This window comes from Fringilla coelebs (genome assembly GCF_963513975.1).
Source record: "Fringilla coelebs genome assembly, chromosome: 7".
NCBI lineage: Eukaryota > Metazoa > Chordata > Aves > Passeriformes > Fringillidae > Fringilla > Fringilla coelebs.
The window spans coordinates 12,973,587-13,550,302 of record NC_140035.1 but is presented as its reverse complement, the minus strand read 5'-3'; the positions used below and the strand labels follow the sequence as shown (position 1 = coordinate 13,550,302).

General features: G+C 39.3%; 1 protein-coding gene across 1 annotated transcript; it reads right to left on the bottom strand.

Moving 5' to 3' along the window:
- Positions 1 to 174,772: 174,772 nt before the first annotated feature.
- CNTNAP5 (contactin associated protein family member 5) lies at positions 174,773 to 435,626 on the bottom strand (the record flags this gene model as incomplete). Its single annotated transcript, XM_084209565.1, has 24 exons — positions 174,773 to 175,059; positions 176,031 to 176,102; positions 180,243 to 180,461; positions 189,719 to 189,803; positions 191,251 to 191,377; positions 206,176 to 206,404; positions 207,701 to 207,940; positions 213,800 to 214,018; positions 216,058 to 216,228; positions 216,404 to 216,531; positions 225,193 to 225,349; positions 250,787 to 250,987; positions 261,941 to 262,060; positions 273,197 to 273,303; positions 287,451 to 287,622; positions 288,735 to 288,884; positions 291,217 to 291,481; positions 301,359 to 301,502; positions 305,036 to 305,220; positions 307,136 to 307,339; positions 314,162 to 314,309; positions 358,927 to 359,120; positions 366,493 to 366,603; positions 435,551 to 435,626. The coding sequence occupies 24 exons, from the start codon at positions 435,624 to 435,626 to the stop codon at positions 174,863 to 174,865; spliced, it is 3,921 nt and encodes a 1,306-aa protein (XP_084065691.1). The 3' UTR covers positions 174,773 to 174,862.
- Positions 435,627 to 576,716: the final 141,090 nt, after the last annotated feature.

Genomic DNA, 576,716 nt, shown 5'->3' with positions numbered 1-576,716 from the left:
ATGGGTTTTATCAGTGGTATTTTGCTGCTTTCCCCCCCTCCATCATTTCACATGTCACTCCTCCAGTTGACTGTGACTGTTTGAAGGATTGCTTTATATGTACAAAATGAGTTATCTGAGTTTGCCTACCCTTCTTTTGTGTCCAGAGATCTGGTAGAGCCTTTTTCCCTTATAGAAATTTCCCCTTGATTGGGACCCACAGTCCATGATGGAAGGGAGTGCCATGGGTCTAGTGAAGAATTTTCAGGCCAATAATTTTCATGGCAAATGTAGAGATTGCTTCCTATAAGAGGTGTATCTATGTATGAATGAACCTGTGATCTTTACCCTGAAGAAATCAAGCAAATAAGACAGACTGTTACTGATGACATAGGCCACCTACACTTTTTATTTTTTTTTACTAAATGGCTTCACATTCTGGGCAGAAATTTTTTTTTCCAGTTTTCTTTGTCTCAGATATACATAGTATCACCATTAATATGTATATATACTTTCACAAAAGGAAACTCCAATGTCAAAGTGACACATTTATTGATATAAATGCAACAGGCTGATATTTTTTCCTTACTGAAGTGCTAATGCAAAATGTATGCGTTTCTGTAAAAAGCAACATTTTGGAATTTGGAGTGGTGAGTCATGCTCCTCTCTCCCAGAAAGGGACTGCAGATAAAGGACATATCTTTAATTGCAGCTTGGGATAACACTTTTCAAGTGCTAGGTACAGGGCAGCCAGGCTAACACGGAGCTAATAGCAGGTGGCTGAACCAGCTGGAGTAGAACTGCCACCTGCTGCAACATCCACCATTAATTAACTAACTCATCATTAATTGCATGGCCTTCTAACTAAGATCATGTGGAATATCTGTATGCTATCTAATGAAATCTCTGCTTCTGAATGATAAATCTGAACTCTCAGGGGGACTGGTTATGACCTAATGCTGAAGACACTGGATATGTGTTTAGGGAGAAGCCAAAGTCCCAGAAATGCAGAGTTCACAGAGCCAGATCTCAAGCTGGTTTGTTTGGCACAGTCCCAAGTCAGCTGCCCTTTGGGGTCAGGGGGGCAAAATTAATTTTGGCTTGCTGAGGATCCCAGTCTGGAGGCCTGTGCTGAAGGCAGCTTCATCCTGCTATGGATGATCTACTTCTCCTGAGACAGAAGGTGATTATCAATCACAAAAGGACCTCAGTGCTCTGCAGTTCTTTACTGTAAATACTAATCAATAGCAACTCTATTGTTAGCAACCCAGAAACTTCTGGTCTCTTGGCTTCTGTCAGATGGTGAGGTTTCTGTACTTTTCCTGTACCAGCTACTTAGGTGACACCTCCTTTTGTAATGACTGTCGGTAATTTTGAAGAGCAACATGAGTCAAAGAAGCAGGGTTAAAGTTCCAGAAGCAGCATGGCTTTGAAGCTGCAAAATAACAATTTGAAATTAGCTCAGGAGATCTTGCTAATTTCTAATACAGCTCCTTACATTCTATCTAAAAATAGGTTGGTTTTTCCTTCAATATTTGTTGATAGAAGGACAGGGAAGATCTTCAGAAACCCAGCTACTGAAGCAGCACTAGTGGTGACTGAAGACAGAATGTCTAATACTTTTATCTTGCCAAAAAGGAGGATTTTTGGCACTTTGAGTAAATCCAGTGTTCACCTACTGTATGAGCAGCTGAGACTTCTTCTGTGCAGCGCTCAGGAAAGACAAATCCAGGGGAAGGGAATTTTCTCCTCTGTGTTTGTTTGGGCATTGAAATCTTGACCAATACAGTAGCAAATGGGAAACTCCTCAAGTAAACTATCAGCGTAACCCAGTATGTTTGGATGTTTTAAGACCACATTTCTTTTTTGCATTGGGTCTGCCTGATGTAAAGTCAGCATTTTTGGGTCCAGTTCTACTGCCTATGTAAATCAAGTTCAAGTGCAGGTGGGAAGTTATTGCTGGGGCACTTTATGCAAGTTTTCTGCTTGACAATTTCTATGATCTTTTTTGGCTCACAATCAAAAGCAGACATTGTGGTTTCACTGAAATAAATAATACAACAAGCCTGATCAGCTCGGGGAAATGGCAGGTTTCAGCATTTCAGGTTAATCTCAAGCCAGTAATTCATTCTGATTCTTAGCTGCTGTTCTTGCTATGAAGCCAAAATACCAGTTCCTTGGCTGATATATTCATATTCTAATTTTCCAGTAATTAGTGTCCTCCTGAAAATGGGTTCTTTTTTCTTCATTTTCAATCACAATGTTTAATTGAAATTCAGAAGAGAAATGCTGCATCATATTTATAGATTGAAGAGTGTGTGGTAGACAATTATTATGATTTTAAAATACAGCTTGCTTAGAAATAAAAAATAGGTGTTCTGAGTTTTATTCATTCTTTGAATTTGAAATGGAAATTATTATAAATATGTAAATAACTTGATAATAAAATGAAATTAGTTTTCTATTTTTGTCATTAAAAACCAGGAAAATGAAGCTCAGATGTTAAATGTAATTATTTTTAAACATTAAAAACAAAGTACTAAACAATTGCAAAAAGCAGAAATTGCAGAAGAAGTCGTTGATCAGGTAAACCTCACAAATCGAGGGCATAGAGAAATCCTACATGAAAAATAGGAATTTTATTGTTATGTTTCTTTAAAAGGTCTTTAAATCTACAGAGCCAAGGACAGTGCTGTTCACTGCAGAGCTGGTTTAAAGAGAGGAGAAAAGCAATTGTCTTGAAGCAGAGCATTTGAATGCGCATTTCTACCCCTTTTAGTTCTGATCTCAGTTAAGTTGAACAGCAAGGTACTGAGACTGCTCAAAGCCCTTAACATGGGGCACAGGAACAAGATAATTCTTGTGATTTGCAAATGGAATAGGTGTTCAGACAAAAGACTGGTGTTTGATATAAAATGATCCTTTCTCATTCTCACAAAAAATGGGTTTCTGTGTCTTTGTTTCAGGAATGTGCAGCTTTTTTTAGAGCAGCAGCAGTAGCAATACTGGTAACATATTTAGCAGGTTAAACATGAGCCTGACTACTGGTGTGGGTTTGGAGTGGGTTTTTTTTGTTTGTTTGGGTTTTTTTGGTTTTTTTTTTGTTGTTGTTGTTGTAAAATCAGTGCAGTTTTCATGAGAAAAAAATGATAAAGTGGAATGTGAGGAATGGCATTAAGCTGTTTGCTCAGGGTTGAATGACATGACATGGTCATCAATAGGATGTTAATGGAGATAACTTTCAAGAGAAGTAATTTTTGTTCTTACACTACAATGTCCTGGTATTTCTGTAGTTAAATCATAGAAGATCTAAATGATTTTAAAAATTGACAGAAAAAAATAATTCTAATCTCCACAAGGAATTTTTTCTGAATGTCAGAATAATCCAGAACAGGCAATCCCTTTTGGGAACCATTGCAAATCTGAACTCACCAAGATATATTTTTTAATCTCAAGGGAGCCCCCCAAATAAATAAAGACCCTGCCCCAAATGGAATAAAAGGGTCCTTTGATTATCTTGTTTTGTGATATTCAACTTCACAGGGTCCCTGATTAGGTCCAAGATTGCCTTTTATTCTCAACATGGCCAAACCTTGCTATTTTGTTTTCAGATTTCCATACATTATGGCATCTCTTGTAGCTGTTCATAATTCATAATCCAGCCTTGGATCCTGCCATGTTATGGCATCTCCCACCTTTCACAAGGAAAGGATTTATTTTCCTGAAAAATAAGTATTTTCAGCTTTCCTGGTGATATAACTGTCGCACGGATATTCTAAAATTGAGGAGTAAATATTCTGAGACATGATTTGAAGATCTTTATGGCAGAGATTGCTTCTATCTAAAAGAAATCTCCTTCTTTTCTTTTCCAAGATCCACATAGTACCTGTGAAGTGCTCTTGGAGTACATTGTGGTTTTTTTGTAAAAATGTGCTGCACTACATCTATGCAAAGGGCTTCCTTTCATCATCATTCAGGCTTGTCTGTTGCTCCTCTCCTTTAAAACACTTTCCATTCTACTTCTCAGCAATATGATTAGGCATATATTATTATGAGACAAAATGTTAATAGAAAAATAAAGGTTGTTTAGATGACATAGGAGTAATTTATTCCATTAATTAGAGTGAAATTTTATGCAGTTATTCAAAACAAGTAGACATGCAAGTTATTCAATCACTTAATAAATTACCATAAAGTCTACTCTAAATCTAATATCTTTCAATTCCTCTAAGATGAACATTCTGATATCAATGACTTTAATAAATTCTACAAAGGCAACTTCACTTTGGCATAAACACAAACAGTAATAGAGTTAATAGGAAGTATGTTGCTATACCAATTAAATTTGACCTTGAGGACCAGAAAGTCAACTGATATCATGTGGTGTATACTCTTTTTAGGATATTTCATAGTATTAAATCCTATGATGATATAAATGGAGTCCACAGAGAAATAACTTTTTTTTATCTTTCTGAAACCAGGCTGATAAATGATTAGTTCCACAAACCTTCCTAAAATTAGTTTAAACGTTTTTATTCAGGACTTTTATTTTGACAGAAAAAGACACTGCAGGGTACCTTGGTTAGATATATTTTCTCAAATAACTTTATGTTAAAAATGAGATCTTCATAATGTGTATTTCCTAAAATCTCCATTATCATGATTTAAAAAAAAATTGTTTCTGGATAAATTACTTATTTTGATCTCTGAATTAGAAAAAGATATTTCATTCTGTTCTACAGAACAGCTTCCTCTAAGAGTTTTATATGCAATAATAGAGGGGTTCCTCTATTGCACTCATTAAATGTCTGTTGTTGTATCGTGTCTCAAAATTGTATGTCAGTAGTATGTGTTGTGAAATAAATTGAAAAATAATTCTATGTAGGAGGTATTTTTAAATTAGTTCATTTTGGAAATGTCCCTTATTAGCAGCCAGCTTTTAACAAGCTAGGTTTTTCCACAATTTCTAGAGATGTTATTTTTGCTCTTGGCAATTTGACACAAAAATAAAAGTTTGAAACATTGAGATTTTCAGGAGAAGGTGGGGTTTGGTTGTGCTTTGGTTTTCTAATCCTCTGATCTTTCTGCAAAGCTTTGTAATCTCACAAATCCAGTTTGGTTGTCAGTGTGAAAAAAATCACATAAAAGTAAATTAAGTGTTTTACACTGTTTAAATCTTGTGTTCAGGGAGTGGGCAGCTGCTGTTTCTTGTGAGAAGGATCCCTATTCATTCTTCCCTCAGCTGGGTTCAAACCCCACAGGCATTCAGTCTGGAAAGCAAGGACTAAGGCAACAACTGGATTTAAACCTGAATGCTGCAGACTAGACATTATTTTCATTATTTTTTTGCTGTGTTCCTTCTTAGCAGTAGGAAGATAGTCAGCAACTGCGGTAGTTAATATACACTCTTCTCACAGTGTTGAAATATGTTTTAATAGTCAATATTATTTCAATATTTTCACATTGTATTTTTGTAATAATTATATCATATTTTTCCCTTGTCTAAATGAGTTGTTCTTATATGTTTTATGAATGTGGCATCCTATTTAAGATGAATAATTATTTAGAAATACTCTTATATAGTATCTTCTCTTGTGCTAATTTAATCAGAAAAACAGATTCTGACTAAATCTGAGCTCTTCAGAGAAAATACCATTTCCTGAAAAAATTGGATTCAGCAACTGGTGTCACTTGTGTCATTATTAATGTTTCACTGGACTAGTATTATCTGTAAAGTAATAAGGGCCTGTCTGTGAATCAATACTGAGGGATAGGTCTTTGAGAACAAGTAAGCCTGTTCATTTCAAAGTGTATTACTAACCTGAATTAAGATTGTGAAATAATACTATCCAAAAGAATTAAAGCCATTTTAAATTGCTTTAACATAATTCACTTTGGAAGACAACAGAATTAAATTTTGTTGAATTCAGACTTCTTCATTTATTTAACCTGGATGAGCCTGTCCAGAGCAGGGCTCCAGTGGCTGTTAGATACTCTGGGATTTAAATGGGCAAAGCACAAGGCAGAGCTGGGGCATCCTGAAGGCCAGGCTCCTCTTTGTCCTCCCTGCCTGATCTTCCCAGGAAGGAGCTCTCTGCCCACCCTGCTGTGCTGTTCCCTTCCCCTGCAGCTCCAGCCATGGAAAACACAGGGAGGGAGGTGACCTTCCCAGCAAGACTGGAAAGCTTTCCTTTAGCTGCCTGCTGGGGTGACAAACTCTTCCCATAAATTGTGAGATCAGTGGATTTAGGTACTCCCTCAAATTCACCCAATAAATCAGTGGAAGCAGCTTTCCAAGACATGTGCTCCCAGCTCTAAAGACAGGTTGAACGCTGGCAGAGGCGTTAAGTGCAGATGCTCTGTATGAAAGAGGAGATGGGAACAAAAGGTATGTGGTGGGAGAGGGTGGCAGGTGGGGTCCCAGCCTGCTCCAAGGGTGATGGATAACAGACAGAGGCTGATGAGGAGCAGCAGAGCTGGGAATGTCCTTCCTGGCCAGGATAAACAGCTGGGGAGTCCTGTATTGAGGGCAAGCAGAGCAGATATAGTGATAGGAGGGGTGAGTGAGAGATGCACCACCAACCCCTCTCAAATGGCAGGAGAAATTTCACAGGATTTCAGAGCTAAAACCAGAAGTTTTTGGTTTTTTTGGTTTTTTTTAAGAAAGAATAGGTTTTCAAGTGCATGCATATATATATATATATATATATATATATATATGTGTGTGTGTGTGTGTGTGTGTGTGTGTGTGTGTGTGTATGTATGTATAAGTAAAATCCCCTGTATTTTCTTCTGGAACTTTGAAGTTGGTTTCAAACAGTAATACCAGAGCTCTTTTTTTTCTTTCATTTCCCCTCAGCCTTCCTCTCCTCAGAGATAAAAAAAAAAATAGGGAGCAGGAAGATACTAAGATTATGAGTGGTGAAGGGACTCCTTTTCCCAAAGCAATTTTTTAAAAGCTACCAAAAAAAAAAATGCTAATAGTGTTGAAGCTAATAGTGTTGATATTTATTCTAGGAGAGAAAAGCCTCCAAATAATAAGAACAGCAGGGAGTTAATTCCATTCTAATTCAAATAGATATGAATAAATAAATAAGCCACAGTATCAGAGTTTTAGCTATTGGAGGAAACTACCAGAGGAAATTGCAAGTTTTGTAGGTTTTGAGTCTGCAGACAAAGTTTGTTAGAAGGGTTTTTGATGATCTGTCCTATAAGCCCTTATTGTTTTGAAATAATTGAATTTCACATTGTTCTGAAAGTAGAAAGTTTTGGAAAGGAACGGGTCAGGTGCAATCAAAGCCACCTTGGCAGGAGCAAGAAGTGATCAGGCAGCAAACAGGAATGCTCTTTGTGAATTCTTTACCAGCCAAGGCAATGCCCCTGCCTCTATCCACAAATTTCTTGGGCAGAAAATTACTTGGGTGGAGGTAGAGGAGGACAGAAATTGAGGGGGGAGGGAGGGGGGGAATGGCTGCAGAGCAAGAAATGTTCAGGGGGAGGAGGTGCTGCATGTGTGCCTCTAGAAACTGGGCAGGGAAGCAGCCTGGCAGGCATGCAGGAGGCTGCAGTACTGTATGGCACATGCTGAAATTTAATTTTTCACCGCCTGTGTTGGTTTTTTTGTTATTTAACAAAGATAGCAACTTACCTTCAATACTGGATGTCTGTTGGAAAAAAATGAATTTTTGTAAAACATCAGGGCCCTTCTTTTCAGCTCACTGAAGGTAACACAGTAAAAGGTAACGTTGTCTGGCATGTTAGATGGGAAGGAAAACTTGATGAACTAATGATCCCTTCTAGCCTCAAATCTATGAATCTATTACCAGCTTGACTTATCAAGATTAAATGTTTGTTTGCCCTCCTTTTCTCTTGCACAGCAAGAACAGCAAGGGGAATATTCATTGTGTTTGGACTGCTGAGGAAAAAGTGTTATATAGAATTACAATCTTACTTATCTTTTAATTTGCTTTATCCCAGCTTTTTCTGGAGCAGTGTCTTACTATAATTACAATTAATACTGTTCTGAGGTAAAAAAATGCATAGCTGCAACAAGAATTCAGGAAACTGTAACAGCAGAAGCTTGTCAAGTGATTAATGCATGTGTGGAATTTAGGATGGCACATTTTTATAACCTGTCTAGGAAGCACTGACACTGGTGGATAGCAAGCTCTCAAAGAGCAGCAGAAGATGATTATAGATAGGGTCGCCATTGGTTACAATGATGGAAGCACCTGATTAATGACTTGCAACAGTAAAGAAAGACCAGAGATTAAAGTTGGCAAGGCAGTCAGCCTGTGCTGATGGAAGACAGATAGTTTCAGGAGAGGAGATGATTTTTGTAACCCAAAAAATATGTGAGTGAATATGTGTGACAGCAAAATCGTATAGAATGAGATTTTTTGTGTTATTGAGTGATCTGTGTCACTACTATGACCTAACAAAAGATCATTGAAGGTAAGGCAAAGAAATGTCTCTTTTTTAAGAAATTGCACTTTTTGAAAATTAAGCTGGCACCCTGTAGGAATCAAGTGTTCACATGCTAGAAATCACTACAGTTCAGTGGGATAATGTTTATTTAGAGCATTGCCAAATCTGTTAGAGACTTAAGACATCCTCTTTTGTTACCCCCCACCTGAAATCAGCATCCACTAAGCAAGATAAGCTGGTCTCTGAGGGAGCTGTAGAGCATTATTAACATTAGCACCAGAACAACTTTTTCCTGCTTTGTTATTTTTTTTATCAATGATTGAAATATTCACCATATTTCAGTCATTGTTTAAAAAGTCACAAAGCACCTATTCTAGAATAGGTTTGGCACCTCTTCTAAGCAAGCAAACACCCTTCTGCTTGTTGCTCATTCAAGAAGGCTCAAGTTTTGTCTTCATTTCCATAAATGCTTTTTATGCTTTCTTAAAGAGTTTCAAGAACTTCCCTGTTCTGAGGAGTTTCTGATCTATCAGGAATAGCTACTCTCTTAGCCTAATTGTGTTCATTATTTTCATTATATCTAACTGGAAATATATGCCTATAGAAAAAAATTGTGCAGTTGCTGCTCTGACTCAAGGTTGCTTATGGAGTTCTTTATTTTTGCTATAAATTTAGGATTTAGGCGATTGGTAAGCTCCATTCATCCTTGAAAAAGTAGCTTGTGCATTTCAGTACAAGAGCTACAAGGGCATGATAGCTTTGCCAGGAAGGCAATGTGTCAGGGACAACCTTGTCAATTATCCTACGGTCTTTACTGTCTCAATATCAAAGGAAATTATTGAGGAAGGGGCGAAACTTGAACACCTCAGGAGTCCTTTGCCTTCTCTAGATCTGATTTTAGCAAAGATAAATTATCGACCGTGTGCCAGACATGACTTGTGGTGATGGCAGAAGATAAAAGCCAAGACAGTGATTTCTGCTTGTGCCTTCAACCCTTCACAGTGGTAACAAGGCTTCTATGTCAATGGGAGATTCACTTTTATAAAATTTGTAAAACAGTTCCATTTTGTGTATGAATCCTGAAATCACTGGAAACCCATTCAGTTGGAAAACAAAGATCAGCATTGCTAAAAGGTTTTCTGGAATTCAGACTGAGCATGGCTTTTGATATTCTTCTTTTTCTTTTTTTTTAACTATTAGCACTTGTTCTGTGGGGTTGTTATTACTTTGCTGTGCCTTAGTAGTTTGATATATTAGATCATAGTGTGATCTCTGGTTATCTCCTGCTGAATTGTGTGCATGCTTAATATCTGTTTGTAACCTCTGGTGTGTAAATAAGGGTTATTTGTTTTCCATATGACCAAAGAATTTATTGCATTTCCAAATGCCTTTCACTCATATACACAGAAATAGTTAATTAGTAAAACTTACACTGTTGTTTTAATAACATAGGTCCTTAGAGATTAAAAAAACCCCAAAAATAGGCCTAATTGCAAAAGGAGTACAGCCCTACGGTTAAATCCAGGAGATTACATCTGAAGGAAGGTGTTGGACCATTTTGGATAGAAAACCAGATGTACCAGTACGTGCACTTTTTCCATTTGCTAGAACCTGTGTAGAGTGAAGGCATGGTTAAATGGGCTGAAGGGTGGGAGAAGAGCTACAGGTATGAAAGAGTTTACTTGCTTTAAGTGATAGATCAAAAATTATAGTTGGTACACACCTACAGCTGCTTTCTTTTGAGGATCAAGAAAAGGAGGTATTGCAGGAGAGAATGATGAAAGCAGTATAATTTTCAGTATTAAACTATGTGCATTCAGCTGATGCAGAGAAGTTGAAGAAATCCGTTGGCCCACTTTAAAAGGAGTAGTTGCATTCTGCTATGGAAAATGTATTGATGTGCCTGTGCTTTGAAGCAAAACCAGGGATGTGCTTTTAGAGCTCTTTGTGATATTGGTTTACATATGTTTCATAATTCTTTAGATCTTTAGCAAATAAATCCCACAAAGAAAATGTGTTCCAGTCCAAGGAGTGCAAGAGCTGCAGCCCCCAGGGATGCTGAGACCATGGTGCACACGGGCTTGGGCACCCTGGATGAAGAACACAGTCTCTCCAGTGCTCTGTAGTGCACATTTCAGAGGGTGATGAAACAGGTCAGGAGGATTTTTGTGCAGAGGAAGAAAGTGGCAAGTTTACAGCATGGGTTTGAAGAAAGGATATCTGAGATTCATTAACGTAATTCTTTATTTTCTCCTTTGAAAATTGACCCAAACTTTAGATATTTGTCCAAAGCACCTGCACACCTATCAATACATCACTGCCTGCCCCCAGTACTTCTGTTGGATCTTGGCAGATCTCCAAGCATATGCAAAGCACTTGTGTGTGAGAGTGACAATTCCTGAAAGTGTGGAAGATTTGCCTTCTTGTGAATTCTTCTATTGATTAATGTGGGTGTAATCAGTCTGATCTTTCTGAGGATCACTGTGTTTATTTAAGTGTGTAGCTCATATTTCTATCCAGGAAATTCAGCGCAGGCACCACTTCCAGAGAACTATTTCATAGCTCATCTTATGTTTTTTTAAGAGCATTCAAACTCTCACAAACATCCTTCACAAAGAAACCCAGCAATTCATTACCATAGTCTGCCATAAATCACAAATGCAATGAGACCACTAGCTTCTAAAGGAAAGGGCCTTACATGATCAGCCATCAGAAAGGACTTTCTGTAGGTATCTACACTGAATTGTGAATCTGATAGGAAAGTTTTCTTTGATCTGACTCTGAGCTTCTCATAATGGATGATTTTATAGAGCTCCTCCAACTTATATATGAAAAAATTATTTAAATGAGACATTGGAGATTATTTCATAGAAAAATTTAAATCTTAAGGCACCAGTTATTTGAAGTACAGACCATAACGTATGTCAGAACCTGCAGCCTTTTGCTTTTAGAGGCTCTTTGCCTGTCCTAAAATCTGGGGTGAACTATATATACTCTCTTCCAGCTCAGGTCATTAGTAGCCATTTCATCAGGAGATTGTTTTGTACTGGTTCAGACTCCTTTCTTTCTTGTCTCTCTTGTGTCTCAGACTTGGGGATGATACCAAGGTTTATTTTGTTTGGTTTGGTCATTTTGTTTGTTTATTTTTAAAACAACCACCTCACTAATCTATCAAGTAATCTTTATCTAACCAAGAATAATGCCAAAAAATTAGCCAATAAAATGAGATCCAAAACACTCAGCAATATCCTTTGAAACCTACCTGCATATTTTTCTCCATTTAGCCTCCTCTTTCTCATTTGATCTGTTCACAAGATGGTATTGTATAATATATAACAAAGAGAGCAATATTATTCTGGTCAGAATGGCAGGCAGGGGAGAAAGGTACTATCTGTCCTACCAAGTTACCCAGCTGAAAGAATCTCTCTAGCTTGACCTGTATTTTTCTCTTTTCAAGTGATATCAGTTGATGTCTGCAAGATTGCTGTACTCCCTGGTGCTAGTGCCTACCTCTGAAAATTCCACCAAGTAGAATTTACAGCCTTCCAGAGAGAGATAAGACCAGCCATCACTGCAATCTTTAGATTATGGTTTTAGCTGTTCCAAATTCAGCATTGTTGGTGCTTTGCCAACCAACACATTAGCACAAACCTTGTGCATTAGGTGTTTGCAGGAAAACAATTCAGACTTGGAATGTATAGATCTTCCAAGAGGAAGTTTCCCTGATATTTATGTCACTAACCTTTGCAATTTTGTTTTGCTCTTTGAGAGAGTGTAGTCTCTATAAATAACAGAGGTAAAGTTCTAGGCTTGTAATCAGTCAGGTGTTATTTAAAGGAATTGAAAAATGCTTGTTTCAAATTCAGCCCAAAATAAGTGTCAGTGTCTGACAAAGCTGCAAGACTTCCTGCAAAGCAAGATTTCGTGTCTTTATCTAAGACAGTAATTTCTGGAAAACTCTAGACATAGCTGAGCTTAAAAGACAACAATTAATTTTTTGATGATTTGCAATATTCTCAGGGACCTGTTTCTCTTCTGACTGAGAGTCTATTAGGGCATATCTAGAGCACCTTTGATATAATGTCATTGACATGGAAAAAGTGCTAATTTGACCTTTTATTTTATTGAGGGGTATTTCTGACATACCAGTGAAAATTGAATAAGCTTTTTCAGTTTAATACAGGCAGTTTCATAAAGCTGGATGGTAGCTGGGGCAGGAGCAAAGCTTTTGCAGACAGCTTAGCACTGAAGATGCTGTCACTGGAATCACTTCATGAATGAAACAGAAGAATGCATTTTGTGCAGAGGTTTTCTCTTCCTCCTTCCTAAACTAAGTACTTAAATATGGCCTTAGAGAGGATTTTGTATATATATGGCTACAGCTGCATCATTTTTATCCGTGGTATTGTTTCCAATCAAACAAAACTCTTTTTTTATCAGAGAGAGAAACAGTGAAAATCAACCACTTGACTTTCTTTGATGCCCTGACACTCAGTTTTCCTTCCTTTAGTCAGGCTTGAGGTATTTTTCAGGCATGAGTTTAACCCACAGAAAAATGACTGAAATTATTTCTACTTTTCCACAACTTGTGGCTCTCCCCAGAAATGCTTTTTCTCTAACTGTTGGTTTTGCTCCAAGGCAAAACCTAGGAAACCTGGTTTTGTGAGGAAATAAGAACATGTGGTGTGCATCTAATGGGAAAAAAAATTAAGACTTACTGTATTTTATCTATTATACTCCTGATATCAGTCTTTTGGAAAAGCAGATTGCTGGAAGTGCAGACACTTTGACTCTGCATTAATAACATACCTGCTAAAATGCAGATGCTTAATTAAATTAACATGGTCATAGTAATTTAATGGCAATTAGATTACAATGGAGTAATTTAGGTAGGGATGTGGCAGCGGAGGTTGTGCTGTTCACTGAGCTCAAACAGACCAAACTAACTGGGCCAAGTCAGAGCTTTGTCCATGTAAGTTTTGAGTATCTTAAGGAATTGGGTCTTCTAGTTAATGCAGACATTGGGTTTGATTCTCCTTTGCCTTTTGCCTCCTGCAATTCTCAGAGCCTGAGCAGAAGTAGCTATGGAATGCTTCAGGACTGAAAGCCATTTTGTACATGCACTTTGCAGAGGCCTTAAAATCTGCAGTTAAATCTCAAATCTTCCCTCAATCTCAAAGTTTAGAGACATCTGTGGCATTTGACCACTGTAAGCTCCTCAGGGGAGGCATGGACTGTGGAGTTCCTGTTCATCTTGAAAAATACTTCTCTTTTTCTTTCTTCTTTCTAAAATTCTTCTTTGAGGAATTGGTAGTGGCCTCTTGACCTGAAAATATCTTCCACTTCCATTTTAAGACCGATAATCTTTCTTCTAAGAAGCCTAGCTGTAAGGCATCTGCTTTCTCTGATAAAGGATCTACCATTTATTTCATTTCACTGCTGCCCTGTCCTGAAGGTTTGTAATTGTCCTGGTGATGTCAATGCAAATTCCCTCTGAAAGTCTCGAATTGTAGAGATTTGTGGTAAGCAGAAACAAGATGAAATAGTGATCACACTAAAGCAGGGTACATTCCACTGTGGTTCAGGCTTATCAGAAAGCATTCTTGCTGGTTTTAGAGCAATGCTGTGAGACAGTTAATCCATTGGGAAAATGTTAGTTTTCTCTTTGATGCTTGTAAGAATTAAAGGTGCTAAGCACCTTCCAGGAGGAATTCTTTAGAAAATTAACTCTTAATTTACTCTTGTAATGAGTCACCCTTGTTAGCTTTTAAAGCAAACCCTTGGTTTTTTTTTGCTTTATGCATATAAAGTGTCATGATAATTGGTTTAAAGGATGTCTATATAATATACAGTATTTCCACTTACATTTAAATTAAGATATATTAAAGTAAAATTCATAATCTAAAAAAGACACATTGGGATAATCTAGTCTCAGATTTTGAATGAAAAATATTTTACTCATGTTTCCTTTTTCGAAATAAAATTAACATTTCACCTGTTATTTCTGGAAATAAGGTTCAGCAGCATCACAATTTCTCCTGTCAAATATTTGTATGACTCTTTTCCTTGACTCTTGGCACTGGTCCATATATAGTGTGTGGGCTAAAGGAGAGGATTGTGAGGACTGGGGAATCCTATAGCCTGCTCCTGGCAGTCACTTCCCTCCTACTGCTCCTGTCTGCCCCTCCATGCCCCTTCCCAAAACTGGTTTGTTTCTATTTGGGGATGACATAGGTTGTTGTAACTTTGATATAAATCAGTATTTCACCATTTCACCTGCAGTGCCAATCCTCAAAGAAATGCCAGAGAGGTGGAATGTACATTTTGGAGCAGCTGAAGATGGAATGGGACTCAAAACTTTGAGGCAGAGGGAGAAAAATATTTATTGGGTAGCTTACATTTGTTTCAGTCCATTACATGGATCCAAGCAAGAGGGAGAGTTGGCCACAGTATGGATACGTGCTGCTGAGGAAGCCTAAGAGGATTTAAGGTCCAGGCTTCTCTTGTGTCTGTACCTACAGGTCCAGCTCCTCCAATAGCACCATGCTGTAAGAGACTGGCTCAATGCAGTCCTGGAGGGATACTGTCAGCATAACCTGGTGTTCCCAGCTCATCTCTCCTCCATGTACTCAGACGTGCTTGACCTTCCTTTGTAAACATAATATGGGAAAAGTCATGGGGATAATGTTGCAGGCTGAAAATAAAATGAATATGTGCAGTACTTCATGCTGTCATTTTTTATTACCTCAAATGTCATGTCAGTCTTCATTACATACAGGACTAAATGCATCCTTTCTTGCCTTCCTTAGTGGCTTTTTCTCCCAGCTGTCTGTTCTATATTTCTCATCTCCTAGTTCTCAGTAGCTTCCAGCAGGTTTAGTGCAGTGATATTCCTTTCATTTTATGTCATTTAGCAGGCCAAATGTATGAGTCTCTATTCCTAGCTTTATTGTGCTTAAACCTGTGTGTCTGTATTGCAGCAATGAATTGATAAATTCTGTGATATTATTTCTAATGTGATGAATCAAGCCAAATTTTTTTTTTTTGCAGTTTCCCCAATTTGCCCAGTCTCTGATGATTCAGCTAAAAAAAGTACCAGGAATGCATCATTGCATCTTCTATTTCAACAGTTTCTCTACATTGATGTTTCAAGTTTCTGTATCCTATATTTCAGTAATTATTTCTCCTAGTTTGTTCTCTTATATTTTATTGGTATCTCCAGTCTTTTAATCACTTTGGGATGCAGAAAGTAGTTCATAAATGCAATTAGAGATAAAACCTGCACAATGAGATAAAGACATCATAAAGCATTAAAGTAAAGCTCAGTGGTCTCGTGGCTGGAGCCATGGGACAACATTAGAAGCTTATTTCTTCCTCAAAACTTAGCCTAGGCTACAAATCCATTTCATTGAATAGAATGCTTCTGTGCTGAAAGCTCAGGACAGGGGGTTCACCTTCCAGCTTTGCAAAGAACTTCCTCTTAGGCTCCCACCTGGAGGGGTCACCAAGTGAAATTCTCTATCTGATGGACTGTGACAAGGCCCAGAGAGGATGGCATTAACTCTTCTGCTGCCTCCTTGGTCACACCATAAATTTTGTGTCTTGAAGCTATACTATTTTGTAATAAATTGGAGAGTGAGACACACTTCTCCTGGCTTCATAAGGGTGTCATGTTTTGCCAGTTCTTCTTGAGTGATTTCTGTTTCTGGTATGTATGCAGAAAACCCCCAGGCTGAGAGAACAATTTATCCATCTGTCCTTCCTGGCACCTGCCTCCTGCAAGCCTCTCCATCCCTCTTCTGTCACTTAGGTGGAAACCTGTCCTATTAAATACAGGAGATGGCTAGATTCTTGTCACACACTGATTAAACTTCAGTTTCCAATACAAAGGAGTAATCTCCTAGGCTTCTGTGTAAAAGGATCCTGCCATAATAAACAGATGTACTGAAATTCTTTATTTGAACAATATTACCAATCTAATCTGAAAATCTAATTCTCTTTAATCGTTATTTCATATTTACCTGAATGGCTTGAGAATGCACAGCAATAATTCTCACTGTTGTAGCTTATTGCCAGCTAGTGTTTGGGTAGAGGAAATTGTTATGATTTCCGAGTTGGGAATGAGGACATGATTTCTTTCACAGAGTTGAATAGGTAGAAGCATCTTTCAGTTAATGTGTGCAATTCAGGTTTCCCATACTGCATTGTGCAAGAAAACAAAGCAGTGGGGGAAGAAAAAAACCAGCCAAATCAAAGACCTTTCTTGCTTAAACCTTTTTGAGGAGCAGGGAGGTTTCTTATTCTGTTATCCCTACCCATTCTTTTGCATTGCAGTCCAGCTAGATGGCATCTTAAAATGGATTATATCCACAATGATAAATGGAGGAGTTTGTATTGATTTACTAAAATCATACTATAATGATATAATTAGTTTACTTATGAATTGCCTCCACTGTGAAGTTAAAAAAAAGAACAGCAAAAAAGAAGTTCCTGCTTGCTCACTGAATACTGAAAAAACAAAACCCAGGCAACACTTCCACACAATGTTATGACAGAGACTTTGAAAATGCTCATTTTTACATTCTCCATGGTTACTCATACAGATTTTCATTGTAGAGTTCCACCCGTGGAGTTCTTTGACTCTCATTCAGGAAAGCACTTAAATATTTACTGCGCATTTCTGGTTGCTGCTTTTTTTGACACCCAATTCTCACTCTGTTTGGACGATTAGACCACCTCTTTATCACAGCTAATGCATCTACACGTGTGCTCCATTATGCTGGGACAAAGCATTCTTTCAGTTTGTTACAGTAAGATTAGCATCCTCCATGGGGTTTAGCATCCCAGAGAACAGAGAGACAAGCACAGGCGTTAACACCGAAATTCTAGAAACAATGCAACTGCTCACTTTCTTTCTTGTGCTACGCCAGCTTGAACTCATTTGCAAACTGCATGATAGGAACGTGAATCTTGACTTGTGAGCTAATAGTAGGTGACAGCAATGAAAAGAGGACTGCTTAAAAATAAAATATAAAAATAGCAAGAGAAAAGGGAACAAAAGGCTGTTTGATCAATTGAGGAAAAGCAGCAAATTGAAATAATGAGGCAAGCTTTTTTGTAGAGTCCTGAAAATGTGTCTTCAGAGTATCCCTTTTGCCTTTTTCCTTTATTGAAATAATACTTACCTGGAAGGTGATAAAGATAACCCTGAAGTTTTTAAATAAAAAAATTGAAGTTTAAGTAAGCCCTTAGGATTTATCTTACTGAAATTCTTGAACCTTATACTCAAGGTGGTGATATTTTAACCCTTGTAATTGTAGCCTGATTATACAATTTTCTAGCTAAAAAAACACAGTGGGAGGTATAGAAAAAAAGAATAATAAATCTCCATATATAAATACTATACATTTTATATTTGTTGGTTTTCGTAGGTTTTTTGGTTTTTTTAATTAGTTAACACATTTAACAGGTCTGAAAATAAACAGCTTCTGGTTATGGCACTGACTGTCATGAGCTGATTTGGGTAGTCAATCCGAGCACTGTACAGTATGCAAGAAAATTCATCCAGTGCAGAATTCAGGTATGCTGAGAAATGAAAAATACTCAGTGATAACTGAAATCAGGACACCAGTGTCTACTGAACCCCCAATTACTATCAGATTGTGGCACGAAATATAATTCCACTGTACTCCTCAATTCTCTTTGAAATTCTGTCTCCTTCACAGCTCTGAATTGAGGAGGGGCTGTATATCAAGTGCAGAAAGCTAAAAACGATCCATGCACAGACAGACCTGTGAGGAAAGGTACATTTCAGAGATAAGAACCTCTGGAGAATTCATTCTTCTCCTTTTTCATGAAAAGACCTCAGTCTTGTATTTGTTCATAAAGATAATAATGTTGCTTTCCACACACCCCAAGACAACCACTGGCTTTTGCAAACGTAATAATTATGGAAGGGGAGAAGTATTTGGGTATTTGTGGGTTGTCACTGACCTGTGTAAAAAGTTTACACAGCTAGAAGCACAAAGCAGTGAATATGGATCCCTTTTAGCCTTGCTCAGAGGTGTAAGCCTTAAACCATGACCTAGTTTGGAAGCAAGGAGCTCCTAAGGAGGAGATTCTGGTTCCTGATTTTTATAGGCACATGGCTGGCAACAGTGTGTCCAAAGTCTTAGGGAGGGGATGTTCCTCAGACACTATTTAGCCCAGTTTGTCATTTCTGGAATTTTCTTCTGGTATCACAATTTCTGAGATGTTGATGTCTCTCTACTATGAACCTCAAATCCTTGTGAGATTTGCCCATAACAAGGGTAATTTCTTTGCTGTTGTGCCTGATTTTTAGGCAGCATACTGAGAAGTGTTTTAATGAAGACATCACTTTAAAGTAAGCTGCTGCCATCTGTTCTGCCCTCTAATTACAAATAGGGAAAGGAGAGAGAGAGGGAGAATAATTTGCAGTTGCATCATAGAGACAGCAAGGATAAAGAAGTGACATAAAGGTGTGCAAGGCTCCAAATATGGCCTGCATCACTTATGCTGCTTTCATGATTCATATACAAATGGAAGATGAAACTGTCCCCTTGTGAGAGGAAAAGTTCCCTGTGATGGTAATTTGTTTTCAGGATATCTGAAATGACGTGTCTGTAACAATGTTTACCGGTGTGCTCTGTTTTGGTGTCAGTTACTCAGTCCTGGGCAAAGCTATAGAAGTGAGTTGTGTGTGTTTGAGGTAAAATAAATGTTAAAAAAAAGATGATCTGGTAGGCAGTGGATTTAGATACCGAAGAATTGAGTTGAATTCCAATTTCCATTTATTTCAACCTAAATAAACAACAATTGGTTGTCTAATTTCAAATACAACTCTAGATTTGATCTTCTGTGAGCCTTACATAGTACTTGCTCGTAATACAAGAATAACAGCCCCATATAGCATAGGAGTGTTGCAGGATTCAGTCAATTTAATGTTTGTGAGACAGGAAGCCTCTTGCCTGACAGGAAGCATGTAGGATGCACTGAGGTACAAGAGCTTTGATTTGATTCCCTGCAGCCTTTCCTGCCATGCTCATGGCAGCAGTATGTGCTACTTTTACTCATACTTTTGCAAAAAAGATGGGCTGGGCTGACATAAGGATTCTCCTCAATCCCTCAGTGGTGTCAAACCCACATATCCTTGTTCCCAGAGGTGCTGCCCAGCATGGTTCATGCTGCTGCAGTGGAAAATCTCCTGTGGTTGTAATGTTAGTCAGAATCTTCAGACATGAGAGGGGTGGCTAAGCCAGGAGACACCAGCTTGAAGACACTTTCTTCTCCCTGTTTATCTGAGAGGTGTGAGGGCTCAGACTCTCTCTGAAGGCATTATGCTGCAGCTCCTGGCTGGCAATTATGTGCTGCCTTAAGCTGGGGTAATGACGACCTCCTGGAACAAATTCCTGCAGGTCCTGCAATGTGTTTATGCATTTACTTAATCAAATTATTAAAGGATTTATCTGAAAGCGTCTGAGCACACTGCACAAACTGAGCAAGAGCAAATTCCCATTTGATGCAGGAAAACAAATTCAAAAACATGCAGCAAAAAGGACACTTGGATGATAGTTAATGAATCCTTCCTGTCAGGGAAGATCAGTTGGTGTTTGATCAGTGTGGACAATCAAATAATTGTGCATTCATTCACATTTTCTTAAATATCCACCGATGATTAAGTAGTAGGAAGCATGGTTTTCAAAAGGAGGAGAATCAGACCTTTTTATAGCTCTTCCTTTTTTTCCATTTCTCTAGCTCTAGCCTGAAAATCTGGGACTGTGTCTCATGTATCATGTGTATCATCAGTGGAAGTGTTCATTACATCCTTTACCAAAATATTGACAATGAAAAATGGAGCAGAATTCTCTCTTCTCCCCCGCCACCAACCCCAGTAGACAAAACAAGTTGTTCAAAGACATGGCCATTTACCAGTGTGCAAGTGCAATCAAGTATTTGCCACACTGAGGGTTCCCCAAATATCCCTAAATTGTGTTTGAGTAAAAGAAGGCATAAAATCCAAACCTGCACTAACCAGTAATAATTGTCTGCAGCCATATGGCACAAGAGGATTTCAGCCACAGTGGATGCTCTCACATGCTTGTTTCAGTTAATGTCTCAGGCTCAGAAGGGATTGCAAGCCTGCATTTAATCATGTTTCTAAAACTAGTTGAACTCTTAGGCACTATAGGAATGCAAATTACTGTTAAGTTTGAGTCCGGAACATAGAGGTCAGAGGGCAGTGTGCTCTTGATGCATTTCTCTCTACCTAACTGTGGCACATAAAAGATGGTGCATAAAAACTCTCAGCCAGCACATAAATATATATCATTCAGCTTTTCATTCAATTATGGGAAAAGCCAGCTCCAGGCTGATCTTGTAAAAATACACTTATCAGGGAGCACTGGAAATCTACCTGCATTTGTAATTATGATTTTGGTTCTTGATGACTAAAAGGCCATCCTAGGACAGGGGACAGGTGGGTGCTGTCCTTCACATTTCCAAAGACAAAGGATATTTGTATGGCTATGAACTCCTCACACACAGATCATTGCTGCTTGGAGGAAAACCAGTGGACACAGGACACTGTTCTGTGCTAAGGTACCACAGAATGCACGAGGTTGGAAGGGATGTCTGGAGGACATCTGGTCCAAGGTCCAAATGTACACCAAGCTCTCCAGCTTTACCTTCAGCAAAAGTGCCCAAAATTTGGGCATGTAATGGGATTGGGTAAAAGGAGAGGAATGGTTTCATAGCACTTCTGCCAAGAGATGTGCTCCAAGTCTGCCCCAGAGCTGCCCTGAGACAATGTGCTGTCTCTCAGAAGAGAATGCACAGGCTGAATATTAATGCCATTTGCTAACAAAGGTTCTTGACTGAGCTGGGTGAGCAATATCTTCCCAGTCATCTAATTCCCCAAAATGGAGATTGCAAGGGCGACCTGCTTCAAACAGAAAATTAAACTACTATTGAAAATAAATGTAAATGATAAATGATCATACAACTTCTGTGTTATATTTTTCTGCAGTCAGCAGACCATAGTGAAGAAATAACCTTGGATTTACTTTCTGGTTCTCTGCAAATACAGAAGTTAGTTTGTGAGACAAATACTTCCAGGAGGCTCTAGTGTACATACGCCATGTCTCCAATCTAAAATATTTTCATTTATCTGCAATGTTCCAATAAAAGAAGGAAAGACATTTTTATATCTTTCTGTGTAACAAAATATTTGATGGTCAGCAATGACACTAATAATGCTTCAACACTCCAGGTAGTGCTAGTAGCAGCTTGTTAGTTTTAGTCGAGAGATCAAATAGAAAGGGAAAAAATTTCCTAAAATGTACAATAATCACACTTTAATTAATTGTTTGGATCTATAAATTATGTTAAGGAATATAAGGTCTACTGCAGACAGGAAAGTGCTATTAATAATAATATTATTATTTCTATTAATTTTTGTTATTTCTGCTTTTTGCCAATACAATTGTAGAATTATAAGAAGTATTTCCAATAAATTATTTTGCTTCATTTGTTTCTGAGCTTGCTCAGAGCTCAGGAAAAAAAATGGAATTTTGAGGTGGTCCGTGGCAATAAAAATATTTCTATTCCTTTGTTAAGGTATGAAACTTCTATTTTGTTTTGTTTTTTTTTTTTTTTTTTTTTCAATTTTGATGTCTACTGGTTGCTAAACATATCTTAGCATTGGAGGAACATTATTTCAAGGTCAAAAGCTAAATATTTCTTTTGTTGAATAAGCATAAATGCTAATTAGGTTAACAAGTTTGTGGATTGGGTATTCAATCTGAAATAATTAGCTTGAAAATTATTGCAGGAAAGAATGGCATCTTATTATTTAACAGAGGAGGTCCATATGTTTGTTCAGTCATAGTATATTTTGGCTAGAAAGAGAAAAATAACCTTTCATTTGTTATTTATTTTTCTATTTATTTTTCTATTAGCTCTGCATACTAGCTCATTTTGCACAAACTAAGTTGTCTTCTACTCCTCTCTGCAACAGAAAAATCATCCCTCAAATACCACCTACATTATTCCTTTGCTTTCTGTGCTGCTTTCAGGCTCTAAGAAAGCACACAGACAGACTCCATCCGCAGTTTATATGAAATGTTTTTGTAGATACAAATTTCTGTGTTTCTTGCAGTCACTTTTGATTCTTATGTATGAGGGTTTGAGTCGTTCCCTGTCATGAATCCGTGCTCGCTTTCCTCATTATGCGGCAGTCAGAAATGTAAAACGAAGTTATAATGTCGAGAGAGGACAAATGAAAATGGAGAAGGGAAGATAGGAAAATTCAAATGTATGAAAGAGTATACTCTAGGGAAGAGCATAGTTGTAAGAATAGCAAAATGGGTTTCTCTTCAAATATTTCTGCAAATACTTAATGGAAAGTAATAGCAGTTGAAAGAATATTACAGTGAGAATAAAGTAAAATTGGAAGCATTTTAAGAAAAAAGCATCCTGACTTTTTGAAAATAAAACCTCTTTTCCTTCATCATTCTGGAGCTGCTTGACAAATAGAAGGTTGTTAATGTTTGTGTTTCAGCTTTTCTCAGTATTTTTCTAACCCTCAGATTTTGACACAAATACTTCCTTTCTAAATGTGGAAAGGCTAAACTAATGGGTTTAGTTTGGTTCCTTCAGCTGGAATTAAAAAAAAATAAATCAGGCTTTGGAAGCAAGGAGAGAGCCATAAGTGATGGATACTGCCCAGTCTGACCAGCTGCACAGCACAGCTTAACATTTCATCAGCGTCGGGGAGGGAATGAAGTGTGGCAATCCTCTCCACAGTGTTTTGACACTGCTAGTTCCAATGCTGTTCCCAATACTATTCCTCCTCCTCTGCTTGTCCAGGTTAGGAAGAAAGGAATAATTTAGTTCTCAGACCCCATTTGAGTTTTAATTAAGGGCTATGTGTTCTCAAGAAAGTTCCGTGATTATTAATCACAGAGGGAAGGAGTCACGCAGGCTTTGAGCAGTGGGTGAAGTTCAATATTTAGAGAACTTTCCCTGATTCCTGACTCCTCCCATGCATCTGTGAACATCACCTCAAATCAGGCCCTGGGGTACTTTTGTGGGCCAACCCCTCTGTTTAGACACTTGGAATTTTTTCATGAGGCCCAAGAGCCTTTTTCTCAGAGCTGACATCTCGACATGGTAATGAGAACCTTGTGTATTTCATCTGATAAAGTCCAACAAGGAACTGAGACATCAAACAAACAGGAAAAGTTTTCATGTTTGGAAAGCTGACTGTTCTTCTAACACACATCCTCACCATATTTTCTCTTTTTATATAGAAAAAAAGAGAAGCATTTGCCTCTGCAAGAGGGTTAGTTATATAAATGAAGCACTTTCCATTCTAAAATACAGGATTAATGAAATAAAATCTTGGGACCTCTTGAAGTCTGATCCAAGGGGAAATAAAATCAAACACAACATAGGCCAATTGGATGAATGTGTTAAATACAGGCAGAGAAGAGAGAAAAAAATTGACAATACACATAAGTGTGAATAAATTAAAAAAAGAAAATAGACATTGATGATGACTGAACATTCATATTTCCAGGGTGCTCCCAAAACAGAATGCAGCTATTATTTGGCATGGAAGCAGTTTGTGAAAAGTTGACAGGCTGTGTTAATTTAAAGGGCTCAGAATGATACAGTGAGCAAAAGAAAAGTATAAAGACAGGTAAAGGTTCTCCTAACTCTTGAAAGATAAACCCAAAACCCAACAAAATCTCTTTTTCCAGGTGTGGTAAATGCTTATTCTCAAACTAATTGTCAGTGTTGCTGGGAAGAGTTCAGTATCCTGTGTACAAGTGCTTCCATTATGTCCTTTGTACCCATTTGAAGGCTGCAGAGCAGAAATTGCTCTGGGTTTGTTTGGGTCTTTCCCCCTAGATGAGGCAGTGATGAGCAGGAAGCAGCCATTTTTCTGTCAGACATATCTATGACAATAGCATCCTTTCTGAGAGAAAAAAACCCAACCCTGCAGGTTCATGTCTGTTGGATCTGCCTTACAAACCCTTAAAGAAATCCTCATTCAAATTCATGGCTGCTTTCCACAGCTTTAGTTGTGAAATTATACAGGTGCCCTGAACCTCCACTGTCATTTAAGAAAACATTGCTAGTGAGCACTGCATTGTGCTAGCAAACACAAATCCTGAAGATGCCTAAATCATGCAGAGGATATAGAAAGAACACTAAGTGTATTTTATAGCTTTTGTGATCTAACTGATGCTTTTCAAGCCCTTGTGTTAAATTTCACAAGGGCCTGGTCCTGTTGCTGTGCATTAAACTCGCTGTGATGAGAGACCTGACCCACGCCTCTCCTACGTGGATGAAATCCAAGGCTGAGAAATTTCTGGATCCCTTCAGTGGTTTGAGACTACTCTGCTGTGATCAGCAAAAGCTGCCAGTGCCTTTGGCTGTACCAAGGGAGATTTACCCAAGGATGTAACTCTTGTGACCAAGAGAGGTCACAGAACTTCAGACACGAAAGGACTGAAGTCCTCTGGGATCAGGAGTGTTCTGGATTTTAATTTTCAGTAGGAGGATTTCATGTGCAGATTATGTCCCCTTTGGATCCAAGAACAGAATGATGAAACCAGGCAAGTTGTTTAGTTTGCTTAATTGCATGGTCAGTAAAGTTCTCAGACTGAGAACACTTTTTAATGTGTGATTTTCATTTGATTGTTTTGTTTTGGGCTAAGTTTGGCTGGTGACACTACACTCACTAATTTTATTTTTTTCTTTAAGATAAGAAGCCTTTTCTCATGTTCTGAAGACTGTATTTAAGCTTCTTGAAATCACAGGAGCAAAACCAGGACTCAACATCCTCTCTCTTCTGGCAGGGATGGATTCAGTGCCCGTGTCCTCTGAGAGCAGGTCAGGATAAGCATCTCCAGCTGGCTTAATGCTGCAGAGGATTTTTCCCCCTCTGCTATGATTGGCAGCACATTTCAGCCTGGTTTATGTGAACAAAGCCAGCGAGCAAGAAGCAATAGGGCACGGATCATCTCAGGCTTCAAAGCCAAGTTTTTCCCACTTAAATGTCAGTCAACTGCTGTTTGTCAGCAACATGGAAAGCCCTGACAGAAGGAAATTGAGTCTTTTCTGCTGGTTTAATACCCCTGTGGCAGCAGGCTGTGCACAGCAGTACACCAGGAAATGCAGCATTCCTGGGAAGAGCAGAGCAAGGAGAGGCTCCAGCACCCTGGGACAGACCCTGCAGCAGTGCAGGGCACCCATCCTCTCTTTTAAACACCCACCTCAGGGGCAGGGGGAGGCTTCCAATCTGCTTGGGTTTTGCCTGGAAGAGTGGGTCCTGAATGCTCTTTCCATACCTTACTGTGCATCTCTTTTGGTGCTTTCCAAAGGGGATAATTATCCATAGAGGTCCAGTGAGCTCTTCTAGGACAGCCTCTGGCCTTTTGTATGAATTTGTTCTCTGGCCCAACACTGGCAATGTGGGTTACACCAGCAAGGCTCTATCTGGTCTCTAGGGGATGAGAAGTGAGGTATTCCCATATGTGAAGGCATTAAGGACAGAGTTTTAAGAGTCTTCAGTCCTTTCTTCCATCACTGACTTTTGAGGGGTTTTGCTGGAAATCAAGGATCCTCTTTATGTAGGTGAAGGTGTTTGGGAGGAAAAGGATCCTGGATCTGCTTGTATATAGCTGCGCTGAAATCAGGAATAGCGTCTCTGTCGTAAAAATATAAATTACAGTTAAAAGGCTTACTCTGATAAAATTTTATATTTATACAAAATAAATCTGCAGCCAAGTGCTGCAGATGAGTCACTGTTGAGGGAAGTTCATACTGCAGGTATCACTGCCTGAATAAATAATGCCATTAATTGTTTGTGTTTAGTTCTGTTTGTAAACTCTCTTGGACATGTTATTTGCACTTGTCCTCAAGATAAATTTGCACCCCACCAACAGCAAACAAGGACTGCCTTTCCCACCAGTTTATTCATGCCAGTGGTTTCAATTATTTGAAATCTGAAATACGTCAGCCTTAGAAAGAGAAGTACCGTACCTAACAAGTCATATTTTCTCTGTGTCAAAATAGCAATATCACAACGAAGGTCTGATCTCAGTGACTGGAATAGAACTATGAATAACAGTATCTAATCAAGATATTAATTAAAACTTGTAATATCATCTTAATGGGAACACGTTGCAGAGTTAAATTGGATTTTTTTCCCCTTTTAAATTAGCACAGTCAATTAACAGGTGTTCTCCATATGTAATTATTTTCTGTGGAATGAAAAGCTGAGTTACACATTACAGCTGTATAGGGGTAGATTACAGTCAGGCACTTTAAGAGAATGAAGGCTGAGAGGAGTGAAAATGTGGACCAGGATGCTCTGGCTAAATTCCAGCTTGCTAATCACATCCTACTTTATCAAAACTGCCTGATACTTTCAATTAGTTGCTGCATTGTCCTCATATTTCCTTGGAGGGCTAGGTGCTTTGCAGTATAAAATTGAAAAGCTCCTTCTCCCCCTGTGTGCCTGCCCTTAACTCTCAAGTGACACAAATTTTAAAAGCAGAGCTTTTTCAACTTCTCTTTTTTTTTGCAGGGAAGGCTTCTCAATTTCTCTCTCTGTATACCTATGTATCTATGAACACATGTATGTTTTTCTTTAAAGGCTACCTACAAACCTAGCCTTTCTGTGAGTGAAATAGGCCTTTTGCTCTTCCCTTGGAACATTCCTGGGTGAAAACTTGGCACGTTGGTTTTGCTCAGAAATCTGGTTGTGTGTTTTCTGGTTGTACACCTGATAGCCCCACAGGCTGGTCCAGCTCATCACCCAGGCTGAGTCTGAGTGTTTTGCCAGTGATGGTCAAGTACTGAGCTTCTGCAGCAGGAAGACTTCAGATTCTGTGGCTTTTGATGGGCGTGTGGTGACAGGGGATAAACAGGGATACTGGGTCTGAGGACATGGATAGAGGAAAAAGTTTTGTTTCTCTAGGTAAACACAGATATTTTGTTATCTTGGTACTTGTAAAGTAGACTAATGATCATCTATTGCTATCCCCATGTAGCGTCATCAGTGTGACTTGTTCATGTGATTTATGTCCCACAAACCTGAAGGGATGGATCTACTGTTTAAGTAAGACAGGAGACCCTTCAGAAAAAACTCTATTTACCTTAAAAATTGAATATGCAAGTGAACAGAATCTATTCCATTCAAAATTTCAAGCCTGCCAAAATCAGTGGAAGACTTTCCACAATCTTCAGACAACTTTAGTTACAAGTGAAAAGAATTAATTTTGCAAGAATTAAAAACATCTGAGCAGCCTTTACAAGTGAAAAGAAAATGACAGAAACAGTTTGTATTTATACAGAACTCTTCCCCTAAGGATTTCATTCTTTGAAAATGGACTCCTTGAACAAATTTTGACTCCATTAAAATATGCATACATATAGAAAGAGATTATTTTATTTAAAAAGGTTTTTCTTTCCCCCTATCAAGCATAATATCTTAATAATGCGTTTTCTCCCCTCTTTCTGGATTCTCAGTATTTTCCATCACCTCTAGCCAGACATTAGATTTCCTAAGACAGCGAGCTCCATGTCTTGACAGGTTATTAATTATCACAGCTGGAGGTAGGGTGTTGTGGCTGTTCTTTGCTGTTTGTCATTTGACAGTAAAACCAGATGAAAACGAAGGCTTTGGAAGGAAGCAGAAATAACCCCAACATTTGTACACAGTGCACATTGGCTGAACAGCTGCTGAGTTATTTTTCAGACCATCAGTGATATCTCTTATCCTTCTTTCTTGAACTTCTTGTCTCTGAACTCAGAGATATTAAAACAAAGAATAATGTGATAGCAGACCAGTACAGAAGGCAGTAAAAGGTTTCTGAAAATATCTTGCCTCACCTAAAAATACATTCTAGAAATCTGGGGAGTGAGATTGAAGTGGGGTAATGATGAGAGGATACACTCAAAACAATGGAAGGTCCCTTCCAAGAAGAAGGCCATTTACCAGGAATCATTTGGGAATTCTAAATTCCCTGCCTCCCACTCTTCTCTGGAATGTCTCACTCAGGAGAGGTTGATTTGATTTGGCTTGATTTGAGGTGGTCTCCAATTTCCTGAGTGCCAGCAGTGGTGCTGGTGCCTGGCTGGGGTGGGTGTTTGTTTGCACATGATGTTGTTGGAGTTCCAGGCAGCTCACCTGTGCCCCTGTCACACTAAGGGGAAGCAAGGCTCTCTCAGGAGCACGCATGGGCCTCGAGGAAACTCATCCCAGAAAAAGGAAAGTTCCAGCATCGGTGCCAGGAGGTGCAAAGGCAGCCAAGCTATCCCACTTGGCGCTCAGAACCTACAGAAGTTGTCCCTTCCTGAGCTTTTGAGGCACCTCTGGGAATGCTGTCAAGCAGGGGTATAGAGAAGGTGTTGGAGGCGTTTGTACAGGCCATCTCCTGAGAAATCTGACTTTATATTTGTGTGAATTTTCCCTTTTTCCCTGACATTGGAGGTTTAGCTGCCGTAGGGAAGCTCTGAAGAGCAGCGAGCATCCAGGAGAGGGCAGTGCTGCTCGCAGACAGCGGCTGCGGGAAAGCCGGGACGGGGGTGGGAATAGGGATGGGGATTGTTCTTCTCAATTAATTAGGGACACATTCTTCTGCCAAATTTACATTAATTTTATTTTGTACCTAGTCAGCCCCTATCATAGAAGTCACGAGATATTGTCAAGGTAAATTGTGACAGCAGCATTGCCTTCTGGTCTTGGTTTTTTTTTTTTTTTCCAATTTGAACGAGATCTGGGAGTAAGAAAAGGGTGGATGGTCATCTAAAGCTTTTATTTAATAATAGTGCCAGCAAGTAAAGAGTTTATTATATGAAAAAAACTTTTCAATGTTTCCTGAAAGGGAACAGACTCTGTCTCCTTTCCCCTTTCTCCAGAAGTTTCTCTGTGCTCAGGTCCCTCAGCCTGGGTATCATCACTCGTAACTCACTCAAACAGTCTGTCAGGTTTCCTCCTTTATTTCATCCCAAAGGACCCCAGCAGCCTTGACTACACTCAGTTGTAACTAAATCGGTTGAGATCAGATCATTTTGTTGCTTTGCAGCCTGGTACCAAGGCCTTCAATTGTGGAAGGAGGTAGGGACTGAGCTGATAACAGAGCTCCTAAAATATGGAAGAGACAGAGCATGAGTTTGAACCAGCTGGAGGCAGACAGTGAACTGCAGTGATCCACTCTGGACATGACAAATGCTCAGCTCACCCTGGCCTCTGTCTGCAGTGAGGGGAGAATGACAGATGCACTTTGGCTCCCAAGGAAAGATGCATCTGTGCTCTGAAGTGTCCCAGGAGCCACAAGAAATGTCTCCCTCTCAGTGCTGGAAAAGAGGGTGTTTTATGCCCAGCAAGCTGAAAGACTGGGGCATCAGCCTGTGTTTGTAAAATGGATGCTCAAAGTACCTGCCATTCATCTCTTCTGTACTTGTTTTCCAAAACAGCTGCTTCTTTCCTGTCTGAGTTTCTCTTGCCAAGTGTCCAGCTCCTGCACTGAAATGGAGAACTGGACAAATTCTTTAAAAAGTATCCCTGTCAACTCTGGAAAGATGTAGTTTAGAAACTAAACACAGTTTGGAAAGTGGTGCTCTGAGCAGTCTCCATTTACCAGTTTGAAAGGCTTCTGTTATATAGGCAAAAAAACCCAAAAATGTTGCTAGCTAGTTGAGTTTTCATCTTTATATAACCCAAATCTCATAGTGCTTAGTCATTAGCTGCATATTAACTTCAACATTCAAATAAGAATTGTTTGCTAATTTCTCTTGAGGAGAACCTGGTGAAGATGTTCAATAAATGACCTCTTTTTCAGTTCACCTTCTCCCTGAGGGCTTTTTGGAGTCACAACAAGCCTGAAGACATGCTCCTTAAATGATCATCTCAGATCTGCAGACCAGGCAGGGTAAGGACTGGGACATATTTGACTGGAGAAACTTTTAAGACAAATCCAGCTACCCCCAGGAGGTGACATGAGAATTTTATGTCACTGGATGATCACTGCTACTGACCTGGCTGCTTTTAACAGCACCTCACCCTTAGGTAATGCACTTACCTACATATAAGGATATTCCATGATGTATTTGTAATTGGAACTCCCTCCACCTAGTGGGAAAGCTTTCAGATGTTGGTTATTAGTCAGAAAGCTCCCCTCAAACCCAGTGAGGGGATGAAATTTTTTAAATGTTAATGTGTGGAGAGGTGAACATAAAGGAAATTTTCACAGACAATACCTTCTATTTGCTTGACATCTGCTGCACTTTCTGAAGTGAAATTATACCCAAACTCTGGGTATATATATAAATAACTGTGATAGAAAATAGCAAAGTATTTCTTATGTCAGTGACAAACCCTTTCAAAGGGAAGGTCTTACTTAGGGCCTTATCATAATTCAGATTCATGCTTTCTGAGAGAGACAGTCATTTGGGGATTGCTGAATTGTTGCTGTTTTGAAATTTCAGAGGAGGAAAGGCTGAAATCTGAGCAGTCATCATCTGATTACACCAGTTCCTCCTGAAATGTTAAGTGTATATAATGCTTTTTCTTTATGGAGCTTAAACTGATAACAGTCTTGCTGCTAAAATTCTGTATTGTCTAATGGAAGAAGCTGATGCTTTCTGCTGGGTAGTGCACTTTTGTCAGTGAAATTTCTGTAGAGGTGATGGGTTCTTTAATATGTTCTGTCCAGGAAGCTCTGTTCCTAGCTTGAATATTTGCAAAGTACAGACAGGTGTGTCTGCAGTGGGAAATAAAATTCTCTCCCCCATCTCACTGCTTTATTGCAGTGAATCTCAGCAGCAAACACGTTGCTGGCAGCCTTCTATTTACCTATTTTATCTACACACTAAGGTCAGTCAGTCCCCACCAGTTTTCATTCTCCCTCTGTAATTGCTTCTCACATTGAAAGAAATATTTTTTATAACTCCCTGCCAGTGTGTGTTCGTGCATAGCTCATGTCATGGATTTATTTCCTCTTCCAGCTTGTTGGCATGGTCACTTTTAGTTCATTTAGTTCTAATTCTTTTTCAGGAAAGGTTTTCTAAAACCATATGTGTGTATGTACAGAAGGGATGCAGCCTTCAGTTTGACAGTCATCCCTTCCTGCTGGCCCCATAAATTCAGCTACAGTTGGGTCAATATTAAAGAAATAAAGCAAATTAACTAGGTTTGTATTCCAAATTTTAGAGACAGTTTATTGAGTGGTAGAATATTTCAGTCACTTGCGTTTACTTCTTCACATTATCTTGCATGAGTAAAGTATGCTTGTGAAATGTCCCTCAGAAAAGAATAATCTGGGAAAGGTTATTTAGTTTTTGTTACTCTGTGTTGCATAACTGAGAAAGAGGCTGCCTTCAGCCAGAAATCAAAGCTTTGTCATAAAATCTAGATTTTCTATAAGAAAACGAGAAGACATTTGGGGGGAATAACTTTTCCTGGTTTCCCTTCTCTAGCTAGTGTACCAGAATGCAAGTTATTTAAAGGGTCAGTAATTTATTCCCATTTATTTAGCCATTCCCAATGCTGAAATCCCTTGCTGGTATGTTGATGAAACTGCACTCAGATGAAGAGTCTAATTAAGAGCACAGCAGTTGACAAAGCTGGCTGAATTCTGTCACCATCCACTGCAAAGCAAGTCTGACCAATACAAAAAGGCAGGTTTTTTCTGTGGGTTTTTTTTTCTGTAAGACATTAACATTTTTTTTAAAAATTAAAAAAATGAAAAAAGATATATATTAGGTATATATTATATATAGGTGCATATACATACATGCATATGTAAGTACATATATAGCTATATGTGTAACAGAAAAAAATTGGGTTGGTGGGCTTGTCAAATTGAATGAAAACAAATCCCTTGGCTTTTGCTGAAGTGATAAAGATTAAATATCTCAGTGGCTTTCCAGAAATTTCTTCTTTTTTTGGCAGATTTCTAAACCACTAAATAATAATTTTGAGCCTTAGCCAAACCCTTTCCCCACCAAGTTCACTGAGATCCCTTTTGCTGAATCAGAGCATAACATTACCATGTGTGTTTATGGTAACAGCTCTACAACCCCTTTTGGCTGGAAAATGAGTGAAACTGCCCATGCTTTTGACTAATTGATGAGTAATCAAATATCATCTAATATCCAGTTTCTTCAGAGAGTCTGCTCATTAGGACTGAATTATAGAGCTGAGAGATATAATTTTCTTTTCTCAGCTATCACTGAACTGATATTTTACTGTTGGCCAGTTTTACTTTCCTGCAGCCTTTTTCTGTAGTAGTTTGTTTTCTTTATTTGGTGGACAATAACTGAGACTTGCATTGGATTTAAAACAGTTAAAATCCAAACCATTCTCAAGAAGGATGCTGCTCCTTCTCCTTCCATCCCAGGCTATCAGTTTCCTTGTTCACTTCTTTGCCACATCAAAGAGAGTGTAAGTCACTAAAGAGCCAGGCCAAGGAGCTGCTCTGGGTGAAAATGAACTTAAAATAAAAATCTGGAGGGTTTATGCCAGTCTTGAGTACATTGCATTAATGTAAATGGGAAATGTGAAATACATCCTGCTGCACAGAGCATAGATTTGAAGAATCCTCAGTTATCCAAAACACATATTAATCATAAATTACCCACTTTGGTAGTGTCTGTATAAAAATGTTCAGTGTTGATGGAGCATTAAGGAGAACCAGAGCTCAGAAATGCTTCATGAGCAGTTTAAGATGCCCAGGATGGAGATGGCTCTGGTCCTTTCCTGCAAGTCTTGGTTCAGTAGAATTATGTCTCACCTGCTAACTTTGCAAATCCTGCAGAGATGAGCAAAATTATTTGCTATTAAATCTTACAAGTTAATTAGGTTATTTTGATGGGCTACATTTGGTTAATTTCAGAAAGAGCACTCCAGTTTCTGCAAGCCACATCCCCATTCTGAGTGCATAATCTTTGACAACATATGTTCCTTTCATGCAGGTTTTTCTAGCCTAAATCCAGCACTGGGCAAAAAGCAGATTTTTGTTCAGAAGTGAAGTTTTTTAAGTTTTGTCTTTAGCATAAACCATTTCTAATTCTTGTATTTTGCTTTGTGTAAGGAAACTGGAATGAATGATTCACAACATAATCATTTGGTCATGGTTGTTATAGGACAATAACGATTTTGCTTTCTTTTTAATGTTCTATCTGCAAAGTGGGGATAGAGTTTCTGTCCTAGAGCAGTGTTAGAAAGATTTTTTGGTTAATGCTTGGACTGCATTTTTATCTGTGCTAAATACCATATAATTATTTAATGTCCCAGTTACAGATGGTTGACACTGTGTTGTATCCTTGGAGTATTGCTCACTTATTTTATTTTTCAAGACTGAAAGTCTGAATGATAAATTGTCAACATAAATGAGAGCAATGTTTCAAACATCAAAGAACAAATGTGGTGCTTTTTAATAATGCTAAGAATAATACTTCAATGCTTAAATTTTTTCTGTTTGCTCCTAAAACACAATATGTTTCTATCATTTTATCCAAAACTGACAAAAAATTCTTGCTGTACTTGTTTTTAATCTCAAGAAGGCTCTTAGATATTTTCTTCTTCTATGGCCTAGATTGTTTAGGTTTTATTGCAGCACTCACCTTTAGAAGACAGAGCTATTTATATGATCAAATTTCAGGTGTGCTCAAAAACACGAGTGCAGTGTTGGGGAGTCTAATAAAAACTCATCACTCATTAATTGGAAACTAGATTCACTATGTGCAGCTGAGCACAGAAAATAGCAAGGCTGAGTCCCTAAAATTGCTGGTAGAAGAAAGTCTCTGCTGTTTGAATTGGGTTGAGGGCTTCAGGCCTCAACACCAGGCACTCTCTGGTTGTGGCAGCCACTTGTCACAAGCACTGCTATTTTGAGAGGGTCACATTTATTTCATTTCACTTGCTGGGATCTCTAAGCCCAACAGCAGACAGCCCAGATGCAAGTGGATGGAGTGCAAAGCAAGCAAGAGCATGTCTCAGTGATCCAGAAATTGTGAATCTACTTCACATTCATATTTGCTGGGTTTATAAAAGAGATATAAATGAACAGAAACAATTTTAAAAAAGCCTGTATGACTCAGTTACCCTGCTATGTGTAGTGCTCTGACTATGGCACTAGAGAGTCGTGCTCTTCCTTTGGTACAATGAAGGATCTCATATTGCTGAATTTGTCCCTGGGTGTTTGATGACTTTCTCTCCCTCCCTCACAGTGGTGGGACACCCTCCAGGGGAAGGGGCCTGACTTCTTGCTGTGGCAGATGGCTTTGTGGTGAGTCTTACCTTGTACTTTAGGGATATCCCAGGCTTTCCTTGCCCACAGGCTGGAAAGCAAACAAACAGCCTCTATGGTCATGGCTTATTAAAATCCTGTCCTAGGAATTTCTGGATCAAAACCACAAATGCCTGATGACATCAGATGCTGCTAAACTGCATTGCTAACTAGTGTTATACTATACTGTAAGACTAAGAAATTAAGACATCCTTCAAGTCTAGTTTTAGATGTACAAGTTTTTTTCATTTGACCTGATCTGTGGGTTTTGGAGATTTGTCTCCTTCAACAGTTTGGGTTGTATCTGCATTTTCATGGATTTCTGTGGTTGGTCCTAGGACTTCTGTTGCCAAAGCTGAATCACAGATGGATTTCAGAAATTCAGCCTGCAGACAGTGATCCAATTTGTCACTAAAAACATCCTTAAAATAAGAGTCTTCAGGCGTGAGATATATTTGTCATGTGTTTGCCTACATTCTTTGAGATAGAGAGTCTTATGGAGGGACAGACTTCACAACCCTTCATTAAGGAAATCCCCACTTGGATAAGACCTACCTCACTTTACAGAACCTGCATCCCCAGAAAACAGCACCCCAAACTTTTAAATACACCACTGTATACCCACATCTTTCTCTATCTTTTTTTAACCTCTTGGAAGACATGATTGGTTCTGGATGTATTTCAGTCTGCTGTCTGTGATCTCATCCAGCTCCCAATTCTCTGCTGTCCATCTTTCTCGTTCAGTTGGTCACTAGCTCAACAGAGGTCCTCTGCAAGTTGCTCCCCATTATGCGGTAGAAAACTGCAAGGAACAGAAGATTTTACATCCCAAAGATCAGCTGCCATGCAGGGTCTTGTTCCTGCTTGAGGCAGTAGCTCCCAGCTCTTGAACTTTGCAGTTCATTTCCATACATATTGCTGTCCAAAATTAATGCCTTTCACATTTCAGCATGCTAAAATATGCAGTTAGGAAACCAGCACATTTGATAAGCGAGCAGATTGTGAGCTGTTTGTGAGCCTCTTTTTGGCCATCATTATTGTAGTTAGATAGATAGAGAGAAACTACAGAAAAAATGCCCATAGTATCTAAATATGGCAGCTTTGAGCAAGAAATGAACATTTTCTTTATCTTTTGACAACAGAAAAGTATGTCTTTGTCTCTCCTGAAATTCCACCAGAGGTACAGCAGGGATGAATCTGCTCCATAAAAACAAAATTACACAAAAGAAAATTAAACTAATAAAAAGAGAGAGAGATTACAATAACAATAAAAAACAATTGGCAAAAGGGAAAACAACTCCCCCTCCTTATTGTTATGCATTCAGAATCAGTGTCTTACTCATTTGTTAAACTTTTATGGCACTGGCAGTCTCAAATACTAATTTTGTTCAGCATGAAAGTGCCCTTTTTAATGGGATGAATATAATGCTTCCAGTGCAAGCAAGAGCAGGCATCTGGGGGATGCTAATGGTATATTCTACTCTGCTGAAAGTTTCTGGACAAAACACCTTTGCCTTTTTTTTTTCTTCCACTGTTGTTCTACCCTAACCTGCTGAAGCTGCAAGAACACCTGGTCGAAATCCACCTGTTAAAAACAATTTTGATATCAACATGTTATGATTTTCATTGTCAGGCTAAAAAAATCACTTTTCCAGCAAGCAAAATCTTTTGCCTCAAACATGAAATGGTGTCCTTGTGGAAATGACATATGCATTCCTCACAGGAAGTGCAGCCAAGTGATATCCTGGCATGGCTGTCCATGAGCCACCAGCCTTCCATGGGACATCATGGTGGGAATGTCCCCTGCAGTCTCTAAAATGATGAATCAGAGAAGGGGTTATCCTAGGGACAGGGAGAGAAAGAAGCACTGAGTGATATTTATGTGCAATAATGGGAATTCCTGTAAGAAAAGGAATGTCCTTCATCCTCCTGTGAAAAATGAAGAATTAAAGTTCTACAAGTGACAAATTGAAAAACCGGTGTACAGTGATGAAAGGCTTTGCTTCAACGTCTTCATATGGGTAAGCACACAGCTGAGCCCAGCCTGATTGGAATTTCAGCAATCATAATAGAAATAATTAGCTATACTGGCACATTTGCACAGGTTTTCATTATTTGCTGAGCTTTATTTAGTGCCACTGTGTGTATCCTAACAATGCACACAGCTCTCCAGGACTTTTGAAAAAGTAGGCCATTTAAACAGGCAAATATCACAGAGTAACCTTAACTATTGGTAAGAAGATAGGCCAGAAATTATGTTCATGGCCATACTTGCAAGACTCTGATGATAATAACAATAATAATAAAAGAAGATATCATGCCATTGACAAATAGAAACAATTTTATATCTAATAGGATTTAAGTAATAAAGGCTGAAGGGCTGCAACAGCTGCAAAGAGATTAGATACGTTATGTTTTCTCAGTGTAATAAAACTTGTCAAATAAAGCTGAATAAAATCTTCTTATCTGTGTCTCTGGCTTATTTTTCCTGCAGCCTCTTTCTTTTCAGCTGATTGCAGGAATCACCATTTCTCTAGAATGGTTACACACACGACAGTTCAATTAGAGTCAAGTTAGTGAAAGTTATTGCTGGATTTGCTTTTGGCCGCACCTTTTTTTTTAAATAAAAGACATCTGCAGCATTTGGAAAGAATGAAGCAGATCAAAAACCAACTCTGCCAATCTCTTCTGATATTTAGTGGACAACTGGACTAAACTGTGCATATCAGTGTAGTACCATTTCATTTTGTGTTGCTTTATAGAAGATCTGGTTCTGCTTTAAAAATCAACCCCATCAGAATAGCAAGACACCCTTCCCCAGTCACACTTGATGCTGCCTTGGCTGCCCTTGCAATATCTCCCTTTTCTCACCTGTCTGCTCCCTCCTCTGGGCACTCCCTGGAGTTCTTCTCCATTCTTGCTGCTCCTCCTGCCTCAGTTTCTCCCCATGCTTAAAGAAAGTGTCCTGGTTTGTCTTTCTAGGGCTGGGGTGTTAATCTTTGTGGAGACCTTTAGGATATGCAGATGGAATTTGCATTCTGAAGTGTGAGTTGTTATTATTAGGGTTAATCAGATGTGACAGGCTGGCATTCTGCTAACATTTTCATTAATTCTGAGGCCAAACTTTTGTCTGGGTTACAAACATGCTTGGATTTTCCATGTGATCCATCCTTTGATCCAGGTGAGTATTTCTGAACTTACCTGTGTGTCTGATTTAAATACATGAGCATCTAAAGCAGGGGTATTATTTTAAATACTGAAAGGGAAGAGCAAATGATGTGTATGTTTGAGCAGTGTTGCTGTTGCCTTTGGCATGCATTTGCACAAAGTATTTACTTCCCAAGGCAAAGCAGTGAACCTAGTAAGAAAAGCCAAGGAACCTGTCCCAGCTGATGTAATAAGTAAAGACACAAACATCATCCATAAATCAATAGGCATTGATTTAGGTAAATGAGAGCTTTGCCCTTAGGTAAGAAAAAAAATATACTTATTTATATGTATGTGTTTAAACTACTTCATGAAGAATTTCTGGGGACACCTACCCAACATTAATTAAAATTTAAGTGCATCGTGTCAGTGCCCATAAACCCATTATTTAGGATTTTTTATTTTTCCTTTTCTCAAATTAAAGCTTTTCTCCTTCGTTTTCCCCTCCAGATAGAAAGTTCAGGAAACCAATGCATGATGACAATATGATAGCCAATTAGGGAAAAAAAACCCTGAAACCAGTTGCTGGTGCTGAAACTGCTGTCAGAATCTGCTGTGTATCTGTGCTGAAACAATTTCTGGCCACCTTTTTAAACATATCTCTTCCTTGGGGTAGAGGGGGGAAAGAAAATTTGGTATAAATTTAATCTGATAATTTAAATGTGTCACTCCTAATTGCAGGGAACTGGGAAGATATTGGAAAATAAAGGTGAGTGTAAAGCCTGTGTCACCCTGCAGAGAAGTGCTGCAGTCAGTTCTGAGTGAGCCAGCCTGAGTCCTCAGGGAGGTAACTGCATTAAGCAGAGTTTTCCCAGCCTCCGAGCTGGCATCACAGAGCCTGGATGTGCAGGTTTATTGGAAGGATGGGGGAGATTCAGATGCTTCTCTTCTTTTAATAGCACAGGAAATCTGATGGCTGGAAGGATGCCTTGCTCTGAATTTGGAGGCTCTAAAGCAAGGCGACCAATCCATCTGTCAGCAGGATGTGGATGCACATCACTCCCATCTTGCTTGTCTGATCACACCTGCAGCCCTGGCCTCCAGCACGGAGCAGGCTGAAAGGTGAATGTGCACCATGTCACTCCAGTGCTCAGCATCTCAGAGGGTCCTGGGCTCTCCTCCCCATCTCCCCACTTCTCCACCTGTATGCTTCTATTAATGCTGCTACTGCAAGAAATTTTTTTCCTTCCTCACAAGGTAAGGGAGGAATTTTATCGGGAAATTCTCTTCACAGGTTTAAATCCAGAATGACTCCACTGATTTTAATGCTGTTCATAGAATCATAGAATACGCTGAATAAGAAGGGACCTACAAGGATCACCAATCCAGCCATTGTCCCTGCATAGGATAAGTTTGATTGTTTTGTTTCCAGCTGAAGTTGTCATCCATTTGTTTTGAAGACCTTAGGTACTGCTGATGAAAGGTAATATGACAGTAGTTAGGGGGAAGTAGTTAGTAGTTTGAACATGCAAAAAACCTTTTCCACTTTTTTCCCTATTCTGTGGTATCAAGTTGTTCACAGTGGCTCAGGTATAAGTAAACATAGGGAAGAAGCTACAAAAATTGTCCAAGGAGGCCAGTGGCATCCTGGCCTGTATCAGGACCAGGGCAGTGATTGTCCCCCTGCACTCAGCACTGGTGAGGCCACATCTTGAGTGCTGTGACCATTTCTGAGCCCCTCAGCTCAGGAAGGACATTGAGGGGCTGGAGTGAGTCCAGACAAGGGAACAGAGCTGGGAGGGGTCTGGAGCACAAGGACTATGAGAAGCAGCTTAGGGAGCTGGGGGTGTTTAGCCTGGAGAGAAGGAGGCTCAGGGGAGACCTTCTCACTCTCTGGAAGCACCTGAAAGGAGAGTGCAGCTAGGGGAGGCAGGGCTCTTCTCCCAGGCAGCCAGGGACAGGATGGGAGGACACAGCCTCAAGCTGCACCAGGGGAGGTTAAGGTGGGACATTAAGAAGAATTTCTTCACAGAACAGGTGACTGGACATTGGAATGGGCTGCCCAGGGAGGTGGTGGAGTCACCATCCCTGGAGGTGTTTAGGGAAAGACTGAACGCGGCACTCAGTGCCATGGTGGGGTTGACACGGTGGCGTTTGCTCATAGCGTGGACTCGATGATCTCAGAGGTGTTTTCCAACCTAACTAATTCTGTCATTCTGTGAAACCATTCCTTTCCCTCACCTGGTCAAAGGCTTTTTCTAAAAATCCCTTCCCACCAAGGTGCAGTTTTTCCAGTTTGGCAGGAGATTTTAAAAGGCACCTTTATGGCTCAACCCTCTGCACACAAAACTCTTCATGCTGACAAAGTTATCTTGTTTTTTGTAGGAATATGAAGAAGAGTCAGGAGAGCACAGATAGTGGAGAATTACATCCTCTGCTTAAATTTCTCCCCCTTCCTCTCTTCCTTTAAGGTTATATAAGAATCTTGTGTGCAAGCAGAAACTTGCTTTAGCTCTTGTCAGAAATTCACATTTTAATATCAGCTTCTTTCTGTTTTGTTTGGGTTCTCTCATTTTCTTTTGCTGGTAAAAACGTAATGAAAGGTAGCCTGACAGAAAAGGCTGTGATCCAAGCTGTGGATAGTTTACTGCCACCAAAGTCCTTTGAGCCTTAGAGCTCATCCTTATCACTGTTATTGGATATAGCAGCATTTTCAGATTACTTTCTGGCATCAGTTTTCACACATGATTGACAGATGTAATAAACAGGTAGGCAAGAAATTCAGCTTGTTGCAGGACAATGGATATGTGCATTAGAAGCTTTCTGAAATGCAGAATGTTACTAAAAGCCGTAATCTGATATCAGCAGTGAAGATGGCTGCAAACTACCCATGCACTTCAGTTCTTATTATTTCTTTTTTGTTTGTTGCTTACCTTTTGTAATAGATCAGCATTCATGTCCTCAAGGCATTTTTTGCATACCAGGGGCCTCCAGGACATGGAAACCAATTAAAGGCATTGATATTCTTGCTTCAACATTAAGCCAGGGAAAGAACTGACAGGAATTTCAAGTTCACTGTGCATGCAGGAGCTGGTTATCATTTCCATATGGCTTTTAGACTGTCTTACACTGTCTCCCACACCTTAGGGAGACCCAGAAGAGCCTGGGGCATGATTTGCTCAAAACTGCTTTTGATTCCCATCAGCATAATTTATTGGAAACATTCTGCTTCTTCCTGAAACATATTCCTACAATGTCGAAGAGATTTTGAAAGACAGAGCTTAAAGTAGCCATGGCTGGACAAAGTACCTTGTTACTGTCCTTGCAGCAGGCCCCAGATCATGCATGAATGCGTGTTTTCAGTCAATTCCATTTTGGTTTTGAGTTGTTGTTTGTTTTTGGTTTTGTTGTTTGGTTTTTTTTTTTTAATATTGGACATTTAGAAGTCTCACTGCCAGGCCAAGCTGGAGTCCCAGTATCCCAGCCTTGCACAAGCAGGATTGCACCAAACTGAACAGCTGCTGCTCACATTCCCCAGCTGATGCTCTATGGAATGCTGTGTCCAGGAAGGAGAAGGTGGAGGAAGGAGATCCTTAAGGACTAAAGAGGTGATTATCCATATGATCTCTTAGCTCAATAGACTTTGCAGCCTGGCCATGTCCTCGGGCTCTGCTCAGGAGCATGGTGTCAGCTCCAGTGTCATTGTGTGAACAGCTTTTCCTTCCTGAAAGAGGAGAGAGGCATAGTGCTACAGATTTCAAGGATTTCTGGGGAGTAGCTTGGTATTTCTAATTTTGTCTTGCCTCTTTTACCCTCACCAGCAGCTCCTCGGTTTTTAAACACACAAAGCTTGCGTAAATATAAGCTCTGTATTTCTCAGGAGGAACCCCATAAATTAATGGAACAAAAATATTTTATAAAAATGTCAACCTTCATTTGATATGTGTGCAAGGTCCAATAGCTGTATTATAGATGACAACCTTATGTAATTACATTGCTGCTTTACCTGTTCTCATCCTAGTGGCAAATCTCATTCCCAAGTTCTGACTAAATAAAAGGGGTTGCTCAGATGACTTTCAAGGTGAAATTATAGTATGAGCCACCCTCTTCTTGCACCTTTTCAGTCCCCCATCTATCCCCATTTCAGCCCTAGGGAAGAGAAGACTTGTGGCTTGCTCTTTCACCAGCAGTTTCTATCTATGATTACATGGCTGCAAAAGTCATTGTGTTTCAGGGAGAGGTGAAATGGTGCTGCTTGCACTGCCCTTGGTGTTTCGAGGTTGCCCAGACACAGGTCTGAGATAAGGGACTGGGATGTTTCTGATGAATACACCAATGTTTGCTGTCTGTGCAGCAGCAGAGATAGACCTGCCCTGCTCCAAGTGCAGCAGGTGCAGCTAACGAGAGCTGTGAAGAGTGGGCAGGCAAACATTTGTCTTGCTGACCTTGGCTATCTACAAGACACAGCTCTGATCTGACTGCCTTGTCCGAGCTCCCTCTGTACCTTGGGGACAGGTTAATAAGTCCCTCCAGTTTCAGACACCTCTCTCAGGCTGAGATTAATCATCTCAGGTGATAATCGTTCTCTGTTGGCTCTAGTGGAAGCTGATGTGGCTAACATGGGTTAGATAGTTATGTCTCAGATGACTGATTTCCTTATACCATTAGGTTTGGTAAACTGAAGACTTCTGTACAGGAAAGAAGCAGCCAAAGCCATCATTTCATGATGCATGGTGCCAGGTAGTGTGACTGTCAAGTACCCACACATCTTCATTTCTTGTACACCCAGCATGGGAACAGGAATAGGAAATTGGATTGTGATTCTTGCTCCTCTGTAATTTCTTCAAATAGCAGATTGATAAGTGAGCACAAAATGGATAATCACAAACCTGTAATAAATCCATTACATAGCAAACAATAATGAAGGGATTCTTTTGGTTGGGGTTTTCTTATATTACATAGAATATTAAGTCTGGTTTTAATTGTTGAAGCTAAAGAAACACATAGCATCTGATTTGTCTATTAATGACTGAAAATCTAACAGCACTGTAATATTGCCAATTCCTTCTGACCCTGTGGAAAAATAATCATATAAACAACAATTCTCAGGGCTCAAGGTGAGATTATCTGTCATTCTCAGCAGCAGGAGCTGCTCAGAATGTTAATCAATGCTGTTTCCAAGCTTGAAGCCATTTACTTCCAGGAGAAAGCACCTAAACTCTTCAGTCCTAAATTAAGTTGTCCCAGTGGAACATCTTTCCTTCATGCTCTGCTCCTTGTACCACTACAAGCCCACATGTAACTGTCAAGGGCTTAACAGCCCCTCTTCACTCTTATAATTTACATTTACTATCAGTGAAACAGTAGAAGAGAGGTGGGAGATGTCCCATCCCTGGTAAGATTCAAAGTCAGATGGAGCAGGACTCTGAGGCACCTGATCCAGTTGAAGATATCCCTGCACCTTGTAGGGGGTTGAACCAGATGGGCTCTAAGGGTCCTTTGGATCCTAACTGTTCTATGATCCTGTGAGCAGTGATCGTGGTCAAAACTGACAAAACTGAAATGAGGGATTAGGAAGGGTCATTTCTGTGCTCTGGCTGGGAAGATGTTTTGATATTGGGTTTGGTGCCTCCATGCTATAAGGTCCTGGTACTTGGCATTAAAGATTCTGCCACAGTATAGGTGATGTATTCATGCCCTACAAATAACCAGTAAATAAATTTTTTTAAAAATTGAAACTGAAGTCTGCAAACAGGAAAAGCTCATAAAATCTGGCATAATCTGTGGGCTGGGCCAGACTCTAAGTTGGTCCTTTCCTTCATGGTTTGTTCAGACACCAGCTGGTGTAAAAGCTCCCATACCTCTGCTGGGACATTTGAATATTCCTGTCACAGGCTCTGCCCCAAAGAGCACAGGGTGCTCCTCCCTCCCAAAAGGCTCCCTCCAAATGCACAAGAGCATGGCAGGAGAGCTGCAGCTGTCTGTGTGCTCCATCCAAGGAGTAAGGGTCTGAAACCAGGAACAGCCAACTGCTAACTGATTTGTTTTCATAGCACAGCATTTAAAGGAGGAATTTGACTTCACTTGGAGGAAAGGAGCAATATATAATTTTTTCCCCAACTTTTAGAATTAAATCCCTGTTTAAAGAACTTTAATGAGGATTAAGGATTAAATTAAAGATGCTGGTCTGAAGAAATGGTGCAGCATCTGCATTTTCATCACCTATGAATAAAACCAAGCAGCAGGACCATGGAAAACCAGCATGAAAAATTCCACAAAGAGAGTATTTTCTGATTTAATTATATATTTTATGAACGGGATCTGCTTATTTTTTGGGGAACTGCAATTAGAATTTACATATTCTGCTTGTAAACAGTTCTTGGGGCAACTTATCTCTGTTTACAAATGACAGTTTCCTTCTAAGTATTTGCTGTGTTTATTGAATGCCTGTGTGATAAACACAGGTTAGAGGGCATCAAGACTCTAACACTGTATTTGTTATTTTCCAGTTTTCTCCTCCCCTGTGTTTTCTTTGGTTTGGGTTTTTTGACCTCCTAATGCCTTTGCTCCCCTACCTGAAACATCAAGAAGCATAACAAATCTCCATGGGGAAAAGGTACTCCTTAAAACTTGTTTTGGTTTCCAATGCAGCAGCAGCAGCACAAAGTTAGAGCACTTTTTGACACAAATAACCTCCATCTTTAACCTGCAGCCCTGCTTTACCGAACATTCAGTAGTTTTGCCATCATGTCAAGGAAAAAAGTATTCCTGAATTTTTCTTCTTTGGGGCAAATAAGATAGCATGTGTCAAGGAAATGCATTCAGATATCAGAATTATGGCTTTTTTCTTTTTCTTTTTCTTTTTCTTTTTCTTTTTCTTTTTCTTTTTCTTTTTCTTTTTCTTTTTCTTTTTCTTTTTCTTTTTCTTTTTCTTTTTCTTTCTTTTTCTTTTTCTTTTTCTTTTTCTTTTTCTTTTTCTTTTTCTTTTTCTTTTTCTTTTTCTTTTTCTTTTTCTTTCCCTCTTTCTCTTTCTCTTTCTCTTTCTCTTTCTCTTTCTCTTTCCCTTTCCCTTTCCCTCTTTCTCTTTCTCTTTCTCTTTCTCTTTCTCTTTCTCTTTCTCTTTCTCTTTCTCTTTCCCTTTCCCTTTCCCTTTCCCTTTCCCTTTCCCTTTCCCTTTTCCTTTTCCTTTTCCTTTTCCTTTTCCTTTTCCTTTTCCTTTTCCTTTTCCTTTTCCTTTCTTTTTCATCTCTCCTACTTCAGTCACTTTAATAAGATGCTTGGTTCTAAGTGTTGTTGTTTAGAAACAGTATTTTTAATTTTTTTTTTTTTAATGGATGTTGTTGGCTGTAAGAGTTCCTGAGGGACATTTTCAATGTGTGTGAGTCCTACTGATCTCCCTGTTCGAGATGCATTCCTGAACATAAACTTTTGGCATCTGCCATAATGAGTCTTTCTGTCAAAACAACAGAGAGGAGCTGCTCTTGTAGCAGCCTGGGAGCAGGGCCTGGGAAGCACCAGCCCTGTGCTGTCTCTGGGGATGTTGGCTGCCTGTCACACATCCCCTGTGTGGCCTTGGGAAAGCCATTTGAGAATGCTCCAAAAGCAGAGAGTTTCACAGGTTTGTGAATCTGCAGAGAGACTGTGCTTGTCAGTGAGTGCTTCCTGCTCCTGCAGGAATTCCCTGATTGAATTTATCTTCAAACTTTGTTATCTCTTTGAGTAAAACTCATGTAAACCTGTCTTAACTTTAACATGCCCTGTAACACTACAGCTCTCAGTTCTCATTCCCCTGGTTAATTACTATTCATATCAAAGAAACCTTGGTGTTCTTGAGGAAGCACAAAACCTGGAGTTTACATATTTATTTTCCCTCTATAATATCATTACATAAAGAATACAATAGAGGAAACAGGATTTAATTTCTGGTTCACAAATGCCACTACTTCAGCAATACAGCAATACCTAAGCTAGCTGGATGTGCGAGTCCAGATCCCAGTGCAGTTTGGTTGAATATGCTGATTATTGGTTCCTGCAGCCTGAGTTGTCAGTCAGAGTGGAACTGTATTGAACAGGAGCACTGACCAGCTTGTGGCTTCTCACCCCAGATACTGTCACACCTCTTCACAATTCCTGTTGGTGCATGCCATGCTTACAAGGCAGGCCTATTTAGACAGGAGAAGCTTTCATGTAGAGCTCAAATTTTGCTTACAGACATCTGGAAGCCCTGGGGAATAATAACACAGTACTGACACTCAGGCCAGGCTTCCAGAGTCTAACCAGGTCCAGCATGTGGCCAGCTTTTAAGTGCTGAGCTCTCATTTAGCCTGGGCAAGAAAGAGCCTTGAAGAGGCACACTCACATCAGGGATGCTGCAGCTCAATCAGATGAACAGAATTGTGACAGACTAATTCTCCATGTAGTTTGAGCAGGATTAAGGTGCCTAAACATAAGCATTTAGGGGACCTCACCAGATCTCAGCTGCTGTTTTTAGTGAGTGTTTCTGTTTGTGCAGAACAAGCAGGAAATGCTGCTTGGAATTGTCCAAGGGAATTGGAGAGGGCTCTAGACTCCAATGTATGGATATTCAATGAGAGCAGCACTAGTGAAGAAAAACTCCTAAATCTACTTGAGCTTATCAAGAAGTGTGCTTTACAAACTTCAGTCACCTACTAAAACATTTTCACAAAGCTAGGCTGCTTAAACCCAAACCAATCCGTTGTAAATTTAGTCTTTTAACACCGGGTTAAGAACCTGTGTGCCAGTGTCCCTTCTGTGGTCAGACAAATGAGAGGTACATCTAGGAGTTTATCTAAAATCTAGCAGATCCTAATATAGGATTATTCCAGGGTTTCCCAGCTACAAGTTCTTGGCCTGGTACTTTCTTCATGGATTCTTATTTTGATCCACATGTGATGGATTTTTGCTCTGTGGCAGCACTTTCCCTGAAGCAGAAGTTCTGGATCAGTCCAAGCTTGTGAGTGACTGTCCTGCAGCCTGTGGAGCTACACCTGCTTTTGAAAATGTGTGAGAGTAGAAACAGGTGCCCCCATTGTTCAGAGAACCAACCTGGGTTCCAGGTAAGATCCAGCATTTGTCTACCTGAAAGCCCCTGGTGCACCTGATGAAATGAAACTCTAGTTAGGTCTTGTTGCCCTTCTGTCATACAGATCAGAGCTGGCCAGATCCAAAACAGCTCTGCTAGGGAAAGGGAGAGGGTGGGGGAGAGGAGAGAACTTAGTGATGTGTGAAATGACATTTCAATGAGAAATTTGCCATTGAACTGACAGCTGACATCTAAATTTTACGAAGATGAGGAGCATGGAATTAGATGGGCAGACCTTACCTGCTGTAAGGGCTTGGATTTTAGCGGTATGAACTGATTTGGAGATGACAGTTTTACGGGGCATCAGACCCAAGTGGTGGGAGGAATGGCCCAGCAATGTGGCCATTGTGGCCAAGTGGTGGGAGGAATGGCCCAGCAATATCCATAGATTGTTCCCCTGTTTTGTTTTATGATGTGAGCTTTTTTGAATGCATTTGTGTGATAAATAAATAAATGAATGAAGTACATCACTGTCACCAAGGGAATTTTCTGATATTTATCAGAGAAGGCATGCTGTTTTTTTCTTTTGAATAGCAATACTTTTTGCTGATGACAGATTCCTGTAGGAGATTCTCAAATTCTTGAAGGAGAACTGAAGAGATTTTTCAGCAGAATTAGAACATAGCAAGTGACATATTACAATGTTTTTGCTGACTTAGCAGCCCTAATAAACCAAGAAAGTTAGATACAAAAAAATTCCAATGTATGTCTGAAAGTCTTGAGGCAAGTCTAATTTCTGAGACATAAGAATCAAGATGTATTACAATGTCATCTCTCTTTTAATTGGAATGGTGTGTTTTATACCATTGCATAACTATTGAAGCTGCTCTGATATTTATAGCCCTTTTTATACCATTTTATTGGGTCTTACTGCTGATAACCTTAAATGGATTTCAGTGGTCACCACATTTTTTCTTGTGGAGCATGGTCTGATCTTTAGTTTCAGATGATATTTTTTTTAAGAATCAAATTCTGTACTATTCAGGTTTCCTCTGACACGTTGTGCTAAACTGACAGTTTTTCTATTTGCATATCTATAGGCCCTGCCCTGCCTATAGATATGCAAATAGAGAGGCAACACATGGGTGCTCCAGACTGTGCAGAACTGTTTAAGAACTCTGCAGGCACAGTGAGTTCCTGGTAGTTACTCCATAAAGTTCTTCAGCACAGCTTCCCACCAGCAATCAGCCTCTGTTCCTCAGCTTTGCCTGCAAACTTTCCTGCCCCTTGTTAGTGCCAAAAGCTTGGTGGTAGATTTAACAGTTGGATGCGATGATTTATAATTCTTTTCCAAGCTAAAAAAGTTCTATGATTACAAGATTCATCATGGAATTTTTGCAGGACTGGGAAAGTGGTTTATTATAATGAAGTCTCAGTTGAGCATTGTTAATCTGTGTGATGATGCTGTCCTGTGTTCCAGGAATGGAATGTGGCCTGAATCCATCACTGTGTATAGGCAGTTTAATAATATGGGTTGTGTGGTAATTCTTCAGAGAAGAATTTACTGGTCACTGCTTCAGATGAAAACTCAAAACATTGTTTTATATTGAAATAATTTTCAGAAATAAAAAAGTATGTAATCTACTTTTTTCTTCCTCAGGTTTTCCATAAAATCCTTATGCTTTTCAAAGGAAAAATTCTTCATTCAAAACATAATGTATGCATTAGCTAAAATAATTTCTCACTGATAAGTAAACTCCTCATTTCTTTGCAGTTTCTGAGATCCTGACTTCCCTCTTTCTTCCCTGTTCCATATGTGTAGTGATTTCTTTGGTTGTGTAAGATGCAGAGAACTCATTTAATCTTCCCAACTGTTTTAGAGCTTCACTTAGATCATTCTCTGCCATATCAACATTATTTTTTAAATCAAATTGATAAGTACTAACAGAAGGTGGGTTCCCTCCCACCCTCCCTTTGGGTATACAAAGAACTTAAACCTGTTGTTTATTCCTGCTTCCCAAAGCTAAATATTAGGTTCAATCAGATGGCATTTTTTTATATTTGGAGAGGCTCAACCTCTGCACACAATGAGAGGGGTTAAGGACAGAAAAGTGATGCAAAGGCTGACTTACATCCTTGGAACAGTATTGGTCTGCCCCTTATCCTCACTGTGTCTCAGTTTGCAGAGCTATAAAATTCAGTAAGAAGCTGTGAGCACCTCTTTATGTCCTTCACTCAAAATCTCTTCCTCCTTGCTCTGGCTTTTTAAATGATCTGGGTTAAAAGAGGTCAGGCAGAACATTTCTGCTTCATATTGCCTTAGGACAGGAGAAGGCTTCAAGCAGTGTCCAAGGGACCCATTTGTGGTGGATTGGTGTGCTCAAATTCGCCACTCTCCTGCTCTGATAAACACAGTGGTCATTTACATGCAAGGGCCAATCTGGTTCTCATTTGAAATTCTTTGAAGAAGTTTCCAAGTTTCATTTGCTGTAAAGCAGAAACTCTCTTCTCTCTCTGCCCCTTCTGCTTCTAGCTGGCTGGTAGATTGCTGATTCCTTTTCTTTCACTGTGTTGGAGCTATACCAGCAAGAATATAAATACTCATTGTTTAAATCTTGTTTGCATTAAAATAACATCAAAATGTTGTGACAACATTAAGGGAAGAGAGAAACAGCGATAGGAAACTTAAAAATGAAATCTCCCATCAGAATGCAATTAGCCTGCTGCTCACCTTCTCCTCTATGGACTGTCAGAAGGAAACTTTCCACTATTTATGTCATGGCAACATAAGCATTTTTTCTTTCTTCCTTATCATACATCAAGATCCAAACAGATTTCTGGTGATGCTCAGCTGTTGAGTTCACTCGAGTTTTAAAAAAGCCCTTCCCTGAAGGTCACTGTAAGCTGGGAGAGTATCCCACAGATATATCACAGTAGAATTGTGTTAACTCTGTATTTGGCCATTGCTGTTTGCTGTTGTATAACAAGAGCACAAGCACATCAAGGCTGGCCTTTATAATGAGGAATCATATGGATAAATGAATCTATTCCTTATTCCTCTGTTTCTGGTCCCTTCTGATTTTTTTTTAAGTCAAAAGAGTCAAAAGAGTCAGAAAAGGAAATACACCAAAAAAAGAAAGATTTAACATTTTAAATTAAAATTTTTAATTTATTATTATATTACTAGGGTTTTGTACAACAGTATTTCCCGGGTTCAGGTGAATTCAGACACAAAAATAGGAAAGTTGCCTTTTTTTCTGAAACACTCCCATGTAAATATAAGAGACTATATGGACAAATTCAGTAATAGGAAAATACAGAGGAAAAGCATGTCAAAAAAATTGAGTAGCAGGTTAAAGGACTTATCATTGCAACATATTCACCCACCCATATATTTTGGTTATTTATTATTTTGTAAAGAAATTTTCTTTAAAAATATATACACACAGAAGAAAAATAATTTTTCAAGATCCCTTTTTCTAACAATAAAATTGCCACTTGTCAGCTCAAAAAACCTCAGGGGGCTCTGCTAATTCCACTACTGATGAACCTACAAGCCTGAGCAAATCCCTTAGCTTCTTTTGCCCTCATTTCAGCTTGCAGAAGTGGTCTGTTGCTGATAATTCCAGTATTTGCCTCTTGGTCAAAGTGTATCTCATCTTCCTCCTGCTATGCTACATGTCTGTGCAGCCCATAGGGTGGCTGTGCCCCAGTCCTTTGCTGTCATTGTTGTGCTAAGAAAAATAATAAACCATATTAAGAACAACTGGTAGCAAAGCTAAGGTGAAATTTTTGTTAACCACAATTCTACTTTGTGGGCTACTCATACTAAACTGGATTTTGACAGACAAAAATCTGAATAATGCTATTAGGTCCAATCTGAATAATGCTATTAGGTCCAAAAAACTGTTCCACTTTACCTTACATAATACATAAACTTACTCACTGAAGAAATCTTAAGCACACAGTTTTTGCAGCTATGAGGTTTTTTCCTCATTTTTCCCCCCCAAAGAACTGGAAGAAAATTTACAGTCTACCAAGAGGACATCTAACATATTAAATTAGATCACAGACCAAATATATTAGATCAACATCTGTGCTCCCAGAAGAGGCTTGCATACTGTCAATAATACAACCTGACAGCTTTAGGATCAATCATCTTATTAAAACTTTCTTCTCTCTCTTTTTCCTCTCTCTCTCTATCACTCCTTGAAGGAGCTTGGCAAGGTTTATTTTTTTGGCTGGTAGCTTGCTTTTTTCTGCCTCAGAATTTCTCTCACTAATACTTCCATAAGAAATAATTTGCCTCAAATAGCTTGCATTAATCTGGGACACAATAATGAATAAATATTTGGAATAAATAATGCATAGTGTCTAAGTCTGATAATTATCATAATGATGACTGACATCCTCCCAGCACCTTCCAATCCCAAATCCCAAGGCACTTCATTGAATGACTAGAGTTTTGAAGGCTGGGGGAGAAGATGGGGAAAGATGCTGAGCTGCAGCAAGTTGTCAAAGCTCTGATGTTGCTTGGGCCTCTTTACCATGCACACAGTCTGATTTGCTGGCAGGACCCTCCCTGTTAGCTATAAAATAGGATGCTTTTTATTATGAAAATGGCTCCCTAAATTATTTTTTATTTTGTGTTGGCTTACTAGGCAAAGAGATGTAAAAGGACTCTACTTGGAAGAACTTGCAGGGTACTAGGAGGGTGCACCAGAATTCAGGGTACCAGAACTTCTGGGTTCCTCCTCTTGATGCCAGAGGTGTTCACTGTGGGTTGGGTTTTTTTTCCTCTCAGGTGGCAGCCCTCACAAGTAAACACGTTCTGTTTAAAGCTGGGAGGTGTCACAGTGACTCTTGGTAACACTAGTTACACCTTTCTCAGCAGCCTATTCAGCACTGCAAAGTCTGTGGATCTTCTACCAGTACCATGGAAATGCTTGAACCTCAGGTCTCAGGGATATGTCAACCATTTTTAAAGTCTGCTTTGTCCCCAGCTAAATTCTAATGGAAGGAGAAAATCTTCCAGATAATATAGGGTTGACTGTGAACCCATGTGTTCTGGAGCAGATCTATACCAGAGGAGCACAGCAGGGACTTGTTCAGGGAGGTGTGCAGATTTATCACCAGGGTCACAGCCTTTGGCAAGTCATACACATCCTCCATTTCACAAAGGCTTCAGTGGAACTGTCCACAGGAGGAAAGACAATACAATGATTTGCCTATATAAGCATGACAGACAGAAACACAATGTGCAGCTGGAGAGCGATAAGGGAAATTGATTTCTTTTCCCTATTCCTTTGCACTTTATTTCTCCTGCTTGGCAGCAGCAGTTCTGTTCATCAGTACATTTCCTCCTTCTCAAATATGGGAATTTTCCAACGAGCTTGAGCCTGCTGCAGGTGTATATATATTGAATAATCTGCCTCTTTAAAATAGAACTGAATTTTCATGAAGAGCTGCTCCGTGTTGTATAAGTTACTGGAAAAAAGGAACATTTTCCTTTTTCCTTTATATTCTTCACCAAGCTGCAGGACTCAGAGCACTGTTCTGACTGTCATACAGCTGTCCTAATCAGCTGCTGATTTGGAGAGACACGTGTCACCAAATCCATGGGGTTCCTTGCCAGCTCTTCTTGGTGTGCTAGACATGGTATTAAACACTTAACCACCCATAAGATTTCTGAGCAGCCTCTGCTTGTGTTTAGGCTGCAGATGAAGCAATGTCAACACAAGCATGATAAATTGGAGGTTTCTTCCCGGAGCACTTGCACTCACACAAACAAACACTTCATTAGCAAGACGATAAACAAAACAAAATCCACAGCAGTCCCCACCAATGTGTCAGGAAATTGCTTCAGGGTGAGAAAACACCCTCTGCATCAACTTCAGGGTACCATGGGACGTGCTGCCAGGCTGGAAGCATCCCTTGGCGTGCTGCCCCAGTCAGAGGAAGCTGCAGAGTGGAAATTTTCCCCTCGCCCAAAGGGCAGGTCCTGCTGGCACATTTCTGGCTCCTGCAGCTCTCCAGGATTTGGTTCTTGGCCAATCCTCTGGAATTACTGCAGATGGAGTAGCTGGAGTTGGTGAATTCTGCCACGTGTGGGCTCCCTCTAAGGACCAGCATCCCCTCCATTTTAACGTCAAGGTTCGAAATTCTGATACAGGGACTGATGCTCCTTAGGGAGAAGGGATAATTTGGGTTCTCTTAGGTGCAAGAAACACAAGAGATTTAGGAAATCTCTAATTAAAAGTTTCAGTGCTGTTTATATTTCTACAATCACTTTGGAAATATATTTAGAAATATATTTCTACAACCACACAGGAAATACACACAAACAAATCCCATTAGAAAGTATGTTTTTTCCCTATTATTTTTGCTCTTTTAATTTTTACCTGTAATTTAAAATGTTAACTAATTTAATAGTTTTTGATATTGAGCACAACAGGAAAAATTATAACTATAGGATTCAGCTCTTTTCCCCACTCATGTATCTGTTCAGCTGCCTTGACTTGTTAAAAGGTAAGACAAAGTAATTTCATTTTTTGTTACCAAAGTGGTCTAAGATGCATCTTGATTTTTTTGAATAGATATTTTTACATTATTTTTGTCTCAGACTGTGCAGCTATTGATTTCAAGGGTTGTAAATGTAAAGAAAATTAAGTGCAAGAGAAGAAAGAAGAAAAACAGGACTGAGACTCATTCATACAGGAGAATTTGGAACCAAAAGCGGTAGAAGGAAAAATATTGAGCTGCAAGTATTAAAAAATACAAAAGAAAAGAGGAAAAGCATTATATGTTAAATTTCATGAAATGAAATTAATACAGTAATGGTAGATTGTAAGTATATTTCCTTTAAGGGGATTTTGAAAGGATTGAGGCTGGATTTTTTGATGAATCATTTTCTCTGACTTATCAGATAACTGGTTCATATGCTAACTTTAGACAGTGTGATGCTTATACCCTCTAGAATCAAGGAAGCTTAGGCTATCTTCACTTATCCTTTTCACTTGCTGATTCAAAGTATTTCATTAGGACAATTCAGTGGAACTAAAAAAAGGCACACTTCTTTCAAAAAAAAATTTTTCTTCATAAGGACTTGAACAAATTTGCCACTGCTGACAACTTTAAATGTTTTATGTTACATATTATTTCTGAACCAATATAGCAAGGCAGGAACACTGCCTTTTTTGGAAACATAATCCATATACATTTGTGTTCTTCTGAAACATTTTTGGTTGTTTTTTTTTTTTTTTTTTCTTTCCCTTTACCCCCTGCTGCACATTTGAATGAAGCTGCCTTTAAATTGGTAAAGGAAAACAGGTGTGATTTTTGGTTTTGTAGCTGCATCATGGTGACCTGTCTTTGTTCACCTGCTTCTACCTAGTGAGTATTCTATTTCATTTGATGGGCTTTGTTTTCAGTTTAATTTTTGTTGGTGTTTTTTGGTGTTTGTTTGGCGTTTTTGTTTCTTGATATTTTAATTCGTGATACTTTGGTGGTTCTGAGCTTGTTGTTCCAACTGAGTTTGTTGTGGGGTCAAATAAGTAACTGCTTGAAGTGTACCAGTGTTCTTATTGCATAAGAAGCCTGAATCTTTCACTGTGACTGAGACAACCTCGTTGGCTTTAGCATTAAAGGAGCCTGGTACTTAAATATTTGTGTAGTATGGTTTCTTTAAACAAGGCATTGAAATAAAGGGCATGAATTCAGGAAAATTTGTGTTGGACCTGTGAAACAATCCCTTAGACATACAGTTGAACTGTCTTGACAGGCAGGCTTCAGACCTTTTACTATGTGGTTGCATATGCTTTTAAAGACTTCCTCTGAATGTTTAAGCTTCAGTTGCTTTGAAGATGTGTTTTATACTGTGCAGTCCTATTTTCATGGTTCTGTCCCTTCAGTCTGTACTCAACTAGATATTTCTCTTTCCTTTTCCATTTCTTGTCTCTTTCTTTAATTCAGATTCACAGAAGTTCATGCTTCTTATTGCTGAAATCTCTTTTTATCTCTGTATTGTTTTTAAGATTATGTATGTAATCCTGTGTCATGGGTGGGACTCAACTAATGAGGAGCCTGGAAATCTGAATCTGTAGTAACAAATGTTCTAAATTTCAGATAGATTTTCTTGCATTCATTTTTCTCTTCTAAAAAGATCAAGCATGACTGGGATATTACTTTTCTTTACTATAAAAAATATTTGAGAGTGTTATGTGGGGGTCTCACAGGTTAATAAATTAAATACCTGTAATGAACTGCAAAAAATATGGGAGTGATCACATCAGAAGTCTCTACAGTTGTAGCCCTGTACTAGAGAAGTTCAGTACTTTGTACCATTTAGCTTGTTGTTTGTTATATCACTTGTATTAAATCTAATTGTTTTCAGGCATTTAATTAGACACTGTGCATGAGAAAATAACAGTTCCTTTAATTTTATGTTTTAAATATCACCAAGACTCGTTGTTTCAGAACTAACTCTGTGAATAGAAGTTAGGTGCTATGACTGCTGCGTATTTACATCACAAATAAAGAATTATGAGACTTTAGACAGAACTATCTATGTCAGATGAATTCATTCCACAATGTTTTGTATTCCATGTGTGAATAATAGTTCAGAAACATTCTTTTTCAGTTTTTGCCAAGCTTTACCTTCTGTGTTTGCATTTGGTAAGATGGTGGAAGTTCACACCATCACAGTCTTTTTCCCACTCCCCTCCCAACAATATGGTAGGATTTTTACAGGGATTTATTTAGCACTTCACTGGGAATCTGACTCTTCTGTTTTATCACTTACTTTTCTTACAGTTTTTGTTACTTATTAGGTCTCTGGCATTTAACATACAGAAAACTGTACTTAAAATAACATTACTGTTGTAACACACCAATAAATCCTGAAGAATTCATTTGAAAGGCTGAAATTATATTCTTAATTTACATGCTTTTGCTTTCCATTGTTAAGAACAGTGGTAATGAAGTGTCATCCTTAAATTTGAATTGCCCAGCATCTGTTGGTTTGTGGCACAGCCCAACCCTAGCATTATTTAAATGGTTTTTTGTGCGTCTGAATATTAAATGGTGCCCTGAAGATTCAATCAAGCAGTCAGGACTATGGTAGTTACAAGATCACAATTTCTCTGTGCTCATTTTCTGTTCATACATCTATCTAACTAGTTCAGTAAACAAACAAACAGAAAAAAAACCAACAACAAAAAACTAATAAACAAACCAAAAAGGCAAACAAAAAAACCCCACAAAATCCAAAAGACACCCTCACCAATAAAATCCAGGGAGAAGGGAATCCAGGTTATATTTGTGGAAATACTATGGAAGTAGGATTATCAGTCTGTTTCCTTCTTTGAAACTTTCAATTTAAGTGCCCAGAGCAAGGATACTTTGAATTTCTCTCACTGCTCAGTGTTAGGTTTGCAAATCACGGAGTTCATCTGTTCTTAAATTTGCTTTTGGTTTGGTTTTCCTCACCAAATTAATAGCAAAAACATATGCATATATATATAATAAATGTATCAGCTGAGAGACCCTGAAAGCTGGAACCTGTTTCAATCAGAAAAAGAAAGTGGAACTAATTTGAGAAGAGACCCAAAACTTTCATCTCAGCCTGCAAATGGCAGCAACCTGCCTCTGTCAAGATTCTGTTCTCATGCACTGCCTTGACTTTGTATGTGCTACACAGGTTTAAGTGGTGAGAAGTTCAATAACTCTGTTTCAAATGCACAGATGGATTGCTAAAATTTGGATTAAAAGTAGCATTAAAAATAGGGCTTTTGAGAATGTGGGGTTTGGTTCATTTCTTAGGATTCACAGAGGTCATTTTTGAGACCAGACAGTTTATGTAGGTACCTTTTTTATTTCAGAAGGACTTTGTTTACAGCAAAATGAGCTGCTTTGTTAAAAATCTGTGTAACGCTGTGTAAAAACTTTGCATGTTTTTATGCTTAGATTTCATATTTGTTCCATTATCCAAGTTTGGGGGTATTCTTGTTTTAAAAAGAGATTTTGAATCGCCAGTTAGGAAAAAAAAAATAGATGATACAATGTTGAAACTAGTAAATACTTTTTTACTGAAAGTATTCCTTCTTTTGAATGCTTTCCCCATTTTGCATTCCTGTTAACTTCAACTGTCTTCTTCTCAGGGCAGCTGCTAGTTTTTTCAAGGGGAAGAAAATGCCTTGCTGAGGGAAAAAAACTAAAAGCAATCACATTCTTTCTTCACATTCTCTGCATTTATTCATGTCTCTTCCTCTTAATTTTTCATCTTTCTTACGTGGCCTGGAGCAGAATCTCATCTATTTACAATAATGGGAAAAAATATTGAAAAATAGTAGATCCTTTTCAGGGTCCATTAACTAAGCAGTATGATGCATGTTGATGAAAGGTGCTGACAGCCTCTCATAACTCAGGTCTGGGGAGTGATTCCATAGCCAGGGTTGGCTCTGTTGCTCAAAGCTCACCCTCAGTGCTACTGCTTCAGAAGGGCACGTGAGGGATGCCCTGCTCTGGCTGTGCTGATGTTGGCATGGAGCCTGCAAGGAGCTGGACTCCTCACCTGGTTCTCTTGTGCTGATTTCTTGTTGGTTTCAGGGCAGGGTCTTTGCAGACAGAGAGCCTCAGGACCCCCAAAGTGCAGCATTTTCTTTGAGTTCCTTTCAAGTTTCTAAGCATCAAGGACCCAGCAAATCATAATAAATGGTAGAACTGCTTCAGCACAGCAGTTCTGAATCAACACTGAGCCCTCTGGTTTCCAGCAGGTCCTGTTGGCTCACCCAGCATTGCCTGGCTGGACTCAATTTCTTTGCAGTTATTTCCTTGGCTGCTTTAGGAACCTCTTTGTGTGACCATCAGAGTCCTGCTGGCTGTCAGTGGCATCCACAACTGAATCACTGCATGTAAACATGAAGAATGTAGATGACTTCTGAAATGAAATGAAAGAACTGAAAGTGCCTAGAATTATATAAGGGCAAGCTAGTGAGGGCTGGTATGCCACACAAGTATCTACACTAAGCCAAATGGGAGAATTAGCTCTGGTTTCCAATATATTTTCATCCAGAAGAAAGAGAGAAACAGACTCAAACAAGTATGTTTTTCATCCTACCTAGGTTCTTGCTTCCCAAGGTGTTATTCTATTTTGTGAGAAAGATGTGCATAGAGTAGCTGTCAAAACAGCAAGCAGCCACATCCAGGCAGTTGCTGAGCACCTGTAAATCCCACTGAAGTTGTGGAAGGTGCAGCTGCCAAGCTGTAGCTTAGCTCTTTGAAGGGATTGACTAGTGAATAATAACAGAAGCAATTAAGAGTCACAACTACCTTGCAATGTCTATTTTAGGGAGACTGGTTATATATTATAGAAAGTCAAACTCCATTTCTCTACTGGAAATAAAGAGATTAATTAACTGTTGCACACCAGTGACTGTTCCAGTTGTTATCCAAAGCCTGTGTAGGATTTTTTCTGCTCTATATTTTTTTATTTCGTGGAACTTTTGGTGTTTTTGCCTCAATAGCAGTTATGCCAAGTTTGAAGAACCTGGCAGAAACTCGAATAAGTACCTTATTTAAATTGTTCAGAAGGATAGTGCATAACTTTTAAATAAAAAGCAGTATCACAAAGAGATTGCCATACCTCATACCTACAGAGGGCTTTAGCCAGTGTAGCACTCTCAAAATCTGAGTGCTAAATTAAGATCACAGCATCAGCAGGAGATTAGCAAGCAGTCATCAAACGGAGATAATGAATTTATGATTAAAGAAGTAAAAATCACCTTCCCTCAAGAAGGAGCGGCATGAAGGCCTTGAGGAGCCCAGTGGAAGTCAAGCTGTGTGTGGCTTCCAAAGGTGCCAGTAATGATCTCTACCTCCATTTGCCACAGTGCAGGGCAGATAGGGAGGGATTTGCAATATTTGCATTCTGTGTGCAGTGAGCTGCCCTTTCTCCAAGACCAAGTAGAGAAAATGGCTCGGCAGTCTTCAAGTTCCACTTTGTTAGAAATATTTTACTTAAAGAGGAAAAGGCTGCTTGATTCTTCAGAAATTGCTTTACATGGCTATGTTGACCAGTTGGTGGATTGCATTCACTTCAAATGTAATTCATTTACACTTTGTTAAGTAAATCCCGTGTCGTTATATCCATTTTTGTCTTTTGGAAAGATGCAAGGGATGTTTTTAAAGAAAATATAGATGGCTGTGCTTCTGGACGTTTTTCGAGCCTCTCCATGGGGCTTCTGCCTTTCATTCACAGAAAAAGTCATGGTTGTGAAATACCTGTTTGAGATGCCCTTTTAAACTTCCCCTGTGGGACAAAGGAGGACTGCATGAGTCATCTTCTAGCTTCATTCATGAAATTCTCCAAGTAATTTCAGTTTTACAATGGCTTTGCATGACTCTGTGTGTGATTACTTCTAATACTTCTACTTGTTTTAAGGCCACGCTGCACAGAACAAAAAATACTGCATTGGTTATTTTTATTGATGGATGCAGGGGAACTGCTGGGAACTTAGAGAATAGAATTGATTTTTTGACTAACTTTCCTTTTGTACCTGTCTTTAAGACCATCCTCATAAAGTAGACAGCTTCAGTAGCTGTGCATGAGCTTCAAGCAAATAGAAGCATCTTTGTGTTTGTTATATTTTCTTTGAACTGTCACCATGTCCTTTTCTCCTCTGGGTTTTCTCTTTTTTTTCCTTTTTTGTGTTGGATTTTTTGGTTTTGTTTTCTTTTCTCTTTTTCCTTCCCCTTGATTCTCCTTTGTGTCTCGGGCCTTTCATATTCTTCAACTCCGAGTTAAAATGGCCTGTGTGTAGTTTGCAGCGAGAACACAATTTCATTTGTATTTGACAATTAACCATCAGGGAGCAAAGCTGAATGTCAAATTAACACTACTTTGCTGTACAACTCCCCAGATTTGCCTGACTCTCTATGTGCATGGGTGTTTGAAGGGCAGGTTGCTTTTATTTTGTGACAAGTCAGTGTTTTGTGTCTGGTTTAACACACCCTTCCTTCCCATTATGGCTTGACTGTGTTCTGCACAGGATGCCTGGGCTGAGTGCTGCTTTGCACTGTGTGACACTGGGGGAGCTGCTGGTGTTGGTGGGCTGCAGCCTGGCTGCCTGCCTTCTCATGCCTTTACCTTGCTGCTATGGACCCCAGACTGAAGGCTGCACATGCCACATCTTTTTGTTGAAAGCATAGCAAATGTGCTTGCACACACACTAACACAGCATAAGTTTTTGTGACAGCCACGCTGTTCTGATCACGGCCATGGATGCAGCAGTTTCCCATGGCTTCTCTCTATGGATGCAACAGTCTCAGTAACTGTGTAAAAGTAAAAGGGTTTGTCATGTCAGGTGTTTTGTGGCATTTCTCTGGAGGAGGGCTGTGGGCATGTGAAGTTTGTTTAACTCTGTGTCGCTGTTGTGGTTCCCTGTGCCCCCGTGCTGACTCCCCTGGAGCAGTCGGGCACACACCTCGGGTTTGTTTGCTGCCAACCTGTGTGCTCACCACAGGAGGGCTGGGGATGCTTGCTTTGTATCCTACCAGCTCACACTGCAGGATAGCAAGGAGAAGACTAAGGGCACCAGGAATCAACAGAGTGCATTCAGTTCTTAAAATCCTATTGGCTTCACGGATGGGGATTTTGCTTTTTAAAAAGGAGTGGGGTTATGGAGGTAAATTTCACATCTGCTTTTGGAAAATATGAATGTTGATATTCATAAGAGATTGTTTATTTGGTGAGACAGATCTTGTTCCCAGTTCCTTTCCTAGAGCTCTGGTATATCACAAAGTGGAAGCACCAATTAAACAAGATATTAACCACTTAAGGAATAAAACATTTTCTTTTCCTGCAGACAAGCTATTCAGACTCAGTACAATATTTATGTCTTGTCTCGTTTTAATACATTCAAGAAAATAATGTTATTTTCAGTTGCTTTCAAGGTTGGGGGAGAAACTTCATTACTGCCTAATTTGATCTCTGGTTTAATGCATTCTGTGGGCTTTTTCCCTATAACTTCTATTTGCACTATGTGATATATTTCAGACAGCTTTTAGCCTTTATTCAGCTGTCATAGATAATGAAGACTTTACCACATCTATAAGTAGTTTCTCCTAATGGCTGTTAACACCTTGCTGTTAACAGATTGTTTTGTAACTTTACTGTGATGACTTTTTTTTTTTTTTTAATCTGCTTTATGTTTCCAGCCATTGTCTCTCACTATCTGAAAAACTCAACTTGTCAGTTGTGGGCAAGTTGCTTTATAACACTATATTGGTTAAATGGTATTGAGAGGCTTTCTTTGTTTCTGCTGTTTTACTGCAGTTTTACAGAAGTGATGGTTTATCCTCTGTCTCCCAGCTCTCCTGTGACTGTCCCAGCCTGGAGATGCTTCCCAAATAACTCTAAGCATGAAATTCTCCAAGTAATTTCAATTTTACAATGGCTTTGCATGACTCTGAGTGTGATTTCTTCTAATACTTTCTTCTGCTTGTTTTAAGGCCACACTGCAGGCTTTTTTCTACTCCTCAGTGTGTTTTCCTTATATCACACCAACCCATGTATCTATAGCATTATACTTGGGTTTGTTGTTTTCTTCTTCACCAAACCTTACTCAGGTGACTGGCTGCCTCTGGGATTTGGATAGGTGTTGTGCTACTTCGGGGTTCCCCCATTTGCATTAATAGGTTGTGTGAAAATATGTGTTTGAAGAAGCAAAAAAGATGTGATGAGACTCCTCTCTAAATGTGAAATGAGGATTAGTGGAGTTGTAAAACACTCAGACTTCTGCATAAGTGCTATGTTATCCCAAGGCTCTGCAGCTCTCTCTCCTTTGTGTTTCCCACCACAAGTAACTTTTTTCAGATACAATTCACTAAAAATATAATTATCTGAACACTGACCTTAGGGTAAGCTGACCCATTGGCTCCGTGCATTTAAAACTATTAAATCTCCGCTAACATACCCATTAGAAATGAACAAAATAATGATGTGGATGAAGCTAAACCAAAGCACACAATTAATTAGATTTCATTTTATATTGTGATGGATTCCTCATGCTCTGTGGGCACTGACCAAAGATACATTTGCTTTTCTCATGCAGGGTAATTGGATTACTGGGTAGTATGAGTCTTTAATCTTTGCTGATAGAGTGAGATAAATGTCTGCTAAATACACTGAGCAAACAAGAGTAGCTTAAGAAAAGAATGACAAAAAAGGTGTTGTGAATATAGAAACTTAAGCAATATTTCTTCTGGTGATGGAGAGGAAAAAGCAGTTCTGTTGTCACTTGGCTGGTTAAACACACTGTGACAACAGGGGAGCTGCTTCCCTGCACACCTTAACAGAGTCCCAGTGTGCATTGAATTTTGAAATGGGGAATCTCCTTCCTGTGCCTGCATAAATGCCTTCACTTTTCAGGGAATGGGTGTTTGAAAATACTTGGGAATTTGTCTCTGTGAGGAACTCTGAAATTGAGGTGTTGGTAGTCATTTCTAGGGCTGAAAATGAATACCAGTTTTTCATCCTGTGATCAGGAATGAAAATACAGAGTGTGCTTTGGTAATTTGGGGTTGGGGTATGTGTTTTATTTTTTCAAGGTATTGGAACAAAAAGGAATATGACAAAACTGAAATAGCTTCACAATTCTGGCAATTCATCCTACCAATCACTACCCTGAAAAAAACAGTGCCACTCATCTATGACTAGTCATAGGCCTGCATTCAAGCGAAAACAGAGCACAAAAATAAAGATTATGGGCTGTGCTGCTTGGTAGGGAAAAATAAATAAATTGGTGTTGGGCTGCTTTGAGACTGGAAACAATTTCTTGTGGAAGACCTTTCCTCCCTAGCTGTAATTTATGCCCTGCTTGAATACTTAGGAAGAACCTGTTTTCTTTTGGATATCTGAGAAGCAAAGGAGGAAGCAATTCCCAGCTGTGGGAAATAACTGAGATTATCTGAGTGTCTCTGCAGGGCTGTCCTGCACTGCCAGAAGGGACTTTCAGAGGGACAGTGTGTGGCCACCTTTCCTTAGAAGCCACCTGGACAGAGTGTTCAACGCACCCAGGGTGCCTGGAAAATGCATCCCTTCAAGGAGCAGGTCTGGATGACTGAACAAACAGCTTGAAATCCAGGGGGGAGATGTCCTCCAGAAGTGATATCCTGATATCCTGAAATCCTGGCTTGAAGGCAGCTCTGGGCTGTGAATGAGCTCAGTTGGCTGCTGTCATTCTGGAGGGGTCAGATCACTGCCAATTACAAATTCAACAGAAGCTGATTACCAAATTCACTTGTTAGACCTTGTTTGAATGGGTATCCTGAGTTTGCTCCATTTTAGGAATGCCACAAAGATCTGACACCCAGATCACACTCCACAGATGAACTTCCCTTCTTTCTGGGTCACTTTGGGGCTGTAGAAATCTGGGAGATGTGGAAATATATCCTAAACTGTTTCATAAATTCCAGAGAGGTCAATCATTTTTCCTTACTGTTTCACAAGAAAGTGATTGATGCCTGGCACTTCTATATAATAATAAAACATTTCCAAAGCTTATGGTCAATAAATTTGTGTAATAAATATTGCATTCCTATGCTATTATAGTTCATACCTCAATAACTTTTCAAGTTATTTTCTCAGGCTAAGATAATGGAAATTTTAGTCATGCTTTTTTTCCTTTTCAAAGAGCAAATTTGAAATTCCTTTTAAGCCTGGTGCATGTTAAGGTTAGTGTCTCCTTGAAGTAGTGATTTCTGCTGGAGTGTAAACTGTGATTTTGATTTGAATTTTCTATGAGTGTCTGCAAAATGGCATGGTCTGTGCTTAAGTGTGTTCCAGATATCTTCATGTTGCTTTTTGTTCTAGACACTTCTGAATGCACTTTTCTTTTTTAGTGAAGCATCCCACAAAACAGGCTTTCTGTTCAGGTATCTTTTATGAAGTGTTTTGACATCCATGATCTAACCCAAAGAGTGGTTCAATCACTGGTTAAATCTTCACTGTCTCTACCAATACATGAATAAAACCCCCAGGTAATGTGATAATATAAAAGCACTCATCTTTCTTCAAGGCATAAAGTTTATAAGCTCTTTAATTGAACAAGTTTTGGGTAGTCATTCTTGATTTAACCCCTCTTTTCCCACACAACTGAAGAAGTTGACTAATAAAATTTTTAGAACATGAACTAGCAGAGAACAGAAACTCCTTAATTTCCTCAAGTCCCTCCTGCAATAAGCTATTCTCTAAAAACTGCTTCTGAAAGGCAGTTTCAAGAGATTAGTTTCTTGTAGCAGATATTGAGGATGCATACTCTTCTGGGATATTTATTTGGGGTGATCTCTGCTGTGTCCTCATGCCTTCTGCCACAGTTTTGCTGTCCTCCTGCATGCTGAAGGCATGTGATAAAGCTTTTTCTATCCAAAAAATGCAAAATCACATTTCTAGAATTATCCAGTCCTGTGCAGTAGCTGATATTCCCGTCTTCTGTCTTTTTGTACTCATTCCATAAAAGCCAGGGCAGAATTCCGTGCATGAGTCCTTCAGCCTCACTGTAGCTCTGGCACCCCAATTTATAATCCAGCTGTTTTCCCCCTTCTGATTTGCCCCACAGCAGCCACCTGCAGGGAACATTGGCCCCAAATTCATACTTTAATTTAGGCACACAAAGCAAGTTCATAAGGAGTCCCCAGTGTCAGTGTATAAAAATACTACAGTAGAATTGCAGCTTTTGAGGCATGAGCTTAAAAGAAGAAAGAGCAACAACTGATGGACAGAAAGAGACTGCATGGGGGAGAAAATACATGGTCACTTGTAAGCTGCAATCTGCTGGAACCCAGAGGGTTCTTTTGAGTCTGTCTTTTCTCTGATCCGTGTTTGTTTATTTCAGCAGAACATGTTTTTGTCTGGAAGATATTTTGTGCTTTGAATAAAGCATGCAGCTTTGCACAAAGAACTCTCTGTTTTAAACTGGTATCAACCTTTTATGAAGTTCATTGTGGGAACTGCAGAAATAGAAATGTGAAGATTCCAGATTTAAAGGACAGCCTTTTCTCTCTGACTGGGTAGGTCATAGTATCTATCTCTTTTCCTTGTAAAATTTGTATATTGCAAATAAAAGAATTTGAGGCCTCTTTCTAGCAGATAGGACAGTTTTTACATGCTTGGACTTAAAGCTACTTGTTACTTGTGGACTGTTGTTTCTTTTAAGTAAAGAACTTGGGCCTAAATTAGAAATATTTTTCTTTGTATAGGTCCTTTCTTTTTTTGTTTAATCCATCACAGTCAAACTGAATATTGCTACAGAAACTGAATCACACTGTATGCAAAGCTATAAATAATAAGTTATGCTTTCTGGGCTGAAGGAACAAACAGGCCAAAATAAGGAGAGGACACCAAGGGGGAGTCAAGAAAAAATCACTCTGTAATTGTTGGGAACCTGACGTTCAGAGTTTCTTCAAGGTCACTCAGGAGCTGAACACAAATGATGAGATTTAACCAGGCTTTCCCAATCTTAGGCCAGCCTTACAATCATTAAAATATCTCTTCATCCAGAAGTTTGCAGTCACTTGACATTTGTGTTAATGCCTGACACTTGACTTCAGCATTTCAGCTTTGATAAGGCCACACCAGCTCCACTTAAGATGAAAAATGTTAAAAAAAAAAAAGAAAAAAAAGCAGGGAACAGTTTGTTGTGCAGGCTCCTCCACGGAGTGTGAGGGGTATGAGAAATAGTCAGAGTAAAACCTTACTGTAAGGATAGAGCCTCAAAAGCTGATTATGATCTGAAAAGTGGTTGCCTGTACTGCCACTTGAGACAAAGGCAGCATCTTCTCCTTTCAGCAGGAAAAGCGTGGGGCTAGATTGTCAAGAGAAAACAGGGCTGTTTCTATGCTTTTTCCAAACACGTTTTTTAATGTCCTTATGCCTTTTCATGTTCCTAAAGTCTTTTTTGCCCAGTCCTTTAGGGGAGGAAGAGGGGTTGGTGTGAAAAGCAGGAATAAATCTGAGCCTGCAGGACACGCAGCTTGTGCAGGGGTGTCCCTGCAGGGTAAAATGACTGGCAGAGGCCACCTTGTGGAAGCCAATAGCACAGCTTACCTTTCTGCAAACCAGGGGGAATTTTCTGGTTTTTTTACTGATTATTAGCTATTACTCACTAGGCAGGGAAAATAGGAGCCCTATTTTTGAGAATTCTGTCACTGCAGTTTCATAAGCTGACATACAGAGTGCTTAAATTGCAGCATTTAACCTAATGGAGGCAAAGAGCTTTGCCATTTCAATATTTTCAAGAATATCTCCTTCTCTTTTCCTTCCCTTTTTCTTGTACTCAACTGCCAATTCCCTAATTACTGCTGTGGATCTGTCTATTCCTAATAGGTTTTAAAGACACAGCTTGTCATAATATCAACAATGACTCTCCAGGTTTCTAATTTGTTACTTGTTTTTCTAACACTGCTTGCCTCTACGTCTGCTCTTTTCCCATGTTCTCATAGCTGTTAGTTTTCTGTTGGATTATATTCAGAAAATTGTTTTTTTTAAACTATACAGTTAAGGTCACTTCCCAGTTTTTATAGAAGGAAGAAGGGACAAGTAGCTATAAGCAAAGAATAGCTGTTATGTACCAAAAATGACATTAAAAGGGTGGTGAATGGCAGATTCTGTGAGCAAACAGCTCCTGCCAAGGTACCTCTCCTAGGGACAGAGCCACAGCATTGAGGCAGGATATTGAGTGCCCTGAAAATTTGGGTACAGTGCTCCCATGTTTTGGGGTGGGGGTATTTCTTGTACCTCTTATTTTCCTGTGGAATTTTCCTTGTGTTATCATTCTGACACATCAGGTGTGTGAGAGTGACTAGTGGCCAGGGTTTGCCTTGAGCAAAGGAAGGCCAGAGAAGGCAAATGGCACATTTTATCAGATGGGATAAAGAATGATTTGTATTTTTTTTTTCCTTGTTAAAGTAGAAGTGTAAAGCACCTGTGATCATACAATGGAATTAGTGCCAGCCTGGTTTCAGAACCTAAAGAAATAGGAACGTGCACAAAACATTAGAAAGACTAGCTTATATTTTTCTGCCTGAAAGGAAAGGCTAAAAAGAGAAGTCTTGTTAGAAATTGCAAAAACACCTCTATTCAAGACAGTTAAATTATTTTGTTTAAAAATGTGTGAAGTAATCACACAGAATAGAAGAGAGGGACCTGTTTTTAACTGAAGAGGAAACATGTCAAATGAATTGTAAATATGCTTGTTGAGTTTTCCATTTGGAAAGGCAGAGACAAGTTCTTTTCAAAGTACCTAAATGAGAGTTGACTTGTTATATGACATCTAATAAATTAAAGGTGTGACATCTTGTCTCCTGATTGATTCCTTGCAGTTACCCCTGCTGGGATCCTAAGGGGGAGAAATATTAGATCGAGTCTTTCTCCTGCCTGGCATAGCAGTAACGTGTTACAGCAGAGTGCAGAAAAACAGAGCAGTGAATTGGTGGAGCCTCCAAAAATAAAGAGAAACCAAACAAAAGATGCTCTCAGTCCAGGAATCTGATGGGTGATGGCAAATGATGCCTCATCACTGTGCAGAGAGAACCAGGAGCTGTTTGTCTGAACACAACCTGTGTTGACACAGCCTGTAAATCAGTGTGCTCTCCATGAGAGGAGTGGTGGTGTTAATGTCAGATTTATGTTAACATGTGCTGAGGAAATCAATACAAGGTAGCTCTGTTTGCATAGGGCAAGCAGATTTCTGGCATGCTTGCTGCTTTTGATTAGCCAAAACTGGTGTGCTCAGAGCTGAGTCTGCACTGTATTGTGCAAACCAGAGGGTACTTCTGTGTGAGAAAATAACACATTTCAATAAAGCATCAGAAAGGGCTTAGAGCCAATTTCCCTGTTGCTTGGCACAGGGGTAGGGGCTGCCCTTTACAGCAGCATTTCTTGGGTCTGAATTGTATTTGCTCACATGTTGACTTGTTTTTAGGGCAATCTCTTTAACTCTGCCAGGAAAGTGTAAACTGAATTGTTTGTATGATGAGGAGAGCATGTGGGAAATCTCAGCCATAACCAAAATAAAGGAGTTAGAAAAACCTACTCTAAAAGAAAATAAAGAGCATGCAAGGATGCTCAGAATGTTCCAGGCTTCACCCAGCAGTTACATCTGAAAGGCTGCGTGCAAATATAGTCAGAAATAGTATTTGATCCCAACTTTTTAAGTGCTTTTTGAAATCCTCTTCTGCTCTCTTATTAGTGGCTGAAATTTTTATGAGCTACAAGCTAGTTTTTTAATAAAAGTTGGGAGAATTTGCATCTCTGCAGTTCTCATTTTTTCCCCCCATGGAAGGTTATACCTGTTTTATACCTTTAATATCCAGTTGTTGGTTTATTGTAACTTCTTCCTAGGAGAGCTTTTAGTGAGCCTGGTCTCTCACCCCTTAATGAACCATGGATTGTTTACTGCTAATGAAGCTCACAGTAGCCCACTTTAATTTGAGACTAATTTTCCTGGGCCCAACCTATAAGCCATAAAGAGTGTAAAAGTGGGACCTGAATGAGGGCCTGAGGTTGTTCAGTCCTCAATTCCCTCTTCTGCTCTCATGCTGCTAGAAGTTATTTCTTTTTCTAATGCACCAAGGATGTGACATTCCCAGCAGGATGGGGCTGTGGGCAAGCAGGGAGCTTTTAATTGATGCTACTGCACCAGGGGGGATGGACTGGACTGGGGTTTTGGGCTCCAAACAGTGCCTTTGTACCCCAGAGGCAGGACATCTACTGATTCTCATTTTTCAAGAGCACCAGTTTTCTTTTTCACACCCCTAGGTCTGGAGATGCTTCTGCTTTGGGAGTTGATAGGTTCCATCTGATCTTTTTGACCTGTTTGGGACAAGTTTCTTTAAAGCAAAGGCTTTCTCAGTGAGAGAGATACAGCACCACTTCACTGAAGAGCATATTTATTCCCTTCTGTGCCTCTCATACCTTGACTGAGCAGGTTAGTTTTGTACAGAAAACTCTTAGGATGTGTTTCCTTTTAAAAGGATCCATCTTGCCAATCTCAAAAGCGCACAATATTTTTTTGTGATGGTGGACTTCTGCAGAGATTCCTATTTAGGTAAGAAAAGTGAAAAAAAAATTAAAAAATGTTGCTCTTTGCTACAACTTCAGTCCAGACACAACAGCAGCATCTGTATAATTTAATTCTAGACTTTGTGCTGCTTGCTTTCTGCACCACAGGATGGAAGACTGATTTTCTCCCTGCTTCTCCCCAGCTCATCAGTATTAATAATCCAAATAATAAATCTAAAAAGGGCTCCTCAACTCCCTCCCTTACAAGAATAGCCTCTGCATGTTGTGTTTTGGCTGTTATCATATTTCTGCTTTTTTAAATTCAGATGCATTTATTTTTCCTTCCATCATTCATTTTACTGCATTAAGTTAGTGGTTCTGTGGGGATTCAGTTGATCAATGACTAATTTCCATTCTATGTATGCTCAATAGGAACCTACTTTCACTGTGCTTCCCTCCAAAATAATACAATCTTGAGAGAGGGGGAGCAAAACCTTTGAGTGAAAACAAAAACCCAGCTGGTAGAAGTGCAATGGAAAAAGTGGGCTGAGATAAGAACATTTTCATTTCAGCATTTTCCTGAGAGTGAGAGAACATCTCCTGACCTGGATGCAGTCATGCATTGCTTTTTGGCTGCCCCAGCAGCTGAGGATGGTACTGTCACCTACCGATCGGTGTCGTGACCCACGGGGAGCTTCCACCTCTGCTGGCTTAACTGAGTGTCTGAATTCCTCCCAGCTTATTTCAGTTGCCCTCTTAGAGAGAGAGAAAAGCATGGGTAAACACAGAGTCATGATCTTTACTCCCCTGAGAGGGAACTGAAGCAGGGGCAGAAAGTGCATTGCTCCAGGTTGTGCTACAGGCTGGTGGCAGTCAAGAATTGGTCACAAATCCATTTTCTGCTGAGCTTTTCATATTTACACTTCTGGTACAAGCATTGCACTCCTGGTCTGAGCTTCTCAAAAACACCCCATAAATACTCCCTCAATTGCTAAATGTATCCTCTGAGACCCTGAAACCCAAGAAATGAGCAGTCAGCTCTCAGTGATGATGGAGGATCTCCAAAACCCCATCCAGTGCTTGGCAGTGTGTGACACTTCTGTGTCTGGGTCTGTGCAGAGAAGATGGGGTCTTTGTAAATGAAGTGAGCCTGGAAGTTTACAGAAAAATTCAGTCAGGTTCTGGTAAGCCTTCCTTTGCAGGAATATCAAATTATTTCTCTTGCAATGTTCTGAATTCCATTGTTTTGCACATCACAAGAGCCATGGTCATCTATCTGGCAAAGGACACCAACAAACTCATGTCTGGTTACTTCCTCATGTTTCCTCTGAGAATGCAATAATCTTTTAATAGGTACTGCAATGCAATCATAGATTATTCTTTCTTTTTTTGCCTTGTTGGAGTTGAACCAGATGCAAAGCTCCATGGAAAAAATTAATCAGAAAGAAAACTACAGGTGCTCTTGCAATGCTGCTTGCAGGAAGGCAGATTTCCTGATAAATCAGTTTGTCTGACACACTGTTAATGAGAAATTAGGAACCATGTTGTATTCTGTTCCTGAGTTTGACTGACTTAAATTTCTTTTCTTTCCTATTTGACCGTAAAGCATTCTGGGGAGGGAGAAGGTATAGTAATTCCTAATGCAAGGTAAATTTTTTTTCTCAATTTGTACATTTATATATGAGTCTAGACACACACTGTTAATATCCTGATAGGGCTTTCATTTTCCAGCTGCCACGGTGCACAGAAATTGTTCTCTGATTACTAGCAACTAAAGCATCTTGTCAAAGGGTTCTGAAGTAAACCTGTGAGGTAAGATATTAGAAATTATTATGTAGCATCTTACTGAAATCAGAAGACAGGAGAGCTGTAGTGTAAAATCCATCCCCAGAGAGAGCATTGCTGTTTTGAACTGTCATCTTCTCCTGTCTTAGACTTTGACCCCGTGCCTGTGAGCTGTTTTGTGAGTGAAGTTTTGGTCAACTGTGTTGGATAGACTGAGCTATGGACGTTTAGGTTCTGATCCTGCAAAGCATAAAGTGTCTTTTAAGAGCTGTGCAGTATCTAGTGTCAGTGTGATGAGAAGTGACAATCTTCAGATGCTGTATCTCTGGTTATGAATGGAAAATAGATGTTTTGGCAATAAAATGGTTCTGTTTTGCTCCTTTTGGACCACATCAAGTGAAAAACAGGCTCGGTCTCCAAAACAAAGAGTAATGCCCTCGGCTTGCCTGTTTTCCTGGGAAGCTACCATCCTTACTAGGATGGGAAAAAGAGAAACAGGATCCCTCAGCTGTCACAGTTCATAGTCACAGCACAAACATGACTTCCCCAGGCATTAGACATAAGATGCCAGACTGAAATGTAACAATGGAGCCGTCAGCACCGATTCCCTTGTGTTAACCTCCACGCACAAACTGAAGATTGCAGCTGCATCTGATAAGGTGCTAAACTACAGCAGTAAAGATATTTAGACCCTCTCTCCATCAGTGTCAGCAGGGACTTTGGCTATGATTTTTTTTTTGTGGCTTCAGTTTTTCTGAGTTGTTTTTGGTTTTTTGTTTTGTTTATTATTGGGGGGTGGATAATGTTGGGTTTTTTCCCACTACTGAGAGCAGTGAGCAGGTTGTGCTGGCCTCAGTTGTCTAGAATTTCTCTCAGTAGAAGATAAGCTCCATGCTGGGCTAACTTATGATGCTTATATGTTGCAATTTTATAATAGTGTCTGAAATTTGTTAGTTATGCATGGGCAGACTGGTCTCACAAGATCATTTTTCTTCTACAGATAATTACTTTTCCCCATGAGATCTCACAAAGGCAGTGCATATACAAACATACACACACACACATTCTATTTAAAAAACAATCTGTTTGCTGTTTCATTAGGATGTGGGTAGATAATCTGCAGGTCTCTAGTGATACATTCTTTGTGTTGAAAGTCTGTTGATCTCATTTTTTACTGGATTAATTGCTTCCTGTCTATCCTTCTTTTCTTGGTATGTCTATTTGAAAAGATACTGTTTGTGTGTGACACAGAGTAGAACCAGAATATTTGTTGATGCAATAGCTGTTGAAGGCATGGTCCCTCACATGGCAGGGTAGGTCAGTAGTCAAAGGTGTGTTCATGTTTTGCTAATGTAGATTTGAAGAGTTCTGCTGAGGCCAGCAGAAAGGAACCAGTTTTTACATAGAGATGTGGTCAGTGTATTTAAGGATGGAGTGAGTGCTTTTACAAAAGTGAGTTAAATGGATTTTTTATCTGGTGACTATTTCTGTTGGTCTCACCTCTTGTGCAGTTAATATTATTTTCATAGTAGACTAAACCATATTGTGCTACCACTCATATCTACATGGACCTGGGTCCGTGGGAATGCCAAAGTTATGAATATTAAGCACTTTGGCCTCTTTTTTTGAGGTTCAAGTTAGGAGCTGAATTGTTGGATGAATAGGCTGGTATTTAAATAACAGCCTGTCAACACGAAGTAACAGACCAGTCAACACCAGCTGGACCCAGCCAGAAATTGTGTTCTGTTCTTCATGATTAATTATATGAATTCAAGACAATCTGTCTGATCTTTACTAGTCAGTTATGAGGAAAAATCACACATAAGTGGGATTCTACTTCCACTTCAATTGCTGAAAGCTGCTGCTTTTTGTTTCTGGGTGCTGTTGGTGCAAAGGAGGCTTTCATTGTGCCCTTGGTGACTTCAGAGAGGCTTAGTCACTTTTTTGCCTTTTCACTCCAACACCTGACATGGTATCACACCATTCCTGCCTAGCTGGCAATGTCCATTTTATCTTCTACTTCTCTGCCTATACCCCTGAATAAGTAAAATTTGCAGTAATTAAAGGCCTGGCTATCATTTCATTGACCGGACCGGTGAAACCGTCACTGACATCAGTGGTATTAGATAAAACCCCAAATAATTCCAGGTGTTGTAATAAAACACCCAAGCCTTGTTTTCAAGGGCTGCTTAAAGAGGGATTCCCTAGGACCAGAAGAAGGTCCTGCCAGTCCTCATACCCCAGCTAAAAGCCCTTTGGCCCAGGAACCTACACAGTGACTGCTGACCACATTCACTTGCACCTAGTGATTGTGAACATTCAGTGTTTTACAGAAAAACACGCTTCCATTCCCACCACGGGGCAGATTAGATGCTGAACTCTTTTTTATCTTTTCTCATTTTTATCAGTTGGCATACATCCTCCCTCACCACAGAATAGCTGCATACAATAGCAAGGCACTGCTTACAATAATTTAGTTGTAAGCCTTTGAAAATGGTGTGTGGTCACAAAAAGCACAGTGTTATACAAAGCAAAGCACCAGAGAAAAACAAATTCTTATCAAAGAAAAGGAAAAGCAAAGAAAATCAGAATGTGTGTTAAAGATAAATCTTATGTCACGACCTTAAAAAGCTCCAGCTGGGATCCTGCTATTCTGAATAGCCTTTGGAAAATATTTTCAAAGGTTAGCTGCATGTGAAAAAGGAACAAAATAAAGTTTGACCACCCAGGGATTTGCAAACGTGTGTGGGAGCCACCAGAAGGCCCTGATGAAGATGAAGAAATAGTGCAGCTTTCCAACCAAGCAAGAGGGAGTGAATGTTCAGTAAAAATTTGAATATCAAAGGAGGCCATTAAAACCATAACCTGACTTCACAGAGAGCCAATTTAATGAACACATACCAGAAAAAACATGAATTGCAGGTCTGGAATACTTGGTAAGGTCATACCATTGTGATGTCTGTCATTTTCTGAAGAATTTTCTGTGCAGGTCAAGAAGCAAACTCTGATCTAAACCTTGTCATACGACTGGTAGGGCAAGACAAAAAAGCTTAGGTTCAGAAAGGACCTGGATTAATGTGTAACATTTGAGAATGCACCTGGAGCCAGCTGCTACTAGAAAAACAATAGACACTTGGCATATAGTAATCCTTTCAGCATGTTTAATGAAGTTTTGTCTCACAGATAGTCCCTTCTGGCTTATAATTCATTATTACTTATTGCTGATGAAAGAGAACTATCTAAAGCTGTGTTGAATTCTGGGCTTGGTTTTTGAAGCATCTTTTTAAGTGGGCAAAGGTACAGAGAAGCCTTAAAGAGCTGTCATATGGATGGGCACCTTGAGGAGAACAGTTCCAGCGTGGTGAAGGGGAAATGACATTCCCATCAGTTTTGTACTACATAGCCCTATGCACCAACAACTTTCATTTACTTCCTGTAAATTAAATGCAAAAGCATGAGGGAAAAAACCAATAAAACCCTCATTCATTTCAACTTCTTTCATTTCCCCTTTCTGGAACTCATTCCAAAGTATCCAGGCTATTTTGAATCTCCTGAAGCTTCACATTGTAAAAGACTGAAGCAAATAAACCCAGTGTCTGTGCCCACCCTGGGCAAGGTTTCTTACTGGCAGAACTTTTAATAGTGTCAAAAATACAAACAGGTTCACCAAAGGGTTAGATTAGTTCATGTCTTTTAATAGTAGCCTGGTTGTTACTTCCAACTCCAGATGTCTCTGTACCATTAATTACAATAAATCAGGAAACTGCACTGACAAAAAGTTGTTCTCAATATGTCCTCATTATTACATTTCTCAATTAGCTCCAGACCCCTGGTGGAGCCAGGAGGCTGAACTCGATGGGCTCAGCTCCCCCCCAGGGTAATGTTTGTGTTCACCTTATGTGGAAAACCTTTACAAAAAAACAGTCTGGTTTTGATATAGAAAGCTGACAACTGGCAGCAGCAACGTAACTAAACAGTAAATACAGGATCAGGAATGCAAGCATGATCAGAGATAAAAAGGAAGAAAGAGTTCTGTCGGTATAGATCCACTGACAGCAATGAAAATGCGCTGGTTTACACCTCCTGTAGCCTTTACTAAGGTAACAGCATAAAGGATCTCTGGGAGTATAACAAATGTTTCTCTCTGGGCCCAATGGATCACAGCCAGCCGTGGCTGCCAGCTGCGTGTGCTTACACCAGGGCTCAATTTGGCACAATGGCTGCGAGCGTGATGTGGCTTAGCAACTGATTTATGCTGGCTTTGTAGGCAGCTGACAGCAGGCACCTCCCAATAAAATCTTATCAGGGAGTTACAGGAAGAGAAGTGAATAGAATCTTGGATGGTGTGCCCACCCAAATCTGCGCAATATTTGTGCTGTCTCGGCACACCTCTGTGAACAAAAGATGCAGAGGGAATGAATGGCTGAGCCACAAAATCATTGGATCAGGGGTGGGCAGGTGATGTCATGTTCCCCTGTGAGGAGTGTCAGAAGGGGCAGTGCTCCAGGGGTCACTGGGGGGATGTTGTGCCCATCTGTGACGCTGGGTTTGGCAGAGAGGTCAGTGTGGTGTGTTCTTAGGCTAACAGCTTCAGAAGAGACGGTGGGAAAAATCCATTGCTCTAAGAAAAACTGGCATTGCTATGTTTTCCCCTGAGGTGTTTGGAAATGACCTACCAGAGCTGAGGTGTTTGGTCTCATTTGACATCCTGGGGAGAATAACAGCTTGGGCAAATTCAGAGGAACAGCTCTGTCCCAGCAGAAAGTAATGAAAGTGGAGCATGCCAAGGATATTGTGAAGGCATGAGCAAACTGTGCATCACTGAAAAATAATAAGAAAATCATCCCTGAGTATGCACAAAATAACAGAAGTTCATCTCAATCATTAATTTGAAAAAAAAAACCCAACAAACTAACAACCCTTTCTCTATGGTAAAGGATTCATGTGCCTGTTACATGTTCTGGCTCTTCTACACAGAATATGATGTTTGCAAGCAACAGCATTTATTTGGAAAACAGAATTTGGAAATATTGTTCTCATTTTTTTAAGTAATTAGTTATGAAAATATTTTTAAGACAAATATTAAGGAAAAAGTAATATTTTAAAGTTATTGACTCTTTTAATATTTTACAATAATTAGTGTCTGGCATGTGGCCACAGGCAGAAACAGAACTATGGTTTGGGGCTATGTGTTCCTGCATTAGTAAATCTGTGTCTTTGCCTTTGAGTGTATCAACCAGGGCAAGAATGATGACTGAACTGTTCTTCAAAGACAAAATTTTGTGATGTGGAAAACTGAAGCTGTAGTGTGTGCTTATACGAGCACAGGGAACTTAAAGCAGCTTCCTTTACCAACAAAGCAGATACATAAGGATAGATAAGTAAGTAATGAGAGTAATATGAGAATGTAGAGAGGAATATATGTTGAGATTATTTACCATCATTAAACCATGCCCTGGAATAAAAAGTAATGCTGTGATTAGCACACTATTTCAGAGTTTCCTCTGTTTTACCTCTGAAACTATGTGAGCTCACCCATCTGTTCTGTTCTGCAGCTGGCTGCTCCTTGCTGTGTATCCCATTAAAACATAGCTTAAAATATTAGCTTGCATTGTTGGCTTTCTCTCCAGCATGAACCATAAGCAGATGCCACCAAAGGATTCATGCATGGGCTAATGGTCATACATCCAGAATATGGACTAACAATGGAATACACCCAGAACACCCAGTTTCTGTGCTGTGACTCTAAGCAAACAGATTCGGCAAAAGGAGCTGGAGTTAGATTTTTGTTGTTGTTTTTTTTTTTTTTTCTTTCATTTTCTGATTTTCTACCTTTATTTTGTTGGCTGACAGAAAGGGAGTAAGAAGGAAAAACAGCCAATGAAGGACAGTGTTCAGTATAAATTATTTGCTTTTGACTTGTCCTGGTTGCATTTTTGTCTCTCTGGGATGGGTGAAGCTTGTCTAAATGTCTCAATGATGCTGTTTGCTGAAAACTTTCTCATGTTGGAGAAAGCTGTTTACTAAGAACTTTCTGTTCTCCCCACCTACTCTGTAAAACATGACCATTTTGAGGCCAAATCTGTGTTAGGCAGAATTATTAAAGTTTTTGGGGGGATAAGCAGGGGGAATATAACTCTTGTTATATGTAAAGAGGAAAAAGATGGTTGCTTTTCTTCCTAGCAGTGAGAAACCAGAAATCTGCTCCCCATGCTGAGGAAGGTAACAAGACTAGGATCTTCTGCATAAATTTACCCTCTAGGAATTCTACAGGATGACTGTGTTTTGTTCCAGTCTATTCTGGTTTTAGGGAGAAAAATACTAAAACCTCTGCCAAATCATAACGACCTTAACAGAACTGTTCGTATTTTTTTCTTAAGCATTAGCTGAAACCCTCAGATTTACACAGATGTAGATCAAAACTAAAATGCAAAAGGGAAGTCACTAATGCAAGGGCAGTTACCAAGCACCTGAGGAATTAGCAGGCCAGACATGCTTTGGTGAATACACTTTTAAAAAGTTATCTCATGCGAAGGATTATTTTGTCATTGTTTGTGTGAAGCAAACTATGTGAGTAAAAAATCTTGGGAAGAATCATGCAATAAGCAGAATTCCTGAAAAGAAGCTTCCAAATCTCTCTTTAATCTTAGCTTCTCCCCTGTGTCCTCTGCTACTGTAATACCTTCCCTCCTCTGCCTCCTTTCCATTCTCACTGCTCTGTGCTGAGAAGTTGGTTGAGAAGGAAAGCCAGGACCTGGCAGAAGAGGGTTTGTCTGTGTGAAATTTTGAGTTAGTGTGGCTGGACCACAAGCAGGATCTAATAAACAGCTTCACTGAACTTGAGATTTGTACCTTTGCCATAGCACCAGCCCTTCCATGTCCCTTGGGATCCTGGTATTGGATTTTGTCTGTGGTCAGCAGTACAGGTGAGAAAGCAAATTTAAACAAATCAGCAAGTCCATCTAAAATGCAGAAGATCAGAAGCCAGCAAAGAGTATGAAAACTGTATATAAACCTGTAGTCCTCCATATTTGTTTTCTTCTTTTAGAGAATAAAATACTTCCTTACTTTTTTCCCCCTCTCTTTTAAACACTACAAGCAAAATTGCTTGTGTTTTTTGGGGTTTTTTTGTGCAGGTAGTCGTTCATTCTAATTTGATTGATATTCCACTCTGTTTGCTTCAGCTACTTTAATTTAATTTTATTTTTATCTGATTTTTCAAGTCTATATTTTCTTAAAATCAGTGTTTGTTAGTAATCTGAGGTACATTTAAAGATTTGAACCCAGTTAATTTTTTCAGAGTGGCAGGAGAGTTAAAGATTTCATCAGAGAATAGAATGCAGGTCTTCCTAGTCTTAAAAGATACCCTAACTTCCCTACCCAACAAAGAAATTAATATAGCAACCAGGCTGGACAGCAAGACTCTCTTCATGATTCTTTGTCCAGCTTTTCTTCTTTCTTCCCTTTCCTTATCTTTTAGTAGCAGCAAGGATAGATTCTTTTTACTTCAGCAGTGTTGTACAAATATCTTCCCATCTGAGACCATCAGCAGTCTTATTAGAACTGAGGGTTTAATTTTGTTTGCTAGCAGGTATAAGCATTGTCTGATGCTTGCTTTTCTGATGTATTTTTCATCTCATCAACCTTGTTTATATTTTATTCTCTTTCCCACTTAATCAAGATCCCGCTCTGGTAATGGCATGTTTCTTAGTTGTAAAAACTTTAAAAATAAATTTAAAGAAAACCCCAACGCTTAAAAAAATATTGATAATATTCCCCAGTTGTCTCAGATTCAGTTTCAGCCCCAAATGTAATGCAGAGTGCAAATACCCTTCACTTTGATTTGTGGTGCAGCAGCTCCTGGAAGTACTCGGTGGGAGAGGTGCTGTGCATGGGTTTAATTAAGGCCCTAAATTGCAAACACTCTCGACAAACAAGACGGAGTCAGGAGGCAAATGAGGGTCTGAAGATTGCATAAAACCAGATGGCAGCATGCCCTAGGTCAGTAGGAACCAGGGTAAATGGCAATCAAGATTTGGCCTCGTCTTGCCTGGGTTAGGAGTGGCCATCCTCTGCCTCATTTGAGAAATCACCATGGAACAAGCTGGAATTAAATGAGCACCATAACTCTCATCCCATATCTGTTGCACTACAAGAGAAAAGTGTGTTTACATAAGAGCACTTTTTACTGTTCTTACACTTTCCCACTCTCAGCTAAAGATATTAATGTTATTCTCACAGTATTTATTTATAAAGAAAATTTATTCTGTTGGGGGGTGGGGGTGTGACATTTATGCTGATTTTATCACAGCCTTTTCACTGCCTGTGTCTTTTATTAGAGCTGTATTTCTTTCATAGCCTGATGTTCATCCCCTCTTAGAAGTAAAATATTTTACCAAGCTGACCATCTGATGAAACATTTTTTCTGCTAGCTTCAGAATATATTTACGAAGTAGCATTGCAGGAGTGAAGGCATATAACACTTTCAGACAGTGTGCCACAGCATAAGGGTGATAGAGGTTTATGGGAGATATAAGAGAAAGGAGGGAATCACTTTCTTAGGGTGATTAAGCAGATTTTATTTACAGCACAAACTGGAAACATGAAAATTGTGTCTCTATTAAACACAACGCTGCTTTAGAATTTAAGGCAGGTGGAGAATGCTTTGGTATTAATTTTCACCTAGCATATGAATGTTAGATCAGGTTAAGGTTTAGGGTGTATCAACTATTTTAAGTGAAAAAAAAAAAGGCATAAAAACTGGGATTTTGCAATTATCCCTAGAGAAACCATTGTAAGTACAATAAAAAGAAAATGGAAAGTCAAATTTTCAAGGCAAGTAAACCATGTAAGAGGAAGAAGTGCAAAGCTGAATCATAAAGGCTATTTAAGGTCTGCTAGCCTGTTTTTTATCAGAGTTCTTTCACACCATTGCAGGAACTGGTGAGAACTGGTAGAAGTCAGGTTTCTTTTCCTGTCTTGCCTCTCCCTTCATTCTCAGTCTGGATTCCCAGCAGAGGAATCTGTGCTTCCCACTGTGTGCAGGAGAAGGGGACAAGCTGGGGTTCCCTTCCTGGCGGAGGAGGCTTTTGGATGATGTGCAGAGCGCAGCCTAGGGAGGAGGCACAGGCTCCAGAGGGGCTGGTGGAGGCCCAGGAGATGCAGAGAGGTTGAGACCACCTGGCTCTGGCACAGAAACTGCTGATCAGAGTGAGTGGGAGAAATTAATAAAAGCCAGTCTGGACCAGCCCCAGATCAGTGAACAGTCACAGTGCCAGCTGTTCCCCCAGCCATACTGTGAAACTGCTTTTTCCCACCTCAGACTAAATTGAGAAAACACAGCATGTGATTGTGACTTTAGAGTGAATTTTCTTGCATTATGATAGAACAGGGCCTAAGGAACCTTTTCTCTGGTGGGCCTCAGAGCTGCCCCCAGCTCACAGCATTTCTTATACAGCACCCCGGTGTCATCACCCTGAACTTCTGCTCTCTGTGAGGTTCAAATCCTGTGGGCAATACCCAGGAGATCCTGCTCTTGCTTGCATACATGCATTGGGTGCATTTCTGCAGAGCTGGACTCATGCTTCTGACAGCATGTAGGCAAACATAAAGCAGGCAGTCTCATTTCTTTCACTCAATATCATGTGCTTTGCATATATTCCCCCTCACCTGCTTCCCATATTTTTTCACAGGAACAAAAAGGATGCTAAAATGTAGGAGATAAAAAGCTCACTGGCTTTACAGGTTTCAATTAAACACATATATTAATTTTATTCTCATGTGTTTATTTATAAACACAGTTTACATTTTTCTGCAAGTCATTCATGGAGCTGCTATGAAAGTGCTTCCCTTGACTGTATATTTTATTATCAGCATATTTCCTTAGCTACTTTCCTTTCTCTCTACTTTAGAAACAAAATATTTCATTGAAATGTCCATCTGATAAAATATTCCCCTTTAGACATATATTTACTCGAAGAGTATTTGAAAAGTAAATTTGTGTAGTATTTAGGGCAGGAAATGGTGCCAGCAGCAATAAATTAGCAGCAGGCTCACCTGCAGATTTGTAGGCATTCTCTTCCTGCCACCATATACACTCTGTCATTGTTAGCAGGATGCACACACTCCTAGAGATCCCAATTCATGAAAGACCTACCCACAAGATTTGAACAAAGTCAAATGCTCCAGTTATCCAAACTGGAATGGGGTTTAGGTACATATTTGGACTGCAAAGTAAAGCTTCCCTGGGAAGTTTGGGGGTTCATAAGACCATGTTCTTTATGAGTTCCCAAATTAAAAGAGCCTTCAGTTAAATACTGAAGCGAGTATTTATTGCATGTGAGCCCTGTGTTCATTGTAAGTTTAAGCATGGTTTTTAGTTTAGGACAGGTTGCATTTTTCTTTCAGAGTTCAAACATATCCCAAACCCCTCAAAAGAATTTTCCATCAACCCGTGGATTTTCCACCAGGGGCTGAATGCAATTGGCTGCCAGTGGCCACATTTCAGCTAACGGTGAGTTGTCCTTCCCTTTGGCTGTGCCTGAAGCCTGGCTTGTTCCACACTCACTGCCCAAGTGTCACAGAGCCAATGCACACATGTGGCTGAGGAAGGAGTCACTTGCAGTTCCCTTTACACAATTCCTGGTCTAGCCCATCCACTTCCCCTCAAACATCTTTCTGGAGTCTCAATTATGTGTCCTCTTGGTAAAAAATGGTGTAGCTGCTTGGCTTAAGTGTTCCAAGTTCTTCTCCCTGGAAGGCTATGAGGAGTCTTCAGTGCAGCTGAACTCAAAGCTCACAAACACTTTAATGTCCTGAATGGGATACATCATGAATTATACAGCCAGAAAACAATGCAAGGATTTACCTCACTCTACATGAGTCCATTTCCACAATCTCCTGCTTACTGTGTTACATTTGCTGCCCAAGGAAGCCTTCCAGCACAAGGGTTCTGAGCATGGGGAAGAGCCCAGACACCAAGGTAATGGAACAGGGAATTTAAAGGTGATATTTGTGTAATACTGCTCAGTGTGGACATGGTACCTTAGGTCCACGTTAGCTCAGAGATCCTGCTTTCCCAAATCACTTTTCATCATAGTAACCTCAATGTGTGTTTTTAAAGCCAAAAGATACTGGAATGCCTAACATGATCTCATGTTTTTTTCTTTACACTGGTTATCTCAACTCTCCTCTTGTATAATCCCAGTCCATGACCTGGTGAGTTAGATCTGCATGACAGTGGAGCTGCCTTCCCAGGGGTATGCCCTGTTCACCTGCCTGTGCCCCTGCTAAGTGTGTAATCCTCTCTTTCTGACAAATTAATCTCTTTTCTTTGCAAGCACTAACCGTGACATTACAAGCAGGGGATTATGCTTGCATGCAGTGAAGAAACAGCAGAAGAACGTGCACTTTAAACACTCCTCAAAGCTCCTGTTTCTTGTGTATCTTAGTAATAAAGATCTATGCAAGGGTGAAAAATGAGAATTTCTAAGATTAATATAAGCTAGTACATCCAACATGCATTTTAGGGGCCCCATAAAGTCTTTCTGCCATGCAAAACCCTTAAGTAAATGAATATTGCTTCTTTAGAAAATCTGGTTAGGAATATCTCATTGAAACAGGTTTTGAATTTTATAAGAACTTTTAGATAAAAAGCACAGGTTTGAGTCCAGAATGAGAAAATGGATGTACAGATGCAAAGGTTTTGGGGGTTGTCAGTGCTTGTTTGTCAGTGGTCAGTGACATGGACGCCCTGTCTGCTGGCAGGGTACCTCCCTTCCTGTCGCTGGACCCCGGTGGCATGTCACCTGGTGTGGCTGGGGACATTGGCCAGGTTCAGAGCACTTCCTCACATTTTCCTTCATTTTCGCCACTTTGCCTCCAAATTAGGCGTTAGCACTAAACTCAGCTCAGGAGTGGCTTCCCACAGGGTCAAATCCATGTTTGTGACCCAAGGGGCAGGTGAGTTGTCCACTCCAGCTAGTGCCATGGAAGGGAGCTAAAGCATGGCCCCAGTCTTTCTCCTCCCGCTCCTCTCCCCTCTCCTCTGCTTTCTGACATGAAAGATTAGCAGGGTTTGCTGTGAGATGCCTCCTGGTCCTCTTCCCACTTCTGCATTCTTAGGAACTTCACAAAATCCCTGTTTTGTTTTGCAGCCGCAGCAGCTGTTCATGGAGGGTGGAAGCAGGTGAAACTTACTGTCTCAGGCAGAAGTTTTATAGCAGTGGAGTGTTGAGGCCACAGATATCTTTAGCTGTTTTGTTTATGTGCATTGGTGCACTACTCCTGCCCTTGATGCTGAGGAACCCAGAGTTCAGGCTGTAATGTGGTGCAGGATGACGCAAGTATTAGTAATTTTTCATCCTTGGCCTTTTCTTTCTAGCTCTTCTGTTAAAACTCCACTGAATCATCCCAGACTAAAAAAAAATCATTTAAAAACCCATTGATTTAACACCTATCCAATAATTTAAATGGGGAAAAAAAAGGAGGATTATACTTCTTTTTATAGTAAAACCTCCCTATCTTATTTTTTCCTTACTGAAATGATAATCAGCATTTGTTTTTTGTGAGGTGGGATGAAAGAAAGATAAGATATTGAATAGGTATAGGCAGCAGCTAATTAGTAAAAAAATATTTGTCCTTGAGTATAGCTAGATACATTATAGGGTAAGTTTGGGATACTTAAAATGAAGGAGAGAATTCCTGCTGGTGATCCCAATGATGCAGAACACAGACCAGCATCTATAATGAATGATACAGAGAGTGAGTAAAGTGAAAAACCAATTTTCAGCTGCCTATTTGAACTAATTTCAAATATTTTCTAAAACATCTCATATTTGGGATGGCATATTTCTACAAAACTTTGGAAAAATTCCTGTGCTTTTTTTCTAAGAAGAATTTTAATTAATACCTGCTTTTGTAATAAAAACCTTTGTCTTCAAGCAGAGAAAGAGAGAAAAGAAACGACCACAGGTGATAAATATTTTCACAATGCTATGGTGCATTAATAAATACAGGTTTTTCTAATAGAGTTTATGATTATTAAAAATACAAATTGTTTGATTAATTATAAATTATAATTTGATTTATAAGATGGTGTTACATATTAAATAATGCCAGATGGTGCCATTAAGGCATTAGCTCCCTGTAATAGATTCTGGATGACAAGGGAATTAAAAGAGGACAGAGTCCGGGAACCAAATTAAGTAAGCACTGAAAACTCTGCCAGAATAAAAATAGTTTCCAAAGCTTTTTTTTCTCTCTCTCTCACTCCCCTCTGTTTTAAAAAATTAAAAAAAAAAACCAAAACCTACTTTGCCTTCAGCACTTATGATGGCAGCAGTACTCCAAAGGCAGTAAACCATGGGTTACATTTTCAATAACTTCACGTGTGTTATGATCTTTAATAGTTTTGCATGGGTTAGTAAAATATCTGTTGCTATGTGCCACAATTTGGAAAATGCTTCTGGATTTAGAGCAGCAAGGTTTGTTGTTTGTGCTGCTCCTGGGCAGTACAGATCCCTGTCCCCACCTCAGGAACATCATGGTCTGGAGGTGCAGCTCTTCTTCCTGTGCAGTTTTTAGCCATGCACTCACCACATTGGCTTCACTTGTAAGCAGGACTTTCAGGGAACAGAATGCATGCTTGTACACAGAAAGTGCCAAATACTACTGAAGTGAATTAAAAGAACTTCCTTTCCCAAAGGTGTGAGGGGGATAAAAGAACAGAGGATGCAAATATGTAGATTAGGATTACAGTTATAGAGAGGTGTTTAAAATAATTTTCAGTGTTGATTTTTCAGTAGGAGTTGCCTTTGTCCAAGCCATGTGTGGAAGGGGATTCTGTTTCAGCCCTTGCCTTAATGTCTCCTCCTGGCTCTCAGTTCTGACTTCTTTTCTGTTCAGTGTAGCTGAACACCTACCACTGCCTATGCTTTCTTTGCCATGGTTGGTTCCACAATGTCTTGCCTCTTGAAGGGGCATTCTGGAGTCAGCTAAAACGTGCACCCTAAAGTGGCAAGCTTTGTACTGAGAGGTTCTCATTAGGAGCTTGCTTGTCCTTAGTCCAGTGCCCTCTTACTGTGAGCAGTGACATCCCACAGAGGGTCATGTTTGCAGCTGCCCCATCAGGTGTATTCTCACGTGCTTCTAGTTTCAAGTTTGGTGTCCTTATTTTGGTATCATATTTTAATATCTACACGGATTTTTCTTTTCCATCCAAGAGTACCTTGATGCTTCCATACCTGGAGTGCAGGGTGGGTGTATGAGATGAAAGCTTTGTAAAGAGATCCTTGTTAGGAGCTCCAAGGAGCATCTACAGAGCCTGAGAACGTGTTTAGAGTTAGCAAGTGCCACTTTCCTCTGAGAGCTGTGCTTCTTTCTATTTGCATCCCTTTTTTTTTGTGAAAAAACAGTGAAATAGTAAGGCTATCTTTCTTGAACTCAACCTCATGTATTTTATTTTGAAGTGTCTGATTCAAGAGCAGCAATCTTTTTTCTTGTACTCTTGAAGTTCTTGTCTTGATATATAGTCTTTCTATTGAAAAATGACTGATGACTTCAGGCTCTGCCTTTCAGGCAGTGTTTATAAATGGGTCAGAAAAGCAATGTTGCATATATTTGCATAAGATAAAGTAATGGAATTTAACCAATTTTATCTCTGAAATTCCCTATTTAAAATGTACTGGTCTTCAATGTAAAATGGTGCATAAAGTGTTGAGTCTGGACTTCTTGCCTTAAAATTTGAATTTCCATGGTAGATGATTCCAGCGTTTCCAAATTTGTTTGGTATTGAATAAATAGAAAAGTTATATTGTAAGGTGAGTTATATTATAATGCAAGTTATGAAGGAAGGTAGAAATTTTGTTTTATTTTATTTTGTTTTGAAACAACCTGAATAAGTTGTCTCTTCCTCTTAAGGTTCAAAATTTTTTTTCAAAAATTTTGTTTCAGTGTTTTGTTTTCACATTTATTTTATTTATTAGTTTTAATTCAATAAACAGTCAATTGAAAGATGAAATGATGAATTCCAGTCACTGAAAAGTTCCATTAATTCTAGTACAAATATAGAAAAAAGTGACCTCTATTTCATTTGAAATATTACACTATTTCTAAAGTATTTACTGGTAAAAAGTACTTTTCCCCCCATACATTTTAAAGAAGTATGTATTTGCAAGTTGTTAAATGCTAGGTTTTATTTATTATCCAAAATGCATAGAAGTCATGTATTTCTACTTTGTACTGTGTACTACAAACAGTAGCAAGAACTTTCTGAGTCTCTTGAATTTCACACAACAGAGTTTTTAGCAACTTGGAAAAATAATTAGATTTTACAAATTACTTCTGGTTCTGCTAAGCTTCAAGTAAAGACAACAAATTTCAACTTTATCACATTTGGAAGGTGTTTTCTGGAACTCTTCAACCTCAGATTTTGTTCTGGTCATGTCTGTTAAGAATCTTGTGTTATTTGATTTAAAGTGGAAGAGAAGTTGCTCTGCAACAACCTCAGGAGTGTGTGTATGTAGTTTTAGATATGTTTTAATATATATAGTAAAAGTAATTGTACTTTGAAACAATCCTTTCACCAAAAAAAACCCACTTAGTTCCAACAGCAAAGATTGATGGTATCTATCATGTAATAGGAAGTTAAATCAAGAGTTTCATTCCTATTGGAGCCTCATCACTGTGATTCCCTTGTGAAATACTCTCTTTTCCTTCTTCACCTTTCTGCCTCTGCTTTCATGAGGTCAAGGCTCTCTCTGACTTATTTTTAAATATGTATGCATTTCAAGGATTATAAATCAGCTAAAAAGAAAAAAAGGAAAATAAACCCAATATTGGTGGCCCATCATTTGATCCTCTGCTCCTGACCTTCATTATTGCAGCTGGACTGCTCGAGCCACGGTGGGGAACAGGTTTAACATCCCTTGTGAAGGACTGGAGGCTTTGCTCTGCCTCCTCCTGGCTGGGTGGCTGTATCCCTAAAACACAGGGGCCCTGTAGCATTAGCAGAAAATGGCCTGGAAAAGCCCTCTGCCTGCTGTGATGCTTGAGCATTCCAGCTGCTCTTCGAGGGCTGCTGCAGCAGGATTGGGTAAGAATAGGGGCATAAGCAGGACATGGAATATGAGAAGGATTCAGTGCAAAAGGAAACTGCAAGCTTTGAAGGAGTAAATAAAAAAGAAAAACTAAGGGACAGTAATAGATTTCCAAAGGAAGGCTACCCAGTTGCTTGTGTTTCCATTTTCTTCTGTTACTTAATAAAGGAATAATTAAAGTCTCCAGAGGGATACTTAAACAGACTAAAGGAAATGTCTGTCTTTTGTTTATTTTTTTTTTTTAATGATCATATTAAGCATTATATGACAAATTTATGAAATGTTATCCTGAAGGGAAGGATGGGAGGAAGGAAGCTTCTATCTGAATCATATGAGCCAGCTACATTGTAGATAAATCTCTCTTAAAATATTCAACTTCTTAGTTTTCAGGACTACTCTTTTAGTCAGCTCAGGTTAGGAAGCTTGTTTTCCTTGCTCTGTGGAGGTACCTTTTATAAAAGTGGCTATGAAGTACTTCAGTCTGGCTTCCCATTGAGGAAGACTATTGATCCCATTTGCAGCTGCTATTCATATATCAAAAAGAATCATGTCATGTCCACAAGTAATTCTCTACCCCACCATTACTTTTAAGACCTGCTCCTGAAAGGGTTCTTGAGGAAAGCACAATTTAAAAGAATTTCTTACAGAAAAACCCTGAAACCAAACCAAAAGTGCCAAACAAAAAGAGAAACAAACAAACAAAATCCCCTCCCTGCCCCAAAACCCAACACTACCTAAATAAAAGGAAAAACTGTTGAAATTAATTTGGCTTCTTATATTTTGCAGTTTAAAATATTAAACAGTTACAGTGAAAACGGCCCAGCATTGTTACTCTTACTCTGGTATCTTTTGTTTTCAGGAGTATTTATATACTGTCAGTCATCACATGCACGAAATCAGGAGCATGCTTCATGCTTCATATTCCAGCTCTTTAACCAACAAGGAAATTTATTGGTGTGTATTTCCCTGGGTGTGCATTTGAGACCCAGGTAAGCTGCAAGCTAGTGAGAAGTTGGGACAACAGAGAATTTACTCTTCTATAAAGTATAGTTGTCTGGTTTTTCCTTATATGAATATCAGCTGTAGAGGTGAAGCATCTCTGAAAGGGTTTGCTCAGGTACATGACCCCAAGAAGATCGTTGTTCTTATAAAAAGATTCATCCTGGCTGGGACTTTAAAAAGAGAAACTTGACAAAGCATGAAAGATTGTTGAAATATATGTACAATTAATTTAACTTGTGTTTCTAACACACACAATACCAGGCATAATTTTTCTAACCACTCCTGCTCTCTCTCTGTTCATTGCACATTTAAATTCATTATGGAAAAAAAATTGGAAAAAAAAATACTGGTAGTTATTTTTATGATCAAATACCTTTTCCAATTAGTCTTGGCACCTCACTATAATCACGATGAATGTTATTAATTCAGCAGTCTACATCCTATTAAGGGTTTCATCATAGCAGTGTGTTCAGGAACTTAATGGCTTTTGCATATTAATGCTGCAGCCCGTGGTCTTGTGTCCATTAGTAGTGTGTAATATCAGGGGTTTGCACTCATACATGGATATACAAACACAGAAACATATGGTTACACACAATTCTCAATCAGGCAAATGCCAGGTTATGAAACAGTATTTGGAATTCATGAAAGCAACTCCTTTAAGATTATTGCACATTCAGAGCATTCTCCACGTAACAAAAGAGGTAATCAGATTACAAATCAGTGGGATTTCAGTACAAAAACATGCAAGACAACAGTAGCAGCTGTTGCCAGACATGGTGTGCATGGGGGTGGTGATCTTTGAGGTCGTGGTAAAAGCACACCTCACATTTGCAATATTACTGCCAAGGTTTTTTAATAAAAGAGTGGTTCAAAACAGGGACAAAGTGCTTTGTGAGAAATTGTGAAGGTTTGCAATGATTTATGGGGCAAAAATTTTGGTAACTAGGTAATAACAGTCTGCCTGTCTGCTTTGCTTTCTGTTGACAGCAAAATAATTAAGAAAATATTTGAACTATCCAGCCAGATCCAGATCCTGACATAACACTGCCTTTAGTGCTCTTTCTTATTTAAAAAAGAAGGCAATGTACCCTGATAATGCCACTGCTGCAAGTCCCCCAGTGCTGGGCAGGCCTTAGACTTGGGAGGGAATGGCCCTATGTGCTTCAAACCCGAGCTCTTCCCCTGTTTTCCAAAAGGAACACTACACAAGATCTATTTAGGTATTATGCCCTCATCAGAAAGTGCATTTAGAGCTAAGCAATGAAATAGTCCTTGTATCACTAATTAAAATTCAGTGATGAGGTTGCTTAATTACTCCCTCCACTGAAAATTCTTACTTTACTTTTCACATTTATTCTGGTAATAATGTGTTGAAAAGCTCATCAGCCTCTGAAGGAAGGCAACATTTTTTCTCATGCACATAATCATTAAACTGACAAATAGGCACAGCACCATACAGTTATCAGTATTAGCACTGCAGACCCTTCACTATTAAAACTCTTTGCAGCAGAGGATTAGGTGCATAAAGGGGGTGTGTGGGGAGGGGGGAAGTGGTAGGAAACAACCACGTTTGAAATCCTTCCCTTTTCTGTCAAAGCAGTCGCCTCCAATCAATTCATGCTGAAATTCTTCCTTCCTGTACAAAGGCAAGATAACTGAGTGCATTTGATTCTGTAAAAAATTAATGATCTTATTTGCTTTTTCTTTATGGTTTAGACTAAAATGACTTTCTCTTTTTCTTTACTTTTTTTCACTCATGTTCATAAGATCTTAAAGCTGATGGATAAGTATAACTGGCTGCTGCAGGCTGCTTTCAAAATCAGTCACCAGCTCTGCCAGCGAAATGAGTGGGATAGACAGGAAAAATTTTGGAATTAGCTTGTTGAAAATTAGCTTGGGTAAAATAACCACTTTGCAGCTCCTCAGCCATTTTCTCTCTTCTTCTTCTTCAATGCCACCAGGCCAGGAAATGGAAGGCCCAAAGGATCCCCCGTGTTGTCATTCCCGTTGTCATTCCCATTTCCCCAGGCACCCAGGGGTGTGTGCTGTGGTGCTACCTGCAACTCCTCCTTGCTTCTGCCAGTGCACTGCTCTGGATCTAGAGGTCTCTATGCACTACAAACAGGCATGGTAACACTGCCAAAATACATAGTTTAGAAGCACCAAAAATCTCTTTGAATAAAGAAGGAAATGGTAGCAAATTTAAGCTGCTCAGGAAAACAGCAGCACGATAAATAATGTATGGAAATAGGATGTTTCCTTAAGAGATGGAGGAAGGAACTCTGAAGCTTTTATTGAGCAGTTAATGCCCTCTCTGCTTATCTTTGGAGTTTTTAAACCTTATGGCAGTCAGGCACTTTAAAATTGAAGAATTTAATCTCTTCTACTGTGAAAAAGGGGGACCCAAAATGGGATTTGATCTTAAGTTCCAGGATGTTGGTTTAATTTTGTAGAATTTGATGTTTTCTTTTGGTTTGTTTTCTTGGTATCATTTTACTATGGGTTCACAAACAGGGAGATAAAGCTCAAGACATATATCTGGAGTGTGTTGCCTAACTTTTACAGGCATTTTTTTTGCCTTGAAAAGGCAAAGATTTCCTGTAGAATAAGAATTACTGTGTTTCCAAGTTTGCTGGCGATAAGGCAGGTGAAGCAAAGTCCAGCATTTCTAGGAATCACATCTCGGGCTAGTATTTGGAATTTAAGACCTTTGTTCATTGTATGACCTTGGACTTTTACATAATTATTAATATTGTGCTGGATATGTAATCTAGCAATTATACAGTCTTTTATGTTTTCAAATCAAGAGAGGACTCTGCTATTCTTAACATTTCTAAATTTTTTCTGGGGGAAAAAGCAAGTGAAAGCCATTTTCCCCAAATGATATGCTCACACAGCAAATTAAACAAGAAAAGGAATCGTTCAATGAATGTCACACTGTGGTTGGCTATGTCAGAAATGCTTCTAGTCAAAAATTATATATAGCAGCTCCCCTCCCCAAACCTATCTGGGGTTAAAGAGCTTCCAGAGATTCCAAACTCTAATTTATTGTGCTGTGTAACCAAGGATCTCAGGAATGATTACACTTTGTAGGATTTGCTACGGTGTAATCTTCTTGCTAAAAGATGTTTTGGTTTTCTTTTATGTCTCTCACTAAGCACTACTCAGAATGCAACAAGGATTTTTATTTTCTTGCTCGTTAACAAAAAAGAAAACAAAAAGAAAACCAGAAGAGCAAACACCACCTCACATCCCAAACATAGACAAAGCAAAGAGCCAAAATAACCCTGTGCTGAACCCTAGTCCCTTTGCAGTGACAAAGTACAGCTGATTAATAAGATATGATTATCTTTCATACTTTCCACCTACAGTGTCAACGATGGCATGCAAAGCTTTTTCTGACTGGAAAGAACCTTCCCTCTGAAAGTATATTGAGATATTTAATTTGGAAGGATGGTGGTGTAATCAGTTACCTATCAAAATGAAATAAATGGAAGTGACATTGTGCCTGAACTCTGATATCTTTCTAACGAAAAAAGTATTTATGGCTCTATTTTCAGAATTACACCATTCGTAAAATTTCCATTTGGGAAATCATTTGTTGGAAGGATACCGAAAATTCAAGCTGTAAAGGGACAAGAAAATCACAGCTCATATGTCAAAAAAATGTACCTGATATTTTTTTCTTTTCCTTTTTTTTTTTTTTTTGTAACAGTGGGAAATTATTACCTTTTCTGTGTCATTTTTGAACCAAGAAATATGTCTCTAAACATATTTAGATATTGAGTTAGTTTTGAGAAAATCCCTGTGGTTGATAAGTGCAGAGGAATTATCAGCTCAGCTGATGAAATTGTAAGTGTCCTAATCACTGGTCCCTGAAGCTGGAGATGTGATGAATCCTCTCCTGTGTCAACTTTTTTCCTTTGGTATTGAACATATCATCCTCGCTGGTGAAGAGAAGATGAGAGAAATTTCCTCAGCAGAGTACAGCTTGCCTCACAAGTCTGAGAAAGAAAGGTATAGCCCAGAGAACTCCACATGTTGATTAGGAAAATATTCTGCTTGATCAGTAAGGGATTACTGAAAAATTAATGCCTGAAGAAGATCTGAGGGCTTTAATAAACAGCTGTAGCAATAATATGTAAAGACCTCTTCTAAGCTAACGAAGTGCTCACACTCCTACCCTTGCTAGCAGAATCTATAGGATCTGATTTATAGACTTGTCCACATCTTAAAGCACAGCAGAAATATTCTTAAAACAACTGCTTGAGGGGTTGTTTTTTTGTGGGTTTTTTTTTCCCCTTGCAAACATGTGAGACAAAATGCTCTGTGTCTATTTGAGATGGGAAGTAATGAGCTTCTCATTACTGATGAAGCTTGAGCAGTGACTCTGCATTGCCCCACCAGAGCTGATGAGCACAAATGAGCTCTAACTCAGTGCAGATCTCAAAACTGCCAAGGATGCCAAGCAAGGGGCAGAAATAATAAAAGCAGATTTCCATGAGTTTTGTTCTGGTGTACAACTTTTGGAGGCTCAAGTAAGTCTTGAGCTCTAATTAAATATTATTCAGCTTATGGGCTATTTGCAACATCTGTTTTCTTTTCCAGCTATCAACTAATAACTTTTGAATTCACAGTGCAGTTTTGAGGGATTGGGATTTTTATGTGGTTTGTTTTTTTTTTTTTTGTGAAATAATTACAGAGTCTTGTTCCTTGAACTGGTTACTGCTTATCTTTATGTCAAACTCCTGCTGTCAAATCTGGTTGATAAAGGCCAAAGAGCTAAAACAATGTTTAGAAAAGCATATGCACAGCCAGTATTGGTAACATTTTCTGAGGAAACAAGTGCTTCTGGTTCCTGGATCCCTTGACCACCAGATGCCCAAGAATGCTTTAGTTCTTAATGCAGCCTGGCAGAACAGAGCCGAGGGATGGAGCTGGGGTCAAATTGCCAGCCTGTGAAATTAATTTTCTTCTTTTATTTCCTTTCAAAAAAAGAAAGTAGTGTGATTGGAATGCAGGACTGAGATGTTCAAAACTATTCACAATAGTAGCTTTGGAGTTCCAAATAGGGCAAACACACTGAAAATATTCTTGCAAATGTTTACTTTCCTCCTCCAAATGCTGTCATATCACACTTTTTTCCTGGAAAAAGAACATGAAAAACTAGAGTATTTTTGTGTGTGAGTGGATTTTGTAACCTGATTTCTCTTGTGATTGTAGTTTACTGACTAAAAGTTAATACAGATTCCCAGGCCCCAAATGTTTTATACGGGGTCACCAGCTGGGTCTGCAGTTTTATCAGCTGTTCTGTCACCAGGCTGTTCTCAGTAGACACAGCAGTGCTGGGCATGATGAGGTTATGAGGATGAAATAGAGAAAAGAAGTAACCAGCAGAGGACTGGAGAAAGGCAGAAGGCAGAGGGGAGTGGGACAGGTGGTTTAGTGGAAGACGCTGGTTCTTGTGGAAAGGATTTGTAGAGTGCTCTGCACCCTGAGGTTTCCCTGAACCCAAACAATGCAACAATGTAGGGCAGTGGATTCAGCTGGATGGTCACCCTCCTGTAGTGCTGAATATTCCTATTATTCCTTCCTTCTGTCTGTTTGCCTGGTAGATAAGTTTCTTCTGTGTAATACCAGCATGTGACATTATTTCCTGAGCTGAATCTCTTTGTACTTTCTTTTGCTCCTTCACAGGACTCTTTGTTATTTCTCTCTTGAGGGGTGTTCGCAGCTTCTCCTAAATTTAAATTATCTGTGAATTTAAATAACATGAAGTTTGTTACTTCTGGAATGTAAATTATTACATTAAACAATCCAGGCAGATCCTTTCAATTTTCTGCATTACATTATGCTAAAGCATGGTGGTAATTAGTTAATGAACCCTTCTAATGAACCTTTCATTCTTAGACCAGATCTGTAAATTAGCACCAGTACAGAGCTCTGCACATTAGCTTGCCTCAGTCTCTGCTGAGTCAGAGAGGGTAAAATGCAAACACTGGATCACTGAGTCTGCTGAATCCATGTGAAGGGATTACTTGAAGAAAATAACCTCCCTGATTCAGAGACCACACTCCATCTCACCACAGATGAAAGAAGAAGGTATCAATTTGTATTTTCTTTAGTGGGGATTTCACCAGATTTAGCCCCAAATTAGATTCCTACAAACAAGGGAGGATGATTGGCACAATTTTATTCTATTTGTTTTCTCGTTTTGCCTTTGAAACTCCTCTTCCTTTCATCCATACAAAGAACAGGCAGACACATCAAATTAACGCTCTGGAATGGGAGGATCAAACAAATCTTATCAGGCTGCAGGAGAGAAGAGAAATTATTTGAAATGTCCAGTTGTCCATGACATAGTCTCCCCTGCTCAATGGTAAAGGGTCAGCTAAAGGCTCTGGAAGAATATGGATGTCTGCTCTGGCAAACAAGCAGGAGTTCAGGTTTTTAGGAGCTTTGACCTCACAGCAGTCTTGTGTCACTGGGGAACTAAGACACAAAGAGATGAGTGATTAGTCTGTGGTTACAGCGGTAGAAGACCCCTCACCACTGGTTCTCTGCATCCCCTTCTTTATTAACTAATTCCATACCTAATTGTGGACATCAAATATATCCCATTTTCTTCATGAAAGGAGAAATACACTGATTTCCTTTCTGAAACATGTGGCTGTTTATAGGTGTGGGACACCTTTGTTTCTTATAGCTTGAGTTAAGATGAAGTAATTTGCAGGATTTCGTACTTAATTATTGAAAAGGTTTATATTGTTGATTCCTTTAGAAGCAGCTGGTACTATCCATTTTTAAAGAAAAATAATGAGGTTGCCCATTCACTTTCATCTATAAAAAGAATATATTTGCACTCAGTCTTTTATGTTTATATTTTAACGTAAACATTGCAAATATATAATGTGCGGAACTGAAAAATGCTATAGTTTTTCTATGGTACATTTTGATGTTCTGTCTACGACTTCAAAGCATTCATTTCTTGAATTATTTGTAAAGAAAGAAATTCTTTGTAAAGAAAGCAATGTATGGTAAGAGCCTATAATCTGTTAGCATGAGTCGCTCACGGTCTGTTGCAGGGATGCTCAGGATGTAATGTGTGTGTAATGTTACTTAGTCACACTGGCAGGGAGAGCTGAAATGCACTGGATCTGTCTGAGAAGGCCATCTCGTTCTGTGACCTCTGCAAGAACAGCCTCTCTTTGTCCAAAATTATTTTAAGAAATCCTGGGGGATTGTTGGCAGTCACTTTTTAAAACTGTGCTATGAAGCTTGGCTTTCTAGTTACATTTTATGAAATAAGAGAGACCAGTTTGGGGAAATTACACAGACACTTCTGTGCCCCTTTCCAGATGAAATGTGGTTGCCTTTGTTTTTATTGAAAATTCCAACTGATCTTGCAAAATTTATCTTTAAAAATCAGCAAGAGACAAGAAATTACATTACTGGTCATGGTGAATGAAACTGGAATGATTCATTTTTCTCTGTATTTAAGTCCCAGGCACGGCTTATCTCTGCTTTGTAGCTCGGTGTTTTTTCCCATGACTTCTGGGGAGCGCCCAATTGTTTGCACACCAAGATTCTCATTGCAATAAACAACTAAACCCTTATGAGCATGCTCTAAGTTTTCTTAGACCAGCTGAGATAACTCTGACAAAAAAAGACTGAATCTGTTTATTGTCAAAAGATGTCCAAGTAGAGTACTATAACTGAAATAAGATCAATTATGTTAAAAGGTCTATTGCTCACTAGGGGATCTCAGAGTCCCAAAGTACAACAAAATGTGTGGATTGAACTTCAGAAGTGTTTCCCTTCAACGTACCTTTTTCAATTATTTTCTTTTTTTTGCCTGCTTAATTGTTTCCTCTGTATTTCTGCTCTGTGGGAGAGTTAGAGAGTGATTCTGAAACAGGAGTATGTCATATTTATTCTGTAGGCATTAAGAGTTCTAATTACTCCCTGATGATTCTCATACACAAAGCATTATATTTATGATGCTTTTTCTTAAATGACTAAACATGTATTGGTTAAATGTTTGCTAAATATAAGGTCATCACATCCTTGATGCTGCTTCCCAGTAGGAAAATAAGAATAAGGTAATAGTAGGTAGCTGTTACAGGAAAGTCTTTCCCCATAGACAGTAGCTATTAATCAGAAAGATGCAAGCTGTCCTGTTTTAAAAAATATGTATCTAATTATAATGCGTATTTTTTAATATGTGGTTCCATCTAAATTGTTTTTTTCTGTTGTTGTTTGTGATTTTCTCTGTTTCACATCTGTTCTGTCTGCTCTTCATCACATGAATAAAACCTTTTGAGGTTTGACTTTGTAAAATATATCTCAGGTAACTCATTAGACTCACTTCTTTGTTTCCAAATTGACAACAACATTTCTTTTAAAAGTTCTTGCCTTCAGCATGCTGGAGATCAAATGGAGTGTGTGCAAAGCAAACCAAACTGAAGGACACAGAGGGGAACTTGAGCAGGGAAAAGCCCTGAGTGGCTGCCCTAGGGATGCAAGCCTTGTAGAAGTTGTCTCAGTACTTCCATTTTGTTTGGGACCTCTCCTTGCCTGCTCCTCTTTTTCTCTTCTTCCTCATTTCATATTGACTCTTGGGATTCCCTTTGTCTAATTTGTTCTTACCTTAACTGACACTATTTCCCTTATCCCTTTCTTGCCAGCTCCCCCTTCTCCTTTTCACACAGAACCCGCATGTTGAGCCTGCTGGTGCTGCCCTGCTCCACAGCATTTTCAGCTACTTCTTTCCTATTTGTAAGCTGCCATCAGTGGGAGGGGTGACTCTGGCATCTGATGCAAAATTCTGCATTTCAGCTCCCATCCTCTGTCCAGAGCATGGTTGCCAACAGCCTTGAATGATACTCTGAGAGTGTGTGTGTGTGCCAGCACAAGAGGTACACTGGGGAGAGCTGGTAGAAAATCCTGCAGGATGCTTGTTAGAAGCACTGTCAGTGGGGAGATGGGCACAAACTGCTCAGGCAAGCCCTTATTCCAGCTCTCAAAGAGTTTGTTGAATGTCTCTCTCCATCCTTGGCTGGTTTGTCACATTCTGAATTTTCGGTAACTTCTTCTGTGCTCTCAGTGTGAAATACATGCACATCCTAAAATAATGTTACTTTAATCTTGATGTAAATAAGAAAGAAATGATGTATGGCACTGCCATCATTATATCTATTTCATCAAACCAATACCTTTTAAGAAAAACAAAACACAGAGGCAGCAACATAAATAACTTGTGGTAGTGCATAAACTAGGTGAGCTAAAATAACCATGATCATCATGGATATTTGATTTTTCCAGTAGAACATATCAAAACAAAAGGGACAAAACACTAAAGTTGTAGATACATTACAACCTGTAATGAGGATGGAGTGAAGCTTTGAGCCCCACGTGGACTCAGGACTTGAAGGTTTTGTAGGCCAAGCAAAAAATTCTTTGAATAGTGCTGTCCTTCTTGGTGTAGTGTGGAGAGGCATTCCAAAGATGTATGTCAGTGGGGGAATAAAATGAAGTTTTGTGGGCAAGAAGTAGAGCTTCACTGTGGCTCTTAAGGCTGGAGAGAGCTGTGGCTGGCTGGGGAAGCACTTCACTCCTTGCAGCAGCAACTGGGTAAACACCACTGTTCTGAATGTCATATTTCACTCCTCCACTCATTGACCAGGTCTTGAGAGCTGAAAATCACCGAGAAAGGCATTTTTCAGCGCGGTGTGATTGGTAAATTTGGCAAGCCTTAAACGTGTAACTCTTTGTATGTCAGGAGCAGGCTGTGTGTGGCACTGCAGATAAAAAGGCAGGATGAAATGGATTTCTTCAAAGCATTTCTATTTCCTGGGCCTACTGCACCGGATAACATGTAAATTCAGAGCAGCTGCACCAAATCCAGGGCTGGATGGCATTTACTCTGCTGTGGCTGAGATCAAAGTGAGTCTGGAAGACGTATGCATTTTAGTGCCTGTAACTTTATGTATTATGCACACAAACCGACAGCTCCTGAGCTCAGTTCCTGCTGTTAAGTGCCTTCCTCACAACCTGCAAAGGCAGATTCTTTAATTAACCTTTAAATGATAATTATTTCACTGGCAGTGCACCAACCTAGAATCAAACTCAGTTCATCCTGTATTAGGCTTGTCTCTGGAAGACGTGTTAGATTGCCTGGAGTACCTTGGTGAACCTGAAGACTGCTTCACCTACCTGTTTTTTGTCCTGGTGGATCTGTGGGCAAATAGAATAAGAATGGGGAGATATATGGGGCAAGGCAGATGATTTGATTTTCTGAGAACATTTTTCTGATTTTCTGGAAAAGACAGTGCAGTAAAGAGTCCAACATGAAAACGTACTGGGATGTCCAAAGGAAAACTGTCCACCTTTGTGACTTTGGAAATTACTTAAATTTGTGAATTTGGAAATTACCTTACTGTGAGAAGCGTTGCTGTGCAGATAGGCAGAAACTTGCTATGATATTTGAGACATACATCCACTAAATAAGTGATAAAAACCTTCTGTCACTTGGGTGAGCTGAGCACAGAGCTGCTCTGTTGCATGGGTGGCTGGCTCTCCTGCCTGGCCTGTTGGGGCTACAGAGAGCAATAGGTTAATTCCTCTCGAAACCAGGGAGGTCAATGATTTCCCAGGCATTTATCATGTTTAATTTCTGACCATTCCCTCATTCCTTGCTCAGTTTTATGCAGTAAGTCCATATATATCTTGATACTTGTGTGAATCACCTGAACCAAACAAGTGAGGAAGTGCTGAGTAAGGAAAGAGATGAAGGCAGATGTTGCCTTCTTTAGGCCTCTCCTAGTGTAGTGTCCATAAAAGCTGTGGTAGAATTGTCTTCCCCAGCCTGGGATAGAGATGCCACTGAAGAGGAAACACATCTAAACACGTTGCTATTCACTGCAGAGCCATCATTTTAGGGAAGCTGATGATGTCAGGGCAAGCAGCCTGCTCTTTTCCCCACAAGTTGCATGTTTCCTCCAAGTTTTCAGGAAGAAACTATCATGAAACAAAAGAGCAGAAATGGTGGGTAAACCATCTTCTGCTTTCAGGGCGTTTTTTCAATCTGATTGGAAATCTCCCTGAGAGTGATGGTACTGCCTTTTGCTATTTAACTCCAAAATGTCCCAAGAAGCTTGATGCTCCCATCTTCACCTTTTTGATTCTGTCAGCAGCTCTGTCTCTGGAGGTGTGCTTTGCTCTTCACTAAAGCCACATTGTGGCAGTGCACATAATTCACTGGTTCCCATTTATTCCCATGTGCTCATCAGCAAGTCTCTCATCTGAATGACTGGAATATATTGCTGTCTCCAGGCTAGTAAAGTAAGAATAAATGGATGAGACCACATTCCTTATCTCCAGACTGCAGAAACTTTTGTCAATCCACAAGATAGACTGGGCAGAAGCAGAATGCATAACAAGATCATTTGGGGTCATGGTACAATGATTAGATTCCTGCAGCCTGTGTTACTGTAGATTAGTACTCTGACTCCCTGGAGGAAAAACAAATTTGAAATTCTGCACTGCAGCCAGATGCCAGGCAGGCCATCATAAACAGAGTGTGAATCAGGGAAAAACTCACATCTTTCTTAAGGTACTGAGATCTTTTCCCAGCAAACTCTAATCTTGGTCCTAAAAGGAAAGCTCAGTTCAGCTTGCAGGGCTGGGATATTTCTGGCTGCTTGCATGGGTCACAGCTGTGGTTTGGTAAGCTTTAGGGGTTGATGCTTTTTTCTTAAGAGAGGGAGAGAGGTCAGAAATGTACAAAAGCTCTGACTCTGACAGAATGTTTTCAAAAGCCTTGTGGTAAGACCTAGGCAAAGCTGACCAGGGATTACCCTTGTGTGATGGACTCAGTTATGATATCCACTGAGCACACGTGAGAGACCACAGTGTACTGCTCAGAAACAAGTGAGTACTGGGCATGGGACAGGCAAGGGTCTTTATTCAGCACTGGCAAAGGGAAGTTTCCCAATTTCTGGATGTCTGGCTGTTGTTTCATAACATACACAGCAAAGGGCATTCTCCAAGTCAAGGCTGAGGTGCATTTATAGTCCGTGCATTTGCTCCTGGGACTGGGATTTGTTAGTGTTCCTCTCTCACCTGACATTTGCAGAACAGTCTTTTGCTTTGGATATGGTTTGGCTCATAGAGAAAAAAGGGCTTAATCCTGGTTTAGGGGCAGTCCCTTAGAGTGCTTGAGAGCAAGTGCTTCTGTCCAAAATCTTGGCGTCATGTAATGAGAGAAGTTCGGATTTCTCTAGACACATCACGTACCTTCCATAGAGAAATGCTGTTGTGGGAAGCTGAATTTCTAATACAAGCATCAAACAGGGAAGTATAATTAAGCCTCATATCATAAGAAGAAAAAAAATAATTCTCTTAACAGGGCACAAACCCAAACAACTCCCTAATCCTTCCTTTTTATGTGGCAAAAGAAAGAGAAACATTTCATCCTGCCAAAAACCAGAAAACAACAACAAAAAAGGTGTTAGCAAATGTGATCTTATTCCAGCAATGTCCAACCTAAGAGAACAATTTGTGCTTCTGCCAGTAGATACTGCAATTGGATACTATTTTGTGGCAGCAGAATTGTTGTAACTGCTGTGAAGGCACAGCATGCTGCTAAAAACCTGGCAACTTTTATGAATGCCATTTATATTACTGTAGGCTTTCTATAAACACTGGCAATAAAAAGCTAAACTGTTTTAGGAATAAGATGCAGATATTAAAGATGAGCTTTTCTGCAACAGTAATGCCTTTTGGCAACTGCGCTGACATTTAAAGAAAAAATAAAAATAATAAAAGTATTTCTTAGAGATACAGACTTTGCAACTGCAGCCTCAACAGCAAGCAGAACCCCTTCCCCAAGACAGAGCAGCAGCTGCAGAAATTAACAGAATTAGTTTTATGGTTAATCTTGCGAGACCATGGGGACACAGCACTGCTCCCAGGTAGCAAAGGCATTTATTTTGTGGATGAATATTCACAGGGGAAGGAGCAAGTTGTTTTGGCTGCCCTCCATTGCATGGCTCCACTAGGTAGGGCACAGCTTTACAGATTTTTATATTGACCCATTTGAAATCACATAGTAAGAGTTTAGGACTAGTTTGTTTGTTTGGCTTTGGTTTTAGGTTTTGGTTTGGATTTTTGTTTTGGGGTATTTTTTTCAGCTGTCACATTCTAGGGTTTTCCTTTGGGTCAGTGGACTTTCCAATGAAGACCTTGGAACACTTATTTGTGGGCATCACTGCAACAGGCCATCCTGATGGCACAGATCTATATATTGAAAATTAAATATGCATGTACATATATAGTCACAGATGTATATTTGAAAGCTTTGAACTACATCAGCTTTGTTAGCTTTCATCCTAACCATAATTTCTGTTGGTTTTTAGAGTTAGAGAGGTTTCCTTTCAGTCAGGTTCAAAATTCATGGTCTCTAGAAGATCCCTGAGCCAAAAATGGCTGGAGGTTCAGGAACATGCATGGTCTAGTTTTATATCCTTCACTAGTCCTTTTAGCCACCACCAGGGACTGGCTACTAGGCTTTGGACTGAACTAGATGAAGATGTTCCCTATTTATATTTTCTTGTGTACTGGTGATGTTTTCCATCAAACAGCTGCTGGGCAAAAACAAAGGGGAACATAATGGGAAATATCTTGCTGGTTTTAAGCTCCAGGATCCTTTCATACAAGAACAGCTGTAAAAAATCAGTCATGTAGACACTGTTACACCTTGCAAGAATGATCCCTCTGCCCCAGGAGCTCTCAGTTTTAAAGAGGGTGTGCATAAGTCTGTTTTATGCTTTCCTGCGTGATTTAAAATATTAATAGAATCCCACTCATGCCTAACCACAGAGAATTTAGAAAATTTGATATATTGTAAACTTATGGGGTACTTAGAGCCATTTACACTTAATCATGGGCTAATGGAGTAGTGTGGGAACAGTGTGTGCAGCTTTCCCAACAGAAAGCTGCTGCAAATCCACTGGGCACCTGCTCCCAGCCCAGCAGTGGGGCTGGGGTTTGCAGGGGCCTGGCTGAGATTGGGTTGTAGCTCATTGTCTGCAGAACTAAAATTATGCCTACCCAAGCTGTGTCAGTGCCTGTTATTTATCTTACCTGGAGCAGGATAACAAGAGACCATGATATCAGTGCCTACTCTCCTGATCATAAGCAATTATTTCTCCCACGTTGTAGGAGGCTGTGAATATAAATATGGTTAAATATAGTTTTGCCCCTATTTCCCTATTGTTCCACAAAAGCTTGAATTCTCTCTGCTGCATTTGGTATTAACTGTCTTGCAGAGCCTGGTACAATATATAACCTTTTTTTTTTTGAAAATGAGACTTTATTCTCACTTCTATTTGTGGACTTCTGGTGAACAGATCAACATTTTCTCGAAGTTAGTCAGTATGAGAATAATTAGGGACATTGAAGCATGAAGTTTGAGGGAAAATGGGAAAGGAAGGCTGGTTCACTGGCTGTATAGCACTTCTTTAGGGATGGTATTTACTGAGCACTGCGATTCAACATCCAAGCTCTTTGCATTCAGTTCTCTAACTTCAAGGCTTTGTTTCTCTTGTTTGAATTGTAAGGAATCAGGAATCAGCACAGTGGAGCTTTTTTTTTTGGAAAATAATTGCTCTCTACATTAAATCTGAAATATTTGCTTACAATGACATTTTGAGTAAAAGTTTAAGCCCACATGAATTTGTGAGAATTGGGTGATGTGACTTAAAAGGTTTATGAATAAATCTTAAGAAACTTATTTAAATCTTTCCTGAAAATGTACAGAACTTTTTTTTTTTTTTTTGAGGCTAATCCCCAGTTTATTCATTAAATAAATGTTTCTGCAATTTTCAGTTGCTGAGGAAACAAATCCAAAAACTACCAAGAGTCAGTCTGCTATTAGTAGTAGTAGCAGTAATTAGATTTGCTAAATCTGTTTGCCAAGAGCTCCATAACCCTCAAATCCTTTCCCAAGTGTGCTCTTACACCCAGAGCTCCATCGAGCTCCCGTGGGATTCTCTAGAAATCTGCTTTCAAAGCTGACTGAGGGAGGCTGGGCAGAGTGTGCCCCTCCACACACAGAGGTGTCATTTGGGCTGCTTTAGGGTACCAGGGGTCCGTGGGCAGTGAGCTGAGGGGAAACAGGGCTGCAGGGTACCAGAATCCCTCTAGAGGAGCAGCTGGAGTCACTCAGCACATCCCACACCTCTGGAATGACCCTAAACATGTTTTTATAGAAACACAACATAGCTGAGGTTGGAGATCATCTAATTCAAACCCTGTGATCAAAGTAGGGACAGTAGGGCAGATTGTCTACAGCCATGTCCAGTTTTTTCTAACCATCACCAGGGATGGAGACTCCATAACCACCCTGTGCAACCAGTTCCAGTCCTTGTGTACCCACACACTAAAAAGTTTTTTCCCTGTATTTTGAGGTGTTCAGATGCCAGGGCAGCTTAGAATATTAATCCTGTTACATCTATCCTGAGTGCTGTGGTCACCATCCATCCCTCATGGGCATATGCAGGTCTTTTTTTGAATAAGGGCAGGAGGTGCAGGCAGCTGAGATCAACGTGCCAAAGATGTTTCAAAGGAGTGTCCCTTTAGTTGCTAAAACCAGAGTATATTACATTAAATGCACAGCATGTGATGGGTAACATGATGTGACTTAATTTATCTGATTCTCAGATTTCCTTCTGTCCCATCAGGACACCCTATATTTCCCAGTATATGCTGGGATATTTAGAAGTTGCTGTCCCATGGGGCAAAATGTCTGGGAGGGAAAGGAATCATACCTGCCACTTCCTTCCACCAGGAGGGCAGGAGCTGGGAAACCTCACCTAACTTCTATCTAAAGGAAAGCACATCAGCATCATATACATAATTTCTAAAATTTGCTGGTGGCATAAACATGCAGGGGTAATTCACCAGGCAGGGAGGAATCAGTTATGCTGTAGGAAGGCACCCTAGGCAAGACCACATTGACAGAGCCTTTTGCAAAGAAATAGAAAAAAACAAATAGCTTTGCTACTCAGTGCAGCAGCCCAAGGATGGGAGTGAGCTGCAGGAGTGATGAATGTGAGGCAAGCAGGGTGTGGGTGCAGGGTGTGATGCAGGGTGTGATGCAGGGTGAGGATGCAGGGTGTGATGCAGGGTGGAGATGCAGGGTGTGATGCAGGGTGAGGATGCAGGGTGTGATGCAGGGTGGGGATGCAGGGTGTGATGCAGGGTGTGGATGCAGGGTGTGGGTGCAGGGTGTGGGTGCAGGGTGAGGATGCAGGGTGTGGGTGCAGGGTGTGGGTGCAGGGTGAGGATGCAGGGTGTGGATGCAGGGTGTAGGTGCAGGGTGTGGGTGCAGGGTGTGATGCAGGGTGTGATGCAGGGTGAAGATGCAGGATGTGGATGCAGGGTGGGGATGCAGGGTGGGATGCAGGGTGTAGGTGCAGGGTGTGGGTGCAGGGTGTGATGCAGGGTGTGATGCAGGGTGTGATGCAGGGTGAAGATGCAGGATGTGGATGCAGGGTGTGATGCAGGGTGGGGATGCAGGGTGTGATGCAGGGCGTGGATGCAGGGCGTGGATGCAGGGCGTGGATGCAGGGCGTGGATGCAGGGCGTGGATGCAGAGTGTGATGCAGGCTGGGGATGCAGGCTGGGGATGCAGGGTGTGATGCAGGGTGAGCAGTCCCATGGTCAGTGCTGGGGCCCAGCTGCTCCCAGCAGAGCAGCTCCTTGTGTTTGTCCCCAAGGCAGCTGCTGTGCCACACAGCCACGGCCAGGGCTGCCCCTGCAGCTCACAGCCCCACCACCCACAAGGAAATCCCTGTGTCCACCTGGCAGGCTGCTTCCAGACCTGGAAACCTCTCAACTGAAATGCAAATCTGCCACTGAAGGTGGAAAGGGCCCAGCCTTTTCCTGGTGAGAGCACAGGAAGGGCTCCTGCTAAGTGGGACCAAGGGGCTGCCCTGCCTGGCACTGCCACCAAAGGAGCGGAGCCTGGGCACTCTGTGAGTGCTTCTCTTGTTGTGCTCGTGCTTCCTGCATGGGCAGGCACTGGATTAGCAATGAGAGGTTCCACATCCTTGCCTATTCCCTTCTGTGTCTCTGCAGACCTGTTTGCCACGATTTATTTTATTCATTTTGAAGATGTTGGTATTGCTTTTTGCCTCCAGCTTCCTGTGGCAGCATTTTTTTGTGGATTTTTATAATTTAATGGAATATTTGAGTTTTTCTCTTTGGTATTGCTAATATTATTATTATTATATAACAATGTAGCTTCAGGCCTGCTCAGAAGATCAACACTCTATCCAAAACCCACCAAATGTAATAGCCCTTGGTACCTTTCCAGTGAAGGAAGCCATTCCCTTCTTGTCATTCTATGCCTTTCTTTCATCTTTCTATGGCAGAAGCAGCAACAAAACCAGATTTCACCCCATGGCAGGATCAGGAGGGTTCAGGATCTCCTTCTCCAAGGTGGAGCTGCATGCCTGCCAAATGGAAGTAATTAATAACATCACTGTTGCTATGGTCTGAGAATTTTATCTTGTGTTGATTGGATGTTGGGGAACTTGCTGATCATGTCAGGTAGAACAAAGCTGGGTGAACAAAAATCCATACACATTAATAATTTGAGTCAAAGTCTGAATATTTCTCTACGAATCATTGCAGATGTGGTTGTATAAACCTAGGCCCTGGTTCTGCATGGCCTAAGCTCAGACAGGACAAAATGCATCCCATGATTCTAAATTCTTGAGGACAGGAACCATGCATCTCTTTCTTCTAGAGATAAATATGCCTCAAGTATTTAAGGACTTCACCCTATTGCTGTCTAGAGGAACTTGACCTTGTAGTGACGCCTCACCTGGTAACAGCACACCATTCAAGCTTTGCTAGCATGAACAATGGCAAAAAGAGAATTTCAGAGCCATGCAAGTGGTGGTGGATTTTAAGGTAATGGCCCAAGAAGCAGAGTGGAAACAGTACTGTGTGATTTCCCTGACCCTTGGAACAAAATGATAGGCTAGCTCAAATGGCTCATAATAAGATGTAGGCTTAATATCTGAAACAAAAAAATCAATGTAGAAATCTGAATAATTGATATGTTTGACAAACTCTATCCTCCCCAGTGATAAGCAAAAATAAAAGGTAAAATTTATCAGACACACTATTGGGAATTCATTGAAATCTGTTCTGTGGGAAGTGATGTGGGCAGACATCTTCTCCCTGCAGATCCATAAAGCATCTTTCATAGAAATAATTTAAACTTGTCAATTCCATTGCTGCCATAAGAACCTTGCCAGTTTTTACGAGCTAGAGTTGGTGAAATTCTGCTGCTTGCTACCTGATCAGTCCCTTTGAATGGAATTTTTTCTGCAGCCACAAGCAGCTTGGGTCCTTAACAACAGGAATAAAAGCATTACAACTTGCAGTTAAAACTAGATTTTTTTTCTTCCCTTCAGAGGAGCATAGGAAAATGAGAATTAGGTTTTTGTTGACATGTCCCTGATTATTTTATATCCTTTCTCTTTATGAAAATTTTAGGAAAGAAAAATTGTTCAGGGAAAGTGGGTGTGTCTATGAAGAAGAAAGGTGCTGTAGAAGCAAGAACATTCAAAAAACTATTTATCCTCAAACAACCTAATTCTCAGATGTAGTCCATCCCCCTGAGAAAACTTAATTTTGATTTATTTGGCTTGAGGAAAAGCAGCCTTTGGAACACCCTCGCTGGCTCTTTCCACTTGGGATTTTGCTAACATGGTTCCCATGAGATTTGCTGGCCATTGCTACAGATATCTGAAGTGTAGATCTGTTTTGAAAAGAGCAGATCTAGAGAATGAATTAGTCTGCTGAGGTGCACCTTATACTCTTTCTTTGCTTGAAGAAAATTGCCATTGAAGGAGGAAAATAATGTTTGGGGTTTTTTTTCTGTCAGCTGGCACCAAACACAGTGTGATCTGTCTTGAGGTTGTTAGCATGATTCTCTGCAATCTCTTGGCCTGGGTGCCAGCTTGGAACAGGGCTGCAAACACAGAATATCTGGTTGTGTTCTCCACATGGCTGATACTTCTTCTTCCTGCCCTAGAGAGATCTCACTGCCATTATATAAAACACATTGCTGATTTCTTTGAACTTCATTTATTTACATTCACACAAATCCTTTTTAATCAGGCTATTTACTAAATTTGTTTTCTCCAGAAATAGCATGGCATTAACTTGTGACAAATGACATTTCAGCTTGTGACATCTCTCACTTAGATTAGTTTCAAGTGATTTTGAGTAAATTTGTGATTACATTAAGCATGGTTTTTAAAAGAATATTTTGCCATCCAGTATTCCACATAGTAAGGATGTAGAAACTCTTTGCATCTCACCTTCCTCTGGCAGTATGCAATGAGCTCAGTGACTTCAAGGGCTAAACCAATGAGGTTTTGCACAGAAGAACTAGAAGAGTTGAATCACAGAGCTTTAAGAAGAAAAGATGATAGAAACATGTCACAATAAATCCAGGTTCTTAAGGGCCTGTTAAGGGGAGAGGGAGGGAAGATCCCTAGTAATCTCTGTGTATCTGACAGGTATCAGAGGGAAGTGGGTATCAGTGTATCACTCAAGTGCTCACTAATCCTGCTTTGGAATCTTAGTAACCTGTAGGATTTTATGCATTAAGGCATTTCTTCTCTACTGTAGAAAATAATGTTTAAAAAATATAAAAAATTTAACTGTTGAAAAGTAAACATAAAAAAATGAGATTGTGATTAAGTAGAGAGATAATGAATTAAAATATTCATTTTCAAAAGACCTAAGAGGACAAAACATCAACAGGTCTCCATTTCTCACCATGTAGGCAAAAAGGGGCCACCAAAAATGCATCCAGACCTAAGAACCTCTGGTGTGAGGTGTTTCTTACAACCTGTGTGTTGTCTCTGTGTGAGCCAGGAGTTCTCCCTGCTGAGAGGTGCTACTATTCAAGCTGCTGGCATTCTCCTTACAAGGTTTCAGCTGTGTGTTGCTACATATATCAAGGATTCTTAAAAAAATGTATCAAGAAGCAGCTGTAGTGTCTACCTGAAAATCTTGTAAAAGTTTCAGGTTCCAAGAGATTATGAAAAATCAGAGAAATGTGAGGGTTCTTTTAATAGCAATAAAAGTCTAGTTTGATTTTTATTGACTTTTTATCACTTCAGTCTTCAATTTGCATTTATGTCACATTTTCTGTCTTTTCTTCAAAATCACAAGGAATGAAATCTATTTGAAAAACAGTGAAAAAGCAAGAACAGGAAAGCCAAGGCAGAAGTGTTAACTGGTTTAATGTTATTGAGCTTAAAACATCAAATATTTTGAAAGTCACATAGAAATGTTATGCTGTTCCCTTTGTTTGGAAAAAGAAACAAATTCCCATTTAAGAACAAATAACTCAGTAATTTAAAAAATAGAAATGATTTCTCATTTAAAACAAACAAACAATCAGAAAAGAAAGTGTGAATAGCAACTAACCATTCTTATTCCGTTTGCCTGTGGTTATTTCTTCTTCTTCATCTTTATTTTTTTCATATATACTCTTTTTATGAAATGATTGTGTTTAACTTGAAAGAACCTTAAAAAATTAGTCACTTTGTCAAATAAGCACATATAAGCACCAGGGAACAATTAGGCTGTGGTAATGCTTTTTTGTACTGGGGCTTCTGACTTCAGTTGCTAGAAACCCTCGTTGCAGCTGTTTTTTGTTCTGATGAATCCATCTCTTTCTTCTAACATATAACAAAAAGGCACATAATTTTAGACTTCAAAACTCTTTCCAAACATTTAAGTTTGTTTTGGTTTGCTTTTGGGTTTGTTTCTATGTCCCTGCCTCTGACAAGCAGTCAATCTTCAGTACAAGCTTTATGATTTATAGCTTATACAACTGGATCAAAAATGCTCGTGAGGTTCAGGTTGTTATATCAGTCTCCTCCAGAACTACAGGATATAAATAAACATAGAAAATTTAGGCTGAATATGGTAATAAAAGGCCACATATCTTGACTTCTGCATTTAACTACCAAAAGGCAGGAAAAAACATTGACTATGCATGGAAATTTTAACTCCAAGCTGGAAACTTTATTTATCAATCCCCTGAAAGCCTTCTTAAGACTATTACCAGTGTGAATGAACAGAAATAACACCGAAATCAAATGCTATTTGCAAACTCATTTGACAGGTGAGGCACTGAAAAGATTCTGAGCAGAAGGAAGTCTTTGCAGGTTGGAAGAATCCATAGCCTGTGCCAGCTTTAAGGCTTGGTTTGCTCTTCTTTCTCTTTTCCATGCCACAGTGGTTCTGCTGCACTCTTGGGATCTGTTCTTACAGAAAGGCTGACTCTGCCCTGGACTGCTGCATGGTGCCCTGGCAGTAAATAGGGTGGTACTGGTGGGTGGCAAGGATAATTTTATGACTGGGATCACATCTATTTCCATGCCTTTTTTTAAGCAAAATGAATAATCTGATAAGAAAAAAAAAATCAATATAAAAGGAGACACATCTACAGTTATTTGTTTGGGAAATAGATGCCAAAATATGCTCACAAGAACCATTTTTCTGTCTCATTTTTCAAATGCAGTTAAATTAAGAGGGGTAACTATATTGCTGTTCCTCTCACATTATCAAAGTTCAAGTGAATTTTCATAGTTATATAAAAGCAAAGAAATAAAAATGCATCAAAAATGTTAGAATATATTGGCAGTGAGAACAGACAAAAAAAAAATCTGAAATTTGAGTAACAGCTTTAAAAAGATATATTTCTCATATAGAAGTGCCAAGGAAAATTTCACCCTGAAAGACAAAATAATGATTTGTTTCCAGCTTGCTCCCTGCCAGCATATATATTTGACCTCTTCAACTGCAGACCTTTTCAGCCTAAAAAAAGCTGGCTGGGTGCAGCAAACTGCTCTTTGGAGAGGCAATGAAGCTCACATGGTAGGAAGAAATTTATCATAGGCAGGTACCTGCACAAATGGTCAGAAACCAGCCAAGCTCTTTGTAATTCTTATCCAAACTTCTGGCAGACCTGATGGGACTTGGCTGGACTATTCCATGTTTGTCCAAGTTTTCTCTGGCCTGCAGGGATGTTCAGGTGACTCATGGTACAGCAGGAACCTTCAGGGGGGAGAGTGTTGGAAGGTGAAAAGTAAAGAGAAGAAAGGGGCAGAATCTTTTCATCTGGAGGTGTTTGGAGAGGGGGAATGAGGTGGGAAACTTGGCTTCATACACCAGGCAGAACTGAGCTTGTTGAGGATTCTGCTTGTCTTGAGGTAGGCAAAATGCAGATGAAAAGAGTTTTTTTCATTAAAATTATTTAATAATATGAGTCTCAAAATATGTCAAAAATATAAAGAGATGAAGAAACAAAGGAGTCTGGGAATGAAATCCTAGACATTGATCATAAAGCTGTGATTGATTTTGCTGTCAAAATGTCTCTGTGGACAGAATAGCTTTTTTTACAAAACATTTTTGTCCATTATATTTAGATTTCAGTGTTTTCCTATATCTTATTTCTTAATAAAAATAGAGATAAGAACAGAAAGAAGTGGTTTAAAAATATTTTTACTCAGAAGTTAATCTCCAATAAAATAATAAAATCTGTGAGTGCCAAAGAAATTTCAGTGTTTCTTAAATAATAGCAAAAAAATTGATCACATTCCTATAAATTGGGGATTTTAAAACAAATCTTATTTTCCATTACTAAAAGTGTTTTCAGCTTTGTGACTTTTAAAATTGAAGAGCTGTCAAGAAGAAACACCTTTAGGAAATGCATTGCATTTATATCTCTCTAAAAGAGGTTGAATTCAGAGTATTGATTTACGTAGAAAAAGAAAAAAAGCCCTTGCAGGGTCTCTAAACCTTTTACTTTTTCAGCTTTCTGACTTCAAGGCTTTATTGTATAGCAGATTTACATCTGACATTTGGAGTAAATTTCAAGAGGTCTCAGAAGAACCTGAGCTCTACAAGCATGCAGTACCCTTTAAAGTCTAACAGCAGAGTTGCTCTAGTCCAGACCTGCATTAAAGAAAGCACAGCTGGGTAATTTGATGTTCTCAGACTTCAGATTTGTGGGCTGCTTTATCCAATCAGTGTAATCATTATAGTGTTATGCTAAAAAAAAAAAATGCTGTTCTACAGCACCATCTCTGCCTCACTCCAGAATAACAAATATGGGGCTTCTTGATGTGGTGCAGTTTGAATTACTTTGTATGGTATGACTGTACATAAAAACATGTAGTAATCTTTTAATGTAATCTCTTTCAAGCAGGAAAAATAGCAATATGTCAATTTATGCAGGCTGTAGACCCACTAAGTAAGCCATCAGCATGTTTTATCAGTCCTGCCTCTTCCAATGAGCCACACAACATTTTGTGACCACTCCAAAACCCTTCAGAGCCTTGATCTATTTATCCACAGAGATCTCTGTGACTGTCCTGTGCCCTCTTACCCAGAGTCTGCTCCCACACTGGACTGGAGTCAGCATTTAACAGAGACAAACTGCACAGACACAAACCTAGCTTCTTATTGTTTTTATTTAAAGCTTTCCCTTATCCATTCCCACTTCTCATTCACTTCTTGCTGGACTAATCCCAGTGCATCTGAAGATTTTTCTTTGCTATGACAATAGTCTCAGTTCTCTGTAGTTCCCAAGCCAGTACTGCTGGACTGCAGATATATATGCTTCTAGGTACACAGTTGTTTTTTAATCCTTTTTCATTCATCAGATTTGTGACTCTGCAAAATGAAAAGACATATGTCTTATTTTGGCTTTGGAGAGGGAAAATGCTTTAAGAGAAGTAATTTTTTTTGTGACTTTTTTCCGGGCTCTCTCCCATTATTTTGACTGCATTACACTTTGGATAATTTTTATTTTAATATATCTGGGTAACCATCAATCTGGAAAAACAGCATTTAGTCTGAGGTAATAAACATAAGGTGTTTGCTTTTAAATTCTGGTTTTTAGTTTTGATGGTTTTAGTTCTCTATGGGCTGACAAACTCTCTAACTTTCTAAACAAACATTCTAGATTTCCATGTTTGCTTGTTTTTGAGCCAAGGTGACAGTTTTTTTCACACTGTTATATTTCAGCTGAAAAGAACATTTTTTTGTGTATTAAAACCAGCAATGTGCATGGAAATAGGGGCAACAGAATTAAATATGGCAGAGCAAAGTGGAAGGACATCCCAAAGACCTCATGTCAGCCACTGTGTTGCTGCACTCCTCAGTTTCCCTTCCTGAATAAAGGTAGTATGTTGCTTTTCCCTTTTTGCAAATACTGATAGTATCAAGGCTCCAACACTTAACAAATCTGTGGTTTGGGAAGCACTGTGACAGAGCCATGTATTTTCTTGAACCTGAACCTTTCAAAAGCTGAATAACCTGTCCTTCTTGGCTATAAAATACAGAAATGAGAGGAATATTAGTTTTTATTGCTTTTAAAGAACTTGTTTCAGATCAGGAAATATCTTTCCTGGTTGACTTGACTGTCAAATTGTCTACCCTTCATCTGTAGACTTTTCTTTTTGTTCTTGTGATAATTGCAATATTCAGTGTGCATCTTTGGTGGCTGTTCAGCTGATGTCTCAGTGTGCAGCAGAGAGGTAAGAGGCTTCCCTCTGCAGCAGATTAATGATTTGCAGATCTCTTGGTTATTATATTGGCATGCTTTACAGAAGGACTAGAAAGTTTTTAAAAATTACCAAAATCAATTACTCCTTTTATGATCAGTGTTGTGAGAATGACTAGTTGTGACTTGGGGGAAAAAAAAAATCAAAAGTGAGTATCAAAACCATGATGCTTGAGGTGACATAAGAAAGATTTGCTTTTATCCTGTTGTGATCATCTGTGGCTGGGAGCCTGTGTCTCTACTGGCAGAATATACAAGCAACAGGATGCTCGTTCCAGCTGCTATGTGAGGTTGCATTTCTTCCATCAGGACAAGTCAAACACAGATTACCAGCTGTCTGACACTTCCTTCATGAACAAAGAATTGGATCCCCAAGTAATTACTTTTACAGTGACTCCTATGAGCCCCTTGTCAGGCCCAAAATTTGGATTAGAGTCACATTTCTAAGAGCTAAAGGGCTTACCTGAGATATGTGGGATGTATGCTGGATGTGTTCATAGGGATTAACAGCAAAATGAATATCCAGGTCCCAGAAGCAAGCACAAAAACTGCCACTAATGTCAGGAGAAGCTGGATAGGACTGCTAAAAAATTTCCTAGGTGAAAATAGGACATTTCTAGTTATACCTACTAGGAAAAATGTCTCTGGAGAATTACTCCCTGTAAAATAGCGATACAATATTTGGAGCTTTTGTATTTCCTTATTTCACACCCTGTGACTGACCTGTAGCTATGCACAGCCAGATATGAACTAGTTTTGGAGCCTTGTGTAACATATTATTATGTTGTTTAGAAAGATACATTGCTCTGTATTTATATTTAGGTCAAAGAGTTTTCTCACAGTTTTGCAGTGAGTGTAGTACATAAAAGGATAATGTAGGTGTGAAAAATAGTGCAGTTTGAGGTGATTTCAAAGGGAAAAGGGCTTTATATAAATCACCAATATGTTTCAAATGGTCTTCATATTATGCAAGCACAAAAATATCTAATGCCTTCACTGGGAATGGAAGAACAATAGAAAGAGTTTCATTAGCACTTCCCTAATCACTCACAACAACCATCAGCCACTGGGTGAAGGGATGAAGGAAGAATTCTAAAGCTCCTCCAAATCAATTGAAAGATTTTAATAAATTCTTTGGATGTTGAATAATTTGGAGTGAGCAGTGAAAGGGGAGTGGCAATTTCAGAAAATTTCTCTGAAAAACTTAAACTTGCTTGGGTAAGTCCTAGAACAGGTGTTGCTTTGTGAAAGGGCTCAGAACTCTTTCATGTTCAAATTTGGCTTGTTCTCACCTCAACACTCTTTGAAGCAAAGCACTTAACATGTCATTAAACAGGAAAAGGGATAATACTTTTTTTCCTTGTTCAAACTATCCTTATATAGAGTAGGTACATAATGAGGACAGTCCAGAAGAGGACAATGATGTAAAAAGCTATAGAAATGAGTAAAGATGACAGAAATTGGAGTTTTTCACTTCAGAAAAAGAAAATTCATAGGAATTTGCTGTGGTGTTCCCTAAATGTGAAAAATATCACTGAAAAGACAAAAAGAATAAACTTATTTCTGAGGATAATGTACTGAATTCAGCCACATGCAGGTTTATATACTGAGGAAAGATTTCTAGTAGTGGGAGTTGGGGAATCAGTCAGGGCTGGGCCACATAGGGTGCAAAAAAGTTGGAAAATGGCTGTCAGGAGAGTTGGGTAGAGACAGTCTTTATCCTGTGTTAACTCTCTTATCTCCTGAATGAAACTAGTTAGACCTGTTGAGTTGCAACATAGTTCTCCTTGGAGCTTGAATTACCTACCACCTGCCAAGACCCCAAATTTTCAACAAGATTTCATTTGTTATTATCATGTTCATCTCCAGCACTCAATTCTCTGACTGCCTGCGTATTGGTGATCCAAATCCTCATTAAATCAGTGATTTCTAATTTTTTTTTAAATCCACGTACAAATCCCAAATCTTCTTTTTATTAAGTATTCTCCCTGCAAATTTGGAAAAGTAGTAATTTTGTAAAATGATCTTTGTCTTGCTGAGGTTACTGCTTGTTGGTTCTGGATTTGCTTGCGTTGCTATTCAGTGCAGACAGTTGACCTGATTTTTATCAATTTGTTCCCAAAACCACTTTTCATCTGAAATTCTAAAGTAATTCCCATTTAATTTTATACAAATTATTGTCTTTGTCTGCTAAGCACCAGACAAAGTAAGATTAATCCTCTTTAAGAAGAGGAGGGGGGAGGGGAAAAAGGAAAAAAATGTGCATTGAATCTATTATCAGCTAACATGTGTATTTATCCCAAACTCTTGCCTCTTGCATTATGCAAGCTCAAAAATTATAATAGTATCTAATGTTTCCTAACAAGAATGGGCTGTGCCAAATGCATCAAATTATCACAGTGGCAAGATAGCAAAATTAATTTTTTTTTTCATTATCTTCCATAGTGCTAAGTATTTTAAATCCATCATGTATATGAATTGATCTGAATTAATGTTGTAATGCTTTATGTGGACAATTGTCTCAGATCCTCCAAAACACAAATTCAAAAGCAGCAGCAAATTGTTATGATCTATATTGACTTGAAATTATAGCCTCATGACAAGTCCTTTCAAACATCTTTTAAAATAACTTCATCTTAACTTTTGACAAAATTTCAAAGTATAAATGTGGGCAATGAGTCTTCAAAAGTATTATTTAGAGCTTCTCTAAGTAGGTTTATTAAGCCCTGGCAATGAAAAAGACCATTTTGATATGTAAATATTGACTTGAAAATTAAGCATCCCTATGTTTTGGACAATTTCTTTTTTATTGTTGTTTTTGGAGTTTATTGTATGTGTAAACTTGATGGCAGTATTAAAACCTAGTTATGGAGGATAATTTATATCTTATACTTCCTCTTTTTGTTGGAAGTTATTTTTCTTGTAATTCCCACAGGTTTCCCAGGCTCTCAGATGAGATCATCACATGATGCTGCCTTGAAAATAGGAGCTCTGGTCTCAGAGTCAAGTCCCCAACACTGACTCACTGCTGAGTGAAGTTCCAGAAACTGTTATTGGAAATAGGATTATATATTTCAGATTTGCCACTAGGTCTTAATTCAGTACAGGTGTCAAAGAACTTACTATTTTTATTTGACATTAAAAAAAATGAAAAAGGAATACCAAAGATGAAGAAGCAGCCATTTTTCCATTTCAGTTTATTAATGTGCCAGGTCTTCAGAGGGCTGGAGCACTGGTTCAGAGAAGGAAACAAACTGCTGGGAAACAAATTCTCTGTGTAGGTGTCATCTGATCCATAACCAACATGGATGTTAGTTCAAAGCCTGATGGGGAATAACTGACTAAAAATGTCTTGGTGCACGCTCCATTTTTATTTAGGAGGGATGTGGCTTTTGTGAGGAGGAGTTCCACTGATAGTAGAAGGGGTTAAAATTTGTCTACAGAAGGGTTTCTGTGTACAGCAAACCTGACATGAGCACGAGAATCAAGACAGTTTTGGGGATTTAGATTTAGACTTGGAAGGGATTTGAGTAAGGCCAACAAATACTGGCAAGGTAAAAAGACTTCTGAAAGGAGAGTGATGATCTGCATCAGAAAGCTGCACCTAGGGGAAGGAGGTTGCAGACATTTGACTCTTCAATAATGAGGTTCCAATGCCTATTTGAGACAAAAGGTAGTTTAATAATTGGAGTAATTCATCTAGAGATATGTTGAATTCTTCACCCCTGGAAATCAAAGATTGGAAAGCTTTCCAAAAGTAGATCAAATTAGAATTACAGCCTTGATGCAGAAATGCAGACAATAGTTGATTTATATTGTCCAAAGTGCAAATTCACAATCAAGACTAAATAAATGAGTCAAAGTTATTTAGGCTGTAATATGGAGGACGCTGGAGGAAATTATCAGCTGACACTTCTGTCTTTAAAAGTGATGCCTGAACTGGTACTTTACATCATGATTTGGCTTTATTGACATATTAACTATAATATTGTCTAGAATTCTTTTATGTTGGCCTTTTTTTATGGTACAACTTTCTCTCATTTTTTTTACTTCCTATATCCTGGTGATGCTTTGTAATCATAAATAAATAAGAAATTAATTTAGTTGAAAAAACATGCTCATAGCTTATGGGAATTAGTTCTCTAAAAATAAGGAAAACCCAAATTGTTCTGATTCCTGATGGGATATTTCAGAGATTGGAATCTAATTTACCCCTACTAAGAACTCAGAGCAGCAGTGACATGCTTTCATATCAGATTACCTAAACATGGCAACTCAGCAGCTGAGAACCACCATAGACAAATGAGCCAGAATGTGGTCAGGCAGGTCATTTCCCTGGAGGAGCAGTATCATACTTCATCTGCAGCATCATACTTCCTTCACTCCCTGGATTTTTTCATGACAGACTATCTCTTGTACTCTTTTGACAGATACTGCCAAAATTGCTGTTTGTGTTAAGTATAATAAATTCTAGCCAGCTCATAGTGCTCTGGGACCTGTCACTAAGTCACTTAAAAATCCTTTGAAAAGCATTTTTTACATGAGAATATTTGGGATATATCACAGACTAAGCAACCAAATGAAAATAAAATGTGTGACTTAAGCAAAGTAATAACTTGAGGATTTCTAATTACCATAGTTATGTCCTTTATTGACCCCAGGCATGGGAAACAGAAATACTGAACTTGCTGGGTGATCCTTTCAACTCTACTGGAATCCAAATTCCGGTGTAAAATATAGCTTAATTTTAGAAGTGAATTTTAAAAGCTATTTTCTTAGGAACAACACTGCTGTGACTGACCTTGAAAAATTTGTCTCTTTATAAACTTGCTCTAAAACATCCTGCCACTTCTTTTTTTACCCAGTGCTTGAAGCTGAGAGGTATTGATGTTAGTTTTCAGCATTATTATTTGTTCTGCAGAGTGAACTTATTGCGTAATTATATCTACCAGTGCCAGTAGCTACCATCAACTGTCACCCAAACAGGATTACTGGGTAAAACAGCCCTCCACAGAAGACTCTTGCAGTTATTCTTGTGTTAAATCACACTGTGTCACTCCCAGAAATATCCCACAACCAGTTGTGTGCCGCATCCTAAAGGAAAGGGAACAGAAAATCGCAATGGTTTCCGGATAAAACAGAAACGATGGCAGCATCGTCTTTTCTTCAAATTCGTTCTGGGCTCCTATGATCCCTTCAAAGAAGTGACACATTTGTGTGGTCCCTAGCAAGTGCTGATAACACCTTGCTTGCAGTATAAAGGTGCCACTGGGAAATCTCAGAGACAAGCAGCAGTTAAACTCGGGCTGTTGTGGAAGGGTCGCACGTGTTGGGTGCATTATCCACTGGCACTTGGCCATAAGCCTTGCCTGTGATTACTGCATCAATCAGTTGTACATAAAAGGGAGGATTGCCAGGCTTTTCCCGTGCAGGACAAACAAAGAAACTCAAACAATCAGCAACAACAACAACAACAAAAAAACACAAACCAAAAAAGAAAAAAAGAAAGATGTAGAAGTTGATTTTGCACTCCATTAGAGCTCTCAAGTTTCATGTCTGCATGGCAGGTGTGCCAGCAGAGAGGCTCATGCAGATGCCAGCCCCAGCCCCCAGTCTCTGCCTGGCAGGTGATGGTGCACCCACTGAGTGGGACTTTCTCGATGGCAACTGGCCCATGGCTTTGGCCACAGGAGCTGCTTGAGCAAATGAGGCAAATTTACACCTAGAAAGTGCCACTTAGGCACATCAAAATGCTAACACAGGTATTCCAGCCTGCTCCATGTGCCAGCTGTACTCATTGACTGTCTCATACCAGCCCTGCATTTTGCCAGCATAAAGCATTCCACAAAATAAAATGCTCATGTAAGAACAGTTCCCTAAGAATTTTTCTAGAACTTGAGCACTGACAGCAGTGGAAGGCTCAGTGCACTCAGCATCTGAGTGCTATATAAGGCACTAATGAAATACTGAGCAAAACAATTCCTGTCCCCAGTCAGACAGCAGCACAAGTACTGGCAGCACACATTCCCTGTGGCAAGGAACCTCGTGTACCTTGAAGTTTCCTATCACACCAGATGCATGCACTGTTCTGCTTTGATTTTGTATGAGACATGCTTGTTCCATCAGATATTTTCAGGGATGGGAAACTTATAAGAATGCTTGTTGTTTTGTGTGATAGCAGCAGGGTTTTGTTTGCTTCCGTGTGCTTGAATAGCCTGAGGAGTTCACAAATGTGTTTGATCTGCACTGAGTGAAGAACCTTAGAAACTGCTGGGAGGAGCAATGAGAAGCACAAGTTAATACAGCAAGCGATTGGTTTGTGTGCTACTCTCTTTCATTTTTGGAAAACTAGATGGTTTTATTTAGTTTTCCTATGATGGCATAATCTTGAGCAAGATCAGAGACAGATAGTTCAAAATATCTTGGAGATTGCAACAAAGCAGTCTTTGTAGACAATAGACCTTACAGGTCCCTGGAGTTCATTCTTCATTCCAGAGAGGGTTTAACCATGGGGTTTTGCAGCCAGGCCCACCTGCAGGTTCTCTGAAGACATCTTCTGCATACAATCCAGTGCTTGATGTATGTACAAACATCTGGAAGCCTACACACTTCACTCCCTCATTGCTCAACAAGGCATGGACAAGCAGTTCTTCCAGTGGGAAATTAAATGTAACTCTAGCCCAGTCTCCAGAGTATTTATTGACAAGTATTTATTGACTGTCCTCTGGGGCCTTCCAGAGTCTCACAACAGATTAAACAGGGACCTCTACCACGTCCTTGGAAATGCTGATTGAAAATGGTGGATCAGCAATTATACTGAACATGGATAAAAAGTAGTCATCTATCACTGGTGGTTAATCTCTTTTTTAGAAAGGAGACCATATTGATCAGAATCAGACAACTTGAAGTTAGGTACACTTTAAATGACAGTATTGGCACCTAGACATGCATCAATAAAGCTATTTTAATGTGTCTTATATCATTCTGCTCAAATTATTTCATTGGCTCTTCTATCATCCTTCTAAAAACTTATTGATCTCTTATTTTCCTTTATAGTTGTTTTATGCCAGGGTGTTCTTTGTTGCACTTGCAATGATGTTGCAGGTTTCTAATGCTGTTTTAATTTCATCAAGACTAGTTTGTTAAGTTACAGTCTCAGAGTGTAAATAGGTAGTGAATCTAATGGACTTCCTTTCAGTCAGTGTCTCCCAGTTCCTTGTTAAAGTGGTATTACTAAAAAGCTTCAGGATTATTCTTAAACTGTTAAAAAATGCTGAAAAGAAGCCAAGGATAATTTTTTCTAGTTTTAGAGGAACAAGAGTAGGGGGAAAAGGAATATTTTATGCCACTTCTTACATTCTTCTTTCATTTTTTTGGTAATTAACTTCATTTAAAATGGTGAAATTTTCACCTTTTCAATCTTACTGTTCTTTCCCCTGATTAGCATCGAGAACATGATGAGGAAATGTGATTGTGTATGAGTTTCAAACAGCCCTGAGTGTTAGCTAAGGGTAAATGTAAAGGGACTACTTTGGTAGATCATCACCTCTGACAGAACCCAAGGCAACTATAAACTGTTGAAAAGGACATAACCCAATTTTCTACTTTGTTTGTTTCCTTTCTTCACAGTGAAAGGGCATATAAACACTATCAACATTTCAGTCTCTGGAAAATGTCTCCAAGACTTCACACAGGAGATGAAAAAGTGTTGAAACTTTCTCCTCTTGCTGTATTGGCAATATCTTCCTGCAACCAAAGGTCACTCATGGTAAAAAGAGGGGTTGGCTGAACGTGACATATTTAATAGGTCAAGCTAGCATGGAATACATGATTCATTTTGTAATGAAAGTTAGCCTTTTTTATTTTTTCCCCCATGCTGGTTGAGTGATGGAGCTGTTGTCTCATTTGGCATATTGCATTTGAAAGTCCATAAGGTAAACATGTCTAGATCATTAAACACACCTGCAAACACCATCGCTAATAAAAAAGCCGGCTTGATTCCACACACAAAAAAATGTTTTGCACATAGGCTACACTCCTTGTATGCAAATATGTGAAGGGAGTACACATTACTGACATTACAGGAAAAGCTTGACAAATTACTGCTCTGGACCTGAAGAAGAGAAAGACCTCAGAACTTACTATTTTTAGGGCAAAAAGATGAAAAGAATGGTTCATGGTTCACCTCAAGTACTTGAAGAGGTGGGATTGGTCTTTCTATCACTGGGAGATTCATAGCTAGCACAGCCAGTTGTAGCTAGAACCTGCAGATTATTAGGCTGATAGGACACAGGTTGCTAGTTCTGCATCAGTTCAGGCAGTAATCTGCCCTGTGGCAGAATGGCAAAGAGTCAATATGACACGTGCGATGGTGTATCTTGCAGCAAACTAGAAGTGTTTGGGTATGGAGTAGGTTCCAGTGTAATTTACAATCTGCTCCAGAGTTGCTTTCCTTGAAGAAAAAAAAAAAAAAAAAAAAAAAAGAAGGGTATTCACCCTTCTACTTTCTGTGCCATGTAACTGAATATAATATTTGACGTAATTTCAAACAAGCATTTTGGCAATCACGACCATATGCTCTGTAAATAGTCCATCAAAGTCAGAATGCTAATGTGAGTTGTTGTTTGCTGCTGCTGTTTTTCCCAGAAATCAACCTTTCATGCAGAGTCTTGACAATTTTGAAGAAATCAGAAGAAAGCACAGATTCTGTAACAAGTTCCATTTTAAGAGCTGTTTCTTTAATCTGTTAAACAAGTCATAACATACTCTGGAGTTATGTCTTTTAAATTAAACATTTGGCAAGATGCTGTGCTAAGGTACTCCATGATGCTAAATGAATAACAAATTCTCTGGGACTGCCTTTGTAATTGGATAAGCAGACTTGCATGCCACCACAAAGACCTTAATTTACTACATTTTGTATTGGATTCAGTCATGAGCTGTCAATTATTTGCACTGTGGGTTGTTTTTCTTCTTTTCTTCATACTTATCTGTGTCTTAACTGTTGTCTAGAATTTGTGATGCAGTTGTAAGCTTCTGTCCTTTTGGAAAAATCCCCATTGAAGCAGCAGTTTCTGCTATGTGCTCTCAGGCTAGATCCTTCTCAGCACCAAAGGTGTGTGTTGGTGTTTCTTTATGTCTGTTGCACATCCTAAAGTCTTCCCCAAGTGAAGGGAAGGAATCCTGTTGCATTAACCTTTGGATTAGATAACTACTGAAGGAGATCTTCAGCTGTACAAACAGATACCAAAGTTTTCCTGTTGGCAAAACATATTGCAAATCCCTTGTTGCTGTCATCTGTAGTTGCTGTTCAACAGAAACAAAATGTAGACTGTTGAACTTGCTTTAGAGGAGAAGTCCTGGGATAGACTTCAGACCTTTAGTCAGGAAGTGGATGAAAAGACCCATGTTATGGGGTTAGTTCAGAGTGTGTGACAGATTTTATCACATTAAGAGGCAGAAAAGAGTATCACAAATTTTAAGGCCCAAAGATGATGTTTCGATCCCATATTCAACTCTTATAATGTAGGTCACGTAGTCACACATTTGTTTATCATATATGTGTATCAGCTATTTCTTAAGCTGCACAGATGTGGGTTTGGGATAAGAGGAGTGTAACACAATCTCACATCTGTAACTCTTTTATCAAAACATCAGATGTAGGTGTCTTCCTCTGCTGCTCCAGAACTTCACTCACTAATGAAGGCTTTCTCTGCCTGTGGCTACCCAGTCCTCTGTGCTTCCCTTCATGCTCTTGTGTATCTTTTCCATTTCTACGAATGGGAAGAAATCAAAATGCACATTGACTGTATGCAATTTGCATACTATGCATACTGTAATTTCTCCAAAGGTGACATATTGACAGCACGTGCAATATTTATCTGCAATAGGTTCCAGAGGAGTCTGCATTGCTAGGAAATAACTCCCCCTTCAAACACCCACCAGCTGCTTCCCTTTTTCACTGAGGTGTTTGCATCATGTCACCAGCTGACATCATTTGCCCTGAAGGCTGCAGGAAGGAATAGAATGGTTGCCATGTTAATTAGAGGAGAGTGATAAAACCTGATGTTTTATTTATTTTCTTGAAGAGGGATTTGTGTTTCTTATCTTGTTTTATGGTAATATTTTATGATGAATTTTTTGAGGTTTAGCTCAGAGTCAGTTCTCCTGAGGAACGAGGGATACAGCAAATTACAGAGGCCTTCAGTGCTTGAGGTTTCTCAGTAAAATTAACCCACCCGTGACCGCAGCTAATTACCTGTCATGGCATGCTCAAGGACCCTAACTTAGCTCCTGATGTTATAGATAGAATTAGACAAGTGCACTGTTAAAGCATTTGTATTTGATGACTAAGATGGAATCTGTACTGAGATTAAAAGCACTAGTTTACAAACACAGCAAATACCTGACAGCTGCAGCCAAGTTATGCCAGGAAGGGAACAGAGTCATCTAGATCCATTTCAGAGAGGTTCAAGGTCTGAACACCTCTGTGGATATTGCTCACAGTGGTTCTTTTGCCTTTGGAGTAATTGGGTTTTGGCAGAACTCATGGAGTATGGTTATTGCATTGCTGTAACTACGAGGATAAGTCTGGATATAAGAGTGACCTATGGCAATTAAAAGAACTCTCCTCTTGGAACAGAGCTGGACCAGGAAGCCAAGCAGACAGAGAAAATAATTGTGGGTTTTTTTGGTCTCATATTAGTCATAGTTCAAGTTTAGTCTTCAGACTGTGCTGTCACACGTAATGAAACCTTTTGTTGAAAATCAAAGTTTTAATCCCTTCCTTGTGAATTTCCAGAGGAATTATTTAAAGACCAAAGGCAAAGACCTGACTTCTGTGGCTATCTTGCTTTACAGATCCATTTTACATGAAGAATTTGACTGGACTAATCCACATTGCAGTTTTGGTATTTATATTATCTTAGTTTTTAAGACCTCCAAGCATGCACATGGTATCATCTTTCTAAATACTGTGTATAGTTCAACTAGAAGACACAATTTCCAGAAACATCTATAACACAAAAGAAAGCTTAGGTGGTGTCCTGGTTTTGGCTGAGAAAATTTTCATCTTAGTGTCTGGTACAGTGCTCTGTTTGTGTTTAGTGAGAATAATGTTGGTACCACACTGATGTTTTAGTGGTTGCTAAATAGTGCATGCTCTAAGTCAAGGAGTGGGGTTAAACCACCACGGGTGGAGAAAAATAAAAGTCCAATAAGAGAAAGATCATTTAGTTCACACTAACTTCAAGCACAGATTAAAGTCAATCGTTGATTTGGGCTATTTGAAGCGATTGCCATATGAATGACAACAAAACCACTAATATTTTTCATTAATTAGTATCGCATATCCACAAAAAATACCTCTGAAAAACACCTTTCTTCTTCCAGATTTTTACTTTTTTTTTGTAGTTTCTACTGAGAAAAACTTTTGGGTTGGCTTTTAAGCTCTTTTCCCTGGCTGTGATTTTAACAAGAAGGGTTGTTTTTTATGCAAACAGTATATTATTCACAATTTTTCAGTGTATTGTGCTTGATTACATTATCAGCTTGCCTTCTGTACTTGCTGTCTTGCTGCTAATAATGTTACAGATCATATAATGAAGTTAATAATGAAAGCAACTGTGTCACTTTCATCATCTGTACCACCAGTGTACACAAATTAATAGAGACTGCTGCAATAATTTTGGAGACTTGATAACCCACCATGTGTGAGAGGCTTAACCCATCAGGTGTGAGTGCTTTTGGTCGTGTTGCACCATTCTTATCCAAGTTCATTTCTTGCTGAGAGAAAAAGAAGTATTTTCATACTGTTTTCTAAGTTCTATCTTTAGATTTTATTGAAATATTTACAAAAAACCCCCAAAACTAGACAGACTAAAAATAGTACAAAGACACAATTTTTTTCTCTAAGTGTCACAGATTTGAACAATATTTTCTTGCCTACAATTAAAATGCATCACTTTACAAAGCTGTTTATGCAGCACGTGAATTACTCGGAATAAGTTTCATTATGGTGATTAATATGCATGACACTGCATCACAATATGAAACCTATCAAGCCTGGCTTGTTTATTTTATTGTTGTTGTCGTTCTTTTGATAGAATTCCATTTAAAAGCAAAACTACCCCCACCAAGAAGATCTCTGTGTCTTTTCAGAGGCTCAGTCTCAGTTCATATTTCCAAGATATGATCATGGTTTTGAAAAACTAATTTATATGCATAATAATACCTTTGTTACATACACTTCAAAAAGAGCAGCTGAGTTTGCAATATCTATGGGAAATAATTTTCACACATTTGGGGTTTTGTGCTGTATGATAGGCAATGAAGAGTTTCCTTAGGAGACTTTCATTTAAGGCTGGCTGAGGATATGTACCTAAAGACCTGTGACTTGTGTTTGCATCTGAACAGCCCTGACTCCAAGTGAAAAGCAATTTGAGCTGGAACTGCCTAGATTTGTTTCTTTCTTCTCAAAGCCTTGTAGTGCTGCGTATGCTGCCCAAACCTTGACCTCAACGTATATTTATATCACTAGGAGGAATCCAAAGTATGGTATAAAGTATAAGATCTGGGGAGTTTCCATTTGGTTTGGGTTTCATTTAAAATGCTCCTCTGAGTTTTGCTGAAAAGCACCTCAGTAGCATTAAACCATAAAAACTCCTTGTCAGTCCAGTTTCCATAGGTGTAACCTAGTTAGGTTTCTGTGAAGCTTTTCATATTTTTCTATAAGAAAAAATTATTGACTAAGATTAAAAGAAACAGAACTACTAGAAGCCTGGAAAGATACGTGAGAAACTGAAATACAACTAAGGAAAATATGGGGTTGAAGGAAGCTTTTTAATTGAGATCCTCATCTTACTTCACATGCCCATCACGCTTTTCACTGTGAGCAGTGTGATATGCAATGTAAAAAGGATGCCAATAAAGAGTAAGGATCCAGGTGCTATACAGAATTTGCTGAGTGGTCTTGAGGTCCTGAAGTAATGGAAAGAGAAGGTCATGAGTGCCAAAACTAATAAAAAAATTGGGCAGTGTTTAGCACTAGGAGAGAAGGAAAATACGTTTGGTGTTTTGCTCAGTCATGGTATGACACTCCTATAGAAAAAAGAGAATCTCATTCTACTGTGTCTCAGTCAAAGTGTTTACAACAGAAATAGCAAAGTATTAGCAGTGATATGCAAAGCCTGTACAGTTCTTAATTCCTGTACTGGGGTTGTGTGACAAGTGGGGGCTACTGTTTCTGTGAGAAACTGCTTTAATCTTTGATGTCTGTTTGAGAGAATGCTGACTGCCAAGGTCTGTCCCTCTCTCAAGCCACAAGGTTTTAGTTTTATTTTCTCTCCCCTGTTCAGCTGAGGAGGGCAGTGGCTTTGGTGTTTCCAGCCACAGTCAACACACCACAATTCCTTATATACTTTTCTACTGACTTGTGTAAGAAAATGATTTGAAACTGAAACAAATGCAGAGAAAAATAAAGGAATTAAAGATATTATAAAGGAGAATTAGAGGGGTTTTTTGGTTGCTAAAACAAACAAGCTCAAGTTTGTTCCTCCTCTCTCTAATTTTCTCAAGAGAGGGAACCTGAAGGATGGATATCAGATAGAGGGCAAGGTGAAAAAAGAATAAAGTACATATAAGTTAATTATGTTGGAATTCTATAAACAAACCCCATATTTTCAGAGCTATGATTTGGTATCCTGTATCAAATGATGAGAAACCTGCCTATGTAAGCACAGATCAGCATGCTACATTAAGGGCAGGAATTAAATGAGGTGCCAAAAGCTGACAGGACTCTGATAGCCTGTGAAGGGCCTGGTGACTCAGCTGAATATTGCCTAGCCAAGTGACATGCTGTGAATGTGACTTTCTCTTGCAAGCTTTCATATTTAACAATCCATCCTACCATCAAAATGAGATGTGAAAAGGGATATTTCTGCAGATTGTTGCCTTGTAAAATTTTGTCCTTAATGAAACAGAAAAGATTGCTCGTGATAGACCAAGTTCCAAAGAAATCATAAGCATGTTTTGGTTTCTTTTGATTTTGATTTCTCCTCAGAAAAACAGTCAAGGGAGTAAAGTATTCTTAAGGATAAAGAAAAAATGAAGAAATTGAGGCATGGAAATGACACAGCTAGCATCGTGTTTGTCTATAAATGGTGCCCTGGGTTTCAAAATAGCTCCTTAAGTCCTGAGGTATCCAAAGGGGGAAGATCACTCTGCCCAGCAGAAGGTAGAATTGGTGATTTGTATTTCTTTGCCTCAATAGCATAGTTAAGCTCTGGTACACATCCACTGATACACAGGAAAGGTGAACTGTCAGGGTGTTGTGACTCACTAGAAATATCTGGTGTCAAATCTTGTAAGACTAAATAACACAGAATGTATTAGGGGCTAATAAACAGCCATTAACCACCCAGCATTCAGATTTACCAATTACCACACTGTTCTAGGCCATGGACCTGCTCACTCTGGCTGACAACATCACATTAATGAATCTCGAGTCTTAACCTCCTTGAATTCATGAATAACAATTTGACTCCATGTAACTTGATTACTACGAAATGGAAACTTTAGTTGAGTCTAAACAGTGGTTATGAGGTTGAGATGAGAGAAAGACAACCCTACTCCATCACTGGTAATTTAAACTCGTATGAAACCGAGCACCTGTCACAGTGATAAATGGGTTTTCTTGTTATCTTGCTGTCGGTATCATTTCCCAGTCAGATTACTATCAAACACCCAGACAACACTGTGGAAACCAAGGTACAATTGTCTTCATTTTATTTCTCTTCCAGAGAAACGGGTAAAGGTTACAAGATGCTTATAAATGTGATTGATTTCATTTTCTTTGAGTCATTCCCAGAACACAGTTTAATTTACTTGTATATGCAAATGTAAGGTTTTTATAGGCACCACAGAAGAGAGAGCTGCTCATTGTTTACTGATGCCAAGCTAAAGCTGCAACCACCCTGAATCAAGAGGTGCTCCTGTGGGTTACAACTTTCAAACTCCATTTCACTGGGTATGATTAAGAGAAATAAATTTTTAAATCTGTTTTGCTTTAGATCAGTGCCTCAAAAATTTAAGTGTCTTCAGCCTGAGGAATGAGACTGAAAGTATAATGTGGACAAGCTCCTTCCTTGCAACTCCAGTGTGTTTTTCTTCCAGGCATGTTATTTCTTTTTTCTTGAGTCAATCTTTTTGTAAGGTCTTTTCTTGTTTTAATTATTTGCAGAAAAGATGTAGAAAAATAAAGGAAGAAGGAAGGAGTAAACCTCCAATATTTAAAAATATTAGACTTGGAAGAATTGTCTATTAAAGGACATGTCTGAATAGACAATCACTGTGCTCATTTCTCAATGTAGAAACTGTGCACAAGCTGTCACCTGGTATCTGTATGAATAAAGATCTAGCTGATGGGTTTAGGATTAGCTCTATAATACTGCAAAGTATTTTTATTCTTTTACAACTTCAGTGCCATCCATCCAACAAGATGATAGTAAATTTCATTCTCTTATGCCGGGCTGTGGTTCTAAAACATATATTTGAATGTTTATGAATTTTCCTGGAAGCTGCAAAGAACAGCTTGTAAACATGGAATGAGCCACGAGCCATAACCTCCAGAGGTTAGAATAATATTATGTATTTCTTTTAAGATGTAGCTGATTCTCACTCTTTTATAGAAAGCTTGAAACAAGCAGAAGACTCAGATTCTTTTTGTCTCTACCTGTTGCTTTCCCATAATCTCTCCCTAGAATGATGCAAGCAGCAGACTGTAGGTTGGTTGTTCCCTGCTGAAATTCTCTCTGTGTAGAAAAAAATATTTATATTACTTGATTGTGAAATAGGAGGTGAGAGGAGTGACAAATTTTGCCTGACAATTAACAGTTTTCTCTTGTTTTGTGAGAAAGGAGCCTGCTTTTAGAAGATGCTATAACAAGTGCTGCTGTATTTTAGCTGCTAGTAAAGGAAGTAACAATCCTGGAGAAAGCAATAGAAGGATCCTTTTTGAGAGTGGTGACAGGGTTGTTTGTACGTTGGAGAACAAATAGCCCAGTGATGTGTCCTCAGGACTGTGAGGGGCACAGCCCCAGGCTGTGAGGTGCTGGCTCTGCTTTCCAGCAGCTGGCAGAGCTCTCCTGCTGCTCCCGGGGCAGGCAGGAGCAAAACGCAGCAGCCAAAGTCAGAAGTGGGGATGGGGAAGTGGGATGTAACATCATGGCAATTGTCACAGTGTTCCACTGTAGAATTTCTCTGAGATGTGAAATCGAGTTCTGTCAGATAGAGCAGAGAACAGAAACCACTCCTTGGGCGAGCCCTCAGCTGTAAAGTCTCTGCGTATCCAGGGCAAGTACGTGATACTTCCTCCTCCAGTTTAGTGTGGAAAGGACTGAAGTGTGATAAGCTCTTTGGAAAAAAGATCCTGCGAGCCAGCATTTCAGGAGCATATTTCAGGCTTCTTTCTTACAGGAAGGGGGATAAAAGCTGGGTTTGTCTTCTCTCCTATTGCGTGCTGGTTACGTGTAAGATGCTCCTCCTCAGCTGCTGCCTGCTTTGGATACAATCTGAGCATCTGAATTTTCCTTCAGTTCTGTGCATGTGTTCAAATCCAGGTTCCCACTCTTAAGCTCTTACTATACTTCTCCTTACATCATTAGCGAAGTATTTTACTTGATTAACAACTGTGTGCTTTATGATGCATAAGTCATCATAAAGAATAAAATCCTTAGGATTCTTACCTGTTTCCTCAAGTTCCCCTTTTATCAATGGCCAGGCAAAAGACTCTGTGACTCTTTGGGATGTAAAAACGGAACCTAGCTGGAAATGTGTCAAGTTCTGTATTTATTTAAGTTGAATGTCATCCTTTCTTCAAAGAAGGCTAAGAAGGCAAGAAAGAAAAGTACAATTTATCCCCCATATTGACATTTGGGTTTGGAAACTACAAAATTACGTGAGCTGCCTGCCCGTACTATTAATATTAATAAAGTTTAAAAAAATCCTCTCACAAGGGCTTTGTGTTAATCTTACATGATTCAGCTCCTGGCTGCATAATGAAGATCTTACATATTTAATAAGCAAATTGAAGTAGTCCCAAATGAGTGAACAACATGGCTCTGTAAGAAGAAATGGGGCGGAGGGGAGGGGGAATTCTTGTTGGATGAGGTGGCTGAAAAAACACTGATCTACTGGCATTTTTATGTCTCCTAGCAAATGTCATTGTGAATTGAAAATGGAATGTCTGAAAAAAATAAGAAGCAGCAAGTTTCTATATAACCTGATGAATGTAACTCCATTGTTTCCATGAAATCACATTAAAAAGGTCATCACTCTACGTATGAAAATACCAAGGCAGTTATTCTATTGCTCTTTCAATTTGGAATAGGCACTTGAATATCATCAAAGAGAAATAGCTGATATTCTATAATTAAAAGTAGATTTTGATTCACAGTGGGGAAGATGATAAGAATGGATCCTTCCATGCCACTGATGTAGACACGCATCTTACTCAGGAATAAAAGAAACTGTCTGGAGGATGAAAGGAAAATATGATTAAATTAAAATGTCTGGGGTATAAAAATGTGCATGTGAAAAGAACTGAAAAATTCCCCCTTCTTGTGGTGTTCTACAAGTAACTCCTTTGGGTAAAGCCTTTGCCATAGCAACAGATAAAACCTTTATGAGGTGCAAAGTTTTGCTAAGAAAATGAAGGCTTTCCATTCCAGTTCAGTTGATGTCTTGAAATGATAATAAGTCTGGCATAAGATTATAATCAGTTTAAAGATGCATTTTTAAAGACTATAACAACAAAGAGTTTGTGGTGCTTTTTCAAAGTAAGATACACATGTGTTCTGCTGGAGATGGAGAGAAGAAACCAGAACTCAAATGAACTGTGGCTGTGCCCACTGTCCTGTTACCTGTTCCTTTTCTTTCATGTTTCGTCATTTTTGATATCTTCATTGCTGTCTTTGCTTTTAGCCTCTCTATGTCTTGCACATTCTATATTTTTAGCCTTTTTTACAAATAGTTACAAATACGAGGAAGCATTGGGAAAGATGCTTAGATCAGGGTGTAACTTTTCCTTGTACTTCTGCTGGCTCAGTTCTTTGCATTACACCCCTTTCTACCTCTCACTGTATTGTCTCTTTCTTCTATGGAAAATCAGAGATCCAGGCCTTCCCTCATGCCTTGTTCTTGATTTTGTTTTTCAGTCAGCAGCAGCTCTCCATGACACCTGCTCCTTCAATAGGCTTTTACTTCTGCTCATGGTGAGGCTCTCAATGCCTTTTTTTTTCAGGATTTCAGCTCTTGCATGTTCTCAATATTGCCTCTCTGGATAGTCTAAAATTTAAATTGTCTCATTATGTGCATTCTTATGAAGGATCCTAAAAGCAGAGCTACCAAGGTTTCCATTTTATCACCATCCTCTTTACTGAAGGACCCCTGGCTCTTCACAAGATAGAGGCAGCTATCTCAGAGGATTAGGGTGACTCATAAGAGGATCCTCTGATTGTCTGTCAGTGCTGTGAGTTTCTTGGCATTTGTGCTTTTGGAATTTAAATGGTGTCAATCATACCTTCACATGGAGCTTTTCCTCAAACTGTGCCAAAAAACACATCTTGCCTTTTTGCCTCTACATCAGTTTGCAGAGTGGAAATGCTCTGAACACTTAAACACCTCCTCCCCTTTTCTATTTTTTGTGCCCTGGGCTTTGTAGATCTTTCCCTTCTTTTGTCCCTTTTTCATTCCTCCTTGCATGAGGGATCTGCCCTGACATTGTGGGACTGGGATTGCAAGATTAGAATGGAAATGTGTGAAATGGAAACCTCTGTCTATCACCTGGCAATCAGCACTTGCACTGCACTTTCCTGGCTGCTATCAAAACTCTGAGTTACGCTTTTATCTGCTGGTTTGCTTTTATTTTTATTTTTTATCATCAGCTGGGTCTTTGAGTGCTTTTTGAAAGCTGGAAGGGCAGCTGAGGTTCCTCATCCTTATCTTTGTCTTGAACACAGCTGCTCAAGAAGAGTGGGACTAGAGAAGGACTGAGCTGGGGATCAGAAGCCAGGGCTGTGCCTTGGCACTGTGTCAGCAGCGGGCTGGGGTCTGTGCTGGGGAAGATTCTCACTCACTGGGGGAACAAATGAACTCTGGGGAGAGCAAGGGAAAATGGGGCACCACCTGTGGGGGTGATCTCATCCCCCCACTCCTTGCATCCCTTTGTGACTGAGGCCCTAACTGCAGTGCTACCCTAGCCTTAAACTGTTCTGTGGAAAGTCATACCACAGGAAGGAGAGCCTACCTCAAAAGTAAAATAAAATTGTTAAAATGAAAAAGGATGTTTTTAACAAAAAAAAATTCAGCCATTCCAACTCAAGACTTTTCTTCCTTGCAAGTGACAAAATACTCTATATACTCTTTTTTTTCTTTTTTTTTCATAAAAACCTTGAGGTATGTGATTAAACTTACTTCTCAGAGTAATTTTGGTATTAAAGCACCTCGTTTACTGCCTCTGGCACTTCATTCAAAGAGAGGAAGTAGAAAGAAAAGTGAAAGCCAAATCAATTATATGGGGAGAAATCAGTCTTTTCTTTAGAAAGCCAATTTTTTTTATTAATCGCCATATGATTTATTTTCCTCTAGCTGCTGTGTAACAGTGGGGAGAGTAAGGATGTTTATTCCTGGATCTTTTTGTCCTTCTGGTTCAGTGCAGACAAATGCAGTTTGTTACCCACCTGCTTCCACATGTGGCTGCCTCTTTCTTTCAGTGTGCACATTGTTTTTGTTGGATGATTTGGACTGAATTTGGATTTGTATTGTTATAGATATTAATAATTTGACTTTGAATTGATAATTAATTTTTTTCCAAGCAATTACTTCACTTCCTAAGCGTTCTGTATGCATTGCAACCTCCCTGAAGCATAAAGACCACAAAACTGCCTTTTGAATTCAGCACAGTTTCGAGTGAACTGGAATCTGCTGATGGCCCAGTGCAGGAAGCCTTCCCATCTTCCCCCTTTCCATTTCTCACTGAAGTTCAGAGCTCTGAAACAGGGCCCTGTCTTCCCCCTTCCTGTAGGCAGTTCCCAGAAACAAAATGAGATGAACAAAATGCACATCTGCAGTTATTCTTTCAGTGAAAATGTCAAGGCTGCTCAGAATCTTGTTTCCTATAGCAATTAGAGGGCCAGCGTGTTAAACAGAGACTCCACCACTCAATCTTCTGCTTTCTCAGCATCGCACTGTACATGGATCCCAAAATCCAGTGTCTTTCAGGAAATCCAGGTCAACAGTGAACAACAAGGATGCACTGTGAAAGTTCAGGATCCAGCTTGCTGCTGTTGCTGTTTTAAAGTCCTCAAGGTGATTTACTATGGCACTTAGGCAAGTAGAAACAGCCCTCAGTCCTTTTTACAAATAGAGTCACAGAGAGGTGCAATGAATATTAGCACAGACTGGCCATGCCTGGGCTCCCAAAACTGACCTGGGTCACCCTGGGCTGGGATCCTCCAACCCTAAGGAAAGCTAAATGGTGACAAGGCCTCCTGTCCATGGTTGGGCAGAATTCTTTGGGAGCACTAGATCTGAAACCCAGCCTCTTCAATCTCAGAACACTTCTATTTCTCCTTCTGCATTCATCCTCCTAGGCTTTATCAAACTGCCCATTATCTGTTCTAACTTGCAGCTAATGGCTGAAATGCTTTCACTGCAGTTTGTCTTTACCCACCCTACTTTGGCAGTGTTCATGCAGTGCTCACTGCAGCAACTTCCTAGCAGCGTTTGGTGTTGAGCAAGCTCAGCAGAGCTCAGCCCTGACCAAGGTGTTCAGCAAAAAGCAGGAATTCCCACAGCCCTTGCCCTCCTGTGCAGCGTGTCTTACATCACTAATGGCTGGGTTTGCTCAGTGACCCAAAGGTACACTATAGCTCTTTGAGTAATGCTTGTGAGTTCATCACTTTTTATACAGTACTGAAGCACAGCTACCTACAAGGCTCAGAGTTTTGGTATCTGAGTATTAGAAGTAGCAGAACTCAAAATGCATGGGTTTGTGGATTTATTTAATTTTCACTAAGTGATGGTTTATTATGAGCGATGACCTCTATTTTCTGTTCCAGATGAGCTCCTTGTGAGCATCAGATAAGAGTTCATCAAAAAACAACCCCAAGTAAACCCCCTTTTATTCAGGTACCTCAGTTTGTGTTTTACCCAAAGGATTGCTAATCCCAGTGGTCAGGTTAAACTGAAAATCTTAGTGTCCTCTACATCTTCATACCTTTGAGATTTTTTGGCTTTGTTTGCTTTTGCTCCACATTTTCCAATATCATTTAGGAAAGTGAAGAAGAAAAGACAGAGTTAATTTTGTCTCTCAAATGAAAATCCCTCAGCACTGACAAAACCTGCTCTGCTTGTGCCAGGTCTCTAACAGCTTGAAAATCAAATTAGGCCCAGAATTATTGCAGACACTGTTTTCTGTCAACAACCTGGGGGAAAAAAGCAACCAACCAAACAAAACCCTAAACAAAGAGAAAAAGCTTTCTCCTGTGATCTCAGTAAGAGCCATGCTTCCCAATCCATTAGAAGTGTCTCGCTCCGTCTCTGGTGTTCTCTGTTGCCAAGTGGCTGGAAACAGGGACTGCAAAAAATGTTTTAAAAAGTCGTTTGAAAGGGAGCAGAGAGATTGCATGCCAACTTGAAAGCATGACAGCAAGAAATCTCTGAACTTGCTTTGCCAGTGATGAGAAAAACCTCCCCAGACTCACTCTTGGTTGAGCTCACTGGGGTGGAGGAGGGGGTTTATTCTCAGTATTTGTAAGTTTCTCAGTGGAGTTGTTTGTGCCCCTGATGGCATTTTTTCACTGGCAAGATGAAGATGAATGCCAGTGCTACCTTAGCTATGGCCGCCCTCCTTGAATGTAAGAGTAGATACAGTGGGTCACATTAAAAAAAATTCCCTCTAGCCAGGTCTCTAGCTTTGGTCACAAGCATATGTCTGGAGTAGACTGAGACCAGCACAAGCATATGTGACACTTCCCTGTGTCTGGAATGTCATGTCAATAACAATAGCTGATGGGTTCTCTGTTATGAAATTAATTATTGGTCAATGCATATCACCGTTAGCATCTCCAACATCCTCCAGCTTCACGTTCTATGAGTGTCCTACACCCTAAGAGGCAGAAGATTCCTGTCTTTCTTGTTTGTTTTATTTTCCTGTTTGTTTTGAAGCTTCACATAGGACACCCTCTATCTTGTACTCATGAAGAGATGAACAATGAATTCCCATCCCAACTCCCCATACCCTCCGCAGTCCTGCTGTTTTCAATGTCTTTCCTCAACCACAGGAATTTCTGTATATTTGCTAAGCATTGCTGTTCCTCTCTGAACCTTTTCCAGTTCCAATATGTGCTTGGAAATAAATGGCAGAATGGAATGTCTTTCTGCACAGCCTCTGTTTTTAGCAGAGGCTTTTGCAGCATGTTGCTGCTGATGGATTTGTGCAGTCATCACTGGTAAAGCTTGAGGCTGTCAGCAGTAGCAGGTGAGCTATTTCAATTTTAAAGAGTTTTTCTTTTCTCTCCTCCCCAATATTGCTAAGCCAGCTCATCATATCAAGCTGCTTTTTTTGTTTTTTTTTTTTGCTTCCAAGTTGTAAATGTAATCTTGCCAACGTGGGTTTACTGTTTCCCAGCAGGAAGGTACTGCAGGCATTGTGTATCAATTCAGACCTTAAATTTTCGTTTTGTTGTGGGAAAAAGGGAAAAAAAAAAACAGAAAAAAAAAAAAAAGCAAACCTGGGAACAATTTAAAATCAAGCAAGAACCAAAGAGAAACATTTGTTAAACCTCACCTTGCCTTCTTAAGTTACTAGCCAAGTTTTCTGTAAGATACTTCTAACTAATCAGAGAGAAATCAGAGAGGATATAAAGAAATGGAACTTCTAAGTGTGAATAAATTTTGTAATTTTTTGTTGTCACTCCCTCTAGACATTTTACCTGTTTTCATTGTATCATGTTGAAAGAAAAGTGTTTGTTTTGATCCCAGCTTTTTTCAGCACCGTGTGCAGCTTGTTTTTGTGACAGTGTTTAATGTCTTCCAAGAAATCCTGTTGAGGGTTTTCAAATACCTCTTGTTTGCAGACAATAAAAAATAGAAGTGGGTGGAGAAAAGATAGAAATGATCTGAAGGCGATGAAAATATTTCTAAGAAGAAAGTTGCAAAAACTACAGAGGAATACTGAATTTTACACTCCAGGTCAATTAAAATTGGACAGTATCATATATCCATCATAATGTGAATTTCTGTTGGACTTTAGGGGCAGATTAAACACTCTGGTTGGATTTGGGGATGAGATTTTCAGAAGCAGTCAAACTGCTCTTTCTATTTAAGTGATGACTGTGTTCAGTCAGCATTCAGCACATTTTGAATATCCTAGGATTCGGCTCTCTGCTTTTATAAGCTGAATCTTCAGTTCTTTATGAAAAGAAAATACCCTGCAACTCAAAGACACATTTTCCTGAAATTAGATGTTTCTTCAGGCTCCAGGCTGCTAAAATGCACTCTTATTCTGTAGTATTTGAAAGTCTATCAAGGAATCCCTTGGTTTTGCAGCATCTTGGATCACTGTTCAACCTTTTTTACAGTCAACCGTCTCATTCCCTTAAGGGTCCTTTCATATGATCAGCTTTTGGGGTAATATTATCCTAATAAATCCATCACTCCTACAGTTGTGGATCCCTACCTTTGTTGTGTTTAACTCTGATAGTGGAAGAGTAGAAAACCTGCATTTTAAACAACCCAATTTCATCAGCCTTGGGAAGAGGGAACTAAAAAACCTTACAAAGACTCACCTGATTTTTTTTGAGGAACATATGGGAACTATCAGCATGTGCTGTATCCCTGCATCCTGCTCTGGGTACTGACTTGTGAAATTGCTGAGGACAGGGCACTGTCAAGAAACATTAATGTTTGAGGCACACCTTCACTTTCCCAGAGTGTGTTCTAGGCTCCTTCCAGTCCTGGAGGATCTGGCTACTTCCATGTTTCTGCACCCTTTTCTCTTGAGTGGAACCACCAGTAGATTTTCTGCATATTCCTCTCAGGTTTACATCTTGTTGTCACAGCTCTGACTAAAAAAACCATCACACTAAAGTTTGATGGAGCTAAAATAAAATATATATGATTCCTTAGAGAGGTTTCAGGTCACTGAGAGTTAGCAAAAAACAGAAATCAAGTGGGAATGGCTGGAGCTCACCTGCAGCCCAACAGATAACACATTTCAACTTGTAAGCAATCTAATAACAAGGCTTAAATTAAAACCACATTCATCCCTGTACTCCTTTTTTTTTTCTTTTTCCTTTCTCTTTATCATGCTTTCACACTCCCTAAACTGATTATTTGTTTCTTTCTAGGTTGCCTCTGGAAAGGGGACAAGCCTAAAGACTTAAGACTAGTGAGATAGTAATCATTGGTTCACACTGTTTCCCTTCTAGCTATTTGCTGTAAGCAAGAACAAGAACAACAAAAAAAATAAATATACAAGACAGAAAGAAGCAGAGCCTGAGGAGAGAACATTCATATTGTCATTTAGATTAACTATGCAGCTATCTCTCTTGACACACCTATTCCACCAACATGCTTCTTCTCAACCTGGTATTCATTTTCTGTCCTTCTTCATTACATTAGTGATTCTTTTCTCCTCTCCTGCTCTGACTACAGCCTGAACCACTCACTTATTTTTTGGCTACATTAGCCAGGTTGTTTGTATTGCTGTCCCATGGGTGACCTAGCAGCTCAAACTAATAACACATATTTCTTTGTCAACATTTTATTCTCCAAGCTTGTTGAAGGCATTTTATATGTCCAAATTGCAGTGGTGAGTTTTGGGGATAATAACACAGAAGTGGAATTAGTGCCTTTCCTTTCTAGCAAGATTGGACTGGCCTGGAAAAATGTTTTCTTGCTTAGCCTATTTTGGTTTTCTTTTTTTTCAAACCTCCTGAATTTTGTGATTTTGGTTCTTTTCCTCCAGACCTCTTCATAGAAATTTTAAGTTTGTTTCACTCTGTTTGTTCTTGAACTGCAGGATCTGCAAGTTCTGGTTCTACCTAAAAATAGAATAGATTGAGACATTCTGATATCATGAAGGTGATATTGGTTTCATTTACATTGCAGAATGCCTGTGGCATTTATGTATCTGTGGAGGATCTATCATAATAAGGTTTCCTGACTGGAACCTGGAATCTGTGTGTCTAAGATTCCTGACACATGATTGAGACAATGTTCATGATAAATTAATTTCAGAAAGAAGGTAGATTTATTTTTAGTCTCCCTCATTTTTATTATCATTAAACTTGTAGGAACATTGTACCTCCAAAACTGTGACCAATTTTGTTGAAAATGGCTAGTCAAGGCAGATGGGCACATAAATGTCAGATGATCACAGGAACTTTCTGTGCCTTGAGAAACAAGGCTAGAGAAGAACTGGCAAAGAATAGTTATTTCTTAACTATGCAATAATGTAGAGAAAGATATGCTGTCAGAGCACCTTGCAGGTAAGGCACAGCAACCCACACTCCTCAGTAAAACACTGAAACAAATAAATTTTTTGCAAGCAATATCCACAGGCCTTATGAAGTAGAGATAAGGCCTTAGGAAACAGAGATAAAGTTTGATTCCCCTGTAAGACTCCATCCACATGCAGGAGCAAAACTTCCTGGTCCTACAAATGTTAGGATATGAGAGGATAAAAAAGCAATGAAAAGAGTGGAAGAAAATAAATTTGCCTTATTTTTAACACCTGGAGGATTTACACATGTTTTAATTTAATTCCAGATCCTTACAGGAAGTTGGAGGCCCTAGGGATTTCTTGGGAATTAGGTACTTAAATCCTTGCAAAGTTTTGTGTGGGTGACTTACCCAAGGAGATGCACATAATCTCTGCAGGGTTGAATGAGACCACATGAATGTCACTCCATTGCCTTACCCAGCTTAATTGTGTAAGGCAGGGTTGTTTTGACTGCGCTGTATCTCACATGGCTGTGGTTTCTGTGGTTTTGAAATGCTACTGCTGGGCACAAGTACAGGTTTGGTTTGGTCTTAACTTGCAGAATTCTAGTCATATGTTCGTGCAAAAAAACCCCAGAACAAAATGAAACAAAAGTTTGAAGTTCAATTATAAACCATTAACATATCTAATCTAACTTTAGGGTTATAGCCACAGAAATTAAGTTAGGACCTACTGCTGTAGAAAGGATGCTGGTTTGTTTTGCTGCAGATTACCACCAGTAGCTCAGGCTGCTTACTAAGTTCCTCTTCCAGGTAAGGTGTGTGTGACCATGCTAGTTCAGCCAGACCACTGCAGTGTGGCTCCCATTGGAGCATCCCAAAAGTGGGATCAGCAATCTGCTGTTGGCTCCAGCCTGCCTGCAGTGTGGGTTCAGCTGGCTCCGTGCTCTGTCTCTGCACACTCAAACAAGCTACCAAAGACAGTGCAGTTCCCTGAGGCTAGGGATATCATGGAGCAGAAATGGATATTTCATCACAGAGACCAATCATGCTTAATTTATTGAGGTTGGCAAAAAATGGGTGAAGAGTCAGAAGGCACAAAGGGGCGAAGGAAAACCAGGCACGTTAATATCATTAAAGAAAGGGCATAAACTGGCTATAATAGAAATTGGGTGATAGTTTCTGACCTCCAGAAGCAGCTTTAAATAGCTGAACAATGTTTAAAAGACCTGACTTGTTTTAAGACAGTATGGATCCCTTTTCAAAAGTACTCTGTCCAAACAGCTTAGTAATTTCCTTTTCCTGTCTGAGGAGCATGACTTACTCCCAGTGAACATTGTGGGGAAGAAAGAATGGGTAACTGTGAGATGCTGAAAGAGCTAATAAATACTAGGTAGCCAGAGAGATTCAGCTGTGAATATTGACAATAGCTCAACATGTAGGATTCGGGATGTCTTGTCTTCAGGCTATCCTGAAGTTTATCCTACCATATCCTTTCAAATTAGCCTGGTTCCAGCAATATGCTATTTAATGTACATGAGCCAGTGTGTTGTGAAGGGAAAAAGAAATAATAGTTACCACACTCAGACAGCAGATTCATGTAGGTAAAACAAGCCACAGTATTTGAAATGTCTAAATTGTTAATAGCTTTGCATTCTTCTGGGTGTTAATTTGTATTTATAACTGAAGCAACAAAGTGTGGAAGGAGCAGGTGACATGCTTTCACCAAAGTATCTACTGCAATCACTTCTTGATGATAAAAGCCTTTAGAATATATGTCTAAGAGATAAAAGAGCCTTTATGATCAACTGAACCAAGTGTGAGGGTTAACTGTCTCCCCATGTTCATGAGATATATATTGATATACAAAACCCCAAAGAAGATGGCTTTGATATACTCTAAGCCTTTTCAGGAAGCAGATTTTAACAGCCTGTGTGTATTCTGTCAGTCAAAACTCTTTTGAAATGTGTAAGGCAAACTCAAAGCATTAACACTGGTTTCAGGGATTTCTACTGGAAATCAGGGACCTTCCCTTCTCAGTCAGTAAAGCTCTTTCTTCGGGTGTGTGCAAACAGCCAGAAGGGGAAAAGGAAAAAAACAAAAAGGAAGTGGTTCTACAGTAAGGAAACAAGTATTCTTAACACGTGCAAAGTGATAGAGTTTCAACACCCACTGTGATCACAACCCAACCTGCTCATCTACTCCACAGCGGTTACCATTCCTACAGGTCCAGCAGATTTCCTATTCTAATCTGAGGAAATAGCTCAGTGCCAGGGTAAATTTTCCTAATGTGCTGATTTTTGGTGACAGCTTGCACTGAGGGCACCAGTCATCTCTGACTGCATGCTCTAGAAAGTCGAAATAAAACCAAGTTATCTCACTTGAGCACTTATCCAACATGAAATTTTCATTTCATCAGGCACAGTGTTGGTGCCTTGAATTCTAAGCATTTGGCCTTCTGCTGCTGCAGACTGCTATGTGAGCTCTAAAGCAAACCCAGTGCACATTTTTCGTGTGTCAGTGTTCTGCTTTATTCCCATACCAAGATAATTCTTGACGAGGTTGCACAATGGGCTTTTTCACCTGCAAGCTGCTGCTTCAGAGCTCACTGCAGAGATCTGAACTTCAGCACCAGTTCTTGTTTATCTCAACAACAGGGAAGGGGGAACTACGTGAAAAGAAACTATATATTTTACTTTTTTTTTCTTTTTCTTTTTAACTTCCTCATATGCTGAGCAGTACTCAGTATATCTGTGGGCTTATGTACGAGTATGCAAGGGTGAGCACCTATTGACTTGTGCCTTGTATAAATTAGGCACATATTTAGTTATCATCCTTGTCATAAAATTCCTTTTATAAGAGTAAATTGCTGTTTACTGCCCAGCACTTCTGTCCTCAAGAGAGAGCATCAGAATCTTTTTTGTTTCTTTATTATTGCTGTTGTAACTGCAGGTTTGCTCATCTCTGAGGTATTGGGAGTACATTATAGACATCATTAAATTTATGGCTCTTGTGGTTAGGAAAAAGAAAGAAGTGGTCATACTGCTGACAAGTTTATATCAACACCTGAGCATATAAAAGATTAAAAGGTAAGCTTAAGAAATTTGTGCAGTTCCCTCCTAAGTACGCTTCCTATTACTGGCATTTGATGTTTGTCCCAGTTACTCATCAATCATCAAACTTTAGATATTTTGCCAGTAATAAAATCAGGGTGTTAGTATGGATAGAACTGCTACAAATTTAGACAAATTGCCTCTTTCTCTCTTTCTCTTTGGTTTATACATTTGAAAAGAGTTGGTAAGTGTGAGACACCCAAATGCTTTTGAAATTCAATGAAATTTGAGGCTGTTTCTCTGAATAAATGCTCAGAAACTCTGACTTTAATGTAAAAAGAGGAACCTAAAAGGGTCCCTGAAGTCTTAAATTTAGCCTAGATCCTCCTAAAGAACTTTCAGCTGTGCAGTTGCAAATAATATTGGGTAACATGATGTTTTTCTCTTAATCAGAAAGTGCATTGAGATACCTTAGCTGTACTCCATGTTTGTAGAATGATGACTACCTTTCCACTTAGTCACTTCATGCACCAGTATCAGGAAAACATTAAAGAAGCCAAAGAAATATGTATTTTTTCTTCTCTCTGTAGCTTTAGAGGCAAGTCTGCCAAGAGCCTGAGCTCCCTTGCCTTCCTTATGGCTGAGGGTATTTATGCAGCAAAAATACATTTACATCTGTAAATTTGATTTGTCTTGCTCTTCTAAAGCAAGAGAAGGAGGTTTGCCACCTTTGCTTCACGTGCACAGGCTGAGATCTGTGGAAAAGCCTGGAAAAGCTCTTATGCCTTTGGAGAGAGGAGTAAAAGGAGATTTTACCTGCAGACGTGATGGTGGTTCTAGAATGAGTTTATGCAGAAAGGTGTCCTGTCCCCATTGCATCTGCACTGAGCAGCTCCCTGTGGACAGCAAGGGAGACACTGCCTGTGACCTTCCTTGCAACCCTGCTGAGAGGCAATATTGAGGGGCCAACACTTGAACTGTGAATATTTTTTCAGCTTTTCTTCACAGCTCAGCTCTCCTCCTATGTTGTCAGTCTCCAAAGCAATTTTTCACGCTGATCCTTTTGAAAAATGTCTGTGTGCTGGGGAAGACCTGTGATTAGCTGCCCAGTGCTTCCTTCATCACAGCTTCTGGGAATTCCTTTCTATTGCATTAACAACCAGAAAATTGTGGACTTTCTGTTTTTGTTGTTGTCATTTGTGGTTTTTTTTTTCAATTAAATGTTGTGCTGTGGCATTTCGTGTATGTAATACTTCAAAATTCACTATAGCTGGTGGAATGGCTAAATGGTGAGCCAGCTTCCCTGTTGTCAAACCAGAGCACAGCCTTACAAAGTGAGCCTGGTGTTGTTTCCTTTCCTGTCTCCATTGATTTGTGAATCCATACTCATCAGAGAGTGTGATTTTGTTCTTGTTTCTCACACTCCCCCTGAGCTAACTGTGACTGTTATTGTGTTTTGGATTTGGCTTCAGGTTCCAACTGAGATTTTATATCTTCAATGCAGAGTGTGAATTTAAAAAAAAAAAAAAAAAAAAAAAGGAGAAAAAAAGCTGTTTTATAATGTCTGTGAGTCTTCTTGTACTTTGAGGTGGCTTTCTACCCTGGTCTACCCACATGGCTTTCCTTCCTGATTTATGTCTTTTAACCCCACAGTACCCATTGCAATTGTGCTCTTCATCTCTTGAGCATGGATTGAAAGGTGAGTGGATAGGAGAGTCCATCTGCTCTCTAACCAAGCCCATGAACAGCTCTTCTCTCCCTGAGCTGCATGCAGGGATGTATCCTTGGCTCACCACACCACAATAGATCTTTTTGCTTACAGAAAATAAAGAGGAGTGAGGGAGAGAGGGAGGAAAGATGAAATTTATGAACAGGAATTTTGGGATTGTTTCCCACAGGCTTCCCCTGTTTGATGCATCTATTTCTCTACAAATATGGAAAATATTGTAGAGAAAATGAAACTCAGGTAAGTGCCAGGCTTAAATCTCCTGCAGATGTGGAACTTAAGGTCTCCACATTTGGGATGGTGAGCAGTTATGGGGGAAAATAAGGATTGTACATAATGGGGAATGATCAGATATGAGACCTTAGGATAAACTTAAGGTTTATCTTTATCAGTAAAAAAATTATATTTATACTCTGTATTCAACTTGGAAATCCTATGCTCAATTCAGATCTCTAAGTATGGGACATAAAGAAGCCAGAATTTCTTGTCTAGCTTCTTGAGCTGACACAGGATCTTCACTATTCCAGTTTCCTTTAGTTTAAAATTGAAATAATCTATCTTCTAAGAGACAGCATGCTGATGATTTGTTTCATATCTCACTCTAAAAATGACATATTATTATGAATCCATCCCTTCTTGCAGCGAGTGTGTGATGATAAGGAATCACTGTACCTTTAAAGCAAAGGCAAAATGGGAAATAACAGTTGCTCCTTTGGAATTGATGAGTTAACCTGGATTTTTTTTTTTTTTTGTATCCCAGGCCATCCAGACTGCAGAACTCAAATTGCTACCATTACATTTTTCTGAGGTTTCTTGTTACAGAATTCCTTTGGAAGGTTAATTGTCAAACTTTAGTTGGGAACTGTATAATGTACTTCAAAACTCCATAACTTTACTGAAGTATTAGCATAAATATGGTGGGTGATAAAAGGAGTTGTTTTTCATATTTTTTTGAAAGGTGGAGCTCGTATCATTATTCATGATTGAGTAAATAGGTTTTTATTCCAGGATGCTAACAGCACTATAAATACTCAGTTTAAGGCTTATGAATCTCACCTGAGTCCCACTAAAGTAGATGGAAAGGTAAATCTTGATATACATGTTCTTTGGATAATATTCTTTACCTGGGATGACTATAATTCACCTGTCCTTGGTTGTTTAGGGCAGTATTTTCAAAACTCACAAAAGAATTAAGTATGAAAGCAGATGGTTTTTAAGCAAATGCTTGTGTTCTCTTCTTCTCCCCTCTGGTGAGGTAATGGAGGAATTGTACAAATTACACTGATTGTTGCCTGCCCCGCCACATCTATCAGAAAGGTGTTATGAGACAGGTCTTTTTTATTAAGTCCTTGGAAATTTATCAAGGGAAAAGTGCTATGCAAGAATTAGATGGAAAAAGTATTGCTGTTCCTATTTGTTTTCATTTTTCTTTAACATTGTATACAGACTTGTGTCTTCTGAGCACAAGAACTCAGGTTCCAAATTTCATCTTGTATTGACTGCAACACAAATTTTTCAAAAGTAAGGATAATAAGGAGCACTGACTCTGAAAATGCCCTGGAACAGATTGCTTAGGAAGTCTGTGAATGTTCCATCATTGAGCATTTTGGAGAAAAGGGCAGGGAGACATCACAAAGGAAGACTTCATTGGGAAGGGGCAGCAGAGTACAGAGAGAGCTCCTTCCTAAAGGGGGATAATTTTCTTTTAAAATTGATTCCAAACATAGCTTGAGGCAAAATAACAGCAGGTTAATAACCAGGGCCATTCTTTTCTTCAAATTTATGTAATTTTTGATGGTACCAATTCCAAAAATTGGGAAATATTTGATGGCAGCTGTTCCTGTGGAATAACAGAGCATTGCAGTGAGCCCACAGTTTAATTCTAATAGCACTGAACAGGATCATCAGTCACTGTACAGGGTGCCTGCTCTACTGCTGCTCACCAGGTAGAAGGCAATTATATATACATATATGTGTGTGTATCTATATATGTGTGTGTATGCATGCACATATGTGTATATATATGATATACATATGTCTACATATAAAATACAGAAATATATTAGTGTGTGTATCTATGTATACCTAGTGAAGACACAGTAAAGAGATGTATAAACCAAGCAAGTAATAAATTAAGTTTATGTTCGTTTTGGACAGTGCTTTCCTGGCAGGAAAATTCCCATAGATCATTCTGTCACTGGACTGTGGTTGGGAGTTGGCTGCATCTCTGAAAAAGGCCTCTGCAGAATATTGTCTTCTGCAGATAAAAGTTGAGGGTCTGTTTCTGTAAAGGAATTTTGTCTCTCTGAGCACAGTTTCAGGACACAGCTGCATTTACGTGAACCTTGTTATAGCATTTCTTAGATCATACCAGAGAGACTTATGACCTTCATAAAGCCAAGAAGGACAAACATTGCTGCTTTAAAAGCTTTTAGGAACTGATCATTTTTCATGCCCACTTGTCTCTGGCAGTTATAGTAAATTTGCTGTTCTCTACGTGGTTCCAAAATACACTTTCCCTTATTACAGAACCACAACAAAAAATCCTGTAGTAAAATGTGATTCCAGCTTCAAATGCAGTTGCACTGCTTTGGTTAATTTCTGTTTAACAGAGTAGCATTAGCTACATACCAGTGGTTCTTCTGCCTCTAAAAGGTGACATCTAGAAGTCCACAGAAAAGGGGTTGGTTTAATGTACAACTTTCTTAGATCCAGATGTCCCTAGAAGTATTATTTTTGCTGCAGTAGTAGGTGCTCACCATAATCCAGAATCCTCTTTTGCTCTGCTGTGTGTGTTTCATAAGGAACAAGACCATTCAGTGTCAGTGTATTATTTCTGCTGTTTTCATAATTATTATTTTTAATTAACTAAGCAGCGCAGTGATTCCCAGCCTTAGGATTATCAGGCCAGAAGTGAATTGACAAACAGAAAACATCAGTGCCACAGAAAACAGGAATACAAAGGATTTACCTGGACCTGCTGAGCTGCATGCTATATAAACAGAAAAAATGATCTTCTGACACCAAATATCTTATTAATTAAATGTATGACAAGATAAAAAGTGCAGACTTTTTGGAAACAAAAGTAGTTGTGACAGACTCTCCTGAAAGTTCAGCCTCAAGGAGAACTCAGTCTTGCTTGATCTTTCTTATCAGAGTTGTGATATAAATAATTGACACTTTGCTGGAAAGTGTCCTTCAGGTAGAATACACAGTCAATTAAGCTTTCCTTAGTATTGTTATTCTCTTTTTTTCTAATAGCTTCCAAAAACAGTATTTGTGTTGCCTTTTATATGAAGGACAAGAAAGAATTCACCAGGCAAAAAAAGCAGAAAGTTAACTTTGTGCAATAATTCCTGGATGTTTGTTTTGAGATGATTTGGCATGTTTCAGTTTGTTCATGTAGCAGTGGAATGTTTTTTTCCCAGGTGGCACTTGCAAGGTTTCTGGCATCAAGTCTGCAAGGTGATGTGTGCCCAGGTTTCCAAAACAATGGCTCCATTTCTGAATAGAGCTTAATAGCTCAAAATGGGGACTGGAAACAAGAATTTCCTCCTTTGGGGATTTTCACAGATCTTGGTCAAAGGCATTAATATTTGTTTTTATTGATATTAATCAATTAGACAACTTAGAAATATCCTCCCTCTGGAACAGAATTCTTTAGAGCACTTAAAAATCCCAATTTATAAAAACAACAAAAAGCAGGTCATTTACTCTTAATTTTGATAGCAGTTGTCCTTAAAGTTTTTCTAACCCAGATATATCAATATTAGAAAATAGTAAAATATGATAACAGAAAAACAAGAATAAAATGTAAATAGCTCAACTTTTTTTTTTTTTTTTTTGGAAGAATGAAACAACTCATGGGGAAAATGGTAAAAACTCAAATTATTTAGGAGACCTGTTTTAGCAGAATAGAGGGGATGAGGTGCAGTTAAATCTCACATGAGAATATAATGAGAATATAGTCTCTGTGTTCATAGTACTGTGCTGAGGGATCTGCTCACGGTGGTGGGTTCCTGGCTTGATCAAAGCCCCAAAAGGCAGATGTACCCCTGGAGAGCCATCACTGTAAGAGATTCTTGCCAGCCAAAGATGCAGGAGAACTGACTCAGGCAGTGGAAGTCAAGATCTAGGGAATTTATAAGACTTCATGAAAGAAAAAAATAAGAACAAGATGCTAAACAAAACAGCCTCAAATGTGCAGGCACTTTTATTTCAGAAACCAAACCTGAGCATTTCTATGAACTGAGGTGCTACAAATACTGCAAGATTCATGATGAATTATTGAGAGCTGGCAAGACTGCAAGTTTTTGGAGTTAAAGGAAACGAGACCTATGCCATGTGAATGCTCCCTGACAGCTCATTGTCACTGACACTGTATATACTTTACTTTACCAGGGAGGAGAAAATATCTTGGCTTTTTTGTCTATTTTTTTTCTTCCACAGACATATTCTTTAGTTCAATGATGATGATTCACAACGTGGTATTAAACATTAATGTTCTTTACAACATCTGGAAAATACTGACTGGGAAATTAAGAGGAGATTAATGTTCCTTCTGATATTTTTATCCTCTTCATGCCTCATCATCATGCCCACTGTACCATGAGATCAACAAGATTAGATATCTTTGAAATATGCTCACCAGCAGAATGTGATATTCAGGCTGAGGTAAGAAGATAACAGCAACTGACCGGCAAGATTAAGGTGACAAATTAAACATCCAGCAGGACATCTTTGTTCTAAATAAGTGAGGTGTGAATCCATGATGCATAGTTGTGTTGACTTCTCCTCAGGTAAATGGTAATTCATAAAAAATACAGTCAGTGTTTTGTTTCTGATTGTTCATGGTTCAAGGGACAATGAATAACGCTGGTTGACACAGAAGATGGAGGGAAAGAAATAAAGAACTTTGAATAAATAGAATGAAAATAATTAGTAAATAATGTAAATTGCACAGTATATAATAATGTAGCCCATCAAAAATATATATGTAATATATATGTGTAAGTAATATATATTTGATAGATTCTAGATTTATAGATGCCTATTCAATGCAGTTATGTATATAAAATGTATGCATATAATCAATGCAAAGCAGAATATTTTCATATACATATATACATATATATGCTTAGATAGATAGATAGATAGATAGATAGATAGATAGATAGATATAGATAGATACCTAAAATGTAGATATAGATATAAAATGCACATGAAAATCAAAATAACCCATTGTCCATCTTCCTTGAGAAGCAGCTCAATAAGCAATTGGCTCAAAATGCAGCTTGATGGGATAGACCTTGGGAAGAATCCTAACAATTATGCTCATGGATCATATGGAACAAAATAGTTTATGTTGTCAAAAATGAGCATGAACATCTGCTGGTCATGATATAGATCCATTTTATCCTTAAGATTGCCTCTCAGCATCCTGCCAGCCTTATGATACTATATCCTTCCAAACTTTTAAACTCTGAACATCAGTAATGTGTTTAACCAAAGTGGTGCAGCATTGAAAGGACATACTGCTTCTTTGGATTTATGTATTTTATATATATAGATATAAAGGAGCTATCTATTGAAGAACATGCTCCTCTGCCCAGCAGAGAGTGAGTCATTGCAGGATTTATCCATATGATGTAAAAGAGCACCTAAACTTTGGTGACAGTGCATGAAGAAAGTGAAATTAAAGTTGAAAATGGTCACCATTTCTGGGACATGATGGGGAGGGGGCAGGAAAAAGCCAAATAGCCAGGTGCATTTGTGTTAAGGATTAAACATTCCATTCAACATAGGTTTTAATATGACAATGGGAAAAAATCAAGAATTTTTCTCCTTTCTGTCAATTACTTGCTATTTATTGCTCAGATTTTTTGTTATGCAGGCATATAGAGGGTAACTAATGCATCTTTTTTATAACAATTATAATATTTGTGAAGGAATTTTCCAGGACTTTCAGGATCAGATAAAAAGGAAGCAGTTTGGAAAGGGCACTACTAAATAAATGCATTCTAAAATAAATGTTGAGTAATTCAATCATCAGAATGTATGAATAGAGTAAGCTCCAAAGTGAAACACAGTGACCAAAAAAATTAGTGGAGCCAAGTTGCTAAGCAAAGATAAATAGGGGTCTAATTGGTTTTATACATCTCAATTGAGGTACTTATTCATGTGCAAAAAACTCACAACATTAAAAATAATTTGATTTAGAAATTGTTTTCATGGAAAGCATTTGGTATGAAGCTCTTCTATCAATGTAATATAATGACAGCAGAAGAGAAGATATTTCCAATTAAACACTTGAAAGCTTCATAGCCATAAATTAGTTGGTAGGCAACAGAGTTTGTATGAACTGTGACTCTGAATGGGAAAATATGTTCTCTTCAGGGAAGTCAAGCAATTGAATGGCATAAACATGATCTAAAAGTTCAGATAGGTCAGTACTTACGTTTGCAGTTAAATGAGAATTATGCTTTCTAATTTGTTTAGCTGCTGTCTTCTACTGGAGGACGTCAAAGTAGCTTTAAATATTTGGGTGCCCATATGACTCGGAAGCAGCAGAAGTATCAGAATCACAGAATATGCTGAGTTGAAAGGGATCCAAAAAGATCACTGAGTCCAGCTCCTGGCCCTGCATGCCCATCCCTCATTAACTCCCTCTTTGGAACTATTTTTATCAGTCAAAATTGGTTTGGACTGCCATTATCCAGGGCTTCCCAACCTCAGGCAGATGAAACAAATAAGCTAGTAGCTGGATTACTCAGTATCATGCCCTAGTTTTTCACTCCTGTTTTGTTCTTACCTAATTCTTGCTGCTCAGTTAGACAAGAGAGGTGAGAGCAATGTATTTAAAAGCTGACATGCTCCAGCTGGAGCTGCAGACCTGTCCAGCTCAGGATGGAATGTAACATGGGTGTCTGACCTGACGGGGTCTTTGGTCTCTAGAGTTTTCAAGGGGATCTCTGCTCTCTTAGGTGAGGAGTCTCAGCTAATCCACCTCCTTCAAAAAATTTGCAAGGAAAAAGAGCCCTGGCTCCAACAGTTTTGACCCCATTGTCTGGGTCCATGTGGGCCACATTTCTGATGGAGGGACGTGCCCAAATGAGCAACTGCAGACACTAGGGCAGGTCTCATAATGGACCCAAACTCCCACTTTGGGCTATATGCTTCCAACCTGGCTGCTTTTATTTCTCATAAAGAATGCTGCAGGCACAAGAGCCCTGTATTTGTTGTGGCTTTGTAAAGCAAGACACTTGAAAATACACAACATTTCACCAGAATGCTGAGAAAATGCTTAAAGCAGTAGCTCAGTAATGCATTTGGTAGATCAGTCAAAGACAAAATCAGACACTGACCATCTATATTCTTAGAAGGGAACAAGAAACTTATGGGCACTGCTGTTTGCTGCAATTTAAAGAAACATGAATAATTCAATTGAAAGAAAAGAAAATAGTCCTCTGGCTGAAAAGCATGCTTTCAAGCCAAAAAGATATGACACATATATACTGACATCACCAAATTAATTTTGAGTTATGAAATACTAAGCTTTAATTAAAATTATATTTCAGTAAACGGGAGGTTGCAATAGTTCGGATAAAAAAATAATGTAGAAGGTTTTTTCCTCAATGGAAATTCTGCCTGCTTCATACTCTTCTAACAAAGTTTTGAAATATGTAATTTTGTTTCTCAAAACAAGGTTTTATGTTTTAACTGACATAATGGTCCTTGAATGTTCTGAACATACATGTGATAATGTGTATCTCCTACATAATTTTCATCAAACTTAATGCCCTAAAGTCCATTAGTAAGGAAAAAGAGTGAAGAAACATTTCTGAAAGATCTGTGTAATGAATGCTAAATGACAGCTACTCAGGAAAACAAAGGATTTCTTGTTTGTAAATGAAAATCAAGATCAGCAGATTGCTAGCTTTGCTAAAAAGGGTTGTCATTTAGCACTCAGCCCAGACAAAAAAGATATAAAGTTGAAAGTTTTGTGATTGAGGTGAAGAAGGGGTCTGATTCACCACACCTCACTTTGGAGTTTTGGATTGTGAAAGTAGAGATTTTTTCCTGAATGAAGAGAGTAAGTATTTTTGTGAAATGAAAAGCCACTTACCCACCTCTTTCCCTAACAGGAAGCATCCAGGATTGGTGACTGAAATACTTCCCTGGGCATCCTCTTCCCATGCTTGAAAACCCTCTCAGGGAAGAAATTTTTCCCGATATCCAACCCAAATCTCCCCTGGTGCAACTTGAGGCTGTTTCTTCTTGTCCTATTTCTTTTTACTGGTGGGAAGTGATTACCCTCCCCTGACCACAACCTCCTTTCAGGTGCTTCCAGAGAGTGAGAAGGTCTCCCCTGAGCCTCCTTTTCTCCAGGCTGAACACCCCCAGCTCTCAGCAGCTCCTCACAGAATCTGTGCTCCAGGCCCTTCACGAGCTTTGCTGCTCTCTGGACATCTTCAGGAATGGAGATGAAGCCAAAGAGCAAAGAAACCCAACTTCTCTGCTGAAGCACTGCAGACTTGTTCTCAGGAAGCCTAAGGGAGGGAATGTACGTCAACTGGGAAAGAGAGCGGGGAAGCAAATAATTGGGAAAAGTTCTCAACTCTCGTGGCACAGCTGGTGACTGCTCTGCTTTCTGCCAGGCAGCTCTTCCAGGAAGATTTATCATCCTGGTTGGAGTCAGTTATCAAAAATTACCAGCTTTATTTTTTTTAAATTGTTTTCATTACATGTTCCCAGTCAAAGGCAGCAAAGGCCAGAGACTGTCCCAAAGCCTGGAAGTGAGTGAAAGAATTTCAAATTTCCATAGGTTAGTTTTGATATTTCTCTTCCCTCTGACTTGTGGGCTTCATACCAGAGAAACAATCAGCAGAAAACCAGCTAATTTGACCACAGAAACAAATAACTCAATACTCTAAATTTTTCTAACCTGTCCACGTTTAATTTCCAGCAAGAAGGGAGTGTGACCCCCTTTGGGAGTCTGTTCCCCTTGCTTGAGTTAACACAATGCAGTCAATTTTCTCACTCACGTTTTGCACAGAAGGCTATTTCCCAGCTGCTAGAAGCAGATACTTAGCTGCTTTTAAAACTTGAGGAGTTCTGTAATTGAAACACTAAGTTATTCTGTGCACAAAAAACCTCAATCAGTTGCTGCTCACAGAACAGATGCCAAACTTTTGGTTTTGTGGTATTTTGGTGTTTTTTTTTTTTTTTCTGTTGAAATCTCTACAGAAAGCTGAATTTTTCTTCAAGGAGAGGAATAAACCCACACTTTTTCCTGGTTTGATAGTCCTAGAGGATATTTTTTTCCCCATGATCAGGTTGCAATGACATGGTTTGGGCTATTGCTTAAAATGAGCAGATTTTATGTTGAATATATTCAATGGGATCAGAGATATTTTGAACTGCAATAATGTTGTGTAGTATCTGGAGTTAATATTAAACATGCTGTTTACCAGAGTTAATGCTCACAGCTAGAGAAGTTTACAGCTGAGTTTAGTCCTGCTGTATTGATCAGAGTACATACTTTTTAAAACTCCTCTAGAAATACAAATAGCATTAACAGCTGTTTATACACATTTGTATGATTATATCTTCCAGTGTGTGTCTTAGCCTCTGAAGCTGGCTAAATAATAATTAGATAATGATTTTAGAAAGTGTGTCTTGCTTTAAAAGTTTTCAAGATATTGAAATAAATGAGCCACTTATAAAACATAATGCCTTCTAAAGCCACCGACTTTTGGATATATCATATCAAATAATTTATAATCTTTCTTGAGGGTATATGTTAATTTTCTTACAAGAACTACAGCCCAACTTCTTAAAGGTATTTTACTTTCTAATTCCCAGGGAAATCAGTGTGGATTAGGGACTTAAATTGGCATTAGACTTTTAAATAATTTTGAGAATCTGGATATAGTCTCTTAACCACAACGGCATTTATAACAATTAAGAAAAATAATACTCGAATTATAAGTATAAAGTAGTTTTCATAATTGACTGAAAAATATCTGTCAATACACCAAAGGCAGCCCTCCAAATCTGGGAACACTCAGCTGTTTATTGAAATTGTTGTATGTGAAGCAGCAGGACCAAGCCATGGCCAACACCTGGATAGAGGTTACCTGTTAAAAAATGAAGAAATCTTTCAGTTGCTGTCTGCTGGCTCCTGAGGGACTCAGTGAATGTCACCAGTGCTGTCTAGCACCTAAGCACCATGTCTTATCCATGTTGACAACTAGCTTAAGTAACTTGTCCTGATCCAGGTCCAGGCCATCTACTTGTCCCATCTTCCCATAACTTCATTTGAATGCTGCATTCTGTTTTGGTTTTGGGTTGTTTTCTTGACCCTTGAGATCTTTACTATGTGCTACCAGGTGACAGTTTTCTTCTGCCCCAAAAGTGGCTGCCATTCATCTCTGTGGTGGCTGAAATCATCCTTGGGCAATGTTCACCTCCATTAAATGCTCCTGGGCACTCAGATGAAGGCAGTGGGTATGATCTACAGGGAAGAGAGCATTTCCCTCCTGCCCAGCTGACACAGGTGGCTGAATCATGTCAGCTGGTGTAAGTGTGCATATCCACACAGAGCCATGTTTAGATAGCTTGTAGAAGCACTGCATTTTCACCAGGCCATTGTGAGTTTTTCCATTTCTGCTGCTTAGTACAACACAGCATTCCCATACATTTGCTTAAACAGTCACTTACTTTTTTATCCAAAAACTGTCCTTTCAATTAGCTGCTGCTAATTAAAAAAACCTAACAAATATCCAGACCATTCTGAAAATTGGTGATAGTCTATGTATTAAATGAATAAGGACAAGTAGAAGTTAAGCTCATTAAGGCTTACAGGGGTTAACGAGCAGGAACATTAGTTGAGCATTGCTCAGAATTTTAAAGAGGGACTTCACTGGCATATGAGCTAACACAGAGGCTGGACCTGAAGAGGTGTGTGGGGACATGAGCAAAATATCACAGGTGAGGGCAAGGAGTTACAGACATCAGCTGCTCCAGAGCTGCCTTTGTGGATGGCCAGTATGTTGTGAGAACATGGGCTGGGTTTCCCTCTGATGAAAGAAAGGAGAGTGGCATTAACTGTGTCCTGAAATGGCTGAGAGCTGTGAGGCTTGTGGAGAAGTGATTCTCCTGCACTCAGCACTGGGTGGGCAGAACCTTGAGTCCTGTGTCCAGGTCTCGGCCCCTCAGTTTAGGAGGAATGTTGAGATGCTGGAGTGTGTCCAGAGAAGGGAAACAAGGCTGGTGAAGGGTCTGGAAAACAGTGAGGAGCAGCTGAGTGAGCTGGGGGTGCTTAGCCTGGAGAAAAGGAGGCTCAAGGGAAGATCCTATCACTCTCTACAACTCCGTGATAGGAAGCTGTGGCCATGTAGGGGTCGGGCTCTTCTCCCAGGCAGCCAGGGACAGCATGAGGACACAGCCTCGAGTGCGCCAGGTGAGGTTTGGGTGGGACATCAGGAAGAATTTCTTCACAGAAAGGGTGACTGGACATTGGAATGGGCTGTCCAGGGAGGTGGTGGAGCCACTGTCCCTGGAAGTGTTTAAGTAAAGACTGAACGTGGCAGTCAATGCCATGGTGGGGTTGACATGGTGGTGTTTGGTCATAGGTTTGACTCGATGATCTTAGAGATCTTTTCTAAGCTAATTGATTCTGTGATTCGGTATGCAGAGAGGAATTGAACTCTGTTACTGCAGAATATGTATTTTATATATATATATATATTTATGCATACATAGAGGTAAAAAACATGTAGTGTTTTGTCTAACTGCTGAGCCTGTGCTCCATACCACACTCTGGTACACTGCAGAATTCCCAAACAGCTCTCTTAAAGTCCAAACTGTCAATTGCAATAATCTCCAGTCCAGGATATTTAAAATAAGCATAGAAAACCCCTGAACCAAATGAAATTTAACAAACCTATTATCCTATTGTTTCAAACAGACCCAACTAGTTAATGCCCATAAGTTAATAAATGTTTCATAAATTGGGTTCAGCCACACAGGTGCTGTGACTGATGTATCCAATAGAATTTGTATTCTGTAGTGAGGTGGCCACTGTTTTTGTAAGGCAGCAGAAGATGCTTGCATTGGCAGGAGGAAGGTAATAAATGTCATTTCAATTCTTCCAAATGAGGATGATAAGGGGTAATATGAGGGTGACTGGGAACAGGAAAACCAAATCTGGGTGGAAGCATAGGTGGAAGTGACAATTAAGCAACAGCAAAACTGAGCCAAACCAGGCCCAACAGCAGCATAGATTTTTTGTTTTTTTTAAATAGAGGATTTATTTGGAAAAGACTGCATTCCTCATGTACATATAGGGAATTCACTCTTGAATTAGGTATTTACAAAAGATGCTTGCTATTGGCATCCTCTCTGAGAAGTGGCTGATGGTTTTGAGGGTCTCTCTAAGAGGGGTCTTGGCTGGTTTTAGATAAAGCAATGGGCTTGCTTTGCATAAAAATACTAAACTACTTGTATTAAAGACTTGAACTCTCAGTCTCAGGGGAACCAGTGACATTTACCTCAGGTGTTGACCATGCTTTAGGCATATTTGACTGCCGCCAGGTACAAATTCTGCTAGGGGTAGAGAGCATTGATTATTCTAGAGGAGGCTTCCTCTAGTAGTCAGCTGAGAAAGAAAACAAATCCCTGGTGGCTTGCAAAGGTCTCGGCTTTTTCCTGATATTTTTAGGTAAGCTGAAGTATGAGGTCTCTGAGGCTCAACAGTTTCATCCTAGCTTCCCTGGGGTCTGGAATCCTGTTTTACAAAACACCTAAATAGGACTAGTTCTTTTAATCTCATCTGACCTTTGCTGCACAGATGTGTTTTTGTAATTCTTCATTGCTGATAACTTGTCTGCACTACATTCTGTGGTGGGGCGGGGGAGAAGCATTAATAATAATTTAACAAGTATCCACTGAGTTCTCAGCGGAATGGTTGCATTTGAAATTATTCTTTCCTTTTTCTTATGTCCTATATTTTAGGATCAGTGAGTAAACAGAAGTAAATTAACCTTAATCTAGCTCTTTTGTGTGCATCTTATTAACCTCGAGTATGCAAGGAAATGTGTCTGAGCAAAGATGGAGATTATCAATATTAAAAGGTCATTTTCATTATAATTAATATATTGGAGCATAACTGGGGTACCAAGGGATGCTGTGGCAACTATTTTTGTTTGGGGCCTAGGGAATGGAAAGCAGCCAATTTGAGTAGCACAGAAATATTACAGGAAGTTCCTTTGAAATGGTGACTAATTGTTTTGAATTGCTATATAAGGTTGGGGCCTCCACAAGTGGCACCATTGCACAATATAAAACCAATCTTCTGCCCCCAACAGATGGATCAAAATGGGACAGCCAGCAAATGCTTTACAAAGGCCAAACTCAATGCCAGGAAATTGAATCTGTCTGCAGAAAGATGCCACGCTTCTGATAAGCCTGGGCCATGACCCAGTCTTTCCTGAATCCCAAACTGGACAGTTTGTCAGCCACAGTCCAGCCCTCCTCCGGCCCAGGGTGTAAGGGAGGATTAGCATTCACTTCAAGGGGCCACATTGCTAGATTTTGTTGGCTATTTTATTTCTTTAGTAGTAGCTGGAATTTCTCACAAGTAACAAAGCACAGGGGTCCTGGATGTGGGCAGGGTGCTGTGGAGGTCTGCTGCTTAACCTTCGGTGCTGACTGGCACTAAGGTCTATTTCCTTCATGGGGGGATTGGTCCCTGAGTCTGATATTTGAGGCACTTTTTCCTGATTTGTGATTTATTCTTTTCCTTCATGGGAAATTACATCAATTTGTTACAGATCAGGGCCATTACAAGTGCAAAAATCCTCTTTTGAGATTTGTACAGACAGTTTTGCAGATATTTGATTTCTTGAGTGGGGGAAGGTTTCTGCATAGAAAGCTCATGAAAGCTGGGGAGTTTGTAACAAAGAATGTATTGACATGCTTATTTCAAGTCTTAATTTCTTTAACATGATTTGAAAACCACCCCATCTTTTTTGGTACATCTCTGGCTTGTTGGGTGAGAATTTACAAAGGAATGTTCAAACCAAATTTTGCAGACAATGCCTGTAGATATTTTGACTACTGGGCAGGGGGTTCTGCCTTTATATTTTAAGCTACTTCCAGGTTGATTATAACTGAGGGTAGATGGAAATGTGCAATACTTTTGGTCCTCTGAAGAAACCAGGCTCCTGATCCATATCAGGGGGAGCAGTGGGTGTACAAACATTCTGGATGTTGCCCACCAGCTAAGGGCCACTGTGAACTGGCAGTGATGTCAACACCACAAACACGTTCCCTGTGGGTCAGTCCTATCCTGCAGGAACACTTTGTCTTCAGGAACCAGGAATGCATTACCATAATGACTGCCAGTGCCACTGAGGCTCTGAATACTTTAGTAGGTGCTCTGAGCTACTTCAGGGTGTGAAAGCCTCCAGGTGAGAGAGCTAGGGTGATATCTTCAAAGAACTTCTTCAGAACTGAGAATATTCAAAGTCGCCTTGAAGATATTTTTAAGTCCACACTTTTCCTAGTAAGTAGTCGTCCTTTGCTTAGGGATCAAATATTCTGGCAAATTTGCTTGGAATTCAACAAAGTTTTGACAGAAAAGAATGAGATTTTTTTTTCTAAAACTAACTATAAAAAGGGAAGGAGACAATTAGGAAAGAAAATATGCAAAATAAACAGCACTTACTAAAATTGAATAAAATATTTATTTTTAATTAGTTTTGCTAATGAAAATTATAGCGAGTTACAGTCAACTAACAAGGGTGTTTTGCTCCACTGTCTGTCTTGAAAAAAATACATTATTTCGGGAATAAATAGAAAAATCTTTTGTAGAAAATCATCTTGAAAGTTCTGGGGCTTTAGTCATGTAATCTAGGAAATCTGGATTTACTGAGTATGTTCTTTCAAGACTCTTTCTTACATGAGCGAAGAAATCAAAACACAAAGTTTCACCAGAAGAACAAACAAAGTCCAGTTTTGCATGGCTTTGGATATTCTGATTGAATTATCTGCTCTCATCTAATGAAATCCAGGATTAAGCTTTTCCTGGAGCTGGTTCTAGCAGCTGTCTTTCCCCATGCCCAGAGCAGGAGCTCTGGATACTCGTGTGCGGCTCCCAGGTGGAATGCCAGCAGATGGCGCTTGGGAATGTGCAATCTGCACACTCCGGGCAAAAGGGAATTATTTCTGCCTCCACCTGATAGAGGAGAACAGCTGAGACATGACTGTCTTAAAGTAAAACCATGGTAACACGATGACCCGTAATTTCTTACAACAGAGAGAAAGGCAACTTCTTTTTTTTTTTTTTTTTTTTTTTTTTTTTTTTTTTTTTTTAATGCAACCTGGAAATATTTGACTCATTGTGTTTCCCTCTCAGTACAGAGATCCCCCGGTGGCTCTTGGAAGACTGGCAATGTCTGTCTTTGGGAAATGCTTTCCTGGCCCTAGAAAACACAGAAGTATTTTCTACCTCTCAGTGTTGCCTGCTTTAAGGGCTGCCTTTGATGAGCTGGTCCCCACACTTTGCCCAAAGCTCTGCCACCAGTGCTGCAGTGCTGAAAGGATTTTAAGTTAGCTTGGATTTTTTTCATTCCATTTCTGCACTGCAGAGGTCTGGTAAGTTAAATGTCCCATAGCCAGCTACTCAATTACACAACAAAGGCTGGGCATTTGTTGTGACTGAACAAATAGCAGAAAAGGAGAAAAATGTCAGGTGTAGGGGGTGTGTGGAATTTATGCAATTTTTCATAGATATGACTTACCATTTTCCCAGCAACTTCACCACAAAGACCTCAGAGCTGTAGATGGAGGCAAACAGCTTTGCTTTAATGTGAGAAAGAAATTCTGCCAGCACTTTGCCAGAGTAATGGGCAAAATTATGCAGCTTTATCCCCTGAAAAGGCTGGCATTGCTATGGGCCTTTTTATCCCAAAGGAGCAGCTGAGTAATATTTTTGACAACTTATTGTGAAGAAAATGCACAGTGTTTTTGAGAAGGGGTTTGTTTTCCTTTCACATATTTGCAAACAATTTCACCTTTTCCCCATTGATGCATATCATGCATCTGAGCCCCCCTTTCCAGCCTTATTAATATGGCATATTTCATATCATGTAGAAGATTTTGAATAACTTACTCATGGAAATGTTGACAAAATCTTCACATTTCTGCAAATTTTATATATGCAAATAAATCACTGCTTTTCCATTAAAACTGCATCCAGGATTCTTATTATTACCCAGATTTCCATTTGTTTTCTATAAACCTTTCCCTTCCAAGTGGCTTCAGAAACACTAATCCATAAAACCTTGCAGCCAATCTTGATGACCCAAATCTGAATTTCCATTTTATAATGGCTCAGACTATTGGTTCTAATACAAGTATATCAGTGACAATTTTTCCATGAATCAAAATCACACAGAGACACTTAGTGTGTACAAGTGTACATGTTTGTTTCCTATTCCTTGAAAGAGGCAATATTCCCACTGTTTTCAGTTCATATTGGAGCAGGTACTGAACATTTTGGCCAAGCTGCACAGTGAGTCAGTTTTAGTGGAACAGATTTCAGAGGGTTTTACTACACTGTGAATTCTTCCTGCATTCATATAATTTAAATCCTGAAGAGAGATCAAATCATTCATTAACCTCCCACAATTAGCCCTAAAATATTTTATGAAATTCAGAGCCTTCTATATGCAGAGAGGTGAAAAAGGTAAATAGAGAGAGAAGAGTGTGGGTGAGAAAGGGAGGGAATATCTCATTTAGGTCTAGTTGACCCTTGAGCACAGATTAAATGGATGAAGAAGAAAAATGAATAACTGCAAAAATAAGAAAACAGAATTTTATATCTCTCTGGAGGATGAGGTGAGAATGCATGCATGTTAGGATGCTTGACAATTCTCAGAATTCAGAGCAAAGCTGGCTACCATTCAGCAAAACCAGAGGACTGTACAAAACTGCAAAAGTGATAATCTTTCAAAAAACAAATCTGTGGGTAAGATAGGAAATTATCAGGGGAAATTCCTGCTGAGATATTGTGGTAATGGTTTAGAAGATAGCTCAGTAACTGTAATCCCATGGAAAGTGTGTATTAATAACAAGGGAATTTAGTTCTGGGAGAAATGTCCTAGTTGGGTTAACAAACTGCGTCACTATCTATTACTTGGTAGGGAAAAATATGAGCAGCTAATTAATGCTTTGGGGACTTAGGAGGAAGAAAAAACAACAATGAAAACACCCAAACCAGAGTTCTCCTTCCCCAGGAATAAGAAAATGCAGGAGGTAGAAAATGATTTATCATTTTATGCTATTTTATTTCAGCCAGAACTTTGTCAGAAGGCTACGAGGTGTAACTCAGCTTTAATCAGTGTAAATTTTGAGCTTGATTCATTTCTGAGGAGCGTTAAATTTCACTGGGTTTATAATCACAGAAAGGCAGAGCGCTCAAGGTGATCTAGTCCTTAATAGTTACTAGTGAATTTGGCCCAGACATTGCATTAGTTAACTGTACCATAAGGATGCTAATGAGGTGAAGGGTAAGTCAGTAATTCTTTGCTAGAATAATTCCAATGAACTCTGAAGGAATTTATTATGCTGTAGCTTGTTTCTTCTGAATAGCATAGTCTGTAACGCAAAATAGCAAAAGGAACTTTTGGTTGGGTGGAGAAAGTTCAGACACATATTTAGCAATAGAGGTTATTTATAGATAAAGAAACAAAACCCACCAAAATATACACACAAACCTGAACACAGGCCATGTAGAAATAATATTTTGAATATAGGGTCTCTCAAAAAGCAGTTATTTAGTACTTTTAATGGAGGCAAGCTGTAAAAATGTAAGGATTCTGAAAGAGAGGACATGGACTGTTTGACAGTTCTGGGTAATGATAGGAAAGCTGCTGGAACAATAGAAATGGGAAAAGCAAGGTCCCTTCTGACTCACTCAGAAGACAGTTTTGACCTATTGATGTAACTCAAGCAATCCCTGCTGATCTGCCAGGGAATGGGGGACTTTGATTCAGGTCCTGATGAGCTGTTTAAAGGCTCCTGAGCAGCGATGGGGTGGAGCAGGAAGGCAGGGGACAGTTTTGAGTGGAAATATCAGTGTCCTGACATCCCAGACTGAAGATTTGTGGAAAGCTGTCAGTTTCACCATTTCACCTGAATGTCCAAAGCTGCAGCTTGTATATGGTGAACATCAGCTGGGAAAAAACCAGCTGTTCAATATTTTTTTAAAAATGCTGATTATTTTTAGTTCAATTCCTCTTTAAACCTGAACTGCTCATTTACCACCATACCTCTGAGAAATCTGCCAAAAGGCAGAAACCTTTTGACATTTGTGTTTTTGCCTATGAGGTGCAGGTGCTTAGCAAGCCTATTTTCCTTCCTTTGCAACCTCTTCCCCTGAAACTACGAAAGGAAACTTCCTCCAGATTTCATGCTGTCCATAAAATCAGAGGGTTATCTGGTAGATTCCTTACTTCACTGGATGTTGTGCCCATGTGTGGAAAAAACCCAAAGATTTGATTAAAATGGGAACTTGTGCTGCAAAGCTCTGCACACTGATCATGTTTTGAAAGGGTGCTGAGGTGTGTTGTACTTCAGCTGGCAGTCTGTGTGCTCTGTCTGTGTGTGTGCACGTCACACATGGAGACACTTTTGCAGCTTCACATCGTGTGTGGGGCACTCATCCTGCAAAGCAGGATGTCAGCACCTCTGTATGGGCAGGGAAGCTAAGGGTGAAGTCTGGTTGCCTAAATAATGGCATCTTGTGCAATTATAGACATTTTTGGTTACACTGCTTCTTCGTTATCTACTATTCTGGTATTCACGTGGAGTCCTCCATTGTGTCTGCCAACTACACATTTTTGTTGCATAGTGAAAATGCCATTAGGACTGTATTTTAAGGAAGAAAATTGAGTCCCTAAGTTAGGTTACTCACCATGAAGCTGAATCCCATCCTTGCCAATCAATCACGATAGATTTCAGCCTCACATTCACATAACTTTTCAAGTAGAGGACAGTGTCTCACTTTAGAAAGGCATCAATTTCTACCTAATCATTAGAAGGATTCTGTTCCTGCCGTTTTTATTAATGCTCAGAAAGCATTAGCACACTGTCTGTTACCTTCTCAATAGACATAAGTCCTTTCTAGTCCTGCCCAGGCTGCCCATCTTCATGGGTCTGCACATACTGCAGGTTTCTGTTTGTACTCTGGGGTATTCTGGTGAGAAAGTAGCAGACAAAGTGCATGAGAACAAGACTCAGAATATATGTGATATGATTTCCTAGCTGTGAAAGCTTGGTTGCTTTTTTTTTTTTTCAAATATGCATGGTGTTAAATCTGTAAAGTAACACTGATAATGACACCACTGTTTTTGCAAATTCTGCCTCAGGCTCTTTTGTGGTGCTAAGCATCCAAAAGCCTGTGGAAGTGAATTATATGTTTGTGTGGTTCCTGCCCACTGATCCTGCCCAAATGAATTGAATTAGTGCAATACTGGAACTTTAAATTTAAGCTCTTATGAACACAGCTGGAAGTTCCTCTGCTCCAAATTCTCGTGGCTGATGAATAATACTTTCAGTCTTGGTTCTGGATCTCTTTCCATAGTGTATGCAAGGTTGTTTATGTTTGAAGGCAAGGACAAGCTTGTTGTATCTTTGTATTTTGGTGATGACAAGTTAGCTTTTCATAGTATTTCTCTAGAGACTTTTTCTTGTACTATACTAAGAAAGAAACAGAGACATTCAATAATGAAAGCTCTTGTCTGAAACTAGCAGATGTTGTCAGTTTTTTGCATAAGATGGTGAGTTTCAATACATAAGAAAACATCATGGAGATTTGGACTCCAGAAGCTTCTAAAAGATTCACAAGTAATTTACAAAGATTTTAGTATATTATGAGAACACTGTCAAATCAAATGCAAATTCAAATCTAATTAATTCCCTACAAGGATAGCAAACCCCTCTGCTGTTTAGTTTACATGAAAACATTGCTAGACTGGGCCTGAAACATAATCCTTAGTCAGAAAATACAGTTGGGAGATGGCTTCAGATCCAGAAACCACTTCCTTGGTGCATTCATGTAGTGCTGCTGTGAATGTTTCCAGTTTCCCATCCTAAGTGGTTTCTGTAGGCACCCCACAGACCCAGGCCTGCCCTTGCTGGGGTGGAACAGCAGTGCCCACGGGGCTGAAGAGACTCATTGACCTCCAAAATCCCAAAAATGCTGAGCTCAGGAGCCTCTGAGCCTCTGCAGCTCTCCCCCCGTGGGTCTCCCTTTCCAACACAGTTTCCCTGTCTACAAAAGCTGTCTTGCTGCTGGACCTGCCAGCCCAATGGCAGCAGGAACCTTTCTATGATCTTTTTCATGGAGCTCTCATTCAAAGAAAAAATTTCACAAAGCTGTCAAAAAGCTTTCTCAGAGACAGTTTTGTAATGAAGTTACAATTTGATTCTTTGCCTTGAGATGTCTGGTCTTTTCCTTTAATATCATAGTTTTTCATTTGTTTTTAATAGCAATCTCTCATATGAGAAAGATATATTAATTATTGCATTTTATTATTTATTTTAATACCATCAAAATGTATCCTCACCAGTAGGCAGCAGCCATGCTAGGGTCGTGAGGGGCTGAAGCAAATACAAAGATGACTTTTTTTGAAAGCACCATGATTAATATCTCTTGCCCAATTTGTGGCTTATTTTCTCCTGTAGCTTTTAGTGGATCATGAGACATTCATTAATTGTCCTCAGTATGCCCAGGTTTCAGTTTGGCCAGGCACACACCACACCAACCCCACGAGTCACTGGGATGCAAAGCAGAGCCAGTGTTTCCCTTCACCCCTTGTGCATGCAGCCAGCAGCTCAGCCCTTGAGCTGTGCTCCCAAAGGCATCAGCCCTGTGGGCATTTTGTGCCAGTCAACAAGTGGGATTTAGGATGTGGAATACCACATGGGATAAGAAGCAGGAAGCAGTGCAAACTTCTTTTGCCGCAGCAAACTCAAGTCCCTTGCTCAAAGGAAGGGATTTATTCCAAGGAAATAGTAATCAAGGGATTTTTTCAATAGCTGAGAAGTGGAAATGTATGTCAAAGAGGGCTTGCACATGTAAATGTGTATATAAATATACATAGATATACCATATATGTAGGTACATGTAGGTTTAAGTATTTTATCTGGTGTGTGTATATATATTGGGTGGGTGGGTGAGTACGTATATATATTTTTGTATTTGCACATACAAACCAATGATGGTCTTCAGGAATGACTGCTTATCTTTTTTTCCCACAGCAGTGTCTCAAAGTGATGTGTTTGGTTTCATATCCCAGGACCATCACCTGCCCTAACAGGTACATGACTTTGGACTCTCATTTTAGTCTGCACTTTCTTTAACCTGATGGTGTTGAGGACCCTCTGGATCACACTGTAAGGATCCTGCACAACAGTCTGCTCTGGGGAAAAAAAAAAAATCCTTTCCTCCTGCAGTAGCTTTTTTTTTGCAATATTTACTGAACCCTTGGCAGTGTTGGTGGGGGAAACAGAAATCTGCTTCCAGCTGGGAGGAGACCATTGAAAAAGTGACAGGGAAGAGCTGATGTTGGGGTTCTTTCTTTACAACAACTTGCAGACTCTTAAGAGGATGGGGCAAACTAATAAAGGAGGATTTTTGCTTAACCATTTGGGGCTGAGGTGCTTCTCCCTCATGGGTACCAGCAGAAATAGGAAACAGCTGATGTCTGTGCCAGGCTGCTCCTTTCTGATGCATGAGCATTTGTAGCAGACTCTTAAATCAAAGGATGGATGATGCCCCATCAGCATTTTGGATTGCAGGGTGGTTTGGCCCCCATCACTGCAGAGGTCTGAGAACATTTTGTTAGAGAAGAGTGCCTAAACAGATAGTCAAGATAGTCAAACAGGAAAAGGGCTGCTGCATGGCAGGAAGGGACTGAGCTGCTCTTTCCATTGCTTTGGCAATAGGACAAGCTGTAATAGGCTTAAACTGAGGCAAAGGTTATTTAATTTAGGCTTTGAGAAAGGAAGAGAAATTATCTCAAGGTAAGAAGAGGTAAGTACAGACATTGCTGGTATGGGGTTTGGAAAAAAATATATGACCTTGTGTGGCTGCTTTTGTGATTACTTGGAGGCCAACAGGTACAGAAAAATAAGCACTGACTGGAGCTGCCTACACTGTGGGCAAAAAGCAAAAAAGGGCCACAGCTGACTCCAGCAGGGCTCCTGCCTTTCTTTCACAGCAGCATTCACTTAATGGTGTTTGCCTGATACATTTGCCCATGGACCTTTGGTTGAAGGAATAGAGCTTTAACAGGAAACCCCTGCTAGTCATGTGGAAGGTGCAAAAGAGGCTTCCTCCCCACCCCTTAACTCTGCCTGATGATGGAAAAGTAGAGCAGGTGCTGAGGAAGAAGGAGATTTAACCACAGCCCAAGATGATATCTTGTCCCCTCTTCCAGACATTGCTAACTAGCCATAAACTGCAATAAATGAAGTTTTGTCAGTCTGCCAAATAGATATATGCATTCCCATTACACGAGTGCAATTATTTAGTGTAACCTCTGAATAATATCTTTAACTCATCATGTTCCTACTCAGGAAGAAAGAAGCATAATGCATTGAAAAAAATACCAAAAAAACCTGAACCACCCTAAGATCATGGGGGAGACTAAAACAGGTTTTCTCTCTCCACTCAGAAAAGTAGAAGTCAATTAACATTGACATTTCCAGACTGTAAGCCATGCAAACTTAATTTTCAAGATCTGTATTAAAAATAAAATTGTAGATGATTATACTGTCCTTACTAACCTTTGTAAGGTTACTGTTCCCACTACATAAGCTATGAAGAAAGTCTGAAAGATTTATATATTTCTGTCTTGCTTTTTTTTTTCAGAGTAAAGCAACTCAATGTAGAATTAATTGTTACTTGAAGCTTTGTCTAATAGAAGTGATACCTAACCCCACCTCCTGCAGCCACCAGGGACAAGGGGACACCAGGAGGGCTCAGTTGGGTAGGATGGCTTTGGTGCCTGTGGCAGAACATGTCCTGCATGGCTGGGTGTGGACTGGGATGCCTGGGCCAGGCTGGATCAGCCCCATGAGAAGGGCACTGTGCACCACTCCAGAGCAGGCACTGCAAAGCTGTCCTGCCAGACAGCCCATCTCCAGGCAGGACTACAAACCTGTGTGAGTCCTGCCCTCTGGGCCACAGGCTGTCCAGAAATGAAAGGGAAAAACAAAACTCACAGAGAAATTCCTAAGATAAGGGGACCCACATCTCCTCTGATAATATGAAAATCTTTGGCTGACTGAAACAGATTCTGTAAGTACCACAAGTTTATGGTGAAAATTGCAGCAGATCCAAGCATGTGAAACTCTTGAAAGAGTGCTCCTCTCTGTACTTCCTAGGATGTGCTATTTTCTAGGTCAGTGTTTACTGGTTCTTGGTTGATATAAAATACTGTGATTTTCAAAGGAGACTAAGAGATTTATGTGTTCAGCTCCCAAGGAAGGGGAAAAAATAATCAGACCAACCACCTAAAGCCAAGACAGAATCCCTGAGACTGAGCCATGTCCCATTTATCCTGCCAGTGAGAGAGAGGGCAGCAGGCTGTGAGTGTGATCCCTGTGACAGCCAGCAGTGCAGCAGCTGAGTGAGGAGCCCTGGATGCTCCTGCATGGCAGCTGGGGAGGGAGGAGGTGTGTGCACACATCTGTGAGCGTGGGCACAGAGCTACAGAGCTGTGACCAGGCAGGTTTTCCAACCAGAACCGAGGTTTATCTGCAGACACAACTTTTAGTCAGCCCACCAGCACTAATGAGTTATGTCAGGGATGTAGGTGATGACCAGATTTCCTCTGACATTAACTTTTAGCCATAGCTGAAATCAATAAATCAACAGTATAATCTAGTGAGGTCTATTGGCTTGGACTTAACATGTAAACACCCAAAATTTTGTTTTCCCATAACCAGCACTTTTTAATGTTCCTTCAGCTAGAAGGTAAAATAAAAACACAAGAGGAGGCATTTGTCTTCGACACAAAATCATACAAAAAGTCTTTTTTTATTAAATATACATTACTTACAGTTTAAGTCTTTCTTCTGTACAACAGTAACCATAGAAAACAAAAGAAGCTAAGGCTAAATTTTTTCAATCCCTTAACAGGGTATTAAGACATGTTACATTGTCTACAAAACTGACTTAGACTGAGGCAACGTCCTGTGGAATTCTCTTTAGAAAACCAGATAGTGAAAGGGGAATAATCTAAATCTCCATTTTGCTTTTTACTGTAACTGAGAGACTCTTGCTTTACCCTTGGACAAACCATTAAGAAAAAGTTCTTTTTTTTTTTTTTTGCTTTGCGAATAAAATGAACAGAGCTCTGAGAGATTTATTTAATAAAATTTGAGTAGAACAAAGTAAAATGAATGATGACGGGCTCATCTGTAGAAAGAAGCAATTTTTTATTATTACAAATATTTAATCTCAGCTGCCATTTTACTCTTTTTTTTTTTTCTTTTTAGGGTGCCTTTACCTATTAAAATCCCATAAAATCCTTTCATTGTTAGTGTGCTGGCTCCTGAATTGGTTGACAAGACACCACCCACAGACCAACCTTCCCAAAACACAAGGTTAGAAACTCCTGAAGGTGACTTAAGCCATATCATGGGCTTTGTGGAGCTGAAGTTAATTGCCTTATCCCAAATTGTATCCATAGTTCTGCTAGAAAACAACACAATTTCAGTGAATGCAACTCTCGCTGACAGCAGTAAGGGATGACAAACATGAGCTCCTGACTTGGATTCATATATGCCAGCCCCAGTTTGCATGAGATCATCAAAGCAAGAGCAACATGAGGCTAAATTCATCTGCAACGTATCTACATTGACCAAACGGGGTTACAGCCAGGTCTGAAGTTGTCTCTTGCTTCTTTCACAAAGGGGGTTTCAAAGCAGGTCAGGTATGACAATGCCAAGGTTCTCACTATCATTTAGATATAATGGTCTGTGTTACAGATTTCATTTGCAAAAATCACAGAGTAGAGATTTTTATGACTGGATGTCCGAATAAAAAAATGTACCTGCTTGCTCTCCTCAAGCTCCTGAAACTTCAATTCCACTGTGCTGTGAATGGAAAGTGAGGCTGTGACTGGCTGTATCTAAGCTTTACCTAAGAAACAACCCTTCTTTTTTCTTGACAATATGGGTGCTACATTGGCAGCAATGACAAAACACATCAGGAAAGGATGTGCCTAAAGGACACAAGAAGGAGCTGCAAAGGGCATGCAAAAATGAGTAAATAATTTCCCATGCAGAATTATTTCCAAATGGACTCTATTTAGGGCTGTGGGATTGAAATTTGTGAAGAGAGTTATGACTAGCATATCAAAAAGTAATGTTGTGATGTGAACAGCAGTCAGCAGCTTAGAAAAAAGCTGCCACAAGCATCCTAAACAAGGGAGTGGAAAGTCTCTAAGCAAAAATTCTTTGGATCACCTGCTGTGCCTAACGTTTGATTAAATGTTATGATTGTTTGAGGGAAACCTTCCCCAATTCTCCTTTGGGCCACCTGGGAGAGTTCCAGCAATCTAACTGGGGAGATCTGGATCTGGTATCAGCCAGAGCATTGAAATCCTCTCCCATTTTTGAAGAACATCTCTGATATTTTACAGACCATACGGACAACCAAGACTCTGTTTTGGCAGACTTAGTAGCAGCAATTCATTCCATGGCAAGAAAACCTACCACTGAAAAATACCCGAGAGCCTCATATGCACCTGATGTTTACCATGCATGGCTTCAAACAGTGCATGTTTTCCAAGAGCTTTAGCCTCCTTCACTGCCCCATCACAAGGGTAGTTTGAAATGTTAATGTCCTCTTTTCCCCTTAGAGGTCACCACCTCTAGGTGACTCCATTTCCACGATGGAGTGCAGTCTCCCTCCTGGCTGAACACCCAGCTGACATTTTGGTTTCTGTGACTGCCAGGAGAAAAATCAGAATCTTAATTTGAATTGTGAAACAAGCTCCTCTGGCTCCTAGCAACAATTTGATATCTCCACATATTAAAGAAAAAGCAGGGATGAAGAAAACAGAGGTGAACTAGATATGAAGTGACACTGTTGACACAAACTGTTGCCTTAATCCTTCCTTAGCTCGGCTTGTAGACTCAGCACATTACAAACAACAAACAACGAGCTTACAAATTACAAGAGTTCACCAGAAAGTGTGCTTTTTTTTCCAATTTTTGTTTTTCTCAGAGTAAATTAGTGCAAAAGATCACAAAAATAAGCACCAATACACTGAAATATTCAAACTCTCTATATGCATGTCTTGAAATAAACAGTCAAATTAAAAAGCTGCTTCAGACCCAAAAGAAGAATGTTTAGAAGTTTCATGTACAAAAGTGGCAGGGAGGAGGGGGTTGCCCATAATGAAAGAGGACATGAAGAACTTTCCTCTGGGAAAGAAAGTGCAGCAAACTGCAGAACCCAAAGGAACAAATCATGCTTTGAAGCTGTGATGGCAACCTGTGAAGAAAACCCCCAAAAACTTCAAGGGCATGGTGCAGCTCTAACTGTAGTCAAGCAAGAGGCCTCCCACCAACCTCTAAAGATGCTGGATAAGGCATCTTTCACCCCTTGGTTTGGCAGGGGTGAAACTATTTCACTTGGCTTGTTTGGTAAATAGACATTAAAAACTGCAGGTAAACTTTGGAATAGCACTCACAAGGTCTCAGACTTTGCTCAAGTCTTTTATGAAGGGTCGCTTTCTGAAAAATAAAATGGAAAAAAACTCCTTCGTGTCTTTGGAAAAAACAGCAGTGCAGAAGAATATTTAAAACTAATCTTATTTAGGGTAAACTTTGTGTAGGTGAGAGTGACAACAATGGCATGAGATGGTGGACCACAAAGAGGTCAAGTTCTGCCTCCTCTACACTCTTATTAATTTGAAGTGGAGCATTGTGTGTCAACTGACTGGCTTCCTTAACAGAAGGAAGGTTGATTCTGTTCTGAAGATGGAATTTATTTTTTCAGGGATTCATCTCATTGAGAACTTAGGGTTCCTGCATGGGAATTTATTATAATTGGAAAAGCCAGCAAGTATCAGACAAAGCTACTTGGGGTTACCAGATGCCAGGATATGACAGACAGGAGACGTGCATCCTTCCTGGAGCTGCAGAGATACCTCGGTACCATCTCAAATGGCACCAGACATGTAGAGAGGCATCTGAGAGGGCTGATTTAGCTTTACATTCAGAAATGTGTGGATCTGGCTTCATGTATACTACCTGCCAAAGCTCCCATGTGAGGCAAAAAAGTGGATGCTGGACCTAGAACAGACTGAAAAGAGAATTATCCACTTCCCCACAGATTACTGATCAGATTGTCACTAGCTCAAAGTGGTACTTTGAAACTTTGTTTTCATGTATTTGGCTACAAGAAGATGTATACATTTACTAGGCTGAGATGTTTAGAGTAATTTAGATGCAACGTGTCCTTCCTTGACCCCAGCTGTCACCTCAGAAAAAAAAAAAAAAGTCACTTGTAATACCTGTGCAGATGTGTCTATTTGATCTTCAAAACTATTGTAAAATTTGGATTCATAGGCAAATTCTGCTATAAATAACTTCTCTATTGCCAGGAGACCACCCTGCCTCTATAATCAATGGAGAGAAAAAGGCATCTCCAGTAATTAGTTTAATCTTACAGGATGTTTGAGACATTTGCCCTGTCCTCACCAGCCACCGGGCTGGACAAGACTGGATGACAATTGTGAAACAGGGAATTGGTAAAACCAAATGCAAAATGAAACAAACCCAAAAGATAAAAGCAGTATCCAAGTGATTCATAGGTCTTGGACTCAATCTTATTGTCAGCAAAATCAATAAGTGACTTCATTAGGAAAAGATTCATAACCCCTCACCATAGTGAAAAAATATGATATATTGATTGCTCCTCACCCAAAATGTGAAATATGTGATCAGCTAAATGCTAATATAGACAAAGATCTCATCAAAATAAGGGTTTGGATTACACTGTAAAAATTGAGCAACTGATAAATAGGATGAGTAAAGTCTAGCTAGATCAGGTTAAAATAAAGCTGAGAGAAAGCATCTTATTTTTGTAATCTGATTGTAGTTTTAACTTAAATATGAGGGGCATCTCATGACTGAACACACTCTGATAAGCACACAGCTCTATGTGTGTCATTTTTACAGTCATGTTTACCCAGGTGGGAATTCTGGCTTAGCCCATATGAGTTAAAAGCATGTCTTTTATTTGGCTTTTTCACTGCAGACATAACCTAAGTGTGGAGTCAAGAACAAGAAACAAAAACAGTGTACATTTTAAAAATTGACCCAAAACACTTGCACGGTCTTGTCTCTATAAGTGAATATGGACAGATGAAATACTAATTGCCAATTACATAGGTAACTTACTTAGGACCAAAGTTTTATTTCCAAAAGAGAAATGGGACTCAATTTTCAAAGGGATTTAAATGTCTTGTAGTATATCAGAACATTCCACAGCAAGGCAGACAAAGAAATTAATTTGAGTTAAATGCTCATTTTGTTTAGTCACTTAAGCATTGATCCACATCCTCAAGAGACTAAATTCCTTGTAAAGCCTATTCTTCACCCAGGTGGCAGCCAAGTTAGTTGGAGTTAGCTTTCTGACATCCAGCCTTCCTTTGTTTTCTACAGCCAGGCACTGGCACTCACAGGGAGTTCCTCTACATGACTCAATATCTTTATAAGCATGGCTATTATTGGTCAAGTCTTTTCTGGAAAACAGGAATTTGCAGCGCCGAAATCCATATCTAAGATACTTCATAATTTCACAGCTTGCCTAACAATAATAATTTTCATAGGTTACATATCATATCACCAAGAGAAAAAAACCAGACAGTTTCCAATCCTTCTACCAGTCCCTTACTTTTATTATGAAACTTGTCTTGGGGAAGGAAGAAAACACTAACTGCCTCCAAACAACTCTTTGACAGTCTTCGGTTTTCCACTGAAATGAAATCTGAAAATTTATGTATAAAAAGTATCATCCCCTGGATTTACTTTAAAAATATTATCTAGAACAACAGCTAAAAGGAAAAGGGAGTACACCCCATTTAAAAAGAAACATTAACAAAAATAGCAGAAATGGCATCTGCTTTAAATAGATGGGAAAAAAGTTCTAATTTGAACTAAGGAAAATGAATTTTATCTCTAGTAGATTTTTTCAGAAGTTGATTGTATTTCTTCTTGAGTGTATTTCTTTTATAAAAACAAAATTAATTGCTTTTAACTGATATTGAAGGAAATTCAATTATGCCCTCACTAAAGAAAGCATTAGAACAAAACAAAAAACAAACAGGAGTATATATTTAGAGTACTTCATTTAGTATATCTTAGCTATCTTTAATAAGAATAATTTGACATCCTGATTTAGAAGTCCATACAAATGTGTTCATTTGTTCTGCCTTGTAGCATAAAAATCTTCCCGTCTCAGTACACCCACAGGTATGGATGCATGTCTCTGTAAACTAATGCATACATTCATATGAAATTCTTTCTTTTTACAGATGCACCCCAACCTAGCTAAATTTTCAGAGTTTTACCTTCCTATTCCATTCTATATGTAGCCAATTAAGCCCATTAGCACATCAGAGATGTCTTATAGAGACCATTTCAGAAAAGATGACTCAAACACAGGCAGAGGCGCCCATCAACTCTCCCATTCCTCCCTCCTGCCATGCCAAACAAAGCAGCTTGATCTGCAGGGAGGAAAGAGAAAAGAGAATTGCTTTGCCAGGATTTTACTGCCAAAGACAAAGCAACATAAAGAGAACCCAGCTACTCAATCCATCATTCCAACACTCATCACACAGAAACACTGTCAAATAATTGTGTCACCCAAACAGCCAGGGTGTGGCAAAATGGCTGCAGCTGACCATGGCTGAGGAAAAATGGCACCAAACTGGTTTCAATGCAGACAGCTTTATAAAATTGTTCAGGGAAGAGTTCTGGTTATAGGGCTGGCCTCATATTCCTCTTCACATAAGAATGATGTTATTCCAAGACTGCTTTCTCTTCCCTGAATGCTCCAAAAGAAATGGTAAAGAATCACCATATTAAAACAATAATTTATTTATTTGTTTGTTCTTCCTTATCTGCTCTCTCCTCTCATAAAAAAACTCAAACAAAAAGCTCAAATAAACACCTATGTACCTTTCCAATGGACTGCCTAGAAAAACAGCACTGTCTGCAAGTGTAAGCTCGTGTCTAGTTTACTGTGGGCTACTACCTCGCACTGAGATGCCTTAATTTTAAATCTATGTAAAAAGGACCACCGTGTGGAAACCTCAGGGTGACTCACAGGGTGTAGGGCAAAGAAGGAGGTTTAGCTGCACAATCAATTGAAGCTCTAATTAAATCAAGAGTATTGCAATGAATAAGATTTTTCTTCCCCTTACCTTTAGGCTTAATTCTACCACCAGCAAATTTTACATCCTCTTTAGAAGCCCTGCAAAGGCACATGACACACGGACACAACAGGGTGCTCAAAACCTCACTGGCTGGGACTCCTTCATTTCTCACCCTTAGGATGTTTGTGATTGAAAAGGAGGTTTTTCATCCTCACACTGTAACCATGCAGCACAAGTAAAATGGGTAGAACTTGATTCTTCAGTAGCGTTCCCAATCAGGAAAGGACAAAAGACTTTAAAAAAATAAGGCAAAGATTAATTTGAACTAGAGTATTTGGGATCTCTTTTTTTCCCTAATGTTCTTCCTTGTAAAGAAGGTTTATCAAATATTCATATTTTTAAACATGACCTCAGACCTCTCTCTATTTAGTTTTGGAGAAATTATTCCAATTTCTACAAACAGGAAATACCAATCAATCTTTCATGCAGTTTTGGGAGGTTTTTTGAGTAGTAGGAATTCTTTTTCTTTTTTCTTTTTTTAGAAGAGCTGGCAGAAGGTGTGAGTCATGTTTAAGATTAAACTATTTTGGTTTTTTTTCTCATCTATGTTCTTTTTCTTTTCCACAGGGGCAACAGCGTTTAACCTCAGTGTGTGATAATCCTCCATGTGGCATGAACAGGCATATGCTGCATTTCTAAAATTTCAGACAAATATAGAGCACCTAAGTCCTAGCAGCTTCCTAAACCCCTTGGAGATTCAAGCTACTATTTTCCATGCTTCAGCTAGGGTTATACTAGTGTATGCTGGGTCTACGTAGCCAGCCTTATGAGATGGAGGTGAAAGAGGTGCATGGGAATGATATTTATTGTTGATACATATATTGTTGGAAAAATACTGAGAAGCCTAAAAGTTACAGTAAAAGGACAGGAGGTTGGGGGAAGGAGCTTAATGAGGACAGTTTTATTTTCTTTTATGTCATACCAGCTTTTCAACTGGTACAAATTAAACACCGTTTAAATCAATAGACAATATATCAATTAATAAAATTTGAGAAGTTGGCTGGTTCTTTATGATTGTTGTAAATGAGCCCGTGAAATAAATCAGCTGTTCTGATCTCATTCTTTCCCTCTATCCTGTCCCAGTGTCTGCAGAGCTATGTGTTCAACTACTTTACCTGTACTTTACATAGTCCAGCTCTAGTGTAAAAGCAATGACTTAAATGGCTCCAGAGAAAAAATAACAACAAATAATTGTAGGAACTTTGAAACATCCAAGAACTGACAGCAGAAACCAGGTGTGCATGTGGATCTGATTTTGTGTAGGATGGGATAACAGGTCTCTTGAGCTGCAGAAGTAAACTGTGATTGCCAGGTTCTTGTGCAGAGAATGAGGCACTGTGATTGTTCTCAGTGTTTCCTGTGCAGGGCAGTCTTCCCCAAATGAAAAAGAAGCTAGCAAAAAATGAGTGTTAAAAAGAAAAAAAAATCAAAAAGAAAAAAGGAAGGGAGAAAGGAATAAAGAAAGGGAGATTAGGGGAGGAAGAGTAAGAAGAAATTGCATTGTCCATCAGATAAAATATTCCCGTTTGCACTCGCTCACTGTGTTTTGCAAGTCAATGTCAGCTTTAAAGGAGCTCTCAAGGTTTTCTGGGTATTCCTTCTCCTTTTTCTGGCTATTTCGATGTGCTTGTTTGTGTTGATAGAGGAATCTGCTCATGATGGCAATGATGCAAAAGATGATGAATATCACAACTGCTATTACACCTGTAAAGGGATAAAAAATGAAGGATAAAGAGAGTTAAAACCAAAACAAAAGGCTCAGTTACCTCAAAAAATGTGTTTACCAATGCACAGCAGCTAGTTGGTAGATAGATCAGTTTATCTCAGTCCATACACAACCATATGCCTCTATCAAAGCTTCTGTGGTAGTTTTTATTTCTATTTTGTCACCTTAAGAACCCTATAAATAGAGCATGTATTGATATAATTGACCTAATTTCTTTAAAATTATGCTTTCACTAGAAATAAAGTTAGTTCAGTGTGTTTGCTTTTAAAACAGAAGATCTGCTCATATAAATTCCTTCTCTGTCATATTTTCCTCTGTGTTATCTCTGGGAACTGTGCACAAGCCTTGCACACTTTGGTTTATAGCTTCTAGATATTATCAAAGGCAGCATATAAAATGATACAGGGCATCATATAAAATAAACGGAGATAAATTGTCTTCTAGGCCATTACAGGAAAATCAAAACCACACATGAAATTATGAAGACAATGTTCCCCAGTATATAAATACTTCCATATTACCTGGTGAGTTTCACTACACCACCAGATTACAAAGACAGAGCTCAGGAAATACTCTGCCAAGTATTCACCAGGGTGGTGTGTAAAACAATGGCTACTTTGCTGGGTCTTAGAACACAGACTCACACCTGGAACCTCTGGAGATCACCTTGTCCAGACCCCCTGCTCAAGCAGGCAGGCACACAGGGTCCAATTATATTTTAGGAGATTCAGGTTCCTGATGATCCATGTGTGACCACAATAATCCATAAGGCAGTTGCCTACCTAGGTAGCTTCACCCAGATATGCTAATAAACAGAGCAGATACTAGACCTGCTTCAGATTACAAAAAAACCCTTGGACTAGATTTCATGGCGCCCAGATTTAAAGTCTCCTAGATTTTTGCCTTGACAGAATTATGTTTTGACTATAGTCTTAAAAAATGAAGTTACCTCCAATCACAGCTGAATCACTTCTGACTGCATTGGTGAGAGGTTCTCTTTCATCTGTCTTCCCAAAAGGATCTGCAGTTGGTTAAACAAAAGAGAACTTATTTTCTGTATCAACTGTTCATTTTCCCTGTGGCTTAAGACAGAAGTGTCCTCTTATTTTCATGAATTCTATTTTCAGAAGATGTAATTTGGGGGATTGGAGAACTGAACCAGAAGGGTCTGAAAAATAAAGTGAGTTTGCAGAACAATTTTCTTCTACACCTTCAGGAGCAAATTCTATTAAGGGTATATGTAAAAGGAAACAGAAAGTTTCACACTAACAGCTGAAAGTGTTGTTTCAGTTCATCAGAAGAATCAGAGAGACATTTTAACTAAACAGCCTATTGGGAGCTTTCCTCAGTCAGTGATGTATTATTCTCTTTTTTATTGTTACCTAAGAAATGATACCAGAAAGGAGCCAAAAGAAAGGGATGCTAGGCAGATTTAGATCTGACCTGTCTTGTAGATGAGATATACAACTTGAATTCAATCCCATACAGAGAAGTAGTCTGCCTGGGACATCTCATCTACTACATTTGTAGGACTGGAATGGGAATAAAAATATACTTTTACACACAAATATAGAATGCATCATAGAAAAGGTTGGACTGGGAAGGAAATCGGGGGTTATTTAACCTAATCTCAGGCCTCTGATCATAAGCTCAAGCAGGGCCAAATTCAAAATTAGATCTTAGTTGGTAATAACTTTGTACATCATCAATAGATCAATCTCATTTTATTTTTCAGTATACATGAGTTATATAAATCAAAACTAGTAATTTAGGTAATTTTTTTTTTAATTTAGTCAAAGAGGAGAACAACCTACAATTATTTTATACCCTAAGATGGCTGTCAGATATTGACTGTGTGAGTCACTTACTTCACAAACTAGAAGAGGAGAGCATTCATTTTTTCAGACTGAAGATGAGTTAACTTTCTGGATAATGGAAGTTTGGTGAGATATTTTTTACTCCATCCCTCAGCTGAAGCCAGTGAATTCAGTGACAATTAAAAATTTACATCTGCTCTACAACAGCTCTCCTATACTAGAGAAAAAATAACAACTGGTGCCAGTGCATGGCATTAGTCAAAAAAATAATGAAAAATTATCAACTATGTATGAAAAACTATGAAATTAATTTTTTTATTTTAAATTATATAAGATGTTATTTGTGCCTAAAAGATCATTTAAGACTGACACCTAACGCAATCAGCACTCCACTATTTTTGGTTACCGGAATTTCAGCACTGAGAACAAACCAGAACAAATGTTGAAGAGCAGTTTCAGAATGGAGGCCAACAGCCACAAGCCCCAAGAATTATATTTTGCCTGAGAAATAACATCAGGACACAAGGAGAGGATGGCTTTTGACAATGCAGCAGATGGCCTGTAACAGCAGAGTCATCTCTGCCGGGAACACAATACACTCTGAAGCCAAGGAATAGCAATCCTGGGTCTCACCTAAGACCTTACAGGACATCCTCCTCCTTTTAGATAAAACTGGTTGAGTCACTGAGGTTGGAAGCCCTGCTGAGGTCACAAGGCTCCCTGGAAATTATCTAGTCTAAACCTCTACTCAGATCCAAGTCTATGAGAGCCAGATTTTCAGAGCTGTATCCATTTGGGTTTTGAATATATCCAAGGATGGAGATTTTACAACCTCTCTGGGCCTCACACCACTCTTCTTACCAAGTCTGCATCCTGAGGGATTCTTCCAAGCAGGTCCATGAGAAGGTCAAAGGTTGCAGTCATGCATTTCTGCCTTTTTCCTTCCTCTCAGGATCCTCGACTTCACCATCTCATAGTTGCTACAGCCAAGGATGTCCTGTCATATCCCTAGCCAGTCAGAGCTTGTTTGGAAATACCAGGTTCATCACAATCAGCACAGTGAGACAGAACTTCACTGTTTAAGGTGCCTTTCAGAAGGAAATCTTTCCTGTGTAGTTCCAGACTTATGGAAGTATCTGGCATTTTTTTACTTAAAACGCTTGAAGAGCTGCTCTCAGAGGACAGGCAGCTCTAGACTCCACCATTCACACAGTTGAATCTCCTCTGTAATTTTTATAGCACTTTAATATAAAGAAAAAATACCACAGGAAAAGTCTATTATCTCTATACCATCAATATAGAGTTCAAAATAACAAGATCTTTACACGTGCCTCAGTGAGGAAGAAGGTGATGTGCAGATCTTTGTTACAGATCAAAAACCACTGTAAGCCACCTCTCATTTTGTGCTTCCTCATCAGAAGAAATGTGTTCAGATAACTGTGAATGGATTTTATTCCATATCTGTCTGCAAGGAAACTTTTTTGAATGTAAGTATTCCTTTCTGAAGGAAACAGTTTCAATTGTTTTGAAGTTACAAATATAGAAGGCTTTTTTCACACACTTTAAGAGTTTTCCTAGTGGGCTTTTTTGTTGTATCTGCCCATTAGAATATCGACATAGACATGTACAGCCTCCTTTGAAGTTCTATTTTTCTTCTCAGACATTCAATAATGAGAAATTGGAAGTGATGAATTGAGATATGAGCACTAAATTTGAAAGTTAATCCTTGACTCTGTTTTCTTTTTATTTCTTAAAATGTGTCCTTTGCATGTAAAAATGTAATGCTCAAGTACATCTATAGAAATTATAATTTGCTACAAATTGGAATTTTTTTTAAACAAGAATCAACCACCCATTGCTTTTACTTTAGCATATAAAGATATGAAGTCTTCAGAGCTCACTTGTTCTAAAGATCTTATTCAGGCTTTAATCAAATCCAGTGTGAATAGTGAGACTGGAATGTCAGATAATTCATCACATTGAGAGGAAATCATATTTTAGAGCACAGAGTGCCAAGACACTCTGTTTTATAATAATTCTGCATTTCTGATGCAACAGTGCTTAACCTTAACAACAGAGTGCAACTGATTGTATGCTTCAAATATTTAAGTTCAAATGCTACACTCTGCTCTGTGTTCTGCCCTGAAGTTCTGAGCCTCAGGTTTCAGTGCTTTCTAAACTCCTTAGAAAAATTGTATCATTGAGGTGACAGATCACAGGGCAAAGAGTTCATATTTTCAGTATCATTGCCCATTCAGGACTCACAAGACACATTTGTCTGTGCATCAGAGCAGACACCTCAGACAACTGGAGGCAGGGAGAGGAAGTGGGGGGCTGGGGAGGAGCACATGCACACCGGCAGCCACTCTCCAGAGTAATCAGCAGCCTTTTTCCTATGCAGAATGCTAATAGCATCATTTGTTTTCTGCTGAACATCTTTGTCAGAAACTGCAGGAAATGGGGATTTAATGTAAGTACAAATGTGAAAGGAATTGTATTATGATCTAAACCAGAGTTTTATTAGTTATCAAAAAGGACAAAGTAGCTTTACAGGTCAAGGGGCAAAAACCAGCCTTTTATTTGTATCCTTTTCTGGTCATTAAGAATTCTGCCACATCCACTGTGACTAAAGCAGCGACTTGATAGTCCCTGTTCATGGTGACAACACTTCCAGCTGCTCTCAGTTTCCTTCTCTGCATACAAATTCACATATGCAAAACACTTCAGATTCCCAGAGGACAGCTTCAGGATTGCAAAAGATACACAAACGATGGGGATCATCTTGCCGGTACTGCTCAAGTAGTGCTCCCTCTCTTTAGTCTAAGAGAATGAAGTACAAGCATTCAGTGCAAGTCACACATGCCAAGGGGTTTGTACAAGAGTTTTTGCTCATTTCTGTTCGGGCAGGAACAAATTTGAATTGTTTTTTTATATGACTTCTATTGCTTTATCACCACTAGAATACAGAATCTGTGTAACATTTAGGTTCTCCTTTGAGATCTGCAGCACCAGAATTATCTGGAATGGATAGGAATGACAAATCAGGTGCATAACCAAACTTTCAAAGCTTCTGCACTGCAGCTTAGGGACTTTTTTGTTTGTTCTAGGTAGGCATGTTTTAGGCAATCCAGGAACTTAGTCTGAAAACATTATTTCAGAACAATGACTTTTAAAGGGGCCTTGGCTAATCCTGATGCCCATCCTCAAAACTCTTGATTCTGAGAGAAAAGGGAACTTCCCAGTTCCACTAGTCATACTGTCACAATTGCATTACAGCAAAAAGGAATGAAACCTCAGTCTACAGCATCCTTTAAACTCCCCAATGCCCTCCCAGCAGGACACACCTGAAGAGGAATATATTGTGGTTGCTGTGTTCACGTCAGCTTCCATCATGGATGCACAGCTGGATTCTGTCAGGGAACCTTGGACAGTCACGGGAGCGACGCTGGGATGGCGCAAGGCAGCCTTCAGGGGAGAGATGTGGTTGTACTGAACAGAGGACAGGCAGCCAGTGAAACCATAGGCATTTGCCTTGGAGACTTCAGGGTCCAGGGACAAACTGTCTGCAGTGCAACAGAAAAACACTCTGGCAATTGACTGTTCTATGAAGGCATTAAGAAAAGGAATTCTCTTTTGCCTTACCCACCCCTTTTATATCTATTATCCAATTTCAGCTGCTCAGGTTCTCCTTCAGCAGCCTACAAGTCCTCCCTAGCCTCACCCATGAGGTTCCCAAAGTCCTTTCTCTGTTATGCTACTTACCTTGAATTGTCTTGCACATAAAAGCCTGCACTGCACTTTTTTCCTCATCCATTTTATCTACTAATGGACGATATCTAGCACATCATATCTACTAACCACAACAATAGCAACAAAACCACCACCAATAATAATAATACTAGGTAAAATAGCAACACTAAATACCATAGAATTCTAGGGCTATACTCTTTTTTTTTTTTTTGCATCTGCTAACAGCATCAGTTGCACGTATATGGACCATACCTTCAAGGCATTCTGCCTCCTCCACTCTTTGGATGAAAGACCCTGCTCTTTGTTTTCTGTCACAAAATGCTTTATGTGGCCTGTCACTGAATGGCTTTTTACCCCAGCTTCCTATCCTTCTTCAAGAGTTTATTATTCAACCTTGCTGAAGCACCTATTCATGTTACTGCTTTTCACTACCAGAATTCCTAAGAATCTTCCTAGTTATTAGACAGGCTCTCACTCTACTAGCCATATTTCACTAATAAGATAAAGAGTAAAACTCTACCTTATCTAAATCAAAATTAAAACATATATTGCTGCATTATTTTCCAGCCTGTTGATAAAATAACATAAATAACTTATCTGCTGGTATGCGTTTAGCTAAATTTCACAAAGAGAAAGTAAATTAAAGGTGAGGGTTTTTTTAAATAATCATAGAATGGATTGGTTTGGAAGTGACCTTAAAGATCATCTCATTCCAAGCCCCTGCCATGGGCAGGCACACCTCTTACTAGACCTGGCTGCTCAGGGCCCCATCCAAGCTGGCCTTGAACACTTCCAGGGATGAGAATCCATAACTTCTTTGGGCAGTCTGTTCCAATGTTCCACCCTCACAGTAAAAAATTTAGTTCCAAAAGTTTTTATATCAAAGTTTTAATATCAAAGATTTTCTGGGAAAGCCAGGGAAGGACAGAGAAGCCACTTTCTATTTTCTCCAAACTCACATTATTTACTTTCCAGAAATTGAAATTCATGCTGTTCAGAGGTCTCAAACATGATGCGCTTTACATCTAGGTCAATCAAACACGGAAAAAAACCTACAAATGCACACAGATACAGTATCAAAAGTTATTCAAAGTCTTAAAAAATACCTGGTAATGGAGAAAAAATCCCAACCTTCTAGCATTGAAAGTTTTGGGAATACTTCCAATGGCATTGGGAAACAAGGGTTCCTAGCTTTTTAAGTTTGTTTTCAAATCTTGAAAGAATAAGATGCTACATTTTAAAATAAGGTCAAATTTTCCCATTATTATTCAAATACAATGGTTCTACAAGTGGTCAGGATTTAGGGGAAAAAAAGTGCTTTCTTGCAAAGCTGAAATTGCAATTTTGATTATATAAACTTCTTTTTCTGTATAAGAAAAAAGAGAGAAATCACAAAGCCAGCCCAAATCACACATTATTTTTGTGCTCAAGATCTGTGACTGTTATGCCATGAACCCAGAGGGAATTAGCTGAGAAAGATTTCTAATTATGTTTGAGTGTCTTTGTGGAAGTGTAACACAGAAGAGCGTGGCTGTTCCTCAGCAAAGCAAGGTACAGAACCAGCTTGCCCTCCCAGGGGCCTTGCAGGAGAAATGCTCAGTTTGCAGAGCTGTCAGGGGCACAGCCTCGGAGCTGCAAGATGGGAAGGGAAACAGTAAGGCTTTGCCACTGGAAAACCTGCAATCTTGCAGAAGTTCACATTTGCTCTTTTGAAAGAATGTAGGAATTGACTGCATTCAGATTTTTAATGAGATTTTGGCTGGGATGTTATAAAACAGACAAAGAATTGCTTCCAAGTTCCTGCAAGAAGGTTTATATATACTAAAAGACTGATTTACTGTATTTGCCATCTTTGTTGAATTTATAAAACCCTTTGTAAACATTCCTACCCTCAGCCTTTATTGTTTTCTTAGCTATGACACAAAAGGTGAATTGGTTGCTATCTTTTATAACCAGGCAATCTAACTTGCTCTGTTCAACCCCAACGTGCAAAAAGTAAAGCCTAAAGAAATAAAGTGTTCCTCTCTCATGGTACAGTAGTGTGAAAAGTCTAGGATTCACTACTTTTGCAGGCCTTTTAAAGAATAGCATCAAGGGCCAATTTCATGAGCCTTTTGTCAAAGTAACCTTTGCATGAATGAGAACTCGGAGATTTGTTGTTGAAGGACTTTGAATTTTGGAAAAGGAAAAAAAAAAAGAAATCAAAAGAACAAACCAAAACCAACCCCAGAGTCCTCTGGTAAAAATTCCACATGCACAGATACAGTTTGCTTTATCATAGAGCTTTGGGTGTGTGCCTAATGTCTGTCACTGTTCTCAACAAGAAAGCTGCACAACTTATGAACGACTTGTGCTGCCCTCTGAATTCTTGAGAGGATAATGTAAATCTGTGATTATGACACAGGTAGCTCTATGAAAGGCTTATGAAAGGACACTCTGTCCTTTGGAGGTTTTGCATCACAATAAAATGTTTTTCCAAAAGGTGTTTTCCCTACATGACACAGCGCTCAGTGAGAAAAGCAGCTCGGTGAAGTTCTATGATCTGTGCTGCAGCCAAGGTCATAAGAAACTTCAGTGGCCTTAGTCTGACCTGGCAGTGCTGGGAATCTTTCCACGCATTTCACTGGTCTGGAAAATCACACTGAATTGCTGCTGATGGCTTGGTTTGATCTTCTGACATTTTAGCATTTCATTTCTGTTCCCAGCACTGGAGAATAAGTTATTTTGGCTAATTTCTACATGGAGAATGAGAAGGCAATCTTTTTCAGCTTTTAGTAATTTAACTGCTCATTCTCCACAAATTAAGTTTACCCCTACATTTAGGAAGTAATTTTTAAGCTTTATCTGCTGAATTGTGCATAAGTTAGCCTGGCTTCCTGTTGGGTCCTGTAGCTGATCCCTGGAAGCTGTCTGCAATGTCACAGCTCAGCAAGCTTTATGCTGGTTTTCCATGTATTTACAATGGCTTTCCATGATAACAAAGATTCAGTGTAAAATGTGGTTGTATTTTTTAAATGCTATAGATTGTATCTATATTATAGGTATCAACATAACTTACGTGCTGATTTATTCCTATTCAGAAAATCAGACATCCTGTTCCCCTGTTGTTTAATTATACACCTCTGCCACATACAACACACTTGTTTTAAGATTTTAGATAAAGCAATTTTGAGTCTTCGTATCTCAGTAATGGGAAATTAATTTTCATCAGGAATAGAATTCCACGAGAATTCTCTAGGACCAAGCATCAATCTGCTCAGTAATGAAAGAGCAAATTGACAGAGTAAATGATAACAAGTAGGACAGGTAACTGGAATCAAACACAAATCAAAAGTGTTATTTTTGTGCAGGGAGAGTGGGTAAAATACTTTTTTTCTAAAGGTATCATTGTGTAAAACAGGAACCTAAACATTTCTCAATATATTTTTGTTATTTCCTTATTAACATTGTTTTCATGTCACTCAGAAACCTAAACCTCATTTTGCCAAAGCACTGAACAGGACTGCCAAGATTACTTCTTGGACATTGTCAGCAGAGTTGAAGCCATGACCTTGAGGTAAAAGACACTTGTAGTCTCCACACACTGCCCGTGTCTCAGAAGAGCTGACCACAAGGCACTGTGCAGGTACCTTGAAAAATGTGCTGCTGTGTCCATCAACAATCTCAGTAAACACTGCTGACATTAATCATCCAGTTAGAAAGGGCAGAAAGTGCATCTTGGGTTAGCCTGGAACCCAAAAATATAACTTTGGAATAATCTCATTTCCTGGTGTGAGTCTGCCACAAAGACAGTGGAGTGAAAACTACAGAAGTTTTCCTGGTAACAGCTGAGGTCAACCAGTTTGACTCTTGCTTAATGAAAGGATGAATATGAACAGGGCACAGGCTTCAGACAATCAGTGTCCCTCCCAAGCACTTCTGAAAAAGCAAGGAGCAGTGAGAGCAGAGTAAAGGCACTCCTCACAAGGCTCCCCAGGAATGAACAGAATGCCCAAACCAGCTCAATGAGCCTGGATTTGTTTTGTTGCAATTGAACATTTTGTGCCAAGTGTAACATTTAAGGATTTTTGTTTCATTAGGCTTTGCAGAGATAATTTAAGGCATTCATTTATTACGTTTTCTCAAAGACAGCTTATCATTGAAAATGAGGCACTTGGAGTTGCAATGTGAAATTTGTTAACATGTCATATTTGACATGTGAATCCTAATCTGTCACAACACACCCAGTCCTATGTGATTCTGCATGGGCTGAAAACATAATCTATAAAAAGAAGAAAATATGCAAGAAGATGGAGAGATGATGTACAAAAGCATATATTGATGTACAATATATGCTTGTCCCAGAAGCAGACAGCTAAAATCAACTCAAGCAGCAAGAAATCAGTCTAAAAATAAAATTTCTGGGTAGAAGCAGATGACCTTGGACTCCTATTTAGGCAGCATTGTCATCAAGAAAACAGGTATATTAAGCATGGAGTTATGGTCCTAGGGTAAATGATACTGCTGGGGAAAGAGTTGGAATAGATCTGACCTATCTGGCCTCTTTTTGATAGAGACTTGGTGGCATTAGCTTAGACCTTGGATTGCTTGGACTGCCTGGGGTAGCCAAAAGTTGCTTAATTTAGGTGCTTGCCATCTTAGTCTTTTATCTTATGTAGTAATTTCCATTTTCCTTAATGCTTTACTATGCTACTAGGAGGAAAATCAATGTCTTTAAAGGCACCCTAAAATTCACCTAAGAGATCTTTGTTCACAGTATGGTCTAAGAAATAGGTATTTAGGGCAAAAAGAGTCTGAAGCAAAGAAATGAACTTTGCTGTCACCAGAAGAGTCCAGCCAATATCTCTTGCAGACATTGTTGTATAGTTAAAACTGTAAATTGTGATCTGGTGAGCTTAAAAACAGGAATGTCTTTCCATTAAAAAAAAAAAAATATAGAAGATAAAATGGCCTTAAGCATTTTTAATAGAAACTCTCTAAAAGGAGGTACTTCTTTAAGGCAAATTTTGTATTTCAGAGTTAATGACAATTTACCCCTTGTGATTTAATTATCCCATTATCATCTACCCCTATATAAGATTCTTGGATGAACTGCTCTGTGATCTCTTCAGTGTACAGATTCCATTTTCTCCTCATGAACTTTTAATAAGAAAAGCTATTGTAGAAATCATAAGAATTGTACTGCACCTACATAATGATTTTAATAAAATTACTTTCCAGATAAACTTTCTTTTATGTACACTTTATATCAAAGCTGAATGACTCAGTGGAAACTTGAGTGTGTTTTAGCTCAGGCTTTTAGAGATAAAAAATATCATGTTCCTGTGCTAGAATACACAATCATTTATGCTACCAGTGTGGGAAGGTCTGCTAATTGATCACTTTGAAGACACAAATAAATTAGCTCAACACTAATAGGTTCTGAAGAAACACTTGCAACCTTTTTCTTCAAAATCCTCTTGAATCCTTTCAGTGCTACCCTTTTACTCTGGTATTCCTACACAAATACAATATTAAATTGCTCAGACACAAATACACAAACAATGAAATTCACTTCTCTGCATCAGAGATCATTTTCCCCAGAGACAATAATGGTGAAAAAATTAGACATGTTGGGGCACAGTAAAAAGTTTTCAAGGATTCATTAAAGTAAATCCACAAACAAATAAATTATATTTTTCACTGGGACAGCAGCTTTTTGTAGACAACACCTAAACACATGCAAATGTGTCTCTGAGATCGGAGAATTACAAAATAATTTAAGTTCAAAGACACCTCTGAAGGTCATGCAGTTCAATCCCTTGTTCAAAGTAGAGCCAGCCTCACAGTTAGGTCAGGATGTTCATGTGGTTAAATACAGCAGTATGATCTCTGCAAGGAGCACTTAAAGTAAATGAACTGGGACTCTGGTTAAAATTTCACTGAGGCTTTGCCATAAAGTGTATGACCCACTTGGGGCCTGAATCCAGTCCTCTCTAAAATCCAGGGAAAAACTCCCATTGATACCAATGAGCTTTGGATAGCTCCTTTTGTGTCCTGACTCTATATTTGTGAAGTAAAAATGACAACAAACTACAAGATAATAATATTTTTCTGTTGCTGTTGGGTACAGTGAGGCTGAATTCAACAGACGTCTGTTGGCTACTTGAATGATGCTTCCTTTTACTCCCTTGTCTTCAAAGCCACACTTATATTTAGATTGATCTTTCCAAGGCAGCTATATGGTCCCATTACTGTGTATCTGAAGAGCTCACAGCCTTTAATGCTTTTATCCTCCCAGCACCCCTCTGATACAGTGCTGTTCTATTATCTATGCTTTACTGATAGAGAAGGGAGATAGTAAAGCTCAGACTGGTTCCAGTGGGAATAAAATGCCTGCTTACCTTTATATCTGCACATAAATGGCTTACCCAAGGTCATTCAAGTAGTCTGTGGCAGAGTGAGTGTCCCTATGTTTTGAATTCCAGGTGTAACTCCTCTGCCTAAAACAGAGGGGTTTTTCCCCAGAATTCACAGCTGCAGCTGTGAATAAGGCAGCCATTGGAAAAAACATGGCACGTTTGAAAAGAAGAAAAAAAAATATTAGAGTGTAAGTACCTAAAGAAAGTGTAATGGGGCTAGGGTGGGGAGGGGTAGAAGCAGGGGAAACACTATTATGTAAAAAACTGGTCATTTAATAAAAGTGCACTTTGCAAAAGTTCCAGCTGTGCTGAAATGAATATCATAAGAAAATCTGGTGGAGATGGAGTTTCAAGCTTTCATGATGTGCTGCTGGAAGACCTCTTTGAGATTTCCCAGTCAGTGGAAAATTAATGGTGGAATCAAAAAAGAAGGTGGTATAATCATCTGACTAGGCAGCCAGGATCAGGCTTTTAGAGCAGACAAATGAGCAGGGATGTGACAGGAAAGAAGAGAGACATATTTTCAGAATATTATAGCATGGATATGTAGGGCATGTAGAACAGAGAGTTTTTTATATGGTTCTCTTTGAGTGAACACTTAAATTTCCTAATGATCCTTTAGGTGTGTAACCCCAGTAGCATCCAAAATAAACACTACAGGAAGTTTAGGTCTACTCCAAAGCATCACATGCCTCTGGAAGTTTATGCTTTGCTGAGGGCATGAGCAATGAGAAGGAAAAACTTGGCAGATACTGGTTTAAGTCACCCGTATTCACCTGGTGAGCCATCACTAAAAGAAGCTATAGTCAACATTTTATCCATACAACAGGATAAATAATGATTTAAGATACTTGTGTAAGTTCCACAGTCCCAAAATGACCATGTCTAGCTCTCCTCTTTGCACTTTGGAGAGGAGTTTTGCAGAGAAAGACAGCTTCACAGTGGGAGGAAAGCATGGACTTACTGGAGCGAGTTCAGTGAAGGGCTGCAAAGATGATTTAGGGACCAGAGCACCTCTCCTGTGAAGAGAGGATTGATAGAGCTGAGAGTGTTTATCCTGGAGGGAGAAGACTGAGGAAGGTCTGTGATTTTCTCAGGGCACAAGGACTTGGCATAGCTACAGCTGCGGGATAAAACCTGGAAAATGAAATCCTAATATAGAAGAAACAGTCTGTGGAAATTCACTTAACATATGAAAAAGGAACTGGAATTAGAATTAGGCTGGAATTAAAGTGACTTGCTGGGATGCATTGTGTCATTTCCAGTATGGCAATAGTATTTCACCACCTGGATGGCCAATTTACAGCTTTAGTGTCATTACAGAATATGAACTACTGCTATACTAAAAAAAACCCAATAAACTTTGGGGCAAGACAGAAATAAGAGAAGCATAAAAGTCTATGTTGTTCAGTGGAACTGAATGCCTGACCTTTGGAGATACACTTGGGCTTTTTGGCTTTGCAACAATTTGCACTTGTGAAGTTAATCATATTTTTGTAACTAAATCTAGTTTCTCTCCATAATGCAGAGCTGCACCATGTCAGCTTGCCGGCTCCATTTTTGGAGGTCTTTGTGCTACCTTCCATCTTTCTGCTAAAAAAATCCTTGCTTTATTGATTTGGTGTCTATAGCTCGAGTTCTAGGTAGAGGTCAGGATGAGTAATGTTCCTTTAGATTTTTAGCACTACAGCTAAACATTGACAAAGTTGGAATTTTAGCTTAGCTCTGAATTGGGCTGAAAAATGTCAGGTTCCCAAACCTGCCCACAAAGGCTTGGAAAACAGCTGCATTCTGAAAAAGAAAACCCAACTATATATAACTAAGGGGATAATCAGGTCCTGCTCTTAATCTACCGAATTAAATGTGATGCAGAATGCACTATTGTCACTCTACAGAGTTACACTGCACAAGCAGGCACCAGGGGATGTCCCTAGTGCCTGTCTAGCTGCCAGTCCCACAGGCCTCGTGTGCTAATAATGAAACATATAAAATTGCAATGGTGACTCAGATGTCAGGCTTGATATGGAGTTCAAGCTGAACAAAGGACTGAAATGTCTGTAAAGAAGGTTGCATTTAGAATCTTACTGGGAAAGAACAAGACTCTAATATAAAGGAATATGACATACTTGACAATAAAAAAGAGCAGTTCTATTTTCTAAATTTCAGGCAGGGTTTTCCTGGTCTTGTAATGGCATTCTAGTGTGGAGGAGTAAAGATCAAGGAACATGTACAGAACATGTGGCCTAAGTGCTATATGCAATATTCCTTGCAGAATTCAAGTGGAAAAAGACTGGCAGAGAGGGTGAAGGCTCCATTGTGCTGTTCTTATCATTAGGAAACAGAAATGGCTGGAGAGGAGGAAGCTGCAGTCAGCAAAATGGTATCATTAGGCTAAGATGCTGCCCTGTGCAGCCACACAGGCTGTATGAATCACTTCACTGGAGGGAGCAGTCAGAGCACTTAATATTGCTATCGATGCAAGCAAGTAAAGCTGCCAAAGTTTTGCATTGATGAGATATATAAATAGAGTACTGGAATGCTCAGGCCAACTCTTCCAGCAAAAACCATCCAAACAAACCCCCAATTCCATCAAAAACCCAGCACACAACGCAGACTAATTCCAGCACTGTAACATCTCATGAATCAGGAGTATATTTAGTAGAACCTACCTGTGACCTTGCCCAAGGTGAGTGACTTAATGGCCTTAAAATCAATCTCAGAAAAGTTGTGTTTGAGTTTGAGAACTTGATCAACCTGGAAAAGGTCAATAAGATTACTTCAGTACAACAGCACATGGACACACCTAGATCTCATTGTACTCATTTCAAACTTCTGGGAACGTTCTCAGCTGCCAATCTGTTAATTCTGCCCCCAAGCGTGATTCAGTTTCTAAAGATAGCAAAGTGGATGTGCTTTGATTTTAGCATGAGAAGCTGAAAGGTGTACCAGAATAATCATATAAAGAACTTTGAAGAAACTTCCCCTGCAGAAAAGCTTAAAATGTTTGACCCTGAAATCCCCCTGCTTCCCAAAATCCATGTCTAGTCACTTCAAAATATACTCAAAGGAGGCCACTCTGGAAATGCATTGTGAAGAATTAGTTCTGCACAGAAGAAAACCACAGAGCAGCAGACAATAGAAGACCAGCACTTGAGGAAAACCCTGGCTTTTTAGCATAACCCTTCTTCTTAGATAATGAGGCCTACCCACTGCAGTTGTGTGATGTGTGATTTTACCACCCAGAGATGGAAACTGTAGAGAGAAAAGAAATGCAGTGCTGTGTGTTTCTATCTTTTCATTCTATTCCTTAAGATACAACCTCTCCATAGACTCTGCCACCCCTCCTTGTTAAATGATTTTTGCCCAGATCTAGCCAACCTGTTTAGCAATATGGATGGCTATAATTAGCCTTAGAAGAAAAGCAGAAGGAGCATCAAGATGGTCCTCTTCTCCCTGCTTTGGAAAAACAGGTGATGCAGGGGAACAAGGCAGAGGAGGGGTCTTGTCCCTCATGAGGTTGTAACACTCAGGATGGCTTGCTTCTAGTTTCTAGGACGGGGCACTGCCATGTACATGGTGACTGCACCCTGCATTCCCTCAGCCTTTCCTTTTCTGGGAGAGGATAAGGCAGCTGGAGTCACATTCTCCCTTGGGAAACACACCCTAACTGAAATTAAATTCCTCAGTTTTTTTCTCCCTTTTGCAGCTGTTCCATGATCCGTACTGTGTGTTTCAATGGAGACTACAGATCACACAGACATTCCTAAGCCCCAGAACCCCTCCAGTGGTCCAGATAAGCTTCTGGCCAAAGGTGTTTCCTAATTCACAGTTTGTCAGAAGCAAGGGAAGACCTTTCAATGGAAAACACCACTGTTGGGCACTTTTTGAGGGTCCAGGTGGAGCTCTGCTTGAAGCTACAAGGCTGTTCTGCTGCTGAATCAGTGGGAAACATTCACCTCCTTCCAGTGATCAGAGTCTGATTCCCAGGATTCATAAATCTTGGGATGGAAGGGACCTTAAAGCCATCTCATTCCAGCCCTCTGGCTGTGCACAAGGACAACACCCACTGACAGACCAGGGTGCTCAGAGCAACCTGGCCTTGAGCACTTCCAGAGATGGGAATCCACAACTTCCCTGGGCAACCTGTGCCAGTGTCTGTGGCCTGAAGTGTTAATTAATACCCAGCATGAGCCTGGCATACCTGAATGACGAGCTCTCTGCCTTCCCTGTTAATCTTCACACGGTGCAGCTCTCGGTTGGCAAAATTTCCAGAGTCAATGGTGAAAATGAGGAGCCCATCTTTACTCAGCTTGTATCGGACCTGTAAACTTCCTTAAAAGCAGAGAAAAATTGTACATATAAAACCTGTGTCAGTAATGTGATATCACTCAATAACTTTGCACAACAAATAACTAATTTTCTTTTTATTGCTATGGAGTAACAAGGTTAATAAGTCAAGAAGAAGGTGGAAAGAGTTCAAGCTGTAATGAAAAGTGTGAAGAAAATAATGCACTGGAGAAGCTTCCCTTCCTACTGGGTTAACAAACTGCTATGGAAACACATAACTAATGAGTAACTAAGTATATCAAAGGCGAGTGTGTCTGTCTGCAGGTCAGACACTGAGCACTGCCACAGCTGATCTACATCATCCTGCGAGGGATCACTTCCAGCAGAGGGCATGCAGGGCTTGCACTGCTCTGCTCAGCTAATAATGCTGGGGTTTTATCATTTCTTTTCTTCCAGATGTAACAGACAACACAGAAGACAGTGACAACTGCAAGAATTATACCTTAATTCCAAACAGTTAAAGGCCTGTACTTACATTATCATTTGTATGAAATAAAGAAGTTCCTTTACTTCTAACATATTTGAAGGAATTAATGTAATTCATATAAAAAGGAATGACAAACATCCCATTCAATCCTGCTATCAAAAAAAAGCATTGTGACTTCTGATAAATCACAGTACTGTAACAAATCAAAATGCACAAGGAAATGAGGGATCCAGTATGAATTTTAATCCTTCAACAAATGACTACAGGAAATGTGTATAGATGATAGATATAGACAGATATAGATGATAAAGATATATACACACATGGAGCAACATATGGCATAACCTAAGAGAAAAAGGATCTTTTCTGGTAAAATCCTTTCAAGCATACTTTTCTGGGAATTAAGTAGTAGAGAAAAAAAAAATCTGAAGTTTCTGAACTCTTTTTATGCATCAGCAACCAAAATTCATGGAACTGTAGTACCGTAGAGTTCTGAAGCTTTTCTGGTGCTATTTTAATCTGTTTCCTAAGAGAAAATAGATGCTGACAGCACCCCAACCCTGAGAAATGGTCCTGCATTTATTCCCTGTTCTGAAAATTGTCAGGAAGTTTTCCACCTCTACACACCTCACAGTGAAGTTGGTAGTCATTCAAGATGGAATCCCTAGTCAAGTTAAGATCATTCCCCCTCCTTTTCCCTTGCCAGGATGTTTTCCTCCTAAGAGCTGTATTTAAAAAAAAAAGTTTTACAGAATTCAGTCTGTCCCAGATGAGCACTGACACTCTCTGGGATTTCTAGGATAGAAAAAAAGCTTTCAAAATCAAGAGGGAAAATGAGAATGAACTACTAGGATGAAGGCTTTTGAGCTGATGGAGAAGTCTGCCGGACCAAGAGAAATTTTGTAGGGAAAATGAAAAAAAAAAAGCTAAGAAAAGCATTAAAATTCTCACACATAGCTATGGACATTAGAGGGGAATTTGTGAAGACATCAAGGTCAGTAAAAGCTAATAAATTATTCAGTGTGATATTATAGGTCCCAATTCAGCTGCCCCAAGTCCTAGTGAGCAGTTCCCAGCCCTCGTTGCACAGTGAGGGCGAGGAGGGGCTGTCTATCACCATCACTGTCACACTCAAAGGTCCAGACTAAATCACCATCACATTATCTGGCACTGAGTGGAGGATGCATCGACAGGGATTAGCAGTGTAAACATCTTAGAAACACTTCAGAAATACGTGAGAAAAGAAGCCCAAGTGCAAGGAAGTTCTTCAGATCTGCTCTGGGCAGGGGGTGAGCTGATAGAAAGCAGAAAGGTTGAGTGACCTTGCATACCACATCCATGATGACCACACAGAGTAAGCTGGGACTAAAATATGGTAGTCTAACAGAGTGGTCCCAACTGAAAATGATGTCTCAGCAGAAGCTCTTTATAGGCTGCCTCTTTCCTGGAGCCTTTGAAAGATATGTAAAGCAGAAAATGGAACAGGGCCTGGGTGTGGTCTGTGACCTTAAGTTTGTAAATGGAAAAAAAACTTCTCTGCTCTTTTTGAAGGCTATGAACACAGATGTGCATAAAATTATAATTATGTACGCAGGTGTATGCAGGTGATCAACAACAACAACCAGCACATCTGTGTACAAAGGGAGCCAGCATGACATGCAGTCTATCCAGGCTCTCAGCTGCAGCAAACGGGGATTTACCCATTGACTTTGTCACAGAAGCAGTGATTTTAAGCCAGAAACCATCTGTTCCATTTTTTGGGAGACAATGGAGGAGGCTCTTGGCATCCATTGAGAACAGATCTTACTTTCTAAAGTGGTACAATTTCACATGAAATCATGTAAAGAGATCAGTGAATGGAATTTTATTTGTCAAATTGCTTTGAGTTCCAGTGGCAACTCTTTTTATGGACAGCTGCTCTTCAAAACTATTGAATTCAAGTTGGCATTTTGCCTGGGGTCAAATATGTATCAATATAAACCAGAAGTACATGACCTTATCTACCGTGGTGCTTTTGAATTTTCACCATTGTAGATGAGAGCTAATTCTGCCTTGCATTCAATACTAAAACTTCTGTGTTCAGATTACAGAATAATCTTCCTGGCAGATTAAATTGCCATTTTATTACTTGACAAGCAAAATAAATGGATTGTTAATTAGGATTATTATTAAGAATTTTATTTTGTCCTCTGAATTTTGATTATCTGGTCCACTGACTTTCTCCATCACATCAGCCCAGTGTCAGAAACTGCAAATGGAAATCAGTGTATAAACCAGCTCTGTTCTCCCTATTTTGCATCATTTTTGCCTCACAACAGGAGTTCACACTAATCATGAGCAGTGTAATTTCTGTCAGTCTTGTTGTAGTCATGCCTGTCATCCTCTTTTCAGCTCTCCATGTCTGAGCATGCACACCTGGAGCGGCATAATTCTCAAGCAATGCAGAACCAGTTGCCTTCCTTCTCTAATGTACATTGAATTGCTGGAGCAATTGTTAAGTCAATAAGTAAGAGAGAGAAAGGAAAGGGAAGATATCATTCTTTTGGCCTTGGGCTGGAAAATTTTAGTGGGCTCATTACCCCAGCAGTATTAGGTAAGAGTAGATTCACACACGATTATTGTAGTTATCCATCCCCTTCAGCTTTGAACTCTGCCCCTAGAGCAGCCTGAGAGGGGGGCAGGCTTAGCTCAGCCACAGAGCTGCTGAGCACAGCAGGGCTTCTTTTCAGCACTTCTGAGGAGATGATTCCACGTGGGCTGCCATGCTGCTGGGATGAGACCACTGCCAGTGGCAAAGCCGGCTCGCTGCACATCGCTGTGGTCCTCAGTCTGCAGCCTGCCACACTAAACCCACGGTTGTGGGGCTGAATGACACCCCCCTGAAGATATCAAACAGGTAACAGCCATGGTAACAGGATTCCTGGGGGTTCCCTTGTGCAGAGGGAAGTCCTGGGAAACAGAGACCAAAGGGCATGATTTATGCCATCCCATGCTGGTGACAAAGTCTGAGGTGGCTTTTCTGAAACAAAACCCTCCCAGGACACTCTTTCAATGGTGATGGAGGCCAGCACTTGCACTTGCTAGAACACTAATGATCAGTGCCAGCATAACCAACCTGCAGGCAGCTACAGCAACAGCATGGTGCCTTCAATCTGCTTCTTTTTTTCTGAGGATGAGCTGCTGTAGCAGCTCTTATGTCTAGTGGTAATAAGGATACAAAACTGGTTAGAGATTTCAAAGTGTTCAGTCTGAAGAACAAAAAAAAAAAAAAAAAATATTCCCAGACTGCACAGTGTGAAGAAATAGTGCGGCCATGGTGTTACATATTCTACATCCCAAAGCTGTGCTGATTGAACATGTCAACAGGAGAGCTGCCTTTCTTCTCTCTGTGTCTACAGCAGCATCTGAGTGGAATGTCAGAAATAATCTGTTGGCTTTGTGGCCTATGCCCACCAACTTTACATTCGTTCAGGACTGCCAAAGCTTGTGTTGAAAATCAAACAGTAATTTTTAAACCATCACCCAGAAAAGGGAAAATGTTACACAGAATGATGCAGCTCAGGAAAAGACTCCCTTGTTTGAAAGACCTCAGCCAGTGCTAGGCATTTGGCAACAAAATTAAAGCAGCTTTGCAAAAAAGAGGAGTTGATTATCAGGAATTTGGTCTGTAAATCCATCATTCTTAAGTCCAATTCTTGTCACACATGTCACCAGGACTACAGGCATTTCATCTTGAAGGACCAAACAGCAAGGAAGGGAATGGCATCTGTGTGAGTCTGAGACTTCTCTGCAGGACCTTTATTTATGGAAACTGGTTTTAAATGAACCCAAATTGAACCCAACGACTCTCACCAACTTCAACAGCACTTTTTAATGACTTAAACTGGCTGGAGCAGCTGGTGAGACATCTTGCTCTGCTCAGAGAAGCTGAGGTTAATTCAGGGAGCACATGTGGGTGGCACATGTAAAATGTACAGATTTATCACCATCGTGTAACCTCAGTTACACACTTAAACCAAGGCAGCTGACAACTCTGATTTGGGGTAAATGTGTATGTATGAAATAGTGAAACACTGCACTATATAAAAGGGCATTGGACAACCCCTGCATGTCTTGCTGCCTCAGAGTCACCCAGGAAAGTGTTTAGGAGCAACAAAACTTCTTACAGCTGTCTCAAATTGGCAGTCACCCTTGTTGGACTGCTAGACTTTAACTACACCACCACATGTATTCTCCAGACTCACCCAAGCTGTAGCTGAAAGAGAAAATAATTAAGGAAAGCATAAATTAAACGAAGGGTGGAATATATTAGTGAAGCTACTGATGCTGCAATTATGAAAAAAAAAATTTAAAAAAATTAAAATATTGGCTCAAAAGCCATTTGCACCTCATGAGGTATAAATGTTTGTTCACTCCTGATTGCAGAACAACACATAACACTTTTCAGTCATCTCTACCACAAAATATATCTCTGGGAACTTGCACAGCTTCAGTGTGGCAGTGTCCCTCTTCATAGCCCAGATATTTAAAAATGAACCACTGTTTTCTCAGTTAGGAGCAGCTGGCTTAGAAACATGCTCCTTAATTAGCAGCTTCTCCCCAGAGATATTTACTCAGTAAATTGACTCTCCATTGGAAGTGCTGCTGGTGATTTTAAGAACAGAGCCCATCTCTTCAGTGTCCAGTGGCATTTAACTAAGAAAGCACTTGCATTTATTTAGGAGGTAGCTCTTGCTATTTGTTTGGCATGGAAAAAACAAAGAAAAAAACTGTTGAACATGTTTGCTGATATCACTACTCAGCTATTACACTTGCTTAGACATCACTGTTTCATAGGGTTTAAAAGAAAAATCCACCACTCAATCTTTTGCAGACTCTATCTGTAATTAAAAAACAAAAAATTTGAATGTCTCTCACTAAAAGCTTGAGACATTCAGGAATCAAGGATCATATTCAGGCCATTCTCTATTTAAGAAAAAAAAAAAGAAAGAAAAACAACACTTGCTCTTCACATTGCATTTCTTCAACTTAGAAAAAAACACCCACAGCAAAAGGAGCCTATCGAGAGGCCCATGACCTCAGTTCACTCTACAATCCTGCTAGACAGCTGGACCCAGATTGAGATTGTCACTTAAACATCAATAAATGTAGCTGGTTCCCTTACGTGACTGAGAAATGTGTTTAACCTTCACGGACATCTCATTCCCACCAGCTGCCAGTTGGCTGAACACAGACTGACCAGCAATTAACAAGGAATGGGCAGATGCTTCTTGTTTCAAAGGTAGAAAATATAGAAAAATCTAAAAAATTACCCAGAGGACCACAGGCAGAGAGCTCATGATGCACACACTGAGGGGCTAAACACAGAGCTTACTGCAGGGAATTCAAGGGGAGCTCTTATCTGAACAAAGCAGCTCATGTACATGGTGATGTGGCTGGGTCTAAAATGGGAATAGAGCTAACCCATGGAGGTGGGAAAATAACAAACACTGTCCCTCCAGTTCAGCTCATGGGTAAGCATACACAGTGGTGCTTTTATGTACCCTGGAGGCAATAGACAGAGTGCTGCCACAGTTTGGGATCTACCAGCTCGATGGCTGCTGACAAACATCTTCCTTCTTTATGCCACAGTTTATCCACTGGTAAAATACATGAATGTTCATCTGTTGGAAGATGACATGAAACCTCCAAGGCAGGAGCAATTTAAAAAAATCCTCTATTAGCCATTATCATTATCTCTACATTCCCAGGTGTTTCTTTTTGGTGAAGGAAGTGTTTACCGTTTCTTTTACAAAGTGATGCAACATTAACTATCTTTTTTTCCCTGAAGGTGATTGCATATTAAGATGAAGAAGAGAACTGATGGTTGCAGTTAAATCTCTCTGAAAGCATCCGCTTTTTGATGGTAAGGTTTATTCTCTTTGAAATTTTAAAACACTTTTACTTTAAGACCCTTCATTAACAAAGGCTATCACAGAATCATAGAATGGTTTAGGTTGGAAAGGACCTAAAGATCACCTAGTTCCAACTTCCCAGCCATAGAGAGGGACATGGGAAGTGACACCTTTCATTAGACCAGGCTGCTCAAAGTCATATCCAACCTGCTCCTGTACACTTGCAGGGATGGGCATCCAAAAATTCCCTGGGAAATCCAATCCATGGCCTCAGCAGCCTCACAGTGAATTTCTTCCTAACATCAAATCTGAACACACCCTCTTTCAGTTTGAAGCCATGCTCTCCTTGCCCCATCGCTCCATACCCTCTCCAGCTTTCTTGCAGCCCCTCTCTCAGTACTGGAAGGGCTCCACCTCTCCTCAGAGCCTTCGCCTCTCCAGGCTGAGCCCCAACTCTCTCAGCCTGTCTTCACAGGAAAGGTGCTTAGCCATCTGACCATTTCTGTAGCCCTCCTCTGGACTTGCTCCCACAGGACCATGTCCTTCTTATGCTGGGACTCCAGAGCTGTTTGAGTGCTCCAGGTGTGATCTCACTACAGTGGAGTAGAGGGGGAGAATCCCCTCCCTCGACTTGCTGGCCACGCTGCTTTGGATGCAGGGACCATGCAGGGTCTGCTTGGCTTTCTAGCTTGTGAGATCATGCTGCCAGGCCATGTTGAGCTCCTCATTTACCAAAGCTCCCAAGTGTTTTTCCCCAGGGCTGGCCACAACCCAGCCTATACGTGCATTTGGGATTGCCCAGTCATGTTCAGGACTTGCATTTCGCCTCGTTGAACTTCATGATGTGCATCTCTGTCATACTTTTGGACCTGACACTCATTTCTCTGCTCAAATCTCCCTTTCTGTCCTTAAACACACACTGGATGCTAATTGTCTCACACTCAGACATTCAGAAGGCTCCATGGTTTACTCACCTTTGTATGAAGAAGAATCTTGCCAGGCTTCCATATCCCTCTATACATTTTACTTAAGACTTGCAGAGCAGCCAGGATGGCAGGATGAGTTTTTATTCTTTACCCAGTGATTGGAATACAAAGTATCATCCCATGAATTTTATTCCAAAAGTTCAACCTTGCTTTGTAAATTATGCAACATCATTAATGCTGTGTGAACAGCTCTTGGGAAAAAAAAAACAGACCTGTTGTTGTGATACCCAGAGAAAGTCATCCCAGCCTGTCCTCACAGTGATTCTGGCTCACAGTTTCTTTTTTTCCTAATATCTTTTAACCATTCTTCTTTCCATTTTGGCAGTACAGATGCCTGTTCAAGCAAGGACTCGTGTCATGCCGACCTAACAAATAGCCATTATGTTCAGCAATGAGAACACAGAAAAAAGATGATATGAACAGGAAAAAAAGAAGCAATTCGAGCACTGCATGATGCCTGAGCAGAAGAGCGAGCAATAATCTTTTAGACAAAACTACTGAAAAGTAATCATATGCTTCTTCTAAAATGTCCTTTTCATTCTTAACTCATAATACAGGCAGCACAGAACTTTGTGGATTAATGGCTTTCTGAGGTTAATGGTGCCTGTTTGTGTTGAGCTCTAGAGGAACTGCCTGGCTGATCAGGAATCTCTGGGAAATTTTCTGCTCCTCCGACCAGCAAGTCGATCCAAGGATTGCCTATTTCATGGGCTATGCCAGTGTCTATGAATGGAGATGTTGGATCCTGTAGTGAGTGACCTCCTGATTATAGCAAAAACTAGCTGCAACCACTGGGATACAAAGAACTGACTCAAGTTCTTAAGTCATCTAACAGGAAAAATTAGAGGAAGAATGAATAATTTACCTAGTAAAAGTCCTTTTGCAAGAACCATATAATGGTAACATTGTAATGACTTTTCTCTAGTAAAATATATGGTTACACATATTAACTTCCAGTAATCTCCCTTCAAATGCATACCTTTGTGGTTTCTCACAAAACCGTGGAATGGCTGAGGTTGTAAGGGATCTCTGGAGGACATAATGTCCATCCCTGTCCCACTAAAAGGAGTCTCCAAGGGCAGGTCAGCTCTCCAGGGCCATGTCCAGATAGCTTTTGAATACCCCTAAGGACGGAGGCTGCACAATTCTCTAGGCATGATGAGCCACTACTCAGTCACTCTCACGCTCAAAGTCTCATGTTTTGGTTTGTGCATTTTGAGTGGCCTTGCAATGACATCTTCCAGTTCTCTCAGCACTTGTGGGTGCACCCACCAGGGCCCATGGATTGATGTGTGCCCAGTTTGCTTAATGCCCATTCCCATATCTGATCCTCTTTTACCAAGTGTACTCTACCTTGCTCTAGACTTTTGCCCAGCAGTTCCTGAAGGCCACTCTCACTTGTAAAAACTAGGATATAAACACCCAATTCCACCAAGAAAGGCAAGAAGGAAGGAATCACCTTTTCATGATACAGACAGGATAACTCATATGCTGATACTATATGGATGCTATATGGAAAAATTAACATGTTAATAGGGATAGCACATACATGCCAGAGAAGATTTGTTTGGACTCAGATTCAGTCTTCCAAGTATTGGGCTGCCTGTTGTGTACAAACAGCTACACTGCTCCAAGGCAGCACTTGAATCAATAGTTCTGCTGGACTACAGTGCTCAGTACACAGCTCAGTCTGACCACAATACAGATAATCTTAAATTAAGAGAAACTGAAAATCAACACCTATCCATTTTCAAGGCTAAAGCTTTCAATAAAAGGAGTTCTGCAATACCCTTCTTTCAGAAATACTGAAGAGCATATATATATAGATATACATGCACATATACCTACAGATAATATGGAACATCTATTCAGACAGGACCGTCTACCCTTCCTCTCATTCCTTTCAAGACAGTTCCAGGGAAATCCAACAATAAAAATGACTTATCAGCTGGAAAATATGAACTAGGAACTCAAGTCATCTGGGAGATAAACACCTCCTATGAGCAAATGGGAACACAGCTTTCCTTTCCAGGTGGTTATCTGCAGCCAGTGGTCTGGAGTTTTAGGCCAGACAACAGTAAGTTCAAAGTCATTCTGTGCATAGCTAGAGCACAGATCAATTATTCAGCCTGTTCAACCTTTTCTATGTAATCTAATTACAGTTCCCTTGTTTTCCCTTGTGGGTCTCCAGAACATCTATTGGCCCTCCAGTATGGCAAAATAATCTTCATGAGTACAAACATGTCCATGAATTCAGCTAATGAGACAGATCTTTCAGTTCTCTCCTCTTGGAAAGCAGAGACAGAGATCTGCCAGAGTCCTTGGCTGAATTTTATGGCAGCTTCTTCTTTCAAGTTAGTTTTGCACACTTAGAAATTTTAAGTGCCATATGCTGACACAAACATAAGACAGAATTGGGCTTGGGTGCCAAGTCTACCTCTTTTCTCAAAGACTTTTTAGTACTGGATTTGAAGTGAAAACTCTAATCAGCACTCCTATTTTCTGTGAAATGCTCTTACCAACAAGGAAACATCTAAGTGACCAGAGTGATTTCTAACAACAGAAGTCTCTCTCTTTAGATAAATAAGCTGATAGATCTCCTGTCGCCCCAACCCTGCCTACTCATGGTACCAAAGCCAGCTTCCCATTTAAGGCAACTGGGGAAAATTTCTGTTATATTCATCATCACTGATCAAACTGTCTCTGATCCCTCACTCAGTAAATAACAGGGGCCAACTGCAACAGTTGCTTGCAATTATATTTAGAAGACACACGTGCTATCTGCCACATAATGGCTGTGAACCAGAGCTAGACTGGGAACAATCCTCAGTCCCTCACAGTTACTTGTCTCCTCCACAAAGCTGTCTCCCACACTTCCCAACAGGACTTTCTTTCCTGCTCCTGATCTGTTAAAAGTAGCTATATCTGAGCCTCGTCACCATTTCCCACTTCAGTCACATAAACTGTGCAGGTTGTTCAATGCCTGCTGCAAGTCTGTGAGGCACAAGGTTTTCTCAGAAGAGAAGACAACTGCACAAACAAGGGAGTAGTTGAGAGGGTATTTCTGAAGCAGTTAGTCAATGTTCCAAAACTAAGACAGGAAGGAAAGTAAGTAAGGAAAAGGAAACAGAAGAATCACCCTCTGAAATCCACCCAAGTCCTATTTCCCATTTTAGTTTTGACCCATTGAACTTCAGAATGTACAGTGTGAACAGGATCAAAAGATTCCTTGCCTCAAAGACTGAACTGGATTTTTTGCATTTCTTTTCCACTGAGTGAGAAAAGCTTTGCTTGTTGGAGATGCAGTTCAACATACTTGAAGGCAAAAACAATAAGGAGAATTTACGTGCTTTCATTAGAAAAGATGTTTCTGGCTCAGACACAGGAGGAGATTATAGAAGATTAGGAGTTTGTAAGAAAAAATGAATCAGTAGCTTCTCACTGACAATATTTGTTTCTTTTCTTTTTTAGAGTATTAACTCATCTTACCTCCGTTACACATTGTGATTTCTTTTACTATTTACTTCAAATATCAGCTGATTTCAATACTTTCTAGGTCAGGGAAGTGGAGCTGATATAGGTCCTGCTACTGTTTGCTGAGTATCAGAGACTTAGGAATTACTTGAGATGTTTTCATTTGTACTGATGTTTTTAACTGTGCCTTTTCCCTTGTCTTTAATCTTTTCTACGCAAAATCAGAGTCTTGCTTTCCAAAAGAAATGGAGAACACAGCTCAGTGTGATGGCAATAGATGCTGGAAAGGTGGAAAAAGAAAAAAAAAAAAGGACTCAAATTGTTTAATTTCTTATGAGATTAGATAATAAATACAGATAATTTTTCAATCACTCTAGCATAGTTTGAGAATCAATCTCTCTTCTTTGATGCTAGCTATCTTCTTTTTTTTCTAGATTAGGAATCATATTGTTTCCATGGAGAAAGACAACAAAACTGAGAATCAAAGACTTGTTAAAACATTTTCTAGACAATATATTTCATCATATTCATACTGCATTTGATTATTTGCAGGGGGGTAGAAAAAATGAAGAAAGGAGAAATAAAATGCATTGCAACATTCTTTCTTTTAACACTTTTCTCTCCCATCATTTATTACCTTTAGGGAGAGCAAGGCAAAGATAATATTTCAGAGGTACTGGTTACTTTGTGAAATCATATAACTGCAAAAATGTACAGTCAAAAGCTAGCTTGGGAAAGAAAAAAAGTATTCTTTTCTTGGTAGCATCTTCCCATGATATGGATAATTTCTCTGGATTGACACACTGAGAAGACTAATTAGAGATGTTTACCCATTTTCTGTAGCTTAGTAACAGGCACTATAATTTGAAATTTCTACAGAAAGAGATATTAAAAATGCCAATCATTACAGTACTGCTTATCTCTTGGATGTGGGGCCAATGGGACTACATGAGCTTTACATGCACACCCACCCTTATATGTGTACATGTATATGTAAATGCATATACACACACCCATCTATACACAATACATACACATATATATGTAGCTGTAATTTAAAAATCCATGAAAGATTGGAGAGGAAAGGAAGATGCTCTTAAATGCATACAATTTGCAAATCACATGTGTGATTTCAAGGCATCAGTATTAACTCGTGGAGGAAACAATCCCTAAGTCACCTTTAAAACCATCAGCTTTTGAAACCTTACCTGTAAACTTCTAGGACATGAGCCCACTGATCAGAGTTAAGAACAAACTCTGTGGTATGGAATATGTTCCACAGGTGGAAACTGGTTCTAAGTATTAGATATATAAAAATTTACTGAAATCAATAAGTTTTAGGAAATATTTCACACCTGATTGAATTAGACCATAGCTGCCTACACAAGTGCCCTTTCATACAAGCCCTTTTAGTATACTCTAATTACGAATAATCCTTGCAAACAGTTTCACTTCTTTAATGTCAAATATTTAATGTGAGAAGTAAGAAGTAGGAAAAACATTCTTCTCATAGTCACTTTTATTAACTAATACTTTGCCTAGTTATTTTATGAATAACAGAAAAGAGAATAACAGAATACCATGAGTAGCAGCTTCAAAAATAATTACAAAAAGTGAAGTATTAAATTATACATAGACTGTTCCTACATGTGTTTTAAACAAGTGGAAAGGGGCTTGTGATTATGGTTAAGGAGCATTTCTCCAGAGTTTGTTCACCTCCTAAGTGAGAATGCCCATTCCCATTTCTCCAGGAGCCTAACCTTTATTTAACCAATCAGCTATTCAGCAGAGACCTGCTTATGTCCTACTATACACTGTCAGACTCAGCAAGATTCCTTGAAAGTGAGCCAATAAGAGAGAAGGAATCACACTCACTTTTAATGCTACAAAGGACATTGATATTCATAGTCCAGTAACTTTATGGCAAGCATAAACCTCTTGGAGGAAGAAAGAGTAACACATCTGAACACTATTTTCATTGGAATAATTTCAATTCCAACAAGACTAAAAAGTAAAAGGACATGAAATTTAACAAATTGTTCCATTTGGGACAAAAGGCAGAGAATATACATGACTGAAATGACTGCCTTGTAAAAATGTCACAGAAGCATGCACTGAGTAATCCTGAAGGAGACTTTGAGGAGTTAACAAAGGTCAGCTAGTTCTCTTAATCATTCTTTGCAAAAAGTGCTACACTTTATAGTCCAGAATTTTGGAGCCTGATGTCTCACCAACCCTCTAAACAACTATTACCACCATATTACAAGTGGTGCAGATCTGAGAAAAGCACCGTGGTTTGCACTGCCTGACTGTGCTCAGACTGCTCCACCTAATTTCCACATGTACTGAGAGTGCCTGTTTCCACCTAAGTCAAGGGAAATGATGGGACATTTACAGCTGACAAAATGAAAGGTCATTTTCATTGTCTCAAGCTCTGCTCGTGCTGAGCTGCCACAGGACACCCTCATGTCTTGATCCCAACCCCAAGCAATATTAGAGACCCCCTCCTAGAGTTCCACAATTATAGGCTGCTTATAGTGTATTCCATCAATAGAAGTCAATTGACTCATGTTTTTAAGGTCATTTCAGACTACTCTGGCAGCAATAAAGGTGATTTAAATGGATATTACATTGTGATTAACTTTAGGGCTATTTCCAACTGCCTGAGTGGCATCAAGAGACCTGAGAGTAACTGAAAAGCAGATTCCAAGGTTTCACCTCAGCAGGGACTAACCTCCCTCACCCTGGAGCTACACACTAGAATATTCATACATCTGAAAATCATAAACACATGTCTACAGGAGCAAACTAGAGATGGAAATCTGGGACTGGACAGGAGAGGGTTGGGGTCACCTCAGCAGTCCCACCTCCCTGCCAAAGCTTCACTTGGAGTAGGTCTGTTCAGGCAGTTACTATTCCAGTTGCCTCTCCCAAGGATTAGGGTGCCAATCCCATGCCAGCTTCAATACCAGCCACACAACATAACCAAGAGAGAAACTATTGCAAACTCCATGTCAAGAATGAAACTTTTTTTTTAAAATTTTTTTTATTTTTTAAATCTTCTTTGGTTCTTATTTGACAGTACTTGAAAGCTTACTTATTTTGGAATTTTCAAGGCTTCAGAGTGGTCTGGGTCATTCGGTCAAATCTACATATTCAGCCACATCACATTAACTTTCTATTGTTCTGCCACAGGCTACTGACTCACAAATAAGCTTACTCATCACTTCCAGTGCTCCAGTGCCTGATAACTCTTGGAAAATTCAAATTTCCCCATTTGTCTAGGGTGATGTTTGTCTGGATTGAGTTTTCTGAACTCAGGAGCCCGAGTTTTGCTGAGAAGACAAAGGTGTATGCCCCTTAAACCTTTACATATTTTCAAAAAGTACCCACATTAAGTAACTTTAAACAGGAAATTGGTTTACACCTCATGTTTTGGTCAATTAACCTAGAAAACTTTGACATATTCTGGCTTTAATATTTAGACAAAATGGCTTTATTCCATTGAAACAATCCACTGAAGACCAATACATGGCCCAAGACAGAATGCAAAGAATAAAATTATAGTGTATTTCTGCACCAAGTGCTCTTGTACATGGTATTTCTCATTCCCTTATCTTGGTGGCCTAATGGATCTCACTATGGAATAAATAGCAAGGACACACTATTGTAAAACTCTGCCAAATGGAAGTCAAAGCACATTTTAAGCCCCAACAACATGATTACTCAAAGACTGAATAGGCAAGTGTAGCACTGAATGCCAAATAAAGGGACATAAACAAGAGTGATGGCCATTTCACAGACTTAACACCATGAAGTTGATAAAGTTGAAGACACAGAAATGAACTTAAATCAGTGCAGAATTCTATACTATTCTCCCACAAAAAAAACCCACCAAAAACAAACCCACAAAAAATAAACAAACACACAAACAAACCAACCCCCCAAAAACTCCACAGAGTTGCACTGGTCTCCCTTGGGTAGCAAATCAAGACTACTCACCATTCTTGGAGAGAATCACAGCCAAATATTCATGAAAGTAGGTGTTGATGTACAGCAGAAGGCTTGGAGTGTGTGCTGTGAGAAAGCTGAATGCAATATTCTCCTTGGACACGACAGCATCCACATAAATGGCAGAGCTTGAGGTGCTTGCATTCTTTGTGACAGGATAAGGTTCTTGGAAAGTATAGGTAACTGAAGTGCCAGCTTCAAATAATGCAGACACCTCTGAAAGCAGATATAAACCAAAGGGTTATTTCAGCTACTGCATTTTCAGATCTCCCAGGCAGGAACGGACCAGAAGTAACCACCTCAGAAGGAGAACACTGCAAAACACCCTTGATTCAGCTGACATCACCCTTCTTTCACTTGTATAACAGTGTGTCTTTCCTTGCAGATTGTCGGTCTGACACAGAGAGAAACACTGTATGGAGACATAAACAACTATTTCAGTGCTGGAATCAGAATTCCACAAGATGGAACAGCCCAAATGTCTGTCAGCCAAATAAATGCTTTGTTCACCATCTTCTGACAGTGACATGTAAGGCAATATTCTCTGTCTTGCCCCCAAAATAGATTTGTTCTTTCTGGTCTCCTTTTTAAAGAAATTAATTATGAAAGCAACACTTTGACCAAAGACAGCCAGTAAGGGAAGCTGTCTCTGGGAGCACCAAATAAAGAGAAACATCTGCCTGTGCATCCTCAGATCCTTAGAACTCATGTTTCTGTTTTCATTAAACAACTAAGCCAATTTATACCAGCAGATGATGCAGCCCACTTAGCAAACCTGTTGCATTTGTGAGGTGGGGGACAGCATTAAAATTTCCCTCTGCACCTTGCTGTTACTGAGTAGTGATTTTGTTAGTTCCAAAAAGCATGTTCTCTAAATTAGATGTTCCATATTTGCCCTGCTTTTTTCTGGTGTTGACAGCATCTCCTATAAGCCACCAGAAAGGTTCAGTGAGGACACATTCACCAAAGACTGAACCATGCAAATCAGTTTTCTCCTGAATGCTTCATGCTTATTTTAAAAATTTCTTAACGTTTGGATGGGCTGTCTCAGGAATGGTAAAAAAAAAACCAGCATAAAAAGACTACCTCTTTTTTGTCACATCAATGCTCTAAAACTTTGTGAAGAAAAACCTTAAGGATTTGTGGAGGTGAGCAAAAGAAGATGAGGTTTAAAAAGCAAGCAACCTAAACATTCAGACATGGTCAAACACCTGCTATAAAACATTTCAGCCCTATTTCCTAATGTCTGGGGATAGTTACATGCAGTGGAATACAGGAATCATTGTGGTAAACTATCAGTACAACTAACACCATTTCAATTTCTGAGGCCAACACAGAAGTCAACAAAAAAGGAGGTGTCAGAGCCTAATTAAGATAAACATTTAAGAAGATTGAAGGGACAGCTGATAACAGAACATCTTGAGATGTGGGGACACCAAACTGACATGAGTGAAATGGTGCTGCAATTCAGAGCTATTGCACAAATAACTGGGATCAAAGCTTGCTGCCTACCCTCCTTGCAGAAAGGTCCTTCATAGGCCGAGTTGGTGCAGTCACAGAAGTAACCATTATACTTTTCCACACATTTTCCTCCATTATGGCACAGGTTCCCATAACTGCTGCAATGTCCTGGGCATCCAGGTTTTACACCAGGTGTCATTTTAGCTCTCTCCTCGAGGTCAAGTTTCTGTCCATTTAAATGCAGAGATCGAATACATCCCAAAAAGCCCTTGTGTCTGGAAGCTGTTCCCCCTGAGAAAGAGTGAAAAATGCATTCATTGACAAGTCTGAACAGATGAGTCATCAAAGCCATGAAGCTCAATCCTGAGGTACAAATACAAATCCACAAATTAAAAAAAAATACTATATATCAATGCATACAGTGGCAAAAGATGACAGATGGACAGCCCTGGAAAGTAAAGGTGCTCTCTATTTTTATGAAAGAACTAGAAAGCTGTATGTGACACTTAATTTTTGTCATTCTTCTCTTTTTTGACTTATCTACTGTCCTGTCTGGCATTGAAACTGCAAATTAATTTAAGAGAAAGATTAGCTTCTTTATCTTATGTCTGCATATCACCAAATACATGAGAAAACCAAACCAAAAATGTTGGGGTTTTTGTTGTTTTTTCCTATTTGCTGCCTTAGTACAAACAACACCCTAATCCCGCCAGCAGGAGAGTTCCAGGTGCTGAGGAGCCCAGATAGCAGGGATGAGTCATGTTCAGCACCAGGCCTGCTGGCTGAAGGGAAATGACTGGAGTCTGAATTTGTGCATGACTGCCCAGCCTGATGTGTTGCATGTCAATGGTTCTTGTGGGCCTGAAACATGAGTTCAGTTCACAGATGTGTTATTTAGTACCATGGTTAAACATAATTGCGTTTCTTCCTGAAGACCAGAGCTGTATACAAGAGGACAGTTCTGTCTCTGCAAGCTAACTAGCATCATATCTGTCAAATGAAACTGCTAACAGTGTTACAGTGAAGGCACTTTTCCATAAGAGGTAATCTCTGAGAATGATAATAATGATGATTGTTGAAGTTCTCTATGAAAATACGACCCTTTTTCTTATCGTACACCTTTTTATTTTTTTGGCAGTTGCCACTGTTTTGCTTTTGAAGATACTGCAGTTTTGATTGCTGCTAGGAAATCTAATTCTGTTTCAGGAGTTATCAGCATTTGCAGACTCTTAAAAGCTAGCTTTACTGGTGATTCTCCTGCAAAAGTAGTATGAAAGAAGTTATTATTCTTCTGTAGAAATTGGCTCTCTTTCATAGTGTATGAATTAAGAGATTACATCACTTGATAAGCCCCAGCAGAAGAGCATTTGTTTTTTACTATAAATTAATTAAAGAAAGACTTCTGCAAACTAGAGAATGCAGTAACAGTCTGAAAAGGTCTGGTGTTCTACTACACCATTCTGTCATACTTTTCTTTCTGGAACACTAATAGCAGAAATTCACTGGATGTGAATTAAAGTAATTGAACTTTAGATAGTATGCATGAGACATATCTCTTTTCTACACATTTTATAATGCCTTTCTCAGAGAAATAAATATTTTCAAGTTCCTCTTTAGCCAGCTATTGTTTTCAGGTGAGCAAATGTTAGCTCACTTATTTTAAAGGCCCTCTGAGGACAAGAATAAGGCTTTCTGCATTTGCTGCACTGCACACACAATCCTTTTGTTTGGAGATTTTGACCCAAAACAAAACATACCATACAGATTTTTCAGTAAAGTCTATGTAAATAGAAATGGGATTTTTTTCCCTTTAAGGCTACTTGTTACTCTGTTTTCTTTTGCATTGGAGGCCACCATAAATATTACAAGGATGAATGACAGTTTCCTTGCCTCTTCTCTGCACACACACCAATCCCAGCTGTAACACACAAATGATGAGTTAAAACTATTGTTAACTGTTCTATGGATGTCATGTTTATTGCACTACTCATATCCTTACTGCTCTCTAAAGAACTCTGGAAAGCCATGCAAAGTTTCTCACTCTTCTGGTCTTCTATTTTCTGGAGAGTATAGAGCTTAACACAGACCAGCTATACGAACCTAGACCCACACAGCATTGATTAAGCAAATCTATTGCTTATTTTGGACAGTTTTCTTCAATTGACTAGACCTAATATTCATATGCATTTCTGAAAAGCAAAGGAAAAAACTGAAAACAAACATAAAAAACTCTTCCCCAAATTAGGCTTTGTAAATCCTTCCAACTCTAATAGGAGCCTGATGGACTAGAGACTTTAATGGATGAGACCTAAATGTTTTATTCAGGAAAACATATTTTAGGATAAGCCTAAGGACAATAAACACCAAGGTTAAGGGTGCACTTTGCTCAGTAGAAGTGACAGTCAAATGAGCCAAGCTGTTTTCAGCAAGGTGTTTATGCAGCTGAATTTTTGTGAGGAGCCCTTGGGAAAGGAAGGGAGAGTCTGAGAGGAGGGACAAGAAGCTCACAACTGAGAACTCACAGCATAGCTTGGTGACACAATTGGCTAAATAATTAACATTCTAGCAATGAGTTGAGGATTTGCTTTAAAAAACAAAGGACTTTTTGTTAGTAGAAACTGGATTAGGGAGGCTGAAAATAGCTATTTGGAGCAATTGTGTAACTGATACAAAGAAAAGGAAAGGGCAGAGAAGTATAGGAATCATAATCAGGAGCAGGAGAACTTGCTATGGTGTTCCTCAGAAGACCTTGAAGTCACACTTTTTGGTCTCAAGCTGAAATATATACAAAGCATACAGGATACACAAAGAGTTAGGCATTAATTCCTCCTCTCAGCCTCCAAAATATTCCAAGGTGCCTACAAACGTTTATAAAACCAACAGCGGTAAATAAGCTCCTTTTTTCCTATCATTCCTTCTCTCTGTCTCCAGAGAAAGTTTCTCAGATGTTGACTTTCTCTGGGTTATGTTACCTTTGGACTGTCTACCAACAGACAGAGGAGGTTCACCCAAGGATTCATTCCTTGCTCACTTCTCCCCAAGACAAAACCAGGAGCACAAACACTTATCTCTGCTAATTTCCTAAATGTACCAAACAAATACCACAAAAACCTCTGACTAAAGCTTTGTACATCAGATTACTTTCTCAGGATTTTTATTTTGCTTCTCTGATGTCACCAATCTGAGCTCAAAACCTATCCTCAGAGTGGTCTGGGAGGACAGCCTTTCCCATCCCCATGATGAGTCTGATGCTCACGCCTTCACCAGTAGGTAGGACAGGGCATGATCTCAGACCATGCCACAATGACACAACTACTCCAGGACCACAGGGAGAGCTGCACTATACAAAACCATGTCACACACACCGAGTGCTGAAAATGACAGTCCATTGAAAGGAATGGTTTTGCCTGCCCCTTCTGAGCAAGTAATTTGCTGCATTGGCTTATTACTGGACAGTTTGGTGCAGTTGATGTTACTTAGCCTGCATGTTTGTTTGGGGTTTGCTCCTTCTACTGTACTTTTTTTTTAAATTTGCAGAAGTCTGGCCAGGTGCAAGGATATCCATGCTCTGACAGGATTATAATGCAGCTGGAAGCAGTTAGCACGCAAGACCAAAAGAAAGTGAGAAACGGTTTTCTAACTCCTTTCTAACTGCATTAAAACCCAAGCTTGTTTGAGTGTAGTGGCAATGCAAAGTCATTTTTCTCTTCCACTTCACAGACACACAGAGCTATCTCAAAAGCCTGCCACACACAGTCATTAAGGCTGGAAACCCCTTAATCACTGTCAGTATGCAGAATACTGCAGAGACAAATATGTTGTGGATTATAGGGGGAGTAGGGAGCAATATTATGTGCTTCTGCTTCTTTCCTTTTTACAATGGTGTTTATACATTTATTTTTCAGATGGGTTAAAGCTCTCTCTGCATGGCTGAGGTATTAAATCAGTAGCTTTTTATTAAGAGATTCAAATGAGACTTTCAGTAGAGACAAACTATATCACATCTGTGTATTGCTGGACTTCTGCCACCTTTCCCTGGAGCACCCGGGGATAAATAGTGCCAGAATCAGGAGGCAACCCAGGTTTCCAACTCTCCTGACAGCTCTCAGGAAAACTTAGCAAGTCACAGATAATTTTGGCCTTCAATCTGGCAGAGTTAAGGCCTGAAAAAGCACTCCCAAACTCATTTTTTTTCTGTCTCTTTTGTTCATGGTTCAGTAAAATTGTGGATGGAGGACAGAATGCAACATATTTATTGCGCAGCGAGGACTCTTCACCTCTTGGCTGAAATAAATACCTATATCCTAGGGTTTTCTGTAAACACTCACTACAATCAGAGTACAATCAGTCAGAAGTCCCTGCTGGTATCAGGGACTAGGTTCCAACCTATTCCTTAAAGCATAGCTACATTCAGATGAGGTACAAATTCATTTCTCCACCAAAACCAATGGGACCTTTTTGGCAGAGCTGCTCCCCATCCACTCAATCCCCAGCTCATGGGGATGCTGATGCTGTTCTGGGCAGGTGCAGGGCTTTGTGCTTGTCTTTGCTCACAAGGGCTCCTGTTGGCATGTTGCTCTGGTGAGGCCCTTAACTACCAAAGATTTTCATTACACAATTCATCAATTATGTCACTTTAAAACTACCATGAAATTCACACAGGTAATCTGTTTATTTTGCTGAGGCTGAGGAGCAAGCTTACAGGCAGATACTGCTTTTCAGATGTGAGATGGTAAACAGTTTATATATATCTATATATCTATATCTATATATCTATATCTAATCTATATATATATATATTTATATATATATGACATATCTAATAGATGACCTATAGTAGACCCATCATATTTAGTCCTTTAGAAAGAAACAACCAAAAAAATCACGAAGTCTGTTCAGCCACTAAATATCTCATTTTCCCAACTGCAAACAGTGTGTTGGCTAAATTTCTCTGATGTTTCTAAGGTGTCTGGCAGCACAAGCCTTCTGCCTCCAGGCCTGGCCTCCCACAGAACATGTTCTTAGGATCAATGTAGTATTTGAAAAACAAGTAATTAGCAGCATGCTTCATACCAGAAAACAGAAAGCTTGCACTGTGACAGTCTTAAGCCTCCTTTCTGTGTGTTCTCCTCTCCAGCTGAGTCTAACAGAGATCATTTTAGGTATAAATCAACAGCTGTGCTGTAAGGACTCCTGAAATTGATGCAGCCATATCTATTTATTAACAGATTAATTCTTTACTTTCAGAGCCCAGTAATTACTGCACACATACACAATAAAAAGCTCAAATGAATACCCTGAAAGCTACTTAAGTATAAGGGTATGAATGCAGAAGTAAACTCTATTAAAATGCATTGACAGATTGAGCTTTGCTACAGCATTTCAGCTAAGTAAAAAAAAATCCATTTGAAGGAAGGGATCAGAAGTTACTTGAATAGCCCTGCATAGTAACAGTTACATCCCACTCCATCATTGAGCAGATTACTCAGAAAGACAGTATTTGAATATAGAAAAGAGATCATTCCCTTTGTAACCCATTATCATATTATCAAATACAAACTAGTCCCAATCCAGGTTTCTTGTGCGAGGGCGATAATAAACAAATTATATGCAGCAATTTTTCTTTCCTCTTTTAATTTTCTTTTTTCTTCTTTGAAAAAGCACTTTCAGGTAAAACAGCTGTATTTGCTTTGACTGTGTCTATACTTTCACTCATGGACTCTCTAGCCAAATAAGGTTTTAGTGGGCATGCTTGAAGGAATAGCATTTAAAGACCATACTGTCTTCAGGCTTTGCCCCAGAAATTTATACGACAAATTTTTGACTTTTACAATGTGCCTAAAGAGAGAGGTCACATTTTTTACAGCATTTTATACAGACAGTGCTGAGAAAAAAGGTTATTAGCTCTTTGGCAATAAATACATTTTAGGAGTTTGACCCCAAAAATACCATCTAGTATAGCATGGCTAAACTACGGTTTGTGCTTTGAGTGCAAAGAGTTGTTATTCATGTTATTCATGTTGCTTATGCAGGAGCAGAAGAGAAAGCAAAATCAAGCCACCACATGCATGCTGAATGGTGAGATAAGAGCATTCATCACCAAATCACATGAAACACTGTTATCTACAGGAACCCTTGGATTGTCCCTACCTACAAATAACTGGCTGTTGAGCTGCAGGCGGAAATGTCCCTCAGCAGGAGCCTCCAGGACCTTCTTGGGGAGGTTGTCCACCTGCAGAGAGGTTTGCTTGAGGTTCCTCTCTGCCCGGACGTAGTGCCACTGGTTGTCATTGAGGGCGGTGGGAGACTGCACAGTGGCCTCTGCGGGGCCATTCCCGACATCTATGGAGAAGGTGATCTCCTTGGGGGCTGCAAGAGAAACAGAGGAAGTGAAGGTCTGAACTAAAGAGTGGTTTTGACATCAAGAAATCTTACATAAATATAGGGTCCATTAACTTTTATGTCAGCAAATAGTACGGGATCATTTACCTCCCATCTCCTACACAGCAGTTTATACATAAATTTAAGCCTGCAGCCTCACTGTTTGATCTCTGCTGTGATTAGGCTTGGTTGTGGGTACCCAGCTTTTTTGCTATAAAAATCAGAGTGATCTAGAAATGGAGCTTTTTTTTTTTTTGAAGTGAAAGTGCTAAATGCTGCACAAAAGTCATGTAATGATCCCAGAAAATTTTGGACAAATAATGCTAAGATGGGAGAAAGGATAAAGATCTTTCCAACTAGATCTTTCAAAATGCAGGTAATTAAACATTATATAACTTGGCTGCATGTGGTACAAGAGAACCCCACAAGCATTTATTTGCCTAAATAATCTGACCCAAGATAACAAAAAATATATGAGCACTAAAGCTATATATGTAACACACATCTAGAAATAATTAAGCTACTAAAAACATGACAATAGTTGAAAAACAAAAACCACAGAAAGGAGTCCACCTTGCTCTGCTGGAAGCCTGGAAGGGGCTTTTTAACTTTTTAACATTCTTGCTAGTGAGTATCTTCTTCTCTTTAAAATGCTAAATGCACCATAAAGACCAAGAAGCAAGTCCACACATCACACAATCAGAAAGCTGTGGACTGAAAATTCCTAAAAACCTTGTTATTTCAAGCCCAAAAAATCAGGTAGGTCTGGTTTTGGAAGCTGCTTTTTAGATAGCTGAGATAGGAAATGCTCCATAGGGATAGACAAAGATCTTTTCTTAGCCCCTGCACCTGCTAAAAAGTTGTTTCCCTTTGAAGCACCTGCTCTATGGAGCTTCCTTGATACAAGGCCTTTAGGCTGCAAATTCCATCTGGTAGCAAGAAGTGCAACAACAAACTACTGATAAGAAGCCTAAGCCTAAAAGATTTTTTCCCAAACTTTAAAATAACTAATTTCTCTAGGAGTACAGATGTAAACACACCCAGAAGCTTCCACTGAACAATCCTCTTAGTTTGCAGTATTTGTTACATTTGATGCCATTTTTTCTTCTGTATCCCTGAGAATAAAATGTACTACCCTGAAGTGCAACCAAATTGGACCTTGATGTGCAATTAACAGTAAATCACACCTCATTACCTTGTGATAATCCACCATGACATTTACCACCGGTTTAATGAATCGAAGGGCCTTGGGGCCCTGTTTTATTAAATTTTATTTTGGGGTTATTATAAGCATATTATCAAATGCATAGCACTCAGTTTGTTTTCCCTCAGCTTGACAGAATTTGGAATACACATGTCATATTTCATGTCAAAGCCACCGTACTCTTTTGTCACTAATAAATATTTGAAGTCATCACAACAGGAGTGAGGCAAAATCTCACTAATTAAATTCCCTGCTATTTTCTTATTCACTGAGTAGCAGTTGCACTGCACTCACTTAATAGATTTTGAAGTATTCAAGATCCATTACAACTGTGACTAACTTGTACTCCACTAGTGTCCTGTCCTTCATAAACTCTCACCTCGTAGCTGTATCATACACACTGAGTTCCTTTGAAACACTAGGGCTACATCAGACTGGGTATGTTCCTGATATGAAAATAAAAGTAACCATCAGAATGGCTGAATTAAATTTTTCACCTTTCAACTAGAAACAGCCTATAGGTACCAGTAGTTTTTTCTCTAAAGATATTTAAAAATAAATATCAGTGTTGAAAAAATAAATTAATACTCTTGTTCAAGAAAGATAAATCTAGCCATAACAAGATTAAGTGTAATGATTGAGTCTATAAAGGGAAACTGACAGGAAAGGTAGCTAAGTATCGATAAAAGAGTCTTTATGTCTCCATCTTATTATCTCCAGGCACGTTGAGCCATCTAAAAATGGCAGAAAATATGTCCTTCCCAGTTCTCTGCATCCGTCAACTTGGGCAAAACCACCAAGGTTTCTGAGCAGTGAAACTTACAGCTTATTTCAATTCGTATGAAGTCTTTAATGCCAAGGTTTTCCAAGAACACCCCGGACAGGGCGGTGGTTTTGAAGAAGAAGGAGATGTCGGCGCTGACCTCGGCGTGGAGCGTGGGGAAGTGCAGGTAGGAGGCCTCCGTGTTGAAGGAAGCAGCATTCCAGAACTGCCCTGCAAACACAACCCCCTTCTCTATAGTTAATTGGCACAGGACAGCAGCTGCAGGCTGCTTGTGGAAAGCTACCTTTCATCAGAGAAACAGTCTTTTTATAAAAAAATACAACAACAACAACAACAAAAAAGGAACATTCTGTACCTATGGAAATGGAGAAGAGCTAGTACTCACTGTCTCCATAGCAACGCAAAGGGCCGATTTTCCAAGCAGCCTCAGAATTTGATCTGTTTGTGTCAGTGATCACAATCTGAGTTACAGGCAAATGGTCTTTGAAAGCAAGGAGGCCAGTATCATTTGTCCTGGATTTTAATACACAAACAGAAAGAGACAGATTAACCACAGACAAACCCTCCAGCATTCCTCATGCAAGAGAATATTTAAAAGATGCTTACTTAAAGATCTTTTGCAGAATTACCTGGAAGAATTATGACAAGCACACACTGTTTAAGATAAATGTAGTCCCATGTAGTCTCTATGTTCACATGCAATACTGACCACTGAAGACACCATTTGGAAACACGATACTGGCTGGGATGGGCTGTGAACCTGCTTCAGCTGTGCAGAACTACTGTGAAGCTGAGGAAGAGCACTGCCATGCTGACTAATGGGCATTAATGTAAACTGGGCTCTACAGGGTTTCCTCAGCAGGATATATTTGCTGTGGATCAGGTCTAAGTCCAAGTCTGCATTTCTGTAGAGTCAGCTGGAGAGAGATAAGGGTGTTTTATGCTGGCTTTATGCTTTACCCGAGCAGGAAGAGGACACTGTTAGCAAGGGGATGCCAGACAGTTACTGATCCAGCTTCAAGATGGCTGGGACATGACTGACCCTGCACCCTGCAAAACCAGCTGAACTGGCAGAGTGAGCTCGGACTGAATCGATCCTTTGCACTGCATGCCGGGGACGTTTTGGTTCAGCAACTCAAATACTCAAGGCAGATTTACTGCATTGTCAAACTTCTCATGTTTGGCTAGCTGGGCTTGTTCTTAGCTGTGACTAACTTACACATGGCCACTAGAAAGGAAAAGGTAGTTTGATTTTTACAGGATAATTTCTTTGTTTTTATTCTGAGTCAGCTGGACAAAAAGTTGTCCTCAAAATGCAGTGTGATGTTTCGTGCAGATCCTTAAGCCGACTGAGCGGCTTTGGCTCTGGCAGGGTACACAGATGTGCATTCGTCCCACTGCACTTCATGAACGCAGTTGAGTTCCCCAGACACCAACCCTGACCTAACCAGAGCAGAACTGCCCTTCTGAGGTCTCTCTCTGTTGATTGATAATAGACAGATGAGTGCTACGAATCTCCACAGTGGTTTTCTCAAGGTTAAGTTTTGCTGTACATCTGGGCACATAAGTGTGGCAGAGCATCCTTCATGGAACCAAATCTCACTAGTTTTGGAGAAAGGATCTCTACCTCTGCACAGCCCAGCAGGGTCTGGACTCAACTCACCTGTCTGCTCATAGGTGAAAGCCCACATCCTGCACATGGGGATGGCAACACATCCAGAATGCCAGTAACCCCAAATTTATACCCACTGCTCCTCCAGGCAGGTGTGACACGATGCCTCAGGAAACAGGTATCACTATTTGAGTGATGACACTGCCAGAGTCTGACATCCCAGGCAGGATCCCAGACCTGCCCATATCCTCCTTGTAATGTCAACTTCTCAGTGTAGTTCCAGATACAGGAACAGACACAGACTTCTAGCAAAGAAATAATAATCAGGACAAACACTGCAGCTGTGCTCTGACACACAACCTCAAATGTTTGCTTGGCTAAGTGCTCTACTCTGATTAATGTTAGACAAAAATAGGAGCATTTTGATCTTTTTCATAAAGGCTGCACACATTGCATTTATTTTTCATTGCTTATAATTGCATGCAGCATAGTTAATTGTCTCATAATGCCAAGGGGAAAAGGAGAAGTACCCTCTCTGACGCTAACATTTTCTTCTTGCTCCAGTGGGTGTCTGACATGCAAATAATTACAGACAAAGTGCAGCAAGATGAAATTCCCAGGCACAAGGCAGAGGGAGGCCTTCAGTACAGACTCAGAAGGAAAACTATCATGTATGAAACAAAGGTACATGGTGTCTAAATCTCTTCAGTATCATACTCATAGCTTATTGCATCAATATTTGAAATTTAGCGTAAATACTTTTAGCAGATTATGAAACTACTGTGACAAAAGTGAAATTATTTGAGTATTTCTAAGGAAGATAATTAAATAAGATGATGGAGGAAGAAAAGTAGGCAAAATGAATGAAAAAAAGGCAGAAAGATGCATAGTAATGGGACATGAAATATTCAACATACACATGAGTAACTAAGGTGATGCTTTCTTTTTTAAAATAAAATTTTTCAAAATTTTCAAAAAATATTTGGGGAGGTTTCCTGGAAATTTATTTAAATTTAAAAAATGGTACAATCTTTTTACTAGCTATGATCAGCATTAAAATAAAAATCAGTATCTTTCTACAGCTAACACTCAAAATATCTACAAAAAACCATGAAATGGTGACATTTTAAAGATATCTATTCCACATCTCTGAAAACTGCATTGCTTATTAGATATTCTGCTGTACTGCATGAAGTTCTTTTATATCAAATTTTACGACTGAATTTTTACTACTTATATGCCAGTGTCACAGTGAACTTTAGTAGCATAGCTCAAGTGTGAGAGAGAAATATATTCTAGAATTAATAAAAATCCTCACTTCTTTGTTAATGCCTTGAAAACTCAATCAAGCTTCTCTTCAAACTCAAAAAGCACATTTTATGCATATTGTTCTCTCACACATGGAAAAAACCCTCATATAATGATATGTATTTTCACACAAGCAGACACTTAAATAAAACCTATCAGAAAAATATTCTGTCCTTCAGAGAACATGTCAGTGTGAGGAACAACATACCTATTGTTGCCATTAATTATTATTATTTCATAGTAGGAAATCAAGTTTTTGGTGAAAGACCAACACCTAAGTGATTTCAGCTAAGAAAAGCAGAAAAGAGAGTGGAAGACACTGAGAGTGTTTCAAATTCCTGGTATTCCTTAAATTGAACTTATTTCAGAGTCCATTTCTCACAAAGCACCACAATTCCTCTTCTCTATGTGCTACACCATGGCAGCCTCTCAAACACAACGTATTATTCCTGAGAGAGGAGCGAAGGAGCTTCGTGTACAATAACTTTCTGGAGGCACTGCTGTGGCACTACAAAATACAAATATACCAGGGTTTGGACAAAACATTTGAAATTTTGCCTGAAGGGGGCTTGGGGATCATTTTTCATGTACTACACTTTTCAAATAAAATTTCTATTTTCTGATAAACAGCATCTGCACTCTGATGTGCAAATACATGATTTTGCCTTTTAAACAAAAGTAAAACCTTGTTACGTTAATTATTTTTGTATTTGTTCCCAGAGCTCCTTTTTACTTATATGTATTTTAATTCAGCACTTCACACACTTGAAACCAGATTATATTTACTTTTCCACAGCTGCTTCTCAGGTTAGCCACTATTTTTTTTTCTCCTTAGTGTATTTCACATTGCACTCTGTAGCTACTTCCACTAAGCACACCCCTTGTAAGTTAAGTCCTGATTTCACAAAAATCAAGGCTGGTTTTATCACTTTCCTCTGCTCACAGAAAATGGTATGAGTAAATTAATAACTTCAGAAGTCGACCTCCCGCTTACTGGACTTGGCACTTGTTTTGGCACAAAACCAGATGAAAATCTGAATGTTTTGAGGGTGGAAACAACACTCAACAAACAGATGTTTTTCTGAGCTCTTTGCATAAAGGATAGTGTCAATTTGTTCTTTCCACAAGCAAAAACCCAAACCAAACAAATCCAATAATTCCCTCTAAATTAAATCACTGAAAAATTGTTGTTTATGGGTATTAAATACAGTTGGATGTCATTTGTTTATCCATGTCTGAAGATTAATGCCTACATCTACCCAAAGGTCTTCCTCAATAAGCTATGAGGCAAGTCACATCAAACAAATGCTCTATGTATGGCCCAATTTAAAAAAGATGAAAATAATTTGCTACTAAAGGTGATAGTGCAGCAGCTGGGTTCCTCAAGATGTAGTAAAGGCAGACTCACATGTAAATGACAAATAACTATTTGGATGGTAACATTATGAAACTATTTTTCTTCTTCCTGGCTACTACTAAAAGTGTGCTCAACAAACCCTCGCTCAATGGTGTTCTAACAGTGTGAGCCATCATAAATTGCTAATCTCTAGGTAGCCATTTCCATATTTTTTGTAGCAGATGGTAGAACAGTGGTGCCATTAAATATAATTTATTCTCATATGATCCCCTATTGGTATGTTTTTCTCTTGCACATTAATGGAAACTCTGGTGGGATCTGAGTCACAGTAGTTCAGATATTCAGTACAGATTTTCAGGAATACCATACATTTGGGGAAAAGAATACAATCATCAGCAGATGGCAAGGAAACTCCTAAGGAATGGGCCCATGACAGAGGCTTCCATCAGGAAAAGTTTAGAGGCCTGTGCAGGACATATCATTAATAATCCAAAGGAATACCTTTTAATTGCTATCTTACCCATGAGCCATATCCAAAATGCTTTACTGGGCAAAATAATCTACATTCACTATAAACTAAAAAACACCAGCACAAGGGGACATACCAAACAGCTGAAGGCAGGATGCACTGCCTGTATTTGGCTGAATTAGAGATACAGAGTTTGGTAATTAGTGTAATGAACTGATTCTCGACACCTCAGGGACCTGCTACACTCAGCTCTCTGCAGGCAGCTCTTCCCAGTTGTTGACAAATGTAGTCATGAGGCAGATATCCAAGACAACTCTGTACAGGCCAGGTCACCTCTGGCAGGGGTTATTTATGAGCTCACAGGCTCTCTGGAGTTGCCTGCGCTGCTTCTCAGGGAATGGATTCAGTGTGGGACAGTGGCTGAGCAAACAAAACCTGTCAAATTTGGGTTTGTCAGGGTTTCTCTGCCCTTCCAGTTTTATCACTCTGGCTCTGGCATAGCTCAGCACGAATATAGCTCATCCAAGCAGGGCTTCATTCGCTTCCATTTGGCTTTGTTCCTCCTCAAACAAAGCTCAGTGTACTCATTATACCTCTGGGAGACAACGTGGGTCTGACAATTGTAGTATCCAACCTCTGTTTTGTTCCCCTTCTTATCATGTCCTGTGGTTTTTCTTATTCTTCTAGTGCCCCAAAGCCACAATACAGAGGTGAATGCAAGTTACTTTGGAAATGGCAAGACTCAAAGATTTAGTTCCCCAGTCAAGAAGACTGTTCTGGAAGATAAAAGAGGAGGATAACCCCCCAGTTTGAATATTAAGACTGTAGAATAGAAATAAAAGATGGCCAATCAGCTAATTGTTTGAAGCAACACCATTCATCACGCTTTGCTGAGATGGCTGAGCTTCTTGTACAAAATGAGTTCCAGAGATGCCTCTCTCTCTCTGTACAAAATAAAAAGCTGCAGGGTTCTCCAAATTCACAGGGTTTCCAGGTGAACACAGTCAGCCAGGTTTGGTTTGATGACTGGCTTCAGTCAAGGGTCTGCATTTGAAGTGGAAAACGGATTCCAGACAGAGGGACCAAAGTAGCAAAAGGACTTCAGGACAGTCATGTGCTTTGCCTCAGCATGAAAGTGTTTTCTCCCACTTAAAAGCAAGGTTTGGTGAGCAGTAAGACCTTAACTGTTAAGGCAAGAGAATTTTGCTTGAGATGAAACACAACCTAGGAGAAGTATTTGAAGATCCAAAAGATCTCATGATAACACTATCCTGTCAGTATTTCAGTAATGCTTTATTCTTTAGGTCAGTTTAACACATTTCCCCAGTCAAAAATGCATTTTCATTTGAAACAGGGTGTATATTCTGAAAAACAATCACTAATATGTCTCATCTATACAGAGCTTGTCCCAACATTTAACTATTGTCAATGTGGGGGAAGAGAAAGACAGAGTAAGACAGAGAAAGAAAGACAGAAAGAACATTTTCCGAACTAGGCTTAGCTTCAGCTTGAAGCCACTGGATTTTTATGAATGTTTCCACCCACGGGCAAATGCTTTCAGCAGTCAAATCTTTCTTTTTTTTGGCAGCATGCAGCCAAGGCATGTCTTCAGATCCCTTGCTTGGGTCAACAAAAAGGGTGAAGTTGCAGGTGCCTCTCCTTCCTCATCAGAGATCTCCCATTCTTCAGAAAACACCATGAAGATGCTCCATTATTCTGAAGTGACAAATTTCACTGTCATCCTACTGTGGAGTTTGGAAGCATGATGAGCCATATGGAGAAAGATACTTATCAGTACAATGGTTTAATAAAAACAAAGATGAAACATATAAAAGCTTTCCCAATCTAGAATGCTTAATTATAGATTCCTATTCATCTGGCCAGGGAGGCTAAATTGATGTCAAGTCAGAGCCCAAAAATAGCAGCTGGCTCAGGTGTCTGCTCAGATATCATTTAGAAGTCAGCATGCCTGGAAGTGCGTATTGTGTGCTGCCATATTGCTGTACCTGGCACAGGACTTTGTCAGGTCTGCTTTCCATTGTTTATAATTTCTTTTGCTGCTCTGAGAAATTAGTAGCTTCTTCTGCACTCGAGATTTAGTCTAGGGAAAACAAATCAAAGCAAAATCCTAGGACTGTCTCCTCTTCAGGACGATGCTTCAGCTATTCTGGAGAGTTCCTACCTTGGAGCTGCACGATTTATCTAAAAGGAGCAAAAATGATTTTCTGGTTTTCCACTCTGCAGCACCCATTTTATTTCATGCTGAGGCAAATAAATGCATCTACTGCTGTCTTGTTCCTTCCACTATAATGTATAGCAGGTTAAAGTCACAGTTCAGATCTCAGCAGGTTTCAGATTCGAATGCTCGTTATATATCAGGGGGTCAGTGTTCTAGCAGGGAAACACAAAAGCAATCTTCAAGAGGCATGAAATTTCTTATGTTTAGAAACCCTTCATAAAGGTCAGGGTTTTTTTAGCTTTTATAAAGCCAACCTTCAGCTTAGAATACTACCAAAGCAAAATTTTCTCATGGATTAAAAACCTAAGCAACTGAATCCCCAAACCAACAAACAGTAGGCAGTTTAGTGGAGGTAACTTGTAAGCATATTCTGTTATTATCATGAAATTAGGGGAAACAAGTAGCTCTCTAAGCTGCCAAGCTAACGATGCATGATTTCCAACATCTTTCTCCCATGAGGGTTTTCCAAAATCTAATAAAAGTGTACGCTTCCTTAACTTCCTTCTTGTGGGCATTAATTGGCTTTTTACCCTCAGCCTGGCATAAATTTTCATAGAATGTGTAATTTGTAATACTTTTGAGACTTCTCCTTATCTGTCCAAGATGTTTGAAACATGTCTGCTTGTTCAAAATCGTTGGGGGGGGTGTGTGGGGGGAAATGGAGATAAACACTCACAGTATAACTTGTTTAGGTCTCATTTCCTGGGGAGACTCAGCTGAAATATTATAAAACTGCATTTAGCTTTCACCTTGCATTGGTATGTACAACCTAGTGGTGCAGTGCCCTGCAGCCTAAGACTGCAACCCCAGTGTCTGCCAGCATAACACCCTGCTCTGCTTGAGCAGTGAAAAATGGAACGTGGATTATGAAAAGAGCCAAGCACCAGCAAAAACAGATGCTCATGATGCTCATATGCAAACCTCGTCAAAAGCACATCTGATAGCCAAACATTAAAGAAAAGATTAACATGCACAGCCCATGCTATTCAATACCAATTACATTCATAAGCCAGTATTTACATAAATATCTTCCTGAAGAAATTTCCTTACAGCCATAATTTTTGAAAGTGAATAATGACCCCAGGGATTCAAAGGGTCCAAGCAAATAATCACACTGTCTAGAATTTGAGCAACTAAAAAAGCCCAACACCTACAGTGAGAAGTAATTTCTGGGGTTTTTTTAAATGTTTTAAGACCCCTTACCATTCATTTCTACTAATTTTAAGTGAAGGTTTCACAGGGCTAATTCAGACAGTGTTTCAAACACAGCAGCCTATGACAGCAAGACATTTCTTGTCTACTTCCATAATTCATAATTTCTGAACTACTCAAGGTGAAAATATCTTTTTTTCAGATAAAGGACAGCAGATCCTATCAGTGAGTGGTCTAGAAGGGAGACTGAGCAAGCAGAATTTTCACATGTATGTTCAGTGTTTCAAACTGTACTTCCAATAACACTCATCTGGCATTTCAGTCCCCTCAAACACATTTGGAAAGTTCACCAACTAGCTCTTGGTGGCTGGAGTGTCTCTGAAAGTGCAGAGAATGACAGAAGATTGTGAGGTGGCTTTCTCAGATTCAAGCAGCATCAGAGCACAACAAAGGTCAGAACCCAAGGAAAGCTCTCAATTTTCATGCTATGACTATAAAACTTCCTATGGAGACTGAACCAAAACCTACAGAAGCCAAACAACTCTTCCCATTGACCTTAAAAAGCTTGAGATCCAATGTAAAAGAAGGTTAAGGCACATTATACTGTTTCATAAGAAAAATATGAGTTTGTTTAGTAGCAGATATTTCTTGTTTAGCTCTATCTGAATTTTGCTGTCTAGGCCTCAATTTTCTGTTCTGATGTACACCTATGAAACAAGCTCATAGAGCCTTTATTCATGCAACGCTCCAGCTGAACCAAAATTTAAGCAAATGAAATTAACTGATTTGGCATTCAACAAAAAAGGCTTTTTTCAAGACCAGATTGCTATTTTGAACAAAGACATCAGCCGGATGTCTTTGTTCAAAACAGGAATTTAAGGTGAAATCAGAAGTCCAAATTCTAGTTTCATTTTCATTCTTGTCAGATTGCACTCAAGCTTCCTGAACTGTGAAGCAGGACAGATTTAAACCTTCTTGCCCTACCTCCTATCCCTAACTCTTCACACAGACACTGCTATACACATTAAAATTATTACCATTCTTCTCTATCTGCGTCACAGTTGCAAAAATATCTCATATCCAGACAACTTTCTTCCAATCCACAGGCACACTGCTGAATGCCCGGCAGAGATCCTCCCCAGTAAAGGTGCTTTTCATTGGCACGGCCAACCCACCAAGCAAATGGCATTCCATCTGGATGGAAGGGAAAAAAGAGGGGGGGAAAGAGAAAAGAGAAAAAGAGAGAGAAAGAGAACTTGATAAGCAAACTGGATCTCCCGAGAATGCAAAAGAGAATGGAGGTGGACATGTTAGACAATACTCAAAGAAAAGGTGCAAAATGCAAAGTAACAAACCACAAACTTTGCCCCAAGTTCCATTTTATGGAATTCATGTTGAGAAAGCAACAGTTCTGCTGTAATCCCATTAGGGCTCATGTGCCAGTTACTCACGAGAACCTTGGCATCTTTCAGCTGCCAAGACATTGGAATGGTGAAGCCAACACCAGTGTCTGCACCAGCTGTGTCCAGTGGTTTTTGTGTGATGCCAGGGGGTAGATCTGATCACTGAAGGAGACTGAAAACAATTCTCCTGCCACAACTCACACTGCACAGATTGCACTGCACCATACAGTATTGGAGAAGGACCTCTTGTAGTGTCAAGGAGCCTCTAGCCCTTGATCAGGATTTCTTACCTTAGGAGTCAGATATAAGGAACAAAAATCTACAAAAATAACACACTGACTGATATATTGCTATGAATTTAGTACAGTTCCTCTGAAAACTAAGACTAAAATTTCTATTGGTTCCTCAGGGAGCAAGATTAGGAATTTTAATGTGCTGTCCATGGGTGGAATTTGCAAATGTAAAGTTAGATAAGATATTAAAAAAAGGTAGGACATAAGTGGGAAAAAATATTTCCCTACTTGGGAATCAATTTATCTCTGTGAAGCTATTTTCTACCTACAGGAGCTTTAAGATTTATGTATTTATATAAACCGAGACAGTTTTTTTGTTCACATTTCAGAATCCATTATGCATCAAGCATTAAGTATTAATAGTCAGATAGAGTAAGCAGAATCTGATGTAATGAAATTCACAGATGAAAATTTTCTAAGACTGACTTTGTCTTCCAGCTCAGCTAACTTTTTCATTGACTCCTTAATCCTTAAATCAAGAAATGTAATCAGTTATACATACAGGTAGATGGCAAAATTTAACAAAACTGACATATCAAGATTTTTTGATCAAGGGAGCTTGGAAAAATAAACTGTATGGCTAATGAAGAAAGATGCATCAATTTATTCTTCTGTTTTTCTAACATTACTAGTAGGGAGTATTTCTCATTATACAAGGCAAGAAAATCTAAATTATGAAATGCAATCAAGGTTAACTGTAGAATGCAGGAGACTAATTAAAATGAGTTTTAGAATCACTTGGCAAAATTAATTCATATTTATTTTTCTTCTAAGCTTAGACTGCTGAACTGTAAATTCATAAAAAAAGGAAAATAAAAATAGGAAGAGCAACTACATTCTCATGATACCAACAATTAAGACATGACGAATTTGACCAATACCCAGAGGTACTCATTAGAAAAACACAATCCAAGTAGATCTAAGGATTCATCTTACAAAAATGTACACATTCATTTTAGGCCTCTCATTATTGTCAACACATTTATATTTTCTTTCTTTTCTATTCAGTTGATTTTCTTGCAGAAGTTGATTGTTGCAGCCAGTGAAACAGTTCCATACTATATTATTGGGAAATCACTCAGTAAAGCTTGGAATAGTAATGTTAATTGAATAAAAGGGTGATTTGTCTAGGAGTAGAAATAGATATACAGAAGTGCTTAATCTAATTTTAAAAGTGCCCATTCTGGAAAAAAAAAAATTTAGATAAAGATAAATTCTTCAGGCCAACAGCAAATAATGGTGTTCATTAATCAAACACAATCTGTGTCAGTTTCCTTTGGTGGAAGCCATTATATACTTAAACATAACAGCGAAATAAGCAATCCTTCGTGTGTATTAAGAATAAGTAATTTCCTGACATCTTTTTCAGATCTGTTGTTATTTGTTTGATTGAGCAATACCAAGCAAACACATGCATATTCAGATTTATGCTATAGATTAGGGAAGTGGTAGAAGCGCCACAGTTTGAGTCATTTACAACTAAATTAAATACAGTGCTAAAAAATAGAGCAGTCAACATTGTAAGAAACAATCTCAGACTGTCAAGGGAACAGGCTATGAAAAAACAGCGTATTTTTCAAAATTCTATTTATTAGGCAGAGTTCTGCCACCTTTACCCAAGACGAGTTGATTTTTTTCACTAACTAGTCCCCTAGAAATCAATTGTAGTATTAAGTAAAATTATGCCCTGATTCTTCAAAACTGTTTTCCACGTGCTTAGTTTTTAACACATGAGAAATCAGAGCTTTCCAGCAAAGCTCTTCCAAATTTCCACTACTTCATCAACACCTGCAAGTTTAGGAATTCTGAAACTTATATTGTATGTCATATACCTGTAATGTTGAAGTAAAGCAATACTTCACAAACAATGCCAATCAATCTGAGTTCTTTCCAGAAAGTTTACACCATAATGCCTTGGCAGAGCTGGAGGATGTCTTGCACTGAGATTGAGTTTGGCCAGCTTGTGTTGATTAAAATTTTCTTCTAAGTCTGTAGATTTGTCGCACAATCTTCACTTCTACAATCATGGTACGGCAATTTTTTCAAAGCATAATCAATTCTCCAACACCTCAAAATGAATTAATTTCCCTTCTCTGGTGAAGCCACAGACCAAATCAATGACATTAAGCAAGGATTTAAAATGACCCCATCACCTTATGATAACATAAGTCAGTAGAGCTCTACTTTAATATTTCTAAGCTAAAAAGTCCATTAATAAGAAGTGCTACTAATTCTTCATTATGTGCTTACACTGCTCCTAGCAACACATCATTTAGTAAAAAACATTGTCAAAAGCCTACTGCACAATTAAAAGTATTCTTTTCAATGCATTTTTTTCTATTATTAGTGGAAAAAAAATCCACTCTAAGAAAAAAATTTTAATGTTGTCCTTGAACTCCATGCAATGGTTTTAAAGGAAAGAATATGTGTGAAAAAATATCCCAAACCAGGCAAAACAATCAAGTGCCAAGTGAATGAATTTACCAATGGTAAAACAGTAATGAGTTTCTTTCCAGTGATTTCCTTCTGCACTGCTTAAACTGCCTTAGGAAGATATAAATTTTGGGAACAATTTATATATATATCCTAATTTATATCTGCCCTTCAAATAGGGCAATTTTTGGGTTGTATTTCCTGCAGTGGACAGGATGACAGTAATGTCATTGTCTGGAAGCCTCTAGAAACAGCTCTGATATTTACACTGCTGTTTTTTACCATAATTTAATATAGTATTATAGTAAATATAATGTAAGCATAATGTAACAATATGAATAATTTAATGATAATAACATATAATTATAATGAATTTAAGAATAATATAAAAGAACTAAGCAGGTAGACCAAAATTTGTATCAAACCAAGTATTCCTTTGTGCTGTCAGGCACAGATAGTAGAAGGTACAGCTGGTACAGATCTTCTGAAAGGAAAGAATAAGGGGTATCATCTTCTGTGGATTCTCTATTCAGCGGCCAGGTGTGTGCAGCCAAAGAGCCAAGGAAGATTCTGGAAACCCTGACGTATACAATACTGCAGTTACATGGGCAAGAACTCAGTTTGTGCCCATCCAGCAAGGCAGGGAGGGTCAGGCTCCTCTCTGCTGTCAGTTCTCCAGCAGATTTCCCATATCTGCTCCAGCAGTGTGCTTAACTCAGCTGCTCACTGCCAGCTCAGCAGCAGCAAGGCTGGCACCGACTGTATTCTTCACCAGCACAGGGGCTGAGGACTATGGAGAGCATAACAGACACGTGGAACTGGTTTCCAGTGATCCTTAGGAGATGCAGCTTGAGATCAAATTCACCTGCATTGCGTTATATGCCTCTTCCAGGAACAAGAATGGCTGAATATGTAGTTGGTGTCCTTCTACCAGCTTAAACTCTCTTCTTAAATCTCCTTCATACTGACAGTTCTCTCATTTTCATATTAGGAGGCACTGACATTTGTTGCAATACAAGTTATTTTCAAAGGTTTAGGTTTGCTCTTGTTTTAAACAGCATTTTTTCAAAAATTATTTGCAGAGGCACTCAGAAGCTGAAGGAGTGTCAGGAGCAGCATATTCCAACAGCATTTATACACATTATATGCATATCACAGTGTGTACAATCTCCAAGCAACTTTTGTGGACTCAGTTTGCCTTTATACAATCAGAAAGTCTTAGCACTGACTTTTATGTTTATATAGTGTGACTTAAAACACAGCCATGCATTTTTAGAAGTATTATATTTAAAATATTTGTCAGATTTGTCTGTATGATTTGCCAGTTTGTTCTTGCTATGGCAACAAACAAAAGTCTAATTATGGAAACATAGCAAGATAAAGTGGATCCTGTGTTATATAAACCTAATTGGATCCTGTGCTGTATAAACCTAAAGTCTGACACAGCACTTATCCCTAAGACAGTCAAGGTTTTTGGGGTACTCAACTTATTGAAAAAGGTCAGTTAAAGGTCTTTTTCACCACCACTTCAGGTCAATTTATTTGCATTTGTCTTTTGAAACACTGAAAGCATATTGTACTCTAACAACATTGTCTTGGCAATTTTCATGTTCATTTTGTCCTCCAAATTCAAACCAAGTTATGCAGAACTGAATTTGTAAAATCTTACATCTATAAATTTTACTGATGAAAATGTAAATTAATTGACATCTATGCTGTTTTCTCTTAAAAGGAAAGATTCACATATCAAGAGGTAGTGAAAATTAGGAAAATGCTGGTTGTAGAATTGAAGAGAGCAGTCAAAGCCAATTCTTTGAAATCTCACTCAAAACCATAAAATATCTGTTTGCACTAACCAACTCAATAATATTAAATCCTGCAAATTGTTCACCTGATACATTGAACAACATGTGAAACAAGCAAATGGCAGATTTTGTTCATACATATGTCTGTATATATGCACATACCTATGAGGCAATTTCAACCTAAGTCACTGAATTCAGAGGCCAAGTCAGGGTACAAATTATCATCTCAGATAATTATTTTTTAAAAGCCTCTTGAATAAATTGACAAAGCGGTGAGAAAGGAAAACTGACTCAATATTTTTGCAAGGGTTTACCAAGATCTTGTTTACCACACCAATTTTTTTCTCATCATAACATTTTTACAGCCTTTTATATTGGAATTTTCAACATTCAATTGACATAAAACCAAATTCTTCCTGTTTGGCCTTTCAACAGGAAAAAAAAATACAGTTTTGATAAATCAAATAAAAAGTATTTAAGTAATTCTGGATAAAAACAGGGCAAATTGGAGAAATATTCCACACTTAGTTGAAAGCACATAATTAATACCTTCTTAGAGGCTGTTTGTTCAGAGAAGAAGTCTGTGGTATTAATGACTAAGGATCCGTATTGGTTTAAACAACCACTCCCACCACTGGGAAAATAAACTGATAACTCAAAGCAGGCTGAGCTCAGGCTGTGCTGCATTAACCATGACGTGCTGCTCATTCTCTGAGGGGATGCTGAGATTTAACAGTGAAAATGCTGCTCTTTGGCTCACAACCCTCAGCGAGGGTCTTGCGGCTCTGCCCCTGCCATGGGGAAGCAACACCCCCCCCCCCCCAGATGTCAGGCTCTCTGCACCTCACAAACAACCCTGCTTTTAAGTCAAGATCAGGTTACCTTGGGGAAAAAAAAAAGTAATATGGACCAGGAAAAAATGAGGATCCCCAATGACATGGTTCCTTTGACCATTATTTACTTGGTGAGCCACCAAGCCACCCAGCTGGTTTTGTACCACACTACTCTGCTCCCATGGGGACACACACCCATTTTTCACTAGAGACATAATGACTATCTAATACTTCCTCTTCCTTTACTTTAAACCTTCCCAATGCAACCATACCAGTTTCACAGTCCTTTTTCTCTCCTAAAACTATAGCCCACATATCACTGCCCTAATTTTCAGAGATGACAAACATGGTTGTGTTGGAAATGACAGGTGGTCAAACACTGCACCAAGACAGTCACTTTCTGTATTGTGTACCAACTGTGCCAGCCAACATCACTAAGAATCTCACTGAATTTGATTAAAATTTCTGGTCAGGTTCTGTCATTATTTAAATCAGTTATCCAAAAGTGAAGTAGTCCTGCTAATGCCAGTGGAACTACCCAATGGGCAAGACCACAAAGTTTGCTCCTCATTCTAAAATTATTTTGTTAAGTGTGGTTAGGAAAAGGGGGAAAAGGCAGTACTTTGCTGACATTTTGTTTCTTGTTATACAGCTTTGCTGCCAAGGTGCATTGCTTTCACAGAGTCCCAGGTTGAAGTAATTGCTTTAAAAAAAAACAAAGAAAAAACCACATAGCAGCATTTGTCTGCTTCTCTTAAGCAGAGAAACTGCTCTCCCTCTAGAGCAGCTGTTACCACAGTGCTCTCTGTTCTTCTGGAGTTGTTTAGGTCTTCTCAGAGATGAGAATGGGCAGAAAGAAGGTAAATAAACATGGACCTTTGCTTCTTCTACATTTTACAGGAGCCTAATGAGCCGAACTGCTGAGCTGCAATGACAGAGCTAATGCCATGCACACTTAGAGTGCCTCAGCAAAAGCAAAATCATCATCAAGCCTTTAAGAGACAGATTTGAGGATGAGCATAAGGATTTTAAACCCAAACACTTTTAGATGCTGAGGAACATTAAATCTACATCCAAACTAAAATTTTGTGCCTCATGAATGTCCCAGATGAAGGCCTAAGAAGGCTGAAAATATTATGAGTACTTGCATTCTCCTCTGCCAGCCCAGGCTGGCTTTTTTTTCAATAAATTTCTGGCCAAGTGACAAGTTTCCTGAAAGATGCAAGTGGGACTCCAGCCAACAAAAACTATGTGAACAGCTGAAGGCAGGCAGGTTGGGAAGGAGAAGCAACAACAAATAAACAATCCAAAGAAGATTATACCTTTTAGGGACAAATGACAAAACAGGAAATGGCAGCTTTGAATCCTCAGCAGTTTTGCTGAAGATGAACTGGATACTCTACCCTGCTGAAACAAAAAAATTATCTAATTTCCTTTACTTTCTGCATTCCAGCTCACCTTCACTTCAAAATTGTCCCTCTTGCTTTCAATTCCTTTTCCTCTTCCTCATTCCCCTTTTCTTGTCCCATTTTCTCTGTTTAGCCTAAATCCTCCAGGTAAATTCAGATAAACAAGCCTGACACTGCCTTAACAGATAAGCCCATGACATTGATGCATGTCCTGCCACATCCTTACTCTGTACTGGGACCAGAAAGCCGTCAATGCTGTGGATTCAATTGCAAGTGAATAATGACCATGGATAAGCCACAGTAGGCTCCAACACAACCCTGTCTGGGCCAGAGGAGCAGCTCCTGCTCAGCAGATGTTTGCATTTTTTTCCCTATGTCATAGGTATACTCAGTAGGGATAATGGCAGTAAGATGAAACCATAATTTCCTGTCCTCACAATGCTCAACCAGCTCTCCTGTGTTCATTGTCATCCTCATTACCAGCGTCCTCTCAACCATTTCCACTGGAATGCCACCTCATGAGGTGGTTCATTACAGCACCCAGGAAATGGTCTTTCATTCTTAATCAGCTCTTCTGCAGAAGTATAAAAATGGTTAGTGAGAATAAATAGTAACAAGGTCTGAATTAACAGATTAATAAAGGGAAAATAAACCAGATTATGTAATTGCAGTTCTTGTGACAGTGCTATGGGTCACTGAATGATCATGTTTGATTTTGGGGCTCTCTCTCTGCAGCAGACCAACACTCCTCAGTGGTTCTCTAGAGCCTGAGGAAGACAAAAGGAATGACATTTGCAGCCACCCTGTAGTCAGACAGTAACACAGCCCACGCTCTCTGTTTCCTGCTGAAGTCTTACCCACATTATCTTATGAGCAACTGCATGACGTGCCCACATGGAATGGAGGAAAGCATGGAAGAGATGAGTGAGATTATAAGTTTAGACACATCATATGCTCTTCAGAGCTTTCTTTTTAAAGCATTTTATAATGGATGTGAAAGGGCCACAGGGAAAGGCCACAGGAAAGAGAGCACTGAACTAATGCACCTTATAAAATATTGCAAGGTGAGAGTAGTAGTTTATCACAGCAGTTTTTGTTCTTAAATGCTATTTAAGTTTTCATAGATGAAAGCACTTTCAGAGGCTAGAAATAAGATTGCAGAGGACAGAGGGGAATAGTTGAAGCATCAATGACTATGAATGGTGCATCAAACCATAAACCAATCATTTTACCACAGGAAAACTTGGTATTCAGCTATTATTCATGGAAATGTTGAAGTGAGAAAACTTTTACAGAACAGTAAAGCTACATTATAAGCAACTGTCCCAGGAAAGACCTCCAGGAAGAAACACTTTATAGCTTAGTGATTTCCTATTATTTTCCAGGAATAATAACAGACAGATCCAGGAACCAGCATAGTAGCGTCCAGCTCCAGTGAAATCAGGGTAGCTGTGCAGATTGGCACTCACTGAGCATCAGGCTGTTCACAGAAGACAGAACAGCTGAGGCTGGACAGGACCTCTGGAGAAGTTGAGTCCTGCCTCCTGCTGTTCTGAAACAGATTCAGGATGTAAGAATTCCTTAGAAAAACTCTGTAGCTGTTACTGAGCCAAGCAAAAGCACCATCTGCAAGTATGCAGCAGGTGATATACAGGCCTGAAGAACCTATTTTTAAAGGGGGTAAAAAAAAAAATTTACTTATATTTGTTCTATTTACTCTTGAATTATCCATCATGACGGCTCAAACCCTTGGGATTGGCCATGGATGAAGAGTAATGACCTTAACTGTAGCACTTTGGACCTCCTGTACTCCACCTGGTGCAACCATGGAGTCCCCAGCTCTGCACAGCTCCCAGGCTCAGGTGCTTCACCTGCCTACCAGCCCGAGCCTTGCACCAAGAAAGCCCAAAAAACCCCAGGGCAAAAGCCTGGTCTAAAAGTGGTCTGAAAGTCAGGGTATAACTCAGAGCAGGTAGCTTGTTTATGAACACAAGCCAGCTGGAGCAAAGTTGAGTTGAATTAATCAAGGATTAATTCAATTCTTGCTAGAAATCATGGACAGTTGGCTGGATTATGCCCACAATGAGATGCAAGTAGATTAACTAGAAAAAGGAAATAGATAAAATGGGGACATTTGGGACATTTAATAGGAGACTGGATGAGTTACAGAAAAACATGCTGTGGAAAGCAATCTTTGCTTGGTCCTTTGGGAGAAACTACATGCACTAATAACAGTTCTTCCCTACTCCTTTATTTTGAAAAGTGTCTGAGTAAAAATGGAATTACCTTACTCAACAGAACTGTTTCCTGTATATGCAGTTTTAACTACTAGCATTAATAATGAGAAAATGATCCTTATTATCACTTTTTTACCCCTGCTCACATTGCACCAATACACTCACTAGTGGCTCAAATGGACTGTCTTTAGATTTGACAACCCTCCACAAAAGACAGATTAATTTTGTTCCCATTGCACTGGCAATAGCAGCTTCTAGGAATAATAAAATCTAGATTCAGGTATAGAGAATCTTTATTAGCACTATTGATTCATGAAGAAACGAGAACACACCTTGTCCTTCAGCTCCCAGGTTAATACAGCACAGCTGACAGAGAATAACATCTATTTACATGGGGTGAATCTGACCAGAAAGTCATTAGGACAACGTCATTTCCACAGCGTGCCTTTTTGGAGTGCAACCACTGGCTGGCTCCTGTAAGTGGCTTATAATAACTACTGAATTTCATGGCTCAGATTGATCTTAAAGAAATCAGAAAATATCATCAATTAATATGCTGAATAGCTGAACTGCAGTAAAAATAGAAAAACAGTCTTAATAGAACATAAATTAGAAGAGATAACATATTGCTAATCACTTTAAAGCTGGAATCTCTAATTAAATAAATTAGAGGATTTTCTTAAAACTGATAGTAGCACACTCAGATATTATTAGGATGGCATTTCTGTTTTGAAAAGACACCTTTGGAAAATGATATCACATCTCAAGTTCTTTATCTCAAGTCCTGTAATATTACCTGAGTATCTTGGGTAGGGGGGAAGTCCAGTATCTCTCCCCATGCAGTCATAGATAAAAAGCCCTAAGTTTGGAGGTTTTGTTTATTTTGCTTTCATTGAGGACTTTTGTTTGGTTGGTGGTTTGTTTGTTTGTTTTTTTAATGGCAAAAAAAGCTGTAAAGTCCCTGGGAAGAGCATGCAATATATCCATTGTCTTCTACAAGACCGAAATTGTAAACAAGTACAAAATGACACCAACACCCAAACGAGAGCTCAGAGAATAATATAAGCACATTTCTGAGCCTTACACCAATTATGAGCTAGCAAGGCAGCTTGGACAGCGTAGAAACCACACTCTGAGCCTCTCCTCCTACCCTTTTGTCACATCCCTACTGAACTAAATCTCACTGGGCCAGTTGAACTGGATTGCTTATTTTTTGTTCTCAAAGCGTGTTAGTTGGCAAAAGACAACTCTGAGTTGTACCTCTTATGATCAAAAAAGTCCTGCACAGCAGTGCAGAAAGTCTGGTTTTAAGCTTTATAAAAAAAACACCAACAAAAAACCAACCAACCAAAAAAAGTGAACAAAAAGCCTCCCAATAACTTGTTGAACTGTGTTCCAGTATCTCTGAGAGGCATTACTGCAACTCATTAAACTTCTTTATAGTCTGATGTGTTACAACACATTACAGAGCAATTGTAAATAAATAACTGCTGATTTGACACTGCTTTCAACTGCAGAGCAATTCTGCTTTCCTCAATGTTACAATTAATGTCAGCAGTTAATGCCTTGAGTGGTGGAATCGGAAACTCAGCTACAATAAACACATGCAGTCAGATTTCAACTTAAGGATATACCCAAACTGCAGCATGGCCTTAGTTCAGCTGTCCCTGTCTCAGGCTGCAATTACAGTTCTGTTGGTCAGAGCAGCAGGGGTACCATTTGTCATCCTAAGGAAGGCTGGAGTGCTGTGAAATTGGGCACTTTGGAAAAATGCAGCTGTAGCAGAACATATGTATAGGCAAGACCATGAAATGAACTGGCTCCAAGCCAGCACGTAAAGGCAAAAACAAGAGAATGTAAATGAAAAAGAATCATAAACCACTGTACTCAGAAGATGCTTCTATTGATATATCCTGACCAGCCTTAAAGGTCAGGATGACAACAATCTGTCTTCTCTGTGGGACTGCTTAATCAATTTGCAGCTCTTTTTTCTTCACCCTGTTAGCAACAGGTTCACATCTTTCAAATAGATCTTCTATTTTTGCTGCTTAATTGGTCTCAGGTTCCTGTGTATCTCTCTACACAGCTATAACAAACATGGGTGTGTATTTACATTCCTGCACAGACTGTAGTGGATAGAATATGAACTGTTCAGCTCTGCTCTGCAGCTCTGCTGTCACTAACAGAGATTATTATGCAGCTGAAGACAGTTTTCTGCTCCTGGAGCTGAAGGAAGAACTGAGCTGTACTTTAGCACTGCAGTGAATACGGGAATGGGCAGAGGCTGCAGAAGAATGACAACCATGCAACCTCGAGAAGCCCTAGTCCTTCCTCTCTTTCCAAAGCTGAACAGGCCTATGTGTCTTCTGTATTTAATGGTGAGAGAAAGAACCAGCACAGGAGCCATTCTATCTACAAGCATCACAGAGTGAGAATCAAGAACTCTACATATGAGATAACTCTCTACCATAGGCCTTTTGTCAAAACTGATGAGACAAACCCTTCCTGGGCTATATTGATGCTGTGAATCAGAAGTCCATAAGACCATCACATCCATCACCAGCTTTCCTTCCAGCAGTAAGGCTCCTTAGTTGAGTGAATTTCCTCTAGCCAAGTACAACTTACTACAAATCCTGTCAACTACTGGCTTGAAAAGATGCAGGCATCTCTGTCAGGTAGTGGTGCTTGGGTGGAAACACCACAACTGAGGCAGGTAAGTTTTTCTCTCAGATTGGTGTAGGATTTTGACCAGGTATTAACACATTGGAGTTCTCCAAACAAAACACTATGCAAGTAACAGGGATCAACCACTTCCATTTCACTGTCTACATAATTCTTTTCAAATATGGAGCCCTAGGGGGACAGGATTCAGGGGAAATTAAATCACGAACAAGATCAGACCCAAGCCTCATATTTAGAATATAAATCCCTGAGGGGCAAACTTCTTTTAAAAATATATGAGAGCCCCTTCCCTCCAACATCTTCTCTCTATAGATATACTTCATGCATATGTACACCTCCATAATGGAAGCTTTTCTATGCAGATTTATGCTAGGAAATTAATAAATTCAAGTTACATGTTTATGGCTCTAACGCACTTTAATGATTTTTGCCCATCTGAACAGCAGAACAAATGCAAAGGCAAATATCACCCTGATGCACACTTCATTACAAACAGACTGCAGAAACAATCAGCAATAAGCCATCTCCTGCAAAGAAAAGGGACAACTTCCCTGCCCTAATCTCAGGGCTATTTTTCTTCCCTCAGTCAAATAGCATTTAGCAATGTTGATGTTGTGCCGTATATTTTCTTCCACCCACAGGCAACCAGCCAAGGTAAGGTGCATTTGCCCAGAGGTTTAGGAAAGAGGTATCTGTATGATGCTGTAAATTCAGAGATACAGAAAACTGATGAGTTTTTAAAGGAAGCCACCCCTAGCACAGGAAGAAATGCATTTGTCTGAATTTAGATTTCTTTTCTCTTCCACATTGTGAGTAAAAATTTTAACCATAAAACTTTGCTTTTAAATGGAATACATAAATGATGCCCAAACAGCTGTCCTACTTAACACTACTATGTAAACATCTGTTCACATTCCTGCATGCAAATAAGAACATCAGCTTGCAAGTCTCTCAGACAGAGATTAGTCTTTATCAAGCCCTCACAGAAAACACGCGGGTGGAGGCCAAGGACTGTGTGAAGTGAAAGGAAAGGAAATTCTTGAGCTTTTTTAACAAATTGATCCTTAAAGAAAAGATGGACAATGGAGAATACAAAAAACCTAACTCATGCAAAAAACCAACATTTTTCAGTGTGTTTGCTTTAACGGAAGTTTCCATTCCTATCTCTTCGTGGTGGTTTCCTACTTCATCATATATTTTAACAGCTTGCTTTATAAATGGAGTCTGTATCAAATTTTTATCCCTCTTTATTCAAACCATCCTTTGAAAGTTCCAGGGTCCCAGTTCCTGCTCCTGCTGAGCTAAATGGGATTCTTGACATTGAGGTGAACGGAAACAGGACTGGGAAGGCTGTACGCCTCATTAGATACACGATTCCACAGCACCCTCTAAAATTCTGCTGAACTCTCCCTTTCAAGCAAATAAAGCTGGTAAACTCAGAGGCCATGAAATGTCACTATTACATTTCAGCACTTAAATACATACCTGATGAATTAGCCATCTTCTTGCCAGGCATCTTAGAAAACTGCAGCCCCTGAGGGATTTCCCCTGGCCGTTACCACTTATTGCAAAGTCAAAGAGAGAAAGCTAAGGTTATTGTTTTGCCTGTGGAATCAAAATATGCTGAGAGGGCAAGTTAATCCCCAGACTTAGAGGTTTATTGCATTTCTAATTCACACCTAAGGTCACCATATGTCAAGTGAGTATGCATTCTGCTACCATGGCTACTGCCATCATTTTGACTCTAATGCTAAATAGTTCTAGATTGGAACAATACCGACTTGGAAAGAGCCTAATTTAGTGCTCATAGCAGAAGACTGGTCTTCTGATTAACGATGGAAAATAAAAAGGTCTGGTTCTACCCTTGCATTTGTTAGACTCTCCAAAATCACACAAGTGATTTAAGCACTCTCAACCTTCGTTTCCATATCAGAAAGTCAAAGAACTAAAAGGCCTGAACAACAAGAGTAAACAAAGCTACTACAGCAACAACTGCGTCTTCTCCATTGAGAAAGGTTAATAAATTAATCAGTCTTTGATCAAATTTCATTCAGTGTTTAAAAATACAGTATGAGGTTTGAAATCTGTTACTTGTATCCTGACAGCATCACACCATGGTGGAGATGCTTCCCTTTGCATAATGCATTAATGTGAATTTGACCACACAATTGTCATTCCTTGTCATTTAAGTAGTCTTACAGTTAAGCAGCCATAATTGTCCTTTGGGTGTTATCTTAAATACATTAAAAAAGAAATTGAATGCTTTCACCACATTATAGCTGGGACACTTTTTCAAAGCTAATTTCTATGTCTGTGAATTATTCATAATACACTTCAAACAGGCTCTTCCGGATAAGGTAATTGACCTTGTCTGCATGAAGCACCTACTACCTTGCCTTGGGATAATTTAATCTACGATGTGGTCCATTATTCAAAGGTAATGTCTTTTCATTAGGTTAGGCAATATATTATCACTCAACTAGTCACCTAATTCTGCATTTAGCGTATTCAAGTTTTCACTTTTTTTGTCATAGGTTACACTCATCATAGCAATATCTCACATTTAAGTAGCATGGTGTAACAGTAAGACAGCATTCTCTTGATAAATGGAAGCAGGACTTTGAGGACTCTAATTTCAAGATTTACTTGTGCATTTTAAACCTCAGCTGGCTTCGTGTTTTCCATGGGTGAAAGCAGCAAAGGGTATCTATTCAGTAAGAACTAGCATAAGGTCAAAACACAAGTACAACTAATGCACCAGGGGGCAGAAGTTACGTAAGTTCACATACTGTTCAGTGGAAACACTTAAGTGCTGATGAAACATAGCTAAATCACATGTATGACACATATCTAACACTTACACAGTTTTATTTTGCGGTGTAGAGAAATCCCTGGTTGGTCTGCCATGTGAGGAAGCAATTAGCAATGCTGGCTGTAGCTCAGGCTGGCTCTGAACCATTGTAGCCTTCTCTGTACCAGAGCATTATTAGGACCCCATTCCCTGCTAGACATTCCTTTGAAAGATCTTGCTCGGGGAAGACCAAAGTAACTGATTATTTTTTGCATATGTATGGAGTGATATCTCTGAGAGAGAAAGCTAAACAGTTGAGCACCCAGCTCTCTCCTGTGCTCCAACTACTTTGAACCACTTTAGCAGAATAAAGCAGCTCTGAATATGTTTTAGTCAGTCACTAAGTCCTCCTGCATGAGTAAACTCTTGAGCGGCACAGTGATCTGGAGGAGCTCCTGCATCAATCCTGGCTCCAGCAAATGGCCAGAGATGGTATTTTAATTTATATTACACCACTCCAGTAACCAGGCTTAAAGATGCCTCTCTACTTCAGTATTGCAGGGCAAACCTCTGTAAGAACGAGTGCTAGCTTTTTCAAACTATCAGTGCTGAAGTGCTAGGTGCTGATTGTAAATACTGCATTAACCAGCTATGGTTGAACTTGTTAGCTCCTCTAAATACCTCAGTTTTTAAAATGTGTCTGTGTTTTTTAGTTTGTTTTATACTAAAGTGGTATTTAGTGAAAGATATAAAAATTAAGGAGTTAATCTACCATCTTACCTGCCTAAATCAGTACAAATATATGGAATCCAATGGATCTGATCCTGCATATCTTTGTGCTTTGTAATTTTTCAGTTGAATAATTCGTTACTGTAGCTTCTCTCAAGCTATCCATTAATAGAATGTTATGATTCTGTTAGCCATTCAAAGCTTTTTAATCATGTTATATAAACACACTTCAGGCTCAGAATTGTTTATCCTGATTAGATATTGTTTGAGTGTTCACTTAAAATTACGAATCATTGCTTTGGAGCAGAAATAAAGGCAAGGGCATCAAAGATTTCAAGGTGTTAGAGTGAACATTTACTCTGAAGGGCATTGGCAGAACTCCTATTTACATGAACATTCAGGAACAATCTGTTCATGCCTTGGAAAATTTCTGCAAAGAGAAAAATCTCAGTATCACTGCCCAGAATGATATGAAAAAAAAAAAAAGAATTACAAAAATTGTCAAAGTGAAACTGAAATTCCAGTAGAACAGGAGTGAAATAGGCGATATTTTTAATTTTCCATCAGCTAAAACATACCAGCCAAGGGAAGTGTTGCTCCAAGCAAGATTACCTGCAACTGGCCTGACTGCTAGATCATATTTCACATCGGTTGAGTGCCTTCCATTGTGTAACCACAGTTGTGCACACTGATGGCTCCTGTCGCTATAATATGGTTATGTTTACCCATTAGTTTCTGCTTTTGTGCCACAACCCAGCAACTGTGATAATACAATTGTTCTAATGGTCTGTTTCACTTTGTTCATTTACCTATTAATTTTGGCAATGGCATATTTCATGGAACATAAATTTCATCCTCTGAAAACATGACAACCTGTAGTGCAATATGGTCAGACAGATTCTGGAGCTTTGTATGGATGTAAAATGAACTGTCCAGGGTGGCATTTTGGAAAGGACATACCTCCCTCTGGAGGCATTGCTTGTATGTAAGGTGATTACTTCAGCACTAACAGGATGTAATTATTCACTCAGTAAAATTCTGCCTCTATTAAGAAGGTACTTCTAATGTTCTGCAGATTGACTAGTGGCCCTAGAATGTCTCACAGAGGTAGTAAACAAAATGCAACACAATCTCTTTTCATGAATCCAGAACATAAGTGTGCACTGGGAAGGAAGTGACCTAGAAAACTGCCACTGCTTTGAGCGTGGAGGCTCTGGGAAACAGGACCCCAAAGCAGGATTTAAAAAAATGCTCATTGAAGGAGAAGCACTTGAATGGTCATTTTTTGTGGCTACAAGAACTGTGCCATTGGTTTTGGAGGGGTACATTTAATTCAATCGAATGGCCCATTCCAATTTCAGGCAAAATTGGTGTCAGTTGCAGCCTGATGCCTCAATTTTCTTCTCTGCTAAACAAGAAAGCTACCTTTACAGGAGAACTGCACATATTAATTGGTTAACCTTTCTAAATGCTAATGTTAAAAAAAAACAAAAACAAAACCAAAAAACTTTTCTTCTGGGGCTTCTCAATTCTGCTCTTGAGAGTAAAGGAAGAAGGCTCTTGATGTTGTTTTGAGTCCTAGACAGACCAAGTAGGAATACATACCTTGGCTAAACCAGCCTGAGTCTTTCTCTTGTCAAAAGGACTTGGAAAAGATTCAGGCTCAAAAGCTTTTTTATTTTTGTTCTCAATCTTCAGGGCCAAGCAAATAACAAAAAAGCTTCTCTAAAGAAGGTTTTAGAGGGGTTATTTTCTTTCAAGTCACCACATCTTTCTAACTACTCGTCAAGTCCCATTCAGATCTGCTCTTCTCCAGATCAGTCCAGCTTGGGGGGATGCAAACAATTCTAAATTGCTTTTAGGTGCTTCTTGTGAGTGGAAGAAGTACACAACTTTTTTTCTCAGTGTCTGGAAACATTTTCTCAAAGTATCCTTTATCTTCTACATTTTGGGGAGTTCTTTTTATAAAAGGAAGTAAAAGAAACTCAGAAGAGCTACCTTTATGCCCCTTTTAACACCAGATAGCTCATGTAAGAGTATTTAGTTTAGCGTTTTGCTTAGGGAAGATTTTGTTCCCTTTTTGTTTGAGCACCAAGTAATGTCAAAATGCCACCTTCAGCTGACTCATAGATTCTTTTCTCCTGTGTTCCCACTTTCAAACATGAAAATAAATTTTTCATGGCTACCTTCCTGCAATGGGAGTAAAATTTCTGGACTTCAGATTTACAGGCAGCGAATCTGAGCAGTAAGCTAATTATTCGGAGCAAAAAACCTTTCATTTTTTATCATAGAGTTGCATTTTCTTTCCTCCTAATTACCTATATGATTAAGTTCTGCTATTGATCTTTTGGTGCATAGCCTCCTAATACCTCTCTTTTCCTGGACAGGTCAAACCAATTCCAACAAAATCTAAGCACAGGGGTTCCATCCCATCTGATTTCTGCAAGTGCCTTGCTATGCAACTACCTTCTTCCCCAGGGCTAAAAGAAGAGTAAAATGAACCCAGAACACACATAAAACCGAGAAATTACAGCCACAAATGCTTTTTTATCCTCAAAAATAATGTAAATACCAATGAAAATTACTATTGCCATTTACTATTTCCACTCATGTGGCATCTTGGTGGAAGAGGTTAGATGAGAGCTCTTCCACTGCTGTAATTTACATTTCTGCTCTGCAAAATCAGAAAACATCACTCTCTGCACTGGCCCAAATTTGACAGACAAATTAGTTTTAATGTCAGTAAGACAGTCTGAGTCTAAAGGAGCCCAGGATGTTTAAAGTAGGACAGCTGAAAGAAGCAGACAAATGGAGGTGTGATGAGAACACGCTCCCTGCTGCGGCTCTAATGAGGGAGAAGGCACACTTTTCTGCTCAGGCAGCAGTCCTGCTTTCTTCCTTGGATGGAGGACAGGTTGCTGTCATAGCTAATGACCCACTAATATAACAAACCATGGACTAGCTGTTTGTTTCTAATCACCATTGTTTATTTATTGTTAACATTATGCTGAGTCATGCAAATTAAAAAAAAAAAGAACAAAAGAGATTATTACTACTCATGATTAAGGGAATGTTGGCTGAAATAGCTTGAAAGAATTCTGTCCTTCTTCAAACTGTGTGTATGAATAGTTTATACAACTGGGTCTCTCAAGCCAGAGGTATCATTAAGATGTGCTTGATTCTGGCACACATGTGTGCCTCATAAAACTATCAATATCCAAACTCTTATTTGGACTGCAGAATTCCCTGAACTCAACCTTTCAGCGTTACTGAGCTATGAGCACTTATACAATCCCACAGGTTTCACAGGCTGAACAAAAGATATCATTGACTTTACTCCAAACCAGAAATTCCTTGGGATCAAAAGTCCCAAACCAACAGATTGTAGAGGTCAAGTAAACATCTTGCAGCATCAGCTCACCACTGACTTCCTCACAGAACCACCAGTAATAGTGTATGCAATTAATGCCAGAATTCAGGCTCAAAATCTGTTGTCTAGATTTACATTTCATTTACATGTCCTATGTACCTTCATTAATACCCCTGCTCAAGCTTCCTGTATACTGGAAAAGATAAGTTCCATGTCAGTAAAAGACAGTAGATCTATTTGGTTTGGAGTGTAAATATGTTTTCTATGTAAACTGTAAAAGGTCTCAAATGAGATGAAATTTGATAAAAGTATAATTCCAAAACTGTTCCTCAGACTTAAAAAATAAATTAATTAAAGGAAGTGAAAAAGCCTGAAACAAAACACACAACAAAAAAAGCAACAGAAATATCCAGTGGCAGCAGAAATATGAAGGATGTATTTGATAGAAGCAAAGAGGAGTGCAACCATAGAAGCTCTCTCCTCACGACTCCCTCAATCCTCACTTGAAGAAGTGTTTTTTTAAATTCACCTGACACGTTGTGTCTAAAGCAAATACAAATAATGGTGCTCCAGTGTTCACTGGAGCCATCCCAGGAGACTGCTGCCCTGCTGGTGTCACTGCAGAATTATGTCAGGTAGCATTAGCAGCCTGCCCTCTCCTGCAGTGGGTTTCAAGGAGGGAACATGCTTTCCTTCCACTGTGTTAGAAGCCATCCAGTGTATGGTTGAGCAAGGATTTATTCCCATGTTTTTCCCATCATTTAGCCTCTTGGCTGCATTTCAATCTCAGAGAAACACAACAATCCTGGATGAGAAGTAATAGCAGCAAGTAACTGCCATTCCTTGCTTGGCAGCTATAGCACACTGTACCTCCCTGCCATCCAGGGAGGATAGTAGAGGGAAAGGGGAGTAAAGGGTCAGAAACTGGGAAAATTATATTTCTGCTACTCACAGGTGTGTGCAGGCTCCATGCCAAGTTACCTCTGCAATGCCACAGGTTTTGTATTCTGCTTAGACCCCCTGCATTTTAATCAGCTGCACACAAAACCCAACATAGCATCTTTAAAAATGGCCTCTATATCTCTCCCTGCAAATAAGGGGGTTGCATTGCATTACTATGGTGAACTCTGTTCCAAAGTCTCCAAATATAGCACAAGTTGTCTAAAATTGTGCTTATGAGAAGCTGTCACTGCCACTTTGGGGGGAGAGACAAGGCATGGTGATGGAAACACAGATGGAAAGTCAATCATTCTCAAAAAAGGGATCCTATTTACCCAAGAATAATTGCAGCACACAACCCACACCTGCCACCTATCCACCACTCCTTCAACACAAGCCACTTTTTGAGGGCAGACTGCCCTGTTCTATGTTATTTTGTGCAATGAAAAATAGTCTCCTGGTAATGCAATAACAATTTAAAGTTATTTTGTACAAGAACAAATAGTCCCCTGGTAGTGCATTAACAATTGAAAGTACTGGAATGATAAACTGGAAATTATATTTAAAAGGCATAAAATACTAGTGAGCAAAACCCCATTGGTAAATGACTGCTTGTTATAGGTCATTTTATATCACCTCCTGATACATCTATGTAAAACACTCCAAGAGAACCCAGGCTTCAGACTCCTTTCTTCTAAAAGAGTTACTCTAAAGTGGTGAAACCTTGGGGCAAACCATATATCAAAAAACTGGGCACTTCAGGTGAAAAATACCAGAGTTAGTGCAAGTCCTAGATAAGTAACTAAAAGCACTATAAAAGCTCTAGATGGGCACAAAACTGTGCTCTACTGCATCCTGTAATACAAGAACTCAGTGCACTGAGAGGAACAGTAGTTAAAAACACATTAAAAAATTGTAGTTCTGTAAAACAGCAAGTGGGGAACTCCTGGAACTTGCTTTCCTAGAAGGACACAGGGCAGGCAGCCTAACGAAGTTCAAAAAGTGATTAGACAAGTTTATGAGCAACAAATCCATAATGGATACTAAAAGGGATTGGCAATAGCATAAATGCTAATGCCCTTATCTGAGTAGCTGTGGGTGATGGGGACATATTGAGGGATGTGCTAAAGACATCAACTTGTGTGCTCACCTTGCTAAAGACATGCAACCTTGTGTGCATCTTTCCAGCAGCCACTGCTGAAGGCAGGGCTCTGCAGAACATTTCTTGGCACCTTTTGCTCTCACATCTCACTGGCCTCACCTGGAGCTGAGGAGGGACCCTGCACAGACAAAGCTCGAGCAACATACAGGGCATAGATAAAGAAAAAGAAAAGTTGACCTGTCTCAGCTACAGAATTAAGTCTAACCTAAGAAATTATGATGTGTTCCCTGCTGTGAGGCAGAACTACATCTTTCCCTCCAATAGAGAGGTACAAAGGGCAAATGCAGTGATTCAGCAGTGAGGGCAACCAGCAGCCTGGCATAAGGGGTCAGACTGTGGGACACACCTGGTGCAGCCTGGCACTGAAATATGGGACTAGCTGGGGACCAAAGATGAGGAGAGGAGGTGGAAACCTGGGTGCAAGTCATATAATAGTGAGACTTGACAGATCATAAGTTCAGGGAAGAGCTGTGTAGTTTAGGATGGATGCAGTTTTTGAAATCAAAGCTTAAGGTGACATAGCATAGGAATTCTACAGGAAAGAGAAAAATAAGGAAGAAGTCAGGAAAACCCCACCACCTACAAACACTCCTATTTCTTTGATTTTTCTGTTGGACTGATCTTTTCTCAGTCCCTGCCTACACAAATGTGCTATGAACTTGACAGACTGTCAGCCAAGTATTGTAAAGCAAGCTATGCTGCCACTGATAGAGCCATCACTGTGCTAAGTCCTAGATAAGGTGGATGTGAGGAAGCTTCCCAAGTGACAAGCATTTGAGTCCACCCACTGCTTCTAGAAAACTGAGCAAATTCAGTCAAGAGCTGGGGGGCTGTTCAGTTAATATTTTCACACCTTCAAATATCTTGTACGTTAGCAGCTTAATTAAACATGCATCTGCTCACATGTGGCTATCATCATACACATGCTCTTTCCTTAGGTATTGCCTGAGATGCTCTATGAAGAAAGGAAATCAAAGCACTGGGGGGGCTACATTTTTTTTCATATTCTCAGAATATAGAGAGCACATTCAGAGGCAGCTCAAGCTTCCTGCCCACCCCACTCCTCTCCTGCTTGCCTGACTTGGCCTTACTTGTAAGAGTAAGTCTGCAATCTCTTTCTAAGAGTGTGGATTACTTTCCTAATTAATGTTCACTATCAGATTTTCTCTGGCTATGTTAGTGTTTCTCTAAAAGGTCTGGGAAAGTCACAGGAGACTTGTGATTTCTGGTCATACAAGTTTCCTTTGCCACCTTCTCAAGAAAGCCAGCTATGCCTTGATGACAGACATCTATTGCAGCATTCACAAACCTCCTGAAAATCTGTCTGATGGCAGAGATCTACACAACTACAGCTTAGGGCAATTTAATTTTTGCTTTCAAAGACATGCTTGCATCTAAGCTGTAGTATGACAGGGAGAACCAATAAGGCTGTTCAGACAGCAGGAGGTGGAGATGAGTAAACTCCTCTGCCAACTGCCAGATTGCATGTCTGACACATTGCAGATGTAAATCCAAGAAACTCGAGGGGGATACCACGCTCAGTCACACCCGCTGAGGATGTGCCTGCGTCTTTAGGGCAGCAGGGATCAGCAAGAGAAGAAAGAGAAATTCCTTGATATAAACTGGAACAATTTTAAGCAAGCCAGGAGCCTCCCTGGGCTTCTCTCTGAGGCAGCACAGAATGCCTTGCTTGTCCCATTTGCCCCATGTCAAAGCTGTGAAAGCCAAAATTCCTATGTAACAACATACATCTTCACACTGTGATGCAAAAGGAAAGGGAAATGTTTTTATTGCTTCTCTGTGAAACATGATAGTATTTAGATCCTGAAGACAAGGATTTCGTGTGTTGGTGCTACCAGCTGTCATATCCTAATCATGTGTTCCATGCCCTTGTGTGAAGAAAAAAAACAAAAAACAAACAAAAAAAAAAGAGCAAAGCCCAGAATGAGAGGTAGCTCAGAAATGGATTGGATTTCTTTGGAAATTCTTTGGATTGGATTACCCCTTTGGAAGAGGAACTTTTATAACTTTGTCAAGATTAGATATACCTCTGGGAGATGCCCTTCCATCAGGCATTCACCACTAGGCTCAGTCCAGAGGTAATAAGTGGAAAAATTCAGCAAGCTGGATTAGGTCAGGTAACATTTCCTGCTGGCCTGCAGATGCAGTATTGTCATTAATGCATGGGCATTGCACATTGAATTCTACAGTCAGATCTGAAGTGTTGCACACTAACAGCAATTACACATTAAGATACCCTGGCAACCCAGAAAAACACAGTGCTTCAGGCTAGGTCAAACGAAGGAACAAAACCCAAGAGTTTCGATTTTTGTTCTGTTTCTCTGGTCCCAAATCTAGCAAAAACAACACAGGTGAGAAACTTCTGCAGCAGGTCCAGCAAAATACCCTGAGGTCACTCACACTTGCAGCTCATCTTCAAGTTTAGGAGTGGAAATTCCTTAAGTCCTAGAACTCTTCAAGACATCTATAGTGTTCAGAGACACCACAACTACTTGGTCTCTAAGCTCCTCTGTAATACAACAGCATTTCACTACAAAATTAATATCAATTAGTAGAGCTTGGGGAAAATAATGCTTTTCCACAAAAATACCTAATACTCAGTTAAGAACAAATTACCCTTTTCTTGTCATTTCAAGAACTGGAATGTTATTTTTGAGCATGTTTCACATCTTGCCATATCCTTAGACTACTAAGAAAGCTGAGGATGAAAAAAGGCAAATTTGGAAGGGTAATTAAAGCATACTAAAAGAAGAAAAACAGAGGGAAAAAATGATGGTATCTACAACATGCACAGCACTAGACTGCAATTGTTTTTTATCAGCCGGTGCTGTAGAAAAGACTAAATAAATGAGTTGTGCAGTTCTTGTGTGGTCAGCTGTTGGGAGCACAGTGGCACTGCACCAGTTGCAAGTGCACAAGCCAGACTGCTGGACACCATCCCCACATCCTTTCCCTAGAGAAATCAGCCACAGCTTTGGTCCTGGACAAGCAATGATGAGCTGCCTGTCAGGAGCCCTCTTAGCCTGTCTGCCTGTTTGATAGCTTTAGCCCTGAAGATGCACAGTTTGCACACTGTCAATTTACACAAGATTATCTTTACTTCTTTTTTTTTCCCCAAAAAGTTTTGGTTCTCAGGAAGTGCCTCCAGCTTTAGAGAGGTCCCACATACAAGAGTCATCTCAAAACCCATTTGCAGTGTACATTCCTGCATACACATGAACAAGTGCCTCACAGAAATGTGCAAAAATAAACACATGCAGATTTGCTCCAATATTGTGGCATTCATCCTTGAAACAACATTTTGGAACTAGCCTCTGTGGGGTTTTATCTTTTAGCCATATCAAGTGTGTTGTGGGATACAGAAGCCAGCAACACTGAAAGTACTTGTAAGACATCAACTCCATTTCTTTATGAGCAGTTATACCCACAGTTTGTTTTCCCTTTGTGCTCTACCTGGATGCTGATATTAACACTTCATTCTTTAAAGAAAAGATTAGCAACACAATGAATTCTTGGCTGGGAAATCTGATGATAACAAAAGACATAATTCACAGCTTTTAAAAATAAACTGACTGTAAGGCATCTGATTACTGGATCCATAAAAATCAGTATTATAGTAACTTTGCTGGAACCAGGAGGGTTTTGACACATCTCATTAGGCAATATGGTTTTAAGACAACAGGAACTCCTACTGCAAACTCCCCTTCAGGCTTTCCATGGTCTTTCTTCTAAATTACAAACACATTTAAGAGTTGCTAATAATCAAATCATCACCAGGACAATACAGACATCATAACTAACAGAGGAGACATGGAAGTCATTCACAAGTCTTCCCTTAATGTCATTCATCTCTCCAAATAAACAAATATAAAATCCTGACATCAAGACAGAGTTGACTGGAAGCCAGACATCCTGAGTAGCTACTGGAAATTTGGTGCTGCAGAGAAACACAAACTGATGGGACCCTCTGCTTCCTTTTTTCTGTTACATTAAGACAAAGAGAAAAAAAATGCATACCTTCTACTGCAAGGGGAAAGTTAGTTTTGCCCCAGGAACTGTACTAGCAAGCACTTTGAAGGTGATATTCAGGGCTGTGGAACTCAGAAGAGGTTACACCCCTCCCCTACATAACATTATGAGTCTGGAGCAATCTGGATGGTTTTTAATTTACAAGGAAAAACTGTAAATGAATAAAAAAATCCATTTGCCATCAGCTAAATACATTTTTTGTGATTTCTAGGTAGCACTTTCCATCATAGAAGTTTTCTGAGTCTGGGCATGCACAAACTTGTAGAGTCCAAACTCCCCTGTGGAGCTCAGACCTTCTTACACCAGAGCACAGGCACTGCACAGTAGAATCCAAAACGGTAAAGGGGTTTTCACTCTATTCCATATTGTTACTATTAATTTGGGGGTTATTATTGGTTTGGGCTTTTTTTTTTTCTCCTTAGCTTCAGCGTGGCCTCTACCTGCTGTACAACCAACAGGAGTTAGGAAGGAAAGATTTGTGCTGGTGGCACTTACTCGGGGTGTTGAGGAGCCGTGACTTCCTGCAGTGGTAGGCTGCCTCCTGCTCGCAGTACTCAGCACTGTTTATCACAGCCTCCAGCTGCTCTGCACTGCTGCTGTAGTTGAAGGACATGGTGTAGGGCTTCTCTGGACCAGCTCCTTGCACTCTGGTCAGCCCTGTGCTGTTGTGCTGCACTTCAGTCCAGATCTTATCTTCTGTTAAATGAAAAACAATTGAACGGGAGGTTAACAGCAAAACACTTCCAACAAGCAGGGAACAAAAAAACAACTGAAATGTAACGTTTTACTGCAGTGGACAGATCATCAGCAGGACCGTGGGCTCCAAAATGGGCACTTTGTGATTAATACCAACCAGGTCTGTCTTCATGAAAGGTCAGTGTGGCCCACAAAGACGTTTCTCCCTGAACCCGCTCAAGCAAACACTACACTGCCTGCTGAGCAAGACAGAAACTACAAGCTTCCTGGGAAGCACAGGAGACCTTCAGCTTCTTCTAATACCAGGTATCTGTATAAAATTAGATACCTTTCAACTGGCTTTGTCCTTCAGAGAAAGCCCACAGTAATATGGTTTACGGGGGTAACATTCACCTTTTGCCTGAGAGCGCAGCCCATGCTGTTGTAACAACAAATGGAAGCAGAGAACTGCAGCTGATGAGCTTGCACAAACTCACCATGAGCAGAAAGCACAATCTCTTGCCAGAAAGTTAAACTGAGAGCATGTTCTTACCACCCAGCTGGAAGTCAGATCACTTATTTTGCTCAGTTCTCAGATTTTTCTGCATATAAGTTGAGTGATGCCCTACTTGGATGATGGTACAGAATGCCATATGACTTGGCATCTGTAGTTAACTCTAAATATTGATGCTTTTCCATGCTGGGGAGCCCATTCTCCTTTCCTTCATTGCATTTACTGGCAGAGCAAGGGATTGTGCAGGTGACAGAAAACAGAATCTAGGCTTAAGCACAACCTGCACCCTACAACCCAGCTCACAATCAGCATTGGGGTTGGCACAATGAGAACACCACACTTAGAAGCAATTAGTTTCCAGGGAGGCTTTTTCCCAGTTGATTCTGGTATAGCAATGGGCAAGGCAAAAAGGCCAATTTGCTGAGCTGACACAGAGTTAAAAACGAACTCTGCAAGGAGGATCCACAAGACTGAGCCCTGCACATGCCCAATACTATTAGTAAAAGTCACAACCAGCAAATTTCCTCTTTATCAAAGACCCTGCTTGCCTAGGGAGAATACAAGATACTGACAGGGCAAAAATTTAAGGCAGCAATTTTCAATCATTTGATGAGAAGCAGATTTCAATCTCACTTGCAGAAACACGCAGACAGTTACAGAGGAAGAAGTAAGATCTAGGCAATAGATTTCTATTTTGTTATTTATGCTTCATCAGGAAACCCTAGATAACAATGAATCATGTATTTTCTAAGCTGATCTTAAAAACTGTACATTTAAGGATTCAGATGGTTTTACCACATTACCTGGCCTGAGTTCTTTCAGGCCTGAGCTTTCCTGTAACTCCCCAATACACTGGCATGATGAGCCCAATAGCTCTGTGGACACTACAATGCATTGCAGTCAAAGCCTTTTTCATTGAGTTTCATACATGCCCCAGATTACTTCAACAGAATGCTAATAGGTGTATAAAAATCCTAAATGGACTATCTGTGCAAAGATACAGATGATTTGATGGATTGTCATTATGGAGACATTCAAATGACAGGCAAGAAACAACAACCATCTGGAGACTCTCTAAAGAAGAGAGAGGACCAGGCTGCAAGTGACAGAGAAATTAACTTGCATTAATTGTAAGGACAGTTTGCACAGAACAAGCCACACATTCACTCACAACCCTCTCATCATTTCTGTGATGTAGACAGAAAATTTGCTCCTAGGTCTGCAATTCTGTGGTTCTTACTGACTTCAGGGAGCTGCTTGTGGACCCTCGGAGCTGGAGCTCAAAGAAACATTGCTGCAATGTGCAATACACGAAAGTCAGATTAAAATGGTAAGAAATACTACAAATTTATTGCTTGTAATACTTGTCCCAGTGGCTGTAATCACAGTGAACACTGCAGCACAATACCCTGCACAGTCCTGCACATATATTGCTCTGAACACAATATACTTCAATGACTCGGTAACAGACATCTTGTACATCTTAAAGTAGCTACCCTTATCAGCCAGTCTCTGTTTTCTTTTGCTCTCTCAAGGCAATATTGACAAGAACAGAGTGGATTTTTCAGAAGAAGTTGAGGGTGAGTTAACTTTCCTCTCACAGAAGTTTAACTTCTGTCTTAACTGAAATAGCTAGCAAAAAGACAAACACTGAGTTGCTGATAATGGGAGACATAAAACCAGGAGATGATGGAATATACTGGTTGCTGAGATTCCAGGTGGGATGTGAAAAGCACCTCCCCACTGAGAGTTCTGAACATAATTTTAAGAAAATGCAATAAAATCAATGCTCACAATAGTGGCTACAGGGCTGCTCAGGAAGTAGAGCAGCCTAATGCTCTAGTTGTACAGTGGTTAACACTGCTGTACTTTCCAGGCTGTGCATCAAGAAAGGTGCCATGTGGGTACCTGAAAAATCAAAAGCATCAAGAGCTAGAAACTTAGAAGCAAAGAAGGAATACTAGGAAAAGCTGATTAAAAATAGCATAGCAAAAACTGTCTTCCCAAAAAAAAGTGTTGGAAATATAATTAATTGAAATGAGGTTGGACAAGGTATCAGCAAATATCCTGTAAGCAGCCAGCACTCATTAACAGGAGTGCTGGACAGGAAATGTGACAGGTCTTCCTCTTATCTTCCTCTATGATTGTTCATTAATTTTCAGCAGTCTCGTTATCATTACAGCTGCACACAGCTGTCCCGAGATCTGAACTTTGACATTCTAGACCTGCTTTTCTCCACAGGATCATTTAGAAATAAGTTGCCCTATTTTCCATCCTCTAGTTTGCAAAAGGAAAGGAAAAAAAAATCAAGTTTCTTTCTGTATTCAAAGTAAATGTGATTTAGCAAGCACATCAGAATGGAGTTACACAGAAGAGAAGAATTTTGAAGTTACATTTCAGGTATTTCCTAATCTACAAACGCCTTGGCTTTTAGGCTTAACACTTCTACAGATCAGATCTTTGCTTTAGTGGTCGCTTCAAAGTTTCCCTCTGTGCTTCACCTTTGAAGTAAAGGTGCCCATCAGTTCAGCTTCTCAAAAAAGATCTATATTCTTCTCATTGATCTAATGACAGGAGAGTCACAGCCACCAGCAAGCAAACCTCAGATCAGAAGGGCAGCTCAACACAACACAGAGCTGGTGGCAACAAGGTGAGAGGAAGCAAAGGAAGAGAAATCTATTCCACCATCTCAGTCACACTTCTTCCCACTTACTCTTTCCCCACCAGGGTAAAGAGTAAGTACTTCCATTTTAGAAAGCAGCACGTGAGGTGTAGAGGGGCGAGGAAATGCACACAAAGTCAAGCACAACCTGCTACAAGAATAAAGGATTACATTCACATCAGAGTAAAAAAAACCTCAAAAAACAAACTTCCTTCTTTCAGAAGGACACCCTTTTGTTTAAATGCAGTGAGTGAGACTGAAAATTATTTAAACTTTAGATTGCTTTGGATAGAGTAGAAGAGCCAACAGTGCTCCCTCCTGCATCTCCACTGGTTGAGAGAGAAGCTACTAAGAGCTAGAGGGCAGTAAATCCTTGAACCATTCAAAGACAACATCAAGACCCTTGCATCTGCTTCCATAGATCAAAAAACCACTCAGAAATAATCTCAACATTTCTTCTGAAGACCATCACCTTTCAGATCAGCCCTTGGGGTTCACTCAAATCCCCGTTTCTCCACCTCAAACTTGGCAAAAACTAGAAAAAGATCATTCTATTTTCTCAAATTCACTTGCACAAGTTTAGCTAGGGCTGCTCCCAAAATATCACTGCCTGCTTCAGTATGAGGTCAAGGCATCCTACCCTCCCTACTTGACTGGCAGGTCCTCTGAAGCCTCCTGACAATGATCTGTGATCTGGCACTTCAGGCAGGTTCAGGACCTGTGTGAGACACGTAGCTGCCATCTGAATGTGCCCACAGATCACTCCAGCAAACACTGAACAGCTGTCTGCACCTGAGCTCTGGCTTTGACATTTGCCTTTAGAGGCACACTTCTACACCAGGAATGCCCACAGCTTTTGAAAATGGGGCTTTAAATATTTGTTCCTGTTTCATAATGCAAGGATTTTTATTCAATCTTTGCTCTGTTTTGTTTACATTATGGTTTTACACAATGACCCTGTAATCACAGGTGCAAACCTAGCTGAGTGCCTCTACCTCCTTCTAGTCATTTCCATACCTGGAAACCATTAAACTACACAGACAAAGCTCTCTTCTTATGTATTTCAACTAAGAAGTTATCATGATGTTTTTACATCTGTCCATACTACACATTTTTTTTCCCTGTTTACTCCATTTAATGAGTTCTCCTTGCACTTACAAATCTGCAATGAGAATTAAAAAGCTGTTGCCCAGGCATAGGTTACTGTTAATTTTTATCTTCTATTACTCCATTCTACTCCTTTATTACTTTCTCAGCTTGGTAAAATTTCAAACTAAACACAAGCTGGAAGTCATTCAAAACGAAGTAGGAGACTGCAGCCACATCTTCTATTGTATAATGTGGAATAGTTTAATGCAGCCCGGAAAAGCAGATTTCCTAAATGCTTGTTAAATTATTTCCATAATTCAAAGGTGACAATGCTTTAATTTCAGGGTAATGCTACAGCTTTATGACTTCACAGTTTTATTTAATGGTCCAATTCACTAGGATATTATGCTGTCTGCATTTGGCCCTAGGAGATGTTTTTACAGCATGGGACTGCAATGCATTAAGCACATTTTAGACTCTCTGTTTAGCCTAGCCCATAGCTCTATCATCTTGCTGGAAACCTCCAAGTTGCTTTTGACGGCACACAAATTAAATTGTGGGAAATTAGAGCAGCTGGAAAACTGGCTTTCAATGAATTCTGTATTGTCTAATTCTCATTTTTATTCTTCAACTTGAAATATCCCTGTAGAGCATATTCCACCCATACAAACTGCATCATTCCTTTGTGATTTAGGAGGTTTGTCACAAAACAAGATTATTCAGACTGATTAAATTGCCAACAAGCCAAACATACGGTAAATGCTACATGAGAGAAAAAAATAACTCTCAGAGCTCATATGATGCATTTGTTTCATGGTGCTCCACGCTGAATGTCAAATTTTATCCCGAATGCTGTACCTATAACTAAAAGTACACAAAAAAGAAAAGACTTTTCTTCTTAAACACTCTACTGTTCTAAGCTGCAGTGGCAGGTCAACCCAGCTACTCTAACATAAATTCCCCTCAAAGGATATTAAAAGACCAATTTCTTATCACAGGCACTTTAATTCACTGACTCCAAAAAAGTGTTTCCTGAGTCTTCTCTGAAAAGCAACCCATTACTATTTTTGTATCTATTTTTATTTTTTTTTTCTGCTGGCTGACCCAGCAATATATGCTTCTGCAGCTTGTTTTCTGCTCATCAGCTTCCTCCTGAGTTCTGATTCAGCCACATCCATCCAGGGCACTGCAATCCATTCAAAGCAATTCTCAGCAAAATGACCGTGCCAGATGTCTCTGATGGATGACAACAAGGCACCTCTTTTGTGACATCTTGCACCCTCCTCCCCCAAGGTTCTGGAAGAATATTTAATGAAAATTTAAAAGAGAAACATATAAATTGTCAGAACTACAGTGTGCCAAAAGACCTGTAGTGTTTGAGGGGTAAACTGCAAATCTTTAAGGGCTGCCTTTAATCTAAACAGTAGTAAATAATTTGTAAGGAATTTCTATTTTTTTTTTCTCTTGTGAAAAAGTCAATCATAACTACAGACAGTAAGCAACAGGGTAGAAGGAGTTTGACCATTTAAATTGTTGTTCCAAATCCTGTAGCTGCAGGTATTAAAGGCAGAATTAAGGGCATGCCCTCCTCCTATCTGTTCTTGCTTCAGCCTGCCCGGGAGCAGCCCTCCTCTTCACATGAGAATTTCCCAAGTCCACAGGAAATGCAAAAAGGGCTGACTACATGGTGACTCCTGCATCTGTGAAATTGCTATAGGAAGCAAAAAGGAAATGGTTTGTTATGGAAAATAGATTAAGGAATTCTATAAGCAGATGAGCTGAGATTCACATGTGGAAACAAAGGAAAGATGGATTCCATGGACAATAATACAACTGATTGTTTTAGGAACGGCGATGGGGATATGTACTATATGGAAGAATAAAAATCTTAATCATTGTTAGCTGAATGAAAAAAAAACATACAATGTGTAAAAAATTGCAAGTATAATTTTGATTATCTACTTCACACAGTTTCTATACAGTTTTTTGAGACAGAGAAAATAAAACTTTCTTTTCCTTCATCAGAGAAATTAGAAGTATTTGCACTTTGAGATGAGACTCCAAAACAGAAATTATCTGCAACAAGTAGAGATGTATTTTTGTTAATTAATGATTTTTTCATTGAGGCAGTTTCAAAAAGAGATCTTGGACCAGTAGCAAGACCTGAGATAAAGTTGCATCTTTCCCCAAACTGCAATCCTGGAAGAAAAAAAAAAAGGAAGAAAAGAAAGGAAAACTATTTGAAGACAGGAAAATTATTTGGCAAAGATAAACTGAACCATTGGTCTAGTCATGGCAATTTCTAAGCATTATTGATTTGATAGCCCAGGGTCTGGATATGTAAACCAGCATCAGTAGAGAAGTAGAGTGACAGGATGACTCAAGTGCACTGCAAGTAAATCTTTCATATTTCAACGGTTAAATTTATTCAGAACAAGATTAGAAAAGTTCATTCCACTTTTAAAACAGGACATAAACCAAGCACATGGAAGTAGATTGCATGTCTATAGGCTTTGTCCTGGAGAACATGGTTACTAGCATTTAAGTAGTACTCCAGACAGACCGATAGATTTCTAAGCAGCATGAAAAAAAAAAAAAAGCCTCACAATGACAGAAAGACTGACAGACCTGAGGTTCAGAGGGTCTATCAGTTATCTTTTCTGTTGACTGTTATGAATCTTCAATTAAGATTAATTCAAGTGGGCTGATTATCAAACAACCAGCCTACAAGGAAAATCTTTCCCAGCCCTGGTGGCTGTTCATTACCTCAAAGTATGACACAACACATTCTTTCTGCACTTTAAGTCAAAAAGGTATGGCCATAGACCCCCAGAGATAACAGGAGACCCAGGAAAAGTGAGCATAGCTAGCTTCCATTCCCATGTGGATGGCCCTGGAATCATGCCAGATGTGTTCCCAAAGCACTCAATGCAACCACCCCAATTTAATGAACCCATTCACATCCTTCATGGCATCCAACTGCATCCAATCATGGCCTGGGCACATACCCTTGGTTCACTTCTCCACACACAGATGCATATTTGGTGTGGATTCCTCAGTGTTTCTTACAACTGATGAATTTCCCTGTGAAAGTGACTTTGCTCTGTGTACAATGGGTATATAAGGTGAAAACAACATTATGTTAATAAGGTGCCGTCTTTTCCTTTTAGATCTAGGTTTGAGGGCTTTGTCTTTCACTGTCATTGAACTGTCTCTCTTCCCCTATTGTAAGAAAATGAAAATGAGCATTGCTTCTGTCAGTGAGCCCCATTCACTTTGAGTCTTCCCATTCTAAACAGTCCTGGATTATTTTCTGTTAACCTCTCTTTTTTACAGATATCTTTCTATGCCTTTGATTAGACACATCGGTGTTCCTGACAACCTCCTATTTCAACAACATATCTTACCTCTAGTAGAAATAAACAGCCCCCAAGGTAAGATCCTTTTAAAGTGCTTCATAGGCTCTTCTCACTTCTTGACCAATAAGTATGCTGTACTTATAGTATACTTTACCATTAAATAGTAGCACGTCATCAACAGTTTTTTGTCACCTTGCTTTTTCAGCCACTTCTTCAGACAGTGGATAAGTACATTTACCCACTCTAGTGTCAGCTATTCATCAGATATTCTGTGACACTACTGTTAAATTTCTTGCCATGCTGAAAATTGACTTTATATTTTTTAATACTTTTTTACTTTTTTTTTCTCCCTGCAACATTTCCTTTCCCTTATCTCTCTCTCCTTCTTTGTATAACTGTCCAATTCCCTCTCAACACACACAATCACAATTTTCTGCTTTATTCAGAATTTCTATCCAGCAGTGGGCTCTAAAGTTGACAGGCTTTAGAGAAACCACTGCAAACATAAACACAGTAAACTAACTTGTAATGTTGATATTTCCATATTCATGCCAGACACTGGATACCTATGACCAGACACCAATATGCAAGAAATCTGGTGTTTATCTGCCCCAGTTAATAACTGCTATCATAATTCAGATCCCTATCTGAATCCCTTCAATTAAACATGTAAAAATGCTGTTAGAAAGAACTTAAAAAAAAAAAGAAAGGAACTTAAATTAGAGTTAGAAAGAACTTTAAAAAAATGTAAGTGAACATTAAAAAACTACTTTTCTTTAAATGCAACGATACTGCTCATTTCTGATGGTCTAATTTCTTCCTTGAATTCATCCTTCACAGATTAGAGGCACTGTAATTCCCAGAAGGCATGAGCTCTCTGCACCTCCACTTTTAAAAACACTAAATGAGTCATTGCCCTGAATTTTCCATTCCACCTCCAAATTCTTCAGCTTGAACACATTTTGGGCATAAAGAGGTTACTGCTTCTTGAACTGTATACAGAAAGAACTGCCAGCCTGAGTAAAATAAAAGCTTTATTTAGCCCAGGAGCCCACCTCTGCCTCTGAGGGTGAAGAGAAACCCAGGGAAGCCAAAAGGTTTTCCTGAAGCTCATTCCCATTTCCCAATGGTGTTTGCCTCACAGCTACCTGAGTGGGAAGCTGCAACTAAACCTCCATGTTTACTTGCACCTTCTGAATCTATCAGACAAAACTGGGGCTTTTTCCAGATGGGTTTCATTCCCTCTCTTGATCTATCAGCCTCCTTGCTGTCCTGTGGTGGTCTCAAGTTGAATACATTGCATCAGGAAAAAGCAAGCAAACAAAAACCTCCCAGATCCCGCTGTGTAATCATTTAGGTGTCCCTTAGCTCATATGGGATGAAAAAGAATCCATTCCTCTGTGTTTTCCCTATTTCACACATGATCTCCATGCTCTCCTGTGACAGTTCCCCCCAACCATCTTTATAATTTGCTTAGTCTCACCACACATGGAAGCCATCCACATTTCTCCATCCACAGGAGGTGTGTTATAGATTTATGCTATACAGAACAATAATTTTTTTTTTCTGCTCCTTGTATGTACCTAGTGTAACAACACAGCATTTTGTATTTCACCTTTCCCTGAATATGGAGCACTTTCAGAAAACTAATCAGAAACATCATCTGAAAAAAGAAGCAAATTGAGACTCCATCTCTGTGTACACAAAGTAATTTTTTTCCTACTTTGCACTTAATCAATTACTGTAAACAATTTTTACAATAAAAGAAGTTTCCAGAGAGAAAAGAAGCCCTTGTGATTAAGGCACCCAAAACCATATTTAGTTGACCCAGAAGCATAAGTTTTCCAGGCTAGGAGGTTCTGCCAGTTTTCCCCATCTTGCTCATAACCAATGTTATGAGAATGTCAGCAGGTTCATTACAGATAGAGAGAAAATCAGGTATATGCCTTCTGGATTTCTGCCTGATAAGGTTTTTTTGAGGAAAGCAAATGCAAGGTGTTTGTCAAAAATCCTACTTCTTCAGCAGAGATAAAAAGCACTGACAACGTTTTGATCACACATATTTATATGATAAATAATAAAAATGAGCACATTTCCCATATTTAAGATCAAGGAAAGATATTCAGACAGAAAGGTGAAACTCTGTTTCAATTAGGAGATTCAACAGTAAAGGAGACACATCTTATTAAATATTTGTTACACTTGAATAAAAAACATACTTAATAATTAACTGTTGTGCATTTAATTAACATAATCACTGCCCAATTAAATAAAAATGAAAATTTAATTTGAGGCACTTTAAGTATGAGGAGATTAAGGATAAAATATGAATATCCTGTGTCCTCAGCTTTCAGCACTGAGTGTGGAAGTGACATGTGGCAAAGTAGTTCAGCCAGAATTAGCAATTTAGAAAGGGTAATAAAACATTCCTTCATCTGCACCTGGCCACAGGAAGGAAAAAATGCCAAGCAGGAGATGGTGTGGGAAATTTCACCTCCATTTCAAATATAAAAAGCAGAAAGGGAGCCCTACCATCCATCCCCATCCACAATAAGGGCTGTGTTATCTTTTCTCAATCTTTCCTCATACTCTTGGCCTGACAATCCTATATACAAAATAGGACCCACTTAAGGGGAGAATTTGCCAGACAGATCTGTTCATTTGAAACAATTCTTATTTTAACCCTACGGAACACTAAGGTTAAAAAGCCTCAACCAACAGGTCACCTTGCCAGCTGGCTCTTGCTCTGCTACTCATCTCTTTGGTGTCCCCTCCTATCATCATGCATTCTCCCCCATACAAATACCAGGGACAATCAAGGTTTCCACTCCCTGGAGTGCCAAAGGCAGCACACTTGTATGAGGGGATGTATTGCTGCCTACATCAGCCTGGAAGGGTTTATAGATAGCTCAGTGAGAGGAATTTAATAATAATTCCTAGATCAAGTATTCTAATAAAGCAGAAAAACCATTCAATTACAAAAGAATGGTTTGGATTCTAAGTTTATACCTCTTTAGTTAAAAACAAGCATCTCATCAAAAGTTTGGATATTATGAAGTGCCCTTTATAAGGTGCAAACTCTGTTGTATATATCACTTAGCAAGGCAAGTCCTTCAAACTTATTTTAAAAATCACTTTTACATGGATCTTATTTAAGGAGACATCTCAAAGTGAAACCTCAGTTAGAAATTCTCTGCTTCTCCCACACTGAGCTGTAACATTATTGACATCTAATAATACTGACTAAATAATACTGAGCTGTATTATTGACATCTCTATCATTTTATTAAGACCACCTGAAATCAAATTAGACCCAAGATGAAGCAGCCAAGTCAAGGTTAGGTCATTACCTGTTATATTGCAAAAAACACGGAGGGGTCCCAGCGGTCCACTTCCATCAGAATCGATGTAGAAGAACCCTGATGTCCTCCCTTGGTGTCGGTAAGCCTCGCAGGATTGTTCATAGACAGCTTTGAAAGAAAGAGAGAGGGACTGCATCACAGACAGAACACAGACAGACATGTTTTATACATGAGTAATGCATTAATTATTGCCATAACATGTCCTGTTAGCACACAGCTGATTAGCATGTGAAATTTTACTGCATCTGGGTCTCAACCCATGCTCTAAATCACACATTTCTTTAACTAATTCCTTTAAATTAATGCTTGCTGGCTTTAAAGATACAGCTACTTGCTTTATTTTGGATTAAAGGATGTAAATACTTAAATAAAGAGATATGGACTTTCAAATGTGACATACCTAGTCATGGAGAGGTACATACATTCACCATGTATGGTATTTCAAAGACATACCTACATACACACAGGTACTACCCAGGCATGCACTTAAGTGTTCTCAACACAGATGACAGATATTTTTGACAGTCCTTACCTTCCCTGCAGGATAAGGTTAACAGGAAGCATTAAAGCCCCACCATAGTTTACTATCCAAATGAAATCTATTGTCCCCCAGCAGAAAAGCTCAAGCTCAGACATGGCCTCCATCCTAGGTTACATTTTTATGCTTTAGACCTAATTTTATACAACCAACTCTTTCTCTCTGCTTATCAATATTCTTCTCTTACAGTAACAGTGCCCATGAAAATCCAAGTAGTTAATAAAACAAGTACAGCAGGTCACCAAGAGCAAGAAAAGGAAGAAAAACCCACAGGTCAGTACAATACTTGTATTTGAGGCGTATTTTTAGGAAAGCTACAACTGTCACTTCAAATGAGGAAAAGAGAAAACTCACACAGAGAGGCAGTCCAGAATATCAGAAAGTCACATTTATGATCCTGGACCTTGAACAACAACCTTAAATCTCATTTCAGGAGAGTTGATTTTTTTCCTCCCCACCTGCTTAAACACTTACCTGATTATTAATACAAAATTATTCTCTGTAACAGTTTATGACTGCTGTGCTTAGGCAGTAAATACAACTGCAGAGTTCCCAGTGCTTTTCATCTGAAAGGAGCTCAGGGAGCTTTGCAGGTTGATGGCAGGCCCAGCACTTCCTCACCACTCCTAAACACAATCCCTGCAGAAGACAGCAACTGCTTCACAGCAGCAGGAATAGCTCCTTACTCTCACTGCTGTGCACACATGGACTCACATCCTTCCTTTTCCCTCATTCCCTTAAAGAAACTTCTCAAATGAAACTTTCAAAAAGTTTTCGCCATATATGAAGTTTCACCATATACTTCTCTGCCCTGAAGTAGCCTTGTCTGAAGAATGCTGTAAGACAGTTCATCACTTAGATATTGGACATTTCTTCACTTCTGCCAACAAAACAGAACCACAGTTCTAGGGGCCCAGGTCCAAACTGGCAATGGATTAAGTCTCATAATTTAATCATTTTTACACTCACCAAAACATGCTTTTCCCTTGCACACTTCTTGCCTGACCAGAATCTTAAGCAGACAGAACATCACTGAGTGCTAAACCAGCACAGCACTATCCTTCCCAGGGTTAAGAAGCTGCTTAAGATACTCAGCACTGATGAGACAGTGCCTTAATTAGCATCCATCCTATAATAAATAGAATTAGGAAAGGTTTTTCCTCACAGCCTGATGTATTCAGGCATGGTTGGAGGCCTGAATATCTCTAAATTCCCACTGTGATAGCCGGCCAAGAACACATATTAAATTCAAGTTAAATAAAATCCCCAAACCAGAACCTATTCTTCCAGTGTTCAGAACCTGAGGGGCTGACAGGGTCCCTGAGTTGCAGAAGTGCTGACAGAAGCAGTGGGCATATGGAGGTCAGGAGAGAGATGGTAACAGGCAATTAAGTAAGCAACCAAGGAATCATGGTTTGATCAATTTGCAAAGTTCTTAAACTGCAGTTCACTCAGTGAATTTGCTGTCATCATCGTTACAGGACACTTCATCTTGTCTCATTAGGGAATATGCCAATTGCTTCCTCTGAATTGTTTGCTGAGTGTTTTTGAAGACAAAGGATGGTGTAGAGGGGTAGAGACATCAAACAAATATGTTGTCAGTGAACTGGCACAGCAAATCTCAGTCTTCATCACAACTTGTTCTTTCTAAGTGTTCTTCTTCTGGACTGTCATTTTGGCTGGAGCCCAGATCTACTTTTTTCAAATTAGTAAGGAAAGATGTGAAGATTCTGCCATTAATAATGTGGGCAGATTCAAACAGAGATGGTCTACTCACCTTTAGATGGCCCCATTGTCACTGTAAATTTAGGGAAAATAAAGGGTATGAGGAGCTAGAAATCAGACTAAGGGTGCTCAACTGGCATAAATCTGAAAAGATACACAGCTTCCATAAAACTACAGCGATGTCTGCCAGAAGGAAATCCATCCTGGTATGTTTGCCTTTCAGTTATATGAGAAATCCAGCACTACATACTGGGAAGTAGCAGAAGAAATGGGAAAAGGCCATAAACCTCCAGCTCTAGCACATAAAACATATTCCATCATGATCAGTGAAAAGCAGTTTTGGTGGGCAGTTTATTTCATACCTGCACACAAAGTTTCACATGCCTGTATCTGTAGCACTTGGTACTGCACACTTCTGGACTGCAAGCAGATGGGCCATTGATTTTAATTCTCTTTTTGGCTGTTTTTTTCTATATAAAATACATCAAGAAGAAAATTATGGTTTTTTTTCAGTCACTGGCAGATTCCTCTACAGACATTTTGAGTGTACCAATCATTCCAAGCTCTGCTCAACTCCTCTGTGGCCTGAGATGATTGCTTGCTTCAGAATAAAGTTATGCAATTCCATTTGAAACATCACCTAATTCTATGTGTTTTCTCATATTTTCTGTGATATAAACATTCATAAGCTCAAAAATCAAAACTATGGCTCTGAAATGTATATATCCCATGTTTTTTCAAGCCCCCACAGAAAAATCCTAGCAAAACTATATATATTCACTTTGATTGATCATGCTTCAAGCTATAGACCCATGTTTCAGACTTCAGTGTCAGAAAAGCATTATCAGATTGTAATATCATTATAACAAAACCTTTTTTTTGATCTTTTATGTATAAAAACCATTCAGAATTTCATTTCCTAATTTCTGCATCAAGACCCTTATGGCTGGTCAGCCACAGCACATGCAGGAGCTCTCTGTTACTCCACAGTCAGGTCTGAAAGGACTGGGGTCGCTCTCAGTTTGGGTCTGCAGTTGAAAATTTAGCCTTTATTCAATATGCTTCACAAGCCTGAAAGGTTTTAAACATGAGCAATTGTGTCACTGTTCAGTTCTTTGAAGTATCTTGAACCTGAAAATCCAACTAATTCTAATTACAGTCCTTAAACCAGAGGTGATTTTATCCCTGCCATAGCTGAAATCTATTACAGTATATGGCTAAGCACAAACATTTCCAAGGTCCAACTTCCATTTTTTCAGATATAAAATCTTTTTTGTCCACTTTTTCACAGACTGCCCCTTACTATATTGATATCTGGCTTCCAATCTTACTCTTGCCCTAAGCAGTTCACCTGCAGTCTCCATGGCAGCCTTTGCTAAGCACAGGCTTCCTGTTCCACTGTGGAGCTGCTCAGCAGATGAGCCTTTAGATGCTCTCAGTTCCTAAGTTCTTAGCTCTGTTTCCTTTGCCCTGATGTTCCTAACTTATGAAACCTCTGCTCCCTTTCAGGCCACTTTTTTTGGTTTTTTTCACCTCCAGTCCTACTTTGGCCTAAAAAAAAAAAAGGCCATTCTTTGCACAAAGCCTTGAACTTCTGCCAATAACTGTTTGAGAACTTCTGTTCTCAAGGAGCAACATATATAAAGCCCCCCCTCTTCAATGGGTGAATGAACCTGCTATTCACCCAGTAAGATGCACCTCTTACCCCATATTTAAAAATCCTGCTTGCTGTTGGACTCAATATAAAGGTTACAATGACACTGCTCAGTTCTGCTGCTGGGAAAGCCAGGCAAGGTAAACCTCTCTCTGCTGCACCCAGAAGCACATTACTAATGTAGATACCATCAAGAATGTAAACTTCCAAACAAAAAACAATTTGTTTGGTTGGTTTTTCTCCTCAGATGACACTGTCCTTTTCAGATTTAACAGACACCAAGATAACTTTCCTCAAAAAATAGAAGTAAACGTTAAAATTCCCCATATTTTGTTCTGACTACATTCCCAATTACTTTGGAAATTGATTTCATTGCATGAAATATGAGCTAGGGATTCAGAATTTGAGCTTTACTAGTTATGATTAGCAAAATGAGTCCTGTAGTATTCCTGCTTCAAGATTAGATTCTCATAATCTAATAAAAGTAGCTGATAATTTTCAATTTCTCAGAGGGAGAGACCATTTTATGATTATATAAAAAATAAAATACATTAAAGGGGCCTAAAGAACTTTAATTTTTGATTTCTTTGGGAGGTGCTGACACTGTCCACTTCCCAGCTAAAATTTAGGAGCAGTGAGTTGCTTTCATTATCTCTAAAAATTGTAAAGTCATGAAAAAATGTAGACAGAATACTTGCAGCAACATAATTTCAGACTCATTTAATCATTGTGCAATTCTTTGCACATTAGACAAGAAGAGTAATAATAACCCCTATAGTGGTAATTATTATTGCATTCAGAAGTGAGAACTTATTTACTGGTTAGACTGGAGAAGCCAGTAAGAGCTGGGGATTTTGCCAGGATATTCAACCAGCCACAGACTGACCTTGAGAAAACAGATACACACAAATGCTGAGCAGGCCAAATTAAGTATTCTCAACAAAATGCTCAGAGCTCTTGGAGGCAGATCTGAGATGACTATTTCAATCTCTGCTCATGTACCTTAGGCCTGACAGGTCTGTTCTTACAGACTTGGAGTAATGAGCAATGAACAAAAGATTTTTCTAAATGAAAAAGAAAGCAATGTGTAATGGCAGGTTTCTTATTTCAACAACAGAGGGATTAGTACAGCAATGAACTTAGGGAATGATCATCATTCTCACCCCTAAAATACAATTGTCTTGTTAAATGCCAGAAAAATGTACTCTCAAAACCTGGATTGTGACAGCTCTGCTCTTGACAGAATAATGCAGTCTCTGCTGTGACATGCCTGGATGACAGCTTATTTTTTCCTTTTTAGAATGTGTACTTGCTCATCTGGTAAAGAATATATTATTTCCATAAATGTAATTAAAAAGCCTTTTAGCACAGGCTCTAAATGCTCCCATTTCACCTGGCTGTTTGACAGTCTCCGACCATCCAAGCTTAGACCCCCCTGGCCAAGGCCATGTCGAGCCACCCTGCCCTGTCACTGCCCTGCTGTGACAATCACAGCCCAGCCTAGTGCTGCTGCAGGTCACCTGCAAGCCCTGCTGCTGCAGCAGGAGAGCAGCCAGGGAGACCCAGACCACTGCAAGGGAGGGACAGGAGTGAGCCGAGAGGTGAAGGATGCTGCGCAAAGCTCGGAATTTCGGTCTTGCTGGAAAGTGCCCATGTCCCTCAGGGGATGGTCACACCTGAGGATGGCTGGCTTCACACAGGACTGAGTGAGTTTCCTACATGCTCCCTTCTGCAGGAAAGTCCTGAAGAAAGTCCCACATTCAATGTGTTACTTATAAGGAAATCTCAGGCAAAGGGAAAAACTTTTTTAAAATGAACACCACTGAAGGGAAAGCATTAATAACACAGTAACTTATTATAAAATAAACAATGAAAATTCATATTCCAAAAGCATGGTGTGAACAAAAATATGCAGGAACACCAAGTGCAGTACTGAAGGTTTGATATGAATATTAAATGTGTTTTCTTTAGTCAAAGAAAACCAGTGTATTTAAGCACACATGGAAAAAAGCTGTTCAAGAACCTCAGACAAGAAAATTGGCTACTCAGGATATGCAAATTGCACTACCAAACTTACTAGTAGGCATCTATCAGCCTGTAACTCTCAAGACCTCATTTTCCCATCCAGCAAACTGTACACATCTCCCTACCTTGGAACACAGGAGAATTACCAAACCCCCAGCTGGCATTTTAAGATGCAGCTCCAGAACTGCTAACAATCTGGCTGAAGCTATATTAAGCTTTTCAGATTAAAAAAAAATGATACATGCTCTAAGCATATTAATATCAAGAAATACACTTTCAAAGCCTGAAGTTATGTTAAGTTTATGCCATATCAATGACTATATGACATTTCCATTATTGGAGGACTCTTTCCTCCAGCAATTACCTAGGCCAGTAAGACATATACCTATATGTGTGAAATAGATCACACACCAAAGCAAATACCCAGAATTAAATTACATTCTGTTAATTATCACCTTGCAAAGCTTTGGGACATGTTGACAGCCCCAAAATATGAGGTATTAAATAATTATTTTATATTTCTCAACATCTTTCATATCAATGTTCAGCACTCTTTGGAATAAAAAAAAATGTGCAAGACGAAAAACTACCTGAAAACTATCATAAATAAAAAATAATAGAAATACAGAAGGGCAAGATGAGGTTTTCTAAGGGACTAGGATAGCTCACCAAAAGATAAGATTACTAATCATTATCTTGCAATAAAGTTATAACATTCTGTATCTCAGGGCCATTTCATACTGGTCTACTGCTCTTACTATCACATGATATTTACAAGAATTAATAATATGAGATGGATGACTATGCAGCTTTTAAACTATGCACTTTCAATTAATACATATATAATAATTTTTATATATGTATATAGATATATAAAAATTGAGATCTGCCTCTATCTGTCTTCCCACCTATAATTCTGACCTACCTTCAGTTGCCAACTCTATGTCTAAACTAGAACAGCCTCCCTCTACAGATGACAGAGTTCAGAGGTGGTCCATGAACTTCCCATGGACACCCTAGCTCACAGTGGGAGTAGTTAAACTCTGAAAGTAGCTCACACTCCTTTTTACAAATAGAGAGAGACCAGACCACTATCTTAACTTGGATGTCACAGTACCAAGACAGCAAAAGATAGATCAGCTGAATCCCACCCAGGCTGTGTGCTAACATCAGTGTTTGTATCTAGAGGAGGAAAAAAAAATTAACATTACATTATTATCTGTTTTGCTATGGTTCCCACATGTAATGGATCCTCTCTATCTGGATTTTATCAGACTACTCCAATACCTGACAGATCAGCAGGCTACCCACCACACTGGAGAAATTGGGAAGGTATCTATCCCCAAAAGGCTTCAGCTGAGCTCCTCTGCCAACCTATCTAAATGCAAGCTATGTGAAGCACATTGAAAAGATAAAGCAAAAAGCAAAACCATACATTTTAGAGATTGAAATATGATTGCATCCTCAAAGCACTGTCTCAGCTATAGATAAGCTCAAGCAGCAATAAGTTTCAAAAGAAAGAGCCCACACAATTTCAGTAGACGATATAGATCACACACCTTTTAATATATCTGCAAATTGAATCCTATTTCCAAGAGAGATGGAGAAACTAAGGCACAGCAAAACTCTTACACAATGAAATGCAAATCACCAACAGTTGGCTTTATATCCTATAGGGTTATTCCATGACTCCTGGTTTCCCTGAACTATGGCAGTGAAATGGGCATCTGGAGATAGCACCAGTTCTATATTTACCATCAAATTGCACATCCACTGCATTTGTGAGAGCAAGGCAGAGAATGTGCTTTGGGTTTCACAGCTACAGAGAGCACAGAGATGGAAACACAAATGCTCATCAGTGCTGTGACTAGCCAGGGAGAAGATGTGAATTGCACTGGAAGATGTAACGATGGGAGGCAAATCTGAAAAGGGAAGAAAATCCCAAAGCCAAAACAAGCCAAAACAACAACAACAGACTTGGAAGGCATCAATAACATTCCATGTGGCAGCTAGCAAAGGAGGACTAACTGTGACTGAACAAAGAAATGTGCTTCTGCATCAGGCAATAAGCTTTGCAAGGAACTACCTGTTAGGAAACACTGATACTAGTGAAACCCAGAAAACATATACAGGTTTTAGCAAGATTTTACTTGCGTTTACATTAAAGATCAGAGAAGAGAAGAATGGAAGTGGGACCTGACGACACTTCAGTGTGAAACTTGTCTGCCACAAAGGAAGGCTTTAATGGGACAGGACCACATCCTTTGCAGTAGTGGACCCTCATCTGGACCAGGCAAATTGCCAAACATCCTGTGACAGTTTAGGAGCTTTCAGGATCAGAAGGGCTTTGGAGTGAACAGGAGGATACCTGAGGTTTGCAGGCAAGCAGCTGCCTCTAGTAAGATTATATTAAGGCCATGTCTAGAGCCAGGTAGCTCTTTCCATGTAGCTTCAGATGCATGTTTTTGCTTCATACACACTTCCTGAATTTCAACTACACATTTTCAAACATGCCAGACACAATTTTGTCCCACACATCTGACACAGTCTTGCAAACACTGTCCCAGCTGTGTCTTCTATCAGCTTACTGTTCTTTTCTGACACTCTCTAATTCCCTTATGTTGCATCAAATGCAAACTATTTATCTTTGCTTTTCATGGCACATTTCCAACCTCTTTACCTGTCATGACTCTGACATTTGCCTTGTCAAAAATGTCAAACTCCTCTGGCCATAGCCTTATATTTTTCAAACAAGCACATTATTGCTTTCTCCCATGTCACTAAGCACTCCATTTCTTCCTCTTTTTAATCTCTACCTTATGACTATTTTGCTATAAGAAAGCCAAGAAATAATTATGCACCTGGTAGACTGAAACTGCCACCTGTAATGCTGATGAAGCCTTTCTAGCATTCCATCACCTGTGCCAGCATGTTTTTATACCCTCAGAAACTTAACTGCAAACTCTTTGGAGAAGAGATAGTTTGTATTGTTAGCTGCTGCTCACAGCAGGGTCCAGTGTGGTCTGTGAATATTTGGAACTAAAAATAAGACTGCTTATATACTAACCATAAAATGTATTTCAATCCTTCATATTTGATGACAGTAAGTTAGGGACAATTTCTCTGAAGACCTCAGTTCTTAAAATGGTAAGATGTGTCTTACCACCTCCCAGTCTGAGGTGGTAAGACACAAACCAATTAAATCTGGCTTGCAGATGCATGCCATGCAGTTCTTCCTAAAAGCATGACAAAGAATGGGTCTTTTTATTGTTTTCAACCAGTGGGACCCACATTTTACCATACCAAAATGAGGTAAAAACTATGGTGATGTAAAAAAAGAAATCCAGGAAACACTGAAACAATTCTCACTGTTTTGCTTGCAGCAGATTGCCAGCTAAATCTTTCCCTTGCTGCTGCATGGATCTGGGTCTGAAGGGCAGTTTAATAAAAGAAATAGCCTCTCCAAAGTGGTATAAGTTCAATTTCAAGCCTGTCAGCATCAGCGTTCTAGAAAAATAAAAATCTCTTGAGGTAATATTTCAAACCATACGAAATTAGATGTTTTACTTTGATAGAACTACACTGAATTATAGGATTGGAGAGTTTCCTACACATTGAGGATATTCTGGAGTTATGCTGTGATCAAATCTGTGCCTTTCATTCACCTGCTAAAAGGTACTCCTGCACATCAACCACTATCAGCTGAAAGTGATAATGTCTCTTGTTGTGCAAGTTTCATATCACCAGTCTGCATTTGCCCACTGGCTTTGAGTTGGTTTCATTGCATATTTCAAATAGATGAATACATTTCTCCAGACTAATGTTGGTTATCAGCACTGCTTGGCTCACAGGGCAGCTGGCTCCACAATCAAGCTAGAATCAAATTAGCTGTTGATAAATCAGTTGTAAATAAGCTGAGCAGCTGAATAGCTGCTGTACATCACAGGTGTGCACAGCTTAACACAAGAGCTTCCTGAGAAACTTTTCAGAGTAGTTTCACATCAGTGAACCTTAAAGAACTACAGCTAAGCTATATGCCTTTGAAGGGCAGACATGAGTTGACAGAAGCAGGAGGCTTCACTAGCTCCATGGAAGTCTCTGTGGGGAAAACTAGTCATGAACCAGCTCTCTGTGGTATGAGATGGTCTCCTTTGGGCAGAAGCCACACTGAGCTGGCACAGACATAGTGAGCCTCAGGCCCCAAACTAATATGACAGCACAGATGTACCCAGAGTTGAGTGCCCCTAATCACCTTTGACAGTCATTAGTGTCAGCTCTCTTCCTTCCCCAAGGAGCCCCTCCCTTCTCACCACCTGACTTGGCCACCTAGTTTTGTACCAGCCATCAGCTGGGGTAAACACTCTGCTATGGCCTTATGAGCTTTGAAGAGTTGTGATGCCTTTTGGAACAACAGAAGCAATGGACAGAAAGTAAGCCCTCTTTTTAAAACTATAAAGTCAGCCTTTTCCTTCCCTCTCTTCATCTGGCTTGGCGTGATTTCTGCCCAAACCCTTGGCTTCCTTTGTGTTCACAATGTAGAGTTCAGGTGACAAATCTTTGAACAGATCTGTCAACAGAATCTCTTGTCAGCTGCATACCCCACAAATGCTTTCACTGTTAACTACCAAACCATTAAAGTCTCCAAAATGACAGTTTGGTTGCCAATATTCTCAGCTTCAAACCACTAAGTACCTTTTCTTCTCTTTGGCTTTTTAGTTAAATGGGGGGAAAAAACAAAATCCATTTTACCAATGTCATCCTATCTGCGGTCCAAGTGCTCATCAAGAATCCGGAGTGGTTCCTGGAATTGTTATTCTTACTCACAGTTTTTTTCTCTTTATTTCCTTTGTTAGAACTGAAACTTTACCTTCATTTTCTATTTTCCCATTTAGTCAGCTGTATGCAGAGGCTTTATTTTGGCTTTTCCTTGCTCTATTTCTTACCAGAATTCACAGCATTTTGTGCCTCTACTGTTTGATAGGAGTTTTTTAAACTTTAAAATACCTTAATATTACTTTTGCTGTGGATTTCAGTAGCCAAATGTTTCTATATTCTTGTTAATAGTAGCAGCCCAAAAATAGTTCAGCAAAATTTCAAAATCATAAACTGTCAGAAACTGGGTTCTTGCTACATGGACTTTCCTATGATCTAAAAACAGAGTCCAGGGTGTTAAAATTTACTTAAAAAACCAAACACAGATTAAAATCAACCAGCTCAGCCCAGCCATATTTTAATGTCAGATGGCCACTGTGATTATGATGAGAATGTAATAGAAATGATAACCCCACGTGGGTTTACTTACAGTTGTGACAGGTGGCTCCCATGTAGCCTGTATTGTTACAGTCACAGTAAAAGGTGCTCCAGGACTGGGAGCATTTTCCTCCATGTTCACAGTAGTTGGGTAAACATCTAAATTAAGACATTAAAAAATGTAATTAATTATAAATGTTTCTGCAAAAATAATGTGCTGTGGGAAAAAAAAAATAAAAACCAACAGAACTGTCTCAACTCTTCATTAAGGCAAGAGTTTCCTAGGGCTGAAATCACTCTGTAATGAAAGAATTATTTATTTCTCTGTGATTCACATCCAAGCACTGAAGAAAAGAACATTGAAGCTATCCAGAAGATAGGTAAAGATCACTGTAAATAAAAACATACTGCTTGTTAGCAATTAAAGGGCCATGAACTTTCTGACCACAGAGCAAGAGAAGTAGCAAGTGAAAATGCTATAGAAATGTTGTTCCAAAGGAGAATCCCCTGTTCTCTGACTGAACAGGCACCACTGCTATCAAAATTAGGCTAAGTTACATTTGTGGTAACACTAACAGCATGCAAATCTCTAAAGTGAGAGAAAAATATGCTTCAATTATGAGTTCTGTACTCTCTTCCTCATTTTAGTTGGTGTGCCGCTGAAGTATTATTGTGAAACAAATTATTAAAAGAAGAAAGAGGCACAACAGCATGCAGCTCAGGAAATGAACAGGAATAAAGCTGTGGGAGATAAATTCAATCTCCAGGACAAGAAGTGAATGCTGAACTGAACTCCCCTGGTATAAACGTAGGCAGTGCAATGGAGTTACACTGGCTTAAATGGGAACAGATTGTTCTCTTATCTGCCTTTTCTTCATTTTTTTTTCCCTCTTACTGTATATTAATCTCTTTTACACAGTATGTCTGACTTTTAAAAAATAAGTAACTTGTTTATACTGCTGATTCAATTGTGATGGGTGGGTGGAGAGGAAACAGGCAATCAATTTATCCTTTACACCATAGAACTCCATTAGCGTTTGCTTTGCTGTAATTTGAGCTTCAAAACTCTTTCAGCCCAGATCTTTCCAGGGTGTTAGTGTGAAATCACTGATGGTACCTTGATTTTTTTTAGCTGAAGACGTGGTTTTATTGCCATTCATCTTATCCTTAGGAAGGTTTTTTGCATTCAAGCACGTATATTGCCCTTAGCAGCGGCTGTTAATCTGTTTCTTCTAATTAGTTACAATTAACACCCATTCCACACAAGCAAGCAGAAAACCTGTATGTCACTAACAGCCATCTTCACCAGCCTTCTGAGCCTCATCAGCCAAGTTTTCATCAATTTACTTGAGTCCAAGGCTGTTTGGAGCTGCCAAACCTTGACAAGCCAAAGGAACCTGTTCATGTGCCCGGAGGCCTGTCAGAACAACCTCTTGTCCTCAATATGCTCCCTGCTCATTCATACAAACTTACACCTATTCTTCTCTATCAGTGAGACTAACATTCATTCCAGAACACAGCTTCACTTGATCACTATTTATACTATTATATAGAAGATTATAAAGGTCATATAAAAATATTAACATGAAAGATTATTTTTATTAATGCTTGCTCAATTACTGCAGTAATTACTTATTATTCAAATAGGAGAGAAATAAGGAATTCAAGAAGAAAGTATGTTATTTATAACTATCTGCAACATCTTTAAAAACATTTCTAAGATATATTGGTCTTGTAAAAATCATTGTCATGGCTTCTATTAATCATTGAGCTCAAATACAAAATGAGGATAGAGGATGAGAAATACATTCCTAGTTTTCTAGCTCCCCAGGAACCTATTTCAACTGCTGTGGGAGAACATCTTGTTTCTAAAACAAGAAAAAAAGAGGGGAAAAGCCAAAACCTCTGGGTTTGCCCTACCCTAATAAGGCAGGAATTCTGAGAAGGGATGAGACTTTGTCTTTTAATGTTATGCTGAGCAATCATCTATCAGTCCAACAGCCTGCTGGTACAATGAGAGCCCAGCCAGCCCCTCTGCCATCACACCTACTCCTGGCAATACTGAAATGAGATTTAAATGAGCTGTGGGTCAATGCTGAAGAGAGCAGGAGGGCCCTCTGGGATGGTGCAAACAGGACTGCATGGTGTGCCCTGCAAGACCCTGCCAGCCTCCTGAACCAGCAGCTCCCAGCAGCTCCATCCCAGAGACAAAGTCTAGGGGTACAACAGCTCTGTGGTGGTACCTGTGAATTTCACCTGTGGCTGCACATTTACTCACATTTGCACACAGGTGGTGCCTGCCCTTGCCCTCAGCACACTGCCTTTAATTGCACTTGCTGCTTAGTGATAAACATTCCTTTGTATCACCTGTACAGCAGCAGCTCTATTCACATCACAGGGAGGCTGGTGAGAAGGAACATATGATGTTAATAGAGCTCTTTGGAGAGATAAAAAGAATAGTGCTGTGTTATTAGCATAACTTACCTCATCAGTGTAATGGACAAATATGCTTTTTGCCTACTTTAAACTACCTTTCATTAATTAACCCAATGCAGTAGAGCTAATTACTAACCATTTCTGGTTTGCCAAAGGCCTGTATTAGAGGCTTAGCCACATTTATTCCCTTGAAACAGTTTCCTTTTAAAGACTTTACAAAGTTGAAGGTCACTTCTTATTTCTACTTGTCTTACAAATGCAAACACTTTTTCTTCTCTCAACAATGCACAAAATGCAAGTCAAACTAACCATGTCAGCTTTTAATGATATTCATATATTCAGAATTAAATCTTTTTTTATTCCTTAGTCTATTTGCTTTAATTAACACCAACTGCATTGATCTCGTTTTTGGTCAGATAACTAACCCTTCTAAGAGCTTATGAGACAAATTTCTTTGCAACTCTAATAATTACCATAATCCCATTTTAGCTGAGTGGTTGCGTCTTCATTAGAAGCAAAATTTTTCCTAATTGTGAGAGAACTCAAAATTAAGAAATAGCTACAATTAAAATTAATCAAGGCATGGATAAGTCACAGATTGTTGTATTTGTGAACTGTCCTATATCTTCATGTTGAAAGATTTAAACATATGTAATTTAAAATATAAATTAATGTTTGCATTCTAGTAGAAACAAACACTTTCAGCAAAAAATGCAGTGGTATCACAGAACATTTCATAGACAAAAATTTGCATCAGGCAGCCCCTGACCTATTTGCAATTGAAACAAACAAACAGCTCAACTCAATTTTTGCAAGCAATGTAAATGAGACACTTGAAAATTTATGGGTTTGCCTAAGAAAGCTTGTGACAGACCAGGGACTCTGATCTTCCCCATTTATTCATATAATATATATCACAGTGAAAAATTATTATTTAAAAAAAAAACTGAATAAACTGAATAAATTTTTCCCTCCTTGAGCCAAGCTGGAAACTGCACACCTTAGCCACCTAAGTGAGCGATGTGCAGAGCCTGCACAAAAGCCTTCCCTGTCCTTGGATGAAACATTCACCTCCAAAACCGTAGGTGTGCTTCCTTTGAAATCAAAGGACAAACTGCACAGACATTAGGGGGGAGAAATTCAGGCCTTTGATGGGAATGATGAAGAAATAACAATGGCAAAATTACATGAGTGGGAAGGCTGAAGGAGCTCTATACATTTGATGTTACACTTGACTGGAAATAAACCCAGTGTACTTTCAATAAGCACCTCTGAGATTTTGTTATAGTCAGCACATCTCATTCAGCATTACCCTCAATTCCTCCCAAGTAAAGAGGAAGGAAAGGGAACCATCACAGAGAGAAAGAAAAAAGGAACGTACGCCCTAAATATCAAGACTGTATATATACATCATTTTTAGACTGAGTAGATTGTACATAGTTTTTAGAGCACTGAGTCCCTACAACTCAGTAATGCTGTAACACAAAAACCACATGAAATTTTGGAAGACTATCTATCAATAAAACATTGTCTTAAATATTGTATCAAATTCATTTTATTTCAGCATGTTTTCCTATTTACAGCCAGCAGCTATTTCATTCATAATTAACAAAATTTAACATTAGAGAGATAATTTCATACAGTGGCCATATATGTCTGATGAAACTCATGGTGTTGCTGTAACAGACTATATTTTGCTTTAGTAAAATGGTGTCTTTCCACTAAACTCAATAGATTGAGGCCAATTGCAACGACATGGATTTCAGCCCTGCTGTGCCGAGCTGTAAATCTGGGAAACTCCTTGCCAAAGGTTATTTTTGATACAAGAAATGGCTTCAAGGGGAGATCAGACACTCATTTCAAAGAGAAATTTAGCAATGCAACCAGACAGACAATGTGTAACAACTTCAGAGCTTTACCAAGGGGAAAACTAATGAAGAACTGAGAGCATCAGAAAAAATATTGCAAAAGCACATCCCACTCTTTTTTTGCTCTGGATGTTCTTTTGTGGTAAAACAGTGGGCTAGGTGTCCTTAACTAAAGAAAGAAAAAAGAGCTACCAGAACCAGAGGAAGAAAGAAAAAGTATGTAAAAGCAGTATTACAATGGGCTGCAAAAGAATCAACACTCTTCAGACCTCTGGTTTTCATCAGCAGACGTTTCCTCCCCATCACCACACATTGCAAATTCTCTTTCCTCTTTCAACTTTAGAAAACTGACCAACAACTTACTAAAAAGTCTTCTGACATTCTTTATTTTTTCAGTCATCTACGTTTTCTCTCCTAAATTTATTGTTATGAGAACGAATGGAGTACAAAGAGAACAAGAATAATGTGAACAGACAATTCCTCTTTTCCATGATGGCTATCAGCTAGTCTATCCTACTGAATTGATACAAAAACCAACGAAAACAAAACAAAAAAAACTCCTCAATAGTTTATAACAAAGGTAAGTTTATCTTCATTGTGAGATTTGCAAAACTTGATGAAAGAACTTTTAAATACATTAGTATTTGCACTGTTGGTCACCTTGGTTCTCAGACCCTGCACCTGCAAACCACTGTGAAACCAGCATTTAAAAGATCTGAACACTGATGCCAACAGCCCTCGGGCATGTGAGTAGCACAGAACTGTGGAAGAGGTTGTGTTGGGACTGGCACTAGTGAAGGAAAAACCTGTTATCTTTGCTTTAGATAAAAGGCATTTTTTAAGGTTTGATTGCTTTGTTGTTAGAACACCTACATTTTTAATATAGGTAAATGTGCTGACAGTTTGGCTTAGCATCAGCAAAAAGGATTTTATATAAATAAATTTGAAAAAGAAAAAAGGGAAACAAATAAACCATCCTGTACAGACAGCTGTTCCATTTAGAATTCATCATTTTACAAAGCAAAAGCAGAAAAGCCATCTGCAAAAATCAAACAAACAAAGAAAGATATGATATTATATTCTGCTTGCATCCCCATATCTGGCCTTTAATTTACCATGGCATTGCACATCCCATGGATTTTTACTCTAAAGGAACAGCAATGGGTGAGAACTCTACTCAGGTTCCTCCCAAACCCAATTCCACACTCAAGCAGGATTTCAAAAGCTAATAAATTAGCCCTTTACCTAATTTCAAACTGCATTCTTTCTTCACAGGGTCTCACTCAGGATAAATCCCCTCTCACTCTATTGAGAAGTCCCTACACTCACGGGGACAAAGCTAACTTTCTCCAATTTCGGCACCTTTCCACACGTAGAAGTCACTGCAGTTATAGAAAGGTGTTCACCCTGCTCAAACCACTTTTTCACCCACCCTCAACAGGATTTACTGAATGATACTGACGAGTCTGAAGCATCTGTCTTTATTTTGCTCTGAAACACGGCACTTATGGAGACTAGTGAACACTTCATGGGCCTGGATTGTCATTTGCTGCAGCTGGCATTGCATGTATGAAACAAGGACAGGGAAAACAATTAAGGAAGGGCAAGTAAAAACAATTGATGGCATTATCCAAATAATCTGTTCATTCCTTTTCATTCTCATTAAAGAAACACAAAGCCTAGAGAAAACTGCCCCCTCCTCAGAGATAGCATTTTCCACTGCAACTGCCTGTATTTTTCAGGAATTTGCTTTGTACAAATATTTTCCTGTTCTCTATCACAGAGCAAGAGCATCTGACAGTGTGAAGATCATATCCCAGTCCAAGAGCAAGAAACTGTGCCACATGGTTTTATTACACTTCACTGTCAATCAGCCCTTAAGCTATTGCAGAGAAGCTCTGCCATTACCTGTATTATTCAGCTGCTTTAAACATTAGAATAGATATGAGGAGATGAGGGAATGCTCCTCAGAATTACAGGGATTTTAATTCCAACGCCCAGGCTTTAGATGCCTGTGGGTTTGAATTTTTTAAATCTTGCTCTGCTTTTCTGCATCCTGTCCTTCCATCTTAAAACCTGGGCAGTATTGAGAGGATTTCCAAGATCACACTTCAAAATGCTACCTACAAGGGGGAATTCCAGTAATTTAGTTCCATTAGTTAGCATGTCTAATTTGTGATGTAGGTGCATACTTTAGGGAACCACCCAAGAGACTGTTCAACTCTCCCAGAACAGCATGTCCTCCTCTATTTCTAATACTATTTTCTTCACTGTACAGTGATCATTACAAGGCATTAAGATACATTTTTCCCTTTTTCGTTTCCCACCATGTAATATAGCTTGGATTTAAGACACCTTCCCCATTCCATTTCCACATCTATTTTCCATTCCCCAAACCCCATTCCAGTGTTCTGCTCTGGGTTTAGTACAGAGGAAGCAGAAAAAATGCAAAATTTCTCTAAGGGTAGTATGATGAAAAAGAAAGACACATTTCTCACAATATCCTAATTTTTGCTGAACAAGCACAAAGTAAAGTGTTTTACAAACTGCCAAGCACAAGAAAGGGAAACTTTTTGAAATCTTTTTCCCATTTTCCTTAACTAATATAGAAATTAGAAGAAGACATGAAGTTTCAGGAGCCCTGATCTATTTGTCCACTGAATCCTAAAACAGGCAAAAGACACAAAAGGGGAAAATTTTCATTCACAGGACTGAAGTAATCTATTTAAGGTGAGACAAAACATCAGAAGAATTACTTATCTGGACCATCAGATCCCTATAGCTAGCCAGGACAGTCTCTCCTGCATTATTTAAAGGGAAAAAATCTAGACCTGGGTATTCCAGCATCTGAAGGTGTGCACTCCAAACACTTTCTTTTGGCTGAGGATGGAGACATAGTTGGGCAATTCGTAAACAAAACTTGGGATTTATACAGGATCAGAAACGTTTTGAAAAAGGACACAACATCCCTCTTATGTCTTTAGCTCATTCCAGCTTTGATCACCATCCAAATTCAAGAAATGTCATGTAAAAACATCCCACTCATTGCTATAAAAGCAAGAAGGGAAGACATAAGAGGATTTCCTGCAAAGAGAAAGTAATATGCACTATAAAATAATTGTTATTTCTGCAGAGAAGGCACTAAATACTGAAAATAGGAAAAATTTTAGAGAATTAAAAGAATGGATGCCAAATTGGGGGTTGGAATTTTCTTAATTATTCTTTCTGCAATGCACTGCAGATATGTATGTGGGGTTAAAGGCATTACTAAATGCTTGATTTTTAAAACCCAGCCTGGGACTCTAACAAAAAAATTAAAATTCATTGGCCATAATTATCCAGAGTATTTTCTTCACTTGCATGGCCAAGCTAGGGGGTGAATGGATCATATGAAGTTTGGTTTCTGCTTCAAGGTATACATTAAATCTAAGAGGAGAGTTAAGAGCTATAAAAAACCACTATGCTTTTATCGGATTTATCCTAACACCCTTCACCTGTAATAGTAATTAATTTCCCAAAGGCCCATTTTGACAGTACAACACAAGAAGCAATGTTAAATTCAGCACTATAAGTAAAGGGAGAAAAAGTTTTAAAAAAATATTCTTTCTTAGAAGTAAAAATTGATAATAGAATATAATAGAATCTACAAAGGAAACAGGCATAAAGAAGATTTTAAAAGGTCAGCCTATTTAGCGAGGAAAAAGAACAGTTTAAGCAAATTTATTTAGAAAATACTATGAAGAATGTTCACAGATCAAACATGGATATGGTTAAAATAATAGAAACTAAGCACACTATTTGTGCTCCACAACTGAAGAAGTTGAGGGAAGCCAACTCATGAATCAACTCCATATATTTCTCCCTGATGCAGTAAAAGTGTAAACACCAATCTCATCACAGTGATTATTATGGATACCACATGCCCCTCTCTCCATTTGGATTTGCTGGGAGAATTGGATGAATCTTGGTTTCATGAGGACAGTAACATCAGTGTGCCTGTGTCTGCTCGCTGATGCTGCAGAGATGGGACCCTGCCAGGATTCAGAAGGAATTATCTGAAGTCAGGACAATATCTGTACTCCTCGTGGCACATCACTGGAATTCCCAGGATGTCCTGCAAGAAGCGCCATCCGTCCATCTGCTAAGGTGACTTCAACAGAAATATTTTTTCCCTCCCCCTCTCCCCCAGGTCACTTAAGGGAACTGAAGTCCCTGGTGTTGTCCTTGACAAGTACTGTTAGTAATTGCTACAGCAAGGGCAAGGTGCCAGCCAAGCAAAAATAGGACAACCCAGGCAGAGCTTCATCAGCGCAAAATCAACATGAGCTGCAGCAATCAGATTAAAGTACCTCAGCAGCTGTAGGCAGGGAGAGCAACACGGCCATTATCTATGCAAACTTGTGAACCTGAGCCTAAAGAAAAGCAGGATCTGGCTACACTCATAGTTCCTTTATGGATAATAACAGGCTTAACACATAACAGGCTTTCCTAATCCGAAGACATCCCAGTCTAATGTATTCAAGTGCAAATCATGTATAGAATTTATGACAATAAAATAATGGGCATACAACACCGTGCTTCTCCATCTGCTTCAGCCTCACCTCTGTCCAGGGAAACTGTCACCAAAAATTCCATCACTTCAAGGGATTTCAGTTCTGTCAGGATTGACAGAATCATGAAATTTCAGACTTCTTAAGAGAGCTTTCTCTGTCACCGGGCAACAAAAATACCTCAACCTTTGTGATGGGGGATGAGGAGTTAAAAACGTGAATGGAATCAATGTCATCATTATGGGTGTGTTCTAAGAGGATTTACTTCAAAAGTCTGGTGAATGCAAACATTTGTCCAGCACCACCTTGAGGGGCAAAAGAGACTATTTCCATATGAGGTGCCAATTCAAAGGAAAAAGAGACCACTTTTCTACTCACAACAGCACTTCAGCACAAGTTACCTCCACAGCGATGCCCAATGCTTCCTAAGCACTTTTCCTTATAGCCTTTGCAGCAGGTGGCAGGGGAAACCACACCAGCTCTCACCTGTTTGTGTACACACAGTGAAAGGACTCCTGCAAATGGAATTTGCTCCTCTGAGACTAACACTGCAGAGCAGTCTGTCCCACTGCATTCCAGAAGTGCATGAGATTAATCAAGGCATGCCTTCAGGCTCCAGGCAACACTGCAGTCCTTGCTGCTGTATTCCAAGGGGTCCATCTGTGGTAAGAGCAGCCAGCCTTGCTCAGCCCAAAGGGAGCATCTGTGCTGTATGATGAAGGACTGGGAATCCACTGCATTTCTGGACTGAGGTTTAATGATTTTCTGGCACATTTTCCTAATAACCATGGTAACTCCTGAGCTGCAATATCTCTTGAGCCCACATTCCTGCATCTATTCTCTGAACAGGATGCCAACCACAGCAAACAACCAACTCAGCTTCAGGACTGGAGCTAGTATTTCTAGTCACAAAATCTGGCATTCGAACCAATTGCTGAATGGGAAATCCCAGAGCTTCTCAACTCTGTGGCCAAATTCTCAGCATCTGCATATTTGTTTTCCTACCCATTTCATTTAGTTTTAAATGAGAGGCTGACTAAATTTTCCCCAGGCTATGCCTTCCATTGTTGGCCCACACACAGACAGACCCACACGCCCACTATTTCCACTGACACAAAGGAAGAGAAAACACAGTGCAGAATGTATTAGTACTTAGCAAAATGCACACTGAGATTGAAATGTATTTTGAGATTAGCATAGCTATGATGCTATATTTTTTGGTTTTGAACAACAGAGGGGCAGAGAGCTGCATACAATGAAAACAATGTTTTAGAAACAGTGAGGGACTTGGACTTCCTAGTCCTAAGTTTATCACCTCCCTCCAGACTTGCTTCAGATCAACAGTGCCTCTCCTTCAATTTCCTTACTCTGACAGTGCCACAGCAAAAATGCTGATGAAATAAGTTCAAAAGCATCCCACTGAACACTTTGCCAGCTTCCAGCCATCTGTGGCTTATGAATTCATGAACGCTACCTTTTCTCTTTACATTTGACCCCTACAGCATCTAACAACATCCAATTTGATGTTGTGTAAGATTTGAACTTGTGAGAAACTGCACATTCTTGTTTATTATTCACCTCCTTCCTGCTGCTCCTCATCACACAACCCTGCCCAGCTCTCTCTTCTCCAGGCAGAAGAGTCCAAGCCTATTTCATCTCTCCTTGCAGAGAAGAGTTTGTAGCACAGCAAAGAACAAAGTGTCAGTTTTAGAAACAGCCACGAGGGCTGAATGACAGACTTACAGACTGTGCAGTCAGAGCTGCACACAGCACCTCCTCTGAGTGGCCCAGAGAGGACACACTTCCTGCAAAGAGCTGCTCAGGCCAAAGAGGAGGTCAGTGAATCCATCCAACTGGATTTGCATTTCATCTTTTAGCAACTAAAATAGAGGGTTCTGAAGGGATCCATACAGAACTGTTATCTCGATTTACTAGTGGGAAGATGCTTCTGTAGTTGTCCAATGTCTCAGTCCCTGCTTCTCTAAACTTCTCACCCTCATTTACCCCACATCTGAAAGAGACAGGCACCTCAAGAAGTCAGAGGACCTCAAGAAAACAGAGGGATAAGTAGAAGGGGTTCAGGTCATTTTTCATCAAAGAAAATAATACCACTAACCATAATGGAGTTTAACCACTATTATAGACATCATGAAATTTGCAAAGAAGATATCCCAAAAAAACCCAGAGCAATAAATTCTGCAATCACATAGCTTTCTTCTGAGTTGTAAAATTGAATAATGTGTTTTTAGAAGCAAAAAGAACAAATCAGGACATATGAATAGGATCTGCTGCTCCTTCTCTCCCATTTCATATATATCTATACCTATCTATATATATCAGGTGATTAAAAAAACCCAAAACTATAACTTTGGGCTACACAGTTCCTACTCACAGCTGCAGTACTGGCTTAGATTGACTAAGAGATAAATCTACTAAAATGAGCTTTTTCACAGGTCTGGGAGTTCGAGAGCTGAATTTCTGAAAGATTTTTCCCATGTTTTTGGTGGGTTGTGTTTTTTGTTGGTTTTTTTTCTTTTTTTTTTTTTTCATTCATGCACTGTTATTGTTGACATTTCAGAATTCCCAGAGCAAGAACAGGGCACAGCTGTTCCAGCTGCAGGAAAAGCCTGAGTGAATGCAACAGAGCTGGAAGGAATCTGGAAGATCACTCAGTCCATGCTCACACCCCAGGGCAGGATCACCCACACCCACGTTCATCATTTCTCACAGACTCATCTAACTTTTCCTAAAGCCTCCCAGTGACAGAGACTTGGCAGTCACCTCAGGCAGTCTGTGCCATGGCAGCTCTCCTGTACATCCTGGGCAGAAAGGATGATTATTCCCTTCAGTGCTGCAGCAGCCTTTGAGTACCTAAGACCATTATGCTACCTCCCAGCAATCTCTTCTGGTTAAAGAATTCAGTCAATCTGAGCTCTGTCAGTCTTGGTGCTGTGACCACTTCCCTGGGGATCCTGTTTCAGTGTCCAAAAACGCTCTGGGTGAAGAACTTTTTCTAACTTCCAACCTAAACCTCCTCTGATGTAACTGCAGGCTATCCCCTCAGGTCCTGTCACAGGTCACCACCACAGAGAAGAGATCAGCGCTGGCCCCTCCTGCTCCCCTCACTAGAAGCTGTAACTGAGTGAGGTCTCCCTGCAGTCCCTTTTTCTCCATGCTGAACAGACCAAGTGCCCTCAGCTGCTCCTCACACAGCTTCCCTTCAAGGCCCTTCACCATCCTCGTTGCCCCCTTTGGATGCTCTCTAACAATTTAATATCTTTCTCACATTGCAGTGCCCAAAGGTGTCCCCAGGACTGCAGATGATGCCACCCCAGTGCAGAGCAGAGAAGGACAATTCCCTCCCCCTTGCCCAGCTCTTCCTGATGGCCCCAGGGCAAGGTTGTCCCTCCTGGCTGCCAGGGCACTGCTGATTCATGTTTAATTTACCATCAACCAGGATCCCCCCAGGACTCCCTTTCTGTGACACTGGTCTGCAGCATCTCATTCCCCAGTCTGTCCATACATCCAGGCTTGCCCCATCCCAGGTGCAGAATCCAGCATTTCCCCTTGTTGAACTTCATACATTGGTGATTGCCCAGCCCTCTCCCTGGCCAAGGCTCTCTGCAGGGCCTCTCTGCCTTTGAGGGGGTCAGCAGCTCCTCCCAGCTTTGTATCGTGTGCGAACTTGCTCAGAATCCCTTCCAGTCCTACACCCAAATCATTGATGAAGATGTTGAAGAGCACAGGGCCAGGATGCCATTGGATTTCCTGGGCACCCTCTAGCTCGTCCAGCCTCTGTCAGTCAGCACTCTCTGGTCCTTCATTACATCACACATTACTTTTTTTTGTCTGTGTGATTGATGTATTTAACAAGAAAGGTGGCATTATGTAAAACAATCCCACTCTTACTATGTTTGGATCTTTGCCCTAAATAATTTTATGGTATGATCACAGACTAATGCTTGTCATCCTTGGGACACTAAAGATAAAGAAGATATTTTCAGTAGTACCAGCAAGTTTTGCTTAGCCTTGACTTGGTGACAAGGAAGGCACTGGAGATGTCCCACAGCACCTTTGCATCATACCAGAAGAGCTCTCTTTTGTTTCAACATACAGTCACACAAAGTGCTTTTAAATGGTTCACTTGATCTTAAATAATCTGTTTTTCCAAGAAAACAGCAGAATTCTCTCTCCCAGTTCCTAGGAAAGATGACATGTTGCTTCCTTTTGTAAAATTAGCTGCATCTTTTTCCATTCTATCTTGGAGTGGCAGAATTCCATCCACCATTTCAGGCACACCAAGTATGAAATTCACATTCCCCTGAATTCAGCCATCATTAAATGTGGAAAGAGATTTCATCAGCCAAGTCAGTAATTTCTCCATATAAATGAACAAAAATGAACATAAAAAGATGAGCACAAAGGTCTTGCATCACAAACATTTTGCCCACTTATCAAAAGACTGCAGCTCCAGCAGACTGATCCCTCCTACAGGAAGGAATAATGGAAATCAGCCATCAACTTCATCTAAGTAACATGTCTGAAAAAAAAAACATTAAATGCTTACCATACTAAGCATTTCCAAAATATTCTTATTACTTCCCTAACTATTTGAAGTATATGATATTTCCAGCAGTTTCATTTCTACTTTTTAGAACTTAGGTAGATTAAAAACAAACAAACAAAAAAAATAAAAACAGAAACAAAACAAAACAAAACAAACCCCTGAAGAACTTCCTATTCCACATCCTAACTTCAAACTACACATTTGCCTAAATGAGATATATTTAGATACTAAAAATCCATAAGAAGAAAAAGAGATTATCAAAATACTTAAAAAAAAAATTGGCTTCTTATTTCCTCTCTGCTGTTTATGGGAAAATCTGGGGTTCCTGTCAGGTTTCATCTCAGGAAGGATGTGGATCACTATTTAAACTGAAATGTTTCTCTGCCAGATGCAGACATTCCATCATTATATTGTCCCACTGAATGGGCAGTATTGCACACGAGATGTACCATATCCTCATCATGAACGTGCTGTAACGGCTAACAAGAAAAATTGTAGATGATTTATTTAAGCAGAACCAGCTTATATATTAAGGGTATGACATGTTCTGATGAATCAACTAATTTTTCCTTCTCTTTCATTTCCTCTAGAACTTCAAAGCAATCAAATGTTGTTTATGCATAAAATTTAATCCTTTCACCAATCTATAGTTTGATTGAATTTGCATACTCTATTTCCTACAAGTCAATGTGAAGAGAGCCTCATGTAATTGAAACCATTTCCCCTCCAGTCCTCCTATCTTTGTTGCAGTATTTTCTATTAGTAGCTCTATTATGCCTAATATCTGTAATGTTGGCAGATCAGAATTTTCACTTAATGCAACCTGTATTTATAAACCACTAGGATGAAAAAGAACAAATACAAGAAAGAGGAAATAATAATTACCTGTCTTTGATGCCACACAGATCAATGTGTAAATCACTAAAATTCCCCAGGGAGCCTTGCTGAACTAAAATGAGGTCCTTGGGCTGGTTATCAATAAAGATGAGCCTCATACAGCCTTGAAAAGCAGTAATGGGATTTAAACACTGGGAATCGGTGAAATTGTCAGGGCACCCTGTGGGAAAAAGAGAAGAGGCAAAGAAGAATATTGGAATGTTCAACTATTTCTGCTGGGATTTCCTGATGCAAGAACTCAGAGGCTTATTATTCCAAATGTTTTTATTCTTTTTGCTATGCAACTTCCTGTGTTATAAATCCTCTAGTTAGGGGAAAAAAGAAAAAAAAGAAGAGAGAAGCCAGGCACTGAAAGTATGGCAATATGAGGTTTCCACCTTGTGAAACATACTTGTGTTGAGCAAAATCAAAATGTGATTTTTTTTCATCTCTTTAAACTCCACAGCAACTAAAACATGAGTTGTTAAAAGAGTTGAACAGAATGTAAAATCATTATGGGTTAATTTCTGCTGCTGAAGCAATGTGCAGATGAAATCTTGTGGGCAGCAAGAAAGCCATTTGTATCTGAGCCTCCCCAGTATTTAGACAGCTCTGAGATCCAAATCTCCTATACATCCTCACTTAGGGCTGCATCCACAGGGTTCATCAAGATCAGAACCATACTACAGTAAGCACTACACAGAAATATATTAAATTAAAAGACAGTTAATGACATTAATCTTTGCACTCTGCTCCAAAAAAACCCAGAAGATAGTATTTTCCAAGACTTTTTTTCCATTTTCTAGATTGAGCTAAACCCATTTTCATTTTCCACAAGAACTTTGTACATAAATACTTTTGAAAATTTCAGCTGTATATCACCTAAGCTCCAAATAGTCATTGAGCCTGATCAGAACAGTGGTATCTACAGGAATGCTGATAACAATAATTCTAAGGCCTTTAACCCAGGAAAAAAAAAAAAACAACAAAAAACCAAAACCACTCATGGTTAATATAGCTTTAGCTTTGTGTATTTTGCATATATTTTCAGATAGATGTAGTTACCCACTGACTACCACTACCAGAGCCCACTTTTACAGCTCTGCTCTCAGTTCTGCTTGCTCTCCTTCTGCCAGGCTTGACCAACACCCTTCAACCTGTCCATGGTGCTGAACGCACTGCGATTTCATCGCTCCTTACCTTTGCTCTTAGCTGCAAACAGTGCACCTAGGGAGAGCTCTGCGGTGAGCACCTGAGGATCTGCATCATGAAAACTTCCCTGCAACAACCTACCTCCAAAATAGTAGCTGTTCCCAGAGTAGATCCTGGAGACGGTGGTTGCATGGCTGGCGGTGGCAGCGTCGCTATCCAGCGTCAGGGTAATGCGATGCCTTCTGGCATTGATGTTAACAGAATGCCAAAGCCCATCGTGGAGATTAGTGCCTGGCAAAAAACATGGACAAAGTGAACAAAAGATGTGCAGGAGAGAACTGTTTTCTTTAAATCTCCTCTTGCTTCCAACTTGTGACGCAAATATGCAGCTGAGCTACAAAAGGTGAGAACTATAACTGAAAAGAACTCATTACCTCTGGAAACAAGCTGGCATAGAAGAAAGGGCCCAGGAAAAGGGAAGTTTTGAGAGTATTTAAGTAGGTCATCTCACATTTTAATCTAATCTTTTACCACTGCAGGCACTCATCAAGCTAGCCCAATCCTTCACCTTTCTGGTATCACACTGTAACCATTTAGGGAGTGTTTATGTCAATCTTCAGTCTGTTGGTAAATGCTTACAAGTCCAAGAGTGTGCAGAGATCTCTGCTGAGCTTCTGGTACTAAACACATTGTGAGGTTGCAGAGGACTAGATTCAGTGAGACATTCATAGCCTGTTCTCAGGCTCCAACCTGAAAGCTGACTGACTCCAACAGGCATCAGTAGGATTTGGGTTTCTTAAAACCCTCCACCACCAATGCAGCACATGGTACTATTAATGGATGTACAGAAGTTGGATTTCTACACGGATGTTCTGAGAAATGGGATTGTTGCTCTGACCAGGAACCTCTAAAGTTTGAGGGATATACTGGGCAGTCTCCTTCTCTTCTAGACACTCATGTGAACTGGGAAACCACCTGTCTTGATTCCTTATTCTGAAAATCAGTGCGGCATTGTGTGCTCTTGAAATACACAGAGCTACAAAGAAACTCCACATCCTCTACTCTGACAGCCATGAGAATCAGTGGGCAAGCTTCTGAACCCCCACACAGAGGTGCAGGTCAAAAGCAACCTAATTACAGCTCAAAATATGCTACCCTCAGGCTGAAGTGACTGAGATCAGGCACAGGCAACTAGTATTTACTCCCCACCCTAACAGAATATTTTTGTTAATGTTGCTTTCAGAGAAAACAAACAAGCACTTAGGAACACAAATAGGTGTGAGAACAGTTAAAAAAAATTTAAAAAGTGGGTGTTAGGTGCGTGTAAAGCCATTTCAACATGAATTTCAAAATGAAATTTGCTCAGTAATGGACGTTAACACATGCACAATTACCATAGAATTAGAGGCTGGTTTTCCAGCAAAAAATGGATTTTCAGCTAGAAATGCAGTTTGAAGTGGAATATGTTGTTGAGGTTTGAAACAATTACAAGAGGAAATAGATCCCTTTGGGGGGAAAAACAGGTCCATTCTTGAGCAAGCATGAGTTTATTGTGAGTACCTGACATCTGCAGGACATGGCACAAGCACCTTCTGCACATTTCCCATGTACAAGAAGGCAGTTTAGCATGTTTGGATAGCCTGGACTCAGGTTCATTATTTCAGAACTACATAAAAACAAACGCATCCAACCAAATATTGACATTGTCTCAGCTTTGTCAACAATTTCATTAGGACTGCAATAAAGGCTGGAATCCCAGTTTTTAGTGTTCAATTGCAGTGAGCTATGGCTGTAGCAATCTACATGAGTAAGGATAGATGCAGGGCTGCCTCATTTTCGATCATAAAGGGGAATGAAACATGCATACAGAACAGTTCTGCTTTGACAACTGTCAGTTTTGTATCTCTGCTTCTTTTAATAGATACATCTGCCCTCTTTTAGTCTATACAGGGAATATTTTAATATTACATGTTTTTAAACATCTGCTCTTTTAGAAAATATATTATTATTGTTGTTATCACCATCATCATCATCATCATATTATTATTATTATTATTCCCCCAAATTTTAAATCAGAGAGGCAGCCCTATCTTACTCTCTTGCATCCCACCAGATTCACTACACAAAGCAACTAGTCAAGTGGCTAAGAAAGCCTAATAGGGAGTGTAAGGAGAGGAAGCCCATGGTCAGCCACTCTTCTGAGTGTAGCATAAAGGGGGAGTCCAAAGCTACAGTCAGAGAAAGAAAATCAGCTCTGAGCCTCCCTTAACTTCTGCTGGGGAAAGATGCTATGGCTGAGCTGGCTCCCAGTCGATTTCAGCACAGTCTGAAGACGGGAACAGGAAGGGCTTCATGCGACCTGACTGAAGAAAATTGAGTGTGACTGCTTAAGAACATAGAGGCTCAGCTAACTGTCAGTGAGATTGAGTCTGGAGATTTCAGGATGCCAATTTTCCAAGCTTAGATCAAGCTGTACAGAGCAGCTTTACCACTGGAAAGCAAAAGAAAATTTAAAAGAGAAAGAAAGATTGTGTGTTTCCTTATTGCTTGATCCTTTCATCCCAGGGAGCTGAACCTTTGTGTTTTAGAAGCAGACAAGTGGAAGTAAACAAAAAATAAACACCTTCAGAGATTTCCACCGGGTTCTCAGTCTCCTTTTGAATAAGCAGCATCAATCTCCCACCATGAAGGTAAACCAAGAGATGTCCTGAGTTTTCAGACAGCTCGGTGAACAGAAGCAAGCCATCTTTATTCCACGTTCGGAACTGGAAGCTGACTGACAACCCGTCAATTTGAGCAGTGCCGGGCAGCAGCAAGTAGCTTCGGCTGGCACTCACAAAGGTGATAGGAACAATTTGTGGTTCTGAGCAAGAAAAGGTCACATTCCCCTGCAAAAAAAGAAAAAAATCAAACATAATCAGCATGACTTCTTTTCAGTCATCCCAAAATATCTTCAGTTAAATAAGCTCATTGGATTTCTAATCGCCCTCAAGACTGAAATAGGTATTATTATTCAGGCACATATCTTTGGAAATCAATAGGAAATGTATCTGTCCATGTTGGGAAAACATACCTAACTTCAAAATTTTACTTTTATTCCAAATGCTGAGGAGGATCAAAAATCAAAACCTTACTTCTTGGAAAGATCTAAATGTAACCAAATGTCCTTATCAATGCCACACCTTAGCTGATTATCTCAGTCACCCAGCCCTTAAATCAATTTGCAATTTGCCCAGAAGAGAAGCACATTTACTCAAAGCAGTCTGCAGAATCTGCACTAGCTTGTATCACTGTAGTTGATGGAAGAAATTACTCCATCAGTTTGCTCAGCTACTGTAGATTACCCCACCAGGTTAATCAGGCCATGGTATAAAACCTTAACAATATATAAAGCCAGGATGCACTTAAGGAGTCACATCTTTCAAAGCCACTCCAGGAGAAAATTGTTGCAGCCAGATGCTTTGTAAAATACCAGCTGAATCTGATAAAAACATTGGAGTGTAAGGCTTTCTCCATGATAACACTTCTCATCAGAGCCTGTACCTCACTCTAACTGGATAATTATAACGAACAGCACTTGATGGATGTGCAGGAAGTTGCACAGTGCTTGGGGAATTCCTGCCTGCAATCTCAGACAGATGATGAAACTGCTCCCTATCAGTTTCAAACATCTTTCCAGTCTCTACTTAATAAATGGAAAATAAGGTGCTAGAAATAGACAAAGTTATCACTGGATGAAGCAATCCTTGATAGATAGTACCTGTTAGGTTCAGAATACTACCAGTCACATTTGGCAAAAGGAATCCATGGGTTTATCATATTATAATATGTTTTGAGATAAAATCCAAAGCTTATCTGAACTCCACTGCATATTAGTCAGGTGGAAAGTAGGATGGAAATTTGGAGTACTGGGACATATGGACAGGAGCTGCACATCTCTTCCCTTGCTTAACCTGGTCAGACATCAAGCTCTGAAGTCTGACATCATCTTTAGCCTCTCCATGATCTAAACTGAAGCAGAGCAGGTGTGGTTCCATACACCATAAGAACAGACACCTGGAAATGCACAAAGGTGGTGCTGCAATATTCTGTGTAAATGGGATTAAAGGTGTGTTTGGAAGACAGACAAGAGGTGTGTCTGCCTTTTGGGGGGTTCTTTTCAAGAGGTATTTTTGTTACCCTTATTCAAAAATTGAGACCTCCATGACGTAAGGGCCATAAGTAATTGCAGTCAGGACTAAAAACTAGCCAGGATTTGTAAAAAATAGAAGGAAAAAAAGAAAAGTTGAGTAAAACAACTGATGCCCCAAGAACTTACACCAATTCAACTGATTAATTTAGGAGGGAAACACCTTAAAGCAGCATTCCAGAGCCAAGCCAGACGATGTAGTTAATACACACCAACAACAGTTGTTGCCATCCTTACACTGACCAACCTGTTTACCTTCCTAGAAACAGTAACATGAAAACCCGAAAAAAGACATACACAATTGTTACTTTGAAAAACATTTGTCCACTGAAATGGGATAGGTTCCCTTTAAAAAAATTGTTAAATTTGCTGCAAGTGTTATTCGCAAACAAATTATTCCGGCAGGTCTAAGTCAGAAAAGTAAACAGCTCCCTCTAAACCTTCATCTGATCATGAGCATTTTGCATTAATTGGCAGCAGTTCTGGAACTCTCCAGGGTATATGCCAGATTTCTGGAAGACACTTGATTTTATAATTGAACCCAATTTAACTGAAAAGTAAAAGCTCATTGGCTAGGAAATGGGATAAGAATGCTCTAATCTCTAGAGAAAATAACAGAGACGCTCAGCTCTACCCAGCTGCTGGAAACTTTAGCTATCATGTGGCATTTGAGAATTCCATTTAGTCCATCTCCAGACTGATTAATGACTCCTCTAACAAGCAGTGAAATCTTAACAAAATAGTTCTTATTGTTCTTACAAGAGAAAACTTCTGAGCCTAAAAATGCAATGAAGATGCTTGCAATTTTTTCACTGGCTGCCATGACAGCAGTCTTAAGAAAAAAGTAGAAGCAGCCCAGATTTCTGCAGGCAGGGTACAGCCTTAGAGGTGGTTCTTGTTCAAGTGAGATGTTGAGTGAACAGGCAGCAGCATGTTACAGCATTTTAAAGAAGAACCAGAGCCTCTCCTATTAAAAGAGAATGGAAGAACACAGTTGCTAAGTGATGAGGATAAAAGTGGATTACATAGAAGATCCTCTGAGCCATAAACTTCATCCAAAACTGGCTGGAAACTTTCCAGTGACTTCTGTGGGACTTCAATAAAACCTGTATAACTTTAATGAACCATTTCAGTCTTTTCTGGCCCTTCTTCATGTAGTATTATGTACTGCTCAATGAAAAGAGAAGACAACACCACAGTCAGGGCAATTGGTACCAAGTTCTTCATACATCCTCCTTGTTCTCAGAGAATACTAATCAAAAATAATATGCACTAGGGAAATTATTCAAACTGACAGCTGCACTGCAATTCTCAGCACTTAGCCTACCAGAGCATCCAGGCCAAGATCACAGCTTGAAAAGAAAGAACAATAAATGAGTATTTCTGAGCTCTCATTCTACCTGCAGGTTAGCACATCAAATGGGCACTTAAACTTTCCTCATTAATCACTGTGTGGATACTGTCCAATAAAAAGGGTATCTTGCTTTCTGCAGAGGATTAGAAAGGATGATTTAATGTGACAGGTAAAGGAACTAAGATCCCAGGCCTGGCTGAGATACAAATGTGGTAAACTGGCAAGAATATCTCCAGCTTGGAATTGGAGGACTACTTCTAGCTGTGAAGGGACTGAGTTTGCAGATGAATTTACAAGGAGAGTAACAGAAGAAAAAGGTGACCTTTGATGCAGTTTTAAAAGGATAAAATGAAAAATTGCCATTCAACTCTGAGAAACTGGATTTTGAGAATGAGGGAGGTTCCTTCAAACCCTGTTTTTAAATTAATTCTCTCTAGCAGAACAAATGTCAGGAGACCCACACTTTTCAAGTGGGCCTCAAGACTATGCTGAACACTACATGAAAAGCGAATCAAAGTGAGATACCAGCTCCAGCCTTCTGAAATACTGCTGCAAACTGTCTCCAAACAGGATACAGGAGCACCAAGGTGCACAGTTAGGAAGGGTCCACTGAGTGAGCAACCAGTCCATCCCAAGAGAAGGGGACCAGAAGTTCCTGTACTGAGATGGGTTTCTGTTTCTCTGAGAAAAAATTCAATATGGAAATGTGAAAGCTTTCCTGATCCAAGTTACATTGAAACTAATATGGCCCTGTGATAATCAGTCTTGTGACAGAGAACGGCCCTATCTCCACTTACTGCAGGTATCATGAATTCTAATAAAATGTTAATTGTTTATCACATCGATTTAAATGGTTTACATTAAAAACAATATTCCCAATGGAGAGAAAGTAGCATTTTACAAAAAATAGAGAAGGCTAAGAAAAAACTGAAACATTGTGACCATGAGAGAAAAAGCAATTAGAAGCTTGGCTGGACCTTTCTGGATGTTCTTTATCTCAGACTCCTAAGCTGACTGTGTCTCTTGCCAGAAGCAGAACAAAGGATTTTAGCATTTTTATGCCCATAGTAACTGTACATTACTGTTTCATTACATGGTGCAAAAGTTAAGAGATGCTGACAAAAGATGAGAGCAAATACAGAAATATTTTGGAAACATTCTACATTGTTTTTCTCAGAGGGGCAGGAAAAGGGGGAAAAAGACCACAGGAGGAAACACACACACACAGAGAAAATAGTGACCACTTAATATTTTCTGTCTATTGACTTTGTCTGGATGCTAGGAAGAAAACCCTCTTGTGTCAAGAGAAAGGCAGTTCAATAAAGCAAAAGCAAAGGCTGCACACAGAAGCAAAGGAAAACAAAAGACTTAATCTTTACTTTCCATGAGCAGGTGATGCCCAGCTACTTCCTAGGAAGTGGGGCTTCAGCATGTGCAGAAGTTGCTCCACGATAATGAATGCCTCTTCCCTTCCTTTTTCTCTTGGCTTTTACTACTGAGCAGAGTCATTTGGTATGGAATATCCCTTTGCTCAGTCTGGATCAGCCGTCCTGGCTACATCTCCTCCCAAGATCTCACTCACACCCAACCTCCTGGTGAGGGGGAATATTCACTTTAAGCAACAAGTAGGAATGAAGCCAGCCTTTCATATTCACCTTGCTAGAAGTGAATAAGATAGATGTCTTACATCAAACTGGCAAATTATTACAGCCCAAGTCCAATTTTTGCTCCACTTCAAGGTAAAGTGATCTACAGCTTATTAGTTTTTATTGCCTAGAACAAAACACAGCAAAAAGGAGATTTTTTTCTCCATTATTATTATGAAAACAGAACCACATCTACTTTAAAATACAAAAGTGTATAGAAAGCTATTCCTATCAGCATTTTTGGTTTTTTTAATGTATTAGTTTCCTTTAATTGATTTTACTCTTTTAAATTCCAATTATCTGTGTATCATAGTACACCAGCTTAAATGGCTGGTGTGAACTGCACACAATCCAGGCTCCTGACTGTGATGGGCTCAGCTTCTGTTATGCCAAGTGCCAAAGAGCTCCTAAGGCCTTATCAATTGGAATAAGACCTAAAAAAATATGCTAAAGCCTTGGCTTTGCAGAAAATTACATTTTCTCCCATTTTCTTTATCCCCTGCTAACTCCTATGACAATAATTAGCCATCTCTCTTCCTCTCCTACAGGGACTAACAGCCTTATCACCTCCCACCTTGAAACATCCTCCTCTGCTCAGCAGGCACTAACTGCCCTGTTCATTCAATTTGACTATCCAGATAATGTAATAAATGAAACCCTGAACAATTGTTTCTAACCTGTAATTTGCTGAAGTCTGATGACTCTCAAAAAAGCCTTGTTTGCTCAGAAACATGTCATTTTTTTCTGCATGCCATCCAGTTCTATTAAAAAATGTGGTCTCTCTCCCTGAAATACTTCCTTCATTTGTTGCCATCACAACTATCAAAATCCTACCACAAAGAAACTTTTATATCAAGGAGAGTTTATTAATGCAGCTATGTGCTGGATCATACATTTGCACACTGAAACTCTTCAGAATTGTGGACAAAGCCAACTGAAATCAATGGGAAAGATGTTATTTAAATAGACTTTATTTCAAGACCTCAATTGAGGTGACACACTTAATTTCTTTCAAAATAATCCTGTTGTACCCTTCAGCAACAATAAAATAGGACCTTAGAATGAATTCTATTTATATAGACTTCCTTGCTATTCCACATTGCAGGTAAAATGCAAAGGAGACTCCTCTGAAGACCCAGAGACCACAAAGAACGATAGAAGAAAATATAAAAACCTATTTTTAAAAGAACCAAATATTTCTAGAATCTGAGTTCATCTGCCTTATCTAAAAAATGACAAATTCAGTTCTCTCTTTAATTGTGTAACCCGACACTTCTAATAAATAATTTAATGTGTTTTTTGTTTTTTTTTTTTAGAAATTCATCTTGGTCCACAGGAAGTTGTGAAAAATGTCACTAAAAAATTCCAACATTTTTTATATAGGATTCCTACAGTCTTACTGGAGGACCAAAAACTGGAAAAAGAATCCAACTTGTGATTCTCCAGACCCTAGGAGAGGCCTTCACAAATCACCAGCCTGATGTTCACAGATAGATCAACACTTGCCAGAGCACTTTGGTAGAACGAGACATTCGCAGACAAGTAAATTCTTCTCAGGATGAAGGTATCTCAAATCAGCTTAATAAAATAGCATGTTTGGATTCTCTATAAAGAGAATGAATTATTAGTTTACATTCTCCTGTCACTAGGTATCTCTCCTCGCTCTTTGATGCTGGCAATTGGTTATTTCCCCAAGGCACTGCAGTGATACATTTACATGTCACCACATCCCTCGCTGTGCTGAGCTGTCACTCTCACGTTCAACATGGCAGGCCAGCGTAGAAATTCAAGCGCATCTGAGAGCTGACAACTTCTGCCTTACAGTACCCTGCACTCCTCTGGAGCCAGCACAGGGTTTGCTCTGCTAAACAAAAATGCAACTCCGACTTCTATTAGCCAGAGGTAATGGAAGAGAAAAAGAGATCGTGTTTTTCTCAATTTCAGTGAGTAAGTAGGGTGGAACACTGAGAAGACCAAACACAGCATCTTTTCATGACCTCCTAATTTCTTTTCATGAGCTAGACAACTTCCTATTTTGGCATCACAAATCAGTGAAGCACAAAAACAACTTAAGACACTGGCCACAGGTCACATTTGAGCAGTTTCTAAAGGTGCAACCAGAATCTAGCATTAATGGTGCTAAATTCCACCCATCCATGGTGGAATGGATCCTATATTTTCATGAGGTTGTAGCTAATTTTTTCTCTTATCTACTCCCTCAACCAGATGCATTTAGCAATTCTCAATGGATATATCTTCCTAAAATTCGCCCCATCTCTTCCTGCATCTACATAAACTCTTAAAAAGCACAAAATCCCTCAATGAAGACTTCTCCATCCCAGATATGAAGAGATAAAATTTCCTTCTGAGGAGAAAAATTTCCCTTTTGCTTCTTGTAAATGTGGCTCTTACTTGCATATTTTCTTGCCCCTAGTTAATTGCCCAAGAAGTGTCACTGCTGTGCAATTTCTCATAATGAGCAGTCTGCACTTCTCTTGTGCTGAGAAGACATTTCGTAAATAGGGCAAACCTTTAGATTACTATTTTAAAGCATTTTATGAGGTTTCCCAAGGGTCCACCCTAGGACCATGACAGTGGTTAATTACAGAAATTTGACTTCTCATAACCTTTTGCAGTAATCACTTGAAAAGCACATAAAAGATTCCATATCATTGCTCCACATTCAATGATGAAGGGAAGGGAAAACAAAATGAACAAAAAAACCCCCAAAAAACAAAACAACAAACCTTCCCCCCCAAAAAACCCCAATCCAACAAAAAAACCAAAATATCAAACCAACCAACCAAAAAAACACCAAACCAAAAAACAAGAAAAAAAAAACCACCTCAACCCTAAAAGCCACGAAGCCTACAACTTGCCATCAGGGACAGAAGAAATCCCAGAGAGAAGAAAGATCGCCTGTCCAAACAGACAGTGCTATGTAGGGAGGTTAAGTATCAGGCAACACAAAAATGGAATTCTGAAGGCAAGTTCCAGTTCAAAGAGACAGGCTGCCTCGTTATCTTGAGATGCCTTCTCAAGGGGATTTATTGCAAGCCTGAATACTGCAAATGAGTTACAGAAAAGAACAGGCAGAATGATAATCACAGCCACCCCCCAAGAGTACAATACATACTACAGCACTGTTACTGACAACCTGTAGTTCCTTCCTCTGACTTTACATGCAGCTGATTTGGGACCATTATTTATATGGGTGAGGAACTACATCATAAGAGGAAATCTATACCTCCAAAGCTGGTGTATCATTCTCCTGCTCGTGTGAAAGATGTCAAAAGTAAAAAAAAAAAAACAAAACAAAGCTGATACACACAAAAACCCCCCAAGTTTGGCTCACTGACTGTGCAACATTCACAAAGGCACAGAGAATGTTGAAGTCTGCCTGCCATTGGAGGCAAAAACTGATGTCTCTAAGCATGAATGGCTTTCTAATCCCAAACCAACCAGTTTGTCATCAAATATCTTTTCCTAGAAGACAAAGGTGTTTTGGGGATTAACAACGCAGAACCATCTCAGGTGATCTCCAACTTGTGGGGAGAAAATGTAAATATGTAACATATTTTGGAAGGAGTAGTTCCAAGTCCCTGTTACATTTAATCATTCTTCTGTGCTGATCCTTTCATTGCATTTCCACTTCAGACGACCTTAGTGACTACAAAGATATGAAGCAGAGAAGCTTGCAGCTCCCTGTGGATAGAGCTTGCTGCTTGAAAACCTCAATACACTTTGAGTAAAAGCATTTAGTGCAGAGTAGCTCTGGCAGGCAAAACACTAGATTTAACAAGAACAAGTTATTTTAATTTGAGGAAGTTAATTGCTAATGAGTGTGGAAGAGTAGAAAAGGGAAACAGGATCAGCCTGAATAACCTAGAAGTACCTGAGAGTTGCTAGAAACAGCTGGGATGCAAAACAATGTTGGAAAAGATTTACAGGGCCCATTTCCAATAGAAGGGTGTTCATCTAAGATTATGAGGCACTCTGAGCATGGCAACCTTTCCACGTACTTTGCATACCCAAGTGTCACAGACACAGCACAGAGCAGCTCATAAACCTTGAAAAATGCAGTGAGCAGCCTGCCTCTGGAAACCATGGCATTTAAATCATCACTTATGTGAAAGAGATTGAAGGGTGGAGGCACATCCCCACTACCTTAAATTGAGAGAAGGAGCTGGATTCCTAGACCTTTCTTTCATCTAGCATTGTCCAAACCAAGTGTAGTGATAACAGAGTTTCACTGCTTGGAGCCACTTACACCTAGACAATACCCTTCTGAGAAAAAGTGCATTGCAAAATTTTGCTCTTCCCTTTTAGTAAGGCCTTCCTATTACCCAGCCAGCAAAATAAACAGCTGTTTAATGACCTAAGAAGCAGACAAGGGCTCTTTGCTCCCCCATTAGAAAGTAAGCTGAGGGGAAGAGCAATTTAACACAGCTCACAGGATTTCTGCCTTTGAGTCCTCAGTCAGAACAATCAAACTCAAGATTATTAAAGCAAAGTCTCTCAGTCCCAGGGGAGTATCCTGGAGGCAGTCTTGACTGCCAACAACACAGTGCAGAACTTCTCACCCATCACCTTTCCATTTTCCAGCTCCCTGCCTATTGAGCCTTGCCCTAGGCAGGGAAAGCACAGAAAGAACTTCCTTGGTCTTCTGGCTTGCTTTGTTTTAGGTTTGTTTAGTGTATTCATGCCCATTGCTACAAACTAGAAGATGCCATGGGAGCCAGAAGCAGTTTCATCTTCATGCTCTCCAAAGACACAGTGTTAGCCAAAAGGCATTTATCAAAGCACACCGTAGGAGTGAGACAAAAGCTGAACAGAGTTGAATTATATACAGTTTGTCAAGGCTGCATGGAAGTGTAGTTCACTCTTTTTACAAAATAAAATGTTTGTTATTTGTTGATGTATTTTAATATAACTGTAATTTAGGACCTTATTATGTGTTAAGTTATATTTGTGGTTTATGCTATCAAGCTGGATGAAACTGTAGTTCCTCTTGCTTTTCCTCTACCATTCCAAATTTAGACACAGTAGTACAAAGTCAATGGCTCTCAGAACTGTCAATACAATGAATATAAGGAGCAGCACAAAGAAGACTGTTTCCAGTGATAACAGGAGTATTTTTTTCTCCTCTATAATATGAACTGAAGTATCAAAGTAGAATTCTGCTAGTGCTGTACTTCCCAACAGTGACAGAGAATAGTTCAGAAAGTAAGATTTTATCTGAGTTAACCAGGAAAAAAAAATCTCTATGACTCCTATCATGCCATTAAATATACACATTTTTTATCTTGAAAAAAAAAAATTAAAATGTTTCCCCACGCAAATTCTAATACACCTGGAAAATCAGAGAAATGCATTGGTTTCCATGTGTCTCTCAATAACTCTCTCCACAGGAGCCAGTGTTGGCTGGTGTTAACCTCAGCAATATCATTTTAACAAGCTAATTATCCCCACTGCCATCCAAATCTGAACTCTGCTCATTCAGTGCAGCCAGCAGCACCAGGAGAGCACAAAAAGCATGGAAGCAAAGAAGGAAAGCGCATGGCACTGCCTCTTACCACAGTATAGATCTGAGGTTTGCGTCTTTTGGCCAGGTCAATTATATTGACTCCGTTGTAATAAAGGTTCTCAACGCACCCATGGAAATTTTTCCTCTGAAAGGTTCCTGGCTTCCCCGGGACAGGAATCCCTCCAAAACTGAGCTTTTGGAAAGAATAAGAACAGTATTATTCATGTTATATATAATATGTATGTGTATGTATATCTTACATTACATTGTGTTATCATCCCAAAAGCAGGAGAGCAGAGCCCCATACATCCACTTGGGGTATTATTTAAGAAACAATTCCCACCAACATCATCACTAAGCATGAGAGGGAGCATGAGCCAGGCCCTGGGCACCTCTCAGGGGAAATTACAGCTCCCATTGCATTCCTGCTGCTGGAGAAACACTTCTGGCACAGAGAGCTCCCTGCTTTGGGAGCAGCTCTGAGGTATCTTGGCACAGCAACCTAGTGCCACCAGCTCCCCTCCCAGGAACTCCCATACACAAGGAAACCTTCCCACAGTGTGCAAGCCACGGCCCCACTGGCCCAGAGGGTGACACCAGGCTGCAGCCCATGGTGCTCAGGCAGCTCAGAGCAATGAGGAATAAACTCTCCCTGCCCTCAAAGCTCTGGGTTTGCCTGGGAGCTGTGGTCACTCCTTTCCATCAGGCACGTGTCTGAGCAGTTCTGCTTTCAGCCAGAGAAGGGTACTATCACATACACAAGTCCCCTGTTTGCACCTTGCAATTTCACTGTGCTTTGGTCTTTACAACTGTCACATGTGGCATTTGGGACTGAACTTTCCAATGGAGAAGTTCTGCAGGCTAGACATTTGCACAAAACTTCTGCTGTGCTGCTGTCTAAGACTGGCAGATGTTAACACTGTGCAGGTTACAGCTCCTCACTCAGCTGGAGGGCTGAAAGCCCTGGGAGGACAAAGAGCCTAAGAAAATTAAGCTGCTCAAATACAGCATAATTGTTTAGATTCTGAAGAAAAGAAAGAAAACCAAACCCCACAACCCCAAAAAAATCTGATAATCCTGCCTTCATTTTCCAAATGTCAGAGCTCTTTTCTAATTAACTTTACTGACCTTTCTGGCAAAGCATTACTGGTGGTACCACTAAAGTTTTACTCATTTTTCCCATCACAGCCAGCAGCATGGTGAGTGATACAATGCAGATGGGGATCCTGCAGCCACACTCGATCAGGACCTGTGCTGCAATCCTGCTGCATCCACTGCAGCAAGAGCATGCACTACTGCGTGGCACTGCTTACAGGCTGACAGCTCCTGGAACCTGGTCAGCTCTATTCCCTGTCACAATTCCCAAAGCCTTACCTCAGCTCGTTATTACAAAAATAAAGGGCAATTTGGGGGTTATTTTTCCTCCCACTCCACATAACAAGCTGGGATACATAAGCAAGTGAAACCTCCCTGGGTAACCTTGAAAACATTTACTTGAAAACAAGCTCTTAATGAACTTGCACCTCAGTTGTTTTAATTGATCACTTCAGAGAAATAAAGAGTGAACAGACTGCTACTTTACGTCACTTGCAGGTTTGTTATTGGCATGAGGGCTTATCTGGTAGCAATGTTGGTTTTTTTTCCAGTGAGAATCATTAGTTCTTTCTAAAACACCAGACTTTCCTTTTTTCATGTTCTATTCTTCAAGTCTCCTGCTTAGGGACTCTGTACTGGGGTTTCAAAATCAGAAGAAAAAATCAATATCAATTACACCAATGCATTATTAAGAAAACAGTTTCCTTTGTGATTGGTAATAATTTTAATTATGAAAGTAATGATTTTATTACCCTCAGTAAGGTCTTTAATCCCTAAAGTGTGCTGAGATAAACTTTCAGGAGACTGCTTTGCTGCAATGTTTGACTGAAAGATTCTCTTAGCACAAATGGAGAAAAAACACACTGAAAAACTAAGCTCAGGGGACAAGGTCTGAGTGCCAAAGTAGTTGGTGGTGATGCTGATTTACAACACCTGGAGATCTCTTCTATCATGTTCCCTATTTTGAACATCTGGAAAAATGTTCTGCAAATTAGATTGGAGCCTGAGTTTCCCCTAGTTGGCACCAAGCAAGAGGTAAGAAATTTTATTATTTTGAAATTAGAAAAGCTGATGACTCAGTGATTTGGCTTTCCTCAACTCCATCTTAAAAGCAGTTACAGTTTTGGCCCCTAATAGTTCAGTGTAAAGCTGTTGCAGAATCCCACCATTTCAAGGGCTGACCCTACTAAATGGGCTCATCATTTGGTAGAGCAGTGCCAGGGGACAGTTACCACTCTCCCCACCTTGCTTTGTGAAATGCAAAGAAAGGAATTTCCTTTGGAAGATGAGAGGAGAGAGCAGGCACCTGCCACTGCTGAGCTATCTGCTTTTTTCCCTTGGGTGTGTTGGAAAATGATCCTTTCCAGAGAAATGAATTCAAAGTGCAAAGGGGGAACTTATGGTCTCTGAAGCAGTGAACTGTGGCAGCTCAACACATCCAGACAGGGTGATGGCTCTGTGCAAGCACGACCTCAGCCTCGTGGGCAAGGAAGACTTGGCAGACAAGCACAAGGGGATAAAAAGAACAGGGGGAATTTGCACACAGGTGTGTGCTGATGGTGAACAGACGAGGAGCTGCCTTGCATACAGACACGAGGATATTTAGGGCTTTAAGGCGTTTTTTTAACAACTATCATCCACAAGCACTGAACTGCTGGGGTGATATAAACTGCACTCTGCCACACCTTGGTCTCATCACAGGGGAGCATACCAGGCTCAGGTTTATGGGCAGGCAGGATGTTTCCTCTGCTGAGCTGCTCTGGCTCCCTACATCAGCAAGCTCTGCAACATGCTCAGATGTGAAGGGAACTGGGTCAAGCTGGTGGTTTTGAGAATCATAGAATCACAGAATTGCTAAGATTAAAAAAACCTCTAAGACTGAGCCCAACCCAGCACCCTCATGTTCATGACTAGACCATATCCCCAGGTACCATTTCCATACACCTTTGGAAAACTCCCAGGGATGATGATTCCACCACTTCCCAGGGCAGAACACCCTTTCAGTGAGGAAGATTTTCCTGCTATCCAATCTAAACATCCTCTGCCAAAACTTGAGGCCATTTCCTCTCATCCTGTCATCTGGGAGAAGAGACAGATGCCCACCTTGCCAAAACTTCCTTGCGTACTGGAGGTCTTTCATTCCTAGTGGGAATACAATAATTTTTACCCGTTCATCTCTATGTGGAGAGCTGTAATTCAAGCAAGTGGTGTCTGGATAGAGGGACAAGTCAGGCTGGAATCCCCCCAGTCATGCTCAATTCAATGCAGGGATGGTGCATAGTGATGACATTGAAATCATATTGGAGATGATAACACAGCTGCTCCCTGAACATTTGACTAGAACCCAGGCTATGACTTCTCATTTATTCAAAGTCTGCCATACTTTGAAGTGCAACCATAATGCAATGCCTATTTGCACAGAGATTTGCCACTTTCTGATGCTGGCATATATAGAATTACACTGACATGTTTTATGCAGATAAAGTATGAAAGGAGCTCCCTAGGAAGGAAATATTAAATAATGATCTTTGCTGGAAAGAAAAAGCTCACAGGATGGTTGCTTTCCATCATATTCATTTTATAGCAATTCATACCTCAACTCACAGGTTATAACCAAAAGCCTTCACACACCTCATAATCAATATCCAAGTGATCTGAGTCCCCCTTTGTTCGGAAGTGCTGGGTGTGCTTGTCCACCGTGAAGTTCACTTGCTTGTTGAAGCGTTCTATGAGAACTGAGTGCCAGTGCTGGTCATCCAGGAGGCTGCCCAAGGTGACAGACGTGTGGCTGTTACTGAAGTGCAGGTTGGAGTCCCCTGGAGTGGCACAGAGAGGCAGAAGACACCAGAGTTACCTCCAGACTCTTAACTGGAGCATGGGGACTCATGGAAAGCACAGAGCAGAGCTCCAGGATGCAAGCCAGAGCTCTTGGAAACAGATCCTTTTCAAAGACTGCCTTAGGTTCCTTGGGTCTCTTATTCACATACATGTGTGTCTATCCCCACTGCCACAAACACATTCCTTCCCTGTGAAATCCTTGTGATGAACCAGGAGGTGTTACAGATGCTGCACTCGCACATTGCAGCAGGCAGGGCATTACTACTTTGCCTGTATCCTGATTCTGCCAGGCCTTTTTGGTCCTGGTGGCTTAAGAGCTTCCTTTGGGGAACACAAAAATCTTCTGTCTGATCACATCAACAGACCACTCCTGACACTTCACTGTCAACTCTGTGCTTTCTGCATTTTAACAAGAAAATTGTTTAAAAAAAAAAGGTACTAGTCAGTGAAGCAATAAGAGTGTTTTGTTCAGCTCATAAAAAATTCTTCAACCTGGCCTAGCTCTCCAAAAGTATAAATCACAAATCATAAAAATATTTACTGGTAATTTTAACTCAGTAATTTTAAGCTCTCTTCTGTTTTCCAGCTGGCTACATGTCTGAACACTTCAGAGCCTCTCACTGAAAGGGAGTGTGTATCCTCTTTTCTATTCCCACAGAATGGAGAGAACACATGCTCCAAAACTGCCAGGCAAGATGCAAGCAGATTCAAGAGAAGTCATCAAAACCCTTGTCATGACATATGAATGCAAAAAAAGAGGACCTGAATGGCTAAAATTCTGTACACTTGGGGCTACAGCTGAAGAAAAAACCCAACTCATCTCAGAAGACACATTTACAACAGTATCTCCTGTGGAAGTTACATAATATAATCAACTGTAGTATATTCTTATCCTAGCACAAAAAATTTTAAGAGGACAGTTCAGTGGGGTAGATTCCCCTGTTCAGAGCTTCAGGATGTAGTTTTTTGGTCCAAGTAACATCCAAATCGCAAATCAGAAAATGATGCATTATCATTTCCAATCTTTGCTGAAAAGAAAGAAGGAAAGAAAGAAGGAAAGAAAGCAAGCAAAACTTGGGGACTCGACAGTTAATGAGCTTATGTAAAAATGAAGAACAACAGCTGTGGAAAATAGTTACTGATTTTTAAAACAAACATAATTAAGCACAAGGGGAAAAATGCCCAACTTAAACCCCTCAGTATGAGAAACATGAGCCAGCAGAGACTGCTGAGGCCAGTACCATGGGACACCCACAGATGAAACCAGTGAAGATTTTGCAATAAGGCTGGGAGAGGGGGGTGTGAGCATTCCTACTGGAGTAGTCTCTACCATTATCCAAGTGCTTCAGTGTATTCATCAGGGGAAAAAAAACAAGCATTCTTCTACAGAAAAAAATTAAGCCAGCCTTTCCTCTGATGCTCTGATTCAACATGATCATACAGTGATAGCCTACAGGTATTGAAGAAGGAATATTCAGAGTTTTCAGGAAGGAAACATACAGCAGTGTGAATAATGTTTTGACCAGAATGTTATCATGGAAATTCTGTATTCTCAGCTCAACTCCGAATCACTGAGTGAATGGAAAAAAATTACACACAAACCAAAAATAAACCTTTTCTGCAGTCCAAAGACCACTTCCTGAGAATACTGTTCTTAAAAATAAGACAACCCCCCAACACATGCAAAAAAAAAAAAAATTTTAAAAAAAAGCAGTTCTAGTTCTGCCTTGCTCAACACTAGTTAGAGAAGCCAAGCTCTCTTCTTAGCTCAGCTACCATGTCCTGCATGACATCAGCCCACAGAATGTTCTGTTGATATCAGCTGATATCAGCTGGAGTTTGCAGATACTGTCTAACAAACAATAGGTTTAGATTCAAAACCATGATCCTTACCCAAGTTGAGATGTAAGGAGAGCTTCCCTTTCTGCAGTTCCAACGTTATGTAGTCTCCACGCTGTCCTTCTCCATGGAATAAGACTCCATCCCCCTGCATGCTCTTGAACTTCAAGGAAACTACATCTTTGAATGTGCTCATAAGCTTCTGATTGAACCTGTAGAGAAGTGAACTTCTGCCATCAAAGTCTGCAATATCTGACTCTGGAAGAAAGAAAATGGCAAAATGGCAAGGAGGGGCAGCATCAGAAGAGAGACTGTACTTTTTTCAGGATCTTTTCAAATAAAGTCATGAGTGTACATCCACAGGATGTACAAGTCATTTGGACAACCACATTTCATCCATTTCCAATCCTCTCCCTCTGCTGGAGAAAGGGAACACGAGGATACAACCAGAACCCCTCTGCACTTGCCTTCCTCACACAACACTTCTCTCTCATTTAACTTTTGAGAACAGCACAGGTGCCTTCCATCATATTCAGATCTCCAGAACATCCCTTGCCACATTTGCTGTTCATCTCAAATGCATTCAGGATGTTATTCATTACTTTGAACACTTCAGTACTCACTCCACTTTTGTAGCTTCACAAGTGTCTGATGAGCTGTTTCTGCATGTCAGCCATGCCTGCATCCACCTCTGCATTCTGATAAGGATCCCCTCAGCCTCCGAGGGCTGGCTGCCTGCTTGTGATGGGCATTTATCAGCCATGTTTCTGCATGCAAATTGACTAGGCTGGCAGGGATAGCCAAATATCAATTCAAAAAGCTTTTGAAGAGATTTCATGGGAACTGGGCATCTAAACTGATTATACACCTTTGAAAATCCTATTAGAAACATATTTTCCCCTTCAGCCAGCCTCTAAAATCCCAATCACTCTGGTAGGAAACAAGCTTTCTGTTCCTCACTTGCAATTAATATTTTCTTTGGCAGCAGCAGCCTGAAGTACTCTCTCTGCTTTCTAAAGTAGTCTTTTAAGAAAAACATATTTTTAAACAAAATTTTAAATGTATGTCTAACCAGAATATTTCAGGTAGCTTTAAATACTTTTAACTAATATATTGTACACAAACATCTGACTGACATAGATTACTTCAATTCCAATTTCTATCCAACTGCAATTTGACACAATTTACCTATAAAGCATCAATTTTGTCAACTGGTATTTTCTGTTGTCAAGAAAAATATTAAAAATTAAGAGTACCAGACAATGAAGAATTTGAACAGAGGTTTACTAAACTACATAACTACTGAGGTACATGCACAAAAACAATAACACCTTCCTAGGGCTCAAGAAGAAAGAATGTTGACTCTCTTTGTTTGCAACCCATACATTTCAGTGATAAACCCAAGCCATCAGTTTTCTATTTTCTTTTGAAAATTACTGAGAGGTTCATATGATCAAGACTTCCAGTCAGCAACTGTATCATGATTCAAGTCAGGAATTTAAGTCACCTAAACTCCATTGAGAGCTCTTTTATCCTTTTAAGCATTAACACTAGTTTCATCTGCTCCTTTTTAAAAACCAAAAATAATAAGAGCTGGATGGGGAAAGTTTTAACCTTTTTTTTCTCTTTTTTTTTTTTTTTAGTGAAAAAATTAAAGAGGTTTGCAATTAACAACTATTAAAAGCTCAGAAAATAAAACAGCTGTTAACGATTTGTTACCATGGAAACTGCCATGAAAATTTCTGCCTATCAGTATGACAGTTTGTACAGGAGTTTGATGGCATGTCCAAACTTGCAGGGAGCACAACAGCTCAATTTGATGAAAAAATTCTGTAATTCCATAGCCAACTTCATTCCAAAGCAGAAGGCAACTGATATTTTTTACTAGACTAAAACTACAAAGAAACTCACTCCTGGGGAAAATTCACTCTTGAATAAACTAAGACCAACTTCTTATCTGTGATGTCAGAATTATAACAGGCTGTTTCCCTTCATTTGTGGAACAGTTGCTAGTTTAGGAATTTTCACAAATACTAAAGTATTCCTGCCATCTGTTTTTAACTTCTGAATTAGGTGTTATGAAACAGCTTCTTCAGAATTGCTGACTTCTCTGCATTGACACCTTGACTGCCAGTTTCTATAAATGGAATTAAATTGCTAGTTTAGTCCTTGTGAACTTCCCCTAACTACATTAAATACTACAATTTGGTTAAAATAAATCACAAGTGTCTTATAAAAATGGTTTCATTTCAACACAGGCAGCAACTAGGAAATAGCTTATAAAGAATTTACAGTCTTTGATTTCCAGAAAAAAATCAGCTAAAGTTGATTTTTCTCCTAGCTCCTAAAACCAAAGGTACTGCAAGAGCAAGGATGCTCTGATTCAATGCTGCTCAAAAAGTGGCCCTTTTAAATCTTTTTCCTAAGATCTAAGGCTCCAACCAGTCTAAATTCACACTTCAGTTCTTGCTCTTAACTCTCCATTAACCCACAGCATAACATGATTTCTTGAAGAGCTCTACTACTGACATTTACAGAGCGTATCACAAAGGAAAACTTGTTTCTGAAAAGCTCTGCTCCACTAATTATCAGTTGTGAGCACATTGGCCAATAAATGGCCCTGAATGAAACGAGAATATGTCAAATAAATGCTAACACTGGCAGCCAAAAGTCATTAGTGGCAGTTTGCATGACAACAAATCGTTGGTTCCCATTAAAAACAGCCGCTCCAGAAAACCTGCTTGGTGTTTGCTCAGTGCTTATGTAGTCCATGGATGTCCATAACCCTCTTCCAGCAAGAGAACGAGGATCCAAAATGTTTCAAGTCTCAGAAAATCTGTAGTAAAAACAGACTAAAACACAACATGTGATTTCATCCTGCACTGCCTGCTGGTGTTCTTACACTCCCTGAAGACAGACTTTACCCATTCTGGGCTCTTCTCTACACTGTCCTCATCAACAGGGCTGTTGACAGGCTGGCAGCAGTATGAGAGCACAGAGCCTACTCATGCAGCAATCTGCTCCCAGCAGCAGAGAGGATACACAGCCACACTCAAGAAGAAAGCCCTTCCTCCTAGTGACTTTGGGAAAAGTGAACACTTATTTAACAAAGATATCCTAAACCAAGAATAACTCTAGGAACAGTTGCCATGTGAGACAGGAACTTTCAGTCTTGTGCAGAATCTTTCACTCCTAGCAGAAGGGAAGAGGATAACTCCTGGTCAGAACAGATGTGTCCCCTGGCCAGGCACAGCTTACTGCCTTGAATGACCCTAAAGCCATGCCCACCTCTCTCTGACACACAACCCAAGGGATGCATGTGGATGGCAACTTTAGGGGTGACTGCTCTGCCATGCAGCTTTATCCCTGTCTAAGATCTCAGCTTCATTTGGGTAAGCAATCATTTGGGTATTTACCTTGTGCATTTGATTACAAACATGACTGGTCAAGGACCATCAGACATTAAGCAGTTCTCTGCAATGAGTTATTTTCTATCTCAAAGGAAGACAAAGGAGAGGATGAAGGAAGGTGGGGGAAAAGGAAAAAAAAAAAAAAAGAAAAAACAAAGAGAGAAAAAGAATCCAGTAAAAATATCATTTAATAAAAAGGCATGATATCAGATCATATTCCCTGAAGCAATGACAGCAAAATAGGAGCAATCAGAGTCCTGAACTGCAAATGAAGAATTCTGCTCTCACAAGACACCCTGTCTCACACCCTATCACTGTTCCTCCTGTGGTATCCCAGCCTGTTAACTGCACATACACCCAATTCTGCTGATGCACCTTGGGCTGTTAACCAGTTATAGAATATGATCAGCATCCTCAATGCAGCTATAAATCTTATCCTATAAAAGCAATTGTGCCAGCAATTTTCTTTTTTCTTGTACTAAGCTAACAAGACTTTTCCCAAGTATGAAGATACACTTGTCACCCCTTGCCACCTCCAACATCAAAAGCAATTGGTTTGCCATTTGTCTGAGCATGTCCTCTGCTGCAGCTCTGCTTATCTGTTACAAATACACTGCTGGAGCCACTGCTGCAAAGGGATGGCAAGGGCTTACACATATTTCTCCATGGAACTTTCCACAGAACTCATCATCAATCCTTTTCTGAACAGGAAACATTAATGTATGTTTTCAGATCATCATCTCCTTCCCATTTTCCTATTTTTAGGATACCAGATGAGATATTTGCAGGAATTTTAAAAAAATGCAATCAGTTTCATTTAAATACATACTTTCTGAAGAAAGTAAACATTTAGCAGGCTATCTGTGAATTACAGCTTACATGATGGCCTTGGAGTCCTTTATTCATAGGAAATTCAGTATGTATGGGATAGGATCAGGTACACTCATAATCTGAAATAGCTTTTCTGTTGAAAATATATTTTTATTTTTCCAAAGAAACAATGTCAACTGGCAGCCAAATAGAGGGTGAAAAGAAAAAGGGAAGAAGGCAAAAAAAAAAGACAAAAAATGAGAGCTCTTTTGTTTGACAGGAAAACTTGATGAATAAATTCATAGTAAATTATTTCTAGCAGAAGCAATAAACAACAGCAAGTGCAGCAGCACAGCACCATCACAGGCTAAGTTACCCACTTTGGCATCCAGTGCACTCAGCAGGATTCCTCAGCATGTTTTGTCGCTGTGTCCTGGCAGAGTGTCACCTGGTAGGTGACCTACAAGACCTGATGCCTTCCATGTGCCCCCTACTAAACAGACATCAATGAAAGCTTCACTTGCAAAAGTTAGCACAGGATTGTGTTCCTGGGGCCTCTCAAGCAGAGAATACTGCATAGGAGAGTCATACACCAAAAATGAGATAATAGAGCCTTCTGCTGCCACAAGACTGCCCCATTCACCTAAAAAGGCAGCAGGGAAGCCATACACGGCTCTTAAAGATGGATTTATATTGGCTGATGCTGTTTCTTCTCTCAGCATCACGTCCCTTCTTTCATGTACACGCAGACACATGCACGAAGATGGTGCACATTCAATGTTCTTTTAGTTCAGTTTCCTTCCTGGCTTGTTCAACAGCCTGTTTCTAGAAACTTAAGCTTTGTAATTTTACATTTTTTTCCCCAGATTATTAATATTTCTTATGCTACAGCTGAACACGGTGGATGAGTCTGTCTGCTATCAACTTTACAAAATGCAGTTATGTAGCTGTACACCAGCTCAGGATCTGTCAGTACACCACTAAAGATGACATTTTATAAATGATCAAACATCTTTTGTACAGTGCTGGTGTGTCTGGGTTAGGAGTAGCCAAGTCAGTAAAACTATATAAGCACAACTTGTAGACAGGTATTGCTTGGCATATGCAATTTGCCAGAGAGAAATGTGAACGGCACATTTATATAAATGGAATGAATATTTCAACACCCTGTAAAAGTTTTATGAATCCCTTTATTTCTTTTCTGGCTTGCTTTAATCTCATACCTTAATTCTGCACAAGCACTTTTATTTCCTGCAACTACAGGGTACAGGAAAAAGATGAAGACTTAGGTGATAACACAGGGCAACTCAGCCTGCAAAGTGATTCTGAAATCTTTGTATCATAGAAAATACAACCACAGTCTGACATGAAAGTAGTGCTCATGCAGTACATCACATGGACTACCACCAAAAAAAGAAAAAACAGCCACAAAAGTTTCAATCTTCCTAAGGTTCAAATTCTATTTGTTACACAACTGTTTGGACTATACTCTTCACTGCAGAGGTCTGGAAGAAGAAAGCTCTTGAAAACAGATTAGCTGGCTGTTTCAGAATTATGTCACCAAAGGCAGTTGATTCTGAATTTCAGAGTTCAGTTTACATGTTCACTGATACACCTGGAAAAGGTCTCTTGCCCTAGTGACGGTGCATCCAGACCAGGTGGTTGCAGGTCAGTCAACAGTGCCTGTACAGGTGGACAAACAGCATCCAGAAGAGGCTCAATGGACGTTATAGACCTACACAGAGACCATAAGAATCTTCCTGTGAAACAGTCCTAAGATCCATGGGCAGTGACAAGGCATCAGAAAGTCCTGAAGTTGTGTCTTTGTTCAGTGGGGACATGTGAATCAAAAAGTTTTATAAACTTCTCTTTCATTTAGCTTAGATGAATTTAGGTTGTCTCCCAAATAGTTTTCATACTTATTTTGTTCCAGTCCATTTTCTGTGTTTGGGAGGAACAGATAAGGACCTAAGCTAAATGGGGAGATGTAGCAGTACAGTGGTGTCACATGATGGTCACTTGTGCCACACCACCCCTAATCTATCAGTAAAATGCTGTTAATCCCCTGAACTCTCCACAACAAACTCTCTCCCATTTCCAGCAGCATCTCAAGTCACAAAAATGAACACCTGAAAGTCACCTGAGAAATAAATATTGGACTTGTATTTCCTCATGAGTGGACTTCCATTTTCTGCAATGGAGCACCATCAGTCCTTTTGCCTGACATTCACAGTCTGCCACAGTCACAGGTCATACATCTGCAGCACTATGACAAGATTTGTCACCAAAACACCCCAAGCCAGCAACATTTACCAGCTGCTCCAAAGCCCAAAACACTACAGACCATATCATCAAAGACCATCTCGTGTTAAGAGTGGCCAAAGAAAGCTGTTGTGTAAAGGCAATTAGATCAGCAGACAGGTTCTCTGCACTCTGAAGCTATAAAGTCATCAGCCCCAAATACAACCAGACCTGCAGAATCCACAGCACTTCACAACTAGGTAACTGGCCTTAAACTCACAAATGAACTGTTTAGGCAAATATTGCCCTATAGAGCTCCCAATTAGCCTTGCGACCTCCAGTGGGCAGGAGATTTTGCAGCATCTGACTCCTGGCACTCCCAGGAGCAGCAAATTGCTCTGTGGTGGGCTCAGCCCTGAGGAGGCTTCACCAGCTGAGTGAGATGGACAGCACACCCCTGGGCAGAAAGGCAAGAACAACTACTGTAAAAAATAAACAATGGCAATGTGTTTCATGTTGCATTTTAACTCATAAAACTTTTACTGCACTCTACCCACAGCACCACCAGCACCAAGTAAAAGCTCTTTGACAAAATGTGGGTTGAGATGCAGCCACTTACTGTAAGAGCAGCCGAAGACCTCAACTCTCAGTCCTATCCGCCCACCAACATTCCACTTCAGGGGGATGAAGCGCAAGAATCGAGCTTTGACGGAGTGCAGCAGTTTGTGGTGAACCACACTGTCAGCATTGCTGTTCCCTGTGAAAACCTGGAAGGACAAAGACAGCCTTGGTGAGACATTGAGCAACAAGAGGTGAACGCAGCACTCTGAACAAAGGCTGTGAACTGCTACAATTCTTAGTCTCAAAAATTACTTAAAATTATTTAAATTGATTGTCAAGTTTTCTGCTAAGTGCTGCATCTCTTATGAAGGGAAGCAAGGGAGGCAGCAGCAACTCAGCAGAGTAGGGATGTATACACAGAGTTACAAAAGCAGGTTGTAGATGGGGATGATGCTGAAGATGCTGCACAATTTCTCCTAAGCCAGGCTATTCCCATACACTTCAACACTCCATCAACCCCTAAAACAGTCAGTCCTGTCAGCACAGTGAAGAATGGGGCTTGATTTAGCCTTTGGTGCATTCATGGAAGCACTAAATGATAGACACAAGCCACTAAAGTTCTTGGGAGTCTGGGAAGAACAGGATTTCCAGATACCCAACTGAAAGCTCAAGCAAGGAACAGGAAGAGATAAAAGCCTGAGTAAGTACACAGGAGATTCAGCATTTTGACTGTGTTTGCACCCAAGAGAGTTAAAGCATGCAAACATAATAATTAAATTTCTTTCCTTACCTATTTAATTAATTGCCTGCAACAGCAAGCCAAAATTAATGGCCCTAGTCAGAATTATAACTTAGCAAGAGAAAATTCTCTCATGGATGAAGAATGACCGAGGGATTTCAAAGACAAACCTTCAGAAAAACTTCAAGGCTGTATTCCTGCCTGAAGCATTTTCAATTCATTTTTACACCCTTATCTGTAATATTGGCCCAGGAATATCACAGACTTCCTGCAATCCTCAGAACATTTCAGTAATTCAGCTAGGATTGAAATTTGAAGCTAACAGTTTTGTAAAACATGAAAAGCAAAGAGAGAACACACAAAAACATAATCTCACAGGAGAGCCATATTTGTAAAAGAGGTCCTGCATTTTGTAAGCATAAAATTTCATCACAAAAAGTTGTACCAGTTTAAAATGCTTCTGCAGTTCAAAAATTGGCACCATTCACCTACACAATGTAATTGTGAGCAATATTGGAATAAGCCCATTAAAGTAGACCTTTAATTCATTTTGATGGTTGAAGGATGTGTTAAAGAGATTAGGAGCTCATCTCCACTCATTTTTTTTTCTCAAATACAAGCATTCCAACATTTTCCCACATGTTATTATAGATGGTGTAAAACCACAAATTCAGTGTATTCTTGTTTTACTAAACTCAGCATTCAATTGTTTTATTAGAACCATATTAAATAAACAATATTCTGGAACATTTCTAAGGCACAATCCTTTGAAACCATACCTTGTTTATTTCATTTCACCTTAAAAACTGTAACTTGCAGAAATTCTCTTCTATATACAATAGGCCTTATTTTCCACCCAGTCATGAATGCAAAAGACCACATATATCTCCCTTCCTAAAACATTCTCTGCATTTCATTGCTATTATTACCTGCCTCTGAAGATGAACAATGTTACTGAAATGGTCCCTCACAATCCCAGTTACCTCCTTGAAAAACCACCCTTCAAAACACGTGATCATGTGCTGGTTTTGGCTGAAGTGTAGGTAATGTTCTTCACAGTACTTTGTATGGGGCTGAGTTTTGAATTTGTGCTGGAAACAGTGCTGATAATACAGAGATGATTTCTGCTCCTCATCCCGCCAGTGAGGAGACTGGAGGGCATGGGAGGATGGGAGGGGTTCCCCCAGCTGACCCTGGGCTATCCCATCCCATTGGCAGCACTGTGCTCAGCACACAGAGCTGGGGGAAGGAGACAGAGGGATGGAATTTGTATTCCCAAGTCATCATTACATGTGATGGAGCCTGGCTGTCCTGGGAATGGCTGAACACCTCCCTACCCATGGGAAGTGGAGAATTGTTCTGCTTGCAAAAGTTTGAGCGGCCTTTGCTTTACCCATTAAATTGTCTTTATCTCAACCCATGAGTTTTCATCTTCCAATTCTCTTCCCCATCCCACAGAGGGAGAGTAAGCAGCTGTGTGGGGCCCAGGTAATGGTTGGGGTTAATCCATTACAAATCTGTAAAATTATTTCTACTAGGAGCTTATCAGGCTGAAAAGGGGAAAAATTTTGTTATCCCAGTTGTCCTCAAAGCTTTGTTTTTTCTATACCTCTAGTTCTGAACTTTTTATGCACAAGATCTTGTTTTCTACAAGTACTACATGACAGTTAACTAACCTCTCATAAATTAAGCCGTATCTTTTTTTTGAATGGAGATTCTTGTTGATGTTAATTCAAAGTTAACCAAATACAGCAGATATGTTTTGAGGAGTCGAACAAGCAGCAGTTCTATATGTCCTGATCTTACTCATACTGCTTTTCATATAGGAGCCAATTTCAAATTCCAGCAGAGAGTCTTTCAGAGATTTTTTTTTTCCCTATATTTCAAGTGAAAAATCTTTTTCTTCTCAGTAATGAAACTGTCAGTAGAGACTAAGCCTCACGGTCATAGTTTCGGCAGTCCTCACATTTTTAGTAAAACACTTATGGATATACAAGACACATAAAGGAGACTGTTGTTTTCTGTTTGTTTGCTCCAAAGGCTCATGTTGTTGGAGTCCTGCGATTATGTAAATGTCTCACCTTTAATAAGATGAAAAAGAAAGAAGAAAAACAACAAAGGTGGAACAGAGGGTTTCCAGTCCTCCCAATTGTGAAGAAAAGCTTAAAATGCAGTGACTTGAGTGAAAGTAAAGGTGAAAAGTAAGAGTAAAAACAAAAAGTAGGCCTTAATACTGTGAAACAAGCTGGGGGGTCCAGCAAACTTTAGGGACTGTCTGTGCCATCAAGGAGGTTGTGGTTTTGCCAGGGAAAAGATTCACACCCACTGCAAGCTTCTCTTGCTGCCTACCCACTGGCATCTCTGCTAGGGATCTTCCCTCAACGCCTCAAGCAAGAGCCAGAATTATTCACACCCAGCCTCCAGATCAGTTAGTTCACTCCAAACCTGATGGGCAACTATGTAAAAACATCCTTCCCACACTGAAAGAGCCACGCTGGTAAAAATAAACTATTCAGAGGTCCAATACTGCCCTTACAGCACTTTTTTTCCCAAGCTCCTCTAATAAGCAAAGAGCTAATGACCCTTTTAGAGAAAGGAAATCCACAGGCAATGCTGTACCCATTGATCTGTGCCTACGAGATGGTTCTGTGTGCTGCTGGCACATCCCTGCTTGCTGCTACCGACGGGGCATCACTGTGTGTGTGCCTTCAGGATTGCTTTGATTTTCCCTTCCAACTCCCACTGCTATACAGATCATCTTTTGTTGCTTTATGGACCACCTGTGGGCTGTAGACCATTGATTGAATAATACCAATTGCCACAGACGGTCACTGGAAAACTTAAGATCCACAGCTGACACAAAAAAATCCATCCATTAAAGGAGATGAAAGTAGGATGCAGTACCAGATTGCACAGCCCTGGAGGTTCAAATATTGATTAACAATAAACCTATCGGTGACAATGGCAGAAGTCCTCTTGAGAAATGGCCTCTATTACAACTTGTTGTTGATAAGGATTAATTCCCAGGACCAAAATGACAAGCAACTGCGGAAAACAAAGCATCTGCAATTCCCATGCAACACAGTTGCTCCGGGAAGGAGCACAGCCCTTAATCTGCGTATTTTAACAAGCCCTGTAAACACAACAGACGCATGATTTACATGGGAAATTCTGCCTCTGGCATTCTATGGGGCTTATAAATCAAAGAGCTCCATTAGTGCCGAATTTTGCCACCAGCTTCTTGAAGGCAAAAGCTTTTCCCCAGTGCCAGCGGCCGCAAGGTTAACAGCTGGCCAGGGCCGCCCCTCGGACCAAGCTTGTTTCACAATGCCTGGCTGCACAGGGCTCTGCTGTGACACAGACCACGACACCACAGTAATATTTGATGAGGTATTTTTTATGAGCCAGCAAAGGCAGGTCCCACTGGCATGAAAAGGTGAGGGGAGAGCAGCTGCAGTGGTTTGGAGCAGGGTCCGACCGGCTCAGCGCTGCCTCTTGGGCAGCAGCTGTCAGCACGGAGGGAAGAATGGCAGAGACAAGCACACACAGCGCTCCTCCCAGCGCTCAGCTCACCTGGTTCATGGATTGTAGTGAAAAGGACAAAATGGAATTCCAGTTTAAATGAAAAAGAAAATTTTGAAAAGAAGCATCAATCTCAAAACTGCTCTTGTTGCCTGGAATTTGCATGGATGAGTCCCTCAGGAAAAACACTGATTCAACTAAATGGGCTATTTTCACAACTCTCCCATTCAGAGGGATCCCCAAAGCTTTTCAAGGGCAGTTCAGGAGAATGTCACACAACTGCAGTGAAATACAGCAGTTGTTTGATAACCTTGAAGACACATATTTGTTTCTTTACCTCATGCATTAATTCAGAGCTATGCCAGATCATACCAGTGGGACTTGAGGAGCTTCAGATCATCCTTTGGCCAACCTCTTAGACTGCTCTCCACCTCCCAACAGACAAGTGGAAATTGGGTGCATCTGCTCATGAAAGCCTAGTTAATCCAAAAGATAAGATCAAATGCAGGACTTTATCTCAGCCTCTCCCAGCACAAACTCTCTGCACACCAAATGGCAACTTATTTACAGACTTGCAGAAGGTGCTTCCCATAATGGCTCTGCTGAATACATTCTGCTCTCCCACTTTGTTAGACGGGTAATGGGATGGGTTCAAAATTGGCCCAATCCTCAGCCCTGTATGGTGAGCAGGCAGACCTGAGGTTAACTGCCTTCTATGGGAGGTATTTCAAGAAATATTGAAAACTCTCATTTCTGCCCAAGTAACTCTGATGAGCAGAATTGAGGGGAAAGAAATAATCAGATTATGAATGTGCAGAGGGCATACAACACAGATGTTAGCAATTTACAACGTTTCAACCCTCAGTAAAAGAACTACAAGATGTAAAAGAGCACTCCACCTTCAAATCTCACCTGTGACATCAGAGTGTGCTGTCTCCAGTGCCTGAAGAAAAAGAACAAGAGGGCACTTGATTCAAGCTATCCAGAGCTTAGTGAGGGAAGCAAAGGGAGACAAAAAGCAGCTAAGACTGTCATAAATCCCAGAACTGCAGTACTTAGGAGCAAAACAATGTCATTCTCCCCTTTAAACTTCCGTAGCCAGATGAGAAAGACCACGAGCTAGGAGCGATACAGAACACACTTCCTGGGAATGACTCCCAAGTACTTGAGTGTACATGCACTTTAAGGAAAGAATGAATTTTCAGTGAAGAAACAACCATGAAAATCTGAAAGAGGAAGGAGAAAGCATTGCCTAACTTTTCACATTTTTCAGGCTGAAACAAACTCTGACTTTTATCTTCTCCAAAGGCAATGGGATTTCTGTTCTGCTGAAGTTTGTGTTACCTGGAATGCAGCTCAGTGGAGTATTGGGTGTGGGTACTAAATTCAGGTTTGGAGGAAGCCAGTGACTAAAACCAAGTTATGGCAGGGGTCCCAGGCCTCTGTTTGTATGTGTGGAAAGAGACCAAGGGCTACCATGACAAGGACACAATAAACACACCACATGGAAACTCAGCACCATCTGATTTTAATGAGATGCTGCAGGGTTTCTTTTCACAGAAAAATTATACTGCATCAGTGTTTGCTAGCTGCACTTTAGGCCTGGATAAGTTTGTGGCTACAAATTTCTGTAACAATGAAAATTAAAAAATACATTTAGTTTCTGCTGCAAAACAAAAGTAACTTTCAGTTCAGGCAATTGTAGAAACTTGCTCCTTTCACCTCAGCTCAGCCCTAAACCACAAAAAGATATAAAACCTAAAATATAATTTCAAAGTCAAAATGTTTGGGTTTTTTTCACATTTTACCATTTCTGCAACCTGTGAATGCCAGAGGTGAAAAATGTTGCTTTGCTTATGTAATGGAAAAAGTCCTGCCTAACACATCAAGCCAGAGCTGTTAATATCTGTTCACAAAGCAACACAGTGAAATTGCTTTGCTGTCATCTCCATTGCCCTGTGCCCAGACTGGGAGCTGCTAAAAGCTCCTCCTTGTTTGGAGGGTGAGTTCAGTGCAGCTGCCCAGCTCAGGAGTTCACGGCAGGACCTGGCCCCTGGGAGTTGCTTTCTTTCAGCATCTGGCCTTAAAAAAAATTCTTTTACTGTTAGAGGGGGCCAGACCTTGGGGAGAAGGAAAGGATGACAAGGAGGACTGCTCAGCTCCTTTAAGAGCTGAAGTTCAGAGCTCTGTTTTCAATACCACAGAGCTACATTTGGTACATGGATAGCATTTTCCCACCTCTCTTTCTCAAAAGGCAAGTTAAATTTTTTTTCAGTATTCTTTCAAACCTTCTGCAGAAACAAAGTAAATTTATTTGGAGGAACTTGCCTGCTCAGGAGAGTAAATGGAAGAATTTCCACCGATTTAAGCAGATTTCAGCCTGAGCCCAAAAGAAAACAGCTGTCAGCCTGGTCCAGGGACCAAAGCTGGAGGGCAGGTTGTGTCCACTTAGCACATCAGCCACCTCTGAGCATCTCTTTCCACTTCATGTCTCTTTCCTATAAATGCACCATAGTCTTCATGACAAAAAGCAAACAGTTATTTCTGGTTAACACCCTTCTGAGCTGATTTGCCTGTTTCCAGACTCATGCTTCAGCTTCCAGCTCCAATACTATGACTCAAGCCAGTCTAAACCCTATCCTACCTTTATAAAGAGAAGCCTCCTTTCTGCTTATGTTTCTTCTTTCCCAACAGCAGCTACATTTTTCTTTGTGAAACACCCATCCTTGACAAGAACTTCAGAAATAATATCCCCTGGCACACTGTCAGACAATAACCTCAGAAACAATATCCCCTGGCACACTGTCAGAGCTGCTATTAGGGAGGAGCAGGGGGGGGAAGAATAGAAGAGGCACCTGTCAAAATTATCCTCCCATAACATATTATCTGAGGAACTGACAGCTTTCCATCTCATCCCTCTATCCCCTAACACAAAAAAAAAAAAAAAAAAAAACATCTACAAAGAGGTAGTTAAACTTCCCTACACAGCAAGGATTAAAATGACTCCTGATCACGCAGGAGTCCTACTGGGACTGCATTACACTTGTTACTTACTGAGGGGCTGACTGCTGTGCTCCAGCAATGCAGTGTCCACCTGGGCTCCTGAGCTTATTTAGACACCTCTGAACTACTGGCAGCTTCTGTACAAGTAGGGGAGAGGAGATGCAGGAGTGTGTGAGGGTCCATACTAATTCATCACTTTCCTAAATGATCTGCTCGAGTGAGAAGGTTATTTGCTGCTAATCCACCCCATTACACTGCATTCATACCTTTCTGTCTGGTTAGCTGCTTTCCAAACACAGGAACAAATGCTGTTAACAAAGTCATTAACATCAGATAGATGGCTGCCCAAAGTAAACTACATTTATATTAAGGATGCTGCTTATTATCCTTCTCCTGACAATTGGTAGAGCTAATCACAGTGTTTCCAATAAAAGCCATCATTTTTATATAATCAAAATATTTTGCAAGCGAAAGCATTAAAAAAAAATTAAAGAAAAACCACTGAGACAATCTCTATAATAGTCTTTTCTAAATAGGTCTGTATCAAAATAAAAAACGTGTGCAATGGTGACATTAGAAACATGAAGTTTCTTGGGTCCCTTAAGGACAGTGAAACACTTCTATTTAGACCAAAGAAAATGAAACAAAATATTGGAAAACTTTTTAACCCTTTGCACATTTTTTCTCCCGGTTCTGATTCACCTCTAGAAAATTCTAATTTATTTTCTTGCTTTGTTCAGCACCACATTTCTATACTGAAATGGACAGTTTGATCTTTAAACAGTTTGAATTAGTGTCGACCTGTTTCCAGAGTCTGCTTCCAAACTGTACCTTGGCAAAGTCTGAGATTCTGCATCTGCCAGAGCCCTTTCCCAATAGGCAACTTGGGTACAGTGATCTCTTTTGAAGAAAAGCAAATTTACCAAATGGCTACATCACTTGACCTCAGGATGAGAAAATGGTCTCTTCTTCCATTTCCTTATACAGATGTAGCCCAAATGACTGATCCAATCTGTAGTTGGGCAGGTTGCCCTTCTTCTTCCCAGCAATGAACCAGGTGCAATTTCCTTACCATGCTGAGACACCCTTTGCATACATATGTGAAGTGGCATCTCACAAAATTGCATTGCATTCATGGAGAATGGATCCTGACTTTAGATTTTAGAATCAGCTTGGTCTTTGGAGCACCTGGAGGTGAAGCTGTTATCACTGCAAATATCATCCCTGCTACATAAATAAATAATAATAGAAGCAAGAAGCAAGCAGCAAAATTAAACCTGTAAATTACAAATCTCAGCTAAAAGTCGGCAGCTAATTCCTGCTTCTGCTCAGCCTCCTGCACTTTATTTTAAAGGCAATCCTACATAAAGATAGTATTTTAAACTAAATCACAACAAGGATAAATATTTCCCTAGTACCTTGACTACATTAACCTTAGCCAACAGACTGAAACTGCTCTTCTGCTGCCAACACTAATCATAGATTTCAGCTGTTCTGCATAAATCTCATGGAGACCTTCATGCTTTACATTAAATTAGTGGGATTAACAATGCAGTGAATGTGTTTATGTCTGGCAGTGTTGGGGAACTCTGGGAACCTTCCCCCTGTTTAGCTTCATCAAAGTACATTTAAATAGCTGGTGCTGTACGCTCAGTATCTCTCTGGTTGTAATTTGCCAGACAGATCCAGCAAGATGACACCAGAGAGGTGTTAGTTACTCCATGCAACAGTGACCTCAGATGAATACTGTGCTTCATTATCTTACATTATTTCGCTGTTATAAAATTTCATAGCGTTAGCATTTGGATCAGTAAAGTAATATCCTGTGAAAGAAGGAAAATAGGTAGGCTTGATTTTCTCCAGTGTTCTATAAAGCACTTAAATGCAGGTGCCTACACACATATTTCTTGCTATACTCTCCTCCCCCCTGCCCTATAGCAAGTTCCATAAGGAAGAAAAGACAGGTTATAGTAGTAGGCAACTCCCTTCTCAGGGGAACAGAGGGCTCAATACACTGGACAGATCCTTCTCTTATGGAAGTCTGCACCCTTCCTGGGGCCTGGATTAAGGACATCACCAGGAAAATTCCCAGCCTGGTACGGCCCTCAGACAATTACCCATTGCTGCTCTTTCATGTGGGTGGCAAGGAAGCCACAATCCCACCCCTGAGAGCAGGGAAACCGTGCTCATGTACATCAGCCATAGTCTTGGCCCAGTGAATTACACAGACTTGTCTCTACCACAGGAGGGCTAAATTTAATTGACATATTTTCCTTCTACAAAACCGTTACTGTAATGCTTGCAGCATCCTACATTTGAGTCTTGTCATTGCACTTTCACATTGAGGTCCATCACCGAGCCACATTAAATTAATCCTGAGGACACTAAAGCAACTTAAAGAAACCACATCTCTTCCTCCTGCAATAAAGTAAGATGAGCTTTTGCAGCATCTTGGCAGGCAAATGTGCAATGTCTTCCAAATGCATGTCTACCCATTAAGTTTCGACCACACATTTCATTATGCCAACCACACCAAACAATTCTCAGCAGTAGGCTCTGAAGATCAGGATGTTCTCTAAACTATAGCACAAAAAAAAAAATTAACTTTCTGTTAGTGATCCAAAGAGGGGGCCTGAAATTCTGACTCTGAAGTGTCATTTTTTCTGGCATACAAATAGCACCTGCTACTGTTGTTATGGTAGGACATATGGAGTTGTGATACACTTGGCAGGCCCAAGATCACATCAGACCATCAATAAAAACTGTTCTACTACTTTTATTTTAGAAATTAGAAGATTATGGGAACTCCTCAGTGAGTTTAAAATTTCAATGCTTATAAAGAACAGATTTTGAAATGACCATTACCCCCATGTGGATGAACAGAAGAGAAGGAAGGTGGAAATAATTTCTTTCAACAAGAGGAGTTTCTATGCAATGTTTCTTAAAATGTGCAAACTGGGATGCATCACACTGACATTAAGGTCCCTAGGACCTTCAATAACAGTGTCAGTCTTGTCCTTTCCCCAAGGAGGATCATCCAAGAGAACCTGTTTCTCTCTAACAGCAAGATATGTGATGCTGCTTTTTGTAAGCTGCCCTTTTTCCTTTCACTTCCATACAGGTTTTCCTTAAATCATAGCTAGGCTAACACTAAAAAACTAGAAATCTTAGAAGCCTCTCCAATGGTATCAATATTTCCCATTTAAGTATGGCAAAAGTGGTGGGAGTTGGGGCTGGGGGGGAAGCATAGGAAAAGAGGAGGGAGTTGAGGAAAGAGGAAATCAATAGCTCCTTAACAAGTCCTTCTCCTGAGGTGTGAAATCTAGCACAGAGGGCTCTTTTATTCTTTTTATCTCCTGATCATAGGTGAAAGAAAGAATCTATGAATAGGATCCATGAAAGAGCTCGTCTTTAGAATAAGAAATAAGGACACCTAACATCTTTTGCAAATATTAAGATAAAGGCATTGTGCTTAAGGTGTTTTTCTTTTTATCCTGAAAGCAGTATGAGTAGCTACACCTTGAAAAGTAACAAAGAAGGGAAGAAAGAAGCAAGTGTTTTTAGACAATGCAACCCACAGAGAGGAAAATTAACCTATTACAAGATTTCCTTTCAAACCCTTTGCACACAGTGAGGCCTGAATAATAAGCTGGGCTAGGATGTACGTTCACAGTTCAGTCTTCAAAGATGAGCTTGTTCTCTGGCAAACAGAAGAGAACTGTGCAAATATACAAATTTAACTTCTAGTAAAGAAAGACACTGATATACCCTCAAGTGCCTCTGCATCAATGCTACAGTCTCATGCACAGTTGAACTCACCAAGTTTCTGCAGTACAGCATTAATGAACACCTGAACCAGTACCCATGTGGAGAACACACAGCTTTGACAGCAGTTTCTCAAAACACCACTAAATCAACACATTATTAATAAAGGAAAACGCAGCAATTCTACAGGATCTCTATTCATTCATTTTATGGTATCCTTGGAGAGTGTTAGATTAGCATTTTCCAGTTTCTCCCCATACTGGTGGCCATGTGATTTCCTGAGGAATGAATTGTGCTGAAGTCCATTGATTACTCTTGATTACAGGAGAGAAATGGACAAAATGCACTCATTTTAACCAACAAAGCACAGCCTCAGGAAATTTAGGCCAAGCCTGTCAGCACAGGTGTCTATGGTTGTGTCAAAGGCACATGTGCTAAGTCTGGAAGTGTAACTAACCTGGGTTATGACAATGCATCCCAGCAGACATAGGAGTGGAAAGCAGCCACATCAAGGAGGCAGTAAAGGGTACAGGGCCTGTAAGGATGCAGTGGGAAACACTGCTAAAAAGAAAGGTACTACATTTAAAAGAAAGGTTAGAAGCCAAAAGGGACAATGAGTTACTGTTGACCACTCTAACATCCATATGGATTGAAATTCTTCCACATTAGTGTGTTAGGTCTGGGTTGCCAAAAACACGACCATGTGATGTTATTTCACTCAGCAGACAAGGCATTAAGAAATGATCCAAGACTAGAGAGAACAGAGAGAAGCATTTGTCACCTCTGAATAGGGAGGGGACATTTTAAACTCCAAATTTTAGAAAACAGAAATGCATAATTACTGGGCAAGGTATCCAATACAAGACACAACGTGTTCTTTACACTTAACTAGCACTCAGGATGAAAACACTGCTATTGAGGAGCTTCTCTGCAACACTGTCCACACAAAATTGTAATTCAACACACAAATGCAGAACTACACACAAACCTAAGGTATTATTTTAAAGCAGAGATTAACTTCAAGAAACAAACACCACAAAACCTAGGATCTGCTCGTTAGATATTAAACAGGAGAACAGGAACTACAGGAAAAATTATTTTGAGAACCATTTAAGTATTTTAAAGCCATCATATTAGAGATTTAAAATAAATCAAAACCACTTATGCTGAAAACAAATTTCTTTAAAACGAAAGAAGTAAAAACCATCTGGTAAAATCAGAGGCTGAGAAGCTGTTTGAAGTAGGAAGCCTTTCCTCTAAAGAGGTCACAACTAAAGGATAAAAGTGGAAATTAGGATCAGATCTGTAAGTACAGAACACCAGCATAATACAGAACTTTAAAATTTCTAAATAACTTGATAAAATGCATAAAAACAAGTAATAAATACCTTTCTGAACATGTGATAAGAAAAAAAATGATAAAAATGCTGCAATACAGCCTTGAAAAAGACAAGGCCATCTCTGAGATGGTGAATTAATTCTTTTCATGAAAGCAGAGTACTGGGTACAGCTTAGGGTGTTTCCAACTCTAGGCTCTTTTTCAGTTATGGGTGAGAAAGCTATTTTAAATTGAAGTACCTAATTAGCAAATAAAATAAACAGAGAAAATCCACTAAGATCAGTTATATTCTTCCACAATTTAGAAATTCAGTATAAAATTGCTGAACTATTGGCTGTGATGGTTATCCTATCAAGGAAATGTACTTCATTAGCAGAGAAACAGAAGGTGGCAAATGCAGGAGTATGTTTTAAGGGGCTTTAAGACAGACTGTGGTTCCCACTTACAAATAAATCCATAAATTAGGAGAAATTATTTTAAAAATGAGAATAAACAAACAAGCAGATCATTATATAATGACTAAAAGACATCTTGGTTTTTAAGAGGAAATACAGACCTTACAAATTTATTATTACCCTTCAAAGGAATCAGTTTATGGATTGATAATGATGCTATAATTGATACCCTGCACTTGCATCAACTTTTTTTGAAAACACTGAAAGAAGAAATCCAACCAAACCAAGCTCATATATGACAAAATAAAATGTGCATTTTTGGGGATCTATTCTGATCTATGCTATTTCTGGCTTCCTAAATGTCATATCAAAGAGAACACAGAGTACAGAGAACTAGCACAACTCAGTGATAACACAGAAGTTGTTGGCTTGTGAAAATAAAGACTCACTGAAATGCTGCTCAAGGATCTGATTGATATGGAATGACCAGGCAGTAAAATGGAAAATAAAGAGGATCAGAAAATGTAAAGCACCACACCACACATACAAAATCATCCTCACCACACAACCCATCTGAAATAGCTTGGAAATCTGTTACTGTCATCCAGGAATCCTGAAGCCTTGTAAACTGCGGGATGCAAATATTAGATTTGGACTCAAAAATGGCCAAAAGCCCAAAGAGGTTTTAGGAATTGCAAGAAAAAGAAGAGAACCAGCCATCCAGAAAGCACTGAAATTGCTTTTTATATTAACAGTTACGAAACCCCAACTTGAAAACTGTGATGTTTTTGTCTCTCCATTTGACAAATATATAGTTGAATTGGAAAAAAAAATTATAGAAAAAAGCCATAAAGTAGGCCAATGATATAAAATATCTTTGGAATGTTGAAAGATTAAACAGACTGGGATTTTTTAGCCTGAAAAAAATTATGTCTGAAGTAGAATACAACACAGAGCTATAAAATCATGAATAACAGACATAGCAGGAGATTGGGGAATTATTATTCATGTTTACTAGAACATGAAAGCCAAACACCCAACATAATTTTCAGAAAACCTGTGGACCCAGTAGCTTTTGTTTTACTAGGGATTTCTAGATATGTTTTCTTGTCAGATTTCTAGGTCTGTCTATATGAATTGTCAAATCTCTTGCTAAATTTTACTGATCTCTTCATCAACCCTCTAAAGAAAAAACAAAACCTCAGAAACCACAAAACTAATAAAACATATAAGCTGTTAGATAAAGGGGTATATTGAAATTCATAATTATTCAGTGTCTCAAAGCATATGCTGACAGAAGAGTTGAAAAACATCTATTTCTTTTCCCCCAGTGAAACATATTAAGGAAATTTCTTATTTGAAGCTGGTGACATTTTGTAGGAAACTGTGAATAAATGAAAAAAAAAACCTGCAAAAACCCAACTAATTTTATTTGTGAACTATTTATTCATTGGCTTATTTTCCAATAACTATACTGAACAGGAGAACTCTGAAAAACAATAAAAACCTAATTTAATTTCAAAGTTTCTCTTTGAAAAATGTCACCAAAAATGATCCTTTTCTTTGAACAAAAGAAACTAGTACTGACACAGGTAGTTTTTCAAAGAGAAAGTTTATCCTTAATTTGACTGGTCAGAACCAGGGATTGTAACTGCAAAGTTTTCTGGAAATCAAACACAGATCTGGTATTGTGGTCCATCAGTTTCCTTCCCTCCCTCCTAGCTGCCCAGCCTTACAAACTCTATCTCACTGAGGAAGATTCAGTATCTGAATGCACATCCACACTACTGAAAAAAAAAACAACTGTTAGTGCTCATTTTAATGACATCCTAACTTCTCAGAATGTATTTATTACTTTAAATGGACATTTCTGCCTCAAATTCATCCAGAATTAAAGAACTGAAGATTATTACTTGAGCATTTCCAGACAGCTCTTACCAAAACCAAAAATCTTTATCTCTGGGCTGGACGTATCCTGCAGGTGTCTCTGCTGGAGGTAAGGGCAGGGGGGATTCCCCAAAAAGCTGTCAGCAACCTCAGGAAACCAATTTGCCCAGGTGGCCCAGTTTCCAGCAGCATTTTAGACCTTTGTGCCAGCCAATGTGCACAAAGTCAATTGTGAACATCTCAGCTTCCCCATCTCTGGAATACTTTAATTATGCAAGCACCCAGGCAACTCTTCCTGCAGTGCCCACCCCGTGTTCTTATGTTGGGACAAACCAAACACTGCCCATCAGAGAGAGCAGAAAGGGAGGGGGCTGTGGGGAGTGGGGAGGATGCACAAAGATTCATCTATCATCACCATCACATTTAGACTAAACTGATGCTACAAAAGCAGAACCTTTATTTAATACATCTAATTTTATGCCATTGTTCTGCCATGGCTTAGAAAAGTTCAGCTGCACCCCAGCAAGGACAATCATTATTCATCCTCAGTCTCCAAATGTAGAGCTTTATCTCAGCCATCAGGAAGCACCTCTCTTGGCAGCTCTTGGGAATTTTCTTCTCAAAGCAAATCCAAAGGTTCTCAATCCAAACTCTATTTCCAGTTCCAAATCCAAACAGATGGAGAGGGACAAGCTGGGGAACACTCCAGCTTCCAGGCCTTACAGCTACATTACCAGCCTCCTGTACCCAGGGGAGAGCAGCTGGCAGAAATCAGGAGGGCCGGGACACACTCCTGATGTTCATGGGAGCTCCCATTATCTATAAGGTAAATAGAACTGAACATCTGAAGGAGATCAACTCTTCTTTCTTTCATTTTGTACCATAAAGGCAGATAGAAAAGACATGGTCTATTCCTAAGGTCCCCCTAAGCATTAGTTTTCATCACAGATGGGTGAAAAATCCCAAACTCTGCCCCTCCTTACCATAACAGCCCAAGGCACAATCAGATCACCCCAAATACAAACTGCTTCAAGCCCCTTCATGAGCTGCATAGAGCAGCTTCCATGCCTGGTGCTTAGGACAATGTGTGAGTTATCTGTGCCCCAATCCAAAGGAAATAATGACACAGGGCCAGGAAAACCTACCTGTGAGCTCTGACAATTAAAGAAAATTGAATGGAAGTGGACTTGAAAGATTTTGGATCCACTGGCTAACAAGTGTTACAAACTAACCTAACTTGTGCTGATGATCCCAATAATTATGTATTATTTGTGTATTAATTTCTCTTTCAGTGAGCTTGATTAAGCCATTCCCAGCCTGAACTACCATAAAACTGAGAGATTGCTGTCCCCCTAGACAAATAGAAAAGCCTTTGCCAGCTGACTTGGAGGTCTCTTTAAAGGAGAGACAGAACCATTTGATAGCTTTGCTCTGCCATGATTTATTTGAGGCTAAATCATAGCCTCAAATCAAGGCTCCACCAGGAACTTCACAAACCATCTTTATTTATCTCTTGCACAATCAACCATTCCTAACTGGATTGAAGGGGGGTTGAGCAATCAATCTTGTTAATTGCCTTCAATCAATTAAAAGAGATTTCTGTTATTTCAAGCAGGAATGCTAGGTTTTGGTTTGGTTTTGTTTTGTTTTTTCGCTCAGAAGTAAAATGTTTTATTTATGTAAAACACCCTAAAAAACTCAATCTTCTGTTGAACAAATCCTGCATTTATAAACAGAAAATTAAAATTTATGCCCATATAATGCAACAGGATTGAGAGGTGAATGAATTGAAGAAAAAGACAAGGCAATGAGAATGTTTAAAACTGGGACTGTCTTTTAACTCCTATGGTTTCATGTGTCTAGATTTGGCTTTTTATGACCCTATCTTCATTTCTGCAGTTTTGTCTAACACACACTCATCCTGCAGATGTGTAAGCAAAGGCTTCTCCATGCTGACCCAAGAAACTGGAAAAGGCTGTAACATGACCTGTGTTTATTTGTTATGCTGATGCTACAGTGGTTCTCAAATAGCCACTTGGACTCCTGCAAAAGACTAACTGCAATATAAACAAATCCAGATGGCTTTGTTTTGACATATGTAAAATCTTGAATCTGCCATCGGACTGATGTGAGAAATCTCTAGCTTTCCACCATCCAATTAAATAAAAATAGCCTATTTTTACTGCTCAGGCAGATGAGCACACAGCTCTCACCAGGGTAATATCCAGGGCATTTTAAACTCTCTCCAAAGATCCGGAAATCCTAAATGCACACATTTTTGTATCCTCATTCTGGGAATGCACATAAGCCCTAGTGTTGAAAGACCCATAGCAATTAGGTTAATTGACATTACATCCTATTGCTCCTTCCTTCTAATCTGGCAGAAAAATCATCTGGCCCCAGAAGGAGTTAATAATACAACATTACAAAGTGCTTTGTGTCTGTAATAATATATTTCCTCAATGCATCATGGGAAGAATGTGCTTAATTGAATTATGTAAGTGGAAGGGTTCTGTGGGGTTTTTTTTATTATTTTTAGCCTTCCAAGTGTTTTTTTGTGTTTTCTTGTGCTTTTTGTTTTAAATATTAAATGCAGGAAATAGACTAAAACAAGTGAAAAATGAAATAGGTAAACAATAATTTGACTGTATCTTGTTTCCTAATTGCATTACTAACTGCCTGCCCCACTAAGAACTCACCAGAACATAATTAATGTCAACTTGGAAACATGAGCTTTTTTTTCCCCTTTTATGGGGGAGAGTGGGCATGTGTGGGAAGTGGTGTATAGCTGTCATCAAAGCTCCTCAGTTCCTGCCTCTGAAAACCTTACCTAACCTACACTGAGGAGTTGAAAACCTTTGCTAAGGAGTAAAAGCCTGCCCTACTGACTACAATGCTAGTTTAGGTCACTGGAAATTCTGCCCATCAGACTCCCTCTGATGACTGACTCTTACCCAAGGCTAGAAAAGCCATTTCAGATGTGCCTGCAGCAGCCACTGCCAAGGCTTTTGATGCATCTACTGCACCACTGACTTGTCTCAGTCATGTTAACCCAATATTCTCCACCAGCCCTTCACAGAGGCTCTGCCAGTCCTTGGCTTTCTGCCTGTTTGCCACAGGAGGCTTTTGCAACCGTCTTCAATGCAAATCTTGGATCTTCAAGGCAAGATGGGTTGAGAAGGTGTGAAGGAAACAGTTCAGCAACAAACAGTGGCTAACACACTGCTGGGAATGCACAAAACCAGCTCACTTCTCAAGGTTTATGCTGATCTGGACAAACAGATCCGATCTCCCAAACCCACACTATAGCTGATCTCACAAACCCACACTACAGCTGCTGAAATGAGTTCCATCTTCTGAGAACATGATTAAGAAATGTCACTAGAATGATTTTCAGCAATACATTCCTTCATCATTAAGTTCTGTTTCATTTCACTGGGACATACTTTAATCTACACTTGTATTTTGGTTTCATGGAATGATAGAATGGTTTGGGTTTGGAATGGATTGTCCATTGCAAAGATTATCTAGTTCCAGCCCCACAGCCATGGGCAGGAACAGCTCCCACTAAACCGCATTACTCAGAGCCCCATCCAGCCTGGTCCTGGTTTGGCATTGCTGCAAACAGAAGACAATGCATATTGCTGTAATCACAACTCCTGGGTGTATATATGCAGAATGAAAACTGGTGTCACTTGCATCTAAACCCTTGTGCATTCCACTTTGTGATTCAGAATTGTATTTCTTCAGTCACAATCATTATGTTTTGGGTGGATGTGGTTGTTAAAGTAATATGCAATTTAAGAAATGATACTGTAGCAAAGCAGTTTCCTACTAAAACAATTCACACTGCAGATAACAAAGATGTTCTTGCAGTCTATTTTTAGAAAAGAAGCAATACTGCTGAAACTGCCTTTAGTGGTGAATAGTTGTATTAAAAGGCACTCAGGTAGGTTGAGGGGATGGACAGCAAACATTTTTTACAAATGGGACAGCTTAAATTCTTCGATGGGCAGAAATGCAGACATATAGTATGAGTTTTTCCACCACTCTTTCACCCTCCATTGTCCCTTGAAATAGTGTACAAGAAAATGTATCTAATTTATTGCAGTAATATGACACCTTACACTGAACAGAGCCTAAAATTCTTTCAGGCTGCAGCCTGGCACCAAAATTTTCAAGATAGCAGCATGCTCATTCCACCTATCCCACAAACTTCCTGCTTCCTGGTTTCTATGATTTTACAATTTCTTGTGCTTTTGTGTTCGTGTATCTTAGTTACTCTGTTTTGTCCTTAACAACTTGCCAAGTCTGCTTAACACTCAGCAATGAATATGAAAATATGAATTAGATTTACCATTATTAGAGACAGTCAGGAAATCATATATCCTCTCAGAAGTGATCTCCACTAACAGCCCAGCTTGTTCTGTACACATCCTGAGGTGCCCACAGAAATTATATTCCTTCTATGCCATTGAACTGCTTCTCATTCTGACACTACAATCACTCAGCTCCAGCTCATCCCGGGCTGCACAGCAGGAGGGCTAATTCAGCATTCCTGCGTAGTGCACTTCCAAATGAACGCCACAAAGTGACAGCTTAGCTGCTGCATCCCCAGCCAATTTCAATTCACTGTGATCCCACTAAGGTGAGGAAAAGCACATGAACCCCCAGTGTTGACTGAACTGAAAAAAACCCGTCTTTCTCGCAAAAGCATCATGTTGTTCTCCTATCAAATAACATCATTTTCTCTTTTTTCTTAAAGAAAAAATAATCCAGCATGATTTTCAGTGACACTGAGAAAAAGCATTGTATAATAGATTCTGTTAACTTTGGCATTTGCCAGTTAAAATGTGCTATACAGCCAAACAGAAGTATTTCAGAATTAGCCATTACAGTTATTTAGCAGGTTAAATACTAGGAAGAAAGTTCACCAGTGTCTAGTTTATCACACATGGGCTGCTCTCAGGGTGGGCCCAGTCTCTCTGGTGATATCTGAAGTGCATCTACCTAGCTCACTGTTTAACTGGATTTCTTGGCCTTGTCTCAAGATGCTACACTGACTGCTGACCCATCTTTCCTCTGGTTCTGCATCCTACTCCCATGCCAAGAGAAATTAATGGCATGAACCATGAGGAATTTCTAACATTCTCCAGATCCAACTCCCTGGACTGAACAATAACAGGACACCAGGACTCACAAAGGCATTTATTTTTTTGCCACTTAATCCAGACATTCCCTGGGTCCTGACTTCCCATCTGTCAAATAGGGGTAAATAATACCTTGTCAGTCTTTTTCACCTACTTACAGCTTTTCTTCAGGACAAATCATCTCACTTGTTGGATGATCCTGGTGGATGGCAGCACACAGCTCTGATCTTAGCAAAGAACTTGATCTACACTTTTTAAAAAATCCTATAAAGTAATAGCAGTGTAGAAACATATTATCTTTCTCTCTTGCTAGAGAACCATTATCCAGAGTCCACCAAGCTATTACCACTAACTGCAGGTGTCAAGAAACTTGACATCACTTAAAAGAGCTAAAAACTGAAAGGAAGTTCTATAATTCAATTTACAAATGGTTTTCAAGGTATACAGAAACTGCAATGGCTAAACAGCTGGTGACAAAAATGGACAGAGGAGTTGTGAAGTTACTAAAGTTGTAGAATATAAGCAGCTTGTGAAAGGAAATGAATGGATTTTGATAAGGGAAAGAGAAGAATGCAGGCAGAAAGAAAGAGAGAAAGAGAGAAGAAGAGAGAGAGAAAGAAAGGAAGATCAAAAGACCTCTAAGAACCCTCTTGGATGTTGCATAATTTTTTTATGGAGGCCATTTTAGGGGGAGCCTCTCACCTATAAATTAAATAAATACACAGTGATAGATCCCAGTATCCCATCAGACTTACAGTTAGAAAAATTAAACAAACAAATTCAGAGTCCAGCATCTCACCTAAAAGGTACAGAATCTTTACTTACTTGAAAAGAGAGACTTCAGCAATTTTCCATTGGGTTAAATAAAATAAATATACTGGTTTCAAAGGATATGTGCATGTTTAAACCTGGAGTAACTTTTACCTCTTTGACATGCTGCCTCCCTAGCTAGAAGTTAAAATTACTGACACACACTGGAGTGTCACATTTTAGGGAATCTAAGTTAAATTATTCTATCATTATTCTTCCTTGTAGCTGCTCTGTGCTCCTTTGATTGAAGCAGAATTAATAACAATTTGCATGTTAAGTTCTTTATCACAGACGCAACATTTCCTTCCCCAGCAAACAGAATTAATGTTTGTAAGGAGGCATCCTAGGGAGGATAAGGGCACCTCCAGGATTACATTCCCCTTGGGATCTGTCCTCTTAGACCCTGCCCATTATTCAAATAGTTTATCCAACCCAAAAGATGGCAAAGTTCATGGAGCTGACCGGGAGAAACAATATTAATTTTACTGCGGCCGTTCATATTTCAAAATTATCACCTTGCTTTAGTGGTCTTTCTGAAAAAAATCTCAGATCTAGTTTTTCAGGACCTTTTACAAGAGATCAGACAAGAAAAAACTAGGTGCTTCTGCCTGCTACAGACATTCAATAGCAGCAAATAAGGACCTCTCATCCTAGTTCTGAACCATGCAAGACTCAATAAAATCACACAATCAGGTTTGCTTATTCCACTCTTACTTGGTTTCTTTAAGATACCAGCATGCTTGCACACCTACACTTACACACCCATTCATCCACCATTCTGTGTCAAAAATACTAAGGCTGCCAGGCAGGTGTTAAAAAGCTGGAAACATCAGCATTCATTTCTGCAGGTTCTACCATGAACTCCTCCCCTCCTCTCTGTTATATGGTCAGTTATTATTTCTGCAGGACCCAGGCTTCAGTCAGCAGTGGAGAATATCCCTGGAAATCTCCACTGTTCAGATGCAGTTCCCCAATAAAGCAGGTGTTCCCACTAATATCTTCATTCTTACATAAATTGAAGGAGAGGGGTCACAGTAAATGAGGAAGAGCAGAGGAAGCCAGAAAAAAATGTTTCATTTATAAGGCCTGTGAGAATTCACTTTAAGACCACCTGCACTAGAGATGGAGCTACCAATTATTGTATAACACTTATATGGAGACAAACTAAAAGGACAATGAAGAGAGTTTTTCTATAATATTGTTTACATTTCATCAAAAAATGCTGATTCATAGGAAGAGCTGCTATAGTCTATGGCAGCAAGGCAGAGTAACTGATTTCAAGGCTTTAAACCACAATTTGGAAATTTTAAGCTCAAATCCTTATTGACCCTTATGCACACCTGGAATGTGGTCATTTAAATAGAAATCTGTAAACTTGTTTTGAACTATGCCTTAAGGGATCAAGTTCTGGCTCATTTCATTTAGTGCTGGTACCTCTCTCCACTTGCTTTAAAAACTAATCCTCTTATCGAGAGATTGATCAGGAAGGGAGAGAGTAGTCTCAGTGACAGGTCACTCCTGCCTCTCAGGCAGCTACTTAAACTGCTTTGCCTTAAATTATTTGGAGAGGCCACCTTGTGGACAGGGTATGAGGAAAACCACACAGATGGACATGCCTAGAAGAAGGAGCAAGGACGACTTTGATCATCAGCAAAAGGCTCAGGCTGCAGCTGCCAGGAGTACACCTGTACACCACCCAGTGACTTTAAAATGCAGAGCAAGTATCCATTCCTGGGAATAGAGGAGGTGTTTTATTCCAATAGCTGCCTCTCATTATCACCAGGGTTGGTCTTTCTGATTCACAGCAACAATTTTAAATGCAGCTCTCTACCAGAGCGGCTCGGTGCCTTAATGACACAGCAAGGGAGGCAACAGCTCTCCTTGGCACCAGGCATGTTCCTGCTCTCACTTGTTTTTGCCTTTTAACAGGTCAAATTCTTGTTCTCAGCCTATGCTGTGGTGGGGGTGAGAGGGAGGATAAAAAACCATTTAAAATGCTGAGATCTGATTTTTTTTTACCAGGTAGTATATGCAGCTTAAGTAAATTGAAATTTTTCTTCAAATGCATATAAACTCATTAAATAGTTTTAATTGCCTTAAGATTCCAAATTAATTTATGATTTTTCCTTGTGACACAATTAACTTCCAAAAAAATCATAATAACCCATCATCTCATATTAAAATAATAAATATTTGTAAAATAGATTTTCTTGTGAAGTATACTTCACAAGAATTTCCCATCAAGAAATGAATAATTATGGGTCTGGAGCTGGGTTTGAAGAGCATACAGTGAATAAAACTTAAGATGGCATATTGAGGAGAAAACAAAATATTGAATAGTTGCTCATTAATTAAAGACTATCCGGTTTCTATGCTGAAAGGAATGGAGGATGCTGTGCAAAAAATAGTTTGTGATCAGGTAATTAAAGCCCTTCACACTGCACACACATTAGGGGGTCTAATTAAGTTCGCAATGACATTTTCTATCCTTCAGGTTTCTAACTTCATAGCTTAATAATGTTTTTTTAACATTTATTTTTCATTTGCAATAGCTCTCTGCAATACCCCAACAAACCAGTTATGCATTAAGATGTTACATATAAATGTGTCTGCTTTTGATCTTTCTTAAAAGAATTTCTCAGTCTTTAAACCACAGACATAAAATGAAATATGTAGCACTTTCTTCCCTACCAGGAAATTCAATATCTCTCTTTTTTTTTTCCCCACAGACACTTTGAGCCCATAGAATATGCGGTGGGAGCTCCATATTCATTCCACTCCAGCTTTGGAGTTTACAGCTAAAGAGCTCTCAGTTACACAAGAAACAAAGTTGATGACATCTGTACCACAGATCTATAGATAAGGTGGGATTACCACAGAAAACAGCCTTTTACAAAATTCTCTATCATCTACAGAGTTCTCTGCTTTTCCCTATGAGCCTGGGCAAACTGGGTAAAAACAGGGAAATCTTCAAGCCTGTTTTGCTTCTTTCCTCACTCTTTTACAGAACCAGTTTAAAGCAAATGTTGTATTGTTCAAGTGCAAATTATGCAGATGCAGGAATCTTCCAGTATGTGAAATACCACTGGCCTTCCTTTGCTTCTTTATCCTAATAGGGAAGGAAGCTTTTAATTCTAAACTTTAAAAGCATTCAACTATAACCAGTTGTATCCTAAGAAACAATCAGGTGGAACTTCCTGGGCAGAAACTGATGCAGACCAAGTTCTACCTGAAAATGAAGAATTTCTCTATTGTGCAGTGACCAAGCACTGGAACAGGCTGACCAAAGAGGCTGGGAGTTTCCCTCACTGGATGCACTCAGGAGCTGTCTGGACACAATTCTGTACCACAGGCTCTGGGATGGCCCTGCCTAAGCAGAGAGGTTGGTCCCTTCCAGCCTGACCCAACCTGTGAAACAGGACACAGACCCTAAACAGAGGTACCACTCAGTGTTGTGCTGATGAACACCACCTTCCAGCAACATACTTAAAATCTTTCCCTCTTTTCATGAGCTGTGCTTTGCTCCAGCAGCCAATGGGCCCAGACCAGGAGCCTTTTCCTCTGCAGCATCTGGGGGTGCTGAGGATGCCTGGGGGCTGTACTGCCCAGCCCCACACTCAGTGCTACTCGAGAAATAGAGTATTATAACCAATATCCATATCCCTTCTCCAGAGCCTGCATCCCTCCCCTAGGATTAATAGAACCAACCACACAGTATAAAGTACAGGTTACTTATACATTAAAGAGAGCAATGCTTATAAATTACCTCTTCTCTGCAGTGGACAGTTACAGCCAGCACATCATCTTATCACTAAGATTTTTCTCCATCTAATTCTATTTGCTGTTCCTCAGTGAATATCAACAATAACTCATTTAGCTTTAATGACATTAAAAGTAGAGACTGTCCTTGAGATAGCATCTAATTTTTCTTTATGAAAGCCAACATAAATTCTATGTACGAGGTCTTTGACAGCCTGGTAATAGAGGTGTTGTTAAAGTGAGCTAAAAATACAAACCAAGATAAAAAAAAAAAAAAGTATCTTTCAGAGGAATCATTAGAGAAATTGATGAGGTCTGTTTGCTTTCCTTGCAGTCTCTGAGGACATATTATGTATATAAAGCATGGAGCTAACACTAAGTCTGCCACACAAAGATACTAGTTGAACAGATCTTGACCTTTCCTTCCATCTATGCAATAAAGATAAAGGTTATTACAGGAGTTTTGCAAGAGCCCCTTATTATAATTATCTCACACTTAATAGGAGAGTAAGTAAAATTGTAGCCAATTTTTCCCTTCTAGGCATCACCATGCAGGGGGAAAAAGGCAAATAAATACATCCCCTGAAGTCCTAGATCAAAATGCAAATACTAAGCAGACTCATGTCACCCAGGCAAATAGTTCTACTATTTCCTAAATTTCTGCTTGGCTTTGTAGCCTTGCTATTTGCATTTGTACATAGTTGTGTAGATTGATGTAATTATTAATAGATTAGTGAGTTTGATATGTACAGCTGAGCATTCCCTACTGTGAATAACAAAATTACCAGTACAGTCCAGGGATTTGGATCTGGGATTTGTCCCCTCTAATTTCCTCCCATCCATGACCTCACAACATACTTGTAGTCCTCCTGAGTTGCCTGCCAACTTTCCTTTTTAACCAGAGTTACAGACAAAGAGAGAACATCACCTGAAAACAGAGAAGGTGTATCATAATAATCAAACCACAGAACTGCTTGATGCAGTGTGGTGACAACACCAGAGACATTGCCACTCCGACTTCCTCCATCAAGGAAATGCCAGGCCACACCTGCTCTGAAGAGGACACCCCAGTCCTGGTCAAGGACATTCCTCCAGGTTGATTAAATATGGATGGAAATTTTATGTTCATATCCCAAGCAATGCAAACCTTCAATTGCTTCATAATGGAAAAAAAGAAAGTATCTGCTGAGTGGAGAGTTTTGGTGGGAGAAAGAACCAAAGTTGCACTTTGTCTGGAGTAGCTACTACCAGAAGGGAAAGAATAAAGGAGGCACGCACCAGGCTGTGCTTAGAATGATATCAAATGATATCACTGATTTTGATCAGCACTTTTATGTGTTTGAATTACACATGTAGCTCAGGAATATGAGGTCAGCATTACAGTTTGTCCTGTGTGGCATTAACTTAAAGTATAAAGAGGAAGAAAACTCAATATTCATGGGACAATTTTCTTGCAAAGCCTTCTTGTTCTGCCATCTCTAACTGCTCTCCTCAGGGAAAATAAAATACATTTGTGGAATTCTTTTCTAATATATTTTGTCAAGGACATTAACTACATTCTTATTTTTACTGTCTGTGGGAAAAAACAAAATCATCCTATTTACATAAAATGCTGATGTGAGACAAGAGCTGGTTCCTGGAGCAAATCAAAATCTTGTCGCATGCCAGCAGTATATTTCACCATCATAAATGTTATGCATGACTTTATAGTTTGCCATGCACACGTCAGCCTGCAATAAGGAAAGGGCATCTTTGAAGTTACCAAGCCTGACTGCTAATAGACTCTTTCCACAGAAATCCCCACTGGAGTCTGAAAATGCAAATTCAGATGCTCTGCCTGGACTGCAGAACAAATGAGCCTCAGAGGCAGCCCCACTGCCCTGGCCCTCCATTTGTGCCCAGTCCTTTTTGAAGTGCCTGTGCCCCTCCAGGCCAATGCACCCAGATTTCCAATGGCAACAAGCACAACATGCAAGGTGTCAGGGAGGAAGATGGTGTGGCTCATGCTGATATTTGGGCTGGGAAAGGTCAGGGTGCATGGGGAAATGTGCTCTACCTGCTCTCCAAAGTAAGTCCTGCATTTAGAGTGGCTGAAAAACCCTGGGAAACTTCTTAGTCCACATCTCTCTTAAAAAAGAATCCAATATAACAGCTTCTTTCATGACGAAGGCCTAACCTATTTTTAAGAAGAGTTTCCCTCCATTCCCTTAACAGAAAGCCAAGAGAAAAGAGAATTAAGCTTTGTGCAACCATCCAGCCAAACTGTGATTAGACATGGAGTGTACCCAAGAGTAAATTATTCCACAAATAAACATTGAATTGTGTTTCTATATTTGACTTCAGCTTTCTGTAAGTCTTCACCTAAGCATTTTTTCTGTTTGTGCTCTGGTTTCTCCAAGTTTGGTTCCTGTTCCTCTGTTACTGGGTAAGGCCAGTAAGAGTGTACTGAGCTTTACAGTAACAACTCTTACACATCAGTTTAAAACAGAAAAATTTATGTTCTTCAAATAATTGGAGGGAAAGCCAGTATTCCTGAAAATGCAACACAATACTTTTGAAAAAAATAACGATACGCTGTAAAGTGCACATCAAAGATCAAGTAGCTAATTATCTTGAATAAAGATTTGGTGCACCATCAAATTACCATTGCAAAACATGAATTTCATAAATGTTATCTGGAGAAAGCTGGTAGGAAAGACCTTAAAAACAAGTTTCTAATGCAGAGTGGAAAAAAAAATTGTTCTTTCTGACTGTTGTTCTGGCTTGCTGGCTCTTGTTCAGCCAAGAGACAGCAATTTTCTCCAAGTCTGCAAACACTAGCATTTTAATAGCCCAGATGAGTAGTAACCTTTGACAGGTTTGGGCAGATAAGGTGGAATTAATGTCAAGTTCTTTCTGAAGGGATTTATTTACCCTCTGTTTTGTCATGGATATTAAAAGGTCAGATCCAGCTCTGATCGTGAGCTTCATTATATATCTCTTAATGCTTCCAGGCCACTTGGATCATGAAAACGAAGAAAAAAATTGCAGTTAATGTGAATATTAATTGTGAGGGTATTTGATAGCCTCGGGAAGAGGAAACATCCCTCTTGGACACCTGGCAAGAATACATTATAAATCTAGACTTACATGAATCCAGGCTAAAATTCAAGCAAACTTTGTGAAGTCATGCTGCAGTGATCACTTACACAGAAGAATATTAATTTGAAACTTGGTGATTAGCCAGCAGTGATGCAGGAAAGTTGAAGGTCATGATTTTGGCCAAAAAGAATAGGAAAAAACAACCAAACAAAAAAAATATAAAGGCTCAAAAATAAAAGATAGGACAGAGAGATTTTTGTACTACTAGTAAATCTTGCCATGTTCATTTTCTAAAGTGAGTAATAAAAAATTATTGGTAATTCTGGATTCATAATTTATTAACAGCACTGCAGGACTACATGTTGAAAATTGATAAAGTATATTTATCAATACAGTAATGAATTTAAGTGGCAGCACATAACTTCAGATCCTCTCAACTGGGTACCCCGAATATTTTGTCAGCCCAACAAATCCTTTTCGTCTACCTTTAAGTTTCAGTTAAAAAAAAAAAAAGACAAAAAGTGTCATCTACAGAGTTTGCAGCCCAAAAACATAAATCTCATTAAAAAACTATATTATCTATTTAAAAAGTTGAATAAAGCTTACTTTTAAAGATTTTGTTAGTATCCATGCACACAATAGGATCCTTTGAGGCCAGGTACTTTTACTAGCCAACATTGCACTGTCCAGCGTACAATTCCCTCCTTCCTGCAAGTCCTACCTCTTTGGCCAGGATGTTAAGGAATTCCTTTCCCTGTCCAGGTGCCCAGGAGCCACTCTGGCAGTCACACTCTCACACCTGGGCTGGGACCGTGGCGTGTTCGCACCCAACACTCGCAGCCGGACCAAGTTTCCCTAACAGATCTTGAAATAATTTCATCTTGATCCAATTACTGAATAACAAAATAGCAGCTTGAACTGGTGTCTCCTGAACAAAGGAACCCCTGGGCTTTTGTACCCTCCCACTCTAAGGCAGGAAAGTCTGAGGGCTGTTGGCTCCTGGCCCCCAAAGCTCCATCTGCAGCTCCCACTGTGATCCCTGCACTGGACATGCTGCTCAGTGAGAACACTCGTCAGTGCCTTGCTAAAGGGAATCCAGTGCCTTGCTAAACTCACTCCAGTACAAATGGTTTCCATGATGAGAACAGCTTAAAAAATTGAACAGCACTTGTGACAAGTCACCAGGTGTCCCAACTGATACTGGAGCAATTAAACCCCAAGCTGAAGAAAGCGAATTCTGACTAACCTATGGCATATTAAAACATGAATAGCATTATTCAGTATGTATTTCCAAAGAGGCCTTTAATGTTTTGCCCACTGGGTAGCAGGTCCAGAACTGCCTCCAACATTACCAGAAAATTGCAGCACACAAGGACTAATGAAGCCTGGAAATGACCCTTGGGATCACAGAATGAAGTCCAAGGTCACATATAACAGACACAAATTAAAGCCCTACTTACAGCTTTCGTTTTGAGAACAGTAGTGGGCCAGAATTTTCAGCTGGATCCTAAAGTCAAGGGAAAATGATAAAACTCCTCTCTATCTATGTGATTATGTCCTCTAGAAAAATTAATATACAATGAGAATTAAGCTTGATGAAACCAAGACTTTTTTTCCCTTGGTTTTTATTCCTACAATCTTGAGTTCATGGTGTTTCTTATAGGAATGGTACCAAGGTATTCCCTTTGCTACTTCTCAGAGTAAGTAGTGAACTATATTTTTTGTATGCACTATATTAATGTTTAGTAGCTAAGTGGCAACAAAACCTGTGCTATAAAAGTTAATAAAAACACTAAAACAAATAGTATGTAAGAAAATTACATCCAGCAAAGCTGGTAGAAGGACTAAATAATATAAGCAGCAAAACTACACCGAAGAAAAAAATTGGAAAATAAAGGTAAAAAGAAAGAGAGAGAAGTTCTATAGAAGGAATTCTATCAGTCTCTGTAAGCAGGGAAGATGAGTCATTGATCTAAATAAACACTGAAATCTGCTGATCTCCATGCAAAGCAAACACCTTCTTTGGGATAACCTTCACTGTGCCCCACAATAGCACCTATTTTAACACTTGCAAATTTTCTAGCTTTCTTTTTCATACATAGTTTAGCTTTTTACTGAATGAGCAACTGCAGAAGTACAGTACCTTGCCTCAAAGTATTCTGCTCATCCCTCTCAAAAAAAAAAAAAATCAATATTTTATAAATATGGTTTTAATACATTTATTATTACCTTCCTGTTCTACCTGCTATTTCACTCATATGCAAGTTCAGGGAATTTTTTGCTAGCTCAGGTGTTTTGCCCAGTGTCACTGACCATCTCACACCTCGGCATGCCACAATGGCCCAAGAAATCTGTGTCTGCAGCAGGTTTTTAAAGAAAAGGTCATGTCTACAATACTGAATTAGCCCCCAAATGCACACTGATTGAGCAGCCTTTGCTCCTCTCTTGCCCCTGACTGTCAGCCTTGCTAATTAGTAAAATCAAACCTCTAAGCTCCCACACCTAATATGTTCTTCTCTTCCTTTTTCTGGGCAAGGGTGTGACGGCTCAAATGTGAGATAAAAATGCAAGGCAAGGAGTGACAGCTCACATGTGAGATAAAAACCAACAAGCAAACAAAAGAAACACCTTTTGTTCCCCTATAGATACTTCTAAACACTCTGATTTAACATCTATAAAGGAGGTACCTCTGAAGCCCCACAGAGGAAAAGAACAAGTGACAGCTCAAGTTTGATTGAGTGCGAAGCCAACTTGCACAAAGTTACTCCAAAGTTTTGCAGTGAGCCCTGAAATCCAAGATGTTGAAGGACACAGCTGCACTCCCTCTGTGTAGAGACTGACAGAGGCAACCATTTGTGCTGCTTAGTGAAACGTAGATGCGTTTGCTCAGACAGCAAGCGACTGAGTGGGTTTAACAAGCAGGATAATAGCTCAGGGTGTCATTTTGATCTGAATACATAATTAAAGGGGATCAAGAAAAGGCTCAGGTTTAGAAGTGGCCTTGAATATCTGCAGCCTAATTAGGATTGATTTTGCCAATCACTGCTCAGAACATGACTCTTCTGCTTGCATTTGTTTCCAGTAAAACATGTCAGCTGCCTAGAAATCAGCGTAGCTTCCACGGGCACTACCCACCTAGAAAATGGTGTGGGTTCAAACCTGGCCTATGAAGCTTAGATACAAATCCTATGGGCTGCTATCTTTTAGCTTTAGATTACTCACGACAAGTGCAATCAATAAGGCTTGTTAGCCTGAGGCTCAGAAGGGCTGCAGCTGTTTTTTCATCTTAGCCTGTACGTGTAATATGATAGGGCAGTGAGGGGGCACAGATGAAGTGGCTTGTTATTTATGACAATATCAATCAATGCACTCTATTGCTAAATGAATTAAGTAGCATTGCAATAACTGGTTTTTCTGCTGCAACTTTGGTTTTTAAAAATTGCACAGAAGAGTGATATTGATCTGCCTAAGTCTACTGCCACTTTATTTCAGTTCTTTTGCAGTGGAACACAGTCCCTTCTACCACTGCCGAAAAATTTATGTAACCATAAAACTAGATTCATCTAAAGACTCACAAAAGGATTTGAGCAGATTTAAGCCTTTGAAATTTAAAGCTGGGATCCTAAACCTCCCAGGGAAACATCTGGTTGACCAAGGAGATTAACCACTGGACACAAAGGTTCCCCAATTTCCTACAGCCCTGTTTCTCTGTATACCCATCAGATATTTTGCTGCTGCTTCTGCTAATGTTCTACCTCCTGAAGGAGGACCTACTAAACAGGCAGTGGTCCCTAATGCCAGTAGTGCCCTTGATGTCACTACAAATGGAAATGGCTGGGAAAGAATACAAGATAACAAGAAACAGACCCCTTGGGAATGAAACACCTGCGCTCATTTGGAAGCGAAGGACTCGGGTTCAGCTCTGCATCTCATCTGAAGGAAGGCTCACTATGGAGCCATCATTTCTCCCATTATTTGCCACTAAGAGAAGAGTCATTTCATTCTGGCTCACTGGGCCAGAAGATCAGAAAACCACAGGGAACCTGAATGTGTCTCTGGGCCACAACTGCTCACCTTACCATGGGAATACCTCAGGAAACAAAGCATTTGGTGTTGATCAGCTGTGCTTTCACCCCCAAGGGAGGTCCAAGGCATACCAAGACCTAGAAGAATGACTCAAGGTAGCAAGAAGTATATGGCTGCACAGAGATAAATGCTGCAATTTCAGCTTGTAACCAGCTATTAAGAACGTGGAAAAAGTTCAGTCTATTTGCCAAATCTGAATTACAGTGACTCCATTTATATAGCCATGTGCTTGAAAGCTAGCAGATATAATTGGGCCAGGAAGGTAGTGATTAGCATGTGATAACAAAAGATGTCTAATTGCATGATTTAAGACAAATTGATAACAGACAGGCCACAGCTCACTGTCTATGGCTGCTAGACATGTAGGACTGCCTGCACTGCTCCTTCATCTGTGACATTTTGTTTATCACTCTGCCTGCTGCTACCCAGACAAATAAACCCTCTGGGACCATTTGATGCTGTATTAGGTTTTGTGCTTGAATGCATAAGGGTCCCTAGAAGGCAGCAAGAGGATTCCAGTTACTTTGTAATCTTACAGACAAACAGCATCAAAATTGATATTCAGCTTAACATGGAATTTGGGGATAATATCCAGGAATTTGGCTGTGTACGTGGACATCCTTCAGTTACTCATTAGCGTGCCTCTTTCTTCTCACCTCAAAGTCAATGGCATTTTTAGTTTTGTTAGGTTTGGTTTTAGTTTTGGTTTTTTTGGGGTTTTTTTGTGAAGGCTAGAGGGCTTGGGACAAAATATTTTCTGACTACAGAGCTGTCAAAAACACAGTCAAGAATAAAATGGCTTCATAAGTAACAAGGGCTTTGGAGGCCATGAAATCAGATTATTTCCTTGAATGACAATATTAGAATGGAGACAACCAGGTAAAGGCTTTGGTGGGCATGAAAGCAAACACAAAGCCTGAATCACCCTAATTCAATCTAATTTGACCACTGAATATCCAGCAGATAAAATGTAGAAAATGTGTGTTTTGAAGTGTGAATTAGCTAATTTTTGATACCCACTGAAAGTATCTCCGAAAAGGAGACATGGATGGCTTCTGTGTGAGGGTTTAATTGTTGCTGGTTTTTTGGGGTTTTTAGTTGCTTTTTTTTAAAACCTGAAGAATAAACAACTATTGCAATCAATAATGAGGATTGTGTTAGTGCAAATCAGATCTTGATTTGGTGTATGCAGCTAAAGGAAATTTGCTTCCTTCCACTTCCCTTTTAAAACCAACTGTATGAAGTAAAAGTCTGGAGTAATTCCAAGGGACTAAACCAATTATGATAAATAGCTAAATTTGTGAATATGTAGAATCAACTGATCATTGCATAATTACTTATACTCCCAAGGCTATGGTAAAAACGTGGCAGCAGAATCATCGTTATTTTCATCACAGTAATTATAAATCATCATCGTTGCATTCTTGCAGATATGGCTGGATGAATGCCACCTGAAACTCTGCCTTCCCTCTGTGCCTCAGATTTGCTTCTCCACTGTCCTATGAATTTAAGTTATTTTTACACATATACACACAACTGCTCTGCATATTTGACAATAACTCTTCAAACCTGCCTCAAATATCTGTGAGTCTTTAATTTCGTAAGAATATTCCTTGCAGATCACCATTTCTGTTAACCTTTATAGTGATGTATGCATAACCACATGCACATATTTCTCAGGCTGGAATAGCACACATATTTTACAGGGCTATAACCAAATAATGTCCATGGACATAAACCAGTGTCCATAAACATTGATACCATTATAAGCTTTCAAATACTAAGGCTAAGCACTAAATGCTGACCTCCAACTTGGCAGAACAAAAGAAAGAAGCAAAGTTAGGTGAAGGACAGCGTGAAATCAAGGCTTTATTTCATGGCAATGTGCTGCTGCTGCAGTTTGTTTTAAAAATCAGACTGCAGATATGCATTTGCTTCTAATGACTCTGGCCATCCACAAAAGGTAGGCAAGAAGAAAGCCCCTCAAGATGAACAAAGTGGCAGAGAAGCAGTTTTCCAGGGAAGAAAAAAAAAGGAGAAAAAACAAGCTTCCGAACAAATAAGACAACTAAGTAACTTTCAAGTTCAGCAAGTATGTAATTCCAAAGCCCCTACTCTACAATATCTTATGTTGAGCACCTTGTTACAGTGTGGGATGAAATCCTGGCATCACTGGAAGTTTTATTACAGAGATCTGTGGTATCAACATTTCAGATTTCCTCATTTCTAAATTGCTATGCTTCATGGCTCATTCTGTAAATGTAAATGCATGAGTTAAGTGCCCATATGTTTGCCAGATCACGGGCTAAAATCTTCATTCAGATGAGTAGTTACTTGTACCTGAATAACCTCACAGATTTTAGAAAGCACTGCTCAAAGTCAGTAACTATTTGCTTTAAGTAGAGGTAAGTGTCCCACTAAAAAGGAGGTATTAAGAACTTTCAGATCCTGTCTTTAGATCCTTTTCCCCTTGATAATTTCCACTGAGAAATTAAACATACCTCTGAATTCTATAATAAAGGCTATCTAGGTTAATCTCTGCTATCCTCTTCACTATAATATGTACTCCAGCTGGAGAAGCAACCAAAACATAAGCAGTCTATTGTGGCCCAGTCTAGTGGGAGAGAAGAGTAGTTAAGGGAAAAAGTAAAATGAGAGAAGAAAAAAAGAAAAAAGAGGGAAAATGACATTAAGGATAAGGCATGAAGATGCTTTTTTCATTCCTGCAGTACTCAAAACTCCCCTTCTCCTGTGAGGAAATTCAGCCAACACATCCAGAAGCTACTAGACATGACCTCCATGGCCATCAGATTTCAAAGAGTCAATTTCTTAACGGGTGACTATCTTTCCCCTTTTTTGTGCATATTTTCTTGAGTCCCACAGGTTCTGCAGATAGTAGGATAGCACAGCCCATCACAATGTTTTCTCCTTGCTATAGTATCTACACTTGAGATTTGCTGCCAAAAAGGAGTTGCTACCTGTAAATGTGTCAATCATGAGCTACGTGACTGCGATACAAATCACAACTACTTGAAATTTTTGAAATCGTTCTGTAGGGATAGCCGTGGCTTTGGCTGACTGAACTTTGTTATGGTTTGTTGGGTGTAATTTGTCAATGCTAAGTGCTCTCTACAAAATTCAGCTGCACACTTCAGCTATCTGCACTGACGTAATAAGAAACTTGGGTTTTCACTCTGGGATCTAACTCTGCTTTAGACATTACAAGACTGTTCTCAATGCTAAAACCAAGAGTTTTGATCTCCCTTTCAGAGGAAACAAAACCAAGAAAAGGCTGCACATTTCAGTCCACTAATCTCAAACTTTCTTCAGCATAAATCATTCATGGATTTGGTAGTGTGCTTGTGAATTTGTAACAAGAAATAAGCAGAAGTTAGCAAGTGTAAAGATATTACAGAGTGCTTATGAAGGATCACATATTGGATGTACATAAAAGCCTGAATACATACATCTGGAACACAAATTAAAAGCAAGGAAAACTACTCATTGTGAAGACACATAATGAACAAAGTGACAGATGCTTGAACAATGATTCCACTGCAAAACAATGTAGAAGCCACGATGTGGAAATCTCTCCTAAATCTCTATAGAATAGGTTTTTTTCCAGAGACTGCTTTATGGGAACAATACCAATGTGTGCCCTCTTCCTTGGAGACAAAGTCTTTTCCCTGAAGTACTGTGTGATGCAAGAAGGCAGAATTTTTAAGGTATCCTTCAAGAGCATGATTCTTAGTATCTGCTCTCCAGACTAAAATCTATCTCTATTAATTTACTGAGTAGCAGATCACAGAAGGCTTCTCGGGAGACATATTTTCAGTATTTTTCCTTTCCTTATCCTATTTAACTTTTTTTAACTGAAGCCTAAATAAGAAAGCATCTGCTGAGCATATGGAATTTACAAGTATTACCATTAATGTATACTGCTAACATTAAGATTTTTCCACCAGGCACACACATATTCTAACTGGCATACAAACACTCTTGGTCTGAAGGACTCAGCAAGGAGAGATGAGTAACTGTGGATCTGCTCTGCAGCACAGCATAAGCATTTGTGCCCAGAGGAAAACAGAGATTTGGGTCTGACACAGAGGTGCAAAACACGCTCTAGATGTTTAGGAAGTCCCCCAGTGTCAGCAAACTGTATAATAGAAATACAAAATCTGGATCCAGAACACAGACTGCAGTTTTCTTTTGATACCACAAGTAAACTCCTGCCCTGCAATCTTAAGAATCTCAGTTTTCCCCCAAAGCACACAGAGGAAAGATTTGAAAGCATCAGCCAAAATTGGTTATCATGCCAGTGCCAGGAGGACCTGAACCTCTTGGATCCATGGGGATTTACGGAAAGAGAGTGAATAGGATTGCTAGTCACTGTCAGAATTGCTTTAGTCTTTAAAACAGTTCCCAAGCAAAAGGTGTAAAGCTCTTTTGGATCAGCTTTCCTAAATTAACTAGGACAAGTTTGGATGCTTTCTTGACTGTCTTTCAAGACAAAGACTCTCCTGAGGCAACCATGACATGGATTTTAAAATGGTAAGTCTAATTTCCAAATGGAAGTTATTGTAAATTAAATCATCATTTTTGCAAGCTGAACCTAAATTTGAAATACTCCAAGGCAAAATCTTTCCATAAAATTCTCCACAAAGTCTAGCAAACCTCATCTCGAGACAGCAAGAACCTTCTCCAGAGAAGATTTGTCCATTCTTATCACTCATAAGGGAGTCTCCAAATTTAACATAAAAATGTGGCTCACATCTAGTTTCTCTGAGCACAACAGCTGACTAGTTTTTGAGTCAAATCTCATCTCTCCTTCAAGCTGTAAAGGTGTCTATATATGGAACCTCTCATCATGCTTCCAGCACTGCATTTGTACCCTCAACTCTCAATATATAAGAATATTTATTCCCTGAAGGGTAGAAGTCCTTCAAGTACTGCTGTGTCAGGATTTACTCTTTACTTTGCTTTGCTGAAGTTTATTTTTATGTTCGATTGCTAATGCTACTAATGTTAACTTATTTATTTGTCCCTCAAGGGATCTTCTAAGGACTTCTATCTTTCCCCATTCCCTGGGAAACAGCTTTAGGAGTCATAAGTACAATTGGTATTCTAACCTTCAAAATTATTGACTATATAAGTGTCTTGAAAACTCATGCACCAAAATTTGGGAGTCACTGAAAGATGTAAAATATGAATGACACATCTGGAAAGGCAATATAAACAAGAATAATAATTGAGTAATTTTTAAAAATATCACTTTTTTCACTAATTGTTCTTTTTTTTATAACTAGGAAAAAATATCTAATAAAATATATTAAATATTTATATTTTTTCTATATTAATCATTAGAGGAAACATTGTTTCCAGGCTTGGACTATCCCAGTACAGGTATGGGCAGTTAAAAAATAATAAATCTCATAAAAATAATTTCTTAATGACAATGAAAACAAATAATTTTAAAGCTCTTTATGCAAGGTAAAAAGTCCCCTCTTCAGCCTAAAAAAAATAAATCCACATTAGATGAAATGACTAGGGGTTTGGGAGGAAGGAATTCTGCAAAGACCATCTTTCCAGCACTGTAAAGATGATAGTTCTTGGTTTACATAAAAGGAAAAAATAGTATTTATCAGACAATTCTAATTGTGTAACTACACTTTTTTTCTCTTTTTTTTTTTTACTATATAACAAGGTCACCTTAGCTTACACAACAGTTAAGAAGAAAAAGAAAAAAAAAGGCATTGGCACCTGAGTTCACTCAAGGAAGAACATCTCATTATCCTCACAGTTTGGGGATCCCTGAGGGGAAAGGGCCCCAGGGACAGCAGCAGGCTCCCAATCAGACCATAAAGGAGCAATGCAGCAGAATTTCCACACGACCAAAGACACTTGCAGAACATGGGACCTTTGACAAATAGCCTAAGAAAATTAATTTTAATAAATCAGGGTTCCCCCATAAATCATGTGGATCTATCTGTTTTTCCATCTTCCCATTCCTGCATTGCCACTATGCAAAGATCCAATCTTAGTGCTGAAGAAAAGTTTCTGTGAAAAAAACACTTTTTCAAGAAGGTACCTCAGAACCAGTTTGTAGGGGCTCTCTGCAGCTGATGGGGTCTAACAACAGGAAACACTGGGTACATTAACCCAAGGTGGAATACAAATCTGCTAACCAAGGAGAAAAGAAGAGGATGAGCAGAAATGGAAGCCCCTCAGTTTCTGCTGCTGCTGACTGCAGATGTAATGAAACTGTTCTTTATTCCATCTCAGATACCAAAGCTCTGGGCCTCTGGTCACTGACTACAGCTCTCTACCTCTCCATCTGTCTCTGTCTCTCCTCATCTCCATTCCTCTCCTTTCTCCTTTTTCCAGTCAGCTTGCAAGTATCTCTCATCCCTAAACCTGGTAAGATCCCACCCCTCTGCCAGTCCTGGGGGAGTTTGCAATCGTTTGTTCATTGCTTGCCTCTCTTTCTCATGTACCATTTTCACTAGCCACAAGCAATAGGTTTCTATTTCTCTGCTCATGAGGTTCTCACTACAGGATTAATCCAACATTTAGAAAGGGCTCGGAGCAAAATCAGTACAATCCTGGAACAGCTACTGAAGACCTGAACACTACAACTCAAACCAGTTTATTTATTTGGATTAATCTAATCTAAGAGTGAATCAGTAGAAGTGAAGTGACACACTTTTTAGCAGCAGGAAATGTGTCTTATTTTACAGGACATAAGAGTACAATAAGAGTACTCTTGTTAGTTGGTTCCCCACAAAAGAATTGGTTTTTCAAACAGCTAGAGCCACTCATTTGTTCCAAAAATATACCAAACTGCAAAGAAACTCACTGAGCTCTCTAGGCATATGATTACATAACTATTTGTTCCATATGTATTCAAAATTTGTAAAGGGACCTTTTTAAGCCTCCAAATGCCATGGAACAGAATTTGCAAACAAAAATAATGAAACTTGGTCTACTGATATAAAAGAGTTGCTGGCTAAACTCCACCTTCGAAGAGGAAATGTCCCCTATTTTCCACATTAACCATCCTAGCATTCCACAAAAAAAATTTTCTGTCTTAGTAGATGCCTAGAGGGGAAACAAGAGTTTTCTGGCTGTGGCAAACAAAACTGCTGGAGATGATTGGAAGTCTATGTTTTGGGACCAGACATCACCAACCAGAGCCATGACAACCACTCTTCCCATTCCCATCCATTAGGGCCAAGCCTATGGAGTCACACCCTATAGCTGCTAGCACAAAAGCAGCAGAGACAAGATCATGGAGAATATCCAGCATGTAGGAATGAGAATTTAGAGAACATTTCTCAGCCTTCCTGTATGAAATGGTTACAGAAAAGATGCATTTCAGGCAATTTGCAAAGGCATGAGACTGGGATGTCAGTAACAACAGCAAAACTGTCAATAACCATATTTCTTGCAATTTTTTCTGGGTCAGAGGGAATTGCTGCCAAACATCATGCACAGAAAATTCCTGAGGACACTACTGATGGATAGCATGATAAAATCAGCATGAAATTATCTAGACTCCACCTTAATATCACTTTACAGTTAACCAACAATAAAAGCACATTGTAAGGTCACGGAATTCATACAAAATTCAGTTAGCTTAAGGCTAACTCCAGTATCTCAACAGTAGAGGGTTATTTGAAATCTAAGTATATCCATTTTATTCAGACATAAATCCATACAGAGTGCACTTAACAAAAACAGATATACTGACACTTTGAATTATCCTTCCAACAGAAGAACTGCCCTGGCAATATCAAGAAAGACAGATTCCCTGAGAATGTACTCAGGAGGCCACATTTGCAGCCAGCTCAGTGTGTGAAACCAGAATTAGAAACAAATTAGTAACATCCAAACAGCATCTCAGAATCAGGCAGTCTTAAATCTGAACAGTCCTAATTACAACAAAGGGATAATGGTTGCCTCTTCAAAATCTGTAATAACATAGCAATGAAAACTTCTGGAAAACCTTGCTTCCCTGCAGCAAGAATGAATTGCTTTCTTCATTCCTACTTCAAAGTAGCAATTGGCTTTTTGTTTCTTCTCTCTTTTCTTAGAGCAAAGGTGGAAAAGGAAATAATCCATAGATACTTACCGCTTAACACTTATTTGACTGGCAATAATTACTGTGCATAAAGGAGTTTAAATATATCTTAATACTAGTACAGCAGGAAGCATTATAACAAGACAAGCAAAAACTCATCCTGTAACCCAAGCAAACAATGCGGGACTTCTCATTGCTACACGTGGAAATTTGCTCTGGTCTTGCTTGGAGGGTGTTAGGACTAGGAGCTAAAAGAGGCTTTAGAATAAATTAGCACTATTATAAATCTGACAAGAAGATTAATATTCTAACTATGTTCACAATAATTAACTCACCAAAACAGTTCCAGAGTCATTATCCAGCTAGGGTGGAAAGGGAAAGTTTACAGCACCCCTGTAGATTTATAAGCCAATTAAGGGTGACCCTCCTCTAGACTTCATTAGAAAAGCCTCTGGTTCAGCAAAAGCTCACACGTGCAAGTAAGAAGTTTCCCAATGAAAGGGAATGCAAGAGATCTTTATCACCTCTGTTAAACACTTTTCCTGCTCCCCTGGAAATTACACATTCCTAATGCATCCTCAGCCTCCTGCCAACTCTCCAGGCCTTGCAGAGCATCCTTGCACCTGCAAGAAGCACGACACCGCCGGGGCACTGCTCCGGGAGGGGAGCTCTGTAGCTCTGCTTTATTCCCTGCACGACCAAGGGGTCATGGGCCAACACTAGAGGAGCACTTCAGATCTTCTGATGCAGCTCTGGGGTTAGGGCTCACAGCCCCTCTACCACCCAGAGCCATCTTCTGCCTTCCATGCGCAGTGGACAGCACATTTTTCAGAACGTTCACCAACAAAGCCAGCTGATACCGGCTGGCCGTTACTAACCAGCACACTGCTGCTCCATGTGCACTAGATGTGCACGGGACTGCACGGAGTGTGAACTATCTCCTTGCCATCTATGCCATTTCCCCTCTTCACTGCCTTTCTGCACAGATTCATTGTTCTAATATAAAAGCCTTCTCTGCCACTGTCAGAGAAGTCTGCCTTTATCTCCAATTCCACAAGCCCTGCTTCTCCTTTCAAAACTCTGTATACAGAACATCTCTTTTCTCCTTTTGTTGCATGCATCTATGCCTGTTTCATCCCTTCCTTTGTGCCTTCCTGCATAATTGTGTTTTTCAGCTTTGTAAGTATTTTTCAATATAGATAGCATAAAAATTGCAATCTAAAATGAAATAGCATTGTATCACAACCCACACTTTTTTTCCTAGTAAAATACACAATTTGGACTGACTCAAGCTGCGATGTGTATGCAGGTAAAGCAAATGCTGAATTATTCAACACTTAAAAACACTGAAAAATCATTTACTTGTTACAAGCAATAAGATTTATGTTTTATGTCTCCCAATCAATAGCTAGTGTGTCCACACATAGCTGATTTATCCATATTGAAAATATAATTATAAGTCTAGTTTGCTCTGAACCAGAGAGTCCTTTTGTAACAAGATTATTTAAATACAAATGGGGTTGGAAAATTGGTTTTAAATGGCTAATCTGTCTTGTCTTCAACTCCAGCTGCAGAATTTACTAACATCATAAACACAGGCTGAGTGAAAACTTAAAAGGTTTTCTGATTCTCCCTGTGATCTGTCTATGCAGTCCTCATTAACAAGGAAGTTGATGGGAGCTGTATGCAAGCTGGGAGAGGAGGATAATAAGCCCTGTAATCTCTATAAAGAGAAAGGGACTTTTACTGGTGATATGTCATATATGCTGGTGTGCAAACATCTGTCTTATTGGCAGCCCAATAAAGAATTTATGAGCCCAGGTCTCCGAAGCACTGCAGAACACCTCTGCCATATGGGTGGACCAAACTTATACCCACAACAACTCCTCAGAGCATCAGAGCACTTGCAATAGAGACCATCAGACATTCTTGGGATCATTAAGAAAAGTTTTATCTGACAGATTTACTTGGGGATTATTGAAGGCCCTGCTGCCTTCCTGCTGTTCCCAGCACATGTGGTCAATGTCCTGGTGATATGCAGTGGGAAAGGTCGGGCCAGTGCAAGCTCCTCCAAGAGCACTGCAGTGTCAAAAACTGGGAATACACATGGCTTTCTCTCTGAGTCATGCACATAGGCTGGGAGAAAATGCAGATCAAATCTGACTTGCCTTGAGTACAAATTAAGGACTGGTAACGTGCCACCTCACCCTGATAGAGGAAACTACTGCCTTAAATCCCTCTTGAACTGACCATCTCATCCATCCCAGAAAAAAACAAAAAAGAAAAAAAAAGAAAAAAAGGGAAAATGCTGTGTTTAACTGCTAATTTTCTTCATACCAGTGTAATTGGTATGGGGGTCTGGTTTGGGTTTGTCCTGGAAACAGTCTTGATAATTGAGGGATGTTTTCATTCCTTCTGAGCAAAAAACATCACTGAACCAAAGCCAGCCCAGATAGAGATTGCCAAGTCTGGAACTACCACACTTGTGACAGATTGGTACAGTGTACACTGCCACAGATTGTGACAGTGGAGGCTACCCTGGGGGCTGCTTTCCCAGCCCTGTGAAATGATCCACTACCTTAAGTCAAGGGCAAGGGCTCTTTCCTAAGGGGTGTGCAATGCAGAACTTCCCTTACAGCTATTCAAGAGCCAGATGTTCAGGACAAGCACCATGTTGTGCTTGTCCTCATTTCATCCAAGGGGCTGAAAAAACCTTTAACATTCAGCTGGACAGCACACTTCTATGTTTCTTCTTAGCTGGAAAGAACTCTAAGGAAAGGCTAACTGCCAATAAAAGAGGAACACTGCATAATTTGAAATTATAATTCTATACATGCTTCTGAAAGACTCTTTGGCTTTCCTCTTTGTGCTCTGAATGGCTCTCTAGATCTAATTTAATTCAGTGAAGAAAATCCAAAAGTGCCAGGGAAAAAAAAATCAACTTTTTCTTTAGTTAGAATAAAAATTGTACAGAAGGAATTCTTGATCTTCATTAATTCCATGGGTAGGCATACAAGCTCCTAAGTCTTAATGAGACTTGCCAGTTCAGGTAGACTAAAGCATCTAATGAAATGTCAAATTAGCCCGCTTTGGATTTACATTATCAGATACTTCCACCAGGAAAGTTTGGGGAGGCATCCTAACAAACCCTTCAAGGCCTCTGGGAACATGGAGCAAATGGTTCTTCTGGACTGGAATTACATTACTGGCTCACTTGGTCAGTGTGACTCTTACAAACTAAGGTAATGAGAAAATTATCCAAATCCTTTGTTTCCATTTACACACCCAAAGTCGATTTCATTTTTCCTCAATTATATAGAAAATTATGCTCTGTAGTCTATGGTGATTTCCATTAGAAACTTGTACAAAAATTCTCTCTCCAGAAAACAAGCATGCAGGTCTTCTAAGGCTTTGGAAGTTGTGTCAGTTTCTGCCCTGAATCAACTTCATGCCTGATCACTCTAGTAAAACAAGAGAGCCCAAGTTGCTCATAAATCCTAATTCACTGTTAAATGCCTGCTAGGCTTGTTCTTATTCTCATGTGCAATATTAGGTGCCAGATAAGAAACTCATAAATTGAATCCTTAGGGCATTAAGATTTGCTGTGGTAAATTCTATTTGTTTTCTTTTCAAGTTTCCCTTTGAGAAGAAAAATTTAGAAAAGAAACAGTGTTTCCAGAAAGAAAAAGATTGAAAAGTTTGACTTGTAATAAAAAACTAATTTGTCCTAATACAAATTTTTAACAAGCTACAAAATATTTTCAGGCAAAGAAGCACTTAACTGACACCAAATCTATAAAAATATCTCAGCATGGATTTCAGATTCCCAGGGGTGGAAGTCAAGAGACAGATTAAATGATCACTATATTTAGTCCAAATTCCACTGCTTTTAAATATATATATATACACACATATACACACAGAGTATATACCTATATATACACACACGTACATACATATAGTACATATACATATTTTCTCTATGTACATATGTGTGTGTGTGTATATATACACATATGTGTGTGTATATATATATATATATATTTGTAAGTATCAGAGCAAAGACAGCCTGACTTAACATTTTAAGTGACAGGTGAAGCACTTGACAACTTTATGACCACCTTAGGTCCCAAGTTGCTTTTCTAGGGGAAGAAGGATTTCATTAGCTTCCCCTGAATCAGACCATGATCAAGCAAAGTGATGATACAATGGATTTTAGATGCACAGAAGTTCACCTCCCTGTAGAGGCATCACCACTGCCACCACACACTTGGAGAAAAATTAAGCAGCCCTTCTCCTCTCTTCCTGCTGTACCCTAGCTCCCACCACTCACAGTCATTATGCTCTGGAAGCAAAATCTGCTTTTGTGACACAGCATTTAAGCAAAGTATTAACCAAAGACAAAACATAAGTGTACTTGATTACCCTTAACATGCTCCCCTTTATTTTTGTGAAGAATCTGTTTCTTTTAACACCACATATTTTCACTCTACCAGGGCTATTGATGCACAGAACTACACCACATAGCATGGGGAGAATCCCACAATTTTTTACCCATTCACTAATGATTGACATTTTCTGTACAAAAATAAAATCTTGTAAACTTTTCCATCCACACCTGTGGTACCACTGCTGCCACCATGCACTCCTACCTTCAGCACCTGGCACAGCCACACACTGAACCTGTGACACAGCAATGGTCAAGTCCGCATTAAAGTATTAGAAAAAGCACTTTTAGTGCGTCTCCTCAATCATCCCCAGCCCATGCTGCAGCTCCAGCCTTCTCCAGCTGAGGAGCAATTTACCACCCATCTTCCTCAGCATGATCTCTCTTGTTCTGGCCAAACATGTATAAGGCACAGAATTAATTTTCATCTTTCCTGGAGAAAGCACGGAGGTGATTAGCCCCATTTACCCTGGTGTGCCTGAATCAGAGCCAACCAGGCACAAAAGCACACAGGTCATTTTAAGTGCCCTGATCATCCTCATAGTCTGGAAAGCAATGTACTCCTGAGGGCCTAAACTTGTATTACACAGACATCAGTGACATAACCCATTTAGATCAAACACCCCGTGGAGTCACTCAGGTCTGCTCTCTCACCACTGCAGCACTCCTCAGATGTGAAACCAGAGCTGCTTTTCCAAACACCCAAATGAGCCTGACCCAGAGAGCTGTGGGCCCAAAAGCCCTGCCAGTGCAGACCTACCCAGACGGCGTCGTCCTGTCTGTACTGCTTCCAGTTGCGGCCGGTGTCGCTGAACATCAGCGCGTAGCCGGTCACCCAGTCCGAGCTGCCGTACCTGCCCTGCGTGGCCACGGCCACGATCTCCACTCTGTCTCCCAGATCCACCTGCAGCCACTGCTGCTCGTTGGACTCCAGCGGGGACCAGCCACCGGCTCCTGAAAGATTGGATGAGGAGAATTTAGATGACAGCAGAAAAAAATTATGGTTGATAAAGAACCATTAAATTATTTCAGGTCGTCACAGAGTACTCTACTTGAGCATGCGGCTGTTGTTTTGTATTTTTGGATTAGGAAATACACTACATGAGGTGTGCTTCCATCAGGTTATCTCCATTAACCTAAAGCTTATGAGGAATTTTGAATTTCTAAGACATTTTAAGGAAATTTATTCTTTTTCAGCAGTACAAACATCAATGAGGTTGGTGCATGCTCAATCACAAAAAAACCCCCAAGAAATCATATCTATTCCCTCCTTGCAGTTCCGGGAATGTGAACTTGTAACTTGCAGTTTGCTTTGATATTTTCCTTTTTGTTGTGTTCTGAAAGAAATGCAAAGTGTTAGTAATTTTTATTTGAGCCTTATTAAGTATTTGGAAGAATTGTTTAATTACAGCTTATAAATGCATTTCAGATAATTTATTGTAAAGCTAGAAACCATTTGATTGAACAACTGAAAGGACTGCCTTCACACTGGAAAGCAGGCTGTCTCTGACATGAGCTTGTAATTCATATTTGTCCTTTAGAAGTAAAGATTTGCACTATCCCTTGAATTTCTCCATTGGTTAAACAGGCCTGTGGTAACACCAAGCCAATGAAACAGAACTGTAACCACTGCTTGCATTTTACCACTCTGCTCACTACAATAAATGGAAGATTATGATTGATAAGCAAACCATTTCAGACTGGAATATATAATTATTTTATGGTCTCCTGCTTTCTTTTACACCCTAAAATTACAGGCTATGTTTATTTTCCTTTAACTTGTTTCTCCTTGCACACATTTATTCTCTGCATACACCCACTGTTCCATTCAGCCTCACCAATAAGCAACCAATGCAGCTATGAGGAACACAAGCCATCAACCAAGTAGCCAAGACAGCAAAATTTGAGGCTGCCCTGCTTCTGCAACCCCACACCTTTTTGTTTTGTCATTATTAACAAAGTATGGAAAAGCCCTCCAGTATGACTACAGTGAACACAATCACATTGGAAATAAAACTGAACATATCTGTCTCAAAGTTGCTGCATGAAAAATTTATTGAAGTGAATAGAGTTGAAAGATTAATAAATGTGGTTTCCATCAATGAACTCAATTTCAATAACTCTGCACTTCTACAAACATTTTTTTTTTCCTGGATGGTATTGTACTTTCCAACTCACAACTGAAATCCCTTTATTTAAGAATAGGTATTAGAATTGTAATTATTTACAATTTATTAATATAGGATTTATCTGAACTCCTGAAACAGAACCATGTCTATTCCATACCTATATTGTTCCTGCTCCCCTGGATGACTCAGCCTCCATTCTTCTACAAGAACTCTCCTGGGAAAAGAGTTTGCAACCAAACCACCATATGCTGCTTCCTAGTGCCATGATTTACCCTCTTCAACCACAACAGAAGTCTTCATCATCACTGATAATTTTACCTGCCTTAAATAGAATACTCTATCCTGTGAGCACACCATGAAACACCTAATGAGAATACTAGGAATTTCATCACTGATTTCTTCTTCTTTGGCTATGTAGCTCTTTTAACTCCATTCCTATATATAGCTTATATAATACCTCCTCTTAGAGTCCTAACAAGCTTACCTCCCACACCACCAATTTTTATTTTGATATTTTAAATGCCATATAGAAAGTATGTTGTCTACCTTTCAGGCACAAACTATAGAGCTGTATTCAAAGACAACAAACTACAGATTTCTCACACACACCATTGTGACTATTGCAAACAGGAATCAAGGGCAAACTTCCTTTGGATGGTAGTATCCAGTATCTAAAATAGACTCTGAACACTGTAGTTGCTGCTTTTTTTTTCTTTCTTTCCCAGTTTTATTCCAGGAGCTAGTATAAAAGTCTGCTTCAGAAGTTCTGGCAAAGTTGTTCCATTCATGACTCAAAAGAGCCTATTCTAGATGTTTTCAGCACATATTAAAAGAAAGTTGGCATTTTCATCTTTCCTTCATTCAGCATAGAGAATGACAACTAGATGAAGGAAAATAACATGTAACAAAAATATTTGGTGAGTTTTCCATTAAAAAACAAAAAAACCCTTTGCTTTCTATGTTCTAGTTTATACACAAATTCTTAAGCCAAGACTGTTAGCACAGATGCTTCCCAGCAGTATGTCAAACATCATAACTAAATATCTACTTTATGCTTTCTCCCTTCTGCTGCTAGAAGTGGCAGGAATGTGATACACTTTCAACAAAAGTGTTTGGCTTTACTGTGCACTGCTATTTTCCAGCTTGAGCACAACACCACAGGCTTCTAATTTCGAAGTCAAACAAATGATACACAGTGAACAGAAATTTGGGAGATCTGTGCTGAGCTTGAGCCCTCAAATCATAGATTGCATGATATCTCTGAACTGCATCTCTCTTTACATGACAAGCACACTTATCTGCTGGGAATGTCATTCTTTAGAAGCAAGCACTAAAGAGACACAGCACTGCCACCTGCTCATAGCATCACCTCTCCAAAGCTGGTCTTCCAAGAAAGATCAGTTGCAGACCATGTCTTCACAGAACACCAGCTGCTTCATATATTTTTTTTCCTGTGGAGAAGCAAGCCCATTGTGTTTCCCCTCTCCCAAACCTTCCACAATTACCATTTCCACAGGTGGACAGTAATTCTACTGCTGGTAAGAATGGCAGCTAAAATCCCAGCAACAGCAAAGCTTCACTGGCTGCATGACTGAGGGCAGAACTGAAGCTTTTTCCCACTGGGCCTCTCTCAATTCTGCTAATAAAGCAAACATGTAGCTTCTGCTTGCTTCTGTGGTTATCCCAAATCCTCACCAAATACTGCTGTGAGTGCCAAAAATCAATAAATGTTCTTTTTCCTCCACATTTACTCCGTCATACAGAGCAGGTTGCACAAGAGATACTGGCATTTTTTTCCAGCACAGTCTGTGTCTGCACACTTCTTTTATGTACGTCATTCCTGAGAGTGTGTCAACAACTCATCCTGTACTTTTTTTAGGAAGTAGAAAAAAGCACAATCAAAGCAGAGCAACTATTTAGAGCCCTTTGCTCCTCTACCCACCTTGATGCTTGCCCTGTGGGCTGTTTGCCAGCACAGACCCAAGACAAAGGACAAGAAGGTTCTAACAGGCAACTACATGGGCTACTGAAGACACAACTTACAGGAATCTGTCCTCTGAACAGATTCCAGCATAACCCAATGTCTTTTTCCTGCAATTGGGCACAAACATATTGAAGAGGACCACATAACTTTTATTAACTGTGGCATAAATACAAACCAGACAAAAGATTTGGCTTTGATTACACCCATCAGATCTGCACACGTGTTTTAGGTGTTAAGATGTCACGCTGGCTCTCACACAAAAACGAGAGAGACAGGAAGCTCAATATTTCCCCTTTCTGCCCACCAGATTCCCACTGGCACTGACAGGACTCTGCCCATTGTGCTACACCATCATTCCTCACAGCTCACACATTTCACATCTGCTGGGCATCATTTCAAAGGAGGCATTAAACATGGTGTGGTATGGGGAAAATACTCCAGTGGAGAAACAATACCACAGGAATCTGATATATTGTTAATATTCTCCATGGCAACAAATCATAATGTTAGAAATATGTGGAGAGCAAGGATCTGATGGTTTCTCAGCTGGAAACCCATATGATTCCAAGAAATATGATCAAATACTTTTGTTTCTTTTTCAGACTGTTTGTACATTTTGCCATAGCTGTTTCAAAAATTGCATTTAAGCCCAGTGTTACACAGCGAATGCTTTTTGATGTTCCCCAGGGCTGCTCAGGATGCCCATACTTATTTGTAGTTGATTATTACAAAGCAAAGGGAATTATTATTTCCACCCTACCTGCCTTACAACAGCTCAAATGGCTTTATATACAGTATATATTACTAAAAACTCCTGGACTTCCCACTGCAACTAAGTGCTTCCCTGCTGCAGAATTTTACTTTAATGCCCAGATCAAACACTTCCTGGCTATAAAATAAATTATTTTTGACACTATATATGCTTTATATTCTCATACATAATTGCATATACTGACTACTCAGGCTGAGAGCTAATAAGAACTGAAAAATCTTAGGTGATACAGTCATACTGTAGCAATTTTCTTATTATTTTTCATTATTTATTTACTGTATACAGAGAAGCTGATAAATCCCTCTCATGGGAAAATAATATATTTCATACCTCAGAATCTTATTTATCAGAATTATACTAGCTCTTTAGCATTACCAGTACAGATTTATCAGCATTTTAATTAAGCACTTTCAGCTGTTCACACAAAGCTTTACTCATGGGTACTTTGTGTGTTTGTTTTTCTAAATGGCACATTCCACTACTGCAGGCCTTTTTTTTAAACAACAGCCTTTTACTTATTGTTATCTATTACTGAATAAACTTGATGGATTAGTACTTCCTGCCAATAAAGGACTGGGTTGTGCTTTATAAATTCATCTTCACTTGTTGCATTCATGTTTACATTAACAAATATATTCATCTGGCTTTCTACCCAGCGGCTCTGTCCCTTGCAGCACTGTCTTATCAATTACAAGCAAAGCTAAGCCAACTCATCAAAACATTCAACACTATCAGAAAGCCACAGATCAGTGGCTTAATGGGATTTTATTAAGAAATGTTATTTCCTGTAAAGACATCTACCATTTGCATTCAAGTATCGGTCCAAGGAAGTTTCTACAGCCACCATCTACCACTGCTTGATCTTCTAACCCAAGCTCAGGCACTGCTATGGTAAAAGTAGACTTAGTTGTCTTCACAGTATCTGGTAGAGGGCTAATTGTGCTGGAAACAGTGTTGACAAAACAGAAATGTTTCTGTTATTGCTGAGAATTGCTTAACACACAGGCCAAGGCCTTTTCTGCTCCTCACACCCCAGCACTAGTGAGGAGAGTAGGGGTAAGCAAAATTTGGGAGTGGACACAGCCAGGACAGCTGACCCTGACTGACCCCAGGGATATCCCATCCCAAATAGCATCATGCATCACTTACAGCTGTGGCATGCAGGAGGAGGAAAAGGGATGCTCAGAGTGATGGCCTCACTTTTACTCTGGTGATCCTCTGCCCCATCCCAGCAGGGGGAGTGAGTGGCTGCGCAGGGCTGAGTTGCTGTGGATGGTCTGGGACATGCGCCCAATGTGGGCCTCAAAGGGTTAAAGATAATTGCAGATTTTTTGGAATGTACTAGATTGAATTTACAACTGTTACTGCTGGTAATCAGCAGCTTCTGTGTTTGCCATGGGGCTTGTTTCCCTTACTGCTTATTAGAGTCCACTGCTTATTAGTAGCTACTTTTTGCTTTTGCTGCTTGCTGTACTGCTTATCACCTGATTGCTGGGCCTGGGGACATTTTGATAACAGCAGTGCCCGTGCTCCTGGGCTGGCAAGTGGCCAGGGCATCTCTGCTGCTTCTGTGCACTGGGCAGGCTGGAACTCCAGCGTGAACTCAAGGCAAAGGGTGTGACCTGTGGACAAGTCCCTGTGGCAAAAGGACAGCCCAGGTGGCTGTGGCTGTGAAGAAGCCCATGCCAGAGCAGTAACATCTCAAAGTGCCTGTGGCTGTGCTTACAGCAGTACCACAGCTGGTACCTCTGAAAGGATCGTGGGCCAAGGGTAAGTGCACACTGCAGGAGATTCTCCCTGAAGCACCGTGGCTGAGCATGAGGCCATGCTGGAGTATGTCAAAGCCCACCACAAAGCAGGGACTGCAGCCATGGGGAAGGCAGGAGCAGGTTTACCTCTGAAAGGACTGTGGCTTTGGTAAGGCCATGTTGGAGTGAGCAGCTGTCTGGGGCTTCATTGTTTTTGGGCACAGCAAATCCCCATATAAATTCGCAAGCACTACAACTGCACATTAATACACAAGTCCGTGCAGCAAAAGAATTAGACAAGGTAGAGTTTAGCTTCTAGGTCCCTGTGTTGGCTTCAGCTCATCAGTTATCACATAAGCATTCAAAACATGAAATAAAAGTTGCTGAAACAACCCCTTTACTTAGGGCTTAGTTTAAATACTCTGTCTCCTGTTCCCATGACTAGTGCTAAAAGACAGCATGGACCTTCCCAATGTGATACTGGATTACTGAAAAACTACAATATCTCACTACATGACAAAAGTATTGTGGGGCAGTTAACTAAGACCTGTTGCAATTTCTGACCTTAAATTGAAACTACTGTTGTAATTTCAAACATTGTTAGTATCTCTTTAATATAGAGTACAGCCACAGCTTGACTTACAATACTGATTTTGAACCACTTCCTCTTTTCTACAGATAAAATTAGCTATTAGAGCCATCTGCACAATCACATAAGCATATCTATTCACCAGCAGTTGGAGACAAAGGCAGGGCAAACTCAAATATCATGCTCAATGTTTACAACTTTCTTTTGTTGAGCAGTAACCATATGACTTTTTACTTCTGAGGAACTCTGGTTCGGGAGTTCAAATATGATATTGTAACTCCCATCTAACACTTCTTTAATGGCCAAGCAACTCCTTACCATTAGTGCCAAGCATACAAGAGAGAGCCCTTTACTGTCTTTCTACAGATTTATCAAATGGTGTTTGATTCAAACACACCTCAGGGATTTTTAAGAATGAAAATTCTGCTTTCTTTTCAATTAAAACCTTTTTTCTAGTAGTGATCTTTCTAGTGTTTCCTAAAATGAAATTCATATGTAATATGATAATACAGGGCTTTCCACTTTTAAAGGCTCTACCTTGGAAGTAAGATGAAAGCTGACAACCTGAATTTACAACAGGATGTCAGATGATGCCCTAAATACTGCCAGCTTCTCCTTTCTGGTACTATGCTTCATATTCACAGTTCCACCTGGTGTGTGAACTCATTACCTGGACCTCAAACATGCTTCATGGCAAATGTCTGAAAAGTTGTTTTACACATTCACTATTTCTGCAGGGTTGTGTAATCATTGAATTCCACTGGAATTTTATACCTGGTTGCTATTGACTTTAACACATCATAGAGTAGAGTCACAAACCTAATGACCTTTAAACTCCTAAAATATGGGAACTCATCCAAAGCGAAAAGACCGTCTGAACTTCCTTGATGATATCTCTACAATGGAAGAGAAGATCTTCACAATTAATAGAAGCTTTCTACCATAAAGGAGGAAATAGCTCCTACATAGCACACTCTCAGGAGCATAAATTAACAGCTCTGTCCAGCTTGGCTCTGAATGCACTGCATACAAACAGCATAGAAAGATATTCTTTGTAAAACTGATTAAAACAAATAGTTAAGGCATTTCATACTGCAACCTTACCATCTCGTCTGTTGAGTTTTGCAAAGCTGGGACTGTGAGTACTGAAGAGCTCAGAGGAACTGGTAAGGGCAGCTGAAGGTAAGGGAGACACCAATGCATCATCACAATTATCTAGAAAGGAAAACAAAACATACAGAGGTCATCATATGAGCAACACATATGCCAACTTGTGCTATCTCCAGGTGGTGTTTTTTCTACTTAGTAAACAGAGAGTGGACATACAGCACACCTGTGCTTGAGAGATTTCTCACATTCTTCACATGTGAGAACTGAAATTTACCCTCCAGAATGTCCCGGTCTGGTAGGACAGCAACCACATGGGAGCTGCTGTTAAGACATCGATGGCTTGAAAAACTGGAAATGTCCTTTCAGTGAATGAGATTTGACTGTCTACCCTGCAGTTAAAGAGGGCATTTACTCATGTTGCAAAAGCCACTGGAAGAGTACAGTAATGCCCTGGCAGCTCTTGGAGAACACCCCAGGTGTTCTGTGTTCAGTACAGTTTTTCCACAGAACAGGTATGTAGTGTAGGAGTTACAACTTCACATTTCTGTGCGGAAGTGACACACAGGAACACGCCATGGGGGCTTTTGCAACATGTAAAAGTGTTTTCAAGCTTCACAGGTGTCACAGGCTGCACTAAGATCTCAAAATACGAACACCTCCATCATTTCTTCCCCAAGCTCACACAAACGTGCAGGGCCAATTTAGCTTTGTTCACCCACATGAGCAGCCTCTACGTTTCTCCCCTCTTTCTTTCACAACTGTTTCTGAGGACAGATGGGCTATGCTAATACTCAAATGGAATTTTTGAGCCCATAATATTTGAACAGGGACAGAATTAAATAAAGTAAATTTTCTCATTACAATGCTGCCACATAAACACTCAAGAACATAATGCGGAGTTTCAGTTCGGAATAATAATAATAATAAACCCCTCTCATTTTTAATTGAATCTCCCATGGAGCAAACATGGACCTAATTACTGGAAAAGGCCTGCAGGTCACCAGGATCTCAAGCCACCACAGTGTTCTTGCACTCAGAGAGTAAATATGCAGTTTCCAAGGACTGGGGGGAAGGAGGGAAGGAAGGGCTACAAAAGACAATAAAAGCAAAACTTGCTGGATAGTTATGAAAATGAATTTAGATTATTCCAAACCTGAGTGATACCTTTTTCATATTGAGACAGATTACATTAAAATATTTCTCATCCCTTTCTGCAATGACTCTCTAAAAACACCCAGATACTTTTGCAATCAAAATCCAGCTCTATGAAGGAAAATCAATGCAATCAATATAATTTATATCAGTGCATTGAATGATGGATCTCAAAAACCAAACTTCCATCCAAAACCCCTTCTATCTCTTTGATTTCCAAAAGCAAGAAGGCCTAGCAAGATCTGCAAGATAGATAAATTAGGGACAAATCTGCACTGATGTTGTAGCCACAAGGATAATTAGCCAACAAAACAAGTATCGTGGTCCTGAGCAGATTCCCTATGACTTATAACCTTTGAATCTCAAAGAGTGGAGTGCTTGAAGTCTCTTGGTACACCATGGGATCAGGCCATAACTGTTCTATTTGGACCTAAAAAATCCCAAACAAAACACCTACAAATTGAGGGTCTTAAGGTCACCGTCACTCATGACCTGAACAGGGATTTAAACAAAGATTGGAAATGGTGAGTTCATGAGGGCTCTGAATTCACCCAAACTTCTGCATTCTATACAACCAGCAGAGGGGTTGGGAGCCTCACAAAAGAAAGTCTAAAATCATGGTGGACAGATCTACAGGACTATTCAGCAACACTTAAAACATGAGGCTGGAAATAACTGAATGCAGAGATTTCATTTTAAATACGTGTGGATTGCTGGCTCTCTTCAGCTCCCTGTGGCTGCTCCTGGGCCACGAGAGAACCCAGCACACCATCAGCCTGTGGTCCAGTTGTCCACCATTGTTCCCCAAAGACAGGACTGGATACCTGCGGGACACCAAGTATCTCTGCATCTCAGCAAGGGGAAACCATTTCAGAGCAACACATTTAAGGTTTTCCCTGGGACCTCTAGAGACTCCAGGCTGAGAAGTGACAATTAGCTCCTGTAACTATGAGATGCTTTCTCTAAATTTCCCTATCCTTTGCTTCTGTTCCAATGCCCATTTATCTGTATCTCTGCTGATACAGAACTGCATCATCATTTCCACACTAAATTCTGGGATCCTTAGTTTGCTTTGTTCTAAAAAAGAAAGGGAAAAAAAAAGAAAGAAAAAACAGCAGAACTACAGCTAGGAAAGCTTCCCTGAATTAATATCTAACTATAAAAACATGTAAGTTTAAGGCTTCAGGACAGCATTAAAAAATTGATGATAGTCCTGAGAGCACCAGGACTAATACAGCCCAACTTTCAACAGATAAGAGAGTAAGGATTGATTGACTCAGAGTACATGCAGGAATTTCCTCCAAGTGAAGACTATTTCTGAATGGATACTCTGACAAGATGCAAGGTCACTCTTCTGCCCTTCACTCAGTCAAAACTAACCTTGCACTGAACCAAGAGCTTTACATGCACAGACCTTAAATGCAGAATATGGCACAGTTTCTACGTGCCAAATGAAATTCCAGAGTACAGCAAAGTGCTGGGGGGGGATGCACCAGTCAACTTGTACATGCACAACAATCCAGGTCATTTGCAGAACAGCTCTGATACATCCCTTGTCAGAGACCCAACACATACATATTTGAGACTGATATTGCTTTGTAAAACTTAGCTGAAATAGGGTACAGAGTTCAAAAAGCTGGCGTGTGCATGTACAACGAGGGTCATTCCATTGGCCCTGCTTCCATGAGAAGGCAATACTGAAAAGCAAACAGAGCAACCACCAAAGACACACCTCTCAAGATTAAAAAACTCTCCAAAAAAGAATGCTATTGTCATGTTTCTTTTTGAAATGGATGCAGACAAGAAAGACATGAAAAATTTTGTGCTTATGCAAGATCAGAGAAGACTCACGGTAAAACCAAAAGCAAAACCAGCATATCCTGATTCCCACCATAGAATGCCAACACACACATTTCAAGAGCTTCATACCCCCCACTGGATGTGACAGAAAAAAAACCCATTATTTCAGGTGCTCCTATATTTACAGCACCTTACCTATAGTTCCTGACCTATTTATCCATTTGCTTTGGAAGTTTGCCTGTCAGGACAGGAATTTTGCTTCTTGGAGTTAACTGCATTATACACCTATTAAAAACATTGGTTTTAACAATGAATAATTCTACACTACAGAACTATTTAAAACATCTGGACACTAACAAAAGTGCATTTACTGGCCAGTTGTTCAGTTGTGTTCTCCTATATTTTCCTTGACAAGATAATTAGCAAAGAAATAATGCAAAAGAGGGTCTAATTGTACCTATAAGCCAACTGTTTTATGCAAACCACATAACAATACAGATGTTGATTTGCATTTGAGAAAAGGGTGCTGACCTTGAACATGCCAACTTCTGAAAAACAAACAGTTACTGGCAGCATTTACAGCCTTATGAATGTTACTAGAACTTTCATAAGCAATCTTGCTTCTAGAATTAAGAAAAAGAGTTACATATATCAACCTGAATTTTCTGGGTTTTATTCACTAATGATTATTAGAAAAAATGGTAAAATTAACCAAAATAAAGGAGAAATTAATCTATTTTTTTAATACTATGAAGTTGTTTTATTGATTGGTTTTGATTCTTTTCTTGTAGCTTTAATTACTCTCCAAATAAAACCAAGGAAATATCTTCTCCCTCTTTGCCCATGTATTTTAATTTTTATACAGAATGCTTTGAACAATCCCACAAATCCAAATGTTATCAGTTCAAAATCATTCAAGTGACATTTAGACACTAACTCTTAGGCTTCTTTGAAACATGTCTGATAATACCAGGTTCAGCTAATTGCACACAAACTGGAATTTCAGAGAAGGTCTTTTGCCCAAATACCTGATTAAACTTTGTATGTTGTGAAGGCCTTCAACACCTGTGACATATAAGAAAAAATAACTGAAAAATATGTATCTAAGGCCTAGAGAGACAGTATTTCAAATGCTCCTGAAGAACAGCAGGTTTCTCAAATAAAGTTAATATGTTATCAAAACAGAGTTTACACAGAATTCAGACCAACTTTAGTACTTCTTCCAGGACACATTTCACACTGGTGTTGGAAGGTTTGGCATGATCCAGTTTATAACCTTCTTCAAGGCTGAGACAGCCTTCATCAGAAGCCTCTGGTACAAATTTAGAAAACTTCTGATTAGTGGGCACTGAAGATATTTAGAAAATCACAAACCCCAGGAACCCATCATGGTCACACTACTGCTTCTTAGAGCAGGTCCTCTGAAGAGGATCAAGCCCTGGAACACAGGCAGGGTCATTACAGGCCCAAATAAAGTTTGCAATTTTTTTAATGAGGTAGTACATTGTCAAGATCTCCTATCATTAAAATAAGTAATTACTTTACTGGTACTTACACCAGCAATCTCATATCACCATCAATGCAGTGTATCTGACAAGCCACAGTAAGCCTCAGATCTATGCTGCAGCTACTCTATTAGCAACCAAAAGCATCCCAAAATAATTATAAACACCATGAAAGCAGCACTCAGAGTAGGAACATGGGACTGGTGTCACCCAGTGGTGCAACTGAGGGAAGGGTGGGGGACAGGACGTAGCATGCAAACTATTAACACAACCAAATTTGCCTCTTCTCTGCAAAATACAGAAATTGAAGATGAAAAAGGAAAGAATTACAACCCAGAGAATGGCATGGTTAGGTGCCATGATGGAGGCAAAAAGACAAATTCAGGAAAGGGTAACTGGCATGCCTCCTGCTCTATCACATGGTAATAAAAGCGTTTTAAGGGAAGGTGCCTCCTGTAGGTGCTCTACTTCAAGAACACAGGGCCTGGCACATCAGCAAACAGTTCCTGCAATAGGCCTTGCTCATGCATCTCTGCTGAAGCAGATGCAAGAGGTGCAGTGAGGGCAGGAGTGCTTGTGGCCAGCTGCGCAAACCCCTGCTTGAACCACAATCCCCAAATTTCAAAGGAGTTTAACAAAAGCTTCACAGAATTACAGACCTTTAGCATACTGATAGCTATTTAAATATAGATATGTCCATGATTTAATAAACATGAAAGAGATTTCAGGGTAAACCAGAGGCCTTGTAGCTTAGTCTTAAGAGGTCTCATTTGGAAATTAAAGGTATATTATTTCAGTGAGACTTTTGTTGCCAAGATATAATTTTATTCATTATTAAAATACCAGCAGAGTTACAGATGGTACTGAAGTTAAATTGTGTGCATCATTTTGATTGCAATTGTAAATTGTCTCCATACTGGGATTTGAAGTTGAAAAGATTCACTGGTATTTATAGGCTAGATAAAATTCCTCTTAGCATTACCCAGTTAATGGCATACTTTGTTTTAAAGATGTAAACCGTGCGTTTTGTACCATGCCTCTTAACAGTCCTCAGGAGTGACCACTGATGCCTTTCACTTCATCTGTTTTCCTCCTGCCTGCTGTAGGTACAATTCTCCTTTGAAAAGGCAAAAAATACATACTGGGACTTACTGTGGAAATTAACCTTCACTGTTATAGTCCAATGAGATAAATGTGCATGGGAGAAGGAGGAGAGTCTGTGAGGGGTAAAAATAATTACATACACAAAAGACACAGGAAGTGCAGTAAGATGGAGTATTGCTACAGATTTGGAAGAGATTGGGAGATTATTTCTGAATCAACAGTCCCTAGAAAAAGCCTCTCAAAAGAACTACCACCTACAACTAGGTTCTACTACCAATTTAACAACCTTAGTAAATGATGCTAGAAAACATGACGAGAAAAATAAAATAAACCCCAAACAACCTGTTTTTCTGCAAAAAGAAATTCCTTCTTTTTTCCTTTTTTTTTTCTAGAAACTGACTACATGTACATGCACAGCTGTGAACTCCATCTGTTAGCTGAAATGCATGGCATATTTTTCAAGATATAAGACACTAGAGAAAGTACTTAACAACACAATGTTCCTTTTTCTTTTCGTGCTATACTGCAAATAAATGTCAATAGTTAAGCTAATCATGAGCTTTTCCTAAGCAACTGTAAATTACATAAGTGTTCCTTCATATGCCTGTAAAGACATAAAGGTATTACTCAATCAGTGCATTTATAGAGTATCTTTTATGACACAGTGTGCATATATAACCTTGTCTCACAAAAAGTGGTCAAGTCTAATTTCGAATGACTCAAGGGGCTCTCATAAAACTCACTCAATTCTGGGTCTTATTTTTTTTACTGAAACAAGCCTGTCTGCCATGTAACTCCTACTCACAATAATGAAGTAGAATTGCATTTGAAGAACAGAGCGACAGGGCTCAAACGATGAATTTCAAATAGTCATCAGTGCAGTTCCAGTAAACTAATATGCAGAAGCAATTCTTGTTTTGAGAGGGTGAAAGAACATCAGACTAAGCCAATTACCAACAAAATATAGTTAAAGAAGAATGATCTGAAGTAAAAGGAAGAAGTGTTCTCCAATTTCAGCTCTGTCATAGTCCATGTCATTTAGGTGAGTCATGTCTGCAGCTACAAAATGAAGGTACCGTCACTTTATCTTACACCACATGCTTGTCATTACATCAGAAGCTTGTTGTCAGACAGGAATAAGCTGTTGTCAATGAACAGCAAATCCATCACAGAAATCAGTTTGACACTCAAAAATTACTGAAACTGCTCTATATGGAAAACAAAAAAGGACCACAACAATAGGATGTCCTGACTCAGCCTTCCAACATATATATTTCTATGAACAACCTGCAAAAGCGTATTATTGTCCAAAGCTGTGATTTACTCTCAGCAGGTGTAGCAGCAGTTGCCCAAGGTTCTTACTACTTTCTCCTCAGAATATAACGCTTCTTGTGCCCATTTGCCTCTCCTTTCCACATTTCTGATGTCCTGTTAATGTAAGAATGCTTTGATTTTTGACCTGGGAGCAGAAACCTAGAAAGCTGGCAAAAGAGATTAAGCGAGTTTTATACCTGAAGTCTGCCCTTTTGACATTCAACACACTTTAGAGAAGAGGCAGTATAAATCCCCTCACACCATGGTAGGGAAATGTATCCTGAGATGACCTTTCTGTACAGGAAAACACAGGCAAGTGACTTCGTCAGCACAGGGCAGTTTTTGCTACATTATTAAAAAAAAAATCTAAGAACATGGACGCCCTTTTCTCTGGCCACACAGCATCATGTTAACACCTTGGCCTGGATGAGACTTATTACTCATGCATTTCAAACAAAGTTTGAAAGTTTATTTATACCAAAAATCAAGATTTTCTTTTAACATTTCAAAAGTTTTAGCAGCACTCACAAAAAGAGAAATTTGATGCCTTTCAAAAGCATCAGACTTTGTTACAAGCAGTCTCTGTTCACCAGAGACCATCACTGAAGGAGTTCAGGGTGCCATCCATTAAGCCATGAATTCTAGAAACAGAATAGCATGTGCTTTAAGATACCATCATACAAATTAAAACAACACTAAATTTACAGAAAAAAATGTTAATGTATGTGCACCTATCAGAGAGGCTGCCAGGATCGTTATTAGAAGAAAAACACAAAAATGATCAGAGTCTGCTGGACTGAGTTCTGTAGACAGTCACCTACAGAAAATTAAAATGCAGAGGGGGTACAGCAGATTTTCTGCTGATGTTACTCAGTGTTAAAATTGTTCAGGAATTCATTGGGGAAGCAGTTTTTCTAAGTTTTGCAAATGCAATTTTTTAAATGGGATGTAAATACCTGTTTCACTGAGAATAAGGTTTATTGAGGAAAAACCCAAACAAACGAGCAGGAGAAAATAAGAAAAACTTCTGTACAAAAAAAGCAGCACATAGGTTATCATGACTAGAACATGAAAACCAGTTTGGGAAACACAAGTGCTTTATTTGCAGGTGGGAGAAAATAAACATTTCAGATAACTAACACCACTAATTAAAAAAGTTATCAATTTTCTAGTAAAATTTGGGAAAATAATTGTTTCAATTATTTAAGAAGAGCCATTATAACTTCTACCACTTCATGTTCAGCCAAATGAGGCAGAAACATAGTTCTGACTGCTTAGAATCACAGAATCATTGAAGTTGAAAAGACCACCAAGAGCATTGAGTCGAACCTTTGACTGAACATCACCACATCAACTAAGCCAGAGCTGTGCCATGTCCGGACATTTCTTGAACACTTCCAGGGATGGCGACTCCACCACCAGCCCATTCCAATACTTCACCACCCTGTCAGTAAAGAAATTCTTTCTAATGTCCAACCTGAACCCCCCCCTGCACAGCCTGAGGCCGTTTCCTCTTCTCTTGTTACTGGTTTCCTGGGAGAGAGCCTGACCCCCACCCGGCTGCAATCCCCTTTCAGGTGGCTGTAGTTAGTGGTGAGGACTCCCCTGAAGATTCCTCTGATCTTCTTTCTCCAGGCTTTTCTCCCACCTCTACAGGCTGAGGAATCTTTCATACAGATGGACATTTATCCTATTCCTCACATTTTGAGCCACCTTAAAATTTAGTCTGCTTGTGGCATCACTGTTGCAAACTTCAGTGGAGCAGCCCAACACCAACTGCTTATCACCATCACAGCTGTGACCATGGACACCTAAGATCAGACCTGTAAGGGTTGACTCTGCTGCCTTTGTAGAAATGCACAGTGTAGCTGGGATACCTTAGAGAGGAAAAACAAGAATCCAATTACCATGATAGGCTTCCTTTTGGGGAGTCACACAATTTCCCTAATTCATGGATGAATGCAAGAAGAAAAATTAAGGAAGAATCAGCTCTTTGTAAGTTCTTGTCTCGTCCTCTTCCCCAGCACAGTACCATAGTTCACATACTCCCAGTTTCTTTGAAATGATACAGTTTACCCCCACCTTGGAGCAAGACCCAGGAGTATCTGCATGAGTGCAATGTCTCATTCCCATTCTCTCTCTTTTTAACCCAACCACTGCTTCAGAAGAGCAATGAGGTTGGCCAACATCCATCATGTGGGACACTCAATCAGGCCACAGCTTTCCCCTTCCTGCAGATGATGTTTCTGCTCTGGTTGCCATGGACCTCTAAGGAAAAGGGCCCATTTATACAGGCAGACCTTGCAAAGACTTTCAGACTGCCATAACTTAATGCCATAACTTTGTCTGGTAAGGTTATATTGTGCACATCTAAATTTAGAGCTGCTATCTGTAAGCAAACAACAGAGGCAGATTGTGGAATGCTGATGAATTTCACAGGCATGCCCAGCTAACAATGCAGAGCAATTTAAAAGCCATCAATAACCAAGAGGTTGTCCCCTAAATTTTCAAATCAATGATGATAAAACGATTTCAATTTTTATTTTCCCTTTGAATCTTTGGAGGTGAACTCATGGATAAAACTGATTAAAGGGGAAAGAATACACAGCATGGAATTCACTAAACGTGTTCTGTTTGGAGGGGTTCACTAAATGTTTTCAGTTTTGAAGAGAGTCTCTTCAAATTGTGCAACATGCAGGATGGCACACTGAAAACCAATTATAACTGTGAGAATTTCAGTGCATCCCATAAGGCTGAGAGAATGTTCAATTTGCAGGCTGTGAGCAAGGATTAACAGAGATGAAGGTAGTGGTAAGTGCCCATGTACCATTGCATTTAAATGTAATGTCATTTCAAGGGATGATAAGTAATCATTTCATGTCTCAATAACCTCCAACAAAAATGTCTTATTTAGCCCCGAAACACCAATTTTTAAGACTCTTCTATGCAAGTTAATGGTTTAGATAAGAGACAGGACTGAAAAAAGTTCAAAATTCCCATTTTAAAGCAAGGTGAATGCAGCTTTGATGTCAGTTTAAAGATGAAAATTTTCTTCCAGGCATTTCTTAGGGCACTGTGTTCTCTCTTTATCAGTCACAGTGGCGTTTCTAGCGCCACAGGAGAAAAGAAACATAGAGATCTCTTAGATTTAACATGATAGCAAACAAGCAAGACAGTTTATACACAAACTTTTCTAACTACCTGTGACTATTTTGAGAATCAGTATTTGAGACTATACCAATGCTACAGTCTTCAATACAAATTTATGCAAACTTAGGCTCTAATCCCACACTCTGAACAAGACTCATGGCACTGCATGACCCCGGTCCTCAGCCTTTACATCTCTGTAATTCTGGTCCATAACTCAAACCCACTTCAGCATGTATTTTCTTCAAAGTGGAAGGTATGTCCTAACCCTCTGCAAAACATATCTGCTAATTATCATGACAATTTGAACCCATATAGTGTTTTCTGCATTATTTTATTCAGAAACAAATAGTAACTCCTGGATTTAACACAGAACACTGAATGTGGAGGAGAAAACTTTCATAAGCTATGTGAATACAGAGTAAGAGAAAAAGAAGGGAAAATCACCTACCCAGAACAAGTAGGACTGTCCCCATGAGGATTATACAGAACTCATTCTGCAGCAAGTTTACATATATTAATAACAGAATTAATAAATAACAGCTATAAAATACACTAAGGATTGCAGTGTAGTATTTCTTTCACATGGGAGTAAACAAAACCAAAATTCTTAAAAATTCTTTTAAAAACAGTGAAAATTCAAGCAACTAAAAAACAAAAACGGCGAAATTCAACAAGATGGCAGTTTTGATTTAAATTATTGATAAATGTATCAATTGAACACCAGCAGAACTCTAGCAGTCAGCCACCTTTTGTTTTGTCTAAAGTGGCCATTTTTCATCCAACAAGGAAAAAGGTTCACTTTCTATCAGTAGTCCTCCTTGCGAGGAACTTTGCAAACAAAAAAAATATAAAAGTCTCAGTTAAAGAAAAAATAAAACCAAACCAACCAAATTCCTCTGTTTCACTGTCCCCTCTCACAAACAGTATACAAACCTGAGCCATCTTTGCAAAGTTACCATAAGAAGCCTTTCTAGATACAGTTGTCAGATGTGGAACAATTTGGGTAATAATTTGATAACTTTATTTTCAGATATGGCAAACAGACAACTCCCCCATGCTCCCTAATTGCATGTCATTTTGTTTAGACAGATCCAATTCCTTCAATACTGAATGACTAGCTCAAATGCTTTCACATATAATTATGGCTCAATCCAGACACACTTTTTAAAAACAAAGCAACTGTATATATTAGGGTAATAATCTTTTAAACAACAGAGGAAAGCTCAGCTGTGTATTTTCTTACTCAATTTAAATCAAATTCAGATCCTTCTTGGATTTCTGCTGGTTCACATCCCATTTTAATACACAAACTCCCACAGGTTTTATCTCTTCAACAAAGCAATTAATAAACCGTCGCTCAGGCCATTAAAGGTTTGTTTTATGCCCCTCTCAATCCCTTGAGATAAATAGAAATTGATGTTTATTTTGAGCCTTTTGAAATCCAAATAATTTCTGCAAAGTCCTGCAGCCCTGAAACTAAAATCTAATTACCTGCAAGTGTTTGCAGATGTAAGTATACATTCAAACTCCCTCTTCTATGTGGCAAGCTTTTTAAAGATCAAAGAGTTACCTCTAGCCTTGAGGCTCCTTATTTGAAAATGCACATTAACATTTAATGGTGTCACATTCCAAAGCCCTACACATAGCTTTGAAACATATCCCTCAGTGGTGGGAACAGGTTTCCCTGCTGCTAGCACTAATCAAAGGGACAGGAATATGCTTTCAGAAGATCCATGGCCAATACCTCCAACACAAGAAATGCACAGCCTGGTTAGCTCACAAGCAGTTATTCAGCATCATAACCCAGTCCATCAGCCCAATGAAAAAGTGAAAGAGGATTTTCCCCAGAGGAGTCAACAAGCAGATCTCGCCATTGAAAAAGATCATGCATGAAATTCGGGATCAAAGAGTGGCTGAGGTTGGGAGGGAGCCCAGGAGATCACACAGGGTTCCCTACAGCAGCTTGCCCAAGACCAGGTTCAGACTCACATCAAATTTAGCAAGGCTCCTCCCTAATCCTTAGGGGCAGTGAAACTAGCTTGAGTTTGTAGATTCGATAAGTCTATCCTTTTATACAACAAAATGTGGTTTCAGGAATAACAAAGTTCTTGTGGTGTCCTGATGGCTTTAACTTGGAGAAACTCTATGAAAACCTTCCTTCTGCATGTTACTAAGCTGAATGGAATCAGGTGAACTTCAGATAAATTATTTTTCCAGGACCTAAGAAAAACTTTATACGATAATAACATCTGTAAATTTATGTTTATATGATATGCAGAACATTAAAGAGATGATTTTGTGGAATTCGTCACATTTTTGAGGAAGAATTAAGGAAAGCTGATAACTTTCTTCTTTTCAACTGTATAATTTCTATTTTTTTTTCTTGAAATAGAAACCAGTTCCAAACCAACATGCTAATATTGTTTATATTTAGGTGTTTATCTGTGTAGGTTTGTTCATTGAAAAGACACATCTAAAACATGGAAAGATTCAGGGATATGATTAAATAATGGACTGAGACGGAGACATATAATTTGTTTTTTAACCTCCGGATGTTTCAAAGTGTGAAAACACAGAAAACAAACATGTCAGAATGCAAATTCTGAGGCATATCCTCTGTTACAATTATTATTAACTGTGTGAATCCTGGGTTACCCAAACAGCACTGAGGTTGGACCACATAATTAGAGATCACATAAGACATAACACTGGCTTCTGCAACTGTTGAAATTGCTCCTTTCACCTACATGGTAATAAAGGGAATAATGAGGCAAAAGTATAGAAGCCCCTCCCAGCAGACCCATGAGGCTCCAGAATGACCTGACAGCCAGTCCCTGTCACACGCTCATCCCTGGAAGGTTAAGTGGATTTTGATGAAGCCATCAGCTTCAACTGCAAAGAGCTTGAGCCAATGCCAAATGAGGTCAAAGGGATTTTTTTCCCCTCCATTACCTTCAATGAGCTCTGAATAAAACCCAGTGGGCTCCAATGTGCCTACTAATTGTTAAGGGAATTAGAATTCCAGTAAATCATTACAACTATGGTCACTTGAAACCAGAATGACAAAGGGAAATTACATGATCCCTTGCATACCTCTGTGTGAACCACTAAATTCATGTTAAAACCATGATAATGTAGCAGAATTAGTGAGTATCACCTCAGGCTATTGAAACCAACACCTACTCCACCAGGTTAATTCCTGTTCTCTTGAATTCCAGGGCAATAATGCCACATGGTGCCTTCAAGTCACTATTTATGGACCCACATCAAACCCCCTAAAGGTACTTTTCACAAAAAGATTTTGAAAAGTCATGTCTATTGGTAGAAAGCAGAGGCCAAATTCAAAGGCCATGAGACTATTTGATTTATGAATAAAAAGTGTGAAGTGCGAAAGTTTTATAAAGATATATGTTTAGTATATTATGATATATAATATATACTTGTATATAGCATATATACACATGGTATATATGTTTATTTTTAAATAAAGCTAATTTGTAATCAAATTCACACCACAGTGACACACAAGCTGTTGCCATTCAAATTTCATGCTGAACCATTCTTTAAACATTGGAGACCAGCACGATGCTATGCAGCCTTTATTTAGCCATTACCTGGAGGATGTTTATAGCATTTTGTCATTGCTGAAGCACAGTCAGAGTCATGTTAGTCCATTTCAGTTTCTTGCCTGCACCAGTGTCTCCAGAACAGGGCCACGTCCATGTGACATTCACGGCCACGCTCTGTGGCCACTGCCCGAGCAGGGCAATGGCTGTGGGCTGCACACAGCAAATCAACCCAAGTCTGGTTAAATGAACAGAAACAAGCCCAAGCTTGTTTGCTATTCCAGCTGTAAACAACAGTCCTAAGTGCAGTAGGGACTGCACAGGGTAGCAAATGCAGACAGCAAGGGACCCCTTTGGAATGGTGCTTTATATGACATAAGGCATGGCTTCCCTTCCTCTGGCAGGGCACGTTACTTTATCCCCATGCTGCACAGATGGAAATGAGGCAGGAGACAAGGTCACACCAAAATCCTCTTAGTTAAGTGGGAACTGAACAGACTTCCAGAGTCCCTCAACACTGAGGAGCCTTGCTCCCATTACTCTTTTTGCTTGTTCTCATAGAACAACAAGTTATTCGAAACTCAACAAATGCATGAAAATTGCCAGAATTGAGTCAGGGAATAGGATGGGAAAACTAAAGGAGAAAATTAAAATGCAGGCATTAGGAGAGTAGAATAGGACAAATACAATGAAAAGAGGACAATCATGGACAGTTAAAAGAGCTCAGATCTGTTAGAATGGTGTTTGAGTAAAGAAAAATTGAGTACTATGAGGATTGGTAGACTGGAAGCTAATTTAGGTGTACGTCTGGAGCTTAGGTTGATTAGGTCATTCACAGCCTGAAGCTTTCTGGCCATAATAAAGCCTATTCCAAACCATCCCTGCTGTGTCTCACTTCTGTTTATTTGACTAGCTCTGTTCAAGGTCCAGATTTGGCAGAGCTTCTGTTTCCCCCAAAGTGCATTTCATTTTCAACCATCTGCTAAAGACTCCAAGCCCCTTCTCTGAAATTTGAAAGATTTAATGACAATTAGTATGAAAATACTCTTTTTAATTTTATTAACAGATTGTAGAATCAAGGAAACTCACAGGGGAAAAATGTATTAAATAGCATTGCCTTTCCCCATCACTAGACCTGCCTACCAAGTGGTATGTACAAGGCACATGTGGCTAGCTGCAAAGCACTTTGCATGCAGAGCTACAACATTAATCCTCTAAGAATAATCACAACAACCAACTTGTGCTATCATATAGCTTTACTGACTCCAGTAAGACCTTGTAGAGATGCACTAAGCCATATGCAAGTCATTCAACAGAATCATGTCATTTTGTTTCAAGTCCCTTACCTCTGGCCCAATCTACCAGCTCCCTGCCTCCCCCACCAGGCATCAAATTGAGTAAGTGTTAGAGGAAAGCATGTTCTCACACTGCTGGTCTGAGAAGTTCAAGGAAATAAAACTTCATCTGGAAAGCTTCATCCCTGCATGATACATGCACTATTGGGGACAACTTCCATATTTTGAATAATTTAATTTTTTTAAAAAAACAAAACCACTTAAGTTTTCTAAGACATCCATAAATTCATGACATTTCTACATGGTCAAAGGCTTTCACTTCTTGGAAACTGCATTTTTTTTTAAAATACTCACTGTCACTGCAGACTCTCAGCTTCACAGTAATTTATGTCATTGGCAACCTTTAGAAACTGGACTTACACTGTTAATGCAGTAAAACAAGGCAGACATGTAATTATGCCGGGAAAATAAAATCTTTTGTAGGCTTTAAGAGCATCTCAAACATCAGCTGAATTAGTTTCACCTGTAAAGTGGTCAGATGGGCATTCTTGAGACATACCAACTTGAGAGTGTATGTCCAACTATTTATATTTCTTGCAAAGGAGAAATTATCTTTTTTGGTACACTATGAAGCCAAAATATTTAATTTTCTTTCCAATTAGGAGAGACATCACATCTTTCCCTCTGCAAGCTTGTGCCCAACCCTGCCTTACATCCTCAATGGAAAAGTACAGCCACAGTTTATGGCCAGATGTACTCATGACTCAGATTCCACTGTGTCCCCCATATGCCCAAGCCACTGATACTGCACAGGACCAGCCAGATCAGTGCAACCTGAGTCTGCTCTCAGAAACAGCTCCTCCATGAAAATCACACAGACCAGGACTACTCAGCCAGAGTTGGAGGAAAAGCAGTTTTTCAAAAAACTTGGCATACAAAAACAATCTAGAGTATTTTGGGAGTTCTGTTTACTTTCCAGCCCTCAGAGTTATGTAATCTGAAAACCTTACGTTTCAATGGGCTACGGATACAAATCAGAAGGTGAGTCGCCTGTGTTCAAGCAAGATACATTTTTACTGCATTCTTACTGCAAGCACAACTTAGTACTGTTGGAAGCACCGAGGGAGAAGGTTGGATTTTGGAGCTAATGGGAAAGCAACAGCTAATAAGTCAAGCCACTGCAGCATGAAAATATGACTGGTCCAAAATTAGCTTCTGTATTTCCATGCCAACCAGAGTGTGTTTACTCATTAATAATCAAGTTTTTCACACCTTATGTAGTTGAAATGGATTTCTGGCAATTTTTACTATCATAATACTTTGCTTAATAGCAGAGACCCTACTAAGAAAAAGTGCTTTTTGATCACAGTCTTGCTTTCATATTTTGTATTATTATTAAACTCCTAGCTAACAGCTTTGGCTTTAATTTCTTCTATTAACCAAATAGGCATTGCATAGCTCAAGAAATACCCTGTAAAAATATAGGCCATTTGTACAAGAGGAGAAGTTTTGTAATTTTAGAACTTGTTTTATTTTTGAAAACGGGTTCATTTCCAATCCTGCTAACCATTCTTCCTCAATACATTCCACAAGTTTTGTACATGCAACATCAGTAACATTTATTTTAAACAAACTCATATATTGTAGTACTTTCATATCAATTTGGCATGTGAAATAAGGTATACCTATATCTCTCTATAATTCCACAGACTGGGTATTGAAAAAGCTTCAATCAATTAGTAATATAGAAAAGTATTGCAGTAAACTAGAAGTATCCAACTCTTATTGGAACAATAGTCAATATAATACATTCTGCATTCCCTTCTTGGGGGAAGAGACCTGAATAATGCATAATTATATCCCATGGATATCATAGAAGGAATTTTCACCTGAATAACTTATTTTAAGCAAATATCTTCATTGACATTTTTTTCTTGATTTCTCATCTTAAGACCTTACCCTGGAAGTCTGAATTATTATTTTCACCCAGCTGTGTGATGGACCTGCTATTTACATGTTTGACGTAAGGGAAGGTTATTTTTCTCATTTCATCAACTGGCTCAAACAAACTACAAACTGGAACCTATTTTCAGTTCAGACCCGGAAAAACCTGGTATTGTAAATGCTAAGTTTGATTTTTAAACATGACAAGTTGTGGGTTTTTTTGGTGAAACTTACCAAGCAATATTACTTGCATTGGTCTTAAAGGTTCTCCAGGACTGGACTATGTTTTTACTTTCACTAAATTCTTATTACTTCTTATCTTTTATACTTGAAAGTGGTTGTTTTTGTTCTAGATGACTATTAAAATTTATAGTTAACTGTCTTTTTGCACTAAAATGCACGTCCCTCCAAACCACTGGAACCCAAAGGTCTTTTAAATCCTGTTATTCTGAAGCACTCTGTTTCAGAATAATGGGATGTAAAAGACCTTTGCCACACCTCAGCATGTTCTCTAGTGAGAGATGACATTCTCAGAGTCTTACCCAACAGCTCCTTCCTCCCTTCTTCCCAAAGGATCTGGGGACAGCTGGTTTCACAGTGGAAGCTTATGAGACAACACAAAGCCTCCTCAGAGAAGTCCTACCACTACTGCTTCTGGCTCATACTTTACCCCATCCTTGGAAAGCAGCCGTGGAAGCCCTTGCACAGTGCACTACAGCAAAGCACCTCTGCTGCCCCTGGGATGGAGAAGCCCCTGCCATAACCCCTTCCAGGACTTCCAGCTGTGCCTTTGCAATGGGGCACTGCAGTGCAGAGAGAGACTTCTCTCCATGAGAACATGCTCCAAGCCAGAGCTCATCTGCTCCTCCACTGCATTATGCCTTCATTTCTGCTAGACTTGCTAAAAACTGAACCATCACATAACACTCAAAGTAATTTTGCCTTTAGGCCATTTCTTCATGATTTTTTAGGTGATTTCATCAACAGCAAAGTATTTGGTACATCTCGTTCTTATTTGCTGAACTAGATGCACCAAATACTGTCACCAACTTTTTCAATCCAGGTATTTCACTGCAGGCTTCATTTCATTACCAAGTCAAAAAGACACAAACCCAAATCCCAGAGGATTCATTTATACTTGGGATTATTCACAACTGGCTATTAATTGTGGGTGCTATGGAAAGAAACTCCTACTGATGCATTTTTATTCAGTCTAGCTCTGTGTCTAGACCTATGGATTTCTGAGGATTGAAGGGACTGTTACCTTGTTTAAACTCCAGAATAACTCAGGCTCTAAAACTCTGTACAGGTATTCTTTCACCAAACACATCAGACTTTTTTTTTTTTTTTTTAATGAGTATTGGTGGGTTTCTTTAAGAAAAGAGCAAGTAACAAAAAAATAAAAGATACAACAAAGAATTTTTTAAAATGCATGTGGAACTACTTTTTTTTTTAAATTTGCAATCTTCTGCTTCCTTCCTGCACTGTGAATTACTGTAATCCAACCATTATTTTCATCTCTGCACGTTTGCAGGGTGAACACTGACTATATCTATCTGCCATAAAGGCAATTCTGAAAATGTTCCTTCCTGTACTTTTCCTGCATAAGAACCCTAACAAAGGTGTTATTTAAAGATGCCCGCAAGCCTCTGAACAGTAGTGCTGCATAAATGCACAAAAGTAAAGCTTTGCTGATAAAATGGGGGGAAAAAAGGTGAAAAGGGGCTTGTGTTCATGATTCAGCCCCTTGAATTAAAGAGAAAAAGCACATCCCTATGAACCTCATTCCTCCTCTTCCATTCAATCCATATCAATCAAGATCTCCAAACACTGACACACCTGCGCTGCACTGCAGACTCTGGACTACTGCTCATAAACAACCAGCAAAAGGGAACATAAAGAGATGGACTAAGTTAATTATTTTCAATATTAAAATTAAGCCATTAGATTTGGTTGCTATTTTAGGGAGGGGAAAAAATTCAGACAAAATACCACCGTGCTGCTGCTGCCACACAAAGCTGAAACCACCAGTGAGCCATGTCAATTCTCCCCTAGCAAAGCCAGCAAGTTTTACTCTTAAATATCTCACAACTCTGGAAGGAGGAGGTCTGGAACCAAGCATGGAGAGTGCTGCTATCTGCCAGCATCAGTAGAAAGGCAAGTAGAGAGGGAAACAGTGAGAAATGAGCTTCAGTTTAAGGATGTGTTTTTTAAAAGATGAGTGATCTGAGACCTGGATGCTCTGCTCTGACTGCAGGACACCAGGACAGAATTTTTTCAGAGTATTATCACACAATTAACCCAGAGAACCCACTGGTTCTCTGCAAGCCTCACAGGCCAGACAACAAGCAAGGAAAGAGTGATTTGGGGAGAGGAACAGCTGCCAACAAAGCAACCTGCTTCCTTCAGAAACTCTTCCATGAGACCAGAGACAAGGGGAAGTTTTTTCTCAACACTCCATGGACCAGACTGAACTTTAGAGAATTTTATGATCAATAAAAAGGTAAGATAACTGCACAAGTAACACAACATCTAGATCATTGCCTCACTTCCAAAGAAACCATAAAAAGAAAAAAAGGAAACACCCAACATATTTTACTTTAAAAAAACCCAAAACCAACAAACCAAACAAAAACCCACATTTTCTTCACATATGAAATGCATAAATCATCTGCTTCTCTTGAGCACTATTTTTTCCTTCAACTTCTCATCTCACTCTTCTCAGGAATATGACTGATAAAGTAAATTAAATAAGCAAATCAGGAAAAAACAGCACCTGACTATTTTGAGAACAAAAGATTGTTAAAATGAAAAGGAAAAATAAATTGTCCACAAACAGAAGCAAGAAACACACACATTTTAGAATATTTAAAACAACTGAAAAGTCTATTTTCTCCCTTGATCCAATATTATCAAGATTTCACCCAACAAAGAAAAAGACTACAAACATAACCAACAAATACTCTAGGTCATTAATCTTTCCTATTTCTTTCTTTTTGCCTATATCCAATAAAGATATGATGCTTCTTCACCTAGAAATAGCAAGATGTAGCAGAAGGTATATATTTTTTTAATTTTAATACCTTTCACAGAGAACAGAAAGTATTTTAAAAAAAGAAGTCAAAAAAAGCACAGCCCAGGAAATCATTAATAATTAGACACATCCTCTGCTTAACTTTGTATTAGCCAAAATGCAACTCCTCATCATAAAGTTTTTTTCACATACCTAACTTCTGGACTTTTGAACTCAAACACTCACAAATGCAATCATCCACCTTCTCTTAGCACAAAATCAATCATCTGTCACTCCCAGCAAATTGCACATAGCCCTGAGAGTTATACAAGCCCTTTAAAATGCCTATAGAACCCCCACATTTCTACCTCCAATTTCAAATGAAAACAGTTTAAAGGGGTTGACCGACATCATGGCACCTATTTCCACCACCACCCTCCCCAACCAAGAATCCTCCAGTTATTTTTAACTGCTCTGCTATTTCAGCTGCTGGCTTTTAAAGACAAATGCCATGGAGAGGCTTAAACAAGAACTATTGCAAAAAAAATTGCTCCTGGTGAAAACAGAAACCAGTACAGTGGTCAAAATGTTATGAGGGCTAAATTAAAACAGAAAACATCCCCCATCCTACAAGATTCTGCCTGTAGGGCTACAGTCGAAATTCTGTACATTACTACAAGCAATAAACTCTTGGGGTAATTTTCTAGCAATGTCTTCTCTTTCAGCCAATATAGTTCAACATAGCTTAGCACAGGGAGGAAAGTAACTGGTTTTGCTGTATCAGTTTATATCTTAATGTTGCACATTGAATTTAAGGATTTTTTTAATGCTACCAAATAGGAAGCTATAACAATCCCAAAAGAACATTCAGAAGCAACAACTTACTGAATGCTTGGCCAAAAATGCCTCTGGGTCTGTTTTCATTTGAAGGGCTTCTCTTCTTTTTCTGATAGGAATAAGCATTCTGGGTGCTTGAATGAAAAGAAGGATCAAGTTTTCAAAAGGTACTTTGCAGTAAGAGGTTACCTATATACAACCTAAGCAAAGGGCATAGCAGTACCAAGTCTTTTGCCAAATGATCACACAGTTTTGTAACAGAAATATTATCTAGAGGTTGGTCTATGAGTGAAGCGCTAAAAAAACAGCACAAAGCAAAAGAAAAAAGCCTACACTGGTAGTGCAGGACCCCATTCCCAGGACAGCAGTTCTAGAAGAAATACAAACATCTTCTTCTGTCACAAGGACGAAGCCACAATGGCAAGAAGGTTGCAGCATGTCATATATACCTACTCATTTCTTGTTAAACAAAATGAGGGCAGAACTCCTCCATAGTCAAAATTAGTCAAACAACAGAAAATAGGCAACAAGCCAGATGATGATTTATGGAAGCCGTAGTCAAGATTTGGAGAAAAAGAGCCACACTGTAAGAGCTGAAGACTACAGAACGCCATGAAGTACCTCTCCAGAAACTAGTTTATCACCGTTATCAACACGTACCTCTTGGACATAATGAGGCGTTGTCAACTTGTGCAATTTATTCTCTGCAACAAGTCCACTTGGATGTGCTCAACTTGATGCTTGCAAATTCACAGATGTGAGAGAATTAAATCTATGATTGAAGGGTACAGACACTTTAAAAATCGACTTGCTTAAACGCTTCATAAGCATCACCTTCCCCTTTCGTAAGAACTTTCCTTGATTTTTATTACACTATTTTCCCTACGTGTTTAGGACTTAAAAACACCTGCTGGAGGCTCTCTAAGTGCTAGGGAGAACAATCAGCTCTTAGGGAAAAGGCAGGAGAGTTTTAAGATCCTGTATCTTCCTGAAGCACAGGCATATGGTTAGCTTGTATATGAAGAAGAAATACCAGCTGAGTAAAGAAGAGCTTTCCCCCATGCAGAAATCAGTTCTTTTCTTTGAATAAGCCTCAACTGAAGGCAAATAAGACTCATTTTCATATGTTTTGTATCAGTGGCTCAAACACCAGGCATATTATTGCTACTCCATTGTTATTATCAATTCATGCAGGGATGATGCATAGTACACAGTAAAACACAACACAGTCCTGCCCACACAGAGTACATCATACTCACAGTATGATAGGAAAAACTGGTAATAATTGCAGAGGAGATGTCAGGCCCAGTTTTTATATTTACATTTGGGTAGGCTCAGGGAAAGGAATGCCTCAGGGAATGTGAACAAAATGCAGATCATTCAGGTTCATCCCAAGAGTGTTTCAAGCAATGCTGGAAATAGAAGCCTACATCTGCTACTATTAGGAAACCACGAAGGTGTTGAAGTGCCAATGAATATGACTCTTGAGGGGAAAATATACCTCTTTTCCCACCTGTGAAACTTTGTCAGTTCCTTGAGGCTGAGTGCTGTGGCCTGAAGGACATGACTCCTGTGCAAGGACAAGCTCAGGAGATGAACACCAAGGAAAAGCCGTGCATTAGTAACCAGCGCATGCCAATGCGCTCAGCAAACATGTCCTGTTACCTTCCCTCTCACTGGGGAGCTCCCCAGGACAAGCTGAGCTCTGACTGCAAGTTTTACTGCCTACAACCAGGCCCAGGTATCCTGTCTGTACCTTTCTGACTTCCTCCTGTAAGAGAAGCCTCCAAAGGTGGGAATTTGTACTTCATTTCCCTACAACTAAGCCTGTGAAAATCTACATTCCTACTAAGCTTTCTTTCATTTGAAGGTCAGCTTATCACTTTGGGAATATTTAATTTTAAACTGAAATATGATAGAAAAAAAATTCCTGAGAAGCCCTAAATATGATGGGGTGGCAGAAGAGAAAAAAACATTCTTAGAAAATATGAAACAATATTTTTCTTTTGCTTTGCTACCTCCTTTTATTACTATTTTCTACCCACTTTTAGAAACACGTGTTTCAAAGGGCAGTTACCCCAGTTAATATTTTTCTGAAAGACTTTATTCTCCAAATCACATGACTGGGTGATAACCTCATCAGAATCAGCACTTTTACTGTGGTCCTATACTGAAGAAAGCACATTTATGTCTGAAAATTCTTCTACAGTGCTGTGCACCATATCTCTTTTTTGTAATAGTTCTTCTTTCAGGAAAGAGCAAGACCTATTGGTCCTAAAATACCTGGGGGGAAAACTGCAGTATGCTTTTTGTTTGGTCACTGCTTTAATTTATTCTGGCATTGAATAGGAGAACAGAAAACCCAATTTCCTCACTGAAAAAACTACTGAAGGAACAGATAGAGGAACTGTTTATCTCCATCAAACTCACCTATATACCCTGGCAAATCAGCTTGTCATAATGAAGGCTGCCTTTGCTGATTTACCTCTGCTCACCAGGTATTACCTATATCTATAAAAGAAAAAAAAGAAAAGAAGCTGCCTCTCAACAGTACTGAAAGTTCCTGCATGTGCAGGAAATTGTTCCCTCTCTCTAACTCATGCTAGCTTAAAATGTATTTGCTAGCACAGATATTTCTGCTAAAAACTAACATAGATCTCAATTATTTGAAAGCTTATTTTACCTTAAGACAAAACTGAAAAACTGAACACAGAGTTAAGGAGACAAAAAACAAAAAAACAAAGAAAAAAAAACCCACTTTTTTTAGATTAGTTCACCTCTTTAGGTCTGAGCAGGAGCTAGATGCACCACATCACTGTCAGCACAGCAGTGAATATTTTCCTAGTGAACACTGAGTGGCGAAGTAGAGCTTCCCACAGCTAATGAGAGCAATCAGAGCACACGGGGCTGCAGGCAGGGAGCGAGCTCACTGCAGAGCACTTCCAGGCGATCCCTTGCTAGAATCGTCAGTAAATTCAGAAACACATTTAGAGCTATTAAAGGTGCTATAACCAACCAGCTACTGGGCTTTTTCAAACAAACAAAAGGGGCAATGTCCCAGAAGTGCCAGGATAAATATTTGTGAAATGCCAGTTGAACCCTCCTGGATCTGAAATCTTTCGGGACACATTCCCGGGATCCTTGGCTACAGAGGGGCTCCAAGGCACTCCTCTCAGCAGAGAAAAATCAAAGCCTGGGCAGCAATTCTTGCCTGTAGGGTGAGTGATACAAAGGGTCATTATCAAGAATTCTTCCACAGGATCACTCATGTTGGAAAGCATGAAGTGAATACAGTACAGAATAGAAGAGCAAGGCAGTTTCAACCCTCACCCAGGAGATCTTGCAGCTGTCTTAAGTAGCCAGACAGTTTCTAACAGGGATTGCTTTGCAAAAGGGTTAAAACTTACAGAAATTCACCTGCTATGTGCAGAGAGGCTGAGCATCCAGATGAGCAAGCACAGGGGTTTTGATAAGGGTGGCCTCCCTGTATCTGCCAGTCAGCAAGGGGTTTCCTCACATAGAGTGTGTAAAAGTAGTTTCTATTCTCACCTCCACAATCACTACTAACCAGTCTCTGAAGCCATCACCACTTCTCAAAAAAAATCTGAAGCAACATCATATTATATTAGCTTTTGCCTGTGCATGTCAACACCAGCTACAAGATCCAAGCTTTAAGGACATAGTCCTGAAAACACTTTAGTGTCTTCACTACCCTGGAGTAGCAGCTTTTTATCCAGCTTTTGAGCAAAGGAACTGCAGAAATATCTCAATTAACTCCTTAGGGGCTTCCCAGCATGAAGATGGGATACAGACTAGTGTCAGCTCTGAATTATCCCTGTTTTCAGTCTCCTGTGTACAAGTCATTAAGTTACGAATTTGTTTAAAAGCACAGTTTGGATAAAAGAAATAAGAGTATTATTAGTTATAATAATTGATTACATTAGTTTTAAAGATAGCTTTGGATACAAGAAATTTAATTTTGTTTTTACATCACCTTTTTTCCTACTTAATTGCTGCAGAAAACATTTTCATCCAAACAACTGAAAGCATGTGTTCTTTAAAAATCACAGCAGGAACAATAATGACAAAGAGATTACATTTTTATTTCTCTGCCAAGATCTACCTAACCTGGATGAAGATCTTAAAATGAATATTCTATAATATGCATGTCTGCAGGGAGGAAAGATGAACGAAGTCACTCTGAGGTAAAGTACCAGCTGTTGAAATCTAAAAATCAAATTTATCATAGATGCATCAAAGTTCTGTTAATCCTCCAAAAGCCATGCAGGTTTTAGGAGGGTTTTAGTGAAAGGAAATTGAAGCACTCCTGCCTTCAGACAAATTAGGTCAGAAAATCTTCTCCCATGCTTAGCTGGTCTTAGATTATCAGATTCAAAACGGTATCTCAACTTCTATTGTCACTCACTACCAAGGTCTGCAGAAGATGGTGTTTCAAAATGCTTTATCATTTTTTCAAGTATTACAAAACAAGAACACCTGAAAGTCAAGAGATTTTATATTTTAATATTAGTAAAATTCTCTGCTAACTTACATGCATGATACTGATTTACAGTAATCTTTTAAGTGAGGACTAATAAATATGTATGACATTCATCAACAGCAACATGGCTGCACTTTCTTCCAGACTGCAATTCACTTCTGCAGTGAGAAATATGACTTGAGGCTTTTAATTTCTTCTGTTTAACAATAGGTTATGCAGAGGTAAACAAATTAGATGTCTGCAGTTTCTAGTCTCAGCTCACACTGTAGAAAGAAGACATTATGTCAGGGTATTGTACAAGACTTGCACTGTATTATATTTCCAGTTTCAACCAGGACCTTGAACCATCCAAGCTGAATGAAGCTAGAAATACCAAGAGTATACAGTAAAGTATATATTTAATTCTTTTGAATGTGTTTTTTATTTCATTTTAAATGATAATGCTGTTCTTCCTACTAACAGTATGAATCCCATGCAAAATTTCAATATATTTCCACATCTCCTTCAAAGCCAAGCTGTGTTGCTGGGATTCCAGCCTGGCATATTTTTTATCCTCAAGCCAATTACTTCAGCCAAAAGACTTGACATATTTAGGAAGGATTTATTTTTATTTAATGTTCAGCAAGCAAACAAGGACAAGTCCTGAACAATGAATTAGATAGTAGAGAATACTGCAAAAATAATAATTTTTTCCCAATCCTTCAAGTCATTAGTACTGAAGTTATCACTTTTTTTCCTTCTTTGTATCTAATTCCCTAAAGGTATAAATAATACTAGTAAATGGAAAATAAGATCACCTTTCTACATTTCTAGAGCTGTCTGGATTTTTTCTACCACGATTTCCTGCTTTTCAAAGCCAGTTTCTACAGACTCTTAGTCTTCCATGGAATATGTTTTCTCTGACTGGAAACTAAAGTGAAAACTGACTGCATCCTTTAAATTCATCAATTCTTTTGTATACATTTTCTTGTTCAGCAGACTAAACTCAAAACTTGGAGACCCAAACTGGCCCTTCCTTTCTATCCAGTTTGCACTTAGGTTACTTCGGTATAAATTAAGAAAGTAAGAACTAAAGGATGTGACTTTTTGCAACTACAGAATTTGAGATTATATCAAGAGCCCTTTTCACATAAGCTTGCTAGTTTTTCCACATAAATACCCTTCTTGCTAAACACAGCAGAAGTACCTGGTCAGATTCCTCAGCTGGCATTTTTCAAAACTGCCCCTGGGGTTTTGTGTGACTGAGCATTAACATCCCTTTCTATATTGAGATGCTGACACTGTCCATTAGACCTTTATGGCTCTCTGAGAGATACAAATCATCCTAAAGAACATATTCTCCACACATTAGAGTAGAAAACATTCAGTGAAACTATTAGGTATGTCTTGGTCAAATAAGGGTCTAGTTGGGAAAAGGAGAGAAGATGCCCAGGTAACTAAATTTTCCTTAAACTGCAATACCTAACACCAGGCAAATAAGGTTAACTTGACCCCACCTCAAACAGTTCTTGGGTGTGAACATATTCATTATGTAGGAACAACTGCACAAAGCATATGGGGGTGAAGCAATAGTTCCACATTTTCACTCTTGTATTTATCACCAAATGCTATTTGTGACCCACTAGAGGTATGAATACAGCCTCAGATCACTTACACAACTGAACACCTTTCTCACAGGTCTGTCATTTCAATGCTAGCAAACTATTTGCAGCAAAGGAGCATATTTAGAAGCAGCTACCATTCACTTACATCTCAACTGTATTGCAAGTCCACAAACTCTTTGCTCCAGCCTTCATAACTGGAGTTAAATTCATCTTTTATTACAGCTATTCTGTAAAACAAAAGCATTTCCACAATAGCAGGGGAAAATGAAAGAACCTGAACCCATAAGCATGTACATCCATTCTATTTTTTGTGGCTGTTGTTCATGTGTAACATGCTGATGTACAAATTCTACAGACAATTCACACATGGGGTTTGGGGGGAGATTTATGTTGAAGGGCACAACAGTGTCAGGCTGAGTCTGAATGCTAAAATGCTGAAAACAGCAGCAGACCAGAATTAAACCTGTCTGACATTTTAGATCAGCAACATTTGAGGACAGCAGCACTGAGGAAAATTTTTCTTAATCAAATCCCAGGTGATACACAGGAGGGAGGATGACGACATTATCAAGCAAATTCCTCAGCAAAAAGAAGCTCAAGGTTCCTCTGACTAAGATAAGAATATGACACATTAAATTTAAATTTTTAGAGCTATGGTAAATTTTAAGTTGGTAGAAGGAGAGAGACTGGCTGCAGTGAAAATTAATTTTTCTCTATACTTAGAGAAAAAGGTAAAAGGTAGAGCAGGACTAATTTTCCCCTTGCAGAGATTGTCCTGCTGACGTTATTTCCCTCTTCACCCTGACATTCAGACTCAAAGCTAAAAGACTGTGAATAAGAAGGGAAAGATGCGTGAAAAAGAATAAAAATCTCAGCTAATCCACAACTTTTAAAAAGAAACAAACAAACACAGAAAAAATTTCTTTAATTTCTTGCAGGCTGAAAGAAAATGCTAAATTGTCCTACAGGCATAATCTACTTTCTAATTGAAATATATGCAACTGTTACACTGCACTGCATTATTAAATGTAACTCAGTAATACAATTTGCCTTAATGATAACTATATAATAACCACAATGAAATATCACATATGATGTTTTAATGAGGATTATGGCATGTTAATTTTAAACTGAACAATAGGGCATGTAATGTAATCCATGCCCTGTGTACAGTTCAACAGCTGCTAACGTGTTGGACTCATTCGTACTTGTGCCTGGCATAGGTAAATAATGACCCAATTACAGAGCTGCTTGGTACAAATATTTATGATGTCAACTACTTTTCAGAACACTGAAATGAAATTTTGAGGGCCCCATTCTACCATTTTCTTGATCTTTTGTGCTTCTACCATGAGGACAACACTTACAGCCCCAGCGTTCTTCCATTTATCTATTTTTACTTGGGAGCGAATAAATCAACTGCCCAATATGGGCTATATTGACTGGTCTAAATAAAAGGGTTTTTTTCATCCCACATATAAAGTTTCAGCAAATTTGGTATTCTTCTATACTGCTGCACAGATCTGAAACCAGTTCCCCTCACTCATTTAATCGGTGATGGTTCAAAGTTATAGAGGCAGGCAATCATTTCATATGATCCAAGTACAGTTTTTGTTTCCACTACTAATACCATCCACAGCAAACAGTTCCCACAAAGTACAGGAGTCTACAGTGGAGAGCCTAAAGCATAAAACACAATGAAATGCTGCTCCTAAGCGAGCAGGTGTTGAAGGTTCTCACTAAAGCACTGACACAATCAGTTCAACGATTCCTACAGATTCCAAGGACTTTGAATGAGTAAAAAAACACAAGTAAGGTTATCCTGAATTACAGGCCAAAACAGCCATGCTTTCTAGAAAAAGCTGGAGGCTGTAGGTTCAGGTAAAGAAGGAGTTGTATGCATAACACGACCTTTTGTTTATGGGAAAAAAAAACCAAACAAAAACTCAAAACAATACCAAACAAGCAATATAAAACCAACCAAACCTTGCTCTGCAAGGCCTTGGTCTTTGGGGGAAAAAAAAGGGGGCAGCAAACCTTTCCAGTGTTGATATTTTGCTTCTCTGTAACCCAGATGTTTGAGCCCCTCCCTTTCAGCAAGGCCAAAGATGCAAAATGGCATCAACAAGGCTTTTTTAAAAAAATAATTTTATTTATTTATTTATTTTATGTACAACCATACACCCCTCTCTGTCATTTAGTAGTGAATTAAGATCTCTTTCATCACAGGAAGGCTAAGTAGCTGAGTTTTCAAAAATCCTTCCCTCTCCTCTGCATTTTCAGATGATTACATGAGAAGCAGCAGACTAATGTAAAACAAAACCTCTTTTCATGCTAGGAGGATATTTTAGTAGGGCTTATGACATATCCTGTTTCATCTGAAAAAAAAATACCAAAAATATCATTAAGCAGCACACACTCACCAAAATTAAAAAAAAAAAAAAAGCCTATCCCCACAAATACATAAGAGGAATGATGAACATTTCTCTCCTAGCTCAACTGTCATAAAATATGAAAACCTAAGCAGGTTTTCTTTGTTTTTTCAGGATTGAAATATTTTTCAAAAAGGATGAAACATTTTTACATGACTAAATGCTTTCTTCTGTCACTTCAATTCTAAGTTCTAACATGTCTAAAAACTAGAAACAGTAAGAGGGAAAAAAAAAAATTACAGTCCACCATGGCTGAAATTCAGGAGAGATTTTTCAATGTTTCTGCCCTTCCTTCCCAGCAGTGCACACTTTTCCAAGATAGTATCCACATATATACCACCCACACCCAGCAGGTTGATTATGTTGGGTTTTTTTCCCATACCAGTCTAAACTGTTTTACCTGGAAAGGAAACCTGAAGCTGTAAAAGAGATCAGGCTAAAACTTTAGGCAAAGAAAGTTGAATTTGCAGGAGAAATAGAATTTAACATAGAAAATTCATTTACATGAATAATTTTGAAGAAGCAATAATATAGATCTGGCATAAAAAATACCATTATCTTTCAGAGACTTGATTTTGATGTATCAATTTTTGGTGGTCTTTAACTGGAAAAAAAAAAACCAAACGAAAAACAACCAAAAAATCCAAACCAAAAAAAAAAAAAAAAAAAGGCACAAAAGTTTTATTAAAAGGTCTAACTCAAAAAGAGAAAAAAAACCCTTTAACTGACTGTTTCCATATCCAGTCAACTGCTTCCAAACTGTTACAGTAAAACCTATGGTACCCACATCTGTTTTCCCTTTCCTCCCCAAAACTGCTTCCTTTCTCTGTTATTCTAAGAGGTCATAAATTGACACAGGGATGTGCAACTTTCTTCACGATGCTGCAGGCTGCACACAATGAGTCAGACTGAGGAGACATTTCTGCAGGAGGAGGAGGTAGAAAGCTACCAACTTACCTACCTCAGAGCCACAGAGCTGCTGAGCTCTTAGCACAGCCAGACAATCCCCCACCAAAAACTCCTAAAAACACCCCAAATACACCTGGCTTGAGCGTGGTGGACGCAGTACAAGATGGCTTTCTTCCACTGCCAGTCCTACTTCCACTTAAGGCTCTGGCTGGTGTTCAGAGACAGCAGGAGCCGTGTTCCTGAGAGACCCTCAGCTCTCCCAGACACACTGCAATGTGCTCAGGGCAGCTCTGAAGGAACATAATGGCTGTTTTGAATTATTTAGGATTATATGAACAGGTCAAAATGCGGTTAAATGTGCCAGGAATGAATATGGCAGGATGTGGGTTCCTACAGACTTTAAAAAGAGGGGCTGTGTGAATGTTTATTATTTGTTTCAGCAGCTGATTACTTTTGAAGGGAGAAGTTAAGCTCCTTGGAAACATGCTTGACTTCTTTTGCAAATACTGAGCAACTGCATTACAGAAACACAAATGGTACTGATACGGTCAATGTAAGAACGTGAGTGTCCAGCACAGCAGATTTTCTTCTGCATAATTCAGAGAGCAAGTGTTTTCTGTTAAAAATCCATGTGCAGAAAATAGAATTCAAGGGAACCAGTCCTTTTGGTTTCCCCTCAAACACAGTTTCCACCTTCGAGGCTTGCAGGCACTCAACTCTACCATAAGTAACTGGCAACAAAAATAATCTGAGTTTTCCTTCACTACTTGATTCCCACCTTTTGGAGCATCTAAACCTCCTTTGACAAGGGCAGGGCAATAAGGAGCAATTAAAATAGAAAAAACATCTGAGCTTTATCCTTCCAGACCTGAAAATTGTATACTCTTCACAAGCACCAGCCTTTGGGAAAGAAACTGCAAAAAGACATCATCCAGGACTGGAAGGTGGGGAAGATGCACAGGCAGCTCCACAATAAAACACTTTTTTTAAGAGCAGCTTATTTCCAGATGAAGTGCATAAACAACAACATACATGACAAACATGATACTGGAATATTTCGTGTTGGGCAGAAGTTGTTTTCTCAGTGATGCTATATGACCAAGAAAACTGCATCCCAAAAGGTTTCATTTCATTTTGTAAGATATGCAAGCCACTGGTACAACACTCACAGAAGTTGTTATCGACCCAGGACACGAAACCTTTTCTCCTCACTGCCAATTCCCTAGTAATCATAATGTAAATCATTTATCAACCAAACAGAAAAAGAACTTTGCCTTTCTCTAGATCTGGTGAAAGAAACACAAAAAAAAACCTCACAACTTCACTGTGAAGACTGCCACCAATTTGAAACTGGTTCAAAAGCACTTTAAAAATAAGAAGTTTAAAGCACACACAATAAGGTAACACTTGTAACAGCTTCTGAGACAGCCCAGACAGACTTCAACACACTAAAAAGGAGTGGGTTAGTCTCTGTAGTAGAGGGAGAACACAGTTTTTATGTATATTAAAATTTTGCATTTGCTCTTGAAGCATTGCCCTGCATAATACAAAGGAAGAGTGACAGCCATGCTTCATAAAGGAAGAGAAGCATTACAGCAGTGACACATGTTTAAGTGCTTTGGAATAAAGACTCACTGTTACGAGTCAGTTACTATAATTTTAAATGTTTAAACATGGACTACAACAAAATTCACTTAATATTTTTTTGCAAGTCCTATGTTGCATCCTCAGTATTTCAGAGCAGCTCACACTACAGCATCTAAACCCTAACTACAGCTGTTCAGAATTATAGACTATTGTGCTCTGAGGATTTCACAAGTGATTTTCCCCTTTGCATCTCCTTTCATTTTGCAAGCTGATAATTCCGTATCAGTGTGATGGGGTTTGATCCCATCTTACCTTTTGTCACACAAAGATTGTATTCTCTGTAGATCTTTTGATGATCATCCTTAAGCTTGCTTGGAATAGGATATTGTCAGTCAGGCACAAATGAAGCAAGGCTTTACTGTATATCCCTTGTCCCATCAACACACTTTGAGACTGAAGGATTTGAAATATCTGAAACAGTAACAGCATGTACACAACAATTCACTGAGCTGAGGGCCTGGCTTGCTGTAGCAACCCAATCTGGAAGCAATAAATGTAAGTTATACCTTAACCAGATCAGAAGTGTGAGAGGGAGAGAAGCACACACCTTCAACTGTAACAGGAAAAAAGATGATGCTCCACATAACATCTACCTTTTACTTTGGAAAATTAGCTGGTCACTTTCCTAGTGTGTCCTGGATTAATTTGGGTGAAGGAACAGACTTTTTGCTTGGGACAAGCACTCAATACACACAATAACCAACGGCTTCTCTCGACAAGCAAGCATTACACACAATAACCAATGGCTTCTCTCGACAAGCAAGCATTAAAAGGGCTGCATGCTGTTTAAAGCAACAGGTTCAAGAAGCAATAAATACTTCTGTGAGTAGCTGTACTGGAGGCAGGAAACACCATTTTTCTATCCCTTTCAATGTATTTCCTGTATTTCTGTGCCCACCTGCTACTTCCTCACTCTGTGGTCTGGATTCCTTTCAGCCACTGCTTCAACAACCATGGTCCAATACCATCAGATGCAGCTCCCCACCAGTTAGCTTGTGGGGATGCTTTGGGACCAAACCACGGCTGCAGCAGGTTGAAGACACACATAAATCAGGATGAGAGCTGGTCATGGCACCCCTGTGTGCACAGATCTGTGTAACTGAAGTTCTACATCTCTTCCCCTAAGCAGCACATAGGGCCCTTCAGAAATATCTTCCCTTGGGGCGCCAATAAAAAACATTAAGCAATGAGCAAACCTACTGAAGCTAAAAAAGTTACTGCTGGCATAAGAACAATTAAAGTGAAATCTTAAGGAAGGAAGTGTTATTAGCAGCTACCTGATTTCCTCTTACCCAGCTCAACAGATACAGCAGCCAGGCAGATATTTTTCTACATTTCCACCATAATGGGACTCTCTTCAACTCACAAGTTAACTAGAAAGGACTGGTCTAACAAGCACTTGCTTTAGGTTCCAAGTGCAGCAACAACTACATAAATCAGTCCTTACCTCAACTTCTCAGAAGAAAACTAACCTAATTACACTGTGACATTTCAGCTGAAATAATAAGAGGAAAAAAAAAAGGAAAAAACTCACCACATAAACAACTTGTTTCATAGACAATACTTTTTTTTTCATTGCTTAATGACATTCTACTGCAACAAATTCAGATGCTCTTCCTCCCTAAACTAGTCATTTATCTTTTAATCTTTGTGACTTCTCTTTTACTAATAAATACTGCAAAATGTCTCTCTCTACTGATGCAGCTCACTTATTCCCTAACTAACTTTTATTACAGATGAGACTTCCATAATTCACTTTATTTCTACTCCCAGTTCCTTTAGCTAATAGGCATAATTTCCCCTTTTTCTTGGGGCAGCAAACAGAATATTTTCCTAGCTTGCCTCATTATTTTTGGCACCCATCTTTTCCAGTGACACATACTCTGCAAGTCCATGCTCCTGCTGTTTTTGTTTGCAGCACTATACATTTGAAGCCTCTTTGGGCTCTGGTACATGCACTGCAATCTCTGAAAAATTTATTAAAAAAAAAAAAAGAAAAGTATACACATGGGCAAAGAAGTATCTGCTGTTTGTCCAACTTGTTGCAAACATTCAAAAAGCCCCTAGCTCCCAAGTAATTACGAAGACAGCTTGAACAATTTAAATATTAAAAATGCATTTTATTATTTAAGCATTTCATAAGAGGAGCATGGAATCACTGCAGCAGACAAAATCAAGGTACAGTCAGAATTCCAAGTGCATAGTATGCTGTCAAAAAGAAATAGAACTTTCCTGTATTTGGTACAATATAAATTTACAAACCCTGCAGCCCAAAGAGGGAAATTGCCTGATGTTAACCTTAAGCACAGGACTCTGCAACAAAGCTTTGGTCACAGCTTGTGAACTCCCTGCTTTGTAGCCATCATAAATTCACTGCCAGTGTCTACTGAGGTACCATTCTGCTCAAACTCAGATCAGCTAGGAATTTTGAATTATTTTACAAAACAAGCAAGTGTATCTTCCGCATCTCAACTAAGCTTTAGTGTGTATTGCCTTGAGTAACTGTGTCACTAACACAGTAGCTTGGGATAAAAGACAGGAGTTTGGTTTAGGGGTTTTTGCTTGTACTGGGTTTTTTTTGAGATGAGAGATGAGAAGAAAGAATTGAGGGTAAAACAGACCCAGATGAGCATCCAGCCTCCTTGATTCCCCCAGAGATTCACATGCACACAAACACCAACTGCCAATTTATGATTAAAGAACATCATCTCTTAATGATAGGATAATGCTACAGCACCAGGACAGATGCATTTGTTTCTTGAAATGTTCATTACTGAAGCTGTGCCTCATTCCTTGAGAGCTGCTGTGGTGGCAGTGCTCTCAAATTGCTGCTGCCTTCCTTAAGAGCAGCAAAAGCAACAAGAGGCCAGAGATAAAGAGGATTGCTCATGCACATCTTGGTCGATCCCCACAGTGACCTCAGCCCTGCTTTGGCTTCCCTAACCCAAGTGAAACTGTCTCTGTTACCTGGCCTCTTCACAGAGTAACCTTAGTCAAAAATCTTTCTGACTGTTTCATAAGGGCCACAGTTTCCAAACTACTTCATTTCAAATATATTTACTTTACACCCCATAGAATTGTCAGTTCCCCTTCCCCCCTCCGGAAAAAGGCTTTTAAAATTCTAGAGTTCTTTTGACCTTCTATTCTTTGGTAAATTAAGGCTGGTAACCTATTTGAAGCTAAAGACAAGAACACAGAAGTTAACAGCCTCCCTCCTTGCTTTCTGAGCACCACAATGTCTTTATCTGTAGCTATTATACGCCTATCTTGATTGGGTTTCACACAGATCCCATTAAAAGTTACAGCACTAAGCATTCATGCAAGATGTGCTTAATAAGATACCCATAGTTAGATGAGCTTTATTTCCCTGACAGATCCCCTCCAGACCCACAGTTACTGTATGTTATTAGTCAGAGACCAACACTTCCCAGCAGCTGCACAAGCTCCACAAACTTCATAATGTGACTCCACATAGAAGCAAGATCTAAGCAGTTCAAAGCTTCAGAGACTGACTAAATAACCAACTACTGAAGAACAGCCCAAAACCCACCAAATAGTTTAACCAAAATGTCTGTTATTTGTGTCATCATATCAAACATCAGGTCTAAATCATCCCAGGCTAAGTGAGCATTTCCAAGATGCCACAAGACTGCACTGAGACGTCAAACTCTTTCCAAACAGTGATTGCTGGAACCTGGGGCTCCTTACTTCTGAAAACCACCACAGGTTCAAGCCTCTTCTTGTCCTGTACATGGACAGATTACTCCATGTTCTTACTGGTATCTCAGTCTGTGTCTCACTGCTGCATCTCAGCAGCTTTCTCTCTAAGGCTTTTCCCGGGCCAAGTGTTACCCAGCCTTCAGGCTGTGAGCTAAGCACTCCATTACTAGCTACACCACTATTCCAGAAATGGGTGGAATGCAAATAGGAGCTCCTAGGGACACTCTGGGGAGTCCTGGACACCCCAGACACTGGAAGAATCAAGTGAAAAAGTACAGAGGAAGAAAATTTATTAGCAATCTATCTTCCTTAAGGACTGGGCAGTACTAACCGGGTGCAGTGCTCCAAATTATTCCAGCAAACGGATCTGAAAATAAAATCCTGTGCTTTGGACTATAATGCAGCACTTGAAAAAAAAAGTCTTTATTTTGCAGTCCTATCTGCAAGCCAACATCTCAACAGCAAATGTAAACCTTTAATACAGAATCTAACACCTCAAGAGGCTCCTGTGCCAGAAGAAGAGAGCACAGAAATCTGGGTCATGCAATAGCGTGAAACCTATTCCAGAGGAATGTTTTTGCTTGGTCTCCATGTCTCTGCATACTCAGTGGGATTTTACAATAGTTCTCTTGCCTTGCTTTTTCCCCATGCAGCCATAATCAAATTTACTAGACTTTTCTTATTCCTGCATTACCTCTTACAAGATTTGAGAAAGGACATTTTTCCCTGGATTCAATCCAAAACCACACTTAGGCATACTTGAAACGTGAAGGACACAAGTGGTTCAATTGTAATCAGTGAAACAGAGCATACACCTAATTTTCATAACACCAGCTGTCCAGCAAAGTCCCATCTTTTTCCCATTTATTTTATTAAATTTCAAAGCAAAATGAAAACTTTGGAGCTTCTTGAAATTCCAAAATGTTGTTATTCCTTTCCAAATAAACATGACACAAGATGAAGCTTTCATATCTAACTTAGAGGAAAGCAGAAAATCTGCCTTATTTTCTCTCCTCTAAATCAAGCTGTACCACTTGAGTTGTTGTAAGAGTCTTTCTTCTGCCACTTTTCTCCTCAGATACATAGTCCCTGTCCAAAGATCCTCTTTTGTGCTCTGTGGTGGGATGAGAAAGGATGCAGACAGTAATACATCATGTGTGGCATAACTGAGCCAGAAAGCCTGATTTTGATAAGAGAACCAGCACACTAAAACCATGAAAAATCCAGGTTTTTAAAGCACCAAGGCATCTCCTATATAAGTATTTAATAGATCTAAAACATTTGGAATGAAATGGTTCACTAAGTGTTCCTGAGGAAAGAAAATTACAAAGGTGAGTTTCTGGGCAATCTTATTTCACATTAGAAAAGTCTCAGACAAGGATGTTTCAGTCTGAAGATACTGTAAACATACAAATATATATATATATATATCTAAATCCCAGCACATCCCAGTCAGTCTTTAAGAGAATTAAAGAGGCAAAAAAATTTTAATTCATTTCAAAGAAACACAAAGGCCAGTAAACTTAGTGATATTGTAAAAAGGCTGCAGCAAAAGGCTGAATGCATTGTTATTTGCAGTAAGTTTGGCTACACCCAGCTGGTTCTATATGTGTGCTATTAGAATTTTGGTTTTACCTGATTTACATATAACAGTTATGGAAATTACCCCCATGACACATACATGTACTTTGTAGCTGGCTTGGTTCCCAAATTTATGTCTGATATTTATACAATAAATGAGGCAAAGGAAAAAGACATATGCAGCTTGAGATGGCTAGAACATAGCTTTTCTGTAAGAAAATTTTCAACTGCAAATATTCACACTATGTCTTATTCTGCAGTTTCTTATCCCCTATATTTCCTAGGGCACTGAGTTCTTCCTCTCTTCGCTTTAACTGAGAGTTTTTGAGAATACTGCTGTTGGCTACAGATTTTCAGGGTTTTTTTTTTTTTTTAGCTTAGAACTTTATTTTTCTTTCAGTTGCATTTATTCATTACAAAATTCAGGTTTTTCTATTCTTGCCCTCTTCCTTTCCCTGCCTTCCTTTCCTAATTACAAGCAATCTGCAAGTGAATGAAGTCATTCTCAGTTAGCAGATTCTTCCATGGCAAAACATTGTTCAGATGTGCTTTGTTAGGATGAGCTACTGATTGTTGTAGTTCCAGAATGTGTCCTAATTGTCTGAGTAATGCCCCAGAAACACACATGCATTAATATACATGGGGGAAGAAATTTTCATACTCCTGCGGTGATCTGTTTCAGTTGTGAAATATGGTATTTGTTTATTTACAGAGCAAAATGATCACATTCCAAATATGAGTTTGTTCCTTCAGCTCCATAGAAGTCACTGCCTGACTAGCTATAAATTTAAACATTTCACTGGAAAAATATGTTATGTACTTCTTGATGACACTGATAGATGATTTCATGATGTGTTGGAATGTGTACCTAATCATCTAGACATAATGGAAATTATCATATGGCCTTTAACTCCTGTAAATTACTCTCTTTATAACCAGAAAATAATCTTCCTGGTCGTTTCTCACTCACTATGGGACTCTGAATTTTGCAGACCTTGCTATGCCAGATCTGTTTCCTCTCCTCTGGGCTTTAATTACAGTGTCTCAGACATTTTATACGTGATAGCTAAGTAGGACAAAGATGTCTCTACTCAGATTTGTCCATATGTTCCAAGAGCTACAAAGTTGTGCCTACTTTGTGATGATCAGCCTCTTTCAGAAGATACATCTTTGATCTGACATAGCATTCTACAGATTCATATTTATTAAAACTATACGTAGAATATGAGCAACACTGAAATTCAACAGCTCTCTGGTTTTGGATCTTAACTGACAAGTCTGATTGCCAGTGGAATAAATCTATTTTACACTCACTCAGGAAATCACTGTTGGGAGATGTAACACAGCATGAGGAAGAAGTATCCATTTTTTCAAAACTATTAGGCAGCGCACTTAAAAAGATACTTTTTCTTAATGACCAAATGGTCTTTTCCATCAAAATACAGACAAAATGTAGCCATGCTGAAGTAATACTCAGTTGTGATAACAAAAAAAAAAATAAGCAGGGGAGGAAAAAGGGACTACCCTATTGCACATGGCAAGAGCACAGCTGAAACCACAAATTGGCCCTGCTGGACCACCTGTGGTTCTGTTTGTTCCATGAATCAGGATACATGCAGAGTCAAAAGATAGTTCTATATTTATAACCCAGGAAGATCATTAATAGTTAGGCAGCGGCAAAACTTCTATAAAAGAGAACAACATAACAATTTCAGAAGGTTGTGGTGTTTTGTTTGGTTTTGCACCTACTTCTGAATTTTTGGCGATATTTCCTACTGGCAAGCCCCAGGTGTCTGTTTCACACTAGTTATTTTCATAGTGAACAGGACTCGGCAATTAGTTTCCTTGGTGTGCATTTCTCTGATCTTTTAAAGAAGGAACAATACTCGTTAATAACTCACTATTAAATTTCAAAACTTTTAGTATCTCAAATGAGCACTGCATACTGCCAATCTGACTTTATTAATGAATCTGAATTACAGAATGTATTTTCCCTTGATTGCTACTCCTTCTCTACTATTGCAATGCATAGAGACTATTCCCTGATAAAAGTGCAATGGGAACTAAAGCTAAGAAATACAGTTGTTTTTTTTTTCCCAAGACAGCAGGAAATATATGTACAACAATTTGACAGGCAGTAATTGCTCTAAAGAAACATGGAAAAAAAAAGTCAGTTAAAATGAGTAGTATTTACATGGACAAGATGTTTATTTTTACATTGAATTATTTGCCATATGCAGTTATGTGAAATGGATCCAATTTCAATTCTCTGAATGAAGTCAACCCACACATACTGTTCAAGATCATGGTGAGTTTTCCACGGAAGAAACCATGAATATAGCAATACCATCTTAATTATGTTGCTGTAGGACATGAAAATATCAAAAAGATAAATTTAATCCTTGCCATGCAGCTCGAATAACTGCGCTGAGGAAAGAAGAAATAAGATTAGGGAAGAAAAGCAACACCCACACACACGCACACACCCACATGCACTTGTTGCCAGTCCTTTGTCCATCTCAAAATCAATTGCCTGAAATGTGTGTGACCCAAAAAACCCTGAAATGATGCATAGAATGAAGTCATTGTGAGATTCAAGTGTAGGAGGAAACACAGGGAAAAAACTGAGACTGACTCTGAAAGAGAATCTCCCCCCATTTGATCAAGCCCTCGGTGTCTTTGAACACTCCAACAGCACAGCTGATCCCCTGATCTGAACCAGCCCTGATCTAGGCAGCAGGAGTTCTGGGGTCTTAAAAACACAAACATCTAATAGATAATTATCCAACTGATGAGAAGATTTTTTTTTCTTAAGTACTTCCATTTTTCTACTGGTTTATGTCCTTACTGATAGTTGGTAAAATAAACTTGCTGCCTTTTAGTATATTGAAGTCAGAAAATTATATGAGCTGCAGAGGAATACCAAGAGGGAGCTAAGAAAAATAAAAAGGGAACAAAAGCAGCAGAGAGCAAATAGTTCTGTGCTCTGTTAAAGCAGGTTTGCAGATCCACATCTGCAGTAGAAATCCAAAAGCAAATACAGAAGTCCTAGAATGCACTTGTCTATTTACAGTTGGAATAGAATGAGAAGGGATTTAAGACACCTTGCAAAAATGTACTTCAAGTGAACATTTTGTAGTCAATTCCAGACATCACTCCAGCTGCTTCAGACATCTACTCCAAAACATTGAGACAACTGAAGAGAGGTAATTACAGGTATAAAAGACTTGAATAACAGAAAAGAGATGTTTGGCATTGTTTGATCTCTCCTTGCCTTTGGTTGCATTACAAAAGCAGAACATGTGAGATTATTAATAACAGGTAGCAAGATCCCTCAAAGGCCTCCATATCAGTAAATACAGAACCACTCCAAGGAGGGACTTCTCTAGGGGCTGGCAGAATAGATGCTATCCCACTGTTAACTGAGAATAGAGTTAATTTATTGGTGATTTTCTCAATCAAACAGCCTTACACAGCTTATCCTGAAAGCCCCTCACAAGTCTAATGGTGCCAGGTGTGGCTGCCTTGTACTGACTCCTGACTGAATGTCTCATTTGCACTAAATTTTTCACGCTAAACTTCGTAAATCATCACAACTTTCCAAGTAAGTGAGCTTGCTCTGAACCTAAATATGGACATAAATAGAGCAGAAGTTAATCTCTGTCTTCACAAAACTCACCTCTACTGAACTGTTGTGAGTCTTAAAATAATGCCATCTGTTCCTCCTAGGAACTTTAATAGTAAGGCACTGTAACGTAGTTAAAACCAAACAAGTTCCTGCTCAAGCAAATGGAGGAGGTTGTGTCAAATACAAAATTAGGAAGGGGAAATAAAACAGATGCTTAGTGCATTGCTACTTTTCACACCTGATAGATGAGCATTTTAAAAACAGTTTCTCAATAGGTTTGCTATTTACGGGAGAAGTTAAGAACTCACTAGATAAGAATCACACTCATGACCCAACAACCTGAATCTGCTCGATCTGTACTCAAATATAAGCTGAAGTTAAACATTCATGGAAAAAGGCTTTATTGCTTGGCTGCAGCAGAGCACATGTAAAAGACCCATTTAAAAATGGGACTCCCCTGTGCAGGGGTACCAGCACTGTGTTTCATAGCAGGTCCCTCAAGATAATCTGTGAATATCTACTTCTCAGAGATAAGCAATCCTATGACATTTAGCCAGTGTGGAAATTATGGGGTTTTTTTTCCCTTTGTATACAATCTTTATGTATTTTTAATGCATATTCCCAGAGAAGTTCTCCCAGTGTGGTGAAGGAAAAACTCCTTCAAATCCCCGCAGCAGCACAACTGAACTGGGAGCATCCAGCACTGGGACTCGTAAGAAAAGAAAGGTGCTGATGTCACCAGCTGGCAAAGATGTTTACCTTAAAAATGGCAATGACAAACTGAACAAACTGATAGAAGGTTATGCATGAGTAATAACTGAGATTCTATTCCTGGCTCTGCCCCTTCTTTATCACAAGGGTCAAGACAATCCATCCATTTCCCCCTGTATAAAATTTGGATTAGTAACATTTATTAATTTACATTAGAGTTACAGAAAAGATTAGTTAATATCTGTGGGGTAATGTGAATATGTCAAATGGGCAATAAAGATTAAGTATGCTTCCCACCTCCATCAAGAGGCAGCTCACACCCACCTGTAATGCGTGAATTATGTATTTAACATTTTAAAGCTTCTTTCATAAATCACTCCCATTTGTCCAAAGGAGCAGATGGATTCTTGAAAAGCCCTTACTAGCAGACATGCAAAGCACCCAAATACAGGCACAGATGCAAAGCTTGATACATTCATGCAGGAATTTTATATTCCCATGGAATTTGCTGGTATAACACTGAGAGAAAAGCAAGAAAACATTTCATTTTTTGGGCTAAACCCACTAAACTTCTCCAGCTAGAGAAAGGGTTGTTTTTTTTTTTCCATCTGTATGTCTCGTCTATTTCACTTGGCAAGTGTTTGGGATTATTTTTTTTTTTTTTACACACACACACACACACACACAAATGGAGGACTTTAATTATGCATTGTACAAAATGTTGCTGAACTTGTCTAAAGTCAACTTTTGTCTCTGTGACATCATTATAAGATTCATTTCATGGTTAGCCAAAAAAATAAATAAATAAATTCAATGCAGCAGTCTTCCATGCAATGAAAGCTTCCTATATATTGCTCTCAAACTACTTCTGCATTAATGAAAACATTATTACTAGCCACAGTCTAAGTGCAATTAATGTAAATGCCATGAAGATTCTACTCATTTTTTTCCCCACAACTTAATTGGGATGGTGAGATTTTTAGTAGCTCTGCACCTCTTTCCCCTAAATGAAGAAAATCTCATTGTCCTTGTAATTCTTACTTTCATTACAACAGCAGCATGAGATGGATTAGGTCCCTAATGAGCCTTTGAAGGAACAGCCCTGTGAACTTGCTAAAGCATTGTAGTGAGAAATGTACATTAGCTAGGCTTTGGCCTTTACAAATTAGCAAAAATTCAACATGAAAATTTCCCCCCTTCATTTTCCCACCACATTTTTAAATGCAGGATGTGGAGAATAAAACAATCTCATGAGCATCAAAGCCTGGTATCTGTTGTCCACTAAAAAGGGTCCTTTTTTTCCTTCATGTTTTAAGATCACTTGATCAAAGATTTTAAACCCCAATAAACTAAAATTATGCCTTAAGTATCTTCATGCCATTCCATTTTCTATATTTATTGTGAAGGATAGTTTTTCTCATATAGCCACATAAGCAGAGGCTAAGAGCAGGGCTATGAATGTGCTGGGTTCTGTACTAGTGGAACTTGTGCCCTTCCTTGTTAGTAGCTAACATTGGGCAGAACCTATTGTATTTGCAGGGTGGTGGATGGATGATGGAAGGAAGGAATGGAAGGAATGATGAATCTGACTCCATGTTCTTAGAAGGCTAATTTGTTATTTTATGATACTATGTTATATTAAAGAATACTAAATGATACTATACTAAAGAATACAGAAAGGATACTTACAGAAGGCTAAAAAGGCACTAAGGAAAACTCGTGACTCTTTCCAGAGCCTAGACTTCACCCTGATTGGCCAATAAGTCAAAACAATTCACATGAAACCAATGAAACAATCACCTGTTGGTAAAAAATCTCCAAACACATTCCAAAGCAGCAAAACACAGGAGAAACAAATCAGATAATTATTGTTTTCCTTTTTCTCTGAGGCTCCTCAGCTTCCCAGGAGAAGAATCCTGGGATTTTTCCAGAAAATATGACTGTGACAAGAAACTTTAATTTGCATTGGAAATCTATGTAAATATGTGTGATTCAGTCACACCTGTCAAAACAAAAAATTCTGCTTTCTTGATCTGAAAACCAAGCCACTGGAAAGACCAGTCATAGTCTAGTGACCTTGAAGTAGGAGTCTGTCTTACAGAGTGACCCATGACATCTGAACCACTCAGTGTTTTTTGCCCATACAGTTTGCTGGGTGAATTTCACTGAATCACGATACGTGCAATGACTCCATATCCTAGCTAAAGCCCAAAATCTGACCTAAAAATTCCTTTAAAATTTAATAATGCTTCAGCTTTTCTCTAATGCTGAGGGAAACAATCCATAGTACCTCTGACTACATCTGTTCATATTATGAATATTCATGCTGCATTATTTACATTAATACTAAAGTAGATGTGTGAAAAATAGGTATGAACAGAGGTAAAGACATGAGAAATGTGCTTTAAAATACAAGAACATTTATTCTGACAGGAGAAATCCCTTTATACTTCTCCAACCACCCCTGGGGTATGTGTATTCAACACCCATTAGTGGCAGAGCTGCTTAAAAGAAAGTTTTTATCCTGAAGTAGTTTCTGCAGCGAGAAAGAGCAAGCTTCACCTTGGCAGAGAAGACAAGATAACAAGGGTTTCCCTGGGGTACCAGTGAAGTTGATTTTCATGAAGCATGGACTTTTCCACATGGAAATTACCAGGGATCAGTGCAACAGCTGCCAGACCCCCTGCCTCCAGCCCTTCTTTTGCATTTCTGTCCCCTCTGTGCCAATCCCTATAGACAAGGGCAGGGCCCATCTCCAGAAGCTCAGTCCTGACTATTGAAAAGGTTCAACATGAGGATGAAACACACAGGAATTCATTGTAAAAAGACATAGGCAGGTCCCATTACACTTTTAAATCCACACAAGGTCAAAGTCTTCTTGTACTGTCTTAGTAAATCTACTCAGAGGATCCCACCAGCATGACAACCAGAGGTGGACCTGGTGGAGTGCCTGCCTCTTCTCACTAAAGTAATTCCACAATTCTAAATGTGCTTCCAACCAGAAAAAAGCCCTTTACTAGCAGATAAATTAAAGAACGTTTTAAAGTAAAGAAAAATTAAGAAATAGCAACAAACAAGTCTCCCCAGGTTTCCAGTGTCCTGAATGGCAGGTTATTTCCCTAGGCCTGTTCCCAGTCCAGCACATATTTTAAAGATTAGCAGTCTTCATGTTACAAACATTTCTTCACTGTCTGCCTCAGGTCCCTAGAAAAACTATCCTATATTCCACTAGGGCATGGCTGTGTATCTGGTAAGTGCTCTTCCAGTGGCCTGTGATGTGTGCAGGTATGTGACTCTGCTTCCCTCTCAAGCTGTCTAGCTGCTCATCTTTTTTTTCCTCCAGCTGGCCCAGATGTGCTGCAGGGAAGTTCCACCCCCTCTCACTTTCCTCTTCTAAAGTGCAGAGTCAGGACAACAAGCAGCCTTCAATACCACTGTCAAGTCACACTTCCCAGACCATCAGAAAATCATGCATAATGCTTCCAACAAGATTTGAAAGTTCATTGTTTTCAGGCAGAGTAGGGTTTGAAAAAGTTCCAACAATGACCATGTTTTAAAGTGGCTTTGAAAATGAAAGAATAAATGATGTAACAGCTGACAGCTGTTTCAAAATTGTTTTTCAAGCAGCAAGCCTGTATCAGAAGAAGCAGCTTTTAATCAGAGAAAAATAATTTTCTGTTGGAGAAAGGTTTCAGAAGTGTAATCACCACACTATCCATTTACCCTGAAAAAGGCTTCCCAAGCAATAAGATACAACCTGGCAAGACAACCTCATTTTTCCCTGAGCTTGAGATTATTTCGTAGCATGGGCCTGTTGGAGAGAATCCAGAGGGCCACAAAGATGATCAGAGGACTGGAATCCCTCTGCTATAAACTGAGAAAGCTCAGTTTGTTCAACCTGGAAAAGAGAAGGCTCTGGGGACACCTTAGAGCACACTCCAGTACCTGAAAGGAATTACAATAGAGCTGGAGAGAGACTTTTTACAAGGGCACAGAGTGACAGAGCAAGGGGTAATGGCTTCAGACTGAAAAAAGGCATGTTTAGGGTATATACAACAAAGCAGGGTGGTGAGGCACTGGAATTGGCTGACCACCCACTGCAAGGGTGGTGAGGCACTGGAATTGGCTGACCAGAGGAGTTGTGGATGCCCCATCCCTGCAAGCGTTGAAGGCCAGACTGGATGGGGATTTGAGTAACCAAGTCTAGTGCAAGGTGACCCTACCAATGGTAGGGAAATCAGAACTAGATGATCTTCCAACCCAAACCATTCTGTGTGGAATTTCATGTGTAAAAAAAGGTGCTTCAGTTAGCTTTTGGAATGGAAAGTTGGTGTCCTGTTGCCCTCTGGAAATGAGATGGTACATTTTAGAATGAAGGCATGCACTCTGTATCAGGGGATGAAGAATCATATGGTGGGGAAAACACTGTTTTGTGCAGGCAGGCAGTGTTAAAGTTTCTTATCTCAACAAAGTTAAAGGCTTTATCTGAAATACCTTGTAATCAAGTCTGTTGGAACATGTAATTTAAACATAGTTACAATAAGTTAAAAAAAAAAAAAGCTGAATTCATATGATCTCAGCCATCTAAAAGAGTTTCTTAAATAAAGTACCCAGGTTTTGGTTAGATAAATGCCAGCTCTTGACCCCATTTCTTCAGTATTATAACACGTCAAATAGTGTTACACATCTAACAAGAAAGATGGAAACACAAGGTCTTCTCTTTGAAGATCCTCTTCAAAGAAAGCTGAAGAGGAAGCAATTCATATTCACATCTACTAGGATATTGATTGTAATATTCAGACAAATATTTATTTTGATAATGACACATATTTGTCTGTGCAGAGAGCACCCTAAGGCTTCTCTATTCATACATGCAGAGAGAGACACAACATTCAGTGTCCTTCAGAGAAGGGAAAGGCACCCGACATCCGCTGCTCCAGGCTTCCTGACCCCTCTGTAGGGCAGCTCTTGCTCTCCATATGGCAAACAATGCCAAATAACATGGCATGGGGAAAACCAAGCACCAAATCCCTCCTCCCAAGTCTTCCTTCCAGGCAAACACTCGTGGTCAGATCCCAGCCCTCTTCCACATAAAAGCAAAGTCAGACACTCTCAGGAACCCCAACTCTAATCAGTCACTACTCAGAGTTTTGACTGAGATACTTTATGGTGTAAAATGAGACTCATTTGCAGTATTTCCAATGCACCACAGTTTAATTAGTAACATCATTTCTCTGGGCAAGCTTTTGTCATTTTGTGTTTCATAATTCAGTTTTTAGCTGTCTAAACACAGGTCCTTCATGAGTTCATGTATTAGCCATGAATCGAGTGCACATTTATATGGGGGGAGGAAAAATAATAATTATTATAAAATAATTATAAACTTTGTTAAAAGGATGTATCAGCACTTGAGATGCATTCAGAAGTGACTGTAAAGGCTGTCCCATTTTCTGCATTTATTTTTCTTCAGTGCTTTGCATGGTAACTATCAAGTTAGGATTTTTCTAAATGGCTGCTCACATAGTTATTTGGAATCTGGAAAAGGCTAGACCCCTCTTGTTCCACACAGCCCACTGCTAGCAGTTTTCCCATGTATATATATATTCTGAAATGCATGGATGCTGAGAAAAACCCAGGTACCTTTCTGCATCCACACTGTCTGCACAGTGCTGACAACAGTAAAACCAAATACCCTCTTTGGCAGCAAATCTTAACAGATACAACCTGGAAGATTTCCAGGGAACTGATATTAGTAGCACCAAAGTACAGCTCTGATGGAATCATTTCTTCTGATCCTAGAAATGCTTTTGAACCTGCTGTTCATTGCATTTCTCATTTGTTCCGTTAACAAGGGAGCAATTGAAAAAAATCTGCTTGTTTTGTCAAAGGTGAGAACGTTCCTTCTACGTATCAAGGTAAATTAAAATCTGTATCCTAAATCTTCTGCCACAGCTAAGGGTTGTGATGATTTTTTTTTCTTTTGGAAGTAAAAGTTATATGACAAAGTACTGAATAAATGGAAAAACTATCTGCAGTCAGGAAGAAAAAAAATAATTCCCTTCACCTGAAATACTGCTGACTGGTATTTATGGCCAGTTCCTGGGAGCAGTGGCCTGTGGATCAACTGTGGCCCTTTATTCCAGTCATGCAGTTCACAGAAAGATTATTTTCCATCATATTATTGCCAAGGAATGCTAACATATCTCTTAATGCGTCCTGTGAAATCTGTTTGAGAAACCTTCAGGAAGGGACAGGTTTCCTTCCAGCCCAGATGGTGCAACCCAGAGCTCACAGTACAACCAGCGCCAGATAGTGACAGAAATGGTCTCTCCTTCCATCAAAAATGTGAATTAGAAATAAATGTCAACATGGATATAAATATATGGAAATATGTAACGTGAAAAGTCTTGTGATGTTTTGAAGACAAGTTCCAAAATACATAAAGTGTAAGGGGAAAAAAATATAGGAATCTTTTTTGTAAGCATGTAAGAGAATTCCTCCTAAGAGTACCCTGGACCCCTGGGACAGCCAGTTTGCAGCTTTCCTTTGTAGCTCCTCAAACCCTGTCCCTGCCACCCATCATTCTGTAACTCCTTTGTATTTCATGTGCACCACCCCTAAATGCATTTCCTAAAACCACTCTTACTTTGTTTTTTTGTTTGCTCTAAGGGACCTTTGCAAGTCATATGACAGGAGGGAAGATTTAACCAAACTCCTAAAGGATAATGTCATCTTTAGATCATGCTCATTATAATTCATAAGCACTTCTCCACTTGACAGCTCCTCAGTTGCAGTTTCAATCTTGTGCTAGTTTTCCTGAGAGCCCTTTTCAATTTTCCACATTGCTAATGGAGCCTGAGGCAAAGCTAAAAATCATTTGGGCTTCTTGAAAGGATCAATAATTTTTGTGTGCCGTGCATTTTAGAATACATCGCATCGCTGACACAAGCGCTGTCATTGCACTGATAAATATAACACTTCAAAGAATGTCACAAGTTTCCACAAAACATTTTAAAAATATTCAATAACTACCTGCAATCCCATGTGCAGCAAGCAGCATTAAGTATATCAGAGTAAAAAAAAAAAAGACTTAAAATAAATTTATCAGAAGACTGATAGCAGAAATTCTTTGCCAAACATTGTCATTTTCTCTGTGTCTTGGCTTACACAAGAGACTGTGCAGAGAGAGGAGACCTAAGAGATTCACTATTTTTAGGTTTATACCACAACAAAAGCTGAATGAACTTTTTTTCCAACACCCATCCAAGCAGTCAAGGATATCTGATCGAGTGCTAAGACATGCTATACTCAGTTAGCTCAATAAATTATTCCTTCAGCACCATGCAGAGCAAATTATATTTTAGGTGGACAGCATTTTATTTGCAGTTCATCCACTTACAAGACAAGCAAAGGACTGCAGTGAAATAAGGGGAAGGAAAGCACCACTGACACAGAGCTGTGTTCTTCTCAATTTAAAACTTCTAAAGAAACTGCCCTTATGGAGCATGCTGGGGCTGACAAACTGAGTGCTACTCTGCTTGTGTCTATTTAACCCTTGCCAAGAGCATGTTACTTAAGACAGGTTGAAGCCTCAAAGACTTCCTGAAGACTAAATGGAAATGCTTATTTCTCAGGGAAAGCAAGGCTGAAGCAGCAGTAATCAGACCATATAGCAAATGATTCTCTCATAAAGACACTGCAGGTTCAGAGTATTAGGAAATGAAGAAACATAGCAAACATTCTTTACTGCTCAAAGGCCTTTCATAAAAATATTCATTTTGACCAATTATTGCTTAGGCATGCCTAAGAAACAACAAGTTAATTTTAGAAATGGGTGCTACATCTCACCCCAACCTAAATTATCAAAACTTTCCACGGATTCAAAAGCTTCTTCTTTCCCCCTTCTGGGAAAGAATGAAAGAATGAAGGAAAGAATGAAAGAATGGAGAGAAACTGTAACCTGTTCTCTGTATGGAGAGAACAAAGTGTCACGCGTGTATTGGGTCCATTTCATTCAGATGCATAAATGAAGCCATCTTATTGTGAATATATGTGCAAAATACAATTTTTTTCTTGCCATCAGGTGGGAAAGCCTATTACCCTTTCCCCCCAGCTTTTCCAAATTGCTGTACAAGCAGTGAGAGATCAATCCCCATCCTGAGGGAGGTGTTCAGTATGATGGAAGCAGCTGTGCTTCAGCTGTTGGATCCAGAATTTGGGAAGGATTCCCCACCCAGGAATGTCTCTGGTTTTGGTGTTGGGAAGAGACTGAGAGGCTCTGTGTGACAGAAAAGGAAGCTTCCCGGGGAACAGGGCTGGCACTGAAAATGGGAAACACAGAGGGTGCTGCCCACACCACTTAGTTAGAGAAAGGGCACAAGTGGAGCTGCACATGAACTGGGCTGGGAGCACAGGTGGAAGGACCGAGCAGGAACTCACTCTCTTGCATGCCAAATGAAGGACAGAGCTGGTGCTAAAATAGAGGGTTTATGTGCTACCTTGATGCCCATTTGGCCTGCAATTAATGATGATGATACTCTCCTTCCCAACGCAGGCTTTCTAACTCTTCATTAATCTGACTGACAAGTCTCCTTCTCCCTTTTAATTTAAATAAAATTTGTGTGGTAAAATATGAGATCAAACTATCGCTCACACTGAAGTCTTTTTTCCCAATCTGTAAAGGGAAATTGCCTCAGATCGCCACGCAGAAGTCCAAGTAAACATCTTCTATCCACAGCTTCTTTTTCTCCAGCTACATATTTCTTTTGCCTACCCTGTTCCTTTGCTAGAAGCCTAAATTGTTGCTTCAAAGTTTTAGGAGATGTGCCTTTAATAACTCCCACACTTATTCCTCTCACTGTGCTACCACCCTTTCATCAGACCAGCTCTCTTTCATCATTGTTTCTGAGCTAATTATTCAACATTAGCTGAACTGAACTGCATTTACCATTCATGAGGTATTTCTGAGCCAGAGATGATAATAAGATCCAGTACTTCTTGGATTTCCTTGTGGTTTGTTATGTGCTATGTTCCCATGGTTTAGTAGCATGTTTAAATTTGGCTTTGAATACCGTCATTGGGAGCAATTTGTACAAATAGCACAAATTGCAAGACATGAAAGATAATGTAGAGCAGCAATAGGAATCTTTATAGCATCACCTGATCAAGCCAGCCTGCTGAAATGATGCTGACAAGTCTCCAGTCCCTATGGATTGAACCCACCACCTGATAAAAAGGGGTTGAGTCTACCGCAGGCTAAATGCCAGGGATTCCTAGCAGGATGCATTACAGACACTATAAAAGAACTGTTAAAGAAAAGAGCAAGAAAAAAGTATGGCACATGTCCCCAGTTTTTTGACTCATACAATTCCACTTGCATTGAAATTTCATTTTTATGTTAAAAAAATGGAAACAGGTTTTGGAGAGAAGACCAATTTTTAACTCTCTCCTTCCTGCTTCTTTATTTCTCTCCTTCCAAATGGAAGGAATTGTTTTCTTTCTAAACTACTCCAGTTGTGAAAAAAATACAAAGATAAGAAATTAAATAGGGGAAGGGTGAAAACTCAGGGAAATAAAAGGGGTAGAAGAGGAAGTCTAACTGTTTTTCTCTTTGAACTAATAATAAAACTAAATGAGAAGCTCCCTTTTTATTAATGTATCAAACTCATTTCTGAGTAACAAAACTTTTCATTCCAAGTGTCAAGCCTGTGCATATAGAAACACTTTGAACATTCTCAGCCCATTTCTCCAGTGGGATTCTGTGCAATGCATAGATCATTATTTCTCTGCAGTTTTTTCTCTGCATACTTTCCCTCTGTTAATGGCTTTTGGAGTCCATGTCCCTATGAAAGGGTAAAAGGGGATTTAAAACTCTTTCTTCTTCATGTCTCAGATTGCCTCTGAGAATTCTCAACACGCAGTTACAAAAATCCACACTTCCTTTTTAAACAAAATTTAACTTTCACTATAAACTTCATCCTTCTCCTCAGTTTTATACCATGATAAATAGAGCTTTGAGACCCATCCTTCCCTGGGTATCATCAGCTACAGTCACAGACTCAGACTAGAACCATGGAGTAATACTTCCCATTCCTAAACCTCCACACACTTTAACATTTGATAACTACCAGCCCTCAAGTCTCAAAGAGACATTAAAGTCTAAGTCTGAGTTTTGTGCTAAAAACAGAAGTTAAATATTGTACAGGGAAAAAATATTCCATCTTCAATATTGATTGTTTTCTCTAATTCAGAAGGCAAACAGTTCAGTTTCTCTGTGAGGACTGCTTGACGTCACAGAGAAAAAGTTTTGGAAAGCCTGCCACAATGCTGCTTTCTCCTTCCCAGACATTTAAAAATAAAACAAAAAAAGCTGCCAGCACTGCCCAAATATCATACATGTATGTCATCCCTGACATGGTCAATCTACCAAGACACATGATAAGGGACTGAAAATTAGACCAAGACCATATTTAAAATGCTAAAAAAGATATGTTTAAAAGATGACTGTGATACAAAAAGATTTACAGCTTACCAATTGAGACACATGTCCCAGTTCACCCTGCCCCAGTATTTTTCTGGATGACACATATGTACACAAACCACTGGAGAGAGATGCTACAACTAAAATCAAAATAGCACAAGTGGGTTTGTCTTATTGGCAGAGAGGAGTCTGCTGCAGCTCCCCGTGGAGAATGCAAGTCAATAAGATTAGTGATGAAAAATAAGACACTGTACAAAGCCAGGAAAGCAAGCATGAGAGACACCCGAGGTTAGTTGTGGATCATTGCCCTTAATCCTCGTGTTTGCCAACAAGAATGAGCAGAGCAAGCCATGGGATATTTACAACCAATATCCCTGTGGATACAGCACAGGAAGGGCCCTGGCACAGGGCATCCACGGGCACCTGCTTGCTCCTTGGTACAGAGTGGATCAATGTGCTGCTGGAGGCACATGTGTGCTTATGAATATTCATGGGAATCTGCTTACTTCATATTGCATTTTCACTATTCTGCTTTAGTAACTGCTTTCCATCATGCAAGAGGAAAGTTGTGGATTTTTGAACATGGTAGTTCAAACTTTTTATCTGTTTATCTTCCTTAATAGTTAACCTTAATTATACTCTAGGCAATTTCCTATTTGTAGCTATGTTTTGTCTTCAGAAAAGTTATTCTTATATTTGTCTTTATAAATATTATAAAATATATCTAATATTTTTAATCCAAAACAATTGCCCCTTAAAATCAAGAAAATTAGCATGTTTTATAAAACAGGGTAACTACATCAGAGCAACAAAAAGCATGTCCTCCTATCTTCTGAAAATTTTAAACTTCAGTTGTGGTCATTCCATTCTCTTCCCACTTCACTCTAAAACAGAGCATAAATTGAAATATTAAAAACTGTTTGCAAAAAAAGCTAGGATCTGGTTCAGATCATTGGAAGATAAATTGAACAAAAAAAATACCAATTAAATAAATGGAGTATCTTTAATATGTCGAAACATCCCCTGATAAGTATTCTGTGGCTTAACTGACTCAGCATTTTTGAGAAGAGAACAATAAAATTAAAGGACTACCAATCCACTCTCCCTACTTCTGTAGAGTATGCAAGAAGATCCAGCAAAATGTGGGGTATAAAGCTGGTAGTTTGCTCAAGCCCACACAAGAAATCTTTCTTTTTAATGATGTTGTCCAGCTGGCTAACTAGCTGTGGTAATTTACAACTCTTATTTCTGCATTAAAAAACCATATAGTTTTTAGAGAGGACAAGTCTGTAGACTTATCTAAACTTGATATATATAGATATTTATGCCCTAAACTGCAAAACCTTTTAAACCATTCTAATCCCATTAATTCAAAATTTAGTATCAGATTTATTTTTCAGAAGAGATGCTAAATGCATCCTACAGAAATGCTCAGGCTCTGCTTCATATAGAGGCAGCAGATAAGATGTAAAGAAACATTCCTGTCTCCAAAGACCCACATTATATTACTCTATATAGCTCTGCACAGGCTTTTGATCATTTTTGAGCATGAACATTTGAAAAATGCTATAAAACCTATGTGTATGTGTTTATTTACTTTTGGGGACATATTTGTATATATTCTTACACATATTTATACATAAGGCATAGATAATTACCTTTGAATGTTTATAAATATAAACACACTTATACTTGGGTGCAAATATAACAGCATGAAAAGGAAATGAGAGTGAACTTTGAATGCCAGGTTCCACAAAAGTTTGGACCTTATGGCTTGGAAGAAAGAACTTTCCAGAGCCAAACAAGCAATAAATAGAGGAGGTGCTAGGCTGGAGCAGATAAAGCAGACTCTGCTGTCTATGAGCTCCCCATTCAGCCTGAACATTTGCAAACCCCATCTGCAGTTTCAGATAAAATTATGTTTTCCTGCTTCTAGCAGGACTTGTGTCTCTTTTCTTGGAAGGAGATTTTCCTGAAATCAGGAGTATTCCTAGAATTTTTCAATATTATTATTATTATTATCATTATTATATTAAAGGACCCTTTGTTTTCTTCCTCTTTGTACTTTATGTACACTTTCACCATAAAACAAAACTTTTCACATTATTTGCCACTTCTAATAGAAGAGAGACAGGATTATATCTATCAGCATGCCACAGAGTTGTAGAAAAATGCATTCAGTCTTGAGGAAGAAGTACCAAGATCTGGACACAGGCTGGACTGCAGAAAGCCAGGGAGTCTACAGTGGTAAGGCTGAAGGACAGGGAGGACAGTGATCCTGAACCTAAAAGTGGTGAGAATTGGAGCAATCACCGGAGAAAAAGCAACTCACCCTTTGGTTTATTTGACTTTGAGACACAGATTAGTCATTCAATCAGAAGCCTGAGCAGAATAAGCAAGAGGAAAAGAAAAAGGGAGGAAAAAGAAGAGGTCAAGCACTTGCAGCGTGACTGAAGACAAGTTGAAAGCTAGTGAGAGAACTGACTAAATGGCAGAGACAGAAATCAGAGCACGTCGCCCGCATAAAGGTCCTTCTGGATGTACTCTTTCTTCTTATCAGAAGCAGCAGCAGGCTCTTGAGCAGAGAGCTTGAAGGTGTAAAGGTAACTAATAATGCCCCTGTCTAGGCAACTTCTTTAGTATTCTTAAAATCAGATGTAATCAGTACAAAGAGTCCACCTCTGACACCACAGAAATATTTCAGTGCATGAACAGCGAAACAGGAGAAGTTTAATCAGAGATTCCCTTAGCTCATCACAATGTCTTTTTCTTGGTAATGCAGAGCCACAACCTCACTAGCCATCATTAAATGAGAAATGATAGCAAGTCACAAATTAGAGTAATTCTTGGAAAGGATTGCATACAAGTAAAATTCCAAATGACTCATCTTCATAAAAACTGCAAATGTCTAATTAACCAGGATATTGAAGCTACTCAGTCTTAGAAAATTATTCTCATCTCAAAAGAAAAAGAGCGCAACAAAGGCAATAATAAACCACAAAAATTGAAATTAATGGATTTAATCAGGAAAATCCTTCAATACAACACCTCATTTTTTGTTTTATTTTATTAATTGTAAAAAAATGGATTTCTATAAAAGCAGCACTAGCTAAGATACTATCCTGCTCTATATGAAGAGCTGACTGCATGCACACCTACAGTTTTTCTGTTAAAATGGCATATAGAGGTAAGTGCACACACAGAAGTCAGTAGAAGAATCTAAAGGCATTACTCAGGATCAAATTTCCAGTGAACTTAAAACAGTCGACAGAATTTAGGAACATCATCTTTTGAGGATTTGATATCTCATTGTCAGAGCTGAGCATTCATTATTTGATTTCAAGATGGAGAAACTAACATTTAGATGATACAATGAAATAAATAAAAATAAGTTAAATTCTTTTAAAACAAGGGGAAGAGAGAGAACTTACATCTATCAGCTCTACATACGTTTTAATATTCAGTGTCAATTGAGATTTATAAATACTTTTCTTACATTTGAACCATTCTGGCTTCTGATCCTGTTTACTGGAACACTGGACTTCAGTGAGCACACAGAGTACTCAGTTCAGTTTACCATTGCTTAACTGTGTTATTGCTTTTCTAAATGTTAAGCTAAGAATGAAATCCTCTGGGCTGAACTGAAACATGTGTATATTGTAAAACACAACCTCAGTAGTCCTAATGAGATTCTGTAGCCATTTACTTTTCAAACTAAAAAGGTAGGTATTTAAATGTTAAAAAACAAAGCATCAGCCACAGAAAATGTGACCTGAAAAATGAAGATAATTTCCCCAAAGATTCTTAGAAATAGCTCTTGAAGTGCATTTTCACTTGTTATTCCATCAAAACTGACCAACAACCTTAGAAAACCATTCAGCCATTTCTAGAAGACATCCATCTGAGACAAATCCTTTACTGACCTCAAAAATACCAGTGCTTGTCTGCTTACAGGGAGGTCTTTTCTATTACCTTGCTGATTTGACACAGTTGATTCTGCCAGAATTTCAATATTTGAGGGACTCAGCTTTTAATCAACCTGAAGTGACACCACAATGCCCAAGCAGCCAGATGTTGCCAGATCTGGGGACTTTGACAAGACAGTGTAATTGAAATAGCTTCACTCAGAACAAAGAAATACAGGACAGGGCAGGGGAGGAGAAGCCATTGCTGAGACTCTTGCTATCTGGAGGGACAATACTGAAAGCAGTCCTTGGACAGATGGGAAGGTCCAAACTCATGAAGGAGGTGGTCCTATTTCTCCAATTTCTTTCCTATTTACACCTCAATACTTTCCTTCAGAAACCACCACTTTTCCAAGGCTCTGGCAGAGGAAAAATAGGCACGACTTATTCTGAATTCTCATTGAATCTCTTTTTAATTAAACTTTTCCTCCCCCCAGGGAAGGTAAAATATATTAAAAAAAAATCAGATTTCTGACTTAATATAGGCAGATTCACTGTAAGTCTGGTTTATTTGCATAACTCAGGACTGTTTCACTTTGTTCTGACCTTCTTGGTCTCTTCAGTGAACGAAGTGAGGCAATGTGTTATGTGCTATTTATTCATAACACACAAACTACAAGCACAAGATTTATTTGTTCATACATGTAAGAATATTAAAGGAATATTAAGGGAAGCAGTTTTTAATAATTCTGACAAAACTGGAGTGGGATAATCACATGGCTGCATTTGGCTTTAAACATACTGGTGCTAGCCTCAGACCCTTTTTGCTTCATACAAGAATTGTCCCAATGAAATATATGGACTTACTGATTAATGTAATGCTTTGGAGTATCATTAATTACTCCTGCCTTCTTACATAGGTTTATGAAAGAACCTCAAAAGTAGGTTACAGACATGGAAAGGAGGAGGGCTTTTCCATCACCATTATTCCCTAGCTGAGGAAAAAACAAATATACAGATGGTGGATATCTAAGAACTATTGAACTCTTACCTTCAATATCAGCTTAGTGAGTTTTCTGTTTCTTAGTTAAGGTCAATTACAAAAAACTTCTCATTCCTTGAGAGCTGGAGGTTTAGTTTACTAGTCCCAAAGTACAAAGGTACAAAGGCTTGATGTTCTCATCAAACTAGCTATTAAAGACTGCCACCAGTCAGTCACATACAAATATGCCCAAGAAGGAAAAAATACATTTGCATTCATACAGAGCCTTCAGAGCAGAGACTTTGCTGTTATCTGTATCTGGCATAAAGAGATGCCCCCACTAGGATAAAGACCTTGTGCTTAACACTTACTAACACAGAAAACCCATTCCTGTCCTGAAGGAGTCTAAATCAATTACCCTTCTCTGTGCATCTCGTGGAAGAGAAGAACAGGCATTTCCAGCTGTGAACTGATTTTTCTCCCTGCCTGAACACTAAAATAAGTGCCTGTCTTTGAATTTACAAAGCTTAGATAGAACATGACTTCATAGATTTGCTCTGAATTTCCTCTAAGCTAAGATTATCGTTTCTCTTAATGTAAGAAATAATAGGGATAGCCCTTCTCTTATGCAGGTCTTCTGTCTATCTTGGGACAGTACTTTATATTTAACTGATATTATTCTTCAATTTTATATGAATGCATCATTTTCATCACACAATTTCAGTTTAGTACCCAGGTAAGCAACTTGGTGCAAACTTACATTCTCTTGTAGGGAGATGCAAGCCAGCTCTACCTGCATGCCACGCAGGACACACTGCTCAAAAAAGATGTTTTGTTTTCCTGGTTGTCAGCCAGTGAGCCCATAGTTCTCCCACTGAAAACTTCATAATTGCAGATTTATATCCAGACCCTGTAAAAGTTGCTGTGTACTGGCCCCACTATAGAGGGCCAGCACAATCATGATGGTTTGGAGACTCCATTATTCATGGATGCAGTTGATAATTTTAAAAGAGGCATTATTGCTTATATTAAGTTATTGTTTAGCATAAGAACCTCTTTCTCCAACCCCTGTTGGCAGGTGAAAGTCTGCATACACACGAACATTTAGCCCTAATGAAATAGAATAGGTAAACTCAAGCTCAAAATAATTAAGCACATCACATAATGATGCCTGGGAAAGCTTTCAAAAAGTCAAGCATCAAGCCCAGGCCTTTCAAATTTGAAGAAGGTGCCTCTTCCCTAACACCCACACTTTCATCCTAACAGTTAGGAGGTTTATGTTAATTTTCACATGCTAATTTTTCAGTGCATACTGAAAAACACATAATTTCACTTGTAATTGTGGTGTACCCTGGTAAAGTCTGTCAGGTGTTAGAACACTGACCTCAGTGCCTCTGCTAATTAGATGAAATTGAAAAAAAGCCCAGGCTCTATAAATCAGATTCTGCTAAGGTTAGGATGGGTGCAAGATGGAGAGGGTAGGAGGAAAATCTGTTCTCTTATAGCTCTGACTCATTGTCTGCTTGCTATCAGAGAAAGGTTTTCAAATCAGGGCCTCCTTATTTAATTCACAGAAGCCATTAATGCCTGGACCCAATGGCAAAACTGGCAATGCTTGGATCAAGGCCGTCATGGCAAGTGAAATAACATGTATTTGTGGTGAAATGGGATGAGTCATGGCAGTTGACACCACCTCCTTACAAGTTTAAGTGGAAAAACTACCTGTGTTTAGCAAGCAGGTCTTTTCTCTATCTCTTCTGCTGAGGTCTCAAGAAAAGAAGCAACTTCCTTTATATAGGTTGGCCTCATCTGACAAAGCCAGCCACAGCTCCTAAGCAGAAGCATGGATGAAAAGTACATCTCCACTGCTTCTCTGAAAAACAGTCTGGGCTTTTGCAAACACTTGGTTATGAACGTGGGCATGTAAAGGAGTTTGTAATCCCAACTCCTAACGGAGCAGTAAAGAGACTGCTTTGACTCATGTGCAGTCTCTCTGGAGGAGGCCCCAGGAAACAGGACCAGCTACCAAGCGTAGGTTTCAAAAGGAAAATAGTTTCTAATTTGCAAAAAAAAAAAAAAACAACTTATAGTTAAAATGTTTAATGTTAGTAATTCAGCAAGCACATGTAACTAATGCTACTAACAAAAAGCTAGCTACATGTTTTCTAGGAGCAAATTCTCATCTGTAGACTCAGGAGCATCAGCACCATGAGCTCATATTTGCCTGGAAGAAATACCCTTGGACTATCAGCTTTTCTGAACACCTAAAAGGTTTTCTGTAATGCTTGCAAAATGCTGTTATCACAGCATAATCCTATGTATTACAGTGGAGCGTATTCAACTCAACAGAACAGGAGGGTTCTGAAAACACAACAACTGTTGATAAAAAATGCAAAGAAGTGTGCAAAACGATGTGCAACTTTAACTGGATTTTCAGTACATTGCATACAAGGTTGGCACAGAATATGACAACAGAACAGGTCAACTCACTCTCAAGTGAGGAGCTCAAAAGGAACCATTAGGAAAAAGGATAGTTCTTCCCACTGCTGACAGGCACCAACACAGTTTGTATTGCATACATTGCCAGACAGATTTTAAGGAAAATAAACTTCGCAGGAGAACAATAAAAGGGATCTGCATGCTGGATGAACAGGCTTCTGAGGAAAAGATGATCTAAAATTCAAGTGCAAGTCATTGCCTTAATTTTCTTGAAATTTAGACCAGGTCCTAGATGAACTGAGTCTGCACAAGAATTCAATGAATAACTGTCTAAGAATAATGAGAATTAATATTACATATAAGATGAGCTCTGTACTTAAGAAGCAGAGCTGGGAAAAGGGAATTTGATAATCCATAAATATTTGAATGCTGCAAGCTACATCTGACTGAAATTCATCAAATTTTCATTTTCTTTTCCAAACAAACAGTCTCTGTGAAAAATGCCATAGCTGTTTAATCTTCTTCAGGGTTGCTGAAGGAGGCTCTTCCTCTAAAATTAAAATGCAAACTATTTTTCTACAAAATTAAAAAACAGTAAAACAACACAAACCAACCCCTCTGAACTTTTGGGGGCAGTTAGGAAGCAATGCAGTGGCACTGTTCTTTCTGTGTAAGGTTTCTCCCTGCTTTCTGATGCTCTGTTTAGTGTTGACAGAGGAGGTGCACCAAGGGTTGGGCAGCCTAGGGGTAAAGAGCCCACCTAGAATCCAACACACTCAAGTTCATATTCTGTTTTTCCAGAGACTTCCTAGGTAGCTTTACACAGAGCACCTGAGCTCCTCTGGAACACCAGTCCCTGTAGGGGCACTGATCTCTGCTTCCCACTGACATATCCACCCAGGAGGAGATGGGCAGATGGCCACCAGGATTATGTGAACACACAGCATCCTGCATGTTCCAGAGCATGTGCTCTGCCCAAGAGAGGCTCACTGGAGGCATTTTCACAGGCATGTGGAGACCATGAGACTTTAGAGTCACTAAAAAGCCTCCAGCATTTTCATGTGAGGTCAGTTGTACAGGATTACTTAGATTTAGGATTATTTATGGGATTATGTAGGTGCACTACAAGTTCTCCCAAGGCCAGGTCTAGAGGACCATATCCTGTGAACAGAAGCTCCCTCTCCATTGTGTTTGCCATTTCTATTTGGTTTAGCTTACCCTCTGCACTGTGGAAAATGAGGGCTTCTAAGCTCTTTATCCTGGGGGGCAGGCATTTATCAAAATCTATTAAATATTTAGACCTTTATATAGCAAGTAATGCTACTAACTTGTTTGATTTAAATTATACCCCACCAGCAAATCAAATTAGAGAAGATTTGAGAAAATCTACCTTTTAAAACAAAAGCTGATTTTCTACATGTTCAGCGTTTGTGGGATTAACTTTTTTAATGGGTTTTTATGTGCACAGTATTTTTGTTTTCATGGATACTAGAAAAGGATGAATTATTCATCAAGGAAAAAAAAAACATCTACAACATGCATTTTCATAGCTTATTTGGTCCCTTTTGTCCTACTCATAAATCAATCCTGATTACTACAAATGAACGTGTTCCCACTAAGGGTTCACTGATGACTCAACTTGGACCATTAATTTAGACCTCTTCACTGAGGGCATTAGGATGCTGTCATTGGTAATAGCAAAGTGGAAGAACATTCTTTGTGACCTCCTCTTTTTGCCTGCACATCCCAGACTCCTTCTCCTGCTCCACTCCTTGTGTATAATTTTATAGACATAACACATATTCTTGAGTTAGAACATGCTATTTCACCTCTTGTTCCAGTGAAAAATTTGCATGAAGAGAAAGAAGAAAATTATATATTAATGCCCAGCACATTGCTTTTATGACCTAGGAGGAGGATAGAGAGCAATGGCTCAGTATCTACATCCTAAGTGGGGGCAAGTGATGCCCAAACATAAAGACATCACTGAAGTGTTATGGGAATGACTACAGATGTGTCACTGGTGGTATAGATCACAAGGCATTTGTCTCTGTTCCTAAAGTGCTGATGAGCTGTCATCAGTGAAGAACCATTGTCATCGAGGAACAATGCTTTGCCATTTAGAGCAGTAAATGGAACAAGCCAATTCTTATCCAGGCAGTACAGCATTTATCAACTCCTTATTGCCCAGCTGGGAACAAAGAGAGGATTCTACCCATTTGAAAATTATTATTATTATTTACTACTTTATTGGCAACACAGTGCACTGAATAGTTTTAGAAGAAAAATTTATGCCCCAGAATTCCTAAGGGTCAACACTCAATCTTCCTCAATACACACAATAAAAGAGAGAAGGAAAACACATTTGTTTCCTTCTCAGCCCAATTGCTGCAGTGCCACGGTGGTTAGCATTGAACACCATTCTGTTTCATGTGCTGGGGCTCTGTGCTGAACCCTAATTACCAGTGTCAAAAGAGAAACATTCCTCAGAATGATACCAGTTATTCTTTGCAGCTTCCACTGCTGTGGTGGCTGCTGAATATCTTTTGAGTATTTTCAAGTACCAAGCTGAACGGAATGCCGTGTGTCCCACTACAACTCAATGCTCTTTATGCCATAAAGATATCACAGATCCCAGGCAATTAACAGTTTGGAAAAGAGTACATTAACACTAGCTACTAAAAGCCTTTTATAGTGCTGAATGGTATTCACTGAGCAATTACAAAGTTAGCTTTTTCTTGTTACCGCTCTTAAGAATCCACCTAACAGTGATGCTCATTAAAAATACCCCTTAACCTCAGGTTCAGAGCTGTATTGTCCAGCATGGGAACAGTGAAGGCATTTTACAAGTTTATCACTGGTGTAACGTGTTTGATGCTGACTAAGGCAGGAGGGGGTCACAGAGACTTCCCAGCAAACCTCCAGCCCCTACATCCAACTCATTGATAAGCCAGTCTCTATCAGGAATCTGGGCTACCCTGTTCCAATACAAGCACACCAGCACAATCCTGAGCTGAAACACCCTCCAGACCATGAGTCACAGCAGTGCTGGATGCTACTTTAAATTTAATTACTTGAATAATCTCTATTCCTAACAAAGCAAATTGTTGAGCTACTGTTATCCAAAGCCTGTTTTAACCAGGCTCAAACTGAGGGTTCATTGGAAGCTCCCTCCTACCCGCTACACACCAGCACACAGGGCTCTGACTCCAAGCCTGACTCCTCTCTGATCTGGCATGTGCAGAATGAGGACAAAGGGTGGGCTGCCACTGATAGAGAAGACACTAAGGGCCTAGTTCTGCTTTTGTGACACGAACAATTTCTTGACTTTTCTTTCTAACACTAAAACCTTCTCAACCACGAAAATGTCTCCAACTCCATATACAGTGTTTGAAAAAGAGTAGACAAGCATGTCTCTGCCAAAATTATTTCCACAGACAACTTCTGCCACGGAAGTAAGAAATTTTTTATCATAGATGTCCATGAATTACATCCTGTTGTTCTGGCTGCAGCACACTCATGGTAATTGGATTATTCAAGGACTACACAGGTTGAGAACCTTGGGGTTGCATTAGAGAATGCAAAGTTAGAGAGGTCTTTATTATAGTAGAGAAACACTGGGTAAAATAAAACCTGCCATTGCCACTTTGTGCTCTGTACCTTATTTTCAGTTTAAGTACTGCAATTGTACATTCAAAAAACCCAAAATATCAACTCTGCAAGCCTCTAATTGACAGGTTACAAAATACAGCATAAGAGAATGGACCAGGACTCTTAATGCCCATTCAGCACAGTAGATAGGTAGGCTCATACAGACTTCCACTGCTTTATGCTGAACTTGTACTGATAATCTGTGGGCACAAAGTTCTGCAGGAGATTAACCAAGTTACCCAAGTTCCTGCATATGTTTGTAAGAATGTAGAGAAAGAGCTAGATCATGCAAAGAAAAAATACAGCTAGAAAAATGGGATTTCTCAGCTAGAATACAGGCCAAGCAAGACCAATCATGACATTTACAAATGGCTTCATGCCCTCTCTTTTACTAAGCTACCTTTCTTTGTTTTTGGAGAAAATACCAGCTAAAGTATTAAATATTTTCTGCATATATTAAAATATATCTGTGTAGAAGGGCAGTTAGATCATCACACTATGAACTACCAATTTTTTTTACTGCTTAACAGAGCAGATAATTAAAAATAAGAAAACCCATGCTTTGCCATCTTTTTTTTCCCCGTCTAAATTCTATATTGAATTATTTTCATCATTTAAATCAGTTGCACTCATCTAGTAAACAAATGGCATTACTAGGCCAAGAGTACCTGTACAGGGCAATTAAAAAAAAAACCAAAACAGTGACCACATTAACACAAGGAAATTAATAATCAATTATATCAACCCAGCACTGTGAACCAAGAAAAATAAAAAATAATGTTTTTCTCTAACTCTACAGACATGACAAAATGTCTGTTTATGCTTCCTGCCTTATCAAGTGATGCTTTCAAAGCCTTCATGAATTGCCTGTGATTTTAAACCTTTATTATATCATATCATTATTATATTATTCTCTTCCCCTTTCTATTAGTTTGAGTAGAGGGAGCTTTGTTAAAAGCAAAAAAAAAACCAAAACAACAAAAACCAAAAAAAACCAGTTCATGTCTCTTAAAGACACTACTGAAAGCAGAAGGAAAATGTTCATCCAGATCTACCAGTTCTTTTCTCTTTTGCACAGACCCAGTAGAGATGAGTCCAGCAAGAACCACATCCTACAGAGACAATACTTGTACCAGTAAGGCCACAGCAGACTGAAAAAGTAGATGCTACAGAACCAGAATATCATTCCCCCAATTCTGAGAGTGGAAAAACACAGCAAAGTTCTCTATTATTAAAAAAACAAAAGCATAGCAGGTTACCTGGTGCCCTGCACAGACAGCCCTGGAACACTTGGTAGGATTCTGGAGGCTGGCAGGCAAAGGGGAAGGAGACAGACAGAGAGCCTGGCACATGTGAGCTGGCACACGCACCTTCAGTCCTCTCTTCCTCCCTTTCTAGTGTCTCTTTCAGAGGAGGAGGTAGGTAAGACTGTAATTCAAGTTTGCCAATAGAGCTAAAACCTGTCACATCTACAGAAAATCCATTTGGGGGGCTAAAAATAAATAAATGCTACCTCACACTCCCACTGCCTTCGGATTCCTATTCATTTCAGCATTCAGATATCCAAACTCCACTTGCTTCAAATAGCAGCAGAGAAAGGAGAAGGAGGGGAAGAGGAAATGAGGAGTAGTTATGGATTTAGAAACTACTACATACAGCAAATATGAATATGAATTAACAGCAGAGAATGGGACACAACCATGCCAGATGGGATCAACTCAATTGACCCCTAAGGCTTTATTTTAGCTACTTAGATTCTCACATTGATTATACATTCATCTCTTGTTTATATACAACCTTCAGTTTCCCATTGGTAAAAGAATGATTACAGTACTTTAAAAAAACACTTCACCAGTCCTACATGGACTGCAGTGCTGGCAGAAGTCTGTTCATGCCATGTGCAGGGAGAGCTTCACAAGTAGGTTGTTCTACCCACCATATTTTACACTTGAAGTCTATACTTTGTACAAATGTACCAAGCACATTTGAAAACAAATTGTTCTTGCTGTTAATTTATAAGGAAAAACCTGCTGCATTTGCATGACATTAAGAGGGGAAAAAAGAAAAAAAAAAAAAAAAAAAAGAAAATGTCCAAGCAGATAATGCAGCTAATGTATTGGATGCTGAGATAATAACCCTGGATGGATTCCTGTAGCTGGTAATGCCATCTGCCTGGTGGCTGCAGAATCCAAAGACCTTTGTAGTCCATGAGTCCGTGGAATGACTATCTTGAGACTGATTCACAGTCCATGAGTGCTGATTGAGTCAAAGGGATTGAGAGCTAGATACTGACAGGTATGCAAAGGGGGCACCCACCAGCTGTGGGTCATTCACAGCTTTTCTCTCAGGAAATCTCATTGTTTTGGACTATTTCTCCATTGATACATCTGAAGGCATGAAAAAGATAACATTTATGTTCTCCCCCTCCCCTGTATGAAACTAAGAGGAGGAAGGCAAGTCTGAATATTATTCTCTTGTTAAGAATATTTAAGTACTGGAGGCAAAGCCTGAGATTCGTCTGATGCTCTTTACTTAGCCTGCAAGCACATGAGGCACAAACCAACAATCAATATTCTACCTTATTTCAGCACAGCTTTTCAAACTTAGCATTTCTGACCACACAGATAGAAAGGTCACTGTTTAAGAGACCTCTTGCCTTTGCCACTGTTGACCCAACAGGTCTCATTTGCACTGTTACACAAATCCCAAAAACACCCTCCTGATCCTGATGGTCTCAAATATCCAGAGTCAGATTTGCTCCTGTAAGTTTTCACTTACACTTGGCTGACTCCCATCACCACTGCAGAGAAAGGAAGGCTAAAATCAGAGTGAACACTGTCTGCCTAAAATAAATAAATATCAATATAATATATATAACTTCCATGTAAAAAAAAAAAAAACATTTTCTTCAGTATTATTTTTTCAAAATTAGAAAAACAGACACACATTGCCTATTTTTAACTGAACAGAGTTATTAAAGACAGATGTGTCCTACAAGGCCACATAGACATCTACTGCAGAGCAAAGGACTGTACATTGACCATATATTTCTGCAAGAGCAGAAGATCTCATTCTACTACACACTGAATTTCTGCAGCTTTGACTGCCACTTATGGCTGGGTTTAAGTGAAAGGTTTGAAAGTCTCCTGATCAGCTAGTAAGTGCTAGTGAAAAGGGATAATAAATGTTAGTGATGCTGGAGGTGGCAGAGGCAGCTGTGCTCTGGAACAGAAACATGTAATAATTTGAAAATAACTTTCGCAGTGGGAGTTAAAAAGGTGCTACTTGACCAGGAGGTGTTTTAATCTGCTACATCTTTTCAGGCCATGTGCGAAAAGTCAGTCAAGAAAGATACAAGTAAAGGGGAGGGAGGCATAAGGTGTAAAATAGCAATAGAGGACATTTTTTAAGATACACAACTCTAAACTGTGTGGAAGATCACTAATGGCTCCTGCAATTCTTTTCTGTAGCTGTAGAGTAGCTCTGAACTGATATAGAAAAGTGTTTGAGAAAAACATGAGTTCATATCTCCTTTCATTTTTTTACTACTGCTCCCTCCTTCCAAATTTCAAATTAAAAAGGTAGGAAAAAAAAAATGGGGCTCAACAAGTCTAGACTCACCAAAGCTACTAATGTTTTCAGATCACAGAATATGCTGCTAAAGGGCAACTAATTTGTTATATAGCAGGCAAGGCTTTGTGTCTCCTAGTCTATCTGATAAATGTTGAAGTTTCAGTTCTGCCAGACATCATATGCAACACATTTTTGGTGTTACATACATGGCTATTTATTCATTTTCTAGTAATTAGTATCCTGGGGAGAAATCTGATTGCCACTCTATTTACCTAATTTAATAAAATATTGCAAAATGCAAAGTGGGAGGAATTTCTAATGTTTTATTAGCATTTGGCAATTCTGATCTTTCTAATGATGTCTACTGACCCCTAGCCTGTAGCTGTGTTTCAAAGCAGTTTCTTCACCAATTCTCTCTTTAATTAAAAACTATTACCAAAGAGAAAATTAGAATCAAATATCTCAGTGGCAGAGAATATTTTTACTAACTCAGGACTTTAATTTTACAGCAAATTAAATAAGTGAGAAAAGAATAATTTTTAAGAGTTCTATAATTTAGAAGTAAGGGGAAAAAAACAAATTAGATTAAAGACATATTAGATATTAGGAATAAAATTAAATGAGCTGCACTCTCCCCACCCCAGCCCCAAGCATAGTCCTTTTCAACTATAAATACTGTTCCCAGTTTTGTTCTTGTTCACAAAATCTGTCAGAAACAAACCTATTGAAGTCATTATGAGCATACCAGTTCTGGCATCTGAATGCAACTCCTTTGGCCAAAGTACTCAAATTGAGGAGGGTGCGAAACCCATCCTTTCCCATTTGAACTTGGGCTTTCAAGTAGAGGCTTTTGACAGCTGCCTGCACCAAAGCTCCTCATATGTGGAATTCTGTTTTTTCCTTTGGTTACTGGGTACCTGGAAGCTCAGTAACCCTTTAAAGCTATAGCACTTTCATACTTGAATATATTTCAGGATACTGCTTCAATATTTTAGCCCACATATAAGCTTTCTTGGCCCAAAACTTAGGAAGAGTGCACAGCCTCCCAGCTCCAACATAAGGAGATGATTTATTTAAGCAGGTGATGAATTTTCATACTGGGTGCAATTATTGAGGTCTGTGCGAGCACACATAGATCTTCACATGCGAATCTAACGAGGTTTCTAGGGAACTTGCAGCTATTACAGATTCACAAGCTCCTTCCCTCAGCTCCTGGGAAAGCACTTACAGCTGATTCCATGCTAATTCATTGCTCAATGAATAAGTAAAATCTGTACAGTATAATAAAACCATTGATCATCATGCTTTAAGATTGACTCCTAAATATTTAGGAAGCGGCGCGTATTCAATGGAAATGTTTATTGGCACTGTGAAATTAAACTGTCACCCGTGAAATAGTAAAACTCATTAACGCGGAGTTTCTTTTTAAGTGTTAGGAATTAACTTTATGGCCGCATCCGTAATGGCAAGCCTCAGCCTTAAATCGCCTGCCATTTAGTATTCGCGAGCGGTATTAAAACATATTAACCGTGATTTAATTGACTGTAAATTAAAGAAGACAGAGGAGGAAAATACATATATAGGAAAAGAGAAGAAAGAGGAAAGTGACCGGTCCGGGCTGTTGGGAGGGGGCGGACGGACAGACGGACGGACAGCGCTGCCCGCAGGGCTCGGCCGGGGCAGCGCCGCCGGCGAGGCAACAGCGCCCTCTCGCGGCCGCCGCGCTGCGCCCGCCCGCTCCGCCCGACGGGCCGCGGGGGAGGCCCTGCCGAGCCCCGCCGGCAGCCCGGGGAGCATCACCGCCTGCTCCGGGCTCCAGGACTCGCCGCACCGCCGGTATCCGGCTGCACCGGGTTCGCCCAAGCGTGTCCGTAGAGCCCCCGCCGCTGCCAGCCCCCCGGAGCACCGCAAAGCCCGGCGGCCAGGAATGCCCCTGCATCCTGAACCGACCCCGCAGGACCGGCAGACATACGTGGCGAACTTACGAGCGGATCTCCCGGGGGGCAAAAAAGAGCGAACGGCGATTTCCCAGCCGGGAAAGGCTGGGGCAGCAGGGAGGGAGAGCACCACGCCCCGGGACACAACCGCGCCCGTGGGAAGCGCCCAGGGAACCGACGGTACCGCCGGGCCAGGCGAAGACGGTCCGTGCCACCGGCGCTGCTCCGCCAGGCTGGAGCCAGGCTGCGCCCGCAAAATCGTGGCATCCCCCGGCCCTTGCGGGAAGGACCGACCCTCCTCATCAGGCAGAGGAGCCACCCCGGCCCCGTCCCGGCCGGTGGCCCGCAGCCGAGGCAGGGCGACAGCGGCCACTGACCGCAAAAAGATGCGGCCAGCGGAAGGACAACAAATCGTGCGAAAAACCCCGAGCGGCTCCTCGCAGGCTCCAGCATCTCCCGCTCACTCCCACATCCACACCGGCAGGACGGCGGACAGCAGTTCCTCCATCTGGCCCCAACTTTGCATTTCTGAGCTCCATTAGCAAAGCGGAGCCGAGCTAAGTTTCTCAGAGGTCATGGCGCAATAAACCCCTTTTTCCGGGAGTTACTCCCCATCTCTTCCTCCCGCCCCCGACCCAACCCCAGGCAACTCCTCGCACTCCCGTTACTCACAATTTGTTGCAGTTAATCCCAGATGCCATAAAGTGGAGAGCAGCAGAGTGAAGCCCCCGAGGGCTCGGGAATCCATCTTCAGCCCCGGAGGGGGAAGCCAGCCGCCCGTCTGTCTCCCCTGGTCCCGGTCTCCGAGCGCCTCTCAGCCTCTGTGCGCTCGCTCTGCCTCCGCTCATTTACTCCATACAGCATCCAAGCACTCCGGGTGAAGGGAAGCCGGGGCCAGCCGGGGGACTCTTCGCAGCCCTTGGAGGAGCTGCTCCGGACGCCGGCGGCGGTGCCCGAGCCGAGCCCGCTGCCCCGACTGCCGCCGCGGCGATTCACCTTGCGAGCAGCGGCTGGGTGGGAAGCACCAGCCGCTCGCTGGGCACCTCCTTATAGGCGAGAGCCGCGCTGCACTCCACCTCCTCCCAGCCCCCTGGAAGTTGCTCCTCCTCGCCTTCCAGGGAGGATCCTTACTGCAATCTTCACGCGTTGTTGATAAGCATCAGAGTCACGGAGTAAATCAGATGCCTAGAGAAAAAAAATAAATTAAAATCTTCCTTTTTTTTTTTTTTATTTTCCCTTTAGGTAGCACTGTAGCTGGAACATTTTAAAGATCCCCAGCTCAGATGTTTGTTTGCTTATGAATACATATGTTATATACACATACATAAAATATACATGATATCCTGGCATGTACAGAGCCGACAGAGACCGACGAGCCCCAGCCCCGCTGCCGAGGCTCAGCCTCACGTCCAGGGAGGGGGGATTAGCCTCAGACGGGACTGATGCTCTACCCGCTCTTCTGTCAAGCCTGGTCCAGACCTTCCCTGCCTGGTCCTCCCAGAAGGCGATCAGAGGTGTCCCCAGGGCTTCCAGAAGAGACACGGGGAGCTCTCGTTAGCGCCCCCGGCCTGAAGACGAACGCGGCCCCCGGGATAGCGGACCCGGACCCGCACCCGTGGTCTGTGCCCCCCTCCCGGCTGGAGAGGGTGATGCCTGCAAAAATCAGATTTCCTGACTGATTGACTGATTGATTATCCGTCTGCTCAGCAGCTGAACGGGCCGGGATAATCTTCCGAGGGGCGTACAGGAAACTAGAGCTGCATCCTGCCCTCCCCTAGGGGCGCGCCCCGGCGGCCGGAGCGCTCGGAGCCGGGCCCGCACCGCCCCGCAGCCGCACGGGGGGAAGGCACACCTGAGCCCAGGGACTCGGCTTAATCACTGCCGAGGTCTAACCTTGCTGCTTTGCTGCGGCGTCACCCTGCATCAATAGAGTGCTGCATCAAAGTCAGGCCAAAATTGCATTAGCGATTCCGCTGTAATCTGCCAGGAGAGTGTGTTTGGGTCGTTTTGGGGGTGGGGAGGGAGAAGCTGCTTGTGGTCGAAAGTCGCTGGTGCTCAGCCATAATCCCTCACAGTGGCAAGGAATGATCAGAAGAAATGGACTGTTCTCCAAAGCCATCCCGACCTGCCAACGGAGAGTGGAAGTTTAAATTGCTGGCTGCTGTAAACCTCATTTTAAAAAGCAAGGAGGGCGGAGAAAAGACACTGTGCTTAGCTATTAGGCACTAACTATACCTGAGAGGTGTCAGGGGGACATCTTTCTTATCTTTAAAGGGGTAGCCAGCTTGGAAAGCAGAAATCCACATTTAAAAATTGACCTAATTATTTCAGTTTCTGTTGTTACAAGTGACACAAGTGACACAAGGTTAAACAGGAAGGATAGCTGCCTAGCACCAAGGCTCTCAGTCGGAGTCAATAAAGGATTTAGTCAGACAAAACTAAGACTTAGGAAGAACTTAAAAGCTTAATGAGCTCTACAAGTGTTTAATTTTTGACTTCAAACATATCTGAACACACCAAGGTTTCATCTTTGCTGAATGCAAAGACCTGACCCAGTTGCTCTGCACTTGTGTCTGAGCAGAATGAGATTTTGGAAATTAGGGGTGGCAGTCAGACCAAGGCTAAGTCATCTACATGAAGTGTTGGCTTTCCCAGGAGAGCTTTGTGCAAGGGCACAGACACCCTTGTGTCTGAGCAGGCCCAATTCTGAAGGTAGCGAGCTCTGCTCATTTCCCTCAGCGGATGAGGAGAGGGTCTCACACCTATTCATGTTTTCTGATCCTAGTCACAAACATCTCATCTTCTCCATACCAATCATAATTGGTGACTCTGGCCCAGGAACTAAGAACTGTACTGCTTTGCTGCATTAGGCCAGGAGACTGGAGTACTGAGAAAATTATGCTATTAACTTGACTTTTTCAGGTGAGTGATCAAGTTTAAGAAGCGCTAGCAGCGCTTCCAGAGCTACCACTTGAGTAAAGCTAAGCAGTAGAATACATCAGACATCTTAAGCCAGAGTGAGTTTTCTCTGCAGACACAAGTCTTTGACACACTCATGACCTTGCAGCTATGTATTCTGAAATTAGAGGCATTCAAAGACAGAAATTGAAAATGGGGAGGGGTGTTTCATGCTTTCCTTTTAAAAAATAATTAAAAATTAAATTGACTGAGTTTAGAACATTTTCAGTGTCTCTTTAAACTCTCTGGCACATTGGTACACTTTTTAACTGACTCACAGAACTAATTAGTGGCTTGTTTATAGGAAAACAGATGTGGAAATGAATTATGCAGGCTAATTAAAAGCTATCAGTAAATATGAGCCCCATCCTACAATGCATCCCAGTGGTCACCAATATGGATCTCACTGCAGAATCTGGACCCCAGTAATAATATTGGTTTTCAAATCACCCTTGTGAGACACACCTCTTCCATAATCTCCTTTGTATCATAAATGCCAGGCATTGCCTTAAGATTTGTGAATGTTTGGGTGCAGGAGCACTAGAACTGAGAAGTTATGACCGGAGTGGAGGGCTACGCAGCTGTTTGTTGCAGGAAATTATGTAAATAATGTCATGTTTAAGGGCTTTTTGCCAGCAAGATTTTTTATTAGAGTAAATTTATTAATTTCTATTGAAGGTGTTCAGACAAAAACAGTGGCTCATTATCAGTTACAGATCTGAGTACCCTGGATTTTGGAAAAACTCAGTTTATTTAGTTTTAGTGTATCTGGACGTTATTCAAAATAATGATGATGGTTGACACTGAAGGTGTTTCAAAGCCTTGGCTATGAGTTTATTACACCTATAGTTATTAGTCCTCTCAAACTCACCAGTTTTTAATTCCTTTATAACTTTTGCATTCACTGTGGCACATTTTCTTCCTCTCAATGAAAACAAAACTGACCTTTACAGTGAAGACCCTGATTTCTTTCCTTGTCGTGTCTGCCTCTTCTTTGATAAATTTCATTTATACCCTTTTGCCAGTCCCTTGATGTTCACTCCCTGTTTGTTAAACAAGGGGAACACACCAATACCTCCTCTTGTTCACGTGGCAGGAGGAGACATATCCAAATGTCTGGCAGCTGTTCAGAACCTGCAGGCATGATGATCACAATTTTGGAGACAATGCCGATCATCATTAGTCATCTGGGGCTGTACTGGAATGGCTGTGTGAGTTCTTGGTGACAAAGCCTAACGTGGGAAAAGAAATCAGGTCCTTATTCTCAGCACCCCAATGGCAGCTGAGTGCCCCTGTTAATACTGCCCAGGACACAGGCAGTGCATGACCTGCATGATGGGAAGAATAAGACAAGCAGCATTACACCAGTAGCTGGTCCCATCACAGCCTTACTGGCTTTACAATGCAAGCCACAAATTGCTGAAATTGAGCATTTAAGTTTTTTAGCCTCAGTGTTCTCAAGTCTACTCTACCAGTCTGGAGCCTTGTTATTTGAGCTGAAGGAGCCATTTGTGGGAATTAATGAATAGGAAAGCAAAGGAAGGACATGAACATATAAGGAAAATCAGAAAAAGCTGGCTGCCACCAGGGAAGTTAGGGAATGCATGTTTTCATTTTGAAGGAGAAAGCTTTTTTATTTAAATGTTTATCTGAGGAGGTAAGTTTATCTGTGATCAGATAAACTTGTTTTCTTTCCTAGATTCAGTAAACAGCATTAGTACTGCTACAACCCATGTTGAGTTTGCCACTAGAAGCAATAGCAGTTTAGCCCATGAATACAAACAATCCAGCTGTTTGGATAATTGCAGCTGGAAGCTTTATCTCTGACCCCGGCTGTACAGAATCCATTGGAAGGAGAATAACATTACATATATGAAAACTTAATTGTACATGGCTTTGGGATCACATATTGCAGTTTCCTGTTGCTAACTAAGAATTTATCTGAAGAATATGTTTCCCATCAAAAAAACCTAAAGGTCACATAAAAAAAAAGCCCTGAAGGTCATTTATTTCTTTTTCCCTTTGAGTATTCTCCTATAAATAGAAAGGACTCATTCATTAAAGAGAATATGTGAGAAGCTTTCATAAAACACACCGACCCCAACCAGGTGAGTGCAACAGCAGGCTGCTCATTATCCTTGGATAGATCCACAGCATACCTAAGTCCGGAGGATAGGAAAATGTAATGATCTGCTGGGATAATCTGATGGCCAGTAGCATTTTTGAGATGCATGCTGAGATTAGGTAAAAGAAATCAGATGTCAAGCTGTGCAGCGATTATTGGAAGACAAAGAACTAAAATCACCACTTCCTCCCCCTTGCCTTTCCCCCCATTATTTTACCACTGTCTGCTGGTATATTGCTTTCATTACATTATCTTGTCTGCCTATGAAGACACTTGTGTCAATCATGGCCAGATACTGCTACCGGTCTTAAAAGATCAATAACCTGAGTAAATAATAGTACAAATGACTATGGCTACAAATTACCTAGGGACTGAAATAGGCCTTTTTTGGGACACACTCCTCCCTGCTGTGATTCCAGTGACATTGTGCATTGTAGTGCTGGAAGGAGTCACAGAGGGCACAGCCATGGTCTGCTGTCTGTGCTGGTTCCCTACCAAACACAGTGGTCAGCTCTAGCTGGGCCAGTCACTGTGGTCTCCCTGAGCAATATTGCTTTTTTACTGAAATGCAGCAAAATCCTGGTGCAGTTATTGTCCCAGAGCCAGCTTTCCACCAGTGTCCAGTGAAGAGATGGCCTTCATGAGGTGTTGGCATAACTGCAAACCCCATTCCTGTGGTCTCATCAACTGCAATCAGCCCTGACAAGAGAACTCCTACACAAACTAAGCAATGCAATTTCTTCCCCTTGTTCTGAAGCCATACAAATTAGAATGAAGAAACCCGAAAAAGTTCCCAGACAGTTAAGTGTCACAGGATGGATGTGGTCCTTTGAGTACAGCTGGTGAACTAAGGGGAACAGAGTGGAATAAGGTGCATGAGTCTCTTAGCTGAGGTCAAAACCCAGCATCCCTCTCACAATGCTTAAAAACTTCAAGGTGAACAAGACCAAAAGAAATTACAGAGGCTGGGGAAGCATTTAGCAAAAATCTCTATTTGATAGGCACCCCAGTTGCCTTCCACTACAGAGTTGGAAGGGAGGAATGTTTTCTGTATGAATGCCTTTTCCATTGATAAAGAAGACAGCTTTACTTGTCACTCATTGGTGGCTATCAAGTCTCCATTTTGCAGAGATTCAGTCATTCAGTCATAGAATTATAGTGTCTGCCATGTCACCAATGTGAGAAATGACATATAATGAATAGACACTGGAACAGATTTTCAGAAGCAATTAGCAATTTTGCATGAACAACCAAGGTATCCCTTAAGGGGCATTTTTTTCAGAATGATTTGGGCCTTTACTTGCTCAGTGCCATGATCTGCCTGTTCAAAAAAGACAGCTGAAAGGAGAGGCATCCGAAATCATTAGCCTCCATTGAACATTTGCACCTCAGTCTACCACTAATCCGTAGTCTCATGCTCTAGGAAAGAAACAATCACCTGGGCCTATATACATAACAAACAACTTTGAATGTCTCCATGATTTTACTGATGAAGTTTGCAAGGAGTGAAAAAGAGAGCTAATTTCATCAAATAAATCATTTGTGACAAATGGCTCATCCAGTGCTTGCACTCAGAAAATTATTATTAGCAACAGCTGGGTTGGGTATGACAACCTATATTCAGACTTTCTCTTTACTTTTCTGCCTGTCCTTCACTAATCTCTCGTTGTGGATGGAGGTCAGAGAGGATTGAAAAGAGGAAAGTTGTGTGGAAGCTAATGCAATCATTAGGTCATTTTTAACCTTGCTGCAATTATCATACAGAAGGAGTCAACTGAGAATAATGAAAGACAAGATGGTAATTTAGACTCCCTTGAAAAAGAGGAAGAAATGAATACACCTTGTCTCAAAAGCCATCAGGATTTCTAAATTCAATCCTGTGGGAATGAGCAGCTCCTGAGAACTCCTGTGTTGCTCCCTTCTCAGCATAGGCACAGGATATTCAGAATCTTGGGCCCATGTTTTTGCAGATACCTGCCTTTCTAAAGGCTGATGCTGTAATTTCTTTGATGCAGACATTAAAGGACATTGAACCGAAAAGTAAATTAATAGAGGTTCTTTAGTCACAGTACCACTGACCTGCTTCTAGACAAAGTACTTGCCGAGGGCTGAGGTGAAAGTTGATCTGGCCTAAACTATGAAAATTCCCATTTATTTATATTGTGTATGTGTGTGTATGTCTGTATACACACATGCATGTATACACATATATTTGTACAAGTCTATACAGACACAGAAATCTGTGTAAGACATGAAATCAAACAAGGTAAACTCACCCCTCACTAGGAGATCCATTTATTTCCTACCTACTGACTAAAAATGTTTATTTCCTCTAGGAAGTGAATGCATTTGCATCAAAACTAAACAGTTCCATGTAGACCTACCACTGTCTTTTCCAAGTAAAGTGATTTTAACTCAGTGAGAGAGAGATGATTATACAGTAATGTGTAGGCCTGAGTCAGACACGCTCATCTTACTTCTGACTGCAGCCAGCTTGAGGTATAGGAAGCCTCTGCTTTCTGCCAGTCTGGATTGCAGATTGCACTGGAGATAATGAATCCCTCTGACTCGCTAAAGATCTGCTGACAACATGAGAATATTAACATATTCTAACAAAGTACAAGGGTGGATATTCAGGGGTTCTCTAGCAATCAACGTATTTTGCTTTAGTTATTACAAAAACAATAAGTGATTTGAGTAACCACTATGAAAACTAAGCCAAAATTAGAAGTCCTACTTATTTTTTTTCTGACTCTCAGGGTCTGTTTTTTGCTTGTTATAAGGGCAGTTATATTGGATGGTGCTGTAAATTCCAGGGTATGGAAAAAATCAAACTCGCTGCTGAGAATTTTTATGCTAGGGATTTAAACTAGAGCAAACAAGTCCCGCCACGTTCCCATTAAGGAGGAGGAATCCCAGGAGGCCAAACTTCTGTGCACTTACTAGTTGTGTGTTGAATCAGTTGAGATTCAGGCAGAAAATGTGCAAGATTTCAGATTTCACTGAGCCTGCACGAAGGGAGATTTCTTGGCTGTGTGCAGGGCTGAAGACCAAGGGGTGAAGTGCAGTAAACTGTGCAGTAAACTGTGCCCTGGAGTTCAGCTAAACCCCTGACTTAACCCTGTCATCCACACAGTGTGAATATGAGCAAAGTTTGAGCTTGAGACGGAATTCAGACTCACTTTCAAGGGTTGCAGAGGTGTATCCAGGGTCAAAAGGCAGGATCAAGCCACAAAAAGAGTGTGGCAAAGCTATCCCAGGTTCTCTTTGTTTTCTTAATTGGATTCATTGTCCCATATTATCTCTCCAGTCTGAAAATCAGTTTCATAAATGTGACAACTCAAGAGAATTATAGCCATCAGTGGCAACAGCATGCAACTCTAATCCTATCTGAATAGGCAGCAAAATACAGCAGAGACATTTGACTTTGTTTCTCCATCTTAGGGGTTAAGATGTTCATTGCAAGCAGATCCAGGCAGCAGAGAATCTCAACAGTGACAGGAAGGTCACAAGCATGCAGCTGTGCTCTGTAGAAACCTTTAGCATTGTCTAATATGAAGAATCAAATGTGGAAATGAGGAGTATGTATTGACATCTACGTGTGTTAGTACCACTTATGTAATTGAATTTATAATAAGCAACTTAATTCCCAGAGTGCAATTATAACAGATGGATAAACATGATGCAATATATTGTTCACTTTATGACAATGATCACATAATTCCAGCTTCAATACTTTTACTGTTTGCATGAAACACTGACTAATAAGGCTTTGAAAAGCTGTCAGACAAAGATATATGAATGTGTGATATGAGTGAAATTACTCCCCAGTATAAAATCTAGGGAAGCAGTGTCAGGGATGAACATGATCTATTTTGTCCACCAGGTTCTCCTTGACAAAGGCTGAGCAGTGACTACAACCAGCTCTAATCATTATCCTCCACTTTCATTCTTTTTTAATCCACTTTTTTGTCCATTTACATCATGAGCCTTTGAGAAACAGCCGCCTTCCTCCCCATCCATGTCTACACTTGCTGTATTTCTGACCCCACTGTGAAGGTTGTACAACCACAGTATTACCATGGATCAAGAATTACACAAACAATTAGCACTCTCCCAGCACAGCAGTGAGCAAAAGTCACAATATCAAAAAAGGAAATAATCACCAAGAGTTGGGAGGATGAAGGGTTAATTCATTTACCACAAACCCATGTCACTGGAGATGCATTCTGTGGATTAACATTACTGATACATCCATTTTGTTAAGTGGATACAGTTGTCTGCTGACACTGCTTCACTTGAGATGATTGTATTATTGAAGGATCTCACAAAAACTGATACCAATTCCCATTAGGGATTTCAGCAAAACTACAACCCAGCTTTTTAAGATTTTGAGTATCTTGAAATTAAAGAATGGACCATATAACAATCATTTTGGTTCTGAATTAGAAAATGTGTTTCTAAATAATTGTTTTATTGGTCAGTTTCAGAAGAAAAAAGGATGCTTAATGAAAGATCAGATACCTGGCTATATTTAGGTGAAATCTTTCCTGTTCTGTATCACCTCAAAGATGATTGAAATGAAAGGTCGAGGTTAAATCTGTGATTTTGAGGTGGTTAGGTGATATCCCATTACTCTAATTTATGCTTCTTGTACCTAAGATTTCTTTTTTTCTGAGAATTGTTTAATTCCCAAATCTGCTGAATATGCCCTATTGCCCTATTGCCCTATTGCCCTTGGGAAGTGCTATTTTGAAAACTACTGCTTCAACTTTCTGGGTTAAGCATCCGCTAATGGAACCGTACGTAGCTCCACTTAATTTTAATGCTCACTTACATCAGCTGGATGTCATATGGTGCTGAAATGAAATGCAGTATCCAAATTCTATAGGTTTTATATAAGGTTTTATGTAATTTTAAGCTACCTGGAAAAATTGGGAGTGTTTAGCTCTGGGAACTTTGTGTTACCTTGTCTTACACTGATACAAGGGAAGATAACACCAAATGAAGGGGACATGGAGCAAATAGAATTTTTTTTTAAGTCTGTGCTAATCTTCACAGGGGTTTTGGTTTTTTTGTTTGTTTTGGGGTTTTTTATTTTGTTTTTTTTTTTCTCTCTTTCATAAACTCTTGCTAAAGTGTAGATGATAGGTTTTTTACTGGGAATAATCCTGTTAGGAGGATAATGTTGTACACATCCATCTCTCCATAGATCACATGCTGCTGAGACACCCACCAACATTTGAAATCAGAGTGATATCTAGCCCTAAAGAGAACTCCAATTTATTGCATTCTATAATCTGTATGTGTGATGTCAAATCATGAAGTATAAACTGTAAAGCAGAGGTGAGAAAGACACTTAGAAAAGTTTTGTCTTTTTGATAGCAAGAGATTTAGGGTGAGAGGGCATCATACAACATTCTCAGTAAGCTCTTTACTGTTTGGCTTTCAGTCTGCTGAAAGACTAAACTACAAGCCTTCCTTCTCTATTAAATACTTTTCTGAAGATAAACAGTTAGTTATTTTAATGGAACAGGAGATTGCATAATCATTGTGAAGTCCTTGAGCTTTCTGCTGGCTGCAGATTTCTCTGTTCAAGTCCAGATGAGTTATACAATGTAAAAATGCATTTGGTAAGTTTTTCATTGACATTACCAGGAAGATGTAATGACTGTCGCTCTGATGTCAGCGGGAGGTGCTGTCAAGAAGGGTAAGGAAAAAAAACCTTTAAAACCCCCTGCAGACAATCAAGAAGAAATCTTGTACTCTTGAGTAATTACAATTCTCAAGGAAAAAAATAGACTTGGATAAACCTGGAGGCACCTTTATATTTTTCCTTTTGAAACCTTCCATCTCCCTGACATTACGCTTTGCTGTTCTGTCATTTCTGTCATTGTGTCATGCTGGGATAGTTCTTTTTTCAGGGGGGAGGGAATGTATTTGGTCCAAACACCCCACTGTGGCAATATTTAAAACAAAGTCTTTGTTGAGACTTTTTAAAGAAGTCTTTTAATGAACAAACAGATATATTCTTTGTCTGTTGGAAGAGAAGCTGCAATTATCAAGGGAATTTCATTTCAAATGGCAAGTACATTTTTCATGTGGGTGGTGAGGCAGGAAGGCATCTCAGTGGTAGGTTACAGTCATGTTTGTTATGTACTTTGAATGTTACTTTTCTGTTTTCAGTATAGTGCTTTTTTTTTCTGAGGTGCACAGGAACCTGGAGCAGTAAAGAGCCTCCCTTCCATGCCATTTTCCCACTTGTAAAGAAATTATGACTGAAATTGCAGTTGTGAAGGTATGCAGTCACTGAAATTGCATCCCAGGGAGGTGTCATGTCTTTCTGAAAGTTATTGCTGTCCCTTTGTCTAGACAGAAAATGCCTGAACAACTCTCTTGTGTTACTCTGTTCCTTCTGGTTCCTTCCTGTGTGGATAGTTTTTTCCGCTTTCTTTCTCATTCCCTTTCTTTTCACCACTCCATCCACATCCATTTTTTTTTTTCAAAAGTAGTTCACGGTCCAGTCAGGTCATGTGCCATCAAATTATACTCCTCCTTATGACCTTTTTGGATCATATCATTCTCAAAACCATCAATGGTGTGGTTGGGTTTTGCTTTGTTTTGCTTTGTTGGTTTTGTTGGGTTTTCTTCACGTTTGAAATTGATGTTGCCTTTAATTGCTTCTTCTTCCCTGAAAGTCCATTGTACTCTCTGCATTGTTTCCATCTCTGCTTTCTGACTCCTCCATTAGTGCTCCTTCAGGCTTAGAGAGCTCCAGTGAGAGCTCTGCTATCTTTAGCTTTCCTTCCTGCACTCCAGTTTGGGAGAAACACTTTTATCCCACTAGCAGCAATTTCCCTATTCACTCTTTTTCATTGCTTTGCATGTTGCTTTGTTATTTCTATCTTTACAAACCTATCTGCACCTGTCACTGTCTGCCCTTGATTTAAAGAATGGAGGGCAGGCTGTGTATCTTGCTGCATGGAGGAAATGCTGCTGATAGAAAGCTGGAGGGCTGAAGCCAATGGCTAAAATGCTCAAACTTTTCTAGGCAAAATTTCCCTACAACCTCGTCTTCTTGATCTATGGCTGTTTTATGACAGTGAAGCAACCACAGATTAGATTCATCTGGCCTAGTGCTTCCATATTTCATCTCTGTATGTGTTGAAATGTACTTGCTATTTGCTGTGCATATTTGCTATCGCTCCTTTGTATTTGATGAAGTGTTTTTGCCATCTTGCAGAGGCTCTCTGGGTGGGACTCAGCAGTGTGAGTACAGGCACAAAGTGTTATTTTAACCATTCTGGGGTTTCCCATTTGGCCACCAGGAAAATCTCTCCAGAAGGGTGTGAGGCTGTCCCAGGCTGTGTGCTCCATGCAGGTGGCTCATACTGCTGCAGGATGCTTTACCCTTCTGCAACTGAGTATTAAATGGCTGTCACTGGCAGCACAGCATCTCTCACCTTATCTTGCTATCTTAAGCTTTCTCTGGCAGCTTCTCAGGAAGTCAGAGGAGCCACACTTGTGTGGGACAGACAAATTGTAGCAAATGAGAGACAAACCCACACTACAGAGCAAGAATTTCCTAGTGCTAATACCTCCGAGTGAAAATGCAGAGTCAGGCATAGTAATGAAAGAGAAAAACAGAAAAAGGTAAAATAGGAGTAAAATAAAATAAAACATCAAATGTAGCCTTATCAGAAAGCCCTGTTAAACAGCATTTATAGAGGTCAGACTGGACTGCCAAATCACTCTCTATGGCTTCTGTTAGCTTAACCCTCACCTTGAGAATTCTGTGCTCTTCAGGTCTTCTGCATAATTTTCTACTGGAAACTTTTTTTCCCCTTTTCTCTTAAATGTTTTTCTTGAATCTGTTTATAGTCTGTTTTGGAGTAGCATTGTTGTGTGCACTGAGACTGCCATACATTTGTTTATTACTACAGGGGCATAATTATTTTCTGAGCACCTCTTTCAAAGATCTGAGACCCACTGTAATTCCACTGAATTAAACTCATTAGTATGAAGTCTTTACCCATATTTATGTCTTACAAGAAAACCCTAAACACTATTGCTGGATAAATTAGAATGTGAAATATATCTCATTTTTCCCATATATTTCCTCCTTTCTTTATGGACTTCATATCCCACATGAAAAAGTCAAGACAGAAATTTCCACCTATTATTTCTTAAAAATTAACTACCAACAAAATTCTCTGTAATTAAAGGGAGTCTCTAAATGTTAGAGGTAATATTGAAATGCTGGCAGGTGTCTAACTTCTACTGGTGAGGAATGAATATTTTAGTTAGGATGAGATAATCTAGAATTTCCAGTGGAAAGCAACAGCTCTCCATCCTGGATAAAAATTGTTATTTTAATAAGGCTTGAAATTGTAGGCATGATACTGTGATAGTACATAGGAGGAACCAGTATGCAAAACCAAAAACCCTAAATGGAGCTGGAGCAGGAATTCTCTGACAGAGTATTCAAGATTATAACAATAGTCTGTTAGCCATGGAAATAAGATTCATGATTTTGCGTAAAACAATTATTTGCAATCTGGGAAAAAAAATTTAAAAAGCCTGAAGGCATTTTCTCCTCGTGTCTTCTTCTGTCTTTTAAAAATATTTTGCTTTTTAATATTTAAAATGCCTTTTCACACTTTATTGGCTTTTTTTCTGTTACGAAGGATGATACACAACTCAATTCTACTACTACTTACAGGCTTCAGGATATATCTTAGGCTATCATGTCAATACTGCAGGGAAGTCTATTTTTCTTAGGGAGCAGGCTGGGGTTGCTGTTGATGTCCTTGTTGCATTTTATCAGCAACAACACTAGCCAGAAACTACCCCTAGAAGAGGCTCATTACAAAGCAGTACCATGGCTCTCCTGGTAGCCAGCTTGGTGAAGGGTGTATCTCCACTTTCTATCTCTGTCTCTAATTGTCTCCTCACACCCTCTGTTCTTTGTAAGCTGAAAGGTCTTTTGGGAGAAGCTGACCAAATCAGCACAAGGCTGTGCTTGGCACAACAGGACACAGATCTTGGCTGGAGCTTTTTGGCAAGGCAGTGATCCTGATACTGCACTGACAATACAGGTTTCACACAGAAAGATCAATAGGAATAAGGCCTAAGTGCTTTAAAGCCTCCTCTCTTCTATGATTAGTAGGGAACAATTCATATATAGTCCATCATCCTCATAAGAGTTTTGTGAGAATTAATTACATAATGCTGGCACAATGCTTTGAAGATGCAGAGGCAGATCCCTGGCTGTGTAGCTGTTCAGATAGCACAAACTACCCTAACATAACCAAAGCAAAAAATCATCCACTGCTTTTCTTGGCTACTCAACAGCACTTGTAGAGGTTATTTCCTAGCCTGGCTGTGAGGGTGAGAAGTCTCCTGCCTCTCTCTAGGCTCACAGCTCCTCAGGGATGGGCTCAAGACAGCTCTTGGCAGAGAGGAGCCTGAGGGTTCCGAGAGTTCTCCTTCGTGTGATCTGGATACAGCAGGGCATTAGAGAAAAGCACAAAGCAGCAGCATTTTATGTACCAGATCTCACCTTGCTCACACCTTTTGTGTATGGAGCTTTCATTTTTGTAATTCTCTGTCTCCATGTCTTGTTGCCATTTGTCACAGTATTAAAAATAAGTGTGAACAAAAGTGCAAATAACAACATAAAGCAAAGCCTAAGTGAAAGAATGGATAAGAGGGGGGAATCAGCAGCCTTTTTTAAATAATGTGCTCTTATTAAGGATAAAAACTAAGGAATTCTTGGTTTGTTTGGTTTTTTTGGGGCTTTTTTTGACTCATAGAATTGTTAAGGCTGGAAAAGACCTTTAAGGTCATTGAGTCCAGCTGTTAACCCAGTACACCAAGTCCACCGCTAAACCATATCACCAAGTGCCACATCTCCACCTCTTCTAAATACCTCCAGGGATGGTGACTCAAACACTTCCCTGGGCAGTCTATTCCAATGCTTAAGAACAGTTTCAGTGAAGCAATTTTTCCTGGCATCCAATCTAAACCTCCCCTGGTGCAACTTAAGACCATTTCCTCTTGTTCTATCATATGTTACTTGAGAGAAGAGACCAACATCCACCTCAGTACAGTCTCCTTTCAGGTAGTTGTAAATGAAATAAGATCTCCCTGAGTCTCATTTTCTTCAGGCTAAATAATCCCACTTCCCTCAGCTGCTCCTCAAAGGACTTCTAACAAACTTTTGAAATACCAGAAGTACTTTTGAAACACAACAGGACTGAAGAACTCGTGTTCAGTTCTGCCCATTTAAGCTTTTAAATGGGTCTAGATGGACGTCTTTCAAGGCTTGCACAGTCATAAACCAAGGCAAATTCATGCCTTCCTGAGAGAGCTTTTTTTTTTTTTTTTAAATCTAAAACAAAAGCATTTCTTGGAAATAGAAGGAAGAACATTTCCTTCTACTTTAGAATAAACCAGCCTTCCTATAGAACTGTACTTGTGGTCTTCTGATTGTATTTGGTGCCTCTATAACAGAAGGGATTCAATGCCAACAGAAGTTATTAGTTTGCCATAAGTCACTTCACAAAATCTATGGCTTGTATAATGGAGAGGGTCCTAGAAGTTCATGTGTTTTGGCTTAAATATTTATGTCTATTAATTTCTTTATAGAAAATCACAGCTCAGCACCAGCATTCACCTGTTTGCACGGCAGAGCTGGAAACTGGTCTGGATCTTTACCTCTGGAAGCCTATGCTGCAATTTTGGTGGAGTAGGCATGGAATAATCAGTTCATTTCCCATCAAATGATGGGATTCAGTGTAAAAAAGTGATGGAAGTCAGGATAGAGAGATGTGATATTTTTTTCAGAAGCAGAAAAGATTTTATGAAGAGTGAGAACCAAGCATTCAAAACAGCATGCGAGTGCTTCAGATGCTCTGATTTTGACCAAGCATAAAAATGTGAAGAGCTACTTCACAAGCACTTCTTGTCCTCCATTGACTTCCATTAAAAATCACAGTTCTTGCAAGCCTAAATAATGTATTTTTCAGTGTGTGATTGTGTGTATGTATATACACAGGTACAAGCTTTGTCATCAGGGAGGATGGCAAGATCTGATGGAGCCCTTTCTTCAGAGCACACACAGAGCACCCCCTGGCTTTCTCCTATTTAAAACCTAAGCACTTCTAGAGGAGCTGGTTCTTCCCAGAAAGTTAAGAAGCTTTATTGTCAAAGAAGTTCTTTATGAAACACTACCAAAAAAAAAAAAGGCAAACAAACAAAACACTTCCATACTTCTATGAGCAATTGCACAGAAGGTGTAAGCCTGCCAAAACGAGGCACAGTGCACCTTCACTGTGAACACAGAGTTGTCCTGGGGCTCTTAAATAAGCTTTAGTGTCAGGTCTATTCCTTCTGCATTCAGGATTCAAAACAACCTTTGCTATTCTAGATTTCTGTTTAAAATATACATAGGAGTTGCTCTAAAAATAATCAAACCAGAATGTTCCTTCAGCACAAAATGTCATGATTTTTATTGCTTTCCATTTGCAGGAAAATGGAAAATTAAAAATTAATTTTTTGTATCAACAGAGAAATTGGAAAGTTTTGAATTGGCGATGGTAGTATGGAAACTTTTGAGGATGCTTTTGCACAGAGGAGTTTGCCACTTGAAAACAATTTTCTGTCCCTTAAACTAATTTTATGAAATTTCTGAATGTTCTTTCCAAGTGAGTGTGAAGGAAGTAATGTGAGATGTTTTAAGAGGAAATGCTCTGACAAGTTAATAAAAGCTTCTTAATATCTACAGAAGATACTGAAGAAGTAACATAAGTGCAACCAGCATCTGGAAAGGAGAGTGTGGCACAAGCTAATCCTGTGTGGGGTTATGGGCCTGATGGTGCCCATGGGAGGAGTCAGCAGCAGGCAAGAACCCACAGGTGAGAGCAGCTCACTGTAGCTTCTGCCCTTCACCTCTGACAGGCACTATTTTCCAAAAAACTGAGCACTTTTCATGCCACTTCTTGTTGCTATAACTGCAGATATTCAGCTACTTGGAGAAAGTTCTCTGCTTTGTTTGGGGCCAGTCTCAAACCTTTTCTGATTAGAAGTACATTTGGACATTTGTACAACAGAACTAATGATGTTGAGTAGAGACAAGTAGTAGATGGGAGTTGCGAATAATTTTGAAAGATTTTGTTTTTCTTTGCTGAAAGTTATTCCAGTAGTGGGAAAATACTGTTTTATTATAATTTTTAAAAAGATTTTTGAAAGGTAATTTTAACTGGAAATACTGATTTAAAGGCAGAAGTCTATTTTAATACTGCAAAGCCAGTAGGGGAAAAATGAAGACATCCTCTCCTTTTTAATGCTGGTTATTTGAGTTGGTTGCATTTTTTGTACATAGCTATTGTAAAAACAAAATGTAAATTGCACAATTAAAGATTTGGAACAGCCTCCTTTATCATTGCATAATTTACGGTGTGTCGGGGACATCTAATAACATCCTATTACGGATCACTTATCAGATAGTTGTTGAGTTAACTGCTATTATCTTCTTTGCCACCCCCCATAATTTGATGTGAATAGTTTTTGCAGGATGGTAATAATCTTCCCACATTGTTATGAAGCCCTTGTTCTGTCATTTTTCTAAGGTCTCGTCTCCTGTTCTCATTCTTGTCTGGTTTGTGTTATCACCTGGAGGTAGCACTATATAGATTTTACTGCTTCACGCTTGCTCTTTCCTTGCACCCTGCAATTGGCCACTGCTGTGGTTATTGCTGTTCTGCCCTGATGCGGCTCCGTTTCTGTCTGCAGCTGCTGCCGGTGCTCTGTGTGTTTTCTAATGCAGATTTTCCCGGGGTGGCTAAGGGCACTAAAGCTCCCGCATTAGCACTGCCTGCCTGCAGTGGACACTGCAATTGTCTTTGACACTCCCACCATCCCATTATTCAGGCAGGGCTGTGGCTGCCTTTAGCGCCTGTCGCTGACTAATGCTGCAGAGATGTGGCTGAGCACCGCTTGTGAGGACTCACTCCCCACTTCACTTTCACTCCCCTTTCACTGGCTACAGGCACAGCTCTTTGACTTGGCAAATGCTGGCATCACTCAGCTGCTGCTCCCTGGGGCACCCAGCAGCCTCAAGGGGTAGGAGTGCTGGGGCATGGTGAGCAGTGTCCCACTCCCAAGGCCAGGCAGCCTGGATCCTTGCTCCCTGCCAAGAGCAGCTTCTGCTCCTCCGCTCTCCTGAGCACCCTCCGTGGAGCAGTCAGCTCCCAGATTTGCTTGAAGATGTCTGCAGACAGCATTCAGCCACATGGAGGGGAGATGGGAAGAGGCAGGAACCACAGGCTCTGTGATCACCCACCAGTTTCCAGCTAGCTTTGTGCCCTGTAGCAGTTTTCAGGTTTTGAGTAATCAGGCAGAACAGTTCTGGTCAGGAGCCCCAGGTGGTAAGCTCTGTTTGCTCTTAGGAAGGAAGTTTTGTGCCTGTGCAATCTCTGATAGCAGTCAATGCAGGCAGAAAGTTCCAGACAGCTGCTCAGGGTCTTGAGAATTATAGTGCAAACTTCTTATTTTTTGTTGTTCCCTTTCAGTTCTGATTTTAAAGCACTTATTCTCTGGTACTTCAGGACTGCAGACTTTTCAGCATACTCTGGTGCATGTTGTATCAGTTATAATCTCCAGAACACACCTTTAACTTTTCCAGACTTTTACTAGAGAAATTTAATTTTTAATCAAATGGCCAAGCTGACTAAGCAGTGTTTTTATAATACCTTCTCACCTATAGACTAGAAGTTGGAATGCTAAATGCATCATTAGTACTGTTAGCTAGAGCAGGCTCATCTTACAGTGTTAATTTCCCTAACTAGAAATACCCAAGACTTATGGGGTAACTGTTGCCTCTCTCCCTGTGAAACACTTATGAAAAAAGCTTGAGAGTATTTTGGAGCCATTCATAGCAGAATAACAGAATGTCTTGTGCTGCATATCTTTTTTTTTCCCTGTCCAGATACTAATTCAGCACTCAGCTCAAGTGACCATAAAGTACATGAACACATAAAAAGTGAAGTTTCCCTACAGGAGCAGTGAGCTGTCAGCTATCTTTCTGACTCCCTTTATTTATTTTCTGCCTTTCCCTTTTGTTAGCTCTTGTCAAATTTCTCTGGAACATTTTTTCTCTGCTATTCTGAAAAAGCAGAAGAAAAGAAAATTGGGGGAAAAAAACCTAGGGGCTTTAAAGTTTAAAAAATAAACACAATTTGGGAGCTGTAGAAGCAGCTGTTAGTTGCACAAGCCATAATTTATTAGAATACACATGGCTGTAGTCAGCAAAATTAGTGTTTGCTTGGGTTTGCATTTCAGGCAACTCACCACATTTGAAACTAGCATATAACAAAGACATCAATGAAAGCAAAGGCAAAGGGAGTTTTTTGGTGTATGTTTTTTTTTTTTTTTCATTCTAGCACACTTATTCTCCTATAAATTACCCTTCTGCAAAAAAATATGTAATTTCTTTCATTTTATGATCACCATCATCATTCTATGAATATCACCAGCCAGTGTAGTTACCAGCAGCTCAGTCTCATGGAAGCCTGAGTTCAGGATAGAATAGGAGTGACTATAGATGCAGGAAGTTTATGAATTAGGTGAAAAAACTAAACTTGTTTGGCTTGACTACATTTCAGTTCCCTTTTAGCAATGTGTATACCAACAGTAAAAGATCTTGGGGAGAAAAACCTCCCTTGCAGGATCCCACTCCAAGGACTGTCCGTTCCTCTGCTTATTACTGGGGGAAAAAACCAATCATATTTCAAATGCTTTGAAATTCAGAGGGAAACGAGCTGACTCCTTCATTCCAATGCAATATATCAGCTAACAAAAATAAATATGCCTCAGGGGATTCTTAACCTGCTGCTGAATGCAAGTGGACCGAAAGGTGACTGTGGGCTCCTCCATTCCCTCGCAGCATCCCTTGTGACCTGCCCTGCCTGAGGGTCTCTGCCAGTCCCACAAGCTGTGGCCAGGGCAGGACAGTCAGAGCTGGGCAATCACAAGCCAGCTCTGATACTGTGAAGCTGAAAGGCCAGTGCTGTGCCACTTCTCCCTCGTGTGAAGCATGCACACAACTGAACATGGTCATGGTTTGTTTGTAGATCTGGAGTAGAAGGGGTAAATGCAGGGAATGGAAGATGTTCCTGATAGAACAGAAACTGCCAAAAAAGTCCAATTCAAAACACAACCTAACTTAAAAGAGGTTTTGCCCAGGAATTTGATGTTTCCAGTAATGGAAATCCTAATTTTTTGGAAGGCCCAAGTGCTTAGCAAGAGTCCCATGAGACACAGAGGAGTTCAGATGATCTCGTTCAAGCCTCCGCTCAGCCATAATTTTTTATGTAATCTTGGCAAAACTCCGAAGATAAAATTAAGAACTTAATTAAAGGCTGAAGGAAGTTAGGCCCCCTAATTACTGCAGTACTTTTGAAAATGTTTACTCTTCGACCTTTTCTATTTTCAAAAGATGCTTCAAAGTTCTTCCTTATAAAGTTGCCAGCATAAAGCCATTAAAAACTGCGATGCTCACGAGTGAGAAGATAAATAGCTGTGGTATCTCAGTAGCAAAAGACAGAAAAAAAGCCCAAACAATTCACTATTGTTTTATGGTTGCTACTGGGTTCCTTAACAAAATGAGACATAATAAGAGACTATGAAACAAGTAGCCCTTAAACAACTACAACAAATCTGTAGTCAACACTACAAATCTGGTCTTTCTTCTTGCTTTCACTTTAAACACCATTGTATATGTGAAAATTAACCCTACTTGCCCTTCAAACCACTGTTCATTATGACATTACCTATCAGTACCACATTACCACAGAAATGTTTGATTCAATAGATATCCCACAAGCAGTACTGACCCCAAATAATAAAAGTAATGGGAGGAAACAACAACTAAGATAAATTTTCTGATTAAATATTGATGTAGAAATTATTATTTGTTTCCTGACTTTCCTACATTTAGTACTTTTTAACAGTGTCCCTCAGTCATGAAACATTAATGATCTATTTTTATAGCTTGCTTTTGTTCTTAATCTAAGTCATTTTATGAAACTACTTTTTTTAAATGGTGCTGAGGATTCAGATTCTTTTTGCCTCTTGAGCTACACCATTATTGTCACCTCAAGTGTAGCAAATTTTTTAAAAACTATTTTCAGAAGTAAGGAGAGTTCTCTACAGATTAACCATTGAGAGAAATTTGAGCCTGCCGATGTTCCTAGGCCGCAGCGCAGAACACCCTCCAGACACATTTCATTAGGTGTTGTTCTTCTGTCAGAGAGGCAAATCCTGTCAGCCTCAAGGCACGTGAAGTCCTGAATCAGTGCAGTGACAAATGCCCGTGATATCAGCCACATGAGTCCATAAACAGCAGGAACACCAGGACAGGCACAGCCAGTCCCGCTCTGCTCCATTCAGCTGTCCAAGCAGGCCTTGTGAGAGATACTTCAGGAAGAGTATAAAGAGTGCATCCTCAAGAAAAGGGTAATGTTTTCTCACTGTTTCTTTCCTGATTTCATCTAATCTGCATCTCAGAAACTTCCTGAGTCAGAGATAATATCTTGGTGTTTGACAGCCTTTGTGTAGTTTTTTGTTCCTGTATTTGTCAAAAGCATTTTGTGGGATGCACCTCCTTTGGCAGCATGAGCTGTGCAAACCCATCCAGCAAAATGCTATCTGCTCTTTGTTTGGAACACATCACTCAAGCATTTAATTAGATTTGGCCAAATTTTGTGTTTTATAAACAGTGAACAATCATTTGTCGCTGACTTTCTGCGACCTCCTCATGATCCTGCAACCAGTGCTTGTTTTTTTGAGGCCTGAGTCCTGGTTATTTTTGTCACTCCTCAAAAGAAAGCTATACTTTACATTTGATCACCTTTAGACCACTTTGGACATTTCAGTTTTTCTTCAGAAAAAAAGAAAAGCATGGAACCAGTGGCTATGATTTTCCACATTTCTTGTTCTTTTCTCTATCAGTTCTGCTAGTACTCATCCCAACAAAGTCTATGGGGAAATTGCACTTTAAAGTAGCTCTAGAATAACTAGTCATCAATAAAGAAATTTGGATTTCTAAGGTCTTGAAAAACTTCTATGATCTCTGTTAAGTTTCATCTTGCTTATGTGCAGAAAAAAAATGCAGCAGTTCAGAGCAGATCTTCTGCTGGTGTAAATTTAATGGCTCCCACAGCTGGTGTATATTGATGTAGCTCTATTGATTTACAGACTCCTACACTGATTTATATCAAGCAAGGACCTGGGCCTCTATGTCCCAGCAGAACCCAGTGATAAACTTTGTTTTAAAACAAGTTAGGGAGGAGTAATTCTGTTGAAGCACATCCTTGTGTCAGGTACACCTTTCCAATGAGCAGCGTGCGGCTGCCGCTGGGCTCGGCAGGGCTCCCTCTGTGCCGGCAGCAGCTGCAGCAGGAGCAGGAGCAGCAGGAGCAGGAGCAGCAGCAGCAGGAGCAGCAAGAGCAGAGCTGCAGCGTGGCCACACGGTGGCCGCCGCATTTCTGAGCGCGGCTCCTCGGGAGCGCTCCAGCACAGAATCACAGAATCGCAGAATCACAGAACCACAGAATGATGAGGTTGGAAGAGACCTCTAAGATCATCGAGTCCAGCCTATGCCCTAACACCTCAACTAGTCTGTAGCACCAGGTGCCATGTCCAGCGTTTTTGTGAACACATCCAGAGATGGTGATTCTTCCACCTCCCTGGGAAGAGCATTCCAGTACTTCCATTTATCCCGCTCAGAGGGGAAGGCGGTCACCGGCGACAGTGCCATTGTGCTCAAAGCTCTTGCTGTGTCCCAGCTGCCTGTGTGATATCACGGAACACAAAAACCTGCAGGAATCGGCAGATGCCGGTATGTTTTAACAGAGGGAAGCAGCCTGGAGGTTGGAATTGTGGGAACGGAATGCAATTCCTAATACCGCACTGGTGACAGAGCACACCCTTAATTTGGCTGTGCCAGATTATTCCTTGGTCTAAAGACACCATCCAGCCTCTGCCTGTCAGGCACAGCAAAACGGTCCCATACAGTTTGTGGCACCAAGAATGGGATGCTGACAGGCCATAGCTGGTGTGTCACTGCCTCCCAAAAGGGATGGAGCTAAGGCATAACCTGTCTGCATTTTGGGTTTGAGCCTGCAAGTGAGATGTGGCCAAGGCAGTGCTGATCTGGTAATTTGATCAGCAATCAATTCACCACCATGGCAAGGTGTTCATTGGGAAATCAGATTGATAAAGCCTAGCTTTCTGGTGTGTACCACACATCTAAAGTTTCAGCATTACAGTGGAGGAATGGTATTAATTCTTTTATCTTTAAGGATTTTTTCAATAAAATATTCCCTCCATTTTACAATTAGAAACTGCAAACCACTCATTAATCTCTCAGTGATTAATGTCTGAAGTTTGTTCTTTATTTGTCTATTTTATCAATTTACATTTTATTAAGAACATCAGAGGTTCATATATCTGTTGATTTATTGATGCGTCCACTGACTCATGCAACAGAGGAACAGAGACAAGAACAAGAATTTGAAAATATAAGTCTCCTGGAAAGGATTTAACTGAATATGGCTTTTTCAACTCCTGCACCCACCCTTCACAACTAAACAGAGGACATCACTGTCTCTCTGTTTATCTGCATATGGGTAAAAGTGCCTGATTTAGCTCATGGTGGATTAATCTAAAGAAATCCTACTTTGACTTCAATAGGAATAGGATCAGTATAGAAGAAAAAGAACAGACTTGCAGTAACTGCCTCTATTCATGTGACAAATTAGCTGATGAACTTTTGACATCTAGTCTAGTTCTTCAGGCCTTACAAACTTTCATTTGACCCTGATTTAAGAGTATATACTTAACTACACGAGAACTTCAGGAATGTCACACAACAGGACCACTTATGAGCTTATATTTGTGTTCTCAGGTATTTTGCTAAAATCCTGTTCACTCTTTGAGATATCATTTTTTCATTTTATTTCCCACAGCATACTGAAAAGACAAAAAAAAGCCCCCAACAAAACAAAGCAGGAATCCAAGCAACTGAAACTGAAATGTTCACTTGAAAGCAGCTTCATAGATCATTATTATTCTTTTATAATTACAAGAGAAATCATGAGATCATCAATGAAATAGGTTGTCTTCATTGCTTATGCCAGGCTCAATCAGATCATAAAGTCTGCTTTTGGAGAGATCCTTTGATATAAATGGTTTCATTGATTGAAAAACAGTGGTACCAAAATACATATGAGACTTACTAGAGATCTCAGACAAGCATTGAACAAGAAATCATGTAGCAGGAACATCCTTCTGAGCTGCTACAAAGCTTCCTCTTCAGCAGTACCTGCCCAGCAGACTAATTGGCATCCTTTTCACAGAGCTGTTCTATATATAGGCTCAAGACCAGGAAAATCACAATTTCTTATATTTTAGGAAAATCTTCAATTGTATCAAACAGCTCTGAAAATCAAATGTTTGCAGGAAGTAGTTTTTGTATGTCAGCAGACTGGTATTATAGCACTGTACAGATTCCTAATTTAACTGTAGATAATTGGAGTAGAATTTAAAAATGCGCGTGCATCATAATGCCAATATTTTAAAAGAAGTAGCATTGCAAATATTAAGGAGGCATGCACCTATTATTTTCTCACTGACATTTGGAATTAAGAAGGAAGAAAGCAATTTTCAAATGTAAGTTTGAATTGGATCAAGAGACCATTGAATATTTTAGCATTGTCTGCCAGAAATGCTTTCTGAACAGTCCAGCTGTCATGAAAAAACAACTGGAACATCAAATACAAGCAGCATGTGAAATGCTGGCACTGTTCTTCTGATATTCCCCTGACAAGATCCCAGGCACACAGAGAATGTGTGGTATGGAGCATTTCATGCACTTGTGATCATTATGTGGTATTATCACAGTCTTCATACACTTTAGACTTAAGGCAGGATTTTGTGAGCATAGTATAAGCATATGGAACCACAAAAAGTGTTCATTCCAATTTCATGAGAAAAATAAAATAAGAGAAAATAGGTGAACAGCAAAACAGAACCTAATAATATTTGAAAGAAGAATTAGTCATGATCTGACAATTTATCTATTGTGGATATTTTTTGTATCAGACATCTGAAAAATATTTCAACAGATGAACTGACAGGAGACAATTAAGTGTCTTTGTGTGTTCCTTGGGAAACATCTGCCAGAGAGCAGGACAGAATGACAGAAAAACTCTAAGTGCTTGCTTGAAAATTTATCAAGTAAAGTGGGGATCAGGACATATTTGTAACAATGAGTTGAGCTCTTTGCAGTTCATAAAAAATATGATATGGAGAGAAAACTGGAAAGGACTTCACAAGGGGGACAACTCCTTCACACTCAAATGTTTGAGTGAAACCATCAAAACTGTTAATACAAAAATGATTGCTGTCACTGACATGTTTTATGAAAAATCCTTTCCTTAGGATTTTTCCTCCTGAGAAGCTGAGTAACCTCAGGAACAAAATGTAAACAATAATTATCTGCTGCTGTAGAATGCAACAGGTGGACCTGTGATTGTTCTCATGTGGTTGTTTTTAATTAATAGCCAATCACAATCCCCCTGTCTTGGACTGTTTCAGTCAGCCTTTGTTATTCATTCCTTTTCTATTCTTATCCAGCCTTCTGATGAAATCCTTTCTTCTATTCTTTTAGTATAGTTTTTAATATAATATATATCATAAAATAACAAATCAAGCCTTCTGAAACATGGAGTTAACTTTCTTGTCTCTTCCCTCTTCCTGGGACCCCTGCAATCACCGTCCCAGACTGCAGTCCTGAATCCTCTTTCGGATTCTGGCCCTTCTCAGCACATCAGTCAAATAAATGCTCATTCTGCAAATCATTATGAAATATTTCTCACTGTCCCTGCACTGGACACTGAGGTTTCATGACCTTTCCTTAATCTGCTTCAAAAAGACTCATTAAACCATTAAGGAAAGTGGATTGAATTTACCCCACTCATTTCATCTGAAGAGGATTAGGGAATGCTAATCCATTCCCTACAGATTAGATGTTACTAAGCTTTCCAACATCACTATAAAATCTGGAAAATCATGTTTATTTATGACCACATGAAAATTTAAAAAAAGCTTAGGCTGGACATATCCTATAATCAAAGAAGTGATTTAGACTTTTACCCAGCTAGAGTTTGTGACACGTCTTATAACAGGATGTAACAAGGCACTGGAGTACTCAGTATACCTTGTATGGCACATGCTCCACACAAAAAGATTTCAAATGGTCCCTGCAAAAGGAGGGACAATTCCACACAGGAGGCCAGAAAGCTCAACTCTGCCTGCTTGGACTGCAGCCCCTGGAGGTTCTTGTACCAGTCAGTGCTGGGAGCAATGTGAGCAGCAAATCCTACAGTAGGCAGAATTCCACAGAATTTCACTAAGCATTGAAAAATCTCCTTAGTCTGGAATGGATTTACAGTAAGACTATAAATTGACCTGCCAACCCCCCCCTTTCCCTCCAAGACTTGCTGTTTCTAGCTCTCACAAGCATCTGCAAAGACATTGTTAAACTCACACTTGTTTTCCAGCTTCTCATAAGAAATCTGTCATCACCATTACACTGGGAAACATTTTTATGCAGTCACATGAAAAACCCTCTTAATAGAATGGTTTGGATTGGAAGGAACCTTTAAAGATCATCTAGTCCCACTTCCAACACTCTTCCCATGAACTGAAGTAAAGCAAAGCAGCCAATAAGCTGCAGCAACTTTCCCCAGTCTCAACTGCCAGTAACCAGCATCTCCTAATGCTCACCTGCGTCCTGGGACAATCTAAAGTTCATCTGTGAGCCTGTGGCTCATTCTTTGCCAGCTTTAGAAAGCTGAAAATGGAGCTTTATTCCCAAGGTGAGGGAACTGAGACCTCTGCATCACCCTACAGATCAAAAGAAAAAGACCACGACAATTACACATCTTCTGGAGCTGGGCAGGCTAATGGGAATGCAGAGTGGCCTTTGACACCCACCAGTTCTATTATCTGTCAGCTCTAGAACCTAGAATCATATTAGGTGTCTATCAAAAGCCACGTCTGGTCTGTCTTTGCATCATTCAAAGATTTTTGGGGGGTCCATGGACTGAAGGAGCCCTGTAATGGAGGGACTGCAACCCAGCTGAGCAAAGGCAGATTGGATGGCAGAGGTCCCCTCTGGCTGCCCCTCCTACTGACACTGTCTCTGTGACCTACAGACATCCCCCTCTGCCTTATCAGTGTTTATTTCTTCCCACCACTCTCCCAGTCTGGGCAGAAAAAGGGTTGCCTATAATTTTTGGTATTGTCACATAGTGGTTCTATCCTGTCAACAAAGATGGTACCTGGATGTGTCCTGGCAGGTTTGGGGCCTCCAGATAATGGGCTTCACTCTGTTTCTATTGCAAAGAACACAAAAAAATTCAATGTACTATTTTGCATATCATTTAAGAAATTTTAGAACTTGAAAAAAAGCAGCTTTGCATGAAAAGCCCCCAGTTAAAGCTGTGACATGGTTGATATTGTCAGACCTGCATATATTATCATTGGTGATAAACTGTTTTACAGCACATGATGCAGAAACAAAATTAGTGAATTACTTTTGAACTTGGTAGAAAAATCCAGGGATCATCCTTTGCAGAGGTCAGATAATCTATCAGGGGGAGAAAGATCATCAGATAGCCATGTCCCTCCTTAAAAGGAGGACCTGATTATTCGAGTGGGGTTTGAATTGTCTCCTTTGTACAAGTGAGGTGTTATTCTAAGAGTTCTTTTAGAGATTGTACTCTGCATTTAAAATCTCCTTTATGTGTAATCTTCAGCTATCTCCTTTGTTCTTGTCAAACAGATGAAGGAAGGAACTCCTGCCAATTTTTTTGTTTCTCATTTGGTGAATTGTTATAAATTGTACACACAGACCTTCATAAAAGATTTTATTCACCATTTTTTATTAAGGATCCTTATGCAAGTGTATGTGTCTGTATTTATAATCATCTATATTTGCATAAAATGGAAGAGGCCAGATACTCAGAATAAAACCAAAAAAGAATGCAAACCTTAGCAGTGAGAATTCAGAACTATAAAATTGTCAGGCTCATTAAAAAATTTGGACTAATTCATGAGAGGGTTTATCTTTGAAACTTCCTTCCTACATGCGTTTGCTTATACAAGTCCAACACATCAGTTAATGAACCAGAATTCTCCAACAATATTTCTTTTTTTTTCCAAGCAGTTTTCCAAACAGTCTGCTATAATGAGATGTTCTGCATTAGAACTGAATGTGATTCTTTGTAACTATTATTCTGAGCATAGTTACATATGCATAGTGCACTTTAGAAATACAAGGTAGCACTACCTAAGTGCAATGTATTTATTCAGCGTAAATATTCATGGTGCCTCCCATGTCAATAGAAAATAACAAATTATTTTGTGGTTTTGGTTACGGTGATACTGATCTCTGATTATTCCACTGACTCAACAGCAGTTTCTAGACTTCAATAAGTGTAACTAATACAGGGATATGGCCTATGTAAAAAATATGGAAAGAAAAAAAAAATAAAGCACTGAAGTACAAGGCTTTTCTGTCTCTGTGTTCGTTCTGCTTTGAATTCTGACCTAGAGATAAATGACAGGCATTTTGCAGTCAGACTTGAAGCTGAAACTTGCACTGCCTACCTTGGGAGAAACTGCAGGCATGCAGAACATCTTTTGAATGTTGTTAGCAATTTTTAAGTACCTGACAAAGGCTGTTACTAAAAAAGCACTGTTTACTGATCTGAGCTCTAAACATTCAGATAATTACTGTGATTATGGATATTGCCTGAGTTATAATAGGTAATGTCAATATGACAAAAGATGGAAGAGGAGAAAGGAGGGAAATAAGTGAGATTTTGCTCAAACTATCCAGATTGTCCAAACTTGTCATTTGCATAGCTACAGGTGAACCACACTATTGTTCTTTTTCAGTATCACTGTATTTAATCAGAAACTCTGGAAAGATTTCATATTTTAGGTATTGGAGCAGTCATCTGGTACATGGCAGATGGGAAGTCTGAGTCTCAATGTGAATGAATATAGCAGGAAAGCAGAGGTTTGCAGTAAAAGCACTCTGCAATACCTGTGACTTAGCATTTTTGAAATCAAATAGCCTGATTATGGCTTTAAGAGTAAGCAGTGCAGATCTAAAGCTTGCTCCTGGTACCCAGGTGATTTTGGGACACTGGAAGAGCAGAGTCTGGGCCCAAACCATGGACATCTGTTCTGGGGGTCTTTGCAGCAGCATAAGATGAAGCTACATCTTGCTGCTCTCTTTTTTCTGGAGATTTTTTTTTTTCAAATGAGGTTAACTGAGAAAAAGATTATAATTTTTTGTTCCTTTAAAGTTTTGAATGTTAATATGATATCTCATCTACATCTCTCAGAAAAGAAAATCATCAAATGAGATTTCAATGGCTTCCTCTTAGATGGGCATCTTAACCTTCCACCAGCACATTAATGGTGCTGGCTCTTACTTCTTTGCTATCAAAACTTGTAAATATTGTACTTTTCTGCTTCTGAACAAAAATGAAAAACTGAAACTTAAAGAAATAGTCTACAAATTATGAGATTTGTAATGAAGAGCAAGACCACTAACTTCTAATGTAAGTGATGTTACCTGTGCAGTTTATTTAAAATTGGATTCTCAGTTTTTCATAGATGATGATTATTTTTCTTCTCTGAAAATCAGAGATATTTTTGCCTACCATAAGCTAGGATTGATATACTGAAAAGGCAGACCAAGGGTATAAATTTCACAGATGTTTTATAAGTGCTTTATGGACTAACACAAAAATTAAAGGTTCAACAATTCACCTGCTTGTACCCCATTATAAGCTGACCTGCTGCAGTAAAGTCACAGATCTCTCTGCTGAGTGCAGCCTGAGGGGGAATTTAAGGCTATTTGTGTCAGACATGTGTTTCTTTCATCTTCAAAGCTGATGTTAAATAATAACAATATTAACAAGATCATAGAATCACAGAAGTGTTTAAGTTGGAACAAGCATTTATGATCATCAAGTTAACCCAGCACTGCCAAGCCCACCACTAAACCATGTCCCCAAATGCCACACCTACACACTCCAGGGATGGGGACTCAACCACTTCTCTGGGAAGCCTGTTCCAATGCTTGAAAACCCCTTTGGGGAAGAAATTTTTCCTAATATGCAATCTAAGCCTCTTCTGGCACAACTTGAGGCAGTTTCCTCTTGTTCCATTGCTTGTTACTTTACTCAGGTAGTTGTAGAGTGATAAGTTCTCTTTTGAGCCTCCTTTTCTCCAGGCAAAATAACTCCAGTTCCCTCAGCTGTCTCTCATCAGACTTGTGCTCCAGATCCTTCCCCAGCTCCATTGCCTTTCTCTGGAGATGCTTCAATGCCTCAGTGTCTTTCTCACAGTGAGGGGCCCAGCACTAAACACAGGATTGGAGGTGCAGCCTCACCGGTGCCCAGTACAGAGGGGCAATCACTGCTCTGGTCCTTCTGGCCACATTACTGCTGATCCAGGCAGGTGCCAGTGGCCTCCTTGGCTGCTTGGGCCCACACTGGCTCCTGTTCAGCTGCTGTCAGTCAGCACTCCCAGGTCCCTTTCCTCTGGGCACCTTTCCAGCCCCTCTGCCCCAGGCTGCAGCATTGCATGGAATTGTACTGACCAAGGATAGGACCCAGAACCATGTTTAACCTCCCACTGTTGACCTCAGCCCATTGATCCAGACCATCCAGATCCCTCTGCGAAGCCTTCCTACCCTCCAAGAGTTTGACAGTCATGGAGCAGATCAGCCAGCTTGGTGTTGTCTGCAGACTTACTGAGATTACTGGATGCCCTAGTCCAGATCATTGATAGAGACATGAAACACAGTGCCCCCCACACTGGGTTGTGAGGAGCACCGCTGCTGACCGGCTGCCAGTTGGATTTGAGTCCCTTCCCCTCTCTGGGCCTGGCCATCCCGACAGTTTGAACCCAGCAGAGAGAGCACCTGTCCAAACCATCAGCAGCCAGTGTCTCCAGGAGGTGCTGTGGAAATGGTGTCAAAGGCTTTACGAAAGTCCAGGCAGAAAACATCCAAAGCACTCCCCTCACCACTCCATGGGTCACTTTGTCGCAGGAGATCAGATCAGTCCAGCAGGACCTGCCTTGCACACATCTACATTGCCTGGGCCTGATCCCCTGGTTGTCCCATACCTGACACATGATGGCCCTCAAGACAATCTGCTCCATGACCTTCTCCAGCTCCACAGTCAGGCCTGGAGTGCCCTGCGTCCTCCTTCTGGCCCTTCCCAAGTCCCATTTTCTGACTTTGAATCAGCTGGAACTTCCCCAGTGATCCAGGACTGCTGGTAAAGGATGGAAAGTGGCTCAGTGAGCACTTCTGCCAGCTCACTGTGTACCCCGGGCGAATCCCACCCGGCCCCCTGGACTTGTGTGTCTCAGTGGTGTTGTAGGTCACTGAACATTTCCATTTGAATTCTGGGGACATCATTCTTCTCCCTGTTCCTCTTCCAGTCAGATCTAAAGGGGAGGTACATGAATTATGTATTTCCTTCTCAAAGTATTTTTCTTCTGTGATTGCTTTAATGGTCATAATTCACATGGGCCTTAGTAGTTTTCAGAGCTGTGTCCTGTATTTGTTAAGAAGACATACAAAACCTCTCAACTGGTGAAGCACCTTTGGGATGCCAATATATGAGCTGGTCTGTGTCCTTTTAGGATTCTTTACCAATGGGTCACCTGTGCATGCTAATATTGATGGTGGTTTCAGTGACATGGATCCAGAGATCTCAGCCTTTCCAGTCTCTTGATATCCTCCTCACTTCTTAAAATGTAATCAGAAGCTTATAGAAATGCAAGATGGGTCTAGCTGGTAGGACCAGTCCCCTACATATTTGTTTGCACCGCTTTGGAAAATTAATGATCCCAAGGACAATAAACTGCAGTTTAATTTCACCTTGGTTTGGGCAATTTGAGCTGCCCAAAGGGAATATATCTGGTCATAATTACAGATTCCAGCATGGTGTGGGTAAACAGAACTGCCAGGTCTGGAGTGGCTTGTAATAAATAAAGGGAGAACCCCCACATTTGCTGGCTGTTCTGCTCACCACCATATTTCTCCTTCTTCATGGCAGTATGTTTATACTGGCCAATTCTGTGAGCAGCAATTTTGTCTTGCCCTCAATATCTCGAGGCAGTGAGCCCCCGAGCGTGCTCTGTGGAGCAGTAATTTATCCCCTGCATTTTACATCTGGACAGAATAATTTCTTTGTTCTGGGAAAGTAAATAAGATGTCAGATTTACCTTCCTCAGGTCACATCTCTCTATATTGTGATTTTTTCCAACTCTGCTCTTCTTTAAACTAAACAATATTAAGCTATTTCAATCTTTTTCTATCATTAGCCATAATGGACTTTCAGAGCTAAGAGAGGTGAGACTAAATATGAGAAGAGATCATTGGGTTTTTTACAGAGAGCTGATCATATAACTTTTGTTTTACACAGCTCTCAGCTGTATACTTATTTCCTGATTTAGCAGAGATGTTGGAATAGAAATTATGATGGAGACATCAATAGTGAGAGGGTACCATAGCTAAACCAGTTTGTAGAAGAGATTGGAAAGGAAGAAGTGAAATCACTTATCAAACAGCACAAACAGCATGAGGAACAGCATGACAATGGTAAAAGAAGGGTATAAGGGGCTGAACTGAACCACCCACAGGTCATAGCACTAGCTGAAATATTTAATGACATTGTTGGAGAGTGTTGTCTTTCTTGAACAAATTAAACCATGTGTTTTCAATTGTTGAAATAATCAACTAAGTTATTAGGGATATGAATACCAGGGACAAAAAGGTGCATAAGGAAGACAAACCTAACCATGAAGATTCCCTATGTTTTTCTGTGATAACTTGTCACTTTTTGGCTAAATGTCTTAATATTTTGGGGGTTTTCTGGTTTTTTTGATATTTTATTTGGTTTGGTTTGATTTTTTGAGTCTCCATTATTTATTTTTTCAGTCTCCTATGAAGAGCACTGGGGAATTCTGGAATTCTCTCTGCTTTGATAAGCTGTATATTTTATAATCACTAGAGAAGAAGATGATGGTCTGAAAAATCAGCTATATAATCTCTATATTATTGTATTTCTGCATCAAAGCTGTCACAACCATTTCCCCATAGGAGCCCCTGAAGAAACCCCACAACAAATAAGACCGAAGAAAATATCCTACGTATTTTTTTGTTTCAGTGAACTAGTTTAAACAAAAAGGCTTTGGGAACTAGCTGCAGATTTTGCTGAGAATGAACAAAGCAGATGAAAACTCGGTTTCTGCTCCCTTATGCTGAATTTTGTCAGTGAAGTGGAATTAAAAACTGTAGCAAAAGGCAAAAAGCAGTTCCCAGCTCCCTCCAGACAGCAGAACAAGTAGCATTTTGGCTGGTCAGGTCACAGAAGCAGTGAGTGATTTGAAGTTTCAAGCTTAATAGAGTTAATAGGGCATTTGGAAGAAAAAGAAACCACAGTGAGCCTCCTACCTTACTTTGAAGTTACAGTTTTTGAGAGAGGGCTTTTTAGTACCACTTTTGCAACTCTTCTGGAAGAACTGTGCACAAAGGGATGCTTATTACTGTCATTTAATCTAGATCCCATTAAAATCAAGGGAACACTCAGACATTTAACAGTGTATTTTCAATTGATACATCATCATAAGAAATGGAGCAAGAAGTAACATCCACCAAAGCAGTGACAGTCACATTGGAAGCAAAACTAGAGAAAATTGCATGGATTTGAAGGACAGTTTAAAAATCTGTGAGGAGAGTTCTCTCAAAAATCACATCTTTCTGTCTAGGTTTAAATTAGTATTTTCAGGGAAATTACATTATCATGTGAAGCAGACTATGAAACAGCATTTCTGTATTCTCTACCTTATTCCTCTGCTGTACAGACTCAGCAACTTGCTCTGTTTTCTTCTCCAGTCATCTCTCTGTGCAGCTAAGTTCTTTCTTAAGGGGTTTATATACACAGTGTTGAGCATACAGAATCTGATAGCAGTAATTGTTGCTACTATATAAATTTTTAACATCAGTGCTCATGAAGGCAAAGTGATGTTTTGTGATGTAATTGTCTCATGACCTTTAGAAAAAAAGATGCACTAAAATATATCAACTGCCTCCTCCCTCCTCACTATAATGCCAGAAAAAACAGGAAAATAACATGGATATGTTACCATAAATTAAATTTTTTTCTCGGATGGACTTCCAGGTATTTTTGTAGTTGTTTAGAAATCATGCCAGATCATTTCCCTAAATAAAGGCATGGAGTAATTTTACTCAACGTGTCACAGCTACTCTAGGTTTGCATCTGTATGAAGAGCAGTTCAATCTCCCATTCAGACAAGTGGAATAGTAAGAGAATGGATTAAAAAAAAAAGGAAGCCTCTAAAGAAACTTCTAGTTTAATTTCATGATAACATCACTGATACCTGTTTGTTTCTATGAAGCCCATCAACATTTTGGAAAGCTGGAAAAGAAGGGAATACCAGGAGTTCCATTCTCTATACCCATCTCAACCAAAACAATGTCTCAGGTATATAAATAAACCAAAAAAGTGGGTCAGTATCAAATGAGAGGATTGCATCCAGGTTATTCTGAACCCACTCTGGCAGGGAGCTTTGTGCAATCTGTATGCCCTGATCTGGAACTATGTGTGGAATGCACAAACTATCACCAGTCCCTTCAAAACTCTTCTGTGCTCTGAAAACCAAGAGCAATTGATCCTGCTTCACAAAGATCTCTTTACTTAACCCTTTCTAAAACATACAGACCTGTTATTTCTTTAACTTATGTGAGCCAGAAAACTCTCCTTTGAAGTAGGTTGTCCTGTCTCACTTTGAATTTAAAGTTTGAAATTGAGTTGCCTCAGTATGAAATTTGTATAAAATAAGACATGGTTAATTCCACGGAGCTAAGGCAGTGTGGGGAGGAAAAAGCTCCATGGACTCAGGAGCTCTCTTTGCATAGAATTTCACACATCCATTAGTTTCTGTGGACAAATGTGAACTAGGGCTTGGAATCTACTACTCTGCATAATCTGAGAAAGTACCTTACAAGGAGAGGGCTCATTATTTTTGCAGGGAAGCAAAGAGAAAAGTGCCATACGAACACTGTTTGTCTGTTCTCAAGGAAACAGGAAAGGTCTGTGGCATTTTCCTCTTCACTTACCTAGAGAAATTCTGCAGCTGCTTAATCTGGGTTTTTTAGGGGCTCGTGGGAGAGGTCATGAATCCATGCAGAACTCTAATGATGATAACAATAACTTTCTTAAGAGCAGACAAGGTAAGACAAGGAAGAATGTGGTAATGAAGTGCCAGAAGACCTGGCAGTGGATTCCCACTGTACCACAGTGCTATCACTATTTTCTAACAAAGCATTTAATGATGGAGGGGAATGCCCAGCTGACAGAATCACAGAATGGGCCAGGTTGGAAGGGAGCACAGTGGTCATCTGGTCCAACCTCCCTGCTTGGGCAGGATTATCCCAGAGCACGTGGCACAGAATTGCATCCAAGCAGTTCTTGAACATCTTCAGTGAGGGAAACTCCACACCTTCCTGGGCAACCTGTTCCAGTGCTTGGTCAGTGCAAAATGAAAAAGTTCTATTGGTAGGTCTGGGTGCCACAGATCCCATAAGACAACTTTGAGCAAGTTCTTTGAGCATTATAGTTTTCTTCTTTGACTTTTAGTTTCTCATTCCACATCACATATAAGACTCTGATGAGTTTTTCTGTGTTCCCACATATTCCATGAGTGATGTCCTGGATATTTGCTCTGCTCCCAGTAGTTATCACTTAAAGAAATCCTCCCTTGCAGAGCAGTGAATGACTAGGGTTTTTCTGGCTAAATAAACTCTTCCAGAAAATATGATGAAGTTTGCTGATTTGCAGCATTACTTAGATCTCCTTAGAACACCCCCTCACAGTTTTGCAATGACCCTTACAGCCTCTCAGCTGCTACAGGATTCTGAAAACCTGGGGCTAGCCATTCAGTTTTGGTGACAGGGATAATTTTGCTAAAAACTTAATATCCCATCAGCTTCACATTTTCTATCTAAATCAGTGCCCAGGTCAATCTAGCTTTTTAGTACTCCGCTATATTCAGTGGAGAGAAGAAGGAGAAATTCAGAAGGTTTTGCTGTACCTACTTTATAATCAGCACATGTACTGGTGTCTGGTTTGGAACAATCACTCCCTGAGTGATTAATCTGGGCTCTTCATTGGCTCAGGGCAAGCTGAGACAAGATGCTAAAGCTTTACAGGGCTGAACTTAGCTGAACATCTATCCCTCTTAGGGTCTGTGAGGACCAGGAATGCAGTCAGCTCCACTGTCCTGTTTCTTTGTTTACTCTTCCCTTTTTCTTCAGGAGTATGAAAAAATAATGATGTGGTTCCATTCAAAGCACTTATTACAACTTTTAGATTTTGAATGGGATGAAACAAGCTTTCCTTCCTCCAAAAGACAATAAAAAATTAAGATATCGCATTTGAGCAATCTAAGTGTCTGACCTGCATAATTTAAAATTCATTCTTCCTGTGAATAGAGGCAGACTGGTCTGCTCTCTTCACCACAGTAAGAATATTTTGATTTATTCTTAGACTTTCCCACAATTATGTGAAAGAACAAAACACTTTCCTGGAGCTGTAGAAATCAAATTCTCAACTATTTTTCCCATGTTCCTTAAAATTTATCAACCAACTCAACGTTGCAGCTCTTTCGGAAGCGCTCCGATTCCAAGGCCAGTTCACGGCTCCAACAGACAGCACTGGTGCACTGTGGCAGCAGCCCAGGTGTGCCAGGGATTGGGGAATGTAGGAGGGGACAGACAGGCTTCAGCCAGTCCTTGGGATAAAAGAAATCTGGTTTTCTGCAATGAGCTTTGGTCAGGCTCTTAGTTCATCTACTTTTCTGCTGCTCATTCACCACAGAACATCATCATTTAATGAGGCTCAGTGCTGCCCTTTATTGAGCTTAGAGAATAACAGATAATGGAAAATTAATGGTGGAGAGGGCTGAAAGGATATTAGGGCCTATGCTACCAATGAATCACTGATTTTTTTGCCCACTGCCACTAGAATGGACAAAACATTGATGAAGTTCTTTATTAGAGGTTGATGATGATAATCAAGGGATATTTTAGGGCTTCCTCCAGTTTCAATGATGCTCTGGAGCCCAGGAAGTAATGTAAAATTTCTCTCTTACTGTTGGTCAAACTTTCAGACAAATAATCTCTTTTTAAAACTGAAGAACAGGCTATTTTCTTTTTGTCTGAGAAATGAATGATATTGAAACCACTGAAATTTTCTTTTCATTTCAATACAAGTATTGTCTTTTTGCCTTCCCTCCTTAGATGCTCAAATTCTGTTAGAAAGCATACAAATTTTGGCACAGGCTTGTTTTTGGATTTTTTTTTTGTTTTAATATATGTTTTGGTGAGGGAAAATAAAATGAAAAAAAGGAATTTTTACATGTGATAGAAATCCAATTTTGTTATGCTTGAAAATATTTTATAAGAACTAGCTTTAAGTGAAAATTATTTTTTATTAGAATAATACATAGAAAATGCTACCATTCATTCATCCATTCATTCTTGTATTTATTTATTTGTTTGTTTATTTTAAATTTTAAAATAAGGTTTATTATAGGACTCCCTGAAAGAAACAATGCAATCTTTCATAATTGATGAAATCCCATCTTTAAATGCATCGCTCCCTTCTGGCTGATTTACACTGTATTTTGGAATTTTACTTTGACATAAAGCTGCCTGATGTGTGACTTTCTATTGAATATGGTTGTTAGAAGGCCTCATCAGCAAAGCAATCCTGTAGCACAAGAGGCTTGTTTTTTGGGAGTTTTTTTTGGTTGTTTGTTTGGGCTCCCTTTTCCATTTTCAAAGGGAATCCACTTTGATTTCCTCATCCCAAAAGGCAGTGCAAGGTTCTGCATGTATGTAAAACTCTCCTGGCACCTAATGTATGCACAAAAGCTTGCCTTCAATTTAGCTGGTTGCTTGCCTCATTTCAAGCTACTGCAGACTATTAACTCCAAAGTAAAGCTTTCTTATAGCAAGCTCATGACCTTGCTTTTTCTCCCAGCTGTCCCACCATAGTTTATTTAGTACTTGGTATTACAAGGTACTTTGATCCCACAGGGTAACACCTTGCCACTGGACGCAGTTTTGACTGGCCTTTATATGGACCAGCAAATGATGCAGCAAATGCAGATGTTTGAAAGCACAACCTGACTTTCCAAACTACTGCTTTCATGCCAAAGCCATTATTGCTCAGAATCTGACTAGATATCAATTCATCCACTCAATCTGCCTCATCTTCATGTCAAAACAGCTGCAATTTCAGAGATAGCACAGAAGTAAAAGTTTGTGTAACAAAATACATCCCTTGACTTTGGTATAGGCAAGTTTGTCTCCTTTATAGTCTGGCTAGGGAAGGAGAGTGTGCAGTGCTCCTTCCCAAGGACAGGTTATATTGGCCTTGGCACACTGCTGTGCTAATTTCCTTTCTGTCTTCTACATCAAGAATTAGCTAAGGCATTTCTGTGCTGCACTTCCTAAATCTCAATCACCTTCATATTCAAGAGGTGTTTCTCTTGAGCTAGAGAAAAAGATTTCATCCTTTCTCACAAACTGGTATTTTACACATACTGCAGGATATGTTTGGGTGGAGAAATTCCCACTCCTATTCTCCAGCATCAGATGAGCAATCCCCACTGCACCAGGGAGGGGGGTGAGTAACAATTCCTGGCTTCTCAGCAGAAGGACCACATCCCCACTTGAATGGGAACGCTCAGTCTCTGAAGTGAATGTGTCAAATCTTTGAAAATCAGTTTTCAGAAGCTCTGGAACTTGTTCATGTGTCACCACATATTTTGGCTGAAAACACTCCTAGCAAAAAGAAAGTCAGTGCCGAGAAGAAATAATTTCCCTGCTGTGCATGGCAACATTATTAATCTGTGTGATTAATTCTGTGGCTATTAAAGAAACTGAAAGGCACTCTCTATTTTGTTAATATCACTAATAAATACACATCTGTCACTCAAAATACCATGTACTCAGCAATGTTGTTCTTACAATATTAAATATTTACTATTTATTATGATTGTTACTTTTGTTATTTATTGGCTTGTAGCAGCCAAAAACATGCCAGGCAGCCTGGGGAGTAACTAGAAAAACATTTTTAAACCAGCCTGCCTTAAAGTGAGGCAATTAAATACAGTGTTAGCTATTTTGGCCTTGATCAACAGAAGTCCTTGTCATTGTGTGTCCCAATCCCACAGGGTGGGTGTTAGGCACATGCTGGAGTTATTGGCTGAGGAAGGAAGAAGCTAAGAGGGGTTTTGCTGGATTATGCCAGTGGCTCATGGCTAGAAGCACCCTCCCACCTCTCACTGAACAAAGCTCTTCTCTCTTAGTACAGAAAATGGGAGTAAAATTTGATGGAGATTCACAGAGTCTTTTTCTATAGAAACATTTCCAGCAGATGGATCTTGATATTGTGTTTACACTTATTTACTTCTATTCACAGCCAGAGTAGTTAGAAATGTTTAAAATTCCTCTGTCTGAGCTGTACCATTGGTCTGCAATCCATTTACAGAAGACCCAGAAGACCCCACCAAACCACCAATGCATTTCTTAGACTTCACAGCCCTTGTATCTCTTTGGCCCTGCAATTCTGAAAGCAGAAATACTGTGAATAAGAAGGAAGCAGTGAACCAGCTTACAATAGTAATAAGTTGGAAGAATGCTTCTGATGTAACACACTAATTTCTGTTCAAAATACATGCTTCGGTTTTTAGGTAGCTTTTATGCAACTGCTATTACATTGTGGATGAGTATAACTATAGCAAATACTGCTTCTTATCATGTCATCATCTCCCTTTTCTTATGATTCTGGAGGAGCTGAATGAAGCTATGATAATAATTGCAGTGGTGATAAATTTCCATGCCTCAAAAACCAGCAGAGTTTTGACAGGGAGGGACGTTTTCCTTCAAGATGTAAAATTGTTTAACTTTTCAGGTTCTTTGCCTTGCCTGTAAGTTCTTACTCAGCTGGCATTAAGGATAGATTTTAGGGAAACAAAACAGACTAGATAGAACTAAATGAACATTCATCCAAGCATTTACTATAAGTAAGGAGTTTTCAAATTGCTAATGAAAAAGAGAAAGAAATTTCAAGTGCAGGAAAAATATCTTCTAGTCATTGTTTTTTGTTGTTTCCTGCCTGGTGTGACTTTTTCTGCCATATTTGTATTGCTTTTTTTTTTTTTAATACCTTGCAAAATGAAGTCAAATTGTGTTCTCAAAGCATTTCTTTCTCAGGGTTTGATAATTGACTATATTTCCATGGACTTCCCTGAATTGTCTTTAATTGAGACCATTTGTTATGAGACAATATCAGAGCTCAAGACCAACGGCTGCATTTTCTCTTCACAATGTTGCTCCCAGCAAACAATCAAATTGGAGGCTCCTCAGAAACATAGAGCCTTTTTTAACTAGCAGTATAACTCACTAGAAAATACAGAAGGTTATAACATCTTAAAATAATTTATGGTACTGTCAGGCCTGAAGAAGAAAAGACTTCTCTTGGGAAGCAGTTTCAGCAGGAACTTCAAAAATTGTATGTTTGATAAATAGCACCACAACTAACAATGTTCAAAGTGCAAGGATCAAGGGAACTTTAAATTAGGAATTTAGACTCTCAGGTTCACATAAAACTATTATGGAGGAAGATGCTATGACCAAGTGAAAAACAAACATTTAATGTGTCAATGAAATAAACAAGAGAAACATATCTACTGATTTTTGGGATCTGGGTTTTGACTTGTCTGTACACCATGATGTCACACAAAAGTGTGAATTTTTATCTTAAAATAGTATTTTCCCATTATTTAAAATTTTTGAGAATCTAAAACATTTTTCTACGCCAGATTTAGTCAATGGCACAAAAAAGAGTAAATATAAATATAGCAAACAAAAATGAAATGCTACTGTTTTATGATTTTGCAGTTGTCATATTTTTTATCTTTCTGAGAGGTATTTTAGCTGATATGTAAAAGAATTTAGTTGCTTAATTTGGAAATGGTTTCAAGAAGAAATGCTCATATTTTAAAATTTAGATTTGCTTTAAACGAATTTCATCAAGACGTCCACAGAAACTCATGAACCATACTGCTTCTTACTAACTGGTATTTTCCAATGAAAAACACTTTATTGGCAGATTCCTGACAAGTTGTACCCTTTGTTACTTTTGGAATAGAGCCATTACTCAGGACATGGAGTCTTGTGCTTTAAAACCATAATATGCTTATCCATAGTTTATCTAAAGATGGAAGAATAGATAGGCTTTAAAATTTATTCCTCATGACCAAACCAAGTACATAAAGTGTTAAGTTTTGTTAAGGCTCATTTCAGCTCCTTTGGACATAACCACTCAGTATCCTGAATTTAGAGGACAGCTGCATTAGGCTGCTGTTATCTTGGTTCCTTTGCTAGGACCATATGCTTTGACAGAGATAAGAAAGAGAGGATTTGCTGTTCCTGAATACTCATTATAAAGGTAATGAATGAGATAATGCCAATTAACAGACATTAGAAGTTCTGTTCTTTGGATAACAAGGTACCCTACTCCATGAATCCCTTTAAGTACTCAGGATTAAACAGGTAAGTTGTCTACTGATTCTAGTTTCTTAGAGTTTAAACACCTGGTTTAGTGTTTTATTAACACATGGACCCTGCAACAATTCCATTTTTCATCAAAAATTTCTTCTAAAAATAATCAGAAAAATGAAAAATTATGTTTTGACAGATGGAACACAATCTGCTCATATCTTGATGTATGCAAAGAGTTGCACAAAATATTTTCCCTAAGTCCACACCTTTATTTGTGCATCACCAGTCAATGTTATGCTCTCCTTTGAAAGATTTTTCGCTCCACATTGTTCAGAACAAACTTTCCAATTTCCCATTTAAATTACTATTTGAGTCACTGCACTGATCTAATGTTATTTCTAATAAGAATCACTGTGTTTTCACAGAGAAGAAAGACTGCAAACAGCATCTCTGAGCAAGATACCTGGGTAGCAGAGAAGGGAATAGTAGCTTCTTTCATGGATAAAGAGGTTTCAGGCCTCATGAACAGATTTCAGGGAGAGGCCCAAACCTGGGCCACAACAACAGGTTCATACTGGAATGGCCTAAATAACACACAAAATTATGAAATAGAAAAAAAATAAAAAAGAAACCACGCTCCTGCTATTCCAAAGCTTTCAGTTTCAACTAGTAGCTTGTATAAACCCTCAGATACTCACATAAACACACTCCCCTCCATACACCTACACCTCTTCTGCAGTGTGTCCTACAAAGGTCCAGACAGTTCTGCACATGATTTGTGTAATAACCAGTCTAATTGGGACTGCTGTTCTGATTGAAAAATAAAAACCTTGTCTTTCAGCCTCACTCTTGAAAGTGGATCCAGCAACACATCTGCCTGCCTGTCAGTCTCCTTGTATTTCTACTGAACTGATCACTAAGGACAATTTTCCCAGATGTGCAAAGACAAATTACAGTGATGGGAAGTCTGTGTCAAGAAAGGTGTGGGCATAACAGCAGCCCTTGGGAGAGAGATGCTTTGATATGCTCTGTAAAGGTGTATTTTAGCAGCAACAAGTAAGGTGCACATGACCTGATTTTTTAGAGCCTCTTCTTTATCATCACAATTTCCAAGAGTCTGGGACAACAACTTGTCCCACACAGAGTTCTTTTTTCATTAAGTTTTTACCTCCCCAGTGCCTCTGTTTGAATGTCTTGCTCTCTCCTCAGTTGAAAACCATCACAGATGTCTAAAACATTTGCCAGGTCCCACACTGCGACACATGCAATCTCAAAAGGCAGCCTGGCTTCTGTGCTATTGCTGCCTGCTTATGGCACAATGGATCTTATTTATACCCAAAGTTTTACTCTCTTTAAGTTCCTTTCTCACATGAGAAGTTTTTGAAGTTAAATGCACAGGGCAAGCTGTGATACAAAATGCAATGTGAGGGAGCTGTTTCACCCAAACTGGAAGAGCTGCCACGTTTTAATACGTTACCCTCCTGCACTCTCCCTGAGCCCAGGGCAGGCTTCACCTGAGAGTGGCATTCAGATTCAGGAGTTTTACTGATGGGATCCTTTGCCAGCAGATAATGACCTCTTAAACCAGGCAGGCAGGCAGGCATCATTGTGAGACGAGCACATTTCATGATCATAAAGTGCCACCTTCAGCGTACTTGCAGACCCCACACTGTGATTGCAGGCTGCCTGCCCCCCTCATCCCCCTTTAATTAAGAAACCCTCTTGTGCTCATGCTGGGACTGTTGCAAATGTTGAATCTTGGCATTTCCAGATCCATTTCTCTTCTTTAAAGCCTTATTGCTTCTACACAATCTGCAGAGACTGTTGCATTTCAAATGCATCTTTAATGCATTCATTTGTATATAACTTTGCCCCAGAAAAATTCACAGCAGGAATACCAAGCTGCCATCAGCTTGATGTACACATGAGGATCAGACTTAGTCTGACTCCAGGTAAGTAGCCATAGCCTCCAGAAGGTTTCATCAAAGAGATGGCAAAAAAGAGAAGATTTTCAGCATATTTATTGTACCCACTTTCCATCTGCAATGTTCAGGGTAGGTCCATCAGGCCAGGTATGGGGGAGGCTGTGGCACGTTGCACTTTGTGGAACAATATTTCTACAATATTGCAGTCATTGAATCAGGGATGAGGATGAGACACACATATAAAATGAGATGGAAGAGGAGAAATAGAGACAATCTCAAAAGCAGCTCAACCTGCTTTTTCCTCTTCTCCTCAAGAGAATCTTTTTCCTCTTCCTCCCCCTCCCATGGCAGGATGGTTAGCCCACCTCCTCTTTTGAAGTGGTTAAATTCACTTCTACTGATAAGAGAACTGAGTGCTTGGAAGATTTGGAATCCAAAGAGAGTCAAAGTCAATCTCAAATAATCTTAATGTAAATTTTCTACTCTTGTGGTAAGATTACCTCATTATTCAGAGATTCAAGACATGTCTGCAGGTTTTTCAAACTGGAATAGCTTGACTTTCTAATGCTGGTCTATTCAGCTGCTCATGGCTGTAGAAATCAAGAAAATAAATCACATTTTTATAAAGATCAAAATAAGGTATGAATGTACACATTTGTTATCAGATTTTGTCACAGTAGGCATTTTTTCCTTTAGTTATTCTCCAATGAACAGTTGAATGTGTAATGGGAAATTATTTATATATCCCTTTTTGTCTCTCGATACCATTTTATAGAGGGCTAAATCGGATGTAAAAAAGTGGGGAATTGGTTTGGGAGTTTGTATGTTTGTTTTCTGGGGTTTTTTTAAACAGTCAAATATCAGCTGTAGCGGCTGCTACAAAACATGATACAACCTTAACAATTTATACAGCCTTTGAGAAAAGAAGGGATTAGAGTGGTGTGTCCTCAACCTGGAAATTACTATTGTTCAGAAAGAATAATAATAATAATGAAAAAAAGATTAAGTGTCCATATCTAAGCTGGAACTGCTATTGTAAATGAGGCTGTAGACAGAGGAATTGACCCTCTTAGACAAAACAGCTGAATCCTTCTGTGAATTATGGGACACCCCTACAAGTTAACATCTTTCTACAGCCTGTGATGTTTCATAGTAGCTAGAGAAATTATGTGCTGTGATATGGACCTTGCCACATATTAGTCCAGAGTGTTAAATCTGTCTGAAGCATCCCAGACAAACTGTAGTCCCAAGGAAGTAATTCTGAAATGCCAGGACTCCAAATCTATGCTTTCTTTTATCTTAGGGAATCAGAGAGGAAGTCCCTGCTGCCACATTCAGCCTATCACCCTCTCATGGCAGCATGTTTTTTGAGAGGTATCTCCATCTGCTTTGCTCTGACTTCTAATGACGGAATAATCACTGTTCCCAGATTTTCTTCAGGAAGTCTGAGTTGCTGGGAAATCAGCTGCCTCCAGGAAGCTCTTTATAATAATCCCAGGCTAAGCCTGCTGGAGTCAATGCCTGTAATTCTGCCACAGAAGCAGATATGCAGCGAAATGACATCTTTGTAGAATGATTGTAACTCACAGTCCTTGCTTGCTTTGGCCAAGCCTGCAAGGCAGGGGTGAGCAAACACTTGCTTTTCAATCCATTATGGAAAGGCACTCAGTGAAGGATACCCAGGAGGCAGGACAACGACTTGGGACGTGGAAGATTCAGGTTCAGCTCCCTGGTTCACTGCAGAGGCAGCAGATAAGGAGAATATGTGCCTGCATTTCATCTGCTCTAGCTCCCAGCCACATGTGAGCACAGAGGCACCCTCCTCGCTCAGCCCAGCAGAGAGAAGCTGTTAGCTTTAACATGGATCAGTTACCACACAAGTGCTCACAGCCTGCCTGGCAAACTTAGGTGCACCTTCAGTGGTTTGTGAGTGTCACGACCTAAACTGAAAAGCAAAATATATTCCCACTGAGTTTGCTTAGGTGGTGATGTCTGCATTAAGTACTGCACAAGTCTCTTCACTCTTTGATTTCTTATTGTGTCTTCAGACCTGCCTGTAAAGCACTGAACAAAATTTTAGCAGTAGATAAATCATGGGAAAGAATAATGGTTTCTGATTGTTTACACTCTATGATATTTTGTTCTAACCAGCCCTTTCTGACAACTCTCCACAGATTCCAGCCATGGATTTGGATGCTGTTTTCAAATTTATGTACTTTTGACTGAAGCCTCGATGTCTCCCACCCAGCTAAACAATTATTTGACTATTGGTTCTTTGATATTAATACCTACCTTTTATTGCTTCATCAATACTGAGCACAAGGTGAAATAGAGCCAGCTACAACTTTTTAAGGCATAGAGATTGCGGTCATGAAGATGACAGAATACAATTCAATTTGTCTATAGTTTATGAGGTTTATGCTATTCCTCACACCAGTGACATATTTTTGGCCACAAAAAGTGAAATACTAAATTCCCTTAATGCACCGAAGGAGAGATGATGCAAGTCCTCCTATTGAATAAACATCAAGTAGCCTCAAAAGACTTAAAAAATAATCAAACTAGATGTGTAGTTTTTCTATTTTTTGGAGGAAAAAATATTGAGCCTTTCCAACAACACATTCATTTTCATTTTTCTCTTTAGCACATTAATTATCTTTTTTGTATATAAAATTTTGTTGTATTTGTGTCCAGATTCTCAGCTGAGAAATTTGCAGCTGCAAATAAACAAGATGTTGAAATGTTACAAGGAAAGCAATTTGGTCTCATGTCAGTAACTGTGCATGTTTCCTGATCTGGAGATTTAGTTGTCAACTTTTAAAAACAAACAAATGAACGCGGAAGAATAACTTTATTCCTTTAGGACTATCTTGGATTGTAGACAGCTGAAACCTATTTGTGTGCTTTTGTTGCCTGTGTTGCTTAAATGAATATTAATTAATGAAGCATAAGAGATCGTAATTACACAGTAATGCATGAAGCCAAAGATCAGGTACAGCAAAATTCTCTGGTATAAATCCTGTGTGAAGCTGTTTTAAATGAATGTAGTTACCTGGCACCTCTTGGGCTACAGCTGTGTAAGATCAGCTGAGAACTCAGAAAAATGAGGTGCAAGAGCAGGGAATAAAAGAAAAAGATTTTGAAAATTTGCCTAAATCAAGCATTGCTCACCTCTCATGCCCTGCTCCTTTGTCATCCTTGTGCAAAATCATTTACATGGAATAATTGGGGAAATTGTCAAAACAGATTGAGGTTTCCCCCTCAGAAAAGGTACCCAAATCACAGAATAGATAGATTGGAAAGGACCTCTTGAGATCCTCAGGCCTGACTGTCTTGGCTGGTTGCACAGTGAATAGTCACTCTCAGTATTTAATAAAGTCTGCCACTCAAATGAGAGAATATGGTATGAAAGCATAAAACAAACAGGGAAGAGTGCAAAGAAAACACTGAAAACTAATTATGATTCCAGGTAAATATTTTTTGTTGAAAATACTTCGTGGATAATGGGTTTTGATTAAAACTAATATTTTTGCAAGTAATATTGACTTTCTGCAATTCTTTGCATTTTGAGAGAGCCAACTACTTGAAAGGGCTTTCTTTTTAGTCTGAAAAATTATTTTTCTGAGAAATATAACATTAAAATGTTATTAAATACATAGAGATGTATTTATTAATATATTATTAATATTTATCTATAATATGAATATAAAATGGAAACTACTTCACAACTAACTCTATAATTAATGAGTAACCTAGAGCTAGATATAAGACTTTTTTCACGAAAATTCCTGTCCCAAATACAGTCACATTCTGGAAATACAAAAGTCCTCAATCAACACCCGAGCATGTTTAACCCAGTGGCACAGTGACTGTCCCTTTTTTGGGGCACTGTGTCAGCAGCACAGCTTCCCATGGCAAGGACATATGGCAAGGGCAAGGGCAGCCACCTGTGCCCAGATCCCAATCACTTAGCAATATTGCTAAATATGAGAAAACAGAAACTGCTGAAAATACTTTGTAATGCTATTATAGCTTAGGAAAGCCTGAAAAGGATTAAATGGTCTGTCCCACCAGGGAAAGAGAGATAGTCAGTTCAAAGATACCAGTAAAGGCAGTCACAAATGCCATGTCCCATCCTTATCTATAAAAGCCTTCCCCTCAACAGGTTTTGATGAAGAAAGATGAAGGCAGAGTTTATTTTCCAGAACTTCCTTGCAGCTATTTCTCATAGCATGAGACATTTCACTGCCTGTCTCCCGGTGAGTTACTCCAGACACGAGCACGGCGCAGAGCTGACTCAGCTGGCGGCGTTTCCTGCCCACACTCGCTACTCGTCTGCCTTGAAGGACAGCACTGCAAACTAGAAGCACTACCTGGTTTGGGAACCAACAGCTAAACCATGGAGAACTAGTTTCAAGGTAGAAGAAACTTAGCAACACAATTATTTGTCTTTTTATAATGTTTACAATGCCAGGGGTTTGGTTATTTGTTCCCATGCTTATTTTTTTGATTCCCAGTTTGATTAGAATGAACCTTCCCATTGGGTGCATTGGCAAACCATAAAGTAAAGATACATTGAAGCTATTATAAAGTCAAAATCTATAAATAAATTTAGAGTTACACAAAATTATGCTAGGCATACTGAGCATTTTTAATATTCAATATGTCTTTTTGCTAGTGGCATATCTACTGAATTCTGAGAGACCTTTGTTTTACTAAGCCTAGCAAGCATTTAATAATGAGCACTTTAGAACAACTTTTGTATAAACAAATATTCAAAGGTGCTCCTCAAAGATCCTAGATCTTTTCTTCAGTAAACAAAAGGAAATGTAAAGCTCTTTGAAAGGTTATGGGCAATTTCTAGCTCACGAGTGAAAAGAGAAACTTGTATCAAAACAGCTGAAACTGAAACCTCTGCCTGCTTCTGGTGGAGCAGAATTTTTTCATACAGAAGCATCTATAAACTTACATTGTTTTTGATATCTAAATGAGATGTTTTTGTTTCCTAATCCAACAACAGAGCTTTCAATTTACTAAAAATAATGGGTTTTGGCTATATCTTGTACAAATTAGCTCAATCCTAATCAAACACCTTAATTTAGATGCCTAACACTAGAGGATATCAATATAGTATTCATTTGAGTTCTGGTGTGGCATCTGGGTCTCAAGTGCCACACCAGAATTCTCTAAACTGGTGGCATTCAGACCTTGCTATGCAATCTTTTTTGGAAGAGAAGTTGTCCACATTTAAATCCACAGACATCTGAATGCTGGCAATTTAAATTCTAAACCATTTCCCCTATTTAAACAATGTTTTCTTGATTCACATGAAAACCAAACCACTGTAATGAAATGGATCCATTTACACTCTCTGCATACTCAAAGTTAAATAACCAATATTGGAAGAAGTCCAATGTAATATAAGACCTCCTCTATCACCCTAATTTTTGAGCTACTATGTACAAAATTGAAAGGCTGACACTTTATGTAATCTCAGAGTTCAAAGATGCTAAAATCAGTTTCAGAAATAAAATGAGGCATCAAAGGTTTAATTTCAAAGATCATTATTTCCACAACTGAACATCCTCAGTTAAGGCCTACTTTTCAAGTGGACTGGCAACAAACAAATCATACTGAAACAAAGGGATGGGATCAATGCTCAGGACTTTTGGATGTCTTGGGATTTTCTACAGATCAGAGTCCCAAGTGAAGCAACCAGTAAGTTCTCTCCTCTGGTGTTATGGGGGTGACATTGACATTTGGCTGGAGATCAGGAGGAATTAAACAGTTTTCCACATGTCTTTGAGACATGGCTTATTTGAGCAGGAAATCTCTGCCTCTTTGTGGATGGATAACCCTGGTCCCAGCAACCCCATGAGAAGAGGAGAATTCTGTCTCTAGCTGCAGAGAATCTGAGGACTAGGGTCAGGCTGTGCCAGCTGAGGTCCTGCCCTGTGGATTTGCCACTTCATTTTTATACAGCCTGAGTGAGGGCAGAAGTTGCCTCAGTCAAAGGGAGTCCAGCAGAATTTCTTCTGAAGTCAAACAGAACTTCATCCACAGCAACTTGATAGGAAAAGTTTTAATATGCAGTTTATGCAATGATTAACAGAATCTATCACTGAAGGCATATTAACTTACTAATTTCAAAGCCTGGAACATACCAGGGGAAGATCAAATAGAAGTCTCTGTCAAGTTTCAAACAAGGTGAACAAATGGTTTCCCAGGTAGAAGAGCGTGTGAATATCTGAATTATGCTCATTTTATTAGTATTCCCAGTTAGAACTGTCTTGAGCTCAGTAGGTTTCACTTTGTGAGCACTTCTAGACCCAAATGGCTGAGCCCTAAAGCTAAATATATAGTTTTTCCATAGGTCATGTCAAGCACTAGACTTGAAATTCTTAATTAACTCAATTTGATAATACAGAAAAAGTAACATTATCAGCAAACCATCAGCCTCCACAGAGAATTGTAAATGCCCCTGCTTTGCATATTTAACACTTAATATATGAAAATTTATTTAAAAGTCAAGTAATGTATATTATTTGCAATAATTCAATTAATTGTACTTTCTTTCTCTTTATGCTTATTAAATCCATCTCTTGCAGCATTTCCAACTTGTAAATAAATTACTATAACCCCTTTTAGTCCTTACACTCAATAGAGATAAACACAATTCTCTCTTCTCAGAATGCTACCATATTTTGCATGGATATGGTGCTTTCATCACAGTACTTACTGTTCTGTATTTAATGATGCATATTTATCTTTAAATCAAACACACCAAGCCACATGCCATTAACATACAATCAGTTATTGTATGATTTTGAAAGCATCAGCCCAGAGGTTAGACATGTCTGCAGCAGAAAAACTGGAAAAGGTTGTTAATATAAACACTGTTAATTGAAAGTTCATGTTTTGTACTGATATTTTGTAAATCAAAGTCCTGGGCAGAAGAAGACAGGAAGGAAATAGAATTCCTTTATAGCAATGATGTAAGATATAATAGTAACTACCATCCATTGTATTTTTGTTACAACTCTTGGTTCTCTGGCACCCTACAAGTCACAACGGCGAGAGCTTTGGTTGCTGCTGTAATTTATATTGATTTCTCAAGCTGCAGTTCTCATTGCCATTGCTATCATTGTGTCTGGATTTGTTGAAGGAAATTAAAAAGTCTCAAGAGACAGCTAGATTGCATCAGAGAGGTTAGTTGGTAGACTGTAGTTCCATTTTCTGCTTCAGTTAAGGGTCATTCTAAAGACTAGTTCTGCAGCACAAGCTGGGTAGAAGTAATGATAGTCCTTGCTTCCTACCAAAGTAATTTGAGAAGAGTTTTCCAAAGCACTGCTGAATAAAGATTCTGACCTTTCCCTAAGAAAACAGCAACATTTAAATGAACAGTTTCCAGTCTTAGAGTGTCTTTGTGATACTTGAAATCAAATGCACTGGGCTGTGTTTGTGCCAGGCTTGGAGTTGCCTTGGTATCCTTTTTTCCCTGAGACTTGTGATCATTAGATCAGATTAACAAAGGAACTGCTCAGCTATGCTGACAAGTAAGTATAGCTACACGTTCATGAGGGAAAGTAAACAAAACTCATATGCCAATCCTGTGAGGACTACCTTGCCATTGAATAAATCTTTCATTACAGCAGGATAAGCACTGAGAAAAGTTTGCACTTTATTTTGAATGTCTGTTTACTGTAGTTTATTTTTTAGCATAGGCAAAAACTGAACAATTGTACCAATTCTGTCATCAGTGAGACAATCTTTCCAGCCACATGAGCAAGTTTAACAGATTATACAGCCTGTCCCCTTTCAAAGCACTGTGCCATTGATATTTGGCATCCACATTAAAAGACATCTGAATTCTCTATTCTGTTCCTCATGTCTTAATGAATTAGAAAACTTTCTCTATTGTGAAACATGAGCAAAACACCTCACAAATGTTGTGCCTGAAGCCAGCAAAGTTGCTGAGCAAAGTGTACAGGGAGTTGTTTAACACTGGGTTTACCAAGTGATTCTCCACCTTAGTGAAGAGTCCTAGGTCCCTTGTTTTCCACCACAGGAGATATAAGGAACTGGAGCCTTCTCTGACAGGCTCTGTTGCAAATGTTCACATGTTCCAAGGATTTCCAGGAAGAGAAAATGGTCCCCAGTGTGTTCACACTCCCTGTGAGCATCACCTGCATTGCTGCATCATTAGGCTGAGATCAACTCTCTCCATCATCTAATGATTTTGCAGTCAGTAGTGACAACATATTCACTTAGTATCCAGTGGGAATCTTGCCATGGACTTGCAATCAAGCCAAGATTTTAAATTAAGTTGTCAGATGGTGAGGAAGGGAGGTACTGCTTGGGCTCTCAGCAAAAATAAGGCGGAGAGAATGTGATCCAGTCTCACGCTGTAACCCCGATGTGGCCTTGCGTGGTCTGAAGTGGCTCCTGAGATGCTCACACAGGAGAAAACTTGGCAGTCCTGGCCAAGAACTGCTTCCTGAAGTGCAGGCTGTGAGTGCTCAGAGGCTGAGCACAAGGGAGGGCATGGCCCTAAGTGAGGGCATTTTGAGGCAGGGGCCTCTCAGGCACCCAGCCAACTCCCTCCCCTGTCTGGGGACAGGAAAATGGCACTTACAGACCCCAAGGCTGTCTGAGCTGAGCAGAAGGGCTGTGCCACCCAACGAGCCCAGGCTGCCTTTGAGCTTTCCCTTTCCCTTTCCCTTTCCCTTTCCCTTTCCCTTTCCCTTTCCCTTTCCCTTTCCCTCTCCCTTTCCCCTTCCCTTTCCCTTTCCCTCTACCTTTCCCTCTCCCTCTCCCTCTCCCTCTCCCTCTCCCTCTCCCTCTCCCTCTCCCTCTCCCTCTCCCTCTCCCTCTCCCTCTCCCTCTCCCTCCTCCACCTGCTCTGCACTGCTGTGGAGGCTGTGCAGCTCTACCCAGAGACAGAAAATGGTTTGTGTCCACCTGATGGCTGGTGTGGTTGATAGGTTTGCTGTCAGGGACCCAGTGATGTAGAATGACACATCTCACACAGTGCAGACAGTCGCTGGTATCTGCGTGTTTATGATCTTTTTTCCTCAAATAGCCAAAATTCATCCTTTTACAGCTTTTACATGATCAGAACACCGTGTTCAGTGGCTTATTTAAATGTAAATGACATGATATTTTTATCTCTAGACCCATGCATTCTTAACCTAGACTTGCTTTTTGTGATTTGGGCATTTTTTAAAAAAAAATTTTGTTGTTTTTTTTTTTCTTTTACTTTTGACTGACATTTAGTTCATTTGATAGTATGATTTAATTTAATATCTAATAGAAGTGTGACTGATAATCTAATGCTTCACAGATAACTTCAAATTGCCATGTATCACTGAAATAAAAGGATTTAAAATAGTGCCAACATGAAATACTAATGTCAGGAGAAAAACATTACTGCTTCCTGCCTTCAAAGAATCAGGCCTTGTCATCCCAGTATCCTTTTATCATTCTTAGGCAATTTTACTTTTACCTATAATTTATTTTTTAAGCATGTAAAAAATGAGGTTTTAAGGACGTTCATATTGTCCTATTAAGTCAAATCCTTACATTCTACAGCTTAGGTTTTATCTTGGAAAAAAGCATTTAATGAGTTTTTGTGAAATGTTAGATATTATTCATGCAGGTACAATATGAAAAATGGTTTCCTACATAGCTTATAAGCAAAGAAGTTCACTTGTAGGCATGTAATTTCTGAGGAAAACACATTTATTATTCACTTAGTGAAAACCTGAAGGAAAATTGAAAGGAAAAAAAAAAAGAGCCAGAATAGAGCTTTTGGGAAATGCTGCTCTCATCCTCTTCTCAGAGGAAATTTAAATCAAATTAGAGCTAGCATATTTTCATACAGAATTTATGAGCATGTCGATTTGGGGGGAAAATTATGATCTGTTTTTACTAATTATCAAAACTACTTTGATTTTTACAACTATTTACAAAATTCAACGCACCCACATTCAGAATTACCTCTGGCTAACCACCCACCCCCTGCCCAGATGAGTTCACACTACTGCTCTGCATCTCAATCCTTACTAAGAAATTAATCACTTTTTTGGACCATTTTAATCTTTGACCTGATCAGCTTCTCAAAAATTCTCCAGTGCTAACAGGAATAGAAAAGGCACAGAAATAGGAAAGGCAGAAAGCAGCAGCTCAGATTTAAATTGGCTGTTGGCCTCCTCCCCAGAGCAGAGCAGTGAGGTCTGGTGAGCAGGTCACAAGCCTCGTGAGACCTGGAGGAGCTGGGCAGCCCCTGGAGCCAGGGAAGTCTATCCACTATTACTGTAAAGACAGGGAAGATAAGCAAATCATTATAATATAATAGAAGAGCCAAAAATTGAAAATTATATCCGTTTACAGACTGCATTATATGTCATTTCTATTTTGGAGAAGAGACTTTCAATATGAGAGGATGAAGAAATGCTGAAGTTGAGGCCCCACTTAAACAGTGACCACAGCCAGTTGATGTGCATCCTGGTTACTCCATCAGGGAGCTTTAGATTCCACCAGAGCATATAAATTTCTTTGTTCCAAATAATATTTTAGTTTTTCTTTTTTTAAAATCCTACACATGAGCTGGTTGGTTCCTATTTTGCTATCTTCAAGTCTTCTGAAAATCTCACCTCTTAAAAGAGGTCACTGGGCTCCCACTTTAATAGTAGAACAAGAAGAGAAAATAACAAGAATCCCATGCAACAGCTGCAAAATGGAAAGATGTGGGCACCATCACATTGAGCCTCTTTCATGACTTCATTTTATATGAGGATAATCTAGAAAGTTACAGATAATAGTTGTCAATAACGGTGTTCTCCTGCTCACAATACATGTTAGCTCATTTCTCAAGAAGAGGGAACAATGGTGTTTCTATGGAAACTTCATAATTAACAGCTCACAGTGTTAAGCCTTTTTCATTTGCAGATTTCCAAATATTTTCCAGTGGAATTGCAGACTCCTGTACAACAAATACAAACTTACTAGACACAGTCTGGCCTTTCCTGCCTTCAGACCATTAGGAAATATTACATGGAAAAAAACCTGACCCACTTCCATCATGCCCTTGATTCCAAATCATTTAGGCTTTAGCTCAGTAAGTGGCTTAGGTCCCATTGGATAAATAAGCTATGTCCCATTAAATAAACATAGTCGATTATTTTGGTTTCAAATATAACTTCTTATGTCAAATGCCATCATGTACTGATATTTGGTTATGGATTAGGGTATCAGCTATTCAAACCTTTAAGGCATAACTGCTGTATTTGTACCACTTTCATGGCAGAGTCTGCTGACACTGCAGAAAAAAATAACAAAAAAGGATATTGGGCATTCCTAATTCCTAAACTTGCATGCATGAACATTTCAGATTTCTATTTCAATAAATTAAGAAGAGAATATTTATACCAAACATCACTGGGAAATTAATTACCTTTAGAGGTCCAATTAAGGTCTAAATTATTCCTGCTTGTCTGTGATATCAATGATCTTTATTTAGGTAGTAAATTTAATTTGTAATATTTAAAGCCATTGTGCTGACATTTTTTTAAAAATTACATGACTAAATGTAGAAAAAAATTATAGATGCTCTCAGAAATTTGCTCATTTATAAAACTGAGCTTATTAACCTTGATTAGCTCCATTGCTCATATGGTCCATTTATCTCATACTGAGTTCTTATGAGACTGTGACAAAGAGTGAGTATGCAGGGGTGAACTGTGACACTAAACCACACTGAACCCCAAGGAATAGCCCCTTGCAGAGAATCATCCTACTGACAGATGTCAGTGGGATTGTCCACTGATCAGCCCCTTATTCCAGGACTAATATTTTTTTTTTTTTTATTTTAGAAACACAGACATGACTGCATAAACAATTTATTTGGCTTTATTTTTATTCTCACGAAGCACCTAATAACAGATGTAGAAGAACTCAACCTTATTTTGCAGAGTTGAGTGGAAGGTTTTGGGTTTCTATGGTTTTCCCTGCGTCCAATTAAAGAGCAGGTGATAAGGCACTGAATAATGGAGGAAGAGAGAAACATTATCAAGAAAAAATGTTGGGGACTTCCAACAGTGGAGTACAGAAAATAGCATGTTTTTCTGTCCTTATATTCTTTTTGCCATGGCATTTTTAGTGGGGACTACAGTTTCTGTTTGAGAAAACAAACTAAAAGGGTTTCAAACCCTTTGAACCATCACTGAAATGCCAGCAAACAGCCTGTCCGAAAAATGTGAAGATATTTATTCAAGGAATCCCCAATTTGCAGCCAGATCACTTCCACAATGATATTTTTTTTACCTTAATAGTTGATTTTATACTTATATATACACATATTTTTAACATATTTTCAACTTTAATGATTCATTACAATAATGTGTGTGTTTATTCAGAAAAAAATATTCTCCAAGTCAAATGCAGATTGCAAACCTACACTCCAAAACTGGAGGGTTTTGGAGGACCTCACATTCTGTCGGGTTCACTCACTTAGTTTAATCATGCAAGTAACTAATGAGGTTAGTGTCAGAGGAAAGTTCAGGCTGAGCATCCAGAAGGGAAAAACAATAATCTGGACAGTTGAATTTTGCTGAGCCATAAAATTAGCCTCCCTGGGGGACATGGAAGAAAAGAAAATTCTAACATTCTTGAAAGTTGCTGTGAGGCAAAGAGCTCCAGGGAACTGAGATCTCCACCAGGAACCTCTGACTGACTCCTGGAGTGACTGAACATGCTGCTGCTCTCCTACCAGATAGGATCATCTCCAGAGCAGAATCAGAAGGGAAATGGGAGGTTTATCAACTTCAGAACCCAGCTGCACTTTCTAGGTTGAACAGCTGATAAAAACAGGGTTAAGCTGATGGCTCAGGCTGTCAGTCAGGGAATGTGATGTGTAGGCTCCTTCCGGATCGTGTCCTACATACTGTGGGGGAGGAGAGATGGGGCAAGATTAGGAGAAGGAACATTTTAGAACTCCCTGGAAAGACTTGTCAGAGGACACCTGTCAGAGCTCTGACAGTTTTTGTGGGTTTTTTCCACTTTTGATACCCAGAATAGCTTAAAACTACAAAAAGAATAGTGAGGGAAAAAAATAGTTTGAGACACACATCTCCAGAAACAGAGAAACAGAAATAGATTTAAATAAGCCAGGGTAAATAAAATCGTTAAAGGCAAATTTACACAAATTATCTTCCACCCACTTCTGAGTTAGTCCCCATATTTAAAGACTTTCTTCCAACCCAAGTGCTCTGGTGATGGCTAGGACAACTACTCTTGGCTCTATTTCCTTCCTTCACACATTTTTTGGGGTAAGAAAAGCTGCCAAAAAGTGGGAGTTTTATGAAAGCAATCATAAAATGTTATGGGTAATGCTAAACAAATTATGTGTTACTCTACAAAAATGGCCCTTTCTTTGGGGAAAAAACAACAGATGCCTGAGAGAGATCAGTTTACCTCTCTCAAAGCAATGATCAATCTACAGCCAAGGGCTATAGCTGGCAACTGCAGAGGCTGTGGAGGGTCAACATTATCGAACTTGCTTTCCTGACAGTTGTTTCTGAAAAGCTAATAGTGATTTGATATCTTGATGTCACCATCTGCAACAGGTATTTCCACACCTAAATGATGTACAGTGCCCTACCCTGGGATTCAGGACACCTCAGTTCATTGCTTTTACTGTCCCATAGCTGCTGTACTTAGACATTTTCCTCCAGGTCTATCAAATTTATTACTGCTTTGCTAAGCAGGAACTACCTTTACTCTCCCCTCTGTATACTGTCTGACATGATGGGGCCAATTATCAGGACCATTACACAGTTATGATAAAAGTTGTTGTTAACAGTATTTGGGCTGCTGGGCATTACAGTTTTTATTTTCCCCCTGTTTTCCTTGTTGTTGCTTTCTTTACTGTATGCTATTACTGTATATTGCAGGCAGTTTATGGAAAATAGTCCATCTCTGACAGCCAACATAAGCCCTTCCCACAGCCAGCCTGTCATGCTGCTAGACCATACCTATGGTGTCATCATAGACAGTTCTGAATACAACAGAATTTTAGAAATTTAAATAAGACCTTTGTGGTATTTAAATTATCTGGGTGAACAATCTTAAAATTTCCACTTAGCTGGCACTGAAATTTGGATGTGAAATGCTTTGGTTGCCTTAAATTCTGTTTCTCCATATGCTAAGGTAAAAAATGCTTCTGATCTGACTCACATAAGGGGTATCTAATTCCTCAGCCCTTTGAAGTCCATGCCTTGGGCACTTCACATACCACACCCAAATCAGCAAAATGCTTAGGGACCACCTAGACACCGCAGAATACGCAATATGCACCTATCTAAAGTACTCTGCAGCTACATCAAGCAGCTGAAAAGGAGGGGACCTGGATTTAACTCTTCTTTTGAGATGCAAATCCACTGTTCTGGAGAGTGCAATAACTACTAATCAACTGGCTAATGTGAGTTGGCATTTTCAATTTCTCCTGTAAAAACCTGTTCTGCATTGCACAAAAAGACTGGAGGGAATGGGGAGAGAGCTCAGCAGAGCCTGACTCCATGTTCTCATGATAGGCACTCACCTGGAAACAGAGAAATATGGCTCTCTATCTACTCTAATAGAACTGTTTATGCATTTCATTCCATGACTATCTAATGCATAAGATATAAAATTAAGAGTCCATGAAGCATTAATTAATTTATAACCATTGTTCACTGGCTTTCATCCTCTGAGAGTAGAACATTTTGTGCTCTGGAATATGAATGACAAGTGCTGCTTCTCTACCCTCTCTGTTCCCTCTGCTTTCAGTTTCATCAGATCACAAGCTCTTCCACCTACACTCAGACCTTCAGAGCTCTTCAGGGCTGCCTTGTTTCAGGTTACCCCATGAAAGCCAAACGTGGAGAGCAAATAGTGCACTAGCATGGCAAATAAATAAAGGGAGCTTCCAAGGACAATATTTCAAGTAAGTGACTTTCTAGAAGCACCATAAAAGCATTCACAGTTCCTCTTAGCAAATGTGGGATCCACCTGTGAAGCCATAAAGCTGTAACAGGGAACACATCTGTGGAATTCCTTCCCTTCAAGGTAATCCTTGTCTTTGTTGCAAATTCTAAATAATTGAAATGATAAACATTCACAATTGCTGACAAGCAGGATTCACCATGAAATTCCAGAATTCCAGAGTGAAGTTATGCAGTATTGCCATGATGTAAAATGCAGAAATTCCTATTGTTGTCAGGATAAACAAGCAGCTCAATTTTCCCAGCCTGTTCACTTTGCACTTACCCAACCACATATGTATAGTGTAATAGACTCTTTTCCTTTTCTGGTAATTCTTTCTGGCCTCTTATGAGAAATGAAGAGACTTTTATTTTCTTTGCTCACTAGTTTGTATGTGTTCTATCAGCATTAAGAGAGGGTTAGGAGAGTTACCCTCATGGAAGTCTGTTTCAAGACATAGCCCAAGACTTTGAGCACCTGTGGAGAGAGAGTTATAGTTTTGCCTCTAAAATCTGTAGGTGAAGGTGAGGTGCAAGGTCTATGTGAGGAACATGAATCCTTTAGATTTCAAATAATCTATTATTTGATTTGAATATGATGTTGCTGGAATAATCAGAGGTTAAGCTTTTTTTCTCCATGAAAGGTGTAGAAAAAACAGCAAATGAGTTAACTTATTTGAAGTGGAGAAGCAAGGAAAAGTCAGAAATCATGGTATTTGCTTATAACATTCAGAAAACCTCTATTTTATAGAATCACTCCTGTGGTGCCCTTCGTGTTTTGTAACTGCATAGGATAAAGGAGGAGATGGTGTAGGTTCTATTTGCGTTTTAGCTTTATAAAAGTTATTTTGTAATGTTTCTTTTTCTTCTGTTGGTCCAAACAGGTCAGAGCACTGCTCTTTTTTTCCTGCTTCCTTTATTAGGCTTGTGAAGCCATCTGGGTAATCAGCTAGCTCTTTAACTGCAATGAAAGACAGAGGAAGTGAAAGTTAGGATAGAAGGAGCTAAAATAAGCAAACATGAGAGGTATATTTGGGAATACTGAGGCAGACATCACCTGAAGACAACTGATTGAAGACAACTGATCTACACTGACATTTTCAGCTACAGGGTTATGCTGCTTGACTCTAAAGTGAACATATCAAAATTTTCAACGGTTTCTAGGAGCAATTTATTGTATTAAACCACTAAATTTCTTCAAAACAAAAGCTGGAATGAGACATTAAAGATTACTTGCAGTGAGATACGAATTTCATGTTTGCAAGTCCATGTTTTCTACCCATGGAAATCAAGCTTATAATATAAAAATCAGAGAGAAGCATGAATAGACATTTTAGTCTGGGACAAACTGAACTTAAAAATAGAAGCAATAAAATACAGCCCATGGAAATCAGCATTGTCTAGGAGTCTGTATCCTTACCCAGGATCTTGGGTACTTTGTGCAGCCCAGGCTGAAAGCAACACTATTCCTGCTGTAGTGCTGTAGTGCTAACATGTGGAAAACTATCTCCAATTCCACCCAAGGAGCAGAAGCAATATTACTGAACAGGGATTTATGAGGGTTTTCAGAAATACTTCTGAAATCTGATTAATACAGTCAGCCAACCAGCTTTCCCTCCCACATATGTATTTTAGGTATAGTGAAGTTCTTGATCTGAAGGAAAACTTTGCTGTTCTGAACATCCATTATTTAAAAAGTGCACTTGCAGGAATTGATACATATAATGTAGTTTCGTAGAAACAAAAAAGATCTGACTTAGAAAACATAAATTTGAAAAAAAAGAGATGAAATTTTAACAGTGATAAAAAGAAAATGTTGTTCTTTTCCAATTTTTTTCCTTTTTTAAATTTTTTTTCCCTGTAGGACCAGTAAACTAGCTCCAGTGCCTCAAGGTCAGCAACATTTAAATTCAGAAATTCATGCATGTAATCCATAATGACAAAGGACTGTAACAAAATGGCTTCTATTAAGAGAATTTTCAAACACTAAAATCATATCCACTAAATAACTCTGATTAAAATCTTAGATATTCTGAAGAGAATGTGAACCTGTTACTCATTTAAATTGAACTGGATAAACCCCTCTGTCAGCTCTGCCAGTGAAATTGGAAGTCAGAAGCCCAAATTCCTTTGAGGGTCTTGGGCAAATTTTCTTAATGTTGGAGAAAATAAGATTCAGTTTCTTAAAATTTCATTATTTTAATAATTCAATAAATGTCATAATTTACTTTTTTGGCATTAAAAAATACTAAGCAGGAGATATACTGCTCTTTCAGATCTCTTTTATACAATAATGAGTAAGAGAACTCATAATGACAATATCTAACCCATGTATCATAAACTCCCAAACAGGAATAAATAAACTACCCCAAAAGCCTAAAAATATATCACACACAAACAAAGCCACAATATTACTTGCAATTTGAGACAAGGGGTGCATATAAAGATTTCCTACCGTGAGATTGATATGATCTCCTAAATATTTTACCCTAATGTCTTTTTAGCATTTGTTTTTTCAGGTTTTTGCACATTTGTCAAGGCTGAATTTGCTGCATTTTAAGACATCCTGAAAACAAAGCAACTGTGCTTATTCTCTTTGTTCAGTCTCTACTCCCCATTTCCCCTCTATTAATTTTTCAGCAGCTAGGAGCAAACCTTCAATACTGTCACAGTGTACATTTTACTTGTAGAATTAGCCAAACTTTCTGTGAGGGAATGGGAGAAATTACAAAAAAAAAAAAGAAAAAGAAAGCTTGTGGCTGTTTCCATGGTCATAATCTGGAAACAATGCATTATTTTGTTACCGAAAAATAAAGGAAAAAACTCATAATGCAGCATATATGCATAGGTGTGGGTGTGTATATGTGTGTAGTCTCTGTCTTCCCATTTCCCCTACATTTTAAATTTTAAAGTATATTCTCACTGTCCATACACAATCATGTAATGTGAATATATTCTTTAAATGGTGGTATTTCAATTGAAGCTAAAAGGTCGTGGATCTTTATTTTCGAGATAAATCTTTTGTGTAGACAATCAAGCAATAAAACCTTTATTTCCTTTCCACCACCACTGACTGGACTGGTGTGGTTTAACACTCTGACATCTTCAAACACTTCTGCATTTTGTAGGAAAAATAATTTCCATGCACCTCAGTGAAGGAGAGGAAGTTTTAAGCTAAAAGTCTTGTTTGACTTTTAAAGATAAGTCTGCAAATGGAGAAAATGCTAATGTAGCCATTCAAAAACCCCAGAATGCTGAGTGCACTGAGAAAAACAACCTAAGAACTTTTCAGAGTACTCAATTTTGGGTCCTGACATTAGAGATTCATGGCAACAATTTTGTGAACAAAGTTACAAGAACAGTCTTAAGATAATTCAGTACTCTAACACTCTTGTGTCTTTCCCCTTCCTACTTTGACTGTCATGGTGGAATCAGACATTTCAGGTGAAATCTCAGCTGAGAATACAATCAAGAGAGACATTACTGGATCTGATTAACCTACAGTCCAAGTAGGATAATGACAGAAAGAGTGGAGCCACTTGTCTCACTTTTCATAGAAAATCAGAGAGAAAGCTGGAAACAGAAGTCCATTTAGATCCAAACCAGTTTGTGTTGATAACCATTGGACCATTGGACGGGGCATCTTCCCACGTGACATCTGAAGCAGTGCAAGAGAGGAGATGGTGACACTCAATCATCAAGCTATGCCAAAGAATTCAGTATTTTTTCTTTTCAACATGTTTCTTTTTTTCCCCCACAGGGCCATGTGTGTGCCTTTCGAGACAGCCCCTGCAGATGAAACCAGCTGCACATTAAAAAAGCCAGCAGCCTATGGAAATAACCTGCACCACTGCATTCCTTACAGTGATGAGCAAAGATCCTTGATCCCAAATGTAGCTGAGCACTGAACTCAGGTGATGACAGTTCTGAGACTGACCAGAAAGAATGAGGCTGAGACCAGTTATTAATTCCACTTGCCAAATTTCCATTGATTGGAAGGTAAAGATTTTGAGCTTCTGTATTTCCTCAAAGCACTGATTTAAGGAACTATTTGTAAACTAGCCATATTGATGGTTTCTCAACTACTGGGTCAGAACAGATGATCAGAGTCATAAGGCATTAGAAATATCATGAATCTGCAACAGAAAGAAAATCTCATTCCCAAAGTATTCATAACCTTCAGGGACAAGTGCTCTCTGTAACCTCTCATAAATAGAGTTAGCACTGTTACCATGGACACTTTCTCTTCTTCTTTTAATAAGAAATATGTAAATTTGGAAATAAGTAGAAACAGAATGACATGATGTTCTTTTCCCCTGTTCTTTTGTTTTTCCTTTTGTGTTGTGTTGGGTTGGGGCTTTTTTTTTTTTTTTTATTGCCAGCATTTCTAAGTGAACATGAAATACTTTCCCTCCCACCTCTTCCCATCAAATATAAATGAATACCAGTTAAAAAGGGGAAGCATATTAACTTTATCTCAGCAGTTTAGTGAAAGAGCAGTCTCTTACCCATGTTTACCAGCACTAAAACCTCCATATGCAACAAGATAGAAAACTGAAGAAACACCAAAGAAAGAGGAAAGGAATCCTGAGATTGCAAATTCTTCTTCTGTCATGGCAAAAGCCAAGCTATCCAGGCAAGAAAATCATGTTTGTTACATAAAAGCAACTTATTCATTTATAATGAAGAAGTGGAAAAAAACACATCGGAACAAACAACAACAAAACCAATAAACATGCAAATTCCTAACTCTGCCTTCAAAACATATTCAATTTTAAAACCTGTTTATCCTTCAGAATAGCTAAAGAAATAGGAGAGAAGAAGAAGGGAAAAGTGTAATCTCTAGCTTTAAGAAATGGCTTATGGAAAAAACTTAAACTGATGAGACTTTTGAGTGAACAAGATGATTTCATAATACAATTTGTGCCAGTTTGGTAATGACACTAAATATGTAGAATAAAAAACAAGAGCAATCATCCATCATTCAAGTCACAGCTCATTTATTTATCTTTAATATTTTTTTGCTGGTGCCAGACTTCCTTCAGAAACTTGCTGGATTGATTGAAGCTGGACAGTGCAGAGCTTTAGTCTAAGAAAAATTCTGACACTTAAATTATGTTCTATAATGTGTGTGCTCCATTTTTATAGAAGTTTGAAGGAAAAATTTTTAAAGGTGTTTTCAAGAGGAAGCAGTGAAGCAGGTTACAGACTGCTTTCCACCTGGGAGCTGTGAAGGGACCTTGGCCATAGCATGAGATAGGCAGGAGAGAGTATGGGGTATGAAATTTATGTATGTACTGAAATAAAAAAGCTAGATCTAAGCTAGATTTGTACTCCTTAAAGGCTTCAGAGAAAGCTGAAAGACAAGGATTTCTTTTGGCTGCTGAGTGGGATGGACCTGCTTTATATATTGACATCTCCCAAGGATAGAGAGATTCCATTTAATCAGTCCTGGTTGGTTATTTTTCTTCTGCAAATTCTGAAGTCTTTTGTGGTGTGGCAAATGTTTCAGTAGGAATTCATCCCCTCTAAAGGCAATCGGTTAAGAGGCAGCCACGTTCTGTTAATTGACTGATTGTTTGACTCATTGATAGAGAGTGAGATGAGACATGGTGGGAGAGTCTTTTCAGTGATGGCAGACCACCTAGTTAAAGATGTGACAGTTCATTTTCTCTAATGCTTTTCTCTTTCCACTGACAGGAGCCTGTTTGACATACTTGGACTGAGTCTTCAAGGCAGACAATAAATCCCCCTGCCCTTTGGCTCAGGTTGGATGTGATTCAGCAGCAGCCAAGACCTCCCTTTGCTGTCTCCTTGCTGCAACTTGCACCTGCTAGAGAAAGCTTGCTGGGAGAAGATGAAGCCTCGATGAAGAGCTGAGGGAAGAGCCAGTCCAGGTTTCATCAGAATTCAGTGGTTTGGTGTTCATGCACTGGCCGGATAACTGAAAGCTTTCCTCTGATACTTTCATCCCTCCTTGCATTCTGGGGCTTTGGAATGATTTTCAGAATGGAAATTCATACCCTGTTGGAGCTGATCAATGGCCCCAAGGGCTGATGCAGAAGAAAGATTGCTCTGGCTACAGTCCCAGGGAAGCCCCAGGACCACAGCTGTAAGGGTAGATACAATCACAAAACTTGTCCAGACTTTATGTCTAGCAGCAGGTGACATCTGGGTAAAATAAGCTGGTACTGGAGGTAAACAAAATAGCATGGTGTTTATCAATAGAGGCTCTCAAGTGACACCACTTAGAATCCTGACTAAGAAAAGCTACAGTTTAGAAATGTTGTGAGACCAGGCCTTAGCTATAAAGCACCCATATTATGGGGACAGATTATTTCTGATCCTTATGGGTATTCCCTGAGGCCAGCATTCCAAATTAAACTGTTTACAGTCTGTAGAGTTGAATGATTTGAAAGGATAGGTAGAGTGACTATCTGCTTCAATATTTTTTAATAGCTTTTCTATTAAAAGATAAGAAGAGAGGTCTGTGAGAAAGAATACAAAAGTGGAAGTCATACAGTCCTGGAGTTTAGACCTCATTCTTCCGCTGAATTTTCTTTTTTTTTTCCTTTGGTTTTGGGCAAACCCCTTCTATGGCATCTCTTCCTATCCCTAATTATAAACTTTAAAACCCACAAAACACCCAAAAAAGTGTTTTCCTGCATTTCTTGTTTAAATTTCAGTTACTAACTGTATAGCACATTGAATTTAAAACATTAACTTTTATCCTGTCATAGACAGTATGTTTTAATAATGGTTTGCTGAAATGGTTACTTTACAGCTGTTATAGAAGTTAGGTTTATTAGCTGACCTTATCTCTCTGCATTTGGCTTTTGTGCATTCTCTTGTAATGCCTTAGGTTCACTCGGTTAAATTTAAATTAGTTCATTTCTGTTTCTGGAATCAGTTATTCAGAAGGTAGATTGACTTTGAGTTTCCTGAATAAATATGCTTCATATACTACTGGCAAGAGTTGACTTTTGAGTTCTGGGTTTTAAGTTTTTCCTCTTATGCAGAACTGTAGTCCTCACGACAATCCATCAAATACAGATTTTTGGGTGTGTTTTGCCAGACAATGTACTTTAAAAGGGGCTTATACTTAAACCTGCTCTTCAGACTATGAACAGCTTAATGGATTGTTGATAAAGAATTTAGAGCTCAAGCAGGAAGTGATAATACCGGGTGTTTTCTCACTCTTATACAGTTTATGCAACTTTTATTTTCATTTCATGCCTGGCTGTCACTTAGAAGAATGCAGCAGCAATGGTCTTGGTACTAGACTAGAATTAAAAGATAAAAAACAGAAAGAAATTGGAGAATCAGAACATATATCAGAGATAACAATAGGCTTCTTGTGGACAAAGGAGGTCAGATGTCTGTGACAATTGCACTATGAAGGAAGTTCAGGTAATGGCTCCAACTTCTTTCAATCCCCAGGCCTGCAAAGAGACTTTTTTGTGTCTGTAGGGAAGGATCAATTTTGGTTTAATAACTGACGTTGCTAGGCTTGAAAGTTGCCCCTATGAAGTTTGAGCGGATGCTATTTACAAAAGGAAAAAATTAAAGGTCTGGGCTAAACAAGGACATTTAGGGAGAGGAAGACTCACCTCTCGATTAAGTCTACCAGAATTTTCTTCTGGCTTTTTGTTTTTCCCTTTTGGTTTTCTGTCACTATTGCTTCAGTAGATCACCTTCTAGGAAAATTCCTAATCCAGCAGAGCCATCATTAATCAGGAAAGGTTTATTCTGAGGATGGCTCGTTCTGCATGTACACCTGGATATTGCATGTCACAACCAGCTTCCTGCTCCCTTCCAAAGAGCCTCTGTAGGGATATGGTGGCTGAAATGCAAAGTTATCTGTCCACTCCTAAATTAATGCAGACTGTCCCCTCAGAAAAGAAAAGGTCTGTAAATTATCAGCAGAGGTCTCACAACTATAGGCTATTTCTCTGAAAAAGACAGAAAACAAGAAAAGGAATATAGACAATCTGCCAGTCCATCTCCCTATTAAATTTGTTCTCAATAATGACATTATAATCTTTCCAGTTTTTTCTCCATGCATTTCCCAGGTTTGTTCATACTAAATCATAATTACCTGAAATTGCCACAAGAGACACTCTAATACCACTAGAAAAATCATCATCTTACCAAGCAAGAGAAATGTAAAGTACTGCAGCAGTTGTTGAGAAATAGTTTTTCTTTGCTTGCTAATTCAATTTTGGGTAAAGATGGGGGAGCATTCTGAGCAATTGATTATTTTTAGGATTTAAAGGTGAATTTAAAAATAGCTATATAAACTTTGGCCATTTGCTATTAATTTATCACGGTAACAAACACACGAGAGCATATCTTGTACCCATTGTCTGCATTTTCTATTTCTTTGGAATGCCAAGCTGACAGCTTACAGCCTGTGCAATCAAACCAGTGCCTGTCAAATAGGGAACTGTACTTTCTATATACTACCTCTGGCATGCCACAAAAGGCATCCAGTCACACAAAAAATCCAAGATGTTTTTGTCAAAATATTTCTTGTCACACTGGGAATTAATGTAATACCAAAAGTTATCAGTCACAGAGCTGCAAATCCACAGCTGGAATAAGAGGTTTTTTTAAGAGAAGGAAATTGGCTCATTACTAACAATGGAGCTTCTCAGTTCTGGCCTCCCTCACTTTATATTTTAGTTCAAATATATTTGGATTCCCAAACACCGGTTTTACTAAAAATTGAGTCAAGACACTACAAGGGGCAGGTTGGCAGCCAGTCCAGTTGGAGAAGTGAAAATGAAATGAAATTGCCTGTGAAAATGAAATTAAATCCTGAGTCTGTATTAAAATTAGTATTACAATTTTGCTGTATCCAAAGTAGTCTTGAGTTGACAACCAGGCCCAAATTTGCAACTGCTCACAAACATGAACAAAGCCTAAATTCATCATGCCTGAGGGTCACTGGTGGATGGGTGTCCTCTAGTGACACCACATCGACATCAGGTGCAGGGCTGGCTGCATTGCCCAGCTTGTATCTAGGACTCCTTGTTAACATGATTGTCCTGATTTCTGTGCTTGTCCATTGGATTCAATTGCAGCTGGTGGGATGTTGACCATTTTAACACCAGCCAGCACTGAGAGATGCTGAGAATTCAAGCCCACACTTAAGGGTTTATAAAGTATCTTTGCAGCCACCAACTGTTCTGTGTAGACACCAAGTTTTATCTATTATCACTTTTCTCACTAAGGTTCAACTAAACCACAGTCCCCAACATAAGATGGATGTGGAGTTGTTGGAGACAGTCTGGAGGATGGCCTTGAAGGTGATCTGAGGTGTGGAGCACCTCTCCTTTGAAAAAAGGCTGCGAGCATTGGGGTTGTTCAGCCTGGAGAAGAGAAGACTCTGCCTACAAGCAGCACTGTCTAGATTTGTCACTTGTAAATACGGGAAGACTTCACACAATAGGGAAATAAATTACAGGCAGCTGCTTGTTTGGGTTTTGGGTTTATTAAATTCTGCTAGGAGATCTGAGAGAAATTACATTTTCAGTCTTGGATCTTTAGGTTATTGCAAAGAGGCCTGAGAAAAGAGTGGAAAGAGGCATCTATAAATTACCTGGTTTCAGCATAGTGTCCTTGCAGCCTGGAAGCAAGATGAAGATAAGGGAAGAAAGAATTCCAATCTGGCACATGATTTAGAAGACAGATCAACATGTTGGCTTCATGTCAGCAGAAAATGATGGAAGACAAATGACAAATCTGTTCTTTGCTGGTAACTTCCTCATATACTAACATTGTCTTAGCCAGTGGGAACCTCTGACCAGGGAAAGCCCTTCAGTGATGCCTACTTGTATCTATCTATATACATACACATAAAGTATCTTTCCTCTCCTCCATAAAGATGTTCTGAAGCAACTTGTAGTGAAAGAAAACATGCCTAAAATTTCCAGCTAATATTTATCCTTACTTCTACACCTCAGATGGAGTTAGAGGACTGAGATGCAATAGTTCATGAATCTATTCAAACATCGATGGAATACAGTAAAGGTCATGAAATCTCATACTTTGGAGACTTCTAGTATGCAACCTATGTTGTTAAAATACAACTCTTTTCCTAATGTAAATGAGGCAAGTGCTTCTGACTATATTCCCCTGTATTTCCTGATATTTATCAAGCGCTGCCAAATTTCCTTTTTTTTTTTTGCCTTCATCCGGGTGCAAGACTCCTGGAGACCTCCAGGAGCAGATGTGGTATTTGTGATTTTGTTCTGAACAATCTGGCTGTTTTGAAAATATTCACAGTAAAGCCAGTTACAACACCAGATGTGAAAGTAGTAAAGCAGCATCTTGTGTTTACATTTTAATTTCTCCAGCTAGGAAGGCTGGAGTGTTTACACACTGGAAACTCATAATACAGGCTGCCTGCTCTAATAATCTATTACTTTTATATGGTGCCACTCACCTCACAGTGCTCTACAAGCTTTCTGTGCAGAGGACCCACCTACTACAAAACTGAGACTCCCGCAGGTCTGTGATACAGCAGCTGGATATTAATTCTTAATAGTAATAACCCTAGTGTAGGACTAAAGGGTAAATGAGAGCTGCATCTAACAGCAGCTGCTGAGAGGGCTTAAAGTTGGCAGGTCTAGGTGCTTGTGTGTGCATGTGTGAATTTTACAACCTTTGAACATCTGTAAGACTCACTGACTTTATAGTGCTGTTTAGAATCAGGTCCCAGCACCCTAAAGGCACATGAAGTGGAAATCCCAGCTCATCTTTTTCCATGGAAGAGGTATGTTTCTTTTTTTGTATGTTCAAGGGAGCCAAGTAATACCAAAGCAAGGAAAAAAAAACCATCTGGCATTGTGGCAGCCCATTTGTAGTCAGGTAAGGAATGTGACTCAGAAATTCATGCCAGGTTTGAAGTAAGGCAGAGACACTACTCTCTATCTCAGAGGGAAGGGATGACATGGCATAGAGCTCAAATCTCTGCATTTCCTAACAGTGGTTTCAGGGTACTGCTCAATATTTCCAGCACACACAAAACAGAAAACTCAGGCTGCTGTTCACGGGATGTAGTGAAGGCAGAGGTGTTGGACATACTGCTGATGGACATAATCAGGAAAAAAATATGGACATAATCATGATCCAGGAAACAAGGTTATATGCCCCTCCAGAGGTCTCCACAAGTCACCACATTTGTCCTTTTATGCTTGTGCAATTAGATGGAAGAGGGTTCGGCTTTGGGGGTTCATAATCAACATGTGGCTAGTAAAGACAATGACAGTACAGGCAAAGATACAGAAGAGCTATTTATTGCTAAACCCCTTCTGTTAGCTGAAATGGAGGCTTGGCCGTGACAGCTCCTGCTATGAAGCCCAGAAGTACCACTAGGCTGGGAGAGGAGTGCAGCCCTCAGCACAGGAAAGACCTATGGGAAAGAAACTGCAAAGGCAGAATCTCTGCAAAGCCAATCTCTGAAATGCTGAGCAGGTCACCAACACCCTCATTTCATCCTGCTCTTCTCAACCTCCGTCTTGAGAACAAATTTTTCCCTTTTTGTCAAGATATTTAATGACAAGGAGGGGTAAATTGAAAAACTTTCCTTCTGATTAAATCAATGAATTCTCACTGTGGCTGTTAGAATAAATGTTCAAGGAGCCATAGAGCACTACGTCATTGAAAATAGGCTGAGGTTACATGGAATTGATTTGAGCCTGGTATTTTATGACTCCCATGTGGACTTGATGTGGCCAAATTGGCTCTCTCTGAGGACACTTTATCAGGCAGTTATATCTGTTGTCTAATTAACATGACTCAGCACTAAAAGACTGTATAGAGGATTTAATGTGCAGGCTGCAGTGGCAAAGGAACACTTTGCAGTGTACTGCTACTTGAGCGAGAGGCAGTGGTGGTTTTAAGAAAACCACTCAGGGGAAAAAAAGAAAAAAAGATCCTATCCTGTTTTTCCCGACATCATATCTATGTTTGGAAACTTCCTCCTTAAATCTTTAATGAAGGCAGAATGGGGTTTGAAAAACAGCTGGAGGACATTGATCTACACATTCCAATTTGTTTATGTATAAAACATGCATAAAGGATTAAATGCTGCTTAACAGTTTGTCTGCTTTCAGCTGCTTTCATGCCTCTGCTTTGCTATAGCACCAATCCATGTCAAAAGATACCCTGGGGGGCTTTTAAATAATAAATAGGTTTCTTTGGAGGATGTCTTTTTTTTTTAATCTAATATTAATTGGCACACAAAATGGTAATTATACCTGCTCTGGAAATACGCTGTGCCACTCTTTCTTCCCTGGTCGATGGCATTTGCCCTGTCTCACAGAAGCTATAGGACCATGGGAGACCCGAACTGAGGCTGGAGAGTGACATCAGACTAAATTAAGGGCTCATGCATTTATGTATCAGTATAAAGCGAGGTGAATGCATTTATAAGGAATGAATGATTTATCAGGAAGTGATTTTGATGCCTTTCTGTTGCATGTGACTAATATGGTGAACAAGTCAGTTCATTGATTCATGTTCAAGATACTGGTTCATCTCTCATTATGAAGGGGCTGTTTGAAAATCCTGGCTTTTAAGCGCTTTTTGGGGTTTTTTTTTCAGTCTGTAGAGTTTGGCTCACCTCTATCAGTCTGAATGATTTGTTAAGCAAGAAATATGACTGGCTGTGCTTAACAGTTAAATGCTGCAAATGATCTCTTAAAAATAATACATTGCATTTCCTACTCATCTAATCCTATTTTACACAGAGGCACACAAAATAGACTGGAGAGGCTGGTAATTTTAAAAGATAGGCAGCTGTCCATGCTGCTGGAGGTCACAGGCACAATCATAGGCATAAAGAACCAAATAAGTTACCTGTCAATCTGCTCAGCAGGGGCAAAATTCTACTTTGTGATGGCCTAAAATCCAAATTTCCAGCTGTTCTGCAGATATAGCACTGATAACTGACAGCTCTGTGGCATGGCATGGGGATAAGTTTGTAGATAAGATCAAAACAGTTCTAGCAGAGATGTGAGCTTCAGTCTTGTGTCAGATATGTGAAATTTGTTATCTCCCAGCAATATATCTGTCTCCAGCATTCTTGGTTCACAAAGTGAGCCATGCCAAGTTACACAATTGCATCCTATAACATAGAAAAGCACCATATGGTCACATTCTTTATCCTTATTCCAACTGTCACCATGACTCCAGGGTCTTTTATGATCCAGTATCAGGCAGTAAGATCAGCAGAGTTAACACTGAGCAATCTAATATCTCTAAAGGGGATTCTGCTGTTCTGGCAGCACAAGTAGACCAGGATCTCATCATAATGATACATCATTACTAGTACCAGCACGCTCATAGAGAAACTTCCAAGGAATCAGGAGCATAAACTCTTTAAAAATCCATTTGTTTAACACTCTGTGTTATCTTTCTATTGAGGACAGACTCCTGTAGTTTATAGTACTGCTAAAAAAAACCACAGAATACTTTAAGAAAAAGAAACCAGGTCTTGTGGGAGATATTCCCCCAGGTATAAACGTAAGAGAGGAAAACCGGTGAAAACTACAGACTGCAAGAAAGAATTGTTGATGAAATCCTCAGAAAATCCCAGCACAGACCAGATTTGGCTTAACTCAAGGCAGAACTAACTTAACTGCTCAGATGTGCTGTCAAGCATTCAAGTTACCCACACAATGGAAACAAATGCTTACCACTGATCAAGTGACTGTGGCTTACAGTACAAATCTTGTCTCATCAACTCTTTTTCTTCCTTCCAGTTGAATGTTATTCCTGTCTGGTTCAAGCCAAAAGTGTCTGTTTTAATTAGTTAGCAGAAGAAATGCATGCCCATCCTGTTAAACATCCTGACCAAACATAGATGTAAAGTACATGAACAAAGAATATCTTAAACTCTAGGGGACAAGAATTCACTTGGTAGATATAAAGTAGTGTATTAACTTTTCTAGAATTACAGGGGCATACTCAAGAACTATGTTGGTTCAACCTATGCATCTTGCAAAATCTTATGGTGCCTTTCTCCTCCCTCTACCAAATGCCACCTAACAAATTAGTCACAGAGAAGATAAATTATTTATCCCATGTCAGCAGAAAGTTTGCAGAGGAACTTGGAGTTCAGGTCTTCCCACGCCCACAGTCCATCACCAAGTTACATAAAGGCTTTGCCTATCCAGAAAATAGCTCACAGTATTACATCTGGGTCAGAAAAACACATGAGTGTTTTGTTTTTCCCCTGCTACAAAATGATTAATTGGAAACGAGGGCTAGCTCCTTTCCCATGGAAAGAAGATGAGAGGTGTCATTGCTTTCTCATTTGCATGATGAGATTAGAGCTTCTTCAGTCAAGTTATATCCATAACTAAGCTACAAAGAGAGATTTGGTAGCCAGGGTCCATGCTTCTTCACCCTTCCATATTTGTACACTCAACTCTTTCCAGCTTCAAGCTCCATCTCCATCCCTGCCTGAGAATCCTTCAACCCTGTAGTCTTCTCATCTCCATCCATTTCTCACACCTTTCTTGCACAGTATCTGAACCAATGCCTTTGCTCACAACCTAAAATAGCTACTCCTTGAGTGCAGCCCTCACTACTCCTAGGCACAGTTCCCACAGGCCTTTCGTTGCATCTGCCAACCTTCAGCAGATGCTGAGGGCGCCTAGAACCTGAATCCATCCTTTGAAAGGAATTCAATCTTAGGATTGAATTCCTTCTTAGGATTCAATCTTAGGATTGACTGTTTGGTCAGTATTATCATTTAAGGAATATCAGGTTTTTACACAAATATCTCACCCTAAGGTCAGTTCCAGCCCAGGTTTTCTACTCTGGTGGACTTTGGATGTTGTCCTAGGTTCATTTGAAAAAGAAAACAAAATAATTATCTTTTCTTTCCCCCTTCTTTTCAATGTACTAAATATAGATGTATAAACAAAATCCTCAGCTAGATAAAGATAGCAGCACACAGATGGCATAAAAAACAAAGCATTTAGCAATCTCTGAGACAGGCTGTCCCCATATACACTTTGCATTACAGCTTTTTGCCAGCTAATGTATTTCCACAATAGTTAAAAACTCACTCAAACTTATACATTGTCTCATGTTAATATTTAATAAGTATCACAAGTAGGTCTCTGTGACTCTTTTAGAAAATATGAGTGTGTTTTTTTAAGTTATCCTGAAATACTTAAATTTTATTTTGTGGGCAAATGGTTTCTTGCTTTCAAAATATTTTGCTGGATGCTTTCCCTTTCTGATGCATGCATCCGACCAGTATCCACACCTGCTAGTCCCAGGAATGTGGGGACTAGGGGTGCTGAGGTAGCAGATGTTCTCAGTCTCTTCTGCCAGGCAAATATCGTTACCCAGAGTACATTTGGCATTGGATGAGGGAAAGAGCATTCCTTCCAGGCTTTCCAGACTGCTAAACTCTCCTATTCACCAACTAAACGAGCTACGCTTTTCTTCATCCAAGGCAGACAAAAATGGTTTGCAGAGAAAGGTCTAGTTCTCTACGTCTGTATTTAAAAAAAAAGAAAAATCTTGACATTTTAATGTCAATTTTTAAATTAAGTAGTTTATATTCACATTGTGAATGTCAATATCTTTCCAGATTTTAATTAATGGAAGTTGAAAGCAGAACTTTCAAGATCTTTATAGTGAGAAATAAATACATATCAAATATTTTTTATTATACATATTATGGAGCTTGTTATTTCTTGCTTATTCTCTATCAGCTCATTCTCTACAGTAAATTGGGAAACATTTCTCTTTTAAAAGTTAGAGAAAAAATCCTGAGAACATGTGAAATGTTCATACTTTGCGGACTTTTGTTGTTGTTGTTTTCTTTTTATTTGTTTTTTTTTTGGCTTTTGGGAGGTTTTTTGCTTCTTTCTCAGAAAGCTCCTGGAGCTTAGAGAAAGCTGGTAAGATGCCACTATTAAGAAATGTAAATGGAATCATTTGCATAATCACAGGTCTATCAGGTTCATATTGATCCCGGGCAAGTTACTAGAATACTGGTACAAGACTCAATAAAGAATTAACAAAAGTTGAAATAATTAATGGAAATGAACAGTTTTTCTTTAAGATTTGTGTTGCACTGAAATGAACATGAAATATCAATGAAGTGCCATGACAAATGGCAAGGCAAGGTCTGAAGGAAAAGACAGAACATTAGCTGAGAAAGGATAGGGTATCCATACTGTGCTGCAACTGCCCATGAAAAACTTAGAGTTGAAACTCAGGAAGGATATTGAAAGATTCAAGAATGAGTTCACTGGAAGATGAATCTTATAGAGAAAAATGAAAAAAAAAATCAATAGTATATTTAAGTCCAGATTGGATTTTTTTCCCCTGAAAATTATCTTCTCCTACAGATATGAGTTAAATCTGGGTGCCTCATCAATGTTAAAAAAAGACAAACTTAGTATGTTGATGAGTATATTTTATGAAACAGATATAGGCATTTAGAAATCAAGTCTACATTTTTTAAAATTCTGTTACATCTCTTCACTGTGTTCTGATGATTATCTGGTACCCTGCAGCGGAAAGGAAAGGAGTCAAAAAGAAAAGTAATGGAGGTGATGTTTTAAAACAGAAAGTGGGCCAGAAGGGAATAAAAAGGGAAAAAACTTTACTTTTTTTCTCAGATCTTATCTAAAGTGCACCGTTTTAGCCTTTTTGGAGTTTCTGACATGTAATAGTTAAAGACATTTACTTTCTTCCCCTTCTGGCAAGACCTAAGTTTCCCAAGCACATGCACTCACTGCCTTCTTCAGGACTAAGGCCCCTCATTAATCTCTCGCTTTTTGGAGGTTATCGCTTTATCTTTTTCTTGCTTATCTTCATTCTGGAACTCAATTATAATGACCACAATGGCATGCCATGAATCACACGGGCAGAACACAAATCAATGTAACTGGTGCACTTCGTTATAGTGGATGTTACAGAGAACAGAGCTGGAGAAAAAATCCATGAGCAATTTCTAAAATGGGGGTGGGGAGAAGAAAAAGAGAGAGTCACATTTTCCTGCTACAGATCATTTTCCCAGTCTGGTAAATTGCTGCAAAAACCTTTTCTCAGACTTGGGATTAAACTATCGTTCTTCCCAGTGCATTGCCTAGGAATGGCTTTTGATGCAAAATAGATAATAATAACAAAACCAAAGCTTAATTAATTATTGGATGGGATTAATTCCAGATGACAAGAGAGTTCAAGTCCCAAATCAAAAATGTCCTTGAAGCACTGCTCAAGACCAAGTACACCTCCAGTCCCTTTGGACAGCATTGCTGACGCTGCATGGATGATCTAAGTTACAAAAGCTTTTCACCATCAACTGCTGCTGGATAGACATGAACTCAAAGAAATACTTAATATTAGGATAAGACTTTGTGTCTTCACTGGAATGGCTCTGAACAACCTCAGTCAAGTTGATAATATAATTCCCCAGCATAACACCATGCTGTGTTATTTTGTTGAGTAAGTTGCTGGCAGAATTTGTGGAACAGAAGTATAGTTTTCAAATGGAAATTTGGGTTGATAAAACAGTTGAATTATTTCCCTTCTTAATCTCTCACATGATGGAACGGTAGGAGAATTTTTGATCCAAAATTGTTGCCGTTTTTACTTTTACCTGAGAAGAGTGAATTTTAAATCTTTTTATTTCAGTAATAAGAATAAAATCTGTCTGCACTCTCAGAAGCCCTGCTTAACTTTTCCAAGAATCGCTTTTATTACATTCCTTCAGTCTACTTTAAAATAATTGATTAGACAATAAACATAAAAAGTACATTAATTATGATGTGAGAAAAATTTTACCTCAACCTCCAACTTGACACATTTTTCTTCCATGAAATCTGCTAAATTGCTATAAAACAATTTGATACTGCTTGTAATAAATTTTTAAACCTAAGTTATGTAGATATGAAATGACAAATTTAACTGCTTTTATATTAAAGCAATTTTCTGCCCATCAGAGAGATCAGAGAATTAATATGTAAACCATTAACTTATAGTCAGAAACACTGTGCACTGCAACAGAAATAAGTATTTTTTTATGTCATCGCATATATTTTATTGCTTTCTCAATAGGAAAATACCAAAAATTACAACCACTGCATTTAAAGGAAGCTCATTAGAAGGATATATACTTTGAGGGAAAGCATTCATTAATTATGAACCAGTCATGACCCTTAGTCTATTTTTTTTTGGTTTTGAATTTGTTTCACCAGCCTGCAAACAGCTCAGTGCATTTCCAGGGCAGCAGGCATGGATACACAGGGTTGTGTTAATGCTCTGTCATGAGCCTTACTGCTGACCAAAATAAATCTGATGTGGAGAAATTAAATGTATTATTTTAGAAGCCTAATTATAGGTATTATTTTAGATATACTCATCTTCTCTGTAAAAAAACAACAAAAACAGGTTTGTTCTGTTCTTTTTCTCTGTCAGCTGTCCCTCAGCCTTCCTTCCCTCTCCATGCCATGGCATTCTTGTCAGCTTTAGCTTTCTCTTGGGTCTCACTCATGCAGCACCACCTTCCTTAGGAGCTTGACATGACTAAATGAATCAACTTAGCTTAGGTCTCAAGGCTGCACCTGTAGATCATTAGGGTTTTCTCATCCTGTTCCACTCATAAGGGAAAATCCAACCTTTTCCAGCCTTGCTCACTACACACCTGCCTTCCTTCCAGTTTTTGTTGCATTTCAGTGTCATGGGGGTGAGGCAGGCACTCTAGAAGGTAGATAGGGTACTCCATCCTGCCCAGGAACCAATTTTGAACTGGTTTCATGTGTATTGAAGCTAAGTCTAGGTCTACTGCAACTTATTTAATCAGAAGTCTAGCACCAGAATGGTGTTCCTGAACTCTGGTTATTTTTTTCTGTGAAGACAAGTTTTTATCCTCATGCCTTTCCACCCTGCTGTCCTCCCTGTTAGTGGCAACTCTTTTTTCTCATTTGTGGGAAATCCATCTCACATGCACAACTGCTGCTTTATCTGTCCAAATCAGAATGGAAAACGATGTTTTAAAATCTTGGGCATCACTGCTCTGCTACAAAGTATGCTTGCTGACCTACACAGTATTAGTCTGTGTGCATTGCCAGGTGTCTTCCTTTCTCCACCTCAACTTTTTTTATTCCAGATGCTATTTCTTCTCTCTTAACTACTAGTGCCCTAAGACAGGAGCAGACACCAACTACAGAATTGACAGGATTAAGTGACAGTGTGTCACTGGACAACTTCAAACTCCTAAGAACAAGTTGACACTTTCCCCTCCCATCTCCACCTTTGGACGTTGTTGCTCTTTGTGCAGAAGGCTGTTTTCCCTCAGTACAGCACCTAGGTGTCCACAGAGCAGGTGAATCATGGAATCACAGAATGATCTGAGTTGGAAAAGACATTTAAAGATGAGCTAGTTCAATTCCTCTGCAATGGGCAGGGACATCTTTCACAAGGACAGATTGTTCAAAGTCCCCTCCAACGCGGCCTTGAATAATTCCAGTGATGGGGTCTTCACGACTTCTCTGGGTAACATGTTCCAGTATCTTACTACCCACATTGTGAAGAATTTCTTCCTTATATCCAATCTAAGTCTATCCAGTTTCACTTTGAAACCTTTTCCCCTTGTCCTGCCACTGCATACCCTGTTAAAAAGTCTTTCTCTATTTTTCTTAAAAGCCTCCTTTATATATTGAAAGGCTGTAGCAAAGTCTCCAAGGACTAGATCTTCATGTCCAGTTTTTTCTGTGACTGATGGCCACAGAGAATGGACAACAGATGAAATCCTCTCCTCTCCACCCCCATGGCTCAGATTTGAGACAGTCTGTACTGGTAAGCCTTTTTACACAAAACAACAAGACTAGGCTTTAAAAAGGCAGATAGGTGAAAAGCTAGGCATGATCACGGAATCACAGCTCAATTTTTTGAAGACTTTTCTTATCTCACATCTGGGTGTGTTGTCTTTTGTTGCAATAATATGTAACTTCTCTCTCCATCTGGGATATCAGACTAAGGAATAGTATTGCAAAACAAGAAAAAGTTGTGCTCTCTTCCTTAGTCTTACACCATTTGCATAGTGCTTTCTTAGTTGTAAAATATGCAGAACATGCAACTTATTTTAGCAACAAGCTTTAGTTCTAAAACATACAGCCACAGGCTGTCTCACCTTCTAGTTGTTTGAAGCCTAATTAATGGACTCCAGGTTTTCCATTTACAAATTATAAAGTCTCTGCACTGTCAAAGTGCATGCATTCTTTATTGAAGGGTATGTTGAACAAACCCCAAACAGAGCAATATATTTGGATCCATTGCAAGGGACACTTTGACCCACTGACTTTCTCATAAAAATACCCATTGGCACAGAGGTAAATTATCAAGCCCAGAAATTCTTTTGAGAAATGTTTCTTACACTGACAGTTGAGGCATTGATCTTTCTTGGGGTGAGGGCAATGAGAATTCCAGCAGGACTCAGTGAAACAGCTTTTTTTTTTTTTTCTGGAAGGAAGAGGCAGGATAGCATGAACACAGAAGAAATTACAAACTTATATTGTCCTGTTCCTCAAGACTGTGAAATAGTGCAGCTGTGCCCAAATTCTGTTGCAACACATGAACACTGAAAGGCACAAAATGTTTCTAGTTCTTAGACCAGTCCGCAGAGAGGTGGAAATCTCCTGGGATTCACATGGTTTTTCCGTCCATGGGGAATGGATCCATTGCTTGCAGGTACACAACCTCTGAGGTTCTCTTGACTATTTCAGCATTTTTAAAATAAAAAACAATGGGCTTTACTTGTATTTGCTATTTACTTGTATTGGTATTGCTGAACGTGAGTCAGGTCAAGGGTTGTCTTCTCATTGTCTCAACTGAATACACAACAAAGAAGTTCAAAATGAAGAAACACTAAAGGAAGTGACTTCCTATCAGTCAAATGCCATTGTTTGAGCTGAATTAATGCTGATCTGATGATCCTGGCTCCCTTCCCTCAGTTGCCAACATCAGCCATTCTGGAACGTGTTTCTCTGACTTTCCCAAGCCCAAGTTTTTAGTTACTCTATTTTTAAAATTGTTGCTTTTTTTGGGTTTTTTTAGTTCAAAACTGTTTTCAACTGGAAAAAAAAAAAATCACAGCACTTGTCACAAATGCATTAACCATATATCACAAATTACTTCTGCTTTTCATATTGAAGGCCTGTTTGATATCCTTCACATTTTTCAGTGCTGGGGTTCTGTCCACAAATACACCAATATCCTCTTTTATCTGCTGGTGAGTCTTATTTCCTAGAGCCACTGCCTTGTCAATGGTACCTCAATATGAGATTTCATAGAATTGTCAGAGAGTGAGAAATTACAGTAGCTGGTGGAATAAATCCTCACTGCAGGGCAAACACAAAAAAAGCCCCACCAACATCACCCTTCCTTCCACCAGTTGAATGTGGGATGCCTGAATGGCAGACAGAAGAAAGGACCGGTCCCTTAGCAGGCCCTTATCAACAATATGTCAGGTACTCCCTGCAAACTTAATCAGGTCCTGTGGCAATTCTTTACCTGCCTGCAAACAGGATCCCCACAAGAAGCTATTCAGTGTGTGAGGTAGCTGCAAACTCTCCCACTATTTACACTGAACTGCAGCACAGCGAAGCAGAGCAGAGGAGCTTGACACAGGAGATAGATGAGATATACGAATATGATTTCTCCCACACACAAATGAAGGCAGCAAATTCAGCTGCAATATGCGGCATCAGGATATTTATTGCTTGCAGGTGTTCATGAAAATATATGAGAATCCCATGAGGTTCACAGATTTTAGAAGGAATTATTGTGCACCTGGAAATTTGTTCTGCAAAGTGTGGTATTTGTTTCCTGTTGTTATTTGCTGTCCATTCTTTCCTAGTCAACATGCATTATTCATGGTTGTACTTGTAGGAGAGCCAAATTCTACAGATAGTCTTCATCAACAAGAGGGAACAATTCAGATAGAAAATCCTCCTCGGGAAAGAATGACTTGTTTGTTTAAGAGATCCAGTACAGAGTGAATTTACCTTCTTGAGCTTTTCTTTTAATACTAAATTTCTCTAACCTATCTCCAGGAAAAAAAAAAAAAGAAACAAAAACCAAACCAAACCAAACAAGCCCCGAACCACAAAACAAAACAAACAACAAGAAAAAGCCAGACAAAGCCAGTATCTTTAATGTGTTTCAGATATATTTGCCCCATGGAACATAAAGGTGCCTTTGTACTTGGTCTATTGTGCTAAGACACCCTTTAATAAAGATTTCAGGAAGCTGTGTAAAATTCCCTTTCCTTGAAGTTTTTTTTTTAAGTGCAGTGTGCTTCCCTCTCTTCTCTGAGAAGAGAAGATGAAACATGCCCATGGTGAGCCCATCCTCACACATCAAGAGGCCACAGAGGTCACCAATCCACACATCTCACAAGCACCACTCAGGCCAGTTCTGCCGGCACATGGCACTGCACTAGGCTGAGTGCAACACACCTAAATGTCAAAAGTGGTGGTCAGAAACATGACAGATCATGCAGATTTAACATGACTTTTTGGCAGATGACAGGATTCACAGCAGATCCTCAGGAGTGTGCAAGAAGTACAGCCACCAGTGTAGTCAGAGGGGTGCCTACCACGTCTGTGTTTTGGCTGCAATTTGGCATGCATCAATTCCCTTCAGCTTTTAGGAATAGGGGTAATGATGCTCCTGGAGCTAGCTGGCCAGACAGAATAGAAACATCTTTGCAAATATTTAAAATTCACACCAACTTTCCTAAAAGCAGGACAAAAGAAAAAAGTAACTGCAAATAGGAGGAAAAACAAATCAGGTAACATCCCATAGATTGCTGATGTCACCAAAACGCTGATACTGACACAATTTTTGTCAAGTAACATTTACAGAGGATAAAGGATTAAACCTTAGAATATTATTAAAGCATTTCAACTTTTCATTTTCACTTTTTCACCTTTTTTTCAGTACTCTTCTGTACTGAAATGTCAGCTTTTTAAATTTAACAAAGATTGAAAAAACTGTGTGAAATAGTGTGCATTTTCCTGATGTTTCTGTAAAATGTATTGCTGCTCCAAACATGTCTAATAGATCATTTGCAAGGCAAAGTTTTGGTAGCAGGAGGGCTACAGGGATGACCCAGGCTGGAGGAAGCTTAAGTGTGAGAGCCCTGCCCCTGAGGAGGGTGGAGCAGCAGAGGCAGGGTGAGATAAACTGGTAGCAGCCCCTCTCTGCCATCCTGCTGACAGAGGGAGAGAAAATTGTGAGTGAAGCTGTGCCCAGGAAGAAGGCAGAAGTAGAGGAAAGGTATTTAAAGACTTGATTTTTTTCTCATTATTCTACTCTGTTTTGATTAGCAACAAATTCAGTTAATTTTCCCCACATCAGGTCTGTTTTGTGGTAACTGGTAAGTCTTTACATACCTTTATCTCAAGTCACAAACATTTGTTACATTTCCTCTCCCCTGTCCAGCTGAGCAGAGCAGGGATAAAGCATCTTTGGGGGCGCCTGGTGTACAGGCACAGTCAACTCACCTCAGTTGTTTATAGATCAGTCAACTAGACAGTTGACAGGTCATGGCTAAAACTGTACTGAAAAAGCTGAGAAAATTCTGTGCTGCTAATAAAACATTTCCTCTTTATCATGTTAGTTAAATGATTATAATTACAAAATAGAGCTCTTTTACCCTCTTACTGCACAAGAGGAACAAGACAGCTTGACATAATGGAGGCAAATTATTAATGAAGGAATATAAAGAACATTTTGCATGCTGGCCTTTCCCAGGGATCAGTGGGGAGTCAAATGCAAAATAGCATCACATTAGAGGAAGCAAAGTCCTCTATTAAGCTTCTGTGTTTTCATTCAATTTTATATACTATACCATTCTGTTTGAAGCTCTATGCTGTTAACTGTTCAGCCTTCATATCTGAATAAACCTCAGATCCATGAAAGGAGGTGGTCAGAAACCCTATCAGCTTGTCTAGAGCCATTCAATATAGCTCAGCTTGTCCTTCTCTTTCTCTTCTTATTGTTTTCAGCCCAGGTTCTTCTATTTTCCTTTTGAATTAGGGGGGCAGAGTCTGCAGCAGTCTCACTTATCTTCTCCTGGATGAGGGAGAGCATTTCCATTCACTGGAATTCAACTCCTATTTTTGCACAGCAGTTTCTAAACTTGGATCTCCTCTCTAGTTCCATAACTTATGAGAAAAACAATTGCTCCATAACTATATTCCTGTCACTAGCATGGCAAAGTAGTTTGGAGGCACATTCAATTGGGTTTTCAGTCAGTTTGGAAGGGAAAGGTAAGACTGCCCCAATCTCAGAACACATGGCAAAGTGACAACTTTAATTTTAAACACTTTACACCTGTAGTAGCAGTGCCTTATCAGATCTCAGAAAATATTTATCTGATGGGTATTTCTTCTTATGCTAGAACACATCTCTTAATACCAGACCCCTCCTGGAACTCCTGCTCCTGGATCAATGACCATCAGGCACTATAAAAATATCTCTGCCTCTCTCTACTGTTATTCTTACAATTTAGACAGGGTGATAACAGTCTCTCCAGATAGCTTTGCTTTTCTGTCTGGAGAAACAAGTCCAGGCCTCCATACTCAAAGCAAATCATGTTTGGACTAAGGCAGCCTTGAAGCACACTGCAGTAATTAGATTAATTAGAAAATCAACTGACTTTGAAAAGCTTGTAGTATAAACCTTTGTCTCCATCCCAAGACAAAACCCCCAATGCACCTAAAAGCTTTGCTGCATTTGAATGGGAATCTGTTAGTAGCAATAGAGTATTTCTTTAGCATGCAAATTGAAATTAGGACTGTACTGGAGTAAGTGGAAATATATTGACAACAGATTGTGCTGAAGATTTTCTAATTTAAATAGATAAAGGGTGAAAAATAAATCAGAACTCAGAAGCCCAGAGACTTGCTTAGAACACAGGTCAGAAATAGAGCTAGAAGCAATCTCAGATATTTTGATCCCATGTCTAGTTATTCACTGAATCCTTATTTCTTCCCTAATCTTTTAGAGAGAAATTTAAAAAAATAAAACCAATAATAATTTTCTTACTCATTGGGGGAAAAAAACCCACAACCTCACATAATTTTTCATTCCATTTGCTTACATGGCTGATATTTGCATAGCTAAACCCTCTTCCTCATAAACACTATTTCACATGCCTAACTAAGAATTATTTTGTGATAAAATTGTCTAAACTTCCTCATCATTAACTTCTTTAAATTATACTGTCTGAAGATGTTTATGGATTTGCTAAGTAATCTACTGTGGAGCACAAACTGCAAACCAAAGTGAAATTGAGTTCCCAACTGACTGCAAAGGTAATTAATGATTTAACTGCACAACTGTTAGCAGATCTATAATGCAACTTAAAAGCTAATTGAGAACTGTACTGCTAAAGGAAAGGGGAAAGCCTAGTGCAGCCACAGTACTCCTTTGAGTAGTATTTGGTCAGCCTGCTGTCAGAGGAAGTGGAAAAATAGCTATGCCTATGCCTTATAAAAACAAAGATACTATACAGAAATATGTGTTAGCATTGGGGAATTGACATTTTATGATCAGCTCATTAAGAGGGCAAGTTTCTAGCAGAGCTCTGAATTCCACAACTTCCCCTTCTCCCCGGCCAGTAGCATTAACATGCTCCATTTCTCTCACCGCTCATAATGCATCAAAATCCACCCCAGCAAACCAGCTACCCAGAAGAGCCAGGAAATGCTTTTCACTGCCATTTTATAGCCCAGTTATCTTAATTAGTCCCAGCTGACTGAGGAAGCCCAGAAATAAGACAGTAGATTGGGTTGTGCTTTTACCTGGAGGAACTTATCCAGATTCGTGGCAGCTGCTACAGAATTTTTAAGAACCAACAGCTCTTTTGCCACCTTACATCTGAATAAGTGTTAATCTTTTCACAGTATGTGTGAGTATTTAGCATCCTTCCACAGCCAAGAAAGTGAATAGTGATTTAAGCTGTACAAGGATATGCTCCACTCTAGCAATCAACAATCTGGAAGGAAGGCCATAGATTAGATTAGATTAGATTTACCAGAGGAAGTGCGTGCCTAAATTTCACTGCCATAGCCCTCAAACCCTATAATATACACTGAATTCACTGATCCTGAATTCTTAGAGGAATAAATACTAGTAAAGGTGCTAAGGCCAACTGTGTAAAACTTGGTAGTATTGGAGCTCTATGTGGTTTTCAGTGGGAGGCACTCCTTTCAGCAGCAACTCAGGCTAGCCAGGTTTTCCACACCTATTCAGCAGTTTGGACGCCAGCATACAAAGTATTTCAGTATGTCCATGTGCCCCTTTTGTCATGCAGTTAAGTAGTTATAGTCACCCAGAGGTGATGGATGGAGATCCTTGGCTTCCTCTCTGAAAGGACACAAACTGTTCCATCAGCTACTGCCAAGGTATCTGCAATAACTTGTACATCACAAGTTGTTCTAAGAGCAAGCTGGGAAAGTGAGAACATGTATGTGCTGACACTTCCTCCTGCAGAAAAACAATTTCAGCTTTAACCTACACACTCCTGGCAGCTGCACTACCCAGCCCTCCAGTGCAACCACTGCAGCTCTCTGTACCCTTCTTGCATTGGCCAGAGTGCATACAAGTGTGTTACCACAGTGTGGAGCACAGACCTGGTTCCTATTTGAATGGTGCTGCGAGGATCACATCTCAGCACATTCCCTCCTCAGTATCTGTTCTTGTCTGTTTTTGGTGCCTTCTCCTTGTGCTGGTGCTGACAGAAATGTCTCTTAGCAGAGGCTGCTCCCACAAATTTACAGATGACATTGATTGGAGCTCTGTATTCTGTTAAGCAACGAAGCCTCAAAGGGAGAAGTCCACCAAGAACTGTGGATCTACCTGATTTTATTTTATTTTATTTTATTTTATTTTATTTTATTTTATTTTATTTTATTTTATTTTATTTTATTTTATTTTATTTTATTTTATTTTATTTTATTTTATTTTATTTTAATTTTAGCAGTAAGTTGTTCTCTTCACCTTTTTCTTTTCCTGATTTGAAAAATCCATTATAGGCTATGGAAATGTTACATGTGTCAACAGAAGGACACAAGGAAGTCTGTATACAGTGGTCCACAGTGTCCCCTATGTACTTGTTTACTGGCTTCTTTTGAAACAGATAAAGGACAGAACTGGCTTTCTGCAATCAGAAGCCGTATTTAAAGATTTGTCCTCTAGTCAGGTGACAGCTTCTGGGAAGTTTTAGGAGAAAGACCTGTCTGCCTGATCTGTTTGGTTGAAACTCACAAGTTCAAAAGGTACTGGAGGTCATGATTTATTACCAAAAAATCCCAAACAACAAAACCATATGAAGAGAGAACACAGCCTTTCAATATAAAAGCTAAAACACTGAAACCTATGCTGGATCAAAATCTTGGCCTTGCTAAAGTCAAAAATTATTGTATTTCAGTCCTGACAGTGTTTCACCCTACATGTTCTATGAGCCAACCTATGGAATTGTATATCAAAAAGACAGCTATTTGTTTTGGTAATAAAATAGAAAGGAGATACTAGTAAATCCATCAGTGTTCTTCCCCTCCCTGATGAATATATTCTCCACAGTCCCAGCCTCTGAAAGGTTAGCTGTCTCCTAAAGGCAGCAGTAATGAAATCACAGCATATAGCTTCCTACCTTTCTGTTTCACCTAAAACTGTTTTATTTGGAGGGAAAGAATCCTAAATTTTCTAAAATCAGCATTTAATTGTATATTTGAGCTTCATGGTTATGAGATAACCGGAATGGATCTTTGATTCGACCCCAGTTTTCAAGCACCCTCTTTTTGGTTACATGTCAATACATATGTGTGAGATAATCAAGCCAAAGTCTTTCCATGCTCTAACACCATGCATAAATAATAATAATAAATAGTAGTAACATGTCCCATGGAGATGAATTTGAAGAATCCAAGTAGACCAATAGCTGTTTTCTTTTTAACTTGCTTCAATCCATTTTGCAAGCTAGAATTACAGAGCTGGACAGATTGCAGAGAGAGACTGTGTGAACAGACAGATTGGCTAAAGGTACAGTCTGTTAATCCCCTGGAAATGGCCTGTTATCACAGTTAAATCCCTCTCTTCAGGATAAAAAATAGAAAATGAGAGAACTCCTGTGCTTATGTTTGTGTTCTATTTTTTTGTTAATTGTCATCTTGCAATACAAGTAATGCTTTCTACCCAAGACATTCTCAGGAGATAAAAAGGGCTGTTCACTTCCCCCAGCCCATTATTATCTAGGTCCTGACCAGAGTTGTTGAAATTGAGCAGGTTTTTGAATGAAATGGCTTTAATTTTAATGCAGTTTGTTCAAAGCTTAGAAGTATTGTTGCTGCTGCACAAGTGGAAGGAGTGCTAAGGAAGATACAATCTAATCAGGAATATTCCCTTTTGTACTTTCCCTGTTGGCAGTATGGTTTTTACATGAAAGAAGAAATCTTGCTTGCTCTGTTTGGAGCAAGGTGCTTGAAGAGAAGGAGCAATATTCTTCAGATCCCTGTCAAGAGAATGAGAAGCAGTTTCATCATCTGCAGAATTCTGAGTCTCTCTGAACAATAAAAATGAGTGTCTGCAGTAGCAATATACTATCAAGGCATGTTACAGATATCTTAGAGCTTTTAGTCCATATATATGAATATAACTGTACCTGTAGAAAATACCAGAGGTGCCTATATAATACAGTAGTTATGCAAAAGCTACCTATGTGTCAGACTGTTCATTAACTGCATACCAAAATGTCTATTCTGGGTTTAAGATTTTACTACTTACAGCCCTCTCCTTAATGTGAAGTGTGGAGGAACAGTATGCAGAAATGTCATGTATACAGTGACTATGTATAATCAACAGAATCAAGATGATCTTCACAGTGAGTTGGGATCTCAGCATATGAAATATTCAGCCTTATTGGATTTCTTACAAACATATTTTAGACAATTGAAATTGTCTTCCACATCCTGACGAGTTCTGGCTCTTATTTACAATCTTTCATGTACTCAAATATCAACACAGTGTTGTAGTTACTCTAGGAAAGCTGTGTGTAACACTTGGTCATTCTGGGTCAGAGAATGTTACTAAACAATCAGAACCAAAATACTGGCACGAGAATATCGACTTTCTCATACGCTGCTAATGCGTCAGCCCAGAGGTAAACCAGTGAAAATGTCTATTTCAATTAAATCAGAAAGATATGTAACATATTATTACTCTGCTAAGGAGGAATAAATACAGGCACGTTCCTTGGAACTTTGCTGAATCTAGGCCTGATATAGCATTTCTCTTTTTAAACAGGCATTGGGAACAATATGTTCTTATGATATTAATATAACCCATCTGCCAGTTGCATAAAGGCTGGCAAATTACCTCATCATTTTTCATCCTACATTACAAGAAAAAAAGAGAAAAAGAAACCCACCCCCAGTATTACTGGGATGCTGCAAATCTGTGAAGGAGAAACTTGATTGGTTCAAAGCAGCCCTTGCTATGCTCTGAGCACAGATCTGCACTTCTAATTAATGTACAAATAACCCCCCGATATTAAAAATTCAGGACAAACAAATCTCTGCAGGCATTAATGGTGACAGTCACAACCATGTTCTTTCTGGGCCTGGCTGTGATTTTGGAATACTGAGCTGGCCAAACTCCTCTTGGCTCTCACTGTCACCTGCAGTTTACATTGTCCAAGTGAGGTATTCCCACAGCTGTGATAGGTACAGCAAAGCACTCCTTTTTCCTAGGCAGGTTCTTCTCCATCCCAGGACAAAGGCTACTTTACTCTATTCAGCTGAGGGAGCATTTTTGGTAGAGCTGTGCTGCTAAATGGTATAAATAAAAAGAAAGCTCTACTTTTGTAATCCTGGGATTAAGAGTATAAGAAGAGTCCATTAAAATCCATGTACAGGACAATTGCACGCCTCAGAGCTTAGCAGGCCAGGTGCAGCACTGCACTAATCAGTTGGGTTTACAATCAAACAGGTCATTTCATATGAACTGACTTAGGTGATCCGCTCTGCTAAGTCTCTAAATTGTCTTCCACTTTGAACTTTCTCAGCAAAGATGCCAGGTTTTCTGGGGGAGAACAACCCTATTAATCTTCTCCATTGCTGCACCCCAGGGACAGAGAATGACTCTGTTGTGCTTGCAGTTGTAAACAAATCTGAAATGGTACCCAAATTTTGTTCTGCTTCAATAAACATGCAATGGCTGAAGCAATGTTTTGAAATGTGATTCCCCAAAACTGAGAGAAACTAGAATAAGAAAAGGCTGTTTCATATTATTCTCCATGTGGGCTTACTTATTATACTGCTTGTACTACTTATAAATCTAAATAATCTTGGAAAAGAACTGCAGGAATGTAAGAAAAATGTACTTTAATTATGTGCATGTGTTCTATTCATGAAGAAGATTTTACATACAAACATTATTTGGTATCAAACTCATCAGTTTACAAGGTGAAAAGAAATCATGAATGTTAATCTTGGCTGACTACTTGCAGAGTAAGAGCTGAATGCCCTTAGGCATTTGTAAGGCTGGACAGGCTGGAGAAGGTCCAGGGAAGGGCCACAAAGATGACCAAAGAACTGGGAAGCTGCCATGTGAGAAAACGAGGAGAGAACTGGGTTTATTTAGCCTTGAGAAAAAAAGCTTAAAAAAAACAATATCACCATATTCCACTGCTTAAAGGGTGGCTAGGAAGAACATGCAGACTAATATTTTACAAGGAATCACATGGTAAAGGTGAGGGGCAGAGGGTACAAATTATTCCTGAGAGGATTCTCATTAGATATAAGAGAAGAATTTTTCACTGTGAAAACAGTCAGCCATTGGAATAATCTCCTCAGGGAAGTGGCAGATTCCCTGTCACTTTTGGACACTTCACTTGCACAAGGTGCTGGGACATCTTGTCTAGACCATGCTTTTGCCAAGAAAGGTTGGACCAAATATGCTTAAGTTCCCCTTTTAACATGGTATTCTATGATTTGCACTAGACCCATAGTTTTAGCTGAGCTACACGTTAAGAAAATATATGCAAATAACATACCTCATCCTGATGAAAAGATACACAAATAAAAATCTTTCAAATGCCATACTGGGTCGTTCCAGTGCTTAATTATCCCAATGTAAAAATAATGACTTAAAATTATTAATTTCAGTAGGGCTATAACATATAATACCAGCTGTGCTTTTGGCTCTTGACTCAGGTTTGCTTTACGTTTGCCAGGAGCAGTTCTGTTTATTTGTACCAGCTTCACCACTGCTTTCATTACAAGGGCATGAATCCAGTGTAACAACTCTAGAGACAGGACCTCAGTACAGAAGACTACTTAGAAAAACTGATAATAGCCTTCTTTCACAAGACTTGCACAAGCCTGCAATAAAACAAGCAGTAACAATGTTTATGCATATTTTTATTAGCTTTTGTTTTATTTTCTTCCAGGAATTGTTTAAAATTTGAATCACAACCATTCATACAGGTCAGAAAGGAATGATGTCATGTTGACTGAGAGCTGGCTAAAGGATCATAAACAGGAGGTAAGAGTAAATAATCATGCATTGAGATGAGACATTCTGTTCAGCAGGAAGAAAGAGGCTGGTCTTAGGCCTGCTTTTACTTAATTGCGTTAATAATGGTCTTGAAGAAGACGCAAATAGGACATTAATTAAAGTCTGTGGATCCAACTGAATTGAGATGTTTTGCAAAAACCATTGAGAAAAGAAAAATTATACAATGGGAGAAACAGGTGAGAAAAATGAGCAGGGATCAACACAGGCTTCACTTTGACCAAACACAGGTAGTGAGATGTGGGAAAGCACATTTACATATAAATATAGAGTGGAAGGAAATTCCTAGAAAGAAAATATTAATAGAGACATGATAAAATGAAATACAAATATAATGTGACAAGACAATAAGAAACATATAAACAGGACAATCTGAAAAAGGATGTGGCAATAACGCCCTGACTCAGGAAAACGTCCAGCCTTAGCCACAGCTACCAGCAGAAGTAAAAATTCTGGCTTGGATCTCCAGTTTGGCATGAACTGGACAGACCAAAGTAATGCGCCTGAGACTGACCCTGGAATAATGCTGCTTTCAGATGCTAGAGATATACTGAGTAAACAACCAGAAGATTATTTGTAAGAAAATACAAAATGAGTCCCTCAATGTAATTTTTAAAAAGAGGTTAAATCATAGAGCTGTCAGTGCTTAATTTTAATCTCACATCAGAGCGCAACAGGTAGAGCGCATCTCTTTGGGAGACGGATCACCTTGACTGGGTTATCATGACAATTAATAATTCCTGCTACTATCTGATAGGCATACAGCCTCCATGTCAGTCACAGAAACTCCTCTAACTCATTCTCTTACTGCAAAGACGAAATAGCTACAAAACGCTGGTAGATTTAGAAATAGGAGAAAAGCATACAAGATGCTACAACTATTTAAAGGAATGAATTGCAAAGTGCAAAAGACATGTCATGGTTTAATCCCAGCCATCAGCCCAGCCCCACACAGGCCCTCGCTCACTCGTTGTCAATCAGCACAAACATAATATTTACAGAAGGCAAGAAAAAGAGAGAGTTGCTTAAAAAGATTAAAAGCACTGAACAAAAGCTGAACGATTTAATGTTCTACCATTACATATGAATGACTTCACTTTCATAAATCACAACTGGCAACCAGTTAAACAACAAAAATCCTATTGTGACTGACTATAGATGTGCAAGAGTAACAGGTGAATAGTAGAAAGGAAATGTGTATTAGATACTTCTGTTTAGCAGCTAGTAAATCCAAATGGCATGAAAATAATTGTGGGAGGTTGAATCTCATTGTCTGTGCCCACCTGTTGTAAATCTGAAATAACTCCATGAAGCCTCTGTAGTTAATGTGGTACAAGTGTGGAATTTGTTCAACTCTGCTGTGAATAGTGAAGTTTTCCAGTTTCTCAAATGAGCAGAGAAAAAAAATGCATTCATTTAAATGCAAGTCATGATAGATTTACAGCTAGAGGAAATGAATATTACCTTTGAAAATAACACACAATACAAAAAAATCCAAATGTAGAGCAAAAACAAAAGTACAGTTTTACTCTGGTTGTGTTTTGCCCTCCTTGCCAGGAAATAATTACTTACCTGAGATCTTGTGATAGTGTTCATGTGCTACTTTGTTGCTTCTGAACTGAGAAGAAAAAAGAAAAAGAAAAATATAACACTAGCACTGGGTGCAAAGGAGAAGTCCCACTGGTAGCACTGTGCAGAAGTCTGTTCTGTTAAATACATCCACCTTCGTGGATCTGAAACCTATAGAGGAATCTCAAACACAGCTGAGCTGAACATTCTTGGGGAGCAGGAGAATATTCTGAGAAATGTTTGCTCTAGTACTGTATCTTCATTGGTTTCAGTTGTACCAGTCACAGATGGGTCTTTTGTCTGAGCAAATTCTTCTGTTCTTATGTTTTAAGGTCATATGGCATTACCCATCGAGAAAAGCGGAATGATGGAAATTACTGGATTTTTTTCTGGTGTTGTGGCATGTAAAAATTTTATTTGTTTAATGTCTGACAGAGCAATCCATATCATTGCCCAGCAGAACACGGAAGCACACACTAATTTAAGCCACGGAAATATCTGAAACTTCTGAGTTGTTAGTTGTTAGGAAAAAAAAGCCTGTGAACGATACTTCAAACAGAATAAAATTTTGGATAAGAATGTCTGAAGAATGTCTTTTTATAGGGGAACACAAATACAGCTCTCTCAAAAAAAAAAAAAAATAGAGGATGACACAAGTTCTGTTTCATATGTGAAGGCAGCAAATAAAACCTGCAAGAGCTTGATCAACCCCTGTCCCCTCAATATATTAGAAAGCTTCATTGGCTTTTAGCAGCTGTGGATGGGATCAGATAAATTTGGATAATACATTTGTTGATGATTTCGCTCTGAGTAATACGAGGTTAAAAGTCTCCTGGAAGCTCAAGTAGTTTTCTGGGTTATTATGGTAGAAGCAAGACAATTTCTTTTGTGGGTTGACCCTATTCAAGAAGTCAGATCACCCCATTAGACCCAATGTTAACCATTTCCCTGAGAAAGAAGATCAAATTCTCATTTAAAACATTGCCAGCTGGAGGAAGCTCTTCACATAAGTTCTAGTGGACTGAAACTCAAATCCCAAGGTTTGTAACAAGATACCTTAATCATTCTGTTCCTAACTTTTTGCCTTGCTGGGGCTTTAGAAGAAAACAGTAAATGTTACATTTTAAGGTGATCATAAAATGCACCAAGGTGTGTAGCTGTTGCAAGATAATTATATACTCAAGGGGTATAATGAGGGCCATGTTCCTTGAAGATATAAGAAATGTGGGTACTTCAGCTGAATAAATTCCCTGGGGTATATAATTCTATGCTGAATATGTCATAATGTACTCTTAAGTGGACAAACCCAGAAGGGCTAAGTACTTCTGAGGTAAGTATTGTCCCATCAGACACAGATTGGGCTCTTAATTAGTCAGTTAAATTACTTCCTCTCTCCTTTTCAGTGGCTTCTTTTAGATGTTGTTTCACCTGCAAGCACAATTTTCATTTTGCTAAGGTTGATCATAACCACATAAAACTACAGGCACTCACAGTAGTCTAATGTAACCCCCTAATTATCTGAGGATATTAACAAAAGGAATAAAATGCTACTTTACTTTCAAGAGCGCTGAAGTAACAAAAAAAAATCCCACCAAAAAAAAAAAAAGAAAATTAAAAAAAAAAAAAGGGGAAAGCAAAAATAAATAGACATATAGACATTATCTGTGATATCAAGGCTATGAACCCATGGTAATGAAAAAAAAAAACATTGACAATGATCTCAAATACCAGATACCATAATTATTCTTTCCAGATGGGACATCTGTTTGACAGCTCCTTTAATCCTCTCCTTGGTTCCACAACAGTCAGGTTCTGACCTCACATGTGCTGGTACAATGCACAGTATGGCACTAAGAGTCCTGCACTGACAGAGAGCAGCAGTAAAACCATTCCCACTGCTGCTTCTTCCACCAGCAGTCCCCTATCATCCATTCCCTCGTTCTCTAAAGGCTTTTTTAAAAAAGGCCTTGGAGATCTTCACAACAATCTAGGGATTAAGATATTAAATTGGTTTGGGACAGTTTATTTATCCCTTCAAAAACTCTGACATGTAGGTTTTTCATCTAAATTGCTCCTCCAGTCTGAATAACTTCGGCAAGTATTTGACAAAAGAATCCTACTGATGGGGGCATATGCTTTTTATTCTACATTTTACTAACACAAATATATGCACAACCCTAATTTATCATGCTGCATCAGATTCCCAATGTGCAGAGCAATGTATTATACAAGATACACTTGAAAACAATATTCCCCAATTGTACTATGCTGTCTTTTTTTTTTTTTTTTAATTATTAGCCACAAATCAGTATGTTTTTTTAAAAGGACTTCTGGAACAGTCTTCTGAGCTTAGCCATGTCACTAACATGGCCTAAGGTGACTGAAGTGCTTAAGTGTAATAACATAAAGAAATTAATTTTCTTTTTTGCTATTAGACTTTTGTATCTAATTTTATGTTTACTTCTTTACCACATTATATATAAGATACACTTGTCAGGAGGTAAAATAAGACCCCTTGATATCTAGGCATGATTTCTTATCAGTCTGAAAAAAGAAAAGATAACATCTGATATGTTTTATTGCCTGAGGAGGCAAGTATTAATTTGATTCATAAGAAGTAATAATTTGTGCTATAAATTTTTAATGCATAATTGGCACATTTGGACATATGAAATGGTGAGATCTCAAATTTTAATTTTCTCTCCCTCTTTTCCAGGAATTCTCTCCAGCCTACTAAGTTGTCAGTAAATATTCTTGGTGTATATAGATCTGAAGCACTTAGGGAACACTCAAAAATCTTGGTTTGGCTTTCTTTTCATCTCTACTGTTTCTCTTTTTGCAAAGGGAGGATTTGTTCCATTCTCAACAGAATAAATTAATAAATAACGGTGGATCACATTATTTTATCAAATAGGTATAGAAAAATCCCTCACAACCATGCACATATATTCCTTTTCTTAGAAGAGAATGTACATGCAGCAGTATGTAAAAAATGTTGAGGTAGCTCCAATAAAGTTGCTCTTACACTTGCCAGAAAAGGTGCCTCCAAACAATTTCTGATCAGTGTTAGGACAAAAATTTGCATTTTAGGAAAAATAATTCATTTAAATCCATGATGATTTTAAAAATAAGAGATTTCCTATCTACTTACTGAATAAAGATGACATATTTATACAGAAATAAATTTAATTTTGTCTCTCCTCTTGATCCAAGAATGTAGAAATTGTAATATCTCATGATATTATTAATATTGTTCTTACTGTTTTAATCACAGACAGTTCATCTACTACAATATTGCATTTGTATCTGCTGCAGATAATTGCCTTCCTTCAGAGAGTGGTCTGAATAATAAGCTGGAGTAATTAAAAATAAACTGGCATAATTTCAGGGTGTATTGCTACTGTACAAAAGTAAGCAACAGGCACATATTGGGAAAGTAAACTTCAGTGTGACTTATTCACTCACAGATGGCAAAGGCATTTTATGGCACCTTAGTTTAATGTCTGGCATAGTGGAGAATTCTGCAAAGATTTGCCTGCATGTGCAGGGTTTGAAGAGTGTGAATGAGGAAGGTACTGTTTAGTATTTGGCTGCATAGATCCTCACAGCAAGTTCCCTCCCCTCAAACATCTGGACATTAACCTATCCAAAACTCTGCATCCGTTGCAAAGGGATCTTTTTCTTTAGGTTCTTAGGGCTACAACTGCATGCAGAACTAATAGAGATTATTCCTCTGCCAGTTTTGGCATAAATCCAGCACATATGATAGGCTTTAGTCTTCTGCTTTCTCATACTCAAGAGAAGAACTAAGGTGAAATTCTTTCTATGTAATTTTACCTCCTAAAATGTAAGCATCTAGTTACCCAGGCTCTCCGTGACCCACGGAGCATGAAGTATACCAAGAACAGAGTGCAAGCCTAACTTAAAACATCAGACAGATTCACAAATCATCTTCGAAAGGTGGCACTTTCTTTCCATTGTCTTTGGGGAACAACCTACAGAAATGGCAGAAGCCTGGGCTTCAGAGTTTTACAGTGTTAAAAAAAAAGTAAGTTTCTATATCCAGTCACAGTACTCAAGGTACATTTTGCTTTACACCTTCCAGTTACCATTCTGCCTCTTTACCCACTCATTCCCATTGATGCTGGGCACCCTTTGAAGAAAGGCTGTACTCTGAACCTGATGCTAACTCAAGGTCCACAAAGTTGTTTGACATTTTCCCTTATCTATAAAATTTCATTACTTCCTATATCTGCTCCAGTTTTGAAACAATCAACTAAAAATATGACCAGAAATAGACATAGCATGATATTTTTTGGTATGATACTTAAATTTTAAAATAACCTTCTTATATCTGCTACTTCCCTGCTTAAAAACTGAAAGCACATATTATCTCAGCACTGTCAGAAATGCTTACATTTCCACAGTCTCAACAAAATGGCTTCTGGCTATGGAAACAAGGTATGAAACTCTGATTTTTAAAATGTATTTTAATATAGTCCATATTTTCCATCACATCTGCCACCCTTCACCTCAGCTCCCAGTTTTAGCAGCAATAATATTACATGCAACTTACTGACAAAATTAAAAAATAACATCAGGTGAACTGCTACTTCCAGCAGTGAGACAATTCAATCAGCCAATCCTTAATTAATTCAATATCTGCCCTTTTAACATGATACGGTGTCACCAACATGTTTTATGAAAAATCCTTTCCTTAGGATTTTTCCTCCTGAGAAGCTGAGAGACCTCAGGAACAAATTGTGAACAATGATTATCTGCTGCTGTGGAATGCAACAGGGGGATCTGGGATTGGTCTCATGTGGTTGTTTCCAATTAATGGCCAATCACAGTCCAGCTATCCAGACTGTCTCGGTCAGACACAAACCTTTTTTATTCATTCCTTTTCTATTCTTAGCCAGCCTTCTGATGAAATCCTTTCTTCTATTCTTTTAGTATAGTTTTTAATATAATATATATCAAAAAATAATAAATCAGCCTTTTGAAACATGGAGTCAACTTTCTCATCTCTTCCCTCATCCTGGGACCCTTGTGATCACTGTCACAATAGGGTTCTACTTTCTTTTTTCAGGATATTTTGCAGTACTGAATCAAATGTTTCAGAAAAGTTTAAGATAGTTCATCTTTCCGATTACTCTCAAACTTCTAGAGTCATCAGAGAAAATAAATTGATATTAATTTTCCATAAAATAACATTGCTGTTGATTATATTTCTTGGCCTTAATTAATTTTTTAATTGAATACCGGATCAGTTTTCCATTATTTTACCTTACTTAGGTTTGCTAGTAGACTAACATTCCACAGTTACTCATTCCCTCCCAGGATTTTGGCTTTGCTTCAGAGATCAAAGTTTATGGCTAGATAAGGATATTTTTAACAAAACCTTCTGGAATTCCCAAGGGAATTAATCTGAGCTTTATCTTTGAAAACATACTTTTCTTGTAGAGAAAATTTGCTTTATTTTAAAGTTCTTAATTGGTAGTGGACTGGGAGTTGTTTTATTATTTTCACTTGCTAGAAGTAGCTTGCCCTTCTTCCCAGATACTAAACCAAATATTTATTGAACACTTCTCCTTTAATGTATTAATAATAACTATGTTAGCTACAGATGTAAATGTCTTTCTCAAGTTTTAGTATTTTTCCTCCAATATGATAAAAAAATTTTCTGTGTGTCTACTTGACCCACCTCAGAACTATTTACCTGTTATCTTTATCTTCCCTTATTAAAGCCTTTAATTGCTCTGCCAGTTCAAGTAGATAATTTCCTCTTCTTTCCCCTCTCTGAACCATATTAAAGTGTTCTTTTACATCGTTAGACAGAACTACTTTCTGAGGCTATGGGTCACTGAAACACCCCTCATTTTTCATCTTCCTAATATTTGATTTGGGAAATTAAAATATAATGTTTCCATTAAAATGATCACACTTTTATAGTATTTGCAGGAGTAAAATCAGCCATGGTTCTAACAGGGAAGGAAGAGGACATTAGAACTGTGGATGCTGCTCTAGGTCTCAGTATGGAGAACATCGGACACCAGCTGGAACTCATAGGGTTGGAAAATGGATAAAAACTCCCTTAGCTCTGCCAGCTCCTTACTAAAAAAACATGCCTGATTCAAAACAGGATGGAAACCTGAACACTGTAACTAAATTAAGAGGATAATTTTTAATTAGTATCAGATTCTCTTCCTGAATATGACATATGTCAGATTTTCATGTCATATTCCCTAGAATATTGCTGTTATATTTGCAATCTGTAAAGCTCACAGTCGTTCTCTAAATTTTCATGAGTTTCTTGCTCAGATGTTTTTTTTTTTAATCTTCCTGTCTTCTCCTCTTGTATCACATTGGGCAAGATATCTACTTTATAGTTCCAAGAAACCTTCAGTTGTCTGCAGAAACCAAACTATTCATTGCTTTAGTTGTTTTGCCAGATAGTTTCAAACAGTTTCTGTGTACAATCCCACAAATTTCAGTGTAATTTAAATGAGTTTATTTCTCTCTGCCTGGAATGGATTTCTGCTTCAAGATGCTCCTTCAGCTGCTCATAGTTCAGCTTCCACATTCCAAACATTGCTTTAATCCCTTCTTACTGACTACATATACTCTTTGCATTTGATTTGAGATGCATCCAAAAAAAGCTTTCATGTGATCTTTTAATTAGTTTTTGTATTGGTCTTTAACCTGTCACTCATAGGTGACATAATTGCCAGAGCCAATTCTTCATTACTAGTCCCCTATAAGAATTTTAAAATCTTCAAGTGAAGCCAACAGCAAGGGCACAATCCAACACCATCTCTCTACACTATTTGTTCAGCGCTGTTGAAAGTTGGGATCACTGCTTAAAGAAAGCTTCCAGAAAACTTTTGACTAGTATTTACCAATTCTACTTTCTGAAAGAAAGTAGAAATTCTAGAAATTCTTCTTGAGCCGTTTTCCATCTCTTTATGTTTGTCTCTTGGGAATTTTGGGAATTTTGTCTTCAGCTGTAGTAGATTTTGAAGGTTTTGAATTTTGCATTGTTCATGAAGCAATGATGTTTTCATTATGTTTTAGGCTAATGTCTTCTGATCCATTTGCTCCCTGATGTTGAAAGCCTAATCTCTTTATCTAAATCCATAAGAAACCTTATGGATTTAGATAAAGAGATAGATAAAACCAATCTCTCTGCAGGTTGGAACTACCGTTTATATCATGTGGACATCTGATGATTCAGGTTTGTCTGAATCCATATGAAGAAAAAAAAGAAAACAATCCAAGGAGCAGCACTTTGTTGCGAGGCTGCAAAAAGTCCTTTGGAAGATTACACTTAAGTTAAAATACACAGATACCCTCAAAAGAGAAATACAATACAAACCTACTTATTTCTAAATTTTATGTTAAATACAGATGAAATAAAGTATTTGTGAGCTTAGATAACTCTGTGTCTTCAGGTTGTAAACTTGAAAGAAAAAGTAGTGGAGACATTAGATGTTCCTAAATAAATTTCATCTTTGGAAAATGTAAACTACTAAACTGTTTATTGTTGTCATGAATGACCTGACGTGCCTTTTCTGTTTCAGAAACAATTGGCTCTGTTCACTAAAGTCTGACTCTGTTTCAGTCTGGAAGAAGTTGAAAATAGAGAATTATTTGATAACTATTAATGCCCATTGTGCCTACTAATGAATTAGAAAGAAAGAAAAATCTTGAATCTTCATGTCGTTCCTCCAATTTTGCAATGTAGTTGAATGACGTGCAATAATGTAACTCTGAATTCATCCCAATAGAGCAAGCTTCACTCAGCTTCTGAGGGTTTTGTTATGTTTACTGAAATGATTATTCAACTTAATTTTGAATAAATATAAACAAATTTGAAAATGCTTCTTCAGGAAACTGGCATATATACACTGCAAGAGTTGTAGATGTTCAGTGGAATTAATGCTTTTCTGAGGATCCAAAATTGGTTTGCAATTCCCGTTTGACCCAGGTTTCCAGGTCTTCCTAAACCCTAAACTCATGTGCAATAATCCAGAAACCTATGTCTGTCTGCTTGCTCCAAGATGGATTCTTGGAGCAAGCTCTGCATTCTTGGATTTTGAGGAGATGCTCAAGAAACTGGCCTCAGTTTTTGGAAAGACACCTGGAAGGCAAGGATGACTCAACAAATTCTCACACCTTTGCTAGAAAACATCTCATTAACTGCTCTGGTGGGTAAGATTAATAACTTGAGTTTAAGCTTCAATTTAGGTTCATTCCAGTCTTAAGGAAAAAAATATTTAGTTTAAAAATACAATTGCTGATAAATATATATATATATATGCAACGTATGAAATGCACAGATGAGAATTACTCAAAAATAGCATGAAAATCTGTGGGAAATGTCAGCAGGAAGAATTTCTTAAACCATTTTTAATCTTTCTGCACACCCACTCAAAAAAGCAACTAGAAAATATAATTCATGTAGAGATAATTCATTGAATTAAATCAGGAAATACAAAGCAGAACCAAACTTTTCTATGGAGAATTGACTATAAAATGCATTTTTAAATTAAAAATAAAAGTTCATCCCTGAACTTCTACTAGCACTAACTCTGGTGGTCCTCATCATCTTTTACTTTTGAAATTAATACCCGCTAGGAGATCGGTTCTCAGCAGTGTTGAAGAAAGATGCCTGTGAGTCATTTCTCCATTCCCATGATAAAGTGAAATGTCTTTATAAAGTGAAATGCTGCCAGCTTTTCTGGCAGAGGTTCTCAGAGGTGCCACTCAGTTGTAGAGGGGACCAACTGACTTACAGTGTCCAGTGGCTCCACTTCATTTTCAGCTATGGAGAACAAGAAACCCCAATGCATATACAGCAATTCTGGGTTATCCCTTCCTTAGAGCTTTTGAAAAAGCTTTAAATACTGCTGAGTGATTGGGCAGGACCACAGCAGCACTTCTTCCTCTTTGGCCGACAAATCCAAGCATGCTGGTGTTGCCAAGAGATCTGTCACTGCAGTGAGCATCTTATGTCAGAGACAGCAAAATAATTCATTGTTTAGGCTCACTGTCAGTCTCACCTCGGTCATCTCATCCCGCATGCTCTCGGTCCTTGCGGGCATTCTCCTCACCAAGAGCTTTCTCTGCCTGTTGTGTCCCCTCGTTTGTCATGTCCTGTGTCACAGGTGTCTGGGTGTTTGGCCCAGAGCTGCTCTGCCCTGCTGCATAGCCAGGTGTAGGTATAATAGGACAAGTCCCAGGGCCTGGAAATTTGTAATGCAGGGTGTAGTTGGACTCTAGATGGGATTTGACGATTAACACAAGATGTTTGGAGCTGTTAGGTTATCCTGCAGCACTCTGACTTTTGTCCTAACATTTTTTCAGATGCAGATGAAATCTTTGGCAGAGCACCCCATCCTGGGTGAGGGGGTTCCCCTGAGATGGTCAGTCATCATTTGTCTTTGCAGGGGGAGCACAAATGCTTACTCTGTGTTACAGCATTGTTCTTTGTCTTTATTTTTAGGAAGTAAAGCCGGATATTAGGCTTAGGGTTAGGGTAAGGGTAAGCTTAGGGTTATGGTTAGGGTTAGGCTTGCTGGTTAACTTATCTCAGATAAAGTAAAATAATTCATGGGCTCTCCTCTCTAAGTCACATCTTCTGATCCAAGACAGAGAGGATTCCAAAGAAGAACTGTGCATTGCAAGCTCCACAGCTTTCACAACCTTTGAATGCCTTGTGTTTTTTTATTTTAGCTGGAGCAAGGGTACTATTCAAATTCAGAATATCATCTAATGGATGGCATAGTTTCCTCTCTGGCCATTTCCTGCCTCCTGAGCATGGAGGTATAACCAAAGTTCAGTAGTGAAGTATCAAATGGTTCCTTCCTGCCAGAGAATAGCAGAACTTCCATCAAGGTGTCCTAAGATCAGAGACTTGAAGAATAACCTTGAGGATGGTGGGTGAAGTCAGTCATGAAAGTAATTCCACTTCCAGTCATTCACAGCATGAGGAAGGAAAATAGTCAGTGGTAGGGTCCTGAAAGGGATCTGAACCCCAATACAGGTGGTTGTAGAGAACCAGATATTATCTAAATAAGGCAGAGTGGGAAAATGTTGGTATGTTTCTAAACTGCCTCTGAGTTACTCTAAGGATGGGAAATGGGAACATTTTATGCATCATCCCTTGCTCAGGGCTGTGCCTCAGGTTGCAAGTTAGCTCTTAGAGCAGCAGCTAAAGATGTAGAGATGACTCCTGCCAGGATAATTACATAGCTCCAGTGTCACATCTTTCAACAAGCAAAGTAATACAGAGGAAAAGGGAACCTTAAGGTGCAATATTGTGTCATTGCTTCTTTAGGTAGAGAGGAGGGAGATAAATGAGGGGAAAATTGTACTTCAGACATACAGTATGTGCACAAAGGATACCGGGTCCTGCAGGGAATCCTAAAAACAATTTTCTTCTGCCTGAAAAGCTCAGGGGTCTGGTTAGACCTCAATGACATTTTCATTTTCCTGGTGGGAAAATAAAATGTCTCCAGGACCGTAAGCTCACACTCTTAATAAGTAAAAGGCTTTTTAAAGCACAATGTTGTATGATGACATTTTATGCAGAGATGTAACTCATAAACCCAGAGAGCAAAGGATAAAGAAAATGACAAGCTAGATACAGCACACATTAATATATGGCAGCCGTAAAAATCACAAAGGATGGATTGGCCCCTTATACACAGAGGTAAACATGGAATATATCTGTTACAATGAATAGGGATATGCCAGTTTGGTGCTCGTGGGAAATGAAATCTGAATCAAGAACCAATAGCTCAAAACTTACTTGTCCATAAGCATTATGGTTTCATACAAAGGCAAGAACTATCAATGCCTGAACACCTGTAAATATGTTATTCAGCTGCTATGATCAATGCAGTCATTATCAACTTAAGCAGTTCTTGCTCTCAATGTAAAATTCATTTCTCCTTGCTAAATATCTATCAACTGAAGACCTAAAAGAGTGCTGAGTGAGAGCACGTAGCAAGCATTCAAAGAAATCAAACCGAAAAGTCACTGAAAACCTTTTAAACAAGGAAGCACTAGACTGCAACCTGTCTCTTCAGACTAATATAACTATGTGTGAAAATCTGTGTGAGTGTGTTTAATGAAGACCTCAGCTGTGAGGTGAATAGACACTTATGTATCATCCCCTTGTACTGCTTTGAATTGCAAGATTCTAGTTCAGTTTGGGCACTGGGAATTTTCAAACAGCTAAAATCCTAATGCAGATATAAAGGGGTGTATGTGTGCTTATAATGTGTGTCATACACACATGTATATTTCAAACAAAATCATTCTCTAAGTAAACTCATCTAATTTTAAATCAAGCACTGGAGGTCATCTCAACATACTCCACCCTCTTTAAAGCAGGGCCAGTTTCATAACTTCCTATGTAATGCATTCAGTGAATGTATGATCTCTCTCTCCCTAAATACACAATTTCATGTACATATATTTGTATAAATGTAATGCAAATACAGAGTACCACACATAAAGGACAGGTCCGACCTGAATCTTGAGAATGCTGCACTGAGACAAGGAACAAAATGTTTAGCAGGTCTCTGGAAAGGCTCTGGAGGAAGAGCACCATATCAGCACAACAGCAATGGGACACTGCTTCCATTCATGGGCAAGAGTAGGTGGGAACTGACCTTTTGCAATATCCCAATACTTCTTTCTTGATGTTCTCAGAATTACAAATAAATACATAACTTGGAAGAGATGCTGTATATTCTTTAAAAATGGGATCAATATAGAAATCAGTTCATAAGCTTAGAAGACTAGAAATGAGGAAAGCAAAACAAGACCTCAATTGAGAAGTTTCTTATGCACCATGATATCTTTTCTGATCCATAGCCCCTCAACTTGTTCAAGTTTCTTCTCATCTAGTTTCTCCTTCTTTGTGTGTTCAGTGACATCTATTTAAAGGCTTTTGCAGAGGGTTGTACTTTATTTCTTTTTATATGCAGTGAAGATTCCAAGGTCATTTTTTATAAGAGCATTTGACACCCATTCTGTGCTGCCTCCTCTCCAACTTTATACACACCTATTCTCAGCCCTGCAGCACCCATTCTTTATGCTGTTGTGTACATATTAATTAGATGTTTTTGGAGGCTGGCAAGGAACTAGTCTCAAACTGTTATCCACATTAAAAATACTCATCACTTTTTTTTAAGGTTTAATTTTGTCAGATTATTTGCATTTTTCACTTCTCTGCCCAGTCCCATACGAAGTTGCTGTGGCACAACTGAAAAGGATATGTGGCAACAGGAACACAGAGTGGGTGAAGACAGAAATCACTGCCATTAGTGTTACTTTCCAGGGACATATCCATAAACCCATTCCTGTTTCTGAAGATTGGTTTGATCCAGAACTGTACGATTAGGGACAGACTTGTAAAGTTTACAACATATCAGGAACTGAAGATGTGAATGTGGTTACAACAGAAATAAATCAATTGACAGTGTAATGGAGAGAACCCACTCATCATCCATGGAAGGCAGGTGATCCACAGAGCAAGCAGAGCAGGAATCTTACCCTGAAGGATTTATAGTGACTGCTAGACTTTGGCCTGAAGAGGGTAGAACTAGCTCAGGCATCAGAGGGTTTGTTTTTAATACCATTATTTTTTCTTGTCGCCCAAGGACATCAAGAGGAAGACCGGTAGATAATCAGGAGAGGTTTTTGACAGGCAAAAAGATAGATGATGGTTTGAGAGGCCTAATATAGATATTCATTGCAATAAACCTAAAATAAACCACAAGCGAATAGTTGACATGAATTCAGACATCCTGAAATGGCCACACATCTTCACTGTATGAACATGTCAACTTCTGATTCTCTTCACATATAATTAACATGCATTTCAAATAGTGTGCAACTTTTTTTGAGAGGTAAAATGAAAGATACTTCCAATTCCTTTATTAAGTCACTTCAAATTCCTTAGCACTAAATGATAATACATGCAGTGCTTACAGTATCAGAAGGCTCAAAGGGTATGCAAGGGAAGAAATGGGAAAATGTATACTGAGTGTTTTGAAAAATGACTCATAAATAAATTATTCTGATTGAATTGTTGTGACTGGAATGTTTAATCCTCCAATCTATTTTCATTTGTGAAAAATTATTGAGCAAGCCATGGATGATAATATCAGAGTTTGAGTCCAGGGATGCTAAGATTTTCTCACCTCATTCAAACTGTTAAAAAGGTAATTATTTGTTGCAGTTTTGCCTGAATTAATTGTATTTTTTACAACTATAGGAGTCATATATTTCTTATGCTGGTGTGACAGTGGTACAAATGGAAGGATTGTAAGGAAATGATTTCTGCTGTGTTGTTGTATGTAAGACCCCACTTCATCTTAGAGCTTGCTCAAGAATTTTCAAGTTTTTACAACTATTTTCCAGAATAAAAAAAAAAAAAGAATACAGCAGAAGAACAGTGGCTTGTTTTCACTCTTTTAATAGCAACAAATGCATTCTGCTGTGTTGTCTACAAAACTGCAATATAGCAATAAAACCGTGTTTACTTACAGCAAATCATCATAAACATGCCTTCCATTTTTTTTTGTGGGTGTAGCTGATGCAGTTGTGTGCAGTGAACTTCCACCCCTTTGGCTGAAAAAGCCTCTGAAGCCCTGTAGGTTACAGATGTGAGGCACTGCAGTCAAAGGGCTGGGTTTCCAGCCACAGTCAGGCTTTATGGACATATGACCTGGCATGCAGAAGTTTGGTTGACCTATGCAAAAAATATAACACCAAAAGCAGTATGCATGTGTTATCTGTAACAGGTGTGCATGCTCATTCACAACAAGAGGAAAATGGAAATCTCTGCTTGCAACAAGCTAAACAAATTCATTGAACGCTGCCTCCAAACTTTTGAAACTTATTTTATTCCTAAATGTCAAGTAAAATATGATATAGCCTCTGCCCCATTGGATTTCAACTAACAGAATCAATGCTCAGCTGAAAAAGTTTCAGACTAAAGTTCTTTTCTGGTAACATTTCCTCTAAGAACCTCCTTACATATAAACAGGCTATGGAAAAAAAATATTTTTCAGTTATACTAATCAGTTCTACCACACTTTTTTTCACTTCATTCTCTAAGACAGTGGTGATCTCAGCCAACACCAGCAGCACTTCTTAAGAGAACTGCATTCTCTCCTGCTGCACAGACCTCAGAGTCCTTAGGTAACACAGAACAAATAGCAATCTCTTCTATAAAGCACAGACAGGAGTCCTGGGAATACACCAGAAGGTAGGCATATTAAAACATGTGTACAATTTATAAAGACAGTATTAGGTGGACAGGGGAATTAAGAAGTACAAGCAAAGAGAGAGGGTGTTTTACAAATGGGATTTGAAAAATACTGACATTAGATGAAGATGAGAATTTTTTCCTGAAGTACCATATTTTTTAAAATCTACTGAACATTCTAGTGGAGGTGTTCTGAAAATGTGTGCTCATGGATGCTCACATACACACTTCAGGTGTGTGCAGAAATACACAGAAGTACGTACAAATAGTTCACAAATCTAAATACTGAAACCTCCTCGCCAAGTCATAAAATGTCAGAGATATTACATAAAATTAATGGTCCATGTTCTGAAGCCTTCACTCTGCTAAAGGTGTTTTAACTAAATAAGAATATCATGGTTTCATGCCACTGCTTCCTAGTAATACTTGCAAAATAATTTGAAAATCTTGCTAGAAGGGCATAGAGAAGGTTAGAGTGTCTTTTGAAAGCACTTCTCTTACATTTATGGATAGGAAAACATAATGACTCGAAATCTTCAGCACGTTTATCTTTTGAATAGCTTCTGACAGAAAGGGGTGTAGGTTTACCACATACAAATAAAAGAAACAGCACAAGCCACCAGTGAGGTCTAAATTGATTACCTGAGTCAAGTTTAAGGTCACCTCCAGGCACCAAAGCCTGAAAGCAGTATTTCCTAATGAAATCAGTTCAGCTGAGCTTCCGGCTTTGAAGTTTGCTTTCCCACCACATTCCTTCCTTTTTCAAACTGAAAGTCATGCTCAGTCATTCAAGCATTGGAATTCTGCCTGCAGCAGTTTTGGGTGATAAATGCTGTAAGACCTTTCAGACATCCAGAGCATAGGCTTGCTCCTCTAGTTGTTCCTAAGTGCACAGCCCCAGAAGGACAATCAACACATTTGCAAATAAGTTCCTAGAAAGACTTTTTATTCTAACATTGCAGCAGAGCCCAGACACATCCTAATGGGCTCAAGGAATGAGTAACTGAAGACAAGCGGCCTTGCCAGGGATTGTGAAATATAGGAGAAAAGAGACTGCTACTTGATTAATTTTTTATTGTAGCCCAGTCAGTTGCAAGCAGTGCACCACTCCTAGCTGTTCCAGATGCTGGGTGCCACCTTTGTAACTCAGGAAAGTGAAGGGACACAATATTCCACACCAATCTATTTTGGCATGAATAGTCTAAATCGAGATCACCTTTCTCTGCTTTGTATTTACATTTCACACAGAGCTCTTTTTCTCCCCTATAATCACTCCGGCTCCACTCCCCTTTTTTTGCTAACACAGGCAGGACAAAAAAGAAAATTAAAGTTGCATTATGACTATTAAGTCACAACTGGATGTATGGATTTATGGGACTCAGCAGACAATTGGTGCTGCCTCTTCATTGGGGCATCTCAGAGTGTTACTGTAGCACAATAGGAGGTTCACATTAAAAACTCTCATTGGTTTAATGAGCTAGATAAAACACAGTGATCATTTTTACCATATAGCTGTCTGGTGCTCCACAAAAGATGGCTGTAAAGTCCCACACTGCTTAGATAACTGGCTCTCAGTTCTGACCTTCAGAGGTGAGTTTATAGAAAACTGTATAAATATTAAAATTGGAGGTGAGTCTGAACTGCAAAGTTCATACCCAGATCTCATATCAAACTAGCCCAACACTTCAGTGCATTGGGAATGACTGATTTGGTTTGGGACCATCTCTAATTAAAAAAAATATATGTATCTAATAATCTCACATCATTCCCACTGCTATTTTTGCTATGTACCTTGCCCTAGGTCTCTCTCACTTATTTCAGAAGCCTGAGTCATGCATTTGGGCTTTGGAGAATTGAGAGTTACAGTGCAGGTAGCTCATAATGAATACATAGTGTCCTTAGGAGAGCCCATGCACAAGCAAAGAGCAAGAGAGAAGAAAAATACAGCTACAGTGAGAATCTACTCAAAAGTTGGCAAATAGAAAACACAACTAAAGTGATCAAGTCTCTAGTTAGGATGCAGAGAAAATTCAACCGAGCTGTGTTAATGGATAAGCAGGGGAAGAAACAACAATCAACTGGAAAGGGGCATAAGAGAGACATTAACAAGTTGACTAATTTATTCAAGAAGGCAGGAGAGAGGGTTATCCATTTCTACCTGTATGAGTTTGTTGGAGGCTCATCTCTTTGGATCTGAGTGCTTCTGCCCACCCTCTGAATCAAGAATGACTCCCTCACCACAGTCCCCAGGAGCAGGGCTTTGATTTCTTCTGGGTCTGCAATGTCATGATAACTCTGGGTAAACCAAATACGAGCCTGGAACACAAGTCCAGAGGTATGATCCAAAGTGATAGCACAAACACCATTGTCATGGATGGGAAAACAGCTAGGAATCTAAGCCACTACATAATGTAAACCCTGTGAGCATGAAATCAATTGAGTTCCTTAGAAACATCTCACCTCACCAATCCTTGCTGATGATAAATTATGTCCTGTCTGTCAATAGCCAGACACCAAGATGGGCAACAGAATCCATGACAGAGTAATTTGTCTTATCACCTGACAGTTCATCCAGATCTGGAGAAATAATTCCAGTAATAGAGGAGCTTCACAAACATACAGAAATCTTCAGTTAGGAGTTTTAGCTTTAGACATCACAGCTAATTCTTTTATTTTCTACTCTACAGCCAAAGATTATGTTATATCAGATGAGACAGAGTATCAAAATCAGTCTAACCTAAAATTATAAGATTCACAGCTAGGATTACCACAGGCCAGAGCTCCCCAAGCAAAAAACCCTCCATTTATTTAACAGAACAGAGTCTCACCAGTTCAGGATTTTCCCTGGAAATTATTTTTATGTTACCTGATAATCTGCAAATATCACTAAAAATATTCTCAATAAGTAAGGATGTATTGAAGTCTTCAGAAGAAGCCAGTTTATGTCTAAGGAGAGTGAATTGGTCAGGAAATTGGTTTATTTTTTCTGCAATGCTGAGATTACTTTGTTTACATTTCCCATAGTAAACTGATTTTGTGTGTGTATGTAAACTATCCCAAAATAATTTTATTTTTCTGTGAGAAAACCAAAACTACCTAAATTAAATAAATGCATTCTGAAAACATAATATTTTTTTAAAGAACTGCTAACCCTTAAAAAATTGATAAGAACTTTTCAAACCAATCCTACTACTGTGAAGAGAGGGTCAGTAGCTGGTAGGCAGCTTCTTGGAGGTTGTTTTCCTTTTTTTCCCAATATAAAGTACAGTGTGTAAATGATCAAAAAGAATTGTAGGAGGGAGGCAACTCATGATTAGCTTAGTGTAACACAAATTGATGGTAGATGAAAGGAGGAGAATGTATGGTATAAGTAATAGGGGCCATAAAAAGAACAAAAAAAAATAAATAAAGACACTGAATTTCAGCAGAGATAATTTGTGTAGACATGCAAGAAGTGTTCACTGAAATCAATGGAATGAGGCAACAGAGGTAAAGGACACAGAGGAGAAATGGAAAGTGTTCCTAGGTAAATTAATGTATACCCAAAGGGCTGTGAGCTACCAGCAATAAATATGTTTGGAGGGGGGGAAGAAGCAAATGGATGACCTATGGAGTGAAAAGAGTAATCAAATGGAAAGAAAAAGCACATGCAAGGAGTAAATTAACAGATATAGAGGAAGGAGATGATGATTATAAATGTTTGTGACTTTTACTTACTAAGAATATTAAAAGATGTGACAATGCTTGGATGAATGAGGAGGGAAAGAGAAAAACTCCATTTTTCACACTGATAGTTTTCTTCAATTTTCATTAGATGAAAAATATAAACTAAATAAATTAAATAAAATAAACCAAAAAATCAAAATTGCTATGAGGTCAAAAATCTCCAAAGTGCCAAGCAAGGGTAATCACAATCCATGTTAGTTTACAGAGAGTGACACCATGCCTTAAAGAAAGAAAAATTCCTATTCAGTTAAATGGCGGGTTCCAGAAATCAGTGATATTATCTACTAACCCTTCCTTCAGCAAAGCATGGATGAGTGATTGAAGCATATAATATAAAATAATGTCTTCCTGTGTTTCTCAAAATTGAGACTAGGAAGCAGATTATGATATGCTAAGAGTACAAACGACCTGTATAGAAAGATGTAAATTCTCATAAGAAACCACAGCTAAAGCAAAAGTGACTTAGTTTTCATACTCCTAAGCAGGATATTTAATTTCCATAAAATGCTGTGCATCCAGCTTCTGTATGTTCCTGTATCTCATAAAAGAGCACCTATTCATACCTTATTGCCCCACTGCAGAAGGACTTGCTCTGTAGCTCTCATTATGCCATAAGCTCTCTCTCTTATATGGAAATTAGTTTTGCCTCCTCTGATGCTAAGGAGGATGCTTAAATTATTTCATTCATATTTTTTGGAGGAATTTAAATGTTTTGCTGAAGACTTCCCCAGAACATTGTAATTGTACAAAGAGATCATTCTTTGCAAGCTCAGGTTAGGCTTCAGGGAGGGGGGATAAGGAGAGAAGAAAATAAAAGACAAAATCAACATCCACTGATTCAATGGCTGGAAAAACTATTGATCAGTTGGGTCATTCTCTAAGCTCATTTCATTCTCTGTGTGAAAGAAAACAGCAGTCTTCTAGGAATAAAAGATACTCTTAAGGCAGCATCTTAATGCATTTCCACAAAGGGGTATGCTTTAAATCCTGGAGGAGCACTTAAAGTACTCATTTTTTAAGACACCATTTTAATACAGCTTTGGAATAGGCACATAATTATTGCTTTATGCTGCAGGACTGGATAGAAGCAAGAAATAATGGTCAGCTGGGCTAGGTGCTGAGCTAATAATAAGCCATAGCCTGGCTTCCTACTGAGGGGATGTCAGTGCAAATAGCCAAAACAGACTAAAAAGACAGGATATATTTGGGAAACCATTTCACAGACATGGAGTAGACCCACTGAGAGGCTGAATGACTTGCCTAGGGTAACATTAGGGGCTTGATTCCAGACAGAAATACAATGCAGATTCCCAAGTCAACGACAACACAGAAAACATCCTTCCTTTCCACTGCAGCTATGCTCTCATTTCCAGTAACACTCAGGAAAGCCAGAGTTTTGGAGGCAGGCATTTCCCTTTTCTTAGGAGTCAAGTTAGAATTATAAATACCAGGCTGGGCTGTAAAATTCCCGTCTCTTATGTTTCTCCAAAAAACTGGAGACATCTTCAGTCGAACTGTGATGCGTCACTTTGTCAGATGGTGACACTTGGCACTCTGGAGTAGGCAGAGGCTGCGTGACTCAGCACTGAAGCACAGCAGAGCACCTGGCAGTGCATGAAAAGAGGGAGGAATCTGCAGAGAAGGAGACACTTCATTTTAAAAGGTACTTAATACAAGCTTTTGCCTCTGCAAGAACACGTCACAGCTCTTTCCACAAAAGCCATCTGCCTCCCTCCATGCCTAGGAAAGCACCCTTCTGCACAGCTGGAGTGCTAATTAGAGCAGAGCTTTCAGGTCTTAACTAACCACAAATTGTGGCTCTGCCCCAGGAACGAAACATAATCAAGAGCTAACTAATGCTTTTGAAATGTAACGGTCCAAATTAACAACAGTGAGCCACCAAGCATGAGAAAGAAGAATCAGGAATTAGCTCTGGGTCATCTGGTGGCTTTCAGAGAAGTCTCCCGGCCTTCAGGAAAATCCTGACCTGCTTGATCATTTTTGGCCTGGGAATGTGAAGGGAGAAATGGATCAATGAGATCTCTGTATTTCCAGTGGTGCCTCGCAGAGCTTTTAGCAGCAGCATGGCATAATAAAAATGCTGAGCCAGCGCATGAGCTCCATGGTCATAGTGTGCACCTTGCAGTGGAAAGACAGGAAGCAACATCTGTTAATAGTGTGTGGGAGGAAACATTCCTGGCAGCACTGGGCTCTTGGCTCTCCCTATCAAAAGCAGAGCAGTGCCCAAAATAAGCTTCAAAGCACCAAGTTCAGGAAAGGATATCCACTTAACAGAAGAGGAGAGGAAATGGGAGGATGCAGAACAAATGTGAAATTCCCCTTCCCTCTCAAGCTCTTCTCTTGCTGGTGCTCTCTGCAGCTATTTTTAGGGAAAGGATCTTGGATCCAATATCATTTTCACATCCTTCAAGATCACTTCTCCTTGCTTGACTTTGAGAAACCATTCTTTAAAACCACAGCTAAAGAAAAAAGTCATTATGTGATCCGTCCATCAGTGCAACTCATTCAGGAAGAAACTGCTGCTTTTCACATTTAAGATGTTTGGATATTTTGATGCCCTATGGTCCAAGTTGGTGCTTCAAAATATTGTGAAAATAATATATTTTGGGTTGGTTTCTTGGCTATTCAGTTCCATCCACAACTGAAAATCTCTGGTTCTGATTGAAACAGAGGAACACTATCACTCAAAGGCTCTCCCAGGGAGAGAGAGATGTGGGTGTCTACCCACTCTGTAGCTCAGGGTTGCAATTACAGGACACTTAAGGTTTCATCATTCACTTTGCAGCAGCAGCCATGACAATGCAGCAATGGGGTGTAGGGTGGTAGCAAGCCAAGAAAGTACCCAGAATCCCAGTGCTGACTTTCAGACTCTGTGCACTTCTTTCATTTTTTTCCTACCTGCACTTGCTAAATTAGATCTAAAGCTAATATAACTACCTGAGCTGCAAACATACCTTGGGAATGTGGAATGAGCATACCCTTAGGCAGAGGAATGTTGGGAATGAGAACAACCTTTGGTAGCAATGTTCAATTCTAAAAATAGGTACGTAACAGCTGACAATAAGCATTTTTGCAAAGTATTGCTTTCAGATCCTATATTGGAACAGCTGGATTCTCTATCATTTTGCTTCTAGAGACAGTCTTTGGATTTCCAGAAACACCTAATGCAAAACTCATCAGCTACTAGAAAACTGACTGCTAAAGATTTTATTGTTTGAAAGAAATATTTACAAATTCATTCATTTAAAAAACAGCTTTATCCCTCCAAACAGATATAGGTGAGTTTTATTCTGAAAAAAATTCTTGTAAAAATGTCTTCAAATTAAACCAGTGAAATCATGGAAATATGACATTTTTTACTTGCTTGATCCCTTCTGAGAGGAGGGATCAGTGTTTGCTGGTTTGGGGTTTTGTTTGTTTGGTTTTTTGTTTTGGGGTTTTTTTGTTGTTTTTTTTGGGGGGGGGAGATTGTTGTCGTTTTCAGGTTTTTTGGGGGTTTTTTTGCGTTCTTGTTTGTTTGTTTGGTTGGTTGGTTGTTGTTTTGTTGTTTGTTTGGGGTTTTTCTGAACCACTTGGAAATACAGAAAAGGAAAGAAAATATCATAATTTTTCCAGCTATGGATAACAATGCATTTCAAGCCTGAGGTGAAAATTTAGATCAGTTCTAATTTCATCTGAACCAGTCTATCCACTGCTATCAGTAACCCAGGGCAGGAATGCAATTGCCAGAAGACAAGGGAAAAGGAAATGGCTATCATTACAAATAAGGATTGTATCACAGAAACCCTGGATTTACAGCAGAGAGAGTGGCAGGGCTTCTCTGTATATGTGCTTGTGTGGTTGTGCTTCTGATTGGTAAGAGAATTACATCTGTAGTTCTTGTTTGCTTGGTGCTGGATTGTGGCTTTCTTATTATTTCTCCTGGCTTGTTTGACTCCCAGACCACAACTGAGATTGCAGAGATGATTAGAAATATCTGCTTACATGAGAGCTAGAGGGCTACAGACAAAACTAAAATGTGTCACAAAGTAAAGAAAATAGAATTACTATTTCTACTGTGTGTTATCTTCTTCAGCTCTTTTATCTTTTATTTTGATATAAAAATGAGTATTAAAATTAAAACAAGAGAAAAAATAGTAAATAACATAAAATAAAATCTGAAATTCTTGCTTATATGCAAACAACCAAAGGCACACAGTTATTTCTGTGGCATTCCTGCACACGGTATTTCAGAGGTACTATCTCTATGCACTCAGAAAAAGAAGGAAATTTATTTCTGTGGCTAGCCTTTTCAATCTATGGTGTTAACTAAGATCATTTATTTAGATTTTTCTACGATCTTTCTCACTTTGATCACTCCCCAAATCTGCATGTAGCAATTCTAAGCAGAGACTTTCAACTCTGGTCCTAGAGGAAAGCCCCAGCCCTCAGTTCTGTGCAGAGGCTGATGCTGGGGCTAGGCTGAGGGACCTCTCCCTAGGCAAAGAAGTCTATTCCTAGCATGGCTGGCCCAGTAGAAGAGGAAGCATTTCATCCACACAGACTCTTGTGGAACAGGCTTTGGTCTGCAGGGCTGACAGTTTACTTTGTGTAAACAAAACCCTATAAAGTCCTTATTTTCATGCAGTGGTGAAAAATGCAGTAACCTGAGATAGCCCTCCATGCTAACACTCTGTCAGACTGTTCCAGTCCTCATATAATGCCTACAGAAAAAAGTTTCAACCTGGAACCCTGGATTTCAAGCATGTATGATTAATCTTGTTTATCATTGATCTTATAAGGGATTACTTTTTTTTGAGCTAAACAAAGAATCATTATCCTAGCACAAACTGCAGTATTGTCCTCCACTTCAAGAAGATTTCTTTGGCAAGGCATATCCGTCTTTGAAGCAAAACTTCCTTTGTTTTAGGAGACCACAGATCATGCCACAGATGACTTCAGTGTAGATGAGTGAGAAGAATCTGGTCCTTGGTTTGCTTAAGCTTGGCTGCAGGGAGGATGCTACATTGGATGAGTGGTGTAGTCAGGAAAAACAAGTTTTAGTTTTCACATTGCACATGATCCATGTGAGTGCTGGAAGGGCACTCACAGGCCATTTGCTGTAGAGTGGGATAGGGCAGTCCCAACCTGGGACTGCCAGCTCAACTACACAATCCTATCAGAAGGACTTTCAACCCTAAACTATACTGGCCTCTTTCTCCTAAGTTCCCAGCAGTTATTGAAGGAATTTTTCTTGTTGTCTTCATGTTCTTTCAACAAAATTACTTTTCTTAGAGGTCTAGTATATTCTTATTCAACTCTTAGCAAATCAATGTCAAGGAAACAATACAGCAAATTATTTTTTATGCTTTGACTATTCTTATTTTCTGTAGAATCAGAGTGATAAAGCAAGAAAATGCCTATTTATTTTGGCAATGTGCTCTTGATTAGCATCCAAATATTGTGAAGAATCCGAACATTATTAGGCAGAGGTTCCTGACAAAACACACTCCCACAAGTCACAACAATTTTTGATTTCATCTCTTGTAATTTTTTGTTCTTTTGAATGAGTGCTTTGAATTTTTGAGGCACTGAGAGTCACTGCAAACTCTTTAGGTCTGTCGAACAGAGATGTCTGCTATGCTATTTATGCCCTCTTCCTTCTCCAGTGAGAGCTGGATGCTGAAATGGTGTGATGGGGTAAACGTATCCAATAAATCCATTCTGGCTTTATACATATATTTCCTCTGAAATAAAAATATCTGAAAAATTGTACATGGTGTTACTTCTTGGGGCTTTCTTTATAATGTCACAATGCAGGTTAATACTTTCATTCAAGAATTGACAATAGGAGCCTGCCTTTTCATGTCTTTTTGCATTAAATAAATTGGCAACCCACTATAGTAATTTAAAATGTGCATCTATTGCTATGTAGAACTATTTTCTGATACTAAAATTTGTTGTCCATTTGTTTCAAATTACCATATTTTAAATATAGGGTTTTTCTTTTGCAACTTAAATAACAGAAATCCCAAACTAATGTAGTTTTGAGGGTTGAAGCATGGAGGTGTGAGTTGAAACCTCAATAAAAACAGTAACTTTTAAATTGCCATTTATGGGTTTTGGATCAGTTACAATTTGGGTTTTACAGGATGTTCTTTTGTGCAGAGACATCCTGGCTTAATCCACAGTTAGAGGCAAAAATGTCCATTATGAAGCAATGTAAAGTCACCAAATTGATTTCCTGCTGTATTTTTAATGACATTCTTTTGCATTTGCAGCCAGTGGCCTGAGCCAAGGGGGTCATTGGTGTCCTAGGTATTAAAAACAGCCAGAAACTGCACATACTAAAAAACACAGGCTCCAAATAAACAAGGCAGACATAAAGCCAGGAAGCTTAAAAAGTATTTTCTGTGTTCTTTAAACCCAAGCAAGTAAAAATAATAGTGATGCAATGATTTCAGACCCTGAAAATACTTACTATGAAAGTGGATCTTTAACTTCTATTAATATCCTAAATGTTTTTCCAAAGTTTTACTTTGGCAGTTTCTTATATATTCACGCCAGGATTTAGCTTCAGAGAGGACCTTTAAACAGAAATCTAGAAACAATATTCTTGATCATTTAAAAAAGCTACATCATAACTTGTAGAACAAGATAGACGTTTTGTGTCTCAGGGCACAGCCAATAAATTAATTCTGAGAAGGTGCCACTATTTTATGTTACATATGTGCATATTGGGATCTTTCAGCCCCAACTTGTATCTATTGCTACCACAGAGACCTATAAAACTTCCTCCTCTCACAAGTAACACTTGTAAGGCTTGTTTTAAACTATTAAAAAAATATTACTGTCTTAATAATGTTGCCTATTTGCATTGGAGTTTTTAAACACTGGATTGTATTTAAGATTTAAAAGAATTTTTTGAGTGCACCATATAGATAAATATATCTGTACCTCTATATTGAAATAAAAAGCTGTTTATTTTAGTATAAGCAACCATGAAAGTGGTAGAAGCACACAGTATGAATAAAATCACTATTTGCATTTGTTTTGTTATCAATGATAATTTCTAACAAGTTTACATGTGAGATATTGATTGGATTATTCCCTGTCCTATGTCAGTAAATGAAGCATGGAGATATGTAGCCACTATGAAGAAGGATTTCACAAGCAAACAGTGACTTTTTTCCTGTAGATTTCTGTTTGAGGCAGCTGGACAGTCCATATGTCCTTTAGGACATGGGATGGTGTGCTGTTACTATGGCTGACCAATGACCAAATGCAGTGACTGAAGAAATTTTCTGGAAAAATGCAAGAACTTTAGAAATTATTATTTTCTAAAAGGAAACAGTCAACATTAAATACATTAAATATACATATGCATGTGTATATATATATATATATATATATATATATATATATATATATATATGCACAAAAATATGTGTTAAGTGTGAGAACCTGAGACAAAGAGAAAATTTTTCAAATGTTGTTTTGAAATGCTAAAAATACAGCTATTTGAAAATTAAATATTTTTTCTCCATTGCAGCATTCCTGAAGAAATATCCTAAAAAATGCTGATATTTAGACCATTCTCATCCTGTTTTGCAAAGAAAACATATGTCAGGATACCAACCTTTCCCATGGAACAGGGATTTTGAACAGCTCTAATCAGTGCAATTTTCATTAACTTGTGCTCTCAGGTTTGTATCTGTCTTCAAAACAATTGCTCTTGGCTTTTTGTAACTCAGGAAAAAAAAGCAAAAAAAAAAGCCTGGAGTCCAGAGATAAGGGAGAGATCTCAGGAGTTCACCAAACCCATTTCTCCTCAGTACCATGTAAACCTGTTATCAAAAAACTACCCTGTGCAATGATCTGCTTTTTTTTCCAGATGGGGTAGAGTCATGGTGTATCATCCTAAATTTATACTTGCTCTTTCATCACCAAGTAAGGATTCACCTCACCTGCTCTATTGTTATCAGAAACTTGGGCACCCAGTTGAAGCTAATCAGCCATTCTCTGTCTAAAACTGAGGCAGAGAAAGGATTGTCTGTCTTCCCTCAGGCCCTGACAGAGGACATTTTATCCACTGTGGAATATGCAGAAGGACATACCTTCCCAATGCTAGTTCTCTCCTCTGATTACCCTGGGGAAAAGTAGATGAAACTAGATGCTTGCTTTGATTGTTTCTTAGGTCTTCACCTAGACATGGTCATTTTATGTAGTAAAGAACTTTTACTGTGGGATTCAGTATTAGTACCTCATACCTTTCTGTATCTGAACTTAGTTCTTTATAACCCCTATGTGGCTGTGATCTTTAATCTTTTTTTTGATAGTTAATCAGGCTGAATATTAAATACAAATGACATAATGAAATTTAACATTCAGTCTTTGCTGCTGATGTTATGAGGATAAGGGACAAGTGAGGGAAAAGAATAAAATGGAATTAAAAGATCCTGCATCATCTTTGGCCTAAGAAGATAGTAGCAAGATGTTCACCCACAAACAAGCGTCCTCAAATAATATAATTAACATCTTAAGAGAGAATGTTCATGAAAGATGAAGGGCAACAAGGGAGCAGGACCAGTCAATATTAAGTGGTGAAATAAAAATCTGAGGAATGACTTAGGATGTGTAGGAAGAAATAAAGGAACTTGGATCCCTACAATCTTCTTGATTCTTTCTGAACATCAACGTGAAGTAAATGAGCCAACTACTCCTTCTGCTTTTGAACATCCTTTTCCCTGCACCATCCTGAGTCATAGAGTCAAGTTCTAAGTCAGTGCTATAAACTGCAGAAACGTTGTACTTTTTGCCTCTGTTCAATATAAGTGGCTTCAGTGGCATCAAACAACCTTCAACAAATCAGGACTTCAGGACATCTTGTTCAATATACTACAGAAGATTCTGAGCTAGGAAACCCATGAAAATAATATTTTCTTCTCTTTTTTTCCTTTTTTCCCAGATGAGACAGAAAAAAGAAAAGGGAAAAAAATGAAGACATTCCAGAATTGGACTATAGGAGCAGATTGGACTACAAGAGCAGATAGCTTAGTGAAATTCAATTTTGATGGAATTGCATGAGAATCCTTGTCTGCCACATGGATTCTAAATTCAAGCTACACTAAGAAAGTTTGAAGAACAGGGTACTGAGATTTGATAAAGAGCTGGTGGAGATTAACCTCTGAATCTGTGAATCATCTCAGTTGCTGTATTTCACAAGCAAAATATGAATGTCTAGATACTGACAGTGAAAATAAGATGTTTGATTTTTATCAGTGGAAAGATGGACATAATGATTACTGGAAAGCAAGGGATAGGAGAAAAAGACACAGCTGACTTCTGTGTACTGATATATGGCATGTACAGATTTCACTGGCTTTTATATTTCTTTCTTTTTAGCAGCATGAGCGCAAAAACAGTAAATATGAGAAATTGCTTATTTCAGAACTGTTAAAATTGGTTAAACTTCCATGTTAAAAATCTCCATGAAATTCTGCAATATGAAAACTTTTGTATATGTGAGTTTTTTGAAATTCAGGCAACATTTGGTCATTTATTTGGTCAATATATATCAACAACATTTAGAGATTCTGAGACAGAAACTGATCCGTGCTTTATAGTCAAGATCAAACACTAATCAAGTGTGAAATGAAAAAAGAAAATAATTACATTTTAAAGCATTTTAAAAATGCCTAGATTCCCAGATATGTTACAAATACATGTGTATTTAACATATATATTACCTCCCTATATAATATAAGTATCTTGATGATGGTGAATGTATAAGTTTTTTTCTCTATGATTTTTAAAAAATGAAAGTTAAAGGAAAGAATTTAAAGCAAACTCTATTTTGGAACAAACCCCTTTGATGAATTTCTCTCAAGCGCTGTTGATGGAATTATTTGCACTTTGTTCTTTCTGGGAAGTCAAGATGCTTTTTGTTTGTTTGTATGTCCTTTAAACCACCAAATTTAATTGTTTGCTTCTCTGGCTGTAATGAAATAAGAAGATAATGAGTTTTTCATTGTTCACTAATTGTCTACTAAAGATGAGACATAGTCAGCCAACTGTAAATTGCTGCTTTACTGTAATGTTTGGATATTTCAGTGCAAATAGTCACAAATACATCTGTTCCTGCATAAAGTGAAATGCCTGTGTTATGAAAACAAGCTGATGTAGACAGCAATAAAAGAATAACTCTGATGACTTCTGTTGATTAGGATTTGGTGTATTGTTTGAGGTGCTTTTGACATCTCAGAAAATCACTGGCATGTTTCAGCACCATAAAGACAGGTGATATTTCAGCAGCTTTTCTTGCTCTGTAGTATTTAGAATTGGAAACCTGGAACTGATATTCACAGATAATATAAATCCTAGGATCTAAGTTACTTTGCAATGCAAAATGACAAAACCTGTTAAGGCTCAACAGGCACCATCTTTTTCTTATCTTGGATGGTTCTAAAAATAAAGGTTCTCAAGATGAGTTAAGCATTAAAGTTATGTTAACTTTGAATTTCCTGGCATGTGTCTTCTCAGCTTTTTTCCTATCTGTTTTTAGAATGGGGTAGATTTAACATTCTAATCTGATCCAAACTTCCCTCAAGGATCCAGATAGAAATTTTAACCCTATTGAGTATAATGGCAGTTTAGTATTGATATAAAACTGACTAGGATTTCATGTTAAAATTTTCAATCAGATCATCCATAATGTATAAGTTTCAGTTCAAAGGCAGAAAATAACTGTTTCATCAGTAAGCCCAGTTCTCTCTGGAACAGGGAGGTGTCAGTAGACAATGTTTCAAAATGGACTTGACCCAAAACTCATAAAAGAAAAAAGAACAGACTTGTGTAAGAAAAACAACTGGCTCTTGTAGATTTTTGGTGACTTTGACAATATTCAGTACGACCACTCTTAAGAATTATACTGGTTCTTCTTAACAGCCCAGTTGCCTTTAATAAAATACACAATCTACCCCATTTAAAGAGAAACATGTTTAATAGCTATTTACTGACAACAAGATACTGTACCATGATTACATAGGAGCAAAAAAACCCTAGCTATTTAATTGAAGCAACAATTTGCCCTGTCAAATTCTGGTTTTAAACATTTTTGACTTAGATTACTATTATTATTATTACTATTGCTATTATTATTATTACAGTGTATTTTGAGTTCAGACCGATTTTATTTTTTCCATGGGTCATTGAATTTGCACACTGTTTATGTATTTTCTGAGCCCTTGCACCTTCTATCTCTATTTCATTAAAGAGAAAAATGAAAACAGACATAGTTCACAGATTGGAAATTGCTTTGATAGCAGCACCATTTTAATATTTACTCTTATTTTTTATCTTTGTATATTCATATACATCTTATCTATAAATATGAATATTTTATGTAGATTTATTTTATGTAGATTTATATTAAGGGTCATGTTTGTAGCTACTAGCATCTGGTGCATTGTTTTAATAAGAAGGGACAAGGAAGGGTAACTGAGAATTAGCAGGGCAAGTGTCTAAATGCTTTCAAGGATAAGAACAAATTAGGGGGCCAGGCAATCACTGCTTCATTTATTATTAGCCTCGAATGCAAAGATGGTCTTGGGGCCATCTCTGAGTGTGCTGTTTGGAAAAGGGATAGTATTTTTCCTAGGATTTATGGTTTAATCAAGGGCTTTGAGTCCTCCCAAGCCAATGAACATTCAGTTTATAGCAATCATTTCTGGCTTAAGGCCAGAGTTGTAGCTCATTCTCAGAGCAGTAAAGAAGCAAAGTCCAACTTGTCCAACTGAAGCAGCTGCAGCAGAAGAGGTCCCAGGTCCAAAACCAAGCACCCTGTTCTCAGGCAGAGGCTTCTGCTGCCTGTGACTGGAGAAACAATGAGCAAAGTGCTGCATAATTGCTCACTATGATGCAGAAAAAAGGATTTGATATGCTTAACAGCATGAAGAAGCAAAACAAACATAAAGTCTCAAAAGGGAAGGAGCAGAAATCAGATTAAATCCAAATTCATATCCACCCCCACTCTCAGTGCTGAGGTGATTGAGAGGAAGGACACACATCTATCCATGTTTCTCCACAAATGAAAATTCTATGAAGATCTTGCCAAGCAACCCAGGAATCTCGAGAAGATGGAGTATCTGTTACAGAGGGTAAAGTTCAAGCAGCTTTGACAAGACTATTCTGAATTTAACTACACAAACATTTTCCATGCTTCCTCATTATTAGTGGCTTTAATAACAGCAATGTCTATACATAATACTTCTTCTAAATGTGTGTGCTTTTCCTGCTTGCAGGGGCCATTAGAGTTGCTCACAGTAAAACAGATCAACATTTTTTTCACCAGTTTCCATCTAGCCTATGTCCATTCCTCATTAAGACTCTGGAGCGGTTAGAACTGGTATTTTCTTGCCACAGAGAACCTAAAACACAATGAGTGAGCTAAACTCTTTCAATGACTTTGTTACTTGTCTACTTAAAAAATATAATTAAAGGAGTACCAGGAAAAATATACATGTGTGTAGGTGGGTATTTATCTTTGCCTAGTGGTGAATAGACTATTTGAGTTTATGCTCAGCACTTATTACCAGGCAAACACTGCTAGTAGTGTTTGCTGTGTGGCTAAAAGCAGAAACCCATTAAAGAAAATACTTGGCATAATTTGTAAAATTCAGCCTATCTTCAGCCCTGTGCTGAAATGAGATTATTTTCTGTTGATTTCTCAACAGAAAGGGTTTGTCCACTATGAAGTCTTTGTTGTCTCCAGGGGATCTGGTTTTGCTTGCTGTTAAGGCTTAGACTTTTGCCTTAAGCTGGCTGGGCTGTTTCCAGCACTGTGGAGAGGTTGGTTTTAAGGTCCACCAACGGAGCATCCCTGCAGCCTTGCTAGTGTAGGTAGCTGGATGCATGCTTTGACTTAATGTATCTCTACAGACCATGAGCCCTACCCAGCTACTGCCAGTGAAGACCTCAGCAAAATGCCAGGCAATTCTTCCCATTATGTTTTTTTTCTTTGTGTCCTACATCCTGAATTAAACTTTGCTTTGATGAATTCCTGAGGGTGACTTCTCATAAAATGCAGAAGAAAGGAAATATTAAAAAAAAAAAAAAAAAAAAGAAAAACTGTCATTAAATTTCTTCACATAGAGTAAAAGAAAAAAATGTGATTCCTTTGGAAAAACATATAACACTTATTTTTTTCTAATCCTTTTTCTTCCCTCTAGGACCTTTATTTATTGCATATTTCAGCAGCTACTATCAGGTGATGAGTCTATCAAATGATAATGTAACTGCTGACTTCATTTATTAAACTTCACAAGGGCCAGGCGTGGAGTGTATATAGAAAAATCACTGTCTCTGGATGCCAACAATGATAATTGCAGCTACAGTTACTGTGGAGGCAGTGGAGTGCTCTGCAGAGTAAATGAGACAGGGTTTTTTCAGTAGATAAACATCCTGTTGTAGTTCTGAGTGAGTGGAGAGATAACACAAACAACACAACTGTTTAGAAAATGCACTCCTTATCATTTGACTAGTTGAAGGGAACAGGTGAGAATTATAAAGTCAAATAAAAATATAGGAATGATTATTGAACCCTGATCAATAAAGAGATACATGGTCTGGTTTATCTCCAGATCAACACTACATGGAGAATGAATTTTCAAGTTACATCTCTGCATTATTCAAAAAATAACTACCTGTATCTAGCACAGCTTTCTCCTCTGCCAAGGCTCTCTTCAGTGCATTCCCACAGGTATTTTCCAGCATTTATGACTCCCATATATCACTCCAGTTTGAGGGGCTAAGCTCAATGCAACATAATATTTAGAAGAGTTTCAGCAGGGAATGAAAGACAGAGGATGGACAAGGTTCAGATGCAAGCCTTGAGGGGTTTGTCATGAAAACACTGAATGACTAAAAACTCAAATCTTAGGACATTGCAAAGCAGCAGAAAGAAACCCCACAGTTTACAGACTCGTTCCTGGGTACTCTTCCATTCAGTGAGAGTGAACAGACCTGTCATTGTTCTGGCAGTTGGAAAGTCATTCATCCTCCACTCGAGGCCAGCACTAGAAATAGCCAGCAATGGGATCTCCACACCTTTTTCAGAACCTCCTCTCTTGCTTTTGCAGGAGATGGAAAGGAATTAGTGAGTTCTACTGCCAGTCTGAAGAGTGCCAGAGAGGGCAGAGTTCAAAGGCTGGCTGTGCTTCCTCTCTGACTTCTGCAGCCTCAAAGACTAAGCAGAAAGTTTAATTGTTTACCAACATCCATTACAAGCTTGGGAGCAATCTTCATTACAAACCACCATTCTTTTACTAGGGCCAGTTGGATCAGACTACTCATTTGTGGCTCAACTTCTGAAGCAACAAATGGCAATAATACTATTTCCCCATTGTTTATCTCAGATGGAATACATTTTAGCAGCACAAAGATGCTGTTTTGTAATTATCCATCTTATGGCAGGATGAAAGGTTGAAAGAGTTGTTATTTCTGAATGTATTTGAAGGCAGAAATTACTGTTTTTTTTTTTTTTTTTTTTTTTTTTGCCAGCAGTGAAAAAAACACAAACAGATTTTGGGGCAGGTGTTAAAGAACCAGATGCCATTGAAAAATTAATAAATCTTCAAATAATAGCAAGAGTAACTTCTCAAGTGAACTCAGACTGAAGTTCTTTTGGTAGTGGGTCAAGCTAACATATGGTCTGCTTAGACACTGAGATGACAGACAGAAACTGAACAGAAGCAATCAAAACAAAATCTGTTAAGGAACAGACAGCAGAAATATGATCAGTGAAGGCAGGAAAATTAGATTGACAGCTGAGAGAGGCTGATAAATGATAAATAAGCAATTTGGCTTTTTAATTTTTTTTCAATTCAAGCAATTGCCCCCTGCTATACTATTTCATAAGCTTTGGATATCTTAACAGGTTGATAATAGGAAACTAATTTAAAAGTAAATATCCTGTTTCCACAGGGAGTATAACACAAAGCATCACTGATCCTGTTTCCAATATGATACACTTTTTGCAGTTGCCTGCATTTAATATCTCATTTGCATCAGTAGAAAGAAGATCTTGATATATTTCTATGCCCATTTTTGCCAGAATCTCTGCCATGTCAGGCATTTCTGAACACACAATAGAACTGAAAGACCCAAACAAATCTCCAACAGGCAACTGCAGCAAGAGAGTCTCAGCTTTGGCTTCCTTGGTTTGCCAATTCCCCTACAACACTCCCCAGGAGAAGGTCAGGAAAGGTTCAACAATTCAACTATTAGTACAACAATTAGTCAAATACACAATGGGATGGAGGTGCATGTTATGAAGACTTTTTTTCCCTCCGTGGAAAAAAAAGACAAAATTCTTTGCCATTCTTTGTCTTATTAATGCTTAAATTAATAAAACCTTTCTATTTTTTTATTCTGCAGGCAGTTCCAAGTTGTATATTTGCATCTCAAATTAATTTCTATTTGTGGTTTTCTACACTTCCATGAATAAGGAGTCGGATTCCAGAATAAGACTACCGGACTATTATCCCAGACATGAAATGTCAGGACATGTATATTTACGTTTCCTAAAGAATAGGAAACTTACTTAGTGGCAAAAAATAATACAGATGAAATATGATAGTATGAGATGTTTAGAATTTTTAAGTCCTCTGAAACACAGAGAAAAGACTTCTTGCCTAAAGATAGCAAAAACAATTTGCAAAATAGTAGAACAATGGGATGGGCTTAAGTCTGTATTAAATAATTTTCAAGTGTCATCAAATGGATGAAAAAATCCATAGAATCCACACAGATTGCACAAGTTAACTATGTTCAGATTATGATTTACACTGGAAAGAGGATTATCCCTGTGTTGCAATGGTGAATGTTAAAATCAAGGCAGGGCTTGCTTTTCATCCAGTTGAAATGAAAACAGCTTAAACTGGACTGACTGGTTCACATGAGGTAGAGGTGAAAAATTAGAAAATGGATGACCTGAAAGACAGAAACTCTAAGGTCTATTCAATAGTGTTTTTCAGGTGGATGACTGTAATTTTACGTTTCCATTATGTTACATTAGAACATGAGCCAAAATCCATTAGATTCTTTCTTTTTGTGGAACTGCAGGGTTCGGAAATGTTTCTGATTGGAACTTGCAACACACACACCTCACTCAAGAATATCACTCTGATAAGGTTCAAGGGCTCTCCTAGTAAAACACTTACTTTGTGTTACAGACACAGAATTAAAGGTTACCATTCCCCATCTGAGCTGCAGTCAGTGTTCATCTCAATAGGTGAGCTGTCTGCTACAACAGAAAATCAAAGCACTTAGCTGAAACTTTCTGTTGTTTACTTTTTCTTAAATCACTTCAATTGGGTCGTTTACAGCTCTCAAAAATTTAATTTAACCTCTTACCTGAGTTGGCCAAAAACACCCACATTTTTTTGACTTTTCTGGACTTACCATAAATGCCAGAAGTCCCAATTCCAGTGATGCATGGACCAGTAAGAAATTTATGTTAGTCGTCAAAGCACACTGGTTAAAAAGTCCATATCTCTCAGTGGCTGCCTGCTTTAAGCTTTCTGCAGAAGTGAAACACTAGACAATTTGGTTTTTGCCGTTTGAGAACTGCAAAGTAGTAGTAAATATTTTACTATCCATTTTATGGGTTTTAGTAAATGAAATGCATAAAGGAACTAAAGAGATTATAGCATTTTCTGTATTTCTATTCCTTCTTTATGGCCCCCCAAACATTAGGTGAAAATCTGTAAGTTTATCTATAATGTTCAATGATACAGCACATAGATTCTAATAGATGGTATTACAGTGCACAGATCTCTCAAAGCAGAGACTGATGAGAATGAATTTCTCTGCACGTGGAGTTAGAAATGTACTTATCAACTAAGTGTTTCAACAATATTAAATTCATAATAAAAAACAAATAGTAATTTTTGTTGTAATTCCATGGGATTGCTAAGGTATCTGGCTGCCACTCTGAAAGAAATGGCTTATACCACAGACTGCTTGGGAAGAACTGCAAAACTGCTCTACTGAAAACTGATTTTAACCCTATGTTCATTAATATGAACATTTGAAAGAAGAATTTTTAAAACAAGGGATAAACTCCATTCAGTGCTGAGTGTGTATAAAAAATACTTTATGGAACTATTTTTAAATACTTTTTAAATCACTTCTTGTATCTCTTTGCCCTCCCTAATTACTTAGTCAATACCTGTGGTGTGGAATTGTTTTTGCCAGGGAAAGCAATCAATGATATCACTAGAATTATACTCAATCTGAACTTACTTGCTTGGATTTAGATTTCAGGTTGGCTAAGCCACTCTCAAGATGTAACGTGGCTGCAATTTTCAGTTCACACTAGAGACAGTCACAAGCAAATTCAATATTAAAATATGGTGAAGCATTATTTTCATATAACTTCAGCAGCAGTAAGCTGTTCAGAAGTGACCACAGAGAATATTTTTGAGCTATTTCATTACTTTATAAAACTAACTTTCAACAGAATTCAACCATAAAATGTGTGCAACTGAAAAAGCAAGAAAGCAAAATACTTGCCTTGCTGATTAACACACAGTATATTTTTGAGCAGTCCTGGCTCTTGAGTTGAAATCAGCAAAGATGATGAAGCCACCATCAGGTGACCCTAACACCTCAGTCCCTCAGGACATCCTAGGATTGTAAGACATGGAGCTAATGAAATTTTAGACAGTTGGTGGGTTAAGTGAATAAGAGGGAAATTGCTTCTTAGGAAACTGAGACATAAGACAGTCTGGACATAATTTCAGTTCCATTTTACCAAGGCTGTTTTTGAGGGGAACATGATGGCTCTATCACTCAGATACCAGTAGTTCTCTAAGGGCTTCTTACAGACCTTCCTTCAAGCTAGGAGAACCAAGTAAGATGGTTCAAAGTACAAGAAGGAAAAAATCGTAGCAGCTCAAGTAACTGCATTATTCCTCACCTCTCTCCAATGTCCTTGCAAGACTTAGGGGCCCTCCTAGCAGAGTCCAAGTAGCCCAGAGCACACTTTAGAGTGCATCTAATCTACACCAAAATCTTGTATATCTTATTTTTCTTAAAGTTGCTCTTCTCTGGACTAAGAATATTGCAGTGATAAAACCACACTGGCTGGTGCAGACACACAGCATCCTACAGCCATAAGACCAGGATCACAGACAAGATCATGTGATGGTCAGTTGGGATAAAGAGGAAGTCAGGAGGTCTGCAGTCCAACCTCCTGCTCCAAGTGGGATCAGCTATGAAATCAGACCAGGCTGCTCAGGACCTTTATTGAGCTCCCTCGATTACACCCACAGCACTCACTGCAGGTTTGCAGGAAGGCACTGAGTTTGCTCTTCAGTGACTTGCTCTCAGCCAAGACAAATGATAGAGAAGAGTGGGAATGCTTACAGAACCTTAGTTAAGCTGTCAGAGGAAAAACATTGGTTTTGATTTACATTAGGTATGAATAGGATCAAGCTACAGGCTGTTGTCTGTCCACAACACCAAGCTGATGCTCTTACTAAAGCACCAGTCATGTCTGACTATGCAAAAATGACTAAGAGTTGAGAAAAAAGTAGTTTACCAAGAATTGAAATGTAACAGTGTAGGTGGATGGCAAATCTAGTTCTGGCAGTAGCACTGGATGCATGTTTAACAGCATGTATGCATTCCTATCCTGCTCTGCTAGTGGGTACTTTTTACCTTGGTATGTCTGTCACACAAAAACCAACACAGAGTCCCAGAAAGAAGGACAGATAAGGAAGAAGGAGCAGTCCCTGACAGCAGAGAAGGAGACAGAAATACAGCCCTTAGTTTCAGAGGGATGTAAATGGAGTGGTCTGAAGAAAGCAGGCGTGAGTTATCCAAGGGAAAGTTCATAGGCAAGCATCTGTTGTTACACACAGCTTGCAAACACAGGCCTGTGATTTATTAGGAAGGCCCACTTGATTGCTGTAAGACCTAAGCAGCATGGCTTTCAAAGCTTCCAGTTTCACAAACACCTGGCAGATTATGCCTGTTTTTCTCTAGCCACATGTGTGACCCTGATCCACAGCTCAGTGGAAGCAGCATTAGAAAAATATTCACTGCTATAAAATCACAAAGAGGTGATAAGAGTCTTTCTTCACACAAAGCAGATATGATGAGTGCTTCTGAATAAGCTACACTGCTGGGGTGATTGTATTGATTGGGAAAAGAGGGATAATCATGCACTGATTTTGCTTTTTTTAATCAGATATGCTCCTGAATTTTCTAAGCAAGAAATTCTAGTGGATAAATTTATTACAACAGTATAAATTTATGCACTGACTGAGGCAGTTGTAGCTAGTATTTTTACCTTTCCTGTCTCAATTTTTTTTTGCAGTGTAACAACATTTGTGATCCTTCCTGGAGGTGGTTGCATTTCAGGAGTCAGACAACATCTGAGTGACCAATTCATCTTGCCTGCTTAGTGTTACACAAATGCATCAGGATTTATTGCTATCTTTATTTATTCCTGCATTATTTACAGGCATGTTTATAAATATATATGTATGTATATGTATATATATGCAAGATAGCAGCAGCAATGTTTATTGTATTCTTTCATACAATGGTAGTGCCCAGAGCACTCAGGGTTTATCCAGTGCAAAAACTTTTTAAATGTTCCAAAAGTACAAAGCGGCGAATAAACCTCAAGAAACTGTTCTAAAACGCTTCTGCACAGGGTTATAAGAATAAATAATTCATGTTCTTGTCCATCTCTTCTTTTCACCTCAAGAGCCATCACTGTGGTATTTGGTTCTTTTTTTCAGTGTGGTCCACTGAATGGTTCAGAACAGTTACAAGAGCTCTCCAGTAAGCGGAGATGGGAGTGCTAATGACATGATGGTTCTGCTGTCAGACCACCTTGTTACTGCTGATCAGATTGTGACAGGCAGCTTCTTCTTTGACCTTCCTCTGCTGCTTAGAGAAGGGAGACTCCAGAGTAGGCATTTTAGCCTGAAGAACCAGACACACAGGGTCCAGGATACCATTTGGAGACACCTGTGTTTAAAGTATATCCTCCCACTCAAAGCCTTGCAAAGCTCTCATTCCTGCAGTGTAGTTGTTATTGCTAAACAGAGATCAAAATATCTTGATTTTTGAATTACTTGTTCAGATTCATGTAAGACATTTATCAAAGGTATAATTTGCTTAGTCTCTGTGAGGTCTCCAAAGTGAAGTCCTGTGGAGTGGAGTCAGATCCATTAAGAGCACTAAAGAATGCAATTATATTCCATACCCCTTCTTCATACAGAGGAGAATTATGAGAGCAGTTACAAAGACTGGATTTGTAACAAAACGTGTCAGGACTGGATGGATGTGTGGCAGATATTGTGGAAATAAATTTGCATTCAGAAGATTGCAGTGAAGAAGTGCCAGTTGCTTTGGCTAATTCCATGGTCACGGCAAAATATAAAGCAAGACAGAAATATCTGCTCTGCTCCAAAAAGTTTCTTAGCAATCCTGTTTGAGGGCAAGCCTCACATGATATCTACAAGGGTAAATTTAGATTTCCTCTGTATTAATCTGGTGGAATAAAAGGGATATACCAAAATGCAAAACAAACCTCTGTTTTGCTGTCCCTAGACAGCTATGTCACAGAAACAGAGCAGGGCTGATATGGAAACAGAAGAGTTCTTGCTGAATAGAGCCACAGCCATATATTTTAGGCCTCTGTTTAAGCTGGCTAGGCTAAATTTAAAAAGTCCACCTCATAAAAAGTCCTTTTTCAAAGCATAAAGCTGCATGCAATTTTCATAACAAATACAGTTTATTTGGCAACTGAATAAGAACAGGGGATCCTCTAGCATTTAAATAATTCTGATTGCACTAGAAGCATTTTTCCCCTGCTTAATTCTTAAGAGATCAGTATTATGCTTTAGCTTCACATGCTAGAAAAGCTTCTTGCTGGTGTTAGCAATAGCTCTCTTTCTCATAAGCCTCATCCTCTGTTTCCCAGCCTGTGTCCTTTGCTATGTCAAGATGCTCTTTTCTACTCTTCCTCTCTTGACACAATCTGTTTTCTTCCAGTAGTTAGAGGGAACTGATGTAGAAAGAAGTTGACTCGACTGCCAGAGTATTTGCTTCATTAAAGGGCTGTCTCATCAAGGAGACATTTACATGTTCTTCCACATTATCTGCGTCTTTTTGAAAGAAGCAGAGTCCTAAAGAAGTGTCTTAGCCTGTAAAATAGACAAGTACACTCCAAATTCTCAACTAGTCAATGTCAGAATTATCCCCAGAAATCTCATACTTTCTTAAAACTTGCCCCAGTGCTTAACTTCTCTAGCATTTCTGGAGTCAAACTGCTGCTTTGTGGATGCCTCAACAAAGATGTGTTCTGACACACAGATGTAAAAAAAAAAATTAGCCAGGGCACAGATCTGGGCATGGATTTCTGAGATTGCTTTCTTTAGGTGAAGGTCAGGCACTGCAGTTTCATTTTTCACAGGCAATCAGGATGCATTTTCACCCCAGCTCAAAGGAGTGCATGCTCTACAACAGTAACATGGGCTAATTTGTTTTTAAAAGCTGGACAGTCTCAAACCCTCTGTATACTATTTTTTTCTTCTTCTAGCCCACAAGAGAGATGTACCAGCATTTCCCTAAGTTGATGTAACCCACTAGGCTGTGATGAAACTCAAATACCCAGTGAGAAGTTTCTGGACAATCAGCAGAGTCATTGGCTCCATGATAACTCAACTCTCTTTCTCTGCTTCACAAACTTCAGTATCACCCATGAGATTTATTTGGAACACATTAATTTTAGCTGTAAGATTCAAAACAGCAATAACAAAGGTGAAATATGGGGGGGTTTTTTATGAAATTTTTCTTAGTTTTCTGCAATTGAAAACTACAGCATTTGCAGTCTGTTCAGTAGTCAAAAAATATTTTAAAGGTGTATGAAGCAGCCATGGAAACACATATTTGCAATGAAAACAGCATTTAAATGAAAATGTCACCTGCCTCTCTCCCTGTCACAGCCTGCTCAGGAAACTGGGCTGTTCCCTTTCTTTCTGATTTTCAACCTGGCACCCACTGACAGACCTCCATCTTCGCTTTGAGATATGTGATGAGAAAGCCAGCCTGAATTTTTCTTTTTCCTTTTGACTGTCCTTGTGGACAGACTTCTTCCAAGATGTCCTATGGATAGCTTCCATTCCTTCTAGGGAAGCCAGAAGCAGCAAAAAGCTGCATCCCAGGGAGTCTGAGCTCCTCTGCCCTGCAGCTTAGTGGAGGTTTTGAACCCTTGGACCCATCAGCCCATTCTGGTGTTGTGGATACATAGCAGGAGGCTGGGATATACCTTTAAATTCTTCTCTCACGAGATCTGGGAGGTCACCTCATCACAGTCTGAAAAAAGTTTCCTGAGACTAAAAAAAAAGAGGCTGCCCTTTCTGCAGCCTTTACTGTTGGTTAATATGTTCTCTCCAAGATAGACTTCTCTCAGGACCATATTGACTTGGAAATCAGAGCAGTAATATTGTCAATCAATATGCCTTGAAGCCAAGCAATTAACAGGTCTGACACTGTGCTTTAAGACTGTTTTATCCTTATTTCTGTAGTGACTGTACCTGTTATTTAAGCCAAAAGCAGACTTCAGGAAGTTTGTCTAACCAAAAATGGTATAAAAGATTAGGATGCAGAAAAGCTACATATACTCCAGACATAAAAGTTAAGGAATAAAGCCCTTTTAGTTCTTGCTGAATAAAATTGAATGAGATTGAACAAGCACCAAACAAATGGAATTTCTATGATTTGCACCATGAAAAATAAGAAAATGTTTAAATATTGTGCAGGTCTACAAAGTATCACCAGTCTTTGCTTTTAAAGACAAATTTTCTGGACAGCCAGCTGGACAGTTCTGTGTCTCTCTTAATTTTATAATTCACACTGTAGCCATGAATGCAAAGGGCATATCTCACAGGTATTCACCTGTTAAAATCACAGTACATTTGCCAGCTTCCAGCTGTGAAATGACATGGCACCAGGGAAACACCAAGGGCTGGTGAGAAGCCCTTTACATGGTGTTCTCAAAAATGACACGAGTGACTCTACAGCCATAACAGTAGAGGTAGACAGAGAAGTTTCCGACTAGTGACATTTCATGTCAGCAGAGGCACTTTGCAGCTGAATTGCACCTTTGCTTACCAAAATGTAAATAAACTGGAGAGACCCAGAATGTCCTGACAATAACCAAAGGACATGAACCCTCCTGGTTGAGGAAGTAGGATCATAAGTAATGACACTTTCCCCTCAGACTGAATTAAAGTGGTGTTTTGAATCACTTGAACTAGGATTTAATTTTTATTCTCACAGAACCATGCATGCAATATCACAGCTTCTCTTAAGCCTACATATTGTCCTGAAGTTAAAAATGCAGGTTTAATCTGAAAAAAAACCCCAAAAAACACAAGAAACCTTGGACATTTGGAAACAACTCCAGTTTTGTGGATTTTTCTTCCTCATTAGTTTTGGGCTATTGAACAAATTTTGAAGCTGCAAATGTTTAGAGTGATCAGCATCCAGCATTTCATTAATAGCTCCAGTGATGAAAAGCGCAGCCTAAGCAATACTCATGTCAGTAGATGTCCTCTTTATAAATCTTGAGCAGCCACCAAAAACAGATGTCTAATGGGGTCAAGTACAAACCACTGGATGAAAAAAACCACAACTTTCCATGTTTTTTATTCAGAGCCTCACAGGTTATACCATCCAAGTTTATTGCAGTCTCTCTCATATATTGTACTTTTTTAAAAAGTTGTCAAATTCTAGGTTTTTGTCCCTCTTTGAGGAGATACAATTGTGTATTGCACATTTCTGGGGTTCCAAACGTGATCTCTTGGTGGCAGATTTAAAAAGCATAAACAACCCATGTCCCAAGAATCACACCAGCAACACAGGAGGCAGCCAGCTGCAAAGATCTGAAACTGCATTTTCTACAGCTCATCACCAGCTTTGGTCACGCTAAATTATCCTCTTAAACACAACTTTTACCAAAGAGAAAACTGTCAAACCATGATAATAAAAAGTCAGGTAAACATCACTCCCTTTAATACCTATTCCAGACATTTTGGCTTAAATAACTGCTCTGAATATTAATATCTTTCCAAAATGCCCAGAGGATGTGGGAAAACCTTCCAGTTTGTTTGGAAGATAAGCTTACTGACCCACTAACACTTTACACAAAAGCAGTTTCAGTCCAGGAAGCGTTTTTTTATGCTTCAAAACTATATATTACTGGACTTGACATTACTGCTTACACTCCTTTCAAGAATTTCACCCCAAAAAGTTGTTATGTGCTCTGACCTGTAGAATTAAGTAGCACTTTCTCAAGACTATTATAAACACTTATTTTGGATGTTGCTGTTCTAGAAAATGAATAAATACCACAGAAGGTTTTTTTGAGATAAGCTTTTCTTTTCCATGCCTGACACTTTCACACTAGAAGTAAAATGTAGTTGAAACACAAAACTGTCAAAATGAGAGTTAAAAAACTAAAGTTGGTTCAGATGTTTGAATTATATGAAAATATATATTTGTACTTTGTACTATAAATACCCATGTCTCCATTTGTAGTATATGGAGGAGGAAAAAATAAAACAAACCAGGAAAACCTCTAAGAAAATTTTAGAGGAATAATCAGGTTTGTGCTTTGGTTTCTTTTCTTTAATTATTGTTATTTTTAATGACTGACATTTGTCTTATGGCTCATCAGAATTAAGCAGATCACCTTTCTGGGTAGCAGAAAAGATCACAAGGAAGTATCTTTTTCTGGCTTTGGAAGTCAAACCTTAGTTTTATTTTTCCCGCAACATTTAATTTAACTGAAGACTAAAATATGTTTTTGTTCTTCTAATGAAAGTTCATTCCATGTTGCATGTCCATGGATTAGGACAGCTTTCTCAACAGCTGAGTCACAGCTGGTATCTTTGACTACAAAAAGGGATGGAGGACCAGTGAGCAGGGTGGTGTTAGCCACAATGTGTAGAGTTGTTGACAACCTCCTAATTCAAGCCAGTGTTCAGATTGCTCCAGTTTGTTATGGAGATCAAACACCATCTAAGGAGCTCTTTGTTTGCTCCCTGGGGATGGGGCTCAGCAACTGAGCAGCACAGTGAAAGACATGCAGAGCTATGAGAAAACTTTCATTTTTATTACAGATTTTTACCTATGTACCATAAAATTGTTATGCACAAGCCTGAAAACACATTCAACATAACTCTTTAAACATCCAGAAATAACTACAATTTGTTTCATTTGAAAAGTAGGAAATCTCAAAGCAGTCACTGCTCTATGAAGCAGAACCTCTGGTAAAAATTTTTCTTAGCCATCATTGGATTATTTTTTCTTCTGAAAGGCAAAAAAATACAAATCTAAGCCCTCTTCCCAAAACCATGACAGAGAAAAGAAATCCATCATTCAATAAGAAAACTGGTTAAAAAGGGAGCAAACTTTTTTTAAAAAATTTTAAATACTCTGAGTATTTACTAGCTGGGCTATGCAAAGCATTGATTAGCCAGCAGGGCAAAGGTGTCACAGCATTCTAACAAGACTACTTCTAAAAGATACAGAGAACTGGTGCTAACAATGCAGATGCCAACAAAAGGAATTTAAGCAGATTTTCTTTTCAGCTATGTAAGCTGTAGCATGATCATTCCCATGCCTTAAATTTGAGGGGAGTGTGAAAAAGATTTATTTCTTGAGTGAAGTCCCAGGCAGCTGAGCATAAGGGACACCTTTATTCCTTTTCTGAGGGGCACAAGGGGACCATTTAAAGACACAGTATTACCTTGCCCACAGTAATCTACATGACATCCTTTTGTTTTGAAGGCATGGCCTACAGCAGGGTAGAACAGTGGCAGGATAAGCTACTGCTTACATCCTGACAGATCTTCCACATTGTTTAGGAGAAGGATTTCTAACCAGGGATGAGATCACGCACAGCAAGAAGCTTACATCCAAGTCATAAACCTAGGGATGAGGGGCAATTCACAGAGGGTATCACTGCACAGTCACCAGAGAAGGGCAGGCGCCAGGTCTGGTGTTTGGTTCTTGGGATACTTATTTCTTGCTCCAGTTCTCTATCCTGCTAGCTAAACTCAAGCATCAAATTATTAAAAATAAATAAGTTTATGAGTATGCATTTGGTGCTGTGTCCTTGCAGCTGGGAAAGGAATCTGACTATTGTCATGATTAGTCATGGGAAGAAGTAGGCTTTATAAAATCTTTCAATTTAACTGCTCTTTCACCTCCATGGCTCTCAGCTACTTTAGTCCCACAAGTGCTGATCCACCTGCTGGTTGACTCCTACCTTTTAGCCCTAGCTCTTCCCTTCAAGCTGTCTCTAGATCCTTGTTCCCATAGATCATACAAAGTTGTCCATGAGCCATATCCTTACACTCATAAAGCATGGCCTTGCTTAAAAAAGGAAATAACTTTTTGTAGGAGAGAAGAAGGTGGAAAAAAACCCCATAAAACCAGCAATCCCTATGGGAAAAAAAAGTTTAGAAATATCCACATTCCCTCAGCTGGAGGAGATTATATGTACAAATAACACGTTCATAATGAACATAAGTATTTATAAATATGAACTGCTGTTTTGGTAATTTTAACTCAGCCTTCATTAATTTCTAATGTATACTTCTCTGCAGTATGAGATGCCCTGTAAACAGAAAGATGTGTTGCAACACAGATAAAAAACCCTCATGTTTTCTGAGCAAGCTGCAAACCCAAGAGCTGGCTCCCATGAGAGCCATGCTCTCAGATTTATACTGTTCAGCACTGGCAAATGGCCCTGTAAATGGGTGCTGGGCTTTAGCAGGCTCCTACTCCCAAAAATTCTGTCTGTGGTGCTCCTGGAAAAAATAATTCCACCACAAAGGAACTTCAGTCTGTAGATGGGTGCAGCCTGCCTTGAATGATGATACAATCTAGGTATGTCCTGTGTGTGACGTTAGTGGATACTGCTGTCTTGCTGTAGCTGCACTAATGAGCAGAGAACTCCCATGTGTGAGGGAAATTTGCAGCTGGATATCTCCATGGCAGGATATGCCATGAGGCAGATGTTTGCCAAGACAAGACGGAGAGAGGAATTTTGCAGCTAAAGGGAGTCTTTGGAGATTAGCAAACATGTGGGTAAAAATCTGCTGAGGTGCTCTTTGAAAGCCCAGGAGACGAGGGTGAGTGGCTACATGGGACTTGTTTTAGTGGAGCTGAAAATATTTCCCAGCCTATATGAAATTCCCTCACCCTGCCCATTGCTAAAGGTCTGGCTTTTTAAATGTGGGAGATGTGGGAGGTGGAAAACTGTCAGCAGACCTGAAGTAAACCAAGAATTCAACAGGAACTGAAGCAAAATAAGCTAATTTTCTTGGGCATGAGATGGGAGGCTCAAAGGTTATAAAGGCATGTTTGGAAAACTTAGTAAACTTAGTATTTCTAGAAACACTCAACATACCATATATATTAACATTTACTGAAAAAAATATTCTCTCTGCAAAATAAAGTTTTCTCTTAAAGTGACCACATTCAAAAGCATTATTTAGACCCCCCCAGGTACTAACTTTCCCCCTCCCACCCCTCCCTTCCAGTGTCTCACATGCTACAAAGCAGAGTTCTAGTTCAGCAACTGGTTCCTATCCAGCTTGTATTAGTGCAACTCAGCTATTAGTACTGTCCAGAAGAGATTAATATTAAGTAAAAAAGTTCGAGGTACATAACTCATCAAAAGTGGTGACACTGCCCTGAGATGAACAATTGCAATATTCCTTTTTCCAGCCATCTTTTTCTTTCATCACTAAAATACCACTGATAGTAAAGTGGTTGTACAAGCTTATTCTCTACCCAGTTACTCCAAGGTAATGTAATTTAACCAAGCAGAAAATGGTGGAAGTCTACCTGCATCACTGGAAATGGAGCTTAATCACTTTGAAATTATTCTGTTTGAATGAACCCAGACTCTCACCAAAGAGAGAAGGGGAGGAATAAATCAGTCAGCAGATCAGAGTTACAAGGAGAACCTGTACATCTGCAGGCTAGCAGAAGCTCATATTTAAGCTTCTAAATTCATGCCAGTGACTCATAAAATAATCAAAAGCAACATCAGAAATTAAAATTATTTTGCTTTTACTTACCTTTTTTCATTACACAACTTTTGGTAAAATTGGTAAAGGTGTCTAAAAAATGATAAGCATTTCATTAATTTTTCAGACTTCTGAGATTTTGTGCTGTAAGAGGCAAATAAAATTAAAATGGCAGCTCTCTTTCTTCAACTGTACTGAGTGTTTATATAATTGCTTCAAGAAGGTTGGTGAGTCCACTTTTCCTAAATGGACATCAATTTATTGTTGATATTAACCAGAAATTATATTGCATGTATTTAATGAACACTATGCTGATTTGATTGATTATTTTTCCTGAATGTTGGGTGTTGGTCTGCAACCTGACCAAGAATATATTTTTTAATCACTTTAAAATGTTCAGGTTTTTAAGGTATATTTTACAAAGAATGAATCTGTGTATATATCTGCTATCATAATCCATGTACACACCACATAAAACAGCAATTTTCCACAAATTTAAATAAACAAGATAAGATGACGGCCATTTTGCATTAAGAGTTGCACAATCAGCTCCCAGTTTTCTATATCATGAGCATATTCTCTCAAAAAATAGTTTTGTTTAGATATATTTGGTTTTGAAATATTTAAGTTACTATTTTCTTGCTGTTTGTTTCCATATCTAAGCACTGATAAAGCAAGTCCTATTATTTATTGAGTTACCACTGAATCTAAAAGTGCACTTCTTCCTTTCTCAAGGTGTGAAGCCAAGCATTCTTTCATAGCTATGACAGTTTCAACTTCAATGACATTTTCTTAATTAACCAGAACAGAAAAATTCATGTTCTGCATGAAAATACCACAAGTCTTTTGCAGCTTTTTTATTTTTTCCCCCTCAGAAGAAGCTGATTTTCTGAAAGGAAGAATCTCCTCCTATGGCATTTGTATTGATCAAAGTGAAATTGTTTTCTTTGTTTTGTAAAGGGTATATATCCCACAGAACTGTCAAAGCTATTTTAAAGACCGAAAATTATGGCATGCCTGATCCTGTCTGTCTGAGACCATAAATTATCACCATCCTAAAAGTTCTCTCATCTCAGAAAAGGACAGCTAACAACAATGTCTCAAGCTACAGGAGACATCAACAACACAGCTGATTCCTTCTTGCAAACAGTTTTGTTAAAACTTTTTGCTTGATTTTAAAAAAGTCAAGAAATTATCATTAACTCATGATCCCCAAGCTTTGACAGAAACTGCATGTGATCTATAATCAAGAAGTTCTCTGAGAGGGACCTTAAACCATGCAGTAAAAGCCCATGAAGGGAAATTTATCATTCATCAAGGATTACTCTTCCCTCAAGACACATGATGAAGGAACAGGGGCAATTAGGGAATGAGAATTACTGTGTCGGTTACCAAACAGAATTATTCTAGGGATTCTTGAATTGGACACCAGGGAGCAGCTGAACTTTACATACTCTTGTGGACCTCCAGAGAGCCTGTTAAAATTTCACAGTAGTTAAAAATGGCCAAGAGTGGAAAAAATAAGCTTGAGCTGCAAGAAATGGAAATTCTAGTGACTCTTGGTGGTTGTTTAATGATAAATGGTAACTTGGCAAAATTAAGAAGTTTATTTAAAAAAAAATATTACCTCTGTGATCATTACATGGCACACCTAATGGTTTATTACTCACAGCAAATGGAAATCTGACATTGCACAAAGCCCATTGTGTTTCATGTCAGGGGGCACTCAGTCACCTGCATGACTCATGAGACGCTGCAATGTAGAAATCTGACACAGAATAAGGATCCTGGGGCTCAGCTCAGTGTGCCTCTGAGAAGACACCTTTTTTCAAAGCTGGGTGCTTCAGAAAATCAGACTGACAAAGCGAATCCAGAGCTGTCTGCCAAGCTGTGAAGACTTGTGCTAACACATTTCTTCTTTTAAGCCTAAAGCTACATTTAAAATACAAAGATCTCATAGTGACAGCATCAAGCCCAATGCAAGTCCAACATCTGCACCTAAGGAGACTGTAATTCAGCAGCAGGGAATACAGTAAGTTGGGAATCTGATGAACTTCAAGTTGACATGTACTGGAGTATCACAGACAGACATATCCATTTTTCAGTCTGTTAGGACTCATTCATCCCTCAAATAATTAGCACTTGGTTTGTAAGGGCCTGTTACTCACAAAAAAACCTCTGATTACAGGTCAGATTGAATATTCCCAGCAAGTTTGACAGCTGATAGGAAAACCACTCTCCTGAAACCTGTGCCATACTTAATTGATTTGAGAAGATATTATTCTAATGCTGCTGCCTTGATACATTTTAATGGTAGAAAGGCTGATGGCTGCATCTGTGAATGTACTTCAGCACACTGGAGCATGTGCTTCCAACTCCAGAACCACAGCCCTGGATCCCTGATTTCAGCTTCTACTGCTCCCTCCAGTCATCTGTGGACTACACAGTGACCAATTTTAGACCTCTTGGGCATTCAGATTTCTACTGCAGAGCTGCAGCGGGACTGTTTTCATCAGAAGAGCATATGACCTGGAAGCCCAGATCCTCAGGAGCACAAGACACATGGTTCCCCTGCCAAAAGCTGTACATCTGATGACTACACCCAGGACACGCCTTGAGTTCTGTATAAAGCTTTGCCAGATAAGCTGGCATTGGTACCTTCCCCATTTCAGCAATTTCTCCTAAACTCATCCACTTAGGCAGAATAAAAACTGTAAAAGTAAGAGCTAGAGCTAATCAGCTCCCTTCCTAACAAGGATTCAAATTCACATGTCTTCTTTGACAGAAAAGCAGCCTAATTACCAAGCAACAGGCAAAGCTGAAGCATGATGATGACATTTCTCCAGCAGAAAGGCTTCACAGAAGCCAGAAGTATTCATCCATTAATAAACCAGAGGCTGTGTCATTAAATGTACTTCAGATGGATGCAGTGCCCAGCTCTCAAATGCTGGAAAACCTTTGCTAGTGCTTGGTAACAAATACTAATCAGCTAAGAGTTATTTTCTTTCCCACTACTGCAGAACTAAGATTCTCTATTATACCAGAAAAACATGCAGGCAAAATTCAAGGTCAGAGAAAAAAGTTAAAGGTTAGGAGTTGCAGTACAGTCTGTGACAGCAAAGTAATTTCAATTTACCCCATTTCTTCCCCAAATAAATTCATTCTGTTTTCCTTTGCTACTCTCCTTATGCATATACATCAACAACACAGTGCCCTCTGTGTAACACTCCCTCCTCAGAAGCAAAGTTTTCATCCCTTATTACTATCTGTCTTCATTAACTTCATCCTTTTTTTCTAGTTTTGTTCCAAAACATAAATATCAACAGGCTGATTAACTAATTTTGGATGCAGAAAAAGTTGGGCTCATAGCAGACCTGGCCACAGCAGAATGGTTTTTTCTTCTTCCTTCTCTACCAGGGCAGTACATCCATGTATGAAACTGGAGAAGCCCTGCAGAACATCAGGCTGTAAAAAGCAGTACCACTAGAACTTCAAACAGCGCTCATGTAGCCATTCCAAAAAAATTGACAGAGCTATTACAGCTTATGTCAGACAAATGGAGAAACTGAGACACTAGTCAACTAAGCAGACACTTCAGCAAAGAAGTACAATAGCAGAGAATGGATCCAAGAGAAATTTCTTGGTGTCATAAAGTTCCACTTAATCCTGAGACTATCCTTTCTTTCTCCAAAGCAATACTTGAATGAAT